General features: G+C 32.8%; 19 protein-coding genes and 1 long non-coding RNA gene across 39 annotated transcripts; 9 read left to right on the top strand and 11 right to left on the bottom strand.

Annotated features, from left to right (window-relative positions):
• Window positions 1–56,043: 56,043 nt before the first annotated feature.
• On the bottom strand, window positions 56,044–69,929 carry LOC123708838. Of its 2 annotated transcripts, none has more exons than XM_045659764.1 (5): window positions 66,402–66,578; window positions 65,485–65,611; window positions 61,216–61,503; window positions 58,296–58,410; window positions 56,044–57,748 (listed from the first exon to the last, which is right to left on the bottom strand). In XM_045659764.1, the coding sequence occupies exons 2-5, from the start codon at window positions 65,556–65,558 to the stop codon at window positions 57,620–57,622; spliced, it is 606 nt and encodes a 201-aa protein (XP_045515720.1). In that variant the 5' UTR covers window positions 65,559–65,611; window positions 66,402–66,578; the 3' UTR covers window positions 56,044–57,619. The 2 variants fall into 2 exon arrangements, with proteins under 2 accessions (XP_045515720.1, XP_045515719.1); XM_045659763.1 differs by lacking the exon at window positions 66,402–66,578 and adding an exon at window positions 69,668–69,929 and having other exon boundaries at window positions 56,045–57,748.
• Window positions 69,930–70,578: 649 nt separating this feature from the next.
• Window positions 70,579–75,076, bottom strand: LOC123707968. Of its 2 annotated transcripts, none has more exons than XM_045658335.1 (2): window positions 74,566–74,755; window positions 70,579–74,254 (listed from the first exon to the last, which is right to left on the bottom strand). In XM_045658335.1, the coding sequence occupies exon 2, from the start codon at window positions 74,249–74,251 to the stop codon at window positions 70,739–70,741; it is 3,513 nt and encodes a 1,170-aa protein (XP_045514291.1). In that variant the 5' UTR covers window positions 74,252–74,254; window positions 74,566–74,755; the 3' UTR covers window positions 70,579–70,738. The 2 variants fall into 2 exon arrangements, with proteins under 2 accessions (XP_045514291.1, XP_045514290.1); XM_045658334.1 differs by lacking the exon at window positions 74,566–74,755 and adding an exon at window positions 74,799–75,076 and having other exon boundaries at window positions 70,580–74,254.
• On the top strand, window positions 74,779–80,173 carry LOC123707969 (evolutionarily conserved signaling intermediate in Toll pathway, mitochondrial). 2 transcript variants are annotated; one of them, XM_045658338.1, is made up of 6 exons: window positions 74,779–74,843; window positions 78,491–78,712; window positions 78,878–79,104; window positions 79,189–79,396; window positions 79,466–79,588; window positions 79,998–80,173. In XM_045658338.1, exons 2-6 carry the CDS (start codon window positions 78,547–78,549, stop codon window positions 80,171–80,173), a joined length of 900 nt encoding a protein of 299 aa, XP_045514294.1. In that variant the 5' UTR covers window positions 74,779–74,843; window positions 78,491–78,546. The 2 variants fall into 2 exon arrangements, with proteins under 2 accessions (XP_045514294.1, XP_045514293.1); XM_045658337.1 differs by lacking the exon at window positions 74,779–74,843 and having other exon boundaries at window positions 78,102–78,712.
• Window positions 80,174–80,273: 100 nt separating this feature from the next.
• LOC123707970 (TM2 domain-containing protein CG10795) lies at window positions 80,274–81,656 on the bottom strand. Its single transcript, XM_045658339.1, has 4 exons — window positions 81,239–81,656; window positions 80,956–81,037; window positions 80,720–80,885; window positions 80,274–80,582 (listed from the first exon to the last, which is right to left on the bottom strand). Exons 1-4 carry the CDS (start codon window positions 81,462–81,464, stop codon window positions 80,460–80,462), a joined length of 597 nt encoding a protein of 198 aa, XP_045514295.1. The 5' UTR covers window positions 81,465–81,656; the 3' UTR covers window positions 80,274–80,459.
• Window positions 81,657–87,582: 5,926 nt separating this feature from the next.
• LOC123708275 (nuclear pore complex protein Nup214) lies at window positions 87,583–111,246 on the bottom strand. 2 transcript variants are annotated; one of them, XM_045658927.1, is made up of 28 exons: window positions 111,058–111,246; window positions 110,830–110,968; window positions 110,593–110,759; window positions 110,258–110,430; window positions 109,715–109,926; window positions 108,861–108,981; window positions 107,408–107,495; window positions 106,813–106,915; window positions 104,883–105,036; window positions 104,416–104,452; window positions 104,066–104,333; window positions 103,077–103,135; window positions 101,873–102,067; window positions 101,384–101,553; window positions 100,791–100,952; window positions 99,607–99,786; window positions 97,149–97,555; window positions 95,649–95,789; window positions 94,737–94,865; window positions 94,040–94,477; window positions 93,862–93,954; window positions 92,833–93,781; window positions 92,369–92,541; window positions 90,994–91,092; window positions 90,144–90,204; window positions 89,321–89,460; window positions 88,549–88,672; window positions 87,583–87,676 (listed from the first exon to the last, which is right to left on the bottom strand). In XM_045658927.1, the coding sequence occupies exons 1-28, from the start codon at window positions 111,094–111,096 to the stop codon at window positions 87,646–87,648; spliced, it is 5,052 nt and encodes a 1,683-aa protein (XP_045514883.1). In that variant the 5' UTR covers window positions 111,097–111,246; the 3' UTR covers window positions 87,583–87,645. The 2 variants fall into 2 exon arrangements, with proteins under 2 accessions (XP_045514883.1, XP_045514882.1); XM_045658926.1 differs by having other exon boundaries at window positions 88,549–88,675; window positions 111,058–111,245.
• Window positions 111,247–111,609: 363 nt separating this feature from the next.
• LOC123708705 (D-beta-hydroxybutyrate dehydrogenase, mitochondrial) lies at window positions 111,610–115,753 on the bottom strand. Its single transcript, XM_045659545.1, has 5 exons — window positions 115,650–115,753; window positions 113,999–114,145; window positions 112,860–113,017; window positions 112,431–112,593; window positions 111,610–112,132 (listed from the first exon to the last, which is right to left on the bottom strand). The coding sequence occupies exons 1-5, from the start codon at window positions 115,747–115,749 to the stop codon at window positions 111,795–111,797; spliced, it is 906 nt and encodes a 301-aa protein (XP_045515501.1). The 5' UTR covers window positions 115,750–115,753; the 3' UTR covers window positions 111,610–111,794.
• A 6,677-nt stretch (window positions 115,754–122,430) lies between these two features.
• On the bottom strand, window positions 122,431–126,071 carry LOC123708254. 2 transcript variants are annotated; one of them, XM_045658872.1, is made up of 7 exons: window positions 126,002–126,071; window positions 125,351–125,508; window positions 123,941–125,084; window positions 123,688–123,858; window positions 123,384–123,552; window positions 123,100–123,296; window positions 122,431–122,947 (listed from the first exon to the last, which is right to left on the bottom strand). In XM_045658872.1, exons 1-7 carry the CDS (start codon window positions 126,060–126,062, stop codon window positions 122,556–122,558), a joined length of 2,292 nt encoding a protein of 763 aa, XP_045514828.1. In that variant the 5' UTR covers window positions 126,063–126,071; the 3' UTR covers window positions 122,431–122,555. The 2 variants fall into 2 exon arrangements, with proteins under 2 accessions (XP_045514828.1, XP_045514829.1); XM_045658873.1 differs by having other exon boundaries at window positions 122,431–122,899.
• Window positions 126,072–150,796: 24,725 nt separating this feature from the next.
• On the top strand, window positions 150,797–154,463 carry LOC123708946. The gene is made up of 3 exons (XR_006753670.1): window positions 150,797–151,049; window positions 151,565–151,644; window positions 154,185–154,463. It is a non-coding gene; the product is annotated as an uncharacterized LOC123708946 (long non-coding RNA).
• A 2,301-nt stretch (window positions 154,464–156,764) lies between these two features.
• On the bottom strand, window positions 156,765–298,500 carry LOC123708259 (brain-specific angiogenesis inhibitor 1-associated protein 2). 4 transcript variants are annotated; one of them, XM_045658886.1, is made up of 16 exons: window positions 298,242–298,500; window positions 238,436–238,487; window positions 199,554–199,754; window positions 171,216–171,291; window positions 167,723–167,815; window positions 167,279–167,340; window positions 166,512–166,583; window positions 165,134–165,271; window positions 163,894–163,959; window positions 163,236–163,427; window positions 161,513–161,726; window positions 161,002–161,257; window positions 160,384–160,537; window positions 159,467–159,679; window positions 159,166–159,332; window positions 156,765–156,957 (listed from the first exon to the last, which is right to left on the bottom strand). In XM_045658886.1, exons 3-16 carry the CDS (start codon window positions 199,596–199,598, stop codon window positions 156,885–156,887), a joined length of 1,821 nt encoding a protein of 606 aa, XP_045514842.1. In that variant the 5' UTR covers window positions 199,599–199,754; window positions 238,436–238,487; window positions 298,242–298,500; the 3' UTR covers window positions 156,765–156,884. The 4 variants fall into 4 exon arrangements, with proteins under 4 accessions (XP_045514842.1, XP_045514839.1, XP_045514841.1 ...); XM_045658883.1 differs by having other exon boundaries at window positions 156,765–159,055; window positions 298,242–298,499; XM_045658885.1 differs by lacking the exon at window positions 159,467–159,679 and having other exon boundaries at window positions 156,765–159,055.
• A 15,702-nt stretch (window positions 298,501–314,202) lies between these two features.
• On the top strand, window positions 314,203–315,413 carry LOC123708335 (cathepsin B). The gene has a single exon (XM_045659012.1). It carries the CDS (start codon window positions 314,350–314,352, stop codon window positions 315,349–315,351), a length of 1,002 nt encoding a protein of 333 aa, XP_045514968.1. The 5' UTR covers window positions 314,203–314,349; the 3' UTR covers window positions 315,352–315,413.
• Window positions 315,414–317,957: 2,544 nt separating this feature from the next.
• LOC123708334 (cell wall integrity and stress response component 3) lies at window positions 317,958–324,402 on the bottom strand. 2 transcript variants are annotated; one of them, XM_045659011.1, is made up of 8 exons: window positions 324,384–324,402; window positions 323,174–323,301; window positions 322,693–322,841; window positions 322,277–322,430; window positions 321,607–322,161; window positions 320,976–321,266; window positions 320,401–320,506; window positions 317,958–319,601 (listed from the first exon to the last, which is right to left on the bottom strand). In XM_045659011.1, exons 2-8 carry the CDS (start codon window positions 323,220–323,222, stop codon window positions 319,445–319,447), a joined length of 1,461 nt encoding a protein of 486 aa, XP_045514967.1. In that variant the 5' UTR covers window positions 323,223–323,301; window positions 324,384–324,402; the 3' UTR covers window positions 317,958–319,444. The 2 variants fall into 2 exon arrangements, with proteins under 2 accessions (XP_045514967.1, XP_045514966.1); XM_045659010.1 differs by lacking the exon at window positions 324,384–324,402 and having other exon boundaries at window positions 323,174–323,410.
• A 374-nt stretch (window positions 324,403–324,776) lies between these two features.
• LOC123708333 lies at window positions 324,777–333,366 on the top strand. 4 transcript variants are annotated; one of them, XM_045659006.1, is made up of 6 exons: window positions 324,777–324,922; window positions 325,630–325,771; window positions 326,270–327,702; window positions 328,752–328,956; window positions 330,723–330,898; window positions 332,410–333,366. In XM_045659006.1, the coding sequence occupies exons 2-6, from the start codon at window positions 325,648–325,650 to the stop codon at window positions 333,271–333,273; spliced, it is 2,802 nt and encodes a 933-aa protein (XP_045514962.1). In that variant the 5' UTR covers window positions 324,777–324,922; window positions 325,630–325,647; the 3' UTR covers window positions 333,274–333,366. The 4 variants fall into 4 exon arrangements, with proteins under 4 accessions (XP_045514962.1, XP_045514965.1, XP_045514964.1 ...); XM_045659009.1 differs by having other exon boundaries at window positions 324,832–324,846; XM_045659008.1 differs by lacking the exon at window positions 324,777–324,922 and adding an exon at window positions 325,038–325,273.
• Window positions 333,367–335,126: 1,760 nt separating this feature from the next.
• On the bottom strand, window positions 335,127–335,966 carry LOC123708443 (39S ribosomal protein L12, mitochondrial). The gene is made up of 3 exons (XM_045659153.1): window positions 335,807–335,966; window positions 335,457–335,727; window positions 335,127–335,383 (listed from the first exon to the last, which is right to left on the bottom strand). The coding sequence occupies exons 1-3, from the start codon at window positions 335,866–335,868 to the stop codon at window positions 335,180–335,182; spliced, it is 537 nt and encodes a 178-aa protein (XP_045515109.1). The 5' UTR covers window positions 335,869–335,966; the 3' UTR covers window positions 335,127–335,179.
• Window positions 335,967–336,644: 678 nt separating this feature from the next.
• Window positions 336,645–356,021, top strand: LOC123708041 (cryptochrome-1). Of its 5 annotated transcripts, XM_045658496.1 has the most exons (15): window positions 336,956–337,084; window positions 337,858–337,951; window positions 339,583–339,713; window positions 341,060–341,194; window positions 341,513–341,659; window positions 344,610–344,797; window positions 346,666–346,782; window positions 347,386–347,519; window positions 348,438–348,533; window positions 350,953–351,023; window positions 351,603–351,729; window positions 352,390–352,572; window positions 352,706–352,873; window positions 354,381–354,504; window positions 355,089–356,021. In XM_045658496.1, exons 2-15 carry the CDS (start codon window positions 337,929–337,931, stop codon window positions 355,200–355,202), a joined length of 1,758 nt encoding a protein of 585 aa, XP_045514452.1. In that variant the 5' UTR covers window positions 336,956–337,084; window positions 337,858–337,928; the 3' UTR covers window positions 355,203–356,021. The 5 variants fall into 5 exon arrangements, with proteins under 5 accessions (XP_045514455.1, XP_045514454.1, XP_045514452.1 ...); XM_045658499.1 differs by lacking the exons at window positions 337,858–337,951; window positions 339,583–339,713 and adding an exon at window positions 336,645–336,666 and having other exon boundaries at window positions 337,032–337,084; window positions 355,089–356,020; XM_045658500.1 differs by lacking the exon at window positions 339,583–339,713 and having other exon boundaries at window positions 336,958–337,084; window positions 355,089–356,020.
• A 776-nt stretch (window positions 356,022–356,797) lies between these two features.
• LOC123708043 (cytosolic Fe-S cluster assembly factor NUBP2 homolog) lies at window positions 356,798–358,541 on the bottom strand. The gene is made up of 4 exons (XM_045658501.1): window positions 358,325–358,541; window positions 357,973–358,243; window positions 357,590–357,761; window positions 356,798–357,264 (listed from the first exon to the last, which is right to left on the bottom strand). Exons 1-4 carry the CDS (start codon window positions 358,433–358,435, stop codon window positions 357,030–357,032), a joined length of 789 nt encoding a protein of 262 aa, XP_045514457.1. The 5' UTR covers window positions 358,436–358,541; the 3' UTR covers window positions 356,798–357,029.
• A 484-nt stretch (window positions 358,542–359,025) lies between these two features.
• Window positions 359,026–421,215, top strand: LOC123708178 (protein tweety). Of its 3 annotated transcripts, none has more exons than XM_045658726.1 (16): window positions 359,026–359,302; window positions 378,523–378,546; window positions 403,448–403,526; window positions 404,056–404,238; window positions 405,940–406,068; window positions 409,328–409,471; window positions 410,020–410,232; window positions 410,882–411,010; window positions 411,767–411,904; window positions 412,399–412,543; window positions 414,405–414,550; window positions 414,726–414,823; window positions 415,464–415,538; window positions 415,613–415,771; window positions 416,219–416,430; window positions 417,789–421,215. In XM_045658726.1, exons 4-15 carry the CDS (start codon window positions 404,104–404,106, stop codon window positions 416,394–416,396), a joined length of 1,689 nt encoding a protein of 562 aa, XP_045514682.1. In that variant the 5' UTR covers window positions 359,026–359,302; window positions 378,523–378,546; window positions 403,448–403,526; window positions 404,056–404,103; the 3' UTR covers window positions 416,397–416,430; window positions 417,789–421,215. The 3 variants fall into 3 exon arrangements, with proteins under 3 accessions (XP_045514682.1, XP_045514681.1, XP_045514683.1); XM_045658725.1 differs by having other exon boundaries at window positions 359,027–359,302; window positions 404,084–404,238; XM_045658727.1 differs by lacking the exon at window positions 415,464–415,538 and having other exon boundaries at window positions 359,027–359,302; window positions 404,084–404,238.
• Window positions 421,216–423,476: 2,261 nt separating this feature from the next.
• LOC123708307 (sulfotransferase 1E1-like) lies at window positions 423,477–433,069 on the bottom strand. 2 transcript variants are annotated; one of them, XM_045658973.1, is made up of 9 exons: window positions 432,985–433,069; window positions 428,941–429,025; window positions 428,452–428,586; window positions 427,812–427,911; window positions 426,147–426,309; window positions 425,621–425,747; window positions 424,703–424,797; window positions 424,214–424,385; window positions 423,477–424,119 (listed from the first exon to the last, which is right to left on the bottom strand). In XM_045658973.1, the coding sequence occupies exons 2-9, from the start codon at window positions 429,020–429,022 to the stop codon at window positions 424,004–424,006; spliced, it is 990 nt and encodes a 329-aa protein (XP_045514929.1). In that variant the 5' UTR covers window positions 429,023–429,025; window positions 432,985–433,069; the 3' UTR covers window positions 423,477–424,003. The 2 variants fall into 2 exon arrangements, with proteins under 2 accessions (XP_045514929.1, XP_045514931.1); XM_045658975.1 differs by lacking the exon at window positions 432,985–433,069 and adding an exon at window positions 432,543–432,604.
• An 8,863-nt stretch (window positions 433,070–441,932) lies between these two features.
• On the top strand, window positions 441,933–457,199 carry LOC123708869 (sulfotransferase 1E1-like). Its single transcript, XM_045659808.1, has 7 exons — window positions 441,933–442,177; window positions 450,415–450,549; window positions 451,785–451,884; window positions 452,537–452,856; window positions 454,774–454,868; window positions 455,201–455,360; window positions 455,745–457,199. Exons 1-7 carry the CDS (start codon window positions 442,096–442,098, stop codon window positions 455,879–455,881), a joined length of 1,029 nt encoding a protein of 342 aa, XP_045515764.1. The 5' UTR covers window positions 441,933–442,095; the 3' UTR covers window positions 455,882–457,199.
• A 6,732-nt stretch (window positions 457,200–463,931) lies between these two features.
• On the top strand, window positions 463,932–471,967 carry LOC123708553 (probable 3-hydroxyisobutyrate dehydrogenase, mitochondrial). The gene is made up of 6 exons (XM_045659323.1): window positions 463,932–464,122; window positions 466,189–466,371; window positions 466,656–466,773; window positions 467,918–468,128; window positions 470,988–471,144; window positions 471,786–471,967. The coding sequence occupies exons 1-6, from the start codon at window positions 463,994–463,996 to the stop codon at window positions 471,945–471,947; spliced, it is 960 nt and encodes a 319-aa protein (XP_045515279.1). The 5' UTR covers window positions 463,932–463,993; the 3' UTR covers window positions 471,948–471,967.
• Window positions 471,968–526,059: 54,092 nt separating this feature from the next.
• On the top strand, window positions 526,060–529,443 carry LOC123708615 (trypsin-4-like). Its single transcript, XM_045659409.1, has 5 exons — window positions 526,060–526,108; window positions 526,494–526,623; window positions 527,319–527,568; window positions 528,654–528,806; window positions 529,239–529,443. The coding sequence occupies exons 1-5, from the start codon at window positions 526,060–526,062 to the stop codon at window positions 529,389–529,391; spliced, it is 735 nt and encodes a 244-aa protein (XP_045515365.1). The 3' UTR covers window positions 529,392–529,443.
• The last annotated feature ends 29,778 nt before the right edge of the window (window positions 529,444–559,221 follow it).

Below are 559,221 nucleotides of genomic sequence, written 5' to 3'. Positions count from 1 at the left end.
GAACATTAAAATCTATAGGTGCATAGCCGAGAATGGAACAGCTCTCGCCACGCCAGTGATGCGCACTGCTTTCGCATTGTTCCGAAAGAGTATTAATGGGCGGCCTTGCTGCTAAATGCAGCCATTTTAATGCGCCCATTAAATTTTTCATTTATTTAATTCAAATTTTGTATTGTTTTATGTTATTGTGATATAAATAATATGCTATTATTATTATTATCTTTATGGTAAGGGATGTCACCGAAGTATTTGTGAGGTAGATTGCGCAGTATGGCCTGGGTAATTAAGCCAGCCTAGCTACTTATAGATGCTCAGAAGTTTTATGGGCACTTCGCAAGCTTCACGGAACGACCTCACTGATCCGAGGATTTCTGTTTGTTGGGAAGCCGCTACTACTCCAAGACTACGTGACTGGCTAAAACAGCCTCTTCACAAGGACAAAGCGATGTATATTCAGGAGACAGTGGCTCGAAATTGTCAGTGTTGATATTCTGCTGAGGCTTTAAAACCGCTTTGTCACTAGCGGGTCGGGCGGCTGGCACTGCCATTTTAGACTGTTTGCAGTCCGCGTTTTTTGACCAACGGTGATTTTAGAGTTTTGTGGATCTTTGGCGTAACATAGGTTCATAGATAATACATATAATATATAGACAACAAATGAGAAGACAAAAAAATGCGGTAATTATAACTACGGAAAAGGCGATACAACCCTGAAGCATAAAAATTGTTTTAATTTATTCTTAAATGAAACAGTAGAGGAGAGTTGGTCTAAATAAAGGGTAGTGTTAGCCACTGGTTTATAAGCGAATTCTCCGCATTTAACTTCCAACTGAAACTTCCATAAAATATTTTGCGGTTAGTACTTATAAAGTAACTAGTCCTGGATTCGTGAAACACACGCTCGCCCAAGCTTCCGAACAGCTAAGCCAAACTCTTTTAATTATTCTCAACTCTCAAAAAATTCAACCTAACTTTTCCGACGCTCTTAATTAATTCTACTTTAGTATCGCGCTCAATTCTCTGTAATATAATCAAAACATAATATCCTGAAAATAGATCCGCTTTTGTTTAATATACCAATTTTCGCTTGTTTAACACTTAATTAAGGTACTTATAGCGATATGGCAATTTTATAATTAACAGGACTCTCAATTAAATATCTATAAAGATAATTAGTTGGAACTAATTATAACATGTAAACAGTCATATATATGTAAATAGGCAACTAGCAGACCCCACAGACGTTGTCCTGTGTTAAGTATGAATATTGGTTTCGAATTGGTATAATTAACTAAAAATGCTTTATGATATACAGCATTCTTTGTTTGTTTTTCTGGCGCGTATATAAATAGTTTTGTTGGTATTCCGACACGGGAACAGGCGACATATAACTGGCCATGTGAAAAACATGGATTTCCGAGATTTATGCCACAAACAATTAGCGACTGTAATTATTTTATATCTATTTTGTTAATATAATAACTCCGATCGAATCATTTGTTTTAAATCATATTCATGTTTTAAAACAAATGCTTTTCTTACATCCTCTTTGACGCCATTTGCACAACGCATTCTGTCAAAGTTTGAATTATAAAATCGCGATGCAATGAAAAAAAAATTTGTCGTCGTAACAATAGTCAGGATTACTTAATATGGTGGTTAATTATTCTTAAGTTTTCTAATTTTGAACCTTCTCCTGATTAACAAACACAACAAAAAAAGAATCTGCGAAATCGGTCCAGCCGTTCACGCGTGACCGATTTCCGTGATAAGGGAAATAGGGATTCATTTATACATATATATATATATAGATGAGAGGAATCGTGGCGGATTTAATCTCAAAAAGAAATCATATTAAACACACCAATTATTTGTATAATACGTACTGTCGTATATGCCTTGTATGTATGTTTGTAATGTAAAATGTAAAATTGTAATGTATACGTTATAGGTCTGTAAGGCTACCATGTATCTTATTATGATTACGATGGCCGATCCCGAAATTCAGTCAACAACGACGTCATAGAGTGCCAAGGTCAGACAATAAGGGAGTTGAAATTGTTTTATTAAATGTTTCATTATATAACGTCTTAAGCCCTATAAAAGTGATCTCATTTAATTACTTGTATGTATATTTATATACACATGGCGACTGAATCCTTAAAAGCATCGTAAGGTGTTTCCAGTCGGAATCAGACCAAGTATAAATCCTCCCTAGTAGTAGTAACGCTTCAAGAAGAATATTTTTTATATATAATTGCAGGTAAACGCCCAGGAGACCTTCCTGATGTTAAGTGATATCGCTGCTCATGGACATTCACATTGCCTCAAGGTTCGTGAGTTGCCATTTTGATTTATGATATTTTAACATTTTTATATTCAAATTACATTAATTATTTACCTATACACGAATAATTAGTCAAAGTGTTAGTGTTTATTAGAACCTACTTTTGAATCTATAATTCAATTCAAAATCAACTTATTAACTTATTCAAAAACATGTTCTGATATAGCCTTGAATGCGAAATTATTAATATAAGGATTTGTAGCGACATCTACAATCAGTTTGCAAATCCTTGCGATGACGACATTCCCTGAAACGCGTTAACGAAGTTATTCCTTCCGACATATAGAACTTCTCGACCTGAGCCACTAGGCCTTCAGGTCGCCTACTCAGTGGTTAGGTTGGTCAAGGTCAAGGTTAGATGGGTTATCCCCCCTTTAGTTTGAAGGAACAGCAAATCCTCACAGACCAAGATGCAAAATGTGACAAAGCTGTAATATGATATCGTAACTGTAATGCATCACTTTGCTTTAACAAAATTAAAAAAGAAATATTGGTACAATATCCAGTTTTACATGAGAAGAAAATATATATTAACTTTCTCTTATGTAATACTACTTTCCATGAAATTTAATTAACCTAATTATTGTATTGTGAAATTGTATGAGGAACAAAGTAATCAGCTTCAAAGTATAAGGAGTGTAAATTAAATTGCCAACACTGAAATTTCAAGTAAAACATAAAGAATTAAGTTTTAATACCTTTGAGGGAAGGTTTGCTAATTCCCATTGAAACGAGCAGTATTACATAATTCGCGAACAAAATCCTGTGTGGATTCTGCCTTTTGAATAAGTTAGTTGCTTGTTACTCTTCACTTGCGAATTAGATAATTTAGCTTCTGAATACCTACGATGTACACAGAATTTTTTACATATGTATTATGGAGCCACAGATAAAATATATAATTAATTAAGAAATATTGATCAATTATGTTGAATACTTAAAAAACTTTTATAAGAACATATAATTAACAACAGACCTATAAATTAACAAAAAAAAAACAACACATAGTTAGTCAGGCCATAAATACTGTTACAATTGAAAATTAACAAAATATTACATTTGAATTTGGAATCTGTCATTTTTATTTGATTGTTCATTGAAAATCTCATTTTGGCGCCTATTGGCATTGTACAATATTTTGCAATATTAAAATGGAGTGTGATGATAGAGAGAACCGAATCGTAGTGATTGTATTAGGTTGGGGTTGTCTTTTCGCATTATAGTATAAACTAGTAACTTGTAATAAAATCTCTTTGGCTTATACTGTTTGTATATAGCTGGTTTTGGTATCATTAAAAGTTAAAATTTTGAAGAAGATAATTCCAAAATCAAATTAGGAAAATGTGTGATTTTTATTTATTTTTCGTACTGTCAAGATCAAGAAGAAGTGAATGTAATTTTGTTACGATGTACGATGTTTAGTTATGATGTAGCTAAAGAACTGGGAATTGCCCATAAAACAGTTTTGGTACATTTTAAAATAATTGGGGACACAAAAAAAAGCTCGATATTTGGGTACCTCACGAGCTCTCTGTAAGAAACCTAATGAACCATGTACTCATTCGTGATTCTTTATTACGACGTAATGAAACCGAACCATTGGAGAAGCTGATAACTGGTGATGAAAAGTGGATCAAGTGCGACAAGAACGCGCGAAAAAGGTCGTGGTCAAAGGCCGGTCAGGCTTCACAGACTGTGGCGAAACCCGGGTTAACTCGCAACAAGGTGATGCTGTGTGTGTGGTGGGATTGGAAGGGCATTATTCATTATGAGCTGTTACCACCAGGAAGGACCATCGATTGTAAACTCTACTGCAAACAACTGTTGAACAGAAGGGGAGTGGTTTTTCATCGTGATAACGCTAGACCTAACACATCTTTAGCCACTTAGCAAAAATTAAGAGAGCTTGGCTGGGAGGTGTTAATGCATCCGCCGTATAGTCATGACTTTGCACCTTCAGATTTCCTCCTGTTCCGGCCTCTTCAGAATTCTTTAGGCAGTATTAGGTTAACATGAGAGGACTGCCAAAACCAATTGTCGCGGTATTTTGATTAGAAGCCCCAAAATTTCTATAATAATGGGATCTTATCCCTACCTACAAGATGGCAAAAAGTTCGAACAAACCACCATGTAAGTACCATCTACATACTTTAGTTAAAAGTAAATAAAATATAATAAAAAATGTTGTGAATTTTCTTAAAAAATGTGAAGAAACTTGTTCCACAACCAACACAAAGCCATGGATGGTATGGAGCCAAATGCAATATTTAAAACTCTCCATACGCTTGGTATTAGTAAAATGTTTATGTACCGGGCTATTAATAGATACAACGAGATCTCCTTTGTGCCAGAAAAAAATCTGGCCGTCCACGGAGTGTTCGTACGAAAAAGGTGATCAAAGCACAAAGGGAAAGAATTCGAAGAAATCCTGTCCAAAAGCAAAATATTTTATCTCGGGAGATGCAGATAAAAGACCACCAACTAGAACCTTGTCGCGTATTTTAAAAGATGACTTAGAACTGGAAACCTATAAGAGACCTAGTCATTTCTTAACTGATAATTTAAAAAAGAATAGAATGAATATAAAAAATTATTACTATTCATTTCTCGCATTTTGTAAAAATATATGGTACACATTGTTTGCAAACTAATATTTTTATTTCATGTAGCTTACTTTCAAATCATTTTAAACACGATGTACATAACTAGCCTACTCAAAATTTTCTCACTAAGTGTATGTTATTCTTTGAGAAATGAATTTTCTTCAAACCGAAGTATGAGGTCGAGTGACATTATCGTATAAGCTGATCAAGAACATATTTAGACTAAAGAATATTAACATTCTAGAATGAAAGCTATAAATATGTTTGTGAATAGAAAAGCTTTCATAGTTAACTTTGATATTTGTTTTCTTTTCTGTAAACGTTAATAAATTTATACAGGTGTATGCTAAGTCAGTTTCGACAGGTGGTAGGAAAAGATTTGTTTGAAAACAATCGCCCAAACCCTGACGTGAGTTGGAACATAAATCATACGAATCCTTTCTAATATTGAAATCTGAATTCCAATATATTGTTTAAAATAAGTTATATTTTTTATATAAATGCATCGCAAGTATGCCATGGAATCGGTATGTATACCTATTATGTTTCACATACTATTTCTTAATAGTATTTTAATTTTCCTTAAGTCTACGCCTCGTAGGTTCAGTGTGCGACTTTCATCACTAAAGTTGACACTTCGCTAGCCCACTAGCCCCAAAAAGTCGACGGTATGTCAGACATAGACGGCTGATCACCAATACTATTTACCAATTATAGAAACAAATCATAACGAAATGGATCGATCTATAGCCAAAACCAAAGGTTGTGGCACCACTGGGTTTTATTATAATAAAATGAAACTATTATTCAATTACCGTTTACGAAATACGCAAAATACTAATTACATATATATATAACATTCCTAAAGAAAAACAACTACAAAAGATAAACTTGTAAAAAATGTATGCGGTTATTAAATTCACTAAAGTCTAATTTGCTAAGATCACGAAATAAAATTATGTAATTCTTCTGAAGATCCTATTATATTATATTTTAAGAAAATTTTAAAGAGCGAGTAAATATTAAAACGAGTCAAATATAATTAATATTTTCGTTCATTTTTCAAAGCCTCAAAGACCCTTCCACAAATATCTGACCGTTGAGTTCGCCCTCATTCATCATCGACATCCGGCTCTGACGCTTTCTCAAGTGATTTTAAATGTTTTCGCTTGGATTTTTTGTTTCCTATAATTATCGTATACCTTGAATAGTTTTAAAAATGTTTTCAAACTTCAAAGATTTACGCTCACTGATAAGTGTTTTACTAAATCTATATAAAAATGTCGTATACTGTTTGTGGCCGTACTCATTCGAAATAACTTTATTTTTATTAATTTACTTATAACCCTTAATCTTCTGGAACTACATTCCATAGGATGCCGAACCACCTGTGAAGCAAAACTGTTTCATTTTTATTATTTATTTGAACTATCCATTCGAAAAGATTCTTCATGTACATTCTGTGTTCGGAATGTGACATTAATTGGGGGATGAACTTGTCAGTCACGTTTCTTTTCTGCTCTAGTTCGTACCTTAATAACTCATACTGGACAGTCCAGCAGCATTTGCAGTAGGTCTCCTAGAGACCTGGACTACGTGAATTTACTTATTTTATCTACTGTATGCCCTCATATTTTAACCTCGCCTGTTTCAGTTTCAGCCATGATATCATCAAAATAGTCAGATGCAATTATGATGACAGGACCTGGAGATTCTTGGAGGAGCCCTTTATTTACCTTATTATATATTAACTTAAGTTACACGGATTTAACTCAATTGATCAAACAGTCGTACAAGATCCTTATAATTAGATTAACATTCATTAAATAATTTAATGCAAAAATAAATATATATAACTTTGTAAATTAAAAATTAAATGTAGTAACAATTCATATCTATGCTAATTAGTTCGCAAGGTAACTGAGATTAATCAATACGTCAGTAACACTCGACGTGATTAGTAATAAATTACTCGAAGTCTTTGATGTTCTTGAACACAAAATTTTGAGTTTACTTGACTAAGCCGTCAAGTCAGGTCATGAAAACGATATGGCTCTATCATAAGTATTGCAAATTATTAAATATAATAAAAAAATGAAAATTCGATTTTCAATCGAACCCCTGCTGAGACTATCGACCAATGGACTATATGATCATTTAAAACTCGCCTTAACGGTGAAGTATCCCAAAAAGTCAATGTCTTGTTTCAGGCACAGAAAGCTGAAGCCTTATAATCGTGAAACAGATACAGAAATTTTATCCCTTGGTGATTATTGTTTGTTGTTACTTTAAACTATGTTAATATAAAAGTACAATTACTGTAATGCACGAATGAAATGCATATTAAGGTCTCTATTAAAACTTTGTTCTTTGCTTTATTTTCAAAAAAGTAGTAAATATATTTTTGATTTTGTCGTATGACTTCCGCCTTGTCGGCCAGAGGTAAGAACATAGACGGAACGGACATCTATTGATGCGGGATGAGTGGCCTTTACAACGTTACAAAACAGATGGAATATCATTTATTCACGAAGGTAACTTAACACTTTCGAACGTCAGAAAAAAAAGCTTCTAAATTTACATTTACTGTGTAGAAGCGAGAAAAATAATATAACGGCAATAAACCGAAGTTTTTTTTGTTATTTTACAAGATGTTTGTTAGCAATACTACTCGAACAACCTGCTCTTGCATATGTTAGCAGTTAATTATTGTGTTTATAAATAAATATACATATTATAAAGAAATCAAAATAAAATATTATAAAAACTTACAAAAACATTTTTACCAAATCGCGTGTTCCAGTTTTAATATATATTTGAGTGTAACTTCAAAATGATGGGGCCTACGATGTTGCGGTTCACCCAAACTAAATTGCGGATTCGAGTGCACAAGATATGTGGTGAACCGCTCATCGCACAACAACATTTAAATCAAAAGCCTTTTAACAAAGAACGATGTGTAGTTTCATTTATATTTAATTAAAGAGTTTATTATTTATAAAAAAAATGTATTCGTGTACAGATTTTTCGAAAAATGATGTCCTATATGCAACTTTACAGAAATTGGTTAAATAGATAAAGTTTAACAATAGGCTTTTATTATCATAGAATACAAACAGACTTTGATTAATTGTAATAGAATTATTACTATCATTGTTATCGTTATTATATATTTTTGTTATTAATGGCTTTTGGTAACTGAAATATGAAATATATTGTTCATATTCCACAAAAATTAGTAACCGAGTAAAACATCAATTGTAGTGCCGGATCTTGTCAAATAAATACTACAATTTTTATAATTTCTTATTACAATCAATAATCAACCATGGACACAATTGTGATTAACCTTACGATTCTGAAAATACTACGATAAAGAATAGTGTTGGCTTCAACGTGCGTCTCTCATCCCTAAGGTTCCAACTTCTAAGCCCAGCTGTACACCAATAGATTTTCAGTCTATATGCGCATTTATTTCTTGCTCGTACTGTGAAGAACTCCGTGAGGAAACTAAGGCTTATAGCTTGCCTTATTATAAAAACGTAATTGCCTATTAAAAAAACAAATGATCACGAAACTACTAAAATGTGGGCGAAGGTTGGCGCCACAGTTTTTTGTTTGTTAGCCGTTGAAAGCCACAATGTTAGTGTATCTACGGCGTGTATAAGACGAAGGTTCCATCCCTGAACAATAATTGCTACGGAAAAGTCGGCGGAGAATACTGACCTGACTTATCACTGGACTTTAAACTCCCTTTAATAAAATCTGAACCGTATTCAAATTTAACTACCGTAATTAATCTACATGTGGCTGTATTGAAAATGTGCTTTAATAACATTAATTAAGTGCCAATCGATTATATTGTACGGCGCCATTCATAAATTAACCAACGGTAATATGTTTAATAAATAATTTGAATAAAATATTACAGACTGGTTTTTCTGAAGCTTTAACGAATATATAAAATTGCGATTAAAATTGATATAAAAACAAATTGCGCTGTACAACTTTAAAATATTATTGTAAGAGGGGGGACGTGCGCCATCATATAAGGAATAATACAATTTTTACAAGAATTCTAAAGAGTTTTATTTACCGGCACAGTCGTTCCCTATAAAATAAACATGTCCCGACGTGGGCCATGTTTAAAATTGCGCCTGGCATAAAACTGCGGAATGACAAACGTAAAATATATTTATTAGGAAGTAGCACCTTATGCTTGCGTGTATTACTGTAATAAAATACAATTAATTACTTGAATTGTCTTTAATATAACGTAAGTGCAAAATTCTACTTCATTATGACTACTGAACTGATTGGGGTTTAACGTCTGTTTTATTGAATAGAAATAAAATGAAAAACTTTTGAAAAACTAACGTGTCCAGGAGTAGCTCAGATTTGTGACATTTAATGTACTTTTTTACTTAATATGACTTTTCTTAGCGCCAGTACTAACATAATTTATCCTTTTTAATACTTTCTGACCAATCCTCTAACATGCTGTAAACACATAATTTCTATATGGTTATGATGGTACAATAGCTGAGCGTACCTCTAAGGGACAGCTAAACTTTAGTGGACATCACTTTTTCATTTCCACAGGGACACTGTGGAATAAGTGTTTTGTATGTAATCATAATTTGGTTTCAGTACAAGCTATTACAAAAACATTTGTAAGTCAGTGAAATAATTTATTTTAATTATCCCTATTAAACAGGCATTGTATGTCCAAATTGCAAGTTTAAAAAGTATTATAAAATTAACTCTAGTTGCCCGTTCCAAAAGGTTTCATATGAATGGGCAACAAAACATCTCTTTTAAAATAGTTTTTACAATATTTTGTATACATTGATTTGATAAATATGAAGACCATGTACGTATAACAAAAAAACTCCTATACTTAAATACAATAGGCGCATGGTATTATAAAATCAATGCAGTAGAGTAGATAACTATATTATTATGTTAACGTTATAAATATGTATATTTGACTTTTAAATAAATTGATTCTGAACCAAAATTGTGCGTTTCAAACAAACCAATTGATGTTTCTATAATAAAAAGACATTACAAAGTAATACTACTTACTTACTTATTCTAATTTTATAATAGTTTTGTTAAGTTTAACCATATCCTTTTAACCTCGCATTATACATTTTCTCTTCCAAGGAGTAGTGCAAAGATGCTCTCAAGCGAATAACAGACTCTAATCTTATACACTTTACAATCTAACTTGTGCTATTCTAAAATTAAAATATCATATAATTTTTTAATTAATGTTGAGACGATTTCATTCTTGTCAAATATTTCAAGTCTACAAAATTGTAATTTTTGACATGTAAATTAAAAATATAAAAATACTTATAAGTAACCTAAAATAATTTAAATTACTAAAGAACTACTTTAAAAACTATACAATATTAGATTACAATATTGAGTTTCGCTGAACAGTAAATAAGCGTGTGAAATTAATACGAATACACATTGGGAGCCCTCAACATGAGAGAATCAACTTTAGTTGTAATTTTAGTAACCACTAATGCGAAATGTAATGACATTATGTAGTCACGAAAGCTACGAATTTAACGCCGTTAATGCTACGCTGTAGGCCTGTAGCGCTACATAGACCGTATCTTACATTCTTGTGTATATAATTAAATAAGATCTGAATGTTCCACCTTTGAATTATACATTAATACGTAATACAAACTCTACATACTAACTATGTATATTACATTGACTGACACCTTTTATGAGTCTTTGCCTAACATTTTGATATCAGATACCGGTACATTTTACAGTAACATTACATAATTAATCTTTATAGGCTAGTAGGTTCTGAGGCTAACTAATTGTGGATTCTGTTGGCTTAAAATGTATTGTTGTATTTGGTTAGTAGTGTATATTATATCCAAAAATACTTTGAATAATCATGTTAGAATATTATAATTAATAAAAAGTGATTGTTTCCGATCGTTAACTGAAAAATCGCAAAACATGCTTATTTTTTTTTGCAATACGTGCCCGTAGTAGTGTTAAGACATAGAAATCTATTGATACATAGGTGGGATTCAAACACACGCTTAATTGTTAGTCTAACATGTTCAAGCATCATGTAATTTAAAATATTAATTATTATTTTCTGTTTCAAATGTTAAATTTCAGTTTTCTTTAGTTTACTTTTATTAAATGTATTTTATCTGTAAATGTACTTACTTGTTTTCTGTTACATATATATTGTTAATCTATGTAATCTGTTTTGGCTTTCTGTATTGACTAAGTGTTTTGTTTTATAATGTGTATAGCTAACATACAATATGTAAGATTACTAGTAATTAAATAAATAAAACATTGCTCGTTCATATCCTGATAATTTGATTAACAAAATATTAAACTCCAGTTACCAGACAGTAATAATAAAATTCAATACATAAATATTTTGAATCTGTATTTTATCAAAACTTTTAAAATGAACGTTGAGGATCAGCTATAAAAGTTTACTGTGCAACTTTAAAATTTCATACTGTTTCAAAGTTTCTCTTTCATTGGTTGTAAAACAATAAGAAGTTTGGCTTTTAACTCTCGTGTCATGTTTTTATTACCATTTACCTAATATCTTCAAAAATCGACAAATATACGAATTTAATCTAAATTTAAATTCCTTTTTGTTTTCTCTACTAGGTATTTAATTTTAAGGAAAGACTACTGAAGCTATTTTCAGTATTATTCAACCTAATTCCTCCGGGTTAAATCAACCGGTATATCCAAGATTATTAAAACCAAACAGCTGTATTGATCTTGTGGTCAAAGTGCTTTCTATTTTTCTTTCTATGTGTGGAATTAACAAATGTTTCCGGTGGTAGGAAAAACATGTGTTAATTCTGAATGGAGGGTAAACATCGTGCGGAAACCGACAAAACAAACGAAGACGTTTCTAAGACACCGTGTTTGATCTCATCCACGCTTATATATAAAAATTATCTTGAAACACATAGAGAAAACTGAGGCTAAGTCCTAAATGAGAAATGAGTCATGATATCTTTAAAAAGAAAAAGTAAGATAAAACATTATCTGTAACAAACATTTAACACTAAAAATATAATAACGTAAAAGTCAACTAAAGAAGTAATCAAAATCATTGTTAAGTAAAATGTTACGTGACGTGCTTTATAAATACTCAATGTTACGAGAAACAGTGTTGATTGCACACATTAAGCATACAAGCTGATTGAGGATCGTTCGTTCGCCTGCTTTTAATTAGCTCTGATGCATTGATTAACTTTTCACTTTATTTTAACTTTAACGTGAATAAAATGAAATGAACAAAGAACAACAAATATTGATAGTACTTTATTTTTCAATTGCAATTGTTTTATTTGATTTCGAATCATATTTGCTATACGATTGTGTACACTAAAATCTGAAAGTGACATTTTATTTCTCACTTGTATAGACAGCGTGTTTGTATATATATACTTCTTAGTTTTGCACTACGGCTTATATTATTGGACGGTTCGCTTCAGGCCCTACCTTTCCTATGGCTTGTTAATTATAGTTTAATATTAAAACTATAACGCACCGATCTCAGAGCTGGTGCTTTCCTTGCTCAACGAATAAGTATCGCAGCGAGGAAATGCTGCCAGCGCTAAAGGTACACTGCCATAGGGACCTTTTTCTTAAATTTGTTACACCATTTGTTTATCAATTTAATAATTATTATTACTATATAGGTCAAGTTTATTCTAAATACTGAATATTTGCCTGTTGGAAATAACTTATATTATACACACATCGAAGACAGCGTGTTGCTTGACGTGATGTTATCATACATATTACACGTAACCATAACATATAATCCAAATTAATATTGGACTTTCCAGACAATTCGTATTTTGGTAAATATTAAACTATTGTTGGTCCTTTACGGTTTTGCTAATTTCTCAAAGTTACTTAAATAGTAAAATTAATAATATGAAAATGAATGTTATTCACAAAGGACGTTCTCAAACGCTCCTAATTATACGAACCAACAACGCATTGAACAAAACAGCCTTTGGCAACAAGTGAGGTTGTTTACTCTAAAAACATTCCAGTTATTTTACCAAACGTATAAATACGTTTAACATTTACAAACACGTAATTAATTTTTACTTCGTAATGTGCGAGTCACGTTTAAGAATTTTTAGTCTGTATTTTTCAATAACTGTATGTAGTCTGTGGCATAGATCAAATATCAAGTTATTTTCCATTTGCTCTGCAACTAAATACCTTTTAATATGATACCAAAATTATAAGTTCAATAGTTTGATCTATTTGTTGACTAAGTTTTTCATCAGCAGAGCTTTTTTTATTGGCTCTTGAGTTTGTACAACAACTTAAAATTTAAATTATTCATTGTTTATATTTACATACACAAGACACATGTGTATTTTATTGATCCGGTCCTATTTGAATATTTTTATCAAATTTAAATGTCTATATTTTTGGAGGGTGTAGTATTCGTTCGAGTTATCACGATTATTCGGAGCTTATGATGTCTTCACTTCCTACATACATTTGTTATGATAAAAACAATTATCAACGGAGATACCTACAATTTTTTGTTGATAAATGCGAATATTTTGCTAATTCAAAAAAAATACATCTACAAATTGTAACTAAGTCGTGAATGTCTTTAATATTCTGAAACAAATTATCCAAATCTTCATTATTGTTTCCAATATGTCAATATCTCTTCATCATAAAGGAACTCCATAACAAGCTTAATGCGAAGTTAGCAACTTCAGTGAATTATGAAATCCAAACTTTGCCAACTTCATTAGGATTTTGCCTCATTCTTCATGTAAAATCTAAAGTAAAATAAGCTACTGCCGTATATTATAGCGAATAAAAATCTTAAACAAAACTTATTGGCAACGCGATTTTAATTTAAATAAGTCGAAAGATATTAATTACACGTTTAAATATCAACATATTAAAACGTGTTATTAATTTTGTTTTTGGAAAAAATTCAAAGAAAAATTATCAGATTGTTTAGATAACTCGAGTGCTTTACAGCACTCATATTCTCATAATCTCTATCGACTTATTTAAATTAAAATCGCGTTGCCAATAAGTTTTGTTTAAGATTTTTATTCGCTATAAAATAATACGGCAGTAGCTTATTTTACTTTTAAATAAATATGTACCAAAACAGACAGATGGGTAGCCTAAGGCACAAAAATATCCCTAGAATTTCTTTTGTAAAAATACTTTACCGCAAAACTCATTAGTGTAGGAACATAATTTTGTTCGACCTTTGAAAAAACTTTACATACATCTTAATTAACGTATGAAAACTTTCTTCGTTGTCTTTATTATGAAAATTTAGGTTATTTTACTTTATTGTTAGGGCTGTTTGTGTGAAATGCGAAATAAATGGCTTAGAAACAGAATTTAGCAAGATATTTTGTCCAATTTTTTTCTTTTTACTTGGTGAGAAGTTTTGGTCAAGAATGGGACGGTAAAGGGTGGAATAGAAAGGTCTGGAGGAGGTCTTAACTCTTTAAAAAAATAATTTTTAATGTGTGACAAAAAAAATGCGTCAAAAATAATAACTTCTTTATATTCTTCAAAATTATAACATAAAAAGCATCAATCCATCGTTATCGAAGTTGTTCTTTATGACTGTAGACGCATCATATGCCAAAGTGGCGAAATGATCTCAACATTAACATCCGACCATACTACTCTCTAAAACCAATCTATTAGATACTTTTTTCTGTCTTACTTTAGTTAATAAACTGCTGGCATTGGCATTTCAAAAAACCCTTTATGATCATGACATCTTAAGACGAAACCTAATGAGATAGGTATTTCAATTCCCTTAGCGATTATGTCGTAAACTTGGAATTACGTGGTACGCAAATTCAATATTGAAATATAAATCAGAATCTCTTTATAAGATATGTTGTATAAATATTCCATAAATATTTGCTACAATATTCACTTTCCAGTTATACATAGATTAACTTAATACTGCTGACTTCGGGAATACGAAACTTGGAAAAGTCAATATTACGAATAATTTGGTTCAACTCGCGTAAACTCGGCTAAATAAACACCTACAGAGGAGAACTCCGTATATTCATGTGTTCAAAACTATGCCATGGCCACCGGACCTAAATAATTCCTCTAACTAATTTCACTAATCGGATCAGAAATATCATAAGCGTCATCCTCTTAAATTGTTTACGTAAATTGTGTTGGTCCAAGTAATATTCCTCTCTTAATTTGTTTCGTAATAAACGATATGATATCTATAAATCAATTTGTTTATAATATATCTCGCTATACTGTCACAGGAGACTTTGGGCAAATGCTAGCGAGTCGTCCGGTGACTTTATAGGTTGTTTATCACCCAAGAGGTTTCTAGCGGATTTTCTCTTTTACCGGGTAAATGTGGATTCCCTTTCGAACAACTGGGTAACTATGTATGGGAACTATTTCGCCTCAGCCTGTAAAATTTATTTTATAATATTAAAAGTTCAACCAAAGATTAGTGGCTGATAATCATCTTGAGGATTTTTGACTGGAATCGTTTTAATATTTTAATGGTTTGATTATTTATTTGAAAAAAATTATATTATATATGTAGTAAGAGCAGTGTTGGTTGTAGTGGATTCAGCGTGCAGATCTCATACCTGAGGTCGTAGGTTCGATCCCCGGCTGTGCACCAATGGAAATTCTTTCTATGTGCGCATTTAACATTCGCTCGAACGGTGAAGGAGAACAACGTGAGGAAACCGGCTTGCCTTAAACCCAAAATTCACCTACTTGTTTATAAGATTAACAAATGATCAAGAAACAGATACAGAAATCTGAGGTCCAGACCTAAAAAGTTTGTATAATATAAATAAGTTGACAATACTAACAAATACAATACAATATTAAGTTATTGTTTACTATAAATATGAAAAAACCTATGTTGATAATAATATAATCACTTTAGCCTTGTGGCTTCAACCTTGAGGTCGTTAGTAATCCCGGCTTTGTACCAATTGACTTTCTGTTTATGTGAACATCAGAAAACCGGTATGCCATAGACTTAAACAGTGGACGACGTGTGGCTAACTCAGAAGGCTGGTCACACTTGCCTATTAGAAAAAAAAATTACATAACAAAAATATCTAAAAGTTAGGGTTGTAGCACCACTGTTGTTTTATTATATTGACCGGTGATAATTGATAATCCCAACCCACTTCTAGATACAAACGTTTTTTACATACGTGAGACTATTTAATGAAGTTTCCTAGCACAACATTTAAAAAGGTTTTTTGCATAAGGCGTCGTCCGTAATATTATTCATGGAAAATGGGTGGATTTGGTCTATTGTCGCGTAGAGAATAGGCGCGGAGGTAGGGTCGCACGTAAGAACTTTTCGTTTGAGCAACACTACCTATTGTGTGAAATAAACTTTTGCACGAAACTAGAGCATTCTCAAATTACTTAGAATATAAAAATAAAGTTTTTAATTTCCTACAAAAATTAACAATGATGTATAGTAAAGTATTGTGATTTACACAACAATACACTTTGAACAGAGACTTTAATAGAGACTGTAAGTGGTGTTATTGGACGCTTTATATATTACATATCCTTTTTAGTAAATAAAGTAAGTTTAAAATAACTAATTAGTCTTAAGTTAATACAAACATTTCGTATTATATATATTATGATATGATATTTAAATTACGTTCGGTTGAGTCGCCATTCGTTAAATTGAGGTTGGCCTTTGCGCCGTTTGCCTTTCGGTACTTTTCATGATGTGACTCGTTTAAATCATAAACCTATATAAAAAAATTAAATTTATAATTTAAAAAATCTAACATAATTTATTTATAAGGATTCTACTGATTCTGGTAACCGTGTCATTAAGTGCTTATCTGGCAAATCGAAACATAATTGATCCGGGTTGAAACGCATAGAAGACTTTTATTTTTATTTTAGATGCTTTCTTGCCTGTAGAAAGCAAGACATTTTACGTAGTCAAATAAATACTAGTCACTAATTACATATCCATAACTGAAGTATGCCGACGTCATAAACATTACTTTAATCCTGATAACACGCTGACCTTAAGCCTGGGAATGCTGCTGAGGAGAAGACAATCCTACCATAGCAATAGTAAACTTGCATTTGTGAATTAAAAGAAAATCTTTCTTCCTAGATAACAAATCTTACTCACTCAATAACAAAACTTATATCTAATGAGAAAGCCCAATCAGGCCTATTTTTTTTCAGACCATAAGATATGTAACCTACTTTAGTTTAGGTACACGTAAATATATTAGTTAATAATTAGAAGCGTAAACAAAATGTAAACAATCATCGCACACTTGAAGCTAATATTGAGCCCTTTAGTTTTTACCACACTCATACGTTGTATTTTAACATTGTCGTTTCCGATAACACCCAATAACATAAATGTCAGATAAGAAAAGTTTGTTTTTGTTAGCGTCGCAATCGTACCCGTAACGTTACCCTTAATTTTATGTTAGTTATAAGCTCATATTTTAAACTATTAAAGTCAGTAAGTCTGGGCAACAACCCAGCTTCATACAAAGTGTTTTATTTGACAATATCCTTACAACAACCGTCACCAAACCAAATTCATGTTAAGAAATTTTAGTTATGAGTAGAAATATAGCTTCCGCTTGTATAATTACACTTGGGTACATATCGAATATCCAACAAAACTTGTTCGTGTAAATAAACATATTAATTAAACGTAGAAACTCCGCAAGAAGGCGAAGAAATTAAGTATGGGAATACTAAGATAGTGGATCATTTCCTTTAAACTTATGAGGAAACTATTTTAGTTTCAAAGTCCTCGCATGCGAGTACAAATAGTGTGCTTGCAGGCTGACTATGAGTGAACACAGACTTTGATTTCATGAGTTAATATTTATGTATAGAGTACTTTTACCGTAGGGAATAATGTACGTAACGGTTTAACATGGTACAAAACACTTGAGTATCGTAATGAAAATTCCATTAGTAATTAATATTTTCATGGAAAGCCAGCATAAAATAATTCTTTGTATTTATTCTGCTTGATCTATTTTTAATTACATTTTGCTAAGTGTAAAACAAAGAAAATATTCCACAGGGAGAGAATAGGATAGTGTAATACCAAGAGGCGATGAAGCGTTGTCATCGACCCTCAGCACGACGTTTTGAATCAGTTACTTGTGTAACTGTAACTGATTAAATTGTTTTAATGCTTAAATTGCGATGGTCGACATAATATGACAAGAGCAATTCGTGAGAAATGGACAAGATTCACTACTGAATGGCAGCCCTGAGATGGGAAAAGACGATGGAGATGCTGCAAACCACAGCGGCGGCTGTGTTGACTATATTTCCCCGAGATGGAAACAAATGGAGCGAGCTAAAAACGGCCACTTAAGGCTAAATATTTTCATATCTGTTATAATAAAATATAAATAATATTTTTAAAATTATTCGCTGGTTCTGGAAATATATGGTTTTAGTTAAAAAAACATTGAGATTAACTTGAAGTTGTTGTTAATTCAAACGTACAGTTTTGTTGCATTTTTAGCATTACTAAACAATTCAATAGTTTTTCTATAGTAGAAAATATTGGATAGTAGAATATAACAAGGGTTTATTTTGAAAGCGATATTTTGTGGGAAAGAGTAAAATTTTCGATGTTTAAGCCTGAGTCCAGACCGATACTTTACACTCGAATAATTCAAGATGTTTGCGGCTTTGTCGCTTCACTCGACTCTATTCGCTTTCCCGGTTTCTTTTCTGCGATTTACTTTTGTTGCTCTATATTCAACACGGTCTTATGGCTCGATTTTAGTCAAGATCTAATCTACTTTTCAAATATAGAATTTCTAAAGGATGATAAGCGACGCTCGGATAGTGTTACGTCGGTACCCATTTAACTGATCTAAAGGTAGAATAAATATCAAACATATACAAACGTTTCAAATAAGCAACGATTTAATAATTAAGGATTGGTTTATGTCTGTGGGTGTAAGACATTGTATAGCATCCAGAAACGGTAAACTTATTTTTGCCTCACTACTACATACACAGCCTCACCATACAACACAGCGGAATTAGGTATTTCCTAGTAAAATGTATTTAATTTTTTTTTTTGATTTTGTAAATGTTTGAACCTTTTTGTACATGGCTATATATATATATATTTATTTATAATTTATGTTTTTCCGTAATCCTTGTAGGATTACGATAAATAAATGAATGCAACCTACACAACTATTAAGGTATCATGACGTTTATTAAAGTAAATGAAATTTATTACATTTGAATTTCAGTACAAAATAACCTATTTAAAAAACACGTAGCTTGGAATATTTTTGCGGCCAATTCATTAATTAGCCCCTTAAACTAAACGTTAATTGGCCATACGTTGTCACGACAAATAATAAATCACTCGTCATTAATACTATTCATTTTACGAGGCATATGTACGAGAATTACGTGATTATTTAATCCTATTATCCTAATCCGTGTTTAGAGACTCTTAACCTATAAAATGTAATGACATAGCGCTCCGTACCCGGGATTAAGAGTATTTATTCTAGCGCTAAAATGGTTGAACTATTTAAGTTGTTGAAATATTTCCTTGCTTCCTACGGAACTAGGAGTGGAAATGAATGAGAGCTTCAGTGATGAATCGCTTTAGACTTTAGATAGGATGAGAGGTATTAAGAAATTCGTTATATCAAGAGAGCTTAATGAATTATGTATTCGTAATATGCATAAATCCTCAGTAGAAGTATTTGTTTTCGTTTTAAAAGTGTTATGTGAAGAGCAATGCTACACTCACATCTGCGTGACATTATATTACTTTTTATTTGAATATTTCATATAATTAACTTATGTGTGTAGGTAAAATGTATGTTTTAAATACATTTGATACCTATAAATATGGCTATAAATAATATTTATATGTTATATATTATTTTATTAAATCAACCTGCACGGCATACAGCTTAAGAAATAAAGTTATCTCCATTGTTAAATAAATTAATAGTGAAAATAACATAGGTAATATGGTATTTCATTAATTCATTTTTTTGTATATTGTAATGCTATTTGTCAATCTCATTTACCTTTAATTTAAAGTTTTCTAAATATATTTCTAATTAATAGCGGTTTCAAATGACTTCAATAAAATTATCATTAAATGAGAACTTTATTCAAACCAGTCTGAACCTAAATCGTTGTGTAGATTTACAATGATTACTTTCTGTTTTCTAAATTTGGTCCGAAAACTTTGGACTAAGTAATTTGTTTGAATCCTGCGTAATTGTGGTCTCCATCACAAGAAACTTAATTAGAAACATATATTGCTCCAGACGTACGGATTTGTACTTGTAGTTTTTTCTCTCAATAAAGCGCAATGCAACCTAATTACAGTTGTATGAAGTTATTGTAATAGTATTTGATTAGACTATAAACTGTTGTGTTCTAGCACCTTTTTTGTTAACGTTTGAGTTCAAACTTTATTTCAATTTCACGAGCAATAGCTACGTATACATTATTTAATTTAAACATTAAGTTAGCAATTAGCTGTAAATAATATTAATGGTAACACAGTGGTATTTAATTTATTTATACACACCTATAAATAAATAAAGATTTTGCTAACGTTACAGCGTATCAAAAATTAAAAAGTAAACAGTTTTTGTTTTAAAAGTTTTGTCTTACGACCGTAACTTAAGTCTTAAACCTTCAACTTGATCCCTTGAATTAATTGGATTCCTCGTCTCAGGGGAGTATCTACCAAGGGTACAATTAGTATCCAATCTACAAAAAATATCCATAAAATATCCAGGTAAAAATAAATTAATCATTTGAGGCTTCAACCCTATATGTTTCTTGGTATCGGAAACTATCTGTTCTTTATTCGTTAATTAAAAGCCCTTTATCGGTTTAAGGGTCAGAAAATGCCAGTTACTGTGTTAATTGCATACAAAGAATATGAAGTTTTGACCTCACAACCACGGGATTGCGAGGCGTTTGTTTTATCATAACATCCTATAGAATATACGTATAGATCAGTCCTATAATCAATGGGAGTTATATACAATGGATATGGATATGAAATTTTACCCTTTGCAGTAAGCTTGAAATGAAAAATCAATACGTACTGTTTTTAGAAGTATTCAGGAATATCAGACATTATCTTTGTAAAAAGAACGAATTGACGGTCGTCGGTATTCTGTTTTATAAATATAGGTGAATCTGATATTTTTTAAAAATCTTCGTGCCCTGAACATTTTATTCACACTAATATAGAATCTAAAGACTGAATTATTAATTTATTGGAAGTAGGAAACCAAGTAATATATAATGGTACCCAATGCGTGGGCAATAGAGGTGAGGTAACCTAACATTTAGAAAAGTTGGACTACACACTACCGCAGAAGACGCTCTTGACGGATTCTCGGATCAAGGGACAACGTTACTTTACCTCCTGTTCATGATGAACAGATGGGGCTGGGGTTTTGTAGGTCCGATCCACATTTCCCGCGTTACATTATCAAGTGACATCGCGTGGGGGTATCTAAATGGATTTCCTAATAAATCAAAAAGGGCAAACTGAAGAAACCCATATAGGATGCAATTACAGAGTACTGTGTATCAACATTGTAATATTTTTCACCTCGCATAATAGATTTACTTTACTGGATTAAAAACGTTGTTAAGTTTAAGTTCACAAGTGTTCACAAGCCAGAATTAAATAATATATCCAGTGAGTAAAATCTATCACTTTCCAGTACCTATCCGGTAAGTATATTTTACATTGACATTTATTTCATTAAAATTATTATTGTAATTATATTATTATATACTCTCAACGTCCGTCGTTCCACAACTAAGCGTTATTTATGGCAGTCTTTTCCCCGCACCACCACTATGTGGAACCAGCTGCCCACTGTAATATTTCCGAACCAACCAAAAAACCCCTAAAAAGCCGGCAACGCACTCGCGACCCCTCCGGCATCGAGATTGTCTGTCCATTGCTCCCTGTTTTATAAAAAAACCGGTTTGATGGAAAACTTTATTATGAACATAAAACCATACCAAAAACTTTCGCACGATTTGTTGGACAAAAGCTGATTTAAAATAGCATTTGAATTGTCGCTCTCTCTTCATTATTCTTTACATAAAAAGCTGTCCACCTGACTACGAGCTAGTTTACATTTATCAATGTAAATACTATTAAAACGACTCGTTTATACGTTCCTATAGTATGGCAGTAAGACAACCAAGATTAGTATTTAGACTTAAAACTTCGACTATAGCTGGTAAAATGACTTTTCATCAAGCGAGTGCGAGCTTCTTATAAGAATAATTATGGAAGGCAATATTTTTAAACACTTAAAGCAAAGTACCTCGCGTGTGAGCCTCACGTCTTAGCAAATGTTATAATTATAATTAGTTATAATTTTATGAGTATCTTTATTCGTAAATCAAAAATTCGAGCAGATATTAAATTTTGTCTATGATTTCTATATAAAGTAGGTAAACCTTTTAAATCAACTATTGTGTGAAGTGCCTATTCGCCATCCTATAAAGCTTGATTAATAATTTACTATCAAATCGTTAAAATTCCTTGATCGTAAGTGATACAAAACAGTTGATGTTTCAAGTATCCCTTAGCAGAAACACCTGAGCGCTGAAATGTGAGGGACGTCGAGAGTTTCGACGGGACCGTTAATTTGTTCTCGATTTATGTGATTCTAACTTTCACAGTATATAACATTTACTTAATACCAAAGTAATTACGTTGTGGATTTATTATTTTACGTAACAAACCTTTAAGCAGTGCTTAAAGAATCTGCCGAAAGTGATAACTCTTGAGAGAGTTGCGAGAGAAGTTAATGATTCACACGTCTCCTATGTAATCCACTATTAGTCAGTCAGTCACTAGAAGTCATATGGCTATGCGCTGAGGTCTCGGCAGGATACAAAAGCGACCCCGAGAACCTCTTTGATCTAGTAATGGGGTATGTAGCTAGAAAGTACGACTTAATACCAAGTTGTTTGCTATTAAGCCACGGAGGCGGACAAGGTTATAAAAAATCTATGCTGCTTTATCTTTTACCTGTGTGAAAATCTTTTGAAAAAAATTAATTAACTTAACAGATATAAATCGTCCTGACATAGCAACACCGGTGATAATACCATCTAAGTTAATTAAGACAAACCGAAGATATTATCTGTAATTCTTTATATACATCTACAATAACAAAATAACGTTTATTTGCATATACAAGAAACATTTACTAAAACGGTTAAGTTACGTTTTTGTGTGGATATTACATCGTTACCATGGTAACAAATATATTAATTTAAACCCTTGTTTTAATAACCTATATAATTTAAGCAGGTCTGTTACATATAAAAATTGCTTATTAGACGTTTTTATTAAGAAATCACACGTAACAATAAAAAAAAACTTAATTGTGCCCAATAAAAAGCATGGGAAATAACCAGCTGAGTTATGTTTATGATTGAAATTCAAAGCTTCGAATATCGGCGAGTCGTTTGTACCTCGTTGTACTGTAATGGATCATTGGAATTGTATATTGAAGAGCCATACGATTTACTTAACATTGACTGGATTGAAATAACATATATATTGAAAAATATTCTGTCTTTAGAAACATTTGAATTTGGAATAATTTTCTGATATGAATTTAATACCTCGCTTAACCGCAATGCTAACACTGATCTTATATAATGTATGGTTAGACGTAGTTGATAATACATATACTGTTAATAAAATAATGTTCATAAAAGAAAAACTTTGTCGATATGAACCTTGTAAACATAAGATCACCTTGGAAATCTTTTTCGCACATATAAAACTAAAGAGATTTATGTCCTCCTGGAAACGAGCCATGGTCTCTAAATTATAACCATTTGTTGTTCGAGATGGTTAGCGCTAATTAAACCACAGCTTGATTAAAAGTATAGGTTATATCATTTCGTCAAGATATAGACAATTAAATGAATGAGTGTAATTTGATTTAGCAAGTCGACGCAAATATACACAAATATACAGCACAAGTAAAAATATTATATCTCGTACAATATATTGTAATACTTGTAAAATGTTACTTCTAATGTGTCTTTTAAATTTAGAACAATTTGCGATTCACGTCTAAGGTAAGATTCAGAGTCGTGAGATAACGTTAATTTTAACTCTCGTAAATCGTCACGTTTTTGACATAGGGTACACATAATAGGTTAGGGAAAAATTCACAACATGTTTTAATATAGTTTATTTACATTTAATTAAAGTATGTAGGTACCATTTTGTTCGATAACTTTCTGCCATATTGTAGGTAGGGACAAGATCCCATTGCTATAGAAATTTTGGGGATTCTGATCAAAATACCGCGACTATTGGTTTTCGCAGTCCTCTCGTGATGGTAACCTGACACTGCCTTCTGAAAGAATTCTGAGGAGATCGAAACAGGTGGAAATCTGAAGGTGCAAGGTCAGGACTATACGGTGGATGAATTACCACCTTCCAGCCAAGCTCTCTTAATTTTTGCTGAGTGGCTAGAGATGCGTGAGGTCTAGCGTTATCATAATGAAAAACCACACCCCTTCTGTTTATTCACTCAACTTCTTGCTTTAATCTCATCAGTTGTTCGCAGTAGAGTTCTGAATCGATGGTCCTGTCTGGTGGTAACAGCTCATAATGAATATTGTCTTTCCAATCCCACCACACACACAGCATCACCTTGTTGCGAGCTAACCCGGGTTGCCCCGCGTTGGTTCGGTTACAATACGTCGTAATAAAGAATTACAAATGAGTACACGGTTTATTAGGTTTCTTACAGTGAGGTACCCAAATATGGAGGTTTTTTTTCACATTTTCCTATTTTGAATTTGAAATTATCTTCTCTAAAATTTAAACTTTTAATGATACCATAACCAGCCAGATACAAATAGTATAGCTAAAGAGATTTTATTACAAGTTCATACATACTAAATGCGAAAAGACTTTTAGCTAGCCTCCAAGCTAATATTTCGGACTTAGTTTAATATAATTGAAATGATTAATAATTAATGTACAATTTTGCATTGATTCCTTAATTTAATAATAACAATTTTAATCAAAAACAAATTGAAGAGTTCAGTTTGTAATTATATTGCAATTCGATCTTGTTTTGGTATAATTTGCTCGTGTTACATCGGAAGCCTTTCTGATTGAAATTAGGTTTTCAGTTTGATTACACTCTAAGGGAAGTAAATTGAACTCAGTTGTTTGTTTACAACAAGTAACCTATGTTCTCCAATATAAATATCTTCATCTAATTTGAATTGTATATTAGAAAATAATCATTTGCTTTAAAAATCATTTTGCTTTGACTAGCATAATGAATATACTTATTTGCTGTTGTAAATGTATGGAATATTTTACCAAATAAACTTCTGTACCTAAATACTATCGACTTTATTTGTAAGACTAAAAGTATAACACATACGTGGACGTTATATTAATTCAATTTTCAAACAATATCTGTAAAAATTCGCAACAAGACAAAAGATTCGATAAAATCGGACATACGCCATACACTTTCAAGCAATTTCATTCAGTACGGGACCATTACGGCTATCCCAATGTTCTTTACAATTGCCGTTCTAGATAATACGTAGCAATCTCGTGCATTCCACACGCGTTTCTTGGAAATGTTGTCACGTCTAACAATATCGTGCTATTAACTACTGGTTATTCCATTTTTAAATTACTGGACGACATGTTTTTAATCGCCTTTAGGAGGTTAGTGATATAAGAATATATATATTAAGGCTCACACGCAAGTGTGCTATCTTGCATGCTAATTTTTCTAGTCAATTATATTATACCCTATAACAGAAGTGGAAATAGGCATTGCAGAAGCGAGAAAGAGAGGATTCGGAAGTTGCACAGATAAAATAAGGACTTTAAAGACAACTATATAGAAAGGGAAGAAGGACAAGAGAAAAAAGTGGATAGAAGATGTTAAAGTGTTAGCAGGAAGCGAATAGAAAAATAATGCTGTGGGTAGGGAAATTTGAAGAAGCTGGAAGAGCCTTTTCTCATGAAGGGGTACTTTACTCGTCAGTGGTGCTGAAGGAACTTAGGACATCGAGTTACAAGAAAAAATTATATACCTAATCTGTATAACATTTGTAAAGATTGGAAAATTACGAATTATTGTTAAATTATTTAGTGCATTTAATTCGTGGCTTATTTTTCATATCTATATACTAATAACTATTAACGTCTAGACATACGAAATAGATACCTGTCATGCAAAGTTTCGTCTATGTAAATACAATTTATTTACGGGAATGGAGAATTGAAATAGCAATACCGTTGCGAATATATGAATAAATAATTGAGGGATCATGAGAAATTCAACTGTAGAATCGCTTAAACTGGGATTTTCAAATGAAAAATATAACAATAATATTAGATTTCGATGCTATAGAGGCCTTACTTTGTAACTTGGCAAGACTTTGAGGACACAGACACAGTACATGATCGTAACAACTCTCAGCTACACTCTCAAATACATGTGCATACACACCCATTTACACACTCACATACTCACTCATACTTAATGTCTTAAAATACATAGTTGTAACACTAAAATTACTTTTTTTAATGGTTTAAATATGTGTGGTACAACGGAATAATTGTTGTCTAGTTATCCAGAACACAGGGACTCCCTAGTGTAGGGATTAGCGACTTATGAATTTTGTCACAACCTATTTGTCATGAATAAAGGTTTTATTATTATTATTATAGACTGCATTTGTCAATAGCCAATCAGGTTGAATTGGTAACTCAAGGTTCATAAGCGATACGATGTCGTATAAATTAATAAAAACGTTGATATTTAACAAACATTTTCATTTTACGTTGAGTGAACTGATAAAAGTTGTATTATTTGTCTATAGTTTATTTTATTTTTGTGAAAAAGTGTATTTTTTATTAGATTCCGATTGATTAAGAGTCTCCTGTAAGAGGAGATTATATTATTCTATAATTATAAGTAAAGATAAATATATGAACCGCTCATACATTTAAATAATATTGTCGGATCGCGGCTGGCATAGCCCGTAGCACTATCAAAGATTACAGGGTACAAAATATCATTTAGCATGTTTATCAATAGACAGCGAACATTAATGAGAAGCTGTCTCACAACACGTCAAACGCTTTAAGTCGTATTTTTAGTGAACATCTTTCGCACACATTTATGTGAAAAACACTGCATTACTTGTATACCCGTTATGTACCCTGATATTTTAATTGTTACCTCTTCCCCCCGCTTTAAAAATGCCTGGAGACATTATTTAATCAAGCAGCGTTTTATTTGCCACCATTTCGGCAGCATCTTTAACACAGAAAATCCAGCAGATAAGATCGCGACGCCATGTCAGCTAACAGAGAGGTTTGCTTTCTGTTCCTAATTGTGATCCTGACTCGAATGTTGTGCTTTTGTACTGCATGGCATCAGTACTACAGGTATTAGATAACTTTAAGTCGTATTTTAGGTGTAAAGATCTTTCCCACAACTGTCAACGAAAAAATATTCTCGCATGTCAGAGTACCCACATCACACGTTATCTTTACCCCAAATATTACGCAAAAGTGAATGAAAATACCTAACAACAGAACTTAGCAGCGTTTATATTTAAACTAGTTTGCGGAGTTATATGAAAGGTCAGTAAGCCGCTAAACTTAAGCTTCGAAACGATGACGAAGTATTGTGTGTCCTATATCTTGATTTTTACCTTTACGTATACCACACGGATACTTAATAATTTAAATCTAATAAATATTGTATACGGCTTGCTAGTCAGTGGATCGTGAAATCTGTAGTTAAAAGTGTATGTATTTAATGTCAGGAGTATCTGCATAGTATATGTAGTGTATTTATGAGCAAGCTGCACTAAATAACTAAATATATAAGAGGGTGAGATGTAAGAACTTAACAGCCCTACAGACGTACCCTAACACATGTATAGTGGATATATAAATAAGTACGGGATGTCTCCACCAAGAGACCTTTGGTAACACGGAATCCTACGGGTAGTATCAAAGGTTTGAGGTGGTGGAATTATCTCAAAGCTATCGAGCAGGCTCACCACGATAATTAAGGGCTTGAGTCTTCGCCACTTTAAGAGGAAACGAGAAATTAATAAGATAGCTGTATTCAAATCTAATTTATTGTTATAAAACAATATCTTAAATACAACTTACACCTATTCACACATACATAATATTATGATTGCGAGCTGTGGGTGTATCGCGCACCTTCAGCTGTTAAAATTTAGAACAAACAAGTCAGCCGTTTCAGCAGTTCAACAACGTTAAAATGAAATCTGAACATATAGTAATAATACTATATTATAGAGCAAATATAATTGAATTTCTTCCACTTTTGAACTCGGATGTGTTCTACAAATAACAAAATTAATTATTTTTAATGTAAAGACTTAAATATGTATTTATTTATTTATTAGTAATCTTACAGTGAACACATATTCAAATTATAAAACAAAACACTTAGACAGTATAAAAAGCCAAAACAGATTACATTGATAAACAAAGTATATGAAACTGATAACATTATAGACATTAACAAAAATCTGAAAATAATTATGTATTACTTAATACTTAAATGAAATTACATTGTATTGTATATAACAAACACATAACCACAAATTTACTATTTATAAGTATTATATAACCTGCACCGTTACAGCACACAGAAGACAACACTATTGGCCACACGCTTAATCTACTTTAGCTAAAGCTCTCTGTCTTCTATTCCTAATAAACTGTGTTTGCTAGAGATTGTTTTTATAAATGGATAATTATCCAAATGGGACTTGGCCTCAGATTGTAAACAATTCTTCGATCATTTTTATGTTATAGACAAGTACGTGATCAGCCTTCTGTGACCGACACGTTTCATGATTTTTTGTGATTGAGACATCCCGTTTTCCTTACAATGTTTGCCTTTCCCGAAGAAAATGGTTATAGTAAGAAAATTTAATTGCCGCCGTTATACGAACGCTAAGCCACTAGTCCAACACTATTTTTTGTATGAATAAGGAAGTTTTTTTTACGTATATCGTTAATATACATATTACGTATACGTATAGAATAAATGCTACGCAGTCACGTACCTCGCAGCTATGAAGGGTGTAATCCAATCAATTATTCCCACCACTCCAGTCAAAACTGCAGTTACGAATATAAAAATGCAAATTGATTTATAGCCGAGCAAAAATTACTATCATCTGTTCCACAAACATTTACGAAACTATTTAAAAATATTTGCAGTAAAAATGTATGAGTTTTATGTCACAGGTGTGAAAATAGATGCTTAATTTAGTTTTTGTTGTCATTTATGTAAAAAAAGCTTAATTTTTTGCCCTAAACTCCTTCTTGACTTAGCGTCTGTAGCCTGTGTGTGTCCTAATTGTGATCGTGAATGTTGTACTTTTGTACTGCATGATATCAGTACTACAGGTATTAGATAACTACGTCGAAACTATAAACAAGGACGTCGCGATGGGTGTGCTACTCATTACCCATTTTAGTATTGGAAGTATCGTTGATCGCGCTTTTGGGGAATATTAAGTCAGTGTGTCTGCGAACTCATGCAGACCTATAATATGAATAAACAGAAATTACCTGGTGCAGCTTAATATGCACTATTATATACAAATTATTGAGTCCCATTCAAAAATCAATAAACAATAAAAAACAGTATTTATATGTTCGTTAGTTATTGATTGAAAGACACTTGTACCTTTTACCGCAGTCTTGCTTATGTTTGCTAACTTATGAATAAGTGTATTACTCAAAATATATATATTCGATAGTGGGGTTAGGGCGTTGTTAATCACCTATCGGGTACCTAAACCGATTAAGGTGGTTTTTTAAACAAAAATTTATTGTTGCATTTTTTATCTTACTTCAACTTAGTTTTTTTTTTATTAGTCATCGTAATTGCCGTCTATTTTAGAATAGAGAAATTGTAACTTATGCGGTAAAAAATGTATTATATATGATGAAGTAATTGAATAACTAAAAATTTTCTTAAAATTACGATTTCAAATGTTTACTTGTGACGTTTAATTGTGACGTTTAGAGGAACAATGTCAGGGCTCATCAGCTCAAATCGCATGTTGATTTATGTACGTACTCCAAACTTGAACAACGGAGAGAATTTATTTCTGTGTAAGCGTGAAATATCTGCATTTGTAATGTTACAAGGCTGTCGGCAGCGACACGGACGAATGGAGGAAACTTCTACGGATTTACTCAACATCTTGTTAGATACAAATGTAAAGGTTAACGGTGTTTGTTGGAGCAAATTACTTCATTCCAAATTTGAATATTATTTTTGTCTTCACGTTTAATTTGGGGTTTGGTAGATGTTATTTAAATAATTTATGTTGGCTTTACGTTACTGTATCTCTTTTCCGAATCATTTTTATAAAATATATATGATATTTCTGTGCCCGACAAACGTCATAAATTTGGGTTTTAAACATACTTTCGTCACGATGATTTTCTTCACAGTAAGATCGAGTATATAGTGCGAATATAGAAAGAAAAATCAATTGTAGAGAAAGAAAGATCAAAGAAAAATCAAAGGCAAGGCCTCAAAATTAAAAGTCGCGCGTTGAAATTATGTAAATGCTTCTAATCTCTAATCCGACAGTTAACCTAAAATCATTTATTTGTTTCATAGGTTCATATTGTTCCTCGGTATAATACGAACCTAAATTGTGTCCTTTCATATATTAAAAAAAAAAGTTTTACTTAAAAAAAACATCTAACATTCACTTAGCTTTATTTAATAACTTTGAATTCAATGAAATAGAGTTTTAAATAAGATTTAGAAGAACTAAATACGTAATTACTCCGAGGAAAATGTAGCTAATACTCCAGTTTCCGAGACGTGCTGCCACATCGTACGCAACAAACAACTTTTTAAGGAAATGAGCTAACTTTATGAAGCTATCGCCATTACGATTGTACTCAGAATTTAATGGATATAACTTGTATATATAATGAGTTATAAATATGAAATATATGTATTAATGTGAAGATTTATGATATTTTTATGGTTAAGTAGTATGTACAATGTAAACTTATATTTTTAAAAGTGACAAGATATATATAATGAACCGAGAGTTGATTGACGTGTATTTTAACACCCATATACACGTTTATGATTTTTGTATTACAAAGTAATTGTTGTAGTTCATAAATTAAGAATTCAAAGTAATAAGAATATATATCAGCTTACAGAACAGCAAATCCTATAGATTTGCATATTTGTTTTTATGTCAACTAAATAATAAATACACTTTGTTGCAGTAATACAAATAATTTAAATAAAGGATGGCAACTTTTTGCTTCGAGCGATGTCTTCAATTAAACCACGGTAAGTTTGTTTTTTAAATTAAGATATGGTGAACAAGAAGTGCAAAACTACATGAGACATAAAATAACTTAGTATTGTCCTTTGTTAACATAGCTTTGACACATTAAGAAAAACACTTTTTGAACGGATTGAAGCTATGTAATATTATTAAAAACTTATAATTATTTACATAATTCTAAATTTTAAATTTTTTCCGACGTTTCGCGTGCTTTTCAGCGTGCGTGGTCACGGTGACTGTCACCGTAAACTGTAAATAATTATGTAAGTTTTTAATAATAATACATAGCTGCAAACCGTTCAAAAAGCGTTTTTCTTAATAAAATTACTTAGTCAAAACTAATATAAAGTAAATTAAATATATGTAAAAAGTTGAAAGTATGCATATGTATAATAAAAGATGTGTCCATGAAAATGAAAAAAGGAAAATTTTAGATTGTAGTAGCAAGAGAACCTATCCGTGATTTTAGGTAATTGCATCATGTTGCGTTAAAACGACGATTTTTGATCTCTGGGAATTCTATGTAGACGATATTTTTTACTTCGGTTCATTTTCACACAGCGCTGATTGTCAATACAAAAAGCAATGCTATGTTACGTTAACCATTCAATTTCAATTTTGCACTTTGATAAATCATTTTTGCGTAACATTTTTCAATATTTTCATTCACTATATATATATCCGTTAAAAATAAAGGGATCAATAAACCTCTAGTTGTTCTTTAATGGAAGTGCATTGTTAAAGACTTTAGTGATCTATTGTGCTACGGTTTCAATATAAATAACAAAAGATGAGGTTTTTTTCCGATACAATAACTTTAATCTATGGGATATGGATTTTATAAGCTATTATAGTCGTGACTTAGTTAACTGGATGTAAATTTAGAAGCATTTAATTTTTTTTATTAATTTCCTTACTGAGTTGTTTTAATTTAGTACACGCAGGCAAACGGGCAGGAGGCTCACCTGATGTTAAGTGATATAGTCGCCCATGGACACTCTCAATGCCAGAGGGTTCACGAGTATGTTGCCGGCCTTTTAAGAATTGGTATGCTCTGTTCTTGAAAGATCCTAAGTCGGAAATACTTAATGGTTCCACATAGTGGTTGCTGACGTTCATAAGGCGAGTATACATAAATAATATATAGATTTTATCTCTCCAAGTTTAACTTGGGGTGTTTAATTTAAATATTCGGCCATCCAATATGCAGACGCTATGAGATCTTGGTGAAACTGATCGTGGTTGGTAACACAGAAGGCAAAAGAACATGTGGCCGTTCAACACCCAGATATACTGATGAAGTGAAAGATGCTGGACATAAACCGGTTGAAATAGTTAGTCCACTCTAGATGCTTCCTTGGTTACCACAACGCTGCCGAGAAAGAGAAAGTTAATTAAAGTCAATTAAAAGGAGTAATGATTTAAGTAAAACATTTAGAAATGTGTTGAAGAATTACGTTACTTTAAATACACACGGAACTTTTGCGTTTCAAGATATAGTTCTTGTTCAAGACTGTCTCTAATAAGCCGTAGTACACTCAAGACTGAAAATAGAAAGAAGATTTCCGTGTGACAGTTGTTGGTCTGATACACAGCCCGAGGCTTCAGTGGCCGACCTTACAAAGCTATCACCGAAATGAGTCGTTTCACAAAAAGACTCGCTACGAATCAATCGGATCAACGATTTTGTACCGACGTCGTGATTGCATTCATGAATTTAAAGTATGTACATTTACATAGAATGCATTTTCAGGAAAATATCATTTATAACGGGTATTATTTCAATGTAGAGAATTATTAGTACTTTAACGTCTATTCGATGGTATTTCTATATTTACTTACACTTCTACGATGAAGGATAACTGCTTAAGAATAGATTTTATCTGGATAGCTCCTATTTTACCATGGCTACTGGTGATAGAGGATCAATCTTAGATTTTATTTTTTATTAATCAACTATGATGTCATGTAGAACATGGTGTAATGGTTGCAGCTCCTTACAAACATGTCGTAAAACAAGAAACTTGGCGATTAAAAATAGAGGCGGAGAGTTTATTGCCAGTCCTACGCGCTTGATTTGAGCTGACAGTAAATGTAAAATTAGAGAAGTATTTAATATGTATTTCTTTATTTACGTTCATAAGTGTACATTGTGTTACCTGAAATGAATAAATGATTTTTGAATCTAAATTCTTGTTACACCACTGATCTATTGCGTACTTTTTTATATGAAATTATGTAAAACTCAACCTTTCTGATTTATTGACGCGAAGTTTTAATTTAGTTTCATTAAAACGAGCAGGACGCCGCCCCCTATGCGTTATTCGCCATACAAGGTTTATACGCATATGTAATGAATAACAAAAAAAATGCATTGTTTATGCCTGCGTTACAAAACAATATTTTTTATCTATAACCAAATTGACATTATGTCGATAACGACTGTTTGTTTGAAACTATAACGGTGTTAACGGGCTAACTGGCATGAACTCACAAAGAGGCCCCGAGGTACTATAAGGCAGGCCAAGTTTTGTGCCCGCTCTATATTTAGCCTATATTGTTGGAAATTCTGCCCATTTACGTATGAATGGAAGATAATTTTAAGTTTTAGGAGCAATTTGTGTTTAAGGGATTCCGATGCCTTACCCTACATCCTTGAGATAGTTGAGCAGTTTATCCTCTAAATTGGCTTTATACTTCAACTATGCATATTAATATCTCTTAAACAGAATTCATATGTTAACCTTTTTGGCTTTGCATTATAAACGAAGACTTTCGCCTGAATGTTTTATGTATTTAAAAATTATTGAAATTCATGTGACGGTGGAACAAAAGAAAATTGGTAGCGAATAACTACTCGATTTTTTTTATTAAAAATAAAATTCAACAAAGCATAAAACATGGTTTGTAATATTAAATGATTAGGTACCAAGTGTGATAGGAAGAAAAATCTGTATTTAAGAAATGAAACGTAGCAATCGACATTTTTTTTCATCATCTTTGATATTTCGTTGATAATAACTTATGTATACTTACGTAATAACTTATACGTTGAAAATATGTTAGCTCATTCTTCTTTAATAATATTAAATGCTTCGATCTATTTAAAACAATTTATCACAGGAGCTTTTCATTTCATTTTCACTTGAATTTCTCTATAGCGCGAAGAGGAATAACACAGAACAGTTGATTGACAAAAAAGGAAATGAAGAAATATCCAATTATTTTTGCAAACGACTAATAAAAAGACACCATAGAAGTAATGATTGTTGATATTGTGGCGTAGATAAATACTTTTCATGAATGAAATATCTTTGGCAACATACGACAGAAAACGAGATACTTTTAAATAAGCGGCTCTATCGATACTTTACACGAACAAAATTAATTAAATTGGGCACTTATAGATACTGATACTTATATGTGATTATCGTAGTATTTACAAATTCAAATATAAACACAAAATTAAGTATTATTATTTTTTATTTTGCAAAAATAATATGCTGGTACAATCGAAAGTTTGCATATTCTGCCACACATAATGGCGTGCAAATTTGTCTTAATAGGAATTTTACATTTTGCATTGCGAGTCATATTAATTAGTCAATTTTTAAATTATTTGTATCATACACATGTTTGATATGACGTCATATACGTTATCAAATTAATATTAATTATAATGTTTTACGCAAATAATCATTTACTGAGTCATACATTTTTTCCAATAGTAGTACCTTACTACTTAACTTTTAACGTAAATGTTAATTTTACATTTGATTTAGAGATTTTATCTTGCTTGTTACGTTATTATAAATATACAAACATAAAAAATGTTTTTCTCAGTACATAATTAAGGCTTCGCTGAGTACATATCCAAGATAATGTTATTGAACATAGACCTTTTATCTCAACGTTTCTTACATTATGTTCTTGTTATATCTAATCATAACATTCGTTCCTTTCACATCGCAGACGCGTGTGAAAATATTTTACTTCTGTTGAAGATATCTTGCATGTTTTCCGAGAAAACTTTAGATAATGTTTTACTTAGATAATGCAACTTCTCTATTATTTAGCTTTATGCTTGCCTGCATAAGGCTTTTAAGAATAAAAAAATCATTACTTACGGTAATATCATTTATACGTCACTTATAATCTTGTTATTTCTTAATGTATTAAAACATTAAATATATATTGTGGACTTCAGCCCATTTATTTATCATACCTAAAATAAATATACGTAACAAGTTCTTAAAGATGTGGTAGATAATATGTTTATGACTAATCGTTTAACAGGCAAATTTAAGAAGACAGAGTAAATAACTTTCGTTTATGATTAAAGCACATCCCATGCCATCTATGAAATGCATTTTGAAGTACTAAGTTCATTAATGTTATTATACATTACAACTGCATGATAGTTAAAGATGTGATTAAATTCACTCTTGGCTGAGATAACTTTGGACTATATATAACTTCTAACTATTCCCGTAGTGTCAAGAAGAATAGGCCTCGACGTGAGATGCGATTAAAATTATTATTTTATACCGATCTAGCCAATAGCAATGTACATTTATAATGAATAAAAACTTGTTTGTATTAGCCATAAAAAATACATTTGCAATATTTACACATGAATGCTTATAATTTACCTTGTTTTAAAGATAATGAATCATTATTTAAATTAGATTTATATTTCCAATTAGCACTGAGGGTCAGTTTAAACATTACGTAAGCACTATAGAGCCGAGGGGGGGTCTTTGATGGTGTCTCTCACACATTGTCTATTCTTGGAAACGAAATGCATTTTCTGGGATTCCTACGTATATACGTTTATGTACTATTATTTTTGAGAGCTTTGCTAACTTTCGCTGACAAGACGTAATAGGAGGATAAATTGCAGTAAATCTGCTTACGTAATATTTGAACGGCCCCTGAGTAGTAATGAGAAATATGTTCTACAAATTGTGTATTTCAGACAGTGAGTACATAATTAGTGTTCCATTCAAGGAAATGGTATAGCAAAGCTCCTAATAACGAACACTCTAGAATATCCTTTCAAATACAAGTGCAGATATCAAAACAATGTATATAATTAAGAAGTTTATTTATTTTATATTATATATATTTTATTTTATGTAACTCTATAGAAAAAATATGTTATAACATGTCTTGGGTTCAATTTGTGGGTGGGGCTAAAATGTAAAAGAACGTTCTTAATATCTTTTTTACAACTAAAAAAAATGGAGTACTATATTAAGAAGCACGTAAAAAAGCTGTCTAATGTCTGATATCGTCAAAATCAGTTTTATCCGACCTCCATCCTATCGGAGAATGAGGGTTGAGTAATAAACACACACATGTCTGTTCTGTTCACACATCATGTGTATGTTTATATTCTATATTTACACTTAAACGCTTGTTTTAAAAGAAATATCGCCGTGCACATTACGTCAGGGAGAACATTATTAAACTTATTTAAAAAACTTTACTATGGCGAATGTACTCACTGTAGTATAATAGAATATCAGTTATAATATTTTTCTATATAATGCGACATCCAAAGCCTCTTAAAACATTTTCCTGTTTTTTTTACGAATGGAGGATGAACGGAGGTAATTTCGGGTTCAGATATAATAAATTGATCAAAAAGGCAACGTACTTTTAAATAACAGTGGCAAAATAAAATAGAGGACTAGAAACGACCAAATTACAACAGCAATAATGCATTCTAGACATAACGCGAATAACGTTCCACAATAGAGCCGCTAACAAAAGTATTCTGTAATTTAATTAAATTAACTGGACAATACAAAGCATATTTTAATAAATAACTACCACACTTTTATCAGTCCTTTATCTCCGTTGGTTCTGGGTTAAAAATTAAGAAAAAAATCATGTGTGTTTGCGTTTAGTAGTAACACGTAAGAAGTGAATCTTCTTTATGACCTTATTTTTCGAAAAATGATCTAAATTGGTTAAAAAAAGTTAAAATGTATAAAGTGTAACAAAAGGCTTTTATTATCATAGACATGAATGGAAATAATACAATTATTTCCTTTTATCTTATTACTACTAAGATTATTACAGAATTTCATTAATTGTAATATAATTATTACTATCATGGTTATCGTTATTATATACTTGTCCCAACCGTGGTAGGGACAAGAAAAAGATGGCGGGTAACGGATAAATGTGACGGTAATTTTTTTTCCAACGCCGATAAAGAAGTTTCACTTCAAAAATATTATGAGGCTTCTTGAATTCTTATCTACTTTGGATTTATAATTGATTTTCTTAGGACATTTAAACATCGTGTACTGCTTCGTTACTATGCAGCCTTTGTTAATTTATAATGCCTTGCGGTAGTGTTAGTCCTTCTTGTTCTTTTAACAGCCATTTTTCATTTTCGGCGGTGTATGACTCACCTCACAAGCACGTGTAACCAAATGTTTAGTTCATGGATTGCTAAGGTGGCACAATCGTAACACCAACGAAGAAAATTCTTATAAATTCAAAATGGAATATGGTGGATACATTTTCTCTAATTTTTGTTAATAGTTCATTACAGTATATATTGCTCTTAAAAGTTATTTTGCAATTAACAGTGTTCAGTGAGCCATTGAAATTAGTATCAGCGTAGCGTAGCAGCGCGTAGCACCACGTAGCACCGCTTTGATAGAGAAGACTTATAACGTTGAAAATCTAAATAATATTTTTTTATTACACACTCAACAATTAACAATTTAATGCGTAATCCATAAGGAAAAAGAACCGATTACAAAGTAAAAAAGATATTGAAACAAACTGTAGAACACAGTGTTCTAAAAAAAACTTATTAATCCGTGATAACGTATTTAAGTCTTTTAAAAATATTAACTGAAGGAATATAACACACTTAACACCCATATTCATTTTTTATTAGCATAAAATTCTACTTCCCTCGTCAGTTCTTTCAAAACAACAAAAAGTAATGAGTTTGTATAGCCCCACTAATTAATGCTAGGAGGATTTTTCATATGTATGAAAAATGAACGTATATGTCAAACAGATTTTAAGGCGGAAAATTTTGATTCTGATTTAAAAGTTCTCGAAAACGAATCTATTTCCGAACCAATTTGATGGCCTTACAAGAAAAGAGCGCACGAATTCTCAAAATGTCGTTTGTCTAGTTATATAAAAAAAATCAAAATTCAAATATTAAAATACAGCGAAAATTATAAGCAGTCCCATTCACCTCAAAAATATCTATCCTGTAATCAATATTGTCAATACTTAAAGTTGTCTACTACAGTAAAATCAATCAATACTACAATGCAATAAGAATTAAGCTTGGATGCCGTAAATACTTGAGTACATCTGAAAGAAATGTAGAACCGCTTCAAAGTTAAGAAGTAACCGGTCCTAATGCTATTACCCAAGATGTAAACATTTTATCTCTTCAGAGGGATCGACCCCGTACGTAACGTACTACGTGCTTCTGGGACGTGACATTACGTTATTTATGATGCCACACAGCTTATAATAAATGAACAAAAAACAAATGACCATCTTTTGGTTGGTGATAAGTAATATTTTCATAACTCATAACACTCATTTTCGTTAAAAAGACTGCTTAGCAATCATATAAGCATATTAAATAATAATGTCTAAACTAAAAACTTTTGTAATAAACTAATTGTTTATTTACGGTTAGAACAGAAAATGTTGAGTGAAACTCAAATAAATATAGGCTTACAAATTACTAAATCTATTTAACAACTAATACAGTATTATCGCTTATCTGTAGCACTTTAGTACGTCATTATGACCGCGGATGCCTCGATACTGAATAGACATTGGATTTTACGACGTCATTAGGATTCGCTGGATATCATTGGACAAATAAAAAGCTCTCTTGTATGAGCTTTGTAATAATACGATTTCATAGTAGGATTTATCCTACCCTATTATTTATAGAAATGCTACAGGCAGTCTATATCAACTCTTTTTCACGGATAGGTGGCCTTCGAAGTTTTTATTGATTTGCATTTGTTTCCCTCGAAATCTAACCAAAACTTTATGTGTATCGTTATACAGACTTGTAAATTATCGTGCACTTTGTTGTCTAGGTATGAAAGTCTATCAATTTTAGCCATACATTTCTGCATATGTCCTAATTATTATAAGTAAGTAAATAACACTTATACGTCTGACATATGCCTTGATTTTTAAGATAGGTTACGAACTTTTCTCTGTACTAGCAAATAATAATACGGAAATTGTTATATGTTTACAACTATTATTAAATACTAGAGTAAAACTGTTACTTATCTGAGTCTTACGTACCAATAAAGCTATTGATATAAGAAGTACTTTATATGTAGCGTATTCCTTGGAGATCATTTTTAACACCTTTTTTTTATATTGTAACGAAGACGGGTCGACTGCAATGTCTCTAGATTTTTCCACTACTTAGAGAACTTTTCAGCGGGCTGTAATATGATTTCTGACCGTTTCAGGAGAGGGTCAATCACATATTAGAAAATTGTAATTTCCATAATGTTACCCTAGTTTTCAGGAAGCTGAAACCTTTTTTCAGTCGGTTTCAGAACATGTGTAGTAGAGTGGTGCAGTTTTCAGGGGACCCGTTTTCAGGCGTTTTCAGGCCTAGGTATACCCCTTTGATGAAGGAATATTCTAGACCAAACATTCTAGGTGTGAGACAAGGACGAAATGATACGAGAGAGAGAAGATCAGAACTTTCTCGAAACTAGACTGAGCACTCTAGAACGCCGTACGACAAGGACGGAGCAACGTGCGAAAGAGACAAAGAGTACGGACGTTCTAGAATTGTGCAATCGCTACTCAGTAGCAAGCCCGCCTAGAAATTTCTCGAATATTGTTTAGAATTATTCCCAGGGATATATAAGCGAGCCGAAACGCGACTAGTCACCTTTAGTTTGGAATGCGATAACAAGAGAGAAACACCGAAGTGATAAAGTACGAATAAAGTGAATACAAGTGATAAAGTACTGTGTGAAGTGTGCATAAGTGAAGTAATTAGTGACTGTTTTTGTGCGTGTTATAAGTGCATTTCTGCGATTAATTTGTGTCCATAAATTCCTCATTGATTTTTCAAGAATAAATTTACGGCATTTTCTATCCGATCCCCTAGCTCGTAACAATATATTAGCAAATATTGCTGTCGGCATCTTTAAATTAGTTATAAAATTAACGCCAAAAAGCTGACGGCAAAAACAGTGTTTAACACAAGGATTCAGGTGGCGTAGTCAACGGATACATCCTCGAGTAACCGAGTTGAGTCAGTTTAAACCGACGCTCGTGTCCAACTAAAGATACATCTAAAATCAATTGTGCTTTGTACAAGACTTAGGAAGCGAATTGTTAAGTTAATACATGCATAATATTTCCTAGGAAAGATTAAATTGTGACCAATATTGTTTATTATAACTTTATTTTTTACAATAGTAGACATGACTGCGCAGACAAAGATTGTCTGTGCACAATTATTGTAAATATATATGTGTGTAATGTAATGTTAAGCCAACATCACACAAATCAAACAAAACTAAAAGGTAATATTATTCGAAAGTCTACTCGATTGCTCACACCATTCATAAGAAAATTCTTTACAGAAGTTATTCGAGTGACTGGCTCACAATGAAGAGTCACGACTTCCAACCCGCTCCTTGTAGCGTACCGGGTGATAATTTAAATATTTCTCTTCAGCTATCGTATTTACGCCTAAGTAAAACGAAAGCATGTCTAACACAATAAGACTGGGTTTGTGGATACATAAATTCATGGCATGAAGAATGGAATGTTTATGCGATCAGCATATCAGAGTAACATAACATGATCAGCCTTCTTGTGCTATATTTCAAATAAAAATATTCCAGTTTAAGAAAAAATATTCTATTTTTAAATTGCGTAACTCGATATATAAGTAAAAATGACGCAATAATAATATAGCTTTTTGTTTCCAAAGTAATTAGTAATTATACGACAACTTTTTAACTACTTTACTTTAATAATTTAAATATGATAGGCCTCTTCCATAAATTCTTAGTAGTCAATTGTAAAGATATTCTTATAAAATATTTCCAATAGTTTCTTCATATTATGGAAATGATATAGAACCATAAGACTTACGGAATGTTATTATTACAAAAGTTTTCTACGCTACGTTTTTGAATAACTAAGTTATAATTTGCAATATGCATGCACTTTGCAACTTTGTTATTTATGTGTATATTTCTCGGAGGTAGTTCAATGTTAATACGACTTGATTTTTTGATTTTATCTATAAATACACTGCAGTGGTTGTCTTTATAAACTTCATTCAATAAAGGACAGTAAATAAATTGTATCAAAGTTTGTCAAGAAGTAACACTTTCGTGTCTCCCTTACTTAGACAATATTTGAAAAATACATACGATAATGTTTTTTTACTTCTTTAATCTTTGGAGATTTAAAGAAGTACCTTTAATCACAGTGACGTTCACGTTTCTTAAGGCAAGCAACCAGCTGCCCACTGAAGTATTTCGGAACTAATTGACTTAGGGTCCTTCAACAAAATAGCGTCAATTTAATTTTCAATTTAAGTACTTTGAACTGAAAAAAGGGAAATATCCTTTTGTTTAACATTAAAACTTTATGAAATCCTACCTCAAACGAATGAAGATAAGGGATGAACAATAATTGTATTGCCGTATACGAGACACTCTCTTTAGCATCGTAGCTTTCATTTAATCTTTTGTTATACCTGAGTCGTATACAGAGTATGAAGAATATCAATTATTAAAAGCCGAACTGTAGACGACATTTGCAAATTCAATAAAAAAATATTTAAAATACCTATTCTATGTTTAGTAAACATTATGTGGTCTGTATGATTAAAGGAAAGATCATTTAAACCAAAAGCGAATATAATACTCATATATGTAAATTGTCCTCTTTAAATTGAGTGAGATTTATGAAGTCCGCTTATATTAACATGTTAATTGAACCTTTTTCACTGTCGCGCTGTGCATTTTTCATAAAACGACTTTATTATTTATTCATTACAATTTCGGATTTTTACTTTAACCTAACGTTAGGAGAATATCAAATGAAAATATACATAACCCTTTAAAAGAACGCAGTTTTAGTCTGGAAGGTCTATTTAAATACTGTCACTTTTTGCCGTGATTCCCTGGCTAAAACATTTAGTATTTTTTTAATTTAATATTCAAGCTCTTAAATAGTAATAAAATCATTTTACCGTCATGCTAATTTGACTTTAATTCAAATCTGAATAAATACATGTGGTGTCAGCAAGGTTATATTTTCGAACCAATAAACAAAAGGGTAGACATTATATTTTGGCACAGTTTGACTTTTTAAATATACGCGTTAAAGGACATTGACGTTAACAGGCACACTGTCTATCTAGCGCCACGATATCAGCTTTATTGGCTGCAATAAACCTGTCAGTGATGATAGACCGATCCCAATAGAGCATGACCATTATTAAACAGGCTAGATCATGAACTATGTATCTCATATTCAACAAGTGTGAAAAAGCTTTTAATTGTCTTTCTTTAGACTAGAATATAAATATGGAGTGTTTTTTTATATAAACTACACCATTGATCGAAGACAATTATTTTAATAAGTTATAAAAGTATGAAAGGGAAAGGTGTTTTCCCTTTAACACTGTTTACTTTGTTCCTTTAGCTTTGTCTAAGTAACTTTATGTCTTGTCTTGCTCTTCTTGCGCCTGACCTAATTTTACTTTTTAATTTGCTCACAGTGTTTGCCTGGAAGAGATCGCTCGAAAGCGATAAGACCGCCAGTTGCTATCCTTTTTATTTAAGTTTTATTATTGTACTTTATTACTGCAACAAAGTGTAAATAAATACAAAAAACCACAGATTATTACGAGTTATTATTTAGGAGTGTTTGCAAAAGCTAAAAAAAATGCGAAAATTACAACACGCAAAGAACTGACTAGGTTAGACACTATTTCTAAATCGAGATTATATATTATTTATTTTAGAAACATATTTAAATTTTCTGTTGCATCACAGCAGCACAGATGGATTAGCATCGTTAAGCATGTATCAGACACAGAAGATGGATCGCCTGGGACCAATTCACCCCTATCGATGTTTGGAGATCTTAGACTCTTCGTTCATGATTGAAGGACTTATCCATGAATGTCTTTTGTTTTATATTTAAGTATTATTGTAAGTTTTATTTAACACATTTTTTAATTTGTTTGATTTTATAGTAAAATCAGTCGTGATATTTCTTATTTAGCGAGTCGTTAAGTAGTCGGCTACGAATTAAAGAAAAGAAAAGAAGAAATAAAAACTTTATTATACACAATATACAGGATATTTAGGTAAAGTAAAGTGCACTGGCCCTCACACTAGGATTCCCTGTGTTGTGGGCAGCCAGTCTCTTCCTTTTAACATATAAACTGTATTTTCCTTTATGATATCTACATAACACAAATTTATATTTAAACTATTTTTGCATTATTATATATGTGAAAATTTCTATTCTAGCTTATGTGGGAATTCTTTAAACCGATAATTCACCCACTTGCCTATAAAAAACTAAAAAAATATGGAAGACACATAAAGGTTTGAAGTGCTACTTAATTATTTTATAGTTTCACATAATATTTTGTAATATAAAACTATTTAACATACTATAATGTATATAACAATACCTAGGTAAGACCGTAATATCAATGTATTTGTCAATGTACCCGGGAAGACAGCAGTTCATGACTCCTCCCTGATTAACGGACAACAATTTAATTGAATTATACCACATGTTCGGTTCAATATTGTGCATTATTCACGGCACTACTGATATACATTACAAATACATTTGTCCTTTAACCTGAGAGCGTGTGTCTCTCAACACTGAGGTTGTGTGTTCTCACCCCAGCTGTCCAATGTATTATTTATATCGCAATTAGCACATATCTTAAAGTGAAGAAAAATACACACATAGACAAATACCCTATTTGTCTATTAAGAAAAATGTATGATCACCATACAGATTAGATTTTTTTAAATTAACACCAGTTCAGTTAAAGTTAACATATTGAGAAGCTTGTCCTTTTTGACAAGTACAATATCGCTCTACTATCGTTATTTTCCTGAATACAAACATTACCAACGAAATGGTGGGATTATTATTATTATTAGCCACTAACCAGAGTTAATTGATATTATGATAGCTCCCTATGAAACTTAAGTATCATGTTACGGACTAAAGCGTCTGTCTTTATTGGCAAACCACTAGAAACTTGGGCAATGAAAGATGTTGGATACACAACTTGCAACGTGCACTTAATAACCAACGAGGTTTCATAACATTGATTTTGAAGTTGAGCAACCACTCCGAAGATTTATTAAAATGAATTCCTAAGATTGACTATAAATACATTGATATGGTTTATAGTTAAATATTTTCTATTGTTGAGTCCTTTACTTAATTTTAAAATCGTACATTATTATAATTTCAACGCAACCCAAAACTAGGGTGATCAATTAAAAGTGATAATGAGCATGTCGCAATTATCTTTTCAAATTGGTCACCTTTTTGGTTTATACATCTTGGATTTTTTTTTCAAAACCTCACGTTTTTACTAATCCCTTAAAAACTTGTGTACATAAAATCTTCTTTTAATCGTGGAAACAGGAAGAAGTAGTTTGAATATGGAGAATGTTCCATCAATTCGTAGTTTCTAGAACTCGAACTCGCGTTGCGTCGCGTCGCGGGGGCGTTATCTTCGAGAAACAAAACAACTTCCGCGAGTAGTCACGCCGTTGCTTGCGTGTTTCCTGACACAACTTTATTATTGGTCCTGTATGCCGTTAATGGGGGGGCTCCATAATTAAGTAATTTGATTATCATCGTCCCTTGGCTGTACCAGAAAAAACAGTCAATGCTCTTACCGGCCTGGAATGGATGGAATCGCCTTCTGACTTCTTCGAACTTGGAGATGACGGTCTCTTCCGCGTCATGGAAATTTTTATAGCTTTGAATCGAGCCAAAAATGGGTCATCATTTTAACAGACCCAAAGAGCTTGTGAAATTCTCAGTCACGCCCTGATTTTTTTAATATTATCGACACTTCCTATGAAAATCTTCATTTCTTTTGCTATAAAACAAACTCTTACACGACGATCCGCTAACGATTTATGGTATCCCTCTTCAAGAAGTTCTTCCTCAGTTAAACTCAGTATATCAACGCGCACGTTGCTCTCAAGTGTTGATTTACCAGCTCCATAGAGAAACAAAAATGCAGGGATATGTTAATATCGCGCGAACTTCGAAACACGTTCCGACACGACGCAAACAACGCAATTCTAGATTTAAAAAAAAACAAAAGGTAATCGATTGTTTCTTTTATTTTTATTATATCCCTGTGGACCCTGTACCACTGTGCCTGTATCCTGTGTAGAAAGTACCTGAGATCGGTCCAGCCGAAGAATTATAAATAAACAAGATAATGTCTGGGCTATGCCTGGCAGTGTTTTTATTTCCAACGAGATTGTATCGAACTATGTCTATTTATTGAACATCCCCCGTATTTATCTATATAAATCTAATGGCGTATAGATGTTATAAGCACAGAACAGCGAGATATTATTCTAAAATATAATGGGATTTGGCCTTAAATTTCTTCCCCTGTTTTAATTATAATAATTTTGTCGGCGATCATTTTGAGATCTTAATTATGTCAGGTTTGCAATGTTTTTGATCGAACGAGCATGATGCAATTTTCGTATCTTACAATTAAAAGTAATTTGTGAAACAATTTGTAATTTAATTTTTAATTATACATTTTTATTATTTTTATACTATGTAGGCAGTAGTACTGTATATTTGTGTGTTGAACATAAATCATCTTCCCAATTATGATGAAAGATTAAACAGATCTTTTAACACCATTTACCAAGGTACCTGTTATCACATGAGTACAAGTCCAGATATACGATTGTGAACAAACTAAGACTCTTGGAATATAACTTAAATGAAAAAGACATTCTGATATAACTTTTAGTTAAGAATTTTGTTTATAAAAGAATGCATTATAACTAAGTAGCTCAACATTTTATATCTTCTCTGTATTTATATTTTAGAAATATCCTTATTCGTGCTCAGAAACATACATATTTTAAGTCGAATGTAGAAGTAGATACACGAGAAATTGGCTATACCAAAAAATCAATCTGGAACTGTTAAGGACAAAACACCTTTTGTATGGCAATTAAGGTTTACAATTATTTACCAAAAGAATTAAAAGATTTTCCGACTAGAGTCTTTAAAAATCAACTTGGTGTATTACTTTTAGAAAATATGTATTATTCAATAAATTATTATTTGCGTGAGACACTGTAGTTTATATAATTTTAATAACGATATGATATGTGCGATACAAATAATATAATAACTGACCAATTCATATGACTAATCATGTAAAATGTAAAACTCCTTTAAAGACAAATTTGCGCGCCATTGTGTGTGGCAGAATATGCGAACTTACGATTGTACCACGTACGTGTACACATTTTGTACCATATTCTTGCAATAAATTATTATTCTTAACAAATTTGAACGATATAACATGCAGATGAAACTGATAACTTCCATGGTAAAACTTCAGTGCTTCGTATATATGACCTTACCAAACCAACACTATTCATATATATAAAACAACAAAAAACACAAAATAATTACGTTTTCGACAAAAACATTGAAGCAAGAACTACGACAGAATTAAATATATGAACGAACATCTAATTAACGTCCGCTGCGTCGGGCGAATGAATAAACTTGTGAACACAATGAATGCGCCGGCTCTACAAATATTTAAGAATTTTATATGTTCCAGACTTAATTAATAATTAGCTTTGTTATAACAGTTTTGTATGTGAAAAAGTTAAGCGAAAATCTCTTTTGAACTACGAAGTTATTTATATGGAATTCGTATACATTAATTGTTTCATTATAAACATGATATCTTACATATTTGCAAAAAACATCGAATTAAACGACATTGTATAAAAACATCGATTACATTATAAGATTAAAACGGTACCAGTTTACAAGAGTTATATATGAGTTTAAATTTATAAACCTTAAAATAAGTTGCTCAAAGAGGTGTCTGTGATTTAAGCCTAAAACCTTTTTTTATTAGCAATATTACCCAATACACAAACAGGTATTAATAAAATATTATGTTCGTTTTTTTTTATAAATCTTTCAAGCAATAACTTAAGTATATTTTAAAGATACGCTACAATTCTGCAACGATATTACGGCTGATAAAGAAATACGTATAAACCGCTATTATTATGACTAGAGTGTTATAAATTATCCTCCCCTCTAGGCCGTACGTGCGATAGTTTAGACACAATTAATGGGACTGTTTATTAACTAAAAGTGGACATCGTGATCCGCTGTAAATGACCAAAACGGCCGTAAAATTAGGCAATGTCGAGGAGGCAAATCTGTAATGCTGAACGGACACCATTAGTCAGCGATGTCGATATTTATGGCTCAGTTGCGAGGCTTAACACGTCCGTATGTTTGCTCTAAGGACGATAAATTTCTAACTAATATACGAACTTTTTCAATTACTTTCGGTTATATTTGGTTACCCGTTATTTTTACTCTGGAGTTTTCTGTAGCGTGTTCTAAGCGTTTGCTTTTTAAACTACAAGCTTTTTAAATGGTCTAAAATTACATTGATCAATAATATCCTTTTACGCATCTATTTCGTATACCGTGTCTAACTTAGTGATATCTGTACATGCCGTTATCCATAATCCACGATTCAATAACCGGCGATATAGCTAATCGTATTGCAAAAACAAGAAGATTGACGCAGAAATATGTGTGCGCTATGGCCTATTTAAATAACAAAACTTCAAACATACCCTAATACAAATATGCGAGGAACGTATATGTTTAACGTATTGTGTTTGTAATAATCCATTGATTTCTGTTCAGTGCCGTTCAGTGATTTAAGAATTAAATTAACTATATACAGTCGTGGTCAACTAATTAGGGACACTCTTTGGTTAAAGCGAATTGTGAATTTATTTTTTATTTTCCAACGAGTCTAAACCATATTCCATATCTCTTACATGTAAGTATAATTAGTCATTTATGTGCCCGATTATACAAACAATAACAACTTCTTAAACATTAAACCTCTTTACAGTATAGCTGATAGATTATCGTAGTGCTATTTGTTCAAATAATGCTGGCTGGCCATTTAATTAGGGACACTGAGATATTGCGTTCTATTTTCAAAATTTGAATCTCAATACTTTTTTACTTCTTCTCTTATTGTTTCGTGGTAGTTTTGGCGGCAATCCCGAAATTTATTTTAAGTTTTGAAAAATATTTTTAAGAAAAATGGGTAAAAATAAAAGTTGCGATCCAACACTACGAAAAATTATCATGAAGTTTGTTGTCGAGCATGGTTGGCCATACCGAAGGATAGCAGAACATTTAAATTGTTCAAAAACTATGGTATACAATGCAGTGCAACATGTCAGACGCAATAACACAGATTTAAATGTGCCCAGAACAAAAAGATCGAGAAAAACAACTCCGCAAGAGGATAGAATAACCAGGTTACCTAAGAAAGATCCGTTTCTAGGCTCTATTTTAAATAAACACGAAGTGTTTGGGACAGACGAAAGAGCTGGTCTGGTCTCAGCAACAACCGTTCGACGACGTCTGGTAGAAACAGGGTTGTTCGGAAGAGTGGCTCGCAAAGTACCGTTGTTGAAGAAAGAACATAGAAATGCTCGTTTGGCGTTTGCACGTAAATATGGACATTGGACCTACGCCCAATGGCAACATGTATTATTCTCTGACGAGACCAAGGTTAATTTGATTTCTTCAGATGGAAGGCAATACGTACGGCGTCCAGTAAAAGCGGAAATGAATCCAAGATTCACAAAAAAGCAAGCAAGAAACATTAAAATGTGGGGTTCATTTTCTGGACGTGGAGTGTAATTTAGACCAACATCAATACAAGGCAATATTGGAGGAGGAAACGATGCTTCCCTATGCTGAGGAGCATCTCCCTATTATATGGACGTTTCAGCATGATAACGACCCGAAACATACCGCCCGTTCAGTCAAGTCGTTTCTTACCAGTCAGTCAGTATCGGAGTTAGATTGGCCAGCAAATAGCCCGGACCTTAACCCAATCGAGCACCTTTGGCACGAAATCAAGAAAAAAGTAGCCACTTATCGTACCACAACTTTAGATGAACTTAATGAAGCTTTTTGTGAGGCATGGGCAAACATTCCTGTCGAAACAAGCCAGAAACTGATAATGTCTATGCCACATCGGTGTCAAGCGGTAATTACTAACAAAGGTTTTGCTACTGGGTACTGATTTTACACGTAATAAAATGGAGCTGTTAAAGATATTATAATACTGCAGATTATTAGTTTTGTTTAACTCTCTTTTTCATTATAGTTTACTGTCCTTAATTAAATGTCCAGCTACAGAATTATACCTTAAAATTGAATACATATTCAACCTTTGATATTAAATACTTTTTTCTATTTATTTATTTATTCTTTTATTTGCAGCCATTTAAAGCATAATAATCGGACCAAATTATGCAAATAATAGTTACTGAGAAATCAATAGGGTTTTATATTTGTATGTACATAACCGGTTATTGTTCTTCACTATCTTTCATGTCCCTAATTAGTTGACCACGACTGTATACCTAATTTAATTCATATTTATCTTCCCGTATTCGTCTTCAATTTAGAATCGGGTTTCAGTTAAGTCAAACGTTTGAACGTTTAAACTAAACGTGAAATTTTTAAATTTGGAAGATGGAATTGTGTACACACATAAATACATTTTTTTTCTCAACTTATTTTAATGATGTATTAGTATTTCGACTTTTTTTTAATATAGAAAATCGAATTATTAAAGTATATGGTTATTATTAGGTTCCGCTTGGATAGACTAACAATTCCCACGAATATGTTTAAGTGTACGTTGAGTGAAATTATTAAAGGTTAGGTTAGGTATAAACCTACATAAGTTAGTGTTAGTCAATACTATATATACTTAGTTCTTTTGTGTGAATATTTTGTATCATTGATAAAGTAGTATTTTTGAGTTTTACACGACGTAGTGTGTGTTTCGGTGATCTATATTAACAAGTTAATGCAAGAGTGTATCAATAACTAAGTTACGTAATTAGTGAAACCAATTATATCTGATCACGACTTATACGACTCATAATTTTCAATATCAGAGAATACAAATGCAAGTGAGGTACCAAAGGACATTACCTGACTTGATTGCGAAATTATATTTTATTCATGACAAAGTTCATCGAATGCAATGAAATCGTATGAGCCATAACATATTTTACTGTCACAGTTACTAAATATATTGTGTCGCATCCAGAAACGTGTACAGAGATCACGTACGGAGCGCCCGATGAAAGGTATAATCCAATCAATTATTACGGCCGTGCTCCAATTCAGCAAATGCAAAGAGAAAAGATTTAATCTCCGATAAAAAATATCACATCATATTTGCGTATTAGCAGTTAATTAATTGTGCAGTTGATCGTAACTCTCAAAATGTTTCATTTATAATCATAGAATTTGAGCATATATTGGTTTATGCCTTAGATAGAAAATGAGTCTCGCAATTATGGATAGTAGATACTCATAGCTCGTCTAAATAAACTAAAAATACCCTTAATATACTTGTGTGTTTAACTTCATATTAACTATATAGGTTTTAATTAATCACGTTAAAAGACAAAGACAAAAGAAAAAAATTCTCTTGTAAAGTCAATTTCCGAAAACACATAACAAGAATATGGGTTCGTATTTCTCCGAAATTTGCAAATCTTCAAATCCATACGAGGACGTGCCTACAAAAAATTATAATTAAAATTAAGCAGATATAAACCAGCTTGAAGCCCCATTGTGTGGCTTACATAACACAGAGTCTACAATATAATACAATCAAGCCAACCGGCTTGATTTATTTAAAAAAAATATTTTTATCGGTCGAATATTGTCAAAAAAGACCTTTTAAGAATATCGAATGTAACTTAATTATTTAATTTGGAACCCAAAACTCCAATATTTTCTTTTAAAAACAACTATAAAATTTAACATCTATCGAATGTGTTTTTTTTAAATACAATCTATCCAGGGACACACTTGAATGATGGTGTCAAAGTGTCGAATAATTTGGCTCACTGCTGCAATAGAGGGGGCCGATGGCTGGCCATGCGTCATACTCGTGAACGGGTGCTACTTGTGGTGACTGGTCGTACTTGAATTCGTGTATGCGGTGATGTTAGTTATTTCGACTACGTATTTGCGTGTTGTTCCCACGAGAATGTAAGTGCATGCTCCTATTTCACCATGCCTCCTGCTGATAATAGGACAAATCTTTCTTTTTAATTTATTTTATTATTATTAATTAATTAAGATGGCATGTTGCAGCTCCTTACAAACGTTGTGTAAAACACAAAAACTTGGCGATTAAAAAGAGTGGCGGAGAGTTTATTGCCAGTTCTTCTCTTCCGTACTACGCCCTTGATTTGAGGAAAGGCAGTAAATGTAAAATTAGAAGCATTTTATGTACATTTCTGTTTTTGACGCTCATAAGTGTACATAGTGTTACCTATATGAATAAATGATTTTGAATCATGTATACCAGCATCCAAAGCTTGGCTTATCATCATCATCCGAAAAAAGGGTCTTGTACTTAGAAGTCGGTTATATCAACGCTTATTCAAAATGTTAGGTAAACAAAATCATTTAATCTAAACGGCATTTACCACAGCCTTCCATTCATTGATTCACAGCGAGCGCAATGAAAAGTCTGCTCATTTAAACTGAATTTACTTCGCCCTTGATCGCTTGTGTTAGTTAAACTGGGTTTAATTGAATAAAGTTTAAAACTTAATCGATTGAAACTCTCATTGCGTGTTTACGTAGTTCCTTAGATATTAATTGCCGTGCCATGAGTGAGAAATGACATTAGATTTTAAAGATTCGCTGGCAATTTAATTTCAAATTTAATGACTACATAATACGAATACAAAATGGAACAGATGATGATTTATATTTTTATATTATATTTGTAGACGAATCGTAGATCGGCAAATAAACAACAATCTTCTTCATGATATTTTTTTTTGGATCGCCGATCTAATTACAGGAAGGACATTCTCTTATCACTTCCTTACTTATTAATTGTAACCATTATTGTATTATAAGCATTATGTTAGTATACGCCACCGGCACCAATTATGGAGGCCACACATTGGTTATAATTTTTTCTTCCCTTTTTCTTTTTTATTATCTGTGGTCCTCTTGTCGTGGCTATTAATAAAAAAATAAGAACTGTAACATTTTTGCTTCATGACTTCTGACATATTATACGAAATTCTTACTTTCACGGTACATGATCGATATTGATTTTTAATAATAATATTTCGATAGTATTGGTTCTTAAATAAATTCTTAAAAACCGAAAAGGAAAATTACAATATAATGAAAGTTGAAAGTCTTCTGCTTTACGCTCCGGACTTAACAATTAGACGATGATTATGAAAAAGATCTTAAACTTTTGTTCGTTTGAATTAATTTCTCTAGAAAAGGTGAATTCTTTTTAGATTGAACCGTTCTTATGCAAGTCTCCAGTCATTTAGCGAGTACTCTGCGATTGAGTACAAAAGTCTTTCATTACTTGATACTGATTTATCTATAGATTTCGAGTAATTGAATCGACTTAAATTACGAGACCTGTATCTTGATAAGAATGAGAATGATTAAGTTTAGAAGATTCTATTTTAAACAGAAGGGTATATATATATGTTATTTAGTATAACTATTGTTTGTATTCCGTAAATAAATAAATTATTTATTTGATATAATTTTTTTTAATGGAAATGATGGGGGCTTCCTTGACAGATTTCTGACAAAGGAACTGTTTTAATACTAGTTAATTAACAACTATTATATTTTTAATTACGCAAAGAATATACAGGCGCAAATCGAATGCGCGAACTCAAGGTTCTTATTACACTATTTGCGGTACAAAACCATGCTATCTACTACCAATCATATTAGGTCCTTACATATGAAATTGGCGTTTTGTATGGGAGGAACAAAAAGTCGAATATTTTTAAATATAATATATTTAATTAATCAAAGTATGAACCATTGTTTTCTATGCACTTTTGCCATCTCATAGGTAGTTCATTGATCCCTTTACAAAAAAAACAGTAGGACGGGAATCAATAAAATCTGTGAAGGCGATTTGGACTGCCCCATCAGAGTTAAATTTTTTCCCTTGCAAGAAGTTGTCTAAATTTCGAGAAAAATGGTAATCTGTTCGAGAAAGGTCCGGGGAGTACGGAGGATGTGTTAGACATTCCAATTGAAACTCTTCTAATTTGGTACCCGTCTGTTGTGCAGTGTGCGGTCTAGCGTTGTCGTGAAGTAGCAGTGGCGTGAAGCGATTGACCAGCCTAGGTTGTTTAGCCGCTAGGTTTTCCATCATGGTTTGCAATTGCTAACAATAGACATCAGCCGTAATAGTCTGGCCAGATTTGAGAAAACTGCAATGAACAATAACGGCAGTAGTCCACCAAACGCTTACGTGTAACTTTTTTGGGGTTCATTTTCGCTTGGGGCAGGATTTGGCTGGCTGGCCAGGATCCAACCATTGCGCTGAGCGCTTCCAATTATCGTAAAGAATCCAATTCTCATCACAGGTAATGATTCGGTTTAAAATACCTTCATTATTGTGCCGGTTCAGTAATGTAACGCAGCAGTCGACGCGCGTTTGCCGGTTTGCTTCAGTCAATTCGTGAGGTACCCGCCTTTCAAGCTTTTTAATCTTCCCAATTTGCTTCAAGTGAATTAAAATAGTTTTATCACTAACACCGCAGCCTGCAGCTAACTCGGACGTGGTTTGCGATGGATCCGCTTTCACAATAGCCTTCAATACTTCATTATCAACTTGGGTCTCAGGCCGTCCACGGGGCTGGTTCTGCAGGTCGAAATTTCCAGAACGAAAACGTTGGAACCAAAAACGAACTGTGTTTTCTTTTGCAACATGACCGCCATACACATCATTCACCCTTCGAGTCGTTTCCGCAGCACTAGTGCCATGGCGGAACTTGTACTCGGAAATAATGCGATACTTTAAGTTTTCCATTTTGTAAAACGCATTTCAGTTTTCAACAAGTTTTCCATTTTTTCTGTTTGAGTGACGCAAACAGAAAAAAACAGAAGAAAAAACAAATGAATGACGGTCATCGAAGCACAAATACATGAGTAAATAGCTGTACAAATTTGAAATTGAAATTCCTAACCAAAGAGGAGGTATTTGAGGTAAAAGTGGCTAGTACGACAAAACGCCAATTTCATATGTAAGGACCTAATATTTATTTGATTAAGACAATTCTTTTAACCACAAAGAACGAGTTACACTAATTTTAAATAAGAAACGATTTGTAAAAAAAAACCATCAACAAGCATACAAGGGTAGAGTAGATAAGGTACTGCGAGCGTACTTTATGACGCGTTCAGCATTATTGAACACTAATGATAATTAATTGACGCGAATTTATATATCCCGACGTTTCCATTATATCTGAGAAGTCATGATCAGCGAGACACTGCCTTAGCATGTTTTTACGAAACGCGAACTCTATAATTTTGTATTACAAACAACACATATAAAAATCAACTGGCTTGAGAAGATTTCTAATAAAGAATTCCGAACCGCTTATCGGCCACCAGATTTAACGTCGCAAATGGAGAAAGATCGGATACCTACACTATTTAAACCAACCAATCTCCAATCTACTAGACACTAGACTAGACGTTCTTAAACCTGGCGACACACAGTCACACAGTCCACAGTCCTCTTACGCGCGCTTGGAACTTGGACAATAAGTCAATATTTTTTGTTTATTCACTTAGAATATACTAATTCTTTACCCGATGTTTTTGCCACAAAGAAAAAGATTTTTGTACATTTCGTAATCATTTGTTTTTCTACCAAGTAGGTTATAGCATTCGCTGAGACACACTATCGACTTTTGGGTCTAAGGCTTCCTCAGGATGTTTTCAGAATTGAAGTGTAGAATATTGATTGGTGCTCAACCTAGATTCGAACCCACGACCTCAGATAAGAGTAGCATGCTGAAGCCACTAGGCCAACACTGCCATAAAGACCATATTTCTTTAATTTTACTTTTCAGTATCGACTTCTTGAAAAGTTTGGTTCATTCTTACATCTCGAAAATTATTTTGGGGTCTTACAAATACAGCAATCAATTTGTACGAAAACTAAACAATACCACCTAGTGTAGGTGACGCTTGGCTAGTCGCACAAAAACTATCGCTATAAAAAAAACATATACAAAAGTTGTTCATATATTTTAATAGGAAATAATATCAACTTAGCATTTAACTATAATTTCATAAAACTATCACAGGAAGTTCTGAGCTGACACATAATATATGCATAATAACAGATATTTAAATAAACCACGATATAACGTTTATTCTAAAAGCTTTTAAAACAAAAAATTACGATTTTAACATGTCGTAATGATGCATGGTCATCGTGAAATGAATTTGAAAATTTAAATAAAGATGTATTTGTTATTAAAATGTTTTAAAAACTAATATGTAATATTATAATTATTACAGTTATAATGATCGTTACATTGACGTTAGAATTAAATGTGCGTAATATATTTTTTTTAAATAAATATAATTATTTAAAGACCTAGAATTTAATGTAAAGACAAATTTTGCAAGATAATGACTTATAACTCTAAGTATATAATATGCTAGATTGCTGAAGTTGTATTAGAATAGATATAGGGAGAACATAAAAAAAGTAAATTTTATTCACAACAAGAAATATATATTTGTAAGTTTCCGATAGATTTGTAAACAATTAGCTGATATAAGAACTCTTCGGGATGATTGAGAACTGTACTAGAAACTTATACCTCAGAGTCTAGTAGAATACGCTTATACACAGATATTAGCTACGTATGTTATAATACTAGGAACAATACTATACATTATTAAACTTAACTAAATGCCTTTTTTAAGTTTTACGAATTCTATTCGCAGTCTTTGGCCTACGATATATTTCTACCAACCTTAAATATTAAAAAATATGATATTTAAAGTGAGTTAAAACTTATTTCTTTAGAAACATTATAAACGGACTAACAAGTGAACTAATTATCTGACATTACTTTTTGTTTTTAACATTATATGCCGCCTGAACATGGTAAGTAAATACAGTGTATACTCCATGTAACGTCCCTCGATTTAACGACGAACTCCCGAAAGCCTCGAAATCAATTGGCTTTGTTTACAAATTGCGATTGCTTGCACGTGTAGACTGTTATGGACCAGGACTAATAAGTAGGAGTCATGGATTACCTATACGTAGGTACATATCTAGATCTTCTCTCCATTTAACGACAACTCTAAAACCCCATACAATGCAGAATCCCTTCAGTGCCGTTATATAGGGTTTACACTGTAGATTCAATTCCCGGCAATAAGGTATATTGAAGGTAAATATCAATGATACAGATATATAAATATGTTTGTCCTGATAGCTGACGAAACAGATTTAAAAATACAAATGAGATTCAAGACTATAATTTTCGAATTGTGAATTATAATGAAGTTGAATTAATTAAAAAATAACAGCACTCAATTAGCGTAATTTGATACAAAACAGACGTACACACATCAATTGAATAGTTTTCATGTCAGACGATTGAGCTGTGCGCAGACCATTATTGTAAGGATTTTGAAAAAGTACCTTGCATAACTATCGAAGTCTCATACGAGTTCTTGAGACTGGAAATACATTTATCTAATAACTTATAATTACCAGGTAACATGAACTACGACGCTTGCATCGCAAAAAGGCGAAGTTTCACCATCCATAAATTGTTCACACTTCAGTGAATGCATCAACTCGAAGTTCTTCACTAATTACTAAGTTAGTAATTAAAAATTCGATTCCGTACGTACGCCGATTGCATTACGCAGGCACAAGGGCCGACACGAATGGAAATATCATTGTTACACTGAGTAGAACTAGGCTGAGCTGGTTTGAAGTTCCGCTGTCCGTTACACCGCACTCTTGTCCGCGATATTCCAGACAGAAGTTCTGCGAAAGAACAAATTTTGAGCCATAAAATAACGTTTCTTCACTGTATTTGTTTCTGGATTTGTGGACGTCATACGGCTAACTATATACACTTATGAACGTCAATATTTAAAAAAGGTAGATCTTAACCAGTTCTCATATAAAGAGCGTAGTACGGGCGAAAACTGGCAACAAACTTTACTTTACTTAAAAATGCATGTCGATTTTGAAGTCACCTAAAAACCAAGACGGACTCTAAACTTTAGTTTAATTTAACTCCCGATGATCACCTGTGAAATCAATTTTATTAAATATATTAATATATATTATACCTTAAAATGTTGTATGGTCACTATGTTATAAACACAAAACTTCAGAAAAAAATATAGTAATAAATTGTAAAAAATACATTTCTGAATTTAATTTAGCTGTATTGATTGACGTCAACTATAATTCCGTCTTACTTTTGGTTGTTATAATTTTATATATTTATAATTATATAAAATTATAATACTAATAAAGTTAGCATAAATTATTTTAGCTGCCGTAATTTTGCTAATCTTAATACCTTTATGATATTAGATGCCATTCTCTTGAGGAATGCGCTGGTGAACAAGGCAGCATCGTCTCCACACGACCTCTGAACCGTCCGCTCGGAACACTGGAGGTATTCTTGGAACGAGCTGGAATGTGCAATTGGTTATGAATACATACACCGCATATAATTTAGCCGTCTTTATGTTTTGTTTTTAACAGGATTTATCGTTGTTTATTTTTAAACCGATGTAGTAATTAAAATAACTCGGATTCTCTATACTTATGTTAGTTAGAAAAAAATCGAAGTAGCTTTTATGAACCACAGACAGTCAGTTTACTCCGAAAAAGAAGCACCGCAACCGTACCGTACGCGATTAAATAATAAGCGATACATTTTGCATATGTTGGAATGAAATAAATTGGCAATTAATGGCACGTATTCTAAAACAAAAGGTCAACCAAATATGGCTAAAAAATAGGCAACAAATCTCTGATTGAAATCCAAGTTTCGAATCTTACCCTTAAAGCTACATAAAAGTGGGGTAGAATCGCCTTTGTAAACTACATTTTGTTCACCGTATTTTGAAAGAAAGATCTAGACCAATCTAGATCAACTATATAATTTGGAAACCGTTCTATTGCTGGGAGATCTTTTCTCGAACAAAGTTTAAAGTTATTACTGATATAATTTTTTTACGACTTAAATAGGCTAAAATGCTAATGCTATGTGATTTTTTTATTGCGTAAAGCGTTTCCTAGACCACATAATGAACTTCTATTTCGAAGCTTTTATTTTGATAGAATGTTCATTCACTTTTCAATTGAAGGGTTTTAAAAGTTCGCAGTTCGTTCACACAATTCGCACTGCAATTTTCAACGGGAATAGTTTTGTTTTTGTTTATCTTTTCATTGTGTCGACGCACGGTCAGCGATGTATAAGTCCGGTGATATTGGCTGAATGACTTTATAGAAGCTAGCTTTTAAATATTCAAACATTTTTTCTCATCGTACGTGACTGATAAATAGCAACGAACCGTTAATCGTTAAGTGGCTCCTAAATCTCGAGCATTCAATTAGAATACTAAATACGTCGTTTAAGATTTTTTTTATTTATGTTTTAGTACCTTTTTTATCACAGGGAAAAAACGGACAGAAGGCTCACTTGATGTAAAGTTTTACCGTTGCCCATGGACAATCACTTTGCCAGAAGACGTCAGCGACGCACATTCGAGTTCGAGTCTTTTAACAATTGGTACGGTCCAGAAGGACCACTTGTCGAATTGGCTCGGAAATATTTCAATGAGCACACTGGTTTCACATAATGGTGGTGCCCGGTAAAAACTGCCTTTAGAAACGACCAGATGTGGAACGACGACGACCTTACTAAGATATTCTTATATAATGATTAAAGTATTGCAGGTCTGGGAAATATACGCAAGCGTGTCGCTAGACGTGAAAAAAATTTTTTATTATGGAATATAAGATACAGGTATCACTTATTCCATGTCATTAAATTTGTATAGACTCATCGGCAAAGAAGACAGTGGGTGTAGGCCGAAAGAAAAAGCCGGCGTAAAAAACTCTCGGTACTCTTTTAAAATAGCAAATCATCATACAAAATGGCATACAACACATATTGTAAAACAAATATCGCAAATTTATTAGAAGTAGCCTGTCTGGCACTAGTCTAACTTTTATCGGCTATATAATCGTTAACTTTAGTAAGCTTTTTACACAGCTTCTTTTTAATACATTTCTTTAATTTATTAAAAGGCAGCGATAAAAGAGCCTCAGAGATTTTATTAAAGAAAATCACTTCTCCCAAAAAATAATTACTAACTTTAGACGCGGAAATTGCAGCCTGCGTTTCGGAGTATTAACATTATGCGTATGTTCTACTCTAGTAAACTTATCACAATTTTTGTATACATACATAATATTTTATAAAGGGAAAGGTAAGTATATTAATTTCCTTGAATTTATCTCTCAGAGATTCCCTACATTTTTAATTATAGATTGCACGAATTTCTTTTGCAGGATGAAAATATTTTCGACATTTTTAAGTCATTAAGCTGAAAGTAACTAAATAAACAAGTCTAGCTGTATCGACATCGGTTAGTGAGCGAATATTTTTCAGTATCGCAGTAGTACTAAGTCTTTTGAAAGTATTAAACAATCATACTTCATAGTCTGAAAAATCGCTCAAAAAGTACCAGGTTCTTTATCTATTCCGTGTTAACTTAGGGTTTATAAATTTACGTATAGCAAAATATTTCATTAAAATAAATATGTGTGAGAGACAACCTTGGCCTATACAAAGTTCTTTATAATTAGAAACTAATAGTTAAAAATACAAATAAATTAATAGATAGAAAGAAATTATAACGTAATATATAACAGAGTAAAATTAGAACTTGTAAAATATAAAGTTTGTGAAATTATTATCAAAATCGTGGCGAGGTAAAGTTTCTAATGTCTAAGTAATTAATTATCTAGGACTCGTTCGAGTAGCGATAAATTCCATTTCTTGACAGCTTTTGAAAACTTAGATTGAGTGAGTAATTAAATGCGAAGAAACCTTAAATTGTTCAAAAGGTCAAATACTTTAGCCACAATCAGACGTGATATGAAATTAACAAATTATTGTAATAATTTTTCACCATTTGTAAAGTATTTAAGGAAACAAAGGAATTTAAGATCAAAGTTAAAATTGTATGAAAATTTTAAATTAGCAAAAATCTAGACCCATTTATTGCAGGCTAATCAATTGACACTGTTCATTGTTAATTTTCCGCACGTTTTAGGCACCAAGGGAATAGCACCTCTTAGTGGTAGTGGTGGTAGGTTTTGGTGTTTTCTGTACCATTAGTTTATATATACTAAGCAAAAAAAAATGCACGCAACTTAACTGCTATTGCTCATAAAAACCAATAATTACAAATATCTCTTACCAGCACATAGTTCGCAGGTCCTCATGGCTTCCACTATCAGTCTCGTACTGGTTGCCGAGTGACGTCAAAGTCACCTCATAATTCTTGCTACAAGTTTCATACTCAGGTCGCACCTTCTTCACGCAATCAGCATGTCTCAGGTACTCATCCTGATATGTGCCGCGTGTACAAAGCTCTTGAACCACATCAGTTATCCCGGCGTACATCCGCCTAAACACGACTTGTTCGCTCTTCTCCATACAAACTTCTGTGTAGTTGTCTATACATTTGATTCCCGCACGAAGTTCTCTATAACAAATCACCTTCGATGTAATACAACCTCATTAATATGAGACCATGGCAAGTATCAGTTCGAGCTTTTATCATAATTTGGTGAATATCGAATTTTTAGAAGGCAAGGCAAATGTGATTATATACTTATTAATGAAAAATAATGATCAAAACGAACCCATTCGTCCAACTACGAGATTTCAGATACGATATAACTCTCCTGTGCCATAAACATCTAACAGTAATTTAACACGTTAAAGTTTATTATCATAAATTAATTCATTAACACAGTTGTAGTCGGTTTATTAATGAACAGATTTAAAATATAACTCCCGCTTATAAACTAAATCTTATACTACTTAAATAATGTAAACTCTTATAATGCAATCATAATCTTCATTATTTCAATTTATATTCAAGCTCATTAATTAAGAGTACGAAAACAAAAAAAAATCAATAAAAACCTTTTATATTTCTGAAAACTATCTCTAGAAAGTTTACACAATGATTCACTCGGCCAGTTAATTTTCACAGTCAAGAAAGGAATAAACTTTGAAACTGCATTAGTTAGTATGCGAAATTTATCTTACTTCAAAGTTTCCTGGTAACATTGAAAGGCTTTTTGTCAATAGTACTGAGCTTGTGGCTGAATAAAAAAGACTAATGAGATAACTTAAGAATAGAACAATTTATAGTTCAGAAATACAGTGTGGGTAACACTATATTAAAATGCTGGCAACGTTCTTAAAGCCCTCTGGTAATGTGAGTGTCTATGGGCGGCGGTATTACTTAACCTCAGACGAGCCCTTTTGCCCCGTTACATAAAAAAAGCATATAGCAATAGTTGCTCAATACGATTTCTCTCATGAGCCTACGGTTTCTGTAGATAAAAAAATAAAATAAAAAGAATTGATTTAGGTCTGGGATTCAGATTTCGATCTGTTTCATAATCATTTTTGGGTCAAAGGCAAGCCGGTTTTCTCCCGAAACACGCGCAAATTATGCTTAGAATGTTTTATGCATTAACAATAAAAACTAATGTATTCGTATGTTTTACTTTTCTGAACGAATAAAGACAAGGGTTTCTAAAAATACTCGGTCCACTTTCAAGACAACATCACAGGACAATGTTCACGGAATTTCACTTGTATTCTTTGATATTAAGTTTTCCGTTTCGAATAACTGCAGTCATAGAGTATAAACTCAAACTCAAAATAACTTTATTCATAATGGTAACCAATTAACCTTTGAACGTCAACAGAAAAGATGTTAAATAGATTCTAAATTTACATTTACTACCAGTTCGCAAGTCAAAACGTAGAGCGGGCAAGAAGCTTTCAAAGCAGCCAATTGGAAAGCAACACCTTCTAACCTGATGTAACCCAAAACATAATTTTACATAAGCCATTGTTAACATGACGCATATACCCTTATTACTGGGGTTGCCTGGAAGAAATCACTTATTGCTGATAAGACCGCCTATTGCGCCTTTGTCTTTTAATTTTATGTTTTGTTAATACACCCAATTACAATTTATACACCATAGAAACTTAAAAATTCTGTATTAAATAAGGTAAACCTAATTAAAGATAGCAGACTTTTATTTGGCTCTTTTATTGATAGCATAGTTCGCTTAAAAAATATTAGGATTAGTCTTAAGGGCGTCGACTAACTTCACTCAAGTCAAAACTAAAACTTACTGTACTCTGCCTATGTTTGATCTTACGGAGAGTATGACTCGCAAGTATGTAACTGCCAATATGCCGTTTATATAGTAATCGTATAGAACTTATACAAAGGAAATTGATCAGACATCTTCAGTATAAAACACCTGCCTACCTGACTTCTTAACACAAGCATTTCCACATTCTTTCACTCTCAGTTAGACGTGAAATAGACTGTCCTTAGTGGCTAAGTAATTTCTTCGTGTATACAATAGGACTATAAAAACATGAACCTATTGTAACTCTATACAACTACAGTTTATATTCTAGATTATGGTTAGGGCAGAGACTAAATTTGACAATTTTACTGTTGATATTGACATGTTCGCCACAAGTATGTCGGTGAAAGCTCTGGCATCTGAATAATTTAGAAACCAATATTCTATCAGAAGTTTACTGTCCTAAGTGTTCATCAACTAAATTAATTTGTTGTAATGATTTGTACATACTTGGTTTTACGTGATAACTTCTTTATTGGTGTACAAGGTTATTTGTATTTAATACGTAATTTAGTTATTGTAAATCTTAATAAATAAAATCAATTTAAAAATAATCGTTTTTGTGTTTAGCAATGAAGTGTGAATAATATGTCATGCCAGTCTGTGTATATCATGCTTATAATATAACAAAAAATAAAATAATAATTAACTTGAAAAATATACAAAATCAAAGAAAGGGGTTACTGATATACACAAACAAACGTGTGTGTACTTATGTACACGCTTAGAAGTTATACTTTTTAGGCGTAACAAATAAAAATCTTATCAAAATTTTTATCTTTCGCTTACTTCTACGTTTGTAGAAAAAAAGTACACTAACAATAAAACGAATGTACTCGCATCATTTTTCCCTAACGCGCCTGAAGAATTATAACTGAAAAAAAACTAAAATGTTGACTATAGCTAACTTCAGGGTGTCGGTTTCTTGGGCCGGTGTGCGCGCATCGTAAAAATTTACTCTCATCATTTTTCCCTAATGCGCTAAAAGAAGTATAACTTCAAAAATATAAAACATTAACTTTACGAACAGAATCCTACTAATCACTATCAAGATTACACTAGATTATCTACTGAAAATATTAAACGCATTTATACAAAAGAAATAAAATCTTTAATATAAATAGACACGATAAAATCAAGCATTTAGTTTAGCGTTAAAATTATTCAAAGCCACTCTCCATACAAATGCTGACCATTGAACCGCCCAATCGAGTGAAAGCTAAAGTTAAAGTACGACTATTCTAAATTGCTGTTTACCGCAAACAAAAACACCAAATTAAGATGAGCTAAATGCGTACCGCGGACCGTTTTGCTGGAAGTTAGCTGGCGCTGACGGGATCTTGCGAAACTTATTCTACACGAACTTCACTTAAATGAGTGAGCCGTAAATTTTCCCTTGGTACCAAAGTGCAAAAGGCCAAATTAAGTTATGAAGTGTAAACTATGAAACGATGGACGCATAACTTTAACAATTACTGAACTTTTTATGATATCATTTTTCATTGTAAGTTTAAACAGTTACACTAAGCAGTGTTGCCTAGTGGCTTCAGCGACCGTCAAGCAAGACATGAACGGAAGAAAAATGTCTTGAAAAAACCGGCAAGTTTTAGATAAAATATCGACGGCGCCTGTAGAAAACTGAAGGCTGACACAGAAACTCAGTCCTAAAACGGTTGTAGCACCATCTTATCTTGTCGTTCTGCTGTCATGTTTGTATTTAATGTAAATTAAAATAATTATTATTTTTGTTTCTGTGAAACTGTATGATACATCCAATTCTAAGTTTATATTTTTCGAAAGAAAGCTTCAAATATAAAAATACGAATTATACGCCTCTAGAATACAGACCATTGCTGTATCTAAATTAAATATCTCAAAATGTGTAGGTTCATAATACAGTTTGAACTTCTCTCACTCGTGTCTCGAATAATATTAATTAAATTAAGTTTCTAAAAGTAATTTAATTTTGTATCATAAGAATTACTTTCTTAGATTAAATATAATTCATTAGATGTAACGTTTCCTTATATTTATATTTTCAATTACATTACTATAACTCACGACTTACATCTAACTCACTCATCACGATATGTAAAATCTATTTAATCTAGTTACTCTAATAGTAACAATACATTTTTATAATGAAATCATGAGCAGGGCTTTCTGAGTGTATTTCGAAATTTCGCAAGCGCGTAAACACCGTACGGACACAATTTATCGATTTTTTTTATAATCTATAAGTTAGTGATATAGAAAATTGGAAGGACTTTACTCACATGCAACTTTTGTCCAGTTCTTCTCTTGTGAGGGCGAAGGATATTTCTGGGGAACTAAGTACCGGCAGCGCCATAGAACACCTCTGAAGTAGATCCTCTTGTTTATTGCAATGTTCTTTCAAAGCCTCTGTAATAACGGAGAAATATGTTATGTAAAATAATATATATATAGCTACTTTAATCATATTTGTGGAGGGATAACCTTCCTCCAACCCAGTGTTTCAAAACGTGGATCCCACGCCCCACCAGGGAGCAATTTAATTGTTAAGGGGGCCAATCAAAAACAGCTGGATATAACACAACGTGAAGACTTGAGACTGAAGCTAACCAAATTGGAACCTAATATAAAATCTCTGTGCAGCAAGCATCAAGCGCCTAGGATCTTACGAAATTAATATAGAAAAATCTTTATTAAAATTATTTGGAATCTGAATGTTTTCATTATGTTTTGAAAATTTGACAGGCCCCAAATAATTAAACTAAGATTGGAAATATAAAATGAGAAATCTTAAATAGTTAGTTTGTAATGAACAATTTCAATATCTATATATAAAAACAATATTATGTGGATCGTTTTTAGATCAGTAGAAAATATACACTAGAGAAGTATTTATTACGTATATAACAGTCTACAAATAACATCTTAATTTGACGCTTAAAGTATTTTTTTCAATCACACAATCGCGGGGTGAAAAATATAATTATAAATATTTATGCTTCAGCATGCGCAGTGCAATATTGTAGATATTTTTTATATGACGTATAAATTTTTTATTTAAGTTTTTTATGCAATCCAATTAATTACGATTATAATATATGCTTAATTTTTAATTTATATATAATATTATGATGCAAATCGTCAGTGTATAAATATCATATATAGATACTAAAACAATCTTTGATATTATTGTATTTACCATGAAAACATGACCAAACATTTGTTTAGAACCTTGAAACGTTTGCCTACAGATCCCACGTGGGTATCACGCAAAGACGCAATGTTTCCCACCATCTTCATTAAACGGAATTCTACCGTAAGCGTAAATAATAATCGTACTTTATTAAATACGCAAAATTCTCAAAATTCGTAAATCATGAGTACTATATGGTTACAAGGCAAGATACCAGCAGTGTCCTTTCACTTATCTAGATAACTGATTCTTGATAATGGCCTCGAAACGTGTGTGGCTCGTTGACTAGTTGAACGAGTTTATTTTTACCGGTGCCATTCCAACCTGATGCATTCCAATGGTGGTGGGGTGGCGAGCCCACCACGTGGCACCATTCCATTGGTTGTTCACATCGTACGATGCTTTGAATGTGTGTATCGGACGTCAACCAATGTAACATGAAGACCAATTTGACGAACATCTTTATACACAATCAATTAAGTCCATCAGATACCATAGGAAATCTATTTCCCTTGGAATTAATGCTGTAGATTGTTGTTTGACCTTTTTTATTACTGGTGCAGTCGTGCCACGCTAATTAAAATTGGGTGTTGTTTATCGAGAAAACAAATGACGCACTATCTATTAATACATCGTTATAATACATCTAAATATAAAGCGACTACTTTAGAATACAGGTGTACAAATGAAAACGTGTATAACACCTTATTTATAATAATACCGCGATTATATCTCGTGATTACGTGGCAAATGGCGTTAATTGCAGTAATTGTTAGCAATATTAACAGTAATTCAGTATTAACATAATATGTACGGATTATCCAGCCACAACAAGCATTAAAAGTCAAATGAGAATAATAAATTGGGGATAAGCCAGCGGCTAGCTACGTGTGGTATCATGTGCGATACATACTAAGTTTAATTACACTCAAAAATTAAGCATTTTGGTGTATGGCTGTTTTAAATGTTTATAATAAGTTTAAAGTCTTCTCTTTTTTTACTTGAAACTGTCATAAAGTTTTTTATATATAAAAACTCTTCTCTTTTGGGTTTAACAAAATATATGAACTATAGTAATTATTTTTTGTAGTTCTAAAAAGTGCTATTAGTAGTTATTTAAAATAAATTAATTTTATTTCCTTCCTCGAGAGATTATACAAGTATACTTTATAGTGCTTCGAATCGTCTCAATAAAATTTTCAAAATTTATATTTGTTCTATAAAAACATTTCCAGTAGTTTATTAACAAACTAAACTGCGTCGTTAGGATAGTTCATGTTCATCGCACCTTGAAAACAAGCCAAAAAATAAATACATAATAACGGAATCTCGGAATCGAGAATCGTGTGTTATCTTTTACTATAGCAAGAACTGCGAATGATAATACATATATCAAATTGTTATCTGAATAGATATTCCCTAGTGAATAGGGGAAACTAGAAAGGATCGCAAAGCAAATCGACCATCACTGATGTTCCCGCGTGCACAGTCATTTGTCATTTCCCTCAAATCAGATTGGGTCACTTTTTTACCTTTTCTCGCTTCGCTTAATCAGGACTTGTAAGGTGTGACATGTCACTTATTTTATCTAATCCATAAGATTTTAGGGAACTCTAGTACTTTAATTTACGTTAGTACATTTAAATACAAATTATAATTATTTACATAACGTGACATATAGGATTCTTTACGGCCTTCTTCTACTATTTTCGTTCAACGACATGTGCTTACCCGAAATCTGTAGCCAACAGTCAAATGATACAGTCAACCAACGATCCGACATCAAAATGGAGATTTTGATAGGCGCTAGCTCAAGGTTGCAATATCAGCGCTACGGATATTGAGATAATCATATCGAAATTTATTTAAAAACCATCAGAACCGTGTGGCTGTTTGAAGTTACAGAGTGCGGGCTTTTATTTTTATCCATTAAAGTTTTATTTAAATTAAAACATCAATACGATTCAAACCTGGTTTAAAAATTTTGTCTATAAAAAGCTAGTTACGGCTTTATAAGAGGTATGGTTAAGTAACGTAAGTAACAAAACACAATTACAAAATCATTGTAATAAATTAGTATTTTGGTGCATATCTGATAAATATCGGAATTGTACACCCGGGTCTCCTGTGGGCTATAAATTATTATCAATGCTACAATTTTACCAAGCTCATACTGACAATTGTGACCATTCGTAGATACGTATGTTCTCAAATTAAAATGTACATTTATTATCTATTTGAATGTATATATGTACCATTCTTATACTAAATTGCTGAACGTTTTACGGGATTGTCCGTTGATAAAACTGAATTTAAAAAATATATATACAATATATATATGTTTCTTTACGCTGATTCATAAACTACTAGTATGTGCGGAAAGAATACTGTCGTGGACAGTTGGACAGTATTCGTCTTCATACAAAGTATTAAAAAATTGAATAACTTTTGTGAATAAATAGAATGACGCGAAACAAATAAAAATTATAGGTATATCTAATAATTCTAAAGCGGAGCAGAATTTAAGTTAAAAACAACATTTATATAAATATTAAATAAAAATAACTTGAATATAACTGCAGTATTTACAAAGTGGCATGGTATGGCAATGGAGCCAAAATTAATAAAATTCTATTTGATTAAAATAGCCGTCAAGGTGTTTGGATGATCGCCTGAAATTTCAACTACACACCAATATACTGGAATATTAGACTAAGATAGCTAATACTCATAATATTATTAAATCACATTCTTTATGGAAATCTTGTGAATAACGAAGTCGATTCAACGTGGTCTGCAATTTTAAAAGTAGGTCTCTACTTTAGCCTTATCACAATATTATAGATTAAACTAAGAAATTAAAGTATACCTTCTGCGGTAAGAATACTCTATAAATAAAAAAATAACCAATTTACTATCTCAAATTTTAAAATATTACCTCGACCTCATTTGATTTTAATGATAACAAGTAAACAACAATAAATGATAAAAAACGCCAATTATTGACCTTCAATGGATGCAATATTTATAATAATGGTTACAAAAGTCGCATTTTACGATAAAAATATGTTTGCTAAAAATACGTAGGATTTTCTGAAATAAAAATATATCATAAAAATTAAAACCCGGTAAACCTTACTAAACAAGATTATATTTAAAGTAAGCAAACAGAAGTAATAAAATTATTACTACATTAAGGATGTACGACAAGCTCGCCTTGCTTTGAAAGGTAAAATTAATTCACAGGTATACCGAAATATTTAGTAACTTACCAATTCTAATAATTAAAACAGCGGCCATCCAAAATAATATAACTTTTTTGTATGTCATTTTTAAACTTTTGTAAGAGAATAACAATTCTTACAAAGTATTTCTGAGTCAATATTTTCTACGGTACGATATTTTATAAAATTATTTCACAAAAATATTCGTAAATTTAAAACTGAAGTTTTGTTTCGTGGTGAAACGTGTGCAATTTAAAACTTTTCATAAAACACGACACCATTCCTCTATACCCAAGGCAAAACTAATTTGTTTCTGCTTTCTCATATTTTCTGTGATTTTGTGTCATTCAACAAGTAATGTGTTCTGTGTTTAACACAGCGCATAGACTAAAATTTCTATGAACCATAACGTACTTAAACTGTATAATCTGTGCTAGTAATTTTGCCGTATGAAAACCATAATAAAAGTGACAGTACTTTTTGTCTCATTCATTCCTCATGGTGATGTCCATGACTACACACGCCAACATTATAGTTTAAACTTTAGCGCCTAGTCAATTTGAATTAACATTCAAGATCGAGATTTCTGATATCGTAATTTATTATGGTTTGAACGAATTAGCGCACTAGTTTAGCAATCTTTTGAAATATAAAATTACTACTAAAATCCTTGTTTAGTTGAACATCAGCAATAAGTAAAACTGCTGTCTATCTTATTTTAAGGGATATTAAAAAAATATTTAATGCCATAATTGTATTTTTAGAAATGTGTCGCATTACACCTTAAAAGTCACATTAATTTTTTATAAGACATGTTAGTTTAATAACATGACTCGAATAAAAGAGTACATAAACAATAATTTACATTTTGATATACTTGTTAAAACCTTAATAAAGAAAAACTAAAAGAATATATGAATTTTATATTTGTACATTGTGATTTTTAAAACAAACACAATATGCCAATTAGCGAATAAAAAGAAAGGTCTAATTCTTGACTATCTAATCAACACAATAAGGCACTTATGTTAATTAATACAAAAATATTAATCTTTTGAAAACACTTACACCTAAAAAAATATATTTTGTAAATAAAAGCTCAAGTAACAGTAATAAACTTTAAGGATTAACAAACTTACAAAAATAGTTACATTGAGTTTCAAAATCATTAACAGCTTTAACTTTTTCTATAAAACATGAAAATATTTTTTTATAAACATTTTTATCTTTTTCATCTATATTATCCAAAAGTGGCATCAGCGACAATGCAATAAGGGCCCTCTCTTTATCACAATTAGTAATTAATTTATTACAAACATATGCCTTAAGTATATTTTCATTAACATTTATAGACAATGCAAAGTAATGAATATTGTCAGTTATTAATGTGGTAAATGTTTCATTTAAACTTGTTATAAAGTGATTTGTGATAACAAGGTCAGATATAAATTTTGATAACATCTTGAAAATCAAATCTGAAGCATGTTCAATGCCCAAAATTTCTTCACAGATAATTTTCCGTATATTTATAAAGAGCTTCAGGTTCAAAACTAATATAAATACTTCTGAATCTGGAGAAAATCCTTCAAGTAATGTCACAATATGTTCTATTAATGGAACAACATAGACATTTTCCTCTTGGTCACTTTCGGAACTAATACTTTTGATTTGATTAATAAACTGATAGCAAAATTTTATGAAAACAAAATTACTCTCCGAAACAAAGTTCCATTGGTTAAAAGTCTCTTTTAAAATTTCTGTTACTAGTTTCTGAGATGTGATAAATTCATTATCACTTTTGCATGTTATTAGGTATTTACATGTTAAATCCCATAAATCTTTATTTAAAGACTCTTCACACCAATCAAAGTTTTGTTGCATCCTCTTTTCAAATAACATTTCTTTAACATGCTTTTCAATTATATTTGAACAAAACTCCCGATTTAATAGCTCAATATGTTTATCAATGTGACTAATTAATTTACTTTTAATTAATATATTTCTTTGTTTTTTATGTGAAAGATTTCTAACAGAAGACCAAGCAACTTCAACCAATTTGCCTACAAATCGTATAGGAATATTTTGTGATACAATAAGATTATAAATATTATCTTGGTCATCAGCATGTAACGTTAAAGTAAATGATTTTAATGTTTCAAATAAATCATCTTGTGTCACATAATTGGTTCCTTCAATTTTATTTACAAGAGCTTGGTAAAGAATAAGTCTAAGTGATACATTTTTTGTTTTGTGCCAAATACTTGTTATTAGAGTTTTTAAGTCTTCAGTGCCATAAGCTTTGAATGCCAATCGTATACCATGTTTTTGTATAGATAGTGGTGCATCTAAAATAGCAGCAATGAACTCAATTGATTGTGGCAATGGTAAATTAGATGAATACACATTAAACATAGGTAAGCAGTAATGGACATAATCTCCTTTAATATATTGCAAAATACAATTTAGAGGGACTGCAGGACGTGAATAACAAGCAAAACGGCATATTGCTTCTTGAATATCCAATACTTTTCTATCAATCTTGCTGTGATCAATTTTAGGCTCTTTAGGAACATATTTAGACAGCAATTGTGTTTTTGCCTTCTCATCACCCAATACAAAAATACCATAAATCGCAACTCTTGTAACCCAATCATGGTATTCTTGTTTGTTTTTTATATGTTCATTAAAGAAGTTCAAGAAATCCCGATCTATATCATCATGAAAGTAAACTTTAATTTTCTTTAGTAAAGAATTTATCTTAATTCTCTGATTTTCTAAATCTTTTTTTATGTGTGGTACTTTTTGCACTAACAAATTTTTATCTTGTTTTAGAATTCGTATAAGCAATGCTTCTGTTATGTTTTCTACCTTTAGTAATGATATAAATTTAAATGATTTTATATTTGAATTTATAAATTCCAAAATTGCTTTTGGTATATCATCTTTAGTCTTTTCAAAACAATCAAGAATATTCAAATATGTGTGGGTTAAACATGTTTTTTTTTCTTTTGTATCTTCAAAATTTTCACCCTGAAGCACTTGAAATTTCTTCAAAAAATAGTCACATAGATAGTTGTAAACAGTATGCCATTGTTCTGATGATAAATTTTTTGAGTGACGCTTTAAAGAATTACAAGCTATATCATTATCTATATAATATTTCAATGCTTCTGGCATATCCTGTTGGTGTAATATATTGTAAATTACACAGAAAACTCTACAGTTGTTTTTTCCGAAAAATCCTGGAGTATAAACTTCCATACTGTACAAAATTTTATTGAATGCTGTCCAACATGGTTCATCAAATTTAAAAATATTATGTGTTTTAACAACTGTTTCAACAAAATATTCTTTGTGATGACCACTTTCATTGACAAATCTTTCATAATAATAGTTGAATAATTTTTCCAAATCTCTTTGAGTTCCACATGAATCTATTAAGGTTACTGCCATTTCATTCCTTGCATCCTCATCAGATGTCACAAGAATATACTTCTTGATGGCGTTAAATGCTTGATCATAATTTACAAACTTATACCAAATAAAATCTCGGTTGGTGCCAAGTATCTCCTTTCCTTCTTCAATGTGTTTTAAAGCCCATTTCTCTCTATCTTCCTCATTAAATAGATCATAGTAATGAAAATCATAAAAGTCAAGAGTCATTTCAAACGGCTTATCACCAAATAAACTGTAAAATGTGTTTTTAAAGAAGGAAAAAACCTCATTTTTTGGAATCAAATCAAAAAGATACTTGTATGTGCCATAAATGTTTTTGAACCAAAATTTTTTTATTTCAGTTGGCATTATAGCAATTAAATACTTTTTAGCATCTTCACTAGTGCTATTACGAGCCAACATATACTTATTAAGTTTATGTATGTACAGACCTGGGAATTGCAGAATTCTATTTTTATGTTTTTTAATAATACTTTTAGACATTCTACCACCAAAGTTTTTACCACAATTTGTTTTCACATTTTTTTCAAGTAGGTCCAAGTACTTCTCTTCATTTATTGAATATAAGTATGAAAGATCCATAATGTGATATTCTTTAACAGAATCAAACTCTATTTTTGCTACAAATGCTTCTGCTAATATAAATGAATTGCCTATAATATTCTTAAAATTGATATCATTCTTGACGAAACTATGACTACTGTTGATAATGTCAAGTTTAAAAGATTCTGATGTAAAATAGAGAAACTTTTGTGCAAGATGATTCATTTTAAGATTATTAAAATATGTATAAAAGTCAGCTGCCCTAGACTCATTTCTTATTTGTGAAGCAATATTGTTAACAAGTTTGGTCTTCATTTTCATTGACATATAAGGGAAGACTTCATGATGTAAATAATCAGGGTTCACCACATGTGAAAACTCATCATTATAAAACCAGTCCGCCCTCATAGCCCTTGAAACATACAAACTGTCTCCACATTTAAGAGTTGTTAAGATATAGTCATTATTTTTATATTGTGAAGCAACATCTATTTTATACAGCCTCTCAATATCAGAATGTTCCTCAATCTCGTTTAAGATGTCAAAATCTACCTGTTTCTTGACAGTTTCATAAACTCTTTTATTAAGGTCTTTTTGACGCTTTCCTAAGTTTTCACCAGTCAACTGAGTCATTTTCTGCAAAAAGTTTAATTTAGTTTTAAATATATTACAAACAATGATTCTATTATATTATCTTAATAATTTTCTAAATTGATCATTAGTTATTAAATTAAATACATTTTAGACTGAATTAATACATGCTAAACAATGTTGCTTATATATCTATATTATCTAGAATACTTCATACTTATTATAAGTACACATAGTAAAAAAGTTATGATTATTAAGCTCAACTTTCAAATCAATTTGCAGTTTAGTGAACCAAATGAAATTATTATAAAATAAGAATATTTAGGAGCAAAATTAACAGAAAAAGTGGCACATACATGGTCTATTGCTATTGTTGTCTATTACATTTACAGGTTGAGATTTCAATTATTAAAACGATTAAGATTTGATTACAGAAACGTAAAAAGATTTTTTATAACTATATAAATTAATATAACAAAGAAATGGATTGATATATTACTCATTAAAAACTTGGCGCGTGACGGTAGTAGAAAGAATAAAAAATCCTTACCAACTTAATCAAATTTTCAATGTAAAATTTTAGTCTTACCAAGAAATGCCGGCCTAAAAGTTTTATCTGGATTCTGGTGCTAAGGTGCGTATAATTTTTAATATACAGACTAATTTCAGTGCCTAGATTAATAATTTTACGTTCTAAATTCTATTAAAATTTGAAATGATTAATGCTGAATGCATATCAGATAGCAATTACAATACGAATTACAAATCCTATTCGTCCGGTTACTCATTAATCAATAATTGATAATTATTAATAGATAGTAACTAGATATAGTGTGATGCCAACTCCTACAAAATGTTCCCCCTAGGACCAACTTCAAATACCCCTTAATATCGATCAAAAACCCCTAAAATTTTTGTTGTACACTTGGTTTGAGAGGTAATTTAAAATATGAATTAAAAATACGTTAGACACATTATTTTTATTACAGATGATTTTTTTCAATTTCGTCATTTTCTTTTCATACATTATTTTTAAAGCTTTTAGTACTTTTCTTTTGTATCAGTTATGTTACAGTTAAACAAGACAGAATTAAAATAAAAAAAACGAATTGCTTCAATGTTTTGCTTTTTACACAATATTATTAAATGTCATTGAAATAAGCTTCTAATACTTCGTCGAAGGCATCTGCCTGGATATCGCGCTGCGTTTTGCTGTTCTGAATTTCTTGAGCCAAGATACATACGAATTTCTTACACCTCTCTTTAACATTGAGTAAATCTAGCTGAAGTATGTATTAAATGATAATCAAGAGATACAATGTCTAATATACAAAAGAAATTTAGCCTGATCGGGAAGCGAACCCCGGTGCTCCTACGTGGTAGACCAGCACGTTGGCTGTTAAGCTATTGATTCGTTCGGATTAAATGATTATTTTTCGATGTTTAAGCTGTAGCTTGGCTTGGAGTTTATATGTGGTTTAGTTTGTTGATTGCGTCCGTTACTTTAGTACCCCTAAAAAATCCCCTGGACATCTTGTTTCCCCCTAAATTTGGGGGGAAACCCCCAAGTTGGCACCACGCGATAATCGGCTACCGTAATTATTAACACAGACTATAGGTAGTAGGTATAGAGCAACACTATGTAACCAGCATATTGCCATTTGCTATTAACTCCTTAGAATACTAGTAGTTAGTACTAAACTACTACTAGACTAATTCACTTTACGGGGGGCGTCACCTACTGCCGCCAAAGGAATTTTCCCATCAAGCCCGTGACGCGTTAAGCCTGGTCTCTTATATCAAGTATCAACAGTGTATTGGATGTTTAGTCTCATTCATTCCTCATGGTTGACGTCCATTGTCTACACCCGCCAACATTATAGTTTGAACTTTAGCGCCTAGTAAATTTGAATTAACATTCAAGATTGGGATTGCGATCGCAATTGCGAATGAACGATGCTGAGAGTGACAATCTTGTCACCCGTGCGCGCTCTGCTATGAAAACCGTACGGCGCGGTGGCAGTTTTGTCATGAGCTTGTTCGCCGGTCGGCGTATATATGTCGCGACCAACTAGCTTAATTAGCCGGTCAATTAACAGCCTAGCCGGCCAAACCTAGAGTTTGAGAGTGGAACAAAGTGAAATTATATTTAAATTTATAGTCAACAGTCAAAGTGCAAGTAACGAAAGGTCATTGATCCAAGTCATTTGGCAAGCTGTTTGATCAACTGGCTGAACATCTTTTAGGCCGTTAGTTACACGGCGCGGTTTAGTTAAAAGGCTAGGTTGTTATTCGAATGGCTAATTATGCTGGTTGTCCGCGACATAAATACGCCAAAAAGCGAACAAGCTCATGACAAAACTGTCAAGATTGTCGCATATGCTAGTTGGCTGCGACAAATACATATCACTTAGTAATCTGTTGTCAGAAAAAAAGAGCGGGAAACATCGTTCATGGTAAACGTATTTTTATGGTGGTGAAATTTTTTAGCTGCTAGCTATAAGCTGGTAGTTTTAATTTTTCTATTTCATGTAATCTTTATATCATATTTGTGTATAGTAGCATTGTGTAGTCGGTAAGTTATTGTAAATTCTGTAAATATTGTATGAACGAGCCATGTCGGGATGGGCAACGGGATGATAGCCATGTCGGCCTGAATCTCCCTGTAGGATCGCATGTCGGTTCACAAGATGAACTGGACAAAATGGAAACGGATTGTTCGTTATCATCTCAGACAGGTGAAGGAAGTCACAAACGAACTCGTTATTTGCGCCTTGTCGGTAGTGTACGAAAATTAAGAAAAATAAAGATAGTGGTTCTAGCGGTCATTATTTGCATTGCGAAAGATTATGCAATATAGAAAATTAGTTAATTTTAATCAAAAAGATTACTTCTAAACTTATATATCTCAATCTACGTCATCTCCACATTCGCAAAATTATAATAATTCTCATAACACATCCCCTCAACCATCAACATCTTACACGGAAAATTCAAATATCACTCGAGACTTTAACGCAGGAAATTCAAATAACACCAAAGCTTCAGTAACTGTTACAGATTCCAGTTCTATTGGCCTTGGATTGGATTGGCGGATATAAGATGAGATATGGGCGTCGATAAGCACGATATTCTGGAGACAAATATTCGTTTCATGCGTTGAGGAACAAAATTGGAATGGTTGGGGTTATATTTTTACAGATGCCTCAAAAATCTCTGTTAATGATTGTGTTGGAGTTAGTCTAGTTCATTGGCAATATAGAATAATACAAAACATTAGTTTTTACTGGAGAGTGTTTTGCTCTTTTCAAACTAGTTATTTATTACAATCTAAAAGAAAAATCATATTTTCATACTCAAAAAGTTCACAAACTATTGAAAAATTTCCTTTCCAAATGAAACTTTGTTATCCTATTATTTGCGAAATACGTGATAAGCTTTTAATATGTTCTCAAAGAAATTACAAAATTATCTTTGCATGGATTCTAAGTCACTGTGGGATTAAAGGAAACGAAAAAGCTGATAAACTTGCCAAAGAAGCTATAAAGGATGGAGACATAGTCCCATACATGAATTATTGTCATGATTTAGCTGTTCTTCGCAAAATACATCTTTGGGACTCATGGAATAATGTTTGGTTTAGAGTATGTAATATTTATGTAAATTTTTTGTTTTTAACTAGTTTATCCCTTGGTTTTCTTTTGATGTCTTTGTTTATTTTTTCTCGCGTGTAGTTTCCCAACCTTTTACTTGAAACTTGCAAGTTAAAACTATTGCCATAATATAAAATAAAAATCTGTTGTCCACTCGCAACATGCGCGTATCTCCATACATATCCACAGACTTGTTATGACTGATGAAATATTCACGGTGACAAAAGTAACCTGTGAACGCTAGTATCTAGCCTTTTATTGGCTTCAAAGGGCTCGATACCGGGCCGGAATCTTTAAAAAAACTTGTATGAAGATTCAAGAACGAGAAATTATACTATTATTTCTCAAAATATTTGACCACTTTTTATCGAAACACATACGTTTAATATTTACGCTATTAAATGAACAATATACATAGGCGTTATAAAATACTGTCCAACTGGTATTTAAAATTTATAACTTAAAATGGCCACCAATATTTTCAGAAGTTTATTAAGGCCTAGAATAAAGACCTCATTTTTCAAAAGATATGAAAGTTCAGAAAAACGAGTGGTTATTCACGACCCGTTTTCTAATAAGCCAGAAAAAAATAAAGAGTCATATTTGCAAGTTATTAAGTTTTTCGAAGGTCGTGATCAAAGAAGACGGGGTCACGTAGAATTTATTTACGCTGCCCTTGGTCGGATGAAAGAGTTTGGTGTTAATAATGATTTGGAAGCGTATAAAGCTTTAGTAGATGTCTTACCTAAAGGAAAATTGGTTCCAACTAATATATTTCAAGCAGAATTCTTGCACTACCCAAAACACCAACAATGTGCAGTTGATCTATTGGAACAGATGGAAAATAATGGTTTGTAGAATAATTTACATATTGAAGCTACTAGTAGTATTTGTAATTAAGGAGTATATAACTCCTTAATTATAAATATTGTTATGGTGAAAATATGTAGGGATTTTTTTTCTTAATTGTTTATTTTATTTAAAAACTTTTAAATAACAACTTGTAACATTTCAGGTGTAATGCCTGATATTGAAATGGAACAAATGTTACTAAATACGTTTGGTAGAAGAGGTATACCTCTTAGAAAATATTGGAGGATGATGTATTGGATGCCAAAATTTAGAAATCTGAGTCCTTGGTACCTCCCTGATAAAATGCCAGATGATACCTTAGAACTAGCCAAACTTGCTATTCAGAGAATCACATCAGTAGATCCTGACAATAATATTAATGTTTGGCAGGTGATTTAATCAATTAAAAATTTCATACTTCTGTTTTGTGTCATAATAATATTTATTTATGTACTTTACCTAAAATTTTATTAGACAGAAGAGATAGAGTTTGCACTAGACAAGACTTGGATAGTAAGTGGCCAGAGTCGAATACAGAAGTTGCTCTTAGCTGAACAACCAATCAAAGAACCACTAGTTATTAAAGGCCCCTATCATGTATACTTGAGAGATCAAAGTGTTACTTATTTTACTCTTCTAGGTAAAATAAGGCCTGAACCAAAAGATGACATTGATTGGGATGGTAAGTGATATTTTTTTTTGTATGTGAAATGTTTTTAAGTAACTTATATTTTTTATTTATTACTTTCAGATGTTTCTAAAATTGAAAAACCCTCTGGAATACCTGGCTTTATTGGAAAGAATACTTTACCTTCCATAAAATGTACTGTACATGAACAAGATGATGGAACAATTTTAGCTATTTGTGCTACAGGTATTTATATAGATCAATTAAGTGTTAATATAATATAAGGATTTATTCTGAGCCTTTGCACCTTTTACAGCTTGCATGTTTTTAAACAGTTTAATTATAATTGAACTTGTAATAGTTTTATTAAATACAAAGTCCTTTATATAAATATATTCATTATCATTATGACTAAAAACAACAGTGTTAACTCATGCAAAATGTATGTGTTTCTGTCAATTATAAAAATTGAATCAATCTAATAAAATTGCTTCAACAAAAGCTCTGGGTATTCATCACAGTGTTAACAATTTGATAATGTTGCAATACATGATAATGTTTAAATAAGTAAAACGGTAATAAGACCTAATTTTAAGAATAAGGTTTGTGTACTAAAATAGTTAAGGGAACTAACTTATTTTTCAATATATTGCAGGTACTTCATCAAGGGATTCATTACTTTCCTGGATAAGGTTACTAGAAAAACATGATAATCCCTTACTAGCTAATATACCTGTTATATTCACTTTACTGGCCCCAACATCAGATATCTCTCTCCAGGAGACCCAACCAGCCTTACAAGAAGAAGACAATATAGAAAGAGCAGGATAATAGTAAATCTTGTAGTGATTAAAAATATAAATTACCTAATATTTATTTACACTTTATGCATTATAAATGATAAATAATGTTAAAACTGCATAGAATTATAGTACAAGTTATAAAGCTTTGAGAGTTTCAATTTATAATTTATGTATTGTCTAGTTTAAGACTAATAGATGAAAGGAAAGGAAGATCCTTTTTTGAGATAGCACAATAACTATATTATGTGAACAATTATTCACTGTTAAGTCCAATCATACTCTTCATCGATCTCAAAAGAGATTGTACCCCACTGTCAAGTAATATTGTGCCAGTCTGTTTGTGGTAGAAGATATGTATCATTATCACTTCTGATTACATTAACACCAGCTCCATAGTAGGGTATTACATAAGCAGAACCATCAGATGGCCCAACTACCTGCAACATGAAGAAAGAAATGAAATAATTATGAAAAACTGCATTATTAGAATTTTAACCAAAATTATATAAGTTTTTAAATTACAATATTGCCACAAATTGTGGCAATCAATATAAGGTAGATAATAAAGATTTACCTGTGCTGCTATAAGTATAATATCTAGTAGTTGACCTAGAAACATGAACCCAAGAGTACACAGTTTTGCCAGTCCTATCCCGGGATATCCTAAATAAAAGCGGTCCAATCCAAACATTCCTAGAAATACAGACAGCAACAAGGCTATTTCTAAAGAGTATCCATTCCTGAAAATATAAAAATCATTTATTTCTATACTCTTTCGTTGACAAATACATATGAAGTTAATCTACCTACGTCCATTTGCATGGCATTTTCCGAGTGAATGTTGAATTATTAGTTTCATTACAAATTATTCCATCAGCAGCGATACATCGAACTGAAACAAAAAATACATATAATGAAACAATTTTCTTTATTAAATGTATTATAAACATACTTATTATTTCTTGTATGTAAGATGGATAACTAATTCTAATGCATTGCTGAACTAAAACTTTTCAAGAATGCTATGACCAAGTTTTAATCATCAGCTATTTACTGGGCTAGGGCTGATAATATATGCTTTTAGTATAAATACCATCTGCTTCTCCTTCAGACGGCACGACAGTTCCTTTGGTACAACCTCGAAGTTGTTGAGTATCAGGGTCAATGTGGTTAAAGTTGGGATCAGGACATATAAATTGCCCTAAACGTAGTGTACTACAGTCAACAACTACATTTTTATCTCCTTTAACTTCATCTGAAGCTGTTACATTAAATGTAAGTCTGAGACACCATAAAATAAACAAAATCGATCGAAGCATATTTTGCTTTATTTCATTCTAATGCACTTCACTTTTCATAAGTGACTTTAAAAAAAATGGTATTTAATTTTTGTATAATTATTAACTGATATTAAACTATTAATACAAAATATATTCCATTGAATTGAATATATTGATTGAATACAAGACTATTTTAAAGTTATTATTCTGAGCTGAAATGAATCATAAAATTAAAACACTTCTATTTATTTTAAAACAATTAATAATAATATCAGAATCAGATAATGTCAGATTAAAAAGTGGTAAAACATATATACCATCTGTCAAGTGTCAACTGTAATGGATGTTATTTCATCAAACCGAAAAGGCTATTGCCATAATATAAAAAAAAACCGTAAAGGCTTTTTAAAGGTACACACGAAATACTCTGTAGCCGCTAAGCGATTACGAATAAAACACAATATGTGTTAATATTGAAAAGAAAAAAAAACGTTAATTTGCGGTACGAGATTGCGTTAAATTTTAAGATCCTTGAAATGGTACGAGATTCTGCACGCCGCCATTAATTGATAACACCGTTAAATAATAATATAGATATTGTAACCATATGAATAACCTTCTGCTTTATGCGAAAAATACGAGATAGAACTAGAACATTTATAAATGATAAGGAATTGAATCAGGATGATACTGTATTTCTTGGAATCACCATGGATTCAAAACATTAATGGTTCCCTCATAATAACGGATTGGCGAAGAGACTTAGTTCTGCAGCTTACGCGGTTAAAAAGATTCATTCAGTTACTGGTGTCCATACTGCTAGACTTATTTATTTTAGTTATTTTTACAGCTTAATGACTTATGGCTTATTATTATTGGATCATGTCGCTGATGTCAAAACTATTTTCATCATGCACAAGAGGGCTATTCGTGCAATCTATAATTTAAAATGTAGGGATCTGTGAGAGATAAATTCAATGAAATTAATATACTTACATTTCTCTCGCAATATATTTAAGAAAATATTATGCCTGTGTACAAATAATGTTTGTGTGTAGTGATAAGTTTACTATAATTTTCAACAAAAATAGTCACAACACTATGACTCTTGTCAGACAATATATAGTTAGTTAGTTCTGACAGGTTAGGTAGTGTTTAATGAGCGAGATTCAAGAACCCTGTGTTCAAATGAGAAAAGGCAACATCAAGAACGATGCTTCCCAAAAATAGCCCTTAAGTATGCCCCATACTTAGTCATTCTACATTTTAAATGTGTTTTTAATTTTTTATATACTGAAATTTTCACAAAGGGAACGTAAATATGACTTTCGAAATATGACTTTTCATAAAAAACGCTAACGGCGATATCCACGGATTCAACACCAAGAGAGGGATGCTTATCTACGTAGTTGGTTCTAAGGTTCTGTCACTGGCACATTATTTTTCAATTTCGAACATGATTTTATAAAAAAAATATTACATTTTATGTTTGACTATTGTTTTAAAACAAAAAACAATCACTTTTCGTAATTTTTCACGATGGAGTGAACATTGTAAGAAAGCCGAATAGCTGTCATTGCGTTGCACCGCTGTGGGCACTCGCCGAGTACCATTTACAAGTTGCTCAAAAATTTGAATATAACGCTAAGGTTAGTGTACCGTACTATTGATAGGTACAATGAATTCTCCAGTGTTGAGCACAAGAAAAGAACTGGCCGGCCACGTTCCGCAAGAACACCAGCTGTAATCAAAACTATCAACGCGCGGATAACGCAAGGATCACGCAAGAAATCCGGTCGGAAAACAGAAGTTGAAGGCTTTGCAGATGGCCGTTAATAGGAAAACAGTAAAAAAGGTTTTAAATGAAGATCTTGGTCTACAAGCATACAAAAAAAGGGTGGACACTTAATGCTCGTCTAAAAGCAAGAAGGCCTAAGAGATCGCGGGTGTTGTTAAAGCGGTACGTGAAAAACCGACACCGAGATATCCTCTTTACGGACGAAAACATTTTCGATATAGATGGTAGACCTGTCCAGCACGCTATTTGCGGGACAATCACTTTGTGTTCCAGCAAGACTGTGCGCCTTCACACAAAGCTAAGAAGACCACTCGGGCCTGGTTGGAGCGGCAAAACATCGACTTAATTAGACATGAGGATTGGCCTTCCTCCAGTCCGTACCGGTCCTTTGGACTATAAAATTTGGCAGGTTTGGAGAGGAAGGTCTGTGATAAACCCCATAAAAAAATTGAAGAATCTGAAGTCATCTTTAAAAAAAGCAGTCACTGAAATCGACATGTATATGGTGCGTGCGATAGACGACTGGCCGCGGCGCTTAAGGGCTTGTATTAAAAATAAGGGAGATCATTTCGAATAATTTAATACTATTTCTATCCCTTAATTTATGTACTATACATTGATAAATCACTCGTAAAAAACTGATCAGTACTTTTATTTTTATCATTATTTCCATTTATAACAGAAATTTAGGTCCGACTACATATATCCCACAGCGTTGAATTAATTTCTGGATAGTCTTCGCTTGGCAAACTCATCAGACGACATTTGTTGAGGAGGATTTTGAAAAGAAACAATCTCATCTTAAATCGAGGACAAAAAAAGCCGGCAACTATTTGTTCAGTTACGCCTCAGAGAGAGCTTGATATATGAGTGCTAAATCTTGCTTTATCATACTTACGAGTCTAGTGCATAATGGAGAGATTGAGTCTACGGATTCCAAGCAAGAATCTTAAGCGGAAGTAAAAGTTTTGGATATACCGCGCGCACCTTTATCTTAGTTAGCGATGCGCCAATCACGCGAGCGATATAATAAATAAGATTTCTAGTTGAGTTCACAAGAGCTGTTTTAACAAAAGATAATCTAGGTATATATTTTTTTGTATGTAGTTGTGGAATTATCATTGAAGAAATTATTGAGTAGTTCTCTCCTACACGTAATAACTGTAAAGATAGAATAATTATGTTGGAAATAAATACAATATGTAATCATTCCAGTTTTCTTATACACCATCTTCAATGAGAAGAAACAATGTTTTGTTATTTGATAACTAGTTTTGGTTTTAAGAATATTTCTGGTAAAATCAACTATACATATATATACATATAATTATACATATCTTTTCTTTAAAACTAACGTATTAACTAACTGTATTACAAGCGCTATTGCCATATTAAAAAAAAATATACGTGATAGATTTGCCAAGTAAGTCGGAGTAAAACGGTTGAAAGAAAACCTTTACTACAAACGCTGTCTTAACAGTGAGAAACATGATTGAGTTTTAGAGAAAAGTTGTAGAGCTTGGTAAGGTAAAATGAAAAAGTAGAATGCGATGCGTGGCTATATCAAAAACTACTAAAACGATTGTAAGAAAACACCTTTTAACCGGATTGAAGCTATGTTATTTAAGCTATTTACTGCGTGCGTCACCGTGACCACGCACACTGTAAAGCACGCGAAACGTCTGAAAAAATTAAAATTATGTAAAATAATTATAAGTTTATAATAATACATAGCTTCAATCCGGTTAAAAAGTGTTTTCTTTCAATGTGTAAAAGCTATGTTAACAAAAGACAATACTATACTAAAACGATTTTGATAAAAAATTTACTGTTCCCTACATTATATGTGTGTGGTTACAATTGTTCAACTGTACTCTAAGCGCCCTGTACCTTTCTATTGGTAAAATAGACCGTATTCAACAAAAAGAGAATCGAATCGTCAACAACACAGTCAATTCCTGTGCGGTTCGATCCCTTGGCGTTGCGTAGGCGATGGGTACTCGCTGCACTTCCCGTATTCAGAGGAGTTGTTCGGACTAATACCTGCAGCTGAGTTTCATCATCGGACGCCAAGGCAGAATACAAAATACCATATATAACCTCGACGTCCTTTGCTCCACAACTGCGCGTTTCTTGAGGCAGTTTTTGCTGCGCACCACCGCTATGTGGAACCAGCTGAAGTATTTCCGAACAAATTCGACTTATGGTCCTTTAAGAAAAGAGCGTACCAATGGCGGCGGGTGGCCATATCACTTAACACCACCTGTTTGCCTCCTTTTACATTATATATTTTTTAATTAGTCAAGTAGATCCAGAGAGTAAATCCCCCCCCCCCCCCCCCCCCCCCTACGACCTCACAAGTTTTACCTACGCCCCGATAGATACCAGAGTTTCCATTCAAAACAATGATTTCAGTATAATCAAGTTCTTTTAATATATCCACTGATTGGTAATTATGAATATGCTTAGTACTATATGTTTATAGTTTTATTATACTTGTTCAATATTATAAATTATTATAATTTTGTATACGCAAATCGGATGACGCGTCTCGCATCAAAACATCTTGTAAGACCTATAAGTACTTACTTGAAATAAACAAATGCGTGACCAACTCTCAAAAACCTTCGCACATAAGTCGATATACTTTATTCATTGTCATATAAAGAAAGTAACAGTAAAACAATTTAATTAAAAAAGATCACTTGAATAGATCGTGAGTTCTCGAATTGATTGAGAGTACTTATAACTCGCACTCAACTCCACAGCTTTATATAATTGCAATTTTCATGAGAGCAGGCGTACAGAGCAGAAATGTTTGAAGTAGTGGCACTTCTATAGTTTATTAACAGACTATTTAAAATTAAACTGCCCGGATTGTGCGCGTTGTTACATCTTGTGCGCAAATGCAGGGCACCTCTTCTTGTTAATAAATTTGCAAAGCAGTGGCGAAGGTTCGATCCCCGGCTGTGCATTATTAGACTCTCTATGTGCGAATTCAATTCCTGCTCGTGCGGTGAAAGAAATTATCGGAGACCTTACGACAAAAAACTTCGATGGCATATGTCAGGCACTAAAGCCTAATCACCTACTTGCCTATTAAGAAAAATAAATGGTCACAAAACAGTTAAGAAACCTCGAATGTGGTAGCATCATTGCTTTTTTATTTCATTAATAATCGACTATTTTGGACAATTTACACTCCGTTGAAATCAGATTTAGTACGACTAACAATCTGTCACCAGATTATGTATTATGCATAATATCTTTGTGATAAGTTAGTCTTGTTAGCGCACTAAAGTTAGTGACGCCTGGCTAGTTGAAAACTCGGTCATACTTTTAGTTAAGTTGATCGTATCTTTTCAATTTTCCAACGAACGAATTATTGATAACAAGAATAACGAATGAGAATAGTCGAAATTACGTAACTGTGTTACTGTTTTCTTTAACAATTTTCTTATTCATGAGATCTGGTTTTTATTTTCTTATTCTTATGTTATGTTGGCTGTTGGTTACAAGATTTAAGCGGTAAAAACATTACTAATGTTAGGAAATTTATAATAATAATTTATTTATATAAGCAGACAATACGTACATATGGTTAATATTTTGTTACAATATTGTCCTAAATACAATATTTTAGTAAAATAATATATGTTCTAGTAGTCTTTCGATTAATTTATTAAGAACTTTTTCAGATCCATCATGAATTGAAATGGCCGAATACCGCGTTTATGAAACATAAAAAATTGTTGAGTTATAGTTGTTATTATCAACATGGTGGGATTTTATTCAGCTTAGGATCTTGAACCAAATTCACTTTTCGACAGGCGTGACACCCTAAGACCAAACGAATCTGTATGAAAATTGTCACGGAAAAATATGTCATTCCTACAACCAACCAACAAGTGAAACTTATAGAAAGGCTACATTTACTTGTCACATAACAAATAATTAAAATGTCAAGGTCAGGTCTGGGTTAAACTTAAACTGAACATAACTTTATTCATGTAGGTAAACAAGTACACTTATGAACGTCAGAAAAGAAGTTAAATTAATTGTAAATTTACATTTACTACCAGACCAGTGTGGTCAGCGAGTACCAAAAACGTATCAGCAAAGCTAAGGGTGATATTTAGGAGACAACGCTAAGCGTGCTCTCATTTGTCAAACACACATTGGATTTTGAAATAGTTCGCGTCGTTCCCCGTTTCAGAATATCACCATAAGATTTCATCATACATGAGACGTATTTTTTTTTTGTTATTATTAAACTTTATCAAATAGATGATCTTAAAATGTGTGAATGAAAATAAAAACAGGTGTGTAAAATAAAATATTATTTTATTAAAAATATTATTAGTGACATATTATTGATTTGCAAACATTTATTAAAAATATTTTATTAATTATTCTAGAGTATCAACCTCGCCAACCAGTAAACGACGGCGATCTGAAACAAAATAGAGAATATTTTTATTTATCTTTTACAATACCTAGAATAAAGATTTACAGTAGAGACATAGCACTAAGTATAACTCGAATGTCATGTTGAATGTTTGAAGTTTGACATATTTGACAACAAACAAGACGAGATTGTGACTTAGAATTTGGACCTTAGTTTGCAAGTCTCGACTCTAATATTAACCATTATGTGGATTTTGAAATATTCAAAATATTCGATTTAAAAAAATATATTTTTTAGATTTATTCCCCCTGATATTTTTGTTATTAGAAAAGACAACGTGTCGTAACTTTATTTTTTATTTTTTACGTGTCTTGGTGATTGAATGATGTCAAGAATACATTTTTATCGAAGTATTTTATGCAACGAAAGATTTAAGGAATAATAAAAAAAAATATTATTATATAATTTAGAATTGATAATCTCTTGTGTTGGCTGGCCAAATATGCGGTTCTACTAAAATTTAAATCGTAAAAATATGAACAAGTTTCATCATAATATTATAATTAAATAAGATAATTTACAAGTTATATTTACTACACATAGTTAAATCAATTAGGCCTATTAAAACGGTCTTCTGAATGTCAAAATAATCAAAATGACTAGTTGCGCCTCCCTAGAGTAATCTTGAGAAGATTGGGCACGAACTCTATACCATATACACCTTATATAATTTTGTATAAACAAAAGGCATGGCATGTAGGCATTTTGTATAAACAAAATGCCTGAAAAAGTAAGGTTATTTCATGATGACAAATAAAAAATTACAATAGTGTGTTGCGCCTAGAAACGTAAAATTTATAATGTATGTGATGCCATTTTAATTTGTCATTTGTTATATTGGAGATACAAATACTAACGCGTTGAAGGCAGGCGCGGCAGCAGGCGCCTGTCCAGAGTTCTGCGCAAGATTTCCAAATGTCAACGTGTTCTGAGTCGCTAAGTTCTCGAACGTCGCGTTCGATTGCGTTGGGGTGCCAAAGCCTGCTGAATTAATTAATTATTTTGAATTAATCACTGGTTGAACACCACATTGGATAATTATCCAACCCATAATATGGAGACCAGATATTTTTTGCGCGATCAAACAAAATCTTCATCTCTAAAAATTGTGGTATTACTCATAACTTTTATATAGAAAAAGAGGCAAACGGGCAGGAGTCTCACCTAAAGTTAAGTTATATCGCCTGATACTGCCGATAATAGACACTCAATAGCAGAGGGTTCGCGAATGCGTTGCCGGCCTTTTAAGAATTGGTACGCTCTTTCCTTGCAGGACCCAAGTCAAATTGGTTCGCAAATATTTCAGTGGACAAGTGGTGAATAAATAGTTATATACCCTCGAAATATATGTGAAATGTTTCTGCGTAAGCGCCGGTACTTCGTAACTTTTAATAAATCCTCTCTGTAAAACTCTCGATGTAAGGAGTTACAGAGTACTAATACATGTACCTAGGTATTATAATTATCTAGGTCATAAATAAATTAAAATAATTGGTAAGAAAAAAACAATTGATAGTTTTTTTAGCTGTTTTAGAGTCCTCTGTCCTGGGTAATCCTGCTTTACTTGACGACCCCTCATTCTTAAACCATCTCTCGGATTATATTCTATTGGTAATAACAAATACTTACTGGGTGAAGCGCCACCAAAAGCCTTTCCGGGCGAAGTGTTCCCGAAGGCAGTCCCGCCGAAAGTCGGGCCGCCACCAAAAGTGGCAGATGACCCGAAACCGGGGCTTTTGTTTACGCCACCAAAAGCTGATCCACCGAAACTAAAAGAAAATAATTATATTAAATGCAATTATCCATAAAAATTACTCAATTTTGATGACACTCCTGCGTTCAAGTTTATTACATAATAGAAACTAATTGGAGGGGGGGTGTGTGTGTGGGGGGGGGTCTCATTCGTAACGTTACGGTGCGGGGCGAGGATTGAATTACGCGTATGTTAATATTATTTTAGACTTTCTACTACTTTCCACCACATAATGGTAACATTTAGGTATAACGATTCACTGGGTGGTCACGAACGTGACTAAATACGTCTTGAACGCTTATTGTAGAAAAATATGTTATAAATATATAATTTATAAATTACTTATACTTAGAGATATTACTTTTAGTTATAAGCCTATCAAGCATACTCAAATCATATCCAAAAATATCACGTACATACGGGTCAAACTGTCCCTTATTGTTTGAGAATTTATATGAAACAAATGAGCAGAACTTGTGGATATAATTAGAATGAAATTTCTGATATGGATAATTAAAAATAAATATATATTTCTCTTTTTTAAATATAAGACAGAATTAAAAATGGGCATCATGTTCCAAGACGAAAAATAGTAATATATACTCCAATGATATTATCTTTATTCTTCTTTGACATTTAAACGACTATTGTAGATATATATTTAATAAATATACAATCCATACGATATACTATATTTACCTTGTAGGGGAACCGAAAGCTGGCTTCCCACCGAACACAGATGAACTTCCGAAACCTGGAGCTGGAGAAAAAACTTTTTTAACATACATAACTTAATAGAAACCCTCATTCATGATTGCAAATTAGAAATATATATATATATATCCATGAATCCCTATTTCCCTTGGTCACGGCATCACGTGTGAACCGGCTGGACCGATTTCGCGTTTTTTTTTGTCGTGTTTGTTGTCAGAAGAAGGTTCTTGAATGAATGAATGAAAAAAAAAGAAAATTGCGCGGAAAATTAGAAAGTTTAAGAATACTTAACCACCATATTAAATAATCCTGACTTTTGTTACGATAGCAAATATTTTTTTGTGCATAGCGCTCTTACAATGGGGTTTGACATAACATTGTCAGAATGCGTGCTGCAAATATCGTCAAAGAGAATGAAAGAAAAATAAATATCGTTTAAAGCAAATGCTTCGATCGGAGTTATTATATTGATAAAATACATATAAAATATTTACAACCACTAATTGTTTGTGGAATTAATCTTGAAAATCCTTGTTTTTCACATGGCCAGTTATATGTCGCCTGTTCCAGTGTCGGAATACCAACAAAACTATTTATATACGCGCCAGAAAAACAAACAAAGAATGTTGTACATCATAAAACATTTTAAGTTAATTATACCAATTCGAAATCAATATTCATAGGTAAGTCCGCTAGTTGTATATAATATCTGAAGAAATATATTTATTTAATATATATATCTATCTAGTTGTGCCGGTACAAAAGAAACATTTGGAAACGTAAATTCAAGAGATGAACGAAATTACTATGCGTTTAAAACATCACAAATAACTACCTGATTGCTGTTGAGGTGATCCAAACGCAGTCTGCTGTGGAGTTCCAAAGGGTTGTCCAGCCGTTGAAGGCTGACTGAAGCTGCCAGATTCTGCTTGACCTAACAAAATCCTTTTAATTATTTAGAGATAAAACCATTGTTCTTATTAAATGGTAAACTGGACATATATATAAAAATAGATATCATAAAATATGTAATTAAAAAAACTGTAAAAATGTGCCTAAACTCATTCTGTTAAACAATATAGGAAAAAACGTGATGCAAGTGTTGCAATTTTTGAGGTAAGAATGTAAATGCGTGTTTCTATTTCACCATGCCTACAGCTGGTATAGAACAAATCATTGTTCTTTTTTCATTTATATATATTATGATACTTAAATAAATCATGTGGAACATGGTGTAATGGTTGGAGCACCTTACAAACATTTCGTAAAACAAAAAACTTGGCGTTTAAAAGAGTTTATTGCCAGTTCTTCTCTTTTGTTCTACGCCCTTGATCAAACCTGGTATTAAATGTAAAATTAGAAGAATTTAGTATTTAATATGTATTTCTTTATTGACGTTCATAAGTGTACATTGTGTACGCTAAATGAATAAATTTAGTGTTTTTCGTAGTGTTTAGAATACGTTTTTATCTTTTATCAGTCATCGAAGTTTGTATACTATATTAACATCGGACTAATGCACATTATGAGGTCAAATTTGATGAACCACTGAAATCTGTCAGTTAAACAAGTGGTTACTAGAGTCTCTATTCTTGTATATCTTTTTTTTAAAGAATAAAATATCATGGAAATTCTAACAAAACTCTGTCTCTAAGGCAAAAAAGTTTCCTATATTACGCTAACGTCAAGTTCAGAATGATCGATATTGATGAAGAAAAAATTTATATTGCATCTTCTACCGAATGCGGTATGGTAAATGTACCATGGGGAGTGTTCAGAAGAGTTGTTCGGTCTAATACCCGCAGCTGAGTTTCATTATCGGACGTCAAGGCACAATACAAAATACCATCCGTACCACCTCGACGTCCATCGTTCCACAACTGGTCGTTTCTAAAGGCAGTTTTTACCGGGCACCACCACTATGTGGAACCAGTGTGCTCATTGAAGCATTACCGAACCAATTCGACAACGTGTCCTTCAAGATAAGAGCGTACCAATTCTTGAAAGGCCGGCAATGCTCGCAGGTGCATTCTGGCAATGTGAGTATCCATGGGCGGCGGTATCGCTTCACATCAGGTGAGCCTCTTGCTCGTTTGCCTGCTATTACATTAAAAAAAAAAGCAATAGACAATTACAAAAACCATAAGATATGTTATCTTGGCCATTTTCATAACCTTCAAGTCAATAACTCAAATTATGCTTCATATTACCAAAGCCAGTTGATCCAAACGGCGTGGTGTTAGTTTCCCCACCCCAGAAATCAGTTGCAGGCTTTTGACTAAAGGATGATCCTCCCCCGAATATGCTCGCAGCCGTCGCATTGGAGCCGCTAAACGTAGATTTTGCCCCAAAGACGTTTGTATTTGCACTTCCGAATCCAGAACTATAATAAAAAAATTATCATATGAAATAAGCACACCACTGGAATTTGGACGTATACCTACTATATAACACATATCTCCCCTAGGTTACATATGTAAGGCCGAAGAGCTACTAAGAAAACGTTATTTATTCAGATTTCGTAAATAGTTAATATGTGTAAAAGTTATCCAAATAATGGAATAAATTGGTATTAATATGTATAGTGCTAGTAAACCAAAGATAAATATACGTTATTATGATAAATATTTTGCTACAATACTATATCAATGTAATCATTGCAAGAACGACGTACCTTCCTCCAAACAAGCTGCCTCCAGATTGTGATGGACTAGTGGTAGAGATATTAGCAGCCGCGAATAAACTAGAACCGCCGTCACCGAATAACGACCCACTGCCTGCATTTGTAGGAGATCCAAAGACTGACGCTTGCGTTGTAGGCGCTGATCCGAATACCGACGCTTGCGTCGTGGGAGTTGCGCCAAATACTGAAGATTGAGTCGTCGGGGAACCGAAAACGGAGGAGGGTGAACTTGCTCCGAACACTGGCTGCCCTGAACCAAACACTGGTTTAGAAGATCCAAATATAGATGGAGTTGTTGTTGTGGCACCAAATACTGACGTAGTCGGAGCTGACCCGAATAAAGACTGCGTAGTGGACACTCCGAAACCGGCTTGTGTTGTTTGACCAAAAGTAGCCTGAGCGGCCGATCCAAAGACCGCGCTAGGTGAACTGGGCGTAGCACCAAAAACTGATGAAGTGCCGTAAGCTGGAGTGGTACCGAATACACTGGACGTGGTCGTTGCAGTGCCAAAAGCAGAATTGGCAGCGCTAAACACACTTTGCGCGGTACCGAATGCTGAAGATGTCGAACTAGTGGTGCTAACAGTGGATTGTGTGGTAGCCGCCTGACCAAAAGAAGTGTCTTGGGGAGTTGATATTGTTGTGACCTGTGTTGTTGGTGAAGTCGTTGCGAATAACGGCTTTGCTTCAGATGTAGGGCTGAATAAGGACTTAGAAGCGCTACTGAACACAGATTTCGCAGTTGGACTTGTGGACTCGCTAGTGACAGGAGATGCCGTGGTTGGTGTACTTGATTCTGTTTTAGACGGCACAGATTGGATTGGTTTTTCAACTTCTTTATCAGATTTAGTTTCATTTGTTGGTGTTGGATCTTTTGGTGAGGTTACAGCCTTTACTGTTACAGTTGCGGACACTTGAGGTGTAGGAGCAACAGGGGAAGCTACAAATAGAAACAAACAAGAGATACATATTAAAATACTAGTTTTAGTTATTCAATAGATAACAAGACGAAAGTCGTACCTGGAGTTTGAGGTAAAGGTAGAGGAGTTGAAGTATAAAACGATGCAGGCAAAGACGATTCAATTTTAACTTCGCTTGGTTTCTTTGGGTCAACTGGAAAAATTTAACTTTCAGTATAAGCAAAGGAGATTATCAGTTACAAGAAAATATAATACTGAGTAAATAAATATATCATTACTTATAAACACAGACTGCGCAGTAGACAAAGAGGGCGGTACAGTTGTGCTCTGGATGGTAAATGGCTTCAATTCTTCCTTTTTAGGTGTTATTTTAATTTCAACTTGTGGCACATTTTCTTTTGGTTTTTGTTCTTCAGCCTTTGGTTTTGATTCCGCTTTCCCAAGCATAGTTTGATTTTTAAGGACATCAGGAACATTTTGGACATTGGTTAGTGGCGCGGTAGGTTTTAGACTGAATATGCTGCCTAAGGGCTTTTCTTTCACTGGCTGGATGGGTGTCTTGACAGGAGTTGAGGTAGATTCTACTTCTCCAGTTTCATCCGATGTAGGGGTGGGTTTGGCTGGTTTACTATCAGGATTCGTCAATTTATTGAACATATTACTCATTTCCGCTATTGGTTTTGATGAAAATACTGAATTTGATGTAGTTTTTGGATCTAAAAAAGACATAAAATTATAACAACGACCATAATAGAGGACGTGAATGTAAAAAAACAAAAATAATTTCGAAAAGGCAATATTTTCAAAATATATATTTATTTAAATATTTAAAAGCTTAGAATTGTTATATGTCAAATATATCTTGTAGCTTTATTACAATTACTTCTTCTACAAATAACAAATATTAAAATATAATTAATAGAATAACATATAACGTATATCGTTTCCCTTTCTCCCTAAATAAGTACAACATACTTGCAAAAGCTGTGGGAGAGCATATTTTGGGCAATTCGCCGTCACTTTGTAAGTAATCCCTCAAGGATCGCTGACTGCTTTCCGTTTTCACGGGCTGAACTTGAGGTAAAGAAACTTCTTGTTTTGGTACTGAAATATTTAAGTACGAAAGTATGTGATATAGGTCCTGTGTAAGACGTTACAAAAACCGAACGAAATAATACTGTTTTTTTTCTCAATTAAATTGTTGTTAAGTAAGTTTAGTTATGGTTTTTAACCGTGCAATTACTGTTTTATGATTATGTGTATGTGTTTATGACACATGAGTTGAACTTGAGTTCTCTTCATATTAAAATAGCACTCTTCTATTAATATGACATTTGCTAGGCATGCACATTTTTTATATACAGTGCTACATATTTTTCTTGGCCCGTCGTACAGCGTCGCTGGATTAGTATTGCTATGAAGAAAAATTAACCATCATAGGGAATAATTTGAAGTCATGCAGGCTTAATAATCTATCGAAATTAATTATTTGTCTTAATAAAGCAATGTATCCTGTATATCAAGGATGGCATATATAGGCCTATCAAATGTGAAAAAAATTATAAGATACCTAGCAATCAGAACCATTTGATAATAATTGCCATTATAATTAATGCAAGGAATAACAATATTTTAGTTGTTGGTAGATAGTAAAATTATTTATAGTACACACCAAGAAATTACAAAAAGACAATGTCAGACTGACATTTCAAAATGGCGACGGCAGTACCAATTTCAGCGCCAAAAAAAGTATGTGGCACCGTAGCTTATTTATTTTATTATATTAATCAATATGAATCTTCATCTTCTTTGCAAATAACTTATTATAGAAAATCTACATATTCGGAGACTGTATAAACTATCGAAACATATTATTGTTATACATACCATCGCTAAAAAGTGTCTTTGAGAAGCTAGCAAAGGTCGGTTTAGCTGGTTTAATAGATGGTGCAAAGGCGACCACAGGTGCTGATGTCTCTTTGGGACTTGGATCACTCTTTTTGAAGGAGTTAATTTGTGGCGCTGGAGCTGGAATTTGCAATAATTGTATTTTTATTATGGACATATAGACATATACATAACATTTATTACTAACAAAACACATAAAATAACAATAATCAAAAAATAAAAAAGAATAATGATAGAGAGATAACATTTTTTTTTAAAGAAAAAGGTTTTAATTGGCCCTGGCTCAGCATTATGCTGAGGAGCAGAGTTGTTCCACAGTGCTGGTCATTCTGCAGATACCACAGCAGCTAGTTTGCGCCTCAGTCGCAAAAAACAAATAAGAATCTAATACTCAGTAGAAACAAATATTTATAATAATAATAATAGTAAAGTTAGCAGTGTAAGCAATGAAGAAAGAAAAAAGTAAATAAAATTAAATAAAAAAAATAAGAATAGTTGTTAGGAAGTAGATAAATAAATATTTTTGGGCGGATTAAAAACTATATTACGTGAGATTTTTCTTGAGTAAGTAGATGTTTTTTTTATAATTGCGACGAAAATTTATTAATTAAATATTATTCTAACATTTTGTCGCTCTATATTTAAAACTCCCACGAAATGAAGCCGTCCGATGTTGGGGAATGGCGAGCTCCTCCTCAATTTATTCTTGTTGTCATTACTACGCCAAAGGAGCTTTTTGTAGATATACCAGAGGCCTTTGCGTTCAAATCACGTCTGACAACCAGATTTATTCCATTCGCGTAGCTATACCATCTGGAGCCCGTGGATTTCTCTTGATGGGGCCCTATCAGTAAAAATCGTCATGTTGTACTCAGTTTAATTTTAATGAACTTCGAGATCTTTAGTGTACTCAATTACACGTTGTATTTGTCCCACTAATGCCACAATAATAACTAATCTCTTAGGCGAGAGGGAGTTGTCTATAGTCCCCACGCTAGTACAATGCGTATTGCATTCATCATCTAATCGCTAGCTTTTCGGTGAAGTAAACGTGAGGAAACCTGCATACATTTTTTTTATTTATTAACACTTCGTTACATTACAATATAAAACAAAATTGAACATAATTAAATCAAAAGGAAAAATGGTGGCCTTATCGCTTTCTAGCGATCTCTTCCAGGCATCCACTGTGAGTAAAGAAAAAATGTATTAAATTACATAAGATAGGCAAGAAGTGCAAAAATAAATAATACATTTACAATGAAATAAAAATAAAAAATTTGAGCTCGCGACCTCTTGAGCAGGGGCCCTCTTGGGCCCGTTGTATTTGCCAGCCCTGCCACCCTATTGTTACGTTACTGTCTGTACGTAATGTAAAACTCGCTAGTACAACGAAGGAAAACATTGCGGAAGCCTTCGGAAACCCGCATGCATTAGACCCATAATGACAACACAAAAATACATAGCACACAGTCTCACCTGCAGCAGGAAGTTCTGTTTTGAATTGCGGCTTAATATCCTTTTGTCGTTCAGCTTCAATTCTTTGTTCCTTCTTAGCTTCCATTAACTGATACTGAATTCTGGCTTTCGCCTGAATTTCCGCCTCGATTTCCTGCTTTTCTAGTTTCATCTGTTCATGCTTTTCAAATTGCTTTTCCATGTCCCTCTTTTCCGCTCTCTCTTTTACTCCTTTTTCGTACCTCTGCCTCAGGTTCTCCATATATTGTCGTACTTCAACGCTAACAGGTTTAATTTTCTTTGGTCTATGATTTGACAGCATGTCGCGAAGTGCGTCTAACTTCTGTGAGGATAGCTCTTTATCTTTGTTGTCCTGTGGTTCCATACTCATATTTAGAATGTTCTTCGTTAATTTTGATAGGGGATCTCTGTAAATTTATTATTAAACAAGTAGTTATTAAAACTTACACAAATCAAGTATAATATTTACAATGGATTTAGTTTATTTGTTTAAAATGGTAACTAAATATATTTCATAAAATGATGCTAGCCAATTTGGATTCTGATTCTACATAGGAGATTCTACATATTTTGCAATGACTTAGGTTTCATAAACACACACACACAGCCGACGCTTATCTCCCAAGTAAAGAGTGTATTATACGCAGCATACTCATGTTTTAAACATGAGTCATGTGTCACGGAATAATTGTAATTGTTCTGTACAACACAGGGGTGTGGAGACTAGCATTAGATCAGTATTGTCACCATCATATTTCTGTCATGTAAAAATTGTATAATCATGATCAAACAGAAGTGTAGATATTTAAAAAAACTGATAGACTGGTAGATACAATGAGCAACTGACGATGAAGGAAGCTAGATATTAGGTCCATACATATGAAATTGGCGTATTTCGTACTGGTCACTTTAATCACGATGTTCTCCTCTTTGGTAAGGAATTCCAAATTCAAATTTGTACAGCTATTTACTCATGTATTTGTGCTTCTATGACCGTCATTCATTTGTTTTTTTCTGTTTGCGTCTCATTTTACAAAATGGAAAACTTAAAGTATCGCATTATTTACGAATACGAGTTCCGCCATGGCACTAGTGCTGCGGAAACGACTCGAAGGGTGAATGATGTGTATGGCGGTCATGTTGCAAAAGAAAACACAGTTCGTTTTTGGTTCCAACGTTTTCGTTCTGGAAATTTCGAACTGCAGAACAAGCCCGTGGACGGCCTGAGACCCAAGTATATAATGAAGTATTGAAGGCTATTGTGGAAGCGGATCCATCGCAAACCACGTCCGTTAGCTGCAGGCTGCGGTGTTAGTGATAAAACTGTTTTAATTCACTTGAAGCAAATTGGGAAGATTAAAAAGCTTGAAAGGTACCCACACCTCACGAATTGACTGAAGCAAACCGGCAAACGCGCGACGACTGCTGCGTTACATTACTGGACCGGCACAATAATGAAGGTATTTTAAACCGAATCATTACCTGTGATGAAAAATGGATTCTTTACGATAATTGGAACCGCTCAGCGCAATGGTTGGATCCTGGCCAGCCAGCCAAATCCTGCTCCAAGCGAAAATTAACCCCAAAAAAGTTACTTGTAAGCGTTTGGTGGACTAGTGCCGGTATTGTTCATTGCAGTTTTCTCAAATCTGGCCAGACTATTACGGCTGATGTCTATTGTCAGCAATTGCAAACCATGATGGAAAAGCTAGCGGCTAAACAACCTAGGCTGGTCAATCGCTCCACGCCACTGCTACTTCACGACAACGCTAGACCACACACTGCACAACAGATGGCTACCAAATTAGAAGAGCTTCAATTGGAAGACATCCTCCGTACTCCCCGGACATTGCTCCAACAGATTACCATTTTTTTCGAAATCTGGACAACTTCTTGCAAGGGAAAAAAATTAACTCTGATGGGGTAGTCCAAATCGCCTTCACAGATTTTATTGATTCCCGTCCGACTGGTTTTTTTAGTAAAGGGATCAATGAACTACCTATGAGATGGCAAAAGTGCATAGAAAACAATGGTTCATACTTTGATTAATTAAATATATTATATTTTAAAATATTCGACTTTTTGTTCCTCCCATACAAAACGCTAATTTCATATGTAAGGACCTAATATTATTTAAAAAAAATCGGTTGTCTGTAAAGTCGGTTTACTGACGATAGTTGAACGTGACGTCATAAGAAAATGCTGATGGAATGGTTGCTTTTTCAAAAGACAATTTTAATTTTATTTGTTTCATAGATATTTTGTATAGATATAGAGACGTAGGTAAATGCCTCTTTGTCGTCCGTTTCGCGTTCTCGCTTGCACTTCAAGCCTTAAATGGAACGCCTCAGAGCGAGGTAACGCCGCATGAGTCATGTTTTTTTCGTGCGGCTCCATCGAATTATAAGATGTTGTCACGTCAAAAAAATACAATCGATAGATCATATTTGGTACTCACTTGTTCTTAAAGGGCGTGCTCCGTAGCAGCGAGTTGGATTTGAAAAGGGGCGTGATGCTGCACTCGTTCATTGCACTTCTTAAGGTTCGAAGTACGGCTTTTTGGCGACAAAGAATTTCTTGCTGCTCCACCAATGGCTGGTATACGTCATCTAGTATAGGACGAATCATACGCTCACCTCTGAAATTTTTTTAATAGTTCATAATATCGCTAAAGATAATCCTTTTCAGTACATAAACACACTTTTATAAATGTCGAACATTTATATATAGATTAATAAATAATAAGTTAATGTCTCTAAGTCATAATACTTTCAAATAACAGAAGAAACATGCTCTAAATCATTGGGTATGTGATGATTTGATTACATTATTAAAAAACAAATATAAAATTAACAGAACCTTAGATCAAAAACATGTTTTACAGACTACTGTATATGCAATAAGCAGTAATTTTCGTTTAACGGAACTTAATTGGGAAAATGCAATATTGCCAAGTTTTACACTAATTGATAACATCCGCCGATATCAGTAAACTTTGCTAAAACATAGATAAATTTTTTTTTGAAATTTTATGTCATAAATCTTTAAACTGTTAGAGATTTGAAAAGGGCAGATATAACAATAGCACCAACAAAGTGTATGTATGTCATCTTTTCAATATGTCATATTATGGAGTATGGCAACACAATTCCTCCAACACCTCCAACAATTTAACCAACCAACGTATAGTAAAAGGTGGTTGGTTTGCGTCTCTACGCCAACAACAAGTGGCAAGAAACTTTTTTCTTGCCACTTCTCCGCTGTACAGCTTGACCTCCTTGATTTACAACCTCCCATAGGTTGAAAACGGCATTTTTGTTTTTTTCTTCAAATATCTTTAGGTCTTTTTATTTCTGTATTGGTTATATGATTATTTATCAATCTTATAGGGTCTTTTGCCTGACACATGCCGTCGACTTTTTGGTTCTAAGGTAAACCGGCTCCTTCACGATGTTTGCCTTCACAGTTCGAGCGAATATTAAATGCGCACATGGAAAGAAACCCATAGGTGCACAGCCAGGGAAGGAACCTACGACCTCAGGAATGAGAGTCGCTCGTTGACTAGGCCAACACTGCTCTAAATATACAGTTACCTATATGAATAAATGAATTTGTGATTTGATATATAGCAACTATACATACTTCCCACGTTGCGTCTTCGAAGCCATATCATTCCACCTGCTCTCCAGCTCCCTTTGGGCCTGATCTAATTGGTTCTGTACGTAGTACGCAAGTTGCTTGATGGACGAGAAACGTTTGGCGGTGAGCGGATCCACTTGGCTCCACTCATAATGCTCCTTCGCTCTGAAAGATTTTCAAAACATGGTTTGTATAATTATTTTCAAACAGAGGCTAGGGGATGAGAATGTAAAACGAAAAAACTAATTTAACTAGAGACATGGTCGATCGGAATACGCCATCTTTTATTTCGTTTTATTCTCTTCATTTCTTTGCTTTTTAAACGACTTTAGGAAATAACCACCACACCATATTGTAAGTTCTATTTTTTTTTATATAGATATTATTTTTTTATTAGTTATTTTATTATAGTTGCCTAATGTACCCATCACATTGTCATTTCTTCCAAGAAACCATGTGTTTTCTCATTAAATATGATCCAGAGGGAAAATAGGTACAAGTCATGGTATGTACGTACTCCCTCTTCTACTAACATAAGTAGTTTTTTGAGGTTTTTTTTTTTAATACCAATAATAGAAAAATTAAATAAAACTTACTCGGCGTTTGTCCTGGCTTCGGCAACTACAGCGCAGGTCCTCACAAGCTCTAATTTGAGGTGTACAATGGAGTCCCTTAATTCTTCAAGACCACATTGTTTTTTTAATTGCTCTCCGTCCAAGTTTTGAAGGTCTAAGTCTGGTTTGACCGCTTCCAGCTGTTGTTGGATCTGGCAATCAGTAAACAGTTTTGTGTCAAAGTTGCCAATTTTCTGGACCCTGAGTGTGCCATTATTTAGCACAAAAAGGTTTTACTTGAAAATTAATTAATTTAAGTAATTTGTGATTAAAAACAGATATATGAGAAACTGTTCTTCTGAAAAAAAAATACATATCGTTTTTCTAAGATAAAATATTATCTCAATTTGAAAGTTGGTTATTGTTCTTATTTTTACGCACACATTCTCGCACTATAATATCGGGTTATAAGGCCAGACTCAAGAGATAACCTGGTCAAGTAAGTACCTATCCCTAAGTAAAAAAACCTACCTTGATCTGACTCTCACAAGTATTAACACGGAACCTATGCAGCTCCGACTGGAAATCGTTGACTTCCTTTATAAGTATATTCTTCAACTCTTGTTCTACTTTGGCTTTATTCACTTTCTCTTGCTCACGTTTGATAGCCGCTGCTTCCGCTTTCGACTTCTCAATTTCGGCGGCAGATGGCGCGTTTGTTTCTACCTATATATATTTTGACAAGGATAAGTTTCTGTTTTTGCGTAGAACCCAAAAATTCGATCCCTTGATAATAAGTTTAGGTTTTCAAGATACATAAGCCTGACTGTAATAATTTAATAAATCAAATGTGTTTTTTTTATGTTCGTGGTAGATATATCGCATAGTCTTTTGTTAAAATAGCTTTTACACATTGAAAGAAAACACTTTTTAACCGGATTGAAGCTATGTATTATTATAAACTTATAATTATTTTATTATTGGTCACGGTGACCACGCACGCTGTAAAGCACGCGAAACGTCGGAAAAATTATATTATGTAAAATAATAGTAGATAGCTTCAATCCGGTTAAAAGTGTTTTCTTTAAAGATATATCGCAGTAAAGTAGTTAAATCAGAGTTAATAGTTAATTAAATGTCGATATTCAATCAAGTCGCTAGCATTTTGATTTAAATAAAGATCGTCGAAAACGTTTAACTATATGTCTGACCGAAAGCCAGCGTGTTGATTAACAATTGTGAAACAGGACTCCGCCATGATTATTTCATTTGTTATTGTTATTTCGGTATCATCGTGAAGAACTGACAGCTTGGATTAACCGTGTTTTGCTTTATTGTAAATGGTTTCGTTCGTACGTGGTACGTTTCGTTCACTCAATTATCTGACGGAATTGTAGCGACTTGATTGAATATCGATTTTTAATTAACTGTCAAGAGATTCAATTAACTCTCTGATTTAAATACTTTATTGCGACAGATATATAGTGGCACAAATATCCAAAATTATATTACAATATTCATAAAAAAAAACTATTAGTTATATATATTACAAGGAAGTATGTATTTTAAGAAAACCCACAGGAGCAGCAATTATAATGAGCTATTACATACACAAAAAAATTACATCAGTTCATTAATATTTTCTAATTTTTACTAGATTTGTATTTCTTGTAATGTTTTCTTTTAGATAAATTTTTTACTTTAAAAAATGTTTTTTTAAATATCAATAACTTACCTTAACAGAGGCCGTCACCGCAGCAGCCGATGGCTTTTGAGCGTTTGAAGATTTAGGAGCTATAGTAAAAAATATTTATTTGACATATTTTACAAAAAAAAATTTTTTTACAACATTGAATGAGAATTACTAAATTGTTCTTCAAAAATTAAAAAGGCGGCTTATCATATAAGCGGCTGTGTCAATAGTAAAAAATCCGAGTTATTTCATAGTTTAAATTAGGGATGCATCGATACGCTTTTTGCCGATTCGATAACGACACTCTTATAGAAATATCGCCGATACCAGTACCGTTAAAGTTTAGTAAAAATAAACAGTCAAATTTTGACTAAGATTAACGGTTTAGTTATTAAAATTAAGATTAATAATTAAATTAAAATAAGTAACTGTGAGTAATAAAAATTAACATCGATAAGATTTTTGTGTTTTATTTAGTATCGAAAAATATACTACGCGTTAAAAGCCAAAGTGTCTAGCAAAATCGTATACGCGGGGACAAAGCAGGCCAGAGGGGCATAGATAGTCCGTGCCTCGTTTGCAACGCGCTAGATTAAATAAGATGCGCGTTTACATTACTTTTTTAAAGCGCGAAATTTGAAAAGTATCGTTGTATCGGCTATTAAAATATTGCCGATACCGATATCGGTATCGGATAAATATCGTAGTTTAAATATTAACTAACCGGTGGCGTTAAAATTTTAGACCTGAGCCCCAGGCTCAGATTTCTGTACCTGTTTCGTGATAATTTCAAATAATCAACCTTATGTGCCTGCTACATACCTTTTTGGGTATCAGGTATGCTGGTTTCCTAACGATGTTTTCCTTGCCAGTACGAGTGTTAAATGGGTACATAGACAACGTCTATTAGAGCACAGCCGGAGTTCGAACCTCCTTCGAGTTATAAAACACTGAATATTATTAGACTTATTCCAGAAATTAAAATTAAAATATTTTAATAGGAAATGTTTTGAAACTCAATAAACAATTACTTTGTGCCAAATATAATCCAGTTGATGGCTCTACTTTTGGTATCACATGGGATTGAGCAAATTGTTGACCAAAATGGCTTATTGCTTGTTGGGTCGGTTGAGCGACTGGTTGAGCGACCGGTTGGGCAACTTGTTGAGCAAACGGTTGGGCAACTTGTTGAGCAAACGGTTGGGCAACTTGTTGAGACTGGTTGACTGCTTGCAGCGGTTTGGCAATTGGTTGTGGTTGTTGAGTGATTGGTTGAAGTTTTGGTGGTTCTTGTGTTAGCTGTGAATTATTTAAAAATAAATTGCATTATTCTAGCTTATTTTTCGAGTATTTTTTTTAAATTTAATTCAAAGCAACTTACTTGTTGCGGTTGAGCGGGTACATCATTTGGTACTTCACTGTAAATTAAAATGTTTTCAGTTAATGATTTAACAAACAAAATCCTTAAATTCCAGACAAGAGTTTTTTCTTAACTTATTTTTTTTAATTTTCATATAATATTTTCAAAATTTAAATGAAAATCAAAATGTAATTACTTAATTAATCAACAATTCGTTGCAGTAATACAGAAATACAGCAAAACAAAATAATTAAATAAGAAAGAGATCTCTTCCAGGCAACCACTTAATTTTTTTTTTATTAATCATGTCTTTATAAAAACTCTTTCTAATATTTTTTTCTAGTGAATTATTCTCCTTTCGAACCCGGTATAATATTTATCTCGACTCGGTACAATTTTTTTTTTCAACAAATTTGGTTGCCTAGTTGACATCGATCTTTAGAAATAAGGCCGTCAATTGTATGTAAGCCTTATAAAAAAATTTGTACCTTGTAAACGCAGCTTCCGGCAATGATAGTGCTTGTATGGGTGTGCATATCTGTGGAGCGGCTTTATCCAAATTGATGATGTTGAATATAGTCAGCATACCAGTGTGGGATAAAGCCAAGAGGAACGGCATGGGAGGTAAGACTTCATTCTCACCTGAAATATCAAATAAATAAATAAACGAGAAAATGTCGATGAAAGGCTGCACGCACACGCACGAAAAAGCAGACTAATTGTCCCGTTACGCTTATCGTCCAGTTACGCTTATTGTCTCGTTATGCTTATTGTACCCTTGCATCTATCTCCCTTCCACTCCAAGCGTTAAGTATGCAATCATTTCATTAATGTTTTGTTACGACTTCGTCACGTTAAACGGACGACAGGTCCGCAAATCGACTTTATTAACATTTTTTTTACTTAACTCAACGTTTCAATTGGCCTTTAAAGTCGCTGAGCGAAAGAATGCCAAATCATGTTGATAGGCTTTTCTTTTTTTTTATTGTCCCATATTAGAGTTGCATGGAACAAACCGCTTGTTAGCGGTAAGGCCGCCTGTTGCCTAATAAATTATGTATCCTTCTTACTTTTTGTTTTTTATTTGTATAATTATGTATATTATGGTAACAAAGTATAAATAAATACATGATTTAAGTCTAATTGAAATGTTGTGGGGAGTTTTGTCCGTACTGTTTGTATGAGCCAAGGCTGTACAGTTTGCTCACTCAGGCTTTCTTAGTTTTATAAGCGTGATGATGTACGTGCCGAAGCTCGCACATTTTGCTCATTTACAAGCATGACGATTTCTTACGTACTCTCTTCAACATTACAGTTATTCATTTCATAGAGATTAACTAAATCATGGGAGTTACGCCCCGAGAGTATAGCCCGACGCAGGCACTCTCTTCTACATTACAGTTATTCGTTTCATAGAGATTAACTAAATCATGGGAGTTAAACCCCGAGAGTATAGCTCGACGCAGGCACTCTCTTCTACATTACAGTTATTCATTTCATAGAGATTAACTAAATCATGGGAGTTACGCCCCGAGAGTATAGCCCGACGCAGGCACTCTCTTCTACATTACAGTTATTCGTTTCATAGAGATTAACTAAATCATGAGAGTTAAACCCCGAGAGTATAGCTCGACGCAGGCACTCTCTTCTACATTACAGTTATTCATTTCATAGAGATTAACTAAATCATGGGAGTTACGCCCCGAGAGTATAGCCCGACGCAGGCACTCTCTTCTACATTACAGTTATTCGTTTCATAGAGATTAACTAAATCATGAGAGTTAAACCCCGAGAGTATAGCTCGACGCAGGCACTCTCTTCTACATTACAGTTATTCATTTCATAGAGATTAACTAAATCATGGGAGTTAAACCCCGAGAGTATAGCCCGACGCAGGCACTCTCTTCTACATTACAGTTATTCGTTTCATAGAGATTAACTAAATCATGAGAGTTAAACCCCGAGAGTATAGCTCGACGCAGGCACTCTCTTCTACATTACAGTTATTCATTTCATAGAGATTAACTAAATCATGGGAGTTAAACCCCGAGAGTATAGCTCGACGCAGGCACTCTCTTCTACATTACAGTTATTCGTTTCATAGAGATTAACTAAATCATGGGAGTTACGCCCCGAGAGTACAGCCCGACGCAGGCACTCTCTTTGACTGTTAAAATTGCATTTATTCGGTACATAGCAATTAGCACGTCATTATTTCGCTCACATTAGAATATATATTAACCCGCGAGTGGTTAATATAGAGTAAACCAATAAACCTCTATTATTTAAAGCACCCCGTTGACCCAGGAACCGTACACTGTTGAAGGAGTTTTTGAATTTCAACAGCCTTGCATACCCATATTATTATTCAAATTTCATTATAAGATTTATAAATTTCTCTTTCTATTTATGACTTACCCCAAGGCAGCTGGTGTGCCGCAGCGGTATCCACACACAGACCAACGGGATAATTTTCCAGTTTTTTATCTGTTAGTGGTAACTCTGGTCGAGCTTCATCGCTCTGAAATCAATTTCACTCAAATTTTATTGAAATAAATTAATAATATACATACATATAAAAAACAGGTTAAATATTATTAGGCAACGAGCCTCGACGCTAACGATTTTTGCTTTCTTCCATAAAAAAAAGAAATAGATGCCATGCCATGCTTCCATATAAAAAAGAAGTGCATAACAAAAATTAAAATTATAAATAGCACTAGAACTAAAATAAAAATAACTTTAAAGTAGCTTAGTTTGAATTTACAGTATATGCAAAATAATTCCTTATAACAGTGTTGCTATCTTGGATATTAATTATGTAAAATCTGAGTTGCTTTTTTTATACAATGAACACCCAAGATCTAAATAAACATATCAAAATTGTTTTTAAGATACTTCATTATAAAAAATATTGTTTATACAAATTTATTCCCAACAATTTTAGTTTTTATAGACCAGAGATAAAAACTAAAATTTTCGATTTCGTATAATTTTTTAAGCTTTAACCTACCTGACACCATTGTATCCAGTTGGCGCTATCTTTGGATCCCATTGTTGCTATCTCCATACTGTTTGATGACGACGCAATGATTAGGTTCCTGTAAATTTATACTCATTGTAATTAAAATTATAATATTTTTGATTTTTTTTGTACAAATAGATAAAACTGTGCTTTATGTTTATGTTTGAATGTGTATTCCGTTTTTGGCTTTTGTGTATATTGTAACTGTTTAATGAGTAGCTGTAGGAATACTTTAATAAAAAAAAAACATGGCTGTCCGTATATTCGCACGATTGACATTATATACTCGTATACAATTAAAACCTGCATATTTATTCTCTCTCGGGTAAATAAGCGCGGCGATTATTTAAATAGAATTATATAGGCGAGAGTATAGATGCAGACACTTTATAATATGTATACACATATAATATTAAAATGGAATATATTTAATGATTTGTTTGTGCACGAGTGCAAGAGTATAATCTGGAAGTAAAGGAAGCATGTCTAATGCCGTGGAGACTAGCACAACGTATACCTGCCCGTCCATACGAGCAACTGACTGCAGAAAATATTCTCAGTGAACAAGACGCAACACTGTGCGAACACAAAAGTTACACACAGCACTGACGGTGGAGACAGAAGCCAAACTCGATACGCGCTTAGTACGTGTACTGTTAGCCGCACGCTATTATGGTAGAACCATAATATTTTATACGAAATTTTATTATAAGGTAACGATATTATTTAAATTATCCCGATCTACACAAATATACCTAAAAAACGACAGATAAAAATTACGAAACTAAACTTTTGGTTAAATTAGATAAAAACTACAGTATTTGCTATTTTACTATCAAAAATTATTGAAGTGAAACTTCTTTATCGGCGTTGGTAAAAAAAATACCGCCACAGTTTTCGGTTACGCGTCACATTTTTCAGTTACGCGCCATCTTTTTTTTTGTCCCTATCACGGTTGATTCGAAGAGATTCAAAGCCATTAATAACAAAAATATATAATGATAGTAATAATTCTATTACAATTCATGAAATTCTGTAATAAGTTAAAATGAAATAATTGTATTATTTGTATTCATGTCTATGATAATAAAAGCCTTATGTTAAACTTTATCTAATTTAACCAATTTCTGTACAGTTGCATAGAGATCATTTTTAGACAAATAAGGTTATAAAGAAGTTTCACTTCTTATGCACACATTTCATTTAATGGATTTTTCACAAAAAAAAAATCATTTAATGGATTATGTATCATATTTTGGTACACCATACATAGTTCAGTAAAATTCTTTGTGACCAACTAAAACGCCGAAGGACACATATATCACAGGTTCATAGTGAATATTATTGTATATATTGATTAAAAAGAAGGAAATGTGTATTTATTAGAGGCAGATATAAATGTTGGCCTTAATTAAAAATGTAAAATAATTTAGAATCATACCATTGGGATAGTCCTTGTAAATAGTAAAACCAGGGTCGGTTAGAGCCCATACTGTAGCATATATCTTCTAAGTTCAGGCATGAAGGTTTTCCACCTTTTGGAGTGTTTACAATTGTGACCACTGAAATTATGCACAAAATATATAAATAAATATCAGTAGAATTGACTCTCATACCACCTTTATTTCTTTAGACTCAATCAAACCAGGCAATAACCTTTTAAGAGTCAGTATTAATTAAGACAGAAATATTGATGAACATTTTAAAAGTAAGATAACTTCCCTCACTAAAATGTTATTAGGATATTGGCAGCTGTAAAAAGCAATCGGAAATGGACACTCATTTTATTAGCGGAATAAAATGAGTGTCAATCTCTGTCTTCTCTCTGTCAATCTACTTCAATAAATTATTAAATTTAAGTTTCCATTTATATTGGGATGTTTTTTAAATACCAGATTATCTAGTAAAGATAGTTGTGAAAATCACTGTCAACGGAAGAGGGAAAGATAAAAAATATAGTTTGTATTCAAACTTGGATGGAACTTCCAACTGTTAAAATTTTTCGTTTTACTTTGATTGAAATAATTTATAAATGTTGGTTTAAAAGCATAGTTGTTGATATACTCATACTGGAAATTTAGAGGAGAGGTCAATGACCAGTGGATGTTGACGAACTCAAATGATAGCTGACTTTTGACATGGTATTTTCAAACCATTATCACATTTAAAAAGTATGAATCATGTGTTTGTTCAAATTAAATTCAAGCGTATCTTTCAGTAGTAAGCCTGCTGTTTTCCAATCTGGACACTATAAAATACCAATTAATTCTCAATCGATGTGATAATATAAACTACCTGGTCGGCTATTGTCAGATGCATTCCTATATACAACTGCAAATTGAAAAGTAGATATCCAGTAAATGGCAAGGACCTCAACCGGTGCTCCTTCAAACAAATTCGGTGCTGGCACAGACTTCATTGGAGACAGATCAGGCTTGTACTGGCAGAGAGTTCCATCAGCATTACCAGTCACAAGTTGCTTACCCTTTGGGCTCCAACACATACACCTGAATTATTAGAATATGAATTTTTACACCTAAAATTCTTTAATACAATATTATAAAATCACAATTTACATATTGTCCTGTCATATTGAGCCGCTCAGTCTATTCTTGATATGTAATATATTCAGTAGGTTATTTAGTTTTATGAAAACAACAAATCAGAATTTTCGATTCATATAGTGCAAGGCAAACGGTGTAAATTCAACATTGTATGTATACTATATGAAAATTACCAGGATTTTTGTATTTTTCCAATATAGAGAAAATCTTTTTTCATGATTTTGATTGATTATAGCACTACAATCCCATTTAATATCTTTAATATTTATTTTACCTGGCATTTGATTGTATTTGTTTTTTCTGCATGGTGTTTACTTGGCTCACTATTAGAGTACCATCAAAATACACTAAGGCAATTGTATCTGGGATGCAAGGATTCCATTGTATGGATGATAGAAAAGTAGATGGATTTACTTCACATTTTATTGATATTGAAGGACCTACAGCCTGAAAATATAGAATATTATTTTAGTACTTCTACACTAATTTCTTAATATTATATTTATGTCTTAATTTTAATATTATCTTCTTATCCAGCTTAAACATACTTATTTATTTCTATTATTAAAGTAAAACTTTTTTAATTGTTAAGAAGTTGTTGTTACTCACAAGATTTTGAAAATCAGTTATTTTATAAATCAAAAGCATTTGGCCTCCAACCACAGCTAGCCATTCTTGGTCACAATTCACGGCTATATGAGTAGGTTGTATTTGAAGATTTGTTGACAAATGTCTTGGCTCAGATACTGGGTCTATTAGTTCTTTGATAGTATAAGCTGCAAAAAAATTGATATGGTAATTAAAAAGTAAGCAAGAGAAAAAGTAATATATAATTAAATGACTTACCAGACAAAACACCCTGAGGAGATGCAACAAAAACAATTCCATACTTGCTTGATGTAGTAATTAAATTATATCCACGATGAGGTAATGAATTAGACGTATTAAACACCTTAACTTTACGTTGTAGTTTGTAAAGCAAATTCTGAAATGCCGATAGGTTATTGCTAGTTGCTATATAAGCTTAATATTTAAATAAGGCGGCTGCCTGAAGGCAATTTTTAAGTTCCTTACCGATTCATCTACAGGATTTGATCCAAACTGAACTTCCATCGTAATAGGATTCGCATACAATTAAACCCCTCGCTAATAAGTTTTAAGCCTATTGAAGGAAAATCAACTAATTTTATTTACTTTCTTATATATTTAAGAATAGAATTTAGCAATACAAAAATAATAGTTTCTTCTTATTTTATAAATTACTAATAGAATAATTTCCAATTTCTTTGATTAATAATAAGTAATGGTAGTAAATAGGGCTTCATAAAATACTTTAAATATTTTAAGTAACAACGTAAATACTGACAGTGACTAATGTCAACATGTAAACTGTCAACAGCCCATCAATGACCACAGAAAAGATTTGTAACATAACCTGAGTAAAAGGGTTTAATAAGTTTTACTTTACGCCTCTGGTGGTTGTTGTAGTATTTATTAAAAACTGTAATATAAGAAGTTCAGTGCTAACTTTATTATTCAAGCGTTAGTATATTTCAAGCGTTAATTTACTAGGAACAGAAGGAGAAACAAAAAAAGGTTCTAGTATTGCCTTATTACATTTGTCAATTACGCAAATAGAATACATATCATACAGTAGACAATTGTAGGTTTAGAATGAAAGTGCTTAATTAACAGAGTTTAACTATGTATATTTTAAAGTGGTTTTTGTTCGTGCGCACGTGGAGACATAAGAATTTACTTTGTACCTCTCATACTTTGAAACATCTCATAATTCCTTAACTCTCTATCCTTTAAACTGGAAATCTCAAAAACTTCTTAATAAGCCAAAGATGTACAATTTCAGGAACAGGAATTTTAAACAAAGTGTAGTAAAATTTGTAACGCCAAGATTCCACTTTGTATTGTAATTTTGGATTTTCTGACAATGCAGCTTTCATGAAAGTTTCGACTAAGTTTTCATCTTTCATAGCATCAAAACTAGGTGACTGTACATTTGGACACAGATAATTATTTAATGTTTTGATTTTAGTTTCGTAAATCAGTTTTTGCTCGTCGTTCAAATGTTTCAAGATTATTTCTTCTTGGCTTTTCTGATTGCCCATGAGGTTGCTGATACTAACGAATCCTCCTGCAAAAAAGCAGCTGATGTTATAGGGTTTATAGAAGACATAATACTTTGTATTACGATAAGAATAGAATGGCAAAGCACATATTATAGTGTGACATCACTTAGATAACTGTTACTGTATCAACGGTTTAATGGTTAAACCATTAAACATTCAGATCATGAGCCCCAAAGTAGGTAGTTAGTTGCCTGATATATTGCATACGCTATTGTAGTTATCCCTAAATAAAGTCACAAATATTTTTTTTTTTAGTAAAACGTCAACGGATTACAAACCATTCAAGTATGTTAATATTTATACCTGGTATAAACGCCGCTACACTCAGCCCGGTACCAAAATGTTCTAGCCGTAGAGCTCGCGTCCACGCAAGCAAGCCTGCCTTACTACAGCTGTACGGGGCAAACCCAGGCAGTGGCTGTAGACCGCAGTGGCTGGCGATGTTAATTATACGAGGTTTTAAACCCTGCAATTACATATAAATTTTATAACCCAAATGTATACATTAATTGCTTTGTATGTGCTAGGACAATTTAGTTGTAGTTGTATTAAAGAGTTTTTGCCTGTGATTTCGTTTGGGTAGATCAATGATAAGTTTTTGAAATTGAAATGATTTGAAAGGCTATATTATATTAACTCAATACGTAAATAAAATTGAATTCAATAGTATGGCAACACATGCTTCTAATTATTATCTTATTTCGAATATGTTATATTAATATATTGTTTTACCTCGGAAGCATTTTTTCTAAGTTCAGGTAGAAATGTTGACACCATCCTCATTGGACCCATTAAATTTACATTTATTGTATTTTCAAATATTTGCGGAGGTTGCACTTCGTAGTCTGCTATGGTCATTATTCCAGCATTGTTGATCAGCGCATATAATTCTATTACAATAAATATCAATGAGCGTATTATGTATTAGGTAAGAAAAATATAGGAGGTGTAAGTTTATTAATTTTTTCTCCCAAAATTGATTTCTTCCTTATCTGTTTCTCACAGATTCGCATAGCTATATAGTATTTCCAATAAAGTCTATAACGAATCATTATATCTCTCGCTTTTAGATCACGTGTGTATAGTTTGAAAGAATTCTGTTAACAATAGTTATTAAGTATGTGTACTGTGTGTGCCTGTCAGCTTTTATTGTTATCTCCGTGATTAAACCTTTTTTTTTAAATACATAAATAAGAAGAACCTTTCAAAGTGAATGAACTATAAATGCTATGTTTAAGTCATTATCTAGAATTTCCTATATTACAGAGATCATAGGTCGGGTTCAGTCCAGAATTAGAGATAAGTATGATTTCCACATATCACTAGAGAGCAAGTTACTTATGTATAGTTACTTGTTCTCGACCCTGAATATCACCATAAGGTATTATACTTCTTTAATCGAGATTAATACAACGAATGATTTGAGTCTACCAAGGGATCCAACACGGCTGTGGGTCCTAGCATATAGCATCGTTCTAAATGAAATAGCTAAGCTAAGGCAATCACACTATTTAAGCAACTTCCCACCTCCGAAAAGTACCGTATAATGCATTTAAGGGAAAAGTGATTCGATTTTTAAAAACACATACACATAGACACACACAGACATAATCAATAATTTTATAGCTATTAATTATAATTTGAACAAATATGTTGCTTGTTTGATATAGTTAAATGTGTGATTTTTTATTTCAACCATCCCAGTTTGAAAAAAAATCCTTAACGCTTTTAAGGCAAATAAAGAATTTTTAATAATTTATATAAATCGAAAAATAAAAATTATCATTAACTTATAATGCAAATACAAGTATTATAAGTTAATGATAATTTTACTAAGACGTAAGTAGCATAATTTAAGGGACGAAACTTACTGTAATCGGGATTTTTCTCCAAAAGACATTTAACATAATCATAAAAATTGGCAATGCTTTCGGGCCTCGTCACATCCAACATGTGAGGATGAGCACACAGGGCTTTCAGGGCTTTGGAAGCATCGGTGTTCGTGCCTTTATACATGCCTGTAACATAAATTTTAAGGGCTATAATGTAAAGTGGGTGATAGACGGACGAACTTAAAGTACGCGGTTTTTAAGATCGTGAACTTACTCGGCTCGACGTCGGTGACACACGTGAAGCTTGCTCATACTATATCGCGATGTCGTCGAGAGAAGCTTTGTGTTATTTGGGAATTATATCATACTACATTTTAAAAACTAATAAAAAAAGACGAAATCGACAAGTGTCGTTATCTATGGTAGCATCTGTTCCCACCTTACGTATAATTTCTAATAAATTATTGTATGTTTGTTCATGTTTTACAACTTCATGTTTTTGTCTCTGTAATCATTGCTTCTAATTTTCCAAAGGCAAGGATTATTTCGAAAACCTTCTATAAATTCTGTTAGCAGTTCATGCGAATAAGTTCGGAAATCACTCATTTTGAGAGTTTTCTAAACTACATGATTAGGCACTTGAAAAAATTACATAAACAAAGTGGCGGCGCCCGGCGAGCTACGAGTAAGATTTCAAACAGATTGGATCGCCGGCGAACTTGCGCGGCAAGTTTAAAGTACGCGTTTTTAAGGTGACACACAGGCGAAAAAGGTCGTCGAGCCACAAGTCCGCGTACTTACTCGCACGTCTATCACCCCCTTTAGAAATGGATGCAGTGACAACTATGGGGTCGTAGCTAAAGGTATGGTGTACCTAAAAACAGCCCTTAATGAAACTTGAGCCATCCAATCAACAACACGTTCTACGACAAAAGTAGCTGCTACCGAGACCAGTAACTATTGTCTTCGCGGAAATTTTGTTTATATTTAATATTATTTTATGGAAACAATTTTGTAAAATAAATGATCATTCTATTAATAACTTCCGAGGGTTTCAGTTTTCTCTCACCGAGCACTCTCTACAGATTAATTAGAATGTAAATAATCCAGCCTATTTTAGTTTATTACTATATGTGTACTAGCGATAGTTAACCTTTTTTATTTATGTACGAACTTGATTGCGGATAAGGAAGCTTTATTATAACTGTAAGTCATTGTGAACTATAGAGGCTATATGGAATGGTGCTACAACAAAAAAATTAAAGTGATATTTATATCTCTGACATCGCAACAAAATATAAATAGTTCATAAGTTTATTTTAAATGCACGCTTATTAATGTATAACTTAATAGTTGTGTTTCTATTCTAAGAAATAGTTCAGTAAAAAAACAATTAAAAAAAAACAATACACGGCCGCCTTTAATTATAAAATGTTGAACATTCTACTAAAACAACTTGCCTATTAGGTTGAGTATATTTTTTATCAAGATTATTTTCCACAATCTATGTATTAATGAATCTCCGTCAAGTTGCTATATAGTTTTAGTTTTCGCGTGACACAAACATCCATCCATCATCGCAAACTTTCGTTTTAGCATTATTGTACAAACTACTGGACTCACCCCCTGTTAATGGCATTATACGATTGTTTATATAAATATACACAAGTATTTGTTTGTGTATACACACCTGCCACTGTAACAAGGCCTTCCCGAGCGAATCGAGCCGCTAGTGCCCAGCCAAGGCCGCTGTCACATCCTGTTATGGCCACAACTCGAATCCACTTCATAATGGACTACGAATCTCACCTTACAAACATATTCATATTACACAGGCAACGTTCATAAATTTAAACAAAGCGGGGCCGTAGAACAGGCAGAAAATAATAAACGGCTCAAATGTAAGAGTTCTTTCTCAAACTTTTGTTCCCTATGGAGACTCTTGGGCCGTAGGCTTCAAGTGCACAGGCGCAAATTAAAGATTGATTAAAGTATTAGTGACCTCAGAGCTGGTGCTCGCTCAACGAATAAGTATCGCAATATAGTGAGTAAATGCAGCCGGCGTTAAAGACACTTCGACAGGGACCAAACTTTTAAATTTTATTTTTATAAATTATTTATATTTTTAAATTAGGTTAAGAAAATTGTAAATACTGTATATTTGTTATTATTTCTAAGAAAATTAAAACGAATGGTAATACTTACTATTCGAACAATGCTTGAGACACAAAAGCTGAAATGATACTGATGATCTTGACCCAGGTATTGAGCGTCAGGTATCGTTGCATATGAATCAGGAATTTGTAGGAATCACATTATGTTGCCGTTAGTATCACATCGTGTTTTTAAAAGTCATATTTAAAGTTTTCTGTTTTTGTTAGTACCATAAAAGAGATACTGCAATCTTCAATAATTAAAATAAATATTACTTGTTTATATGATAATGTACAAAATAGAACACAAGAACAGAGTGTCCTCCCTTGAATAGAGACTGTAAGTAGTGTTATTGGACACTTCCTTATGTAAAAATCCTTTTTAGTAAATTAGGTTAGACCTAAATTACTTTTTAGTCTTAGGTTAGGCTAGATCGTAATGTTCTATGATTTCTTAGTAAACCCACATGTAAAAAATAATATATTTATGATAATGTAGATATTATTTTTAATCTACCTTCAGAAAATAATCTAAAGAGGACATCATTCTCGAAAAGGAACTTGGTTGGATTATTTTTAAATAATACAACAATTTAGTACTTGCATATAATATTTTATATGTTTAACTTCAGCGGATCCCCAACTCGTCCCTGTGATGTGATAAATATTTAAAATTTATTTAAGTTAAGTTTAAAATTTATTTAAAGTTCTCGCTTCAGCTATAGTTTGTTTCATTCAATACTGAAAATTGAGGACTCGATTTCCGATACGAATTATTTGAAATGATTCGTCGTATCACTCAACAAAGGCGTCAATAAAAGACGATTATTTCAGCACGAATACTCAATCGGTATTACTGCTTATTGAACGGAAGCCTTGTATGCCTCACTTCACCTGGGATTGGGCCCAATTTGGGCAGGGTTACAGGAAATACCGCAACTGATACATCACACCCTTATCCAAAAATCAATCAGGCCGAATAATTCAAATAGAAAATTAATCTATTCCATGTGCTCCTCAACACATCTTACAATTATAATAATAACACTGCCATACATGTAGAAATTTATCCTGAAAAAAATTTCTAGTTCCGAAATATACCTCATTTACGATTGCTTTTTTAAATTATTATTTTTATACATTATACAAAGTTTTTGGTCTCCTACGGAAGATCCCCTCGGGCGTCGATTTCACAGTTCGCTAGTAAAAGTAAGTACATTTATCACTTAAATAGTACAAGACGTATAGTTGTATAAAATATATTTTTGGAAATGTTGATTATTTTTAAATTCTCACAATTTATCGTACACAGTTAAAACCGTTTAGGATGATATCGTTTACCATACCGGCTTTATTGACCAAAATCAAAGCACTTATAAACAACGTCATCGGCTGTATCGGTTTTTAGGCCCAAATATGAGTAGTCCCTTCGATGTCGTTATAACAGATTTTGACTGTATATTATATGTACGTCGTCATTAAATCAGCTGTTTTAAATTTTTACCCTAAATGGCTATTCGACTCAGACATGACTTTTATACTCAATTCTTATCAATCCCAAAACTCTCTCTTATCCTAAAAATTAATTCAAATTCTCAGGTCCTTATAGCTATATTTTAGGCTCCTCCAATCGATGCTTATTGGAGATTCCATCGCATAGCTCATCCTTCTTAGGCTATGCGTTTATTTATATATATTTAGCGAATAGGCTGCCCGACTCCTTACGAATGGCTACTTCCGTAATATCTTTTAAAACTCTTCAAAAACACATCTTAACCATATTCCCTTCTCAATCATTACATTAACTTTTGTAATTCTTGTATTTCCGTAAGATTAGCTTTTTAGTGTTTAAAAAAAAGGTTTGTTTCATTAATATTTTTTGGCATTATTTTAGATATATTTTTTAAAATATGATTTGGTTAAGCTCTTCTTGCACTTTACTCCTCATATTTCTTTTTGAGTTTTGCATCCATGTATTATGTTATTTGTTTGTGTATAAATGTAACGAAGCGTGAATAAATAAATAAAATCTTAAATCATCATCATGAACATATTAATATGTTGTATGTATGTATCAATGTCTACTTAATAAAGCTGTTATATAACAAAATAAAATTATTTTCCAGTCAAACTATAAATGTATCCCGTTCTAAATCGCATTTAACCGAGTGCCATTGACATCTGAAAAACTATTCTATTCCAATTTTTTTGCAAACGTTAAAACAGATTTAAAAAGGCTCGTTGCATATTGCGTTCAATGGCTAATAACAAAACGCATCGCTTCTCCCAAATTCCGAACACTTTTATGTGGAGACTGATATTTACTGTGACGCATTTTTATTTATTTCAACTTGTACCATTAAAAACGAGCGAATGGTGTTCATATCGTATCAGGAGATCCGATTGTTATAATATAGATTAACTATTCATTAGCAATATTGTATATTTATTATTTATTTAAAAACACTTCTCACACTTCACTCTATTTAAATTGAACATAATTAAATGAAAAGGAGGGCAAGTGGCGGCCTTATCGCTTTCGAGCGATCTCTTCCAGGCAACAACTGTGAGTAAAGAAAAAAAATGTATTAAATTACATAAGGTAGGCAAGAAGTGCAAAAATACATATTACATATAGTTATAAAAAGAAACTAAACAGAAACAAAAAATAAACTAAACTGATACTGGATGACATGAAAAACAAAAAGTAAAAAGTGCACATCACGATAATTCAAGTTCAGTCTCAGTATAGTAGTTATTTACATATTTATTCGTTACCTTAAACATACACATAAAAATACAGGTTACGTAAGTTAGAAGTCAACGGGCGGCTTATCGCTAACTATAGATTTATTTAGCCACCATATTATGAAAACATTTAGATGGTAAAGTGCAAGTAGCGTATAAAATTAACAAAAAAAGAACATAAAATAAAATGTAGCACTAACTAAAAAGGTCAATGAACTACCTATAAGATGGCAAGAGTGCATAGATAGCAATGGTACGTACTTTTATTTATTAAATATATTTTATAATAAACTTTTTGTTCCTCCCATTCAAAACGCCAATATTAATAAAAATGTAAAAGTTATTCTTTAATCTAGCACTACATATTTCTCCTTATGCTAAATACGTTTTTGGAAACAGAAGTCATGATGATCATAAGCCGGTTTATACATTTATTTCATGAGATTATAGATTAATTTTGGTGTCATAAAATGTAACAAAGCGTGTCTCCCTTCATAAGCGTCCTTCCGCAGTTGTGGCCGGGAGTAATACTTACCTTAGACTCGACTCTCCAACTTACCCTTCGTATTATAAATCCTAATATTGTTAATATTGATGGTCAAAGTATAAGACTTTTGGGTCAAACACATACCGAATTCCTTACGATGTTTTCCTTTATTGAATTGCCTAATGCGGTGCTTAGCCGTGGTTTAAACTGCTGCATAACTTTGCGTGAGCTAATGTTAAAAATATTTTCATTATTTATTAGTAATATGTTAAATATAAAAGCTTTCGATATTGTAAAACTATAGGCGATATTTTAAGTCTAGACAAAATTTTATCGTGGCCATAATTTTACGGCGTATAACTTTTAAGATTTTTGCGCCACGGTCATTCGGCCGACATTTTTAAAGAGAAGTGTTCCCTTGGGAAATCTGTGAGCCCCCGGCAACAATTCTGATAATAGTGTTTGCTCATTTAAGTGTTCTCCGGGCTGGATTGTTTTCCGTAACGCTTAATGGTCTTCGAAAGGAGTACATATTTGCTCATTGTGTATCGGAAATGTGCTGTAATGGGGACTACGTGTTGTTGAAGGGACAATGTTGTTACGTAATTGTTTTTCGACTATATTTAATATAAATATTATTATTTCGTGTTTGTTGAATGAGGATAAAATAGTTTATGTATTATGTTACATTTGAAAAGATTACATTTAAATTTTATTTATTTATTAATGTTTTTTATATAAGGCAAACAGGCTGAAGTCTCAACTGATGTTAAGAGATGGACACTCACGTTGTCAGAAGGCTCGCTAGTACGTTATCGGCCTTTTATGATTGAGTACTCTCATTTCTTGTACTTTCGGAAGAAGAGTAGGGAGCAGTGTTGGCCTAGTGGCATCAGCGTGCGACTCTCATCCCTGAGCTCGTAGGTTCGATCCACGGCTGTGCACCAATGGACATTCTTTCTATGTGCGCATTTAACCGGAAACCGGCTTGACTTAGACCCAAATAGTCGACGGCGTGCATCAGGCACAGAAGGCTGATACACATACTTGCCTATTAGATTAACAAATAATCATGAAACAGATACAGAAATCTGAGGCCCAGACCTGAAAAGGTTGTAGCTCCATTGATTTATTTTTTAAACAGACTGGAAGCTCAACTGATGTTAAGTGATGGACACACACATTTTATGAATTAGTACGCACTTTCCTTGTACGTTCGAAAGTACTTCAGTGAGCATCTGGTTCCACATAGTGGTGTTGCTGATGGAGATAATCTTGGGAGTTCTGTTCAATTCAAAACTAAAATTTTGGAATCACATCACTCAAAAACGTAAGAAGGCATTAAGAAATCTCGAGGCACCTGTAATGTAGAATGTTCGTTTTAACCGCTCTGATATCAAACTTTATTCATAATAATTTTAGTAAGCTACAAAGAGCTTAGAGAGCGCTGAGAATTTGCTTACTATGAATCTGATAAAATTGTTACTTGGAAAGATGGAACGCCTGTGTACGATAGGTTACTATTCCTGCCATTAACGAAAACTAACCTCTCGAAACACTTAACACATGACACAATGTACGTAAATAATTAATGAACTGCATTGATTAACAGACTTTGTAATTGTCCATTAAATGTCCGGTTTGCTTCATGTCAGTTCCTGTACTGTTAGAAATAGTCTTTTCGGAAATTCTTTATTGCTGTTTAATGTTGTGTTGTTTTTTCTATGTGTATGTATCGTTCCGGATTGGAGTAATCTGTAATGGTAGCTTATTTTCTTAGATAACTGATATTTGGTTTAGTGAGCGTAAAAACAAATGAACTCCCTTTCGCATAATATTTCAATATTAATATCTCAGTTAGTATTCCGAAAAGCGGTGTTCACATTTATCATACAAAACTAAATAAGTTGCAAGTTGGAAACTAATTTTGTATTTTCATTCCGCATCCCGAATGTAACGCCAGTCAAACTCCACAGAGACCGAATCGGCAATTTTGAAACACAACCGATATTATTTTCGAGAAGTGTGTTAGTCGTTGTCAAACCTGAAAAAAGTACGAACCCTGGCACCAATAGAATTTTACCAGCGGAGGACAACATAGAGATTGGCATGTGCTATAAAAACATATATCATTAACCCGCTTTGGTGGTGGTGGATTATCTTAGTGTTGCATCCCAACAACAGCTCGACCATTCAGGGCAAATTGGCTGACGTGAGTGACGTGACGTGACGTGCCGAAGCATATCACATCCTTCGTAGCCATTGGGGACGAGGCGGGAGGCGGACTAGGCTTCGCTGTTACCGTGTCCTGTCTAGGGGGATTGCTGGTGGCGTTTTTGTGAGTATGCGCAGTTCCGAGTCCCACGTAACTCGCCACCACGAGTCAGTGGCGTCGCGCTGCATACAAACAAAAAAAAGTTTAATCTTATACCGAACTATGAATCGTATGTCTGAATCCAATACGTACTTGCACTTACCTACGATGTCTCAACTTAGATCCATATCATCATCACCATCATCATCATCTATTCTTACAAAAGAGAAGCAAATAACAGAAAACAATCTTTTTATATAAAATTTAAACAGGTATTCCAATATTCTAAACTAAAACTTTTTCTGCACATGTGACAAGTACTGCCTGCCATTAACATATTAAAACTCTAACAATCATATCAATACGATCTGAAATATTAGAGTCCTAGTAATCACTAAACTCGAATGAAACTCACTCAAACCGATTTAAACCGATTTGTACGATACTCGCATGAACATAAAAAAATGTCATACGAAATCGTGTTTATACTAGTCGAGTTTCTCGTAAGTAAGAATCTTCTTCTGAAATGTCCATGTGTAAACAGACATAGGAAATTATGTTCTCGTATGACATAATCGTAGGCGAGAATTTAGTTCTAGATTATTGCTGGCGATAGTCGCGTACGATTTCTCTAAATGGGACTTAAGATACTAAATGATCTTCCTTTAAAAATCTAAATAGGTTTTTTATAAGATTAAATTTCAGCTGTGTTACTATAAAAAAAAAAACAATTATAAAATTAATTTTATTAGTTGAGGATTATTTTTGTATTTGTATCACTTAAATACTAGTTAAGAATAAAATAAATTATTATTCATGTAACGGATTATTAATACCCATTATGGTAATGTACATTATTAATTCCAGTCTTTAACACGTCAAAAGCACTTTATTTTATTCTCTAATAGTGTTTTGTATCCAACTGGTGTACTGATAGACATTAGTATAGAGAGATGGTACTTTAGATCCGCATGGACTATCAGCTCGCTTGCCACTAACGATCCCGATGATGTAGAAGCTACTTTTATACAGCATCATGAGGGGTCCTCCAGAATCACCCTTGCATGTGTCCTGCCCAGTTCTTCCTGCCGCACAGAGATGTTTCTTGGACAGACTAGGGTAGGACTTCTTGCAATCCTCAGGTGGTACCAATTGGACTACGGTAGACTGTTTAACGTCAGTCAGGTACTGGTGGTCACGACCCCAACCTGAGACAGCGAGAGGCAGGTTGGAAAATTCTGGAATATCAATGTTGATGTTTGGAAGACAGACTGGTCTTATATATCCTGGAACAGAGATATTTATAAGATTTATGTTTCTAATTTCTTATCTAAATTAGAATCTAAACCAATAAATGGTTTACTCTTAGCTAGTTTTGGTCATTATTATAACATCAAAAATTTAAATTAAAAGAATCGCAAGAATTTGTTCGCATTACTTGTATATGGTGCTAATGCATTAAGCCTCACGAGAGCAATGTCATTAAGTAGTCGATCGTCGTCATATTCTGGATGGTGGATCACGTCTTCAGCATGCATGAGGACGTTCTTGACACATTCACGTCCACCACCAAAAACTGTGATGCAATCAATTGGGAATGTTCGTTTGTCATACTCCGCTAACGTTACTTCAACACTGAAATTAGATATTTTTTTCTATACATCCTCAGATTTCTAGATCTTCATAGTTATTAGTATAACTTAAATGACTAAATCTACTTACTCGCTGATCCTAGCTTTGGGCTCAAAAACGCAATGTCCAGCTGTTAATACATATCGCCGACTGATAAGTGATCCTCCACAGCTAAATGCGGAAACTTTTGTCCCGTAGTCGAAAGTAGTCTTCATGAGAACTGTCCAAGGGAATTGATCAAGTTCTGTTTCTCTGCCTCCTGTAAATAAAAATAACTATTAGTATACGAGTACAAAATAAATATACAACTTTTAAATCTCATATTACTAGTTATTGCGGCCAAGAAGTTTAAGCGTTTCTTTAGAATTTACATGCAATGAGTGGATTTCTGTACCTGCTATTCTATTATCGAGTGATAGATCAGTATCATTTTGAGTTGCACGTTTCCTTCTTTGATATGATGGCCATGATGTTGACGGCCGGTTGTGAGGTCTTCGGTTGTATATTGGCTGATTCCAAGAGTTCTGTTTCGGCGGTGCAAACATGTTTAACAAACTCTGCAAATCTATGAAAAAAAATATCAGTAATTAAAAAAATCTAACGTTTCAAGCTAGTAATGTTATGAACATTCACAGCATTGCTCTTACCAGTTACTGTCTCAGCATCTGACATGTCTCTTCCACAACAACCAGTTTCAGGGCTTGGAGGATAACTTGTCTTCATTCTGTTACACTCTTCTTCTAAGTTAGGATTATGATCGTGATCATTGCCGTAGGAGTTTTGATTCTGATTTGGATTGGACTGATATGGTAGGTTTTGGTTAATTGTTGAAGGTAATCCAGTATTTAATCCAGGCGGCAGTTGCTTATTATTGGATTGTGGGTTTTGGGTTCCTGGTACAATATTGTTTTGGATACCTTCCGATGGAAGTCCAGGATTCGTAATACCAGGCTTCCGTATATTTGTTTGTGGGTTCTGATAATCCGGTATGAAATTATTTTCGTTGCCAGGTGTATTCAAACCTGGTATGAAGGTTCCAGGTTGTTCCTGGCCCGGAATATTACTTGGTTGATTATTGTGGTAGCCTGGGTATACATTATTTTGACCTGGGTTTTGCATGCCTGGTTGGACATGACTATGCGGGTATCTTTGGTATCCTGGATTCCGTTGGTTGCCCCAAGGTAATCCATTTATACTGGATCCGGGATATGATGGTCTATTGCCATATTGAGGATTAGTGTAAAGATTTGGGTATGGTCGATTTTGCTGTCCACCATAGGGATACTGGTTTGTAGGTCTATTGAACTGGCCTCCTAAGCCCTGTGAAGGGCGATTTTGTAATCCTCCATATAAATTTTGACTTGGCGTAACGCCACCATTTTGATCGAAGGCACCAGGTTGGCCATAAGTATTTTGGTTGTCAGGGAATTGGTTTCCTAAATACCCAGGAAAGCGCCCCTGATTAGTACCTGGATTACCGTACCCAGGTTGTTGTCCATACCCATTTTGATTGTTTGGCATATTTTGGTTACCGTATATGTTCTGATTAGGATAATTCCGTTGTCCTCCATAGGGGTTGTCCGGATACTGTTGATTTCCATACATTCTTGGGTTGTTTTGATTTCCATATAAGTAAGGATTTCTTCTGTTAGGCTGGTCATACAGGTTTCCGTACTCAGGGCTAATAGCGGGGTCAGAACTATTGCTTGTCGTATCTGTATCAATGACTGGAATAACTTTATTGGAACCTAAGTTGTTAAGACCCCATGCTTGTGAATTTTGACAGCATACCTATGATTTAAAATGGCGATTAATATTAAGGAAACGATTTCAATTGTTTTAAATATAACCGATTTAATATTGTAACAAGTGGTTAAAATTACTTATATAATAAAAAAACTATCGACACGCATTGTATGTCGACTTAACAATCAAGATGGATCCACTATCAGACATGTTACCCTCATCGTACCCTCATTTGGGTGTTTAAAATTTCTCAATGCTAATTTAGCTTAACGAAGGTGTACGTAAGTGATATAATTTTAATAATGAATTACCAAATCTCCTTTCCCAACAGGTGAGAAAAGAAAAACGTTATTCTTTTTACCCTGTTGGTCGTCACAAGGGAACTTCAAGTTCCAGGTGATTTGCTCCTGTGTATTCATACTTGTGAACGACGGACATTGTTCTTTTGCAAGACATTGCTCACATATTTCTGAAAAGAATATCCGTATTAACTTTTAATTGTACATACGGCTATAATCAATTAAGATTATAAATAAATTAGTTTTAAAGTTAAATAATTGAAGGGGATATTGACAGATGTAAATACTTCAGTCAATCAATACTATATTAACCTATTTTATTCATGTACCTACTCATATTTTTATCTTTCAGACAGACCGCCCTATAGTTGAAATAGTTTAACAACATTGTTAAGTTTTTATGAATACCTAAAACGATTAATTCCAGCAATTTCCAGTAGCAAATTTGCACTGAGGTTTAGAATTTCAATCAACTTCGAGCGTAGTATCTGTCAGTGCATTATATTGGCAAGTAATATAATTAGTTGGTGGAAGTTGTATCTTAAATCTTTAGATCGTCTGGAAAGTTATCTATTTGGCTTTGTAAATCGACAATTATAACTTTGCTTCCACAACCACATTGCGGGCATACATATGTAAAAAATATCGTGTAGGTTTACATACCTTTTCTAACGGAGGCACTTAAAATAACTTTTAACAAAATAACGAATACTGTACTCTTCATATTAAAACCATGTGCATGCATGCATGCGTGCATGGGTGTCTTGAGCCCTATTGATTAATAACTGTTATATCATGACAGAAATGCCTACGTAATTGTCATTTGATTGAAGGGTATTAGTTAGTGGGTATTTGCCATTAATTGTGTGACGTAGAAGACTAATAGTTTTGATAAACGCGGCCTGAATTAAACAATTCTAGGAAAGGAAATATTATCATCCGATTTAATAACTTTATAGGAATTTTTTAATGAAATAATTCTTTGTGATCAGGAAACAATGTCATTGTTACGTTTCAGATTGCGTCGTACTTGAGATTCAGCCTTAAAAAATATATTATATCAGTTATTAGTCGATACTATTCTATTTTATTTATTAGATAATTACATAGAGAGTTTTAAGTATTATGTTTATGAGGAAAAATCTTAAGTTTTTCATTTACTAGTCCAAATTTGTTTGTAAATAGTCAAGAGTCTCTTGGATATTGGATAAAGGTACTTCAAATCGTATGCAAAAATTAATCTTAGAAATATCGAGCTTAGGTTTCAACTGTATTGCTAAAAAACGATATAAACAACAATTATATTTCACTAGAAGGATGTGCTAGTTCTTTTTCAATATTTTTTTAATAATGGGTAAAGTGAAGCTATGTAAAAAGAGGAATTAGACATTGAAAAGTACAATCACAACGGTAACCAATTCAATTAGCAGGGAAACAAGCCCTTTCGACACACAGAAGTTCGAATAGATCGATAGCTCTCTAACAAATATTTTTTTTTTAAATATTGAGTAGATGAATTTGAATAAAACCTAGATTTCTAATTTCAGTTATAATGGTTAATATTTGTTTAAGTACGATCACATACATAGTTAGAATCATATGTTGTTAAGCCCTCAGCATGTCTGTTTCGTTATTATTAGGCAATGAAGTAAGACTATTGTTTGTTTTACCAGATATTGAACTCGAGACATATTCATAAGTCCTAAAACAACATGTATGCTTACATGCACGACTATGCACACTTAACATTAACAGCATTATATTAGAACATTAAAATTTGAAACTATTAAAGCAGTTAGCTCTCACCCCAGAGGTCTTAGGTTCATTCCCCGGCTGTGCACCAAAGGACGAGATAACATTAAGGTAGTGGGGTTGGATTAACAATAAACTTACTTGACACATTGAAGAGTTCGTAAATCTAAGTGACAGTTATTGGACATTATCGGAAACGATAATGTTAAATTACAATTTATGAGTGTGGTAAAAACTACATGCTCATTTTGTCTTCAAGTGTGCGATGATTGTTTACATTTTGTTTACGATTTTAATTATTAAATAATATATATATATATATATATATGTAACTTAAATATTGTTAGGTTAGGTTAGGTTAGGTTAGGTTACGTAACTCTGGCAAGGAAAAGATTAAACAAGCAACATCCACAAAGTTAAAAAGAATAAACCTCAAAATAAATAGAAACTTAAACCTCATTAAGAGCGTGATACACAAAGTTACGGTAAGTAACAAGATTGTTGTAAAACATATCAACCTTCATCAATGTTAGTAATTAAGTTGTAGGATCGATATGTTCACTGGACTATTAAAAGTACCCAATTTAGTTAGATATTGTGCCAAGCTAGGTATTCTCTTTGCTTATTTTCTATTTCAAGCTTCCTTTAATGTATAAATAAAATGTAATAATATAAATTTACGCTTTGTACGCATATCCAAACATTATCCAAACTGCCAACAAATTGGCTTATTTCGAATCTTACAAACTGACCCAGATTACTTCCTTAATTCCATAGAAAATTAACAAATTGCCAGTGACTAAGTCTTCTGTTAATTGGGAGATAAATTGTAATTAATTTTATACTTATTACTTCGGTAATGATTATCAAAACCCCAACCTTAATTAGGCTAGTCGTTATGCTATCTGCTTCGTTAAATCCCCATTACATATCTCTAATATTATACTGGGAAAGTTCAGTATATTTCTAGTAGATTTAGGGTATAACTTCTATTCATATCTATACAATAAGCTGAACGGAAGAACGTCAATAGTCCGGTCAATTTAGACATACAAATCGTGGTTCGTATAAGATCTACAATTTTGGCATGAAACTTTTTTTGATAAAACTTACTGATTAAACAAATTCTAAAAGCCTCAAATTTTGACCTTTGACCCCGAATAACTTTTGTAGCACGCATAGGAAAGAAGGGGATTAAAACTTTATTTGTAATGGCAAACCCTACCTCTCCACCAATTTTTGGCTCTCCAGGAAGTTTTGTTATGTATTTGAAATGTCTACATTGACCTAATTATAAAAGGAGTGTCTCGTGGTTTCAGTGTGCTTCTATATGCGCAACATTCGCTCAAACGGTGAAGGACAAAATCGTTGGCTTGCTGATCATCTACTGGCCAATTGGATTGACAAATTATCATGAGCCAGATACATGAGGCCCAGATCTAAAAAGATTGTAGTGCTTCTGATGTTAAAAACATCAATATATACGCCATATATAAATCTAATCATATTTCTATTCTCAAATATATCTGGTCCGTTTAAGTATAGCCATTTTGTCACTACTATCGTTTTATTAGATGTCGTTTTTGCGCTGTATTAGTATCCTTTATGATTATTGTTTATATACAAGAAACGAATAGTATCGCGATACAGCGAGGCAATTCTGCGTTCTGCCAGAGGGACCAAACTTTTTAAATTTGTTTTAATATTATTTTTAATTATTTGTATTACCAGGTTATGAAAATTGTAAAAATAAATTTAATACAAACAATTATATTTCTTGATTATTCACAATTTCTTTTTTAATATTCATTGTGAATTATCAAGAAATTTAGCTTCAAAACATACTTACAGTTAAACACATTCTTTCGATCAACGCTGGGTCGATTTCGCACAGGCTAGTTCTTTTTTTATATTGTCGTAATAAATATAGTCTATATTTCACAGGTACAATGTAGCATTATATTGGTGACGAATTATTTTTTCGGTCATAGTTTTTGATTTTATTTGCTTTGCTTCTTCTCCTTCTATATTATAATATTAGTATGGAAATCAGCAAATTTTCATTAAGCGGCTTCATTGAACGTCATTGATTTAGTTTGACATGTTCGCAGTCAAACACGGAAGTATTTCCGAATCAATTCGACTTAGGGACATTGAAGTAAAGATCGTATGGATTCTTAAAAGGCCGGCAATGCACTCGCGAGCCCTCTGGCATTGAGAGTGTCCATGGCCGACTATATCACTTAACATCAGGTGAGCCTCCTGCTCGTTTGCTCTCTGTACTATGAAAATAGAAGACAATACTGATTTATAGAAAAAAACTGAAAGCGTACTTAGAAGTATGCGCGGGTGTCTGTATGTCATACTCAACTCCTTTTATGTCATCTCGAAAAAAGAAGGGAATTGAAGTTCCCTCGCGTCTCTCTGTATGAACGGATTTATATTTAACAATTTGTTAAAACTGCTAGAACTGTTCATTCTATTAAAGTCTCTTTTCGCAAAGGAAAAGTTTATCAAAACATCTCTCGTTTGCTATCAATTAACCTCAGGTTCGTTGAAGTGGTACTTGTTTCTAATGGGTTATAGACTGCAAGTTCAGAGGGATGTGGGGAGTCGCTGTTCAATTTCTTTTGAAGTATAGGTATCGAAACCACAGAATTTACAACAAGATCTAAGTACTTTCAACGAATATTTAAATAATTTTACTCGTTTTTTATAAACCATAAAGGAAACTTCGGCATATATGTATATATATATATACAACTGGTATATAAATTTATTATTATTATTAATTGTTACTGTAATAAAAATACTAGATGTCACATTAATACAGAATGCATCCGTTTCTTCGATAATTTTTATTTTATAAAGAAGACGGTTATCAGCTTTCTATATCTAACACGTGTCATAAATTTTGGGTTTGAGACGTGTCAGATTCCTCAAGATGTTTTGCCAAAATTCGATTTCGAACACTGAATCAAACGCACAACCTCAGGGATGGCGCTTTTAGTACAGTGTTGACATTGTAACGGCCACATCGTTACAATGTCAACACTTACAATGAATAATTGTGATATTTCTCGAATTCAATACTAGATACAATGGCCGATGCAAGTGTCCGAAAATTGGATAAACCTTAAATTTAATTTAACCTAAATAATATGTTCTTGATTCTTATTTATAATCATAACAGCTGCCTTACAATAATAAGATATGAAACTATTTCTTTTGGTTTATGTACAAGACAAATTACCTAGACAGGTTGATGATTTTCCTCGCCTTTAGCACATCTTTAATATTTTGGATAAATATTGCGTCTATTAAATAAGGTGACTACTGATTGTTTGATTCCTCGCTAAAAAAAAGGTATATTCTGTTAGCCTTCTAACATAGTTGAATAAATACGACATAATATAAAAATAGACACAAACCTTGTATAACTTCACTTGCGTCAATTTCGTTTTATGACGTAAGTATTATGACGATGTTTTATGTAAATTCCTAGTTCAATTAGGGTTATATTCGTTCGGGTTCGTTTCTGACAACGGGGCTTAACGCGAGCTGTGACTCCCGACTGAAAAAATTCAATACATTTAGATACGGGAATCACTCTTAGGACCGTTTAGATATATTTGTTTGCAATGGTAGATATTTGTTATTGGAAGTAGCAAAAACAAGAACTATAGCGATGCCTTGTAAATTAGCATTGCACAGATAGATACAGATAATAAATGTCTCTCTAGTTAGTCCTTGGGCATAGGAACTTTTTACGCGTTTTATTTTATTAATTTCGTAATTATTTTACTTAGTTCGTTAGGGCAGATAAATTTCTATGTCTATATTATAAATTATGTTTTAAAAACATATTATTTATAATGCGTTGAACATTATTAAAAAGTTATGCCATGTGTTACCATGCTCAAAAATTTGTTTTTTCACATGCATTACGTTAAAATATACTTTGTATATAAATCACAAAAGGGACAATATTAGGTTTAGGGATTTATCAAATTAAACCGTACCTTTTATGCGCATATATTGTCATGTGTTTAAAAACAAGTCAATTTGCAATTCGGGACGGGACGTGTCGATTACATTTGTACGTGGATTGTGGTCCATTGAGGATATTAAAATATAAAAATTCAATAATACCTTTCGACGGAAATTCACATATGGTACATTATTTAAACGATTTACGGTTTACAGACGTTAAACACGGTTCTATTGATACCTTTACCGTATGTGGGTAAATGTTCTTCAGCAGTTCACACTGCAGGATGAGGAATATTTAAATATGTTTCATGGATCTGTATAGGCTATCGAATGAAAGATACTTATTTGTTCTAAATCGGAATGCGTTTTTTAACGATTTTAGAGTGTATTATCATTAGTCTCGCAGTGTTTCCAAATCAATACGACTTACGAACTACTATTTGTAGGCCACAAGCTACTCGTGTCGTTTAGCGTCAAAATGTTTAGTTTGTCCTATGTTAAATAACATGCCGTAATTAAAGCATTCATTCCCACACTTCCTTCCGCATTCTTTAATAGAACGCGTCGTTATCATTAAAAAATTAAAACAGGATGTTTTCACACTCCATAAAATCCAGGCCGTAATTTGAAACACTCCGCTATTCAGAGTTTGAAAGGTTTACGGGTATGGCTCATGTTTTCCCTCTTAGAGCTCTTAAGCACAATCGTTAGCACAATGCTCTTTTGACTGGCAGAGTGCAGTACCCTAGTGCACCCAACTCAACTGTCGCTCATTTAAAAATGCACAAAATTAGACGCCTACTCGTTATAACGTAACGAACAGAGCTGGGAGTTTTTTTCTGTGGCTATCCACGAACTTGTAGGTGTTTACAATTTGAAATTCAAATATTGGGCGTGACTGCGTTTCGTATTTGAAATGAGTTTGATAATCATTAAAAGTTAAATTACATAGGCAGATTGTAATCTAATATTTTCCCCAAAAACTGTCATTTTCTACGCAATAAAACAGTATTTGAACCGCAAACACGACATGCTCAGCGTCAGGGCCGCAGCGAGCAATCCTCTTAAAATTCATCTTTTTAGTAAATAATGAAGATTACTTTTTGTAGAATGGGTATAATAAAACAAAACGCGACCCTCCACCGGCGTTATTTAGGTTGCACTCGAGAGGGAGAGGCAAGGACAGACGACCCTAAGTAGCTACTAGTGGGGCATTAAACAAATACTTTACGGTAGCAAACTGACGTTGTTCCTCGCGATCCCTTTGATGCTATACGAAATATTCGGAATAGTAAACACAGCGTCTTATTAATAGGACGACGTTATGTTTGTACAATAATATTGGTAAGACGGTGCTTTTATCAAGGCGGAGCAGACGTACAAAGTAAACAAATATTATTTCATAATTCATAAAATGATTGAACCTTATTTACAGATTTGTTTATTGTCATAACCTTATTTATAAGTTTAGCTAATTTAACAGCTCAATGTAGAAGAAATTTATTGACTAAGTTACGGCGACGAGGCTTTACTTGATATTTAAAATAAGTATAACTATTTATCTAGTTTTTTTTATATTCCTATTCCCAAAGGTGTAGGCAGAGACCACGGATCTCCGCTTGCTATGTTGGAATTTGAATATGTAAATAATGGCCGGCAACACTTGTCACATGTGAAGAAAAAGATTTAGTTTAGAATATTGGAATGCCTATTTAAATTTTATATAAAAAAGATTGTTTTCTCTTATTGAAGGGCAACTTCTTTATCGGCGTTGGAAAAAAAATTACCGTCACATTTTTCAGTTACGCGTCCCATTTTACCGTTACGCGCCATATTTTCTTGTCCCAGCCACGGTTGATTCGAAGCCATTAATAACAAAAATATATAATAACGATTGTTCATATTTCATTTGAACATTGACCAACTGCTGACACGGTTAATAGGTTGACAAATGTGAATAGCTGAAGGGGCGCAATACACCAACAGTTCACTTAAATAATATTATGTATGTGTGAATGGGTGTAAGTAGTTTCTCGCTTCCTCTCAAAGTCGCGAAGACTACTACTACTACTTCAAGCCCTTAATTATCGTGGTGAGCCTGCCCGATAGCTTTGAGATAATCCCACCACCTCGAACCTTTGATTAGGTATTTTGGTGCAGACATCCCATACTTATTTATATATTCACTATTTATGTGTTAGGGTACATCTGTAGGGCTTTAGGATCCTATAGGGTTGTTAGGTTCTTACATCTCACCCTCTCATATATTTAGTTATCTAGTGCAGCTTGTTCATACATACATTACATTTACAATATCTGTATTGTACATACATACTCCTGACATACAATACATATAAAGATTAAACACACATTTCACAGTCCACTAGCTAGCAAGCTGTACAACGATAATAATGATAGTAATAATTCTATTAAAATTAATGAAATTCTGTAATAATATTAGTAGTAATAAGGTAAACTAAAATAATTGTTTTATTTGTATTCATGTTTATGATAATAAAAGCCTTTTGTTAAACTTTATCTAATTTAACTTTATTTAACCAATTTCTGTGAAGGTGCATATAGTAGATCATTTTTCCAAAAATAAGGTCATAAAAAAGATTCACTTCTTACGTGTGTACACTAGTACACGCACATATTTTTTGTTAGTACTTCTTATTTAGTTTTAGCTAGTTTTATTAGATGCGGACAGTGAAACAACTTAGTGATATTTAAACCGAAATTATTGTGAATATGTAAAAGTGTATTGTTGAAGAAAGTGTTTTAAAAAAGCCCCTCGCTTCCAGAGCTCATTCCCCACAAAATTGGAAACGTCCAACATGACATAACACTCTCGCTTCATCCGCTTTCATGATTCTCGTCGGTAATTATAAACGTAAAATTACTTTCATACACTTAACAACTCTATAATATATTGTATAATATTAAACGTAAATGTAATATACCATTTGAATATCATCAAGAGTTGATCAAATACACAAAATTCTATTATCGCAAACGCTTGTGTTATGTTTAAAGATAAGCTTAATGATTATTCTCGGTTTTGTCGTGATTCCATTAAGAAATCTGTATAATTACGTTTCGGATTTGCCGTAAAGTTCGTTGGTTTACGAGCGCGGTTGTTGGTGGGCCGCAATCTAAATGTTCCCAACTTCCTTCGAAGATCTTTGAAGGTTTTACACAGAACATTTGCATATGGATTAATCAATGTTGTCTATAAAATTAAAAGATCGCGGATTTTTGACAACATTTGTAAAGTTTCTTCATAATTAGGAAAAAAGACGTTATGGCTGCATAACGCATTGCTGTATCCGGCAGATTGTTTAGGCCCACAGCCCATTACTATTGTACCAGAGGTCTGTCTTTGTTTTCTTGGGCGTCATTTTCTACACATCTATGAGGAAGCGAAAACAGTCCGCGTTATCGAATACGCGTTTATCCCCGTGTTATATTCCATCCAATTCAGTAAAGCACGTTTGATAAACATCCATCGTTTAATTTTAATATAATAAGGATATAGGTAGAATCTTTGTATGTTAAATTATGAGCTCAGCGGATAATGAACATAGAAACTGTATCATATAAAGATATAAATAGTTATAGTTTCCGTAGATACAAATTAAATAAACAGTTTTCTTTCCGTTGCCTACGTTTTTGCATATGCCACCGAAATATTTCCTATTAAATAAGAAAATATATGGAGGGAAATGGTAATACATACGTTGCCCTAAGTTATCTTCATCGCTGTTTTAGATATAAATAACTTTAAGCGGTACTTCGTCGTCAGGGGTCTCGCAACAATGCCCGCTTTAATTTATGTTGGGCCTCGCTAATAAAACCAAGATACTGAGAACTATATTTTAGTATTCCTACGTACAAGACTAAATGCACCGTAACCTGCAGAAGTCAGTTGATTGAACAAAACAAAAACGGTAGTGGCGGTACAGTATTTAGGTCGAATCATTTCGTGATAATTTGTTACATCTAATAGGCAAATAGGCGATCAGCCTTCTAGGTCTGATACATATCGTCGACTTTTTCCCGATCTTTCCCGATTTTCTTTCACCCTAGTGAGTGTTTAATGCGCAAATAGAAAGTTCATTGGTGTTGGTTTGGAAACAAAGTAACTGGCGAACGTATTAAATGTCAGACGTCGACTGAAAAAGCATACTCAACAGCGCTTTGTAAAAATTCAATCATATCAGAAGCCCGAAACAATAGTTGTCTTCAGAGTTAAAGTAATGCGTTTACAGAAAAAACGAAATTAATACATTATCAACAAACTGATGTTACTGATATTACTTTAAAATGTACAATTAAAATGAAATAAGAGGAAGTTTACAAAAAAGTAATTAAAATCCTCATTAACATAACAGTTCCCGTTGATAGGTCGCGACGGATTTATTTAATGAGATAACGTTTTATGTATTTAATTAATGTAACCTTAATATCATTATATAAATATGTTGTGTGTATTTTAGACACGAACAAATAAATATTACATCGTATGAGAAAGAGTTTATTGCGCACAAATTGAAAAATTTATTGGTGCAAAAGCACTAAGGTTAGAAAATCTCGCCTTAAACCCCTTAACACTGCATATTATTGTTAAAAATTAAGCATTTGGGACACCATCAAACGTTGCTACCTTTAATTCGACGAAGCGTCTTTTTATATGGCAATCAAATTTTGCAAACACAACGTTTCTAATCACAACCCTGACAGGCAACTACTCGTACATTTGTTTTGTATTCCCGTGTGGGTGTCACTGAAATTGTGTTTATTTTTCGCTTTACAATTTAGTCACATAATGCCTCCGGGGAAAACAACTATCTGCTTCAAACCATGTTAACAAGATTTATTTACGATATAACGTACGTGATACAGTTATAAATACTTTTAATAAAAGAAATAGAGATGATCAAGAATAGTCTTTGTTTGTAATATAACTAAAATTATATGTAAATGTGGAGAGGAGGTTTACGTGTTGTTCCCACAGTAATGTAAGTGCGTACTCCTATTTAAAAATTAATAAATATTTAATTATAATTTGGATTCTACTATTATTGCTTATGGATTTGACTTTAACTAATTCAAAACAATGAAGACGAGGCTTCGGCCCTTTAAACTACCAAAATTCTCAAATTTTTCCCAAGAACACAACCAGGCTGTATGAAGTGTGAGACTTAAGTGATTGTTTTACAAATCATTGTTTCATCGTCCTCGTCGCATCTTAGACAAAATTAATTAAAATATTCAATGTATTAATATTTAAATAATTATAATACTTGAGTCCATACAGCCTGGTCGTGTTCTTGGTAAAAATTTGAGAATTTTGGTAGTTTAAAGGGCCGAAGCCTCGTCTTCATTGTTTTGAATTAGTTAAAGTCAAATCCATAAGCAATAATAGTAGAATCCAAATTATAATTAAATATTTATTCATATTTCCAGTTCAAAAAGTGACAATTGACAGAAAACTATAATGGTGGGTTTTATACTGAGAGATAAATTACAAATAAATTTTCCTCTGACATTAAAGTCAAATTATCATTAAGGTTTCACTAGACGAAATTTGCTAAATTATTTGATGAAGTAACGAGCAACTTCACTCCGTAGCGAAATTGGGAAGTTGCCGTCTGTTTCCTTACTTTGATTTTCCAACTATTCAGGATAGCATAGATAGGTTTACTATGACAAGGTTATTATATTCAGGAATACCTCAGGAAGCGAGCATAGTTTATACACTGCGCTATTCTAGTTATATTTTAAAGGTAAATTCTATGTGCGGAATACGTGTGATGTGAGACGTATACGAGGATATGTAAAACGATACATCCTCCATCTAGTCTTTGAAGCTGTAGACAACAAATATTTAGACCAATATTTTAAGTAAACATGCAAAGAAAGAACTGAAATCGAAATTAGAACAAATTTTTTTTAAGGTGCCCATGTTTTTTCAAAAGACTTTATTTAAACATAGTCTATGGCAATAAAAATAAAAAAGTTTATTTAGATATTTTTGAAAGTGTTCTTAATTCAAACAGCAACGTTTCTTAATTTAAAGATATTCTATGGTAATAATAATTAAACAGTTTATTTCGATATTTTTGAAAGTGTTCTTAATTCAAATAGCAAAGTTTCTTAATTTAAAGATAATCTATGGCAATAAAAATAAAACAGTTTATTTAGATGTTTTTGTAAGAGTTCTTAATTGAAACAGCAACGACAAGGCTATAATCGCACTCGATTTTTCTTTGTTATAAAAAACTGTCATAAAATAGATCATCGCAATTACTCACGGAGCATACTTTTGAGAATAAATCAAAGTTCAAAGCTAATTTTCCATTCCTTAGAAGTTCCGGCGGCGAATTAATTGTCTTCCAGGATAATATTTCTAGCGTTCAAAAGTGCATTGCAAAGGATCGTTTACAAGTCGACGCGGAGTGAAGCTGGCATAACGAGCAGATTGACTCAACTCCCGCTTCCTATATTTAATCCTGAGGGAAAGATCCAGCCACTTTTAATGTCGACTCTCGATGGATTAAATTGCGCGAATTTCGGTTTTAAATGCATATTGCAGCTGGGGCATTCAAGCTTTTGGCATTAAACTTTTGTTTAAGTACGAGACTTGGGTCTTAGTTATAAAATGACTACTTCTTTCATTATAAACAGAAAATTTAAACTCTTATACCGACTTTGAAGCTACGATTCAACCAATCATCTAAAATTACCGTAATTATGAATGTTTCCGTAATAACTAACTATCTGGTGCAAATATAATATACATAAGTATTTGATTACGTAAAAATTACAAGAGTGAAGGAATCTGAACATAAATGTTATCCTTCTCTATGTAAAGTTTTACCGACTTTGAAGCTACGATTCAATCAATCATCTAAAATTACGGTCATTATGAATGTTTCCGTAATAACTATCTGGTGCCAAATATAATATACATAAGACGTATTTGACATTAATTACGTCAAAATCACAAGAGTGAACGAATCTGAACATAAATGTTATCCTTCTCTAAGTGAAGTTTTTGTAGATCACGGATTATACTCGTATTATTCTATATTCAAATATTATTTAAAATTTACACTGTTAACCTTTTTACGTAATAACGAATTATATTCTGCGTTCGAACTGTTCATAAAACTTAATAAACAGAAGATTCAATTTACATTGTCGCAGTTCAGCTATTATTAAATAGTACGCTGTTAGAAATTTTGAAATCGCGCCAAGTTTAGTTCATTACCTCTATGGTTATTGGTTACCGTTGTTTGTGGGAAAATTCCTTGTTTTATAAAAGCAGAACCTACTAAATGGTAATAGGTACAAGATATAATTTTTATTGAGTTTTTCCTTCTGTAAATGTTTGAACCATATTTATAATTTTGTTTAACAATTAAAAATAAATCACCAAACCTTTTAAAATTGTTTTAATTTTATTTTGATTATTATTATATTATCTAGGTTAAGAATATTGTAAATACTACACAATAAATTTGTATATTATGTAGTCCATATTAACCTATTTCTTTAGTATAATTGTTTTTTGGTATACGCACGATATATATTACAATGAAAGTTCAATTATGGATTCTTTTGATTGTCATAGGTGTGAAAGCGTGCAATGTCGTCTTATCTATCGAGAAATTTCGATGTCAACTTTAAATAGGTAATATTTTTTAATAAAATTCTGATTTTGAAACTTTAGTATCCTTTACGTAATCTACAAATTATACCTAATTCTTGCATGCATGGCTTTGAGTTTATAATTTCCCATGCGATTCGGACATCGTTAACTTCCATTCATGTAAAGCGATCTCAAAAAATTTCACAAAAATTTAATATAACTCAGCTCAAATCACAAATTGGCTATTCAGTTAAATTTCGTAGTATAAATATTTTATAATAATTTCTTAAAAATTATGTAAGTGGTAGCGAATATAAAAAAAAATCAATGGCGCTACAACCTTTTAGGTCTAGGCCACAGATTTCTGTATCTGTTTCATGATCGTTTGTGAATTGAACAGGCAAGTAGGTGAGCAGCCTTCTGTGCCTGACACACACCGTCGACTTTTTGGATCTAAGGCAAGCCGGTTTCCTCACGATGTTTTCCTTCACCGTTCGAGCTAATGTTAAATGCGCACATAGAAAGAAAATCCAATGGTGCGAAGCTACGACCTCAGGGATGAGAGTCGCACACTGAAGCCACTTGGCCAACACTGCTCTTTAGGTAGCGAATTTATATATTAATATTTGTATATAGGGCAGTAAGGGGAGACCGGAACTAACACCATGCCCGGTCCAGTTGAACCTCAACTGCACGCTCGATACTCCGGCAATACCTCGTATGGTGGTGCTCCCTGGATAACGGACGAGGCTATGGCAACCGACCAGTGTCCGGGGCTGAAGGCAACGGGAAACTACTGCTTCATATTTACCCTAGTAATCCGTTATCAGGATATGCTTCACGAGACTGACGACCAATCTCCAGTAATGAAGAGGCACGAAAAGAAGAAGGAGAGAAGGTAGTGAATTAATTCACTTTTAGGTATAAAAATCGCATTAGCGAGGAAATAGCTAAGGTACGACATATGAAGATACCTTAATAATACCTAGTGATTAGCCTTACGCAGCCCAGAGGTTTTTTTTTATAAAACAGGAGGCAAACGTGCAAGAATCTCACCTGATTTTAAGTGATACACTGTGGACACTCTCAATCCTAGAGGGCTCGCGAGTGCGTTGCCGGCTTTTAAATAATTAATACGCTCTTTTCTTGAAGGCCCGCGAGTGCGTTGCCGGCTTTTAAATAATTAATACGCTCTTTTCTTGAAGGACCCTAAGTCGATGAGTAATGGTTATAAAGGAGTATTTTAAATAACCATACCAACGAATTGAACGTTTTCCTAGACAAATAAACAAGTTGTTATATCATACACCTTTAATCGATAGTTAGACTACATTTTATTTTGAATAAAACAACAATCAAACAAGTATTAAAAATACAAATTCAACACTTTTTTTCTTAGATCTCTATCACACGGTGCGCGGCTAAATCTTTATTTATTCGACTTTTCACATAATGTATTGTTTAACTGATTAAATCAAACAGAACATAATGATTTTGTTTATTTGTGGTAAATAAGAACATCGCTTTTCTACATTTATCACTCTTATTTTCCACCGTCGCATGGGTGATGTTAGTCTGGTGCCTTTATAAACTATATTGTATTAATTATTATAAAATTTAACATCCTACGCACCTGTATATTGTTCGACTTAAAATCATATGAGGAGATATCCAGTACATCTGTGGAGAAAGGATGCTGCACTATTCCAACCTTAAGGGAGGATCAAGCAGTTCTATATATCCTTATCGGCCGGAATATCAGTAAAGCGTTTCAGGGTATGTCGCTTCTAAACAAGTGAACATCTAAATTCATTTTTACTCCTCACAGAATACATATGGGATATAACAAAAAAAATATTACATTTTATTACCTTTCTGTCTCTTGCTGACGACGATTGGTAAAAGATACTCGAAACGAAATTCACCTTTATCCATAAATAAATTTTCTATAAATGTCTTGTACTTGCAAAAAGCCAACGCAAAAGCGCTAATTCATATGAGTACACTGCAACTACAACAATATATTTTTAAAACGAATTTATTCATTTTTACTAGCCGATGATAAAAATAGTTTAATATATAAATTAATAAAACGAAAATTAAAACAAATTATAAAATTGGTTCATCTGGCAGTACATTGCCATCAGCAGCAGTAGTGCATGAGAGAAGCATTTCCTCGCAGTATTTCGATACTTATTCGTTGAGCCAGTAAATCGCCAGCTCTGGGTACTATCTTCCAGTCGCCAACTCAAATTTATTTAGCACCTGTGCACTTGAACCCACGGCGCAAGAGTCTTTACTCCAAAGGGAACAAAATCGAAGTTGGAGGGAAGACTCATTCATATATTTAGACATAGACATAACATTTATTACTAACAAAACACACACACAGGCACACAACATATAAAATAACAATAATAAAAAAGAACAATAATAGAGAGATAACATTTTTTTAAAGAAAAAGGTTTAATTGTGTAATGCGTGTGTGCTGTGGTTGTAATTGGCCCTGGCTCAGCATTATGCTGAGGAGCAGAGTAGTATTTGAGCCGTTTGTTATTTTTCGCCTGCTCTGCGGCTGCACCAGCTTTTTTGCTTCTCCGAGGAAGGTGAGACGGGGCTAACGTGTCCATATAAGTAGCATCCCATACCAAAACCCGTCCTATCTTCCAAGGGATCAACGACATTCCATCTGGCTGCTCGCCATCGTCTCTTGCGAAGCCTGTTGGCTACAACATGGCTGGAACATTGACAAAGGCAAGAGAGTGTCGTTTAATGTCGAAGGTGTCGATGGTTACTTCAAAGCCACGGGACCCCTTATGGGGAAGACAAATTAACATCAAAAAATGTAAATATTGTATATTTTATAGTTATGATTACTAATAAATACATGTTTTTACATTACAGATAATACAAATAGTGGATTGTGAAATATATTAAGCTAGTGGTTTGTACAGGTATTGTCTAATACTAGTTGCTTTCGATTTCCGACAATATTGGTATTTCAGTGCTCTGAAACAGATAGCGCATACTAAATGTTTTGGTATTGTAATTTAAGGAAATATACATATAAAGACAAAGTAGACGTAAAAATATAAATGCATTGGGTTATCGCACATGATGTCTTCAAGATATTAAAATAATTTGTGTAAAAGCTAGTTGATCTAGTTCTAAGGGTAGGAAATTAATCACTACAATAATGACTTGATCCTAAACTGTATAAGTTCAAAATATAACCAAGGAACCCGTGCGCATGTGACACAACTACAACACATTATGACCTTATTTTTCGAAAAATGGTCTACTATATGCAACTTTTATCAAGCAAGTTAAATCAGATAAAGTTTTACAAAATGCTTTTATTATCATAGACATGAATACAAATAATACAATTATTTAATTTCACATTATTAGTACTAAAATTATTACAGAGTTTCATTAATTGTAATAGATTTATTAATATCATTATTATCGTTATTATATATTTTTATTATTACTGGCTTCGAGTCAACCGTGGTAGGGTTTAGAAAAAGATGGCGCGTAATCGAAAAAGAACTTTAGAAAGAGTTTCACTTCAATAACAATAACATAAACTTAATTTAAGTTAAAGTAATCGAATTATTTTTTTATTTTGTACCGTCTTCTAACTAAAAACAATTATTGTTTTCAAAGCTCCCAATTTCTAAGAAAAAAAAAACCAATAATAGTGTTTTTATATTGAGATATTCATCAAAAATCTATATCATTTAATCTTAAAGTTATATAATTATTCTGATGTCTAGCGTGCATTATTACGCCTAAGGTATTTCCTTTAATAGCCGTATAGGCTATTAAGGTAGATGACCACACTAACTAACACACGTTGAGTTTTGGTCTCAGTCATCAGATTCAGCAAGGATGTTTCACGATGTTTTCCTTGCACATAGAGAAAAACCTATACGTAAACCCACGACCTCAAATTAACCACTACGCTATCACTGTTCTATATAAAACAGAGTTAGAAAAAGGCTCAAGTAAGCTTTAAAATAATTTTTAATTAAAATTAAGGAACACAGCTTGAAACAATATTTTTGCACTAGGCGAGGTTTATTTCGTTTATTGGGAAGCTGAGCGGAAATAACGCGTGTTTGTGGGAAATTAACTAGGTAATCTGCTCAGAATATCATTTCCTTTCAATCCTCTTGGAGCTATTTTCCTTAATAGACTTCGTTTTTTCCAATTTCTGCATGAAACTGGATAAAATAGTCTCGCTACGTTTATTTATGCAACTGTCAGGAATAGTTTTTCTGATACATGAAGTTTTTGGTATTGTATTTATATGTCTACGTATTTCAATCCTTAACCGCATATAAACGCGAGTTTATTACATAATATACATAACTTGATTGTGGCCAGCCAAATACAGCATTTTTTGTATATATCAATATATAATTAATGTTGTAGAAAATATTGAACATGAAGTTTTTTAATGTTTTTTACATAGGACCCCTACCAGGCAGATTTGTGGTTGAGAAGCTAGGCAGCAGGAGAGTGTCAAACCAACCTATTTCTAAAAATGGAACTATATTTGCTTAAACTAGTTCTAGCTTATATCCTATAAAAACAATATTTATTAATAAGGAAAATAGTCTGAACTTATTATTGCTAATAGACACTTACACTGACAAAAGGCTAAGTGCGTTGCCGGTCTTTTAAGGACCTTTGCACTGTGTTATTAAAGGATCTTAAGTCAATAAACCTTAACCGAAAGCCCAGTGAGGCAACATTTTCCAGTCACTTTACTGTTCATATAAAAATGAAGCAAGACGGCGTGATAGTATTGCAAAACATATAGAAGTTACACGATTAGATTAGAAAATTACTTGATTTTAAGTGGTATACTTAAAATCAAGTAATTTTCTAACGTATTCAATACCGTGTCTATCGATTATAGTTTAAACACTAAATACGCCTTTTTAGTAAATAATCGCATACGAGCTTGCAAGTTTAATACGGCAGAGGAGTCAACTATGGGCCACAAAACCGGCTTAAAATTAAATCGTCAAGGATTTAATTCATCATTATTATTATTATTACTTTACAGATTAAGAAAATTGAAAATACAAATTATACTCTAATCATTATATGATAAATAAATTTACAAATGTGTTTCAGTTCGCAATGTATCAGGTTTTATTCACATAGCGTAATTATAAATAGTGTACAAACAATAATTAAAATTTTTGTATATCGTCCTATTAGCTGTTGAAAATGCATGAATACGTAAACCACAAAATATTACTTAACTGAATTTTTGTCTTTTTAGTGAATTTAGACTACTTCATTATTTAATTACTAACTAACATTTACTCGAAAGACTAAAGGCAACGTCACAATCCAAATCACCATCTGAAAATAAATAGCAACACATAACGGTTCCCAAGAAAATAAACAAAACCTATAATATATTTCAATGTGAAGACCCAAAGAATCTAGCAACTAAAAAAGAAAACAAAACACAACATACCAGAAAACAAAGAAAATACAACAATAACCATTACCACGTTAACAAAATGCTCCCCAATCCAGCTAGTTATCGTGGAGAAAGCGATCACCACCCTCCTCTACATATGGAGAACAGGACAATAATAAAAAAAGGAGCTCCACGTCACAACAATTACAATATACTTTCAAATTAAGATCCTTATCAACCAAAACAAGACAATTAGATCTGAACAATGCTTTGAAGTAAATCTTAAAAAAATAATATTGGAAAAATATAGAGGAGACTTACTCTAAAAGTCTCCATATAATACTAGACCACTAACACAAAAACTTTTTACAAATTATGCTTACACATCTAATACTCATATTAAGATATATTAACTAACCAATTATTGTATGGATTCATTAATAAAGCTCTAATAATACTCACGTTACTGCGTCTTTCTTTCTGCGACACTTGGATCTTGCCCTCAGAATGTATTTGCAAACAATCCAGTCCATTTATTGATAGTCGTATTTTACTATTAATCTAAAACCTATATTTTTGTAAAACAGTAAACTTTATAAAAACGACTAATATAATTCATTACTGTGTCTTTCTTTCTGCGACATTTGGGTCTAACATCTTGCTCTCACAATGATTTTGCATATATTTTAGTTCATTCATTGATTGTTGGACAGAATATACAGTTGGTATATTTTTGTAAAACAGTAAACTTTTTAAAACATGAATTATTATTATCATAGACTCGAGAGTAATCTCGCTCGTTTGATAGGCTGCACGTTGCAACTGAGTGTTACAAATTAAACTAGATGCCGCTACATCAGCGCAGGCAATCCATCTAATTAGATAACGAATTAACGTCTTTTCACAAGCTGAAACTCTGTTTATTTTCCTCATCAGAGATTCCTTTGCAGGCTGTAATTGGAAAACATTTACACTCTTATCCGACACGCGATCCTTGTTGCAATTTAATTATTATCTAGTTAAATGACGCTTGCTGTAGTTGTTATTTTTATTGTTAACATTATACTGTCATCGTATCAAAGACTAATGAAACAATTTACAGTTACATAGTAATTTCTATTAAATTATTATTATTTTAAATGTATAACATTTTAATTTTAAATTTACACTATTAATTTCATTAAACAAATTACCCTATTAAGTAATTCTTACTTAGTCTACTGTTTAGTGAACCTATTTTCAGTATAATGAATTATCATGAAAAAAATATTTAACCACCTTAGTTATTAAAAAAATTGTATCCAACTAAACATAACGATATTATAGTATACTGTTTTGCCTAGCAACAGAAACATAACACAGTATACTTTAGTAAATCATGAGTCTACACTTAAATTTCATTTAGGTACATAAACGTTGTGTACTTGTACACAGTCACGTCCTTTTTATTTCATTATTTCTGGTTTTGATCAGAAAATTGATTGGGTTTATAAAAATAAACACAAATTAATGCTACTAGTTAGCCGAGTAACTCGGAAACCTCGTTTTTAATTAAGAAGCGGCGCAGTCTCATTATAAATATTTTCTCTATGACACTTGAAAACGAGAGGAATCGTTATCAGGAAGTAATGAAAAATATTTCTGATGATATTGGATATAAGATAAATTACAAAATATTTTTGGATGAACTCCTACATTTATGTCATTCATAACTTTTTCACTCAATATTGAAGTTTTTCGCACTCCCCTAGTATTTGTGTTGCCTATCTTGTGTTGTCTAAAGTTACTTAGATGCATTTGATATCTTAAAATTAATTCTGAAATCTAATTTTTAATATTCAAAGCTGTTATATAATAATATAAAAACAATTGTTCGATGAAATACGTACTTTTCTACATCCTAGAACTATGGATGTAGAAAAGTACGCTTCAATTTATCAATTTTCACAGATATATAAACATTACAATTGTACTGTTTTAACTGTATATAGTCTGTGCACCGTAAAAAATTATGAAGGTTAAATTCAATAAGCACCTGATCATGTAAGACTAGAGATCTGTGCTTTAAAGATTTCCCAAAATACAGATTACATTGCCCATAGCAGCAATATAAATAAATATAATGAAGAATTTCTTAATTACGACATTTATTTAGCAATATTTTACGTACGTGCTAGCAAGAACGTGAATGAGGATCAGAAAATGCGATGAGCATCTTAAGCTTGTGGCTTTATTACAATGTGTCTAGACACCGGATATCGTCATTTTACAGGTTGCAGCACGCCACACAGTTCCGGGAAATAGCACGTAGATGGTTTAACTTTCCAACAGATTTTGCAGAATACACATATGGAGAACATATGTGTATTGCAGAAAACTTAGTGATAAGTGTAACAAGAAATGAAAATAATTAAATTAAAATTTGACTTATAAATTACGCACAAAAAAGAAAAAAAAACATTCACCTCAAGGGTTAAAAGTCGAGGACGTAACTACTAAAATAATTATTCAATTCTTCGCATAAGTACGCGAAAAGTGACTTTAATGTAAAGTCAAAAGAAAAAATAACTTTGATGTATTGCAAAGGGAAAGTCGTGAAACTTGTTGATAGGAAGCTTTCTGTTATTTTTCAGCACGACTCCGTCAGGTGTGGCTGACGGTGATTTATGACGTCTCAAATGAAAGAATGGATTTTTCGGCATTCGTAGAATTCGTCATTTAATTTCCTTAGCATTTTCTGTCGCAACTGATTAAGTGTGGTTGTCACACCTTATTCTTAAAACGTAAAAAAATAATCTATCTAGTGTCAAGATTTACTTAGAAATATGAATCGAGGAAGATAAAAAGTTTCGAGAGCCTTTACATATTAAAATTATAATTTTTAACATCACTGAAAGGCTTTTTTTAGAAAGGTTTGCTTATGCTTATTAATAATGAGTCAGAGATGATCAATCTAATAAGTAAAATCCCACAATCCCGCATGATTATATGATTTATTTGAAAAAAATTAAGACAAGAACATTAAGTCCGAAATTATTTTTGGTCCAAAGTCAAGAAAGCAGTTTTTATGTAAAACAAGCATATTTTAAAGGTATAACTGTCGTTTGGAAATTCAATGATATTCACTGCTAATGGGCGGTAAAGGTACTCAAAGCCTCGAGGTATTGAATGGCAAAAGTTTATGTTCAATATTCAGTTCGGCCGTCTGTTTCACTATATCAAACTCACTATAACCTAACTTTATTTTTTCCCTGACATTTCATTCGCATCCAAACAATACGCATATTTGATTTTAAATCAGTTTTACCAGTACAAAATATTTAAACAAATAAAAAGTTATTATATCTATTTATATAATTTATAATGGTAAGAGTGCTTTTCAGTTCAAAAGTCTCAGTCCGTGTTCGCGAATGTTGTCAGTCTTAGTCTCTCTCTCACAGTATACCACATCGATAAGAATCCACGAAACCTCTTTTGTAAGTAATGAATACGTGTTTAAGAAATTTTGTTTGAATGTTTAAACATATGAACCAAATATAATATTATTATCTGTAATAATTTAAAGATACGGTAACATCAATCTATTATTTTGATATAACCAGTTTTAGGCTTTCAAGAAGAATTTTCTTCCCTCGGAAGTTGATTAAAAATGACACAAATATATGTGGGAGCAATGCCGTTACTGTCAGCTCCAATTGTCATGTGTCACAGAGCTAAATTAACAACGTCAAAGTCAAATTAGTTCAAAACAGTACCTGTGGCAGTACAGTACAATTTGCCAACATTATTAGATCTACAGATTTACAGCTATTTGATAGTCCATTGTTATAGCAATTCCATAGCTATTATTATTATAGTAATTTATTGTGTCGAAGCAATGGCGTTAGTGTCAAGTGCCATTATAATTTGATAACGTGAAAGTCAAATTAGTTCAAAACCGTTAATATTTTTGATTCATTTGATTGCTAATGTTGTTAGGTCTATAAATGAACTACCATGTCAATAATAAACCATATTCATTATTATTATTATGTAATGTATGAAATGCCATTGCTCCGACAATTCTGATGCGGGCGGTGAGCACTCGACACAAACCTGAAATGAAACAAAAAATGTGTTTTTTTGCCTTGTAACTTGCATCTACAGAAAGAACACTATTGCCCCAATATTGTAATACTACATTAAAATAGAATCATATTATATTATATCGTTTGCAATTGGGTTTATTCAATATTAAAAGGTGAGATATGATCTTGGTGGCTGCGTGTTAAATTACTTGATTAATTATTAATAGGGAGCAAGTGTTATGATTGCGTGTTATAAGAATACCTTCCTAAGGCTTCAAAGTAACTGGAGTAGAGGTTCAACATGGCTTATAATAATTTGTTAAGTTTTATACCTAATTGGAAAATCTGAAAATGACTTATTGATTAAACTTATAGATAATTAAAGTTTTGGAATAGGGACTTAACTGAGAATGAAACAATGTCTGCTTACGTGTTTTTGAACTATCATATCTCCTGCATGGATGGCGAGTCTCAATATATATTAAAGAATTTCATAATTCATATTTACTACGAATATATATTTTCCATTACAGTATAAAAATCACAACTGTATACAGCAGGAAGTATGTCACGATCTATTGTCTACGGAAAACCTTTCCTAAGATTTCCTAAATGTATTCAGAAAACTTGGTTAATACTCGGCAAACAGCACGAGTGGCCACTCAAAATACAAAACTTAAAGCCTTCGAAGTGAAAGCCACTAGAATATGCTAAAACGTATCGGATAGACGTGAAATCTGAGTTATACAAGAGTATATAAAGAATAAATCATTCTTTATCGATCACAAAAAACAAATATGGGCCGTGTGATATGTTTAGAAAGATTAGATTGTATACTTTAGACACGCTTTGACATAATCAGTTATAAAAGCATGTGTTTTGGCCTTTTTAATTGTGTTCATAAAACGCGTTTTAATTCACAAAAGCGTATGCTTTTTAATGTGCCATATCCAATGGAAATATATCAAATTGAAACGATATATGCCGTAATAAAACCTTTTTCGAACATAGTACTTTTGAAAAATAATTAACGTTCGCAGTCGTGCATCGACCCCGAGTTCGTTGACATTAAACAACTTCGCATCTTTTAGATTCTATTTCACTGTAATATATAATTCTAAAGACTGACATAGTCGGGATTTAAACTGGTTGAAAAGGCTGTGCTAGTAATTAACTAAATAGTACTTAGGCCCAATTACTCGGACCGTGTCAACGGCCTCACTGAAAAATAAGGTTAAAGTTCATAATGTTTCGAACTGAAGTCGAACCGTTAGGGTTGAAATATAGGCATACATACATTCTGCATTATTCTTTACATTTCTTGGACGTTCTCACCCCAGCTCTTGTGGTTTATTGACATTTACTTTCCGAGGGTAAACTCGCCTTGAATAACGTCTACGCGTCTTGAATGGTAACATCAAACAATTTTTTTTATACTAAATAAACTGTAGCTAATATCATTTATACGTCATATTAGTTCCGATTAGATACAGATTAGGCAGGTTATTTACATTTATCTGTGTATGTTTTAGAGATAATTGGTTTGATTGATTTCATTTCAAATTTCAATGTTCTTAAGGAATTTTTTACGAGTATAGATTTCATATCAGGAAAAAAGAACATTAATTCGATAAACACATAGATAAAATCTCTAACCAAAAAGGATATACAACTCAGCTATACGCTGGTATCACTAACCATACTGTTTTCAGTTTCTATAATTGATAGCTAATCACGTTTGCATTAACTTTCACTTTTATCTCGTTTAACGCGTTAACTATGACAATTTAAGAAAACTTTTTATATACTTTCAGGCTGTGAAGAAAGCGATACATACAATGTACATAGTTATAATTAAGTACATAATAAATCCAAAGCAAAGTAAACAGCTAGCACGGTTTTGAAATAATATTGCTTCGTGGATTACGTACGTAGACCAACTAATGCAATATTTATTAGCTTTTAACGTTCCCTCGTAACCTGAAGAAAACTTCATACATGTTGAAATAAACTCAAATGTGTGGTTTAGTTATTACTTATTATTGAAGTGAAACTTCTTTAACGGCGTTGGAAATAGATTTACCGTTACATTTTTCGGTTACGCGTCTCTTGCGTGTCATCTTTTTCTTGCCACTACCACGGTTAGTTCGAAGAAATTCTAAGCCTAATATAACAAAAATATATAATAACGGTAACAATGATAGTAATAATTCTATTACAATTAATTAAATTCTGTTATAATCTTAGTAGTAATAAGGTAAAATGAAATAATTGTATTATTTGTATTCATGTCTATGATAATAAAAGCCTTTTGTTAAACTTTATCTAATTTAACTTTATTTAACCAATTTCTGTAAAGTTGCATATAGTAGATTATTATTTAAAAAATAAGGTCATAAAGAAGTTTCACTTCTTACGTGTGTACACTAGTACATGCACACATTTTTTTAATCAGCGTAAATGCTTTTCATATGCACTTAAAAACGAGTATCAGTACAACAAAACATAAAAATTAATTGCATGAAATATATCATGCATACGGCAGTATCAATTAGTAATATAAGATTCGCTAGAACTTTTCTTGTTATTTAAAATAAATGTAGGATTGAAAAAGTCAATACAATAGCGGCGTATTCTAGTGTATATTCAACGCCAATCTTAAATTTAGCTTGAAAGTTGGGTTTTTGGCTCAAGTTCAAGTGGGGCAGTAACAAACGATCCCGCCATGCCTCGTCAATGAGACAGCTTAATGCCGTCCTGAAGCCTGAAGGCAGGACAAATGCTCTGTCGTTGGTACTGTACATTGCTAAATTAGTATACACTGCTAGTTAAACCTTGGAAAGGATATTGTATTTCGTATTTAATATATTTTAACAAAAGTGTTGGTAATTTTTTTTATGATATCGTATGAGTAGAAGACATGAAAATATGTCTTAAATATACGGATAGATACGGATCTAGGTTTTTGACTGCATTTGTTTCTATGATTTTTTTTATACACAACCTGTTGTCGGTTTTTGGGTTTAAGAAAAATCCGTAGTACAGTGATTACACCGGACTACGTATTAACGTAGTCCGGTGTACAGCCGTGCTTCGAACCTCGACCTCTGCGTTGCGAGTTGTGCTCTTTGAACCTACTGAAGCCACTAATCCAATGCTTTTCTATACTTGTACTTAAATTTTAAGAGTGATAAAGCGTGGGGGTCGTTTCTTCCGTCGGTCGTTTTTTTTGTTGTAAATAGAGTGATGATTTCATGTCAAATTTGCCACATATTTTATGCAATTTAACTAGCCTTTTTGTATTATAGAGCATGCCAACTCTCTCTCAACTCAACTTAAGTAACGTGTGTATTGTCCTCGGTACGGCGTTTTCCCATTTTAATTAATGGTAAGTAGTAGTTCATAACAATGCCAAAGTAGTCTTAAGTATATATAAGAAGATCGTAAATAATAATAATAATATAGCCTTTATATTCCGAAACTCTGTTATCTGTGATCTTTAATATAGTTTCTCGGAGTTCGGTGTGCCTCTTGGCAAAGGCCTCCTTTAACCCTTTCCACTGTTCTCTATCCTTTGCGACTCTTCTCCAGTTGTAGCCAATTCCAGCCAATTCCAGAGTTCGTTGAGGTCATCGAGGTACCATTCCGCCAATATATTGCTCCAAAAATGAATCAGGGCTCCGTAGTATATAACCCGTCCATGTCATTTGGTCTATCTTAGTGACAATGTCTGTCACACCTGTTCTAGATCTTATGTCTGTGTTTCTTTGTTTGTCTAATTATCTTATTCTCAGCATGCTTCTTTTCCATCTATTTGCTATTCCTCTTTTTATGTCTTTGGTGGCTTTATCAGTTGTAGAGATAAATTGCCCCAGATAATGCGTGTAATACGATCGTCTTACACAGTTTTTACCGTGAATAAAATAAAAGTATATTGGAGTATACAATAAAATTTTCTATTGTTTTTATAACCTTACAATTTTCCTTATTCAAAGATACTTATCTAACGCTATGAGAATTTCCGTGTAGAAGTTACTTATTTTTACTTTCTAACATTCATTTATTACGCTTATCTTACCTTTGTAGAGTTTGGGATATTGTACAAGTTTTACCGTGTAATAACAGTTACGAGAATAAACTGTACCAGTGTCCTAGTTTTATTATGGGTTCAATATTACGTAACATTTTCATTTCGCAGTTCATTCTATGCTATCAACAATCTTGTAAAGTGTCTATGGAATTTGTGTCAAGTAACAATGATGGTTTAGTTTATACTCATTGTATTTGAAAAATTCACTTACCTTCAATATACTAAAATTTACATAGATTGTTATTTATCTAATTTTATCCATATTCAATAGGATAATTGTGGGCTTAATACATTTGATGTAATTTTAATAAGATGCGATATTGCGTGCTGACTACCTCAGTTGCTTTATTTTCGATTCGGATACTTCGAGGCGATGGACGTATTATAGGTCATCTTCGATTAATAAATTAAATACTCATCTCATTCATAAAAATATATTAATAACCTATAATCTAACCATTCTCAGACACCTAGTTCATGACATAAGACACTGCTATGAGCTGATTGTTGACAGTCTTTTTCAAATTAATTCTACACTTGTCAAACATTGATAAATTGTCAGTGCATGTTTCTGTAAACATTTGAAATAACGTTTCATTTAACACCATTTTGTATAAGATGGAATTTATATGAAGGCAAACTGAAATATTTTCAAACTGCGTTTGAATAAAGTTGTCTGGACAATTGACAGTCAAAGTGAGAAATGTGACAATTGCGAGTTCACCCTTTTATCATTCCCTCTGAAATATAGTGTACAAAATTCAAATCGTTCGAAACACTTTGGCGTTGCATTTTCGTCTTCAACGCTAGCCTAATATTAGCGACATTACCGTGTTTATAATAGTGTTTAACATAAATTAGGCGCCAAAGTGAACATTGTTGCATGTAGAGGTTTGTGCGGGCTGGCATCGCCTATATAGAGAGGTCGCTGCTGCCAAATTGCCCGTTCGCTTATCATTTGGATTACGTCTAGCGCGGCCACAATATACCACGTCACGGGTATATCCCACATTTTAAATTTATGCATGCCAGAGATTTCGATGAATAATCGAAGCGTTTCCGATGAAATGCTTGCAATATACCGCGGATTATGTGGAAATGGTGTGCATAATGGTGGGCTTTATCAATTATTACATTGCGGCTGAACTGTGGTTAGGTAGTATTCAACTAATCTCCGAAATTCAATATGAAATGTCTTTATTGTACGTAATTGATTCTGTTACTATTATGTACATTAATTGTAGACTGCTAGAGATAACTTGTAAGGGATTTGTCTATTCGCATAGATTTGTCCTCGTTTTTTTTTATTTTCAAATCTAATAACATATTACTTGTTAATACTTGCTAAAGCAAGCAACGGTATCATTCTAAAGCCAAATCAGACACCTAATTCAAATCATAAGTAAAATCTCTATTGCCTTATTAATAAGACTTATTTGCAACCTCATTTATCACCCAAACCACAGTTAATAGGTATTACACAAATACTTAGCTTTATGAGAGGCGGAGAGCGCAGAATCCCCTAATTTAAGGCAAAGCACGCCACCACTTGTCTCAATGACTTTTATTTAGATTCAGAGTTTTGGAGCACACATTACAGTCTACGGACTTTTGTTTCCCCGCCGTTAAAAGCGTCCAGTTGCAACCGCAGACCAACAGAGTTTTGTTCGTGTGTATAAGAGTTGCAATTTTTGCACTAATACCCTGAAACACGTCGTTCCAGGCTTTTATTTAAGCTCCTCTGGAACCCTGAGGCAAATTCTTTCATTAAAATACGCGTATAAATTTTTTCGAATAATTTTTGCATCTCATGTGATGTTTAATTGTGGTCTTTCCAGGTCGACGGGTTTAAGAAATGCGATGACTCGGAAAATATTGGCTCCCGCATGATTTCCAGTGAAGTTGATTTTTATGTCGATCCCAGCAATTCTTTAACTCCCCGTTAGTTTCGTCCCATTGGCTTATCGAATAATAAAACATTCACGTTTCCAAATAAAAAAAACTTGTATAAGCTTTTACGATTTCAGTTATGAATTGGATGGATGTATTGACTTCAATATATAAAAAATAACTTTATGTACGCTCGTACAAACAAACAAATTGTACATGTATAATATTAAAATATAATTATAGATAAAATAAACAATATAGATTTTCAAGTGCCCATCTAAAATTAAATTACATTACCCAATCAGACACACAGTTTCTAAAATTAAGTAACCTCATCTAAGAAGAGGCAACCGTAAGGTAGATATTTATAGGTATATTCAATGTGTAGCTCTAACGACGCGTGCATTTCTTTGACGAGTGAAAAACGTAGTCGACTTCCTGTGCTTCGGTCCTTGCTTTGCCCGGCGCGATGAGTGGAGTGTTATAGAGACGGTTTACACGCTATACTAATATAGAACCTTATTTCTCAAATCGTTGCTTTGAGGCACGTGTGTTTATCGACCCATATATAAAATTGCATTTTAGTATTGTCTTTTGTTAACATACTTTTTACACATTGAAAGAAAACCCCCTTTTCACCGGATTGAAGTAAAGTATTATTATGGTTGTGTTATATTAATTTTAAATTCACCGTGATTACGCACGCTGTAAATCACGCGAAACTTCGGATTTTTTTTAATTATGTAAAATAATTATAAGTTTATAATAATACATAGCTTCAATCTGGTAAAAAGGGTTTTCTTTCAAATAGAATTTTTTATGTATACAGTTCTTTATAATGCCAAGAGAGTTTGGGAAAATATTATAAAGAAAACAAACGAAACTTTAAAAAAATTATAGGCGTAAATTAAAGCGATTTGGTTATATTTGTGTGGTAATCCGAGTTTTGAATAGCCCAAGCAGAAGTTCAACTTGTTATGAAGACTTTAGATGGCCTACATAGTTTTAATACGTCCATGTCAGCCATTTTGAAGGCGGTTATAGGTAGGATATAACGCCTACCATGTTAGTTTGCGTATTATAAAATATAAGGCGTCGACTTCTCTATAGTTCTTAACAATTTCAAGGAACGGTGGTATCGTCAGGATTTATTTAGTTCAAGACTCTCGTACTTATTACATATAAGGGTTCATTTGCGATGGCTTAAATTAAAAAAAAAGTTATAAGTGGTAGACCAAAGAGAATTGTTTAAAAATAAACGTTGAGATTTTTAAAAAGTAATTTTGTTTGACTATAATGACGTGGTTGTAAAATATTTATTGATATTTGTACATCTACGACAGCTTTGTTGGCTTAGCCTAGAATGCAAAGGTTTAGCATTACGCTGACAAAATCTTCCTAAGTATAGTGTTGGTTTCGTTTTGTTCCAAATTCGATGTGTTCTGTTTGCTTTGTGGAACTTTTACATAAATGCATGAATGTAGATTTACATGAACGAATTGCATGAGCTAGATTTTTGTTTTGTTACTGCTGAGATTGATAAATCTTCTACCTACCCTGGTTTTGTCCATGTAGAGGAACAATTAGCTTCCGGTTTAATATTTTCGATATTTCTATTTCAATATAGAAATATTTAGGTTTTATAAGAAAGTTCAGTCATAACTTATATTTACTTAACTTTATTGCTTTAAGATATTTGTGTTTAAAAACTCTTGAATGGTATGTTTTAGGAAATACATACAAAACCTATATATACAATATTGTTTCAGTCTTATTCCATTGCTTTTGGTTTAACTGAATTATTATTAACTATTTTACATTATTAATTGTAAAATATTTTGCGTATAATGCGCGATACATTGTATTTTATTACTTTAGATGAGTGTAATATCCACAAGAAAATATAGAGTAATGCTATATAACTCTTGTTTTGTGGTAATTGTAGCTTTCCCAAGACTGGCCGTGTTAATTAAGTCTGATTATAATCATCAGGTGCGTAAATTGGACATTGGTTATGTTAGTCGAAAGTGTATCTCATTTATCTTTCATAGTATTACTTCCAAAAGATTTATGTTAAAAGAAAAACTTTTGTGTAATTTTTAGATATCTTTGGCAAAATAAATGTTTACTTGAAACATCTTGGCGTGAGAGCCATAAGGAAACCCCATAAGCCCGGAAAATGTGATAAATCATCAGCCATTGTCCCGCGGGACCAATTTGACATTGATTTTTCTTTCATTCTTAAGTCAGTTTTCGTGAACTATTTTATCTAAGTTACTATTTTAAGTAAGTTTTCGCTTTTTGATATCATAAGAATTAGTTTTTTTAAATTTTAGTAATAATTGAAATCATTTTCCCTACATTTGTTTCTGCTTGCCTAATAAAGGTAACGCTCATATCATTAATAAAAAAAATCTTGTCGATTTCCGACGAAACAGTAGTTGGAAAGGTTAATATTTAAAAAGTATAACTGATGCATTAACGGGAATTCAAACTACTAAAGAATATACTTAAAATAAAACTCAATATTATTGTAAAAAAATGTGATATATTCTTTCCTTAAACTATGAATAACTGTACAAAATACGTGTGATTCTAATTTACATATAGAATATTTATAACAAAATAATAATAAAATATATAAAACATTAATCAATGGCAGGCGACGATCTGTCGTTTGTTAATGTTTTTCTTAGTTTTACTGTTGCAAATTGTTGCGGCCTGTGTAAAAATAAATCAAATTTTATTGATATAATTAAAATTCGGAATGACTATACTCACTGTAACATGTAAAAATATACTATAAATATATCAATTCGTATTCACTAATATCATAATTGTTAATCTTATAAGTATTTGTAAAACTAATTTCAATTAACAATAACAACAAAAATATACAAACTGGTAAGAGAATTACAATGATTAAAAAAAAAGTAGCCAGTGCAAAACTATATGAGTTAACTACTCGTGCAAGGGGAAATGTTTGACAATGGTGAAAGGGTATCCTTAGATTAAATAGGCCTATAATTACTTGTACATGGCAGTTTCCCGACCCCATAAATCGTACCACGGTCCAAAGGTGTGACCTTCTTCAGGTAATTCAGGTCCTTCAGTTGAGCGTTTAAGTAACTTTGTTCTGGGTAATAACTGCGGTCTTTGTTGTTTTAAAGCTTCGTTAAATTTTTGATCATCTGACTCGCTGTATTGACTCTCGTTTCTTTGTTCGACGAATCTTCTGCCCTCCAGTCTCGCTTCCTCTTGGCGTATTTTAGATTTTTCTGCTTTTTTGGAATCCGTCTCGTAATCATATCTCGAACCACGACGTTCTTGATCGCTGAAGTACGATATGTTCGTATCATAATATCGCTCCTCCTTTCTTCCGTTGTATTGCAATGAGCTGTCATCGTAACTTCGGATTATTCTGCTTCGTGATCTAACCTCGCGGTTTTTGTCAGGAATTTCTTTTTTACTTTGACGTCTGTCTAAGGAATAGTCAATTCTTGGCTCTCGGGTTTCAAACTGTTTCGATTCTTTCTTTTGATTTCTTGCTTCTGCTTTCGGATAATCCTTTTTGTTCTTCATGTTATCGAAATTATTTGGTTGACGACTTTTTTCTTCATTTGAATGCTTTTTGTATTTGAGAGTTCCATCATCGTGTCCATTATAAGATTCGTCTTGTCGAATGTCATTGTTATTTCTTTCTATAGGTATACCGTATCGGTCAGCTAGATGGTCATTGTCCTTATACTTTAGCGTTTCAGATGAAGCTGAAAATGTTTTAATTTCTTTTGAATTATCTTTAAAGGTTTTGAATTCCATAGTTTTTGGTGACGATCTGTCATGAGATGGTTTTTTATTTTTCTCTGACGTCAAATTTGCTCTCATGTGGGGTTTTACAGGAGTAATTTCAATTTCATCAAACTCAGACATATACGCGTTCTCTTTATTGGCTTTAATTTCCTTTTCCATAAGTTGAGTTTGTCTGCGGCGATCTAATTCTTGCTGCTTCTTTGATGTCATATGGTCATCTACAATGATGCAATCATATGGATCAGTACTAGAAGCAACAGAATTAACCTCAGAGCTGCTATCATTATCATACTTCTGTAGTATTTCACGTCGCTTAACAGTTTTCATAACGTAACCATCACCGTTTTCATCGTTATAGAAGCTGTTTTCAAAATTTGTTTTTATAGTACTTGTATTAGTGAAATCTGAATGTCTAGATTCATTTCTTTGTAAAAATTCCTCAGGTTTCTCCTCCACAATGGATTTTTCTGACATGCTCTTTTTATTCATTTGAGGTTGTTGATAGTTGTCATTGTTTCGTTTATGTTTTTCAGCTCGTTCTTCTTGTGCTTGGATAGATCCCAAGCTTTTTGCCTGCCTCATACCATTAATTTTTACGTCTTTTCTGTCGATTGTTTCCTGGGATCTTTGTACGTTTTCTGTAGGGACAGGTTTCTCTGGACTTGTTTGTTTTCGTACTTCTGGTATACTTGGAGCTGGCCGAAGTTCTTTCTTCAACTTAACAAACAGCTTCTTTTTGTACTCTGGTACTGTATCAACGATATCTCGATGCTGCCACAACGACATCCCTTCCATTATTTCTTCAGCGGTGGTACGGCCAAACTTCCAAAACGACTTCGTTCTCTTAATTTTCTGAGAATTATTGTCCATGTCTAACATGTTGCGGAGAAGCAGTTGCTGATCATCTGTTAAGTAGCCGTTGTTTGTGTTGTTTAGTTTAGGTCCGCGCTTCAAGCTTTGTGTTTTTAACAAATAGGCTCTATTATCGTTGTTTAGATGAGCAGACTTACTACAAAATAAAAAAAACCAAGGTAAAAAACTAGCAAAAAATAAATAACATCCAAATAGCGAGTGTGTGGGTAAAAGCATCTACTATATTTAAAGGGAAATCATAAATACCTTATTGGAACCCGAAGTCGCTGAGCTTCTTCATCACTGTAGTCGATATCAGGTTGCGGTGGAGGTTCATTTGAGAAACCAGAGTCGTTAGAGCTATGCAACGACACATTACCGACAGCCCCAACTGCTGACACCACAGTTTTTGCCGGTGCCTTATTTTGTGTCATCTAAACATTAAAAAAAATTGAGAAATTTACCAAATTAGCTCTTAAATAGAAAAGTTTACTCACATAATGTTAAATATGTTTCTAAATCATTTCCTTTTATGTTTTTCTTCAAAAATTAAGTTTATTAAGTTTACCTGCGATCGCAATGGTAGAGTCTGTGGTCCAAAACTTCTCGTTTCTATGACAGCATGTGTAGTGAAATTAGCGGCGGATGTGGAATTCTTTATTGCACTGCTAGCTCCAGATGGTGTGGAATGAAAAGTGGCACTAGCAGATGTAGTGAGAGCATTCGGAGACGGTGCGGGCAATGTAGGGGGCAAGCCTGGTGATGTTGGAGCAAGGCGACCCTGGTAAAGGAAAGGGATTTGTTATATTAGAGGAATAATTATGATTTTGAACTGATGATATTGATTCTAATTCTGACTAGGATAAAAGAGTAATATTGGTTCCAGAAAATATTGGTTGTTTTATCTAACAAGATTAGTATATATTTCATGCTCCGGTAACATGGTTGTTTTAGAACAGTGTACAGCTAGATACAATACAAGAAATTTTTTGAAAATAAATACTACAACTGTTCCCACGAGAATGTAAGAGCATGCTCCTATTTCACTATGCTTACTGCTGATAGAGGACAAAGTTATAATATATATAAGTTAACTATATAATTATAGTTTTGTATTATTATAATTAATTATTTAAAGATGTCATGTGGAACATGGTCTAATGGTTCCTTACAAACTTTTTGTAAAACAAAAACTTGGCGATTAAAAAGAGTGGCGAAGAGTTTATTGGCAGTACTTCTTGTCCGTTCTACGCCCTTGAGTAGAACTGGCAGTAAATTTAAAAATTAGAAGCATTTAATATGTATTTCTTTATTGACGTGCATAAGTGTACATTGTGTTACCTAAATGAATAAATAATTTTGAATTGAATCGAATTGAATGGAATATGTAATAAAAACTAATGTTTTATAACAGATAATGATGTTCTGAAATATCTTATTTTGCTTTAGACTAGTTTAAAGAACACGTATTTGAACGAGGGATACCTTAGCGACATGATGCGCAGTGACAGTATCACCAAACATGCGAGTGGGTGGATGCGAATGTCCAGAAGGCGTGGTCATCTGGGTGTGAGTGAGAGGCGCGGGCGGCGGAGTCTCACTCGGCGTCTGCGCACAGCTCCATCGGGCTGGAGAGTTACTGGAATCATTGTGAATATATGAGATTTGATAGCTGGTAAATAATTTAAACATAAAATATGAATTTTGACAAACATGAAGATGAAAAAATATTCCGAATATTTTATCTACTGTGTATAATTATGGTAAATGATTTCTATCAAAGTATGTACAGAGTCCATTTAGTTTTTGCATTGCGTATTTTTATTTATACGAAAGTAGGTGACTAGTCTTCTGTACTTGATATGTACTAGCAGACCTTTTGATACTGATAATATGCTGAATCTTTTTCTTTATCGCAAATTAGTTGAGTTTTTAGAAAGAAAATTCGGCTAGGTTCGAGTACACCATCGAAAAATCGCGAAACATATGTCCACATAAAATAGTTATTGGATGCTTCATCTCCCTTATCTCATACGGTTAAATTTCAATATAAATATTCGATAAATTTTCCGTGATGAAATAGTTTTAATATCCTATACTCACATAATTTCTTCACTTATGATCGGTTCGGTGTAAGCCAGCGGGAACCAGCCGGCGCTGTGTGTTCTCAAATTTTCTCCATACTGCCAGCCCTTAGTGCGATCTCCTAGCAGGGCTAATATGTCTCCCTGCTGGAAACTAAGCTGGTTGTCCCCTGCAGCTGCGTAGGCGTACAAGGCCCTTGCCAGTGGTGGGTCTCGAGATGTGCAAGTCGGTGGAGCGAGTGACGTCGGCCGAGTGCTCGTACGCATATCGGAATCTAAATTATGTATATAAAGTTGTATTGTAAAAATATGAGAACATGAACAATTGGAGGGAATCAAACATATTTACAAGAAAGGTTATTTTTGTTTTAATAACGATGCGTCGTTATGTTTATTATTTTCAATTTGTTAAATGTATTTCTAACAAATTATAAGACCTATAGATAGAGATAAATATAATTAAAATAGCAGGATCTGGGAAATTCGTACTCCTAACTAATTTGAACTAAAACAAAAGAAAATCAATTTACCGTGCTCATGTAAGCTGGCTTGCAAATTTAAATCCGACTTTGCCCTGGAGATGCCCTGACTGGGTGATCCAAGATCGGCGATAGAGCGTACATCGAGACATGAAGCGTCCACAGATCGCGTCTTGCGCAAAGCAGAACCAACTGATACGCGATCGTCATCATCTCCGTTACGAGGACTTGCGTATATGTCTTCGTCAGCCCAGAATGATACTTGCTACAAGGATATTATGTTAATTAGAATATGTTTAAAAACGTCTAGTATTGCATAGATGAGATAGTAATAAGGAAATTACGTAATTCCTTAAATTTCATTATGTTTTATTGGCAATGAAGAGTGAAATAAAAGAAAAATTAGGAGATATTCCAAAATTTTATTTATTCTTATTTCTCAAGTTTTAAGTTATGGATTTTTTTAAAGAAAATAGCTTAAAATCATCATTATATCGTTAAAAAATTACTGCTGCTTGGGACAATACGTAGTAATATTTTGATAGCGGATGTCCTGAGCAATACTATTACAAAAGTATAGTTTTTAGTTTGTCTGAAATGTTTTTTAAGATTTAATAAAAGAAGTGGTGACATTTAAAAAAAATCAATGGCGCTACAACATTTTAAGTCTTGGCCTCAGATTTCTGTATCTGTTTCATGATCATTTTTTAATCGAATAGGCAAGTAGGGGATCAGCCTTTTGTGCCTGACGCACGCCGTCGACTTTTTGGGTCTAAGGCAAGCCGGTTTCCTCACGATGTTTTCCTTCACCGTTCGAGCTAATGTTAAATGCGCACATGGAAAGAAAATCCATTGGTGCAAAGCCGGGGATCGAACCTGTGACCTCAGGGATGAGAGTTGCACGCTGAAGCCACTGGGCCAACACTGCTCTTAGTGGTGACATTTATTGATATTAAAAGTTTATTCTGAAGCCCGCGATCAACTTACTTGTTGCGAAATATAAAGCTCAAACGCCCATACAATAACCAATAAAGTAATTTTATACTCGTATCCGAAAACTTTTACAACGAACACGAAAATATAAGGTCAATATTTTGTAAATATTTCTTCAATAAACTTGATTTATATTCGTATAAGATAGTTCGATGAATCCTATATTTGATAGATAATATTAGTTTATATAACATTTATATAGATATAGACATAACATTTATTACTAAAAAAACACACAAAATAACAATAATCAAAAAATAAATATAAAAAAGAATAATAATATAGAGATAAAAAATTTTTTCAAGAAAAAGGTTTAATTGTGTAATGCGTGTGTGCTGTGGTTGTAATTGGCCCTGGCTCAGCATTATGCTGAGGAGCAGAGTTGTTCCACAGCGCTGGTCATTCTGCCAGAGACTACAGCAGCTAGTAAATATTGTTTCATTGTATTATATATTTAATTTGAGTAATACAATTTTTTTTTTCTTTCGTGAACCGTCATATACACAGGATGGACATATAATTACGAGTTATATCCTTCCAAGGCTTCCGTAAAAAACACCGAAAAAATATTATTTCGTCGGGATTCAAACACTAAGCAGAAGAATTTTGAAAACAAAACATAATTCAAAGTTGAGGTAATTCGTTATAATATTGATGTGACAGTTCATTTTAAATTCGAAGTATACACTACACAACATCATAAATATTACTTTGAATTACATAATTATGTTATAAACGCTGCCGTGCATGTTTCATAATTCATGTTTTTTATGTTACTTACTCGCATTCTGCTGACAAACATGGCTTCAACGTTCGGGGGCAAGTACTCCCTCGTCCTCGACACTTCGAGCCATTCCTCGAGGCCTGTGTTGTACGCATTAGCGCCAGCTGAGTGGTACGCAAGCCAATGCTTCGCTAGCGAACATTGGCGTTCCAGTACGAAACCGTAACGACGTCGCTCTTGAGTCATGGCCTAAAACAAAGCTTATATGGATTACGACAAGACTCTATTAGAGGCCTACATATATAATATATAAATATGTGTAGAGCAAAAAAAGCAAACAAAGTTGCTTGAGATTCAATTGTAAATGAAGATTTTTGAATTTATAATAGATTTTTGCCTTTTCTTGTTTTGTGAAATGAACCGTTCCCGAAAAGGTCAACGATGTTACTATTTTACTATCTAGTAGAAAAAAACATCGTAAGTAACCATAGTATAGTTTAGTGGTCTCCTTTTTAGATTTTATTGGGCTATTCAATGGGCATAAATATCGATTTGACAATTTTATCATTAAGTATCATTATTATGTTCTTATGTATAAAAGGCAAGCTCTACTATACTTTACGTTAAATAGTAAAAATATACTGAGAAGCAGATTTTTCGTTTTTAAAGGTGGAACTTTTTAAATTCGCGTGGGTACTGGGTGAAAAGTACTTACGTTCTTCAAACTTTGTTCACAAAAGGCGTCTAATTTAGTTTTTTCTTCCTCTAGTATTTGCATGCTCTGTAACATAATAAAGAATATTATTATTCGCCCACACATCAAAGAGAGTAAAAAAACAATTATAAACTAAAACAGTCTTACTTAACATTACAATTAAATCAAACAATTATTAAGCGCCAACGCCACGCCACAGATAATGTCATTGTATGGATGTTCACAGATTATAAAAAACATAGAAAATTTGCCGTCTATTTTTTCTCTCAGATTTTTTCGCTTATTATCTATATTTTTACTGTAATATATTACAGGTAATGGGATATTTTATACAGAAAGTTATACCAAGGTACGTTGTAATTAAGTATTGTGCTACGCTATATAAACATACCAAATGTATATAGCATTTTCAAACATCTGGAATTCCGATAACCGAGTCGTGATTTTGCCGCTTTTTAATTGAACCCACCGTAGGAATTTTACAATCTGATATGTAATTTTTAATGCATTTTGGAGTCGATTATATAAAAAATTATATATATTATTGCTAACTTGTAAAAAAATCAAAGTAGTATAAATACTTCTATAAACAGTATTTATTATTTTATGTTTATGGTATAATAACCTATATCATTTACTGAATTATTTCAAAATATGACAACGTAATTTACATGGTCATGATTTCATGTGGATGTGTCCATACTAATAAAAGTTTACGTTAAATATGCAAATTGTCTATGGTGTGACGTCTGCGATAAAAGCCCTTAATTACAATCTTACGCCTTCCTTTAAGGTAAATCGTTTAATAAACTTTCTTTATTAGGTACTATTTAATGTTTAAGAAAGCTTTTTGATTTACCGCTCATTTAAATTTTAATCTATTTCTAAATGAGTAACTTTCTACGCCGGACGCCGTTCAAATAAACTTTAAGATGAGTTTCAGTTACATAAATAATAATTATTAAATTTCAATATTTCCCTTATAAATGTAATTTGTAACAGACATTTTGAATGATAGAATATTGATAGGTATTTCTGTTTCATTAAAATAGTTCTGTTCCAAAATTTTATGACTAAAATAGATCTGACTGTTTTAATATTAAAATGAATCAAGAACTTGCGGATACAGACAAGTAAACTCCTCGAGTATGTGATGCATACAGAGCTTTAAAAATGTCTATCTATATATTTATCTGCAATAAAGATTAATTAAATCTGAAAAACAACTTGTTTAATTTACCTTCATTTCCTTGTCCATAGCGGAGCCAACTTTAGTAGCGTTCGTCTTCTTTTTTCGTTGCTTTTTAATTGTTGCTGCTGCTTTGCTGTAACTCTCGGATCGCAGTTTGTGTTGTTGTAGAAATCTTTTTTGCTCCGACTGTGATAAAAAATGTTAGATAAAATTGATTCATAAGATCAGTCTCAGTCATATGAATTAATCAGTATTATGAATTTTAAAGAAATATTGTATAACGCTTTAGAACCCCGAGAGATTATATTTCTGTGTTATATTATATTTTAGGAGTCAGATTTATTAAAAACATCCAATTATGATTAATTTAGCAGTTTAGGCTTCTTAGTTGAAATTTCTCGTCAAAAAAACTAAAACGTATTAGGAGTATACATTATAATTTTGTTTATAGATTGATCTGATATATTCTAGGCGGAAGATTTTTGTTGCATCAAAAGCACTAAGAACCAAAGGTTGTTAAAAAAACGTTGCGGTATTTAGTTAAAGATATAATATGTTACGTTAACATATGACTGATAAATTTTCACATAATTTTTTTATGCATTCTAAAATACATCTTTTCTATTACCGAGATTTAAGTAATAATGAAACAATATTAGCAAGATTCAAAGGTTTCTGTATATGAAGTTTCTTTAAAAAAACTATTGCATTCAGTTTCTTGTATGTTGACATAAGTATAAAATCTTGTTTATGACATACAAATAACTAATAGACAATTATGACTAAATAAATTCTAAGCTCTCGTTAAACGTAAATTAATCAATAAAGGTTTTTTATAAATTTGACGAATATTTAAATGATCCTAATCCTTGGATTAATTTGCTCCAGTTCAAACAATTTGTATGACTCAAAACTTAGTAATTAAAAAGAGAGGCGGAGAGTTTTTTGCCAGTTCTTCTTGCCCGCTCCTTGAGTTGCGAACTGGCAGTAAATGTAAACTTAGAATTAATTTAACTTCTTTCCTGATAATTGTACTTGTGTACCTATATCAATGCAGTTATTTTGTGTCTGAGTGTTGGTATTGTGGCACGAGCAAGCGCCTCACCAGCATGAGGTCGTCTGTGCACCTATGGACTATTATTTCTACAAGTATGTGCGAATTTAAGGCTGACTCCTGAGGAGTCCATCCAAAGAGTCCACAAGAGGAAACAATTGACTAGCCAAAATCAACGGCGTGTGTTGGGCAATAAGACTCATCCCTTAGTTGCCTATTAAGAATAAAAAATATCACGAAATAGATACAGACATCTGAGGCCATATACCTTAGTAGAGTTTGTAGTGCCACTGTCTTTATAGCCTTTACGATGTTAGCGATACGTATGTAAAGTTAAGTTAATTTCTAATAATATTCTAAACAAAATTGTACCTGCACTACTTTTGTGTCCTTCTCCAAATTAGTTTCTAAGGGCACTAGTAAGTCGACATAGAATGCTTTCAACTGTAACAAACAAATAAATTAAGATTATAGCTTTCGCAGAAATAAAAAATGAGAAAGTTTTTACGACAGATGTTTTACGAGGTATTTGTAAAGAAAAATGTCGATCTTATTTTTCTCCTAAATTTGGTTAATTGGTATGTATTGTAGCTCGTTGGTTTAGAGGTTTAACTATTTATCATGACACGAATTTGAATCTCAAATCGAGCTATAATGATAGAAGCTGTGTTAAAATCATCATGTATCGTATATACAGGGTGGCCAAGAAGTCGTGGATCTAACGCAATCAGGGTTATATAGGATCATCACCTGCAAAAAATTGTTCTACAGGAGTACCTTAACCTCAACCCCTGCAGAGTTATCATTTATTTTGCGTTTTTATAAGAAAATTTTCATTTTTCACTAATTCATGTTAAAATTCGAAAAAGTCTACATTATTTATCTTTTTCATATTATCCACTAGATTGGTACTCATGAGTCCTTGCGTATGACCCTGTATTACATACCCATTTTGGTGCATTTAATAGAGATTCAGAAAAGGTATTACACATGGCCATGAGTGGCACTAATATCTTTCTAGGACGAAAATTCAAAAAACTGAGATACATATATAGTGTTACTAAACATTTAGATCTATTTGATCATCAATGTCACGAGCCTATTATAAATAAATGGAATGGAAAACTTTGTATACTTACAATGTTCATTTGTTGATCTTGTATTTCCCGGTACACTTCAACGACCTTCATTAGAGCGGTTCCTGCAAGTTTTTTTATCGATTATAATATCTTTTATATTCAGTAGGAATGTTTGTGTTTTTACAAGTCCTTAACGAGATAACTAACACTTCAAATACAATATTTTTTTAAAACTTAATTCCATCTGCGTAAAATTCTTTGTATGGAAAAGTAATAAAGTAACATGAATAAACAATAATTCACAGGTTCACATCGATAAATTGTTTTGTTAGATGGGTTTTTTAGAGAAAATCTATAGTATTTTGAATACAGTGACAAGGTTCGGGACAACTTGGTTACGTAAATAGCGAATAGTCGGAGACCAGAAACGATTTCAAACGAAACATTTATTTTTAGGTTTTAAAAAGCTGATTTGTATAGTTTGCTTAAGTATGTCTCACTCACCAATATCGGCACATCCACCCCACGTTCCCTGCTGAGCCTGACGCCCCAACTTGCCGACAGCATCCACATACATACGCGACGCCGCTGCTGCGCCTGTTACATACATTTTCATCATCTTCTGTAAATGCTCTAATAACTCTACAGAGATGTAATACGAGGATACGATGTCATTTGTTTTAATAGCTTGGTAACACCACGCAATGTCATAGACATCTTACACGTTGTAAATTGTCATTGTGTCAAAGTCAATTTATCTGATTAGAAGCACTACTGGGGGCTTAGTCAAGATGCCTTAACTGTTAGTGTATGAAGAAAGTCAAAAACTAAATTTGTATGAAAATGACAGTTCGTGTTGACAAATTTTCATACATTCATGACGAACGTGCATACTAAGTTATTAAAAAATAAAGTCATCGGATGTGATAATATTTCTCTGACTAATATAAATCTCTTTAAGAGTTTTATATTAGTCAGTTATTAGTGAGTTCAGTTATTACTCTCTTTATATATAATTACTTTTTTTCTTAAAGGGTAGGTTTAAACATAAGCCGTTAAAAGGATTAATAGCTCGTTTATCAACTCTTAAACCCTAAGGATTTAATTTTCCTAAAGTTCTCCAATCTTACAAATGCTATAAAACATTTAATATTATACTTTTTACAAGTCTCTAAAATTTAGGCCTTTCAAGCGACTAGGCGTGCAGTAGCAGAATAGTTACGTAATTGTAAACACACTTACAAACACCCGAAACGCCCAGACTGATAATCCTATCATTTTTCACAAGTAGATGATCATAAAACAACCGCTAATTCAACTCCGTGGCTAAAGTAATTTACACAGTTACGACTCAGTATAAATTATGTAAGTGTTTAAAATTGGAACGAAAAAGCTTTGTCTCATAAAAATTCGGCTCGACACAATTAAATGGTAATATATCTCTTAAAAGTGAGTAAACAAGACATTCAGAGTATTACACAATGGGTGACTTTATTGCGCCCGGCATAATACTTCAGATAAGCCATGGAGACAATTTGGCACAACCTATGCTCCAGTTTCACAGCCAAACAAGCACACTACGCTCTGGTTTTGCATGTATATTGGGAATGAACCCATTTGGCTATGTACATTATTTTTGTCGTTGTTACTAAACAATTAAGGTTAACTTGGATTAATAAAGCTTATTATAAAATACTCGTTTGTTTCAGTCCGATACATTCGGCTTAAATAAACACTGGGATTTTCGAATACGTAGCCAGCCATGTATTTGTTTTGTATGGAACATTTTAACGCGTAAAAAGTAGCTATGAAAAACTTATCTATGATAAAAATGTCATCTCAGTTATTAAAAGGTCATAGCCAATCTGGGATATGATTGCTTGTGTTCATAAATTTAAGATAGATGTAAAATGTATAAGGCATATAAATATTTTTAACTCTTTAATTTATAAGGAATTAAAAGAGATGCGTATCGTCGTGTAAACCTTCAGGCACCAAGTTTGTTGTTTTTAGATGTTTTCTGTACTTTATTTTTTTATTGTTACTATTGCCTATTGGCCTAGTGGCTTCAGCGTGCGACTCACGACCCCTGAGGTCGTAGGTTCGAGCCCCGGCTGTGCACCAATGGACTTTCTTTCTCGGCTCTTTCTTTATTGGCTCGAACGGTGAAGGAAGACATCGTGAGGAAACCGGTTTGCCTTAGTCCCAAAAAATCGACGGCGTGTGTCAGGCACAGAAAGCTGACCACCTACATACCTAATAGATTATCAAACGATCATGAAACAGACACAGAAATCTGAGGCCCAGAACTAAAAAGGGTTGTAGCGCCCTTGTTTGTTTATTATTGCCTTTCCTCATTTTATAAATCTGAGGCCCAGAACTAAAAAGGGTTGTAGCGCCCTTGTTTGTTTATTATTGCCTTTCCTCATTTTATAAATAACAATTTTTATCGTTTGACCATTCTGTTAATATTTGCAGAGCTCATCTCAATTAACGAAAATATGTCGGTAGTTCTAGTTTCGTCCTATTAAAACTCTGCAGTATATTTTAATTGAACCATTAATTCAAATTCTATATATGCATTTAACGGTCATTATTTTTTGTGCAATCTTTACATAAAGAGAAAACGTTTTTATTATATATTCCTTGTAGCGACGCCATTAAAGTCACGAGTTAGAATATTTTAAGCTTAAGTACAATATAAAAGACAGCACTTAAAGAGGAAATTTTCATACTACGCAACATTTTAAGAGGATTTTTTCTATGAATGTATAAAATACGATCACTTTGTCAAATCCTTAAAATACTTCCAGACCAATAATCACTTTATTTGGATTTTGATTGGCGTCCGTGGAGGACGGTTCGAATCACATTGAAACAAGCTCGGGTTGGGAATTAAATTAATCCAGCGTTAGGCTAATGAAAGAGCAATGAGGCGCTCCTCTCAACCCTGAGATTGTGCGTTCGAATCATGACCGTGCCAATTGACTTTTAGTTTTAATTTAACACCACTCGTACGATGAAGGTAAACATTGCGAGGAGGCCGACATGCCTTCGACCGCCTAATCAAGATATAACGAAATTTTAGGTCCAGACCTTAAAGGTCAGGTCTTCATAACAATTTTAACACGGTATTTTGTGTAATGTTATATGGATCAAGTTTCATCACTTATACGCCAATATGAACCGTTGTGCGGAAGTTGTGGCCATTTGACTAGATACGAAAGAATCCATGTTTATGTTATACAACGTAAACTTTTCGTATTACAAGCCTTTGACAATCTTGTTCACATTTTCGTTTACAATGTTGACAGTGTGTTACTATGACAATAATTTATTCCTTAATAGACTTGCCCTTCTTTACACTTCTCTGGCAAATATCTCCTAAAATATCTTAATAACAATTAGTATTGGAATTAAATATTTATTATCTTTAATGGAAATAAGTTAGTCGCAAATTATAACAGTCGGGTTCGAAGTGGATTTTCCTTAAATTACTCTGTAATGTCTTAATTATTCTATAATCAAGGTAAGTACTTTATTAATTATTTATATAATCAATAGATACGGTAAAAAGTTTTTTGGTAGCTTTTCCTTATATCTAATATTAAAAAAAATGATTTTTTAAAAATATTTTGTTATCTTAAGAAGATTTATCATTGAGTCAATATACAAATGTGTTCGCCCATAAATGGGGGTTCAAACCCTCAATCTATTATTATTTGTATTAAAGTGCTCTCGACATCAAAACAGAACTTGTTTATTGATAATTTTATGATAAGGTAAATACATATATTTTTGCTTGCGCATTTAACATTCGCTTGAACGGTGAATGAAAACATCGTGAGGGAACCGGCCCAAAATGTCAACGCCGTGTGTCATGCACATGAGGCTGATCACCTACTTGCCTATTAGACAAATGATCATGAAATAGATACAGAAATCTGAGGCCTGTACCTAAATAGTATTTTTTAATAAAATATCTAATACTACATACCATGTAAAGCTTTTAAATACGCCTTTCCAGCTGTTATCATCTGACGAGCACCTGGATTGAATTTGTCCAGGATATTCTGAAACAAAGAAACGCAATTAATATTAATTATCTACTGTCAAAGTCTTTGTAATCTAGTTATACAAAAGGTTTCTTCAAGAAGTGTCACTCAAATATGGGCATTATGAGCGTATACTTAAGATTTAATATCAGGTATCTTTGTACTTTTTCTAATGAAGGAGATTCCGTTACCATTGCGGCATCTATAAATCTCAATAGACCATAGACAAATACATTTCTAAGTCTGTTTTACGCTTTTTACGGTCACCGTTTGTGTCTTCGTAATTAAATATTCATTCCGCGGAGTTTAACTCAGAACCTCCTCCACCATAATTCACCATCTAGATGATGTTTTGATAAGACTAATGTGTTTTTAATTTTAAATGCATTCTAAATTAAATATACATAAAATAAAATTATAAGAATATTTACTTAATTTTTATTTCATTTGTACAAAAAAGCATCTTAAAACATTGCTAAGTAGTGCATCTCACTAAGTGATGATTATTTCTGTTTCCAGTGCCTAGTGTGTTTAATCGGTACTCGGAGGCTCAACCTCTCTAACACAGCATTACCTACTCGTAAGGAAATAGGTATCGAGTAATAGTCAATGACAATGATAATATTAAAATGAAATATCAATATTGTAAGTAATTATTAGGTGGGCTAAAAAGTTTCGCTAACTTAAAAAAGTATTTTTTATAGAATTTGATTATTCAACATAGCCTACGGGGACGATACAATGATTATAGGGGTTATAAAATTTTCGATCCCATTTTAGTACGATTTGTCTTTAGCCTCGAAATATATATCGAATAGCCAGTGCAATATTTTTGTCCAGCGAGCATGCTCTTGAGGTCTGAAATGTTGTTACGTGTATGTTTATATGACTACGTCTCACACATCGACTTAATTAGTAAAAAAGCTAATGACAATTCCATAGAGAAATATACCAATCATAGTTTTACAGTAGTGTGTTATTAGATATAGAATTTCAAAGCAAACAATCCTTGTTTATCATAGAAAAAAATATGTTGTTAGAAAAACCATTGGTAACTTAATGAAATAGAAAATAATATCTCCAATATTTATGCGGCAGTATTTCATAAGATGATGTCTGAACAAAAACAAATAAATTGCGGTCAGTGCGTAAGCGACACGTCATTTTAGATGTAATGTAGATAGTCGGACGTTTAATATGAATCACGATTAGAATCAGCGGGTATGGTATTAAATTTTCTAAAATACAATTCTAGTCCTATAAATGGTTTTGGAGTTTTGAAATGTGATTATTTTACTCTTATATAGCCTTATTAGGAGCATAGGGGTCGAAAGCACATGGACCCAGCAAGTGAAACCTTGGAAAGGGCTGAAGGAGGCCTATGCTATTATGGGCCAATCAAACCAAACCAAACCAACCAACAAATTTAAACCAAACTAAAAAACTAAAGTAAGAATTTGTATTTTATTTATTTAATTGTTATAAGGAATAAAATGTTTTATTATAATTATAAGCCAGAGGAGTACAGGACAAATAGATTACCTTTTGGTTTATTGATTCATAATTACTCATTCTCCATAATATTTGGTCTAAGATTTTAGAGACAAGCGCTAATTCTTCTGAAACTTCTAAAAAAATCTATTTTGTTTAATATACGAGAGTCATAGTCTCTGCTCTGAATCTTATGGTTAAATAAGTATGGAGCCACAGCTGTTAAGTAATAATAATAATGATTAATTGTCAGGTATAGCCCATAATAGCATGAATTATATAGTGGCAACACATAGCACATAAATAAGTTATGTTTTTGTGTTATAAATTTAATAATACCTGTCAAAGTCAAGGTCAAAATTATTTAACTATGATGAGAGAGACTAGGCAAAATATGCATAAACTATTCGACTTATTTAATAGACAAGACATTCTAAGAATCCATTTTGTAGAATGTTGTTTGTCGAAAGTTACGTATTTAACAACATATGTGTTTTGTGAATTCATAGAAAAGTCTGACATAAAAGGATGTAAAAAAAGCGCGTTAAACAAAACTAAATTAATTCCAATGTTTTCATGGTATAATCTAGAAATACATAAAGCCTAGTACGTGGCCAGAGTTGGTAGAGAAAACGAGGGCTTAGACCGTAAATAGACGTCAGTGTTGGAATGTAGCCTTTCAAGGATGCTGCTAACCTCGCCGAGGTGTGGCAAAGTGCCGCGACATTCCGTTGTAAATACTACTTTGAGCTACTTCTTCCAACCTAAATGCGTAATCACCTTACACGTCTTACGCTACATTAACATCTAAATCCTTCTAAATTTAAATCTAGACCTCGATTTACATAACATAAAATTACGTTACCAGTTATTCGACATCAATATTAATGCAAGTGCCAAGGAATAAAACCAGAATCGGGTGTAAGCCGTTAACGTACCGAAAGGCATAAATACGACAGGAACAGGACCGAAAGTGAGATTTCCTCGTCCTAATCCGTAGGTTATTGCCGCATTACAAAAAGCCAATGCATTCTCCCTTTTAACCCAATATCGCTGGCTCGTATCGAGCCGAATACGTGCTAATGTTTTTTACGACCTCGTGATCTTAAAACTGCCTCTGTAGGTGTACGCACGACTTTGCAGGCTTTGTCATATCATGCTTCGTATTCGTTCTTTCGTCATACCATGCTTTTGTTCAGTTCTTTACAAAATCTGGGTCTTTCAAATCGACAACTTTAATGGTACCGATAGCATTTCAGTTGTTCACGTTCAGAAATGTTCGTTGTCATATTTATCTTAAGATTCTGAGTCGAGACTTGGCGTTAAGTCAAAATAGTTTTGTTTAAAATACAATAAAAGATTATAATTTTATGAAGACCAGAAAACTAAGGAATGTAATTCAGACAGTAGGGAAAATAGATGCAATGGAAAGTTAAAAATATACTAATTGCTTTAATATAACCTGTTTATGTATTCACAATACTTGGCTGTTAGTACCAAGCTACTATAATATTGATTGGATGTTAAAATATTTAAGTCTAAGATATTTGGGGATATCTGTCTCAATCTTCACATTTGGCTCGTTCAATTCTAGACGATGACTGAAATATATGGCCGCTCCATCGGGGCGGACAAAAAAGTAATATTTCACAGGAAACAGACCGTATTCTTTAAACCACCGATACCGTCGGTTATGCCACGAAGCATAAGCTTTAGGGAGAATTGCCATTCAACAAGGTTGCACACCTTGTTGAATGATGGAATGATGAGCACTTATAATAATTGGCTGACGTAAAAATCATGCTTTGGAATAGTCTAGAACAAAGTATCTCGATTGTGGTAAAAACCTATTTGGATTTTTACTTGATATAATATTTTAGAATTATAAGAGATGAATGGACCCTGGTAGTGTGGGTGCGGACTTTTTGTTTTCTTACAATAAAATTCACAAAAGAGAGTACGACTTTATATGAATTAGAATCTAGCCTACAAAATAATTATGGCTAATAAGTAATATAATGTTGTCTCAATTTTCTACAATATTAATGAATACCTTAAAGTTTAAACTAAGGTTCATTATCAGTATTTGTGTTCTATGTCTTGCACTTAAATTAACTTCACTAGTTCTAGTAACTCAAAAGGTTTAGTTCTATTTAAGCGTATTATTCCTGTTGTATCAAGAAGTTGCGTCAGCGGCTAATTAGCATAATTTTAACTTTATATAGATACACATAATTGTGAAGTAAAATGTTTGCATAAATTTTTTATTACACTAAATTACAGTACACAGCTTTTAATGTTATATTTAATGGACTATAATTACATCAGACCATAAACGTATAAAATCTAGGCAATGTTGCTCTCGACCCAAAGTGTATCTTCGGTTCGATTCTATGCGAATTAATTTACCTTTACCTTTGAATAATGAGACTCCAAACAAGTTCTTTTATTACTGTACAATTTCGTAAATAAATAAACGAGATTAAATATTTGTCATATTGTAATGGCGTAATATAGTAAGGGACAATTTCGTCCATCCTTACAAAGCTCTTATTGCAAACTAACAGATCCTAAAGTTATCCGGGCAGTTACCATCCTCTTTATTTGTAGGGCACGTAGGGAACGACATTTGGTGCGGAATTGCCTCCGGCAGACTTCGTGACGCTCGCCACCCTTCCCTTGTCTTCCTAATGTCTTACGCACGCGGTCAATATTTTTTGCGACAACAAAGTAAATTATAAAGATTACTCGTTTCGCTTAGTTATCTTTAAATGTAGTAATGTTATAATTTAAAAAAAACGTTTTTAGTTTGAATTAGGCTGAATTATGTCATTATATAATTCCATTTTTATGAGTATGAGTACAATTTTAACTTGTCTTATATTGCGCAACGTTTGTAAGGAGCTGCAAACATTACACCATGTTCCATATGACATCTTAAGTAATTAATTATAATAAAAAAAATTACAAGCAAAGATTTCTCATCTATCAGCAGATCTATCAAGAAATTATTAAAAAAAAAAACAAAAAAATTGTCCTAGTCAGGCGGTAAAATTATTTCCATCAATAACTTAAATTTTCTATAAATAATTCTCATAGGCTGCATAGGACCTAAAAAGAAATATTTTGCCAAACTAAAGCATCTGCTTAAGGCATCTAAGCTATCAAATTTCAGCATAATCTTTGCTTAAGATAAAGTATAAATACATCAACGAAAAGAAGGATTAAGCTAAACAGGCTTATACGACCCACTTTGAATGTTAAATTACTTTCATAAAGGCACACATTTGACCTTGTTTCGCTGAAAGTAACGTATGAAATATAAACACAGTGAGACGGTGCAACCTGCATGATATGTTTGGTGAACACTTGTTGCCACTCGACAATGCTTCGCAACTTTGTTTTCAAAAATTCATAAATAGAATATTATAATTTAATTTACAATTCCACATTAAGTGTTCTTTTTACTCAATTACACAAATTTTAATTGAGTTAAAAATGAAACGTCATATGATTATAAAATACAAGTTGTTTTAATTAAAAGCCCAATTTGAAATTCTATTCTCAAATATATTTAATTAACATAAATGGTTAACATTTCATTTAACTCTTGTTTCGTACGTTTGGCGTACATCTGGTCTGAAAATGAGTACTGTGGTCACTTCCAGGGTTGGTTTTGAGCACATAAAGTAAGGCCTATTTACATGGTGTTCTTCTAATAATTGTGTCTACAAATTTATAAATTTTTCTTTTCCAACAATCACAAGTTTATACTAGTAAAATTAATAAACGATGCAGTAAAATAGTCGTTTATGAAAGAATAGGGAATCTAAGTAAGGCGTGGAAGCAGATTTCAAATACCTCTTCGAGAGAAAATGCCATCTGTTATGCAGCTCCTACAGTCTCGGTAAAATCCCATTTATATTCATTGTTACGCTTTGCTGTACTGTACATTTTATTTGACAAAGATAAACTATCAAATATACAAAGTAAGCGATACTAATAGAAAATATTTAGTTAGCTTCGTGCCATCATTCATGCCAAGTTGAAGCTGTAATTATTTTTTAACAATTTTGAAAAGTTGGAGGTCGCATGTCTCAGGGAAAACCCCCACCGGGAGTCGATTCCACAGTTCACTAGTTCGCAAAAGAAAATACCTTGTGAAACGGACCGTAGAAGACATCCAGCCATGAAGGTTATGTTGATGAACTTTTTAATTCATACGTACGATATTGAAACGAGGCAGGAGGCATCATCCCAAACATTAAACAATTCTGCAAAACACTCACCGTAGTACACTTTATAGAAAACTCAAAGAGACGCACGCAATTCAACACGATTTGAAGTTAAAAAAATGTTCTATAAAGTAAAATTTTTTATTGTTAACCTGTTGCTATTTTTAAAAAAGTTTAAAAGAACTAAAATTTTAAAATAAATTTGAGACAAAATATAGAATCCTCGAACCCGTCGTCTGTCGTTCAAAACTGAGCGTAAAGCACTTTTTGCCGCATCACCCCTATATGGAACCAGCTGCGAAGTGAAGTATTTCCGAACCAATTCGACTCATGGTCCTTTAAGAAAAGATGGTACCAATTTTTAAAAGGCAACCCGCTTTCGACATCCCTTAAAACCAGATGAGCCTCCGGCCCCCTTTTGCTATATAAAAAATATCATATCTCTTTCAGGTTTGTAAAGTAGTAATTCTTTACCTCGAATCAAGTATTAAGTAATTACGACGTGCAATTTGTTACCGATTCAACAATGCATCTTAACTTTGGAGGAAAATAAAAGCGTCCCTCTTAAGTTCGCTAAATGAAGTTGACTACAAAAGGCTGTGCTGGCATAATTCAAATGAACGGAGACCGCCTGCTCGCCGCTTCGATTGCGTACTTTGAAAAGTTTAATTTTTACACAACTTTGAGCAGACTGAAGTAGCCAAGTTTCGATTCTTTAATTATTTAATAATGTCCTTTGGTTTGAGTTTTTAAGCATTAAATGTAGGATTGTATAATTAATACGTATTGCGTTGAGATTATTTCGATTTGACTATTACGTTGGCTGAAAAATAGAGATAACTAAAACAGAAACACTTGAATTCAAAAAAAAAACAGTGGTGCTAAAAAAAATAGTCTCAGATTTTTCATTCATTCTTGATAGGCTAATAGGTGTTCAGTCTTTTGTGTCGGATGACAAGTGCCGTCGATTTTTGGGTCTAAGGCTTTTTCACGATGTTTTTATTTGCCGTACGAGCGTTTAATGCGCATTTAGAAACATCACACAAGTCACAAGACTGACTCGAACGACGAGGTCAGTGTTAAGTATATTACATTATAAAAGATTATATCTGCGGTCGGTACTCAGAGTTGCTCATTAAAAGCTAACAATGACTCAATCAATGGGTGTAATGTTTATCTATATACCATAGATTTAACAGACTAAAGTAAGTGTCTGCGCTTTAATCATTGTATTTCATAGTTCCGTTCTATAAATTTATATTACCCTAGCGTTGGAGTTAGAGTAGTGTTGGCTCAGTGGCTTCAGCGTACGACTCTCATCCCTGAGGTCGTAGGTTCCCCTGGGTGTGCACCAATGGACTTTCTTACTTTGTGCGCATTTAACATTCGCTCGAACGGTGAAGGAAAACATCGTGAGGAAACCGGCTTGCCTTAGACCCAAAAAGACGACGGCGTGCGTCGTACTTGCCTATTGGATTAACAAATAATCATGAAACAGATACAGAAATCTGAGACCCAGTCCTAAATACCGTTGGAGTTAATATTATTAAGAAACATGAATAAGTAGGTACATCAAATAGGAAATCCTTGAAGCCAGACATGCATAAACTTCCATGTATTGTAATAGTACCAAGGTTAACAACTTATTTCACGAGTAAATAAATATAATGTTCGAATAATAATAACACTTCTCTAACAATATGTTTTCGTTGTCTTACAAATTGGACACGAAAATATTGTTTTTGAAATAGATGTATGGTTATTCTTATGGAAAATATGTTTTCTATATTTTAAGCGTTTAGTGGCAAATGAAATAATAACTCATTAGCGCTATAACATACACAAGTACCTTACACGCTAAGCGCGAAGCAAGTATATGAAAAGTCCTGTATTATTATCAAATCTAGTTATTAATATAAGGTTAATCCTAAAAGAAATGTCTCCCACGTAAAGCTTACAATTTTTTACAGCAACTAAATTGTCAAAACAGCAAGCAATCCTTAATAGTATTATTAATAATTAGTTAATAATTTTGTAATATTCTAGCTTCAACCAATTGAGGATCATTACAAAAAAATTATTAAAAACAACTAATGACCGCTGACTCGCGCCACGGACACATTCCGTCAACAAATGAATAACGTCGTTATTTGTGTGCTTTTTATTTAACAGAAATCACAATGTTAATGAACACATAAGAAACCTGACGTATCTGTTAAGAGGTACGTCACAGTATGGTACAAAGTATGAATGTTTAATTTAAATTAAATTTTTAAAGCGTTAACATAATTTCAAAAATTAAAAAATCTAATTTTTCTCTCGTCATAAATAAATAATCTTAATTGGTTTTTAAAGTCTTGTCAAATAGCCTATGACGGCACATGTTCGGACGTTTGTAATATTGAAACTAAATACAACTGCTTCAAACAAAATCACTATCATTCCAGTCCTACAAAATCGCTGATATTATGTTCTTTTTTTTCCACAAAGTAAACACAATTTTCGTAGAAAGAGACTATTTAATACATACATAAGTTACCGTATAATACATTTTAATGAATAAAGTAGTAAGTTGTGAATATTTTGTCCATATCGTGCTCGTGTCACCTAGATGTAACCACATATATTTCATCTGAATAAATAAGTAACCGCCAGATTTTGTTAATTTTCTTTTAAAACAACGACAAGATTTAAGTCTCTGTTGTTACTATACATGTAAACAAAATATTCAAAGTCAAAGTAGTTTTTAAATTGTAATAAAATTTGTTAGTAGTTTAACGTAGTATGAAAAAATGTAGTGGGAATTTCAATTTGTAACGTAGGCTAAATTATCCTGTTTTTATGCAATCTACATATCAGGTTGTACTAGTTTACATATGGCAGGTAATTTTAGAAGTTATTTGGGTTTTCCTAGAAAAGGCAGTTGTTTTCATAAATATAACCTTGCCGTCTAAACAGCTATGTTTTTTTGTAGTCATACATAACAGGAATTGTTATGTTTACAAGTATTAGGGTTATGTACAATACGGTTGTACTATAATATATATGTTTACCACCAGAATAATAATAAAAACGAATAATAATAATAATAACATAAATATCTAAGAAAAACGTAGACGAACACATTTTTTGATATTTATGTTACCGAATTGACAAAGCCAATATGACCAACAAACTATATTTTCATGTTCACTTATAACTCCAATATTATTAATAGGTATTTTAAATAAATCATTGGAGCAACATCCTTTTTAGGTCTTGGTCTCAGATTTCTGTAAGTATCTGCTTCATGATCATTTGTGAATCTAATAGGCAAGTGATCAGCCTATTGTTGCTGACGCACGCACGTGGTCGAACCTACGAACTAGGGATGAGATTCGGACGCTGGAGCCACTAGGTCAATCATATTAGTTTTCTTATCGACTTCAGAAAAATAACAAGATTTCGGAATAAGAAGAACTAGCGCACGACGGTGTTCTGTCTTAACTATGAATATTGATTTTGAATTGGTATAATTAACTCAAAATGCTTTATGATATACAACATTCTTTGTTTGTTTTTCTGGCGTATATAAATGGTTTTGTTGGTATTCCGACATGGGAACAGGCGTCATAAAACGCCGGCAGCCATGTGAACAATATGGATTTTCAAGATTAATGCCACAAACAATTAGCGACTGTAATTATTTTATATGTATTTTATCAATATAATCACTCCAAACAAAACATAATGTGTTAAACAGTATTGATTTTTCTAACATCCTCTTTGACGACATTTTCATTGAGATATCAGAATAAAAATCAGTCGCCGTCAGAGGAACATACACAACAATTCAATAAATATTCATACAGTATATTTTTCATTTTCAGTGAAAAGCCTCTAAGCACAGTTCCGTAACTTGCACTTTTCAACAGAAATGCGTACAAATCTCGTTGAACGACTTTGCAAGTGGGTGCACATATCCACTCCGTCTACCGCTTATTATAACAAAAGTTATAGTTACATATTGTTCATATGATTTTAATAAATATAACTATGTCTATAGAGGATGGCCCAAACCCAAACCGGGCATAGGACAGGATACAGAAACATGTCTCTGAAATATAACTAGTAAATGTTTGTCGTTGTTTCAATGTGCCGTAATTTTCCAACTAGCTTCTTGGTGGTTTTCATTGGTTTTAAGGCAATATGACTTCAATAGTTTCACAACAATAGAACCTTAAAGCTACTCTGTGTTTTTCACTAAGGGAGATAGTATATTGTCTATCGAGATATTTCTTATTTATTTATTCGTTGAAGCACGGCATAGTACATTCAAAAAGTGCGTGCGTACAAAGCACACATGTCAGAAGTGAAACTTCTTTGTAAATCAATTATAACTAAGGTAAAAGCCCCAATAGATGATCATATACCAGTATATGATATACTCCATGTATTTGTGTATGTTATTTCACACTGTTTATACACTGTCTACGTGCTAATGATAATATAAATAAATAAAAATCTGCGTTTACTGCACAGGACGTTATGCGACCGAATTGCCATGTAATATTCTAAAAAGTTCTAATACGAATACATCAACTCTCAATCGGTCTCAATGGCTCTCTCCCTTTTCTTCGACGAAAACAGTGCACATCTTCGTGACGTTTTCGTCAAAATTTTACCCTCATGCGCCTAAAGAAGTTTCACTTCAAACATACAGTTTATACATTGTGAGAAGCTGGTACCTATAATATTAAGGTACTGTTTAAACAGGTCACCAGGGCGGTTACAACAGCATTATTTAGTCTAGTGGTCATAAGTACCATGTTTAATTTAAAACTATATGACAATAAAGTATTATACACATAAAAAGTATGTCATTAAATTATTTAGAAGACAATAAGCTTCTAAGAACAATGTCGGCCACAAATATTCTGTCCATTTAGCGATGGTAAAGTTATCTATCTATATACATACTAATTTTTATTGAGAGATATTTGAAACATTTTATCCATTTGGTCCATTGCTATAATTGTGACTAACAAAAAATATTATCATAAATACTTGAACATGATATCATCGGTTGAACGCAGTCTAACCACAACACAAACCAAGTCACGAATTCAGACAGCCGCATTCCGCACATTCATTACAATAAAAAGATACTATTTCATTTGTTACAAGATCCTTTTGATCCTTAACATGCCATGTACGCCTAAAATCATTAAGAATTTAAACATAGATGGGTCAAAAACGTTGAAAAGTAATACATTTAATACGAACAACAATCCTCGACAAAAGATAGCTCCTACTTCGAATACTAATATTATCTTATACAGGCAGTGTGTTATTTTCCTCTCAATAATAAACTTATGGAATACGCTTCCCGATTTCATATCGTTAGCTAACGTCTTGTAAAGGTCTTGTACATAAACATCTTTTAAACTAGCCTTTTCATCTGGTCAATCGTGACTTTTGTCATTGTAATATATTAAGATAGGCTTTTACTTTTTTTGGGTTAAAGCAGTGTTAGCCTAGTTGCTTCAGCGATCGACTATCATCCCTGAGGTCGTATTTTCGATTCCCGGCTGTGCACCAATGGGCTGTCTTTCTATGTGCGCATTTAACATTCGCTCGAACGGTGAAGGAAACGTCGCGAGGAAACCGGCTTGCCTTAGACTCAAAAAAGTCGGAGACGGCGTGCGTCAGGCACAGAATGCTGATCACCTACTTGCCTATTAGATTATTAAACTATCACGAAACGCAACAATGTAAGTGTATAAGCGATCTGTAATTTAATTTTTATCAATTTAGTTATGAACTTTTTGCACTTTACCCTTAGTATTTATGTTTCCTTCTCCTTACTGGAAAAGATCGCTTGTTAGCGACAAGGCCTCCATTATTTCTGATATCTAAAATTTATTGTTTATGTACACGTACCTCAAAAGCAAGTGACTTTATAGTACATAAATTCTATTTTTAAATTTAGACTCTTCAATTAACTTCAATCAAGGAAATCTACTACTTATCTAATTGATAACTTTTCACGACATCCCATACACAATCAGTTCCATTTTATTTTTATAGCATCTGCCTAAATTCAAGTGAGCTTCGTAAAGCCGTGTTCAAGCGAAACTCTATTTCGTGTAGAATTTCATTTACATTCAAATGTCTGATAAAACGTACAGCCTTCCGTAATTGTTTTGCTTGTACGATTAAGTCGCTGAGATAAACTCTAGTTAAAGGATAAGAATATCCTTCATATAAATAAACATTTGTATGAAGGACATTTGGCACAGATGTTATCGGAATTTGTCTCTGAATATACATTTTGTAGTGTTGTCCTTGTGTATAGAGCAGTGTTGGTATAAGCGTGCGCCTCTCAACCCTGAGGTCATGCCTTCGAATCACGCATTAAACACCCGTTCATACGGTGAAGAAAAACATAGTAACCTACTTGCTTGTTACAAAATCCGCAGATCCAGATCTAAAACATTGTAGCGCTGTTTTTTTATACATCATGTGTAAACTTAAGGGCTTTTGTTTAGTATATATAGTAATTCTGCAATTTACCAAATGAATCTTTGACAGACAGAAGATTATATCAATGAGAAACATGTGTCTGTTAAGATTCTTTATGAGTGTATTTTAATCGCTCTCCATATTTTAAATTTCATAAAGCGTCTGGGAAAATTTTAGCTCTTCAATGCGAAAAAGTAATAAGACTAGAAGAAAGTTTAATATAATCTATTGTATTTGTACGAAGTTCGTACATTTCAAACGAAATTAATTCCGACGCTACCAGTACACAAGTTTTACCATAATGAAATTCTTTAAATATCTCTTTTGTAATAATTTTACCCACGTTTAATACTGTGCATCATTTGCAAACCGTTTATTTCTATTCCACGCCTTATGAGAAAATGAAATTGTTAGACTTAGAATAATGGAATTTATTATGATATGAATTTAGTACGTTTACAAGCTTTTCTAATCAATTGTAAATGTTTCTATACTTATAAATTGACTACATAATTAATTAAATAACGTTTTGTCGTATCATTATTGTGAGCTATATTACGAATATAAATATAAATATTTACATAGATATAAATAATTCAATAAAATTGGCGTTGTTATTTAAAAAAAAGTTTTCGGATTTTAAGAGAATTTTATTAATCCACATTCTCTTACTCAATTATTTTTAGGGTACGTAAACTTTAATTCTCTACTTTAACTAAATAAATAAATTTAAAGGTTATTTCATTAAAATCGATTCAGTGCTCAAGCGTGGAAGCGTAACAGTCAGACCCACATGCTAGGATTATAGTACAGAGGCTGCTTAAAAACAATGACGTGCGTAACTAACTGGTCGAGGAATATTTTTATTGGTCAATTAGTGTAACCAATAGCATGATTTAATTACAGATTTAGTTACGATGAGTATTGATATGTTAAGCGGACACAGGAGCGGTCAAGTAACAGTACCCGGACATCAATCGTCCGGGCACGTACGTACCTTAACAAATATTTACATCGGATTACGTGCAATACCTATTGTCACCTTTGATTGGAATACTACTATTGCTTATATAGGAATTTAGCTGTATATGTGTGTTTGAATTGTGGTTATTATGATATCAGAATGGTGTTAAAATGTATTGTTTAATTAGCTGGCCCCGCGAACTTCATTTCGCCTTAATGTGACTTTTTACTTAGCCTAAGAAAATAATTATAGTTTTTTGGAATTTCATCAGAGTTCAAGAATATATATGAAAACATACTCGTATTAGTCCAGCCGTCTTCGAGTTTTGCTCTTAGTAATATATTTTGTGAATCATTTTTTAATTATATAGAATTGAATTTGATATTGTCTTGTGTGTATAAATTATGAAAATTTTCAGTTACTCTTTTTATAATTACTAGTAGGAGACAAATGAGCAGTGTTGGTCTAGTGGCTTCAGCGTGCGACTCTCATCCCTGAGGTTCTAGGTTCGATCCCCGGCTGAGCACCAATGGATTTTCATTCTATTTGCGCATTTAACATTAGCTCGAACGGTGAAGGAAAACATCGTGAGGAAACCTTGCTTGGAAGGAGGAGGCTTGCCTTAGACCCAAAAAGTTGGCGGCGTTCGTCAGGCACATAAGGCTGATCACCTATTTGCCTATTCGATCAAAAAAATTATCATGAAACAGATACAGAAATCTGAGGCCCAGACCTAAAAAAGGTTGTAGCACCATTGATTTATTTTATAGTAAAAGATAAATAGTACAAATATTTACGACAGCTAAAATAATTAAAACCACAGAACAATAATTATTTTTTTATTCTGTGGTGCACTGTATGTGATCTAAGTAATAATTGGTTAAAGAAAGTGTATTAAAATTTTTAAAAGTCGCAAAAATTCTACCAACCCGCATTACGAAATAATAAAATCAATGTTTAATGATCCTGTATTGATAATAAAAATGTTTTGATAATGGGTATTTAAACTTGTATCTTATCTCACGATTCGTGCTCTCAAATGTGAATGTATTAAAATTATATTTGAGTACTTCTCGGCACAAATTAAAGCGTAAAACACGAGATTTCGCGATTAGGTTAATCAGAATCAGAACTTGATTACTGACAATTATAAAGCTTTAGCTGCGATATTTTTAGTTAAATCTGGTTGTTTTTTTTGTCTTAGTACCTCATTATGTTCGTTATTTACTGAATGTTGTGTCCCCGTATGAAAAACGTGTTTAACGTTAACAAAAATCCGTTGTTTTCAAAGAATTTGTATCTTAAGTATAGTATTTTAAAACTGTGTTATAAGGCATTTAGCCTGATGTTACGTCCGGAATACACGGAGTAAACAAATAAAGGCCTTTTTACTAGTACATTGTCTCCCAAGGTATACATAATATAACCAAAGCCTATACGGATTTATAGTTTAATTAAGCGGGTGACATGCGGTATACTTGCAGCACGCTTGCGGTCCCTACATCACCCTTCTAACATTATATTGTCTTTATATTCACGTTGTCCTTAGAATTTCGAAAAAAATAGCAATAAAAACAGTAAAAATTACCAAGCAACAAGTTATCGGTAATAAGCGATAATTCAAAAATCGAACAATCCAAATCAAGAAAAATTGTAGTAATGTTTTTTTCAAAGTTACTCAAATGACATAGATGTAGGCTTTTACTATCGTTGCGTATACACGCATTTAAATATACTTACCGTGGACACATACAGATCGCCTCATTTACAGAGTATTTCACTTAGAAAGTATTCAAGACAATAGGCCTCGTTTGAACAAAGCATCAATAATTGTCGCTTACGGAATATAAGTGTTACATTTCTGGACAAAGAATTTCGCTTATATGGCTTTGCTAAGGTATTGACAATTATTAACAGCAGTGGAAATATTTGTATATGTTATTATAATTTACTTGATTCTGCAATTGGAAGTGGCAAGTTATGTTATGTAATGTTACATCGTAGAATGCTTACATAATCATACAAAATATTATTATAACTTTTTTATTACTACGCAGAGTAGTGTTCTCTCATAAGGCCGTTGGTTAGAAGCCACCAATGCACCAATAGATTTTCTGTCTATGAATGCATTAAACAGTTAATTAGACGTTGAAAAAAAAAAACATCGTGAGGAAACCAGTTTTTGACACAAAAAGGCAACGACACAGATACATTTTTGTGTACACATTCATATTTTTTCTAAAAACAACGTCTTCTTGGTTCCTGGTCTATTTGAATCTAGATATGCCAGTTTCCTTACGATGTTGTTTCCGTACATGTTATTTACGTACTTGGAGAAGCTTATAGCCAGGAATCACTTTCGATGTTGACACGCTGTTCCTCAAGCTAATCAAAATATTTTGTGTTTTTCTTCTTAATAATATTAAGAATACAAAGAAAACAAAATTTTAACTTATACATCTGGTTACGTAAAGGAATATTTATTTTTATTTATCGAAATTGTGGACACCAAAAGATATCACCGAGTGTTCAAAGTCGCTTGATTTTGTTTGCGTAAACTCGATTCGGGAGTTGTCTTTTGTCGCGTAATTAAGAAAATATTTCGTATGGAGTAATTTCCGTTGAAGACGCAAACTGGCACGGAGTGTAGGCAATTACATAAATGACAGCGGGACAAAGACGTCAGGGAAAGTCGGGAAAAGCAATTAGATTTGCCACGTTAGCGCCCTACCCCACTTTGTTGTAACATAACGATTTATTAATAATCAAATTACTCATACAAAATAGGATTTGGAGGTATTGGGATGAATGTATGAATTTTAGTTTCTGTGTGACAGAATTAAGTGAGTCATCCACGGAATTAATATGCTATGAGGTCAATTTATTTGTTAAAAATATCATTATTAGAATTTTGAATGTAATTTAAAAATTGATATATTTTTAGATATTATAGTATTTATAGAATTGTTTCAATACGTAATTAAAAAGCTTTAATAGGAACGCAAAGTGCAACAGTGTTGACCTTGGGTATGTAAGACTCCACCCAGAATCTCTGCTATTCAGAGACTGGGTGAGCAATGCCCATTACCACTTTGGGTCCCTCTTGCATTCGCGAGGCCTCAGCGTCATAAGGAAAACACCCGTGGCCTGTGAAATAAGCCAAGTCCTATTAACACCATTGGATACTTTTGAATTACAATACATTTCATGTATTAAAATGCAAATATAAGTTTATATAATAAAAACGTTTTCCGTTTTGCATATAACTACGAATTTCATCAGCGATCACGATTACAAAATGATGAAATCTAGCACAATGTAGCTCTAGTTCTTAACCGCGTCTAATGACTTCCGCTAAAACAGTAACGACTATATTAAAAATAATTTTACGTTACACTTTCAGTGTATGATGCAATATGTGTATATGATAAATGCATGAGGAGGCAGCCGTCCATTACCGAAGCCATTAAGGGGACTCGCGGAGAAAGTGACAACATGCGCAAAACTGAAAGTACTATATAATAACGTTAGGAATTGAATACGAGTTTACGCACGTTCATATAATACATAGGTTTTCTTCATAAAGAGAAGAAAAACTTTTAATACAGTACTTTAATTAACACTTATAAAATATTTATTTTCATTGTCCGTAGTACCGCAGAAGTCGGGATAATTTTCAGCCTTTCTTAACGTTTTTCACGAAGATCGGATAAATAATATTTTACTCGGAGAAAACCATAGAGAAAAGAGAGAGGGATTCCACACAAATATGGGATTTTAATAACTGTTTCGCATAATTTAAATGTCTGATTTATGGATATTGGAAAAGTGATTAATGTCTCATTCAAAATGTCATGACGTGACAATAATATTAATCATAGCTGGATAGACCGCGACTGTACAACTTTACATAGAAGTAATTATTTCTATGGTTGAATAGTATTACACATAAATAATCATTTTGAATTCTAATATAACATTTATTTATCTTAATTAATGTTTAATGTGTGGCGAAAAAAACCAATTAACTAGCTGCCCGTGAACTTAATGTAATGTTGAATTATTGTTCACTTATAGCGTACACTTTCAGTAATTCGTGTGTATGTGCCCATAAGTGAGCTTATAACACAAATTGCAGAATTCACCCTCAACAACGGATAAATACATTTTCCGATTATGTTCCTATATTAGAAAGCATTTTCATTACAAAGCTATAGTGAAATAATTGTGTGTATATTAGTTTCCCGTTCCGAAATTGTGGACAAGCACTTATAAATACGACATAGCTTACACGTAATTAAAAATAATTGTTGATCCTCCTTTATTTATTAACGTCCTATCTCCATTCTTATTATGAGGAAAATTATAATAAGAAAGCTTTATGAGAAAATATATTTTTTTCATTTCATTTCAATTGTTCTGTTAGGGGAATCACCACGCGTCACTAGCCTTCTTTTAATTAACGGAAGCATTTAATAAAAGACCGTCACCTGTATCCAAAGCGCACAAAACTTATAAAAAATAAATGACTAATTTACTGAGCCATCTTTAGCACTTCAGAACTTCTTTTAGTATGTAAGAAGGATGTTAGGTTAGATAATGATCTAATAATATGACAACCTTAAGTCGCGGATCACAAATAACTTTGCATTAATTATGTTATATATTATCACTCTTAAAAATACTGTAAACGCAGTGTTTACTGTGTTTGCAGTGTTATTGGAGCATTGTCGACCCAGTGGCTTCTGCGTGGGACTATCACCCGTAGATCGTAGGTTCGATTCCCGGTTGTGGAGCAATAGACTTTCGATCTATGTGCGCAATATGTGTAATAAAACGTCGTAAAAAACCGGCTTGCTGTAGAACCAAGAAGTCGACGGCGTGTGTCTGGAGCAGGAGGCTGATCACCTACTTGCCTATTAGATTGGCAAACAATCATGAAACAGATTGTACAGCGTAGACAGAAAAGGTTGTAGCGCCAATGATTTTTTGATACTACGACCGTCATCCCCAATATTTTTATACAACTTACTTAAGAAGCAAAAATAATTCACTTTAATCTTCATATAACATGTTACATTTTTTAAAACAACAGATTTACTCGGCTTCATATAATTAAATAATAAGTTTACAGCGAAGTACTAAGTTTATTCAAGTAACTAAAATCCATTATAAAAGGCTGTCTGAGGTTGCTACATTTCAGTTAACATGTGAAAAAAGCTAAAAAACACGGTTTATTGTTAGATTACAAAAGCATGAGTTGAGTTGGCGTAAACATTTTATTTTTAAACGTACAAATCTTGTTCGCTGTAAAGTTAAAATTATTTTATAGACTGTAATCGGTTTAATATTAATGTCTTACAAGTAATTAACAACAAGCAAAAAAAATTACTACATATAAAACCGGAAGTGTGATTTTTTTAATATATTTTTGTTTCCAATAATTGTCTTATATTTTAAGAAAGATTGCTTGTAACATATACTGTAGATATAGCATTATATGCTGAAACAAAAACTAGAGCCGTACCAAGAATGAAAAAGATCTGTATATTTCATTAGAATTGCTTTGTTACATAATTAACTCGTTTATAATGAACCTCTTAAATACCTACTTTACGAGTAATGATTTTTTTTAAATTATCTATCTTTTTTCATAATAACTGTTAAGTATGTATGCATTTGTGTATTCCTTTTTGGCTGTTATGTATTGAGTAATTGTACGTATATAATTTATTTCGTCTACAAATCAACAATAAAACTAACTGTACACCGTTTATACAGTATGGTTTATACTTAATAAAATAAATATAAAATGTGATTAAAAAGAAAAATATGAATGTAATGCTTGGAGTAAAAGACTAAATACAAATAGCCTTTTAATATTAGATTAATAACAAAAGACATTCGTGGTCGCTTACTGTTAGTACTACCGTGTGTATAGTTATAGTTAAATAACAAAGTTTTGAATTTAGATAGCTCTTCAACACTTTAAGTAAGAGAGCTGGAAAATATCAATTACATATTATTATTATTAACTAGCTGTACGAATAACAGAAATTAGAAGTTTAATAGTTCATTATAAATTATCAAAACGCAATTTTATTAACAGCTATAATATTTACCGTGAAACTTTATCATATTACGTTAATCAAACTCCAGCTTAACAAGTAAAAACCCTAATCATAACGTCCAAAACTACAACAACCTAGAAAATATTGAGTACTAAATAAAAATCCTATTTATTCCGTCTCCCGCTCGAAATTTTCTAGTTGGTAGATTGTAGTTGCCACTTTTGTTGGTTGTGTGCCAATCACGTCCGACTCTGGCCGGTAATTTCCCCAATCGCATCGGCTTGCCGCTTCAGAGCATGTATTTTATTTGGCAAACTTACGGGACCATTCTTCAAAACTGTACAAACTAAGCTAGGTATCGCAAGTTTTCTTTTATCTACTTTTCACAACAGACAGATTAAAGTATTTCGATAAATTTAATAGAAACGAACGCATGCGTACTTCGTGACCATTTCTTTTACTTATCGATAATTCTTCTCAGTTTGCTCTTTCTAATTATAGCGTGTGTTTCGCTCCCAAAAAGGAAACAAGGGTGGGCAAACGTCCCTTAACATTGAATACGTTCGTTTCATATTATTTTATTGTAATCCTGAGCCTTCAACGAACACCGCTCAATTAGTATGTTCCTGTCAGGCCATAATTTCTTTTATTTTTATTACCTTAATAATGGGGTCATGAAGTCTTATTTTACATACAGATGAACCATTGTGATGTATATTTAAGAGCGACTATATTACTTTATTAACAAGGTAAGGCAATAAAGCAGAATACGGCAAGTACTTTGTATGAAGTTGCAGTCCCGTGTCCATAGGTTGTTAAAACTCGTTCTAATAAAGCCTTGTAACACCTAAGATCCAATACCATCTCTGTTATACGACTGAATCTTAATTCACCGAAGCGAATACTCGTTTCTACATTCTTGAGATATTGCGTCAAAATCCCTTCAATTAAAGCAAAGTCTTTCGTGTAAAAATGTAACAGTATAATGGGATGTGATTACCTGAATTCTTTTCACAACCACTCCGCTTCACTCGGGTGTCCTAATAACTGTCATACAGATTTAATATGACATCTCGCGTTTGTACGGTTTCCACCGCGAGGCAATTTCCTTCCTAAAATTGTATTTTGTCGTATCCACGTCAACTAAGTACATATGTGACCCGAACGACAAATTTTATTTATATTTTTCCATTTACAAATAATGTCTGTTCTACGATATATCTGACGTTGTTTACCGTCTTGATGTATACTTCTTTTGTATTCATATACTATTATTTATTTTAATGAAATTGTAGGAAGAAAATGAAGTTTGTGTTTGTATTTCTATTGTGTGTGGACTAGAAGATAGAACTGAAACTTTTCCAAAGACTTTTGTACGTACTTTGAAAACTACACCGTAATAATAGGCAAACAGCCTTTCTCGTCTTAAGATTTTTCAGTCATTATTTTGCTAGAATCAAATCAGACGTGTTACTAGATATTTTAAATATTAATAATCTGGTTTTAAATAAAACTCACTATCTACTTCGCATGCGTAAATTTAAATGCTAAAAGCCTAATAAATACAAAGTGAAAATTTACGTCCTTTCTCTTTACGGTAGAGATAAGTCGAAAACGAAAATTAAGGAAACCACATAAAATTTAACCTTATCTTGAAAATATCGTAATATCACCACCGTAAATTCGATATATCTTAACTTACTATAATATATATTGCGCAAGAGGCCTTCGAAATTATAGAACGTTACTCGTTCAACTTGGGTTGTTTCAACGTTGTTGATCCAATATTCTTTAAGTACAAGCATAGCATAATTTATGACATATGTTTGTGCGTGAGTCAAATGAGTCATAAACCTAGATTGTATTGTATGTTATAGATTCGTTTTCAATTATATAATTAAAACAAAAAATCATCTTGAATTGCCTGATTAGTTAAGTCGAGTTTAAGTCGTGGGTCTATAGTTTATTAATGCAGCAAAAAGAGTAAGAAATAAATACTCAATCAGTGCATGTATTTTGTTATTTATAAATATTTTAGGAAAAAGTACTAATAAATCTGTTCGATTCATTGTAAAATAATATTGCTTCGTTAGAATAATATATATATATCCTGAAATCCAAGAACCTCTTAAATTTCTCACTTAGCTTCTGTAATCTATATAAATCCAAGGAACATAATTTCATTTTACCATTTTACACATCAAAGTATCGCATGACTTGAATCTTGCGAAAATATCTTTGAATATACGGCTTACATTTACTAAGGTAATTTATGAACGGAAGTTAAGACAAAAGTAAATGATATGTAAAGAGATTTACCTTTGATTTAATTAATTTATCAAGATACGATATCAAGGACCTAAAAATGTTTATAATAATAACATAGTATTTTAATCATGAATAAAAATGTATATTTGTTGATATTTAAGTTAAGTTTTGAAGTTAAGGTTCGTAAATTTCTGAATCTTTTTGTATATATTATGATTTCCTCTTTGGCTGTATGGTAGGTATATTTCAAATTAGTTATAGAAGAACGAAATTTTAACACTTAAAGGTTTAGTACTTTTTGATATTGCTTATAATTTAAATAAAAATATTTAAAAGCAAAATTGTTGATGCTTCACTAATCTACAAAAAACCAGTGTCGGCTTGCTTGCAATGGCTTTAGCAAATCTCATCCCTGAAGACAAGCATTCGAATCACGACCACCACGAAAGGAATTTTCTTTTTCTATGTCCGCATAGGACTTCTACGGTGAAGGCAAACATCGTGAGGAAACCGGCTCAAACCCAAATATCGACGATATGTGTCAAACCCAGAAAAATGATAGAAAACAGATGGAATCTGAGGCTAAGACCTATAAGTTGTAGCCACTGGATTATTTTGAATCAATTACGAAAAAACAAAAGACGTAACCCTTTCTCATTGGTTCAACATTTGAACCATATGATATTGCAGCGCCTGTCATAAATATAATTTAGTGTAAATATGATAGATGACGTGGAAACAACGTGGAACTGATCTGACTGGTATTTATGTCCTTATTATGTACATATACACAGAGTCAGGATTGGAATTTAGGTCGATTTGCGTACTACACATAAGTTTTAGATGACTGGGTTTTCACTAACCAACTATAAATTATAGTTGGCAGTTTGTAGGATATGTCGTAATTTTAAGGGATGTTACTAGCCGTTCATTTGTTTTTTCATACTAAAAATGTCTAACATAACAAAATTATAACACAAGAATACAGTGTCTTTCTCTTAATACAGACTGTAAGTAGTGTTATTAGACACTTTCTTATATTAAATATCCTTATTAGTAAATTAGTTTAGGCCTAAATTACTTATTAGTCTTAAGTAAGTCTAGATCGTTCAATGATGTATCAACAGACATTGTATAAAAAAAACATTACTACTTGACCAATTTGACCCAACCAGATAAAACTCGTTTTCATTACTATGTGGAATCGCTATAATGGCTGGCGGAACTTAACTTAAAAACAAATAATACAGAATATATTGCTTATTTTTAAGCTGTGTAATGCCTCTCCCCGGGGATCTCAGGCCATTCTTATTTAAATAAGTGCAGATTCACCACGGAGTCATGACGGCTCGTCGTCTAGCGGTTGCAAGCCTTTTGCGACATTTATTTAACCTAATTCTTTATTGCATTTTACATTAACTGACTGGCATTATATTTTAATACTTCGTAAAGTTCTTCTAATATTTATATAGCATTAAATAAACCTATATACATTTTTGAACCTCTTTGTATATATTATGTTTTACGTTTTTACTCTATATATACGGTATTTATATTTTAATTAGTTATAGAAGTACGAAATTAAATCTTAAAGGTTTCATATTTTTTACACGTGTTTATAACATAAATAACAATATTTCTTCTCGAATCTACAATAAAGGAGCAGTGTTGGCCTAGTGGCTTCAGCGTGTGACTCTCATACCTGAGGTCGTACGTTCGATCCCCGGCAGTGCACCAATGGACTTCTTTCTATGTGCGCATTTAACATTCGCTCGAACGGTTAAGGAAAACATCGCGAGGGAACCGGCTTGCCTTGGACCCAAATAGTCGATGGCGTGCGTCAGGCACAGAAGGCTGATCACCTACTTGCCTATTAGATATACAAATGATAGCGAAACAGATACAGAAATCTGAGGCCCAGACCTAAAAAGCTTGTAGCGACATTGATTTTTTTATTTTTTATAAAATAAACATATATAGATTTATATGAAAACTTTAAGCGAATGTAGTAGTTGCTTATAAAATAGAACTATTATAAACAGTATTGTTACTATGGCCCACTGGGAGGACTCCAAGCAATTACCGCCCTTCACAGACTATCACAAGATCTATGCAATCAGGTTTTGCAGGTGCGTTTGAGTTGAATACCATTATTTATGTATAATATGCCTTTATTATGTGTATTACATAGGTTTTAATTTTGATGAAAATGGCGTAACGTGATTGTCGTAGTCATCTTCCTCTTCGGCATTAAAAAGAAAGTCATTTTGCTACTACAGATGTATTTAAAAAGTGAGTTTTATACTGTTTGTATTTAAAGTAAAAAATCGCGCGCCGCTACATGGCCGCCTTTTATGGTTTGGGCCTGATCTGATACGAGATCATTTGGTTTTTCTAATAGGCATAAGTGATCAGCTTTCCTTACCTGACACGCCATCGATATTTTGTGCTAAATGTGCACATAGAAAGGCCAATTGTGTGTGGGGTTCGAACCTACGAACTTAGGGATAAAAATTGCTAGCTGAAACCACTAGGGTTGGCCAGCGACAACTACTACTTTAAAGTAAGTTTACTTGGCCATAAGAAAATGTAATATACAATTTTTAAATAGTACTTTTTACTAGCTATGTATGTATGGCCTCGACTTACAAAAACAAATTTTCATAAACACTTATTGCTTTTACAAATATCATCTGGCGACATTTATTTAGCTTTGCATTCATCGCTTTAGTGAATTTCATCACAGTACCGTGTCAATAGCTTGACGCCTTTCTCTTTTTTATACCTATGCTATTGAGACGCGAATTTCACTCGTTTCATTTCGTAAAACAAAAGGAACAATACTCTATCTACTAGTTGCCTTATTCGAATTGTGACACTTCAAGACGATGTTAATTAGGGTTTTAAGATTTCGCCACAGCCTTGAGTATTGTTAATTCTAATGAAGTAAGTGACCTTGATGAATTCATTTGACTAGTATTTTAAACAATAGGAATTATCAAATAGTTATGTTGAGTATCTGTATGTATATGAGTGTTTAAGTGTCAAATATGTTTAAAGGCTTTTTCTATGGTAAAAATAATAACAAAAAAAACTTTGAAAGTCTTTATTGTTCTGGCGTATCTGAATATAACGAAATACTTTAAGAATTACCTTTACACTATATAAAAATTTTATGAAAAATCGTTGTGATTATCGTGGAGACGTACGAATAATGAAGAGTTCTTGCTAAGTTCCTTATTATTTATTCAAAGCTTTTTCTATAATATTGTTTATACAATAAAGACAGACAAAATCCACAAACAGACGGAGAGGAAAATTTACATTAGGCTGGTTTAATGTCGTAGAGCAATCTCATTCTTAGCGTGAAGCCGGTTAAAGTCGGCCAGAGAACAACGACCTGCCGAATAAGACCCTTTCTCTAATTGGCTTGAAGTGAGAGGGGTCTCATGAAAATGGCCATACGTGGTATCACAATGATAAATTTGCCGCATATCTCGAATGTTGAACAACCTTGACATTTGCAATTTCATAAGAGAAAATACGTACTGTGGCAATTAACATCGTGGCATGTCTTAATTATTTAGGTATTTAGAACAACGCGAGAACTATTTCATTATAGGTGAATTTAATATTGCCTCAGATAATAATATTACAAATTGAGTTTTTGTAAACTTTATTTTATTATTACTTACTTTATATTATTTATAAACTTTAATTTAAATTTATATTAATATAAATTAAAAGCTTTGAAAAACAGATTCTGAGTATTGCGTATCTTTTTGTATCGTTATTAATTTTTATTAAAAGGGACGAAGTATTTGTACGTGGATATAGCTTTGAAAATTGTTTAGTGCCTTCATTATTTACGTTGCATCATAATAGAATCATAATTGACACTCACGCAAATGCGTTGTCCGCCTTTTAGGAAGGACCTTAAGTGGAATTACTTGCAAAATCTGTTTAAAAAACTTCTCAGTTGTAGAACGACGCAAGTCGAGGTGATAAAATTGTTTAATTTATTAATTTGTTACTTTCAACTATAACAATAACAATCAGAATCGCGACGTTCGTTTTTCAATGAACTTTATCTAAAGCACTTTATGAACTTATATCGTCACAATAAAAATAAAGTGAACAATATAACCCAAATAAAACAGAAACGGCCCAAGAGGAAATTTGGACATGTAGCCATGTTGTTTCCAAAGATATTAAAATCGAGCAGAATTTTTTTCATCACAAAGGTTTTGTTCTCGTCGTACTAAAAGCTTTTATCAGTTTAATTGTTATAACACCTATTAACTGTATTATTGTAAAATGGGTACACATTGGAGTTATTAATCAGAAATGCAATAAATATAACCTATTAAAAAAAGGAAGGCTTCGCACTCGCGAGGCCCTGTTCTACATAAAGATATTACCGAAGTTTTCTTTTTGCTCTCGTGTCACACTAAAATAAATTAAGACAACACAAGATAACAAAGGCGTCTACATTTACGTACTTTATCAACGATTTAGTTAATAATATATTATTGTTCAGTCCAGTTTATAATTTAAAATTCCAATATTTTAACTATATAAAAATGTAAATATCTTCGAGAAAGAAAAAAGTAAATTGTGTCGTAAATTGTGTCGTAAATTAGATAACGCCGCCCTATCGAAGCGAGTAATCAAATTATTTTTACTGTTTTATCGAAGAATCGAATTCTGTTATACCTTTATTTTATTATTCAAGGACAATTTTTCTAAAATCTTATTGATTTAAAATTAACACCATTTAAATTAAAACAGCGAGCTGTCTCTTTTCATCACAGTGAAAACAGAAAGAGTCAAATAATTTAGTTAATGCGTAGATGATAGAATTGAGATAAAATAAAAAGGCTTCAAATCCGTTCAACTCAACTCAAGGCTAGGTCAATGATTTTGTCCACAAAAATATAGGCGGTGATAAAGAAACAAGTTTGACCTGAAAACTTAGGTAAATCTGCATTAATGGGCCTTTTTTCTTATATATTCCTTATAAAGCTGCCCACTAAAACCTGATACTTAAAAAACATTCCAAGTTAAATGATAAATAACAACAATATTTTACGAGTAATAAAACGAAATAAGATTTCTTCGGAATGTGATGGGACGATAAAACGAATTAGAGAAATCGTATGGAGCTGAGTATAATCGCTGACCTTGACATTTCGAACAGGTTATAAACGTGTTTAATTGATTGGCCTTTTCACTTTAAATGCTTCCAAGGAACATAAAGGTTAAAGCTATACCGTTATGATGGATTCGAGACATTAATTAATACGCAAATAACATATTTCAAAGTTAAGACAGTATGCCATACTCTTGTATGCAATAGTAATTACGTCATACACTTTAACGCTTATCTAAAGAATTGAAACGCTTTAAAAATAATTATGTTAATTAGTAAGTATTTATGAATAATGTTTTTTAAACATTCTTGCAGATCTTTCGTCAATTTTCCTTCACAGCACGAGCGTGTTTTTAAAGTCTAATAAGCAAAGTTTTATCGTGTTAAGTACATTTATAGTAAAATTTTAAAGGAATTACTTTTTATACGATTTACGCATGTATATTTTCATAATCGAGATATATACATAATATAAAGTTTGTTTTTATCTGCATGGTCATGCATCATCGGACGATATATCGATTACAGCTTGTAAATCACATTTGCTACTAGTCAATACGTTGATTCGTTATTAATCATTGATTAGCTTAACAAACTAAAAGCTAAACTAGTTTAACTTATTGTTAAAGAACACTTTATCGGATTTAAGTCATACCGTGTTTACACACTGTAAAAAGATAGTTCTATTTTTAAATTCAAAATGTTAGAAACATTACGTTTAAAGAGTTACTTTGACTTTAAAAATAGTTCTATTTTTAAATTCAAAATATTCGAAACAAACGTAAATAATACTTTTTATTGGTATTTCTTGTTAATTAGAAATTGACGGATTAACATAGCAGGTGTTAGGCAGGTTTGTAAGGTCTTTTAAGGAATGTTTCCGGTAAATAAGGCCATGTTGCCGCAGCAAGCTACTGGCCACCCTTTCACTTCTCATAGAGATCGCAAATATTAGAAATCAGGAACTTGAAATCCTACATTATAAACTGGAAAGTTCCATGTACGCCAAAACTGTTTTTAATATGTAGATTTTTATATACATTTTTCAATATTTGTTAATAATGGATGTTTGTGTAATAAAAGGCCATATACGTATGATTAATTGTTTACGATAATTACCATAGGTATAATAGAGTGTTATTGATTACAACATTTCAAAATATGTATTTACATTTAATTATTATAGTTGATGACAAAAGATAGTTTTACTTACAAAGTCTAGATTTTTATTTTACAAGGGGGGCAAAAGGGCAAGACTTATATAGATCATATAGACACCACACCCACACTACCAGAAGACTCGCAATTGCGTAGCCGGCCTTTTATTTAATATATTATTAATTAAGTTTTAAAAATTGATTGAAAAGTGAATTTGGGTAATTTTGTTATTAATAATAAAGTTTATATATATTTATATATCTTAGTTAAGGATATTAATGTCTGTAAAACACAAAAGTTCGCGATCCTTGCATGAGAAAAAAATATATTATATGATTATTGATAAATTATTTTTTACATTAAGTAAACTTAAATTACTTTGCTCATGAACCGCGAACGCAAACATTTCATGTTAAAAAGTTAGCAGCCAAACCTACCTTATAGATCCCATCCACGAGCTTCGTTAGTTCCTCGGTCTCCATTTTTATAGTTTATTGAACTTCAGCAAAATTACAGTCACACTCGATACTTCATTTGTTTATCGCGCACAAACAATTTTAGCACCATTTACACAAACACTTTCACTTAGAAGCAACTTTTCGGCACGGTCAATTTCCTAGCACCTTCGCTTTTGACATCTGAAACAAAGAGAAAATTATAAACAATAAATTATTCCATTTTTAAAAAACCGTGCAAACAGTCTATTTTTAAAAGTTCGCATCGAAGTGAGCGGCAACTTTATTGTACCTTCTAAGTGTCGTGTGCTGCGCTCAGGTCGAGGTGACCGAATGAAGTCCGATCACTTTGCTCGATCTCGCGAAGCAAGTGTTTTGTAATACGCAGCAGTTAACCACTAACCTTGCTTGTACTGTTATCTGATACCTGCTTGTTTTGTGGATGGCCTATGTCTTGAGGTCAACGACACACATACCAAACTTTTGTCATTTACAATCAATTAACATTCTATTGAGGATTACTAGAGAAATCGTTTTCGCAAAATCTTTGTTGGTTTTGTTAGCGAACGATTATTTAGTGAATATTTTATGACATTTTAACGCAAATTTTTCTATAAATAATATCCGAAAGAACCATAACCGTTATTTATGAATTAAATATTTTTTTGTAGTCGCGTTAATATTTTAAAAATTTAATCACATTAAAACATTACGTATTGAGATTCGTGAGTCGAAAGTTCGTGACATAAAGTATTATGGTTACATTACGAAATTCATCAATGCCACTAAAGTAATTGGCAGTTAGCAACATTACTGAGTTTTGTGACTAGCGCTTTTGCAAGATAATCGAATACAATAGATACAATTTCATTTTTAACGCCCACTTGTGCACCTACCGCTATCCGTATTAGATAAAATAAGATAATTTATTCCTTTTTTATACTGTGGGACTAAATGTTAATGCAACCCTTTATGGATTTTGACTTCAGACTGCATCAGTTTTTTTTTAAATTTAATAGGAGGCTCATCTGATATTAAGTGATAGTGATATAAACACTTATATTGTCAGAAAGGTCGTAAATGCTTTGTCAGCCTTTCAAGAATTGGTACGCTCTTCTTAAAGGACCCTAAGTCGTAATGGATCGGATATACTTCAGTGGGCAGCAATCAGTTCGTTCAATGATTTTATAAGCAAGTAGGTAGTGATTAGTATGTACCTAACAAATCGTCGATTTTTGGATCGAAGACAAGCCGGTTCGCATCGGCATGTATTAATAGACTATATAGTATGTAAAATCCATTAGTGCAATGGTTTAAAGGCATAACTTCGTGTTGAGAGTCACATGGTTTAACACCTAGCACTAGTCTTGTGCTATGAGCCGTAATAAATGCTTTTAATAGTTATACAGTAAATACAGAATTTTATTTAATGCAAAATCTTAATCAATTAGGATAAAAATTACGTCATATAACAAAAGTCTTTCTCAATTACCTTCGTCACCTTGTGTGTTACAATTATGCTTAGTCATAATAAATAGAATAATTTGAATTTATTACAATTATAAATGGCTGTCTAGGTGTATATTTAAAAGCTAATGCATTCATACATTGCTCGTAATTATTCAGGTCACGGTAGAATATCAAGGATCATCTAGCAAAGGCATATTATTTACCAATAAGCTTAAACTTATGAAAAAAAATGTATTCGTCTAACATACATTAATATGATTTCTTATTATTGGGTGTTACTAGACCAATAAGATATTTATGTGTACAACTAACTCTATGTAAAAAAGTTTAAAAAAATAAATCAAAGAACGAAGAAGTGGTTTTTAGATACCTTCTTCGTTCCTTACATCTTTGTAGCTTGTTTAATTCGTGTATGATAAGCGGTTTCCCGTTTAATCCTTTATATACTTAGGGAATGAATATACCTCATAAATTCAAAGCTTTAACTAATACATTATGAACGCCCAAATAATCTTAATAACCCCACCATTATTTATTTCTATATTCCATGACTTTGGTGCCGTTTTGGTTACTGAGAAAGAAAAGCGAGGGTTGGTCGGCAAGGCCCTAGTTATCACACTATATCCGAGCTTGGGATTCATTAAATTACAGTTTCGATGTCGCTTTATGCGATGAAATCAACGCTATATAAGGGATATTTACGTGTGAGCCATTTTCTTTTAAAAGCACAATCATAATACTAAAATAGGTATATTTCTAAAAGGTCTTTAAATTGTTGTTCGATGATAAATCTGTCATCTTATACCATAGAACTTTTATTGATCAATAAGGAATAACCGAAATCGTATGAAATGGCAAGTGACTTTTCAGTGGTGTCAATGACGTAATTTTTAGTAGACTAGCAAATTAGCAAATTGCCCGTTAAGGTATCATTTAACACAACTCCCATAGCAGTCGCAGGCCCCTAAGCTACATGATATCCACGGCAAGCTTTCTACGACTGATGTAATTTACATCGATAAATTACATTCGATGTCAAAACGCCTAAGTGGATGAATGTTGGTGTAAAATTTGCATAATTACACAAGAGATGCACTCGCTTGATAATCATATGCATAGCTCGTCGCGACGCCAGACTTAGTTAAATACGAATAATAATTCTAACTTGATGGTTAAGTTCTAATAAGTTCTAAACTTAAAACAAACTTTATCCAAAATTATTATTTCTACATACTTAGATTTAGTTAGCGATCAGAGCTATCTGTGTTAAATATGAATTCAGAGAGGGCCGTAGAGCAGGCGGAGAATCAACGGCTCAAATATAAGAAGTCTTCCAACTTCCATTTTGTTCCCTTTGGAGTAGAGAATCTTGGGCCGTGCTGTTCAAGTTGTGCACTTGAACAGCACTAGATAAAGAGTTAAATTGGCGCCTGGTTCCACAGAGCTGGTGCCGTCTTCGCTCAACGAATAAGTATCGCAATACAGCAAGAAAACGCTGCCAGTGTTAAACGATCACTGCCACAGGGACCAAACTAAAAATTGGTTTTAATATTCTTTTTATTAAGTTTTAATTATTTTAATTATTACTATGTAGATTAAGAGCTATATCGTGAACATCGCTTAGGTGGTTTTATTGGACTGTGTATATTTACATCTTATTATTATTCCCGTAATTCTAGAGTAGTCATAATAAATTTATAAATTTATCAATATAATAGCAACTATTTAGACTTTTTATTGAGAAAAACTGCGAGTTCATTGCAAGATGGTTTAATAATAGCAACATTTATCTCACAGCCTTCATTTAAGGTTATATTTCTTTTTGCCAACTGTAACTGACACAAAAGAAGGATGATTCAAAGAAAAGTTGGGAACAGATGTCTCTAAAACAAAATTAAAAACAGTTGCAAAAATTTCACGCCAAGAAACTGCATAAAACACGTTGTGAAAGTAGATATATGAATTCTTTGGTAGCGTGCATCTGAGGTTTCGCCTGAAGGCATGCACAGTGCACACCCATAGGCGTATTTTCTTTAGTTTATGCAGATTTCCAACTTATGTGAGGGAAGTTATGGTGCATCGAACAGGTTTTGTTGCCAGGAATAATTTTATGGAAAGTTTCCACGATAAAGATAAAGACATTTTAAAAAGTATTGTTGCGATGTTATGTGCATTTTTTAATACGTTGCACTTGCGAATTGCAGTCTTTTTAAAAAAAATATTTAAAGGAATTATAAATAAATATTGTCTTTCATCTATGATATTTCCTCTTCCGTTTACGTTGCTAGTAAAACTACGTTTCATACATCATTAGGTATTTTATAGCTATTACTTTTTTTAATTAAAATATAGCTTAAGATAATTCTAATTGTAGTATATTTATGAGAGTAACGTTACGAACGTACAAGTATAAATGCTACACCTTACAAATAGATTATGCATTTATATATTAAAGTTTACCACATTATACATAGGGGCCGTTCGAGTATGACGTAAGAACTATAGGGGGTTCTTTGATTTTCTTATTTGGTGATTACGTCAACAGTAATTATTTACTTTTTTACCACATATTACATTATTACACATATTAGCCACACGTTGTCTATGCTTGAAAACGAAATGCATTTTCGTGGATTCCTACAAAAAATTAATACGTTTATGTACTATTATTTTTGAGAGTTTTGCTTACTTTTGCTGACAAGATAAGAGGGGGGATAAATTGCAGTAAATCTGTTTACGTAATACTTGAAAGGCCCCATAGTACTAAATCTACGGTTTATATTACAAACTCTTTTATCTAAAATGTATGACAAAAAAACAATACAATAATAATATATATGAGGTAAAATAAAACTTAATGTAACGTAAAATAAACAATGATAATACCAGAAATTGTTCTTAAGCAGAAGAAAAAGTCACGAGCAACACAGCGAATTGGTTCGAGATAGGCACTCAACAATGCTTTCTTTCAAATATTAATACACATATAAAATAGAAATAAACAAGATACGTCTTGGAAGTAAATAAAAGTGCTCTTGGGTCGTTTATCTAAACTTCTTTAGCCGGGAGTAAACTTATTGTAAGATAAGAGGTGCAGTCTTTAGTACAGAACAATTGGGATTCCAGATAGTTTCCGATTCCTTTACAAAGCGGAAATCACAGGCTCCTGAGCTCCGATACACGCCATATTAAATTTTCCATATTAAAGCCGTTCACTACGGACTTGCAAAGTTTCTTATGTAACTCCAAACTCTCAATTGTCTTTTGAATCGTCAATATTTGATTTTCATATATAGTGTAGTAGCGTGCCAAGACGGGAATGGTATTACACTGAGAGTTAGCACATATCGTTGGGGCTTGGGGCCAACGGCAGCGTGTTCTGCTGACGAACCGTGTTATCGCGAGTACGATATATTATGCATTGCAAGTGAATTTCAGAACTGCACTTCAGACAAAACGAATTTGCTCTGTCGATTCAGGTGTTTCGTGATCTTCGTATGTTCCTTTATTTATTTAAGTAGTACAATTTAATGTTATATGAATGAAGTATATGATACTAATCCATAACTCTAAAACAACAGAACTCCGTCTCAAGAATTTACAATTTGTTTAACTAATATTGCCGTTTCATTCAGGGCCAACAATTCAATTTGAAAGGCAAATAGTTTCATAGACAAGCCATTTGCAAACACAAAGTAAACTGCATACATGAATGAAGATCGTTAGATGGTGGGTTCAGTCCGTCAGACACAGATGTGGACCTACCGCTAATGAGATTCCGAAAAGCTCCTGGGAAATAACTCGCAGTGCCGTCACTCGCGTACGATCCGTCAATGGCATACGGTAAACGTACAACAGTTTATGTTATGGGAAAGGAGGACAAGGCATTCGATTTAAATAATTAAAACCCGGCGATTGTTAGTTAATAGTGGTCTCTTGAGATCAGCTATGTACGTGCAAGTGTGAGTTTAGTGCTTAATGGTATCAAACCCTGAGGTCTTTATGTATAAGAATGCAATTAACATTTACTGGTACGATGAAGGAAACATCGTTATGTTCATCTAGAACAAAACTTTTATTTGCCTTAACGTATTATCAATAAAATATGTCTGGTTCATGCACTGTTGAAACATACATCATTACTAGTATTGAGAAAACACCTTTTGTATGGCAGGTTTACAATAATTTACCACAAACATTAAAAGATATTCCGACTAGAGATTTTAAAAATCGACCTAAGACACTACTTTTGGAAATAATGTATTAGTCAAAAATTATTTTTTGCGTGAAACAATATAATTAATATTCATTTGATAACGTATATTATGATATGTGACTCGTAATGTAAAATTCCTATTAAGGCAATGCAAACCTTCGATTGTACCTATAGTAGATAGTTCCCATTACCATTCATATTATTATTGTACCATATTCTTGCAATAAATAAATAATTATTATTATAACTATTGCGATAAGTTTTAAGAACAAAGTTCATTTGCAACAGTAACTTGTGTCTATCAACGGATGCAAATAAATACATTGTTTCTGTTCGATTTTTTTAATAAAGGTATTCATATAATGTAAGAAATATATTGGAGGAAATAAAATAAAAGTTTAGTCTTTCAAATGTGTAAACAGTAAAAAATATATTTTAATTTATTTAAAATAATTGATAATAATCCATTGTACCGTTCATTCCTTTACTATGTTGGATGACGAGTTATTTCAATTATTAATGGTCCTTGATGGATATTCAGGAGGTAATTCCAATGGATTTCAATGAGATGACTTCATTTTTCCCCTTATCCAAAAGAAATTTATTACATTCATTTAAAAACACAAATTATAAAGGTGACTTAATCCGATGAAAAGATTGTGGATTTTATATCGGAATCGAATCTTTACAATTTGTATTTATTTTTAAAAGTTAATGCAAACATTTTGTATGAAGAAATACAGTGTATTGTCTGTTTTATTGGCAAGTAGATCACAGTACTTTCTAGGTTCACGGTAGTACTACAAACTTATTAAAACATCCTTGAAACACGACTTTAAAACATTATTTACTTGCTATACAGCAGTAACCACCACTTCGTTTAGTATTATTTTTTAAAACTTTTCAAAAATAATCTTTCGTTAATCGATTCGATATAACCAAGTAAAGTAGAATAATTTTGCAGACGGTACAGGAATCAAGAATCATTATTGTACTGTGATTGGTGCAGTTTGGTTGAATTACAACCTGTCTGCTCACACCCAGGCTGCTCTTGACAACCTGCAAAATTGGATACCTCGCGCTAGCCAAGTGCTCACTTCATGTGTGAAAATGTTTTCCAAACGATTTCATTTTGCATGCATTTTCTTTTATGTAATGTAAAAATTGTTTCTGAATTTTAACGTTGCGATATCGGCATAGTTTTTAATGTGTAACAAATATAGCCGCGATTTGTCCTTGATCTTCCATTTTCTGGCAAATTAATTTTTGCATGACTTTGAAAGTTACTTGCGTATAAATGTTCATAATCTTAAGAAAACACTTTTTAAACGTGTCACGCGTGGTCACGGTGACTGTGTGAATGCTGTAAAGCACGCGAAACGTCGGAAATTTTTAAATTCAAAGCTAATGCTATGTTAACAAAAGACAATGCTATGTTCATAATCTTCCAGGGTTCCAAATTCTGGATTAAGAGGCATTTCACGAATACGAACGTGAATTTATGTAGGTTATTTTTAATATTAACGTAACAAAGCGTCTCGTACCCTTAGGTAAGCAACAAACAATAAAGTGACGGACATATTTTCCTTTCACACGAGTAGGTATTGAGGCATTTTATTTTCCATAAGACATTTTTCTCAGTTCCTACATGAATAGCTCCGCCCGCTCTCCGCCCCCGCCTCGCCCGTGGAACTCCTATTGTGACATTTGCTTCAGCGACGGTAATCTACGCGGGATCCACGGAGCTATTACAGCTATGACAACAAAGCTCTGCATTGTTCGGAAACCCCAACCCCCGTATATACTTCAATACAAATCCATTCCTAAAAGACGGGAATAAAGCTGTCTTATCCTTGTACTCTCTGATGTAGAGCCGAATAAAGTACGGTAATTGCCTTTGATACTAGTTTGAACCGGTCTATAAAATGTTTTATTGTGTGAAATAAATCGTTGATTAGATCGGAAGGCTTTCGTCATTTAATTTTGCTGTAAGAAAAAATTACCAGATTTTCGTTTATAGGACACAAAGCAAATGGGAAGTAGGCTCCACAGACGTTAAGAGTTTCCGAGAGACACATTGCAAGGAACTCCTAAGCGCCGACCATTAAAATCATTGAATCTCTTTTCTGGAAGTATTAAGTCGAATTGGTTTGACTATAAAAGACATCTGGTGGTGGTGATGTGAATTTCATAAACCAATAATAGAAAAGCAGATATCAAAATATTTTCCTTTTATAGTTAATTTATAATGACTTATTATATATACATAACTGACCTGCTTTTAAAAATGTCCGCAATTCCGTTGATAACATATAAGAAACGTGTGAAACAGGTAAGTTTTTGCGAGACACACCCTTGATTCAAGTTTGAGCTTTCAAATTAGTGTCGCTTGAATAATGCAAGGACAAGTTGCAGACTGCGCTTGCAACATAATGCATGACCTAGGCGCACTAAGATAATGAATATGTCTACTAAGGGCTCCCATTTTATAGCCTGTTATTATATCACTAAAGTAGGTTTTGGTATTACAATATGTAGACAATTCCTGATTCGTTTCAATAAAAATTGGTAAAAGCAAACTTGAAACAATTTATATTAAAAAAAAAAATTGTTCATTTACTTTCATCTCTTTTGCGTTTTTGAACACATTCTGAGTGCAACCCGGCAAGTATAAAATGCATATAGCCTTAAATTTTTTAACCAGACACCCCTCAGTGTGATACGATTGCTCAATTGGCGAGAAATTGCGACGGGAGTAAGCTGGCGGAAAATTGGCGATATCGTTAATATTCACCCGAAACCGGTGGTTCACGTGGCGACTACAAATAACGAGAAGACAGCTCCATAGATTTATGTTCTGTCGCTTTAAGTGATATATAGGCCTCAGGCGCCCTGGGCTATCGACGAATCTAATATCGTCGAGTGATGAGTCAGCGCTCGATTCATCTATGAAATCCTTACGTTACTTTAATATCATAACAATGCAATGAGATAGTTTGGTTATTTTATACAGATACTAACTGCTCCGGCGAACTTCGTACCGCCTAACATGATAGTTACGAAACCCATTAACATATTGTATTGAAGTTTTTAATAATTTTTCGTCAATTTTCTAATGCTGTTCCGCTATTCGGGACGGAGACAAAAACAACAAATAACACAAACTTTTTACAAAAGTGTCTAGGTTTCTAACGATAGCGTCTAGAAAATTGAAAAGTAATTGAAGGTAAAAAACCATCAAAGTTTAAATAAGTATCGAAACTTTGAAGTCACCGATAACCAACTAAGCGACACTTAGCTCCAAGTTTCTCTTCGTGAGTTAAAAATTGCTTGAAGTTGGATGGTGAAGTCTGAAACGTTCTATTTATCACTATTGACACACTGATGTACGTCTCCAGTGCAATTAGAATAAAAGTAATACTTCTAGGTATATTGACAAAATTCAAAACGATATTTGCTTAATATTGTACACGTGCATGGCAGAGTAGACGCAGTCATAAATGGCGGGTTTTAGGGGAGGCATTTGCAAAAATGGGGCACACAGATATCTATAAATTAATGAGATTTTTGATGACGCTTTTACGATGATGAAGTTGTTCAAAAGGATTTTCTTTATTTTTTTGTTTTTAAAGTATCTAAAATAAAAAAAAAAACTTTTATTATTATTACTGTACATAAGTGCACTTTATATTTCATAACTGTCATACTAGGATAAATGTCGACTTACAAGATAAGGCTTTCCTACCCCCTTAGCATTTATACCTGGTACCTTATGATCTGCAATCGATCGTGCTGATTACTTATTGAGCTGCAGGAAACGTCTGCGGGTCATCGTCAGTCATTTTATTTCATCTTAACACTTCTGAATCATATTTTATTGATTCCTTACATGACGTTGTTTTTTTGGATCTATGAAAGTCTATTGGTGTACCGGAATTGTATGCATGTCATCAATATAGAACTTAATTGCCTTTAGTTTACGTGAGTATTTGAATAAATTTTTTTACGACATAAACGGAACTTACGTCAAACAACAACAATTCTTTGAACGCATTATTTTGATACGAGTTCTGATACATTAATGTTGGATATTGGATACTACAATATTATATTAGAAGTTTTCCGGAGTGTTAAGCTGGTGGTGTTGAAATGTGACTAAATATTCTGATCATGTATGGGCCTCGTTAAAAGGCGCAGTGTGTTCCTGACGGGGAGGAGGGCTTACAGTTTTCCGTATTTAAAGGGCGGGAATAAAGACATTTGATACAAGCGGTTGCCTGTTACTTCGTCTACGTAAGTAGACTTTTTACATAATTTGTATTAAATATTGATCAGTTTCAAAGATTTCTATTGCAAAAAATGGTTTTGAACCGGAACAGTTAATGTAAGTTTTCCATAATAATTTCGTTACCTAATGTAGTCGTATCCTGTAACGAGTCTAAAGTAATAATATTATATTTTTTTATTTACAAAACAGATGAAGGGGCAGGTTTAAATGATAAAATTGTATCAATCACTCATACTTTAATTATTTTATTAATAAACCCGTAAAATTATAGATTTTGTGAAGTACTAGTTGTTGAAGTTGAAGTACTTCTTTTGGCACATTAGGGAAAAAACGATGAGAGTAAATTTTTACACATCCTGAAGTTAGCATAGTCAACGTTTTCAAATAAAAAATGTCCATTTCTTTAATTATGTAGAAATATTTTTTTGTGATATTTAACTTTATCGAACTAGATAATGCGTTATAATAAAACCTTCATTGTATTAAATACCTTTTTTCTATTGTTAGTGTCGTATTAATAACGTAGATAAGGCAAAAGATACAATTTTGATAAGAGATTCTTCTACAACCGAGTGTACATAAGTGCAAACACATGTTTTTTTTATTAAATTTCCTTTAAAAGCTGAATTTCCTTCACGGGTTGTTTGACGGGTGCGTTTATTCTTGTACCCAAAGTGCTGATAACCCTACAATTTTATGTAATAGCACACTGTTTGCGACCTTAACGACCTGAATGTGATGTTTCTATTATGATTATAGCAGCTATTACAAGGTCGAAGTGCTTATTCTAGAGGCAAGTGACCTATTAAGTTGCATGTACTTATACCATTTATATAACTATTTACTAAATGACAAGTTAATTATATGCATTTAATTTTGAGACTGTAGCTAACAGCCAATCAGCACAGTTATCACTGAAAGTTTCTCGTTACGGAGGCAAAGACACATTTTGTGTGGCAGAGCCAGCGATGTGTGGTTTAGTTAACACACAACTCGTGCATTCCGAATTCGATTAGCGATGTTTTCCTTCACCGTTTGAAGTGTTAAGTGTATAGGAGGTAAATTCATTAGTGCATAGGGGTTCAGAACGTCACGACTAAGATTCGCACCACTACCCGCTGAGCTGTAACGCTATAATAATAATCCAGTGGCGCTGCAACCCTAAGTGGGTCTTGGTGAGATTGTATCCGTTTCTTCGATAATTTTTATTTTATGCAAGTCTGTCTATATGTATATCTTCTGTGTCACCGTAGTAGCAAGTGATAATTGCATACGTCTCATATTTAGCCTTCGGAAATATGACCATGTGTCTAATACAATACTCAATTCTTTTAAATCCCAAAACCCCTTCTCATCTCATAAATCACTCCAAATTCTTAGGTCCTTCTTCTGTAGATATGTATTCTATAATATTCTTCCCTTTAGTACCAAAACCTCACTGGCGCAATCTCTCCTTCTGCCTTTACTGGACTACGCCGATTCTTGCTCCTCCGATCTTGACGAGGAATTGCTAAATAGACTGGATCGTCTCCAAAATTCCTGTATCAGATTTATATTCGGTCTAAGAAAGTACGATCATATCTCTGCGTTCCGTAAGCGGCTAGGCTGGTTGCCAATTCGTCAGCGACGTGATGCTCATGTTCTTCATCTCCTATATTCCATCCTGTTCAACCCTAAAACTCCTTCCTATCTCAAAAATGATTTCAATTTTTTGGGAGCCCATAACTATAGCTTACGCTCTTCCGAAAACTATACCCTTGAAATCCCATCTCATAACTCCTCCTTTCTTGGCGATTCCTTTAAGGTCTCCGCAGTTAGGCTATGGAATTGACTTCCCGTCCCTATTCGCTTAGCTCCTTCTTTATCTTCCTTTAAATTTCTTCTGTACAAACATTACCTATCCACATCGTATCCCTAACTTTCTTACTAACTACTAACTGACGTGAGACTTATCTTAAATTATCGTGATTTATGTGTCTTTTTACTCTTTAATGTATCTTTAATATTTTATTCCTGTTTAGTTTTTGTCTTAATAACTGTGTATTACATGTATTTTGCACTACTTGCCTATCTTATTTAATACATTTCTTTTTTCTTTACTCACAGTGGTTGCCTGGAAGAGATCGCTCGTAAGCGATAAGGCCGCCAGTTGCCCTCCTTTTGAATTAATTATGTTAATTTTTATTTTTATTTTGTAGTGTAATAAAATATATTTTACGCTATTCCAATAGATGTTTATTGGAAATTACATCTCACAGCTCATCCTTCATAGGCAATCAGGATCTCCGCCATTAAGTTGTGGAATAGGCTGCCCGACTCCATACAATTGGCTACCTCTCTATCATCTTTTAAAACTCTTCTTAACCTTATCCTATCCTGATCAATCATGACTTGTGTAATTCTTGTGTTTCCTTTTCTTTTCTATTATTCTATTCACTATTGAATCTGTTAGATTAGCTTTTTACTTTTTAGTTTGTTATTAATATTTTTTTGTATTACTTTAGATTAAGGATTTAGGAAGATTTAATTTAACATTTGGTTCTGCACTCCTTGCACTCATCATTTGTCTTTTTTAGTTCTTCTCTTACTAGGGTTGCCTGGAAGAGATAGCTTATTAGCGATAAGATCGCTCGTTGCATCTCTTGTAATTTTTATGTATTGTGTTATTTGTGTTTATTTTTATTTGTATATACGAGCAAGATACACGTCCCAATTTCCGTCTTACTAGTAATCACTCTGACATGCATCTTTAATGCCATTTTGAATTGGCTAAACGCGCTAATATTGCGAATTTTATATTGTAATTGATGAATTAGTTGCACACCCTCATACCTAATTGACCTATTCAAATAATTTGTTAAAATCGTATAAATAAGTTAAACAAAAAACAACGTCAGCTATTAACGCATTGGTGAATGATGTAACCATTATCATTAATTCCGCAACTTATGCTGGAATACATTAAATGTGGTGCAAATCATCGGAAGCCATAAATCCACTTTGGTTTCGGTGGACACTTTAATTCGTATGAATTTTACGTTACCGCACATCAAACCTTATACTGGTTATTTTTTTTTACAATATAAACATTTATATCTGTTTTTACGATTGAAAGTCACAAAATCTATTACGAAATCAACATTCATAACTTATGTATTGTTGTAACGTACTTGTTATAACGAGAGCTTTTAGGTACTAAATGAAAGTTTTATAAATGTATCTTTTACAATGAAAACTTTCAACTGGTTTGACAATTATACTCAATAGCAATATACAGACTATTTGAACAAAACCTTCCGAGGCACTGTCATCTTTAACCACTTTCTTAAAAATAAAATTTTCACTAATATTACAAAAACAACATCTTGCCAAACTGTCCTATGCTGATACAGAAAATAGTCTTATTGTGAAAAAATAGTTTAAATATAACTGTGTTATGTAGAAATTATTGTCAAGTACAGTTATAATGTCAAATGGAAGAGAATAGCTGACCTGGACACAGAGAGTCCTAGTGTAGGTCCTAAATTAATGTAGTATTGACTTTTATTAAAATTACTTTTAGACATTTAAAGGAAACACTTTTTCAACAGATTGAAGTTATATATTATTATAAACTTATATTATACGACACGTGACCACGCAAACGTCGGGATAAAAAAATAAAATTATGTAAATTAATTATAAGTTTATAATAATACATAACTTAAATCCGTTGAAAAAGTGTTTTCTTCAAATCCTGTTAATGTGTATAATAACTAAAATATATTTTTTAATAAAAAACAAATGTTCCTCTCTTTAACTCGAAAAATATCTAATCCTCCATTGGAAGACAATTATTGCTTTTGGACTTTTGGATCCTTCGGGTTAAACGCGACAAAAATATGAAGATAGCTGCAAAAATAATAATATAGAATTATATAATTATTTACGTCATCGAAGACATTTATTACATAACATTTTTAAGACATTTTTACTGTAATATATTGCCCAAGTTAACCAAACTAGGAATTAATTTTACTTTTGTTAGCTAACTCTATTTTCGTTGAATTCGTTCGTACGCTCTGATTACTTTGTTTTTGTAATTTCACTTTTAACTTATACAAAATAGAAATCGTATAACACCGTTTAAGAAATAATCTAAGAAATTTAATTGAGGCATTGTTGGTACATTTTATTTTGTATGTTATACAATATGGCATTAATATAATATCGCTTAGATGTAGAATTAAACAGCGAATATGCACCAAGTCGCATATATATATTTAAGTTAATAATAAGAAGCTTAAACAATTATAGACCAGTTGATAAATGTCCTTTAGTTTTTCTACACTCATAAATTGTAATTTAAAGTAATCGTTTCCGATAACGTTCAAAAGGGTCGACTACACTTTTGTTGAAGTATATTAGTTTCGCAACCCAAACCCTAATTTTATTTTAGTTATTAGGTCATATTTTAAACGATTGAAGTCAGTTGTTACATAGCTTCAACCAAACTGTTTTAATATATCTGCACATATCCATACAACAACCGCCACCGAAATTAACACACGGCTCTTCCTTAAAACAGCTACAATTTTTGAAGTGAAACTTCTTTATCGGCGTTGGAAAAGAAATTATCGTCACATATTTCGGTTACGCGTCACATTTTTTTGTCCCTACCATGGTTGATTCCATTAATAACAAAAATATATAATGACGATAACAATGATAGTAATAATTCTATTACAATTAATGAAATTCTGTAATATTTTTTGTAGTAATAAGGTAAAATGAAATAATTGTATTGTTACGAGCTAGGGGATCGGATAGAAAATGCCGTAGATTTCTTCAAAGGTTTATTTCTTGATAAATCAATGAGGTATTTATGGGCACAAATTAATTGCAGAGATGCACTAATAACACACAAAAACACAGTCACTAATTACTTCACTTATGCACACTTCACACAGTACTTTATCACTTGTATTCACTTTATCGCTTCGGTGTTTCTCTCCTGTTATCGCATTCCAAACTAAAGGCGACTAGTCGCGTTTCGGCTCGCTTATATATCCCTGGGAATAATTCTAAACAATATTCGAGAACTTTCTAGGCGGGCTTGCTACTGAGTAGCGATTGCACAATTCTAGAACGTCCGCACTCTTTGTCTCTTTCGCACGTTGCTCCGTCCTTGTCGTACGGCGTTCTATAATGCTCGTCTAGTTTCGAGAAAGTTCTGATCTTCTCTCTCTCTCTCTCTCTCGTATCATTTCGTCCTTGTCTCACACCTACAAAGTTCGGTCTAGAATATTCCTTCATCAAAGGGTTATACCTAGGCCTGAAAACGCCGGAAAACGGGTCCCCTGAAAACTGCACCACTCTACTACACATGTTCTGAAACCGACTGAAAAAAGGTTTCAGCTTCCTTAAAACTAGGGTAACATTATGGAAATTACAATTTTCTAATATGTGATTGACCCTCTCCTGAAACGGTCAGAAATCATATTACAGCCTGCTGAAAAGTTCTCTAAGTAGTGGAAAAACCACATTATAGAAACATTGTAGTCGACCCGTCTTCGTAACACTACCCCCTCTTTAGACATGCTCGTCCCGAGCATCATTACTTCCTTTATAGGTGGCCATTATCTTTTCCCATCGAGTCTGCGGATCCTTAACAGCTGCACAAGCTCTACATTTATTGATCCAGTCTTCTACATCTTCACGATAATGTATCCAATAAAACATTTCCTTTATCTTCATAAGAGTCCGTTTTAGTCCTAAATGTCCACTAGACCAGTCAGTATGACACATTTCTAATATGTCGCGAACCTTCAATCTTGGTACAACTAACTGCAAATGATCGCCTTGAGCATTTTTCAATTTACGACATAACACCCTATTATGGAGAACTAAACTATCCCATTCAGCCCAGTAACTCTTAGTAGTGGTACTTGTTGATGCAACTTTACTCCATTGTGGCTTGACAGCTGAAGATTTCATCCAGTCCAGAATTGGTTTAATGTCAGAATCTTGATGTTGCTCTTCCTGAATTAATTTACCACACCAATCTGGACTAATCGTATCCGTTCTTAGTATCCTCACTGGTTCATTATCCCTTCCATCCTCTTCGTTAACTTTATCGCACGGTCCTTGAGACACATTATCTGAACTCCTTAGCTCTCTTTCATGAGTAGATAACATGTCAGAAAATTTCTTTAATTGTCCCTCTGCGTTTGATAGAAGTATTGACAGGGCTTCCTTATAGCTATCCAGAACTGTTCGAACTGCGTTCCACTCTTGTTAATTACTAGCCTGTCCGTCCACATTGATTACTCTACAGGCGTCATAACCACTTTTTGAAGAGTTGCCTTTAAAACAAACTTCCTGCTCTCCACACTTGAACATTCCTTTTTCCAGATCTATCTTACACTTATAATACTTCATGAAGTCTAATCCGATTATGTAGTCATCTACTATGTCGGCAAGAACAACCTTGTGTCTGAATAAACTTCCACCAATCTTGAAGGTTGCGATACCTTCTCCCCGATCGGTTATGCGCTGACCTGTTGCCGTAACAAGCTGTACAATTACTCTAGAAGGGCTTTTATAAAATGTCTTCAAAAGTTGGTATCTGATCACTGTTCGTGAAGCTCCAGTATCAAGTGTCAGATCACACTTAGTGCCATTGACTTCTCCTTCGATAACTAAGGTATTCCCACGTCTAACCTTCACATCACCTCGGAAGTCTTTCTTAGGGCATGAAAACCTCATGTGCCCTACTTCCCCACAGGTGTAACAGGTTGGCCCTCGTTGACCCTTAGGTTTTCCGTAATAGCCCTAATGCGGTAAGGTTGAGGATCTTTCCGAATCGCCTCCACCTCCAACGCATGGGCTAGAGCATCCTTCAGGTTCTTGGGGTGACCAAGATTTACACTTATCCTGACTTCACGATCTCTTATTCCATCAATGAAGGTTTGTACTAATATCTTGTCTGCTACATATGGTAAGGATGCGAAGGCTTTCCTTACCAGCTTCTCTATTTCCAGGCCCCATTCTTGTAAGCTCTCATTTGGTTGCTGCACTCTCTCCCGTAATTGAGCCCTATAGACTGGCTCCAAATGTGAGTCCCCATAACGTGACTCAAGGGCATCCAGCAGTCGCGTTAGTGTCACATCACCTTTCATGGCTTCTAAAACGGTCAAGGCTTCGCCTCGCAGTCCCAACATAAGAGCAGCTACAGCCTGATCATTTTTCCAACCGTTCATCTTGCACAGAGCATCAAACTGTATCTTATAGGCCCCCCAAGAAGAAGAACCATTAAAGGTAGGTGTTTCCAGCGTTCCAGATGATTGAACAAAACCTGACATCTTAAGGCACTGAACCTCCTTTTCCAACTCAAGCAAGCGTTTCTCCTGTTTAGATAATATACTGTCCAGGTTTTTAAACTTATCTTTCAATGCCTCAGTTTTCATAGTCTGCATCTCCACATCTGCTGCAGACCCTGCCACAAACTCCTCACGATACTCCCTTGGAGTAATTGACATGTTTCTATCCCACTTCTGACACCAAAATGTTACGAGCTAGGGGATCGGATAGAAAATGCCGTAGATTTCTTCAAAGGTTTATTTCTTGATAAATCAATGAGGTATTTATGGGCACAAATTAATTGCAGAGATGCACTAATAACACACAAAAACACAGTCACTAATTACTTCACTTATGCACACTTCACACAGTACTTTATCACTTGTATTCACTTTATCGCTTCGGTGTTTCTCTCCTGTTATCGCATTCCAAACTAAAGGCGACTAGTCGCGTTTCGGCTCGCTTATATATCCCTGGGAATAATTCTAAACAATATTCGAGAACTTTCTAGGCGGGCTTGCTACTGAGTAGCGATTGCACAATTCTAGAACGTCCGCACTCTTTGTCTCTTTCGCACGTTGCTCCGTCCTTGTCGTACGGCGTTCTATAATGCTCGTCTAGTTTCGAGAAAGTTCTGATCTTCTCTCTCTCTCTCTCTCTCGTATCATTTCGTCCTTGTCTCACACCTACAAAGTTCGGTCTAGAATATTCCTTCATCAAAGGGTTATACCTAGGCCTGAAAACGCCGGAAAACGGGTCCCCTGAAAACTGCACCACTCTACTACACATGTTCTGAAACCGACTGAAAAAAGGTTTCAGCTTCCTGAAAAAAGGTTTCAGCTTCCTGAAAAAAGGTTTCAGCTTCCTGAAAAAAGGTTTCAGCTTCCTGAAAAAAGGTTTCAGCTTCCTGAAAACTAGGGTAACATTATGGAAATTACAATTTTCTAATATGTGATTGACCCTCTCCTGAAACGGTCAGAAATCATATTACAGCCTGCTGAAAAGTTCTCTAAGTAGTGGAAAAACCTAGAAACATTGTAGTCGACCAGTCTTCGTAACAGTATTATTTGTATTCCTATCTATGATAATAATAGACTTTTGTTAAACTTTATCTTATTTTACATTATTTAACCAATTTCTGTAAAGTTGCATATAATGGATAATTTTTCGAAAAATAAGGTCATAAATAAGTTTCACATCTTACGTGTGTACACTAGTACACGCACACAAATGTTTCTACCGTTCTTCACGACTTGTATGTTGCATTAAGGAGGCGCATGGCTGTGAACCTCTTAAATTTAATCAACTGAGAATATTACATTGTTTCAGTTCCCATTACATTAGGTTAGCTTAGGCTAGCCTAATTTGTACCTTCTTTCATTTATTTTAGAAATCATATTTTAATTACTTTCTATGAGGTTAACGAGCATACATCATTGCATTATTGCATGGTACACCATTGCCGAGTGATGAAAATATGCAGAAAAAAAGGAGCCGTGATTCGACAAATTTACCAACTTCTCTTTCTATGTGCGCATTCAACAGTTCTCTAAAATGCGATGTAATCTGAATTTGTAATATTACACGTTTTTTGTTTCTACATAAGTGAGCCATTTGATCGAAACCTCTTTGATAAAATTGTATAAATCGCAAAATAGGGCTCCAAATTCTAACACCTTTGATGTAATTTTTCGCAAATACAGTGTTTATAAGAGGCTTCGGAATGTTGCTGGCAAATAAGTTAGTTTGTTTTTTAATGGAATTCTAAAAAACCCAGGGAACGTTATGTGAGGTTTACGTAACTAATAAAATTTCTACTTTATGATTTTGAAGTTTACTAATTATTCTATTCTATTCATTTATTTTTTATTCATTATTAAAATAATGATTTACACATTCCACTTAGCAATTGAATACATTCTCGCAAATCTTTACTAATAATATATTTTATATTTTCACAAAGCTTTTAAGACTTCTTCACTTACACTGTTTTTTTTCTATTATTATTATTACATTATTTTATTTCGCGTCTGATGCGTAAACTAACTGTTGTGGTCTTTGGCAGAATGACGAGCGTCACACATGTGTGACGCTGGCTAAGCATTGTGCTGTCGACAGCACAGGGCCAGTTCTAACCATAACACACACACACATTACACACATAAAATGTGTGTGTAACATTTTTCGATCATTTTTGGTTATTTTTCTTTTTTGATTATTATTATTATTATTTGGTGTGTTTCTGTGTGTGTATCTCGTCAGTAACAGACGTCTCTCTGTCTGTCTTATATGTTTTATTAAGTGTATTTCAAACACTAACTATAACTTAGAATCATATTCTAATTCGCATAATACGATTTTATTCATACAGAAAACATGATTAGATTTTTTTCTTGATTTGTTGTAAACGAAAGTTCGCGATAAGGCACTCACAATTCCCATAATGTTCACTTAAAAAGGGCAATTCAATAAAAGCAGAAAAATCGGAAACGCTAATACGAACGTATTAAAGCTACAATAAACAGCGGTTAGGGCGGTCAGTTAAGTCCATGTTGTTTTTGCCCCCCAGCTCCTCTTGATTTATGCCGCGCCTGCCCGGAATATGATTACCCAGTAGGTGTCGGAAGTACCCCTAATGGATATAAACGTATTTAAGTAACGGCTCGTTTTTTTATGTGCCATTGGTAGTTTTATAGGCATTACTTTTTGTTCAGTCTATATCAAATTTGTAGTTTTAAAAACGTAGATAGTATATAGCAACCGCAACGCACCGCATTTCGGAGACACTTTTTGGGTCGCAGAACCAGCGGAGTTAGGGCGTTATAAAAATAACTGCAAAAACTGATGTCATTAGCCGTACTTAAATGTACGCCACAAAGTTCCAAATCCAAAATTTTCAAGGTTCTCTAAATTTTACAAATTAAGGGCAAGTTCTCATCTCATCTTCAATATCTCATGCGTATGTCTTAGGTTAGCAAAAATTCGTTGGGACTCTAAATAGTTTGACCAAAGGGACACATATGTAAAGTTGTTTGACATAATAAAGGCGTATTACAGTTCCTTTACAAAATACAAATCATAAAAATGTTGCGCTAGGTATGAATTAGTTCAGTGCTATTCCTAAAAAAATCGTAAAATTTGTATTTTCATTTACTCATTTTTAGCATTTTGTTGGGTCGTTAACAAACGTTGTTTGTTTTATTCAGTGTGTTCTCGTTTGACCTCTCCTAGAGATTGGATTTTTTGTTAAAATTGCAATATGTCACTGGACTGATTTTATACAGTTTCATATTTTGTGCGTAAGGTAGAAAAAACCTATTTTTATTATACTTTAAATGTATTACTGGAAACTCATTTGAAACAAGAATTAATGCATCTTTATTGAGGGTATTTAATAAATTGATTTTTGTTTAAGCTACTACACGAGCCAGTAGTTTTCGATATATAAAAAAAAAACATTAGTGTGATTATATTTGACACTCAGGCTTGAGATTCAGCTAGGCTAAAATTGCTCTGAAAAATAAAGAAAATCAATTTCTTTGAAGAAAGGCAAGCTTCCGGTTTCCTCACGATGTTTTCCTTCACCGTTCGGGCGAGTATTCAATGCGCACATAGAAAGAAAGACCATTGGTGCACAGCCGGGGATCGAACCTATGACATCAGTGATGAGAGTCGCACGCTGAAGCCACTAGGCCAACACTGCTAAAAAAAAACAATAACTTTAATCAATTGAGCCGAACCAGGACCAGCAACACGAATTTTCAGTGGGCTGCAAGAACAATCAGTAAAATTAATTAAATCTACAAAATATATATTTGTTCATATTCATCTTTCTGGTATTCTACCTCGCCCACCTATTTGTGGAACCAGCAGTGGAGGTATTTCCAAACCGATACGACTTAGGTGCCTTCAAGAAGTAAGCGTACCAACCGTTCCCTGAAAGGTCAGCAACACACTCGCTTGCACAAATGGGAGACATAAAAGACTATCAAACTTCCCTAAAGATCCTATTCACACCTACTCAGTGATCCGACGAATCGATAAACGTCGCTCCATAAAGTGATGGAGTTGAAAGCACATACTAATTTTCTTCGAGTTTTCTCCCAGTAAAAGTGCACACGTGTTCTTAACTAAAAACTAAGTAATGAGAAACAGAGAAGTGCTTTCTAACGCCAATAACATATTGCGTTTTCTTTTTCGTCATGTTCCTAAGTATTAATAAGCAGTAATATGGATACATATCTGTTAAAGTAATTTTAGCGGGCAGAGGGTAAATACAATTTTGTGAAGTGTTGGTGTCTTTGATCGCAGGGAATCAAACTTAGAGTTAACCTTCAAGCCACGAAGGAGGTTTTACATCACAATCTAATTTAAAAACGTCAATAACGAAGGAATTCATTATAGGATGAGATATAATTTACAGAAAGACGAAAAAACAATAATATTGTGTATAATGTATTCATAGTAGTGTTGGCCAAGTGGCTTGAGTCACTCTCAACTCTAAGGTCACGGGTTCCTCATCATCCATCAAGGCTATGTCTTTTTCATGTGTGCATTTTATATTCGCTTGTACGGTGAAGAAAAATATTGTTAGGCGTGTCTTAGACCTTCAAATCAAGAAACAGATACGGAATTATCAGGTCAAGCTGTGGACTCGTAGCGCCACTGTTTTTATTATTCTTACGTACACTTGCAAACCAGTAACATTATAAAATACTAAACAACATCAACTTATCTCGAAAAGGTCTGTCAACTTAACATCTCGCCTTTAAACCGCTTACAAAAATAGGTAATGTTTTCTTAAAGAAATATGAAAATTCACTTTACCGTCCAGCGAACTTTAGCTGTCTTGTCGTTTAGAGGTGCTAATGGAAACTAGCGTGTACGTGTAAAAGGATTTTAATGCCATCACAACACTAACTTTAACGTAAAGTTTTAATATTAAAAATATAAATTTAACTGGAAACGAACATCGATTAACCACAGTTGCAGTTTCGATGATTTCGATTATATTATCGCCAGTAATCCGATAGCCAATTAAAATTGAGGCTGATCTCTTAATAAAATATCAATGTATTTACTTGATCGATGTACGAATTAACGCTATATATAGAATAATAATGTATGCGATCAGTCTTTGCTCTTATTAATGTGTATATTCTAGTTTAAATGCAGTGAAATTCCTATAGCCCTTAAGCCGAGTTAAGCCGTGAAAAGACGTTGATGCGCAGATTAATAGCCCACTTACTGGAAATTTTATTTTTTACAAATAATACATGATACTTTCAAAGGATTAGATCCAAACTTTATTTATTATTAACGACACAGGGATATCAAAAAACACATGAATAAATATGAGTTGTAAAAGTATTTAAAAGCAGTGTTGGGTTAGTGGCTTCAGCGCGGGACTCTCATCCCTGAGGTCGTAGGCTCGACCCCGGCTGTGCACCAATAGAGTTTCTTTCTATGTGCGCATCTAACATTTGCTCGTGCATGCAACGTCGTGGGAAAACCGGGTTGCTTTAGACTCAAAAAGTTCCATACAAACATTGCAGGTTAGCAGACCTTGAATCATTCGTAAGTCCTATTCATTCATTAAGCTCTTTATCGACGCATCGGTATCGAGCATTGTTAAACGGTGGTTGCTAATCGGATCGGACGCGGGAGACACGCACGCTCTGCGCAAACGTTAATACCATTAAATTCAATGCAATTATACATAATACAGTTGATGTTGGCACTGTTGTAATGATAATTAATATTATGTCCGATTGACGTTAATTTAATTGTTCGATTACGAATCGATCTTCGAATGCTGATCTGTGATTAGATAATTAGATTAATGTGGTTGCCTATGATATTAACAGGCGAGATTTAAAACCATATAGAAATTATACTTGAACTGGTTCAATGGAGTCTTTACTACGCCAAATATGTATTTGCTAAGAGTTCTGGTATGACACTAACAAATATAAAACGTTTTTAATTTCCATGAAGAATATTCGATGAAACTTCATCTACTCAACTAGTATCATCATCATCATTCTTCATCTTTATACTGTAAAGAATAAAGGTATGCTGTCACCTGACTGCGTAACCGTCTTATCATGGCTACGAACCAGTTTGCCTCATAAAGAAGGACAGACCTTTGTGTCGAATCGATCTTTCAGGAGTTGATTTTTTATAAAACAGGGGGCTTGGCCTTATAAGAACTTGTACGCTATTTTCTGGAAGGACCATTATTAAATTATTATTATATCATATTCACTATGTTGAGGTGTTCGTGAAAACTTTCTACATAAGAAAAATAATTTCGCAGGCGCGCTAAATAGGTGCAGACGTTTTTCATCTCAGAAACATGCTTTCATTTATTTTGCCCTTTATTCAAAACGAAAAACGTAGAGAAGAATAATGCGTAGTACGTGTTAAGCACAGGTTACATTAGAGTACACAATCTGTGGCAGTAATTCGTGTTTGAAACTGTATTTTCGTTGCGGACGGCTTTAATCCGTTTAGGACTGCGGCGTTATACGTGCCCTGCCTAATATGGACTAGACTGTATGACACAGCACCAGTGGTCGTCGTCATTTGTTTCTCACAGCTAGGGAATAAATTCAGTAAAGATCAATTCGATATAACATATAAGTAAAGTGTCGGCGTTCGATTTTTAAATACGTGATTTAAGGAAGTTATATTGAGATTAATTAAACCTCTGTTAAGAGTTAATAGCTTTCTTTATTTTCAAGTATAAAAGGTAAGGCTGTAATAGTACTAAGTAATGAGATTATATTTATAGTAATAGAGAAACATTGAGTTCAGTAGTTCGTGTTAGGTTACAACATCCGAATTCCAATGTTAGTAGATTGACACGTGCTGCATTGTAATACCGTCCCGGCTACAGAGAATTTGTCCCATTACACCGTTTATTCCACTAACGTAGACACAACCTCGTTCTACAAATCTATATTCCATGTTATATGTAAGTAATTATTCGAATTTAGTTTAGATATTTTAGATGTCTGTTTTATAAATAGTAATGGAATAAATATTTTACATGTAACGTAATTTTATTGACATGAGATTCGCTGTACCATTCGTATGTTGAAAGCGTTTTTGAATCCAGTTTAATAGTTTTATGTTTGTTAGTCTCGGTAATATAATAAAACGGTGCTTGAGTGTTTTATACACGGTTAGTGAGTGGCATATCCCTCTATTTTTAAATATCTATGCCCTTAAATGTGTAGATATAAATAACTCCTTGCTTATTTATACAATAACGTTTCGATAGTATTGTTTAACAAGTAGTTCTTAAAAATCAACGTCCAATACTATAAGAGTGCATCATCAAGGAAACTTATAAAACCTCAAAGGTCGGACTTATTCTGAATAAAATTTTCTGTGGACAAAGGCGGAACAGAAAAGCGATGAAAGGAAAGAGCTTCACAGGCCAATCATAGTATCAAAGACTTGCATTCGTCTGTCTGCTTTAGCTATCCATTGTTGTGACAAAAGTCGTGTTGCACTATTAATTTTTCATGACGTTACGAGCTACGCAGACCAGATGTCGACTGAGGTCAACATTATGCATCAACAACGGATATAAAAATATATCGTTCGGTTGAAAGATACATCATTTCTCAAAGAATTACATTTACTTAGCAAGAAAATTTAGAGTAGGTTGGTTATGTACATCGTAAAATTATTTGAAAATAAGCTATATAAAATAAAAATATTAATTTCTAACAATGTGTACAATATTTTTACAAAAGTGCAGGTAGGTCGCAAAAATGTTACAACAGGCTTTGTTGGACTAATGAATTGTAATAATTTCTTAGACGAACGTTCACAGATATAAATAAATGATAGAATGGCCTTTTTGATGTTTTGTAAATATATTTTTACTCCGAATTGTTTGCTATATATTGCAAAAATTCACATTACAATTTTAGATTAATTGGTAGATAAAATCAGCCGAATGCATACAGATTACTATTTATTTAAGCTGTCCATTGTTGAATCTTGAAAGAGAGACAAACTTAGATGGCCATAGTTGGTATTTATTTAAAGTATTTTTTTTAATTTAAACTAGCTGACCAGGCAAACGTCGTTTTGCCATGTTACATATTATTCATAGGAATCAAAACAAACAAAAAATTTACTAAAAAATAAACTTTGGGGTGGAAATCCCTTATTACTTAGGAATTTGAAAAATAAATCGTAGCCGATTATCAGACTTACTAAATATGCATAAAAAATTCATAAGAATCGGTCTAGCCGCTTCGGAGGAGTATGGGAACGAACATTGCGACTAGAGACTTTTATATAATATTTTTTATAAAATATTTCTGCTCTGGACACTACCAACAAAAACATTGCATACATTCAATTTAAATTGAATGACAGGATGTAATAAGAATTACACAATTTAATTACATTGATTCGGCATTCATAGATTCAATTATTTGATTAATAAAATATAGTATTCATAAATCTATTTATATACAGTTATCGTATCATCGGCAATTAATTTATATTTGACATTAATTAATTAATTTTGAAATCATAAACGAAACATATTTAAATAATAAATAACATACTTTTAATTATTTTATGAAATATTTTGACGTAAAATTGTTTGGTCCTTGCAGGCTTTCTCTTGTCTGAATTATTACAAGGTTTGTTTACACAAGGTATATTTACACACTCTCCAAGGATGACAATTAGAGAAATAGGCACGAATCCTAATGGTCATAAAATGTTGGGTTACCACAGCTTATCACGATATTAACACATACTACGAACTAGCATTTTGAAATACGCGTAAATTGTGTAATAAAGAATTCAGTCTCGCCACATATATTATTATGTATCCCTCGTAAATATCGCAATATCCGTTCAGAAAATCCATAAAATTAAGCTGCTGAAAATGACATGTCAAAGGCAGAGGGTGTTAGCGGTTAAGTTCACACTGAGATCAATTTAATCGTAATAAAAAAGATATAAATATCACTAAATTGTAACGGCAGAAAAATTGTTGTTATAAAAGAATTAGTAAGACAATTTTATCTACTTTAATCAATTTTTAATCTTTATTAACAGTTGATTAAAGTACATGACTTTTCATGTCCTATTGCAATTTATTACCGTGTTTTATATTATTCAGTATTCTATAGTATAGTATATAAACTTAAATAATATAATATATATTCTATTATTTTGTGAGCAATGTTGGCCTAGTGGCTTCAGCGTGCGGCTCACATCCCTAAGATCTTGGGTTCGATCCCCGGCCGTGCACCAATGGACTATCTATGTGTATTTAACATTTGCTCGAACGGTGAAGGAAAACATCGTGAGGTATCCGGCTTGCCTTTGGCCAAAATGTCGACGGCGAGTGTCAGGCACAGGAGGCTGATCACCTACTTGCCTATTAATTGCAAAGAAGTGTTAACAAATAAATGAATAAAAAACACTACAAGTGCACTAAACGGTCGTCGTTAAAAAGGTGAAAGAATGCCACTTCATGTCTCCTTCAATCTTCATCACACATGGTCTTTTTCAAACGGCTAAATAGCCGTATAAATAATAAATAATTTATTTTAGCCTGCCCAGTGTATTCATAACTTTACAGTCGGCTGCGTCAGCGTGACGCCGGCCGGTCATTGTCGTACCATATAACGTCAAAATTGCATCCGAGCGAGTAGCGACCTCAACGTCCCCTAATCTTTTCAAAGATAAAGATTTCGGTCTGAAATCTTGTTACTAAAATCCAGATTACAGGATAAGGGAACGGATATTATAGATTGCCGGTTATAATATAGTAATTTTTTCCTAGAAGTGTATTCAATTTGCGATTCCTAAAACGATTTTAAACGGATCGGATTCCAAGATCTATTAAAAACAATTAATAGCTATTGGAATATAATATCTTGAAGAAAATTGTCGTAGAGTATGACTTCCGTATGTTAAAATATTTGAAACCATTGAAAGCGTCTTAGAAAGTTTGTTATTGAGATCATTGGTATGTTTTCCGCGACTGTCTACGAAGACTAATGATTTAAACCATATTGTTCCCATGTACTAAGAAATTCTTCATTATACCGACCTACTTTCTTTAGAAAATATGCCGTCGTCATTACGTGTCTTGTTAAGTAAATAAGGGCCTACGAATTCGCATTTAAGTGTTTTTAGTAACAGAAATTGTTTGACCAATATGGAGTTTTCAACTAGAATAAAAAGTTGTTTGAATAAAATCCAGCTAAGATCTGGAATATAAATTGATGACTTGCCTTACAAGCTTCAAAAAAATTGCATTTACGGTTGGAATAGTAATAATAAGTATTATAAAAGTAGTAACATAGTTACTGCCATCATTTTTAACTGAGTTTAAAAAATTAAAGAGCTTATCAATTTCTTTTGTTCATGTTTCATCATTTTTTTATATTTATTAAAACCTGCACAGCAAACCTGCTTAGCTGTGAGTATCCTGAGTACATTCAGAACTTCAGGACCATCTATATATGTGTGTCATTTTCTTGTATACTATCAGCCGTTTGCGTCTTTTACATGTCATCAACGCTTGTTTCTAAAACTTGTATTCAATGTTTTTTATCAAGGAACACGTGTTAAATGCACTCAAAGAAATCCATTCGTATACAACCGCTATTCGAATCAACGAAATCAAAGTCGAGACGCACACTTTAACCACTAGACCAACATCTCTAAATCACAAATCACAATTCGTTCCCATACCCGAAACGGCTCTACCGATGTTTATGAATTTTTTAAAGCATAGTCTGAGAATCGGCTACTATCTCTCTTTCAAACCCCTAAGTGATAAGGGGGTGCCCACCCCAAAAAATTTTTTTTAATTTCTTTAGACATTTTTTTTTGGTTTTATTTTTTTTATGATACAGCATACAAAAATAGATACGACGCTTAATTGTCACCCCTCTACGATTAACGTCTATTTTTTACTATATTATATAGGTTATTTTTATTGAACTTAAAAAAATGTTTCCTGGAAATAATATACATGGCAAAACGACGTTGGCCGGGTCAGCTAGTACTATATAGTACTGTGTAAAATATATTAGAGATGAATGAATAGCTAGAAACTGATCATTTGTATATTAAGTATATTTGGACGTATTTTATTTAGTCATAAAAATACATACACTATCCTTACAGAACTAGGCCAATACGATTCACAATATCGCTACTGTGACCTCACTGTGTGAACATATAAAGATGTCGATAGTGTCGGAGGCAGCTTTCAGTAAGCGCAACGCTTATCGTTGTTTAGCTTGATTACAATATGCTGACACGATGTCATTTAGTTTATAGATGTACAATAATCACACGTTATGTGCGGCATTAATATGTAGCAAGGTAACATAAGCTAGCGCAGTGAGCAAGACTGTCAATAATTTTGATCTTAGATAGCTAACTAATTAAGCACACGCTATATATAAACGCAAACGTTCCAGCTTCATTATGAGAATCGATCCTAAGCCAATTATCCAACTTGACATAGTACAAGGTAGCGACAGTGCATCGAGATGGGAGCCCGTCCTGATTAGAGCATGTTCTTGAATCAATTAAACGCCGTGTTTACCAAATAATTAATTAGCCTTGGTTAAAACACATCAGAACTTTTGGATGGTGCACTATGGGAGCTTGTGTATAATACTGTAAGTAATTTTGTAGACTTAGGGTAAAGCAAGTCGGGTAGAAAGTACACTAAGTCATGTATTTCATACTATATTTATACTTTGGTGTTTATTAATTCGAGCAATAGTACACCCTAATTGTTTTGGTCGACATAAAAATATAATTGAATCTACAGTGACAAATTTCCATTTGAAATCATTTTAATTTTTATTGTCAGTAAACATAGTTACTGCCACATTCATAAAAAAGACTGCTGGAGCACACTAACATAGGCTCCACCATCACGTGAATGTCGAGGCTATTCAACTCCTTGACACCACAGGCCTAGTGAGAAGATTGAAAAGGACAAAACCATTTGAACTAGTAAATTAGTGTACTTTACTATTAAGCGCTAAACAGTGAATGAAAAAAAATTGAACATAAGAACAGAGTGTCTTTCCTTAAATAGAGAATATAAGAAGCGTTATTGGACACTTACTTATGATAACAAACCGTTTTGGTAAATTAGGTTAGACTTAAATTACTTATTAGTCATAAGTTAGGCTAGATCGTAATGTTCCTTGATATTGTAGTAAAGACACATGTATATAAAAAAAGTAAACATAGTTGTCATACATTTCGTAGGGATCATATAATCATCAATCATCCACAAATTAAATACGGAACAGAAACAGTGACCCTAAAATAGTGCATGTATTTGTTAACGTAAGCACACGGAGTGATGCCTCAAAGCACAGCTAGACATCCTGAACAAAAGCACCTTAATGAGGAAATCGTGTACAAGCAACTGTTCCGGTGGGAATTGAATTTACTGATAGGGTGAAAGTAACTGCCGATTGACAAAGCCATCGTCCACAATGACACTCTGAGAATCAAAAGTTATTACACTTTTCGCATCATTACTTTCGAGAAATTCACCAAGAAATTTCATTGTTTAGACTTTATGGAAAAGTCATTATGAATCGATAGGCTCTTAGAAAGTTTCGGGGAGATTCCCGCTCTTTGTAATCATATCTGTTGGGTAATATTGTTACTTTGTTCATATACATAAGATCGGATATTGTTTTGGGATTAAGTTTCATAAGCAAAGTCTAGGTATTGTTATAGAATTTATTGTTTAATTACTTGTTATATAAGTTGAAACAATTTTATAAATGTGTTTAAGTGTAAAACTATCTCAAAAAAGGCTATTATTGACACATGTCGAAATTTGCGTTTGATACTTGCCGATTTCCTCAAGATGCCTTCACCGTAAGTACGTGTTAATTACACACGTAGAAAGAGAATTCCATCGGTGCATCGCTGGTTCAAATCTCGGAGTTAAGAGTCAGACGCTTAAGCCGGTAGGAGAACATAGCTCACTCACATTGAAAACCTTGATCACATTTAGTCTAAGTAGGTCTAAGCCCTACCAGTAGGATTAACTTTTGGTTTCAGACGTGATAACATTACCAATTCATATACAATAAATGAGCAAGAATTGCGCATAAAGACAAAACCCATTAGTGCACATTAAGGGTTCAAACGCACGACCATAGGTTTAAGAATGTCCTAGTTTCATAGCATAAAATCTAAAACCAACACGTTTCGTACGTTCAATAACAACTGGTGACTTACGAGTTCACTATCCTTATGAAGTACGTATCCATATCTCGCATACTAATGGTATATTAAAATTGGCAGAGATTCTATTTCACGACCCCATCGTAATGGTTCAATAAAATAGATAAGGAATAAAAATGGAAGCTGGAATCCCCAAGTAAGAAGTTAAATTGGAAAGTCTTGAACATGTTACGCCGCTTGGGAATCATTCTAATTGTTTCCACATTCGTGACACGCACAATTCACACGACTTTGGTATTACTTTAACCTATCTTGCGTTTGAGTTATGTAACAATGAATTACCGGCTAACCTCGATCCAGTATTTACTTGACAGACTTACTAATTACTTAAAATGTTCGTATGTAATGTTTGTGTTTCACAGATCTGTGGTTATTTCTGAATCGATATATAAATTTTGTGGGTTTAAACTTGACCAACCGTTTGTCCTATACATTTGCAGCGTAACGAAAGCGTAGTTCTTATCGTAATAAGTTGAACTAATATCTAGAGTAAGAAAAACTCCTCTGATAAACAGTTAATGCGTTAGAAACTGCAGAGAGACTACATCTGTACAAAAAGTGAGAATGTAAACTTAAAGTCCTGTATTATTTATTGGAAACAGTTGTTAGTCGATTATTACTAAACGCCGAATTGCGTGAAACCTCGATATTCCGTTCTCAATTCACAGCGTGCATTCTAAATTATAAGTATGTGTTAAACGCGATAATCGATTTCTCGCCTGATAACGATAATGTATCGAGTGAGGCGGTTAGTAGCAAACAGACAACGGACAAGTTGCCTACGTGAGCCGAATGTTGCTGAGTCGATCCATTTCAATTACGTATACGATCAATAGCCAAATTCTAAGATGCTGAAGGTAACGAACTTTGACGTATGTGATGTGAATTCTTCGATCTATCGACTCGCATTTGTGAGCCGTTATTCTGGTGTTTGTATTCTATTCATTTGAGTTTAAGCTATACAATGAAGCGTCAATCTAACTTGTGTTCGAACTGAAACAATTGTCGTTAAAATGGGAAACGCTAATGGTAATACACTTTTTGGGATCGCGCAAAGCGACAGTCATTTGTTTTGTGTTTCATGTGAATTAATTACTTGAAAGAAAAATTCCAATTAGGCCAAATGGTCCCAAAATAATTGCAATCTTTTGCTATGTCGTATAATACAATGCGTATACGTACGTCTCCATCAGCAACTAATTAATATTCTGATAATAATAACCGCAAACATATTTGACCCCTATCAACTAAAGTCAATGTAAACATCACCAAAGTTAATTTTCATTCGAAGATAACACTAAAACAATTTGCCTATTTAAATAAAGCTCTCGATTCGATGTCAAACAAAGCCCGTTCATAATTAATCGAGATCGATTCACATTCAGTTGCGTTGCATTAAATTTCTCATCAATTCGGGTGCATAGAACCTCGGCGTAATTGCAAAGAGCTGTGTCAGCTAAGATTTACCAATTAAGAGAATCGGCAGCGGAACGTTCGCCCGCCCGACGCGCACTCAGCTCGGTGCAACCGACCTCAACGGAGGCACACACTGCAATTTCTTTTTAACACAATTCCTTATATCGGTAGAAGAGGGTTGCATTTCAAGGCCTTTTGAAACCTGTATTGCAAATCAAGAAGGACTTTATTAAATCAATTAATAATATTAAAATAAAAAAATATACGTGTGTAGTGTGTTTAGTCATTAAGCTTCCTTAAATACTGCGTTACTTTATATATACGCATAAAGAAAACATTGTAAGGAAACCCGTATGCTTTATACCCTTGGGCGTGTATCAGAGGGCTGATTATGTACATCATGATAACGGATACAGAAATCTGAGGCCCAGAAATAAATGGTTAACACCACTAGTATTTTAGGTGGGCATTTATTTATTACGTCGATTGAAAAAATGTATTCATTTTAATATGGATAAAGGAGCGGGTGAAATTTGAAAGTGAACGATATGAAGAAGAAAAGCTTTAACAGAACGAGTTGGAGCCAGATTCAGCTAATACAAACATTATTTAGATACAACAGGGATCCGGGAACGTTTGCATAACAATGAGAAAGGGAAACGTTTCTTTTTAAAACTCATCATTGTTACAGTTTTGCAATAGAGAACAAAGAAATGTTTCAAAGCTAGTGAAATTAAATGGAACAAATGACTTGACAGTGCTATTAACTCTATCGTTCAATATTCAAGTTTATAGTATATAACTTATATAAAGAAGCCTTTTTATTAAAATTTACGCAATATGTATATTTATTTTTAAATAAAAGCCCCGATGTTTATGATGTGTTAAACGCGGACAGACCATAAATCCATCATAGATCCATAAATTTCTTTCACCCATCACTACTTACTTAACTCAAATCAAAGATATATAGATAAATTGAAAAGAAAACTAAAGAATAAAATTTGTGCTTTCCTGACCTATCGCAATACAGCGATGAAATGCTGCCAGCATTGAAAAAATACTGCCAGTGTTGTTTTTTAAATGTATTTTAGTGGTTTATTTATATTTTTTATATTTCTGTAAAATTAGAGACACGTTAGCTGTGGTCTGTAGTTCTACTTACAGTTCAGTATTAGCATGGTGTTCTATGACCTAAAGCCTATCTCGGATTTTTCAAATTTAATTATATAAATTAATTTAAAAAAATGAAAAGTACTAACTGGCAATAGTCGTAAAAAGTATTTAGTCTTATTAAGCAAAGATACCAAATTTTAAGATTTAACTTTTTTGTAGATATTAGAGTCTTCTTAATAATAATAGAATTGTTGTAGGTTTTTATTCGTACTTTCATCTTTATAATATTATACGGATATAATTTTGGTTGATCCAAATTAAATCAAACTTTTCGCTATTAATTACCCAGAACCAATAGTTGCTATTTAGGATTCAGTGTGTCCAAAACCAATAAACTGTCCGGACTTAATAACGGACAATAATACCTAGTGAACACAGCTTGCCCTACAATATCGCCTTAATTGAATGTCCATTGTTTTCTTTATGCTGTAAACGACCCGTTATTATGAAATTTTAGGACGAAACCTTATTGAAGCGTAATTCTGTGTAAGTATGTTTAAGCTGGGTTCAATGAAATAGGTTAATATTACACTGCGTGTTTACCGTTAGCTTAGGTATGATTGACACTATTTTTGTTTTTAAATAAAAAACCAACTAAAAACCATACAATTGTTATTTAACTTTTTTGTTATGTGATGTGCCAGATTTAGATAGTACAATAATAATTAAAAATTGATATATAGAAAATTGAAACAAATTTAAAAAGTTTAGTCCTTGTGGCAGTATGCCTTTAAAGCTGGCAGCATTTCCTCACAGTATTGTGATACTTATATTTTATTGAACGTTAAACATAGACATATAAAAATTAATAATATAAGACAAAAAGTTACATGTGGCCGCTGCCGGGCCTGGAATCGAAGTCAAAAAACTCTCAAAAAATCGATCACATTTTTAAGATTTATATTTTTTTAAATATAAGTCAAGTGAGTAGGTTCAAAGTGAATAAAATAAACTATTGTGTACATACGCCTAAGTAAGCAGGAAGCCAATTCAAAGTTTATTAATAGTTACTATGCCTTGTGGTTTTCTCGAGTTATATAGCTGTTGATCAGTTCTTGGTATAGTCCAAGAGCAAACTTTATGGAATAGTTTCAACCAAGCTCGAAAGCCATTTAATACGTTATTGCGATTTCTGCTTATGTGTAGGAATTGAAAGTTATCTTAGATATTTAACGTAGTATTTATTTTATAAAACGAAGATATGCGTAGGAGAGGACGTGCTGAACAATTTACTGTTTATACGATACATTATTCAACGATTCGATTTGATTGAACCGAATGTACTTTTCGTATCGCTGGATAGCGAAAAGGACAAATTTGTCAATTCTATACATACAAGTAGCGACACGTCTTTCTTCAGTATGTTACAAAAAATCATGAGCTTTTAGCACGCAGAGGTAACTTGGAAAAGCTTGTGGTGACCGGTAGAGTGAAAGGCACGACGCCGATCTTTTAATCGCTGAACCGACCAAGTTAAGGTCCTAACAGACCTTAGTATTGCACAGGCGTTGCTTGCTGAAGACGGGGGAATGGACAAAGATATGCAACACCAATAATGACGAAAGTAAAAAAGAGATTTCTTACTCGCAGAAGTGTTGAGCATTTTTTGTAGAACCAGACAAGCCATGGTTACTAACACCGTCAAAAGACCAGCTTTAAAAAGTATCAAATAATAGTAATAATCCGTTCTACGCCCTTGATTTGAGAAACGGTAGTAAATGTAAAATTAGAATCGTTTTATGTACATTTCTGTTTTTGACATTCATAAGTCATTATGTTACCTATATGAATAAATGATTTGAATTTTTATCTGTTAAATTCAAATTATTGTTGGCATTCTAGCGAATAAAGAAAAAAATAACTTAAAAAGTGGATTAGTTCCAAAGCAACCGTGGTTCTTTAGCAAAGTGATTTTATTTACCGTATAAAGTGACCGCACAAATCCTACTTTTTATTAAGCCTGAATTCTCGTTTGCAAATACATTTCCGAGAATCTAATTTCTTTCAAGGGTAAAATGCACAAGGGTTGAATAGACCAAACATTCAGAGTCGTTTTATTAAACGACTGCCCGTACTATGGACTACATTGTTTGAAGGCTGGAATTAAATTCTTTATAAATTTGAATAAAACATTTTGTTGGACAATTCTTTGTTTATATATGTTTCTAATACTGTACGGTAATGGACGTTTACGTTTGTCTTATCATTTAAACCCATAAGTCTTTTCATTACAGCGTAAATACAGTTTATAGGAGACGAATGATAACTTAGGAGAAAATGCTTATTGCTACTCGACAGTTATTATTTCACTCATCGTCATGGTGATCGAGTTACGTCAAGTCCCATTCAAACAATTATTGTTAAAGAAACTTCCCAGCTCTGTGCGGGAGTTATGAACATACAAAAAGACACGCATTTAAACCGTCTCCAGAGTTTTCAGCATAATCAAAAGAATTTTCGCTGTATAGTCGTAATATGGATTTGTCTTTTTTGTTTATAATTAAAAAGGGTACGGCCCCTAAAATATATATGTGTAGTCATAGCCAGCGAGTGATGCGTTACATTGCTGGTGCATTGCTAAATTGAATTTTTGCCAACGTTAAATGGTCTATATAACACTATGACGTAACGGCAGAATAGTAAAGAGGCATGGCGTGGTAATTAGGCGAGCTAATGGATTTGATTCCCGACAAAATAATAATTGTCTCTGATTGATTGGTTACAGATTAGCTATAAATTTGAGACATACTTTTCCAAAACGCGAATCAATCTTAGAAAATGGGTTTAATAAATAATTAATTACTGCTTAAATCACGAAAACAATTTTTTTAAATTTGTTTTCGAAGTTTTACTTCTTTTGGCAGGTTAGGGAAAAATGATGATAAAAATCTCACGCCTAGTATTGAACGCCAAGTAACCACCATTCTAGACATATGAAAACGCTCACCAAGTTCAATAAAACAGTGGCACCCTATCCACTAGTGGCTGGTACATTTGATTTGTTTTATTCGCATCGTATTTCCTGCTCCCCATTGGCATGAATCAAACCGAACGGACTCATTTATTTCATTGGAACTAGAAAGACCACTCGATACACTACGTTCAGTACGAACGGCAAATGATAATAGGGCGGGCGGATATTCAATTAATGATTAGATGTTTATTTATCGGTTGTGTGCATATTTTCGAGCAGTGTTGGCCTTGTGGGTTCAGCGTGTGATCATCACAGATCGTAGGTTTGATTGGCAGTACACCAATGGACTTTCTATGAGCGATTCGTTAGGACGGTGAATGAAAACATCGTAAGGAAACCAGCTTGCCTTAGACCCAAAAAGGTTGTAGTTCCACTGGTTTTTGGGTATACTTTAAATGTACGTCAAAAATGTATTGGAACTTGACATTTAGGAATAACAATCAAGTCTCGTCAATCTTATAATTCATGAATCTCACTGAAGTCTATCTCAAGCGAGACTTAGTTAAAAGTATCTAAAGCTATTAAAACTAAAGATATAAATTTAGTTTAACGGATCAAATATTCCAAGGCTGGTTGATTTTTAAGAATATGGGGGATATACTAAACCCGGATATAGTTAAAGATTGAGGATGAATGGAGTAGTATAGGCACCGCATGCCGCAAATTCAGTCTTCTACAATTTATTTAACAAACATTCCACTCTTCGGGTGCTGAATAACAACGCACTTAGCCCATTGTTGGTGTTATCTCGCTTCTGCAGCGCATCAGATGTCTGCGTGTGGATTACTTTTTCCTAACAATGCGAAAGCGGTGCGAGTCCCTGGTGCGTCGGCTTCGACCAGCTCCAACAAGATTTTGGAAATAACAGCCAATGGGTTGGATTAACTCTATGCAATACTGTGAGATCTCTGAATGTTGCTGAAGAAAGTAGTTTTCTTTACTTATTCTAGTAACGTAAGCTACGTTATTGTTACGAACACCTTAATTAAGCTTAGATTAAAAGGACTGTATCGTCTGACAATAATATTATTACTAAACAATCATATTTAATCTGCTGGAGCCCACGAACATAGGCGCCACCATTACGTGAATGTCGAGGCTATTCAACTCCTTGACACCAAGGGCCTAGTGAGAAGACTGAAAAGAACAAAACCATTAGAACTAATGAATTAGTGATAGTGCACGTTAGTATTAAGTGCTAAACAGTGACAAAATAGATCACAAGAACAGAGTGAGTTCGTGGGGATCGTCGACTTCTAAATAATTCCGATATAAATACTAAATTCAAATTACCAATTGTTTATTTCTACATAAATTTCCATTTAAATTAGTATAATTATCGAAATCTACCCCAAGCAGAAGAGACCGCGATCATCTTCATTTTCACATTTAATAACCCTCCCGGTACTATCTTACTTAATTAATTTAATTAACGGCTTTCAAGCAATCCAATATACTAATTAGCTTGAAGATACTATCTCTATCAAGGAGGAAACTTAATGAAAACGCAAATAAAATGTGCCTGTATTAAGTGGAGCAACTCGCGAAGGCTTTGCTTGAAATTATGTTATACGGAAAAATCTCAATAATAAGCTCAGTTTGATTTCAGGCAGGTAACAATATTTATACAATAAAACAAATGAATAAAAACAGATGAAAAGTTTATTTTGTGTAATGTACGCGTAAAATGCCAGAACAGCTTTATTTCAAATTTTCCATAAATGTTGTATACTTTACATCCTTTATAGTATCATTATAATGTAATAATATCAAAGTCTAATTAGTTCAAAACCGTTACGATGTTTATTTGGTTTACTTGTAGACTCCTCTCTACTTGATATTACTTAAATAATATATTTATTAAATTATGTTATTTCGTATAATTGATGTGTCAATATTTATAATATCATATTTTCTTGAATTTTTAAGTTATATATGAATATAAATTGTTATACAATGTTTGTACTCAGATGCATGAAAAAAAGCTTTTTGTTTTTGTAACTGTAAACTAACAAAATTTAGGTGAAAGAAACAATTAACATTTCAAAATTGAATTGTAATCCTTCACTGGGTGGCAATTACGAATCCTCGAAAAGCAATGTTCTCCGTCCATGTTATTCGCAACATTTTCGTCGAATATCAATTTTTTTCAACACCACAACTCGAATCTCATTTTTTTCGGTTCACTGCACTAATTGATCCGAACAAAAATATACTATTAAAGTTCTAGTCAAAAGTAGCGATCTTAAAGCAGTTTTATTGTAATTACTCTAACATTTGCAATGCAAACAGCATTTGAACGTTTAGTTTCATTGGCTGTCCGTCTAAATATTGTACCAAACTCTCCCGTTTGCTAAAAACCAACCGAGCGGAATAGTTTCGGAGTGCGAAATAACAGGAAATGAATTTGGGTCCTGTTTTCAAATCCGTAGTTTTGGACCTCTATAACGACTGATTTTTTCCCAAATTAATTAAAAGCTCCGATGCTTGTGCGAACGTGCTTAAAATACTTCCTAACTGTAGATTTTAACTTTTATTTTCGGTCTTAAATTAAAAACTAAACTTTCGGTCTGACTGAAGTTTTACAGTTAACTTATTCATTAATTACACAGACCCTACAGACCGTATTTGAATCATGCTAAATTAAGGTTTGGGCTTTTGATTTCATTTTAGATATTTAAAATACTTACTTATATTTCCTTAGCAATTTCACTTCTTGACATAATCAAGATTGAGAATTACCTGTAACAAATAATATTGTTTTTAGTTTTGTTAATAGGTTACATTACATAGGGTAAAGAGCAAATAGATTCTTACATTTGTATCATTGATGTTTTAGGCAAATAAGCCTTTCATATAATCCTCACGTGCCATCCGAATTGATTACTGCGCCGGGAATAGAACACTCCACCATCTACACGCCATACTCGTATGTTTAAAACGAAGGCGATACATACATTTTTTTATCTCTCTTTACTGTATGTAAATTTCTTTATATATGATTGGTAAGAGAGTAAGAGAACAATAAACCTTATCTTATCTTACTTTAAATAGTGAATAGTATTTTTTTAAATATCGTCTTGATATCTAAATAGATTCTTTAATTCAAATATAAAGATATTTGAATTAAAGAAATGTTAGTGAAGTAAAAGTATGAATAAAATATTTGACAAGCTATGACAAAAGTTTAGAGCAGTGTTGGCTCAGTGGCTTCAGCATATGACTGAGGTCGTAGGTTCGATCCCCGGCTGTGCACCAAAGGATATTTGCTCGAACGGTGAAGGAAAACATCGTGAGGAAACTGACTTGCTTTAGACCCAAAAAGTCGACGACGTGCGTCAAGCACAGAAGGCTGATCACCTACCTGCCTATTCGATTAACAAATGATCATGAAACAGATACAGAAATCTGAGGCCCAGACCTGAAAAGGTTGTAGCGCCATTGATTTTTTTATGACAAGAGTGCGGGTTTGGTTAAATAATTTCAAGTTGAAATTTTTTATAAAGATATACTTCAAAAAAATGTAAAAGTGAGATTATATATACATTTTTGTTACATACCTATAACATTAAAGATTCTCAATAGAGCGATAAAGAGGTCTTAAAAGGATGTACATTTTACTATATAATGTTACAAAATATATAATTAAATCAAATAGTCTTAAACAAGTTGTTAAACTAGACTTGTTAATTTCATTAAAGATTCGTTCCGATAAATTTTAACAAAAACCTTCTTACTCATAAAACATATTTTCAATCAAAAGAGTACCAAAAAAGAACACAAATAGGCCGCTTTATTTAATATAAATATAGGTATAGTAGTAACAGATCACCACAACGAACATAACATAGTGTTGTTGTTCAAAGGATAATAATGCTTGTCTGCAAAATGGTAAAAGCGATTATCCGAAATCGTATTTGCACAATAATAGGATAAAATTTTAAACATCTCATTGGCGTTGCTTTTATCGCACGCTCGAATAATTCTCCAATCGTTTGTGGAGATAAATTCTTTAATAAAACTGTAGGTATGTACATGAAAAATGTGTTTATAGTTTTTTAAAAGTTGTATTATACCCCAAATATGGGAAATAATATTAAGTATTTTTCAGAGTCCTACATATTTTAAGGACTACATATAGTCGGTGCAGAAAAAAATTAAGGTCCAACATAAAAAAAATTTTTTTGTCTAAAATTTTTATTGATTACTCAATATAGTTACGATACAACGATTATTTATAGCTGTCAGAATTTTGCGATATAATTTTTATAATACTTTTTGTCCCAAGAGGCTTCAGTTTCGGCAATTACATCTCCATCAGCAAGCTTTCTGTCCAGCGAGCATTCGCTTGAGGTCTGAGAAAGGAGATACATATCCACGATTTTTAATTCCACTAAAAGCGTCCATCTCATTGTGATGGTAGTGCGTATTTATTCTGGTAAGTGGTATTTGACTAGCGCTATTCTTGCCGACCATACGTTATCATATCACACAATGTGACTGATAACTATTTTAATCAACGTCAAAAAACCCAACAGGTGGATTCCAACTCGACGCTTTCACAGAACGTAGTGGTACTCTTCATCGGTACACCTTCAATTGTCGACGTTGACACCGTCAGACGTCTTGAGAGACGCTCAGGTTTGAATCACATCACTATTAAACGAAATCTGTGTATTTTGTTTATCACAATGCGTTTTATTTAGGCTGACATTCCTTTTATACTAACTTTTCTTATACAACTGGAGCAAATGGTAACTGTAGTTAAGTAGTAGCCCATGGACTGCCTAAAAGGGTTCGCAGATGCATTGATAGCTTTTTATGAATTGTTACACTCTTTTCTTGAAAGACCGTAAGTCGAAGTCATTTATAGATAGTTACATGGGCGACTGCTTCTCAAAAAGTACGTACGTAAGTTACTATGTACTGCAGTCTTAGTCGATTCCAACTCCGGGGAAATAAATACTGATAACACAACTATCTCTACAGCTGTGATACTTTTGACATTCAACACCTTTTGTCTTCAGTCACCGTGACCACGCACACTGTAAAGCACGTGAAACGTCGGGAAAAAAATTAAATTTAAAAATATGTAAATAATTATGTTTATAATAATACTACAGATAGCTTTAATCCGGTTAAAAAATAGTTTTCTTACTATGTACTACTACAAAAAGATATAATTGTTTACAACTACGCAAGTGTAGTAGTAGAGCTTTACCAGAATATACCCTCAATATTTCCCGCTGCAGTTTGCGGAAATGCGTACATATCGCAGGTAGTCCCAGGTGGACCTTAACGAGCCGTTTCGTGTTGAGCGAGACTTTCCGATCATCGAGCCTTTCGTTACAAAATAGCAACGATTGACTATAGAATATATAGTTTTACTAATAACTAGTAAAAACAATGCTTGAGTCCAAGTATGATACGGCTGTTCCGGTGATATTAACTATATTTATATACTTTTTTGATAGCTAAGGATTTGCATCTAGCCATAAAAGGCAGTCACTGCATGGACACTTATTTAAGTAATTGCTGGTCGAATTAAGCAAGAAGGCGGATTCGTTTTCATCAACGCGCATAAAGTTATTACAACTGCTAAGCATGTATACAACTTCTCAACCTTGCCACAGGGCCTTCCGGGCAGTCGTTAGACCGGCAAAAGATAATCTTATGCCGGCCCTTTAAGCCGAAGGAAACATGTTCTTCCACGATGTTTTATCAACGCCGACACTATAGTTTCTACTAACTAAAGTTGCGGTGTCATTTTAGTCCTATATAAATATATAAATGAATTGAGTTTTTGTTGCTCTCGCTAAAACTGGATGGCAAGACCGATTTGGCCAATTTAGATCTTGAATTATTTGTGAAAGTTCAGGAAATAGTATCACGTGGATTTGAGAATCTTTTAGATGTAATATGTTTTTTTTTATTAAAGACCCTTATACAGGACAACGTCTGTCGAGTCCGCTAGAAAATTCAAACAAATTAGCCGAAATGCACAACTATATCATACAAAAATCTGCAAATTAATAAAATCTAACAGAAAATCATTTAATTCGTTTAAAATGTCTGTAAGCAAATTGAAATTGAAAACTAATTAATTGCGGTTTCAGTGTTTGAAGTACGGTTTCAAACAATTAGCTCAAAGCGACAGTTTACAGAAAGTTTCCAGTCTTTAATCAATCGAATCGAAAACAAACAGAATTACAATATTTATTCGTATGTATTTATTATGAAAAAGCCCTAAGACGTGTTTTGCAATTAGATTTGATTTGATAACAAACACAAGACAGAAAAATACAACGAATCATAAATAATAAAATGAATGAAAATTTATTTCAAAGTGTGAGTGTGATACGTTCCAGAACATGGGGCAAGTGTTGAAGTCGAGGAGGAAGTTCAGCATCAGGAGAAGCTGTTATGCTTCATCGTGGTAGTAATTAGATGACATGAGAGAGTTCGACGAATATCTAAAAGAACGTTTTCTTCAGTCACTGCAATCAGTAGATACAATAATCTATAAAAAGTTCAAATAAAAACAGTATTTTTGGTGATTAATTTATTACAATTATATTTTAATAATTTATGAATAATTGTCTAAAATTAAGACCATCTTCATTAAATTACACATCTCGACCTTTGTGTAGTCGAACAGAAAATTTAATCAAATTGTCTAAATTGGCTTAATTTAATTATCAACGTGCTCCGAAGAGACAGAACGGTACGAAATGCGAATAGGAAAACAATTAAACGAGCTGAATTACGGTAGAATGACCACACTTGCGCACTCAGCTACTTATTTCGTATGCACGGTGAATTTAAAATATGCCTCCTTTGTTCACACGTCGCATGGGACTGGCTGAATAGGAAAAACTCGCACTAGACACTTTTGTCTACGGAACATATCTCTACTTAATGATTTTTGTTTTAGTCTGCGATTTGGCGAAAAAAATTAAAATGGTTTTGGAATGCCATGTTCGATTTTCAAAAAATACGAGCCTTCGACTAACAGTAAAAACAAAGGAGAACAGCGTACTGATAGCGTCCCACGAATTCTTTGATTTCATTTTAAACTCTGCGCGCTTGAAGTTTGTATTGGATTTGACATTGACATTAGTAGGAAGAAAGTCACGCATCTCCTACTATAATAGCTAAAGGTAAACAAACATGATATTTTTACGTTTCAAAGCTGTTAACCTAAATATATTAAAAGTATTTCGATATAAATGAAAAATAAATGACGTACGTTATGTTATCACATTTTCCGGCTTTTTACCTAATTAGAAGCTAAACATGAAAAACTTACAGCAAAATAAAAAACGAGTTCACCGCAAAATTATGAAAAATACGCTAGATTTTACAGGAAATTTCCATCGAAACTGGTGTTCCACATTCGGTGCTTATGTCAACTTTAATATTATTATCAAGCCCGACTCGGCGACTCTCATATCGCCCAAGTTTATACGAATGCTCTGCACTCATAAAATGGAGATTTTATTTCAGCTTACCGAGCAGAGCATTTACTTTTGAAATTTTCATTAAAAGCCTATGAGATTATTAGACAATCATATCAACACTTATATGCTAAGTTGTTAATAGAAATCTGATTATGTTTTTCAGCATCCTAGCTAGCAGGATAATTTGAATTCATATTTTTTTAAGTCGATTAAAAAGATCACGTACTTGCCCGAATTAACATAAAACAATGGTCACCTTGATTGTTCTACCTTAAAAACCTTGGACGTTCCATTAAAAAAAAACTTAAAATATTTGTATGAAAAATCTCAAAAACGTTATAAGAGTGATAGCTAAGACATAATAAAAAAAAACAATGGCGCTACAACTTTTCTAGGTCTGGGCCACTGATTTCTGTATCTGTTTCATGATCATTTTTTTAATCGAATAGGCAAGCAGGTGATCAACCTTCTGTGCCTGACACACGCCGTCGACTTTTTGGGTCTAAGGCAAGCCGGTTTCCTCACGATGTTTTCCTTCACCGTTGGAGACAATGTTAAATGCGCACATAGAAAGAAAATCCATTGGTGCACAGCCAGGATTCGAACTTATGACCTCAGGGATGAGAGTCGCCGGCTGAATCCACTAGGCCAACACTGCTTCTGCAGCTAAGAGATAATACCTATTTAAATATACAAAATGTGTCTGTTAGGCGTTTTGGACGTATGTATTTGAGTATGGCTTAGCTCGTCGATGTTTGGTACGATTGTTGTTTATAAAATAACGCAAATTACCTATTGACTTAATTCCAAACAATAATTGTTACACAACAGAATAAATACCAGTGTCACTTTGATGATGGCGATAAAGGTCTGTCAGGGGTTACTCGAATTCAAAAACCGATTAATTTTAAAATTATTTAAAAAGATTTATTTAAAATTGTATTTTGGTCAAACGACTTAAACTATGATTGGAATATAGTGTATTTATGCAGGCGAGGGAAGCTCCAATATTGCGTTAGGTCAGACAAATTGGGATCAGCCAGTGAATATATTACGGTCACCCCATCAGCTAGGTTTGTTAATCGTTTACTGTTATTTATTGCTAACTGTTTATCTTAGGGTCACTAACACAGATTGCACATTAAAATTCAGGAACAGCTTTATGGTGATTTGATGATTGTACAACATAATTCATGTGTTTGAATCGTGATATTAGCTTTTGTATGCCGCGGCATACTATATCCTACTTACTCACGATATGTTTGATTACTTTTCATTTGAAAACTTTGTTTAATTTTGAGTATTCAACAAAAACACTTATATTTATTTATGTAATAGGAGTCAAACGGGCATAAGGCTCATCTAATACAGTGATAACGGCCGCCTATGGACAGTTACATGGCTAACAAGGCTCGCAAGAGCGTTGCCGGCCTTTAAAGACTTAGCACACTTTATTCTTGAAGGACCCTAAGTCGAATTGGCAGCTGGTTCCACATAGTGGTGGTGCGCGGTAGAAACTGCCTTAAGAATATGTTATGATAAGTTTATAATAATCAATAATAATATATGCACTTTTGTATTAAAGAAATATATTTTTCAATGAATAATTGGTCAATAATTAATTAATAATCCAGTGGCAATCCAAGCCTTTTTTTATTTTATAGAACAGGGGGCAAACGGTCAGGAGGCTCACCTGATGTTAAGTGATACCGCCCATGAACCGCCCATGAACACTCTCAATGCCAGAGGGCTCGCGAATGCGTTGCCAGCCTTTTAAGAATTGGTACGATCTTTTCTTGAAGGACCCTAAGTCGAATTGGTTCGGAAATACTTCAGTGGGAAGCTGGATCCACATAGCAGTGGTGCGCGGCAAAAATTGCCTTGAAAAACGCTCAGTCGTGGAACGGCGTACGCCGCGGAGATACGGGTGGAATTTTGTATTCTGCCTCGACGTCCGATGAACCCTATATGAGCCTTACATTACATCCAGTTCAGTTGGCATTTTTACTAGTACTATTAGTAACAATAGTTTTGGTTGGTCTCATATTTTTTCCAACAAATATTATTATGATTATTTAACACCGACTTCACTGATTGTCCCGACTCAATAACAAATCTGTTGTCCAATAAAAAGAAATGAATTAATGAGATATTTTGCTTCAAATATTTTCGGTGCAATTTTCTTTCTTTAATTACGGTAATGTACCTAACATTTAAGGAGTTTAGTGTAAAGGAACGACGCAGACGCTGAATTTCAATAATAAAGAAGGCTTTGACGAGAATATTAAGCTCTGAACATTTTTTTCCTAACAAGCTGCATTTCTCATTTAGTCAATTAGTTAGTACTTAAGATTTATTCACCAGTATCTTGGTTAGGCATTCAATATGATTCACGATTTTAGCTTTGGATATTAAGTAAACTAAAACGTTATGATGATTCTAGAAGTCTCTGTAATGACTTAGTAGTTAGATACGTGTTTAAGTTATTGTAAACTCCATCGTAGTCTTCAAGTTCTTCTTGTTTATTTGTTGGAAAATTAAAAAAGTTATTCAAATCTTTAATATATATCTGAATGTTACAGCTACTTTTGAAGCTTTTATTGTACATGATATTAGAAATGTGTTTCATAAATATTTCAAATATCATTTTGAAATATTTATTATTAAGAAAAACACTTTTTGAACGGATTAAAGCTAAATTTAGAATTATGTAAATAACTATAAGTTTTAATAATAAAACATAGCTTTAATCCGTTCAAAAAGTGTTTTTCTTAATGTGTAAAAGCTATTTTAACAAAAGATAATACTATATTTATTATTATACATTAATCGGGTTTTTATCGGCTTTTACAAAAATCCAATTTGTCGTAAATCAATAAAACATCAATGTATAGGAACCTTTTATTAATATTGTTTAGGATTCCAAATGAAACATTACCACTGATTTCAAACAACAAGAACCAGTAGAATTAACTTTAACTGAAGCGTATAACGTGTCAATGATAGAAGCTTTAATTCAACAAATTGGCACTCAAAATAAATCAGAGGTCTATAAATATTCATTATGTGACAGTCAACTTTTGTTCCTTTTTTCGTCACTCCTTTGCATGATAGACATAAATTGTAGGGTTGGAGCGAATTTTCACGCTAGTAACGTATTCAGTATTACTCGCATGTGTCAGCTGGGCTTGGCTTAATGAAACTTTTTAAGGAACACTCATTTTTAATCATTGATGCGAAATTAATTGCTTTTTTAATTAATAAATTATGGCATAAAATTATATGACCCAAAGACGCTTGTTCGGCACAGACTAATAAAATTATCAATGTAATAGATGCATAAATTTTGACCAGAAAACTCCACTTCGACTTTATCAGCAGATTGAAAACAAGTTGTCTTGACATCAGTTAAGAAGCGTTTATTTATTTTGATGGGTTACAGATTCTAATTGAATCCATTTCGCGAATATATTATTGTATATAATAAAACTTGGTTATGATATGATTATATTAGTAAACAAACAAACATCACTTAAATAGAGACAGAAAGAAGATAAATAAATAACGATTTGGGTGTACAACAGTTCTACTGAAAAATAATAACTTTATGCAAACATGACAACAAATATACATGTAGACAATACAAGACGTCAGAATTATAAACAATCATAACAATAAAATAAAAACCAAGCCACAAGATACAGGAAGGTAAATCGCTTAAAATATTGGATATTGGAATTCTTATTCCAGATATAAAGGGTACTTAAACAGTTCATAAATCAAAGAGATATGTCCAAGAAGTGCCCTGTTTCATCGAAGTTTAAATCGCCGTGAAATATGAACTTATGTGAGACAATATTTTCGAAAGCGGATAGGCGATACATGGATCGGAAATTACGTGGAAATATTTTGAAGATTCAGCAGACAAACAACAATGACAAACGTAAAAAAAACATCACTTCAAAGATTATAAAAACTAATGAAATAATGATAGGTTATTGTAGTTAAAAAAACGTAAATTTCATTAACTACAATGACGAGTAAATTAATAATATTTTAAATTTACAAGTTAATATTTATTATACAAAGTGTTATACAGCTGTTACTTGTTTCATGTTACTGTTTGTTGTACAGAAGGTTTCATGGTGTATTAAATTATGGTTATATATATATATAATTTACTTTATTTAGCAAGGTCTAGATATTTATATTGGTCTCCTCATTTTCACACACTTATTCAACACACATCTAACTAGCAAGCAGCGTACTAGTTAGATATATAAGTGCTTGTATCAATGTATCAGTGTGCCGAGCGTTGGAAAGCTTTTGTAAATAAAATAAAATTTAGTTACTATCTAAGGAAAAGTCTAAGCTCTTTTTATTTTATTTTGAAAGTACTTCTACACACATCTAATTACTACCTTGTAACTAAATGATATAAGTTGTCATTAACTTATGACTCTATTTATATACATTTGTTTTGATTTACGCATAAGCGGTTTAATGTGACAAATTGCTACCTTTGGACGCTCGATAGTCGTAGTGCTGCAGCTTTTTAGTTCCCGCATAAACAAATTCCTATTATGTAGAAATTCAAAGTGAATTGGTTTTATTGTCCGACAGGACTCAACGTTGACTTTTAATTAAAGCCCCTTCCGAATTCTCCATTATGCACGAGTTTTAAACAAGCCCTTCGACATACTTAGTTTGGCTTCAATAGTCACAATGACAAAAGAAACATCAAATAAAAGCAATGTTAATTGTCAAGAAACAAGGGAATTAGTCAAATCTTAATTGTACAAATACAATTACGTTTGGGGTTCATTTTAGAATTAAACATAATTAGGAGGAATAAACGTTATGGCAATTATAAAAAACATTTGTCCTTGCTTAAAATGAAGGGGGCACAGACAATTCTGTCTAGTTTAATAACAATCGCTCTGTAGGAATATGAATGATTCTCAAACTGTCAATGAATTAGAAACCACGGTCGTCAGATTTTCCTCAGTGTGCTTATTTTTCGCTATGTTCTGCGGTATTTTTTACTGTTTTTCGATTCGTTCCCGACCCCCACAAGAAAATAAAAACCACCATATTATACCTAAGGTGTCGAAACGTCTTCCTTAAGGAATGTCAGTTAATTTACTTTCACACGATAACTCTTTTAAAATCTGTTATTGACATCTGTCAAGTCCCGTCTAAGTGAATTTGAGCGTTTGAATGAATGTTGATTGGGCTAAGCTCAGTCAATCGAACGTTAATGAACTACGATATAATCTTAGTTCATCAAGTTTTTTAATTAAAATACAATCAATTTTATAAAAGTATAAATACAACATTAATATTAATATGAAGTTACTGGGTGAGATTCAGAAACAAGACGTACGAACTATACAATATAATACATTTCTATGTGTGTTTTTAGTTAAGTTTCTGAACGCGATAAACTACACAACAACATTGTCCAATACATTGTCTGGTTCCTTATGAAGGTTTAAGTATATAATATATTTTGATTATATATGAATTGACTAAAATATAACGATTCTTGTTTGTTCTCTTGGTCGCACAATGCTTGACAAATTACACGAAATTGACGCCAAAAATGCAACGGGCACCTATATACATCTAAAACACAGCGACTGATCGTCTTTTATCAGTATTGTTTACATTCTCATAAATATTGTTGCTTGATTACTTGCTAAATGCTTTAACAACTTTTTTCCGTATTAGTTCAATACTTAAACCCTACAATATGTATACGAGAATGTAAATCAGTGGCCTAAAATTAATTAATTAATAAATAGCTTTACGCATTTGAATTATATTAAAACATTTGAGGTGAACAAAATCTAATTTATGTATCATATTGCTAATTCCATAATAAAATTAGCGATTTCATTATTCTAATGCAACAGAGCAATTCTGTATTGCCAACATCGCATTTGCGAAAATTTTAACGCAATACTATTCCAAATTTCAATTAACTTAGAAATTTCGATATTGTTATCTCTCCGAGGATAACACTCAGTCCTCACAAGGAAATTGAGCATTTCGCTGAACGCTCTGGTGATTTTAGGCTTACTTCAAATTTAGTACGAAAGCCGGTAAGAAATTTAATCTTGAAATTATTTTTCCGTTCTAAGAACCGAATAAATCACCGACAAAGCTGCCGTTGAATTCTGTTTTACTTTTAAAAGTTGACAAAATGTAATTACTTGATAATTTGTTTTATATTCTATTATATCTTTACCAAGTACCATTGTATCTACTTTAGTGGTTGTGTTACGGCCCGTGAAAGTCTTATTACAAAATAGGGCTTTAAGATCGTTTACAAATTTTTATCGTCGAAAACACAATTAACCACACAAGCAAACACTATCCACTATTTCATCAGGCTGCTCATTCCTAGCAAAAACTTTGTATTAGGAGAATTAATGTCCAAATACCCTACAATGTGTACATTATAGATACCTATATTGTATGAAGATACACACTTCCACAGTCGATATAGAATTATTAATGTATCACGCATATAAAGTACACATTCATTAAACCGGTTCGATATTATCAACAAAAACTTTAATATGTAATTCGATTGTGCGTAATGATGAATGCTATCAACAATCGAATATTTAATTTACGGGAATCATTCAGTTGCGAAATCACATGAACAAATATTATTGTTCACATTTAATAATGCGGTAGCCGAGCTCATCTCGACCTAGGCAATTAGGTATTTGTTCCGAAATTTCCAGTCTAAACTCCGAACCTATTAATTGTTGGTTAAAATGCCGTGGGAATTAACTCGATAAATAACATTGTTTTATAATGAGCCAGTTACGCTTGTGATTTCGATCTCAATATACTAAAACTAATCGTTTCAATCACTTCTAAAATATATGATTAAATTATCGTACTAATGTTATGATAAAAATACCTTTAATTAACATAGGGAAGACTCGGAGTGGAGACTTACTGCTACGTAAACGTATTGTATTTTAATATACGTCGACTTACACAGCTTACTTTTAGCATCCCATACAAATTTTTACGAAATAAATTTAATACCTATGAGCGATTTTTTTAAGTAGTACTTGCGTAAACTAAGACAATTTATCAAACAGATGAATACCTCATGTGCCTTCTCAGCAAATTATTGTTTCGCCGAGATTCAAACCAACCTCAGTAATTAGACGCTATTACTGATAAAAAAGAATATTGGCAAAAAATTTAAAGACTTCGAACGGAACACGCTGAAATAGTAAGTACTTCCGCTATACTTGGTTCGTTTAACTTGGTTCCAACTTACGCTACAGGCGAAAGCTTAAGAACCTTTTAAAATTCCTTAAATGGTTAAGTTTTAAGAAGCAATTATATTTTTAAAAAGGAATTTCGCAATGCTCAACTGTTTCACAGCTATGCCTAGTAACGTGAACACAAAGTAGCACGAATGTTTCGTAATTATAATTACTGTTATTAAACCTAATTTAATAACTTCAGTATAATTTCATGTAGCTACAAAATAATCCCCGAAACTCAAAATTCATAATTCAAAACCATTTATTAACTAAAAATATTTAATAGAAATATCTATATTAATAAAAATTATACCTAATTATTTTTCCTACTTAATAAGTGTTTCGAAAATTCGTATATAATAACTTTAATTTAATTTATAAATGAATGCTACTTTATATCTATTAAAATAAAAATATAGTTTGATATCCCGTGATAAACACATTGTAATCCGACTCCAAATTACATCTGTTTGGGTACAGAAAGGAATTACCTCACATTACATTACGTCACATTATTTAAGTCACACGGCTCGTTGAGGCTAAGTAAACTCTTGCTCTCATAAACAAATTACCACTGTGAGTACAAAAATTACTTAACAGCTTTCTAAGCTGTCTCAGTAGCTCGGCATGACTCAACGGTTGGTTCGAATTCTGGATGGCCCAATGTGTTTCATATGTACGCACATAATACATCATACGGTAAAGGAAATCTTCGAGAAAGAACGTCTAAGACTTGTCAGGGGCAGAAGGCTGATCTACTTAGCTATAAGAAAAATATATCAAAACTCCAAAACAAAAGGAAGTGTAGCATTCGAGTCGAAGCTTAACGCTAATGAAACTGCACTGATTTACAGATGCAAGTCATAACCTGCGCTGTCTCAAATCCGACTGAATCAATTCATTGTATTATTATATACATAGTTTATAAAAAAGGAGTTTATTGTGGCATGGTGGATATACCATCTGTCCAGCAGTACGTCGAACAAATTTACAACAATAACATTGTACACGTAACAAAAGACAATTAAAATTGTGGACCTACAAAGGTACATTATTATTATACAGAATAAGTATCCGATGCTAAACCTATTAACGACGGTTCCACTATTAAAAACAGCGGATATAAATACCATTAATCTCATTATAGAATTTTCAGCATCGTTTTACGTTTGGAGAAAAGTTTCCGACGTAAGTCCAACATACTTCACATATAATATTGTGGGACCGGAACTAACTCAAATCTCATTAACCCAATCAGATGGAGAATTCGGATCGTATGTTATTACCGATCCATCGTTTATAGTTTTCAATTAAACTTTGTACTTCAAACGATCAACTTTACACTTGTTGCGCTCAAGCTGGGGATGATTTATTTTGCGGTAAGTTGTTCGAGTTTCGTCGACTAAGATTTACTTTATTGGTTGTACTAGATAGAATTGAATTCTAGAAATTGAGTTTAGTGAAATCGAATTTTATTGAAACAACTTCAATGTTATAGATGTCACTTTTATCAGCTATGGTCGTCTTATATATTTGACCTTATCACACAAGACTATATTTGAAGTAAATAAACGAGATACATACCATTATTTTATATCTTGTTTTGTGTTTATTTTAAAGTACCTTTATAAAAAAGAAGATTTTAGATAGTAATTAGCCATAGAAAGGGTAAAAGAACCATCACAGTAACGAGTAACGTCTACAATGATAGTATATGTATATATATATATATATATATATATATATATATATATATATATATACATATACTATTATATATATATATATATATATATATATATATATATATACATATATGTATGATCAATGTAGACGGGGTTCGAGGTTTTGGTTGTTTCTCCAAGGGAGTCGGTACAGAATAAGTTTAAGTAATTAAATTTTATGACACTATCTGGTCAATATATTCTTGAAGCCTTGTTGTATATACAAAAAATATAAACGACATTAAAACAAATGGTGACTTTCACCAACATAATACTTGAAACAACAGAACAAATGTGAGCGTACAACCAACCATGCTCCAGAAGATAAACCACCTTGTATTCGTTTTTACAACAACTACCCAAGCGAAATTAGAGAATTATTACTAAATAAATTCAAAGTTCTCGTTAAACGTAAATTAATGAATAAAGCGTTTAATAAATTTGGCGAATATCTAAATGATCCTAATCCTTGGGATTGATTTGCTCCAGTTCAAACAATTTGTATGACTCAAAACCTAGCGATTAAAAATAGTGTCGGAGAGTTTCTTGCCAGGTCTTTTCGCCCGCGCTACGCCCTTGTCTTGCGAAGTGATAGTAAATATAAAGTTATAATTAATTTAACTTATTTTCTGACCTTTATAAGTGTACTTGTTTACCTATAGGAATAAAGTTAGTTTGAGTTATATAACTATTATAAGATTATATATAAAATGGCGTTTATAAACGTTTAAGAACTAATAATATAATTTCGATTATAAATTTATGTACGAGATTTTATTTAATTAAAGTGCTCTGCTCAAACATCAAAGATCGGATTTAACTTTCCCATTCTATATGTGCAATGACTTATTCATCTAACGCAAGTGATGTTTACTAGGCTCCAAGTAAGCGGTCAGCGGTCAACAGTAAAGGCGTCAGCCAGTTGCAATCTCTTTGATAAACTTCCAGTACAAACAAGGTACAAAGTTGCCTGACGCGTTCTTTGCCAACTTGTACTTAACATCCTTAATTGAATAGTCCAGAAGTCAATTTCTTCGGTGCCCAACTAAGTTTATCGTTGCTTTCCGCATTCCGCTATTAATAATTATATACTTCCTGCGTCAATTTTGTGCTGTGTTGGAAAATTATATATCATATAATCGGTCTATTTTCTATTGTGTGTACAAATAGGATAATAAAAATATTTATCTGAATACCCCATATATGTATTAAGACAACTAACGCTTCAACTTTTCTTATCTTTTATAAAAATCTTATCAATCAATTTTGTTTACGTACTTTGAAATTCAATAACATTCTTATTTTGAAATTCACACATGTAAATCAGATCTCTACCAGATATTTTAATTATTTGCGACTTCTATGCAAATGATGTAAAAATCATTTACATAACAAGTACCAAAGAAAACACTTAGAAAATGTGCTTTTTAAAAGCATCGTTGTGTTTCTTAGTGTTGTACAACGTAAACTATCTTAAGCCTCCGGCAGATGAGGTAACTGAGACGCGAGTAAACAAGGCATCCTTTTGTTACTTAATCATAATATACTATTCTAGAGAAAGTAATTATCGTGCCGTTGCCGTGAAACATTTGTTTATGTAGATAAACTTCTCTTCTTGTCATAAATCTTACAGTAAAAACCATTAAAACTACACGGATCTAGTACTTAACCCTGCCAACAACTTTTAAAACAGCAACTATTTTATTTATGGTTTCAAACATTACAGATGTCAAAACGAGGACAATCAAACCCTATCTATGAAATATGTAAGCAATAAGATAAAAGTGCAAAAAAACAAATGAAAGTGACAAAATCACATGAGAAGTCTATGCAACTTCCTAGCGATTGAGTCCGCAAAATCGCAGTACACAAATCCCGGGGGTACTTTTTGTATCGAAGAAGACACAACTGAGCTTGAAGAGAAGTATTAAACCTGCTTTCCAACCTCTACGTAGTTTTACTTATAAAAGCCCAGTGAATTTATAAAGCAATTTCTCCGTCTAATGTATTAGACCCGGACTCCATTACATTTGTATGATAGTATCGGCCCTAACGAGCGAGCCTGCGAATAACTGTAATACACGATAAAAGTAATAGTCATAGACACGCAACGTTTTTATTTGAACATGATTATGACAGGTGTATGGTTTTAAAGATTAATAGACCTGTGTTCTTGAGTTTCATAGTTATGGCCTTAGTGTTGGAATTTCAACAAAATTCAATGTCGTATACATTGCGCGATACGTTAACGTAGCGTTGAAAATTTAAAAGTGTACAGGTAAATCTAAAAAGGCCTTTTAATTTTCACAGTTAATGAGTACAGCAAAATACGGTATTAGGTTATCGCCTATAAACTATGTTTCACATAACAAGAAAATATGTATAAAAGAGAAAGTGCAATAGCACATTAAGATTCCCTGTAAAGAAAATTCGTGTGTGAGCAGAATCTGTATTTATAGCCTCGTAACACCATTATTACACTAAGTATTGGCAGCTTTATCACAGCAGTTATTAAAAACGCTTCTCAACATCTCCATTTTAGAATATCACACCGTGAAAATCCAGCCCTCCAGATCACCTCCGGTACCCGCGTTAGCTATTCTCCGCAGGTACAAACAACAACGGACCAGACACCAGAGAGGAAACCGCGGCTTCGACCGCTGGTCACCTCCCCCTGGGCAAGCCGGGCTTTCACCTCGACCGCGAGCCGCGGTTGCCCGAGCACAACACCAGGACTAAGTTGACATTACTCCATACCACCCGATGAGGGCATATGCGGCGAACCTTAACACCCTCGTGAAGGCGGGGCAACATGTACATGATTGAAAATAAATTAAAAAGATTTTCTTCAAAACAGACCCCAGATAATTAAGCAGCGGCACTTAAACATTTCAAAGTCATATAAAATCGATGAAAAGTACAATTTAAAGTACAGCTTGAAAAATCACCGATTGTCATTCATTTATGAGCTGCCTCGAATCATATTTGGCAAAGTTTCAAATACAACGCAAACCGAAGCATATTTATTGTCATACCATTAATATCAGTGGATTATGTGAATAAATCGTCCTACATTTATATCATCTCTAACATTAAATTTTATAGAATCAATTATAACAAGTGGTATATACAGTTGAATTAGAATCAATCTAAAAACAACAATGACAATTATGGGTCATTTTGTCCTAGGCGCGACGGACAACCCCCTGTGCAGAGGCTGTTTCAGCGCAGCGGAGTCAGTCACCCACGTAGTCCTGGAACGCGAGGCTGTGACTAAACGTGCAGAAATCCTCGGAACAGTGAGGTCACTCCGTGAAGTCTGCGAATTACCCAGGAGGCTTCTGTGCTTTTGGAAGGAGTTAGGCTGGCTTAGTTAGCCAGGACTTTACGCACAATGGACCTATTGAGAGTCTAAGTGCGGAAACTGAGTCCACATACATACATATAGTTGCATTAGTGTTTTAACAAAGAGATAATAAAAGTATTTAAAAACAACTGTGGCGCTTAAAACTGTGGCTTTTAGGTTTGGGTCTTAGATTTAAATAAAGAATGCCGGCTCATAATCTTTTCTTTCACCGTAAGATCGAGTGCACATATAGACAGTAAGTCCATTAGAGCACAGCCGGGGTTAAACCTATGACTGAAGAATGAGATTCGCACACTAAAACCAATAGCCCAACACTGCTCTTACTCGCGTATATTATGATTTTTTTACAATCCTATTATTGTTTACATATTATCAATGTTAAAAAATCTGTAAATTGCGGTAAAACATAGAAAATATTTTGCGAAAAAAAATCACGTTTCCCGTCGATACAGGACGTCCTCGAATTCTGTCGTTCCACAACTGAGCGTTTTTAAGCCAACTAAAGTATTTCCGAACCAATTCGACTTAGGGCCTTTTAGAAATAAATCTTAAAACAAAGGCCGGCAATACACTTGCGAGCTTATTGTTATATAAATAAAAAATGTTTTGATCACGTATTCGTAATAACGATAGATATTTTAGTATCGAATTGTTGTCAGACATACAATTTCGAGTACATCAGCGCTAACCAGGTTAATCTTACCTTTCTAAGCCTTCTAAGGCTTTCGTTCCGAGATGTCGTAATAAACTTTTTTTAGGAATCCAAAACCAGCTGATCACTATTACTTATTATTCAATTGAAGTCGTAATAGATGTGTTGATGAAGTGTGGTTATTAAAAAAAATCAATTTTTAACATATCCAAAGATCGGAAATGATAATATTTATGAAATTTAAATTTATTAAGTAAAAGTTATTCAACTTTTTTTTTTACTTTTGACACGACTCATAATTCCAATTTTATAATTATCTTTATAGAATGATAGATTCCATTAAATATCAAACTAGTGGATTTAACGAAATCTCGCTTTGAATGTTCACCTCAAAGAGGAAATCTCTTGTGTATATTTTACGGTTTGCTTATGGGAAAATATAGGTTCCTTAAAAATCTACCTTTGTATACCCTCGGGGATAAGAAACCTTTTAGATTTTCGGTCTATATATATTCAGGCATGTATTATGTTTGTGTATATATTTGCCTAATTACAAGTTATGTTTATTGCGAATATAACTCGTCATGTTCGATGCAAAACAGTTTTGAAATTTGCAATTATTTTCTGTTATAAGGTACTTTTCGTTAATAAAATCGTAACCATTTATCAAATGAAACAAAGATAAGTTATCATAAGACACTTAGTATATTTAAAAAAGATTTACCACAGTACATAGCACATCGAATAAGTTGTTATAGTTAATAGTAATTTAGTACAGAGGGATAATCTTCAAGCAAATTTTAAGAAAAAAGCTTTAAGTCTAATAAAATCCTGTATTACGAATATAAAATTCCATACACAACGCTAAACACTGACTATAGCGTACCAGGGAATAATAAATCTTGCGAGACTAATCTAAGTAGAGTCCTCCAAAGAAATAGGGATCTGCGTAAGTATCACGTGAGGCGGTATTTTTATAAACTGCGAACGTTTGCGTTTAATGGCCGGGCTTACTGCGATACGATTGGGAATTCGCGATACAAAGAAATATTGGACTAACAGCTAATGTTTTGGTTTCAACGATTATTCTTCGCTGCTGGGACTAGTTAGGGTAAATAATGTATGCTAATGAAACTGTCTGAATTTAAATCTTGGTTTTCAAATTCCTTCGACTCTTGCATGCTAGTTCATAAATATAGAATTTTTCGTGTTAATTTTAAAGTTTCATTAACGAAATTTGAACATTATCTGATCGCTGCATACAATAGTAGATTGTTGTAAAGTTATCCAATTTCATAAGTCAATATAAAAGTTCTCAAAGTGCTCGTGTGTTTGTATCATAGAGTGCCCATGGATAAGGATGAGCCACTAAAACGCGGAGACTTTCAAGGGATTTCGTACTAGGATTGTTTTCGTAGGGTCGTTTGCTACAATACTGTTTTTATCAAAACATAATCCAAAAATATTTTTTATAAAAAGATATAAAGGTTTTTTAAATCGTCAAAATTTTTAACCATTAACTAAGCGATCATTATGCCTTTTAATTATGCCTGTAAAGTAGGCTTATAGTGAAGTCCTTCTAAAATCTAAACTAGGCAATTAAGTATTTTTCAAAATAAAGTGACGGTAATTCGACTTAGTTTATTTATTAGCGTCAGCTTGATAGTATACCTTAAAAATATCAATAAAAATTGTAAAAACATGTCCCATTCATCGCGTAAACCAAACTAACTGACCTCAAACAAAGCTTAAAGCTATCAAAAAATGTTTGCTTTAGGTTAGACAATATTAAAACTTTACCTTATATTAAATCAGACCGAATACTTCAACTTTGAAGTACGAAAACTGACGGATCAAGCGGTTGAATTGATTGTGCGTAAATAAATGCTGATTGCAGTTGGCTTGCCCTTGACATATGCTTTAGCGAGCCCAGCTTTGTTACGAGTACATTTTAAAATTAAGGAACAGTTTAAATTCAATTACCAGAACAAAAACGAAGACGATTTAGCTCTTACAAAGACCGGACGCCGAGAGCTTTGATTGTTTTCTTTCTGATTGCTTGATTGAGTTTAAGCGAATAGAAATTATCTATTAACACCGGTAACTTTTTAACCTAGAATGATGATCTTAATGGTATAAGTGTAAATTGCTTGAACAAACATACATAGATTAGTGTATACGATATGAAACACAGATAATATTGTTTGCCCTCTGTTATTATTGATTATTTAAAAACAAATGGGAAATAAAAATTTACAATATAGTATAATTGTATTTGAAATCACGTAATCAAAGACTTATGTGGTGTGTCAGTGAGCGTATGATCTCTCCACTTAGAAACGTCTAGAATTCACGATCTCGAGACTCGTTAATGATGCAACTCGAATAATAATACTGTGCATGCAGTTAATGCAGATATAGTGCCAAAATCGTGCTCAAAATAAAATTTTAGATAGGGCAAGATTGTGGTTTAATCTTGAGTTTACGTTCATATTATTCAATAATAATTTACCTTGACAGTTCAAGTATATTGTAAAATAAATCTTTTAAGATTAAATTCAATAGTGAATATTATTTCAAGTTCTTTTAGCGTGAATCCAAACTCTCAAACCAGAACTGGCATTTAAATTAAGACGGCGTTTTATAAATCTGTTTGACGTTCATAAAGTCAACGAATATTTTGACTTCCGACAAATTGGTCAAAAAACATCTTAATTTAAATCCGTTATCTGAATGTTTTAATCACAACAATATTGTTGTATATACACTACTATATGAAACACTCGCAACCATAAACAAAAGTTACGTCTTTATGAGCTTTACAAAAAAGTCTCCTTTAATTAAAGCTCACATTCGCATGTAAATCCCACGCACACGCAAGTAATAAGTATTCAGTATTCACGTAATTTCGCTTTCATGATTCACGTCAAAAGAAGTCATCGTGGTAAGACGACTCTTTAATGCATATAACGACTTGCAATTTTAAAGTTCTTGCCATCGCAAGTAAAATCTGCAATTTGTAAAATTGCAGTAGGAGGGTCGGCGGTAATTGCTATCTCTTGCCAGTATCGGCGAAAGTGATAAATAAATATGAATTTCTCCTATTGGTATAACTACTTTGATGCAGAATACGCAGCCAACCGCACAGTTTAGCGAGCAAATATTTGAAATCATGTTAAATTGAATTACGGCCATATTTACTAAACGATACAATGAACTCGATGTTAAATGTTGACTTTGTTTATTTCTAATTAATTTTAAACTATTAGAACCATACATCTAGTTAGTAACAGTTCAATTATATTTTTTCTGTTAAACATTAACAGTACAGTTCATAGCGGTATGACGATAATATCATTAAAATTTACAACAAATGACATACTGCAGATATTTAACCTAACAAATGGGGAACCTAAAGAAATAAAAAATTTACAATCAAAATTGAATTTTCATAAGTAAATTATGTTCTATTCATTTTAATACATACTTTATTATAGAATTGTATGAATATAAACTTTATCAAAGCTTCGATATATCTATATATATAAAATTCTCGTGTCACAATGTTCGTTCCCATACTCGGGAATGGCTCGACCGATTCTTATTATTTTTTTATGCATATTCAGTAAGTCTGTGAATCGACTACTATCTATATTTCAAACCCAAAAGTAATAAGGGGTGTCCACCACAAAATTTAAAAAAAATAAATATTTTTTTATGATACAGCATACAACCTTTAATTTTCACAATTCTTATGTCAACCGCTATATTTTATTTGTTAATTAGAAAATTATGACTTGAACTCTGAGGTTTATCTAGAAAACCGAACAGTCTCGGGGGTAGCATAGCAAAATGTTCCATGTTGGTATATACTAACAAGGTAGGCTAAGTAAAATTACATTAAGGAGAAACGAAGTTCGCGGGGGCAGCTAGTAATAATATATAAATAAGTTTCTACTAACCTCAGCTTAGCATACCAAAGCGTCTCGGCGCTCTAACATTCCGTATAAATTGTTCATGCTTCATTCGATTGTATTGTAATTGTAATACTAGGTAGGTCTGTTTATATTATTTTAATCAAGCAGCATGAACCAAAAGCATTAGGAGTATATTTATTTATTTCATATCTTAAATTATATAGAACAAAAACAATTATACTTAAGATATAGCCAAAGATGGAAAACATAATATACACCAAAAAGTTTACGAAACTTTGAAAGGAAAACAAAAATTATTCGGTTGTGTTGTACGATGAAAATAAGAGTATGTACGTAAGGGTGTGTATTGTGTTTGTAGGGTGTTTGCTCATGATGGAGTCTCTTAGCGCTATGGATATTCTTAATACTTAAGCATATTCCGTGGTAGTTTAAACAAATCGAGGCCTTATAGTGGTCGTGGTATGTCCGGCCTATGCGATATAAAATAAAAACTATAAAAAATCTACGATTTTACGCGTGACAACAAGTATCAATGTTAAAATATCAATTCTGTTTTTCGGTAGGAACATAAAATTAATAGAAAATGAATAGTGGAATTGCCTATAAATTAAACGAATATAGAAAACAAAGGGAGAAACCAATACACAATTCACGCCATTTCTCTATAGCAATACCATAACTTAAAGTTAAATAGCGTTTGACCACACCTGCGTGTGACGTCTCGACTATGGCTATTAAAATTCTCTCAGGTCAAGTAAAGGGTCACACTAAATTGAGTTCCATATTTTGGGAATGGTCCAATCTACGACACTAGCCTTTTGTCCCCAATTGATTGGATGCGGTTAACGTTTCCTGCCATAATAGAAAGGTATGCGTAGATAATTGAAGATTTCCACTACATTTCAGTGAAGTATTAGTCGGCAATTTCTAATTGCTGTTTCAGGTAGCTAGTAAGAAATTAGATGTAAACAAATAATTGTTTAGTATGCTTTGATAATCGGCGATAAACAAAGTCTGTTTTCATTTCTAAAATAATTAGAGATCCGAATATATAACCCCAACGAATATTCACGTAACCCTTAATATTAAAATGTATGCATATTTTGTTACGTTTCTGTGTTTTTAGGATAGACTTCTGGACTGAAAATACGCTATTAATGTTGTGATTGTGTAGAAAGGTTCAACGGGCCATCAAAAAAGTTCCGTTCATTGCGTATCATTCTTTTGACGTTTGATGATGAAGATAAAAGAACTGCAGGCGACATCGACAAATTTACACGTTCCCTTTCAAACAGAAGTGATTAATAATGAAAAACAAAGGACGGTACGAAAAATATTCTGACAGTTTCTAGTATTATTTTTGTTTGACAGAGGTCGTAGCATCGGAGAATTTTATCGCGGGACTTTTCAAGGCTCTAATACTCTCCAAAATAGTTTTAATTAGTAATTCTGCCAGCCAATCACATCAATCAGATTTTGTAACTTTAAAGTATAATAGTAACAATTTGTCTGCTTCTCAGTTACATTAAAAGTAACAGATTTAAACGTGTTAGGACGGTTTGCCCCGGTAACTTTTCTCGTTAGCGACAACTTGTCACTCGCCAATTTGTTGACGTCCAACTTTGTTGAGTCTGAATGTCAAAATATATCATCTAAGTTCATTCTGTTTAACATCTGTTTGAATAACAAAGCAGGAAAACATTATCATATGTTGCGCTTATTAATACCGACGTAAGCATGACCAAACATAATTATGTAAATTAAAAATTAATTTATGTTATTATAATCATTTAAAAAACTTTAATTGTTTTCATAACTAATTTCACAGAGTTACTTGTTTTTATTAAAATGCCAAGTATCAGTTTGTGTATGTAGATAATACAATTCTCAACATGTCGATATTTCAGAACGATTTGATTAAAATCTTCATAGTAATGAAAACTTTTCAAACGTAATAAAATAAAAACAGTAATGATACAGTAAATGCTTGAATGTTTAATTTAACTAAAAGATTTTAACGGAGTTCGTATACCCGTAGTACCTCTGTTAACAGCCGGCTCGAAGGATATGATATGCCATAATATGATATGGCAATGAACAGAAAGCGTATGGAAAAGGTGTAAAGAACTTTAAAAACAATTGCTACAGGTCTATAAATACTATTGGTCACTCATCAGATGTCCAATAACCAGCAGTTAAGTTAAATTCCATCGTAACGAACATTCGTGCACCAGATACACCTACTTACTTTAAAGGCTGTTGATTAATGCCCCATAAATGCTCACGTTTAACCGGGAAATTTGCATTTTCGGAAATGTACGCAACGTTTAATGTAAAGCGAATTTTTAATTCTCTTCACAGGAAGTCTCGGAATGCTTGCGTACTTAGAATTTTGTACGTATTTAGATTTAATGACTAATTTGAATGCTTAATTGAGGCTAATTTACTGTGTCTATAGTTCGGTATACTGGGTTCACTCATGCAAACAATTTGTAAAATCTATTCATTTATATGAATGAGACTTAATTCGCTTTACTTTGTTGTTATTTAAAAAAGTTTTTTAAAATCATCTATTAATTCACTAGTGTAGACCATAGTTTCTCAAGTGAGGTCCATATATATCTATATTATGTAGTTCGTTTAAAATACGCGCTAAGTACATATTATTGTAATTATACAGTGACGGGGTCGCAAGACTGTTTTACTTAACTTTTTGGCTTTGTCGTGGGTTGCGATATAAATATGATTGAGTTACGATGATGCAGACCATAAATAAAATATAACTTATATTCCTTAAGTACAATTTAATTGTTTCCATGCCTCCTTTGCCATAAAGTAATGTGTGTTAATGTGTGTAATGTGAAATTCCAAATATTAAAATGGAGATATTAATTGCGTATAAACGAAACGCATGCAAAAATTGCACCATCATTTTAATTCAATTCGCTAAGACTAATAGCCTAGCTAGGATACGCATATCTCAAAGCATTGTTTTACAAATCCCTCCTCCACCCTCAATTGGTACATGAGTGAGACGTTATTCTTCGAGCATTCCCTATACGAGAAAAGGGAATAAAGAGGAGCGCAAAATATATTAAACAAATTATTGCCAGTACAGTAACTTAATCATGAAATATTCCACATAAAAATTTACATACTCATTGGAGCGCAAGCTCGTCGTTTGTGATCCGAACGAGTTTTTGCTTAAATTTCAACAAACCATTTACATTTGGTTTTAGAAATATTATCTTTAAAACTTTCCTTGCCGTGTTTACTCAGCTCGCTTACCTGAAAGTGAAATTAAATTATTAATTTAAAATATTGTTTGGGTTAATAGCTTAATTTAATACAAGACGACTTACGTCTAATTAAAAATATAAATGATTTGTTACGTTTTCTATAAAAATAACTGCTTTTCCAAATGTGATTCATATTCTGTGCATGTAGCGAATGGTATTAGTGTATAGGAACGCTTAGAACCAACAAAATTAAACAGAATAGTGTAATGTAGAATTGTAGTCACAACTTTTGAACTTCATACGATTTTCCTGCGTTCTATATACTTAGTCCTTTTCCATGCTTAACATTACATAAAAAATTGGGATTATTTATTGATTTGTTCACCCTTCGTTAGCTTTTACAAAAAAATACATAAGTAATTAAACTACGCCTTATCGCAACTAGCGATTTCTTCCAGGCTTAATGAAGCAATTGAACTCTTAGTCACGGTAGGATGAGATGACATAATTACCCACCACTGTGCTACTTAAATCGAAAATATATTTCTATGTGCTACGAAGTGTAAATAATTATGTAGGTAAATATTATAAAAGCGTACATTTTGTAACAAAAATTTCGATATCTGTAGAAAGTATTCGTGGAATAATGAAACCACAATCATACAAAAACTAGTTCCAGTACGTTAAACAAAACACTCCAGCTTTGAAACAATTGTTTTTAGCACGTTTTCACCGACCGTTGGCCAATGTTTGGTTTGACTTGCCCTGCGTCAATTGGATCACAAGTTTTACAGTTACATATAGTTACTATAGAAAGCAAAGGCGCTTTAAACTGATCATGTACTATCATATTCTCTTTATTGAATTCGTGGTCAGCCTTCTCAAGTCCGTGAATTTGAGTCTTGTACGATTTCATACAAGTAAGTAAATGATTGCACACATACAGATTTAAGAAAATGCATAGCTGAGATTTGAACACATGACCTCCAGGATGAGAGTCGCACGCTAAAGCCACTAGGCCAACACTCCTTGAATGAATGAATTTTAACCGCCACAAAACTTATTACAAATTAAGATGCAATTTAAGATTTTCCTAACTGTAGGTATTGTCTTCATACACTTAGTTGTTTAATCAAAATTCAGTGACTAACTTTGAGTATCTAATCCATCATCAGACGTTGATGCAGAATGCAAAATTCTATACGTTTCACCCCGACGTCGCCATGCGTCGATTTCCTCATCGTTTCCCTTTTTAAGGCACTTTCTGACGCCCATCTGCTTTTTGTGGAACCAGCTAGAAGTGGTAACTCTAAACCGATATGACTTAAGAAAAGAGCTTACCACTCCGTCAAAGGACGGCCTTTTCCTAATAAATTCTAACCTAATAAAAACAAACTTTAACAACTATTGCATCTTTGTTGCTACACTGACAATCCTTTAGAGAAAAGTTTAATAGTTTTCAAAACATCCTCTCTTGTTCACAATATTGACATAACTCTAGAACACTATGGGTAATAACAGCTAATTTAGCAGACTAGACAAACATTCAAAACAAATTGTTTGCATTGTAACTGGGTACTGTGGCATCTGTAGTGAAATCAATCGGATTTGGACTCTGAACAACATATGTGCTGTGAGAGGCATTGATTTGTTTCATGGCTGATATTGGCATGTAACTAGTATAGGTTATGTATAGCTTTCTAACTAAAATCACGTAAAACGTGTCAATGTGGCAGATTTCTGTCTTTTTTTAAGTTTATTTGTAATTTTGGGGTACCCGAGACAATTGTGTCATCTAGATTCAAACCCGATTCGATTTCGAACCTGCAATTTGTGTACTAGGTTAATTCTAGTCTTAAAATAATTAAAATGTATTTTAAATTTTTAATACAAACAGTTTAGCACTTACAAACAATAGTGAGTATCAATATCACTTAGACACTTGCCGTGTAAAATGTTCCTTCTCTTACCTATGATTTATAAAATAATTCATGCCGTTAAACAAAGTACACAAGCTATTGAAGAAAGCTTACATGATGCGACGCAGAATATCAAAAATATACCACAATGAAATTTCTTCGGAGAACAGATTAAAATTTGCTTTTAGGAAAAAAAAGATAAAAACTTGGACAAAACTGGTGCTTTCTCTATGCAAACGACGCCTTTTGGCCGCGAGAACTTTCTACCAGTTTACATAAACACTTGGGCTCTTCGAGAAAAATTCTTCACAAGTTACAAATAGTAACTTCCGAAATTTCAAGAAAAAGTAAAAATTGAGGAAGGAATTATCGTAGTCAAATAGAATCTATTCATAAGTGGATATGAAAATCTCTGTCACCAGCATTATATTATTTATAAACACTTTGTTGCAACTTTACAGCAAATCATCTGGCAGCCTTATTAAACCGATATAGTTATTTTAAAACCACTGTATGTAACCTAAAAATCATATTTGTTTTATAAAAAAATGTTATCAGTCAATGAAGATACATTGCACTTGGTCATTCTTAATGGCAGATACAGTTGCAATAACATGGAATGCTAAATATAATTTATTTATTTATTTAATTTCTGCAAGTGTTCTTGCTAAGTAATATATTTTAAAATAATTGTAGTTTCCTATAGTGTTTTTTGTATTGTACGCATAGAAAGTTTAGTGTGTGGGCCTGGGTATCCGGAAGCTATATCCAGGATGCTCCCTTCCCTCGGTGGTGGCGTATCTCACTAAAATGCTGGATCCTTCAATGATGAATCAAAAAAAAGTAAATGCTATACGGTATGCGGTATATATTTAGTGCGCACGCGACAGCAGTTAAAATTTAACTCACTTGCGCCAATACACCGGGACACCAACTACCATCTCCGGTTCGTGTGTCAAAGTCAAATTGACAATTGTCATTCTTCTTTGGTTGACACCGATTTAGCGCGAACAAATAGTAAACACGACATTGCTATATATAATCATAGTAAGTACATTTCATAGTACACTGCAGAATATAGCCAATATAATTAACTAAGCCAATACGTGCATAATGTACGGGCAACTTTGGGCTATTAGGTTTAGCAGAACTACTTAGAAGCTTCACCGTGGCTCAGCGGACAAACGCTCCGATCAAATAATCCTTGATTTTATTTCCGGTTTATTCCTAATTATTTCCGGAAACACATTTAAGTATAATAATGTAATGTAAAAATTCTCTTTTTAAATTGTAAACGACCTTTACCCTTATTAGATTCACCTACCCGTTGTTTTCAGTAAATAATTAATTTAATATTGAAATTATTTTCAGATTTTTCGTGTCCGAAAAGAAGTATTGTGTATTTATTCCATAAACAACATTTCTTTACAGTATTCACACACTGAGAACGTATGTTCTCACTATAACGTAGTACAAAAAGATGGTACAGTTTTAATATAAGATTTCCATATCTCCGATATAGAAAATGCATCAAGCCGAGCACAGATTTCCGCCTCCAAGTGAAAACGATTTAATAAAGCCATGTACCCTCGCTACATAGTTATTACATGATTTATAACACGAAACGAAATGGCCCACATGTGCTTTCGAGTTTAATAAACGAGCCTTGAATAAGTAATTGAATTTTACAACTGAAATGTAGAACACTTCAAATCAAGTGATTTTATGCCTTTCATATGAAAAGTATAAAAGGTCTAATGAACTATTCAATAAATCTCTTTTTCAGTTTCCATTCGATATTTGACTTGTATTGCCAACTGAGGAGTATAGAAGAATATATTTCTATGGAGGGTAACAAATATCTAAGGGATATTGGTATTGTTTGGTAAGAATACTTACTTGAGAAAAAAAATAATAAAGGAATTTGTATTTATTAAGAATAGTGACAATTTGTAATGACCATATTTTATTCACTGGCTGTCGTTTGGAAAACAAAAGAACGATAGAAAAATAATTTTACTTAATCAGTTTTAGACTCAGGTTTTTATGATAAAAAGGACTAATTTAAATAGAATCAAAAATATGCTTCTCAAATAGTGGGTGCGCCGCGCCATCTATTACTTTTTTTGAAGTGAAACTTCTTTATCGGCATTGGAATAATTTTATATAATAATAAATGGGTTACGCGTCACATTTTCCGTTACATGCCATCCTTTTCTAGCTCCTACCTCGGTTGATTCGAAGCCACTAATAACAAAAATATAGAAAAACGATAACAATTCTGTAATAATCTTAGTAGTAATAAGGTAAAATGAAATAATTGTATTATTTGTTTTCATGTCTATGATAATGAAAGTCTTTTGTTAAACTTTATCTAATTTTACTTTATTTAACCAATTTCTGTAAAGTTCCATATAGTAGATCATTTTTCGAAAAATAAGGTCATAAAGAAGTTTCACTTCTTGCGCGTGTACACTAGTACACGCACACATGTTTTATTACCTATGTATATGCGAATGCTCCCGGACAATTCAAGACCGTAACCGAAAAATATGACGGTACATTTTTTACCAACGCCGATAAAGAAGATTCACTTCAAAAACTATTTCGGTTACATTCAAGTTTTCTCAAATAAATATTATATACAGAGGTAAGCTATTCGTATGTTCCCATAGGAATAATTATAATACCCGATAGTAAAGTCACATAGATTATGCACATACAATCTATGCTAATTTCATCTCCACGCAGAATTGTAATCTCTTGTTATCCGGCACTTTAGAGCTGCGTTACCGCACCTATACTGTAAAGATCAGCAGTGTTGCCCTTTATCTGTGTTATCACTACTACTCCTGGGAGCTGTATTTAGCTTTGAATTCATTAGCGCGGTTTGCATAAAGATGAGAATTTCCATTTGAAATTCGAATCGTTTCTAAACTCTTAAAGTATTGGCTCCGATATTATTTTTAATACCTTAAAAATGAGGTCATGCGTTTGAATGTAGTTTCTATGTGTGCAAATAACGTTTAATAGTTTCCTGAATATTTACAACTAACACGGTTCAAAAAACAGGTTTAAATAAAATTATTACTAAAACATATACACAATTCTGCATATTAGTTTAATTTCGTACTGCTTATGTAAATAAAAAAAGGTAGGTATACACGTGGAGAGAATTAGTCTTTAGAGGGCAATAAGCGAGAAATTATTGCCGAGAATTTTACGGAAGTAAACCCTTCTGGAGTTACGTAGAAGGAGGAAAGTTTTTAACGGGATTTCCTTCAAGTTTTTTTAGAAATTTCCTTGAAACGGAGAAACTTAGTTGAAAGATTTAATATCGTGACAGGTCTTCATGACTATTAATCCCCTGCCAGTTGACCTCGAGTGAAGATGAAGTCATACAATTGAGTGACTTGAGTGCCAGCCTTCTTTCGTTAAAATAAAGAAAATAACATTCAAGAACAATATATTCATATTAATGGGAGAATTTCTAGGCACAATAATAACGGCCAGGGCTGCTAGAACCTTAAATTTATGTTTTAAAATTATTTACAACCTCTTTATCCTTAATTTTTCTTCGTCGTATGAGCAAATATAGATTGCGATAGAAAATTCAAACGTACAATGGAGGTTCGAACTTTCCACCTCAGAGTTAAGAATCCCGCGACCATTAACTAGAACTAAATAAATAAGCAATTCAGTAATAAGTTATTCAGTTGAATTTAATAAATCGCAGTGAATGTTCTGTTTCTGACATACGCTTGGATCCAATTACTAAATTTCCACTTTACCAGTTCAAAATTTACAAGAAGAATTAATTTTCCAATATTATTAGTTACTATAGTTCTATTTAAACGACATCCACATGATAATTTGAACTACAAATGAAACATTTTTATACACATATCGTAAAGATAAAAAAACAAAAGAGACACGACTGAAAGAAAAAAAAAATTTAAACTTTAATACGCATATTAAAAAAGGATGTAGCTAGTCTGTTCTAATATATAATAGTGAACAAACTGTAGAACATGTGATTATACATTGCCCCATATTGGCACCGTCCAGGCACTACCTGGAAACAATAAATACAGATGATTGTAGACCGTAACGGCCTTCAGGACATGTTAATGAAGCACAGAAAGTGCCTGAAACGAAAAAATATTAAATATACAAACGCGGCAAACAAAACTGAAAGAGCGAGTCTCACGAGGAACTACACACCATTCGTCAACTAGTTTATCGTAATTAATATATTGTATTGTATCTTTTTATTAAAAAATTGAGAGATAGAAAACGTCCACGGAGACAATAGCAGGAGCAATGGAGTTATTAAAAAAAATATATAAGTATAATAATTTTTTCCTAACACCTGCTGACAGTATCAGACATTACAGAGAATGTAGGCCTAGCATGCGACACAACCCTGCGAATCACCAATAGATTTCAAACTATGTACACTTGCAACTACGTAACACTTGCCTAAATAAACCCGAAAAACGTGTCAAACACAGAAAGCTGAGAACTTCTTGTCTTTCAAATGATAAAGCGATGCAATCTGCGGCCAAGAATCAAGTTGTAGCGCCACGATTATTATTTATCGGACATGTCACAATTTACATAAGTAAATAAAATTTTGTTTGACTATTATATTATAATACGAAATGATTCTAAATCACATTAACCAAATAATCGATTGCGGCTGTTGATTGACATATTGTCATTGCGCTGGACATAATTTTATTACCCACATCAGCTGTTCAACATTCGGAACACTATTTCGTAATAAATGAAATTAGACTGGTTCACAACTTAATGTAGCGATAATTGATCGTGGTTTTATTGATTATATTATACATCGTGCATGTGCGTTGTGAGTGAAGAAAGATGAGATCGATATTGATTTAATTTTTTTTAGTTAACACAGAATTGGTTGTATTTTACTTAAATGGTAATATTTTTAATTCTTTTTAAATACATATAATTTACACTCGTTTGACATTCCTGAAGCCGGGCAAATTTTCCTAAAAGGGCGAATTTTATAATTACTGATTATTGGGGATTCAATAAAAGTTATATATCGTGTAATTCAGAATTATTACATTAGTTTTGTTCAAATGTAACAAAGTTTGAATAGATAAATAATCAAAAATCATTTTACAAATAATGTTAATTACGAATAAATTATTTCTAAATGATTTTATTCACTTCTAAGATGCCGAGGCAATCAAACATATTGACAACAGGGAAATGACATCTAAAAAGAACTAAACCTTTTGAGTTACTATAACTAGTGTAACGAAAATAAGTGCGGTATCCCATACATAGTGTCAAAACATTATAGACCTAATTAATATTAATGAACATTACCTTAGTTTAAGCTATTCACTAGTATTGTATAAAATGAAATTAACATAATATTACTTATAAGCCATAATTATATATAGGCTAGATTGCAATTCTCTATTGTAAGAAAAAAAAGTGACTTCTATTTTTATAAATCACTTATTCAGACGCACAGGTCACGATTAACTTTCCCTTAAAATGGACGTTAAATTGATTTTCTAAAAATGAATTAGAAAAGTTCCCAAATAAAAATTTTGTTATGGCTATATAGAAATTCATAAAACAGTTACATATCAACCTGTAACAATAATTTTATTATAAACTATACTAATATAAAAAGGAAACATGTATATTTGTAACGAATAAACGTAAAACTACATGACAGACTATCCATGATTGTGGCTATATTAATTATATATCTCTATGTCCAGCCGTAAGAAGACAGGACCAGCCGCTAAACAAAATCATAAAAATATAAATTAAAACCATTGTTTATAAGTAATCTGAATCACGAAAAGCGTTAATTATATTTTTTATATCAATAAATGTTGACCTATATAAAATATCTAAATAATTGCCAGGTGTTAATTTATTAAAAGTGACTGAGACACTCCTATTATTAAACTTATTTGGGTCACGTTTCGAATGATTTCTTGAGGGGTTTCATGTTATTAAAAGCAATCAAAATAAAACGAGATTACGGTATAAAAATACTTGAGCTTTCGTATTATATTACCGTTTGTTTTGACATTCGCAACAACATTAATAAAACCTTATTGTTTTATGATTCGTATGTATATACGAATCGTAATTATTTTAAAGGCTGCTTTATATACAAATTACTAAAGCTATTGAACGCTACAGACTCTGTAACATTCAATAGCTGTCTCAGCGCCGATTATTAAACTATAAATATAACAATTATAACAGTAAACTATAATGTATTTTACGGATTTTATGTATGGAATATTACACCGTCAAGATGTCTTCCATCGTGCTGAATGCGCTCTTCAAAGAGGACTAGCGAATATGCAGACTTGCTGTAGGACGTCAACTGATATGGTTCTCGCTTCTGTCGTTATTTTCATCTAATCAATTTTTCCATGTATTTGTACGTCTAGCAAATGTATTACAGCCTTATAAATGCTTGATACTGAACAATGGAAATATCTACCCAAATAATTATCTGCATCTTCATGGCATTTAGCTCCGAGGGTATTCATCGGAGTGGAGTCATCATCGGACGTCGAGGCAGAATACGAAATTCCACCCGTATCACCTCGACGTCCGCCGCTCCACAACTGAGCGTGTTTTTAAGGCAGTTGCCATTGCCGCCATGCACTACCACTACTTCAAGATAAGAGCGTATCAAAGTCCTCAAAATTCCGGCAATGCACTGCGAGCCCTCTGGTATTGAGAGTGTTCATGGGATTCACTTTACATAGAGTGAGCCTAATGCCTGTACTATAAAAAAGTTAAGTGTATGAATAGTTAAATAATATAATTCTTGAGAATTCCATTTTGATTATATAAGATAACTCAAGTATTTTCCTGAAGTTGATCGAAGCAAAAATATCCTATAAATATGTATGACTATTAACCCTGGAACTTATTATTAGCCGCGGGCATATTTTCACTAACCCGATTTAATGTTTTCATCTTTATTCAAACAGTCCATGAATAAAACAAAGATTTTTGTATAAAACAGTATTCATTAACATAAGTATTACAAAATATAAATTTTTCGGCAAAAACACTTTTATTGGGGTTAAAAACTACGTCTAGCATCTTAAATTTAACTTTTAATACCTCCGACAAAATGTCTTCGATTAATGTCCAAAAAACACTTACGTCAATCTACGGAAGCTGTGTTTTGGAAATCATCTCAGTATTCCTTACAAAATAAATACTCTTGGCGTGACATCAGATACTGATAGCCCTATCAGAAACAAGTGAGGGTTCCCACACTCCACATCAAGGATATAATTGATTGGCATACAACATGTTTGCATTTGGATATTTCAATGTTTACGTCCGTTATCTGTGGTAATAACAGAGTGAGCACGTTGAGAATAATAGTGGGTTTTACACCTGTTATAAGAGCGGAAAAATTAAATTATGACATAGTATATAGTCGATATCAACTCCGGAGAAATAAACTTTCTCTATAGCTGTGATACTTTTTGACATTCAACACCTTTTGTCTTCAGTCACCGTGACCACGCACGCTGTAAAGCACGCGAAACGTCGGAAAAAATATAAATTATGTAATATAATTATAAGTTTATAATAATACATAGCTTCAATCCGGTAAAAAAAGTGTTTTCTTTCAATGTGTAAAAGCTATGTTAACAAAAGACAATACTATAGAATAGTTTACTTAAAACTAAAGTGGCTCTGACGCGGAGCATTTGCGTCTTGGGATCAATTTATTTTAATCATTTATTATACATTTATTTATTTAATAATTGTATTTTATCTTCTAGCATATTTTATTAAAGTAAATTGTTCAATAGTATTTATACCATTAAACAAGTGAAACAGAAAAGGCAGCGAGTCGGCAAGTTACGAGGCAGCGATGTAATGCTTGATAGAAGCCCTTCCGAACCATATACGACCCCTGCCTAAGCAAATTTTATTCCGACTTTAATGTACTTGGGAACACGATACCGTAATATATGGGAGTGACAAATGCTATTGAAAACCTAATGACTTGTGGAAGTGAGTGCCTATGAAGAAATCCGAATAAATACACCTTTTGAATATTCAAATAATATTATATAATACGTTTCGTATTCTCTATGTAAATTCAGTATGTCAAAAAACTATTGTCTTGTAAGCATTATTTAATTCAATTGCAGCATTTTAACTGAAAAAATGGTATGTAAATACATTACAAGCACGTAAAATAAGACGTAACCATAATTGATATCTTCTTCAAAAGAACATACAATTTTACAGATTAAAAACGTGTTCGGGTACTCAATATCAAATTTCAAAATACAGTTGGCTTAGTCGAAAGCTGAACGTCTCCTACGTGTGATTGTAACAAATACTTTGTATCGCATTAAATGTTTGATTTTTCAAATTTAAATTTCGTTGAAATCCACCAATTTAATCATTCGGAATTTGATGGAGTAGTTTTTCAAACAAAAAGTTCGTATGCAAAGCCAACTGGCCGGAAATATTTGTGATACGTCGCAAATAAAAAAAGTTTGTAGAGACGCAGCTGTTGGTCAGGCATTTTGTATGGCAACCCATTGAAGTGAAAGAAATGATGGATGAGACCAGTATTACCTTCCGTACACACCATACAGTACATTTCGGAATAAATATAAATATTATCAACAAAAAATATCTGTATAATACAGACAATAACGAATAAATCTAAATTATTACTACGTTTAAGAAGATTCACGTATTCGTATTTATGTTTATCTACAGTTGAAAGTTTTAATCCATGGTCGCTCGGACTGTCAACGTTTAGGACTTTGACAAACAAATAAACAATTTAATGTCACTTTTTACATGGATCTTCTAAGATTCTCTTAAGTAAAACAATTTACCTATCTACCGGCCATGTAGCAACACTGCGCCTATAATAAAAATAAATAAAAATATTAAAAGCAAATATTTTAACAATGACGATATAATTCGCAAACCAATCGTACTAACGAAAATAATATGCAACTAGGGCGCAATTTGATTGATATCTGCTTATATTTGTGTTGAATAAATGAATATTGGATATTGGGAACTTGTGCCAAATTGTATTCATTTGCTGATATTTTTAAAGTGGACTGTTTCATTGTAATCTAGTATATCTGAAGTAGCTTCGATGCAGTTGAATTATAACGACTAATTAGGCAAAGGGTTCTATGAAACAATTGAAAAGGATTTCTGAATCAACGAATGAGATATCGAATACTAAGCTTAAGGATGAAGTAAATTCAGTAAATGTCATAGCTTTTCTTATATTTTCTCCCATATAACATTTACAATAACATGCTATACGGAATTGCCATTGACTACAACACATAACAATTAATCATAACACAATCAACACAACAACACACACAACACAGAACGTGTTGTCGTTCTTTGTTTTATTATTCTAGCCTTTAGTTATAAGAAGTTTAAAAGTTTATATTTCTGTTTTAACAGAAAAAAAAACTGCACTGATGGCCTAGTGGTTTCAGCGTGCGACATTCCTGAGCTCGTAGGTTCGATTCTAGGCTGTGAGGACTTCTAAACTTCATGGTGCGCATTTAACATGCGCTCGAACGGTGAAGGAAAACATCGTGAGGAAACCATAAACCCAAAAAGTCAACGGCGTGCGCCAGGCATAGAAATCTGATCACCTACACAACTGAACAAATGATTATGAAGCAGATACAGAAGTCTGAGGCCCTGACCTAAAAAGGTTGGCACTCCAACGTTTAACTGATTTTTTTAAAAGTAATACTTTAAACTTTAATCACTATTAATTAATTAATGTTTTCAAACTGTATTAACTAAATCTAGAAGCTAGATCGTAAAGTATCTGTTTAAGATAACGTTTTCATATTTTAATTTGTTACAATTATTGTATGGCATTGTAGTTTGAATATGTAAGCCTATTCATAGCTTATTGTTACAATTTGAACACGTGACCTTCACATATTTAGATACAACGTATCTAAGGAAAAAAGACGTAAAAAACACAGATTACAGAAGAAAATTCCGCAGCACACAACAGTCGTTTTACAGAATTTCAGAAATTTCTTCAAGGACACTTAATATTTGTTATTAATGTTGTGTTTCCACTTTGGTAATTCAACCCCGAATTTGCATTTTCTATAGTTGTCTCTTTTCTTCTTACATAAAAATACAATTTTAGTTTCGCACGTTAGAATTAACTCTACACGAACACACGCACAAGCTACACGAACGCACGAACACGAATAAGACTTAGAGTAAACCTTTTCCACAGATGATCAAACAATCATTTTTACCAACTCGTAACAAACTTCGCAATCCTTAAACAAAGTTACACATTACATGTATATGAGAGTTTACGATATCTTACACGGGCAATCCTTGTTGGTTTAATTAACGTTTCCTCGGGTGTCACCATTAAGTCGGCGCAAGCGAAACAATGGAGCAATGAAGCTTTGTTAAAACAAGTCAGTTGTTTTGCTGCGGGGTATCACCTAGTCATGCCTCAATTTCGCGATGTTAATTAGAATCACTCCGATACGGTGCCTAGTATTGCCTTTTGTTATTCTGTGTAATTCCATTGGCAATTATTAGCTGCGCAACGAGTTCCATTGACGCATCTGTAGAAGGATGACAGCGGTTTTGTATCAGCGCAAAATTTGTCAATCCCGAAAGCCCTTGATTGATGCATCCGCAGGATTTGTATTTTTTTAAAATAATTGAACCGAGAGACAATGTCATCGCTGACTCGTGAATTTTATAGAAAAGTGTTGTTATTGTTATATTTTGTGAGGCATTTTATAAGGATTTTTAGCATCTTTCTATCTAACATTTGTGAGCAAATGGTGCGGAGCAGACGGAGCTTCTTATAAATGTAGTTTATAAATCTTTTAATATCACTTTTTACATTTGTTTTCTAAATCCTAATACCTGACATTCTTTGACTTTTACGTTAAGCTCAAGAACGATGGGAGCAACCGAACGGAATTTATTTCCCACTGATAACAGTTTCCGAATTATTTTCTAACTAAATTCGTGGAAGCGAAAAGATAGCAAAGGGTACGAAAATATATCTTTATTGACCAAATTTTTAATACTTGCCTAATGATAACAAAATCAAAAATAACATATCTATACATATAAAAAGACACAGGTTATGTCTTATGAATGTGTAATAAAGATTAGGTTCTTTCTTTAATACGTAACGTACGTACATGATAACAAAATCAACAGAGCTTTTTGCAAACTATAAATATTTGCATATACCATAATTAGTATTCATATAAATAAATATAAGGATCCCATAATAATGCCTTATAGAGAACGGAACAATATCAAAACGATATTTTGCAGAAAGCCCTGTCAATATCTAAGAGCAACGCCTCTCCATGTATCACGAAAGCTTATCTCGTAAGCCCCGGGTGAATAGACGGATATTAAATAAAAGTAACCAGACAGAGCTTAACTGTTTGATTACGGCGTGGGGTGCTCTAAACATTATATGCGACTTTTTAGACGCATCCATCTTAGAGGGAGAACGCACTTATTTAAAAGAAAAAATGTAAATACCTATTCATATTGGGGCTACTGACGGCGTCGGACGACGAATACGAAATCCCTTCTGTATCACCTCGACGTCCGACGTTCCACAACTGAGAGTTGTTTAAGGCAGTTTTTGCCGCACACACCACCATGTGGAACCAGCTGCCAATTCTTAAAATTTGAGCAAGCGAGCCTCCTGCCCTACTGCCTGTATGTTCTATAAAAAACATCAAATGAACCGTATGCCGAGCATAATGTTAGCTTTGTGTGTGACTCGGAAATGTCCGAATATCCCATTGATGAATAGGATAGCCTGCTTCCTTCACAGTGCTGGAAACTAGAGTAATGTTAACTGTTTTCCAATGATTGATTACTTTGATCAACGACACCTATTAATAATTCTGATGCCTCATTGTAATGATGACAGTTCAGTTTTTTAGATATTCGTAAACTTGATATTATGCGATACGAAAACTGAATAAATAAATCTCGAAATCATTATTGAAGTTCCATCAGACTATAAAGAAGTGTAAATTGGGTAAATTTGTAGATTGGATTAGATGGATTGTAAGTTTAGTGATTAAAATTAAACCAGTTTTTTATATAAACAAATTATAGGATTGCGTGGAAGTAGAGCCGTTTAAACAATTGGTGGTCATATCTCCCAGGGAAGACCTCCATCAAGAGTCGAATCCACAGTTCGCTAATACGATATTTAAAAAAAGGTTTGCCAACGGGCATTCAAATAAAATCTTACTTCTAGAAAAATAACAATAAAACTATTTGAATTAACTTTAACAAGCAAAAACTGTTTTTTTTTTCAGGAGGCTCACCTGATGTTAAGTGATACCGCCCGCCGCCCATGGACACTCACATTGCCAGAAGGCTCGCAAGTGCGTTGCCGGCCTTTCAAGAATTGGTACGCTCTTTTCTTGAAGGACCCTAAGTCGAATTCGTTCGGAAATACTTCAGTGGGCAGCTGGTTCCACATAGTGGTGGCGCTTGGCGTGCTTTACTTTAAATACTTTACTAGCAGGATTCAAAGAAACTACACATATGTAATTTAAAAAAGCGAAATATATAAGTGATAAATTACTTAACATTTTGGTAAAGATGGCTCTGCGAAACTATGAGTAAAATGGGTGGAAGGGGTCGGCTTCAGAGGAAAATTTATAGCTAAGAGTACCCGAGTCAGAACCTAGGACGGTTCTACGATAGGGAACAAAAGGTTTGAAAGGAAAACGAGGATTTTATACAAACCCCGAATTATAAAGTATAGTTAAAGTATAATTGTGATAAAGCTTTTTACAATTAAAGCTTAATTTGACCAATATTTAAATGAACCTAAACCTTGGGATTGATTAACTCCAGTTCAAACAATTTGTATGATTCAAAACTTGGCGATAAAAGTGTGGTTGAAAGTTTCGTGCCCGCTCTAAGCGACTTGCGAACTGGTAGTAAATGTAAATTACAATTCATTTAAGTTCTTTTCTGACGTAAGTGTACTTGTTTACCTATATGAATAAAGTTATTTTGACTTTGAGTATGATAGTTCAACGAGTTTATATCTAGTCAAAAGATAAAATAAAATTCTAAGTTTAACTAAAGAGCAATATCGCAACAAATATTTCATTTTGAACTACGTATACGCCCTTGCATCGAATTCGGCTAGTTGCACATCAAATAAATTCACGTCGCCATGAACATGAAATGCATAGAAGCTGCATACAAGTTATTTAACGTCAAAAACATGCGTGTCAATGAGGTTGCTTGCCATTCAAACTGTTTCAATACTAACTTAAGGCTTTGCCTGTTCCTGAACAACCTTATAACTTTGCTATTCGACGTCCTATTCACTGGCGTTGCATTTTAATTAAAAATCTTGTAGAGAGTATAAAAATCGACTGAAATAAAACTTCAAGGCTTAATTAAAACTATTCTCATGACACGGGGTGTTTACTGTTTAGAAACATAATATAACCACGTTTAAACCAATATATCTCTTCTAGCATAGCGTTGAAGGTTCAATATGGAACTTTCATACGAAAATTATACCTCGTCTATGAGATTTTCGTAGATAATTTTGTCTTATACTTATATCAATACTTCATTATAATCACGTTAGGTATAATCGTAACCTGTTTTACTTACAAATTATACTATTAATACATATTAATTGCAGATATAACGCGCGCTAGATTTCTGATTGTGTCGGCAAAACTCGTCCAATTTCCAGAAAGTTCGACGCTTGGCCTTGACTAAGCAACCCTCATCGGTGAGAGGATTATCCAAACTGTGAGGATTCTACCACATTCCCTAATACACTCGGTGATCACTCAACTAAAACTCATATGGGGATTACAACGGTAAGCTTAAGGCCTACTGATAGATTTTGAGGAGTTGTAATACAGTAAATGAATTCCAATCATTATTTATTAAAGCCATCGCCAATATTAAGCTAAGACATAATTTCTCATTTTTATGTCGCCTACATAAAAGCCAAAAAGTTAAGTAAAACAAAAAATTATAATAATATGTACTTAGCGCGCTATTTTTAACGAATCTTTTGTACCTATATGTAGTTTGTATTTTTTATTTTTCAACAGACTACAACTTCCTTTTAAAACTCTCATAAGGGTCTGAAACTAAATCTAAACACTAAGTTTATAATAAGGATTATGTGAAAGATCCTAGTGCGTGTCTACTAAAAAGGTAAAAAATCCTGAGTTTTTCGGACATGTAACATGCAGAGACCCAGAAAGTTTAGAAACACTCATCGTAACTGACAGAATGGAGGACACCAGACCAGATACTTGCTGGATTGACCAAGTAAGGAACTTACAGACCTTACCACCCAGGCACAGTGGCTTACCGAAGACAGGGTAGAGTGGAGGAAGTTGTATGGCGCCACGACCTTCAAACCAAATTTATGTTTTGATAGCATAGACGGAAAATTACAAGGCTAAGCCAGAATTTTGGCTTCTTACCATCTAGTAAGAAGACCCTTATCTGGGTGCGTTCATGAGCAACCACACGAGCAATTATATTAATAAAAAAATTGGTTTATAGGTCAGAGATCCTACCTCCAATTTCCAGTGAATGAGTACGAGATAACCTCTCGCCTCACACTCTTAAAATCTATCAATAACCCTGAAAAGTATTTGCTGTATTAAACCGTCAAGTTTAGACTTAAACGTTATTACAGTTTTCTATAACGCAATTGGTATTGCGGTTTTAAGGATTAAAAAAAATACATAATGCCCGAAGGAAACCTTTTTTTCTTGAGGTTTATCTTCTAACTTATATTAAAGGTATAATTTAACGACCCCGGCTGTAAAGTGACAGTGTCACTTTTACTGTGACGAAATATTCGAGGGAATAAAATGGAGAACAGAGGCTGACAGACGCTTTTAGCATCCTCACTCCGCGTTTAATACTTGTTTTATTATCGCTGTGTGAATTTTTTTGAATATTTAGGCTGAGTGGCGCCATACGCTGGAATATTTTGAGAATATTGTATTAAGGAAATTAAGTATTGTTATATAACATTTTACTATCTCTAAGATGTCAATTAATGTTCCAGAGAAGGGGAGAAAGTGAAACAAATGACAAACACGGTTTATTTTATTTTGATTGCGTACAGCATCGCTAGTCCAATGGCAGGCCGGCAACACGACACGGCTTTGACCACTCAAAGAAAATACAACAAATCCATAGAAGTAAGTAATCGAGGCTTTGCAAAAAGTAATCTATTTTTTTAACTAAATAAGTTATAAGTCATACGGTAACTACTTACATAAAATCAATGGATACTTGTGTCAAGAATCCGAAGAAAGAAATTTTTACCTCTTAAATAATTTCTTTCACATTGTTTAATTACTTTCAATCTATGAGTTGGTTAAAATTTATCCTACTCCGGTGTTATAACGAGAACGTCCAAGAATAAATTATTTCCGCATTTTCCATTCCTAAAACGCAGTAATGTCCTTAAGTCTGCGGACACACAGATAACAAATAAGTGATAACAAATTGCGTCTTGCCACCTTCATCGCACTTACGAAGTAGGTCGGTTTATTTATTAAGGCATGGTATAGCTACACACACACACCACATTTCACATTTTTTTACCTTAACCCCCGGTGAGCACTGTTATATATGAATGTTTGATGTTCCCTTATAGCTGAATTGTCCCCTCGTAGGATTTGAATTTAATTTTTAACGATAAACATTATTTTCCAAATAAATTATTTGAGATAAGGGCACGACACACTATCGCTGTTTTAATATCTACAACACCGGTAGTAATTAATACGAGTCGTCGATTTTTCACTAACTACAACTCGTAAGGTAAGATGAAAACAAATTCCGCAATTCTAACCCAGAATATTAATATCAAATGCATGACCAACTTAACCATTGGTGGTTCTACCCTTACAACGTAATTGTTCGCAACCCTTCTATGAAGTGAAAGATAGATTTATAGTAAAAGTTTAGACTACTTGTTTAAACAGTCATTAAGTCATGCTAATTAATTTAAGTTTACCTTCTCTTTTTGAAACAGCGACTTACCTGTAATGAAAAATTATGTAATTAATTTACTTCGCAACTTACTTATATATACTGACTTTGCTTATTAATCTGAGTATCTATTACTTAGATTGCAAACATAGTTCCATTCCATGTGCAAAATGGAAAAGATATCCTGATAGCTATTTGTTTACTTGCTTATTTTCTTTATTCTGATTGACATACGGACTTACTATAAATCTCAACAAGTTAAATATCTTTACGCTAATACTAATTATGTTACTTTAACGTGCCCTCAACAATTCATCGTAATAAAGATAAAAAACCTAAGGTATTAAAAACCCGAGAACTGTTGTTATTAAAAACCCGAGTTTAAACAAATGTATAGAGAGATAAAAGTCTTGTCGTATATTAATCCCGGATGACCCGAAGCTCATTCGACAACTTTGGCCCATAAAAGTAGAAGGACATTACGAAAGGTATTAGCCGACCATTTGACCTTTGAAGAGATTCTATTCTAATCAGTTCCCTTGTAATTTATAATATATGGTTATTATAATTACAAGAACTTTCCTAATAACAACGCATATTTATAAATTTCGAAGTTAACCGCATTTATCGAATCGATTACAATTTTGTTAATGATGGCCCAGTTACATCATCGTCGTACTTAATCTGATTGACAAAAAACCCATAAATACACCCTTTTTTTATCCTACCACCGTATAAATATTTAGCTACTATAACTATGATTTACCTGAAATTCACACTTATTATTCATTAGCGCTTACGTCCATATGATATATGGTTTTGATTATTTATGCAATTTTTTTATTAATAAATTGTCTCTTCACTGAGACATAAGAGAAAATTACTATCTAGCTTATACCTAATAAGTAATTTAATTCTAACCTAGATTAATTACAAAGATATTGAACATAAGAAAGTATCCAATAACACTACTTACACAGTCTATTAAGGGAAATACCGTCTATCTCCGTTTCGTTCTATCCGTTCCATTTTTTCACTAACCACTGTTTAGCTCTTAAGAGATTACTTAATAATAGCTTAAATAAGACTCGTAATAGTATAAGCAAAAGTTAGAATGCGAAAAATAAGGAGACATTTTTTAAAAAGTAAATGCAGGTAATTCCGGATTCATACATACTATTATAAAACTTATACATCATTAATGCTAATTAATCTTCTAATTGAATAAGTCAATATAAATCGCCACAAGCACATAACTTCCGTAACCGAATTGGATATATGTGTTCGTTATTATCAACGTAATAAAAACGAACACATTTTTTTGTGTTCTAGGCGAGACAAAATAGTGGACTTGATGAAGGCTATAACCAAATTGACGCTGTTGAAACCGTTGGACACAGTAAGTAATAAGTAATCATTGTTGATCCATCCAGTCGTGTATTTACTTCATTCTCCCAAGAACAATACCATTCCAAATCGTATTGTAAAGTGTTGAAACCAATTGAGGTTTGCGTCGAGTTTGCCGCAACTTATTATTATCTAATTTTATTGCACCTTACAGGGCAATAACCTCGTAAATATTTGTTAAATATGCGTACAAATTCCGAAGGCTATTGCAACAGTCAGACAGTAAGAGCATTATTTTTATTTATGAAGAGAATTATTACGTGGGGAGCGTTTTACTGGTGTAAGCATAGCAATGGCTGTCTCTTATTTACAAATGTACTAAGCCTTTTTGTCCCTATCACACTCGAGTCACCTCGCATATAAACAGAAGTGAAAAAACATTATTTAACGTTAACGAATCTAACGCATATAACCAGAATAACAAGACATTGTAATAAACTGTCTTGTGCATACAAAGAATTAGAAAGCATTATGTAACATTAGTTTACGTAAACTAGAATTTAAATGACAGTGAAATTGGATTTATACACGAAAGAAATTTAAACGAGACACGTAATTTACATAAACTAGAAATAAACAACCGACTAGGAACTAAACAGGTCCCTTGAAGGGAAAGTGGTCGAGAGTGAAAGACAAAAATGCGGCCCTACAAGTGACATACAAGTTAGACGACAAACACTGGCATATCCAATTTATTAGGCCCATATGAAACATGTATATGAACTTTCTTTATGAAAATATACTGATCAAGAGATATTCAAGTTAGTATGTATTTTCTGTCTAATTTCGCTAGAAATAAGGCAATGTGTGTTGATAATTCTCTAAGTTCGCTTGGGAGTTTGTTGTAAAAACGAATACAATTTCCATATAAGGAGTGGTTTATCTTCTGGCGCCTGGTTGATCGTACGCTTATAATTGTTCTGTTTCGAGTATTTTGCTGGTGAAAGTCACGTATTATACTGGTTAAGTTGGCATTCATAGAAATAGTGAAGGAGTATGAAACTCGCCAGTAATCTTTTAGTGACGCATGAGATAGATACATAGTATCATTTACTACTTACTAATGTCAAACCTTGTCTCGGATTTTAAATATTAGTTGATACTAAAATAGTTTGTATGGCCCTTAAAGTATACTGTACTTTAAGGGCCATACAAACTAAGCTCAAGAAAAACTGCATTAACCTTAGCCCTGAACACGTATGAAAACGGCAAAAGTTAATGAAAGGGAAACAAACGGATATTATGCAGTAAAGAGCACTTGACTAACAGGAATATTAACACAAGATGAGTCGAAAAGCCCTGAAAGCTTTCACCCAAAGTAGGCCGAGCTAATGTTATGTCCATTATGAACTCACCGTACGAAGAGGGCAAAAATATAAATTAAAACCAATGCGCGATTCTACCATTTTTTTCTGAAAAAATCCGGTAAAGATTCCGCCGCTTTTCAGCAATTTTTCGTCCATGAATGAGTGCCCGTGGATATTTCATTTGCATCCTATTTAGAGGTAAAGTTGGTTGTTTAACTCTTTGAACAAAATCCAAGTGGACCGCCGTTTGTACAGAGTTCGATGCGAATAAAATATAGACGAATGAATTGGAAATGGTTCACATTGTATATTTATTAATTTACTTATGTTTTTCTTGCGCCGCATAATATTTGCATAAAGAGTATTTCAAGTAACGATAGAATTCCAAATTGAATGGATAACCAAATCTTCCAATTTGGCACCTTTCTATTGGCCTACATTTTCTACACTCCAGCACAATTTTCTTCATTACAGGGATCAAGGAGAGTAAATGAAATGAGAGTAATCATTTTATCCGTTTATTCTTCTCGGCCGACGCTCCCTAAAATAAAGCATTAAAAGACTGCTACGGATTATCACACAATTTATTCAGGTGCTTAATTTGAGCGGCTATCCCACTTTGAGACCAATTTATATTTTTATTTCACTCAAGTAAAGATCCCCGAAGATTTAGCTAAATTTTTCATCAGTGAAATCTTTCTTAACAAAGGGTATCTAAATACCCCATTAACAGCTACATTATCTTTAAGTAGAGGTTCTGTATCACCTCAATTTCAATTCAATGATTGTCTAGTTTGGGCTTACAGTTGTAACTTAGTTGTCGAAGCAGATGGATTGGGTAGAACTATCATTGGCAAACTTTGAACAATTATATTATGGAGCAAATGGATATTAGATTGAAGGCACACATTTCGTTGCAGCCATTAAAACTAGTCTGTGTGGTGGTGTATGGCAGGCTCGTAAGCCGAAAGTACTTCTCGATTGCACTCAACCGAATAGCAGGCAGTCCAATCGAAACTTTTGATTAAAATCAAGCAAACCAAGAGCTGTGTGATTTCGACTGGATGTAGTAGATATCTTTATTTGAGCAGTGTGTGTTATTCTCATATCGGGTTATTCGATTGAATTTCAATATTTGCCCAATCGATTACATCTCACGTGCCCTAACAGAAATATTAACCAATTTATCATCGTCAAATGAATGCCGTAAAATAACACATATTTTTATTTGTTAACACTTCGTTGGGAGGATACAGAAATACAACATAATTAAATAAAAAGGAGGGTAACTGGCGGCCTTATTGCTTTCGAGTGATCTCTTCCAGCAACCACTGCGAAATTGAAGACGTATACGTAGACGACAAAACTAATTTAACAACGCAAAGCAATTGAAATATATGTAAACAGTGAAATAAAAGAAAAAGCTACAAGAAAAATACAAAACATTTATGGTATGGTACAAATAATTTTAACTTTAATGTCATCACGCCCCAAAGTTAAATGTTTTATTAATATTCATTGCTAATCGAGAAAAGCGTAGAGCTCTAATTACAATCCTACAAGGTGTTAGGGGTCGGACGTCAAAACGGGTACAAAAATCATTTAAATAAACAGCGGAAACCTTTGAAGCGTGAGGTGCCTTTAGGAATTAATCCGATTAAAACGAGGGTTAGGATAGGGCGCCCAACGAGTGCCGGAATAGATTGAATAGGTATTTACTATTTACTAAAACATACTATGAACGCAATCTATACGCGATACGTATTGTACCGCAAACAACGGTTCGGTGGGAGTCGATACACAATATTATACTAGAATAATAAGTCCTGAATACATACCTCGTTACAATATCTTCAAACCAGGAAGAAAGGCACACAATATTATCAGCCGTAAGGATTTGGAGAAATTTTATTAGTTTGGGAACTAAGAGAGGTTACATTGATGCTAATACCTTGCCTCACGATAGTTCTAAAAAACGCACCAAACACTCACTATAAAATTCTAAGTAGTGGACGTAACTATTATCAATTATAATAAACAAAAAGTATTTATCAAAATAAAATATTTGTAATCAACCCTGATAAAAATTATTAAATTGAAATGATGTATTTCGAACACCCGTGTAATTTGTACTTTTACGATTCATACTAAATTTCAAAGTATTATTTATACATCTGTACATACATTATACATCTGGCTGTGATATATGAATCATTACCAAAGAAGAAAATATTGGAATTGATTTAATTTCTTATTCATATTTATTTCCTGCATACTCCACCACCATGTATTCTAAAAATTGTTACGCCATGGTTATAGAACTATTTATTGACCTTCCTAGAAGTTATAGATCACTGTCGTGTAGTTCTTTCAAGGGGAATGTGATTAAATTTTTAAAGGCAAAGTGCCTCTATAGCGTAGGTGAGTAATTGGACCTTAGATTTAACTTTGACATTATTTTATGTTCTTAATAACACATAAAAATTGATATGACATTTGCATGCCTATTTATATATGGCCGATTGTACGGATATTTGTAGTTGATCGATCTAATTGTACCACTATTTTGGCATATTTTTCATTATAACGTAGCTAAACAAAGGGCCAGGACATCAGGACGCTCCTAAGTTCCTAAAAGGGGTTGGGCTGGCTTATTTAAATAGATATGTCGTATTATATTGTAGTTAAGGGACAAGATCAATCAGACCTTATTTCTCTATGACTTTTACCGAACGTTCGGAAAATATTCTCCGAATCTATATAAATGTGTTCTTGGAGCATCAATGGGGACATGCTATTGTGTTCGTCTAAATATCAGTCAGGATAAATAGCTGTATAATCCCGTGTTAGTGCTATGATCCCGATGGACTGCGATGCCTGTGACGCGGAAATTCCATTAACCGCCGCGATTTACTGCTATCAGACAATTTTAGAGTAGAATTTACCCACTAATTAGCTGATTTACCTCACGTAATTGGAATTTCTGTCAGTTTGTACAACGGTGATTTCAAATGGTTTCTAAACGGAATATGTTATCGAACAAGCGTAGACTTGCTTTGACATTTAGGATATTACGAAACGCTGAGGTTATTGTAATTGAATCGATGTTCAATTCATTATTTGTTTTACTACATTCAAAAGACCGTACCAATACTTCAAAGGCCGGCAACGCACTTCTGACTGCCCGTTTGCCCCATGTTGCATTAATAAAAATTCTAGATTCAATAAGTTGACTTTTATCAAATACTTTTTTTAGTTTTTTGTAGAACACGGGGCAAATGGAGGCTCACCTGATGTTAAGTGATACCGCCGCCCTTGGACACTCCCAATGCCAGAGGAACGGAAGAGAAGAACTGGCAATGAACTCTCCGCCACTCTTTATCCCCCAAGTTTTTGTTTTACACAACGTTTGTAAGGAGCTGCAACCATTACAACAGGTTCCATATGAAATCTTAAGTAATTAATAATAATAAAATAAATTAAAATATGTCTGCTGTTGTACTTTTTTATGATTGTAATATACAGTTAATTAACAAGCGTATTGTATTAGTATATTTTCTCATATAAGTGAAAGTAGTAATTTTATTGATGAGAAATAAACTCAAACCGTAAAAGCTATAGAAATACTTACATACGCATAAACATAGTTGATATAAGCAATTTTGTTATGATTCAAATCTGAAGACGCATTTCAAGATGACATAAACTGTGTAAAAAGTTGTTGTGTCTTAAACTATAATTGTTTAACTGAAGTAAATACCTATATTTATGAAATATTTTATTTCTCGCCGCAATTAGAAATCAATTATCTAAAAGTCATATCGTCTGTGTCCCAGAATCGAAGTCGTTTAATTTGACAGTAACCGTTATCGTTCATAGATTGCAATCGTCCACATACAAAAACAAGCGGACCGATTAACAATAAAATGAAGTTTATACTTTCACAATATCTTTCTATATATATATAAAGTAAATCAGTGACGCTACAACCTTTTTAGGTTAACAACAATTAGTCTGGGCCTCAGATTTCTGTATGTATTTCATGATCTTTTGTCAAAAAGTAGGTGATCAGCCTGTGACTTGAGACACGTTACATAAAAACTTTTCTTATTTCAACTTTTTAATTATTTTGAATTTGGAACATGTATGTATATTATTTTAAAAACTTCTTTCCATTTTGCACCATTTCACATATTTTTCCGTGTTAATTATCAAATTACAATATGAAATGGGGTGTTACAGAAAATAGGATTGCAGTGATCGTAGTACCCACAAAGTGCGTATGGAGCCGTCCGCGTCGGTCATATTCCAGATACTTCAAGAGCTTGGTATCAGCCTTATGTTCGTATATGGTACTATCAACAGATACTTCATCTACACTTCGTCTGTCGAAGACCAGAAAAGATCAAGATATACTGGTGCTACAACCTTTTAGGTATCAGATTTCTGTATCTGTTCCGTGGCAATAATAGGCAAGTAGGTAATCAATGTGCCTGCTTAGCTAATATATCAAGGGTTTATTATTTTACCTTAAATTATGCTGGAGATTACGGTATCAAATTTTCACATTGAATGAAAGTTCGTATCGAATAATCTCTGGATCTATGCCGATAAAAAGTTCAATATAAATCTACATGCTTACCTAACATTCCTAATATGAGAAATATTTGTTTCTGTTTTCACAAGGCAGTAGAAATATATCACAGCCATTCTTTGGATATTTTAGGCATAATTAACCAATTTATAATCTCACCTTACATGAGTAGCAATTTCACGTCATGATTAAGGTTATTCAGTCGTGATTGTGAGCATAAAGCATGCACAAGACTATGGCCGTGAACCAATCACGACAAGAACGTGATTCTAAAATAAATGTTTGCGTTACAAAATATTTTTTATTCTGTAGGTAGCTTTATAATATGAATGAAAAGAACATTTAAAGTTTGGGATTTCATGTAAAACTTAGATAATAAATGAATGATGCACTGTTCAAACTGAAAAGTTTATGGTTTACATCATTCATGGATGAACATAGTTTTTTTTCTATAAAATAGAATCCCAATTTTTGCGAACCGTGCCTGACAAACACCGTCAACTTTTTATTTCTAAGTAATGCCGGTTTCCTTAAAATGTTTTCAAAGCCATTGCGGGACTCAAAAATCAAGCCGGTTCTAAGCAACAGCCTCAGGGATAAGGGCAGCACATTTAAGCCACGAGCCACATTTTTATTTTCTTATATGTTCGTTAAAAAACCGTCACTTACTAAGCATGTCCAAATAGATCCTACAGGCACTGACCTCGCAAACTTACAACTCAATATATAATATACCCTACTCGGTACTGGTCCCAGAAAAGCCAAGCAGTTAGTCTGGTTCGACTTTTCCCGATTTTATTTCGATCAATTTAATGTTATTTATCTATTTCATATATTCGCATGCGCATAAGACACGTTCTAACGTGCTTTAAACCAGCATATAAATTTTATGTACTTAGGTATGTAAGTTTATGTACGGGGGGGGGGGCTACAGATGAAACTGCGATGTATAAACGAGAAACAACCATAAACGCATGATGTTACTGGATCGTATTTACCAATGACAGATTAAATGCACCCGACTACACGTATGAAATTTTAGTACAATATAAACAATATTTTACTGTATACAACACTATAGACTTATTGTAAGCGCAGTGTTGGCCTAATGGCTGCAGCGGCACTCATCCCTGAGGTCGTAAGCTCTATCCTCCGCTGTGTATCAATGAACTTTTGTTATATGTATGTATCACACTCGCTCGAACGCTGAAGGAAAACATCGCTAAGAAACCGGCTTGCCTTAGATCTAGAAGGTCGGTGTGTGTGTCACAAGAGGCTCACAACTCACTATTAGATTGACTAATAATCATTAAACAGATACTGGTTTTTTTTTGTAAACAGACTTATTGTGACTTCCTAAAATGATGCTCAAATACACAACACATAAGTATAATTTAGTTACAATACTAGCGTAGATGATATCGTATGAAAACAAATTAGCAATTAAAAATTGCGTACAAAGGCCACGAGTTTTGCCATTACCTCTACCACTTCTTTCAGTTAATTATAATGGGTAAGATACATTTTAGGATTTATAGTTAGGTATTGCGACTGCGTAAGATTTTCTATATCTGGCAATATCTTAGATAACAAGCAAGACTTACAAAGCTACGTATTAAGTATCAAATTCTGTAACTAATTCCAAATTAACTTGAACAGTCCTTTGTTATCGAGAACACACAATAGTATTTGACTATATGGAATAGAAATTGGAATATTTCCTTTCCATTAACAACATGAAAGCAACACATTCCCAAAATTAATTAGCCAAAATATGGGCAATAACAGAACATATGAAGCGTTTTATAGAATAACCGAATAGATATATTTACTCAATGTATAATCAAAATCACCGTCTAACCAAATGGAAATAAGCAGTCAGTCACAAAGGGTTCCCTATTAGTATACGTAATCAAGCAAATATATTTTAATACTAGTAGCCACGGAAACACGGACTTAGGATGCTGGGAAGTATTCGGTTTATAAGCAACAGATATACATGTGTAAAAAGAACTTATCCTTCATAAGTTCTTTTTACACATGTATATCTTTTCTATAACATATTTTAATAAATATCTTGCTTTGTAAAACATGTGTAAAAAGAACTTATGAAGGCGCAGCGCGAACCATATCTATGTAACTTCCTCACAAACGAGTAGCCCGCAATATCACAGCACACAACTCACGAGGGCACTCTTTGTATTGAAGATGTCGCATAGGTCATTATCTGCTGTGATAATTATTTGCTATTATTATTATTTTCTTTATTACTACGTAATTATGTAGTTTCTAAGTAGTAGTTACTAAGTTAATATACACTATATTCGCGGATGCTTAGCGGACCTATGCGACATGTTCAATACAAAGAGTGCCCTCGTGAATTGTGCTGCGATATTGCGGGATACTCGTTTTCTAAAATTATTTGGCTTAAAGACTCCATGAAGACTCTGAAAAATTATTGAACCTACTCATATCCTTTAAAAAATCAATCGTAATGTCAAAATGGGCGATTATTAGAAACACGTTAAAGAACATAAGAAAAACGGTCTTAAAAAAGATCTTATGTAGCATAATCTATATTCCAGATATAAATATCATGATGACACTAGAATCATCGAATTATCTATTATTAATGCAATTATAAAAATCTATATAGGTTTAGGAAAGCAATGAGCAATAAGCCGCAAAATCTAATTAAAGTTAAAATTGTCTCCATCAAAATGCTTAGATTATTATAATTCTAGGTTGAGGCTAAAAAATATTAAATAACCTACATTTACTTTTATATCCCTTCTTCATTATTACATTTTGTATCATAACAAAACTCTATTGAATATTCAACATCCCTTTCATCAACCCACTTTACGATACTCAGTTTTACAAAATGTATTCACATTGTAGCAAAGTATACTTAAAATTAGTAAAACATTTTTCAAACTTGAAATCTTAATTAAAACCTTGATTTTAATTTAATTATAATTGGATCCGAATATCATCGATTCTTTATTCGATTCTACGTGTGTCTGGCTAACTGTATTTGGACAAATTCCATCACGTAGTATAACGGTCCCATGCTGTCTCTGCAGAATACCTCTTATTACAGCTCTGAATACAGTCATCTAGATTCGTACTATAATTACTTGTCAAAAGTGACAATCACAATCCGAAGGCGAGACACAGATAAAAATTTAATAACATGTATATTCGAATTCAAAGTATAGTTAATCTGTGGATTGTAATAACTTAAATTAAAATTAAATTTTACATTGAAAATAAGAAAAAAAACAGATCACTATTATTTGTGTATGTTAGTCTGTGGACTATTTCATTAATATCTGTGGGTAATGGTAACATAAAAGCCGCAAATTGTTCTTAAAAAAATCAATATACCACATTAAAATACAAGAAATACGAGTTACCGTTTTACTTGGAATAATAAATATATTTTATTTGAAGAGGTCAGTACTATTTCAATTGAAGTCGTCATGTTCCATCAGATGAAGATATACAGATATCTTTGACAAGATATGTATACCGTTATATGACTAGAGGCACAATGCAGTTAATCTGTGATTGTAGATTATGATCTTACCATGAGTTGAAGTATAAAATACCTAAAGTCATACTCATAGACATAGTACACTAGAACACAGAAGCTCTGTAGTTTTAGATGTTAATTTTTGTTTGTATGTATGTAAGTTGTACATATACAGGTAACAGAAAACAAATCTTTATAGATTAAAATTAAAACGATAATTAATTATTGAAAACACACTTTCGTCTCTGTCAAATTCTGTTTACGCTGTAATGAAGAGGACGAATACTTTCGTTTAACAGGTGATTTATGATTTGTTTTACTAAAAGCAGCCTTGTCATTAAACAATTACTACATCGCTGGAACAATAAGAGTAAACTTAGTAAAACAACTATTTAATTAGAGTTTATGTAGAATACTTTTAAAGCTATATCAAGTAATGTATTTTCGTCTGCCAAAGACAAAGAGCAATTTCTTTGATCTATCTAAACTTTTAGCAATAAAACTATTGTTACATTCCGATAAGATCTATTATTTTATGCTAAGTTTGAATATTCTTGTCAAAAAACGCGATAAGAATTCTTGCGAATCCTATGCTTTGTAGTTTATGGCATTTTATATATAATGAATATTTGTATATACGTAAAATAGCTGTGGTACCTTTTCTTTTGCCACAAGTGGTTCTAAATTCAAAACACGCCAACAAGTTTCGCTAACATAGAATAAAGAATCATTCCGGTGTGACCCCACATCAGGAAGTTCGAACCCGACCCCCGTCATTAATCTCATCTCATCCTTGGTCATCGCGATCCAGGATATTGAGGTATTATCAGAACACTTAGGTTGAAAGCCTTTCAACTATAACTACTATACGTTTACTGAAAGACGTGACGTTTTGTAAGTTACAAATCTTATTACATTTATGTACTATACCAGATTGAATACTACGTAAACTACTAGCTGAATATTAGTAAATCTATGTACAAAGTATTGGAATGAATATCAGTTTCTGCTTCATCATATTTTTATCGCGTTGTTGAGTTAACTAGGGTTTCACAGACCAGGACCAGCACCCAACTATGGTAAGGTGTAACGTACGTGTACATGTTAAAATTTTACGCCACGTACATTTACAAACATTAGTTAAAAGGACGTTGTCATCACTTACAATTTTGATCAACGTTTAAAAATCATAAGAATTGTATAAGCGTATTAAATTTGTTAATTTTGTGACGACTCATTTCTAGGCATTAAGCCTACCAAGAAGGTATCTTATGTCAACTAAGACGTCAGATTTGTCTCTATTCGATATCATTACGCCACAGAGGCTAAATAATTTTATATAACGTAAACATAAACCCAAAAAAAGTTATCACCTTACTTTTAACAAGGGTATAATGGAAGTAACTTTTAAGATATTTTTTCGATATTGCACAATACACTTCCATACAACCTTTTTTATCTTAGTCTACTTCCCGTAAAATATACTCATTGAACTTTCGAATAGCGGGAAGCTGGGAGTTTGCGATAACTCTCTCGAATACAATTTTTTTTATCATTCAGTTGCCATGGCTACCTCGTTATAAACTTACTGAAATCGTTTCTTTGTTTTTGTGCCTTTATTTAATTGGAGTTGTTTATCGTAAATGTCTTTTTCAAATTAATGTTGAGTAAAATTTATATTGAGTTAATGAGGTTATTTAAGGTCGCTTTTGATGATTATGAATATTTAGACAATTTTCATAGTCATGATAATATCATTTTAACCATTCCTTATAAGCCAACTCTGAGGATATATTTCTTTAAATTACTTTAACAAAATTCCTTTTTGAAGTGAGACTTCTTTATCGGCCATGGAAAAAAATGTACTGTTACATTTTTTTGGTTACGCGTCACATTTTTCCGTTACGTGCCATTTTTATCTTGTCCCTACTACTATTGATTCAAAAAGATTCAAAAATATATAATAACGATAACAATGATAGTAATAAATCTATTACAATTAATAAAATTCTGTAACAATCTTAGTAGTAATAAAGTAAAACGAAATAATTTTATTATTTGTATTCATATCAATGTTAATAAAAGTCTTTTGTTAAATTTTATTTTATTTAACCAATTTCTGTAAAGTTGCATACAGTAGATCATTTTTCGAAAAATAAGTTCATATAGAAGTTTCACTTCTTACGTGTGTACACTAACTAGTACACGCACACGTTTAGTTTTTTAATTTCACATTGTAATAATCGTTGAATTCAAACTCGACAAATATAAAAAGCAACCGTCATTTGTTTGACAAAAAAAATATGTGGTTCAACACCTCGTGTTAATAAAACGATATAACAATGTATGCGAATGAATTATTCTCAGTGTCAACAATGATACCTTTTAATTTTCTCATTACGTTACACCTGATTTATTTAACTTAATTGACTGTCAATAAAAATAATATTCTAATCATTGAGGACATTATTTTAATACGCATCGAGTATGTTTTACTTATAAGATTTAATCGGAATGAATACAGATAAAAAGTAATACGGTTAAAGTAACTATAATTTAAGATGTATCAATAAATAATAGTAATAAGAGAGCTGTATTTTAAATGGATTGGCTAAAACCGGCTATGGAACAATCCTTTGGAAGTCCTTCTTGACTCAAAATAAATAACGCGTTACGAAACTTCATAAAAACAATATTTACTTCCTCGAAACTCAACTACATAGCTTTTGATTGTCCTGTGACTGTCAAACTGTCAAAAGGTACGCATTATCGGCACCATATTGTGCTTTAAATTGTTAAGTATTCATTAATTCATTGATTGTTCTAATTAAAAGTTGTCTTTTTTGGGTTATCTCGTGTCTGGCATTGTTTCTATATACTGTAGAGATAATATTAAATGTCTCATGTCTGAGCGTTGTGGTCAGCAACGAAGCATCTAGAGTGGACTATCTGTTTCCACCGGTTCTGTCTTCTGGCTATGAGTCACTTGATCGGTCCATCTGGTTGGTGAACGGCCACGATTAACAATTAACAAGTTACTTGTTTAATACAATAAATTAAATACACGTTAAAACAAAAATGATTATTACGACAATTATTGATGGACGTATAAGACAATACCTACCAACCCATGTTTCTTCTAAGTTTTCTTTTTTATTTAACTTTCGAATGTTGCAGTATCTCCGTTACTTAGCATTTTTAGTTTTTACAATTATATGTATTCATTTGTACAATTAATATATGGGACTGTATGGATTTCGAGTATGACTTTGCGACCCCATTTTTCAACAATAATCGTTATATATCAGTTGATGTACATAAAACCATAATGTACACACTTTAGGTGTCTAACTATGCTCCTTCCTCAGAAACCCCACACATTTTGATGACCGTACAAAAATAGCTTTTCATTTGATCGCGTTTATACAGATAGACGCAAACGTCGTTTTGCCATGACATTATTTTAGTTAAAAATGTCTAAAATATAAAATAAAAATTTGGGATGGATACCCCATTTACTTAGGGGTTTGAAATATAGCCGATTCTCAGACTGACTGAATATGCATAAAAAAATTCAAAAGCATCAGTCGAGCCGTTTCGGAGGAGTATGGGAAACATTGTGACACGAGAATTTTATATATAGAGATAAGTGGATTTTAGTTATTTATTCGCCATATAAAGGAATATGTCTATATTAGGCGTATTGTAAAATAACTTGTTCAAAAATAACTTAAGCCAAAAATTACGTTAAATCTTATTTCTATGGGTACGAGTTCAATTTACATAACTTAACTAGGCACCCTTTATTATGGTAAGTAAAAGTTAAAAGTAATGAAGATCGTTGAAAATTAGCAATGAGTGGGTTCCATTTGCGAAACTAATTACTAATGTAAATTGCACAATAATCTTAAATTTACATTTATATCATAGGTTTTACCAGTCGTAATTACTACGAGACGTAGATTTTAATGTAGCGTATTGAACAGCTTTTGTGTACAATACTGTTTCAATAAAGCATACAAAATATAGAAATTGAGGCAAACTAAAATATATTTGTACGAAGGTTGCGTTAATCCGTGAATTTACAGTTTCACACCTCGCGAAATAGAAAATATTTATTTGCTACAATATAACTAACTCCATTGCTGTTATTTTATTACGAATCAATGATATCTGTTGCATGACGAATAGTGCTGGACTTGTGGTATGCAACCCAGATTTGGAAATCGCGCATTAAGATTATAGCTATAAGTAGGTGGAGGTAAACATAATGAGGGATCCGGCATGTCTTAAATGAAAAAAAATACATCCAGCACAGATTCGATGCCAAACCCAGAAAGTGTTTCAACGCCACTAGATTTGCATTATTAAAATAAATATATATACACTATTAATTCGTATTATTCCTGTCCAGAATTCCTTGTTTCGAAATGAAAATTGACCTCAGAATCAAACCTCAGAGTGGATCTCAGAAAGCTGGTTTTTGTCTGTCAATGAAATACTTTTCAATAAAACAGATGAAGTAATGTATCTGTCTCCTTTAAGGGAGATGATAGGCAATTTATGGCGTAGTTGAGACTTACGTACGCAAAAACAATTATTAACCCAAATTTTAACTTCTATTCGTATAAAAAATCGGTAACAACGGCGTGTACAATTTAACTGATGAGAAAATAATAATAGGACGCATTAATATTTTTTGTCTAACCGTATGTACTCGGAAATATCCAAAACATCTTGCGATCTTAAAAAGGCATTTAAAGAACATTTATTGCCTTATAAAAATTGCATAGCAAAATGTCTTCACTGTACAAATATTAAAAATAGTATTGTATCAATTGTAATAAAATATAGTAATACTATATATTGTACATATCTTTCCTGTCATATATTTCCTGTCAATTAAATAGTAGCGTGATAAAGCCTATAACGTTGAATCTAACAACCAAAAAAGTTTATTTTTACCCAAAAGTTCGACATTAACTCATCCAAGTGTATATTTTCCTCAAATGAGGGGAGTAAAATCATATTTCAACTGGCATTTGACTATATACATATATTATATAACAAATTTTAAAAATTTGTTTACCATTTGAATGAATCTTTTATCTGAATAATACTTGTTTTATTTCAAAGATAGTAAGACCGTAGAGGATTTGTTTTCGAGCGACTTTAAAATCAAATCAATTTAACGTGTATTTTTTATGCATAGTTCGTAGATTGATCAAATTATTCGAATTATTTCCGAATAATAAAAGCCTATGAGGCCGTTGGAATCCAGAACGGACCGATAATCTTTATGTTAATTTTTTTACACTTTGACTTTGTGATTTCAAACAAAATCCTAAATAGAACTTTGGTAAGGGCAGTTTAGCCCCGGCTCAAGTTTCTGGTGAACTTCCCTTCAATTGAATGCTCCGTCGCTTCGATTAAAGAAAACTTTTATAAAATGTTTCCACGTTTCATTTAATCTTTTCGTCTATTTTAAAAGGTTTTTTGATACGCTTACTCAAAGCCTACAAAAGATTTTCATGTCTATGTCTCTTTTAATTTTAAGTGTAATTTTAGTTATAAATTATTCAAAATCACAAAACTTATAGTAACTATTATTTTGACGTTCACTTTAATTACAGCTTAAAATTTCCTCGAAACTTTTTTCATGCCTTTATAAAAGCTTACAAAACAAGCTTCGAAATAATTACATTTATAGCCGAAAATACTGACCTAATGATATTTCTCTTTTTTCCTCATGAATACTTCACCCGACCCGGCTTCTTAGGAAAAAATATAGCTTGCTAAAACGCCATTTGAATTCATCACAGAACACGCCGCAATCTTTTTTTATTGGTCCTTAGCTTAGCTCGGCAAATTACCATAACGTTAAACTGGATATATAAAATATTAGCTATATATATATATATATTAAAATAAAATAAATCTTCTTACCATTAACGGATATTATGACACTGCTTCAATAGTCACGACACAGTTTCAAATTCAAAACCGTGCTGATATCGAAACGAGTCCAAAGTTTATTTTCACTTTCAAATGAACCTGTCCAATTCAGTTTCTCGATTTATCACCTAATAAAATCCTTACACAATCTGATATCACGATTCAATTGTTCAGTTTCACTTTTTACAAAGAATCCGTAATAAGTCACGAGATTCGAAACTCCAAAGAGGAGCGTCCTAATAAGTCAACGAAGTACGGAAAACTTCAGTCGAAGTCGTTCTGAGCAGTGAAAACGGACATCCCTAAGCAGCAAGCACGCCGCCCGAACGCCGAACAGCGACTATGATAACACTTCTTTCGAATGAACCTCCGAACCCTCTCTATAGTCTGCGTATAAGCTCTCTCGTTGCGATTCTACGCAACTAACGTGCCTGCACGGAGTCTGCATTAAACTAAAACCGACCCTTTGGTCATACAAACAGGAGACAAACTCATTCATATGAAATTCCCAAACTCGCCTCGTTCATATCGCGTAACGAGTTTACGGTACGTAAATCGTAGTAGATTTGTTTTTCAGTCTAGCCAGAGAAATCCGGTTCTTGATGCTGCGGCTCAAAGCACTTTTTTCCAAACCGTTTCCCGTTAAATAGAGCCTTTTTTGTGCAACTAGCAGTCAGTGGAGAACTCGAAATAACCGCTATGGACAATATGCCAACTTTCTAAACTAAACCTATAAGATGATTCCATCGGACCGGTGAATTACGTTAGTTTTATTGGAGGCCACTGTAGTCGGGACAATAAAACATTCAGTAGATTGGATATTGCCGGGCGACGTGTCGTAATTTCGAGTGGCGTTTTTGCTTGGAGCGTTATCGTTAATGTTTATTAAAACCGCGAGTGGACATTGCGGCGGTGTCAATTACTAGGGTTGGAAGCCCCACAACGTGCACAAATTGGATACGAGTCACTCAAAATGGATTAGGTTACGTTCTAGAAGTGGTATTATGTAACATCGATGAATTCTTCAAAAGTAGGTCATGAGTTGTCTACTTTAAAAGTCAAGACAAATAAGGAACAACTTGATACTATGCGCTGACATATAGGTTTGGGAATTACCAATATTGAAACCGTAACCCTTCGCATTCCCATGTCGATCTGGATACGGGTCGGCTGTATGTTTAGAAGTTAAGGGATATTACACACATTGGGATAAGGTACTCCAACAAATTACTAAGTAGCCTTTTTATATTAAAAGACGTTTTATAAAGTTATTGATTGTTTTAATATTCTTCCTTTATATAAAATATTTATTATAATGATCAATGAATCTTAGAACTTGTAATCTAGAATTTAGTATGAATTTGTACTTTGTTATATTTTTTGTATAAATAGGTAAAACTGTGCTTTATGTTTATGTTTGAATGTATATTCCGTTTATGGTTTTTGTGTTTAATGTAATTGTTTGAATATTGTTTAATGAGTTGCTGTAGGAATACTTTAATAAAATAAAATACAAAATAAAATAAATATTTTTATGCTTTTTTTAGAAATGTGTTTGCAAATAAGTAATATTAATTAAGGAACCAGTAAACCCGGGCCACACTCAACTTTTTAACACTGAATAAATGCCAGAATTGGCTCCAATACAAAATATGTACTGTGTTTTTATACACGCTAAAACATCAGTTTTACTTATAATCACAGAAAAAGCAGTGTAATGAGACACATTATATGATCATAAAATCTAGAAATGTGAACTTGCTGTCAATGCTATATAATCCGATAAGTTCTAAAAAATAAAAAGAATATGATTGTAAGAATAGTTATTTTTAGAGAAGACTTTCAGTGGCGCGTACCACGGAATAATACTTCGTATTACAATGCCGGGAAGCCAGCAAACAGTATAGCATCGCTTTGTCTCGTGACCCAATAAGGGTGTTACAAAGAAATTGAATAGGGCCTCTTTATTTATTATTTTTGTTATAATTACCTACGCTCCTCTCTTCTGCTCTATAAAGTTGTTTTGTATAACACGAAGCTTTTACATTGTCTGCTCTAAAAATAAAACTGGCTTAACAAGTAATTATTTATTATTCAACATACGCGTAGTATATATGTAAAGAAATAATTATGTTTATCCATTATGTATAAATATTAATTATCTATTATGTGTATCCATTCGTTTGTTTTGTTTGTCTGTGGAAAAGTCCCTAGTTTTGTCTTGTCATTTAAATTTTGTTTTTAAAAAACATAAGCAACAAATGGGGTTTCATTCGTCATATATCTATATAATATTAGATACGATACGACAACCTTTTTTTATTACTATTTGTTAAAAAGTGACATAGATATTTGTTGTTTTCTTTTTATATATAACATTTTACGGATAATAAGTAAAGAGACAACATCCCTAATGCTCTGAGACTAGCTGAGGATATAGTGGTATGGAGGCAGCAAGTCAACGTATCGGAGCTTTTCAAGACAGGCACGACCTTCAGTAATAAGCATGGTAAGCGGTCGCAATTGCTGGCAGTGCCTCGGGCGCGTACGAATTTACTTAGAGAAACACCATTTACGCGTGTCTTGCGCACCCTAAATATTATTTCTAGACGGATATATTTAGATACACACTGGCTGTATTCACAAGGATTGCGTTATTTATAATTAGTTATAAAAAGGTTTAGATTTAAACTTTTTACTTATTATGTTTGTAGTTTTAGTAGTTTCTATTGTATTAGTATTAAGTTACGGTAAAAACAGGAAAGAAATAAACAAATAAATTGAAAGAAAACAATTTTTTAACCGGATTAAAGCTTAAGTATTATTATTAACTTATTATTATAAAGCTGTAAAGCAGGCGAAACCTGGAAAAAATTAAATTTAAAATTATGTAAGTAATTATAAGTTTATAATATAATACTAATAGCTTTAATCCGGTTAAAAAATTGTTTTCTTTCAATGTGTAAAAGCTATGTTAACCAAAGACATACTATAAACAAATAAATGTTTTCAAATTCGTATTAGTTTTGCATTTGGTTCTCACTATAATGCTATGCCTATTACTCATATCTATACGTACTGAGTTTTTTTAAATAGGAAAGAAATTGAACTTTTAAGATATATTTTATAAATATATCTTAAAAGTGTCTTAAAAATAATACAATCGTAGCAAAGAGTTTCCTGCCTTCTCTTTTTATAAATTCTTCTTACTTACAACTGGTCAAATAATCGTTTCGACGTTCATAAGTGTTAATTTATTATCTATTAGATATTCATTTAAAAAACGGGCACCTAAGTAAATTAGCGTACTAATGTCGCCTTTAGGTCATTAAAAAAATTTTATTGTCTGTCGTCTATATTATAATCGTGTAAATAAATACGCGTTAAGTGAATTCTAGCAATTTTGTTATTATTTTTTGATGAAACCAACACGGCTTAACAATAATAATTGGTCGGCAATAAAGACATGAAGGTGTTTAAACTTTTTATAATGAAATAAAGTTAAAAATATAAAATCCTTATAGCGAGTGTGAGACTCCTCTTACAAAAGAGTTTATTCTTTGGTCTTTGACATCTCCAAACACGCTACAATTCTAACGCTCGTATCGAAGTGGGTAAAGTATCCAATGTCCTCCAGAGACGATTCAAGCCGCGACGCGACGCTCGCCTACTTTTGGAGAATAATAATGTCTATGAACACTTTGATCCCGGTAAAAATTCTCAACGATAATTTAACTTGCGATGTATTGAAAACAAATAGCGTCATATAGTCTACGTCATATTATTATGGGAGGAGGTCAAGCACCAATGAATTTCATTACACTATCAAACGGTAAAGGAAAACATCGTGAGGAAATCGGCATCTCTTTGGTCTAAAAATCGACAAATGTTTATGTTAAATATGAGACTGAATCATATAAATTACCACGACTGGTATTTATTATCATTATTTTTGACGATTTTTGCTATTAATTTATTTTATAACTTAATTATAATAATACCAACAAAACTATTTAATTCGTCATATTTAATTAATTAAACCTATAGCATGCCTCTCACAATGCTACCATTTCTAAGGTATCTATTAAATATGATGTTACAAACGAGATTAAAGACGTAGCCCTTATCCAGATCGCGAAAAATATAACAACTTGACAAACACAATTTTTGCCACTTATATTGTGTCGTGTCATGAAGTGTGAATATCAGCACAAATAAAGCGTCTTGTTTTTATGATCCTGTTATTTTTTATGACTTCACTTACAACGTCAAAGAAAAACTTACATAAGCAAATAGTATATGTTTTAAATAAAATTACCTTTCTATTACCAAGAAATATCGACGTAGTTGGTAGAATCATCTTTACGCATAATACACTTCATTGCTATCTTTGCTAACGAACCAGTATATTACGTAAAGCATTAATTTGTCTCTTTCTGTTAGATTTTTAATTTTCTATGATGAAAATAAACAGATTAATTCTGTGGCGTCGACACAGATACTGATGTAATCTATTACGAGACATACACGCAGTAGTTATAGTACAAAAATATTTGCAAATAAATATAATTGTACTCTCTCCACAACTTCATACGTCCATGACACAGACTGAGCTTGTAATTCGGAAAAGAGAAGTCACACATAGCGCTTAGTTTCGTTCCTGATCACTCCGTCACGAAGATGATCAACCATCGCGAAAATCGTAACTTCAGGCTGTTATGAAAAATTTTAACGCGTATTTTATGTGTGACTTCCCTTTTAAAACATGAGTCATTGTGTTTTTATTACTGTCTTAATTTTATATCTGACAGTTATTTCATCAATCGACAATAAAAACTATAACTATTTAAGAACTTGTTACAATTGGGTAATAATTGTTTTACCGTCTTGAATACTATATATATTATATATGTATTTTACTTTAAAGATATGTTAGATTTATACAAAAGGTCGATGTATGAAATATGAAATATAAACATTAAGAAGATTCCCCAATTCAGCGTTGGGCTGATCAATCATGATCAATCATCATGATCAGATTCTGCCATGAATGGAAAACCGGAAATGACGTCCAAGGTAAACTACGGGTTACGGAAACGTATTCCATAACTTTATACAAAAATATATTCAAAAACCTCGAATTTACTGTTACGTAGACAAAAGATTGTTTGAGATAGGTTTGGAAGTGCAAACTATTGCTCGTGTAAAATGATTAAACGTTTCAAATGTATATGTATATTGTAAAATAACTTAATTTCCCTGTGAATGCGTAAACAATGAACACTTTAATTACTTGTTGTGTAATTATTAACTTTATAAGTAATTAAACGCAACAAATTAAACGATGTTCATATAAACAAGTTCGCTCAATTTAACTTTGTAATAAAATAATCTTTTTTGTCGTTATTAAGTTTTTTATTTATAGAAAAAAAATGTATTTTGAATTTTCTATATCTACATTTTTAATATGTAATATATTAAAAAAGTAACATAAATCAAACAATTATAAATTATGCTAATCATTATCTTAATTCTTATTCGTTTGTGTTTCCACCACACCAACTTATTTTAAATTTGAGATTTTGTATACAATAAATAAATAAACAAATATTTAAGAAAGAATAATGTTATTTCTTGCTGAGAACAGTGTTAGCCTAGTAGTTGAGGCTCTTAATGTGCGTTCGAATCTGGGATTGAGTATCAGACAGGAAGAAAGTGGATTCCACTGTTTTTTTATTCCTTTTTTTATTTGAGAAAATGGTACAAACATTTAGCAAAGTTATTCGTTTATGTTTAGCGACGTCAGGTAAACAAACGCCTTATATATCTACCAATATGCCTACATGTATGTTTAATAATATCCACGAATATAGAGTAGTAGTAAGTTGTAAGTTACTGGTGTTACTGTGTATATCTTGACTCAATTCTATTTTATTTTATAAACATGTAGAAATAAGCATGGGTAAGCTTTATATGGTTGACACGAACAAAGAAATTAGACCAACAATCGAAAATTTTTGGCAAATTTCCTTGTGCTGTAGAAGCTATATTTTGTTGCTTTATGTATTATTGGGCCCGTCAAAGTTGCATTTTGGCCATATATATATTCATCTAGTCAATTTTTAAATATATGAATTTCATCGATATCCTATTTAAATAAAGAAGTTTTATAATAATATTGCATATTTAATGACTACGCTATATTATATATGAATGAACATTTAATGAATATCTATGTACGGCTTATACATAAATATTTTAAAGAGAAAATTAACTTTTGGAAAACAATTTCAGTTGTATGGTTGTAATCGACGCTTGATACTCGTTAGTGAACGGAAGAAAAATTTCCTGTTTTGGAGGAAATCGAGACCGCACTCCATAAAACCTTGTTAGCACAAACGAATCAATCTAGCTACAGTTTATAGTAAAACAACATACATTTCCCTTGACAGATTTTATAATAAAACGGCCACCGAAATATGACTTTATACGTATTTGTAACTGTTTATTTTTCAAAGTTAAATTAATTTCATTCATACACATCAATCGCGTAGTTTAGACTTGACTATATGAAATATAGATTTTCTATTTATCTGTGGTCCCTCTAACCAAAGAAAATTTCTAATTTAATTGTCTTTGTCTTAAATTAGTATAAAAGGAAGCAGAAACGATGATAGCCAATATCATATATTAAACATACCTTAATACACTACAATTAATATATAGAAGTTATTATTTATAAGAATGTGTTAATAGACAAACGAAGTGCAAATACATCAGTGTGTTAATCAAATTCTTACTTCCAAGCCAACACAAATTAACAATAATATTACTTATGTTAAGAGACTTCAAAATATCTTTACGACAACAACTCGGCTGCAGCGGGAAAATTTCCCGGAAGATACCAATTTAGGGGAACTCCCCTTCTTTTATGCAATTGTTATTTTTCACGACTGGGCTTTTTCATGAATTTCCGATCAAAAATAATTCGGAAGCATCATTTGTAAGGAAAACGAGGGAGGGCAATAACCTTCCAAGCTGGCTGACGCTCGTGACTTTGTTTATACGGTAGAATTATCAAATTATAAAACTCTCACTATTCAAAAATCATATTTAATATCATAATATAGTATGTATGAATATATTCCTATGTAAAGGTTTTTTTAATAGAAAAGAGACTTACAAGGTTACATATCAGAAATGTTATGGCGAGTCTTAGATATATGAGTTATAGAAAAGACCACTATTTAAATTAATGGCACTAAATCCTTTTTACGTCCAGCCCTCAGGTTTCTGTATCTGTTTCATGATAATTTGTCAATCTAATAGGCAAATTTTGACCAGCCTTCTGTTCCTGAAACACGCCGTAAAAATTTTCGTGGGTCTAAATCAAGCCGATTCACGATGTTCTCCTTCACCGTGCGATCGAATGTTCAATATACTCATAGATAGAAAGTGTATGGCTACTTTACGAACCAATTTACACATTTACGCCATTATCGTTTATTTATACGTCATTGTCCTTTGCACACTCTTGACTTCCTTCGTTTCATAGCTTCATTATAAAAATCAACAGGGTTTAGAGATAGAAAAAAGCTAATAATTCCATATAGAACTTTTGTTTCGAAAAGTTAATTAAGAGGACTTGACCTTTGAGACTTCACTGACTGAAATTGCCGACGCTACATTTACAAGAACATTTAATGCATATATATTTTCTCTGCTGTTTCACGGTGCTACTCAATATAACAAATATCTATAATATAACAATATAAACTACCGCCGTATAACGTATTAATTAGGTCTTAGCGTCCGGTCCTGGCTTTGATTCTTGGCGATAAACCTCAAAAAGTCTGCCTGAAATGTTATTTAAAAGTGTTTTAAATACAAATGACCTTTGTTAGTTCCAAAAGTAAATTCACAACGCCTTTTAAAATAATAATAGCAAATTTTATCTTCAAGTCAGGCCATAAATTCTGTTATTAATGAAAATGATTTTTTGCTTTTTAATTATTTTTAGTTTAGTAGATAGATAAGCTAGTAGTAGAACACGTATATTATTTTTTCATGTCAAATATTTTTCGTGTTCAATATCAAATTACAATATGTTCGTGTATCGTACTATCCATAGATACACCAACACTTCGTATGTCGAAGACCAGAAAATCGGCGCCGCCGTGTGCTGTTAGAACTACAAAGGCTGTTGTTGCTGTTAAAGCCAAATTTCATCGAAACCACATTAGAAAGCAAAAAATCTTACCCGCTTGGACTCTGTCGGGTATTGTAAAACAAGACCTGATGCTCGATGATTATCGTCGATATACAGGAGATGCCCTAAATCAATCTCAACAATTAAAGAGAGTGGATCGATAAAAAACCTTCTGTTACGATACGCAGAAAAAGCACAAAAATGTGCACGATTAAAGAACACTACGATAGGCAAAATAATAAAGCGTACACTCACAGTTCTAAAGAAGCTGCTCAAGTGGTCGGAAAGGTACAACGTGGTCATCATCCTGCGTCAGTGATGGTTTGGTGGAGCGTGTCTTATCTAGGAGTCACAAAAATGTAGTTTTGTGAGTGTAAAAAAAGGAGTGAAAGCTTCAGCCAAAGTGTATCAATATACAGTCTTGGATCATGTTGTGAAACCTCTCAGCAATACAGTTTATACTTTGGACTTTCCAGCAGGATTCTTCACCTGGTCACAATGCACGAACTACCAAAGCCTAGCTTATAAACCAACATTCTGGACTTTATAAAAGCTGACTGGCTCTCATCTAGCCGAGACTTCAAATTATGCACAGTTTTAGAGGACATGGCCTGCTCTAAACGAATCTTGAGAGCAAGCAGTGGCGAAATTTACCTTGGAAACAGTGTGTAAATCCATAGATTCGTGGCCAAACAGATTAAAGGCCTGTATAAAAGCCAAAAGTGGCCATTCAGAATAGAACACTGTTTTTATTGTTTGCTTAAGCGTTAATAAATATGTAGTATTAAAAAAAAATCATTCGTTACAGCTTATGGCTGGACTAGGTATATAATTATCAATCCATCAAAAGATAAATCTATTAACGTTTTTTACATTCTAAAGCCTTTACAATCACAGTACGGTATAACTACTAACTTCTATGTATTTGTTAATGAATAACTTAAATAACGTCACGGTGTGATACCTGAGACAATCTTATCTAACTACTACTACGTAAAGTACTATTCCCGTCTTTAACTGACTACTCTCTCAACTCTACTGCGATGAGGAGAATGATAGAATGGTTTTTACAAAATGTTTCTTCTGTTCTACGCTTTTGATTTTAAAACTGGCAGTAAATACAAAAATGATTCTAATTATTCATTTCTGACATTAATCAATTAATTTGATTTTTTATTACATATAAAAAACACAGATCATCAAATGGAAAACCATTACTCTTTGGGAAGACGTGTTATGCCCAGACATCTCACCCCGATGTAGATATTCTGTTTTGTCCACATAGCCCACGAGGTTAGAGTTCATAAGATAATTTATCTCAAGCGAACCCAAACAAGACACTAACAACAAGAGATTATTTTGTCCTGGTTTAAATTAAAAATAGCACCAATAAATTGCGATTAAAATGTAAATGCTTATTAGAATCGAAATCCTGATTTTTCCGTCCCAATAATTCGAGACTAAGAGATACGACTCATAAATCGGTTTACTAGAACGGAATTTTATTCAAATTCATGGCTAAAACTCTGAAATAAATAATCGTTTTTAATCTTTCACAACAATTTAGTTCTTCGTTACATTATTTCGTTCTTTATAGACTGCCAGTTTTTTGTAGATTTAAATTAAAATCTTGTATTTATTGTTAGACATTATATTATTTATACATATATTAAGTTGCTGACGTCTTTCAATAATGTCTTAAAGTTTATTTTGCAGGTTTAAATACTGGTTCCAGGCGTCTAAACTATTTTTTTTTAGTTACACAGATATACTATTATTTCTATATATAGGTAACATAATACAAAATATATTCGTTTTATGCATAAAAAAGGATTTAATAATTACTAAATAAGCACAAAATTAACTTTGGAAATACGATAATATATCTATAACATTTAATTCAGTCAGTTTTATAATATTATGTATGTCATTTATTTATGTATGAACATAGCTTCCGTAGAGGTCGGTATGGTACGGTATGTATATAAACAATAACGTATTAAAGTTTATTAGATTTTCAGTAAATTAAATAGAAAAAAATAAAATGTCTACATTTTAAAATACAATGGGATTGTCGTTGTTTAACTTTAAGTTTCATCTTCACATATAAATTTCAGGACAGGTACAAAGACAGTAAAATAAGTGAATGTACTGTATAGAAAAGAATTTTATTATGCGCCAGACAAAATGATGTATCGTGCTGAAAACTTTCAATTTTCTTATGTAAATGTTGGCGTCTGCTGGGACTTGGGGTTTGCTTTAGATAGAACAATTTACTATGGGCTATATACAAATACTAATAAAGGTAAAGAAATTTTTAATATATTTTTTTGTGAAATAAACTAATATACAAGAACAACAGATAGGTTCTAAATGTAAGTAATATATCGCCATAGTTGTTAGGGTAAAAATAAGACTATTATTTGCAGTTCTACTAAGGTGAACAATTGCCAAGAACTTAAATATGCTGTGCAAGCATTTCGAGAGGTTATGAGAATTGCGATTTTCATTATCCCAACCAAAACGATGCAGGCCTCGATGCACCGGTTTTAATATAGTCGACCGTTTCATCAATTTTTGAAAGAAGGATAGCATGGATCCAATCTAAATTTTTCACAATCGCTATTTCTATGAAAATGGAGGTTCATTACGATACAATAAAGATATATTTACTACCTCCTAAAACGGGACTCTAAATCCAAGATATGATTATTAGGTACATGAAATTATTCTAATGGCAATACAGCGAAGAAATGCTGCCAGCATTAAAGGTACACTGCCAAAGGGATCAAACTTTTTAGACATAGATATAACATTTATTACTAACATAACACACAGACAGAAACACATAGAATAACAATAATAATTGTGTAATGCGGGAGTGCTGTGGTTGTAATTGGCTCTGGCTCAGCATTATGCTGAGGTTCAGCGTTGTTCCACAGCGCTGGTCATTCTGCAGATACCACAGCAGCTAGTTTGCGCTACAGTCGCGAAAAACAAATAAGAATCTAATAGTCAGTAGAAGCAAATAATAATAATAGTAAAAGTTAGCAGTGTAAGCAATAAAGAAATTTTTTTTTTAAAATTTCGAAAATTTCTTTTCATTATCTATTTATCATTTTTTATTATTATGACTTAATATATATGTTATGAATATTTTAAATACTATATATTTGTGTGTTGCCAACACATAAATATAAATTATAATGGAATGTTTAAAATTCCTGCTATGAACAGTTAAATGGACACTTAAAAATTAGGATAGTTTTTAAAAGTGATTCCAAATAACATTTAGAATAAGGTTAAAGTCTTGTGCCAAAATTTTTAACTAGAAATATTTTGGCACAAGTACGTGTTAATTACTGTTGCAAGATATTACTATTCGACACAGTTATAAATTAATAAAAACACTTTTTGAACGGATTGAAGCTATGTATTATTATTAAAAACATATAATTATTTACATAATTTTAACGTTTCGCGTGCTTTTCAGCGTGCGTGGTCACGGTGACACAATAAGTATAAGTTTAATAAAAATAAAATAATTATAAGTTTTTAATAATAATACATAGCTTCAATCCGTTCAAAAATTGTTTTTATTAATGTGTAAAAGCTATGTTAACAAAAGACAATACAGTTATAAATTTCAAGTATATTGGTGTCTACTGGGATTTATGTATAAAGTATTTGATATATATTTGCTTGTCCCGAACCCGCACAAGGAGCAGACAACTGGACTCGATCTACTCCAGGTTACTAATACCCACTATTACTACAATTATACATTGCGTGGAAACCAACCTAGTATCAACAGTTTTTACGCTATGTACACTAAACCATTAAGGGACGTATTTATTTTTTCTCGTAGTTATTTGTATACCTTTACAATGAAACCGTTTACTTTCAAGTTTATCACCCTTTTATCACATGATGAAATTTAATATCTTTAGTAGTTTCTTGTACGTGTGCTAAATGTATAAATGTATGTAGTCTACATCTCTTTTCGTCGAACTTTTGTAAAAGCAGGTGTTTTTATATTTATTACGCAATCAAGCTAAATTGACCGACACAATCTGCTCTGATATTTTATTTATACTGGAAAAAATTACGTCATAAATAAACGGAAAAAGAATCTGTGACAGTTTGTCAGACGTCATGTAGTATATTTTATAGATATACAAAAAACAAATGTTTTATAGTAAAGCGATAACTCATCTACTAACGCGCAAACACTGTAAAATAATTACTTAATAATTACTTTTTCGTATAATAATCTGAAATAAATTTAAAGAATTAAAAATATAGTTAATTTTAATCGTAAATAAGGAAGGAAATATAAAAATTACAACGCCGGTACCATTTCAGTTAATTGGATATAGATAATATTATCGACATTATATGACGAATAAAACATTTAATTTAATGTACCACAAATAATAAGAATATTAATCCTGTGGTGCGACAACCCAGCATTCGTTTCTTTGATCATTTTTATTTCATAGCAAATAGTAGATCAGCCTGAAACATTTCGTCGATTTTTGGATTTGAGACATGCAATTCCTTACGATGCCTTCCTTCACCGTACTTCCGTCCTGTTGCACAGCACAGAGGATTAAACCTACGACCTCGAACCTCGACCTCGTACGCTAAAGCCAGTAGGCCAACACTGCTTTTTACTCTAAACGTAAAATAATTTAATCCAGGATGAAAATACAACTTTAAAAAAATATTTAAACAAATACTCTTTTACAGTATGAAAATATTAAAAATTAAATTAGTTCGACTTTACAGTTGATTAATTTTAAAAGATGTGGTTCACTAAATAATCTAAAACGTGAGAATTATCAAAACACATTCATAAACTGACTTTTAAATTATCAAACATCTTACACACTTAATTTAAATAAACGACACTATAACAATAGTTAATTAAAACACTGTTTAATCGAATTCAATAAAAGCTAAGTGCGGGACCACAAACACAAAATTGGACTTTAATCCCAAAGGGCAAATGCACTACAACAATCTAGTTCCTTCCCGTGTGAGTGAGTTCAAAAAGTTTGAAATTCGAAAAGCAAGTATCAATTGTAACTATGTACGAACTAACATATGTATTATCTATCTTTTAATTACTTTAATTGACATTTGTATTATCTATTTCTATGTTTCTTATATTGGTCTTCGTCTAATAACTCTTGGATAATTTAGCGCAGGGGGTTACAGGTCGTTACAAAGCCAAGGCCAAAACGAAAAAAACGTGGCAAAGAGTTTCCCTACGGTACACCCTTAATTTGAGAACTGGTACTAAATTTTAAGAATTGTTGGACATCCTTAACGTTACCAATATGTAATTTATAAATCTCGGGGATATCTCAATCTCACTTGTATCAATTTGCTAATAAAAAGATGACAAAATATTATTAACTGTAGACCTCTAATTAGTTTATCTCTACAAACGTTGTGTAATACAAAAAAACTTGACGATTAAAGAGAGTCTATTGCCAGTTCTTCTCTTCCGTTCTACGCCCTTGAGAACTGGCAGTAAATGTAAAATTAGAAGCATTAAATGTATATTTCTTTTTTTTGACGTTCATAAGTGGACCTATATGAATAAATGAGTTTTAACTTTCACTTTTACTTTAATGCTAATCGATGTTGTTTTCTAATTTTATCAATACATTTTAATCGAAATCATGACATTCGATACTATATCAAAGTCCATAATTATGAAGCATTATGGTCGGGTACAGCTGTTGTTAGTGACGTGTAATCGTTTTCGGATATATTCAGTTGCTAATTCCATCTGGTCATAAACCCGTAGTACCTAATAAGCTGCCTTCATTAAGAGCCCAAGCGAGTTAACTTAACCGCGATAAAATATACCATAAGCTATTTGAACAAAACTTTAACATTTCAGAAACTTCAATTAAGTTTCGAAGTTTAAAATATGGCTTCTTTTTCAAAGTCGTGCCTATGAATTTGATTGTCTCAAAAGTTTTTAAAGTTTGAAATCTGATATGAGGGAGAAATTAGATTATGAATATTTTTATGGTCAAGTCTAGAACTCAGTGTGGAAAATTTAACACTGTTAGAACTTGTTGTGAAAGTATGAAGATTAATGTAAGTCCTTGCGTGATCGCCCCTTATAGGGCTAAATAAAATAGTTCGTTCAAGCAATAAAAATGGCTTTAAGGTAAATTGGTTCGAAACAATTCTAATCACGTATATTAAATCATTCGTATTATAGTAATTAAAAAAGGAATCTCAATTTTACTACAGCGTAGTTAGAAATTTAATACTAGCAGACAGTCGTTGTCTTGTACACACGTCTTGAATACAAACTAAAAATATTATCTTATTGTAAATCTTAACCAATTTGAGATCTTAAAAATCACATAAAATATTCCAAATCGGTCCAGCTGTTTAAGAGGATATATAGAATGATAATTGGTATAACTGTTAACAGAACGACGCTTGGAAAAATATTATGTCTTAAGATGTTAAAATTGTTCTCTTCGTTAGATAGAACAGAACAGCTTATTATATTATAGTTTAGCGATTTTCCCCGTTATATCAAGTTTGTATGAACATGAGGATCATTCAAGAGATGTACCCTAATGAGGGTCTTCCTGTTGTATTAATTCGATACCGGGCAAACGAGCTAGTTAAGATAACTAATCATCAACAAACGATGTTTACGTACGTGATAATAGAGGCGTAAAAAATAAAGGTTGTTTACAAGCCACATGAAACGGAAACAAGTAATAAAATTAATTTGTTAGTTTGACACCCGGTGAGGATCTTCACTCCTCCCCACAGAGTGTACTCCTCCCTCAAAGGCCGGCAACGCACCCGCTAAAAATGGGTGTCCATGGGCTGCGATGCTTACCCTTTTAGGAAGTCCCTCAGGTTCGTTTGCCCCTATTCTATAAAAAATATTCTTTATTCAATACTTAATAACAACACCACATATTTAAATTGTGACATATATTTTGCGTAAGCATACTTCAGGTTAGTAAAATAATTAAATTTTCAATTCAAATATAAGCTTCGTCCTGAATATTGAAAAGCAAATAGGTACACAATGTCTAGGATTTTAACGACTTTTCAAGTTTATATTAAAACCCACTTCAATATGTTCACGGTCACTATTATTTAACAGATGCAAAATCTATGAAGTACACAATCACAAATTTAGATTCTAGGATTCGAATTAAGCGTGAATGATTTTTGTTCCATATATAGGTAATTACGTTTATTATATCCTTATTGCTATTCCTTAGTTCACTCTAATTAGAAATTAGATTCGTGTCAATAATTTTAAGGAAAATCGTAATATCAACATGAAAAGCCAAAATATTATTTCCTATACCTACTGAATCAATTGTAGTAGATCGTTTATATAATACATTATGATTACCTTTTCATTTTTACGTAACTTATAAACAAGCGTTTCGTATTTCGCACCTACAGAATATACAAGAAATTATATAGAAAATGTATAATAACAATAAATTAACATTTTCTGAGATTGGAATTTTAATTTTTATATTAGATAATTTTTGTTAAGTCGTACACCATTACCTTTGTTGTAGTTAGGCCATTGACCCTCGTGAACATTAGTAATAACTAGAAATGGGAACAGAGTGCTACTTGTTTATTTAATCATTATCGAGTTCTTGCTAAAGATATGAATGCCCTTCGACATGAACATTGTTCGTACATCGCGCCGGACGATACGCTTCGACGCAATTACATTCCTGATTCCAAAGACTTGTGACCGCCACTTAGTAGTTAGTAGTTAGTAAGCAGCAGACCTCAGTGCGCAACAACCGAGTGTTGCGCGTCTTGAATTAATCCGTCATTATTTAACGGGACAAAGAAGTGAAAATGGCTCATATGACTCTTCTTTTCGCGTTGCTTTGTGTTTTCGCCTTTTCATTCGCGGCGCTACCGGATCCACTTTCCGACGAATTCATTAATATCATCAACACACGGCAAAAATCATGGACCGCTGGCCGCAACTTTCCGTCACAAACGACGTTGCAAACAATGAAGAAGCTAATGGGAGCCATGCAAGATAAGTTTATATCGAGATTAACGACTGTCGAACACAGTGAAGAGGACATTAAAGATTTACCAGAAAATTTCGATCCCAGGGACAAATGGCCCAACTGTCCCACGTTAAACGAAGTACGAGACCAAGGATCGTGCGGGAGCTGCTGGGCTTTTGGCGCTGTGGAAGCAATGACGGATCGTTATTGCACCTATTCGAATGGGACAAAGCATTTCCACTTTTCTGCTGAAGATCTATTGAGCTGCTGCCCAGTTTGTGGTCTTGGCTGTAACGGAGGAATGCCAACACTTGCTTGGGAGTACTGGAAGCACTTTGGTATCGTTTCAGGAGGTAACTACAACTCAAGTCAAGGCTGCTTGCCATACCAAATACCACCCTGTGAACATCACGTACCCGGAGACAGATTGCCATGCAACGGTGACACGAGCACTCCTAAGTGTGTGCGTAAATGTCAAGACTCATCATCCTACAAAGAGGATAAACGGTACGGAAAGCATGTTTACTCAGTTCGAGGCGGTGAAGAGCACATCAGAGCAGAATTATATAAGAATGGCCCAGTGGAGGCTGCATTCACAGTTTATTCAGACTTGCTAACTTACAAAAGCGGTGTGTATAAACATACGGTTGGAGATGCGTTGGGCGGACACGCTATCAAAATTATGGGCTGGGGAGTTGAAAACGGAAACAAATATTGGCTCATTGCGAACTCGTGGAACTCCGACTGGGGAGATAATGGTTTCTTCAAAATCCTACGTGGGGAGGACCATTGCGGTATCGAAAGTTCTATTGTCGCTGGAGAACCACTGTATGCATAATTTTGAGAAATTTTAGGGATTACAAATACTATAAAAGAGAAATAAAATACGTTTCTTATGTATTTGTATTTATTTATGTACCTTTACTTTTTAATTAGCTACAGCTCCAATAAATTATATATAGATCTATGTAAATATTAATAGGGAAAACATGTTTTGTGACGCAATTTGTTTTCTTTAGGTATTAGTTTACTTAGACATGGAAAATAATTATAAAAAGAAAAAGTAGGTATGATAAACCAACAATCCGCGACCATTGAACCTATTATAACTATTGTTATATAAATCTTGACTAAAACTATTTGAAATTTATGTAAATAATGGAACGGTATTTTATCGTTTATTGGCATACATCACATAGCTTATGTAAATACATATATACAATAAATAAATACTTTATCTATCACCTCGCATTAAAATAACAAATATATATATTGGAATAAATTCAGCCACACGTAAATACACCAATTCTTAAATTAAGTAAATGGACAATTGTGGTATTCTTTGAATTTATCAAACCCGTAAAAATCACTATTTGATAAAAATAAACTAAAAGTCTTATTTACAATATCCAGACAGAAACAATAACCAGAGTACAGAAGGTACCTACAGATAATATCAATGACAAAGGTGACAATAACATATAACTTAACATAGTTCAACAACTAAGAATGTATTTAATAAAATCTGCGTTAAAGTAATATAAATATTCGTACGTTTTATATAATAAATTCCCTAATAATAATTGATGCGAACCTACTCACAAATTCGGAAAACTTGCGAGTTCGTCGCCGGTTTCTAAGAATTGATAAATTATTTAATTCAACGGGTGTATTAACAGGTTTTTCGAGGCAAGTTTTGTGTTGGTAAAATGATACATTTATATTAGACTGGTATTTGGTAGATGTGAGCTTTTAAAACAGTGCTATGTTATGCGATTAAAGATTTAACTCGACGCTTCCCAAACCGCAATGCGTTAAAATTTTTATTTCAATGAGGAAAACAGATACTTTAACGTTCGGCTTAAGGCTTATGGTTTTATTAGGGGCCCAAATAATGGGTACTAACTGTCACAAACACCTGGTATTAAAACCAACAACACATTTGTATGATTTGACCAATTATGTATTGAACCTATCAGGAATCTTCCAAAATTAAAGAAACAGATTTTACACACTATTTTGTCGTTATGAAACGAGTAGGTGAGTATGGTACTTGTTACTGGGGTTGCTATTCTTGTAATACAGAAATATCATCGTAACCACACACAATCCAAATTTATCAAAGAGAATCCTTCTAAGGTTTTAATCCTTATAAGGACCCAATATAATCGCTTTTATACAAATAACATTTATGACAGTTTTCACAAAACGAGAGCAACAAATGATATAATTATGAACATTTGCAATAAAGGTAAACGAGTATTATTAGAATACGAATTTTCGTAGTCTAGACACGTAATTTTCAACGTGTATGCTTTAATTTGGCTAGACTCTGAGTACGGAAGTAAGACTGTCAATTAAATGGCTTCGTAAGCTTTATAACGTATGATTATAATGTACTTTATAAGTATAATGTTTAAATAACGTAAAAAGATGAATCATGTGTTCACAAATAAAACAATTTTTAATAACATGTCTTTATTTCACTACAATTGCTTTTCTTGTTTTAAAAAATACAGTGTATTTACTGGACTGACTGATTTTAATATGATCAAATAGACTTATGATAAAAAACCTTTGTAAACCATAAGGTCAAATGTCTACATTCTGTACTTTTAAAAACAGGAAATTTTCAACTCTTATTATTAAAATATAACTAACCTACAATATCACAAAACTGACTGACGTACACCAACAAATAATAACACATTCAACGAAATTAACAGAAATTTTGTAAAGTAAATAATGATTAACAACATTTGATTCAAAATAAATACAATGGCCATGCATGCGAAAAACTAAGCGCGGGAAAATAAGGCGTAATTTTTGTTTTTTATCAACTGACATTTGACAGTACAACCCTTTTCCCGCCTTTTCCATTAAAATATCGCTAAATCATTAAAATATCAACTAATATATCTGCACTTTTATGTTAAAAATACCTTCTTTAAGACAGTATATATTGTTGGCACTGCTTTTATCCACATTTGAAAAATCAATGTTAATAAATGGTTTCCTGGTTGGTATCTTGTTTCCATATACATTTACTTTAGACTTTATTAATTACTTCTGAATATCGAACCGAACTTACAGAAATATAGGTTTCATTATTAATACGCAATTATGAGATCAAACAGCCCAGGGTTATAAGACATTAATTTACATACAAAAAAACTTCGATATCGTTAAGTGTTGCCATATTTGCCAATTTATTTTATATCGAAAATTTTAAGGCCATGTACGTGCCTGTTTATATACATCTAATTTAATATAATCTATCCTAGCTATTTAAGATTTTCATAAGTCATGAAAAGGTTCAATTAGTTTTTGTTATCAATAACTTTAGTCTTTATTAAATAACACGGATAATTTAAAAATTGTGAAATTTTGCCGTCTCAAACAATAGAAAATAAATACACATACACATAAAAAATATGTCAAAAACATAGTGAATACCAGTATTGGAAACAATAATTAAATATCAGAGCTTCTTTATATAAAATTATAATTATTACAAGAAATTTCTCCATTTGAATTGATGTTCGGATAGTTTGTTGCGTTATGTCACCTCACCATACTCTTTCAGTGACAATAAATTTGTATTTATTTTACCTTTCTTTAAAGAACCACACATATAACATGAATCAGTCTGTCAACTTAATCAAGCCACACTGTAATTAGATATTTTTATTTATTGAAAGCTGAAATTATTACGAAAGGAATGGTCGAGTCGCTTCATTTTAATTGGTCGCTACTGTTGGCCAATCACAATCGCGATTTGTCATTCGTTGTCGCGATTGTTTTTTGTAACCTGCAATAATGCTAATACCATAGTAACTTATATTAGAGCGTTGAATGTCCGCAAGTCTGTATGGAGCTTGTTTCATTAAATTAGATATTATATATGAATTTAATTAATACATAGTTTAAATTTGAAAAAATACAGCATATATTATTAATTTCATAAAAATTTCGTTATACATATTAGCTTATATTACAAATAAATTAGCGTTCTATATGCCATTAAGAAAGTATGTTCAAAAGCAGCGAAATTAAAAAATAAATATAATATTCGTTTAAACGCAGTATCCGGTTATAACATTTCAACGCAATAACAATTGCATATAAAAATATATTTTCTTATATGATACAATACCATGAGAGCACTACAATATAAGTTTACATAACTTTCTTTGATACTTACTACCAACAAAGACGAATGAATGAATAATACGAAATGACTAAACCCTCAAAGGGAAATAAAAATATGAGAAACTGATCAAAACATCAAAAACGTCTAAGTTACGCCTAAACAATTCATGAAAACTAAGTCTAATTGCACAGTTGTAACTAAAGTTGTCTTTTGTCTCTTTCTGTCTTATAGTGTTTTCGCTGTGATGGATGTGCTAATAGTGAAAACTGTGGAATAAGAATTATTTTTCTTCCAGAAATTATAGAGCGGAAAGAGTAACTAACATAATTTTTATTTAATTTGTTCATATTAAGTATCAAGATTAACCAACCCACTATAATGACGTAACGGCTCTGTCTTTATACACTCTAAGAGGGGCTTGTTTATAATATATGTTATGAATACTAATCATTAAATTGGTAATTAGGCCTCAACATCATCCATCCTCGACAGCCATCATCCAGCAGCAACAAACACGCGGTACCGGTTTTGTAGTACATGACAAATTATGTTATTAAAAAAAAATAGACACGTAGACCTTTTTGATGTATGTAGGTGACAAAAAGTCTTTGATTCTATGAAATACTAATTTAAGTATGTGGAAGTTTTGATTATATATTCTAAATTCAATTTAAGCTTCTTTTATTTCTTAGGAATTTATATACGAGTAGTACTCATATTCATTCATTCGTCTACATTACCCATAGACAAAGCTAACTTTAAACCACAGATAAATAATTCACATAGAGTGGTACATCGTATCCGTTAATGGATCTGTGTCGTCTCTATGGAAATTAAAAGCGCTCCGAAAGCTGTCCCGAAGCCTTTCAGCGAATGTTTTGTAATCAAAGTTCACTTGCTGACCGAAATCGAAGTCTGCAACTTCTATTGTGTGCCTAGAATTTATAAAATATTTAAATCAATATTATTAATTATATTTATAATATAATTAATTTGCTAACTTCATAGACAAGAATTACTTGTCTTGTCTTTTATATTTTAGACATATGCTTCATAGACAAGTTATGATATTTGCGTTTAATTTATGTAAATAAAAAATTACCGCCGAAATATATACAACTCCCAAACGATTACAACAAATCATACGAGAAAAAAATAATAAGGTCGTCAGATATATAATAGATTCTTTTTAAAAACGAACAGATTTTTGTTTCTAATAATTGACAAAATAGTGGATAATCTTTTTATTGAGGTAGGCCATAAAGGATCACGCTACGATCAAAATACTGAATCCGCAGGGCATAGATATATATAATAATATGACAGATAACTTGTCTGTATATTTAAAAAAAAGTGCGTGCGTATAAAGTTTAAATGTCAGAAGTGAAACTTCCTTGTAAAATAATTATCAGATAAGGTAAGAGCCCCAATAGATGATCATATATAAAAAATCTGCGTCTACTGCACAAGACGTTATGCGACAGATCTCCCTTTATCAATCTCTCTCAATCGCTCTCTCCCTTTTCTTCGACAAAAACGCTAAAATATCAAAAATCTTCATGACGTTTCATCCGTAAAAAAATACCCACATGCGCCTAAAGAAGTTTCATTTTAAAAAATATTGTTATGTGCCAGTATCACACTTAGTAACAACTTTACTAATATTTTAAATCTCTTACCTCAAAGTATATATTAAGTATTCTTATGCAACGAAAAAAGTAAGAAAATATTTACCTAGATCTATGCTGATAGTAGGCAACACCAAACACGACAAGGATAACAGCGACAAAGGAAAATGCCACCGGTACCACTATTACAGACAACTGCGCGTGGACTGACGCTGGAATAAACATTTAATTTTAGTTATCTTATCGCATAATTAACTATCTTATAGCTATGGATCCATGATCTTTAAAACCTCTAGTTCCATGCCAAATCACGTTACGTTAATTATTGAGACAGTAAGTACAAGTCAGTCTTCTGATCATCTTGCTTGTACATTTAGATGGTTTTTTATTTTTTTCTTAATTGTGATTGTCAATAACAGTATACGTCTTACTTTACAAATAACTAAATCTGATAATAATTCTTAAAGCAAGATACTGTATGTTTATAAATAAGGTCAAAAGATAAACAACAAAAAACATTTTTTTTTTAATTGAACAACCTGGTTTAGAAAAAAGTATAATTAAAACTGACATACAACTGCTATCAAGGTAATACAAAGATATATGTATACATATAACATAAAAAAAACTTTTTTTTTTTGTAAAACGTAAGGAACAAATATTAAATTAATTATATATTACCTTTATAAATATTAATTGTTGCCCTCGACACACTTTTTCCAAGTACATTCTCAACAACAACTACAACAGTGTGTTGATCGCTGTCCGAGAAATAATGCACTAGTGGGAAGACATTTGATTCTGTCCTTGATTTGACTTTGCATGTCTCATTCCCTGTCACATTGTACTGGCCAAATTTGTATACAGCACAGAAGTCAAATGGCGGTGACCCAGAGTACTTCACTCGTAGGTTCAGTAAATCACCATGTTGTAACCAATTTAATCCAGTTATATTCATTGTACTAATTGGTTCTGAAAAAAATAATATAAGATGAGAATTAAAACAAACATTATAAATTACTGTATACATCTTATAATGCAGAAATAGCGCCAATATAAAGTTAACATTCATACTTTATTTCAACCAAGAATTCACCAGTCACCAGATGAAATTGCATATTAGCGATAAGCCTGCCTGCAGTATGTAACTTTAACTTTTTGAATGGTAGTTATTTTTTATCATACTATGTTGGAAATTGTAACATTTAATGGACCCAGTTTTAATTTAAAAGTCCAAAAGCATCAGTATAGCCATAGGATAATATGAACATATACATACCATAATAAATAAATGATTAATATAGAAACTTACCTCTAATACTAATAGTTTCTTGATAATGGCCATATGTGTATGTCTCCCCAATGGGCACAATACTGGAATTGTTACAAATGAAATCCTTGATTGCATGTTTTCTTTTTGTTACCTCCCTTTTCACTACCTTATGTGTTGTAGGTACTGAGGGATTAATATTGGTAGGTGGTTTAGGAGTTGTTGTTGTTGATGTTGTAGTAGTTGTAGAAGTTGTAGAAGTAGTAGTTGTTGTTGTGGTTGTAGTAGAAGTAGTAGTAGTAGTTGTTGTTGTTGTAATTGGTGGCAATGGTTCATTGTTAGCAACAACCAAAGCATCTATATAATGGTCTGTCATAAGATCTGTATATGTATAGTTAAAAGCAAAGTCAGTAGTTTGGTCTATAAACATACAATCAATAAACCAGTATGTTACAATTGATGATGCATTTTGTTTCAGAAACTGCATCTCATTGTCGGGAAGCTGAACTTTGTGTTCGACGGTGTTGTTTACAGCTACATATCTATTTGATCTCACTGTATTGTTCTGTGTAAGTATCAGATTCCCATGCAGTGAGTCTGAAAATTAAAAATGCACCTTGTGATAAAGACAATAACAAGATCCAACAAAGACCAAACTTAGCATATATTTTTAAGTATCTAACAATTTAAATGTTAACTTTTACCAAATTACCTGTCAGTTGAAATGTAGTGCTTCCTGATGTTTGCTTTATCCAGAGACCAAAAAAGTTTTTCAAAAGCTCCACAGTCACTGTGTATTCTCCTGCTTCATACAAATTACGCGAGTATTCTACTGTCCATGTTGATACATTAGTGTTTTTTGTAATCTGAATGAAAATTTAAAGGGTAGTGTACCTAATATTTTTACAAAATAGCTTCTGATACAAATTGTGTAAAATCAATGTACTAATAATGTGATCAAAATAAACTAATAATACACTATAAACACACAAAGTTGTGTCGAACACAAATTTTAGATCTGACCATGACATATCTATTCTTACAGAAACACAATTTACAATTTAGGCTTTTCAAAATGTGTCACGACATAGTATTGAAGTACTTCATTAATTTAAAATAAGACCTTACATCTTCACGGTGTTGTGGTTGAACATCATCCCAATAAGAAAACTTGAGTTCCTCATCCTCATAACCAAGCACTGTTGCAGTAAATGTAATGTTGGATCCACGAACAACTGGACCATTATTACTGACTAAGAGTTTTAAAGAATTGACAACTGAAAAATAGATAAAAAACTTACAATACCGTAAAATATTTACTCTATACATTAATACAGATGGAAATTCTTGGAATCCTTTGTAGAAAACAAAAAAGCATAAGATTCATGATCTTTGATCAACATATTGATGCAGCTGCAAAATACATGTTTTCACAGCTGAATTTTTTTACATACTCAAGCTAATCAAAGAATATATGATGACTGTTGTACTTTTTCACCAAATATAACTAATGTAACAAAGGAAATTGTAATTTTAATCATATTGAATTTCTTGTTAATGTGAATATTGAAAAGCAAATAATGGTAAAAGTAGTAACTTGAATACTTACCATTTTGAATGAGCAGTAGAATAAAGAATGTATACAAACTCCGAGACATGTTTGTCTCCGATAAGTTTCGAAGAGTCCCACAAAACTAGATATATGTAACGATATTGTATTTGCTTCAACGGTTTAAGCTTGGTATTTCAATAAAACAATACGCCATCGGCCACCAGCAGCAGATCCGAAACATTTAAACAACAATAAAAATTGATAACGTAAAACGTCAAGCTCAAACATCGTAGTCAGAATATTGTAAAACGTCAAATTGACAACAGATGTGGGCACAGGGCCCTGGGGCCATAGCTAGCCATATTACTACCGATTTTTTTTATATATACAGTATCGCTTTCGCCTAATAATTGCATTGTCAAAAATGGTTGGTTCGCAGCCAAGAGAGATGAGACATGTATTCCTAATGTCGTATAAAATTGTTTATTATTTTAAAGCTGAAAAATGGACATAATAATGCGAGCAAAGTTGGAATAATTATCGTGGAATTTACGGAGTAGTTACAATTAGCTACTCCGTAAATTCCGCTAATTGTATGTGAAAATTAACTATAGTTTGTTACAGGTTTCTCAGGTAAGGTTATACTACTCGACATACTCATATTTTTATATTCTTAGGATTTCATATTACTAATCTGCAAAATGAAGTTGCATCACATTAAGTCGCTTTGAATTGATAAATAAAGAAGATTGCATTTGATAAAGTACAAGGAATTAAAATACAATGTAAAAAAACAGATGAGTGTGAAAACAGAAATAAGTGTTTAATTAAAGCTTTGGTTTGTGAGGTATAATTATAATATCATCAAATAAGTCTAGTTTTTATAAGTGATTTGATACTAGTAGTATTTATAAAAGTTGTTGATTGTGTAAAATCTATTTCTATCTTTAAATGTGAGAAATGTAAATAGCAAGTACATAATGAAATTACAAAAGTGATTAATAAAGATTATAAAATAAAAACGTAGACTACGTATAAAATTATGACTCTTAATTAACTTTTCATTTGTTATTGGTGCTCCAACATTCTAGATATATAGTTTAATTTCTCCAGAGACAACTTCCTCTATCATTACTTGCAATTCGGAACCCGAAAGAGTTGGCAATGTTAGTAGTTCTCGATGACGTCGCTGGTTAAAAACTAAGTTATACTAAAGCTTTACTTGGGTAGGACATATTTAAATTGTCTACGTTATCATTGTTCTTACATATTGCTCATGTCCACGAATTCTTCACTCCGGGCTGGTCAGTGTTTAGGGAGTTTTACTTTAGGTTGTTTGGTCCTTATTTGGTTAAAATAAAACTTCCTAATAATTCGTTGAGAAGAGGTGAAGATGGAATGTGGAATGTGTTTAATTTTAAAAACTGTAGATTTATATACAAAAATTATCCTACCTGGCCACTAGTGGTAACATGTGGTACCAAGATGCGAAGGGTGCGTAGACAATAAAATCGAGGCGCGGCAAAAAGTTGTACTAACGGTAACGCAATTAACTGTTCTTTTCAGAACAAATTATTGTTTCATGACGACACGTACTAATCACCTACAAGTGCATTGTTAACACATCTAATGTGATACTGTCGTTGGCAAATATTACACTTTAATGATTAGTTTAGACCAACTATTATATCGTTACACTCATAAAAATTCATATTTCTATACCCTTTTAAGTAAATATCACAAATTATGTAGGTAGATAATATCAACAATAGATATATATCCAAAAGTGGGTAGACTCGGGTACAAGTATGTTATTATTTATTCGTTACTTGAGAGCTTCTCTAATTCAGATTTAATAACATTCAATTGTGCAATTTTACAATACATTAATATGCAGTATAACTTTAATATTAATTGTACCTATATACGTGTACCAGGCAATACAAAATTGTCAAATAGTTGTCACCACTAAATCCTTAATTGATTTTCAATAACACTTAGAACATAGTTTTTGAGTATATCACTAGATGAAACGTTCAAGGCTGGCTGGCTGGCTGGCTGGTTACGAAACTGGCATAAAGTCAAAACTATTGCCATAATAAAAATAAAAAATTAAATGACGAAATTTAGTGAAGTGAAGTGTAGTATGACTCCAAAGTAATGAACTTTATCTCTAATGGGAAAGGCGAAGTTTTTCCTAATAAGTTAAAGGTCTATGTTACCAGGTCATAAAATTAAAAAAAAACTTTAATTAATTATCTATCATATTAATTTATTTCTATTGTAAACTTGTAAAGAGATTAAGAGGGATCTTGCGATAAAGACGTTTAATAATGATTTTACTTAACTTTTAGACAAAAATCTCGTTTTTAATACATCTACTTATGATAAAAGCATATATATATGTGGTTAAAATAATCCATAAAAGTTGTTTTAGTAAATTTACGAAATACTTTTATTTACATTTCCTACGTTGTTTAACCGGTTTTGAAAGTTATTGTTGTATTTATTAGTGTAGATATTAAATAACCATGGAGAATGCACAAATAGTAACCAAATTGAAACTTTTATTTGAAAGAATTGCTCAACCCGGTTATATCTTGGACCACCACTATGCCGATAATTTTTTTATTAAATTGAGCTCCAATGACCCAGGTAAGAAGAAAGCTAAATTTTGGTACACATTGAAAATGTTTGTATAAATATTTATAAGGTTTCCTGTACCAACAATTATATTTCAATAAAGTCCTAGGTACATCTTTCATTACTACAATTCATTGCTACAATATTGGAGCTATTCTAGGGACCTTTTCCACCAATTGCTTTTCTATATATACATGATCTACAAATAGATCTGGAATGTAACCAGTATTGGAAGCAAGCTGTGAAGCCTGCAAGGTTAATGTTAATAGATTAAAATACTAGACAAGGAGAATTTACTTGACTTAAGTTTAGCTTAATTGCTGTATTATTTAAGGAAATTTGTTGTGCTACTTACATTAATACCTAATAAGAGTAAAACATTATTATAGACAAAATTATTGTGGCTTAATGTATGTAACTATGTAGTTATTCATTTTCAGAAATACATAAAATATTTACTAATTTAATTCTTTAACTTACCATAATATTAATGCAGATTTTTTGTTTCAGATGTACAATATTTAAAATCACTGCCTATTTTGTTAGATATGTCAATAGAAACCTTTTACCGCACGGACAATTACCATGTCACAGTAAAAGTTTTTCTTGTAAGATTGTTGGCTTTCATTACAAATAACGAAGTTAACTTTGCAAAATTTAGTGCTAAAAAAGGAGATGATTTGGCTAAGGCTTTTGATCAGATTAATTCTCCTGACATGCATACAAGTTTAAGAGTAGCAAATATGGAAGTAGCCTTATCACTTTTAAATCACAATTCTGGAGTTCACTGGTTACTTGAAACTAATTCATGGCAAAAAATCTTAACACTCTGTAATGAAAAAAGAACTGTTTTTATAGTCAGACAGACTTATAAGTTTGTTTCAACTTTTATATGGAAACTGAAGAATTTTGGTGATGATGCTAATGTGAGACATGTTCTAGCTTTCATATTGAAACCTGCAATTGAAGCAGATTTAGTTCAAAAACAATCAATAACAAGCGAAGAAGAGGATGAACTGTGTAAAATCTATGAACCAATGATGCAAATGTTGCTCACCATTGTGAGCAATGAAAAAGAAATCAAATCTCAAAACTGTGTAATACATTTCCTACTGCAAGAGTTTCAAATAGAGACATATTGTTATATCATGCTTGATAGATTAAGGAGAGAAGATATTTGTTTGCTTACAACAAAATTTCTATTTTGGTCAGCCATTGGTAAATTATTCCTTGGAAAAATATGTCAGCCTGGTGTTAAATTTGAGAAGGAAGATTTTATGGAAATAGCTGTCACTTACTTTAATACAATACACAGATTAATACAGAGGCGTTCCCCTAAGTTACTATTTGATTATTGCAATACATGTAATTTGATTTGGGGAAGGGTGTGGAATCATGAAGAACCAATAAGATGGGACATAAATGAGAAACATATGGAAATGCAAAAACAGTTGCTTATAGTAAGTCTTGTGCCACCATTGGTGTATGTTACACTAGGTAAAAATCAATCCGTAGATGAGAGTGAGGGTGAAGTTGAAGTGTATATCAACACAATAATGCAATCTACATGTGAACATGCAGCCCGAGCTGCCTATGCAGTTCGCAACATGATGTTACAACTAGATGTTTTGCAAGTAACATTACTCAGTGTAAAAAGACTAACATTTCTTGAAAATAATTTAAACAATGAACAAGCAAATATAGTGTTTCAAGCAATGTTCTACGTAATAAAAGAGTTTGAACCATTCGATGACGAAGGTTTATTAAGGACAGATTATTGTTACGGAGATGAAATAGACAAGATATCAATAATGGCATATGTTCTTGATACATTATTGTTTCTGATTAAGAACTACAATATAAATTGGAAACAGAGCTTAGAAGTGATATGTTTGAATGCGGTTGTTTATAATGTGTTGAAGAGGCCTAACTTAAGTTGTAAAGTAAGTAATCTGACATTACATACATTTTGAGTTATTAAGAAACAATATTAAATTAAATTAATATGCTAATCAGACATCATCGTCATTTAATTCATATTAGAATATAGGAATACATCCTGTATTTGAATTTGAACAGGTTTCTTGCAACGGCATCAATTGGTTTGAGACATTTTATGTGGCTTTGAATATAATTTTATTATTTAAATATTTTCGACGTCTAGGCGAGACGGTACTTATAATACTGTTCTCTCTTCTGGGCGGGAGCTCCCCAGTACCAGCTCCTTCCACTTGAGCGTATTCAACGAAGAGCGATTCGAATCGTCGATGACTAATCACCTTCCGTGCGGCTTGATCCCTTGGCGTTTCGTAGAGATGTTGAGTCTCTCTGCATCTTCTACCGCATTTACCATGGGGACACTCCTCAGAAGAGTTGTCCGGTCTAATACCCGCAGCTGAGTTTCTTTATCGGACGTCAAGCCAAAATACAAAATACCATCCGTATCACCTCGACGTCCATCGTTCCACAACTGGTCGTTTCTAAAGGCAGTTTTTACCGCGCACCACCACTATGTGGAACCAGCTGCCCACATTAAAGTATTTCCGAACCAATTCGACAACGGGTCCTTCAAGAAAAGAGCGTACCAATTCTTGAAAGGCCGGCAACGCACTTGCGAGCCTTCTGGCAATGTGAGTGTCCATGAGCGGCGGTATCGCTTCACATCAGGTGAGCCTCTTGCCCGTTTGCCTGCTATTACATAAAAATGTCCTGGTGGTCAGAAAAACTGTGTCCAGTTTGTGTTTCCACCACACAAACTTCTTTTCTATTTAAGATTATTTATACAATACATAAATAAATATTAGACACAAAACATTAAAACTAACTTAACTAGTAAGGCTCATATATTATCTATTCTAATATTACTTTTGTTGTACTGATTAATATTAGGATTGTACTATATGTACCTATCAATGCTCTAATAATATAAATAAACTAGCGACCCTTCTAATATTGGTATTAAAAACCTTACTTATTATTCATTTTGTTTCAGTTTGTAGTAACAGCTCTGAATGTGATCTCAACCACAATTAAGAAGTCGCTGACTCCAAATCTGTCTCTCTTACTCGACACAAAGCCAGGGTCTGGAATGCATGAGATTGGAATGCTTATATACAAAAAGATGCATGACTTCAATTGGGAAATAAGAGATACAGCTCTGGAGCTTCTTCTTGTCTGCACTGAACTCTCACTTATCAGTAAGTGGATTATATCTATCTCTTTAAGGCTAATCTAGATTTGGATCTGCATTTATTATGAAAAAAAGAATAATAAATGAGCAGAAGTTGCTTATTCACGGGCGTACTCTCCTATAGGCAGTGATGTCAACTTGGGGGTTTTCCCCTAAAGTTAGGGGAAACAAGATGTCCAAGGGATTTTAGGGGGTACTTCATTCAAGAATTATTTCTTATTTCAACGCAATAACTTCACAACGGCCCATTGGGAAGAGGAGCCATAAGAAATGTTGAAGTATTTTCGATTGTAAATAGATGGTTTCGGCCATACGGCTGGGACACCAAACATTCATTGGACTTAAAAATATGGCACTATATCTATCGGCCATACTAAAGATATTGCCGAGTATTGCATAGTCTAACCTTAAATGCTGACTAATGCTACGGTGATGCTGCAAAGGTGGCAACACCTTACACCAGCTATACATTTTCGTGAAAAAATGGCCCGTCTAGAAGCCCTTTTAGAGTTGATATAACTGCATATAGCCACTCGTTTAAGGCAGGATTAAGGCCAAAACCGTCCAGTTTAACGAAAGTAATAAATACTAAATTACAGAGGCCTGGTTTGTCTTCTACTCACAAGTATATATAGTGTATATTTTTATTCGTTACTCAACTCTCAAGTCATAATATCATAATAATTGAGTGCTGTCAAATGTCAAATTTCATACAGAAACAATGGTTTGTCAGTTCTTTAAACTAGATTTTCATCAGAGTTGAGACTTGTAGTATTCTGAATGAGGCGATTAATGGCAGTCCAAAGTAATAGTAGATTCACAAAGCAACTCATCAAAAAATTTTAAAACACTTCATCCCTAATGAATCTATAAAGTTTTCTTTTTCTGATTACTGCATTAGGTTATATATGTAGAGTGTATATGATGATAATAAACCTGTAAAAGGCATTCCAAACTCAATTTGTATGTGATTTTATGGAAATTATAAAATATTTGAGCTAAACTATTAAGGCTTCCAAGCAAAATTTCCTAAGCGTTTGTTGAACCACAGAGTTCTCCTAAACTAAAAGTCATCTGAATTCTCTATATCAGATATATCTTAGAGACATTTCAAGTTAATGAATTCCATAATTTTTATATAATGACAGACGTGTATAATATTTTTTTTACTATTGTCCCTTTCACTGTTTACATATGTATTGATTGCTTTGCCTTCATTTGATTTGTCTAAATAACTTATCTAGTTTTGCCCTTATTACGGTCACTTTATCAATTCTTTTCTTACAGTGGTTGCCTGGTAGAGATCGCTCGAAAGCGATAAGGCCGCCAGTTGCTCTCCTTATTATTTAATTAAACAATATTTCTGTATACTTGCAACTAAATGTTAATAAATAAATATAACTTCTTTCGCTCGTATCTAATTTAATTTTTTCTCTCAAAGAGGTTGTGTAAGAGATTGCTCGAAAGCGACAAGGCCGCCAGTTGCTCTCCTTATTATTTAATTATTTTAATTATACAATATTTCTGTATACTTGCAACTAAATGTTAATAAATAAATAAATATAACTTCTTTCGCTCCTATCTAATTTATTTTCTTCTCTCAAAGAGGTTGTGTAAGAGATTGCTCGAAAGCGACAAGGCCGCCAGTTGCTCTCCTTATTATTTAATTATTTTTATTTGTAGTCTATTTATATATTAATGGAACGAGGTGTAAATAAAATAAAATAAAATAAAAATTTCCCTTTACAAGAACAAATTGTTTATCGTTTTCAGAATTCCCACCATTCCAAAAACAGATTCTGTCTCACAAGCTGATAAATGTTGCTATGACGATGGCACTTAATGATCATGAGTTTTATGTGAGAGTCTCGGCGCTTAAATGCTTGACTGCCGCAACAAAAGTCAAGGTGTTATGGGAACAAGTCACCTCTGAATTCCCTAATGTTCAGGTCAGTACCATAAAAGTGTGGTCGCCAATATTTTGTGCTGTATTTTCAATTATTATTATGTGTCAAATAAAATGAGTAAAGTTTAAAAAAACCAACAAATTATCTACAATTATATGTATAATTTCTGATAAAACTAAACTGAATTTTAACATCAACTTCTTTTACTGATTATTTGCGGGCGTTTCCAAAGCTAAAAAAAAACATTAAAAATGACTAAGAATTCAAGACTAACCCCTGAATCTTAATATACAAAAAAGTCGGGTTCGAACACATAACTTTTAGTTTTTGATTTCTTGTATTTGTCTCCGTCATTAAAAACAAGTGGAAACGAAAAACATCAAAACAAAATATTCATTGGTTTTGTATTTGTCTAACATTTGATATTCATCCCGTCGATACAGGCAACTCTTCCTGAAGAATGGATTAAAGTAAAGGTTTCGTATCGACAAGATATATACACAAAATTCGGATAATTGCCTGTTTTAGATTTAAAATTGTAAAATAATATCAGTAATGAAAAAGGCGTTGACATATATTTTGTCAATAATTAATGCGTGCGTTCAGACGCTTATTTCTTTTTGTGTGTGTATATTAATAAAGTGATGAACTTAATATTTGTTTTGGGTTCGCCGGGTCGGTCAGAACGGGGCAGCCGTACAAAGTCACAATTTTTTTATAATAAAGTATGATTTCACAAGAAAACAATTAACCCAGAATGTAAAGTCAATAAAAGAGCGTACATTGAAAGGTCGGCAACACACCCGCTGGCCCCCGGCGTTGCTGGTGACCATGAGCGGCGGTTATCACTTAGGTGCCGTTTTTTACATGTCCTCTAAACATAAAAGTAAAACACACGGCAATCACCGTTTGCCCCTTTCATTGAAATCAAATGACTAATTTTATACAAAAATTTAATCATATATATTTATTTTTAATCAATAATTTATGACATAGATTGATTGATTGCTCTTATATAGATTTAATTTAGTAGTCGCTATATAGATATAACTTTGATAACATTTAAGTGTGTCGATAGGATTTTTTTGGCTATACGTACGAGTCATATAAACGTATTTATGTGGAGTTAAAGTATTTTTAAATAATATACGAAAAACTAGGCTGTGATTTCAAGAATACTATCCAATTGCCATTAAATTTTGATAGGAATTGTTTAAAAACGTTTTATAAAAAATTTTTAAAGCTTAGCTAATTTATGACAGATATCCGATCTTTTTCAGCTGTCAAAAATTCTTTAAGATTAACTAGTTGGAAGAAAAGAGCTACTTTTACTATTGTTCATTATTTATTAGTATTATATCAATACATGTCTATGGATTTTGGACAAAAACTATTACGAATAATAATACTAGAAAAAAATCTATATCTATATTATCGGTTGTAATGCAATAAATATTTTATACAAAAAAACTTTTGTTATCGCTATGGTTACATAATGTTTTGCAATGCACGTAGAATATGTATTGTAAACTGTATTTCATCCAATGTTTCAGGAGGTTATACTGGCCGACCTCTGCACAAATCCTGAAGGCATAGTTCGAAAAGAAACGTTCAACCTGCTCTGTGAAATATACCAGAATATAAAACTGGACTATACCATGAAAACAGCACTGTATGAGCAATTTCTTAATGTCTCTCTCAGCGACTTTCATTGGGAAGTCCAAATTAGTGCCTTGAAATTTTGGCGAGTTGTCATCCACTCGTTGCTTGGAGATCAAGGAATGTTGGACGGTACTTTTCCTCCGGTCACCTTCTCTATAGAATCCAGAAAGATTGTCACATTAACAGACAAAGAAATACAGAAGAGATTACACAAAATACTAGACGAGCTTGCATCTATTGGCTGCCTATCAATTCTAATAAAACTGTTGCACGAAGAAACCGAAGTTGAAGTGATGGAATTAGCATTATCTATTGCTAACGAATTATTGGAAACTCTTGATAGGTACAGAGTGCCTGGATTTCTACGGCCTAGTGAAAACGATCCAAATATTGATGAAATTTTAACAGCCGAAGATAACGTCTTGGAGGAAGAAGAAATTGACACTAAGAATCCTATTAAATCTGAAGATGTTATCGAAGGCATAGTAAAGTCGGATGATATGAATTTGCTTACGAATATCTATGAACGTCACATGAATTTAAATAATGAACCTACAAAAGTAAAGAAAAAGAAGTTAACCAAATTTGCGACTCCATATATTTTTGTAGTCTTTATGAAGAGTTATAATTTTAAGGAAACCATAGAGCGTAAGAAAAATTGGAAAGATGGAATTCGGAGTTTGTCCTCTTTAATGGACGATGTGTTAGGAATTTACGAAATTAATAGTGAAGTTAATACTTTAGATTGTTATTGAGTAGTTCTCAGTGAGAATTTGACACATGTAAAAATCTAATTCCGTCTTCCTACGAGGTTGTTATGTATTTTAAATACAGAATTTCAGTAGTTATTTGTTTTAGTCTTGGTCTTTTCCCTAATAAAATGAAATATTAAATTATCGACAAACTTTGCAATTATCTCGCACCTTACAATAATTGTTTAGGTTTTAAAGGCCGGCAACGCAGTTTCGAGCCTTTTGGTAATGTGAGTCTCCATGGGCGGCGGTTTTATTTAACATCAGGTGAGCCTTTATTCAATATTTGAAGGATAGATAGTGTAGTGTACGTCCAACCTTACGAGAGAATGTTCGACCAGTCTAAAAACTGACTGGCCGGCCCTCAGGCCACAGTGGATGAGGTTGAGAAGTTCTATAAATCTATACTAGTGACTACAAATATGATTAAAAACAGTATTTGAATTGATTACATGTTTTTGCTATACACTTAAGTACTTCCAGATTAAATTAATGATGATACAAATATTGTTGTGGGTTCAAATTAAAGAGCAGATAAAAAATGAGCGAATATACTTTTATGATCATAGTCTACGTCAATTTATATGCACCAGACACGAGTACACAGTATGACGGAGTACGAAGATATTGTGTCAAAGTAAAAACAGTACACTTGTCTGTTTACTTGTTTATCAGCATGATATGGCCTAAGTGCTGATAATAATTTATGGGGTTATGAAGGAATTTACACATATAAAGGAATAGAAATCGTGTAGAAACTACTAGCGTTTTTCACCCTTAGATTTAAACATATATATATATATACATATACTTTGCACGGCACTAGCAACTCCTATACACTGTTTATGCATTGACCAGGAATATTCAGAAATGTTAGTCTAAATCTATTGGTATCTATATATATATATATATATATATATATATATACATACATATTACTCTTGGTTTAAGTACTTAAAAAAAATTAAACCTAACGAATTCACTGTTATTTTCAAAAGTAGCTATGCGTCGCCTGCGGGGACAACCAGAGCTAATCATGTATTTACCCTAATAAGAAAGGCTATTAATTTCATGTTCAAATTTATTTTATAATAAATGTGTCGCATCATATATTTTACTGGTTAAGGTTGTGAATTCCACTAAGACCAGAACCAGTAACTATAAGTAGCAGTGCATAAAATACGTCGGATTTTATATCTAATCTAAGATATGCCTCATAATATAATATGTAAACATTACTTCTTCTATATTAACAAGCGTTTGCTGCTACAGCGACATCTACAATCTGTGACAAAAATCAAAACGATGACGTCTCAAACTTGGGCATTGAAGATCTTCCCTTTCACTGGTTCACTTCCTCTAACCTAAATCTACGCGGTACTCCATTGATTCCGGCGCGCAAATGCTCATAATTATCACTTAATAACTAGGATAACACTGATTAAATATACTTTTTAATTCATTGCTTTAACATTTTCTAAAATAACTCTCATTACTGAAATAAGTATAATAAATCATTTACTTTATTGATTTGAAAAGACATAAAGAAAAATAGCCAAAAGGTTAATTTGGACTAGCTACTAGTCAGTACATCAACAAAAGTTTTGAAGGTCTTTTCTTTCTAAAAGTAGGTAAGAGAACCATGTAACATCTGATCATATACGAAGACTAATTCCCAAAAAATTCCTGCATGCATTTTAAGTGAACAGAAATTGATATGTTTCAATAGTAAATTACTTTAATACAGTAAATTTTAAAATCAAATATAGGCCAGCATTTATTTGGAGATTCTACTTAATATTTTGAAAACATTTCGCATGCACCTAAGGCTATTCTGGAATGAAATAAAAAAACTATATAATTCTATATTTTATTAACTAACTCCTAAAATAATATATAATACAGTATTCTAATCTATCTCTATTTCTGCACCAACTTTGGTTAATGCCTCTTTAAGTTTTTCAGCTTCATCTTTAGAAATATCAGCCTTTACTATTGTTGGGGCACTTTCAACAAACTTTTTAGCCTGTACCAAGTTAAAACCTTCAAGAAGACTTTTGACTTCCTTAATAAGAGCAACCTTCTGCTTGTCATCAAATTTAGTCAATTTTACCTAGAATTAAATAGATGGATTAATATTAATGAAAAGAAGTTCTAGAATAACTATTAACAATTATTAAACTTACGGTGAAATTAGTTTTTACAGCTTTGGGTGCAGCCTCTTCTTCTTCTGCTGGTGGAGCCATGGCAAAGCCACCCATTGGCATTACTGGAGCATCTGGTAGATTTAACCGTCTTTTCAATACCTGACTGAGTTCAGACACTTCAAGCAAGCTAAGGTTTGTGATGTCTGATACAATTTTCTCAAGTTTTGCTGATACTGGTTTGTCAACTCCTTCTGGAGGTGGAATTGTTAGGGGTGTGACCGCTTCTGTGACCCCTTGTTGTAAAGTTGCACTGTGAATAAACATTCTCATAAATATAACATTTATCGGAGATTAGGTATCCTTATAACCTATACGATTATTAATATTACCATTGTGAGATTGATCGCCACTGTCGAAGTGGAATTTTTCGCAGATTCCGAATGCTATTCATTTTGTTATAATAAATGTATTTAAAAATATGTTTAATGAATTAAATTTATATATCTGGTGAACACAGATCAGTATGCCTAATGCCTATTATTAAAAATCTAAAAGAAGTAGTAGGGATAAGAAAAAAATATCGATACATTTGAGTTACCGATACTTTCATAAAGGAATGAGACTTTCCTATTTATAAGAAAATTAATAATTTGTAATCGATATTTAAAACAAAATATTTTATAAACCAAATTTGCGTTTGGGTTTATGGTTTAGGATTAGTAGTCAATTGTAATATGTGTGAGGTATACAGGGATATTGGTAATTTACTGACCTGAGTTTACCTGTAGTAGTAGCATTTTAATGGAAAAAATATTGAAGTAATATCGTTATTTGACTCGTATTTTAAAAGTTGCACTGATAGTTCAAAATTAAATGAAATGATGATGATTGGATTGTTTTGCCTTAATTTGAAAGAAAGCTAAAACATGTTTTATATTACTTTGTTTAATACATATGGCTTAGAACTATTACTAATAGTCATCCCAATCATCCCCTAATTGGAATACGTCGACTTACTAAAAACCTTGTATAATTATTTTTATTATTATTAACACTACATTCAGGTTTTTTACTCGATACCCTTAGGTTCGATACTCGTATCGAGTAAAGTTTTGATATTTTCATACATTTATCGCATCCCTAATAGTAAGGTACGAAAATGTCAAATAATGTCAGCAGTAGGCACTATCTGACTTCTGTCAAATTTCAGAGATCAATCATATTGCAGTTTTTCGCCAATAGCTATATGGTCTGTGCTTTGTAAATCTTTTATTATTGTTTTCCAATACTAGTTGTAGTTGATGCTTTAATTTTATAATTATTTCTAGGAACTAGGAAATAGTTATATGTAGTAGTAGTAGTTAGTGGTACTACTAGGGAATTAATAATAAGATATCTGTGATAGTGATTATAATTATATATATCATTTGTTAAAAATTTAAAACACAATTGATTTGAAAACAAAAAATAATATTGCATAAAACTATTTTATATTACCATTTATTGTATATGTATGTCTCATGTCTGAGTCTTATATTTCTTTTTCATTTAGAAATTTGATTTGATTTTTTATCTGGTTGTTAATAGAAATATTTAATGCATGTTATCTTCTAGGTAGGCAAGGCATCTGAGACTTTCAAGAGTTTTACATGGCCTATTGAACATCGGTGAGCTGAATTATAATGATTTATTTTACTTATAAATATATATAATAATAATTATAATTTATACAAAGTATGTTAGGTGTCTTTTATATGATAAAAAAAACATAAATTTAAATATATTTCAAATGCTTCAGTAGTGTAGTTTGTTAGTAAAAATTCATTAAAATTCAGTTAGGGATTTAGTGGGGAAAAACTTATGTGTTAGTAGCTATTTCATTATGTGAAAATATTGATAATAAATTATAATATTATGACACAAAACACTTTACATACCCACAAACAACTTTTACATTCATATTTTTATTTATTATAATGATCATCCTTCTGTCATATTTAACATTAGGTAAAAATAAATTAAATAATAATTAAAACCAAGAATATTATTTACAATAAGCTTTGTCTTTGGTTAACATAGCTATTACACATTGAAAGAAAACAATTTTTTAATTTAATTAATGTAAAATAATTATAAGTTTATAATAATACAAATAGCTTTAATCTGGTTAAAAATTGTTTTGTTACAATAAGCTGTTGGTTATTATTCACAAAGAAAACATATAAGCATTGATTTATAAAAGTATTTGTATCTATAGTCACCATTATCAAGTATTTAGTTAACCTTTAATTAGTAAATTTTTCATTTATGGTACTGAAGAACTTTGAATATTACTGCCATTCCTTTGTGATTACTGCATACAAGTTCATATATATATTTGTATAGTATACATAAAAGTATTGGGTTTAAGTACTATATGCCTTATTTACTTGATTGGCAGGGAAGGCTGATCGCAGTTTAAAAACATATGGAAAATGCCCCTGGGTGGCTTAACTGACCTAGTCTATTGTTATGAATATAACTGTGAAAGTAAGGTAATATTATGCACATACATCATTCACAATACATTAATGTATAGTCCTTTGAATATCCCGTAATAGGCTCACTTCTGGTATGTTTTATGAAACAATCGCGTATTGTAAACCTAACTATGATAAACCTTCCGCTTTAAACATTACAATTTCACTTGCATCAATTGACACTGGCATTTCAAATAGGACCTTCAGTCAATGAAGCAAAGTTGAATTTTCTATACAACCCAGCCAAAACACGTGAATTATAGTCACGTGCTAGCTGCTACCCGTGTCATGACGCCAATCTTCTCGTTGCACACGATAGTATAATGGGAAATAATTTAGCTTTACTACCTATGGTCAGCGATTTTGCGTGTGTTGTGGAAACAAGATTTTTGTAGTAAAAATATCTAAGCGATGACCTAGCTGTATGAAATGTATATATACTATTCCCGAAACCTTAAAATTAACAAAAATGGGTAAGCCGAGTTATGTATTGATTATCATTTCGTATCAGTTATCTAATATATAAAACATTTGCAATTTTATAATAATTAAAATCAAAGATTTTTTCAATCTTTATCTTAATGAAAATAAAAATAAAAAATACATTATTTATATTTTATGTAAATATTTTTTGTCATCCGTGCAGTCATAGAAACCCCAAAACAGTAGAAACAAAGTATTTATTAATAACGCTCGTTCTTGAACTAAGAAACCGTAGCACAAACATTTACTCAAACAAAGGTCGCAACTTGCTGTAATTAACAATGTTTGATAGGTTTCAGCTCCGTATATAGTCTACTTTTTATGTTCCAAAACATTGCATAACCAATTATTTCTGTATATTTTAACATGAATGAATTTCGAATGTATAAAAAATATATTTAGGTCGTATTGATTTGCGCATCTAACACTCGCTCGTAGGTTGGAGGAAAAGATCGTGAGGGAACCGGCATGTGTCAAAAAGTAGGTTGATCACCTTTTTATTTTATAGAAAATATTAAATCAAATTTATCCATATACAGGGTTGTAACGATACATTGATTCTTGTTAGAAAAAAGCTGGTACATCTTAATCAAAATATATAATTATGTTTGATAACAAATTTCTGTTAGTCTAACAGATTTCTACGTGTCATTGGTAATTTATTAAACCTGCTTAGCTAAACGCTTGACCTATAGAGTAAGCATTTAATATTGTTTACAGTATTATAAGCGGTTTCAAATAAAATTTCCTTGAAATTTAATATAGAAATATATTTAACTGTTTGTATAAAAAATCATATGCATACTATGAAGGCATTTAATTGAAAATTTAAATTAAAAAAAAAGACTATTCCACTTAAAGAGATATTATTCGACTTATTTCCACTTCATCTTGGTCACATAGTAAAACACTTTACACGATATGATTCTTAAATTACACAGATAATCTACATACATATTTTCATCATAAACGGTCTCCGAAGAAATTAAAATCTCAAATGGTTCATAAGCATGCATCGATTAGACTAATCTGTGATCAAAACGGTCACGAGGCTCTCGTATAAAATTGAATATTTTAACTAAGGCATTTTTTGATTTACACTTTGAGCCATATTTTGTACAGATTACTCTCGATAAAACTTTATTTTTCATGCTCTCGAAAAGTCTATACATATACTATATATTATTATATATAAATCCTCCTAAATTAACACAATCCCGACATCCCTATGAATATCTCGCTTGGGAACGATTCAGTTGCTTTTCACCTGTTGAGCTGTGCAGACCCTTCTCTTGTAAGTGAAATTTACATTTCTTTTTTTAAATAAAAATATTATAAATTTAGCTTGCTGTATCTGGTTTTTATAGCAGTTAGGTTTTGGTTTGGCATCGACTAACAATATAATTCGTAATCTACAAGTATAACGCCTACTGTTGAATTGTTTCTCGATAAAATAATTTCAACTAAAATTGCTTTAGAATTCCGTTTGTTATATTTTATATAATATTTCTTTAAACTGGTATTATTACAATTGATAAGGATAACATCTTAAGTAATGATGTACTAGGTAAATTGTAATATATAGTAGAATTGCTCGTAATATTACGAGAACAGCTAGAGTTTTATCAAAGTATTTAATTTATGACCTCCAGGTTGATTAGAATAAAAGTTTTGGTAGTTGCATTACATTGTTCGAGATTCAGAAATAAATAGTGTCAAAAACGGTACGCGAGATTAAAGTGAAAGTGAGAAAATCTTTAGAAAAAGTATTCATTTACAGCGTACATATACCATCATTTGTACCTACAATAAAAATTTTCCTCGTCGTTATTCTAATAATCATGTTCTTAAAGGGTTCTCCGGTATTGAATTTACTGGGCTTCTCTTTTAACTATATATAAAGGAAAACTCAAAACATTAGTTCGTATTCATAAGTTGGGAAATATAATAAAAATACATTTTTACAAGTCCTTATAACGTTCTCAGATTTGTAATTTGATTTAAACAGTCTTAAAAAGTTTCAATCTCACAGATTTATAAGTATCTATTTTTCAAAAAGTTGTATCACTATGATTAATTAACGAATCTTAAAATTCCTATTTCTACTCTGGTTTAGGCTTAATCTAACTTATATAAAAACTTGAATCAGTATAAGAACATGTCCAGGGAGGAATGGAAAACAAAAGACGAAATCGTTTGATTGTGATTGGACTTATTCCTCTGGCGCATTTATACAAAGTGTGCCTTGGTATCCGAAACTAGACAGCTCCACCTTTGCCGAACGCTACCGCTTGTTAATCGGATACTTGAAGCTCGGTCTCCATCACGGCATTTCTAGCGTTTAGGCAAGGGGACGTATCATGACGTACTTCGTCGCGTGTCTATTGTACTAGACATACTGTTGACCAATCAAAATAAATGCTTCATTTTTTCGTCTTTAGTGTAACTTCTTAACTGTATTTTTATCATAGAAAGAATTTATCTGATAGAGGATAAATGTATGTATTACTTAGATCTTTAGTCTTACTTTTGTGAAACGTAATCTTGTATGGGTTTTCAAAGCATTTACAGTTTTCTCTCTTCAGAAAAATATAACTTACTATAAGAATTCTCTTAGGTACAAATAAGTTTTTGTTGCAGTGAAAATGCTGGGTGGCAATGTAATGTGGTTTCGTCATGGGCTACGGCTTCACGACAACCCGGCTCTGCGTCATGCCTTGCAAGACCGAAGAACGCCATTTTTTCCTGTCTTTGTGTTTGATGGAGAAACTGCTGGTTAGTATAAAATAATAGACCAAATTTATTACACTAGAAAGGTTTGGTAATATTTTAAATATTATGTCCAATTTTAAGAATCCGTTCGTGTTGCCTCATGGACATTTTGGACGGCACCAAAATTTGGTAGATTTAAAAATAGATTTTTATAGCAGAGCTGCCTACTAGATTCAAAAGTTTATTAGGACTTAAATGGAAGGAAATCGTTTCTGAAGCTGAATAAATCATAATAAATAATTTTGCCTAGTTGCAAAGATGTATTTTCTTAAAAGGTCTCACAAACATCTTAAAATAAAAACAACCAAAATAATGGTACAGGTACGAAAGTAGTGGGTTACAACCGCATGCGGTACTTGCTGGAGGCTTTAGAGGATTTAGACACCCAGTTCCGTCAGTATGGCGGGCGACTGCACATGATCAAGGGAAAACCAGATGATGTGTTTAGACGTCTTTGGGAGGAGTTTGGTGAGTGCTGGTTGATTTTATATAATTTGACAATTAATGCAAAGGTTTGCCTAGATCTAAAGTAGTAATAAAAACTTGTATGATTACAATAATATGTACATATCACATAAAGTAAGAGTCCAACAATAAAAAAGACAAGGGATTTTAATATGTAATAAATACGCAATTCTAATTGGTACGATTAAATTCATAATTATTCATAAGAAGCCCTAGTTTTAACCCTCTTTATAAATTTCAGGCTCTTAATAAATTTAAAATGGTAGTGAAATTTTGTTCTTTTGAAGAACCAGTTCTTTCATTACCGCCATTTTTTAAAGTCATCTAAAATCTATAAAGTAATGCATTCATGTATTTCGTAATCATAATTTCGTAAAAACCATCTACTAATACTAATAAAAATCTAACGAAATATAGTTTTTATTCCGCCTAAAAATATATCTACTTAATTTTATTTAATTTACCCAAGACTTCCTTACTTACAATGCTAACTTTTACTACGACTATTATTATTATATGTTTCTACTAAGTATTAGTATTATTAGATTCATATTCTTTTTTGCGACTGAGGCGCAAACTAGCTGCTGTGGTCCTGAAATTACACAATGAATGTCAATGAATGAATGAAATTGAATGAAAACGTAGCTTTTTCTTTAAAAAAAATTATTATCTCTCATCCTTTTTTATTTATTTTTATATCTTTGATTATTGTTATTTTATGTGTTTCTGTGTGTGTGTTTTGTTAGTAATTAATGTTATCTATGTCTAATCCAAGGTATATAATCCGTATACACATTGGTCTTTGGTACTGGAGGTGCGTATCTGCTTGGATCTTTATATTAGGTCCTTACATATGAAATTGGCGTTTTGTATGGGAGGAACAAAAAGTCGAACATTTTTAAATATAATATATTTAATTGATCAAAGTATGAACCATTGTTTTCTATGCACTTTTGCCATCTCATAGGTAGTTCATTGATCCCTTTACTAAAAAAACCAGTCGGACGGGAATCAATAAAATCTCTGAAGGCGATTTGGACTACCCCATCAGAGTTAAATTTTTTCCCTTGCAAGAAGTTGTCCAGATTTCGAAAAAAATGGTAATCTGTTGGAGCAAGGTCCGGGGAGTACGGAGGATGTCTTAGACATTCCAATTGAAGCTCTTCTAATTTGGTAGCCGTCTGTTGTGCATTGTGTGGTCTAGCGTTGTCGTGAAGTAGCAGTGGCGTGGAGCGATTGACCAGCCTAGGTTGTTTAGCCGCTAACTTTTCCATCATGGTTTGCAATTGCTGACAATAGACATCAGCCGTAATAGTCTGGCCAGATTTGAGAAAACTGCAATGAACAATACCGGCACTAGTCCACCAAACGCTTACAAGTAACTTTTTTGGGGTTAATTTTCGCTTGGAGTAGGATTTGGCTGGCCGGTCAGGATCCAACCATTGCGCTGAGCGCTTCCGATTATCGTAAAGAATCCATTTTTCATCACAGGTTTAAAATACCTTCATTACTGTGCCGGTTCAGTAATGTAACGCAGCAGTCGGCGCGCGTTTGCTGGTTTGCTTCAGTCAATTCGTGAGGTACCTTTCAAGCTTTTGAATCTTCCCAATTTGCTTCAAGTGAATTAAAATAGTTTTATCACTAACACCGCAGCCTGCAGCTAACTCGGACGTGCTTTGCGATAGATCCGCTTCCACAATAGCCTTCAATACTTCATTATCAACTTGGGTCTCAGGCCGTCCACGGGACTTCTGCAGGTCGAAATTTCCAGAACGAAAAGGTTGTAACCAAATACGAACTGTGTTTTCTTTTGCAACATGACCGCCATATACATCATTCACTCTTCGAGTCGTTTCCGCAGCACTAGTGCCACGGCGGAACTCGTACTCGTAAATAATGCGATACTTTAAGTTTTCCACTTGGTAAAATGAGTGACGCAAACAGAAAAAAAACAAATGAATGACGGTCATCGAAACACAAATACATGAGTAAAAGCTGTACAAATTTTAATTTGGAATTCCTTACCAAACAGGAGAACATCGTGATTAAAGTGGCCAGTACGAAATACGCCAATTTCATATGTAAGGACCTAATATAATGTGGAAGTATGAGTGAAGTTAATAATATTATTGCACGATAAGCGTACGTACAACAAAACCCGGTCGATAATAATGACGTTTCATAAAACGTGAATATCAATAATGGTCCATATCGGTCACGTTTAAGCCGTCATTAACAGCTAATGAATAGCTCTGTTGTGGTACGATTATGTGATTTCATAGCCATACGAGTATTGTGCTGACATTTCGGTTAATGTGAGAGCTACTTTGACCTGGAAATGTAATTTCAGTCGCTATGTTTAATGCATGGGAAATGTGTATCTTTACTAACATTTTTGAAACAGTCAATGATAGATAATTCAAATGTAGATGTACTAGAGATATATATTGGAAAAGTCTCAATTACTTTTCCGACTTTTGAAAACCGTATATCAAGAGTATCCTATTCAAATAAGTAAAAGTCGTTAAACTATATTATGGCAGCATGAATTGTAACCGCCAATTAGGATTTTTTAAATATATGTAATAAGAAAACCCGTTTATTAACAATCGATACAATTGCTTTTTTTCTTATGGTTCGTCATCGTAACTTCGCTCAGTACCGGACCGGAACCCCTCTTCCACTTTTTCAAAACTCTCTTTCCGTGGTGTCCTTTCTCCCTTCGCTTCTATACATCCACCTTTGTCTTGGGCACCCTCTTCTCGTTCTTCCCCTTGTTCTTTTCCATAGGTCTTTGATGTCCATATTTTATCTGTGGATTTTGCTGTCTCTATATTTTTTATATATAAATTGGCTTAAATGTATGCCTCCTATGAGGAGGCTTTTACAACTAAAACAAGCCTTCCTGGATATGTGCTAGGTAACTTATTGTTTTTAAATTTTTTTCGAACAGGAATAACTAAGCTATGTTACGAGCAAGATTGCGAGCCGATATGGCGTGAGAGAGATGAAAGTGTACGAGCTACTTGCAGGCAGATTGGTGTTGAGTGCCACCAATTCGTGTCGCACACTCTATGGGACCCTGATACTGTGATACGAGTCAATGGAGGAATCCCACCGCTGACATATCAGATGTTTTTGGTATGTTTTTAAATTATTACAGAGTATTAATAAAAAAATACTAGTAGTGCTGCAACCTTGAGTCTAGGCCTCAGATTTCTTTATCTGTTTCGTAATTTGCTTTTCTTATAGGCGAGTAGGTCTTCTGTGCCTAACGTGCCGGTTTTGGTTCTTTGACGTACAGGTTTCCTCACGATATTTTCCTTTACCTTTCGAGAGAGTGTCAAATGCGGCATAGACACCACAGCTGGGGTTCAAACTTATGACTTTAAGGATGACAGTCGCAAGCCTATAAAAAGCTATGTAAAAATCATTAATTGTTTTATACATTACTATTATATGTATTTAGTTTTGTATTATTTCACGTGTATATGAACCACGGAAGTATTTGGTCACCCACAACACAGGGATGTCCCTAGTGTGGGGACGGGGACCAGCGTCTGTATGATTCAATGTGGCATTTTTAAATAAAATAAAATATGCAACTTTACTTGAGTTAAGCAAAGACGCCATATTCCTACTTAATTTCAAATACGAAATTTACATAGGCTAAGTCTTAATTGGCAAAAAAATATAGTTGCACAATAGTCTCGTAACAACTGTGCTTAGTTATGTTTTGATTGATTCCAGTAAACGGCCTTTAAAAAAAGAACTTTCAAAAGTCAAAATTACAAGTTAAAAATATTAATAAAACTTGACTAGCCTAGTTACTTTCATATGGGAAATAATGGGTAAGATTAGTTACGATATTTTGTATACATTGAATTGATAAGTATTATATGTACCTGGAACAAAAACAAACTACTATATTCTGACATATTCACAAATACTGCAACTATAGATATAGATTTATTTAGACTTTGTAACTCGAACAAAATGTTATTTCCATACGAAGTATAGTAATAATACGTATTTAAACGCTATAACTCGAATTTAAAACAGGAGGCTCTGTAAGTCGTAGTAAAATATTATGACGTCTTACTTGGAATTCCCCGAAATAATAACAATAAAATCCAAAATCTATATTCGGGTTCGGGGCTTCTAATATATTGTTTTTGTCTTGTACATCTGCAATGAATATAATACATTCATAAAAAAATATATACTACAAATCGAAAAATACACTTAGAAATCGCGCCTCTGCTAGTCAAAATTTTAGCAGTTAAATCATCATCTCGAAGTTCTTGTTAAGTCGAAAACGAGTTATCAAGAGATCCACTGTACAACTAGATTAGCAGTTGATTTAGTCTCCTTTTACTGTCCTATGGAGCAGGATCAGCATGTTTCCAAGCATTTTTATCTTTAGTATAATCCTCTAATTTGTAATATGCTTGTATACAAAAGTGTGTTTTTAATAAAAGTTACATACATTTTCTTTCATTTCGTTTTAATATGTCATAAGTATTTTGTTGTAACATTTAACACAGCGTATACTGACCGGTTTACTCGGGTCGTAAGCTAGAAATTTATAAAAGTTTTATCAATAAGAACATTGTTTTGTTCTCTTCTGCACTTGTCTTGGATTTTCAGATGGCCAAACCCGACAAATTTACGTGTCTTAAATCTCAAAATTCGTGATTCATGAAGACACCATTTTCTCAAATGGTAATTAAAAAGTTTGACTAAATATTTCGTTATTTGTATCCGTGTTTTATAATTTAATAAACATTTTGTAAAACAAAAAACTTAGCCATTAAAGAGTTGCGGAGAGTTTATTGGCAGTTCTTCTCGTCCATTCTACGCCCTTGATTAGAACTGGTAGTAAATGTAAAATTAGAAGCATTTCTTTATTGACGTTCATAAGTGTAATTGTGTTACCTAAATGAATAAATTTTGAATTGCATTGAGTTTTGTAAACATAAAGATAGATTTTTTGAATGGCTTTCCAGCACACGGTAGCAATAATTGGCGACCCACCACGGCCGGTGGATGACGTGGATCTCAAGGTGACGAACTTTGGTGTGTTGCCTGACTGCTTCTATAAGGAATTTGTTGTTTTTGAGAAGGTAGGTTTACTACAAGCTTTTAAAGCGGTTTATACATACCTTAAGCCTTGGTGTTGGCAAAGCTATTTGACGTTTGAAAATGGTGCTCACAATGAGTTTATATCGTTGGTAATAATTAAGATAAATCATTATTAAATTTATCATTTACTAAATTTAAAATTTTCTACTGTGCATTTACTTCTAGGTATTATAACTCGAAATATTGTTTTTGAATAATGAATGGCTTCGGTACTGAGTGATTCTGTATAAATAATTGTAAGAAACTCTTCCACTTGTCTCATCCTTGCTACTCTTTTCTACCTTTATTTCATCGTCGCAGGTTTCTGGCGTCAACTGTCAATAATATTAATAATCCTCGATCATCTTTACAAAAGAGTCCGTTGTCAATGAACCTCTTATAGATTATATGCCTCCTCCAACTGCCTCTATCGCTTTCTCGAGTATTTTTCTCCCAATCTTCTCCGCCAACTTCTTTAAGCTTGTCAATTCCTTCCTTCCGTGGCCCTTTCCATCCTATCACCCTGTTTGTCCATCTGCCATTGTTCATGCGAGCGGTGTGGCCCGCTCCATAATAAATAGAAATACGCTATTAAAATATTCCAGACGCCAAAACCCGAAGATTTAGGTGTGTATCTAGAGAATGAGGACATAAGAATGATTCGATGGGTTGGCGGTGAGCGAGCTGCCTTAGCACAGATGCAACAAAGATTAGCTGTGGAACATGAAACATTCCGCAAGTGAGTGAACATATTCTAAATTCGCTGTAACAGATCCAATAATGATTTATCCTAACATATTTACAATATTCTTAACCTACATAGTAATAAAAAAGTGTGCGTGTACTACTGTACACACGTAAGTAGTGAAACTTCTTTGACCTTATTTTCTACTATATATAAAAATGATCTACTATATGCAAATTTGACAAAAGGCTTTTATTATCATAGACGTGTATACAAATAATACAATTATTTCATTTTACCTTATTACTACTAAGATCGTTATTATATATTATTGTTATTAATTGCTTCGAATCTCTTCGAATCAACCGTAGTAGGGACAAAAAATTTTTTCCAACGCCGATAAAGAAGTTTCACTACAATAATAAAACATCATAACATAATTGTAATATAATTTACTTAGACTCTAGGTAAGAAGGTCGAGGCTTCTAAAACCGTACCATTTTCGACGTAGTCTTATTCGAATCCGCGACAGTCACATTCCTCGCGGCTTAACCCCTTATCGATGGTAGAGACGTAAACAACTCTAAAAACTGTCATACAGTCATGACAGTTTTCAGAGTTGTTCGGATTAATACCAGCACTTGAGTTTCATCGTCGTACGTACGGACCACGGACTGTATTACGACGTCCGGCGTTCTACAACAGAGCGTTTTTTTATAGCAGTTTTTGCCCATTACCATTATATAGAACAAACTGTAGTATGCTGGAGCCGATTCGACTTAGGGTCCTTCAAAAGAGCGTACCCATTATTAATAGGCCAGCAACGAGCTTGCGAGCCTCCTGGCAATGTGTAGGTATATGGGAGACGCTATCACTTAACATCAGATGAACCTCCTGCCCCATGTTATATGAAAACAACGAATGCTTTTTATCAACATTCAACGATCTTTATTTAACCGTCAATCATTTCAGGGGTTCCTATCTTCCAACTCACGGCAATCCTGACTTGCTGGGTCCACCGATATCACTAAGCCCTGCGCTTCGGTTCGGATGTCTGTCCGTCAGGAAGTACGTAAAATGAATTAACTAAATATCTATATTATTAATTATTAATTGTATAATTAAATTTATAATATTAATTAAACAAAAAATACAAGGCTATATATACATATAGCCTTGTATTTTTTGTCCTCCTGTATGGAGCAGGAACGTGTACAAACTTATGCCTTAAGTCAATTTAGGATTTAATTGACGCTGTCGAAATTTAGTGTTGGATGTTACGAATACCGTGGTAAAATTAAACCCTAACTTTATGCCGACAACGCATCATGACAACAACGGTAATATTTGCAAAAGATCTCGTGGACGTTCTCCAACGAGGTGGACTGATCTATCAAGAGACTTGTCCACAACATTATACCCGGTTAAAGAAGACCAATATTGATGCAGGTCTTTCGCGCCGGATCTTACTATACAGACCATGAAACTCAGATATGACTCCCCAACTCGAGAAAGAAATCCGTCATAAGTACAGTTTTCTATACAAAAATATTTTTACTTTTCTAGAACTGCCTTCGTCAATAAATAGTAAACTGACCTGACATTATTGTGATACATACTTTTTCATGTCCTTTTTGAAATTATTTTTTCCGCGTTAGGGAAAAATGATGAGAGTAAATTTTTACGATGCGCGCGCTCACCGTCACAAAAAACTGACACCCTGAAGTTAGCATAGTCAACAATGTAAAATAAAAAAAAATTCCATTCCTTTAATTATATAGAAGTATTTTTTGTGACATTTAAATAAACTTTATTTAAGTGGATAATGCTTTTTTCTATTGTTAGTGTCGTTTTTCAAAGATTTTTATCTTGTTACACCAAAGAACATCTAACGCGTGTATATAAGTATATAAATACACACTAGTTTTTTTTTATTATTGTCTTTTCACTATTTATTCATTTAGTTGTTACGTTCAACATCTAACTTATTAAGTATATAGAACAATCATTAATACTAAATATAGCCAAAGATGGAATACATATTATATACAAAAGCGTTCAAATATTTACGAAAGGAAAAAATCAATAAAAAATATTAAAACGTAATATTTTAGGCTGTTCATATTCCGTGATAGCTTTAACGAGTCGAGGTTTAAATAAGGGTCGTTGTATGTCCGGGCTGCGATACAAAACTGAGTCAGTTCTTGGTGTTGATGAGAGGTACGTAAACCAAATGGTCCAGTCATATTAGGGCTTTTACCTCGGAATGCAAGATAATAAGCCGTAAATTGGTATACACCTTTGTTATGTCGTTCTAAATGCTGTTCCAAAAGTCACAAGTCCTATCCGCGTGTGGAACCAGCTGCCCACTGAAGTATTTCCGAACCAATTCGAGTTAAGGTCCTTCAAGAAAAGAGCGTACCAATTCTTGAATGGCCGGCAACGCACTTGCGAGCCTTCTGGCAATGTGAGTGTCCATGGGCGGCGGAATCACTTAACATCGGGTGAGCCTCCTGCCCGTTTGCCTCCTATTACATGAAAAAAAAAGATATTGACGGTCAAAGGTCATAAATTTCGTTTTTTTGTGAATATCTCGCTTTCTATTGCTTTCAATTGGGATTTGTACCTAGTATAAAAGTTATAGTGTATAAAATTCTCTACGACTTTTGTTAATACTTTTTTTCATACGATCAACAGTTTTTGCGGTAGACCGCGAATATAAAAAATCTAAAAAATCATAATTTTGTTATGAGTGCAAATTTCTAGGAGTGAACTGCAATTGATTTTTTTTTACATATATTGCTTTGTTCCTTTAGTTACAGTAGTTTCATCTTAGGGAGCGTTCAAGTATTACGTCACACAATTTTTGGAGATTCTTGAACCCCCCTCCCGCATGAACGTTTTCTGTACCCAATAGTAAACGTTTCGTGACTACCCCCACTGACTCTTTATACCTAAAACTTACCATTATGTGGTGTAAAGTACTGGAAAGTCGTAAAAAATATTACGAACGAGTAATTCAATCCCCGCCCCGCGTCGTAACGTTTTACAAGAGGAGCCCCCCCCCAAATTCGTTACGCTCCCTTATGTAGTTTTGCACTTCTTGCACACCTTATCTAATTCAATTGTTTTTTTCTTCTCACAGTGATTGGCTGGAAGATATCGCTCGAAAGCGATAAGGCCACCCCTTGATGAGGGTTGAAGTGACCCTTTTTTTAATTATTTTAATTTTGTTGTATTTCTTTGTTACTGTAAGGAAATCTTAATTAATTAGATACAATTTTTTAGGTCTGGGCTTCGGATTTCTGTTAATTCGAGTTCATTTGTTTTTTCCTAATAGGCAAGGAGGTGATCAGACTTCTGTGCTTGACACACGCCGTCGACTTTTGGGTCTATGTCAGGTCCGCGATGTTTTCCTTCATCGTGCAAGCTAGTGTTTAATGCGCATATAGAAAGTCCCGTCAGTAATACAAAAATGTGTTCGTAGGTTTTATTGGTCGCTTCAGGATTTGTTTCAAAGCGTGCATCAGGGAGAGATGTCAAGCCAGTTTATCTCAGGTAATAAAAAAACCTTATTTAACATTATTTAACCTTAGTTAACATTAACGTATGTGATTTTAGATATGTCTAAAAATTGGATACCTCAAAAACTACTAAACCGATTTTGATATGTATGTGGTAAGGCTTTAGTCGTATCCAGATGCTCTGGATAGCTATCCCGTCTTCTTACGTCACTTAAATATACTTTCACGAGTTGTCAAAAAAAAATTATTTGAACTTTGACATATTTGACAGTGCTCAAGTGGAAATTGTGACCTTTTAGAAAGTAACGATGTATATGTATGTCCATATACAAAAAAAGAGTACAGAACAGTAATAAACAAAATAAAAATAAAACATATTTTCTTAACTATAGTCAATATCGAAAAATCTTAAATCCATTCTAAATAGTTTTTTTAATAATATTGAGTGTTTTTAGAGAAATGTTTAGATTTTGCGTTAAGTACGGTTCCCGCATGTCAAACTCCATACGTTTTTGACATACGCAAGTCATACTATACAAGTCCCGTCTGTTTCCTTAGTGTCTATTGATCGCGTTTAAAGGAAAATGTAAAACGAAATATTGCATATTAATAGGTCAGCTGATTTGGCGTGAGTACTTTTACACAATGAGTGTAAATAATCCGAGATACGCGCAAATGGAAGGAAATCCCATCTGCCTTGATATTCCTTGGAGAGAACCTCATGGAGATGAGCTGCAAAGGTAAGTTACTAAGACTATTGCATGCAATTACGCAATATAATAATAATAAGCTACATTCATCCACACTATGAAAAAATAATCCAATGGCGCTACAACCTTTTTAGGTCCGGGTCTCAGATTTCTGTATCTGTTTCATGATCGTTTGTGAATTGAATAGGCAAGTAGATGATCAGCCTTCTGTGACACACGCCGTCGAGTTTTTGGGTCTAAGGCAAGTGGGTTTCCTCACTATGTTTTCCTTCACCGTTCGAGCTAATGTTAAATGCGCACATAGATAGAAAATCCATTGGTGCACAGCCGGGGATCGAACCTACGACCTCAGGGATGAGAGTCGCACGCTGAAGCCACTAGGCCAACACGGCTTCATATATATTTCAAAAATCCATTTGTTATTATAACAAACATTGTCTTTAACTAAATAAAAATCAGCATGTCTTAGCCTCAAAGGCTTGTTGTCTACTTGCCTATTAGATAAAAACAAATGATTACGAAACATATACAGAAATCTGAGGCATCATGGCCTAAGAGATTATTGCGCCATTTAATTGTTTAATACATTTAGAATTTGATTTCTGGGCCTTACGGGCCTGAAGATACCTTTTAGTATGATTAGCTGTTTACCAAAATGAATAAATAATATTTAGAATATTACGCTTCCAGGTGGGAGGAAGGTCGTACAGGTTTTCCATTCGTGGACGCAGCAATGCGTCAGCTCCGTACAGAGGGCTGGCTGCATCACGCACTGCGTAATACGGTGGCCTCATTCCTCACACGTGGTACTCTTTGGTTGTCTTGGGAACATGGCTTGAGACATTTCCTCAAATATCTGCTGGATGCGGACTGGTAAGACAGATACATCATTAATTTACGATACATTGTTATATGTAAAACAACAGTCTATCAAATAAAATCTTAAAAACTACACATTGAACTAATGACGTTTTTTAAGTTGGTTAAACATATATTTTTATTCCAGGTCAGTGTGCGCTGGTAACTGGATGTGGGTGTCATCGAGCGCCTTCGAAGCCTTATTGGATTCGAGCGAGTGCGCGTGCCCTGTGAGGCTTGGCCAACGGCTGGAACCGAGCGGACAGTACGTGAGACGATACGTACCGGAACTGACAAATATTCCGGATAAATATATGTGAGTACGCTCTATGGCTTATACGAACGTACTAGTTTCGTACAAAATTGTTTGATTTTAATCCTTTCAACAGCAATAATAATTGTACCCCAAATAGAAATATAAGTTACTTACTAGCTGTGCTCTGCGGTTCCTCTTGCATGAATTCGGTCGTAGCATTGACCATATGTCTAACAAAAAAAAAAAAATATAAACCTATATATCACGTATAGAGCAGTGTTGGCCTAGTGGCCTCGCATCCCTGAGGTCGTAGGTTCGAACCCCGGCTGTGCACCAATGGAATTTTATTTCTATGTGCGCATTTAACATTAGTTCAAACGGTTAAGGAAAACATCGTGGAGAAACCGGCTTGCCTTAGACCCAAAAAGTCGACGGCGTGCGTCAGGCACAGAAGGCTGATCACCTACTTGCCTATTCAATTCACAAACGATCATGAAACAGATACAGAAATCTGAGGCCCAGACCTAAAAAAGGTTGTAGCGCCATTATTATTATTATTATATATCACGTATACATCACTTTGCTCTGTTCTCAATAGTTTTCGCTGCGTACGCGATTTGGAAATTTTTATTAATTAAGTCTTTTTTACACCTTCGTAAACTATCGTAATTTATGTTCATAAAAGATACTGTAGAGTCTTATGGTCTAACTAAAATATCGAATGGTGAAAGAATCATTTTTAAATCGGCCAATTTCAATGAGATCAAATACATAAACAATAAAATATTTTATTTTATAATATTTGTATACATAAATGAAAATTATTAAAAACAAAAGCAATTTTTGCGTAAACATTTAAAAAAAAAATGAGTGTAGTAATTATCTGTGAACAGAAAATTTTCTTATCATGTTTATGGCAAAATATTTTTTTGCAAGTATTACACTTGAATCAAAATTAACGGATACAAACACCAACGTGTCGCTTGTTTTAACAATTGTGTTCAGAGACTTGACAAAAATAAACTATCCGTTAAAGACAATTTAAATTATCGTGTTTAATGGTTTAGATTAAAATCAGTCATAATCCTATAAATAGTCAACTCAGTATTGTCTTTGGTTAACATAGCTTTTACACATTGAAAGAAAACAATTTTTTAACCAGATTAAAGCTATTTTTATTATTATAAACTTATAATTATTTTACATAATTTTAAATTTAAATTTTTCCAACGTTTCGCGTGCTTTACAGCGTGCGTGATCACGGTGACCGTTTTGAAAAATTGTTTTCTTTCAATGGTCAACTCTTTTGGCTTCTTAACCCTGATGCCTCACTGTATCATATTTTTTATCTAAATTTACATTTACTACTGTAACTCCATCTCTTTATTCGTCAAGTTTTCTTCAAATTAAATGTAATAAATCATAAAGTATTATCCACTTGATATATTTTATAAACATTTCATAATAAAGTAATAAACACTAATTTTATATTGTTACAAAATATCTCTTCTGATTCTGTATGAATCATGAAATGAAAAAATAATATTTTACGATTTTATTATTTCAGTTATGAACCATGGAAAGCCCCAATAGAAGTACAGCAGCGTGCGGGATGTATAATAGGTAGGGACTACCCTCCTCCTATGCTAGATCATCTTGAAGCTGCTGGAAGAAACCAAAGTGCTATGCAGGTATGACAAAAATAATATTTGATATTAAAAAATCCTAAATTGGCTAAAATGTATAATATGTTAAACAAAGCGCCATCTAGTATGTAGTAGTTTCGATGAGTTAACATTTTTTTCAATATTCTCTTAAGGGAGCGGTCAAGTATTACGTCACGCAATTTTTTGAGATTCTTGACCCCCCCCCCCATGTGATGCACCGTAACGTTTTCTGTATCCAATAGTGAAACGTTTCGTGACCACCCCCAGTGATTCTTTATACCTAAAACTTTCCATTATGTAGCGTAAAGTACTGGAAAGTGGAAAATAATATTAACAATAACGCGTAATTCAATCCCCGCCCCGCATCGTAACGTTTTACAAAAGTTACCCAAAAATCCATTACGTTACTTGTACGCTCCCAATGACAAAAATAATATAAATTTGATATAAAAAAAATCCTTAATTGGCTTAAATGAAATGTTAAAGCGCCATCTAGTAGCTTCGATGAGTTAACCATTTTCGTAATATTCTCTTAAATGTTTTGATTTAAATTTAAGAATAATGGTACTATAACCGAATTATTTATTAATTATCGAATTTAATTTTAGGAATTGCGTCGTATTCTTGACAAAGCTCAGCCTCACTGCTGCCCATCATCGGAGGAAGAAATCAGACAATTTATGTGGCTCCAAGATGTACCGCAATTCGATGTCTCCGCATAATAAATATGACCAAAGATCTTTAACTGTATTACGATAAATAATGCTTTTTAAATTTCTAGTACTCTTGAATGTCTGATATTGTTTTATCAATATTTAATTTAGTAGCTAATTAAAATTGATACTATTTGTACTAGAAATAATGTGTAAATGGTATTTCGGTCATCATAAGCATTCATATATGTATTTTCATAACTTGATATTATCCAGGTTTATTTAAAAAATATTTTAGACTAGCTTATTTTACTTAAGTTATAACCATATTTCTTATTGGGTAGATCAGTAGTTTAATATACCGATACTAATATATCGGCGATACTTTGGGTTTGGCGATACATCGGCATCGGCTATAATTTAATCGTAAATATCGGCTTTAATTGCCGATACAAAGGTACTTGTAGATGTTCGCGCTTTTAAAAAGTAATGTAAACGCGCATCTTGTCTGATCTAGTTCGTTGCTAATGTCGCACGGACTCAAACTCACAATATCTTTATTCATATAGGTAAACAAATAATTTGACGTTCATAAGTGTTTATGAACGTCAAATAGAAGTTAAAGTCAAGTCAAGGGCGTAGAGCGGGTAAGAACTAGCAAGAAACTACTATCTATGCCTGGGGATTCCTCGCGTTTTATTCAGTTTGTTGTCTTTTCTAAACTGCTTTGTCCCCGCGAATGCCATTTTGCTCGTAGTATGCGTAATTGAAATACAGTTATTTTAATTTTATTAATAGTGTTACGAGCTAGGGGATCGGATAGAAAATGCCGTAGATTTCTTCAAGGGTTTATTTCTTGTCTAAAAAGTAAAGTTTGGTCTAGAATATTCCTTCATCAAAGGGGTATACCTAGGCCTGAAAACGCCTGAAAACGGGTCTCCTGAAAACTGCACCACTCGACTACACATGTTCTGAAACCGACTGAAAAAAAGGTTTCAGCTTCCTGAAAACTAGGGTAACATTATGAAAATTACAATTTTCTAATATGTGATTGACCCTCTCCTGAAACGGTCAGAAATCATATTACAGCCTGCTGAAAAGTCCTCTAAGTAGTGGAAAAATCTAGAAACATTGCAGTCGACCCGTCTTCGTAACAATAGGTACTCTTAATTATTACTTTTAATAACTAAAACTTTAATGTAATTCAGAGTTTCTGACTGTTTTTATTTTTTAATAAAAATTAAAAACTTTAACTAAATTTGATATATTTTACGTTCATTTAATTTTAATTCAATAAGCGTTGGTATCGGTATCTTATCGGCAAAAAGGTGTATCTATGCATCCCTAGTTTAAATGCTAAAATAGTTTTATAATTGTATTGTTAGTATTATATCAAATTATAATTAGATTAATGTATGGAAATTTATATCATAATTCCACTACTAAAACATATATTTTATATATTAAAGCATACAGGATTTATGAGACTATGCTCTATATTTGGAAATTGTATTGTAAAATTTAAAGCCAAAAGCATATAAAATGTGATTTTATGAACTATATACCTGATATTAAAACAGAGAAATGTTCAAAAATTCGTATAATATATTTTATCAGCTATTTATATTTTGGTGTTTGTATGGTAAAATAAAAATATATTGCTGTAACAGTGTTTATTTTTAACAATTTTGGAATGATAATATACATTATATGGTCTAGTTAATAGTTTTTGGTTTGCCTAAATATTTTGATATTTCCTCACATTCATACAAAATGTATTTTAGAAAATAAAAAGTTTAAGATACATATATATTTTACTCTTCTTATATTATTAACACACAATATATACAATTTCTAGTATGCAATATTGGCAAACAAAACTTAGCTTCAAACATTTTATAAGCCATTACTAAGCAATCCCCCTAAACTATCAACTATGTTTCCAAAAACTTTACTAGTAGATGAATCTGGTATTTCTTTGACTGCTGGCAGTCCCCGGCCAGCTAATTGCCCTACTCTGGGGTCAATGGGCAATGTACCCAAGAATGGAAGTTTAGCTAGTTCAGCTAAGGAGTGACCCCCACCACTTGAAAATATATTTGTGCAATGACTGCATGATGGGCATTCATAACTGAAATAATAAAGCAAGTTATTTAAAATGCTTTTCATCTATATGGGTTGTCTCTGCTTATTATGTTGTTGTATGTGTACTCTATAGTCTGGTGGAGTCTTGGTTCCTGGCAACACTAGGCAATATGTATAATGTTTTAGGTTCATAGGCACACATGGCTAATTAAAGTATGCTCTGGCTCCATTAGGGCTGTAAGGAACTTAAGACAAAAATTCAGTCAATTAAGTTAATTCCTATTGAAACATGTTTGTTTTTGTGGTTTATCTATAATAAAACTTATAGATATTGTTTTGTGATCTCAACAGAGCAATAAGAGTAAACTTACCCACTCATATTCTCAATTATACCCATAATAGGTATCCCAGTTTTTCTGCAAAATGTAATCTCTTTTCTAACATCTTCAATAGCCACCTCCTGCGGAGTGGTTACAAGAATTGCTGCGCAATTCTTCACTGGACGGAGATTTTCCATCACTGTAATATGTTCATCAGATGTTCCTGAAATTAGTCAATAAATAATATATATACTTTTTTTTCTGACTTAAGCTTTAAATTATAATTATCTTAGTTTTGTGATAATAGGAAAGAATCTATGTTTTATTTTTTATTATTGATAACATATATCATGAATTGCCAAAATTGGTAAGATTGTATCAGGTTATAGAATAATAAAAGGTTGATAGTGATAAAATTTAATAAAGAAGTTTACCTGGAGGTGTATCAATAACTAAAAAGTCCAAATCCTGCCAACATACATCTTCCAAAAATTGCTTGATCATAGAGGACTTTTTAGGTCCTCTCCAGACCACAGCATCATTTCTGGAGTTCAACAGAAACCCAATAGACATAACTCCTAGCCTTTGTTCAGGATCTAAGTAGACGGGGATCCATCCTTCCGGCCCTTGATGAATACTTTTACCTTCTAAGTTTAGAATGTAAGGTACACTCGGCCCACACAGATCTATATCTAATAAACCCACCTGGAATATTTAAAAGTTTCTTTGAGAATTATAAAAACAAATGGCAATTGAATTACATTTTATAAAATAAACTTTTTTAACCTTAAATCCTTTTTCTTTCAGTGTTAGTGCCAATTGTGTGCTTACTGTAGATTTGCCAACACCTCCCTTACCAGACAATACTAAAATTACTTGTTTAACTTGTTCTAACATATTTACTTAGTCAATTAATTAATCAAAATAAACAAAATGTAAAGTTTCCAATTTCTATTATAAAGTTTATTTTCATCTTTTAAATCACTTATTATATGATTTAATGGGGTAGCCACATCAAGTTTACGAAATTGTACATGTATTTTGATTTTTAAACCAATATTTGACGTTTGAATCCTCATAGTGTACATTATTTGTGACAATTTAACTGAAATTTTATCATAATGAATATTTTATGGATAATGAAAGTTGTATTCATTATTAGTTATCATAAAATCTTATAAATTAGCCCTTACGATTTGAGTCTGGAATTTTTAAGGTTTCCTCAATAACTAGCAAGTTATGCGATATGACAATACTCAATAATAAGATGATGTTGCCACAATATTTTAGTTGCTCATTAGTTTTTGGGTAATAAATATGCGTAAAATATTTCAATATATAAAGGGTTAAAAAGTATATCCTATGTATAGATAGAAAAGTATACTGAATACAGAATTGGATATTATATTAAGATAAAACATTTAAAGCGGCAACACTGAGTGTTGATAAAAGACAGATGTCAGTGGCGCCGCCTCACGTCTTGTTTTATTTTTCAGTTTTCTAAAGATTCTTTGAGTTGTGGATGTTCGAATTGTGTGCGGATTATTTGTATTTGAGATGCTAATTTTCTCCTATTTTATTACTGATTATTGGACGTTTTGTGACACAAATAGTTTTTGATATATATTACACAGTTTTTTTTTCTTATTGAAAGTAGTGTTTTGCGTATATCAGTGCTTTTATTTGCGTAGAATCTTGAGTGGTTGTGTATGGTGGTCGGCTCTTCAAGATTTTGTGCTTCAGTCGGCTTCATATAAATTCAAGGTAAGCGTTATATTCTATTTCAAAATCTATGTATTAATTTTGAAGTCCGGTTTTAATTGCATTCTTTGTTAAACATGCGGGTGCTTTAACCATTCTTTATAGTTAAGAGACCAATGACGGCCCACCCCTACGGGAATTCGACAAATGTAACTTTGAATTTATAAGACTACGAAATCAATATTTTAGTAACTATTGCTGTGGCATATTTGTCAAAAACAACTTCAGCTTTTAATTTGACCAAATTTTAATTACTAAAGTGTTTATTCTTCTAATAAAACCAACATATGAGAATTTCAGCTTGCTTACTTATTTTATTATTTTAAGTTTTAATAATTATAACGATTTAAGAAAAATCACTAAATTTACTAAACACTCACATTGATATCACTAAGGCTAATTAATTTTAAAGTGTAAATAATAAAAATAATTTTCATAACAGCTTAAAATTACTTAAATGTTTTAAAAAATATCTCTTGTAATTGTTGTACAATATATAGTCTTTTAAAATAGGTTTCTATAAAATAGTATTATTTGTGAGGGAATATTACATATTTCTAAATGTAAGGGGAGCGTCAGAGTCTAAAAAAGCAGTTATGGTTGGGTAGAAAACCTCTGATAAGATAAATGACCTGCATATTTTACTTTTCTTATTAGGTTTTTCATAGTCCGGTGATAATCCTGACACATCCATCTGTATGTAAACACTTCCAGATGGAGGCCTGGTTCTACCATGTTTGTTATGACATAAGAAAATTGGTTAAATGATTGTAGCATGAAAAAAATATTTGATTAGATTTTTCATTAATCTTAACTGTTAACCGAAGCCTTTAATAGAGAGAAAATACATGCTTTTCAAGCAACAATGTTATAACTTGGAAACCCCTATGTCCTTGTTTGGAAACATTATTGGTAACGAGTCAGAACAGATCACCAATTAAAAAAAAGCAATTAATTGATGCAGAAATTTGTCTTGAATCCTGTAAACAGGGTACAGGTAAGTTATAACAAATTTTTAAACAATGAAAAAATTGTTTTATTTCATTACAACAGTTGATCTCAAATTCTTCGTTTTCGACCAATACACGAGAATTCATTTATTTCCCCTAAGACAAGTGAAATAGTTCGAAACCGAATCCCCTTCGTGGCTACATCCTTATAACTTGGCTATAAATCAGGGCGGCGCACGTAGCTATCAGCTATTATTGGTACATCCAGTTGAGATCAGTCGCACCACGCAAGCAAGGAAACAAGCTTAATTCAATTGAATAGTGTCATTAAAGACTTTAATTCACTGGTATTAAATTCGATTAGAATTTTCGTAAAATAGTATGTGAGTTATTGTAAAAAATCAAATATGTTCCCACAATAAATACGCGTACATCGTTAATAAAAGTTAAATCTCAAAGTAAGTAATTATTTAATTGAGTCGGAGGCTAGTCCCTAAAATAACACCATAGTGATATGAGGTCGCTCTATTTTACGACGTTCTAGAAAACCTACCTGTCATAGTATCAATTTCTCATATATCGAAGATACAGTAAACAGTCTAAATTTAACGCATGTTCCAGGTGTTTGAAAGCTTGCAAATGGTTTCCACCCCTCAATGCAGTTATATCTCCCCCGCTCTAATGGTTCTAGCAATTTTAACCGCGGGTTAACGTCAGCCACTTGACCCCTTACACAATATATAATTCCAGAAAAGTTTTGGCAGCCAAATGGAATTAATTTTTTGAACATTATTAGTTACAGTCAAAACCGTTTGTAACCGGTATGTTGTTGTAAACGACATCGTTTAGAACAACATACCGGTTATATTGACCAAAATCAAAGGTCCCGGCTGAATTCTATGTATTAGGTACTTAATAATAACGTCACCGGCTGTTACGACTATCGGTTTTTACGAATATGAGTAATCCATTCGATGTCGTTATAATATATTTTAACATATAAAAATAGATGAACCCAATTATTATTTCTTTTGCATTTTAATTAAATGGGAATCCCCTTGTGATATCTATGATATTAGTCACATGGTGTATGAACAGAAATGTGTTAAACTTTTAACACAAATATAAGTTGAAACGAGTGGATATATTAAAGTGTATAGCTGATTTTTATTTCGTAAAGCGATAGCTATGAGAAAATTATGAAACCTAGCCGATACGCATCTAGGTGCGCCGATTTGTATCAAAAATGTTTTTAAAGCTCTAAAAATAATTTAAAAAATCACAATAGCCTATCCAATGAATTTTTAAAATCTAATATACAAAATATAATTAGGCTATTGATTAGAAACGTAAGATACCCCTATTTCTCCTAATGAGTTCCTCGTTTATATTCTCGGGGGTCCCAAAGAAATTACTTTCCGACTCAATTTAGCTGTTTATTTGATGTTTCTATCAGAGCGAACAATTTTGTTATGCTCAATAAAATGAATTGTATTAAATTGTATTTCTGGAAATGCGCTGTTTCAAAACAGATAATTTTATGCGCAAAATTACTTAGACGTAAAACAAAAACCGATCAAAGTATGACAGCTAAGTGACTATTACACAGATAATATATTTTACGGTAGAACTCCTATATATATTTGATTCTAGAATGCTTGCTGGCTTCGACTCTGTTTTTTAACAGCTGGTAAGATTACGGCTTATTCCACCTTAGAAGACGGAGTGTGGAATTCAATTAACCCCCTCGATGAATGTTCCCGATTTGTCGTGATAATGTTTGAAGATTGAAGTTGTAATGTCTGCATGAGTGACCGCGGAAATTGGAAATGTTAAAATCTTTTCTGCTTTGAAATAAATTACATACATATGATAGGATAATGTGTATATACATTGCATGTATTAGATATATATTATATAAAATGAGTCCTAGACTATTTGTAATATGTATTAAAACATATTACAAATAGTCTAGCAACTAATAACAAATAGTATGACTGAACACTTGTTCAAGAGATTTTTTTCGTACAATTAAGTTAAACCTTAACACGAGCTAAGTAATAGACAAGGACATATGTATTTTCAAAATGTGAAATATAATTTTAACTAATTACAAATTAACTTAAATGATTACATATAAGGCTTTACAGTTTATTATTTTAAGACTTATTATGTGTAATTCATATAAAAATAACGAAGTCTTGCACCTTGACACAAAATGTCAATGCTATTTTGACCTCTAAGCTAGAATGTATCGTTTTGTCTATGTTTTTAAGTCTAGTAACTTCATATGCACATAATTATATTACATTTGCCATCTAATTCATTAATTAAAAATTAAATATGGCTTCCCTGTTTATATGAAACAAGAAAATGTATGTGTACAATACATTCGTAGAATTAGAGTAAGCTTCGATACTCGGATTTCTTAAAAATCATTGGACATTAATTTTTCCAAGTATTGAAAATTTAACATACGCAGATAAAATACATTTAATTACATGTTTTTAAATCAATATCTCTCAATTATTCTTCAATAATTAAAAAAAATATGTTATAGTGTGGAAAATATATGTATGAGATGAACCAGACGTTATACTGAATGTAAAATCCACGTTTCATGTAAATAATCTTAGTTCTTCAACTCTGTCTCGTATAATTCATAGTATCCATTTGGATAGCTCAAACAACCGCTTATTGTTTAAATGATACAATAGTTGTGTAATAATCATTACCCGTTAGTCATTCAAAGTTCAACAGTACATATTATCAGAAACCGTGGGTGTAGTCCAGTCCGTTTGATAATGATTACTTTGTTAGATAATTTTGTTTACAAAGTTGTTTTTTACAATCCTTTAAAAAAATCGTAATAAAATTATTTATATACATAGAATTTACAAGATATTCTTTGAAGAATTTCCTATCCTATTATAAATCCTTTTCAAAGAGCAAAGATGGAGAACGTGGAGTTGACATGTCAAATATTTTTATGTTTTTTTTAATCAATGAGGCCTTACACTGTCGTAAATCAATGGCGCTACAACCTTTTTGGGTTTCGGCCTCAGATTTCTGTATCTGTTACATAATCTGTGTTAATCTAAAAGGCAAGCAGTTCGACTTTTTGGGTCTAAGGTAAGGCGGTATCCTCACGATGTTTCCTTCACCGTTCAAGTGAATGTTAAATGCGCACATAGGAAGAAAGTCCACTGTTTAGAGCCGGGGATCGAACATACGACTTCAGGGATGAGAGTCCCTGAAGTCGTAGGTTGACGCTGAAGCCACTAGGACAACACTGTTCTTATTTTTTTAATTGTCGTAGCTTTATTATGACTAACTAAATTATGAACAAAACACGATCATATAAATAACATAAGAAAGTGTCCGATAGAACTACTTACAATCTCTATTAATTAAGTAACCCTCTGTCCTTGTGTACTATTTTTTTCCACTTACGACTGTTTTAGCCCTTAAGACTAATCGTCTCACTAGTACCTTGCTGTCAAGTATCTACTTGAATATAGTCGATAATTTTTTTGACAGCACTCTTCCAAGTTGTGTTGTGTATATGAAAATTTTGTGTTGTGTATATGAAAATTTTGTGTTGAATGAAATATGTCGTCATTAAATGACATCGCACTATACATCTTCATTCGCGGACGAAGTCGCACGTAACACTTGGTACCTACTAGTATACCGTCTTTGAAAGAAAACACTTTTTTACCGTATTGAAGCTAAGTTTTATTATAAACTTATAATAATTTTACATAATTTTAATTTTTTTCTGAGGTTTCGCGTGCTTTACAGCGTGCGTGGTCACGGTGACGTAATACATTAACAAAAGACAATACTAAGACAGTCTTTATAACGGAAGCCAGTGCGGTAGCCGTGTCGGTCTAAGACTGCGTAAAGTTATTCTTTACAGATGATAAACATGTCCAACGAAATAACGTTCGTTCTAGGAATGGTGAAATAACAACGAGTATTTATTACTACTCAAGTAAGTTATTCCAGTCACCATAAAATCTGTCAGTTTACGCGCCATAACCACACGGAAGCAAAGACAACCAAATCATAGACAATAATCCTACCGGACGCTGGGTGCATTGAATTGGTGTTTCCGTATATGATGAGCAATTGAACACCAAATATGTCAACACGTGTTTAGTCAAGGAAGTTTTCGTCGCTATATGGAATGAAAATTGTTTGATTAGGATCTACGAATGGATTATCCATACAATTTTAATCAAATAAAGAATACAGAAGTGTTTCAGTGTACTTTGATGTCACCCATGTAATAAATATTACCTTGTTTAATTAAAGATTCAAAGTATTGAGTCGGAAAGCTAGTATATACGTTAATAACTAAGAATTGTGGTTCGTTTAATCAATATACAGTATAACTCTGCGTGATACCAAGCATGTATCGTTTGATTCATAATTTGTCGTAAATAAGCTTGAATTAATGATAATTAAAAGTTGCTCATCGCTACGTCAAGAAACCGCGGGATATTATTATTATAGAATGTAAAGGATAATTAATCGTTTTGTGGCCAGTCAAGTGTTTTATTAACTACAAATATGTGATAATTTATGTTAATAGTAAATATATTATTTACATAAATGTCGTTTTATTAAAAAGGTGAACTTTTGGACATATTTAAACTCAATTGAGGTGTCTAACGGTAAGATTCAGAAACCATACTTAGTTCGCTTATGACTTACGGGATTAGCACTTAGTTCTAAGTCTCGTTTTTGAATCTCAGTAAGGTCTCTCACTCACTAACTCTTCATTTATTTATAAGTAATCTAGCTACACATATTTATATTATAAAATAAAACACTGAGACTGTATACAAAGCCAAAACAGATTACATTGATATAAGAAATATATGTATGGAAACACAGTTTTACAAACAATTTTTTTACTATAATCGAATTCAATATCTTCTACGAACTACAAAGTAAAGTATGTAATGGATGTAATATTATTAAAAAATACATTAAGGCCGAGGTTTGAACGTTGCTCCCGTGTGTCAAGTCATGTGGCACTCATTTAGATCGGTCCGTAGAGGCTCATCCGTGAACGTACACAAAAAAATTACATAATAAATGTAAAAGCTTTCTTCAGGTTAAATGATTTTAAAAATCGTTGCAATCTAGAAAAATATAGGCAATGAAAGGACGAGATATAGGGATATCTAGGGGCTGTTACCCTAGATGGCACAGCGCCAAGTGTATAGTACTTTCATATTGCAAGAATTGGGTTAAAGGGTTTTGGGGAAAAGAGGTGTTATAGTCATGGATTTTGTCGCATTACAACAATCTACTTAGAAAAGTTGTTGAATATTACGCCTTTCATTACAAGAGATTAACTTGTAATAATAATAATCACCACAAGACTGTTGACTATCATTTACAAATGTGTAAGCTACTTTAGCCATTGGAAGGAGAGAACCAAATAGTCTCAACAAGTTGGTAATGGTAGGGAGGAGTGATGGCAGGAGAAGTCGATCTACCATTGGTCTGACCAGGTAAAGACAGAGTATTGTCTTTTGTTAACATAGCTTTTACACATTAAGAAAACACTTTTTAAACGGATTAAATCTATGTATTATTATTTAAAAAAACTTATAATTATTTACATAATTTAAAATTTTAATTTTTTCCGACCTTTCGCGTGCTTTTCAGCGTGAATCACCGTGAAAATTATGTAAATAATTATAAGTTTTTTTTTGATAATAATACATAGCTTCAATCCGTTTAAAAAGTGTTTTCTTAATGAAATAAATTTATTTAGGATCGCGAAAATTAATTAACACTAACATAGCAAACATTCAAAATATAGGGCTACGAGCGTTCTCTCTTGATAAACTTATAGAAGTGAACGTCTCAAACGAATACAGGCATTTTTATATCTTAGAACAAAGATCTAGTAAATTAAAACAGATAATCACAGAAGGGATTAATTCGAGACGATTTCGTCGCAACTCATGACTCAGCTTTGAGCAATTGATTAACTAAACCTCTTTGGTTGTTTTGTGGTTGTATTGAACTGCGTCCAACAATGCTGAGAGCGGATTTGCTTCATTGAATGAATTGAATTATTCACTCTTTTCATCCCATTCATCGTTCACTACAGATTTGTATTAATACTTCAATATGGAGTTTTTAAGCCCTTCACTATTGTATGCGTTTACTATACGGGAGGGATTCAAAAACGAGAATCAGCACTATTACTCCTGTAAGTATCCAATACGCTTTTGACACCTAAGAACCAGTAATTAATAAGACATAATACCCTCAAAGATTTACCAAAAATAAAATTACGTTTATAAGTCAGAAAAATATTTTTGTGTTGAGTACAATAAATTAAATCCAATTGTTTCCAATCATTTGAATAACTCCGTATGAAGGTCACATTCATTACCATTATTTACTGACCTCTTATCGACATTTGTAAACTTGGACCTTCAGATATTGTGATGGAATATTTTAAAAACAGAAAAAAAAACACTTGTGATAATTAAATTTAGAACGCTAACAATTTATTCCTATATTATACTGTCCACTAAAATACGATAAACACGATAATCCTCTCCAGTGGTTAGTTCTAGTTTTTATATAAAAGATCGTACAAATAAAATAATTTATCTTAGTCGTAGGATATACAGTTATGAATTAGATATAGAATAAGTTGTTTTATGTTGCTTATAAAAGTGTAATATGTTATAAATGTTTCATAAGGTACTTTCAAATGCATTGGCTGGTTTCAATGTGGAACCACATGCATGTTACCTTGATAAATTTATTCAGTAACTTTTTATATGATTTTATAATATATTTATATCCTGTCTAAAATCGTATTTTTCACTGTACTTTTGCTTATCGTGATATTTTGGTCTATAATCTTTGAAAAGCTTTTACCACTGAATGATTTTTATACTTTTCAAAGCGTTCATTTGTTTGTTTTATTGAGTGGAGATTCTCAGTCCCAGTTCAAGTTTTGTATGAAATATGCAGCGAATCGGGATTGTTACTTGTAGATTGATTACAATAAGTTCTTAGCCGTTCTTGTTCATAGACTGGATACATACATTTGTTGTTTGAATTAACGGCTTTGGTGTAAAAATATAATTAGAGCGCTTCATGTTTAAAAAGTTAAATTCATGTACATATATATAGTAGTTGTGTTGGCCTAGTGGCTTCAGCGTGCACCAATTGACTCTCTGTCTAAGTGTGCATTTAACATTCGCTCGAACGGTGAAGGAAAACATCGTGAGGAAACCGGCTTGCCGTAAAACTAAAATAGTCGACGGCGTGTGTCAGGCCAAAAAGGCTGATCACCTACCTGCTTATTAGATTAACAAATGATCATGAAACAGATACAGTAATCTGAGGCCAAGACACAAAAGCTTGTAGCGCCATTGGTTTATTTATTTTTATAGATAATAGTAACAACTATGTAGATATATAGTACTCATTAAAACCCAGTAATTAATGTAGGAAATTAATCGTAAGAATGCACATCGTGTAAAATAATTATCAGTGTTTCTTGGGACGTGCGGTGTACTGCTTGCAAATAAGTGTTTGATAAGAACCATTAGAAGATGTCCCCTTAACCTAATTCTCCGTTACGCAAGTGGAACTAGATATTGCTTTAATTACACATCGAGATATCTTGACAGAAGCTCGTGTGTCACAAGTACGCCCTTTTATGTAATAAGCATGTTTTTTGTTTATTTTATAATTATTTTAATATAAAAATAAATCAAAGGTGCTACAACCTGTTTAGGTCTGGGCCTCAGATTTCTGTATCTGTTTCACGATTATTTGTTAATCTAATAGGCAAGTAGGTGATCAGTCTTCTGTGCCTGCACGCCGTCGTTTTTTGGGTCAAAGGCAAGCCGGTTTCCTCACGATGTTTTCCTTCACAGTTTGAACGAATGTTAAATGCGCACATAGAAAGAAAGTGCACAGCCGGGGATAGAACCTATGACTTCAGGAATGAGAGTCACACGCTGAAGCTTCGTTAGGTCTTCGGACTGATTCCTATGACAAGTTTCCCCCTAGCGTTTCTCACCTCTGCTGATAGAAAGAATATTACTTTTCATTTGTAAAGTCCGAACCTTTTTTGACGAAAACTTTTTTTTTCTTCTAAAACCAATGATAGATGACCTTATTATATATATATCCTATAGATAAAGATTTAGGATGTGTGTAAGGTCAAATCTTCAGTACGACTATTTTTTTAAAGGTTCATTTTCATGTGTAAATGTCAACGTCTTCTTTCTGTTCGCATTTTATAATTTGTCATGAAAAAATTATATCATTTTGATTAATAATTTACGATTTTTAATGAAATGAATACGCAATTTGATATAAATGTGGTGGACGTACTGAGTTAAACAGTAGTTCACAGAACGCTTCTGAAACGTCAAAAATTAAGCATGAATATCTCTGTATGAAGTTTCATACATGTACTTTTATCATTAATTTATTTCGATTTCGTCAACTTACTGAACTAATAACACGGAGTTAAATGAGGCTTTTATTTTTAAATATTTCTTTCAAATCATCGGCTAACTCCGATCTTCCAATCCTTCCAATACAATCGATTCAGCGTATTCAACTCTATTATAAATTCTAAATTTATCAAAAGTTAGACGAAGATATATTTTTATAAACACACATCCTTAAGGTTTGTGTATGTTGTTTTATGACGCAATCTTCCAAAGTCGACATTTCATCACTTTTATTTTATTTCACAGTCATATTCACTAGCGGAAGATTTGTAAGTTTTACATATTCGATGTGTATATTTATGCCCTACAATAAATATAATATAAAATTGTATTGCATATATAACTAGTCGGTTTGTTTGACAATGTAAATGGTGCGGTATTACGTGACTAATATTGATATTCAGCTAACGCGTTTGATAGGTTAAACTCACGCACAATATGCGCCTGAGCCTTTGGAATGCGTTGCAAGTTATACTAACTAAAGTAATTAATAATAATAATAAATCAATGGCGCTACAACCTTTTTAGTTTTTGGCCTCAGATTTATGTATCTGTTTCATGATCATTTGTTAAACTAATGGGCAAGTAGGTGGTCAGCCTACTGTGCCTGACGCACGCCGTCGACTTTTTGGGTCTAAGGCAAGCCGGTTTCCTCACGATGTTTTCCTTCACCGTTCGAGCTAATGTTAAATGCGCACATAGAAAGAAAATCCATTGGTGCACAGTCACATGAGAGGATGAGAGTCACACGCTGAAGCCACTAGGCCAACACTGCTCTGTAAAGTAATAAATAACCTTTTCAATTCTTCTGGTCTTGGGTCGATTTCGTCGATTGGAGAACGGACTGTAAATGTAAATTTAGAGTTTTTTTTAGTTACGTATGTAAATAAATCTATTTTGTCGTTGACTTTTTTTATCAAAATTATATCCTGTCGAACTGGCTATTAATGTATAAATATATTACTGTTTTTCATAGCTTTGTAATACTTATTAATAATGCCTATTCGTTTATCATTACTATGTCCCTAATGTATGGCGCTTATCTTTAAAAATACTAGAAATATCCAATCGCAGTGTTCAGAGCTATCAATAGATAAATTTTATCGATAATTGTAATAGCATTTAGGTATTGAAAAACGTAATTTCATATCCATCAGTATCACCTCGGCTTTTTACGCCATTATGTGGATTCAGCGGCCCACTAATATTAAGGAAAGAGCGTACCAATTCTTTAAAGTTCGGCAACGCATTCGCGACCCCTCTGGCATTGAGAGTGTCCATGGGTATCACTTAGTACTGTCCGTTTGCTCCCTGTTCTAAAAAAAACTATTATAAGTTTTGTTATGTTGGCAAATTATCAAATAAATAAAAGAAATTTTGAATAAGGAACGTATATTTGATGTATGATGTACAAACTATTCACAAAGTAACATCAGAGTGACTCGATATTTTATTGCGAATCTCATGGGAACTCGAGTGCATGATCGAAAGGGAAGCAATTTGTTTTAAATTACATTTATTACAAATTTATTGTTATCGTACAAAGGATATGCTTTATAGAGGTTGTGTATTGTGGAAAAAATTTTTATAGTATATTGTATTGTGTCATTTGCACTTCTTATATTTTAGTTACAATATTTGCTTTACCAAGTAATAAACAAACTGATATAAAAGTTACCCTGTTTGTTTACTCTATTTTATAGTGGCTTAGTAGTCGTATTTTTTTTTCGTTTTACATTAACATACTTTATTGGAAAGGATGTCCAACTGTCACAATGCTTATGTAATTCAATTACAAACTGCGAAGCCAAAGGATTTCCTCTAAAACAATTGGTTTCTACAAAAACACGGTCTTATATGAAGTTTATAAAATAAAATCCCTAAACGACAGCTAATACAATGTAAGAATGTCCAATAATATGATATTTCACAATCTATTGTATTTCCTATGCCATAATTGGTTTCTACAAAGACGCGGTCTGAGATGAATCTTGTATGTACAAGTGGTGGAGCGTGCCGGGAGGTGATCACCGCGCAGCCTCCGTACTATCGAACGGCCGCGCCCACGTGGCTCTCACGTGAAGCCGGCTGTCGGCGTACCGTTACCCCATGTAACATTGCATTATATGTATTTACTTTTATATTAACATGGAACGTGTTATTGTAATTATGACATCGCTATGTCCCTAATAGCGAGCGTCGGGGTTTAAAATCGTTTTGAATTAAATAATTGTTATTTTTATGTTATTGTTATGTTATTTTTTCGATATTATTTAGATTTTCTTGAGCATGAGCTTACATTACGCCCAAAGAGGGCAGTCTTCGTAGGCCATGGACGACCATTTTTGTGGGCCATTCTTTGAGGGAGTGAGGCCTTTTACCTAATGCCTTGTATTTAATTATTGTGCATGTGATGTTATTAATTTATCTGGTTGTACAATTTTCCGTTTAATAATTATAAGACTGAAAATATAATAAATGCTTTAATTTGTTTGTATATAGAATTGCAAGTTATAATATTTCAGTAACAAATTTATACACTTTTAAAGATGTTTAACGTTGAGCAACATAAATAATATGTTGAAAAACTACTTTTATTTGCCGCGTTCCTAAACATGACTGCTATGGTTACATTTATACAAGCCACATCAGTTTTCTAATGTAATATATTACTCTGAATTATAAATTAATAAAAAAACATTCTGAATATCGGCTTTTGTTTAAAACTTTGTGATTAAATGTAATAACTTAGTAAGTTACACGTTATACTAAATTATTTATATTTTTTAAATGAAATGCTACCAATTTCATAACCGATTCCCTTGACTTGTTTAAATGCCACACTCATCAGCTGATGTCGTTTCGAATGATCCGATTGCAAGTCAATAAATCACCGAGTATCGCAATTTGTGACCTAGAAATGAACTGCGCCAGGCGGAGCGTATGAACTATCTGATAATAACTATTACTGATATTTTGTATGATTTTGAATAATTTTTGTTTCACAAAAGCTTCGTTCTACTTCAAATTAACTTTAAATTGTTGACATCAATGACGTGAAGAAATTAGTTTTTTTTGCTATGGTGGCCAAGTGTTTTAATCAGCGTGTGTATTGTGAGGTCAGGTACAGGCTACTCACCTACTTGTCTATATAAGAGAAGTTATTAATAGATGCTGATGTCAGTACCCATATGCCTAAGCAGCGCCACTGGATTATTATTATAATTCGTGTAAAAAGTATTTAAAGATTTTAAATATTCCATTTAATTTAATGTATAAAGTATGTTTCATAGGTAAAACAATTTCCAGTTTTTTTTATTGTTATGAGGTGTTTCGGTCTTATTATCGCTACATATGAAACCTTGTCAAATACGAAACTAACATTTATTAACATTATTTGTTCTGAATTCAAATATTATTTTGCCAATAAATATGTATTAAAGTTTATAATTTTTTTAAATAAAATTATTTTATACCTTGTAATTCAAATAAAATCAAAATTCGAAACAGCATAATAAATTGTAACTGGATCTTTTAAAGATTTTACAAGTTCAACGACATGTTATCTCCCTGTTTGTTATTACAGTAAGGGAAAATCGCCTTTAGAATATATGTAAATAGAGCTATTTTTATTTGAAGCTAAATATACGTATGAGCAAAAAGTTAAAGGCGTTGAAAGATATGAGTTTTGCAACGTGTCGATTAATAGCTGTAATTTGTTTTGATAAGATAAAATCGCGTTGATGCACTTTAGTTATAAATATGATATACGTATTTTGGAGTTGCAAAGAAGTTTATTTGAAGGTTTTCAATTGATAGGACGGCAAAGGATTCATTGCAGCCCATGGACACCCATTTTAGTGGAGGCCTTTGAGATTGCTGTTAAACAATTAAAGGTTGTACTTTTTATGTAGTCAAACAGGTAGGAGGTTCATCTGATGTTAAGTCATACCGCGGCCGATTGACACTCAAATCAAGAGAGGGCTCGCAAGTGCGTTGCCGGCCTTGACCCTAAGTCGAATTGGTTCGGAAATACATTAGTGGGCAGCTGGTTCTACTTAGAGAAGTACCTTCCGATCCCCTAACGGGAGTCGTTCCCCCTCAGCTTGCAAATCTATTTATTTGAGAAGTTCAGGGCGGTTTCCGTGTTTTTGTTGCTTATGCATAGTATGTTATCTGTTTTATATTATGGCAGTTAACATGTAGAATAATCTATAGTTTTGGTCAATTATTTTCTAGTTATATAAATATTTATAATATACAACTAGATGTAATTAGTTAAGCATTAGATGTTTTACAAGTAAATAAAACTACTAAGTACTTTAAAAACTACCTGAATTTGATATTTATATGAAACTCATATGAAACGGAGACAAGAGACACAACATTCAAGAATAACTTATAAACTGTAACTAGAACAAAGGCATTTCATTTTATTTTCAAACGATGTGACTCCAGTACATATGTGACGTTTCACAAGTACTATATAACAATTTTATTATTTAGCATAGACATTATATATATATATCTATCTATTTTAGTGTTATCTTTATTATTATGAAGATTAAATATTCTTTAAATATTCGTCTCAAGAATTTACAGGCCCATCTATAAGTGCGATAAATGCCATCAGATAAGACTGAGGTTTTACTGCGGCTATCAGATGTAATGTTTGCGAGCTTTATCTACCACTATTAAATCATAACCGGACAGATTTAGGGACTCGCCGACTTAACTGCGACGAAGCTTGTTATTTTTTGTACAGATTATATTGAATGTATAATTCTCAGGTGGACTTTATGTTATTTCGAGCGCTTACTGACTTACGAGCAGGTACTGACGTAATATTGCACGAGGGAAGTCGTATTGAATGAGTTTTATATAAGGTTTAAATTTACATCAGAATTCTCTGTGGGTTCCAATAGTGTTACCGATTTCAATAATGGGTTTTCGTTCCACGCGATCATAAGTATGATCAGATTAGAACTATATCGAAGTCGCATACATATGTAGGCATCGGTAGAGTTATTGGAAGTTACATAGTGACGGCGCAGTTGTCAGGTGTATATAGACATTTTTTATAATAATTGTTTATATATAAATATTATATCAGATTTCAGCATCTGTTTCATGGTCATTTGCCAATCTAAGAGGCAATTTCCTGTGCCGACACGCCCTCGACTTTTTGGGAAGGCAAGACCTCCTCACGTTGTTTTCCTTCACCGAACGAGTTAGTGTTAAATGCTGGTTAAACCCGTTTAAGACGATCTCGCTTAATACGATAACTCGCATAATACGCCACTTTACGCCAGTCTCTGCAACTTGAGACATATTTTCATACATTTCTTAACGCTTAATACGATTCGTCATCCAGTTTAATACGCTCGAGCCCGAACAGAGAGGTCTAACAGAGCGCTCTAACGCGAGCCCCCAGAAAGGGGTACTTTTCCACCACCTACCAAGCGACAAATTACAAAGAGCAAATTACAACCGATGGATTAGGGAATTATAAAGGTTCTAAAGCAAGGTGACAGTACAAGACTGATACATTTCTATCTTCAAGAAATGGAAATGCTGACAGCAAACGACCCTTGACTGTGCATGACGCGATTCAAAACATTGGAGCGGCATGGGAACCAATTAAACCTGAATCCATTCAAAATCGTTTCAAAAAATCAGGTTTCAGAAATAACGTGGTTGACGTCGTGTTGGAAGAAGAAGAACCCGAGATACTGCCGGGTTTTCCTGGATATTCTTCCATTGTCATCAATGGAAGAATATCCACCGTACCAAAATTAATCAATGTTTACTTTAAATTAACTTTGTTTCTTTACACGCCTTTGGATCAAAGCGAAGGCACACTACAAATGTTAAGTTTTGTTGAAAATCTTTTAGCAATGCATCAAAATCTTTCTGTCAAACCAAAATAAATGATTATTTTAAATAATGTAATTATAATTAAACTACGTATTTATTGATAAATGTATAATTTAATACCTATATATACCAAAATTAGAACATTATACATGATAACATGTAGTTCGTATTATTTTCCTTATTCCGGATAATACGCTTTCTCGTTTAAGACGCGTTTTTGGTAGGGTAATCGACCCTGAGAAATCGTCTTAAGCGGGTTTTACTATACTTAGTTTTCTGCATTTTTTATTATTGGTGACACTACAGATCCCCGCGCTGGGGCAACTTTTAAAAGTGACGCGGGAAGTGTGGGGCTCGGTCCATGAGGTGCAATGCAATAGTTTAGAAATGTAAATTTCATAGTAAAAATATTTTAACGCATAATGTCGCTCAATATTGACCCGCTCTGACCTGATTAACGATTCTTGGTAAATGAAAAATGTTGTGGGAAATGTGTTGTGCATGCACGCGACCGGCGGCTGTCCTAATTAATTAAATTAACTATTTTGGAATGGATGAATTAGGTTCTTCAAAACGCGAATACTTACGAATACTACTGCTGAAACTATCACTATTACAGTGGAAGTAAAAAATAAAAATTATCTGCCTTAACAAGTAAGACCCAAGAAAAAGTATTGTAAAGTAAATAACATGCATACAGCATTGTGTAAATCTATACAAATGGAATGTGTTCTCGATTCTTATTGTCTGATAAAATCCATAAAAAGCAAGGTTCATTGACCTGTGAGCTGGTTGCGCGATTGAAAGATTTCACAGATACCCCTAACAATGGTTCGACGGACAGCTGAAGGTTTTTGCTGTTCGTAATATTACGATTTCTAAACGTTTTCCTAAAGAAACTGCACTTGGTTTAATTGATTGTAACCAGTTCTGCTGATTCGTGACTGAAATGTTCGCGCTTAGAACTTAACAATAACTTTAGCGCTTTGGTACTATTTTGCTGAATTCATCAATAAATTATTATGAACTACAGTACACATTGCCTTAGTTAATATTTTTTGTGTAATATAACTGATTTTTATATTAACGTTTACTAATAAGGTTTATATAGGACCGACCGGATAGGTCCTTAAACGTAAACCAAATAAGGTTTACTTTTAAGGACCTATCCGGTCGCCAAACTACAAAAAAGTACTTTATTTCTTTCCATTTTTTGTCATCGTTTCTTGAAGTAGGGCGAATAAAAAAAAATATGGTGATATAAGATAAGATCGTTACACAATTTAAATAACTTCGTTCGATACATAAAAAATCCAAACATAGCCAATTTTTGTCACTTTGAATTCATTTTATGAGGAAAATTTATATAGAACAAGGTCTTGAAATTTATATATAATTACGATATAATTTATCGCATGCCAAGGAATTCATCTCAGAAGAATAAAATGTTAAAATTACATTAATTTAATCTTTTACCGCAGTCCACCCCGAGACACTGACACGGCGATTCGTGTTGGGATAGGGCTTTAATGAAGACTATTTAGTTAAGCATAACTTGAGTAAAGGCCCTTAACCACCATCCCTCAGGCGCCTTACGGAAGGGAAGTGGAGGAAGTTGAGCGGCGCCACTAACACGAACTTCTGAAATGAGTTCGACTGAAGAAAAGTAATGTGGCATTGTATTGTCTATGGTTAACATAGCTGTTACACATTGAAAGAAAAAAATTGTTTTCTTTTAATATGGCATTATTAAGATATAAGTTCTGTTATGAAAGGTATTGTCTATGTATCTAAAAAATAAGGTTTTCTTCCTTCCTATGTTGGTTCAGTAACTTTAGAAACCTAAAAACGTTTCAAATTACTCACTCACACCCATTTCGCTGGCTTTGCGACCCAAAAAGTGTTTTGGCCCCCGAAACGAGAACCTTCCAGCGCTTTTCTGTGCCGACTCCCGTTAAATGCATATATTTTAAATTCGTATTAAAATTGGTTTACTAACTTACCTGATGCTTGGTCAGCATTATGCAATAAGTACCGACTGTCAGTTGTTTTTTTATAAGCTAGTTTATGTTTGTTTATATTCTTTATGTACAGTAAATAATTTGTCTCTTAAATTAAATTTATTATTGGATAAAGATAGTATTCCGTTGCTAAATGTGTTGCATGGGTGTAATTAATACCTATCGACTCGATTACGTCCTTGACGGGAAGTAACCGCGCTGTAATCGATCCATAATCGTACTCAGACATTTGATCGGCGTATACGAAGGGCTCAAATCTTGTATAAGTCACTAGAGACGTGGAGTTGTACATGCAAGAAGTTGGGATCCGTCGTTTAAATTGGTCAGCTCAAAGTCCTGACCTCAATCCAATTGAGTATGTCGGGGATGTTCTAAATATAAAAGTAAGAGCTCCACAACACCAGGGAGCTAAAAAGAGTCATTCTAGAAGAGTGGGAACTTATTCCTCAAAACATTATTACATGTCATGCTTGTCAGGCATGTCACACTGATTTCAGCTCTGTAACTTGATCAATTAAAAAAAGTAAATATTTTTTCTTGTCTTTATTGCCATCTTATTTCCCACAACACAGGCAATCCTAGTGTTGGGGTCAGTGCACTATACTTTACCTAAATATCCTGTTTATTGTGTATAATAAAGTGTTTCTTTCTTTCTGTTTGGTACACATCGGTTTTAAATTATGAAAAAAAAATCGGAGAGTTTAGTCAAATTTAGACTTCGTCCAAAATTAAATATCATATTAACTTATATAATTTCATAAAATTTACATCAGAATTTAAAACGTAAATTTCTGTAGGAGCCCGTTTTTTTGCAAAAGGGTTTATTAAATACCGAAAATAAACCGCTCTCAACATCTAAACTATGCTTTTAGTAAATTTCGCTGGAGTTGAAATAACTATATATTTATCAGGACCAGCAAATCCAACTTATTTTTAAGTATGAGTATTAAGAATGTCCAAAGCGCTAAACCCCTCGGTCATAATCACACCCCATATACACACCCTCACACCTCCGAATTAGGTATTACTTAGTTAAATGTATTTAAAAAAAAATATTGTTTTTTTTCCTTTCGTAAATATCCTACATCCTACATCTTTAGTATAATTGTTTTTGTTATATAAATTTGTATCAAATAAATAAATTGTATAATAACAAATATGCCGTTTCTTATAGGAGGTCAAAGTAGTAATGAAAACATCTGGTCTGGTCATGTCATATATCTTTAGAAAATAAATATTTAAAGGATGGTTACACCAGTCAATCCATAATAATGAAGAGTAGAACAACGAAACGTAATGAGAATAACTAATATGCTTTCATCTTACACAGTGTAACCGTTATTTTCATACTCATAAGCATTAATTTACATTATTTTCTACCTGATATTGAAGCTTAATAAGCTTCATACGCACGAGTATATGTAGAGCAAGTACCTTCTGGCATTGATTGAAAACTGACACAGCCTGAATTTAACTTCCTACATGGTTAATCCATACTTATTTATTTTTAGTTGAAAAAATAATCGCTCCGAAAATCAACAAGTCACTGTAAATGTTTTAATTTTGGTAACTTTCGTACACTTTTATAACGTTTAACGTGTAGAACGGAGAACTGGCATGAGCCTCCGCTACTCTTTTGAATCTCCAAATATAAAATAGTACTAATAAAAATGATGTTTGGATTTGAGAATTGGCCGTAAATGTAAAATTAGAAGCATTTATTAATGTATATTTCTTTTTTTGACGATAAGTGTAGGTACATTGTGTTACCTATGTGAATAAATTATTTTTGACTTTGATTTTTGACGTTGACTTTGACTTTATAATACTAATTTGGATTTTTACTGTTGCAGGAACTTGTTATGAGCCTCGATGTGGTAAGTTATTGTTGAATACTTTTATTGCCCACAATTTGTTTTAAAATATTCCCTTTGCTAAAGGGAAAGTAAGTGCCAGTTATAATAAACCCAGACCCTAGGCTCCTAGTGTCTTTGAGTAATTGGGAAAAACATTTAAATAGCATTTTCGAGGAATTGAGAACCTCCTTTTTTGAAAATCAAACTCGTAGTTTTACAGTAAGAATAGTCATTATCACAAAACTTCCACATATGAGTTTATAATTTCATTATCACAAGACGAAATTCGGCCACAGAAATATCAAAAGCTAATACCGTTGCCAAGTCTATTTTGAGGTAACAGCAAAAATCAGTCAATAACGTTATAAGGGATGCAACAGTACGACGCAACAAACTGAATAAAACGCGGGGATTCCCTGGGCATAGATAGTCCTTGGCTCGTTTGAAATGAACTAGATCAAACAAGATGCGCGTTTACAATACTTTTTTAAAGCGCGAAATTTGAAAAGTATCTTTGTATCGGAAATTAAAATTTTGTCGATGCCGATATATCGGTATCGGATGCATCCCTAATTATTATCTATAATATAGTTTTTGTACAAAAGCTGGAGCTGTTTATAGTTGTTGAACATCGCCTTCGATTGTAATATAATCCCTTATTCAGGACGCCACTTCTTACACGATTGCGGTCATACACACGACAACATTATGTCATCACGATACGTCATATTACGTCTTTTGCCCAACCACCACAATCAAACTCACACACATCCTACATTAACACCTCCCCGTAGTTTCAATTGTAATATTTCTGTAATGACGTAGACGTGTAGGTTGGGCGTTAAATTACTGTATCTGTGCGTCTCCGTGGTGTAACTAATGAAACTGATTATGTAGATATAAACTTTTTTCCAAAAGGCAGTAATTAAGTATGACCTCATTACTCGCGAGTTTACAAAGCAAGATTGACCTGAAGTTGACACGTGTGGTGCGACATTGATCCGCTGTCAGCCTACTAATGTATGTTGATTACTGATGGACTGGCGAGCCAGGAAATGCGCGGTTGGATTATTGGATATTTTTGCATTGCATTTTATCTCTGTTTAGCACATAATGAACAATAATACAAGACTTTATGTGACAAGAACTTACTCGTATAAGCAAACAACTAACACGAAAAACAATCGATTCTTAAATTACATAAAATAACATTTGAGGGGATGAATCACACTGCTCAATCTGAATATTGGCCAAAACGCATTCTTCTGAACCAATGGGATGATGGGGTGCCTAGAGTATCTACGAAATTTAAAATTAGGTAAAGGGTTGGAGCAATCAAAATGATTCATAAATATCTTATACGCAAACGATATATCAATTAAATTTCTACGTTTCTCCAATGACATCTTGCTCTACCCTCATTTCGTAGCAAGTAGTGGCAAGAGCTGAAAAGGGGAAATGCCACACAATCAGTTAATGTTACTAAATAAATAATAATTATTTTAAATAAGTAGGTAGGTATTGAAAGTCAAGTGGCTGATTGCCGAATTGAATAATATAAATTGAAAGACTGTATACGTAAATGTTTTATTAACAAGTCAATTAATAATTTAGAAATTTCAAGTATATTTTTTATTATCTATCGTGTCTTTAAATTACTTTAATTATTACTACCTCCATAAAATCTGTTTTATACTGAGAAAAAAAATGTTTTTAATTAAACAATTATACGCATCGCTAATCTAATAGCCACACAAGGAATTGACACCTCAAATTACCGCAACACTTTCTGAAAGGTGCTGATAGCTTAATTTATGTTTCGATGTAATGTGTATGCACATGTAAGGTTCATAACTCTATTAAGCAAACAGCTACTTTTGAAATAATGTTTACTGATCGACTTGTTTCTCTTTCTAAGCAGAGACATTGCGTCTCTTTGCGTTTTTTATAAAGTGTACTAAGGTGTTCTGAAGAATTGTTTGTGTTCATGTTTACTGCCTCGTTTCAACACCGTACGAGCCGTATGAATTCAAGTTCAACATCAACTTGATGGCTGGAAGTCTTCCACGCTCCGTTTCACAAGGCATCTTTTGCTAACTAGCGAACTGTGGAATTTGACCTCTAACTCTTCAAAATTCGAGTGTACTCCTCCCTCAAAAATTGGGGATCTTTCTCTCATTATATAAAAAAAGCCATCTTATTTTGAACTTTAAAAGTTTTCCAGTCTTTTCTACCTACAGTTATACATAGAACCTAATTAATTTTTTAACGAATTTTGATGAATATGTATAAGAATATTGCCTAAGGAAGCAGAGGGCAGTAATAACTAATCGACTAACTAACTAATTAATCGTTATCTCTGAATATATGACTCTGAGTACAGTACAGTACCTAAAGCATAAGCTGTATCTTAAAATAAGTAATAATTGTTTTTAATAACTCAATGTTCCGCGGTAGAATGCCCGAGGTGGTCTTATAGGGTTTTCCTCATCCAGAATAGCAGAAATTCTGAATAGAAAAAAAGTAATCCAATGTTATTAAGAAAAAAAAATGTACGCGTGTACTAGTGTACATACTTAAGTGAAAGTCTAATTTTTCGAAAAATGATCTACTATATGCAACTTTACAGAAATCGGTTAAATGTAGTTAAATTAGATAAAGTTCAACAAAAGGATTTTATTATCATAGATTTTTTTCCAACGCCGATAAAGAAGTTTCACTTCTACAATTTATATGTTTGAAACAACAATTGTGTATTAAAATTTTCGTAAACACAGTTTTGGATTATCGCCGTTATACCCAGCCTCCCCAACGACTTACGAGGGAAAGGTTAATATTTTGCAATTAACGCCGAATTGCGTTGATAGCCTTAATTGATATTTTGATGTTTTACGAAAGGGCATTAAAGCGATAAAGGAATTGGAGAAAGTTTAAATTTGCGAGAACGCGAAATTTCACGAGATTTTATGTCAATGATTTTAGATTGTTTAGTATTTATTGTTATTTATTAAGACACCATATGTTATACGAATTTCTAGTTTAACTTATTATATTTTTTAAAATATTTTATTATCTATATTACAGTAACAATTTGTTAATTAGCCTAGTGGCTTCAGCGCGGAACTCTCATCCCTGAGTTCGGACGTTGGATCCCTGGCTTGCATCTATGGGCTTTCTATGTGCGCATTTAACACGCGCAAATGCGGTGAAGGAAAATCGTGAGGAAACCGGTATTTTAGACTCAAAAACTGATGGCACACACGGGCTGATCACCTTGTTTATTAAGAAAAAAAAATATCACAAAACAGATACATAAATTTGAGCACTAGACCAAGCGTTGTAGCCACACTGGTTTTTTTGTTCAATAAAAAGGTATTACATGTATAAAGAAATAATTATATTTCTTAGATTAGATTCTTTAGATTATAAATTATATGTTAACTGTGTTCCATTTAATTATTTGTTAGTCTGTGGAAAAGAGTTTTGGCCTAGCTTTTACTTTTCATAAAAAAATTATGTCTGTAAATTTTTAATTCGAAGATTTTGGATTATTAAAGAAATAGGATAAACGTGATTGATTTCAAGTAAAATAACAATCTCTAAATTTTGCTTTTAAAAATACACATTTCAACGAGTTTTTCAATGAGTTTCATTCATCATACATGTATAGATTTGTCTGTCAAAGTACCTTTAATGTTAGATTAATTATAATTACAAGTGTAACATAACTCAACTGCCAAATCTATAAGTAATCTTACATTATTATAAAAAAGAAATCATTTCGATAATATACAAAGCCAAAACACACAAAGCAAGATCACTTTGTTAAACAAAACATACGTAACAGAAAACATCAGGCGATTGTAGTCAAGAGAAAAAAAGATATTTAAACATAGATTTAAAAAATATTACTACCGATTTTAGGGGAAATTAAATGTACAAAATTGGAATAACTCTAAGTACGTATTGTTCATTGGCATAAAAAGGTAAGTTTCCTCTCCTGCAAATTTTTTAATATTAAAATGATGTGATATTTTCATGAAAGCAAATATCTACCCACTCGGCTTGAACGATCTAAATTGACGTCCTAGTTCTAAAACAAACGGTTAATTTATGTTTTATATTGTGTGGAGGTCAATGGTCAGAGTCCAGTCGGCCATGAGTATTATTTTACAAGCTTTGTACCATTTGCAAATAGGTATACAATTGGCCGATTTTGTGGGTTAGTTGATACGTATAACGTTTTGGGTTATCTATAATTGAAGGACTGCAAAAAGAACCGATCCATTCGCAACCAACCTAAAAACACTACAAGACAGTTCACTATCATTTACAAAAGCTACTTTGGCCATATTGCCAAGACAGAACCAAATAGTCTCGACAAGATGGTAATGGTAGGGAGGAGTGATGGCAGGAGAAGTCGATCTACCATTGGTCTGACCAAGTAAAGACAATTATGGGTCTCAACATCCCTACAAGCTGAGGAGTGGTATGGAGACAGTATGTCGATGTATCGCTTAGGGCTTTTCAAGACAAGCACGACCTGCAGTAATGAAATTTGCAAAGAAGAAGAGATAAAATAAAATATGTTTGTTATGAAATATAAGATACAGGTATAACTATTACACGTCATTAAATTTGTATCACAGACATCGGTACTCATCGGCAAAGAAGACAGAGGGTGTAAGAAAAAGCCGGAAAAAAAACTCGGTACACTTTTAAAATAGCAAATCGTCATACAAAATGGCAAACAACACATATTGTAAAACAAATATCGCAAATTTATTAGAAGTAGCCTGTCTAGCACGTGTATCAGGCCTTTTTATTATCTAGATAATCGTTAACTTTATAGTAAGCATTTTTACACAGCTTTTCTTTAATAAATTTTTTTAATTAAAAGTCAGAGGTAAAAAGCCTCTAGGATTTTATTAAAGAAAAGTATATTTTATAATATTCAGTATTATTAATATTATTTAGATAATTGAAGGCGACAAAAATAATTTAACAAAGAAGAACGATAAATGGAACACAGCAATTACATCAAATAATATATATGGTCATTAAATAATGTAAAGATCTTATCGTAAGAAATTCGTTAAGTTTCACTAGTTCCTCCTATTTATTTAAATACATTAAGTAAGAATAATTACTTTGCGATTATGTTAATGAAGTGCCCAAATGAAAGGAGGTTATCGTTTTTACTAAATTTTGCTTAGTTTAAACACAGTTTAATGAAAAATAATCACTAAATAAAAACTTACAAAAATAATACCTGTGTATAAATAATTAAAAAGTGAATTCGCAAAAACTCTTTAATTATTTAGAAAGTAATTAAAAGCAGTTACGTTGAAAATGTTAGCTTGGAAGTGGGTCGAGGAGGTTTCATTATCTCTAGTGGTTCGTTAAATGTCTCGGGAGATCAGGATATTTGCTTATAGGGGGATAACATATGCGAAACGACGGATCAGATTGGTTGATTGGTCACCAATCGCAGTAACGCTTTTGGTTTCGTGTTTCGAAATTATATATATATATATATATATATATATATAATATTATGAGTTCCGTTTAGCCGACCTAGATTTTGAGAGCGTTTATGAGCGCTATATTCTTCTTAAGTGAGTGTAGTAGTTGTTCTTACTGCGACTAATTAAATGAAATGTTTTCAAATACAAGTAATATTTGCCAGGTAAACTTTACTATGATTTTAAAGCTTGGAGACTCTTTGCTGAATACAATCTGTGCAGACCTATAAAGCAATTAGAAAATATCGGTAATGACGGGGAATAAAGATGAAAAAAGGTTCGCTCAACAATTTTACGATTCACAAAAACTAGATCAATTGCGCTTTACAGAAATAAAAGCCGAATGCTAACAATAAAAACTGAAAACAAAAAATGCGGTCACGGAAAAAACACAATCGCAAACTTAGTTCACTTTCTCCTTTTTGTATACCGAGAATAATTATGTTTTGAATTAAATGCGGATTTGACCCGGATTCTAGGACAAAGGATGCACAATGCAAACGAGTGCAAATACTGGCCCCTCACTGACATTTCATGTGTCAATGAATATAGTCCATCTCAATGGTAAAAATTAAAGTTTGCGAAATTTATCAGACTTCCAAACAGGAGGAAGACGCAAGGACTCATACAAATAAACGTAAGTCCGCTTAATCAGCCTTCGAGTAAGATTTCGGTGAGAATTAGTGCAAACTGTGAGTCCCTTATATCAAAATGCTCTTGTATTAGTTATAGTTTACTTAACTGTTAAAATAAATATAAGGAATAGGTATCGCAATACAGCGAAGATATACTGCCAGCGTCGAAGGTACACTACCACAGGGACCAAACTTTTTAAATTTGTTTGAATTTTTATTATTATTATTGCATGTAGGTTAATTACGCACAATGGCCCTATTGAGAGTCTAAGTGCGGAAACTGAGTCCACATACATACGTATGTAGGTTAAGAAAATTGTAAATATTGTATGTATTGTTATGATTACCAATATAGTAATATTCAGTAAAACTTCATATTTGTGGTAAACACTTAGTATTTATAAAAACGTACTCTTTATCCTTTAGGAGATTTTGGGTCCAATAGGTGTCTGTGGTTGAATGAACAATCAATAATATATATTTTCCTGTATATTTACGTTCGACTCTAGTGATAGTTTAATTCAGACATAAAACATTTAGAGATCTGTATGCCATGGTAAGTACTTATCATATACATTTTATTTTTTAAATATGTTTTTACGAACGTATTTGATTTAGTTATTATTGGGTCTTGGTTATGTATAAAATGGTTATTACATACTTAGCCCAGGTTAGTTATCATTTTGTGTCATTGATTATGGCTGAAGGCCATTTGAGTAGAGGCTTCCTCCGGATATTTCAAGTTCTACTTAAATCCATTTTACTAAACTTGCGCAATATTAAAGGTAGAATATGATTGCCTAAATATGAACTTTTGTTGGAATTATTGTTTTTAAAATTCTATTATTTCTATTGTCCGTTTTACCACAAATTGCTTGGTTTCGACGTAATGCACTCGGAAAACAAACTGCTTTTGCGACGGTTAAAAAAAGTTGTAAAAGGTCAGGTTTCCGTGACTCATAAAGTGACTCAGACCCAGCATTGAGAAGTCGAATTTATTGCTTGTTTTGCGGGTCGAGGTATTGCAATTTTTGTTTATCGACTTATTGGTTATTGTTTCAACATTTTATCACGTTTTTATATGAAATTGGATAGCCGAAGTAATCTTCGTTTTTGCTTTATAATTTTATACATATGCGTTTGAAAAGTCTGTTCTTCAACACGTGATAATTATATAAACTCACAAAACGTATAAAAATTGTGCTAGTCGAATTAGATTTCGATTCTGCAGAGGCTTTACTAAATATTTTGCCATGACTATGAGGTTACAAACACTAACAGCGCACTCTTGACAATTCAGCACACTCTCAAATACAGACTGTGTTAGGCTCACACACATATTCACCTAAACATTCACGCATACTTAAGGTCTTATAAGATTTGTGTTTGATTAGATGTAACAATAAGCGTCACATCAATTTTGACACAACCATATTTCTGTCATTAATAAAGTATATTTAATTATGATACAAAACCCTATATGCCTTAGATTATGTCCCTGTCTTTGATCAGCCTTCTGATAAGTTAACTGCGCAAATAGAACGAAAATCCGTTGGTGATTCGAATGCACGGCTTTGTGGGTCCCACGTGCTGGCTCATTCGATACGATACATATAATAAATGCAGTATATTATTCCTTAGTTTCTCAATCCACATCGAAGATCACCTAATTTAATTTTGAAATTATATTTCAAATACTACAACGTATATTTTGTAATGCATAATTTGATATCGGGACGTGGTTTTCATATCTCGTCCCAGTCACGTTTCATCACGGCCTACTCGATCGATTGTGAACTCTTGACATTCACTTGATTTAGATGGGGGAAAATATTGAAATTCTATTACAAATTGCTTTGTACTTGGCCGGGATGTTTAAATTGTTTCGATATATATAAATGTCTTATGTATAATGTACTTCGCTTTACATAGTCTTATTTTGAACATGCTTGGGAGAAGCGACGCGAAGAGAATCCCGAAAGCAACACTGATGCGGACAATTATTGTCAATCTAATAGGCGATCAGACTCCTTAAACACGCCTTCGACGTTTTGGGTCTTAGTCAAGCCGGTTTCTTTTTTTTTCACCGTTCGAGCGAATCTTAAATGCGCACATAGACAGAAAATCAATTGGTGCACAACTGGGGATCGAATCTACCACCTCAGGGGTGAGAGTGGCACGCCGAAGCCACTAGGCCAACACTGCTCAGCATTATTAACATAAAGCCTAGATGATTTTATTCCGCGCAAAAGTTTAATACAAATTCTTGTTCAGTATTGCACGAGCGACCGTCGCGTTGATAGTGGTTGACAGCTTGCACTAGCGAGTTTGCAATTTCCCAAAAGTAATAGAGAACAAGAGAAATGTAAATAGCTTGAATCTGTGTCACCTGAATACCGGCAGTAATCACAATGGCTCGGGGATAATGCCTTTATTACACGTGGAGTCTTTTGAATTCAGCTGAAATATTCACATTTTAGTGAGCACGTAATTTAAATGTATGGGATGTTTGTAACACTCTGTTGCCCGCAACTTTACATAGTATGTCTTAGTATGTTTCTAAATACGCTGGAAACCTACTATTCAGTTGTATCGGTACGCAAGAGCTCTCACTATTGGACGTCCTATTAAAGTTATGGACTCACCTTGCGTTCTGCTACGCCTCTATTGCAATCACATCGGCCGCAGTAACCGCAAAACTGGTTGAATGCTCTTGCGCCCTCTCGTGGATGAACGGTGAAATAATAATCTATGGTTTCAATATTTTTGAAGAGTGTGTTTTCTAAGGCGGTTCAAACCCTTTAACCCGTTCAAACAATTAACAATTGCTCGTATGCTGAAGAAAAGTTCGTTCCTGGCATGTTTTAGAATGAAACCTCTTAATTCAACAACATATCCTTTATTAAGCGTAAATTATTGTGAAAGTTTAATACAAAAGGCACACAGGCTGCAAAATAGGATTACATGATGATATCAACGATAGAATATCGTTTTAAAATTGTATAGAATCCGTCTAGCTACTAAAATATTTCCGACGCGATTCGATCCATCAAGGAAAAGAGCGTACCAGTTCCTAAAAGGCCGGCAAGGCATTCGCGAGCCCTCTGGCATTGGAAGGAACACTCATCCATTTCATATTAATAAAATTTAAAAAACTGATACATATATGTAAAGAAATAATGATTAAATTAGATTATCAATTATCTATTCTGTTTTTACAGATGTTTTTTTTAGTTTTGTTTGTTAGTCTATGGAAAAGTCACTAGTTTTGTTTGTCTATTATGTATGTGTTATTTTTAATTGCAATACGAAGTGTTTGTTGTGAGTACATTTTAAATTGATTATAAAAGAAATAGGCTAAAAGTGATTTTCAACTGAAATAGCAAACTCTAAATGTTCTTCCTTAAAATAAATATTTTTGCAACACAATTGCGTTTAACTCCATTATATATACTAATGTTTTATTAAAATACAAATGTTTTATTAAAATACAAATGTGTTTTGAATTACAGCATCAGATGGTTGATCCTCTTTGATATGTGAAGATTAAAGGCGAGAACTGTAAATATTTATGATGGTCATAAAATTCACGATTACTTGGTTCTTGATTAACAACTATTTCTACCTTACCTACCTTACGTACCTTCGTATTTATAATATACAGTGTTATAACACATTTGTTCTTCATTTATAATGTTTCACCTGTTTATAAAACAGGGGACAATCGGACAGGAGGCTGACCTGATGTTAATTGATATACCATGGACGGTCTCGATGCCAGAGGGATCGCGAGTGCGTTACCGGCCTTTTAACCTTTTTTGAAAACTCCGTCCGACTAATTGAACAATAAAAACAAATGTGATTTTTGGCATTATTATGCTTATTGCTCTTCGTAAACGTTATCGCAAAGCGTAATAAACATATACTACCGTAACATTTAAAAGCTTTTTTACTCAATTTGAGTTTTTTCTAAAACTTTCCTCATAAAATAACTCGTAAACTAAGTAATCTAGACTCCTAGATATGACCTATTTCGTGGTAGTAAACATTTTTACTGCCTAGTACGTGTCGTCCCTGTTTCTGATGTAACAACAGTGAAATAGTAATGCTGATGCATAATAGTTTGTTGTCGATGGAATAACCTACTTTTGGGTAAGTTACAAATTTACGTCATACCATATAAGGCTTCAAATATCTATGGAATCTTTTTTCGTTTTTTTAACTCTTTAAGGTAGTTTGTGATTGGGATCAACAGAAATCATATAATTAACCAAATACTCGATGTTAATTAATTAATTTTAGTTAATTTCTAAAACAACGTGTAGGATAAAATTATACAAGAAAATATGACAATACTAATTTTACACACAATAATATGAGAAGCGAGCTAGCAAGGGAAAAAATTATACTAGCAACCACAACCAATTACAAAGAAACAAAAAAATAACAATAACTTATACTAAATAGTAACTTGAACCTCATCAAACCCATGTATCTATGGATTTAATAAAACTATAAATATTGATCTATTAATAACGCTTCGTAAGACCGGCAACGCAGCCTGGCAGTGTAAGGGTCTCTATGGTATCACTTAATATCAGGTGATCCTCTTGCAGGTTTGCCCACTGTTCTATAAAAAAGAGAAATTCGCAACACAAAATTAAATATATTGTATTTTGTAGGTGTGTAATGTTTGGGTAACATTTTAACTATTACTGTAATCTATTGATTCTCTTCTCTCTCATCAGGAGAATATAATAGAATCAAACCTTTATTGGTAATTCAATAACACATACGTTTTAAAAAGGCTTAAGGCAAACACTTTTAAGCAATGAAACAAATTTTCAGTTTGCTAAGCTATTAGTTCAAGATCTTGAACAATACATGCTTTTTAGCTGACCCTAATACGTTAAGCTCTCGCGAAATAGGTCGAGATCCTTCAGTGGTCTGAAACTTTCCCATTTATGAGGTGTATCCAGTAATACGAAAGACGTAATACATTCTTATTTATGACGGGTATTGGTCGAGGAAAAGAATGAGCAATGACTTGGGATTGCTGAGCAGTTACAGGAACTGAGATACTGTATCTCTTTTTTTCTGATTAAAGAGTTTGAGTGACCAGCTGCAAGCGTTTACAGAATGCAGAAAAAGTACTAAACCTGTACTAGTGTTATAAAGATGAAAGATTTTGTATTTTTGTAACGAATAATCTCAAAAACCGATCCATGATAACTTGTCCAGCCGTGCAATGCAGATAGCATGCGATTCGCGTCGCTAACAGAAGATAATAAGACTATGTATCTGTATATAATACTAAATATTAGACGTACAGTAAAGAATTTGGGAGTAATCATCAAAATTTACCCTGGGAGCAGCATGTTAAAGAAGTTGGCCGCAAATTGTAGGGCGCCTTCAGTATCCTTCGACGTCTTAGTAATTTTCTTCCCTTTAGCACTAAAACCTGCAATCTGCAATTACAAGACTACGCCAATTCTTGCTCTTCCGATCTTAACGAGGAATTGCTTAATAAACTGAATCACTGATGACACTTTGGCTGAAGATTTGACTCCTTATACAAAAAATTAGTTTTGTGACTCCTTTATAAGACGCGTCCTACGAAACCATTACTGACGATGACCACGTTGTACTTTTCCGAATACTTGTGCTTTTGAAGTGTGGAATTTGACATACACACGTGCAAGGTGATTCCATATTGTAATTTGATAATGAACACGAAAAAATGTGAAATGGCGCAAAATCGAAAGAAGTTTTAAAAATAATTTACGTGTTCCAATTTCAAAATAATTAAAAAGTGGAAAAAAGAAGAGGTTTTATGTAACAGTATTTATGGCCAGACTAGATATGTATAACTTTTTTAATATTAATAATATGTTGTACAAGAGATTTTTATACTTTTTATTTTTATACATCGAAGCGTAATGCTCACAATAATCAATGACTTGCAGTCGACCTATTTTCTTTTTAATTAATTAATCCTATAAAACATGCAGCTGTATCTCATATTGCAAATAAAATGTGCAATATTTTATAGCAATTTTTAAAATCAATTTGTGAAAGTTTTATTTAAAGAACCTAATAGATTTTTGTTACTGGTGACTAACTTTTTTATTGAAAAAATGAATCAAACAACACAAATATAAAGTTTTGTCACGTTTATTTATATTAATTGAGACACGAGAGCGATAGGGACAAAATATATAAATAAACACCTTATTAAAAAAAATATTTTCCTTGATTATTAGTTACCTCCTAACTGGATAAGTCAGTAATAATAGGGTCGATATTATTAAGTCCAGACTTCAATAATCCGGGAAAATAGGATTGGTCCTTTTTTCTCGCAACTATATCCACAGCCATCATTATTTTGGCTTTAAGGCTTTATTTTCTCTCGAAGCATGTCAGTAAAATCATAATAAGAGTATTAAAAGAGAGTGTTTTTGCCGGTTCCTTGCATTACCAAATTTTTGAAGCCACAGATTAGGTACTATATTATATTTATTCGCTAATAAACGAGTTTTATTACGTTTCTGTATACTGTTAATATGATAGTATTTAATGCCGATAACTTTTGCCCTGACATAGTGATCTGATTTTCAAAGGTATTCGTTAAAAATGAGTTGAGAAATTTACCAGATTACATTTATAGTCATTTATTGTACACTTTTTCATATTGGGAGAGACAGTAACAAATATTTAAGCGTCTATTTGCAAAGAAATAATTGTTTATGCATTAAAAAAAATACTAACGTATGCCATAGACATTGATTTGTTGTTTCTAAGATATATATGCAACTGTAGTTTGTCGGCCCTAAGTGAAATATTAATTACGTCGCAAAGAAAGATGGTATTAACCAGAGAATTCCACCGTGTATAGGTTAGGTAGGTTTGCGTTCCACGTTGACGTCTGGCGTTCTACGACAGAGCGATTTTTATGACACTTTTTTTGAACCAGCCGCACTAAATACAGTAAACCCTTTTATAACACGGTATTCTTTTACGCGATTTTAGTCCATTGTATAACACGAGTATTCCCCCATGTAACGCGGGGATTTCGCACGTTATATACCTGTACTGCAACATTTATAATGATTTGTTTACACATATTTCGTTCATAACTTCTTAGTAATCAATTTAAATTCTCTTTAACAAGAAATATTAAACGCGAATCATTTGTAGGCGCGACGCGATATTGGGTCATAAAAGCGCGTTATGCGTGAATACTCCAACAACGCTTCCTATAACCCAGGTACTGTGTTATAGAAGGTATTACTGTAATTCCGAACCGTTACGAGGGGCCTTCGCTAGGAGATAGTACTACCACCTTAAAAGCCGGTAACGCACTTGGAAACATCATGGTGTTGCGGGTGTCTATAGGCGTCGGTAAACATTAAATTTTAAGTGCCTGCTCGGTTGCCTCCTGTTCGATTAAAAAAGATTCCAACGCTCGACTTCAGTTCATCGTACACGTGTGATGGTAATTGATTTTACAAATACATTTTTGTATAAGATTATCAGTGCGAAGTCAGAGGGTTATGATAATACAAGTATATTATTATCGTGTTTTTTTTCCGCTTAAACGATGTGTTTACTATTTATAAGATGCATCGGTTGTTTTGTGGCCTTGACATACATGTACAGTTATGAAGTGCTGACCTTCATCAAGTTTAAGGTCAAGATATTTTCACCAGTTAAGCACATACTTCCTGACAATTATGAGTTTTTGTTTAATGTTTTAAATACAAAAAATGCCTTTTTATAAATATGTTGTCAAATTTAAACACTTGGTATTAATGTCTTTGTTGTTGTAGATAAATGTTTATTTATTTATTATTTTAACAAGCTGCCAATATGATTTTTAAAATCGATATACACTAAATAAAACAATATTTTTAATATTTTATATTTTTCAATTTTATCTCTATATCTATATCTAAAAAACGTAATAATTATAAAAGTAATAGGCGCCCTTATTGTTAAGAAGCGGTTTCTATCAAACTACCCACCCAAAAGATCCTACAGACATGTTTAATATACATAAGAGAAATGCAATAAAGTATAAAAATAATAAAAATCACTGTCTTTTGTTTTTTGATAGTTTAAAAGTTATGTCAGTTGTCATACAGGCTTTATCAGAATACTCACTTTCACGTATTTGTAAAAATTACAAGTGACCATATCATTACTATTGTTTTAAGTATTTATATAAATATTATTTCGATATAAACTCGAATACTGCGAAGGTTAAAATTAAAGTTAACTCTCCTCTGAGAATGTGCAAATGTGTCCCCATATGTTAGTTAACAACAGATGTTAGCAACACAATTGTTAGTTTGGCTTCGAGTCCATTGAGTTGAAGGTCATAGATATTTTGAATTAGCTCGGTTGTTTGTTAATTTGTCTAGTATAGAAAGCGAGTGTGATCGTAGTACTTGGAATTATAGAAGCATTCACTTGTTCTGATTTATTAGGTCTATGCTTTATAAGCTTTTCTAAGAGACTCGATCGATATGCAATGATTACATGAACTTTTTTATGATCTGTGTCAAAGTAGGTGCTTCATTATAACATCAATCGTTCGTACTTCAAATATTAGAGTCAAAGACTAGATAAAAGCGTTTTGTTTTTTGTTTGACATATGCAGGTCAAAGCAAGGAGGCCAAATAGTTTCTTGCTCGACCAAGCCAACTTCATTATAAATCACTTTAATATTCGTAATTTAAATATTACAGTCAAAGATTAGTAAAAATGTGTTTTTGTTTGTTTGACATATGCAGGTCGAAGCAAGGAGGCCACATAGGTTCTTGCCCGACCTTAATTTTATTGACGAATATTTATATTCTATATACAGAGACTTCATTGTAAATATCAGACTATTCGCGTAAGTCGTAAAGTGTCGTGAAGTTGTGGAACATGCTTCAGTGTATCGACTAAGTAATAAACAACGAGCTTTATTCGTCTCGAGTTTTGCGCTTTTTGGCATCGCCTCTGATTACACTAAAATTGTAATATTTATGTTATTACAACTGTATAAAATTTATTCTTAAACTCAGTATTTAAGATGACTTCCCCTCTGTAAGTATTGCACACCATAATTGTATTTGTCTGATAACGGCCGGCTTGCTACTCAATGCGAACCGTATATTATAAGATTCGAACTGTCCTTCAGTTTTTGTCAAAATTGTATACGTCTTAGTTTTCCGCGTAGGCACAAGAGGCGATGTAAATTTTATCAAAAAATTAGCGAGCCTGACCGACGTCCTGTACACGGATCTTAAATTAAAAAAAAAAAAAACATAAATTGTTAATCGAAATTAACTTAAACACTTTAAATCGATTTTAATGAATTTAAATTCGATTTTAGGCTTTAAAATTTAAAGGTATCACACACATACAGTTGTTACTGTATGTTGTCAATAAAAACATCACATTTACAAATTAATATATACAATTGACAACATAACATATCAATATGGTTAATTTTTTATAATATATTTAACCTCTTTTTATATATATCTAAACCTTCCCTGAACTTTCACAAATATTTCAAGATAAATTAGCTAAATCGCTGTAGCCATTATCGAGTTTTAAATGTATAAACGACAGCAATTTGTGCTTTGTCTAACGTGGTATACAGAAATACTTTGTATGTAAGATATTTCATACAATTTTTTTACACTAATGCGATTCAAACTCACCTAGAAGAATTATTATTTAGACTTATTAAGAAATTTTCGTCTTATCTTTCAGTTTAAGCATGTTATTTAAAATAGTATAACGTATTTTTAACGTAACGAACGTTTTTACATTTTTGTTAAATCCAATAAGGTTGGTATGTCGCTTGCTCAATGCATTTATTAATTTTTATACGCTTGTACGAGAACTGTAGTATCGTAATTTGTATCTGCGCTTATCCACTTAACTTGAGCTCTGGCATTTAAGTAGCACTCAAACGTTTCATTAGATATGAGAGCGCTGAGAGGTCAAATGTCATTGGTCGTTTGTAGGGATGTTACTCATGGGATTCTGCATAATTAAGGCATGATGTCAACGAATACTGCTATTGAGTTTGTAACAATAGCGAATAATAGTACCGTATATATCTAAAGTAATATTTTTATTCAGAATCTTGTTTAGAAAAATATATGCATTTATTTGTGTATCGATATAATAGAAAAGATAATTTTATTAAGTAGAAATTATGGTCTTTATATATAATAAGAAGCCGGAACTGTTTCAATAATGCAAAATGTGGGAGCCCTAATCCAGGGTCGGTTCTGGGCTCGAGCTTAACGCGCAGCCTCCGTACTATCGAACGACCGCGCCCCACGTGGTCCATTCACTGGTACTACACTTTACAGTAGATAATGGATGTAGTACGATGCAGTATCGATTCGATTACTTCAGCTGGACAGCTTCATTATTTCTGTTGCGTTTAATTTTTATACTCTTCTAACAAGCGACGTTATGAGATTGAAGCGATGATTTTATCTACTATTTTAGGTTTTGATATATAAATTTAGTATTTGGATCTAATATCTTATACCTTACGTTTTTAATTTACTGCCATAAGAATATACAAACATAGTGAAATCGATTAAATTGTGCTCATATAAAACTCAAATGTCGTTTTGTTAGATAAATATTCACGATTGTAAAAATCCGTGATTTCGCAGCGTGGCGGACCTTATCTGATAACTTGGATGGCGATGTGCCAAGTAGCAACGTGAAGCTCATCTCTCTTTTGTAAGAATCATTGCATCAATAAAATATTAGTATATCACAGACATATATACAAGTGACACAATATCATATTAAAAAGTTTCTTTGCGACTTTAATTACTTTCTAGTCAGACTAATTATTTTCGCGCTCATTGCATTTCTTAGTATTCAACTGGGAATGAGAGCTGTATCGCAGACTGAACGTCGCCAATAAGAACGAGCCATCGCTGGCTGCTGAATTATTTATACAGCTTTTAACTGAATAAATATTGGGATAAGAGGTTACAAATATTCAACGGAAAGAGAATTAGTGGATGTACTCAATACCAAATATTCTTACAAATTATTAATTGTCGTAGATGGCCCCTTTCAAATTGTTTTCAATTGTATTTTTGTTAATCGCATTGAATGTGCAGAGCACTGTTGCCTTCGCTTCAGCGATCAAATCAAATTCATTTATTCATATAAATAACACATCGTAAACTTATAAACGTCAAAAAATAAATAGATATTAAATGATTCTAATTTTACATTTACTACCAGTTTTCAAATCAAGGGCGTAGAACGGAAGAGAACATCTGGCAATAAACTCTCCACCACTCTTCTCATCCCTGAAGTCGCAGGTTCAATCCATGACTGTGCACCAGAATAGTATAATTTCTGTCTATGCACATTTAACATTCGCTCGAACGGCAAAGGAAAACATCGTGAGGAAACTGGCTTACCTTATAAGCACAGGAAGCTGTGCACCTATTTGCCTATTAGATTGACAATTAATTATGAAACAGATACATAAATCCGAAGCCCAGACCTTAAAAGGTTGTATTATATTGAATGTAAGGTAGGCAATATGAAGAAAAAAGTCCTTTCGTACACGTTTACGTAAAAGCCGCAATAATTGTCACGCATTCTCATTACACATTAAAGTGACCAGTATAAAAACAAGTAGGTTCATAATTAGTTAGCCAGTGTTTTAATCTGTAATCTCCACATGTTAAAGAGCTTAACGCCGCCGAAGGGTGCTTGTTTAACAAAAATGAACGCTGGGTATGTTCTCATAAATTCCGCTGTTTGACACAATTTTACAATACGCTCTACGCATGCGTCATCTCGGGGAAAACCGAGTGGAGGGTCTCGTGAAATATAGCCCTGTTTTAATTATACAGACTTTCCTTTGGCCATTTGTAAATGTACGTGTGGTCAGATCTTTAAAATGATATTGATTCGGAGTATTTATTGTTATGTATTTACCTATTGATGTACAACACGTCATATATAATGCTTTTTCTACAGTATATTTTACATTACGATTATGGTGAACATTAGTATTACACTTCCAATATTAGTTTTTACTTGTAATTTTTTGCTTAACAATGCGGATTATATACCACAGATACTACAGATATTAAAATTGATCAGTAATGAATATAGAGCATAAATACGGCTCCTATTTATGTTGTAATTCTGAATAGTTCTGTAAATATCTCTCTAGATCTCGTACACCTAAATTGCTAAGACTAATCTCTGAATGTGTTCAAATCACGGCTGTGTACCAATTGATTTTTCTTTCTACATCATCACATCATCATAGGCACTGGCTCGTTCCCAATGTCGTAAGGAAACTATCTTAGATCTAAAATTTGTTATGTAAAAGAAGGTTGATCAACTACTTGTCTAAAAAAATGATCAGGAACAGAACAGAAGCTCATGCAATCTGAGCCCAAAAAAAATTGTAGCATTACTAGATTGTCATGATTGAAGATCATGTATCCCCAAATATTTATGACATGTGCAGTGTTGCTTAGTGGCTTCAGCGATTCTTATCCCTGAGAACGTAGGTTCGATCTCCGGCTATGCTACAATAGACTCCGGCTTTCCTTCGACCCAAAAAGTTGACGTAGTCTGGCACAGGATCACCTATTAAGGATACTTGCCTAGTATATTGACAAATGATCATGAAACAGATCCAGAAATCTGAGACCCAGACCTAAAAATTATACGTAGAAACAAAATATAGAAAATATTGCTATTATCTTTCTACCATCTTTCCTTGAAAGCAATAACTCTAGGCGGCTAATTTATTTCTAGACATTTGGGCAATTCACATTCCTTCGAATAGTTCAGGCTTGTAGTGCAATAACCGGTTCAAGGCTGAGTCACAGATAGGGGGAGGATATTCGTGTGTAATGGGGCGTCTAGTATGTAGATTATTCTATTAGCCAAGTGTGCCAACCCATTTGATTGGCCGCATCCTCCCAAGGCATAGGTTTGTCTTGCAATTGTTCGTGGGAACCTGAAACTTCTGTTAATGGTATATAATATTTTTAACTCTTTGAAGCATCGGGAAAAATAATGTAACCGGATTGTTATTAAACATTTATTATTGCAATGCCTGTTTTACAAACTAAAAGGTCGTATAATATGTTAAAGCCATGCACAGAGGGCACACCTGTGCTAGGATATGCCGGCTGAGCCGCCCTATATAATAAGTTTCTCAATTTGAATAGCCATCAATCAGGTCAAGCGACGCAAGTGGAAGTGGCCATACACTCCGAAGGGATTCCAATTATATCCCCAAGCAGGCGTTTGATTGGAACCCGCAATCAAAGCCGAAGCGTGGCCGTCCCAGGCAAACCTGGCATTGTATGGCGCCAGAAAGACTTGGATCGAGATGAAATATGAGTACTCAATACCCAACGCGATGAAGACTCATTGTGGACGCCCTCCATCTAGGAGTTAAAGGACATTAAATCAAGTCAATAATTTTAATGTCAAATCCGTCAACATTACAGTCTTATCAAATATTTTCTATTATTTGAGATTGATACAAATACTTATATATTTCCCTGTTTACATCGACGATAAACCGACAATGATTTTCCGTTATGTTTATTTCGTATAGATTCAAATGAATAGTGTTTATCTTGAAGCACAAACGAATTGTGTCAGTCACAACACCAAATAGGTAACAATAGGCGATCCTTACAAAACTGTTACGGGATACAATCTAAACAATCTATACTGAGCTGCTTTAGTATTATGTTATAATACTATGTCGTTGATGTCTCGTACTTTCAATGAGCGTAGACTTTGACTTACTTTGACTTGAATACCACAGTTAGATTTACATTCGATCATTCCAATACATCGACAGTTATCTAATATTGCATTTAAAGGGTAACCCTGAAAAGTCGGCAACACACCCGCTAGCCGACGTTGCAGGTGTTCGCGTGCGGCGGTTATTGGTACCATACAAAAAACGTTTCAAATCGTAAACGTTTTTAGTAATAAAGGAATAATAGATTTTTATACTGAAAACAAGAGATGCTTATTTAGAACTAAATATAAGCCCGAATATTTTTGAATACAATATATTTTTTTATCGAACAACTGAAGTTAAGTGATACCGCCGCCCATGGACATTTAATGCCAGAGGGCTCGTTGCCGGCCTTTTAAGAATTGGTACGCTCTTTTATTGAAGGACCATAAGTCGAATTGGTTCAGAAATACTTCAGTTGGCAGCTGGTTCTAGTGGTGGTGCGCGGCAAAAACTGACTTAAACAACTCTTCGTTATGGAACGTATGTATGTAGTAAATTATATAAATTGTTTAGATACTTTCGAGCTGTCAAAACAAATTTCGCATTGAATACGACATACTATTTTAACAATGTATTTTTGTACTCTGACATACCTTTTCTAGTGTCCTCGAGGATGACATATAAAATTTTTATTTTTATTTTAGAGAAATTGAGGGTACTCTTAAAATTTCATAGCCATAATGCGAGGTGGGTATTTTTCATTTTTCTAGACAAAAGTTAATTAAGGTGAAATTTTCTTCAGGGTTTTGTATAATTTACAGTTGAATGTCTCCTAAATTTCCTTTGTATTTTCACAGTTCAAGGCCTTTCTCACAAACAGCTTTTATCTTGCCTTAATAACAAGTTACTAAAGCAGGTGCAATCCGAAAAGCATTTCATTTGGAGAATCAACAGGAAATTGAGTTCAACTGTGCTGTTTGAACTGCTTATAGCGGAAATTTTATTATAGCTTCAGGGTTTTAAATGCCTAATATTGATCGAAAAAATTCAGTCGAATAATACAAATTGTAATTATAAACCGAAAACGTTGTGGCTGTACACTAAAGACATCTAGTTTGGCTACTGGATTCTCTTCTGATGCATAAATAAAATAAAAAATTTAAAGCCTTTAACGCTGTTTTAATTACATGATATTTATAAGGTAAACAAATGGTCTTAAAGTCCAATATTCATTCGGCAAACGGTTATTTATTTATTTACAGTTAGTCCTTCGACAAGGCCTCCTCTAAATTTTAGTTAGTTTCTATGTTTCGAGCTGATATATGATATGAACTAGCGTTCTCTAGTGGTTCGAGTTCACATTGGACCCGGTTCCTTTTTTATATCATCCTCAGATCTCCTTCGTCTGCTACTTTCGTTTCCCACTGTTCCATATTTGCTTCTTTTCTTTTTATCATAACACGTTTATCTCCACTCGTCTGTCAATACAACAAACGTGTAACAAGTGTATAATAGTTTTATAACAATTATAAAAGTATTATGAAAGTAATGTATAAGCTTTTTATCTTGTCATTGTTGTTAATATATTCTATTTTGTAACAAGTATACCTGAACCATCAATTATGTATCAAAAGAATCAGGTCGACCCATAACATTTTAATACCCATTTGATTCGATAATCGATCAAGCGACTTATAGATCGGATATAAAATTGAGAGGTTATTTAAACAGACGGGTTTTGTTTGGCGAGCTTTGATCTAGATAATGGTTGATTATGATTCATCATGAACGGTCGTTCCGGGAAATACGATTAAAGTTATGGATTACATGAGCAAAGCTTTTAAAACAAATTATTATTCATAACTTACTACAATTTAAAAATATAAAACCTATTTAAACTAATGTTATTCAGATGATTTTTCACTTCGGCTTGCTTTTTATGTGCAATTATTTGCTGACTGTCGTATGTCAAAAACACATTGGATTTGACACACGTGACACCACGCTTACCGCTGTCTTGTTTTTATTTATTAACAAGAATTTGCCAACGTCGGCACACGGACACATTGGTAGTAGAGAAATATAATATACAAGATTTAATGTGACAAGCACTTATATATCTCGATCGATTCATAAATTATAAAAACTAAAGGAAAATTTATTTCTAAATCTGAGGGGAATGCAGCCGCCTTACAAATATTCCAAATGATCTCTCAGTCCGCAAGTTCAAATAGAAAACTTTATTTGATAGCTCTTGAAGGCAAATTTATGTTTTAGTGATTAAAAACACGTAGGTACGAAAGGTCGATAAATTGGCAGTAACTGTGTATGGAAAAATAAGCCTTTCGTGAATCACCAGTGCTTTTAATTGTAATTAAATACATTACAGTGTTGGCCTACCCTAATCGAGGCAAAAGCTACTTTTACATGTCTTTGAATAGGTAACAGGTTCTACCGGTCCGTGGTAGATCTTCCGATGGTCTAGTTTCTGTGTTAGATTAGTGTGGTGCTCATGAATGTATGCATGACTTGATTTAGTATGTGTGAAACATTTTAAAAGCTTTTTAGTATTGGAAGTGTGAACTCGCTTTTTAATTATTTTAACAGGTTGAAATTGATAAAAGGATATTTAGGTTAGTCGACAGAGATATTTTATAATTACGGAAAAATGAGTTGAGGCTGAAAATAGAAACGGAAACGATACAGTGTTCCGTTTGACTGTGATTGGTCAACAGTCGAGTACAACATTCGTTGCCATGGTTACGGGTACAAATTAAATAAAAAACCTTTATTTAATTTTTACCCAGGAGTCATGGGATACGCAGAGGTTGTTTTTATATTTACGATTTCCTTAAACTTTTATATTTGAATTTCGTAAGGGAACTGAAAGTGATATATTAACAAGTATCGCTTTAATTTAACTTAACTATTTTTTTAAGAAAAACACTTTTTGAACGGATTAAAGCTTTGTATTATTATTAAAACTTATAGTTATAATATAGTTAACTATTTTTTTTTAAGTATTTTCACCTTAATACCAACCATAGACACGTAATATCTATTAACCTACTTTAGCAAAATAAAGTAATTAAATCTAAAGCAAATAATTCAAGACACGCGCAGAGCTGCGTGCTGTGTGATCAGATTACTAAGTACAGCAGGTGCTGTAAGTACCTCATGATTAATTTGAATACACATATGGATTGTCAATTGGGTTGTTTATGAAACACAAGATGAAGATATCTCTAATAGTTATATATGTATTTGTTACTTTAAATTTGCTTACATCATCCTCTTTTTTAAAGGCGAGTATCTCAGCCTTCTGCCATCTCCTTTCAAACAACGCTCATCTAGAAGCATGCTCGAGTTTCGTCCCTTCGTTGTTGACATCCTCAGGTGCCGCACTGCAAGGCTTGGCAGATCGTCGTTTCATGGAAAAACGTTTCAAATCGTAAACGTTTTTAGTAATAAAGGAATAATAGATTTTTGTTCTGAAAACAAGAGATGCTTATTTAGAACTAAATATAAGCCCGAATATTTTTGAATACAATATATTTTTTTATCGAACAACTGAAGTTAAGTGATACCGCCGCCCATGGACATTTAATGCCAGAGGGCTCGTTGCCTGTTTAATTCTTAAAAGGCCGGCAACGTTATATATATATAATAGTTTAACATAGCATGACTATTAGAGATGTAAAGCTTATCCTGTTATTACAAAAATTGGTAAAACCAATTAATTAAATTAATTAAATTTTGATAATTAAACGCAACTATATCCCGTTAACATTGTTTTTATTTAAATGTTAATAAGATAAAGCTAAGTGTTGGCACAGCTCCGCTATTCTGTAATACAAACACTCACAGAAGGTTGACTGAATAATAAGTGAGTGTTATCGGCACTTAAGAATCCCTATAGCGTCATGTAATAGAAATTCTCATGAGGATTTTTCCAGAGTAGTTGTCACTCCGCCCCGGTGGGAAACCTCAACCTCACCATACGTAGTTAAAGGAAATAAAGTCATTTTTAATACAACGGGAGATGGGACACTCTCCTGCTGTCTAGCTTCTCGGCCACAGTTCTGCCTAATCGCGTAGGTACGCGTATCAGGTGATAAAGCCTAAAATCCTATATAGAAAAAAAACATTGTACGGTGTTATCTTTCAATACATGTACGTGGGGTGGGTAACACTGAAAATGTTTAGAACGGGCCAGTTGGAAACATTGCCAATGAAAACTTTTTTCGAATTTCAATTTTAGAACTAGTAACTTGGTAACCTAATGTAGTATATTGCATTCATTTGTCATTTGCTTTTTTGTGAATATTGGCGGTAAATCTAAAACTCTTAAAACACGTGAAAATGAACCTAACGCGAGAAAATTTTCGGTCAATAATTTATTATGAGCTTACTCGACAATAAAGCTATGGTAGGCTGCGATTAGCATTTCTTAATGAAGCCCCATCTCGAGCCACTATTTACAATTGGTTTAACGAATTTAAGCGTGGACGTAGCAATCTCAATAATGATGATTCGGGTGAAGGACGTTCCTGAACGGGCAAGCCTAGGTATGAGTCAAGTTCAGAAAATATTAGACGAACATTCAGGCGTAAGGAAGCCAGATTAATTCCCCATACTTTAACCGACGACCAGAAACACCTTCGCATAGACTGGTGAATATTTGACTATAGCAGCTGTCGATATGAGTCATCCGCCATACAGTCCTGACCTGACGCCCTGTGACTGTCCTTTATACCCAAAAACTAAAAGTTTGGTAAGTTTTTCATTTACTAAACATTTTCAGTGTTACCTAGGTATTATTCATTACAAGGCCCGAAAGCTCCACAGTAAAGTAAAAATGGGGATCGTTATTATAGCTGTGTAGGTTTGTAGAAATAAATACGCTATATCCAGACTATAAAACTGGAGAGTTTCATTTAATTTGGTTTTAATGAGCTATTAATAATGCTGTATTGTTGCAGATGTGCTCCCGATAGGGTTATGGTGCCAGCTGTTGCGGCGAATATGGCTTCATAAGTCAAAGAAGGATTTATCTTTGTGGTAAGTATGACAAGCGCGAAAAATATTATTTTAATTGACGTTTTGTATGGCAAGAACAAAAAGTCGATTTTTTTAAATAGAATATATTTAATTAATCAAAGTTATACCATTGCCATCTATGCACTTTTGCCATCTTATTGGTAGTTCAATTAATATATATAGCAAATGTTTGTAAACTGAATTAGCTGTATTGTATATGTGTTATTGAATATGTGTATTTCTAGTCTAAAGATATTACGGTATTTTTTTAATAGGGAACGTATATATATATATATATACGGCGCAGATGAACGCCGTTCAAAATAATATAAAGATTCTTTCGTAATTTTACTAACGTTGTAATTTGTATTCTGAACTCCACATTAACTACATCATCGCAGTTTCCTGATGAATTGTAAGCAACTTCTTGTAATTTCCGCACTTAGATGCCCATTTGGTTTGTTGTTAAAGTAATCTCTTTTAACGTGCTCTGTTTATATTTAGAACATATTTTTCTTCCCTAAGGGAAGTTCTAGTCTTTCTTTTACAGCTCATGTATTAATAATGCAATGTCATAGTGGTTCAGAGATAAACCGCGATGGGTGGCGTGGGCGTATCCGAGGAGTACGTCCCGCCGCGGCTTTCGCGGCTGCTGCACGCGCTGCCTCACATCAACGTCACGTTGCATCGAGTCAACGACACCTTTGCGCCAAACTCCCCTATCTACCTAGAGGTAATTGTTTTTACTCTATTAACACTGATTTATAAATGTGACCTTAAGTCAATGAGACAAGGTTTAATTTTCCATGAATGATAAAATAAATTAATTAAAAATAAAAACGTGCGTGCGTACAAAGTTCACATGTCTATTATAAGCCCCAATAGATGATCATGTATGGGTATATGATCACTCCATGTATTTGTATATCTATATTCACATTGTTTACACACTACGTGCTTATGATAATATAAATAAATAAAAAAATCTGCGTTGACTGCACAAGACGTTATGCGACAGAATTGCCATCTAAAGTTCTAATATGTAGCTACTAAACGAATACATCAACCAATAGCGTGTATTTTTTCTCGATCTCCCTTTCTCACTCTCCCTTTCTCACTCTCTCTCTCAATCGGTCTCAATCGCTCTCTCTCTTTTCTTTGCATTATTATTATTGCGTTTCATCCGTAAAAATTTTAACTTCATGCTCCTAAAGAAATTTCTCTTCAAAAAGCCTCTTAATTCCTTAGTAGCTATTACAAATGTATACAATTTAAAGAGGTCAACGATATCTTTGTCTCCCCTCCCCTATTTACCTAGAGGTAATTGTTTCTACTCTTACGGTGGCCTACCTCTATTTGTTTTTGGGATCGACGTATATAATATAGATTTTTATTTCCACAATTTAACGTTATACTAGCTTTTGGACGTCACATACTCTGATGATCTTCCCTTTATTCAACTCGATACGGCTTGATTATCCATGAATAACTATAATAACATTGACGACTGAAGTCGTTTACCAAATAAAATCAATATTTATTTAATTATATCGGTATGAGTCATTCAATAAAGGAAGATCTAAATTTGGATTTATACCAGTTACCGAATCTAGGGCGTGCAAAAAGAGATTCTCATTCCGCCACTCTTTTGAATCGCCAAGTATGCTTCTTGCTCCATGCTTCTCTTGACGTATTGAAACAAAATGCAAAAGTTATAATGTGAACAAAACAAAACACGTTCGCAGTCGTACCTTATAATACCGTCAAATACTAAAAATCATTGAAATTGTTTACTTATTGGCCTATTAATGTAATGAATTGCATATTAAAAACACACAGAGCGCTACCATTTGATAGTAGACTGTTCTTAAAAAGATATAGCGATATTGTCCTCAGTCAGACCGTAAGGACTGACTTCGCCAGACGCAACATGCAAGCAGACTATATCTATATTAAATTAAATAGGCTGCTTAACATCTACCCGTCCACCGTCTACAATCTAAAAACACGACTAAAGGCCTGGCTAATGAACACACCCTACGCAGTGTTAGAGCTCCTTCTGAGACCTAGTATGTAGTTACACACTATTCATTCACTCACTGACTCACTCAGTCACTCACTCACTCACACATTTGCATTCCACACTCTCGCTCATGCACTCAAGAGTATTGATAACAGTTGAAAAATCAATAACAAAAATAAATAAAATAAAAGATGTAACTAAATTATATATAAAATAAATATTTTAAGGAATGTATAATTATCTTTGTTATGAAAGAGCTGGGAATACCTGTGTCAGGGCATAGGTATTTTTTACTTAAAAGGGTTCCCAAATCTTACACATTGTAGTGCATATGTGCTGGATAAACACATTTTTATTTTATATATAAATTTGTATTTCGTAAATATAAAACATTTGATTGTTACATTTCAGAGCCTCGGAATCTTGGGTTCGATTCCCGGCGCATGGCTGATCCTCACACTTACAGTGCTGCTCATTTACTTGCTCACGAGATGCTGCGATCGGAAGCAACGACCGCCCAAGAGCATCACTGCGCTCAAGGTACGATAACGATTTATTACTTATTTCTTTTGTCTATACTCCTATAGTTTTGAAGAACGGTTGATGAAAACGTTAGAAATTCTACACAATATAGATAAAAAAATATTTAAATCATACTTCTTAGCTAAGCTACGGAGGGAATTCAAAATAATATCTAAAAATTAGCCAATATTTTTACGTTTTTTGTTCCGGAAGTGTGTTCGTGTCACCTAGAAGGCTAGTTATCTTAATCTTTTTTCGAAATATAGAAGCAACAATACTAACATAAATACATAAATTTGAAAACAAGAAAAAGTCCCTGGACACAATGGCAGTTATATTAAAAGAAACATAAATTATTTGGTAAGTGCTTCTTCTTCTACTATGTGCCTTTAAAATAATTAAGATGTTAGGAATGTTCTGGTGTGAAGTATTTTAAAAGCACTATGTCTCAACCAAGTTTTAAGCGCCCATTAAACGTATCATATATTGTTATCCGCTCAGTGATTTTCACATAATGAAATAAAGTGTAAACTATATATAACGACACTGGAGGGACTGTGGAGTTAATAAACTTGTCGTTAAATGGAGAGAAGAAAAACGTATAGATAATCCATGACTCCTGCTTATTAGTCAAGGTCAACAACAGTCTACACGTGCAAGCAATCCCAATTCGTAAACAAAAGATCTCAGAAAGTTCGTATGTATGATGCCGACAGTCTAGTTTATTGCGGGCTAGGATAATAAAGCGACAAAAGAAGGTTGCTAAATTTAGCAACTTCAAAACTACTTTATTACTCTTTATTGAGAGTGGGTATAATGCTACGTAGAGTGTATCATTGTATGGAAGACAAGCAAAACCAACCGCCGTTAAATTACACAGTCTACACTTTATATATAAAGCTTAGGGTGAGATTTGGAAAGGAGATTTGGCGGTGACTTCTGTATATCAAATACGTATGTATTTTTTGTCAGTCGTGCGATGTTTCCATTCTGAATCAGCCTTAGTCTCCTGAATGAATCCTTTGCATTTATATAAGCGTTAAGCAACAACGGAATCTAAGTTCTAGGTCTATCTAATAGTTGTTTTTTATAAGTATTTTTTTAAGTAAAAATCAACGCGTGCTTAGTTGAAATTTTGTATACAATGTACATGTATAGCAATAGGTACAGTTAACACGTTTTGAATAATTAGAACTCAATCTAGAATTTTTATATTATGTAAAATGTTTATCATATAAATTGAAGCGACGGAAGTGTTTTACACACTTCTGTTTAATATAGAGTGATAAATATATATTAATAATTATAAAATATACGTTCAAGTCTTTCCCTGTTGATCTGTTTTAATAATCAAGTGATTCCCACAGCGGCGTAATTAAGTTTACACATGTGTTAACGAAATGAAATGCGTCGTAATATCAAAATGATTTATAAGAGTGAATTTTTCGCCTTAATTCTGGTCTTAAAATGTACGTGATCTGTGATGTGATGTCTTCCATCACTTTGCTAACGTTTTGTTAAAAATGTTTTAGGTTTTCAAAAATACATTTTTTAATATTAATTATTATGTATAATATTATGTAATGTTTTTAATCCGACAAATTTTCTGAAATTTGAAAATACATTTAATCAGTACGACCTAAGATACAACACATATTTTTATATTTTCGATATAAATTAACGCCATCTGTTAGACAAGCCTCAAGACTTAACGTATACCGTATTGTTATTTGTTAATATAAACATATTACCAGGACAATTATTTATCCAATACACGCCACATCCTTGTGATTAAAGTATTATGAAAAATGTATTAAGTCAAATAACTTTGTTCATACAGGGTAAACAAGTACACTTATGAACGTTAAAAAAAAGTTACATTAATTCTAAATTAACATTTAATACCAGTTCGCAAGTCCAGGGGCGTAGAGCGGGCAATAATTACTTTACCTTTCACTGAATGGGTGTTTGTCAGATGTCTTATTACGAATTACCTTTGAAAGGTATAGTTTCAGATATAACGCTGCATTAATAAAGTTTGGTCTCTTTCTGTCAAATGGTAATTACACTGCACTGATGAAAAGAGTCATATGTGATATAGTTAAAATTATCAAAAGTCTATTTTTTATAAAGAAGGGATTAATCTACTAAGAATAAAATACCTGTCAATTAATTAATTATCTGCCTCATAGGTCCTTATTATTTATGGTCCATAAACCGGACATAAAGATCTACATAATTTTTCAGAACGAAGAGAAAACGTTTATTCACTTATTCTTGGTTAATTAACTTGACTAACGTTCTTTCAGATGTTATACGAAAAGTTTTACTATTAATAACTTTTAAAACGGACATCAGCAGAATCTTTGAAGTCAGATGAAAAATTTAAATCATAACGATACCAATTATTTTTAAATACTTCTTTGATCTCGATTATACGTTTCATTTATTAATGCAGTTAATCTGTTACGATATTATAGTTTCAGTATTGGCCTGTGTCATGCGTTTGAATGACACTCGTAGAAGACATCGTGAAGACGGTGTGTCTTATACTGAGTCTAATTTTAAAAACACACAGAGCTCTACCATTTGATAGTAGGCTGTCCTTAAAAAGAAATAGGGATGTTGTCGTCGGTCACACCGTAAGGACTGACTTCGCCAGACGCAATGCAAGCAGACTATATCTTTAATAGATCAAACAGGCTGCTTAACATCTACCCCTCCACTGTCTACAATCTAAAAATACGACTAAAGGACTGGCTCATGAACATACCCTACGCAGAGTTAGAGCTTCTTCTGAGGCCTAGTCTGTAGTTACAGGCTTTATTCATTCTCTCACTGACTCACTCACACACTCACTTATGCACTCAAACGTGTTGATAACAGGTAAAAATCAATAACAAAAAAAAATGTAACTAAATTATATATAAATTAAATATTTTAAGGAATGTATAATTAAGTTTGTTATGAAAGAGCTGGAAACCCTTACACAGGTATTTTTTACTTTACTTTATTTTTTACTACTAAATGGGTTTCCAAATCTTACACATTGTAATGCAATTGTACTTAAAATGAATAAACACAAATTTTATTTATTATTTATTATATACCCAAAAGTCGACGACATGTATCACCTACAAAAATTAAACAGACAGAAGTCTGTGCCCCAGATGTAAAAGTTTGTAGCGCCACTGGTATTAATCAGTAATATAACTGATGGTGATTATAAGCGTAATAGTCTTTTTACTCGGAGTCAATATATTATTTAATATTTCAGATAACACTGATGATACTGTCAGTTCTGTGCTGCGGCGCAATCGGCATGGGCCTCTTCGGCAACGACGACCTTCACAACGCCATGCTTCAGAGTATCCAGGCGGGAAACCAGCTCGCCGCTCTTGTCAACAATGTTAAGAATCAGGTATTGTTTATGTCCTTTATTCATTCGCAGTCATAAGGAAAAATTATAGATTAGGTTTGTTCCTATATATTGTCTTTTTCACTTGCTATAGGAATGCCACCATTTTAATATTGTTATACGTAAGTATTTTTGTTATGAAGTCTGTCCTAGTTTTGTGGACGGAAAAATTTATATTCTTCCATAATTGGTCACGGCATGTATGTAATGATTAATACGAAAACCAAATATACGAATAGAAAACAGGTATTACTTTATGTAAATAATGTTTTGGATTTGGTGGCCATATCTTGATATATATCATATGTATATCAGTGTTTCATCAGTTAAAAGTTGTTTTAAAAGTCAAAAGGTGTTTACGCTATTATATCGAACTAATTATATTCAGTCATTAAGAGATGTTCATTACATTAGAATAGGCAATTGGTTTTTGAGTCGTGCACATTATGAGCGTTGTCAGTGCTTGTTGATGTAATTAATTATTTTTTTGTATGCTCGGATAAAGCAATAAATTCAGTATTGGATAATTGATACGTTTTATCCAATTCCAGTCAAGTATATTAGAAGAAGCGATGGGATCACGAGCGCGTGCGCCATTGGCCCGTCTCGCGGACGCATTAGACGCACCCGTTGCAAACCAAACAGCGCTTGGTACGCTGTTACGAGCACTTTCAGCGCTGAGAAATAACGCTAGCGCTGCTGCCTCCGCCGCTGATAACTTGCGACGCCCGCTGGCTGCGCTGAACCTTGATTCTTTTATGAAGGTATCTATTATATTTTAATTCCACCAACTATTTTTTTTATAAACCTAATAAAAACGTTTCTTAGGGCATACTTATCGTAATACGCTATTATTCTCCTTTGCCTTAATCATCAACAATTATAGCAGTTCTAAAATTGTCATAATAGAATTGGTCTATACTTGGTTTATTCCACGTCCCTTACACCATCTCTGAGGTACAACCTCATTCATTTATCAAAAATAATGAATCATTTATTTATTTAAAGATAATAATTAAAGATAGCTTGTTACATATACTGTCAATATGACATTATATTTATTTTAAAATGCACAAACACAGAAAACACACGACATATGACAACACGATACATGCATGTGCATCAATAACAAGTATGAGAGAAAATACTGTCTGTCATTAAATGGATCGCATCGCATGTAGTCTGAGCGTCGTTCAATGTAGATAGTATATATATATGTATAATGTGGCAAATTCGATAAATAAATTAACAATAGTTTAAAACTACCGGCGCGTGCGCAGTTTTTAGCCTTTGAATATTTTTTGTACGTCAGTGAATGTAAACATTTGTTAAAAAAATGTTACACCTAGTATTCCTCTGAACTGCAGATTTTATTAGGATATTGTCTGATATCCAGTAAATTAATAATTTCAGCGTGTATGGGTGTGGGAGGCAGCTCGTTGGGCGGGTGGAATGGCGGGATGGTGCTGCGGTGGTGCCGTTTGCGTCGCACTTCTTGCGGCTGCCGCTCGACGGTCGCGACCTGCTCTGCTTTCGCTTTGTGTAAGTAATATGTATAATATAATAATAATTATGTGATATTATCATTTTTGTTATATGAATTCTTTTAATTATTCTAAAAATTGTCTTATTAATGGGTGGTCTATATCTATTCTGGTCTTATATGACTTGCCGGTTTTTCGTCACTTTACAAATAAGTGTTAGATCAACATATAAAAAAAAATTGTGTGCACTCGTAAGAAGCGAAACTTCTTTATGAACTTATTTTTCGGAAAATGATCTACTTTATGCAACTTTACAGAAATTGGTTAAATAAAGTTAAATTAGATAAAGTGTAACAAAAGGCTTTTATTATCATAGAATACAAATAATACAATTATTTCCTTTTCTCTATTACTACTAAGATTATTAAAGAATTTCATTAATTTTAATAGAAATATTACTATAATTTTTATCGTTATTATATATTTTTTGTTATAAATGGCTTTGAATCTCTTCGAATCAACCGTGTTAGGGACAAGAAAAGATGGCACGTAACGGAAAAATGTGATGCGTAACCAAAAAATGTGACGCGTAACCAAAAAATGTGACGGTCAAGTTTTTTCCAACGCCGACAAAGATCACTTCAATAATTGATGCATCCGGAACCGAATTTACATCCTTAAAACTTAGATACAATTCTAATGAAGAGGTGATGAAATATGTAAAGTCTGATTTCAGTACTTCTCTTGGCGTTATCACTTTTGCATCACTTAGTTAACATTAAATGACTTATAACAAAACGTTGAATTTAACTAGGTATGTGCGCTGGGTGCACTAGTAGCGTGCTGGGCAGCGGGTGCGGCGTTGGTAGCGGGATCTGTAGCGGCGGCTGACGCCTGCCAAGAACCCGCTCGCGCTGTTGCATTGTACGCACCGCATCGTCTACCACTTGACGTATGTATAACGTATACGCACTTTTGTGTACATAAATATGAGAATATGTGTCTATTGCTCTTGCTATTCTGTAAACTCAATACCAACTTCAAAGATTGACTTCAGAAGTTGCCAATTATTCTTTGTAAATCAAAAACTTGACGAATTAAACTATTGGAAGAGACTAACTTGCCAGCTCTTCTCTATCTCCCTTGATTTGGGAACTGGTAGTTAATGTTAATTTAGATTTTAAAATATTGACGTTAATAAGCGTACACAGTTACTGATAAATACATTTTGATGTGATCTCTAATATTATCAATTAACCACGAAGCCCAATTTCGAATGTTTTAATATCCATCATGGTAATGCAACCCTGGTACTTATGGAACGCAATATTCCATAGCAATTAATGGTTTAATAATACATACTGTGATTAAGATGAATCTGTACAGATATAGGGATGCCTTCTAGTGTGTGAAAATGTCCTGATAGAATATGAAAAACCTTTTCAGATGGTCCATTACTACCTTTCGTGCAAGGTGTCTCGCGAGAACGTGCTGACAGCGGAGCTGAGGAACGCACAACGCGCGGTCGTCGCCGTAAGGCAGGCCCTCGCCATCCTCTCTAGAGGCGCTCCGGAACTGTTCAATGACCCTGGTTAGTTGATCATAGGATACAGATTGCGAAATTCGAAATTCACACGTGGCGTATACCATTTTCAATACATTATTAATATTTGAGCAGGAGCCAGTAGAGGAGTGTTGGCCTAGTGGCTTCAGCGTGCGGCTCTCATTCCTGAGGTCGTAGGTTCGATCCCGGCTGTGCACCAATGGATTATCTTTCAAAATATATTCGAACAAGCTTGCAGCTTGCAGTAGCAAAATACTGTGAAATATGTGGTTAAATTTATATGTATTAAATGTCATCAGTATCTGTATAGTATATGTTGCCCCCACCAAGGCCCCCGTTCCGCCTTAAATCAGCAGGGTGCGTTAAACACCACCCGAAGAGAGCACACTCTTTTTTTATAGTATATAAAGTGTACGTACGAGCAAGCTGCACTATATAAGTAAATATTCATATATTTACTAGGGTAGGGAGGGTAGGATTTATTTATTTAATCTATTTTTACAGTAGCTTAATACTAATGCAATAGAAAACTAAACTAAAAACATAATATAAACATAACAAGGAAAAACTTACAATCTAAACTATTTTATAACTAATTATAAATAATGCAATTCTTGTGTATTCAGCCAGTGTGCAAATAAAAATATCTGTCTCACAAACAATAACATTTAGGGTGCGCAAGACACGCGTAAATGGTGTTTCTCTAAGTAAGTCCGTACGCGCCCGAGGCACTGCCAGCAATTGCGATCGCTTACCACGCTGAGAGTGGTTATTTGGCACACGCAGCCCAAGTATCTCCAACATTTCCGCATTATATATTTTGCCTCTACCTAACAGCCCTACGGATCCCTAAGCCCTACAGACGTACCCTAACACATGTATAGTCAATAAATAAATAAGTTCGGGATGTCTCCACCAAGAGACCTAAGGTAACAGGTATGTGCGCCTGTAACCTAAATCGAGCAGGCTCACCACGATAATTAAGGGCTTGAAGGAGTCTTCGCCACTTTGAGAGGAAACGAGAAATTAATAAGACCGTATTCAAATCTGTTTTAAATCAATATCTTAAATAATACTTACACCTATAAATATGCATAATATTCTTGTGAGCCGAGATTAAATAAGTTAGTCAATGTTCAAATTAAATCTGAACAAGTTTCATCTGATTCATTGTTTGTAAGTAGGAAGATATTTTTTATATTTATATTCGGAAAAAAACTTAAGACCAATAATAATAACATCGGGAAAAAGTAAGCTATATTCGTCTTCAGAGTATAATATATAAGCGGTTATCAGCGGTTTCATATTAAAAGTTATTAAAGCTGTTTTTTAATCTTTTTTTAATTGTAGAGTTATCAGTGTAGATACTATTGAGTAGTATTAGTAATAGCTGTAATAATAGAATAAAAAAAATCAAACGCGCTACAACCTTTTTAGGTCTTGACCTCAGATTTCTGTATCTGTTTCATGATCATTTGTTAATGGAATAGACAAGTAGGGGATCAGGGACAGGAAGGATTCTGTGCCTTACGCACGCTGTCGACTTTTTGGGTCTAAGGCAAGCCGTTTTCCTTAACATCTTTTCCTTCACCGTTCGAGCCAATGCTATGCGCACATAGAAATAAAATCCATTGATGCATAGCCGGGGATCGAACCTACGACCTCAGGGATGAGAGTCGCATACTGAAGCCACAAGACCAATTCTGTGGAAATTAAAAACTAAATGGAGAACTTCGATCTACATAGGAGATAAATTTTTGTTTTTTTTTTCTAAACCCTGAACCAACTTTTTTTTAATGTTACGTTTGAATATTCTTTAGACGCTATGCTATCGTGACAGCTTAGAGTATTTAAGAGAAAAATTTGATGATAAATATCGTGTTTGTAGGTCTGCAACCAGCCTTGGGTGCGCTCGGAGCTGGTACAGGCGAAGCAGAGCGTGCTCTTGTGTCTTTGAGCTCGGCCCTCGAATGTCGCACGGCTCGTACCTACTTCGTCACCGCCGCACGCGCAGCTTGCGATGCTGGTCTTCAGGTATTTCGTGAAAGAATGTCTATTATGAGAATGTCTATTATAAATGAAACGTCAATCAAATATATTTTAGACAAAGCGTGAAAAAGTAGGTGTAGGTGAGGTTGCGTTTGTTCCAGGTCTGTTTTTAAATTCCAAATATTTTTATTAAATTGTTTATTTAAAAATTCCTTTACAGGCACTGACCCTTCAGCTGTTAGCTGCGATAGTGGCCGGAATCTTATTCACCGCTATTGTTCTAGTCGACTCCCACGCTTGGATATATATTAACACAAAGTGAGTATAATGTAATAAGTAAAGAATGCAGATGTCCAGGATGTACTAGAAAAAGCACAAGATCAAAATTACCAATAACCAATTAAGTGGATGAAGCGAGAGAGGTATGTCAGGACCTTAGTTCGTAGAGATTCATTGTCTCTGTCTACCCCTTCAAGAAAATTTGATGTGATATATATATTTAGAGAACACTTTTTAAACGGATTGAAGCTATGTATTATTATTAAAAACATATAATTATTAACATAATTTTAAATTTTTTACGTCCCGCACGCTGAAAAGCACGTAATTATTTAAAATTATGTAAATAATTATAAGTTTTTAATAATAATACATAGCTTCAATCCGTTTAAAAAGTGTTTTCTTAATGTGTAAAAGCTATGTTAACAAAAGACAATATAATGTGATATAAATAAATAAAAATATAAATCAAAAGTTTAATAGGATTTTATCTTACATTATAAAGATATGAAATTTGTTTGTCTATTTGCATTGTAATACAAATATATTAAAAACTAATTGTAACGAAATCAATTTAATATATACTAAATAAAAAAACATAGAATGGAAATTGATTTTAAGTAAACCGCAAAACAAAGTTGGTTTGCGTATTATTCTATTTTTTTGTATTTTTTTATAGGATAGGGAGGCAATCGAGCCTACGGGACGCCCAAAAAGGGCAGTCATCGCAGCCCATGGACACCCATTATAGTGGGTGCGTTGCCGGTCTTATTATGAATTAATTGTTATATATTATAAACAATTTTAATAAAATACTCAAATCCACAGACGAGCCCCTAGCGGTGAGGAGCAGGCCCCGTTCTTAGGCGGGGCTGGATCTCGGACTCTGCCCCGCCCGGCACCATTTCCTAATGGAAAGCCGCCTTCGTACAGCGCTGCCGTGCAACTCATGGACCTCAACGACAGACCTGATCGAGAACGACCCAGGTGACGTTCACTTTCATGTATTAAATATACTACTGTATTATAATAGTTGCACGAGCTAAGACTGTTTATACAAGATATATTTAGAAACGAGACCTAATGCTAAGTGTGCCTCCCGTATGTCAAAGAGTACCGTAACAGTTATATTATTTGTTAAGAAAATTATGTAATAAACTTACTGTATGTGAAGGGAATAACATAGTAAAAATCATATAAGGGTGCGAGGTCTATATATTTACACTTCACTATTTTACATTTGGTCCTTCGTGCCGGATTCGACCCATTGCGATTGATGTCTGTTTTGAAAGGTACGAAGAAACAAATACAAATTCTATTCACATTTTTTAGTTGCGCTGACAGCAGACGAGACTCGTTTGTCGTTTATCTAAACCAACCCAATTTTATCGACACAAACAGATGTAATTTATAAAGTTCTATGCAATTGTGCAGGTCGCGTATATCAGGCAGTGCAACGCTAGGCCGTAACAGCGGCGGTGTGGGCGGGGTGGAAAGGGCGGGCGGCTTGGGTTTGGGCGGTGCCCATACTCTAGGTCGAGCCCCTCACAACGGCAAGTATGCCACCCTCAGCAAGCAGTGCAAGACGCTTGAGAGTAATGACTTCTACTGAGAACGGCCCGGCGGCGCGCCCGAACACAATGCTGGTGAGAATATATTTAAAAAAATATATATACAATAATATGGTAGCTAATCATATCGACGCTGGTCCCCAAATTAGGGACAGTTGTATGTGACGAGATATGGATTGATTATGTATACCTGAAACAACCCAAAACATTTAATAACACAAAGTGAAATTTGACAATTCATAGTTAAATATAAACAAAATATTACCGATTTGATTTTATATAAGGTAAATTTTGAAATGTAGCGTCTTAACATGTGTACAGCTTGCTAGGTGGACTAAGAAAAACACTTTTTGAACGGATTAAAGCTATGTATTATTTTTAAAACGCGCGAAACGTTGGAAAACAAATTAAAATTTAGAATTATGTAAATAACTATAAATTTAAAAATAATACATAGCTTTAATCCGTTCAAAAAGTGTTTTTCTTAATGTGTAAAAGCTATTATAACAAAAGACGGTAGTGGACTGTTAAATGTGTGTTTAATCTTCATATGTATTGTATGTCAGGAGTATCTGTATTGTATATGTAATGTATGTGTGAGCAAGCTGCACCAGATAACTAAATATATGAGAGGGTGAGATGTAAGAAACTAACAACCCTATAGGATCCCTAAGCCCTACAGATGTACCCTAACACATAAATACGGAGCCCTACGGGTAGGATCAAAGGTTCGAGGTGGTGGGATTATCTCAAAGCTATCGGGCAGGCTCACCACGATAATTAAGGGCTAGAAGGAGTCTTCGCCACTTTGAGAGGAAGCGAGAAATAAATACGACGGAGCAATGTTCAAATCTGATTTATTGTTCAAAGACAATATCTTAAATACTACTTACACCTATTCACACATACATAATATTACTTAAGTGAGCTGTTGGTGTCTTGCACACCTTCAGCTATTAACATTTTGGAATACACGATCAATATTAGAATAAAATATTATTCAAAATTACTCTTCAGCTAGTAATATTTGGAACACACGTCAGTTGGTCAATGTTCAAATGAACAACATGTGTTTGGCGTGTTTATATATACTGTTTCTTTTTCTTATATGTGACCTTCGGGATAGTTGTTAAGAACAAGGATCGCAATCAAGTTTATTCGAAAGAATAGTGAAAGTTTATATCCAGTCAGTTTCTTACGAATCAGACAAGATTGTTTTGAATCTATTTTTTATTAATATTTTTAATAATGGGAGTAAATATGTATTCTATAATTTGAATAAAATCAATCAAATTGATCTTAAGAATGTGGACTGGTTAGGATGATTCTTGTGTAGTTGATTGTCTGTTAAATTAGGTTAATGTTAATTTTTTTCTAGTACATATTACGTTACGGTTTCCTTTTAAAATAAATTTACTTAAAATGTATTGCAGGTCAGGCGAGCCGCACGGGCAGCCTGAACCGCTTCGACCCTAAGTACGCGTCGTTCGGACCGCGAGCGCCGCGTCCTCGCCCCCCTGCGCCGCCGCCCGCCCTCCACACCTTCTCGCCGGAACCGCCCGCTCACGCGCCGCCCGCCCACGACAAATACGCTACGGTGCGGCCCCAACGCCGCACGGATCCGCAACCGCTCTCCGCCGCGGCGTTAGAGTACCGCAGCCTCCAACGCCCGAGAAGACAACCCCACAACAACACCCACAGACGACGCCCGGAACGACACGACCAGAGAGATCTCTACGCGGTCACCGAGTTGTAGGACCAGCGAGGTACGAAGGTACGGACTTGCGTGCACGGCTGCACGTATGGCGATGAGGTTTGACGGATCCAGTGTAGTAAATACAAAACTTTGGTTAGTTTAACTGCGATCCGTTGTGGGATGTTTCAGTTCGTTACTTGGTACCTTAATCGATAAAGTGGTTTCGTTTATGACTTACGAAGTAATCCGTACTCGAACGTACATACGTACGAGAGTACGCACCTAACGTACAAATTGATTACCGATTCTCAATATGAACCTTTGTGAAAGCGTCTTTACGAATAGCTTTTTCTCTATGCTGGACATAGATGTAAGAGCGTATTAGTAAAAGTATTGCTTCCGAGTGATTTTACTTTTGTCTCGATCAAGAAAGTCTGAAGGAACAGACTATGGCTGTGTACTCTTAACGACTGATTTAAGGCGTTAATTAATTTCCCATTAACGATAATGTTACTCAAATTATTTCGATTTCTCTTGAGTAATTAGCTCAATATAAATTTAGTATAATCGATTTAGCTAAATTTACAACATTCTGCTAAAAGTAACGTTGTAACACGTTTGACAAAGTTTAGTGCAAATAAAAATATTGGCATTTAAACGTAATATGTAATTTATGTAAAGTAGTCTGGCGAGTAGAGGCTCGGAGCCTAAAGTAGTCATTGTATATAACTAGGAATTATCTCGTAATGAACAGGCTTTGTGTGACTTTTAATCTTTTGAATATTTATTGATGAATGATAATGCACTTTTTTACAAATTACTCGGTTCTAGCCGATTTTTAATTAGGTATAGCGTGGACCTAATTGTATATAACGTTTCTTAACTATTCTAAGGGCATTCCACCGTAATTGTAGAATGTGAATTGGACTTAGCGGTGTTGAGGTGCAAAACTACTGCCAATCGAAAGCTAGGTTAGGTTCTCACAAATCTAACACCATTTAGGTTTAAGCGGATAAGATTGCGAAAATCAAAACCACGTTTTGGCATTTTTTCTATTTTCATTGGCCTATTGAATATTTGGACAATATTTTCTGTAATTTTCGCGATCTTTACTCCAGTGTTTGTTCTTCCAATGCTTAATATGCTCAGTGGAGTGGAATACTAGCACAAAACAACAATTTCACGAATTTTATGACAATCTATTAGAGCTTCCTTTAAAGTGAAGCCCGTTTCTAATTCATATAAAACTTGTCTTTTAAAGCTAAATCCTTCTATCGAATTGTATTTTCAAACTGATGAAAAGAGACAGATCATTGTTAAATTTTAGTTTTGGAGATGGGAAATTTTTGCATAGTTGTGTGTGTATGGCATTGGCATGTATTCTACTCGTGCAGATTTCGAGGTATTGCATTGGTCGAACAGCGCTTAGTTAGGCTAGATGTAAAGCGAATGGTACCAGTTTTTATTCAGTATTAAAAATAGTGAATTTTGTGAGAATTTACAACGACGTTTCATACGTTTTTAATGGTAATCATTTTAATAAAGGTACCGTAAGCAGTGTATTCGCCAAAGATATGCATAATATAAGTAGATAAAGTAAGGTAACGGCTACTAAGGTTAGTTTGTACAAATATTATTTCTCTTTATGAGTATATTGCCTATTTTGTATCTATTAACTTTAAAGTGTTGCTCAATTTTATAACTTATCGTAACATACTTTTTTGAGCAAATTCTTTTGTCTGTGGTTTTGATAACTAGCGGTGTATACTAAAAGCAAATTATAAATTGTCTAAAGAAAAAGTTACAAACCATTCTTATTTATGCTACTTCGGGTGACGCTAATGGAAGAATTCGCTATCCGAAGGGTGTAAGATATTTATTGCGTTTTTATATAATTATTTATCTGTTGTAAAATAGTGTACAATTTTCTATTTAACATTAAGAATGAGGGATGTGTGACGGGTGGATTTTATGGACAAACCTATGCAATAAATCAGTGCTGTAGCTTTGCCATTTAAGACAATTGTCTATTGTAATATCCAGAGACAAAGGTACAGCATTTATAATCTATACACGGTTTTCAATGTAAGTAATGCACACTATTTATTATCTTCATTAAATAATTAGACAGTTATCATGTTTTAGAAATATACCAATATACGTTGCTAGTCGCAATGTTGCTTTCAGTTAAATTTTTCATATACAATATCGTTGGTTAAGTCTGCTAAGCGTGATGGTATTAAGATATTTTTTCATTTAACATTTATATATGTAAATCTTTCATTTTCACAATTCTTCTTAAACTGAAACAAGAAAATTTGTGATACTTATCCAGTTGTCAATATACAAACCGAGTGATTCTTATCTGTCAAATGTAAATTTCAAAGCGTGTTGACACATTCGCATTTGAAATTGATAGATTTTAGAACGAGTTTTTTTATCAATTACGGAAATAAGACGTAACTCAATGTCTCTATGCGTCTAATCTGTTTTATTTCAATAAAAACATAAATTTGGCCTAAAGGTACCAGGCCAGGTAGGTAGATACCAGGTCATAAACTCCAAAACAAAAAAAATACAGAAAACTGAAACTGTTTTTAAGAAAAAGCAAAGTATGACAAGTCCACTTTATGTAATAAGTTCTTTTAAGACAGCCCATCAAAAGCTTAGCATACTAAATCTGGGATATCTGTATTCTAGTATAATCTGCACAATTATAAAGGTTACCAAGACGAGAAATTGTTTGATGAAGCATTTAGTGTTGCCATTTAAAATTTTATTTATTTAGGGGAAATATTTTCAAAATATGGCAGTTTTATTAAGGTGCCATATATTATATGAACGTTTATACATTTTTATGTTGTATGCAATACTTTATGCTTTTTCGAGTCAATTATGGTGCGTATGTTACAATTTGTATTTAGTCTTATTGCGTTGTAATAATTACTTAGTCATTAGAGGGTTTAATTTACCGCCTACACAGCTAATTGTTATTAGCAGAACAATACCTTGTGATTCCTGCGTGATTGTTTTAAATTATTTAAATTATGGAAATTATCACAACGCAATACGACAATTTTTCAGGCACTAATGTGCGAGTGTAAACGGTTGATGATTAGATCAAGTGTACGAGTTTACAAAAATAAATAAATGGATAATAATAATGATAGTTTTATTTTACCTTTAAGCAAATAAATTACCTTAAAGCGCAAGTTCAGCCCCACATCGAGTACTGTTCTCACCTCTGGGCGGGAGCTCCTTCCACTTGACTCGTCGTCGACTAATCCCTTTCCGATCCTAATCTCTTGGCCTTGGATAAAGTCACGTCACGCATAAAGACGTCAAGGCGGAATACGTAATTCCACCCGTATCACCTCGACGTCCGTCGTTACACAAACGTTTTTTAAGGCAGTTTTCGCATTGCTATATGAAACCAGCTGCACACTGAAGTACATATTTTCGAACCTATTAGATTTAGTTCGGAATAGTTTTGTAGTTAAACGCATTTTGGCTTTATTTAGAAAAGGACACATTTGACGTACGATATATAAACAAATTCATTACAACTTGTATCTATACTAATATTATAAAGACAATTGTGTGGTTCTAGTAGGTAATCTTTCGATCTACCAAACCGATTTTGAAAATGTTTAATTAGAGAAGTTAGTTTACTAATAATAATCCACTTTATTTGTGATTTTAATAGTCTATAGAGTACCAATTTACCGTGCTAGTCAGGTATTACGGCTATCACCATTATCTAGAATAATTCATGAAACTTATTGAGACTACATAGATAGCGTGTGTTTAATAGGACGCAAAAAATATGCACATATTGTATACACCTAAAGTTAACACCGATTACAGAGGGAACAATGATATGCTCCTCATATAGGCACTACCTACTAGAAGCAGAAATAAATAAAGCCACAGAAGAAGGATAAAGCTTCCGGCTCTGACTGGATCAATAATGATATGCTTCAAGTCTACGAAAAAGAGATATCACCACTACTAAACTACATCTGGACCACATCAACGATCATCCTCCTTCACAAAAAAGGTGACAGGAGTGACATGAACAATTATAGGCCGATAAGCTTAATGTCCAACATCTATAGAGTTTATGCGAAAGTTGCGGCGAAAAACTAGAAATCTGGACGAACATCAACCTATAGAGCACGCTGGTTTCAGGGGGGGATACTCAACATTAGACCATATACTAACGGTATATAAGATAGAAATGGAGGTGGCCTTCGTTAAAGTTGGGCAAACAGATGGGTTGTCAGTGCCGGGTCAACTCACTAGAGACACTAGTTTAAGATTTAAATTATGTAAAATTATATCTGAATAAAGGCTTATATTATTATTATTACAGGGGGAACAGACGTTTAACAATTTAACTATTCCTCAACCTGTTCGCCTCAAGAGTAGTGTCGGTAAGGAGAGCTCTGATATCTGAGATCCTCAGTGGAATAAATAGTGTATCATAAGTTTTTATATGTGTAAAAGTTCCTAACTAGTTTTTAGTTATTGCTTTCTTTGATACATATAGTTGGATTAAAACGATTTTATTGGCGTTAAAAGAACTTTATATGTAGTAAGTTATGTTTTCAAATTGGGATTGCTTGCACACTGTTCTTGACCATGACTAATAAGTAGGAGTCATGGACTATCTACATACGTTTGTCTTCACGCCATTTAACGACAACATTCTATAACGCCATAAAATGGACAGTTCCTTCACTGTTGTTACATTAGTTTACACTGTATATACTTTACTTTTGTAATTACTTTACTTTCATAATTTTTCATTAAAGGCAAGTATTTGATCAGCCTTACCTAAAGCATTAAATCACCATTTTGACCGAGTACGATTTGGTAAAAGTATAGATCTCAAATATGCCTGTTTCCTCTGCATAACCTTCACCTATGCGCCTCAGAAAGTAAAAATATATTGAGAGTTGGAGTTCGACCACAAGCACTAACACAGGATTGAAACTCGTTGTTTCTTTAGCCAACACTATGTGTATAGTATAGTATATATTTCGATAAACTAGAAGTGGATTTAACTACTCACAAAGTCCGAGTTAATCGGGTCGCTTAAAAATTCATGAAGTTGTCGTTGACCTTACATTGTTCGCGAGATTGCGTTATTCCAGTCGTTGCAAGCTTTATGAGTTCACAACTGTTCGCTATATTGACAAACTTTAAATATGCCGTTTTAAAGTTTCGGATAATTGAAGGCCTATTTGCAGTTTACAAGTGGTTTTAAAACATTCAGTTTTGTTATATCGAAAATAAATGATTATAAACGTAGCAAGATTGAGAGCTGAGAGCAGTTTCATCGAGCCTACAAGCAAACTAAATAGAAAATAGAACACAGTGATTGGTTGGCGTAGTATAATATTTAATCATCGAATAACATCTTTCTATATAACATCGTTCTATATTAACCCACAACCCACGTATTTTGAGGTATTAATAAAGTATAATCTAGCTAATTTAATTGGCATCCGCCATAATATGGCCTATGATTTAAACGGAATTCGTAAACACACTAGAATTTGTTATAATTTAATGTCAATCTATTTAATTTTATATATACACTTAAACTGTATATATATTTTGATGCAAGTAAGTTAATTTCATATTTCATGTAAACATTTTAAGGACGCTATGCCGCGCATCGCCCCAATGTTTTACTTTATCTACGCCTCTAAAAAATCAGTGTCCGTGTAGTGTATAACTCTTAAAAGCTTGGCAACATATTCACGAGACTTCTGGGAATGTGAGAGTGCATGGGTGGTGAGTACCACTAAACTCCAGCCTTTTAAAGAATTATGAAAGAAAATAATTGACGATTACTTGTGTGTGACATCAGCATGATAGGTTCTCAAATTAAAAACGTTCTTTTTTCAGTTTAGTATACTATCGAGTATGAAGAAAGTCTATTTAATCAACTTTTGGAAAACGAAGATCTGTGTTCTTGAGATGTTCTTCCATGTATACCTCAACTTCTCTTCGCAACTCATCCGTATCAAAATAGTTCATCCAGTTACCGGATTTACCTAAAAGATGAAATATAAAACAAATGAAAAAATCATGACGATTTGAGTGTAATTGAACAATTGAATTTTAATTTTTTTAAAGAATTATAATGACCTTTTCTCATAAACTTCATTTCTGAATCCTTGTTGTCATTTGCAGTCTTAAATACGGGGGTGTGTTTCTTCATATTATCAAAGGTCAAATGGTCAGCTAATTTATTCTTTTCCTCATCTGAGTACGATTTTCCAAGAAAGTCTGCAACTCTGTCGATGACTTTACGCAAATCCTGAAATATAAAGAACCTAATGCAAATACTTGACTGGTTAAGAATGTTGAATAATTTATTGGATGACACTAAGTATGCCTGTTTGATATCTGTTTAATAAGACGTTATATTATTATTTAATTTATTTGATGACATAAAAGTTTAGTGTACATTTAGCTAAAACAAGAGCGTAAAAATCCTAAAAAGACCGGCACAGACGGATCATACATCAAGTGATCCTCCGCTTGCCTTCTTCTTGTCTTTGAAAGGAGTTTATATTAAAATAATAATTAAATTACGTTCAAAACTATGTCCAAAGTAAGCCCCTTATAACACACCTTCTGCATTTCTTCGTAAAACAAAAACATCATGTTGGGATGGCCTCGATGTTTCCACGCTTCTTCTATATGCGGGAATATTGGCATATGCATTACTGAAACATAAATGTAAATGATTCATGCATTTAATCAATTAATATTAATTCACTATAATAAACATGAATAACATATCAATATCATAGTGATATCAATCACTTTTGTGACAATATTTTACTGATTAATCATCTTTCGAAGTGGTGTTTGATTAATTGTGGAAACTATAATGAGTATATGAGGCAACAAGCAAATCTTAAAACTTCAATTACTTTCTTTTATTATAGAAATGTCTAAATCTGAAGTCAATAACTTATATAAATAATAACTAACGAATCTTAGTCTTGTTTATAAATATAGAGGACTCAAAACAATGCAGTACGCATTGTTTGGAGTAAAATACTCTTTGTCTCTTTCCATCAAATTGTATTTACGCAACGAATAAAAGAAATGGATTCTTTTGTTAAAACAGTGTGATTAGTATGGAGTTTTTAGTAATAATGGGGCAACTTTTATTACTCTATGTTTCGAAGGCAATCATGGTCCGTGAGATATTTGACGACGTAAGGTATTTAATTTACGAAACAATTTAATCGAAGATGACATATCACACGTTCGTCGCATTTAAGCATTCGAGTGCAAAGGAAGGAGCTGAGGTCAGCACGCAAGGTCGCGCCCCTTCAATCGTCAGTCTCTAAGTAACATAAGATGAAATACTAAACACATTTTTTTTCCTCTATATAAAACATTTTATACTATTATTTATTACATAAATCGGCTTTTCTCTCGTTAAATGAAACCTTAAATGTTGGTAAGCGTAAAGTAAAACTTTTTAAAATATACGATTTGCTATAGCAAACTTCTTAACGCTTAGTATTGACTTACACAAGTCCCTTTTGAAGAGATCCCAAAACTCGTTGAACTGAACACCCTCGTCGAAGTATCTAAACAGTTTGTGCATGAAGTGGAAGGAGACGGCCACGTCACGAGGGTCCCGAGCGATGTAGAACACCTAATAAAACTATTATGTATAGATAAATAAATCAGAGACAAATTAATTTTTGAATTTCGAAGTTTAAAACTATATGAACCACTGCGGTCATGATTTAGTTTTAATATATTGGAAGGTTTTGAAATAATTATTTAACATATTTTTAATTATTCAAAAAAAGAACACGTCTTTAACCCTGTAACTCTATACTATACTATGAAAATTATCGTATGACAGAACGCGATTAAACTCACGTTTTGACATGTATGTCATGTTTAATGCTAAATTTTGACTTTTCAATCTTACCCCTAAACTTACTGTACCACTAGTCTAAGCTCGCAATTGATCTCTTCGAGTTGGGCGTGCCTCTTAATTTACTATTGTAAGTATAATTTGGTAATCTCTAAAACACTGTCTTACTTTAGCAGTATCAAGCAATTTCGGTGGTAGAAAGTCGAGGTTAAGGTGTGTCTTCACATATCTTGGAGACGGTAGAGTATGCAGGTCTTGGTAATCGTGAACCGTAGCGCCGTGGCCGCTCGGAGGTGGACTTTTCTTAATTTCAGATGCTTGAGTTGGATATCTATAAAAAAAATTGTTTTCCAAATAAGTAGTTTTAGTTTATATACCACTAGCGAACCCAACAGACGTCCTGCAATGCAAACGAAAAATAATTCGGATGGCTCAGACTGGGAATCGCACCCAAGTGCCAAGAGTCTACCAGTAAAGCTATCGGAAACCTTAAAAACCAGCTGATTAGTTGCAGTATAGATAAATAACCTAGATACCTACTGCAGCGCTATCTTCCATCTTCCTTCCATCACAAATTCATTCAAATCGTTCCAGCTACTTAAGAGGAGTTCAGTTACATACACACGTACAGTAGAATTATATATAGAAAGATAATACACGTATCTATGGCTACAATCTCTGCGAAGACTTCATAACAGCGAACGAAGTTATTCTGACCGATGTATACAACATCTCGCCCTCAGTCAATTGGGGCCAGTCAGTGGTTAGGTTCCCAAAGGTTTGAGGAAATGCCCTACATTCTTCCTTGTGTATCAAGTCTAACTCAAAAATATACGAAAGTTGTTTATCTAGATCGCTTATATCATAAGTGATCTATTGATTAGTTTAAGAAATCTTTAAACATAATATAATTTAAAAAAATAAACGCCTTTTAAGAGGTTTACAGACTAAACAATAATATTATAACTAGTCTGGCCATAAATACTTTTACATAAAACTTATCTTTTTTTCAACTTTTTCATTATATTCGAATTTGGAACACGTATTTTATTTTAAAAACTTCTTTGTACACACATTTTTTGTATAAAAACTGCGTTTGCTGAGACTATTAAATATGTTCGTGTAAATTTTAATAACATTACATTACAAAACTTTACTTTACAAATTACAAAAAAATGCATTTTCATTTGTAACAGAGCTTATGGCGGACCTAGGTAGAGAGAATGTCTATAGAGTGTGTGTAACTGAAGCGTATATGTTTAAATCGGCTTGATTTTCCATCATTAAATGTCTGATAGTGTTCTAAGAGTATCTTTTTAAAGGGTTTTGATAATTTAGGAATTTAATTAAGGAATTAATTAAATTATTATTTTTATTTTGTGGTTGCTTAATTTATTTTTTTCCCTTACTAGCTTGCTTATGTTCTAGTATAATTGATGTGTATGTTTGTAAAAGTAGAACATGAAGTAGGTATTTTTTATTGTGATGGTAAAACTAAATTATAATTTGGACGCAAAAAAATAATAATTTACCAGTTAAAGACTATAAGACTTGATTACTTACAATATTTAAGCGGTTAACAAGTGGGATATACAAAACAACCGTGGTTGGTGAAATCGCGTTGGGTGAGCCTTATCGATGGTCCATTTCTGGACCATCTAGGAGTCTACTAATATAGGAGTTACTGGATAAGAGATGTGAATTTTATGAAAGTGGATGAAGCGAGACAAGTAAGTCAGGATCGTAGCATGTGGAGACACGTGGTCTGTGTCTATTCTACGGAAAAACTGGCATGATGTAAACGTAAAAAATATTTATTAAATTTCTACTCACTCAATAAAAGCATATCGTTTAGTCAGTGGTGTAGCGGCTGCGCCGTCATAATCTAAGTTGTTATTTAACAACCAAACCAGCTCTTGTAACCATGTTGTACCTGTAAAAATAGACCTTGGCTACAGATTCGTACACACAGGTTGAAAGCCCGGTTACAAAGCAATGGACTTTCAGCCTGTGTTAACAGTTAACACTCACTCGTACGGTAGAAACATGGTGAGAAAATACATATCCTAATAGATGGCGTGTGTCACCTATCTCAAAATATACAGAAATTTAAGATAAGACCAAAGAAAGAGTTTTGGGGCCACTGATTTTTTAAGCATTGTAGGAGAATATTGATTAGATATTGCACGTACAAAAATACCATTTACAATAAATTTAGGTCGTTATTAAAAGAACGAAGTTCCTTGAGGATTTCCCGAAATAATTGTAGGTTTTATACGTACAAATAAATAACAGTTATAATTGTATAAGTATTTCATTATTATAATTTTTAGCCTTTATATTCCGAGATTCTGTGGTTTTTAATATATTTTCACTACAGTATATCTTTGAGTTGTTTCATTAATATGATGTGTTGACTAATCATTGTTTTAACTGCTAAAATGTATAATATTAAAAGCGTTTCCTCTCTTACCAGAGCGAGGGAATGACACAACCCAAATGTCATCAGTTCGCACCCTAAGGTTAAAGATGTCTTCAGCCTTGTCTCCATAGCCTGCCATCCAACAATACCCCTGAGGTCCCACTCTCACGAATGGTCGAGTGTAATCTGTTTATTAAAATCTATTTAATAACTAATGATCGTTGTAATTGTAGTAGTTTTATTGGCATATTTGGAGATGATGAATAATTATAAAAATGTATAATCAAATTTTAATCGATCATTAAAAAGACATAATTTAACAAACTAAAGAAATAAGTGTCATAACGCAGGGACTGAAAAAACTGCTTTTTCAAATATATTATTTCAAAAATCCAGCTTCAAGTCTTTTCAAATATAATATTGTAAAAATCCAGCTTCAAAGCGGGTCACATCAAATAAATAGTAATAAGTTACGTTACTTTCGATCTAATTTATTATGCTTATTCGTACTTCAATATTTTTAAAGGTTTTTAGACTTACCTTTGTAATACTTTTTCACAATTTTGTCCTCCTCCTCAGTGACATTCTTGATTTCAAATGGGAACTTTATTCTCTCCGCCATTTTCTATAAAAATATTGTATATAATTATTATTTAAATATTATATATATAATTTTGTTGACATAGAATAGGTTATAATGAGCTTCGTTAATCCTACATCCGTAGGTAGTTCAGCTTTCTGTTACCAACAACACCCGGGATTATTGCGACGAGCAACAATCTTTCCTTTGTCAAGAGCTTTTTGCTGAGGTCGCGAGCGCCGCTAAAAATTCATAACAACAGCCTTGTCTAATAATATAAACCGCTTTTAATAAGCTTTTGCGGTGTCTATATATTCAGTGGTTACGCACTAAAGAATAAGTGTAAGATTTCAGAAGTGTATCAGGGCGAGTTTTCTGGGTTAACCTCATTTATTTGTTATTTAATAACGAAAGCCTTCAGGTATCTACAAATATAAGGGAGTGATTACTTAATACATGATTCCAGTATACAAAATGTTGATACATTTTATGTAATCAAAAACTAAACATAGCATCGCAAGCCGATCGAAAAACAATATGCCAAAACTATTTATCAACGCAAATGCATACACCGCGTCATTGTAGAGCACAAGTATCGCCCACATCTAAATAAAAATACGATAAAATAAAACTAAAGCCAGCTAAAAGTTCGGCCATTCCTTAAAAACCGGCATCGGCAATGATCTTCAAACATTTTTTTTCTTAAGGTCACTCGCGCTTCTACCAAGCACTTCTCTGCATATAGAGGGCGTAACAAGCGCAGTAAAATGGCTAAATTTGATTGCTTAACTTAATAATATTTAAAACGAATATAAAAGGTAAGTTTTATTTAAAATAATCTTATTTTTACTTCTTGTTACCTAAAAAACTGGTTCGAAATTGTGTATCGTCTTTTTTGTCACAGGAAGCCAACTAGTTTGGCAGAATTATTTATGACATGGCAAGTTCAGTGTTCAAACAAATACAATATTTTCATCACGTCCAAACATCAAGTCAGTCAATCAGATATTTTAAAAAAGATTTACTTCGTAGTGCCTAGAATCAACGCAAGAAGAAGACAGACTGATACTTTTGTCGTTCCACAGTCCTTAACCAATCTAGGTAAACATGCGCCCCTCAGTAGAATACTTAGGAATTTTAACCTAATTTTATGTAATTGTAGATATGGTCTTGACGTGTATTATGACTCACTTCCTAGTTTTAAGAAAAAAATTCAGTCATCTCAGCCATAAGTCATGTAATATTTTCCACGTTTCAATTTATTTATGTTTAAAGATACAAATACTTAAGTAACTCTGTCCGCTATCATTTATTAGAGTCAATGTTGTGTACACCTATTATTAGATTGCATGCTAGAATAAAACCCAATATTGTTAATTAGAAAATGTATACATGTAATCTGTTGGTGTTCCTTAAAAAATAAATCAAGTCTAAAAAAATCAAGTTATAGAGTTTTCGACTTATTATTAGGCTAGTTATTTAGGATGATTAGCATTTTGTTAAGATTTCTCCTTACTAATTTTAGTTAGAGGTGAAATAAATAAATAAAACATAATATTCGGAACATATTCGTCGATCAATAGACGTAATAAATTTTAAAGTATCCAGTTGTATAGTAAAAAATTGCTATGTTCGATATACATAGGTCCAGATTAGAGAGGGAAAATATGTATCAAATGGCTTGCTTGACTGAGTATTTCGGATAATTGAGGCGTCAAATGGAAGGGAACAAAACAGTTCTCGACTTATCAATTCCTACCGTACAAGCCTTCGAGTTAAATTACAATGAATATTATGTGTCCACTTAGCTGATACTTTACTATAAATAAAGTATTTTAAAATGAAAAAACACTTTACATTATAAAAATGAGTAAATAAAAAGCATACAGAAAATTAAGTATTGCCAACTATTGTGTAGTAATCTATCGTACAGTAAATAATCCTGTCATGAGACTATTTTTTGGACGTGACTACAATATTTTGTCCGAACTGGAGTATTGCCAAACGTTTAGGCTAGACCAGCTATCATATTACATCAGCATCTGTTGTTGAATTGCATTTATGTAAACATTTTCAGATGAAATGAATGCGCTCAAAGCAATATAATTTTTCATAAAACTTTTCATAGGTGGTTAATTTTTCTGGGTGTTGGTCCTAATTCTTTACTCATTTGACACCGACATCGCTATATCTATGACCCGTAATTGCATAACTTGCTCACTTTGTACGCATTTGTTAGGTGCATTTGCTTTATGCATTAATACGTCTCAATCAAGGAATTTATTTATACTGAAAGTTATTGTGAAATAATTGATGGAGTTGGTTTTTCCTGGCTTTTAAGTGCATTTATATTACGTAATCTTATCCGATTGACAATTTTCGTGTATTATTATTGTGATATAAGAACACATATTAATATCACAGCCATCGTTTACTAAGAAATGTCTTCGATATAATAAGATACATGGGACCTTAATATACTTATATTTACTTAAATAAATAAAAATATTCCCTTTTATCAATACACTATAACGAGCCTCGGCTTACAGATACACCACTATAACAAGGTGCCACGTAACCAAGGATTGTTAGACTTTAATTAGAATCAAGGTAAAATTCCGTCGATAAATGCTTGAGTGATCAAACAGGAACAAGAGAGGGGAATTCCTTTGAAATTGTCTTCTTAATAAACTAAACGTCACGGCGTCGACTCGAGACGCGTGCAACTCACAATTAATTGTCTTTTGATAATTGTGTCTCAAATTTGAATTAGACGCTTGATAATACTAGTATAGGAATCGAGAGATATTTTAGGTTATTAAATCTAAAGCGTCCAATTAATTTATTCATTGGCAGAGCAACTAGTGTTTATAGATATTGAAATATTATATACATACTTAGGATAACAGGCATAAAGATGGTCATTGATTTGCTTAGAGAAGAAAAATGATCAGGGACATTAAGACAATGGTTGGAGTGCTTTTCTTACATTAATTGTGTAATGAATGATATGTTTACTGCTTAGGACACTTTTAGACATGTATCTTATATAACATTAAACTTAAGAAGCTAGTTCAAAAATATATTTCCAGGAATTTAAAGAAATTTCATAAGAAAATATACACAGCGAAATTATCTTCACCACAGAGATAAATACATTATTGCATACTTTATGAAGATAAGATAAAATATCTTTATACGATTGTCGTAAAAAATTTGATGATATGGCGGCTTTGTAACAAATAAATTAATCATTTTTATAATTTAATTTTAAGAATAAATCAATATGTTTGTTAAGGTAATAAATGAACTAGTATTGCAGCTTTATTGTTTTATTTTAAATATAAACAAAATTTAATACGTTGATTAATTTATGAGACTGCGTGATTTCCAATGAGGCACATTTCCATTATTATCTAATTCTGTTATTAATAAATGTATTAAAGAAGACATTGAATTTAAAACAAGTATGGTAAAATTACTTGACTCCAAATTAAATCGTTGAAGAATTGAAAAACTTGTTATTAAATTGAAATGATTAAGTTAAAATATATGCACTGACCTGTACGACTTCTCTTGAGCGGATATCTATGTCGACTGTTTGTAAATACAGGTTTTAGATGGGTACATTGACTTGACAAACTATTTAAGGAGTATTTTTATTATACTTTACAATATTGTATAATATGTTTATTATATATCATAATTATAAATTATATAACATGGATAAATATTTATCTGGTTTTAGTTTAGATATAATAAATAAATATGTATTAAAATTAAGCGTCAAAGAAAAAATAATGAAATAATTACAGAATCGTAATTTACGTTTTAAAAAATACCGGATATTATTGAGTAGGTAATTCTAGAAAAAATCTATTAACGAAAAAGGTAAGTTCTAGTTTTGCAAGTCTGTATAATTGTTAGGTATAATGAAAATAATTTGTGATATATTTGATGTCACTTTTATAAGAAAGAAGAAAAAGTATGATTCTGAACCTTACCAAATTAATAAAAAAATCCAAGTTTCACTTCGATTGATACCTAGATACTAAAGCCGTATTGCAGTGCACAGGTTATGTTTATTCAATTAGGTACGATCATAGTAAAAGAAAAATGACGAAGCACCTACAAATTACCAATTTAAACATTAAAAAAAAGTTTTTCCTTAAATGATTCAATTGAATCAAGACTTTATTTATAGTTTTCTATACGAAATATGATTTAGGAACGTTACGTACTAAAGATATAAGTTGGCGCCTGGTTGATAGAACCGGTGATCTCACAGTAGATGCTGTTCTCGCTCAAGCTCGTTCCTTCAAGCGTACAAATTCTTACAAGGCCAACGCACTCGCGAGCCATTGAGAGAGTCCATAGGCAGTGGGGCGGTATCCCGTGCCCGTTTGGCCCCTTTTCGTAAAAAAAAGTATCGCAATACAGAGAGGAAATGCTGCCAGCAGCTACACTGCCACAGGTACCAAATTTTTATAATTTGTTTTAATTTTCTTTTCATTAAATTTTAATTATTTTTGTAATTACTATGTACGTTAATAAAATTGTAAATAATGTATATTTGATTGTTATGATTACTAATACACGTTATATATTTCGGTTTTATTCAAAATAACATAACTTTTATGTTTTTTAATTAAAACATTCAATCTTCATTTACCAAAGTGTTCAGAGGAGTAGTTCGGATTAATACGTGTAGCTGAGTTTCATCATTGGACATCGAGGCGGAATCGAAAAATCCCAACACTCATTTTATAATAAGCTCGACGACCATCCTTCTACAACTGACTGTTTTTAAACGCACTTTTTGCCGAACACCACCACAATGTGACCACCTACCGAAGTATTTCGATCAATTCAACGTAATTCTATGTACCTATACTCTTGCAACGATTTTGGCAGAATGAGTGTCCATGGGCAGAGGTATCCTTTAACATCAGGCATTAGAAACTACTTTAGTTAAATTAGTGCAATAATTATTGAGTACATAAATTCATTTCGAGCATTTACTAAATACTGAAAAACTAACACAATATTAGAAATATATTTATATGGCGTCCTTTACTCTGCTAAAATTTTTGCAACCGTGTGTGAGACAAATATAGCTTTCAATAGTGTAGTCCCTTTCTTTCCAACCGGACATTTATAATGTGTGAATGAGATTCTAGACATAAATTAAATCTCGGTTATCTAAGGAATTGGCATTGTGCATTTCCCAGTGGATGTTTGACACAATTGTATTTAAAGTTTTTAAGAAATTCTAAGCAGAATAACTGATACAAAGACAAAATTTGAAATGTTTCTGGTTTGATAAAAATAAATTGCAGTTTGTATATAATATGTATAGTAGTAAAAGTTAGATGTACACTGAGTTTTGTAGGCATTATCAAACTATACTCTCTTTTCTCTAGAACTCAACAACTCTAGAATCATACATCAGTAAGGCATGGTTCGTAAGAAAAACTGTTTAACAACAGTCTACCAACTTACCGTAACTTTGGTTTTACAGGCTTTTAATGTGGTTACAGTTTTCACCTTGTTTGTTTATTACTGTTATTGTTATTTTTTATCTTTTAGTTCTTTTTCCTATGATATATTGATTTTGTTCTAGCGTTATTGATGTGTTTGTGTATGTGTGTTAAATTTGAGATGTCATATTTTCTTGTATTTTTTTGGCATACACATTGTTTTTGAATGTATATGTAAATTTTTTCCGACTTACTTTGCAAATCCGACTTTATAATGTTAAAACTATCTAATACGATGTCGCCAATAAATCTGTTCCAACCCCAAAAATACTCTAGAATCGAGGCTGCATATTTTTTACAACAGATTCCTGAGTTAGGAGTAATCAAATATTTGATGCTCCAGTGCCACAGGTAATGAAAGTATAACAAGTGCTGAAATAACGAGCATTTGGCAAACATTTAATAGTCTAGAGTCCTCTACACATGAATTATTTCTCTTATCTAACGAGGTAGGAAAGAGGTTTTTGCGGTCATTGTCTGCGTTTTGCACGAACAAATGCACTATGCATTTAACGTAATTATTGCAGTCTTTTAACGCTCATTTTATAGCTTTGAAGAGTAAAGTGTCGTCAAATCATTTGAAATAAATTAATAATAATACATGAGGCGACATCTACAACCTACGGCTATAATCACTGTAAAGAGGGCATATACTGTTTTGCAGTCAATTCCCAGTTCTTCAGCTACGTCGTAACTACTGATATGCCGATCTTGCTCCACTTTTTAAAAAATGGCATCCATTTTGCCTGTAATAGGGCGACCAGAGCGACGTGTTATTTTGACGTCAAAATTTCCGGATTGAAAAAGCTTAAACCAAATTTCTGCTACTTTCCCAGACACTTCACTAGGTCTAAAAACATCGCAAAATTTTTTCGCGACTTGCGTGGCATTTTTACCTATTTGTAGAATTTTTTTAAAATGTATCGAATTCCCTCATTAGATTCACTCATCTTGACAGTACGAATAATAAATAAAATTCACACATTTTCCTACTTGACACTGAATTTGGAATTATTTTCTTTAAAATTTAAACTTCGAATGATACCAAAACCAGCCACATACAAATAGTACAGCCAAAGAGATTTTATTACATGTTCATACATACTATAATGCGAAAAGACTTTTCCCCATCCTAATATTCTGATCCAAGGGATAGACTGACGCCCGCATAAGTTTCATAAGTAAGTTAAATCCGTTATTAAAATATATTTAATTGAATTGGTATTTATTGCTAATATAATATGACTTCGATATTTGTATCAAAAGATATTTAGATCCTCCTTATCTGCTGATAAAATTTGGAAAACCACACTGACTGTTCAAAATTGAGTCATGTTTCTGTCTGAATAATTGTAGCGTTAGCTAGACAATGTTTTTATGAAAATTCTGTCACTGAAAATAATAATTACTCAATAATTTGTTACTGAATCTCAAAATATATTATTATTAAGAACTAAACTTTATTGTGTCAGTAAATATATATAATATGTACTGTACTATTTATATGAGTAGTACAGTAGACCAAACGGTAAGTATTTGTAGTAGAAGTATATAAAAAAGTTTAAATGTAACTCATATTGTGAATGACATATTATGTATTGTATTAAAATATTTAACATTTCACATCGTTATTTCCATAACTGCGCTTATCTTATCAAGTAGTATATTTCTAATCTTTGTATCCTACGTGATCTTAGGCTAGGCCAATAAAGCTATAATTTTTGATGATTTTATCAAAAATTAGGAATCAATACTTTTACGCATTTGATGATTAATTGTTGAGTTATTAACCAATAATATTGAGTCATCGTTTTGCGCGCATTGTGTTGAATGTTATTGCAGTGACAGCTGAAGTATGTTCTGTGGTGAGTTAGTAAAATTCATTACAACTCTTTTTACAATGAAGATAAAAGTTTACTACGAATCGTGTTTAAGTAATAACTTTACTTTGTACCAAACGGAAAGGCGATGCTAAAATGCTTCCTTAGCAGCATTCCATTTCGAGTTTAATATTAGTAATATTGTTATAAAATACTTAATAAATGAAATTCCTTCGCAAGACGTACAAAGAATTTTAATTAAATGCTAACTTTTAGCGGAACAGTAGAAGGAGTCTTCGCCAGCGAACTATTTGCTTGGAATTCCACGTTCGTGCTTACCCTCAGCCCAAGTTGAATATTTTTAAAAGTCCTAAAATCTGGCAACATATGAATAGCTTAAAATATGGCGCGTTATTAAAATGGTCTCTAAGATTAGTAAGTAGTAAGTCTCTAAGTTAGGTAAACTTTTATAATATTTATTTACATTTTATTGGAGACAAAACAATTTAATATTAAATTAAAAATAAATTTTAAATAAGGCTTATCGTTTTTAATTGAATTGTATAATTTCGCGGATTTCTCTTAAAGTTTTTTTACTTTCATTAATATTTTTAAAGTCGAACCAAAGACATCTTTATCTAAGTTATAATGAAACTCGAAATATATTTAAATTATGATATTTTAATATTAACAAGACACTAGAAGAAAAATATAGTTTTTTTCTTTTTGTTAATTGTCATCCACGGTGCGTGTTATTTAGTCTGTGCTCATATAATTTTTTAATTTATGCAAAAATTATGTTTTTCCCTTTAAATTAAAACTCGTTTTGTAACTATTCACACCTGTAATTATAATTATTTACTAAGTAAATGAAAAACATTTATTAATGGCCTTTAATAAAATGACTTGTTTATTTAATTATGTATGACTGAACTGAAGTGAAAGCAGTGATTTAAGCAGAGCTCGCAGAATACTGGGACAATATCAAATTAATTACTTACGAGTAATCAGCGCCCATTGTGGTGCGATTTGTCGCGTACGCCTCCTTGTTAATTGCATTACTATTATGCTCATGCTTATACATAATTATCGGTATAATAAGACAGTTGTATATTATACAATTCGTCGCAGCCCTCATACAGGGTTATTGATTAGGGGTGATAGGGGTGTCAACTTATTATTTATTTATTAACAAATGCTTGCCTACGCTTGGCACACACAAATAAGAAAAATTAAAATGCAAGATTTAATGTAGGAAGTATATTTATTTATAATAGGGAAATATAATAAAGACGAAGAAAAATAAAGGAAACCAGAACTTATACAAACTAAAGGAATATAATTTCAAAGACTGGTCAGCAACTGGGAATACCATGGCACTCTCACTAGGAAGGGAGTTGAGTGATTGCGCTGGTGAAATAACCTTTATCACAGATTATTTTACCAATGGGCTATGGGGTCGTCACGTTTTGGTCATTTAGAAAAAACTAAAAACATGATTCTAATTCATAAAACTCCTATTCATAAAACTGATTTCTATCACTCCTCCTTCACTGTGCAAAGTATCCTACTTTGGAATTCCTTACCAATTGATATCAGACGAGCTCAGTCTCTAAATTTATTTAAAAAACTTCTTTTTTAACAATTTTTTTCTGCCTCGCCTCGTAATTAGCTACTACTTATATGTATTAATTGTGAGTCAATTAACCTATGGCAGAGCTTTTACACGTCTGTTTATACATATTATTATTTAAACTTTTTCTTTGGATTTAATTTTAGTTATATGCACTTTTGTACTTTACCCTCTGTAGGTGTTTCTTTATTTATTCTCCCATATGAGAGTTGCCTGGAAATCGCTTGTTAGCGATAAGGCCGCCTGTTGCCTAATAACTTATGTAACGTACATACTTTTTGTTTGCATGGTAACAAAGTATAAATAAATAAACATGACAACTAAAACATGGTAATGATAATGAATAGTCACGTCCCGTCATCTCCTAATGGGAATACGTCGATGCGAATACGAATTACCAACAAACAACAGACAGGACCTTACTCGTAACTCTTGTTATGATATTTGAGCCAAAATCCTTCAAGAAGCCCAATCTGTTTTATATATTTTAATTTCTCTCCAGTTGGCCATGCTTTCTTATGAGTACGCTTATTCACACTCAAAAACGTAGCCGTTAAAACAGAAACGGCCAGCGTTAATACTATATTATCATTTAAATAACGTAAGTAAATTACTCCAGATGATATCATTGAATGTACTTTATTATTATGAACTAATTCGGTAAGTACGAAAAATGCACTGAGTGAACTGATAATATGATGTTACTGGCTGATAGGTTCGATAATTTAATAAGTGAAAAACTAATTATACAAATTCAGCAAAATAACCCTAATGTTGTTTTTGAATTTCTATCGACTACAGACACATAAGTCTAAGTTCATGCCACTTCTCTCAAGCAACTTAAAGTAACTCAGGTTCTAATATTTTTTTTTCAATATTTTTAATATTCAATTTCACAAACTAATTTACAGTAGTTTCCACTCATCCGATTTCCTAACAGAAACCACTTGAAACTTGAAATATTCTTCGACTATTTTGCGTGAAAACTAATAAAGGATTTAGAAGCTAAAGATTTGCACTAAAAAATTTAATTGATTTTAATTATAGGATCTCAGACAACGTTAAACTATGTTATGATAGGTTAGAATTTTCACGAGAATCGCTGAAACGTTGATTTTGATTGTAAATATTAGAGCGCGCGTCTCTGAACCCTGAAGCTATGCTTTTAATTCACGTGCACCAATAGACTTCTCTTCATAAGAGCGACATGTGAAATATACAGAAGGGTACCTAAACATAAATGTCCAAGAAATAGATACGGAAATCTCAGGACGAGACTTAAGGCGCCACCGTTATTATTGAAATACCTTACGATGTTTTTAATGTTTTACCGCGAAATAACGTGTTGATGGCGACTTTTATTTGTATAAACCGATAACCGATAGTAGTGTTGGCCTAGTGGCTTCAGCTTGCGACTCTCATCCCTAAGGTCAATACCTGGCTGTGCACCAATGGACTTTCTTTCTATGTGCGCATTTAAAATTAGCTCGAACAGTGTAGAAAAACATTGTGAGAAAATCGGCTTGCCTTAACCCAAAAAGTCGACGTGCGTCAGGCACAGTAGGCTGATCACCTACTTGCCTATTCGATTAACAAATGATCATGATACAGATACAGAAATCTGAGTACTAGACCTAAAAGATTGATATGTTTTATTTATCAAACCGATAACCTAGGTGACTATTACAGGCTACTTCTTTGTGTTAGTGTTATGTGTGGTGATTTTACGTGTTTTTGGTGCCCTACGGATTGAACTACGGATGGAGTGAACTTAGGAATATTTGTCAAGATAAGATATGATTACGATTTTTGTGTGTACTTAAAGTGTTAACAAAAAGTATAATTTCCAAAAAAAAAAACGGTTCTAAAGTGACGATTAGTCGTGGGTAAAAAATTATGTGGCGTTGACCGTGTATGACAAATGGTGTACAACATATTTGTTGGGACTTCACAAGAGCAGTGGCAGTTGGCTAGCCGCCACGTCTTGGGGTCATGCTTCGTTATAAATTATGACCTAGTCTAACCACTAAAGGATAGTTTATATACTTCAATCAATAATTTAAAATTCCACGGCCATTTCTTTATTCTATATGGGGGTAATCAGGCTCAGCCATGAACCGATCTATAATATTTGTTATTGTAAATCAGTCATTGTTCGTGTCGCGCGAATATTGGCAAAGTACTAAGCATTATACTGTTACTTTATGAGGTTTCGGAACAATGGGAAAATATATTTGAAACAGATTCAGAAAGTAATTATTGATAAAATATTTTTATATGACCCGGTGAATTTCATAGCAACTATATAATATGCCAAAACTTAATACAATTTTATTAAAACAAACCAATAACAGCATATCAATTGAATTGTTAATTCAAAATGTAGAGCAAAGATAAAAACGAGTTTAATTTCAAGAATAATAATTGGATCGATCTTTTAATTATGTATCGTGAGTGTTTTACTAAAGACACTTATTATTTTAATTAATGTTTAGCAGCGTAAACCAAATGTTAGCAATCATGGCACACTTGAAGCCAAAATGAACCCTTTAGTTTTATCCATGCTCATAAATTGTAATTTAACATTCTCGTTTACGCCAATGTCCAAAAAGGTCGACTACACTTGTTTTGTATTGAAGTGTCACTTAGATTTATGAACCCTCAGATAAGCCGAGTTAGTTTTTGTTACCGTACCCACTACCCCTAATTTCATGTTATATTAATAAGTTCATATTTTAGCAATTAAAGTCAGTTGCTACCCAGCTTCAAACAAAGTGTTTCATTTAACATATCCACAACAACCGTCACCAAATTTAACTTGTGTTAATTTTTTTCAACAATTCAGTGTTACTATAGAAAATGACTAAAATAAATGTGTTTGGATATCCTACGTCCATGCGTCTTTTCATTTACTATTTTTACTACGATTTTTTGGTTCCAAATCCTGTAGTCATGGATCCGTTGTCTTTTTGTTTCTGAATAAAATCGCTGGAAGTTACTCGTCGCGTGTGCATTATACGCCATGTTCGTGACTAGAAGGGCGATTTCATTATATAAAATTCTAATTGACGTCCGAACCGCAAGTATGTTCATTACGACTAATACGCAAACCAATTATAAGTTGACTATTGACTTTTGTGAGCTATCAAAATATCTAATGTATTTATAAGATATTTTGTATTCGAGCTAAGCACTGTTTAATCTTAATTTATTTTAATATAAATTTTTTTGGCCGACTATGGTGTTGTCCTGTAGTTAACATGTATTAATAAATATTGAATATTTAGTAATAGTAAGTTAAAAACTTTTTATATAAGTATACTAGCGAACCCGACAGAGCGAATTTCTTCTATAACTTAAATGATATTTATTTTAAACATAATTTAACTAAGAAAGTAGATCGATACAATAATTTTAAATATTTCAAAAGAAAACTTCATACAATAATTAAATTGTAATTAGTAAAACTTTATCGTTTAGTTAATTGATACAAACGACAAATGTAATTTATGAGAAGTATGTTTTCGTGTAATTAATGATATTTTTATGAACTAACTTGATTATTTATTATTATTGTATTAGTAAATAAAATAAATTATTTTAATTATCTATTATTTATTCTAAGAATATTAAAAATAGCATCGAGCGTATACGACTTAGATCGTCAATTCTTAAAACGCCGGCAATGCGCGCGCGAGTAAGGCACGGACACTAGGGCGACAAACATCAATAGATCCTCTTGCCCATCATAAAAATTTTACCCACCCTACAAAACAACTATCTTAGCTGCTACAGGAAATAGTAGGGAACGTTTTAGTCATTCCTACTAATAGGGTTTTCTTAATTCGATGGATAATGACGAGGCAAATCAAACCACAACTTTTCCTTCCTTCACGTATAACCATTTTGACGTCACCGCGTCTTACTTATTCAGAACAAATTTATAACTCACCTACACAAGTCGTGTAAAAAATTGTATTATTCATAGACAAAACTAAATAATTGCTTGTATGAAAATTGGTGCTATCGGTACAATCGATGGTAGATTAGATATTGATTATTAAAGTGCAGGTAGTCAGGTTGTGTTCGACAGTGACATATACGACAGTGGTGGACAGAGCTATGGCGCCATGGCGTGAGTTACCTTATGAAATCCGCGATGTGTCGCCGGAAGAGGATAAAATTATCAAGAAGTGTTTGATTGGTATGTTTGGTGTATAATTTGGATGTTGTTTTTCAGCTGAGGAGAGATATTTAAATGATTTTGTTAAGTTATATATAATTTGAATTTGCGAAATTGTCCAGACATATTTTTAAGTGTAAAACGATCTGTGTTAATGTTGTCGGTAACCCGCAATTATTATATGAAATTAGCTACGTTTTTAACATTAAAGTGCCCTTAATATTCATTTTTCTAAATGATTACGCCAATTCCCGAGTTTATAATGAAATTTAAGTTAAATAATATAGGATTAGTTTAATGACATAATTATTTGCTTGCTCCTAGTTGTGTGTTGTTGTCCATTCTCAACTTATTATGTGAAAGTTAAGCAGTTTTTACAATCAAAAGTAGTCGCACAAACAGCTTCTCTAGTTAAATTTACAAAGCGATTTTAAGTAAATTGAGCTTCTATTACGTATTATATAAGATAATTTTTAAAAACATTTATAAAATAAAATAAAACACATGCAAATATCGATATCGACTTGAAAATGTAAATCATTTCAAAGGCATTTCAGAATTTCTTACCTCCTATGTTTTTTACATTACCATTTAACGATTAATTACCGTGTATAACATATTGGCGATATCATATAGTAAATAACTAAGTAATGAAAAATCTAAAATGTGACATACATTCATAAGATGTACTCTGGCATACCTTTAATCTGAGATTAGATAATAGTCTTACATTACATAAAGCTAATAATCTGTTTATTGCATAAGTATATCACATTTATCAATATATTCACTTAAATATAAGGTTCTGTGAGTCAAATTCTACGAAATTTAAAAATATTTGTTTCGCCTTATGGAAAAATGGCAGCTTCAAACGGCTGTGTCGTTATTTGTCTCAACAATAACATTTAACTAATATTAGTGAGTATTTAAATACCATTGTACGTAACATATAACATGTAACATATAACGTTATATAACATATAACGTACATATTTGTATACAAAATTTGTACTATTGAACGGCTAGTAATACCCATTTAACATTTTAGAATAGGTAAAAGCGACATTGTATGTAGGTACGTAGTAATTCTTATCACGTTTTATTCTTATATGACAGTAGATAAGAAAACTGTAAGAATTAGTTAAAATAACCATTAAATCCAGAAAGATTAAATTGTTCATCTATAAATTAAGTTTGGCGGTAATTTTTAAAGGTTTCATATAAATTACTTTGAAGAAAAATGTCTGTCTTTAATGTTTAATAAAAGCTTATAAGTAATAAATAATAAGTGTGTGTAATAATAGGTCATGTCACTCTAATATAATTATACCGTTGAAGAAATTAACAAGAAATTGAGTCTTTTGTTTATGTGATCGTGTTTTTGTTGTTTTGTTGCATTTTTTTTAATATTCCTCAAAACAATATGACGATTTTTAGCATAAGACAGTTCTTACTGTTAGTTTATTTGATTTGCCAATATTGCTAGATCTATAAAATAAAAACTGTTCAATATTTGAAACTAATAGTGATTCCTTCGTCATTATTATTAAAGAAAATTATTAGTATGCAGCCGACCGATAAAAAATATTGTTGATATATAATTCTGGAGAATTTTATAATTTAATTGACTGAATTTATTTATCTTATCGTTGATTTTTGGACTGGGTAGCTCTATGTTCTGAAAGCCAGTAGATAGTTAACGCAGCGGTTAAAAATATGTAGATTAAATTAATGGTGTCTATGGTTTTCGCGAGTAACACATAAAACTCCTTAACGCATACTCTTCTGCTGCTTTCATAAAATCTAAGTCGCTCTATTTGCACTCTTTTAACTATAATTTAGTTAGTGTCTACTCGTTCTCTTAGTTTGAATCGAATCGTGTTAACGCTGAAATCGAGTTCTGTAAGCAATGTAATAAATTTGCATTAGGAAATTTTATTTACGTCAAATTATAATGGTCGTCTTTATAATACTTAATTTCTACAAAAGAATCCTCTAACATTTTAGTTATTATATATGATCTCCAACAAATCATTTGAAAGGTACAAACGTTTTTTTTTTGTAACAGGCGGCAACCAGGCAGGAGGCTCACCTGACGTTAAGTGATACGGCCGCCCATGGACACTCACATTGCCAGGAGGCTCGCAAGTGCATTGCCGGCCTTTTAAGAAATTGTACGCTCTTGTCTTGAGTGATCCTTATTCGGATTGGTTCGGAAATACTTCAGTGGGCAGCTGGTTCCACATAGTGGTAGTGCGCGGCAAAAAATTGCCTTAAGAAACGTTCAGTTGTGTAACGATCGAAGTTGAGGTGATACGGATGGTATTTTGTATTTTGCCTTGACGTCCGATCATGAAACTTAGCTGCAGGTATTAGTCCGAACAACTCCTCTGAACACTCTCCGTGTTAAATGCGGTAGAAGATGCAAAATATTTTTTTTTGGTACACTGCTATATCGATGTTTAACAAAGAGGTGTTATATTAGAATAGTCGAATTTGTTGAATGTATCCTTGAAACATATTGCCAAAATTCGGTATCGCATTATCAGTAATTTATAGATAACGTGACTAACGGTGATATTGAATAAATAGTGCTTGGTTATCACTGTGAAATATAACAATACTTTACACATTTAACTGAATAAAAATATTTGAAGTCATTTCAAACCAAATGTCGTATCGATGATTTACCGAATCTTTTAAAACATTCCGGGAGTGTATGACGTATCCATTTAGACCGTTCATTAATGATGTTGAATGATAACAATAACCTTCTGTGTGCCGTTAATAAATATCGCTAATTTGATTAAATTATGACCTCGTACAATGTTATTAATTCGTTTTTCTATAAAGTAATACAAAAATATTCGAAATATTCGGATTGATATTGTTTGACGCGCATACTGCTTATTTTTTAAAACTAAGGGTTATGTCAAAAACCTATTACATTTTGGCCTAGATCTCGTAGCGCCGCTTATATGGTTTTTTCCTGTCTAATTATCTGTGGTTTTACCACAGTGCACGAATATATTTATCTTATATATTTTGATAAGATTAATGTTATTTATATGATGTTCGCGTGTTTTGTAATTCTTTACAAAGGATCGCCTAATATTGCATCAATGCGTTATTGCTTTAGTGACGTAAAACCTCATTTATTCAATTCTAAAAAATTACTTGAAAAGAGGTTTTATATCGAAAAAAAAATATTTAGAAATCCCAATGACATAACCGTGACGTAGACATATATGTATGAATCACTAGGCCGATAGGGTATCGTGTAGATAAGAATCGGAATACCTATATAGTATTATGAAAATATATTTAGATACAGAAAAACATACATAACGGCTGTTTTTATATTACTTAAATAACTTACTTAAATAGAAAATTATCGTAATCTTCTTATATTAATTATAATCGGAGAATAATTTGACATTCCTATTGTTCCCTTTGGAGGTATTACAGGTACACTACCACAGGGACCAAAATGTTTAATTTGTTTTAGTTTTCTAATAATCTATTTTTTATAATTATTATTATTGTGTAGGTTAAGAATATTTGGAATACTCTATATCTGTGTATTATTAAACATATTTCCTATTTGACTGTATTTGGGTAAATAGATATCACAGCTATTGTGTATTAACTCCTTTAGTATTATTTTATTCATAACTTATGAGATTGTCTAAGCATACCTGAGCATCGCTTAGTTCTTTACAAAATTTAGTAGATATGCGTTTTGAAAGTTCTAGCCACTCTTCTCCCCAGAAAACCGGATGAGCTTTAACCTCTAAAACCACCTCGTACCAGCACAATATCAAAGAAACCCTCGGGATCGCATTTGCATTCTACCCGGACATTTCTAGGTGTCTGTATTTGTACATAACATAAAGAATACACTATAAAATTGGGCTTAATTAAAGTAATTGTATCAATTTCAATACTCAATACTCAAGATTAAATATTAGATAACAAAGTGTGAATTGAATTAAAATTAGTACTGATGTACTGAAATTATTTGAAATGCGTACTACTTATATGAACAGTTATAATATTAGGTCCTTACATATGAAATTGGCGTTTTGTCGTACTGGCCACTTTGACCTCAAATACCTCTTCTTTGATTTGGAATTTCAAATTCAAATTTGTACAGCTATTTATTTACTCATGTATTTGTGCTTCGATGACCGTCATTCATTTGTTTTTTTCTGTTTGCGTCACTCATTTTACAAAATGGAAAACTTAAAGTATCGCATTATTTACGAGTACGAGTTCAGCCGTGGCATTAGTGCTGCGGAAACGACTCGAAGGGTGAATGATGTGTATGGCGGTCATGTTGCAAAGAAAACACAGTTCGTTTTTGGTTCCAACGTTTTCGTTTTGGAAATTTCGACCTGCAGAACAAGCCCCGTGGACGGCCTGAGACCCAAGTTGATAATTAAGTATCGAAGGATATTGTGCAAGCGGATCCATCGCAAACCACGTCCGAGTTAGCTGCAGGCTGCGGTGTTAGTGATAAAACTGTTTTAATTCACTTGAAACAAATTGGGAAGATTAAAAAGCTTGAAAGGTGGGTACCTCACAAATTGACTGAAGCAAACCGGTAAACGCGCGTCGACTGCTGCGTTACATTACTGAACCGGCGCAATAATTAAGGTATTTTAAACCGAATCATTACCTGTGATGAAAAATGGATTCTTTACGATAATCGGAAGCGCTCAGCGCAATGGTTGGATCCTGGCCAGCCAGCCAAATCCTGCCCCAAGCGAAAATTAACCCCAAAAAAGTTACTAGTAAGCGTTTGGTGGACTAGTGCCGGTATTGTTCATTGCAGTTTTCTCAAATCTGGCCAGACTATTACGGCTGATGTCTATTGTCAGCAATTGCAAACCATGATGGAAAAGCTAGCGGCTAAACAACCTAGGCTGGTCAATCGCTCCACGCCACTGCTACTTCACGACAACGCTAGACCACACACTGCACAACAGCTACCAAATTAGAAGAGCTTCAATTGGAATGTCTAAGACATCCTCCGTACTCCCCGGACCTTGCTCCAATAGATTACCATTTTTTTCGAAATTTGGACAACTTCTTGCAAGGGAAAAAATTTAACTCTGATGGGGCAGTCCAAATCACCTTCACAGATTTTATTGATTCCCGTCCGACTAGTTTTTTCAGTAAAGGGATCAATGAACTACCTATGAGATGGCAAAAGTGCATAGAAAACAATGGTTCATACTTTGATTAATTAAATATATTATATTTAAAAATATTCGACTTTTTGTTCCTCCCATACAAAACGCCAATTTCATATGTAATGACCTAATAAGCTGTATATATGCTCCTAAGTGTTACAAAGATCAAATTAGACTTTCTCAAGCATACACATCGGTCATTATGTGTCTCCTTACAGATTATATTGAATAAGTGTATGTCCAGTGGCACTTTTCCTGACTGCTGAAAATTATCTTATATATAACGCCTATCTTTAAGGGTGGTGAAAGGGGTGATGTCGAAAATTACCGACCGATTTCAATACTTTCTTCAATCCCTAAGGTCCTGGAAAGATTAGTTCACCGACACATTTATTCCAGCCTAAGGCATGTTATTATAGATCAACAGCGTGGATTCACAGCTGGTAAATCTACTTTCTTTAACCTCCTTGTTTTTACTACATTACCAAAACAATGACTTGGTCGCTGAAACGAGAAACTTCCATAGCTTCTTGTTCCGTGCCACTTGCCCCCATTCTCTAGCTTACAGCTGCCGCAGGTCCCCCTCCACCTTATTCATCTATCGATATCAGTTCTCACCAATTTGCCTTCAGGGATTTGGCCGCCTAGGGCATGCCAACGTAGCCACTAGTCTACCCTTGTATTACTTAAAATAAGTAGGCTGGGCTACTAATTCTTTTACAAAGACGAGGCTGAAATTGGCATTCAGGCATTGGTCTTCTCTACTTGATTTGATGGTGCTCTATTGTTAATTTAATTAAGTTCTTTTAAGGCACATGAGAGTACTATAAGTGAATGCCGTAGAAGAACTAAACTCCCAGACCGCCCGCTTATATGCCACACATTTGAGTTTGGCAATTTGGGAAATCGCATCTATTTTTTTGGGCGACTTCAAGCTCATTAGTTACGACTAGAATTTTATGCGCAATTAGGACTTACGATAATTTATAATTCATTCTTATCAGCTAAGATATTTTCTGCCTTAAAAGTGAATCGAAAATTAGGTCTGTATTACGACTTCCTTATTAATTGAACGTCGTAACTGAACCACTAGGAGTTTTATTTTAAGGGTGTCCTTTTTGCTTTATATATTTTCAAGAAAATTATCAATATAAACAACATTTTCCATAACAAAATATCAGATATCAGAAAACAATTTAAAAGATATGTCAACATTATATCATTCAAGACAAATATTTTTGTTTTGATAAACGTACTTAATTTAGATTTAAGGATCATTAGCACTTAATGTACTGCCTTATCTTCTTGTTGCGAAAATGAATAATTATAGATAATTATTTTATGTACTTGCTTATGTTATTAAGATAATATAATTGTTAACAACATAACGTCATCAAGGGTCTTTATAATGCTGAAACTGAATTCAGGATTATAGGTTATATAACTGTAAACTGTCGTAAGAAAAGTGCTTCTTTTTTGTTTTTATTTAATATTCGAGGGGTAACGCATTTCCAAGAGTGGCGCTGGTCAGAAAACGGTGGCAACAGATAGTCCACTACAGGTGCTTACCGACGAATTCAGCCATAGGATAGAAGCACAGTTCTTATTGGCACTCTGAAGACAAACTTTCTACGACCTAAATTGACGCTTGCTGGCTTGGATTTAAAAACCGTAGCCTAACTGAAAAATAAGCTATACGAAGAAGAAAGAGAGACTGACGTTCCCCCAGTGTATCATAACTATGAGAGCAAGAGAGACGGACGTTCCTCCCGTGTATCATAACTACGGGAGCAAAAGAGATGGAGAACGACGCCAGAGCCGCCAACTACGAACTAAACTGGGGGTACACGAAACTCTTGTAGACTGCGCTTCTATATCTCCTACGTCACAATTCGTTGCCCCGACGCTCAGACGTGAGCTGCCGATTGAAGAGAGATGTTATATAATATCGCGGTTCTATTACCATGAATGAAAATTTGTACATAAACCAATCATTCTAGTTATTCGTGAAAACCGAAATAATTTCCATGCAGTAATTTTTGTATTTATCGCGAATCACATCAGTCTGTCACGAAGTTAGAAATACTACTGTTTGGGACTTTTTTGCACTGTCAAGCTCTACAAGTTCAAAGACCCCTACAACCACACAAATTTCAGCTTTTTATAATATTTATATAGATAAATATAAATATTACATGTAAATAATATAAAAAAAACTTTAAAGAGCTGGGAATCCTGACATAGGTATATTTTTACTTAGATGGGTTCCCAAACCTTACACATAGTAATGCATATGTACTTATAATGAATAAAAATAATTTTATTTTTAATTTTTAAAACACATTGAGCACAAAGTTATACTATTTGGGGACTAGCCCCCACTCTAGGGACATACTTAGTGCCTAGATATGTGGTAAATATTAAGCGATACTTAACGATAAATGGTTTTACTAGACAAAATCAACTGATAATCTACTCATATAGATTATACTTGCTTTTATTTTAAAAAAATAATTGACGTTTGCACGCACACTATTTGACTTTCATTGATCATTTCTATTTTATAAATCAGAATGTAAAATCTACAGTTGGAATATATGTGAATATGTAAGCACTATGTATGTCCATAACGTTTAAAGAACTTTTTTTTCTTCTTTATACTCATTATAATCCACGACGCTATCAGCCGTCCTAATTTTAGTCTTCTAGGCTCATTCTGATATGTATCTTTAATGATAAATAATTTACCTGTTGCATTGTTTTTTATAACATCATTTTATATTTTTGAATTGTGCTTTACAGCGTGCGTGGGCACGGCGATACAAATAGCTTTTATCCGGTAAAAAAATTGTTTTCTTTCAATGTCAACCAGAGACAATACAATTTGTTTAAGTGGTAATAAAATAAGTTCTAAAATGACTCATTATTGTGGAGTTGTTTTTATACATTTTACACACTTTAATTAATTTTCAACAATCAAAATCTTAGACGACAATTAATTGCTCAAACTAAATTATATATTATATCAGACGCAAAAATAGAACTGTATATTTTTTTCAGGTTACACAAAAAAATTTATCAAATGTGGCAAGACTGGGTATGTGATGCCCGCTGCATTTAAAAAGCACGCTGAATACATCTACAACTTTAAGGTCCGGCCAGATGATATTTGGGTCGTCACTTATCCTAGATCAGGTCAGTCTTCTCTTCAATATAAGTTATCTCCTTGGAATAAAGGTTAAAAAAAAAACTCTATACATCGAAGATTATTCCCGTAAGTACGAGCTCTTCTCAGTAGATCCCATTGATTTTGTTAACTTGTTTTTAGCCATATTGTGATCTTATATAAACAAACATGTACCTTTCGTTCATTTATTTTAAAAATTATATAACGAAAAATCCAGATCTTCAGTAAGATTGATACCGAATATTATAACTTTAAATTTGAAGATTTAAAAGCGCTCTTCAACAATAATAATGCATCTAAAACTTCAACATACTGAAGACTGACGTATTCAATTATACGGCTGATGAAAATATAATAACAATTTTTTTTGTACTTTTTCGTTTTCACTTTAACTATGAAAATTATCTTTTGCGGTAGTCAAAACCAGTTTTCTGTAACAACCGGTAATGATTCTTATCCCAATCTTAATGTAAGAGCTGTTACAGCGATCTCAAGATTGCGACATCAGAGCATGTAGTTCTCATGTATGTTTTTGTTAATGAAAAGAAATATGTAGAACCAAATGCAAACAAAAATTACGGTTTGGATATTTTCGCTATGGGAAATAATAAAGTACCAGTGCATGAAAGTTCAACAATAATAGAAGCATTCAAAATATCTCCAGTGAGACATATTAATAAAATTAAAATCAATTTATATAAGTAATAACACATGACTTTACTATTAGATATAGTATTAAAACTTAATTAATATATTGGACGTGAATGTGTAGACAACATGATATACGTGTTGTCGTTGCGCCAATCAGGCACTTAATAACACTTCAGTTATATTGCTTTATCGAAGTGACTTGGTAAAATCCGTTGATTTAGATAAAGTTGATAGCGAGAGCTGAAACCAATGAATTCCGTGGTGACGATATCAACGTTATTAACAGTTATCAGTATGGTTTTGTGCAAATTTATTAGTTTACTCATCCCAAAGTAAACGCTATAGGAATTTTATTAAATATATGAAGAAACACATGATTGTGTGTGATGGCATAGAAGGCTGAAGAAAAAGTTTCAACCCCATTAGTGGACGGTACAAGGGCTTGTTTGATATTACAAACCGTAATATCAAACAAGCCCTTGTACCGTAAATATTTATATTTAAACACATGAATGTAATTCCAACTAAAGACCTTTGTTGAGATGAACTTCAATTTACGTTTAAAATATCTTAAGGAGTTTTATAATTTCAGGAACAACATGGACTCAAGAAATGGTGTGGTTATTGGAAAATGGATTGGACTTTGAAGCATCGCAAAAATCTCCTCTATATGAACGGTTTCCTATGTTAGAGTAGGTATTATTTCATATGTATGCATAATTTTTATTTGTAGTAATAAAGTTTTATGTTGGTTAGATAATATTACTTAACGCTCTTATTATGTGTATAATTTCTCAGGTGCCTTACAAAATACTTAGGCATTGTTTTTGATAACTAATTATAATTTGACATTTTATACATTGTTTTTTGTAACTAATTAAATACGCTTCAATACAATTAGATTATAATTAAAAATTACGAATGTAATATAATAAGATGGATTAAGATTTTTACATATAAAATATTAGGCAGATACAAATTCAGTCTGAAATTAGGACACTGCGAAAAACGCTTTAAAATGAGTATAAATGCGGTGTTGAATGACGACTGATATAACGGTTACTACATTATATTACTGTACCAGTATTTGACCTTATGTAAGTTAAGAAAACCTAATAATAATAACTGAAAATTTAAAAAAAAGTTTAGTCCCAATATGTCCCAAGGTGGCAATGTACCTGTAACGCTGGCAGCATTACCTCGCTGTATTGTGATACTTATTTGTTGAGCGAGGAAAGCACCAGCTCTGGGGTCAATGGTACTTCAAGAGCACGTCCCACGTTCCGAGAGTCTACTCCAAAGGGAGCGAAATCTAAAAGAACACTTATATTTATTTCTCTACAGATTAACATCACAAATACCGGAGGTGGCGTTCGAGCTGATTAAGATAAACTTCATGAATCTAGCAAATTTTCAAGGGTTGAACAAGGCGGTAAAGCGGCCGAGTTGGAAGGATATAGATGAGGCACCATCACCTAGATTAATCAAGACCCATCTCCCATTATCGTTACTCCCACCAGATCTATTAAAGGCAAGAGTCATCTATGTAGGTAGAGATCCAAGGGATGTTGTGGTATCGAATTATTACCTTCATAAAATGATTATGAAGAGTTTTATGAGAGGATCGTTTCTACACTTTTGGGAGGCGTTCCGGCGGGATTTACGTAAGTTTCTTAAAATGTATTTATTTTGTTTATATTTACAAAACCATTTTAATTTCATAAAAGAAAAAATAAATCAATGGCGCTACAACCTTTATAGGTCTGGGCCTCAGATTTCTGTATCTGTTTCATGATCATTTCTTATTCTAATCGGCAAGTAGGTGATCAGCCTTCTGTGCCTGACGCACGCCGTCGACTTTTTAGCTCTAAGACAAGCCGGTTTCCTCACGATGTTTTCCTTCACCGTTCGAGCGAGTGTTAAATGCGTACATAGAAAGAAAGTCCATAGGTACACAGCCGGGAATCGAACCTACGACCTCAGGGGTGAGAGTCGCACGCTCAAGCCACTAGGCCAACACTGCATATTAGTTCCATACTGTTAAAAATTGTATATCAAATAAAAACAAAACTAACACCAGATTCGGTTATTATACTCTTGGCCTACGTTAGTTATTGTTATGTCCGTTTCTTTGTGTTCTGCAGTTTGGATCCCCTTTTTGGTAAAGGCTCCTCCTCAAGTTTCCATCTGTTGTTAGCTTCCTCCCCAGAAAGTTATGTCGTCTTAAAATATATGTCGGAGAAACACCTTCCCCAGTGACGTCATCAACAGTGGTTGCAGATTTGGTGGGCGTCATGAGGGTAAAGCGCGAGCACAAAACACGACGATTGTAGTTTTCACAATATTTTATTTACACTGATATTTTATGGTAGTTATTTAATAATAAATTATAAGTTTTAAGACCGAGCAGTGAGTTCAATGCACCAATCTAGCGACAAAAACTCAGGGATCCAACTCGATCCGTCTCCACCTCAAAAAGGCCCCGTAACAACCAACGGACTGGCCTATATATAGATGGCGCTTCGACCCCACTCGAGTGCTCTGCTCTCATTGGTCGTTTGTTTAATAACGATTACAATCTTATTAATTAGAAAAACGTAACTAATTTTAACTAAAATCACCAATTTGTTACCAGAAATATGTTTTAGGTTTTATAATATCGTAAAATCGCGTATTAAGTTAAATTAAGATTAATGCAATCTGTTTAAATGATAAAGAGAATTTAATGTGTTATTGTACAATCAAGAAGCAACTCGTTGAATGGCTTCCTCCGACATATATATATCCTTAATATTGTAGACTAGCTGTCTTCGTGAATTTCGTTTCATACCAACACATAGAAAGTTTTGCTACGCGTTTGGTTTTAAGGTTTTTCCATTTTATCTTAATTCGCTTCCTTCCTCAGAGTGATTATGCTCTTTTTACGATTAATTTTTATTTGTTCAGGTGGTCATATATAATGGTAATATATCTGTAATAGAATAGTAAAAATTTACTAGTACTGAAATGGTTTACTGGTAACGGGATTTCCAGTGAAAATTATTTTGGTTTAGTATAGATGGAGGTTGGGTTAGGTTAGATTGCCTTAAACATTAATTGCAACCGCAGGCCCGGTGCCACCTAAAAAGTGCCCAAGTGGGGAAGCAGGGGTTCATGCGTTCAGAAAAAATAGTGGTGATCAATCCCTAAAAGTACTGGACCCGATCTCCCTTAGCTATTTGTAAAAGCGTAGGGGCCGGTCTCTGAAGGATACTTGCTGTGTCAAGTATCTTCACAAACCAACAATGGGATTGAAGAAGTGGATCGCATGTCGGGAAGCGGATAAGCTTCTGCTTTTACTTTTACTCTGCGTTACCGCATCCCGAATAAGGCGATTGTTGGTGGCGCCATAGGGTTTTAGTGGGTACGCACAATCACAAGTCCCACATAGTCCTCCCACAATAAGCAATGCATTTCCCCAAATAACAAAAAAATATTCATTGCCTTGTGCAAAAGTTTTGACCTAATGTAATAAATTATAATATTTTAATTATAAGTATTATTGTGTAAGAGTTTTTCTATAAATTAGCGTTCATTTTCAGTACCTGGAATGCCAGTTATATCTCACACAAACGAAGCCTGGAAACAGAGACATCATCCGAATCTCCATTTTTTGTTTTATGAAGACATGCTTCAGGTAATATTTTGTCACTATAGGATCTTCTTCGACGTACTTCAAGAAAAAAGCTTACTGGTTCTTATAAAGCACGCCTTTTCTATAATAATAAACAAGCGGCCTTATGACTTGACATTAGATGAAGCTAAATTACCCACTACTCTAATAAAAAGACAAACTATAAATGTACCAACATATTTTAATCTGAGATATTTGAACTACTGATATTGTCAATGCAAAATGTCGTACAGGTGAATGAAAGTCTTATAAGAAAAACTGTTTGACGTTTAGAGATGAACGAACCCAGTAAATCAGACATCATTTATACAACAGTCTATATATTTTTCTTTTAGGATCTACCAAAAAGCATACGCGGCGTCAGTGAATTTCTACCAAGGAATGTAACCGAAGAACAAGTGAAGAAGCTTGCAGAACATTTAACGTTTAAAAATCTTAAGAAGAACAAGAATGTTAACAATTCAACTGACAGTGATATACAATTTATTAGAAAAGGTAGCAAATTATATTGATTTTCAACGATCTAAGGCAATTGCTAAAACTCAGAACATTTAGGCTTCGTTTAATTAAAAGTTATTGGGGTCCGAAAACAATGTTATTCACCTTTTGAATTTTGCACAGCAAAATATATAGAATTGTCTTTTGTTAACATGGCTTTTACACATTAAGAAAACACTTTTTAAACGGATTGAAGCTATATATTATTATTATAAACTTATAATTAGCAGAATATAATTGGGAGAAGATAAAGGCAGAAAAATATACTATATATTATGCAATAATTATTTAAATTTGAATTATGCATACTGAATGAATCTATGTGAAAAAACTTCGGGCTGCGGTACTAGAAGTAAAATGTCATAATTGGAATTATTTCAGGTGAATCCGGCGGGTGGAAAACACATTTCGATGCGAAAATGGAACTACAGGCTGAAGAATTTATGAATGAAAGGCTAAAAGGTCTAACTTTGAAATACCCAACATATGTTCTAGACGATGAATGTTCAAGATTGTAAATAAGAAATGAATTATCTAAAACACATGTCTGATACAAACGTAACTTCAGAGTTACGTTACGTATGGAGTCCAGACTCCATATATCTTTACGGGTCTTTTCAATAGAGACGTTGTGTTGTGCGAGTTGTCGTCATCTATATTAGTCTATATTTTAGTTAAGTTTGCACAAAAAGATGACAACAAACAATGGTATTGTGGTGACACTGCAATATACGCTACAAATCACTGTGATGATGTCATACCCTGAAACGCACCAACGAAATTATCCCGACTGTACACGACAACTTAGCCATTGAGGCTTTCTAGCAGCCGAGTCGGTGGTTAGACTGGTCGAGAATCCTTCCTGTAGATTAGAGTAACTCAACTTCAACATCCTTCCGTGTCGTATAGCTAAACGAACTCTTCCGTGTCAATACGGAACACATGGATAAAAACGTAATGAACGTTATCGTTATAAATAAATATATAAAGTTGAATGGGACCATTTCTGAACATGACAAAATTTGAGGGTAGTTTCAAGGAATAACGCATGGACAAAGATTACTTTTCGTTAATGTGCTAAGAACTGATTGGTGATAGATTTTGTCTTTTTTTTCATATGAAATTATTTTGCGTACTTATAGGGGTATCTATCCCTATCCCTATCGTAGTATAAAATTGTAACATGCGCTCGCGCTTCGTCATGTAATTATTCTCATTCAAATACAATAACTGCTAATTGTCTGTCTCAAAGCATCTGTCTTACCCGTTTAAAGCAATAGGAGACAGGTTTTGTAAACTCGATACAAGAAAAGAAAAAAAAATTGCACGAATAATTGTCTAATTATTCACGAATAAAATAAATATTATTTAATTAAACAGTTGTTTTGTGTCAATATTAATTTTATAAATGTTGTATATTTTACAGAGTTCAGAAATAACTATTTAGTATGGCATTCAAACGCATTTATTTAAATATTTGTACAGGCCTTTTATTTGTTTGGCCACGAATCTGTGGATTTACGCACTGTTTCCAAGGGAAATTTCGCCTCTGCTCCCTCTAAAGATTTTTAAGAGACTAAACGTCACTGTGTCGTTTTGAGAAGGCCATGTCTAAATGGTTGAGCTCTGGGCTAGATGATGGCGAGTATTCAGCTCTTATAAAGTCCGGAATGTTGGTTTCATGCCAGACTTGGGTAGTCCTGCCTGCTGGAATGTCCACGGTATATTTTAAAAAAGTGTATTGCTGAGAGGTTTCACAACATGACCTAAGACTGTATCTTAATACACTTTGGCTAATGTTTTCACTAGTTTTTTTTACAAAAATGTAGTTTCGTGACCCTTTGATATGGCACTCCAGACCATAACGGACGCAGGATTATGACCACGTTGTAACTTTCAAATCACTTGAGCAGCTTCTTTAAAACTGTGAGCGTACACTTTCTCATTTTGCACGATCTCTGCAATCCTTTTTTCTTTAGCACCCCATTCCATATTGTAATTGATAATGAACTCGAAAAAATATGTGAAATGGCGCAAAATCAAAAGAAATTTTTAAAATAATATAATATAAAAGTTTTTATGTTTCAGTATTTATGGCCAGACTAGTTATAAACTCGTATGTCGGAGTAATATCGACACTCCATCTATATGGCCCATCTATCTAGCCGGATAGGGAGCATAAAGTAGGTAAAGTGCGAACCTAAAAGACACGAAACACATCGAATCAAAATAAGTCTAGTCTTTAAGATAATAGAGCGAATTACAATGATTCACCAAAGTAACAATAAAAATCAAATTACTATTAGAACATTTCCAGTTAATCCCCAATTCCCAGCATTGCCTGATATATATATATATATATATATATATATATCTGTATATACCCCCTTATCCGGGCATTAACCACATTTATACGTCTGTATTATATTTTTCTTAAACGAGAATCACGTTTAGGATCTCCTGGTACTATGCAGATTTTTACTAGTAAGTATTCAAAACCATCAACTTTAATTAGCTGTTATTGTCTTATTATCAATTCATATGGAAGACACAGCAAGAGTATGTGTTATGTTAAGTTTCCGCAAATCCTTGATTAGTTTTTCATTTACATTCATCTTCAAAAGACTGAATGTAATTAGTTTTTGAATAAATGAATATTAGTTAATATTGTTTCAATCATATTTACTACATTCTCACTGAATAACTTGTTATGAAAGTAAAAAGTTGGGTTGCATTTTTGGTATGGTAATGTTTTGTTTTTAACGTTTTTTTTATTCAACTAACGGGCCCGATGTCTTGTACACACGTCTATAATTGAAAAATAAATTAAACATCGATTTTCGAATCTACACACATACAAAAAAAATATCAAAATTTATCCACCAATATACACCAAAAACTTTCAGAACTTTAAAAGTTTACGTACCAGATTATTATTTCATAGTCTACAAATACTTTAGTTGAAAGAATACGCTTGTGCGTAGTAATAATATTCAGAGTTTAACTTTCCTATATAGTATCTGTAAAATATCTGTATTTTCTCTATGACTTCATTGTAACGAACCTCCGTGTTGTCTAAATTTTTTGGGTTTTGGGTTTGTTTTAGGGTGCTTGTATTAAATAAAAAAATTGTAAATATGGTAAGAATGATGTTTCTACTCCTTTATATAAACTATGTATAGAATAATAATCAATATAACATGTAATAATAAATGCAAATATTTAAAGAATATTGTCGAATAAGTGGCGCGGCCGGCTTCCCGTGTATCTCGCAGCACCATCAAATATTGTAGGCTTAAAATATCTCAACTTAGACCAGAGGATATCTTTTGTAAACATAAAAAATAATAATTTATAAATGTACTGTTTTGACATGAGGGGAGGAGTCGATCGAAAACTTTTCTTTGAATTTCATATTTAGTTTTGTTATCTTTGTTTACTAAATTAAATGTAAAAATAATACGCTTCGATGATAAAGTGTCCATAATTTTCAACAAACAATGTAGTAATCATTATCAAGTGGCTCTCAAGCATTTTCGACGTAAATCTCAAGTAATAAATGGATATTTATCATCCAAAATCTTCAGGGAAACGCTTTATTAATACCACTACACGTCAGTCCCCGGTGTTGGGTGAAAACTTTGTTCCAGATTCACGTACTCAAACGTGGGGGCCCAGCGACTTGGGATTTACTTCTAACTCTTTAACTCGTATATCCAGAGGCGCTGCAATTCCGATTTATGACGTTATTATTTCTGCATCTATTACTTGATATTTGATATACGAGCTGGTTTCCTCACGATCTTAATGAATAATATCACACGAGTAAAAGAAAGGAAGCAGCTAAAATATAATGGGATTTTATACCCGTACATACCGACACTATCACACACGTTTGGCGACGGCGGACCACCGGTAATGGAAAGGCAACAAGAGATGAAGAATCTTATATTATTGACATACATTACTGAATCTAAAAACTAGCTAGCGCAGAAAAATATACGTATTAAAAATTTAAATCCACTAGGACTGGATTAAATTCTAGGGCTCCAAGATTCAGGGCTACCAACATCTTAAAATAACTTAGTCCGTCCTTTAACACGGATGCTATAAATCAAAACTTGTAATAATCTTGACTATAAATCTTCTATGTAGGGATGGGTACATCTCAGTAATGTTTTAGTCAACGTATTGCTAAAATTTAGCTTATCTTGCAGAATACTTGTTAAGCTAAATAAGTTAGATATATAGGAACATATAAATTTAATAAAGATTTTTGTAGATATTTATATTAAATTCAAATTTTAGCTATTCTAAATTATCTTCTATTTCAAAAGCATATATGTAATTCTTTCTGAAAGAATAATCACGCGGATTGAAACACAGTTTTTCAATTCAATTGGTTATATTGTCTGTATGAGGCAAATACTTACTTCGGTGAATGTTCAAACTAACAAATAATTTCCTCTAGGCGCAATACAAAGTTGTCCCTTGAATTTGAAAAATTACGAGATACTCCTATGCGTGCCATTCTTGTTATTATCGTGTTTTATTTTATTATTATACCGATTTTTAAGTCTAAGACTGGCCGGTTTTCACTAAATCCTCCACCGTATGTAAGGTTTTAGCATGCACACAGAAAGAACGCACATCTAAAAAGCGAAGATGCGGTATTAATTAGAAACAATCAATAATATTTATTAATAATTAATCTATGAAATTTTGTTCGCCTACGTTAAATTAAACGGAGTACGAACATAGTATTTGCTCACCTTTCAAATTAGAAAGACAAAGGCCTAACCTCTCCATTGAACCAAGTAGATTGTAACAATGGTTACTTTTGTTTCGTATGAATAAATCCATCGGCTCGTTAATTATATACATTAATCAAGCGGTTCGTTGGGTATTCTCTTTTGGACTGTAAAAGATGCAAGTTGCTTAAAGGTTGGCTGACTGTAGTCTATAATATTTGTCTATATTAATCTATAAAAATAAGTCTGCTGTCCCATTGTTGTACGTAAAGGCAAATCTTGGCTTTTGAATCGATATCGAAAAATGTTAATGTATAGTCTGTAGAACAAATTCTATAAAAATGTGTGCGTGTACTAGTGTACACAAGTAGGAACTGAAACTTCTTTATGTCCTTATTTTTCAAAAATGATCTGCTATATACAACTTTACAGAAATTGGCTGAATAAAATAAAATTAGATAAAGTTTAACAAAAGGCTTTTATTATGATAGAAATGAATACAAATAATACAATTATTTTATTTTACCTTATTACTACTAAGATTATTACAGAATCTAATTAATTGTAATAGATTTATTACTATCACTGTTATCGCTATTATATTTTTTGTTATAAATGGCTTCGAATCTCTTTGAATCAATTGTGGTAGGGACAAGGAAAAAGTTGTCACGTAACTGAAAAATGTGACGCGTAACCATAAAATGTGACGGTAATTTTCCAACGCCGATAAAGAAGTTTCACTTTCATTTTAGTGAAGTACAGTTTGTTTGTAGGTTGGTTGCTGTAACCGAAGCCAGTTTTAAATTATTTTATTAAAAGAAACTTACACTATTCCGTACTCACAAACAACACTATACGCTTCGATTCTAGTTAACCTGAGTTCGTAAGTAAAACTCCAACGTAAAATGTATTTTAAAACATGAAAAGGTACCATCAAATATTATAAATTAAAAATGTATATAATTTAAAATGATGCATTGAAACAAGTGGCACAAACCTCGCTATCCATAATGGCTGGTGGCAACGGTTCATTGTTCAAATACAAAGAAGGCATAATTAAGATAAAACCAACACAATCGCACCGACAGCTAGATCGTTTTGTGCCTATTATTGTGGTTACGCTTAATGAGATTAACACACATTAATTTTAATAAACTTTTATACGCATTTACGTAGCTTGAGCATATTTCGTATTCAAAGTAATTCTAATAAAGTACATTCATCTCTCAGTCTTCCCAGATCTTCAAGTTTGATAAAAGTGGTTTGAATTGAATTCATAAACGTCTAATGTGTTAGTTATTCCTTGACCTATTTGTATATGAATACAAAGTTTGATAAATTTTAACGCTAAACATCTCATCGTATTTTTTTAAATTCTTTAACATAATCAATATTATACTACATAATATATATATTTTTCGTAAATAGTCTAAATGATGTAAGAGAAAATTTAGTTATGTTACATACATACATATTAGAAAAAAATGAAAAGCGCAAACGAAATTTTAACAATCATCTAACACTTCTAGCCAATTGTAAAACCTTAGTTTCGGTAGTAATAAATAGTTAGTCTTTCATAGATTTATAAATTGTTATAAAATTCAATTTTTCAAATGATAATGAAACAGATACAGAAATCTGAGGCGCAGACCTAAAAAGATTGCAACGCCATTGTTTTTTTTTTTATAAATTGTAATACTCGTTTCCGGGTATAACAATAGATCGACATCACTTATTTATAGTTAACCGATGTGTCTCTTAGTTGTAAGAACGTCAAGTTAGAGTATTTTGTTACTCCATTATTGTATTATTGTAACCCCTAATTCCTTGTTTTAAACGATTAAAGTCAGTTTTCATCTAGCTTTAACCAAGAGTTTCATGTGTTTGAATATCCCTCCAAAACTCGCCACCGAACGTAAAACAACGCAACAAACATGGGGAACTTCATAGCTTAGTATAAGTTACATAATATACGAATATGATAAAGCCGTGATGGCCGGTTATCTCAAAGTTCAAATTATTGTCTGCAACCTCATGTTAAAAAATAAAAAAAATAATAATGCTACATCCATAGTTAAATTACCTGTCACCATGAATATTTTTTATTTTATAAAGATCAACTCAGGAGGTCAAAGTCAAAGATAGACGTAGGATTTTTATAAATTTTTGTTTATATTTTATTGGGTAGCAACGTATAAGTTCTGTTACAAATAAAAATGTTTTTTTTTAATGCAGTAATGTAATAATATTAAAATGTATACCTACATATTTATTTAAGTCTAAGGAAACAAAAATATTCTATTCGAATTGGCCTTTAATCTTTTTGGACACGTATTTATTTATTTATACGTTCTAAAACAATATATATGCCAAAAAAAATACAAGAAAATATGGCATAAATTTAACACACAAACACATACTTCAATTATATTAGAACATAAGTAATCTATAAAGGAAAAAATTAAAGCAAACAAACACAAAATAAAAACTAAAAATAACAATAATGACCTAAACTAAATGAAAACATAGACCTCATTAAGAGCATTATAAACAAGCTTATGGGAACATGGCCGACTTGTAAAACACATCAATATTTTCATCGATATTAGTAATCAAATTGTAAGAGCGAGATAGCCTATTCACTGAACCATTAATAGTCGCAGATAGGCGAGCCGTAGGTATGTATAGAAGACTTTTAGTTCGAGTAACTCTAGGATAACAAAGAAAGGAAAATTTTGTGGGAATGTTAAAGTTAATTATTTTTTAGAAATAAACTGACGTGACAATGAAGTCACGTCGGAGTTTTAGAGAATGTTGAAAATAACTTGAAACAAACGAGCCTCGTACATTATAAGACTTCTGCTAAGCTTTCTAAGGAATCAATTTTAAACGATTTCAATAGTATTTACGTGAATTTTATAATGTGGTGACCAGATTATAGTAGCATATTCCAAAATACTACGGACAAGTGATTTGTAAAAAAATATTCTATTCGAATTCACCTTTACTCTTTTTGTTTTTTTTACAAAATCATGTTCGAAATTTAAAAATAATGTTCCAGTGAGAGAACTTTGGGACCAACTACGTATATGGTACTATCAACAGATACAACAACATGTCGTCTGTCGAAGACCCGAAAAGATTGGGGCAGCCTCGTGCTGGTAGAACAACAAAGGCTGTTGTTAATGGTGTTAAAGCCAGAATTCATCAACAAAAAAAAAAACACACAAAATGTAGATGTCAGAGTTGTCGGCTCCATGCCCACTTTGATAATGAACACGAAAAGAAATGTGAAGTTTTTAAAATAATTTTCGTGTTCCAAGTTAAAAATAATAAAAAAAGAAAATAATGCATTTTCATTTGTAACAGAATTTATGGCCAGAATAGTTATAGTGTAAATTTAGGATACATTGTGTAGGCGAGTTAGAAAAAAAATTGTGAGATGGAGAACCATATATCGGTCGTCATGATAAGTCGTAGCTAAGTAGTAAAAAATCATGGATGGAGTGGATGAGTATTGCGACTGCGGAACAAAACACGCGTCACGAGACTGACGGACCACCTTCAGTATAATACAGACTACAGAGGCACCATAAGGCATAAGAAGAATAATATCAATACATTGTAAAAAAATGTGTTGCTATAGTAAACACTCTGAAATTCACAGAATTGTCGAATTACTATTACTAAGTTAATTTCCATTATATAATGCATGTAATAATTTCTAGGCCTTTAAAATCTGAAGCAATTAAAATAATCTTCGTGTTTATTCTATTAAAGCAAATAATATTTAAAATACGTCAGAATCTACAGTTCAAAACAAGAACCAGTTGTACTGCGCACGCGCAATCAAGCAGTCGTGTTATTAATACATTCGAAATGGCGGCGCGTGTCTCTCGGCATTTTTTGATAACTAGCCGGTCTTACAGCTCCGGTAATGACAAGAATGTGGCCTTTCTGGGACTTGGGAATATGGGGGGATTTATGGCTGCTAACTTAGTCAAAAAGGTGAGGATTTTCCCGAATGTAAACACATTCAGTGAAAGTGTTTTCTTAAGTAGATAACGTTGATATTGATCTAAATTGTACATAATATTGTATTCGTAAAACTAAACAGTTAATAGCTAGTCTTGTTACCATATGAATTATTATATAAAATTAATAAAAAACAATTGAATAAGGATTACGATAAATTAATATTATGTTACAATATAAAATCTAACATGGAATGTACGTAGGGATAGTATTGATGCATATAATTAAAGGAATTAATACATTTAAATTACGAGTTTGAATGTCAATTCGGTCTGGCATGAGGCACAATTGGGGTTTGATAACGTTAAAAGGCGTAGCTTTATACAATTTGAATGTGTTATTTTGGTTATGAAATTGAATTATTCTGTGAGTTTCGTTTGCTGAGTTTGAACATTTTAATATAACTCCGTAAATCTTTAGCATGTGTAACGTGACAGAGATTCTTGTTTGAGGTACCTTAGGCATTTACAACCGTGAATAAACACTTACCGATAAAAGTGAAATGATTGTTGCCAAGTTGGAATAATGACAATTATAAAATAAAATAAACATTATTATCTCAGTTCAGTGATAATGTTACGTATATTTGTATAATGATGTAATTACATCATAATAATATAATATGACAGAATAAAATCATCACACGAAAAGTACTTATAAGTATGACATCTCTTAGTTTAGAAAGTTATTAATGAATATATACGAAGATATGTTAAACTTCAAGGATTAATCTAGTATGAATCAAGTATTTTATTAAAAAACACGCAGAAAGGAAAGTTTAAGTTAACCTATCGTTACACCGAGTACAACTGAGCGACCACAATGTGCCAGCTATCAATAGTACGAGAGTCATACTACAACCGGTCTTGTCTACGCGTTTGCCTCAATATTTCATTTATTTGCCAAGATAGTGGAAGACTTCGTTAAGGCTATTTTATGAACCTTTAAATAGTATGTGCCGTATTACGGAAGGTCGGACGGTACAATTCAAAGCTACTCTATATAACACCATGTTCCTACAACGGCAATATTGGAATAGAATTAAATGTTTTTTTAAGACGGATAAGTATGGTATGAATATTAAGTGTACAGACTGAAGAAAAATGAAGCAAAAAATACCTTTGTTAATTGCACGTTCTACGCTGACCAAGACTGCTATTGAGTTTGTTAAGAAGTGTGCTCGTGTAACTAGGGACAATGTTGTCACCAAAAATATATTTGTAGCTCCTTAATTTAAAAAATAGTATTTATTTGATAATATTTGTAAAACATACATAATACATTTTTTCAATTTGTCTCTATATATATTTTTATATAAGTTGCACAGAATTATATTCCACCTCCATTAAAAGCTTTAAATAGAACAAAACCATAACCAATTTAACGTTCCTTTTAAGGTAATTTACAATTAAAATCTTTTTAAATTTATGCAAAGATTATGTTAAACAATGCAGATAGTGCTTTTGCGTTATATTAAGGTCGAGGTATTAGCAAAATTGGATATAAAAACCGTTTTATGAAACAGTGAATGATGAAAACATAAAGGCGATGAAAATTAAAAGATATATGGAAAAAATATGTTTGTGGTAATTGTAAAACACTAGATTTCGATGTATGGTCGATGTTGTTACGTGGGAGATTAATTATAATTTAGAACCACATGGAAATCTTATATCACTTATATTGTAGGCCAGTGTTCCGCAAACTTTTTTCGTTCAAGGTACATATAGGAAAACTAAAATGTTTGGTGGTACCACCACCACAAACGAAAAGGTAAGTAGTACGAAAGATGATCCCGTTTAATTGTACATAGACAAAATGTTATCAGGGCCGCTCTCGTCTCTTTGTCAAATGTCCTGAGGCGGTCCCTTAAGCTTAAGTGAGCAAATATATCCTCCAGATATGCAAGTGGATACACAGTTTATAAAATAACTTTATTTTTCCGTGGCACACCAACTAATGTCCACAGTACACCAGTACACACTGCGGAATACTGTTGTAGACGACTTCTATCATAAAACCCTTACTAATGTTTTCAGGGCTTCAACGTCCGTGGTTACGATCCATCGAAGGAAACGTTGACCGCTGCCGCTAAAAATGGCGTAACCAGCGCTAATTCTATCGCTGCAGCCGTCGACGGAGTTGATGTAGTTGTATCAATTTTACCCAGCAACAAAGTTGTTCTGGAAGCATACCTAGGGAAGGACGGTGTAATTGATCACGTAAGTAAATGTTTAAGCCTGAAACACAAATTTACCTGCTAGTCTGCTAAAAACATTCGAACGGTATTTGTGTGACGGTCATATTGGTTATAGTAGAATAAATATAATAAAAGATTCTTCCACAATTAACGTTTCATAAGAATTTTGATAAAGTTAGAACCTAGAATTTACTACTTTCACGACGGATAAGAGAAGATAACTGTTTAATAACAACTCTTTATTTGCATCAATATTTAGGTATGTTTAGAGTGAAGAGAAGAAGAAAATGTTATGTACTGTTTCAGGCACCCAAAGGTTCTCTTTTAATAGACTCCAGCACAGTAGATCCCAATGTACCGAAGCAGATTCATCCCGTTTCTTTAGAAAAAGGGAAGGGATTTATCGATGCCCCTGTCTCTGGAGGTATGGAAATCTTAGACGCATTATATTTTAGGTTAGGGCAACTTGCGGTAGCGTGGTCCAATCTTACTCAACGTTCAAAGGACAGTTATTGCAAGTGATCATGAAATCTAAAACGTTTTACATAATACAGGTGATCGTCAAAAATCTTTTTTGTTACGTAAAAGTCAACAACATTTCGAAACTGTTATTTAGTGAGATAATGTTTACTCTATTTTAATGATAATTTCAATGTCTTGATAATTCTGTTATCGTCGTCGCTTTGGTCTCATTTAATAAAATGAATATATTATGTTAAAATGAACTTCATAACTTCACCCGGTATTTTCGGTTTAGTTAAGAATAAATACACGTTTTATATTAGGTATATCGTGGATGAAATTAACTTATCACTACTTTAACCTACTTCATTTATACAATTTTTTCCTTGTATTTATATTTTTGACTAAGAAAATCCGATAGAGTCTCTATCGATTCTATAATAGAGAATTTTTACAAATGGGCATTAATTTTTACCTATTGACTGCGCCGTGCCTATGTCTCTGCAGTTTTATAAGATGCTGAATAAGCTTTAAAATAGCTTTCCTCACCATACTGATCTAATTAGATACATCGATTTGCTTTAAAAATAATAGTTAAATTGTGTGTATCGCGTAGGATATTATGTATCACACACGTTACATTATGTTTTTGTAAATACAGAAACCCTAATAGCACATTTATCAATTGTGATATACTGTGGCTTATATGGTCTGTAGACCAAAAAAAACTTAATTGTTCCGTCCAAGGTCAAAGTCAAAAATATTTTTTATTTATTTATATAGGTAACACAATGTACACTTATGAAAGTAAAAAAAAGAAACATACATTAAATTCATTTAATTTTACATTTACTGCCAGTTCTCAAATCAAGGGCATAGAACGAACGAGAAGAACTGGCAAAAAGTACAAATGAATTAAATTAGCCGCACACAGTTGTGTGTATATACTCTTACACACAGTTGTGTGTATATACTCTTACATACAACTGCCTGTAATCCAGAACAGTTTTTGAAATATAATGAAATAGCCTAGAATTATTCCCTTCAAAATCTTTATTATCGGATTAGACCTACGTTAGGTGTAAGTACGTGAATCTTTGTTTCAGGCGTTATGGGCGCTCAAAACGCAACACTGGCGTTTATGGCTGGTGGCAGGAAGCAGGACTTTGATAGATCTCTACCTCTTTTGGAGGCTATGGGAGCCAAGCAGTTTCACTGCGGTGAAATTGGGTCGGGACAGGTGGCCAAATTAGCGAATAACATGCTCATGGGTATTACTGGAATGGCCACAGCGGAGTGTATGAATATGGGTATTAAGTAAGTATTATTATAAATTGCTCGTGAGCGTTTTTAGGAGCTAAATCCGAAAGTACACGATAGGTACGGACCACACATAGTATTAAATTGGATTTGACTCATTATACGCCTCGAATATGCTGCATAAAAAATATATATGTCAAGAAGTACACATAATTTTGCATATATGATATGTATATCTTACGTAATTTATGTATCGTACCTACACACCATACCAATATAAAAACCGTTAGGCGATGTGACATCAAATAATTTTGTGTAAATTATTGCTCAGATCATTTTACAAGGCGCGTGATATTAGGTTGATTGTTGTGATTTTCAGTCGTACAAAATTAAGTTTATGAAAGGATTATTTTCTATTAATACTTACATTAGTTATTTAGGGGTATCATCTGATATAACGAGGATTTATTATACTTGAATATTATTGTTATAGAGATATATAGATAGCGCGGATTATAGTCGTCTTAAGTAATATAACGGAATCCCCTATTACCAAATTTATTAATTATACCATACGGTTAGAGTTTCAAATAAAAAAAATATTTAGATAACGTAATGAATTGTTTATCATCACATTCACAGTTCATTTAAAAGTGCTTCTTTATCCTTGTCCACTGCATTAACTAATAAAATAATGCGTTAAGCAAAATGTTTTGGGATTTAACTAAATTAAGTCGACGAAACAAATTCGTTACATTCGTCACGTCAAAACAAATGATGGTTGGGGAAGTTGGTAATTTGCAAGTGTCCAAGTGACTGCCTCATTATTGTTAATTTGCTCAGCTTTACAGCAAAATGTAGGATTGTCACGTACTGGGGTTAGGTGTTTGTATCGTTGCGTGCAAAATGCCGCGACTTTTAAGCGCGTCTATAGTTTTTAAAGTGTGCCCTATCGTGCATTATATTTATACTGTTTTATAGCGATGTATGTATATAGGGATTAAAAAAATGAAAAACAAATGACGAACCGATGGCGCATTTCGCTTGATTGTCATTTGTGTTGCGTGTCGTGATTGACCAGAAAAGCGATTGACCAATCAAGCTGCTTCATGTTACTAGCCATCTTTTTTTTCATGTAATACTATACACAATTTGAACTAGTAAATTAGTGATAGTATTAAGTGCTAAACAGTGAATGAAAAAATAGAACACAAGAACAGAGTGTCTTCCCTTTAATAGAGACTGAAAGTAGTGTGATTGGACACTTCCTTATGTTACAAATCCTTTTTAGCAAATTAGGTTAGACTTAAATTACTTATTAGTCTTAAGTTAAGCTAAATCGTAATGTTCCATGATGTTGTAAAGATACATTTAAAAAAATGTAATACATAATACTAAAACGATATAATATCGTATTTCTTATTTAATTGTTTAATTTATGATCGTCATACTTCAGGAAATATAACTTGTTCCAGTAGTTACAAACAATATTTGTATAAGTGAAACAGTGATACCAGGAGTCTAGCTAGTAAAAAGTAGGTTCCTTTAAACGTTAAGTTTGTATAGGACCTAACAAATGTTTTGTATAGAAGCTATTATCTGAATCTAAATTTGACAAAATTTTGAAACAAATACAATTTCCTCTGAGATTGAAGTAATTTAGAGTTTGACATTTTATATATCAAAATAATAAATGATTATATCTTAATATATATAAATGACATGGTGATGGATTGCTAGCTTATATAAATATATGTAGCCTATCTATTATGTTATATCAAACTGCACACGGTGTGCAAATTTGATTGAAATCGGTTAAGTAGTTCAGTAGTCCATGGCAGACAAACAGCGGGACTATAGATATATATATATATATATATATATTTCTACTGTACGTGTGTAATTCACTGAACTCCTTTTAAACGGCTGGACTGATTTGTATGTCTTTGGGTGAAGCTCTGGATGGTTTAGATTCACAAATCAGCCCGTCAAATGACGCTGCAGTCGGGATTTTGGCTATTTTTAATATTATTATTCTGCGCGGGCGGATTGGATCATCCGCATCCGTTAATTTGTGTCGGGTCTTCCTACGAGCCTTTTTCGTCGGTCCTCTAGTTTCAATATTAGCAGTAGTAAGACGTAACCCCCAGAATGGGTCTATGCTATTAGCGTGACTCAATTTGCCAATTAGTACAATCCAATTTGTAAAGAAATGGTCACATCACGAAGCGTCAATTTTATATTACTAAAAAGTATTTTTATTAATACTTTGAAGTATTTTTGTTAAGGTTTTACTCCAACGGCTCCTTACAAAATCAGCTATGAAGAGTTCATACAGTATATACAGTTTTGATCAACTTAACGAATTTATAAAATAAGTATTTCTTTTAACTTTATTTTTAAATAAAATTAATCCATCTAACATGAACACTCTTGAGTATATTCAAATAATTTCATCAGATCATGTGTTCAAATTTGTTCTCTATGTTCATGTAGCGAAGAAATACTTTTGAGCGATGAAATATTTTATATCAAGTTCACTGAGTAGGCTTAAGTGGTATCTTCGAATGGCCAATCATATTTGTATGTAAATCAAAGGGTTGAGGGTTTTTATTAAAGGCGTCAAAGTCGTCATTTTACTAGAGATTTGGGTTATTCTGAGATTTAAGATGGATTTTTTGCTTTCCTATGAAAAGGATTGCATATTGATTGATATACTTTTATTTTGTAAGGCTTCACCCAATAGGTGAGAAGTCTTTGTTTTTCACGATGTTTGCTTTCACCGTACGAGCAAGTAGATAAATCAAGACACGTATAAATATCTTTTCATACACTTTACATTACATAAACATATATTAAGCAGTCAATGTATAAGTACATCGGCCATAACATAGTTCCATCGTTTTTGTTTTATAGAATGGGTTTAGATCCCCAAGTACTGTTGGACGTACTAAACAATTCATCAGCTCGGTCCTGGTCTACTGAAGTCTACTGCCCGGTACCCGGTTTGGTGCCAACTGCGCCATCAAGTAGAAATTATGATAATGGCTTCAAGAATGAGCTGATGGTCAAGGTATGTGTTAGAATTATTGCTAAAAAGGTGCAAAATTAACGTTATCTTTTTATTTATTTTTTCCACATCACTATTATATCTTAACAGTTACTACTAATTCGATAAATCGACAAAATATAGCCACACCGATTATCCTACATAAAAAAAAAACATTATATATATATATTTATATATATATAATCTTATAACTAACAATATAGCAAGCAACCTTTGAGAACTCAGCCAGTGTACAAACAAATAGGTCTACCTCAATAGAAATTTTGTTTATTATTTGTATTTCTCGCGTGAGTTGCGCTTCGCTAACCAAGTTGGAATGTGTCTTAAATATAAATCACCTTAAATAAAGTTAAAAAAATTAAAATAAGTAAAGTATGTTTATTTGTGCATTTGCTTTAACGGCGAGCTTTTTTTTATAAATGTTTATGGTATGAATGCTGTATGCTGACAAAAATAAAAAAATATAATTTTAAACATTTTCAATGTCTATTGCATTTCCAAACTCTCTGATAATACAAAAATAAAATATTTCAAACATTACGCTAGAAGAATTATCAATAGTTAATAATTTAATAGACATCAGAGTAAACTTAAAAATGTTTTTATCGCAGCTTAATACTTTTAATAAATAAATATTTTTTCAGGACTTGGAATTGGCCAGTCAGATGGCGTTGGGCATTCGTTCACCCATTCCACTTGGAGCTGTTGCGACGCAGCTTTACCGAGTGGTACAGAGTCGTGGTTATGGCGAAAAAGACTTTTCCTTCATATACCAGTTATTAAAAAACGAGGTTGCTAAAAAGTAGATTAAATTATGTATATTTTTTGTATCGTATACCTTTCTTTCCCTAGCCTTTTTTTATCCTTTCTTAATTTAATTCTAGCTATTAACTGTTAGTAATTTTGCTATAGTATACAAAGAAAAATGTGTATTTTTTTATTTTACGTAAAGAAAAAATCAAAAAGAAAATATAATAGCGCTTAAACAGTTTAATACTTATTTTACCGTTAATTTTTTAAATGAAAATCTGTAACTACGAGAACATTGAAAATGCCAAGACATAAAAAAATAAAAGAAACCTCTTACAAACGTCAACATTATTTCAAATAAAAAGGCAGCGTCCACGGGATTGCGACATTTTTAATTTCCCGCGAAGGCTTAGAATGCGAATGCCCGCCATATTTGATTTTTTGTGTAAAAAATCGAAAGGACAATGGAGCGCCCTCCGTCGTAATCATATTTTTCTCACACAAAAGATTCTTATAATGTGGCCGAGTAATAAATGAGAGTCAAATGGTTGGTCATTCGGACCCTTTGCTGAGTTGCCCAAAACTGTAATGTGGGGATTTTCTTTCACTCGCTAGTTAACGTTGATTGATTGCTTTGGTTTTTCTGCTACCGATATTTAATTGCCTTTATAAATAAAAGAGTTCTTATTTGAATTAATGTATGAACAACAAATTATTATGTTTGGAAGTAATTAACAAAAACTCAATCTATATAAGAAATATAATTTTTAGAAAAGTATTTTCGAAACTTTCGTAGGTACTTTGTAGGAAGACAATTTTTTTTCTTTGCGTTTTACGCGCGTTAGCGTTTGTTAGCGGTGAAGGAATCGTAATACCACTGACCTTTTGTTAAAACCAAATTGACAACGGTCATACAATGAGTTCAGAATCTACTTTCTTGTTAATAGTAATAGTGGTAACTCTGTGTCGTTACCTTCATTAATTATGGTTATGAATCAGCTATTAATATTAATTCCTGTAACACAATGCCACCCACTTGGCCCTGAGGCATTACACCATACATATGATATACATTTACCTATCAATTCAAACATTTAAGTAGCCTGTGCTTTTAATACTGATATAATATATGATAATTTTACTTCATAAAAAAGAAGGCCCTGTATGTTAGAGATATAATACAAATAAGATTGAGTAATGAATAGAATACTTTTTTATTTCCATGGATTAGAACTAGGACTTTCGAGATTCACATCAACGCAGTAATGTTAGTTTTAAAATGTTAAAGCTAGTTCGTTATCACGGTTGTATAATTATTTTACTATTTGACGATTTCTTTAATTATGGTGGGTATGTGCTATGTGTATTAAGAAGGCAGTTAGCCATTTACATAACATTTTTTTTGTAACTATATTGTTGTAAACAAAAATAACATTTAAAAGAGAATTAAATCTTTAAAATAAAAAATACAATAAGATTTCAATAAGAAAAAGATTTTTACGTGCTGGTGATTCCAATACTTGGGCAATTACTGTAGAATCTAATCTGTAGCTAATATTCAAGTCACGTAAGCTATCTCACAAAGGAAAATTAAGGGAGTTTGTGCAAAAATGTTCAACCTTTAAACAGGGTCTTTCATATTGAGGGGGAGAAAGCTTTTAAGCTCATGCATTATTTAAATTATAGACAATCTTATTTCACATTGTTTCATCATCTTTTAAAAGATCGTTAATTTATGATTAATTTCCAAAATTGTTTGTTTGATAATTTATATAAATTTAAACGCCGTTGTAAACGAAACGTTTAATGAGATTTAAGGTCACAGTTAAATTTAGGTCTATATGTGATACACAATTATTTAAACATATCACTCTTGTCTTAAATAATTTAACTTTTAAATAAATAATAAATGGCGACAGCAAAATCAGCATTTGCTTTCCGCTTGATAGTTAATAAACAGCTTCTCGTCAATAGATAACGTTAACAATAATTCTAATATAGATTCTGTCTACTGTATGATGTGGTAGTTTCTCGCTATAGCTGAAAAGCACTCAAAACGTCGACTTATGTAGTTAGTTACCATTTTAATGTGGAATAAAAATAAGTAAAGCCTTTATTTTCAGAGCATTTTTTACAAATAAAATAATTGCTAATATATTAAAAAATGTTCATCACCCAGTTTTATTGTCAGGTGTTAGAACATAGGTATCATCTACGTCATTCTATTCTGGCCTGGTCTGCTAGCCTGAAATGTTGTACAACACATGTTTTAATATGCGTAATCCAAAATATTAAAATTGCATTTGTGAAAATATTCTACAAATATACGTTTAAGAATCCCTGGAATTTGTATGTATGGGTAGTATGGTAAGTAGACAAGGATTTCAAATACTTTTGCTCAAATTAAGACTAACATTTTTTTGTGTAATTTCAGTAATCTATTGTGATGCATTGCGAAATGTCCCTAAATGTACTAAGTGTATTGGAAAAATTTAAATGGCATTCCGCTCACGATCAGCCATTACTCGTTGACACTGACTTCCAATTCTCTAAATTCTACTAAAATAATTTACAAGTAAAAACAACCCTCAAGCTCTTATGAAAAACTCTAATTTTGTTTTTTCGTGTTTAAGTGATTTTTTGTAGCATTTCTATTGGATCATAGCCAATTCACTGAGTGAAGTATAAGTATTATTAGTACCCAGATTTATAAGTTTACGTTAGTTTTAAAATGTCTATGTGTTATCACTGAAGATTAAGTTTATATTTAATTTTAATTTGCGTTTAAACTTTTGCTGTTTTGCCTATATTTTAGTTTCAAGCGTGTTCGTAATTTATTTATTTATTTAAAGCCATATTTTCTCACGTTTTTGAGCATGCTTATTGTTTTAAAGTTATAAATATATAAAAACAGACTAATATCTTTTATCTTATTGACGTTTGTAATACGCACATATAATAAGACAGTGTAATAACTTGTGTTTAGTTATTATTTCGTACTATAAAATAGTTGTATTTGTAAAACATTTTTTATTTCATGTTTTGTCGCTTGGTAAGTTCCTGTTTTTTTTATGTAACGGGGGCAAATAGACAGGGGTCTCACCTGATGTGAAGCCTCACATTGCCGGAAGGCATGGAAGCATATGAGCGCTCTTTTAAGAATTGGTACACTCTTTTCTTGGTGAAGGAAGGTTCGGAAATACTTCAGTGGGCAGTTGGTTCCACATCAAGGTGATATGGATGGCATTCTTTCTGCCTTGACGGCCGATGTTGAAACGTAGCATAGGCTAATTAAATGCTTGCATACAGAAAATAACGAAGAAATGATGTCTCGGTGTGAAGTGGATTACGCACTGATGTGTTTTCCTTTGACTCACAATATTATCAGCCTTATGAAACGTGCCTAGGTAATTTTGTATCGAAATAAGATAGTAACCATGGAAACACCCAAGTTACTTAGAAAATGTCATAAGAGAAAGTAAAAACACTCTATTAATGTATAATATATTGGAAAATGATAAAGGCTTCCGGTTATTTCTAATTAATTAAATTAAGTCTTAATAATCATATCAAAATTCTGTGTTGTGCTTACGTCATAAGGGTGAGTAATCGGAATTGCCTTTACAAAATTACGAGGCTGCATTGTTCCTGGGTCTGGCATGCTTTAGGTATATAACTGTTGAACAGTATTTCATGATCTTTTAGTATCATTAACTGTAATCCAATTTGATAAAATTAAATAATATCTACAGTGCTATTACTCATATAAATATTGTCAAAATAAAGCCACACAAAGGCTACTTAAGAAATAAAAAGGCTTGATTTTTACACACTTCAGGATTCCAAAAAATCACAAAAACTCCAAACGTGAAAGAAAGTTCTTTAAGCAAACGGTCTAAGCAGTAAAATCCCTTGTAAAAGCACAAAATTGTTCACTATAAATGAAAAATCACCGAAACACGTTTTGCGGCGCGCGACAAAAGAACGCACGTGACCTGACTACTTGCTGAGATTTCAGTTGCGTGCCGATGCAGAACTTTCTTTGTCTCATCAACGGTTTTCTTTTAAAAATATACTTTCATTTTGTTGAAGAGTACAAGCCTTAACAAATGTATAAATAGATATTTATAAAAATACAACAATAACACTTTAAAACTTGTGAAAAAATACAATTTGATAATATATTAAAATACGACTTTGGCTAATAAATCTGTTACCTGCCTGCGTTGCACGTAATAAAAGTATTTTTATGCATACTTACTAAAACTTCACCAACTATGTATATATAATTCTCAATTATTTCGTATTCAAATGTACGCTTAATCGCGAGCATTCCAATTACTGGGAAGTCGTAAGATTTTTAAAGTACACAAGGTCCCTCTAATTACAACATACTTTCAACGAATATTGTTAACTTAATTAATAAATACATTTATTTAGTTTTTATGGGTGGGAATATATAGGTCAACAGCCTAAAAATCCAGAGCTATAGTGTTACGTTACGTAAGTCTGGTTTAATTATGTGTTTGGCGATTTTTCTACAAGTTAGATACGTTTTCAGCAAGTTGAAATATGATTTATGACCATTTGTAGAGCTACCAAAAATTGATATTACAGAACCTTCGTTTATGCTGCTGGCTGAATGGCTATATTTTATCACCATGCTATACAGCAAGTGTAATCACATGGTACAGTTTTCAGGCGTTTTCAGGACTTGTGATGTAGAAACATTATATAGTAAATTGTCTAAGTGTGAGACAGGGAAGGAATGATATGCTAAAGTGAAAGAATATGGGAACCTTAGCGAAGCCAGGCTGAACATTCTAGAACACCGTTTTTCGTTGAAATTGCTAATTAAGAGATTTGTTAATTGTCATAATGGAATTCAAAATTTACAATCTAGCCGTTGTCATAGGAATATTTAAGGTCCACATCAGGTTTTAATAAAAAGCTCATAAGCCAACAAATAGCGGCCATATCTATTTCATCAGACAGCTCTCGGATTTGGCTCGCAGCCACAAAGTTAGCCTCCCAATGGAAATATCAGAAATGATCAAAATTTCAGTGTATTGGCGCTAGATATGAATAAACTATGCTATTATGTACTGTAAATATGTGGACCGAATTATATTTTATTTGTGTTTTTATATTACACTAAACATTAGGCGTCTCAAAACTTCTGTTCGCATAGTTGTTCGTGTGCCCCTAAGGTCATAGAAGAACAATGTCAGTTACTAACCCGGAGGTTTGACTTTCTTGATTTGGCTGCGTAGGAGTACTAAAAACTTTGCCTATATTACCTTCAGAATTATATTCAGTTTACAAGCTTATAAGCTTGTTAGTCTAAACTTAGCGCTCTTTCCCATACAAATTTTAACTTAATTTAAAGACAGAAAGATTCGGCTATGGTGGCTTACATCTCTCTTGTCCTAAGCTTGTAACTTTTAAAACGCTATGATGTATTAAGCAAGGCCAGAGTAGAGGAAAATCAGACAAGACACAGGGCCACCATAAACTGAATATATTATTAAATTAATCTACATTTATAAGCAGATCTACAGTCGAAGCTCTAATCCAATAGACCTGTTTAAAACGTAAACGCTAAAAATTGCAAAAATAACTTAACATACATTCATATAATTTATTTGAAACATTCCCAAACGCCCATAATTCTGTTACAAGAAACATTTGATTAGTCAAAGAAAATTCAAAGAAAATTTTCAATGTTATAAAACTCATAAATTGATGTATTTAAAAAGTTCCGTCGAGATTACTTTAAGCGATTTCATATTCCATGTAGCTTTGGCTACTTATAATATTTTGTAGGTGCTACTAATGCATCTCGATTCACTGTATTACTTTAAAACGTGACGAGTAAGAACATGCTATTCTTACCTCCCTGTTATGTTGTACTCTTGTTGGTTTTGCATTGCACAAGTATTTTAAAACCGTCTTTTGTAATTCCGGAAGCCGCAATCTATGAAGTAACCCGAATTCAACGTATTGGCACACTGCGTCCTGCGCACTTTAAGCACAAGCCAGCGCAAGCAATCTAGCGCAAGCCGCACGCACTCCCGCAACCCTCTCTCTAGTCCTGAATTCAGAAAGTTTAATTTGTCACGCAAATGAGTTGTTGATTTTCTCCAAAAACGCGTAGTGCGTAGCAACGATACAGCTATGTTCTTCTCAGAACAAGGCCTCCTGGTAGTTTTGCGAACGGATGGCGTAGTCTTGCTCTTTCACGAATTTTGTAAACGTTTTTGACATTCATAAGCATGCGTTAAGACGTATCTAAACTGAATAAAAGTGTTTTGATTTTATGTAATGTAGTAAGAAAAAGTACAAAAAAAAAAGAAATTAAATTCGCCCGATTAACATTTATTGATATTAATGTTTATTACATTATTTTGTTACACAAACAAACGGCTTAAGTCAGATCAAAGAATAAAACAATTATAAATATATGTCAGAGAGTTCTAGGAAATTTTAAATGAATAAAATTATATTTATTGTAAAGAAAGTGAATCTCGTAGTAGGGACAATGATTCGTGTTATTTCAGTCACGGATTTACAGCTCCTTTGGAATAAGACAAACGATGGTACGGGAACAGGCAAATTGTTGCTAACAAAAATTTATTAGTACCAACGTTGCATTGTTTACTATTTCTAGAGAACGTAGTAATCATGATTTGTTAAATTTTTTGTGTGATTTATAACAAAATTCTAGTATTTAAATTAATTTAAAAAATAGTAACAAAGTCATGGTAGATGTGTGTAAAAAAACAGGCAACGATCTGGAGGTCAGATTTCTGTATCTGTTTCGTGATAATTTGTTTTTTTTCTGTCGTCCTGTCCTGACATGTCGTCTTTTTGGGTAAGGCATGCCCGTGTCCTCCCGATGATTTCCTTCACCGTACGGACGACCGGTTAACGCGAATAATATTGGTGCTCTTGCCTTTCGTAGGACAAGATAAAAAGTGTTAAATAATATTATTTCTTATTTGAATAAGCCTTTTGTAATTCTCTCTTCAATTAGCAGCTCAATCTGAGCTTAGTGGTCAGCAGAAGAAGGTTCTTCTTATCAATTATTAATGTACTATTTTGTTTGGAAATTGTCGCGAGGAGTAGAGACAAGAAGTATTTAGAGGAGGGCTTCACTACGACGGAGGTCGAGAACTAGTGTAAAATATTATGACATGTACATAGTGTAGTTAGTAGTGTTTTTATTTATTTTAATTATTTTCTTTTAATTCAGGGGCGTAAATATCCTACTTATTACTTATTGAGCTCATTGTAATAATACATGTTGAAGAGGTAAAATGTACGCAACTGAAACAAATATTGTTACACACATTACAATCGTTAATGTTCAATATCAATTCTATCAAAGACCCGTTCGGATTTCGACAAGGATATTTTTGGTTTCATCTTTCAAAACATTAATACAAATGTTCGAATCTGTACGCCACAAACATTCTCGTTTCTCGGCAAAATATCATATGTGAAAGACATATTCAATTTTCTTTTATCATTATACTCCCTGACAGGGCTCTTTCCGTTATAGGTAGTCAAATGAATTTCAAGTGACGCAGATAAATAATACTTAACACGATTAAATATAAAAAAAAATTCTATGTAATTCAGTGAACATTCGTGACCCGATATGGATTGGATAGTTCGTTATGCTGGGGATCACATCCCGCAACTACGTAACTCCGCAACAAATTTGATACAATATGGACTATGTTAAAGTCAACTCAACAACCTCACAACAACATTGTGCTTATTATCCACAATCTTTTTCGTACGTAACGTAAAATTGTACAAAGTTCAGTTACAAATGGTATTTTATCAGGGCCCTTCAGTGTAAAACCAGCAATCCCGACTCCGTGTCATAGGGCAGACATTCAATTTGTTCACATGGGGTACGGAAAAATTGAAAATAGATTGATCCTGTAACTCAAGCGTGCGGGCCCAATGGCTCGGATGAGGCGGGATTAGGAGATTTCGTGCGGTTTGAGGGTACAACTCGTTTTTGATGTAAAATTAAACTTCTTGTGGCAATAAGATGTCGTTTGTGAAAATCCTAATGTACGGTTTATTCGTACATACGTTACCGGTGTCTTATGATCTTAATGATCTACTGGTTGTAACGATAAGTTATTTTTAGAAGGGTCAAAGACAGTAATTAAACAATTATGTTAGTAGCGATAGCGATAGTTGTATGGAAGTAGTTATATAATTACCGTGACCTAAGGTTATTTCCATCGCCGGACATGAAGTCACTCATCGAGTCACCATAGGACATAGGACAACCATAGGTTCGCTCCAAGTCTTTACAGATCTCTTTGCCACAACTGTCGCGAGGTTTGATCTGCTGGCCAATCGGAGTTCATCGGGGTTCCCAAAATTGCCCGCTTAAGACGTTTTTATGACAGCGGTTGACTAACACTTGGACCCGGTGCGAGATGTCGCTAGTTCCACGTTTCACACCCATATTTCCAGCAGAGATCGTTTTTATTTAGAGATCCTGCACTCTTTTTTCCCTTCGTTATGTTACGTTACGTGCGACTTTCATCTCTGAGGTCGTAAGTTCGATCCCCGGCTGTGCACCAATGGATTTTATTTCTATGTGCTCATATAATACTCGCTCGAACGGTGAAGGAAAACATCATGAGGAAACCGGCTTGCCGTAGACCCAAAAAGTCAACGGCGTGCGTCAGGCACAGAAGGCCGATCACCTACTTGCCTATTATATTAACAAATGATCATGAAACAGATACAGAAATCTGAGGCCCAGACCTAAAAAGGTTGTAGCGCCATTGATTTTGATTTGCACTCTTTTTTATCAATAATATTTGTAAGAATAGAGGTAAATGGGCTTCAATTGTGTTGATCACAAAGAACACGAAATATTTGATGGCGTTGGCATTGTCTTTCACCTATGACTTGTAAATAATAACTTGGCTAATAATCTGAAATAAAATATTATTATTATTTTTCAATCATCATACAAACACAATCACAGAAATACGACCCGACCAATCACAATCAAACATGCTATTCGTCCGATCGTGATGACATCAGTTTAATTTCGATTTATAAAATGACTTACGTATAGGCAAAGCCTATTTCATAATTATCTTAAACAACACTATAACATAGAATATGCAGAGCGCGTACAAATATTGATTTTGAATCAGTCATTATAAATGAAAAAGCGAGGACACGTTCGCTCCATAATGATCAATTAGACCGTGTGTGCGCCGACTTGCATCGTCAATGTTTGGCTTATAAATACTTGAATAAATTTTAGGAGATTTATATAGACAAATTAATTTACAGAATATATTTGTATCTATTCTGTTATTACGTGTTTAATTTATCTATAATAATATGACGTGTCCCGAGGTAGATTTATTACATCACCCACTTCTACCCAATCGGTGGCTGGATTTTCTAGCTTGGAATATTATTAGATGATAAGATAACAGGCAAAGTATATAAGCAACTAGGATTTGTCAAGCGGTCATGCCAGTCATTCAAAAACATTAATTGCATAAAAAGTCTTTATTTTGCAAATGTCAGAATCTTGCTGGAGTATGCGAGTTTTATCTGGTCTCCATATTGTAGAAAATATACAAAAAAGTTTTTGAAATTCCTTAGTTTTTAAAAATATCAATGTTTCGATAGTTATGCAGCTTCTTGCATTATTTTTATTTAGACTTATTAGAATGTTCCCGGAGTCAGCAAGACTTGCTATTTTTACACGGTTTTTTCTTAATGGGCGGATAGATAGCCCCTATTTTCAGTCGTTAATTTCTCTTTAATCCCAGTTCCTTATGCGACAAGATACACAAAATTGTTTCATGTGCCTCGTACTAAATTGAATTACTTGCATAAGGATATTGATATTTTCCACCTCACCAAAGAAGATGTGAGGAAGTATTTGAACAGGCGCGAAGACTGATTTTATTTAAACAGAAATTTGAAAGATTTAGTATTATTTGTTGTTTCAATAGTTAATTTTCAGTTTTCTTTAGTTTAAAAAAAATTAAATATATTTTACTTACTTGTTTTCTGTTACATATATATTGTTTATCTATGTAATCTATTTTGCCTTTCTGTATTGTCTAAGTGTTTTGTTTTATGATATGTATATTAGCTATAAGATTACTAATAATTAAATAAATAATAAGGTTTATAAGCGGCGAACTCTTGAGAAATAAATTCATTTTTAATCTGTAATGTTATTTTAATGGAAAAACGATTTGTTTTATCTTATATTCCGTGCGAGTGTTTGTTATTAATTCCTACTAAATGGCTTTTGATGACTTTTCTTACGCACACTGTTCGAGTCTTCATTTCCATACCATCACCATCCCAACACCATCACATTCTTAAATCAACTGTATAATATAGTTATCTCCTGAATTTAATAACATATGTTTCTTTAAAAAAAAACAAAAGAAGGACGTTGTTTCGATTTGTTACATTTAAGTAAATTTCGATTCCAGCCGCGGGCTAAACCCTAATCGTGATTTCAGGCTTATGATAATATTATACATGACGCTTTTATTAAAAAAATGAAGTAATTTTTTTATTAAAAAGTGATAAGTTGCGTGAAATTTTGACCTTAATAAAAATACTATATGACGGTGCTGTCAATATGAAACATTCCTAATTGTCACATTACACAAACATTCCTTTAAAAATCTGATGCGTTGCGTTGTAATGCTAATCACCTTCAAAAAAATATACTCAACAAACATGCCTTATTATAAAACCTGAATTAGGAAATTTTTCCAAGCATGCAGATTATTGTATCTAGAAATAAAAAGTGTGCACACATTTGACTAATATGCCGCTATGTTAAAAAGTTGTGACGCTGATTGGCCAATTTAAATTGCGTTCGAGAACGTGAAACGAAAAGGCAATTATTTTTTTATCTGCCAGCATTCGTATTGAATTTTTAAAGTTCCAACAATTCGCTACCTATTGTCAATCTTATGTAAATAAATTTGGTTTTCAATTTTTATAAAACTCAAAATAACTTTATTCATATATAATTCATCATTAGTCATAGGTAAACAAGTACACTTATAAACGTCCGAAAAGAAGTTAAATTAATTGTAAATTTACATTTTCTACCAGTTCGCAAGTCAAGGGCGTAGAGCGGGCAAGAGGAACTGGCAAGAAACTTTCCGCCACTCTTTTTAATCGCTAAGTTTTAAGTCAATCAAATTGTTTGAACTCGTACAAATCAATCCAATTCAAATTAATAAAACGAGGGCTTTGAATTTATTTCGGAGTTTGTTGTTAAGGAGTGGTTTATCTTCTGGAGCCTGGTTGGTCGTACACTCAAATTGGTTTTGTTTCAAGTATTATACTGGTGAAAGTCACCATTTGTTTCATAACACTTTATATTTTTTTGTACATTTAAACAAGTAAAAACTAGTGCGTTTATGAGTGTCATGTATGTAGGAAGGAAAGATGGATAATTCAAATATTTAATACGAAATAATTTACGTAACAAATTATTTTTAGGATATAAATTACGAGACCAATTTTAATTTTCAATTGGTTGATTATAATTCAAGATTTATTCGTTTCTAAAGTGTACTAAATAATCGTAACAGATAAAAATATAAAAAGGTACGTTCATTGTGTATGTTTAAATAAATATTGAATTGTGTGACTACATGTATAGATGACAACTCTATTGGAAAGTCGGATAACTGAAAAAGATCGCTTTATATAACAGGGCAGAGGGTGAATGGAGTGGAAAATTAGAAAATCCCAAAAGGCACTTTGAACATAAATTATTTATATACCTAAGTAAAATAAGTAAGTGAATACGTAATTCTAGCCATAAATAAATTCATGTCTTTAACATGAATACAAATAATACAATTATTTCATTTTACCTTATTACTATTTATTTATTTATTTATACTTTGTTACCATAATATACATAATTATACAAACATAAAGTAAGTAGGTTACATAAGTTACTAGGCAACAGGCGGCTTTATCACTAACAAGTGATTTCTTCAAGGCAACCCTAATATGGGAGAATAAAAAAATAAACACCTATTTCATAAACATATTAATAGTTGGAAGCACGGCAAAAAGAACATCAATGTCTACCGAATTAAAGGCATTACTAAAATTAAGCAAAGTAAGAATTGTGAGTCTTTTATTATCCATGCCACCCCTAATTTCATCTGTAATCTTAGAGTGCAGTAGCTGTGCCCAGGACGAAACCCGGATTGAACTGAATTAAGAAGGGAGTGTTCGTTGAGAAAGATAGCTAATTGCTGGTGAACGTACGTACGTTTCGAGTTAGTGGAAGGCTGACAGTTGACATACAGGATTATTTACTGACATTAACGTTTTATGAACAAATCCCAGGGTGACAGTGTCATGCTGCGCATTTCCTGCTCCTCTTGCACCTTAAAAAGAATTTCCATTTGGGCCTTCTGGAACTCATCCATTTTGGAGGACACCATTACTGACATCCATCAATGATTTTATTAGTTCTTTCGTAATAGTTAAATATGTTGTTTAAGAAATAAAAGATGAAGGTAATTTTCAACAAGAAAATTCAACTTTGGGATAATTATTGTTATCTGAAGGATATAATTTAGGAAAAATTTGCAATTCATATGCAATACAACACTAGTGCATCACTAACAGTGTAAGTAATATCAATACTACTAAGATTATTACAGAATTTCATTAATTGTAATAGAATTATTACTATCATTGTTATCGTTATTATATATTTTTGTTATTAATGGCTTATGGTATTTGAAACATGAAATATATTGTTTCCATTCTACAAAATTTAGTAACCAACTAAAAGCTCCATCAATTGAAGTTTCGGGTCTTGTCAAATAAATACCACAATCACACCCAAGTATTAGAAAAATAGATATTACATACTTTTTTTAGAAATTCACTGGAATTACGATTATTTTAATAAGTACAATTATATTCATATCACTACAATTATATTCATATCACTACAATTATTAACAACTAAACCAGTGTAATTTAACAGTTTTAACTAAAGTGCTAATTTGTCTCTTAATATCACAACATTAACATAATGCGAACAAAAAGAGAGAAAATAATAGTTTTGTTAAAATAGTGCAATTACACTGATTTTTATAAATATGGGTGTAAGTTTATAATACCTGTCACTATAATACTGGATCTTATATACCAATATCTTTTTGCATTTAGAATTAATTTACACAATTTATGAAGTAATGAATTACATTTTTATTCTTAATAAATACAAGTTATTTGTATACCTTAGAAATTTTGGACAAGTTCACAATTCACTTCAGATTATATCTCCATAAGAAGACAATAACTCAATGTCTTATATCATATTCTTCAGGTTTATACACTTCCACATTGAGAAGTGGCTGGCATTGCTATTGTTCATAAACTTTGAATGTTGAATAGTGGCAGGTCCCATTAATAATAATGTTATTAATTGCTAATGTTTGAGGTGCTTGAGATGTTGGTAATGCTTCATTAATGTTCATAACAGACTCTGAAAGAAGAGAAATGGCTGTTGTGAAGACATTGGTAGGTTTCCAAGGTTGTGACGGCGTCCATGCGTCGATTTGTCTCTCTCCCTAAAATATGGCGAGTGGTCCGATGGCTGGCCATGCGTGATACTCGTGAACGGGTGCTACTTGTGGTGGTGTTAGTTATTTCGACTATGTATTTTCCTGTTGTTCCCACGAGAATGTAAGCGCGTGCTCCTTTTTCACCATGCCTCCTGCTGATAGAGGATCTTTGGCAATTTGAGACAAATCTTTGTTTCTAATTTTTTTTTTTATTACTTAAGATGTCATGTGGAACATGGTGTAATGGTTGCAGTTCCCTATTTATTGATTAGTTGCAAGATTTGTTGTTTGTGATGTTTGCTAACCTCTGATTGTCATTGCACTGTGTATACGATTCATTAAATAAATAATGTGTAATCCATTAGTTTGAGTTTTTACAGAATTTCATTAAATGTAATAGAATTATTACTATAATTGTTATCGTTATTATATATTTTTGTTATTAATGGCTTCGAAACTCTTCGAATCAACCATGGTAGGGACAAGCTAAAGCTGGGTGAAGGCAGGTCGCTAGTAACCTTGATTATTGGCAGACACAATAACGCTATCAACAAATAAGATTTTTTGCATGACGGCAAAATTAAAGTATTATTTTACTGGAAACTAGAGATCAATAGAAAATATACATATTTCATACATAGCATCGATCAGAAAGGGTACACATCTCGAGTGGCACTATCGTATGCGAATCGGATTTGAAAATGACTACGAATGTTTTATAAGCAGCTTAATTAAGAACCATATATGAAAAAGCTTTACGTATTTTAGTGTGGGGTGACTAAAATTCTGGGGTCTCTTCGCTGTAAAGAATTACCGACAAATGAAACAATTTTTTTTTGAGAATAGGCAATAATACGGATACAGCGCCTTTCATGTCAATCGTGGAAACAATTAAATTTAACCCGAAGTACATATAGGATTTTGCAGTATACCCTACCGCTATTGAAAACTGCATATCTCTATATAATCAATTTATTTTACCCTTACAAATTTGTGGTCTCAATACGAAATATGAAAATACAAAACTGAACTGAAACTGAATCTGAATCTGAATCTGAACAGAAGTGCTGTGCTGTGCACTTGGATAGAACAAGAAAGAATTGTAAACTTACTAATAGTCTAAGACCAACACGATACTGGAGTATTATTATTAATTGAATAAAAATAAAAGGTGTGAAAAATGATCAATAATATGCAACTTTACATTTAACCAAAAGGCTTTTATTTTAAAATTATGTTATTTTACCTTATTACTACTAAAATTATTAAATTCTTTAATTGTAATATAATTATTACTATCATTGTTATCGTTATTATATATTTTTGTTAATTATGGCTTCGAATCTCTTCGAATCAACCGTGGTAGGGGCAAGTAAAAGATGGCGCGTAACCGAAATATGTGACGTTAATTTTTTCCAACTTTAATTAAGAAGTTTCACTTCAATAAATAGTTTAAAAACATCAAAGCTTTGGAAACTAGAACGAAAGTAAGCTCTTAATATTATAATTCTAGAATTAATCTGAAATTTATCTTAAGTTTTTTTAAGGCTTAACTAGTATTTAAAGTTCTGAACTGATTTGAGTTTGACGTTAGGTTACGCTCTGTTACATTTATATATTATCATTATTGACATTGGCAGCTATATATAATATCTATTTTTTAATAGGCTGAATTTGTCTACAGCACCGGACACTTCAGGTTGCCCGTGGAACCGTGCCCGTGCCCGTGCCGTGACGAGCAAATTAAAATAATAATAAGACATGTAATCAAATCTACATAAATTCCTTTAAAAACAAAAAGAACCGACTCCAAAATGCACCAAACAGTTTTAAATGAATGAATTTTTTACGCCATTCGAAGTCCGATCTACATCATCAAGATATCATATAATTTTCAGGGAATATATTTGAACATTCAAGAAATAAATAAATATGCAAACGTAAATTATGTGAAGCCGGTTAAAAATGGAGCCAATTTTCAGGATACAAATCCGACGGATATTTCGCAAGGGAAACAAATATCTTACGTATTTGAAGCTGAATATATAAATTATTTTCATCCCTTCTTTCTTATTAGAACAAATGTTTTATCGTTACAGTTTTTATTAATTATTATAAATATTTGTTGTTGAGGAATTAAGCTATTTCAATATAATTGACTATATTACTTACAGTCCCACCACAGCCATCATACGTCTTAATTAATAAGGTACTAATTGGAACAATAAATTTAATGATTTATTAATATTTACATTATAAAAAATATATATTTTTTAAGTAACATTATGATATAAAAAAACAATCCATGTGCGTACGACCATACTTCTATGCTGGTGATCGGTCTATTCTTTTCTTTTAGATGATAAAAGCATCCTCTTTTTGAAAATGTCTTTGAGAGGATAACAAATGTAGGACTTTTTAAACTCTTTCCTGTTGCGTAATAAAGTTTAATAGTGTGAATAATCTCAAGAAGATACAAAACTATTATTATAATTTATTTAACAGTGACGTCGGTGGACCAGTTGTTATGGATAGCAAAATTGTTGGACTAATTCGATACATGTTCATGTCTCTTGCGGCTAATATTTCGTAAGTCAGCGCAAGAGCCGGTAACGGTAAGGAATGGAAAATAACAGATATTTAAATAATGCTGTCCTTTGTTTATACTACACTTATGTCTAGTCACCAATCTTTATAGAAACTAGGACATTATATTAATTATTTAATAATATTTCAGTGACATTACACCAAACGCGGTTTATGGCCACAGACTACATTTGATTCGGTGTTATATAGATTGCTGAGAGCCTAAGCGTGATCCTGAGATATAGCACTTACTATGATGTAATGTAGTTTTATATTTAATCGGATTTGATCCTCACCGTAATAAAATTTGTGATAATTACGCAAACAATCCTCATTCACCTTATCTTTAGTTCGAACCGGCAACAGCGTAGAGTTACACACCTTACCGCAGTGGTAAAACTGCAGTAATATAATTAATCATTACATCTATCTATATTAAAAGACAAATTGCACTTGTGAAATAAGGAGACAGTTTTTGAAGAAAATGACAAAAGCTGGAATTGAATTGGTAACAGCTAGACTGCTATTTCCCTATCTCCATTTACAAGGGCAGCCTGCAGGTACAAAAGCATTTTTCATTTGAATACTCAAAAGGCGCGAACACATTACGCACGATCGTTTAGCGTGTACCTTGGCCTTTTCAGAAAGTATTAAAATTTTTACTTCAATAGGAGGAATACTAAATAATAATGTGAAAACATCTCAAATCACTAATAATAATAAAAGTTTTACTGCGTTCTATTAAATGTGTATAGGTGAGTTATGTATCAAAACACAGTACATGTAAACAAGTGAAAAAGAAAGCATATTGCTGCTCTATCTCGTGTATCTTTAGTCCTACGTCGTACACCTGTTGTTTCAAGGTCCTTGACAACTCCATCCCACCGACGTAGTCTCGGTTTACCGGGATTTCATTTGATTTATTTAATATTGAATATTAAACAAACACAAACACATAGGTTTCTCTATGATAAGACCATACAAGCAATGAAATAGTACAACGACGAGCAGGAAATTAGTCGTTATATCTCCCATGTCAATGCGTGTTGGTCTAGAGTTTCCGTTCAGAAATGAAACCGAATCTGTCGTAGTCTTTCGTTACAGCGTAATGTGCAGACGCCATCGGTATAACATGTAATGAAACAATTCCCAGGGGCAGTGACGAAAATATGAAATGCCACGTCAGCGTGTTGATTGAATTTGTCAGAGCTGGACCTATCGGTGGAACAAATTGTTTGATTCTGTTTTTTACGCTCAAATGGAGATTGTACTACTCGAATTTGGTATCAAATATCTGACACTTCGTTTTAGGCCGTTGTGCGAAAATCTTATACAAATCCATTTCGTAGGACGTAATTGTAAAAGAAATGTAACTGAGAAAACCTTTTGTCGAAATTTCCTTTATAGTAGGTATGTTTTTGGTATAAGATGTACTTGTACACTTATACCAAAGTAACTTTGTCGTTATATGTAAATGGTTGTGACTTTCCATGTCTATGTTAATGTAATATTTTAAGATGTATCGTAAGTAATTTTAGGAGATTGTTTGGTTTGGTAAACCACCAATTTTAGGTTTAATATGGTGGTCTAGCCCAAAATGATGCCAGAAGTCAAAATCCAGAATAACTCCTAAAATCCTCTTCCAGAAGAGACAACATAGAGACATTTACTCAACATCAAAAGACCTTTCGAATGAGATGGCTCGTCGCTATTGGCGGTAGATTGTACCAAATTGTCAGGAAAAAACCTTGTGCGTCATTGAATAAATTAATTTATTATTATTTAAATTATTTATAAAGTTAAACGGTTTTATTGAAGAAAAAAGCTCTAAAATGATGAAGACTGAAGAAATGGGCTTTACAATTATACGGTACGTCCTATGTGCCAGTCATGACACCACTCATCAATTTACGGCATTGATCAGAAAAACATGTCGCTCGGCGCGCGTAACCGAAATTGGAGGCTAAAATGGCCGGTTTCAGTGTATCTTCGTTTTAATAAGCCTTGCTTTACCATTCCCATTGTGCATTGTTTCAGCTATCGTTTTCTAAAATTAAAAATATATTGTTCTCACGGTTCTATATTGTATAGTATAATCTATACAATAATAAAGATGTAAAGTTTGTGAGGTTGTAGGAGATCGATAATTTTTGGATCAAAATCGATTTTGAAAAATTCTTTAACCAACAGAAAATTACGTTGTTGAATAAAGACTTTATTTTTAATTTTTTGACGTTTCGTATTTATAAGATTGATAGTAATTACTTATTTTCGCCAAATTATTCACTTCTAGTATTTCTATATATTATAATATAGATACAGCCATAGCCAATACATTTTCTAAAATAGCAAGCTGGTAATATTGTTCCTAACAACCCGCTATGAATGTCATACAACTTTGTATCGAGTTTAAATTAGTTCGGCTCAGATGCACTACACTCTAAAGTAAATTAATAACTAACTTATAAGGAGCAATATAATATTATCAAGTTTAAAAAAAAAACAGTGGTACTACAAGCATATAGGCCTGGGTCTTACATTTTTGTATACGAGTTTCGTAATCATTTATAATGATCTGCCTTCTGTGCCTGACACTCACAGTTTTCTCAGGATGTTTTCAGGAGTACTACATTCTTATATAGAAAGTCCATTGGTGCACAGGCGAGGATCTAATCAACAAAGAACCTTAGGGATGAAAGGCGTTTACTCTAGTTACTAAGCCAACACTGTTTTGCATATAGTTGGCGGGGGCAATAATGAATATATCTGAAAATAAACACTTCCTTATTAGGTTTAAATTTCTCTTTAACATAGCGTCATCAATTTAATTATTATATTTTACATTATTAGTTTAATTACTTAAAAAAAATTGCATATCACACATAAAGAAATATAAAATATTTCTGTTTTTAAAATATAAAAAAGAAAATTAATTCGTATATACTAACAACTTTGAACATTATTAATTTCGATGCCCTCTATGCTGTGCTCTCAACGTGACAGCTAAAAATGAAGGTGCATTGCATTTCGGTACAAGGAACGTTTAGAAACACTGGAAAAGTTTGTGAGAACTAGCTATACCCATCTATCAATTGACTAAGCGCATTGTTGCTTAACCTTCATAAAATAAACAAAGAAAGGTTAACTCCGCAAGTTGGAATACGAGCAAAGTTACGAAGCGCTAACGACAGAAGTTGCTCTCTAGATTATTTCTTTCCAATACATCCCTTTGTTTGAGCTTTTTGTTTGTAAAGTTTTCACATCGATCACAGCCTCTATTATCGACTGAAACCAACTGTATAGAGCTGTCGTAGTATTTTAAATTGCCGTTTTCTTTTGTTTCTCGTGTCTTAATTATCCAGTGGCGCCAACTAATTATGAGTTTCTACCTCACGGTTTAGACCTTCTTTAACTTTTTTTTAATAAGCCATAATTTTTTACAAGTGCAAGTCACATAGCGAAGCCTGCTCGCTCGGTGTCTTTCATTAAAATTATCCATACATGGGTTTTTTATTAAGAGAAAAACCAATTAAAAAATTAGCAATTTAAAACTATATGTTATATAAAATAAATTACACAAAGCAAACGAGCAATTTTGAGAATTTAAATGACTTATCAGTAATAAATTTCCTGACAAAAGCGAACTTCTAAAGCGTGTATTTAATGTTTCTAATAAATACCAGTGAATATACAGGCTAAATCCATGTCGTAATTTACGAAAATATTAAATGATAGTTCATAGAAACTGCAATAACTCACGGGTGTACAAAACCGCAAACTAAACTCATTAATTTCTCGTCTAAATTAGAAGCGCATCCGGGGATAGAGCGACGACAAAATTACACGGACAAAACTATATGCGTAAATTCATTTAAAACTTTCAGAAGGGATTTGTGTGGAGCATACAATAGATTTTGTACGATATATTGAGCTATAGATGTATTTTGTGCGTTAAAATTATTTGGTATGCAAGTTAAAAGTAATGTTTTTCCTCTTGTATTGTCTGACTCATGTAATTAAGCAATCAAGTTACAGGAACGCGGGGAGCACCTAGAAAATTACTTTTTTTTTACATAAGCAGGTACGCTGGTAGCGTATAATTTATTAAGATTGACGTCAGTAATATTAGTTTGTTATCGTCAGCCGCTTCCAACCACAGGTCTGTAGCCTCATTGTTTGTATTGTGTTTTCACCTTGATACTACTAGTTTGCGTGTAGTTCCCACACTAATATCAGTGGACGCATTATTTCGCAGTGGCTTGCTGAAATAGGTGAAACGTTTGTTTTTTTATTAATTTATTGTTTGCATATTATATTTACAAGCCTTAATTTTGTTATATTTGATTTGTTATTACAAATAATCTTTAGTTGTAATAACGTTTAGTTAGTCTCAAAAGTTCTATAAAATTACATTTATTAATAATAATTGCTATGAAATCACTATTATTATAAACCATTTTATATATTAAACCTAATATATCGATCTTGCAATATTAATAATACCACGGCTCTGACACCTACGTCAACTGTACTTTTCTTGACAATTTAAATTTACGTTACATTTACAGTGTATATTTAGGTTATAGGTAAAAAATATTTACGTTGATAATAATCATAGTATGTAGTACCTATATAGTTAATCTATCGATCTTGCAATATTGGTAAATAGAAACAACTAGTATCAACGATTTTAAACACTTTTTTTTACTTTGACGTATGTTAAATCAGAAGATTGTGACACTAAATGACAATGACAGCAAACCGTTATGCAATGTCTCTGACACTTACGTCAATTTTTACCAAACTGAAATTTTCAAATTACGTTACAGTTACAGTATATATTTAGGTTTTAGTTAAACAATATTTACGTTGATAATCATTACATATAATAATTATATATCGATATGGAATAAAACAAACATTGAAAAATTATTATCTATGTTTTATAACAGAAGAGAAGTTTGATACTTAAACATTTTTAACCTTGGTGGCAAACACTGTGGTAACTTTTGTCTACGTTTTTTTTATACACAATCTCGAACCAAATAACTGTAACTATTTGCGAAAAGTTTTAATAGAACCAAACTTAACTGCATTAGTAAGATTAACTTTAAAATAAACAGTTGGAAAGTTTTGGAATCCTAAATGAATTTCACATTAAATTATAGCACTGTTCCTAACTTTGCTGGTTTCTTGTTTCGGATTTAACTGGACTAGTTAATTTTCTATACATAAATTGTAACTGTGGTAAAAGTCCACTTTTCTGCAATTTTACTAGTATTTAAGGAAAGCGCTGATATCGGGCATTACGGGTTCTAATTAAAAATACTTTTGGCTTGCCATATCCATTTATTGAGTAAAGGATATATATACTACTGAACGATATTATAATTTAAAAAATCATAACATATATACAAAAATATACCTTATGATACCTAAGTTAATTGGTTGCCGCCAGGGGGGACCCCTGGGACTTTAAGTTGGGACTTTAACACTATGGACCTACTTGCTGTGTAGTGCAAGAAGGTCCATAGTGTTAAAGTCCTACCTAAACACTTGAATGACTTTGAATTTACCTAGTCTAACCATAAATACTGAAATAAAGTAAAAAAAAAATCTATTTCAAATAACATTTATTACTTTTACAGCGTATTAGTTTAATACATAAATATTAAACAATTTAACATATAAAAAGCTTCTTCGAAGTGGTCTCTATTGGCTGCAAAACAGTTCTTTGAGCGTTGAGGCCCGATATCAATAAAAGCACGCACTCTTTCCATGGGAAAATTCTTCACTGCCAATCGTAGGGACTGTGTTATCATGGCGTTAAGAGCATGCCATACTTTCTAAAACTGACCATAAATCATAATCCAGCGGATTAAGATTGGGACTGCCCGTCGTCAGCTCTGATGAAGTCCGAGATCCCAAGATTGCGTAGACCGAGCTTTACCCGGCGCCGAGATTTGCTGTAAGGGCCATTCTTGGTTATTGAACATGGTATCTTGATACTCTTGTGCCGATGTTTTGATACCTTTTTCATAAATGTATGGCTCAGTCCGTCTTTCATAGTTAACCAAACCATCACTGAAATCGGACAGCACGTTGTACTCTATCGACTAATTGGAAAGCTTTCTTAGAGATTTGAGCAGAAATACGGTCATATTGTTTGTTAAAATGTTGCTCAATTGGAAAAAAATTTCTGTAGTTATTACTGTTTTACCACCCTGTTATTTTTTAAAATATCAGTTAAGAAATGACTAGTACAGCACTTATACTCTACAAGTCCTGAGTAATCTTTTAAAATACACGACATGGTTCTAGGTGTTATCTTCATCTCAAGAGATGGAATCATTTGCTTACGGACAGAATTTCTTTGAATTCTTGCCCTCACAGCTTTGACCACCTATTTCGTACGAACGCTACGTGGATGGACAGATATTTTTGTGTCTCAAATAGAGGCAGTCTCGTTGTACCTATTAATAGCCCGGTACACAAACATTTTACTAATATCAAGCGTATGGAGAGTTTTGAAAATTTGGCTCCATACCTACTTTGTGTAATGCAATCACAGCGATTCGGTTCTCTTTATCACCACACTCAATTTTAATATAGCAAAATACGTGTACAATGTATTAGTGCCAAAATAAGAAAACCCCATTTGGGTTTGGGTTAGTAAAGTTTCTTCGCATTTACATTTAACTTAAGTATGTAGGTACCATTTTCTTCGATAACTTTTGGCCATCTTGTAGGTAAGGACATTATCCCATTGCTTTAGAAACTTTGGGGCTTCAGATCAAAATACCGCGACAATTGGTTTTGGCAGTCCTCTCGTGGAATAATAAAATTGTATCGAATTTCTTCATTAGATTTATAGATTCACTCGTCTTGACAGAACGAAAAATAATTAAAAGGCACAACTTTTTCCTAAATTGAATATGGATTTTTTCTTTAACATTTAATTTTTAATAATACCAAAACCAGCCAGATACAAATAATGTAGTCAACATTATTGATGGCTAGACTAAGTATATTTATACACCCAACCCGAACGGTCTATACTACCCAAAGGAGGCATACGTCCCGAACGGGCCAAAGCTCCCCCCTCTTGAGGGAGTGTGCAGCAAGAACCACGATTTCAGACAGCATTCAGTAGGCGCAGCGTCTTTGATACCGGGGATCTGTGCAACCGATGGGTTCTGGCCGTTCTGCCATACCTACCTAGGCCTTCGCCGTCTCACATATCGAACGTATCACGTATAAAGAAACCCAGTTCTTGGAGTAAACTTGGTTGCACACGAGGGGTGACTTGTTATGGCAACTTGTTTGGTCAAGTATTTAAATATATAACTTTCCTTATAATTGTCATTCTCGGAGATATAACTACTCTGGCTATAAGTCATTTTATATAACATATAATGTTCTAGCATGAAATAGGCAGCTAGTATGAAATAAAATAATAGTCGTCTGCCTTAAGTTGCAGTAACAGAAGCTCTGTTACCAAGCATTTCTATTTCATAGCCTTCCACCTTCTCGCTTGTTTGCACTGGGAATATTTAAATTATTATATAATCGAAGATGTCAATAATGTGATAAATTGTTCCCTTCTTTCCTTTCAAAAGAATATTTTTGTAAAGTGTTTTTTTTACACATGTTTACTAAACATACAAAGTAATTTGTAGAAAAATATCTTCATTAACTTTTACTCATAAAGATGTAATTTATTTTACAGTAATACACAAGTCCATTCTATCCATATATTTAAAACGACGAGAAGAGACATGTAGAAGATAGTAAATGAAAATAGATACTTGCTGGGTTTCTATAAAAATTAAACTTTACAAACATTTTAAATGGGATAATTTTATCAGTCTTAGAATGCTATTGAATTTGTATAAATAACTAAGGGTCATAGGAATTATTCTTGTATCCATATGGGATAATTAATGAAACCAAAGACAATCAATTCTATTCTGAAATTTTTTCATTTGGGTAGTTTTACGAGTCAGATAATAGAATTATCAGGTCATATGTAAAATGTAAAGATAAAAATGTATGTATATTATTAAATTTAAATGAAGATTTTTTGGTATTTCTAAAATAATAATACCTTTTTTTAATTGACAAAAGCTACGTACAATAGTTGATGGTGCAGCAGGCTACACCGAGAGCCGACCGGGCTACTTATCCAAAAATATTGCTTAAATATTTACAGGCAAGAGGTAGGCCATTCACTTGCGGCTCTCGCGGCACTTGCCTTCCTAATAATTATTTATATACACTTCGTTACCCTGAACACCTTTCATCACTGGTTAATCCTGCAAATTAGTGTCTCAAATTCGTTATGCGTAATTTTATGCTGCACTAGTTAGGAGCGTACTCGAGTAAAATTCAGTAGAACTTATGCCTTGCTAGAAAAATTATATAAACGGTTTCTTATCGGCGTAAATATTACTATTAGCTTCTTGTACCCATATCCATTTTTGCTCTCTAGTCTAAGCAATAGTCAATCTAGTATTGTCTTTTGTTAAAATAGCTTTAACAAATTGAAAGAAAACACTTTTCTACCGGATTGAAGATATGTATTATTATAAACTTATAATTATTTTACATAATTTTAAATTAAACAATTTCCGACGTTTTGCGTGCGTTTCAATCTTCAATCTACCCAATCTACTCTGATGGACCCTCTTCAGACCGGATTAAATAATTTCACTGCCTTAGACTATATAGTAGTACGTGCCTGAAAAGTATTTCAGATACCGGAAGCATACCCTGTTGTCTGAGTGGAACTCACGAACTGTCCTCCGCCAGCAGGCACCAATTCCGTCTATGATTTCGGTGCATAACTCTTTCCTCAGTTCTGATTAACGTTTTTATTTTTTAAGCAGATTAATTTTTTTTTGGTTCAATAAATGAATGAAACAAACAATATTACATATCTAGGAATAGGTGTGGTTTATGCGTCTGACGGTGTTGTCCTGTGAAAGATATTGAAAATACAAAAGTGATCGATTGTGATCGATCGCAGGTGCATAGCGTTGCAACTAAAAATAATAATGTACATACCAAAGTCGTAATTGAAAATCAAGTACGCCTACGTCAAATATGTATGGTTAGCGAAATCCTAGCTTAAACACAGTTTTAACTATAAAAAGCAGATATTTTAAGATTTTTTATTAACATTAAGTTTCAACATGAAAGATAAGTCTCACATTTCACATTTTCCATTTCAAGGATCGTCATGCTCGCATAAATGTCATTGCTTGCAATGGCATCTTTGCGTCGGGTTGTCTCACTCCCTAAAATATGACAAGGGGGCCCATGGCTGGAAATGCGTCATAATCGTGAACGGGTGCTACTTGTGGTGACTGGTCGGACTTGAATTCGTGTCTGCGGTGATGTTAGTTATATTGACTATGTTTTATAGTTCCCACGAGAATGTAAGTGAGTGCTTCTATTTTACCATGCCTCCTGCTGATAGAGGGCAAATCTTTGTTTTTAATTTTTATTATTATATAATCGAAGATGTCAATAATGTGATAAATTGTTCCCTTCTTTCCTTTCAAAAGAATATTTTTGTAAAGTGTTTTTTTTACACATGTTTACTAAACATACAAAGTAATTTGTAGAAAAATATCTTCATTAACTTTTACTCATAAAGATGTAATTTATTTTACAGTAATACACAAGTCCATTCTATCCATATATTTAAAACGACGAGAAGAGACATGTAGAAGATAGTAAATGAAAATAGATACTTGCTGGGTTTCTATAAAAATTAAACTTTACAAACATTTTAAATGGGATAATTTTATCAGTCTTAGAATGCTATTGAATTTGTATAAATAACTAAGGGTCATAGGAATTATTCTTGTATCCATATGGGATAATTAATGAAACCAAAGACAATCAATTCTATTCTGAAATTTTTTCATTTGGGTAGTTTTACGAGTCAGATAATAGAATTATCAGGTCATATGTAAAATGTAAAGATAAAAATGTATGTATATTATTAAATTTAAATGAAGATTTTTTGGTATTTCTAAAATAATAATACCTTTTTTTAATTGACAAAAGCTACGTACAATAGTTGATGGTGCAGCAGGCTACACCGAGAGCCGACCGGGCTACTTATCCAAAAATATTGCTTAAATATTTACAGGCAAGAGGTAGGCCATTCACTTGCGGCTCTCGCGGCACTTGCCTTCCTAATAATTATTTATATACACTTCGTTACCCTGAACACCTTTCATCACTGGTTAATCCTGCAAATTAGTGTCTCAAATTCGTTATGCGTAATTTTATGCTGCACTAGTTAGGAGCGTACTCGAGTAAAATTCAGTAGAACTTATGCCTTGCTAGAAAAATTATATAAACGGTTTCTTATCGGCGTAAATATTACTATTAGCTTCTTGTACCCATATCCATTTTTGCTCTCTAGTCTAAGCAATAGTCAATCTAGTATTGTCTTTTGTTAAAATAGCTTTAACAAATTGAAAGAAAACACTTTTCTACCGGATTGAAGATATGTATTATTATAAACTTATAATTATTTTACATAATTTTAAATTAAACAATTTCCGACGTTTTGCGTGCGTTTCAATCTTCAATCTACCCAATCTACTCTGATGGACCCTCTTCAGACCGGATTAAATAATTTCACTGCCTTAGACTATATAGTAGTACGTGCCTGAAAAGTATTTCAGATACCGGAAGCATACCCTGTTGTCTGAGTGGAACTCACGAACTGTCCTCCGCCAGCAGGCACCAATTCCGTCTATGATTTCGGTGCATAACTCTTTCCTCAGTTCTGATTAACGTTTTTATTTTTTAAGCAGATTAATTTTTTTTTGGTTCAATAAATGAATGAAACAAACAATATTACATATCTAGGAATAGGTGTGGTTTATGCGTCTGACGGTGTTGTCCTGTGAAAGATATTGAAAATACAAAAGTGATCGATTGTGATCGATCGCAGGTGCATAGCGTTGCAACTAAAAATAATAATGTACATACCAAAGTCGTAATTGAAAATCAAGTACGCCTACGTCAAATATGTATGGTTAGCGAAATCCTAGCTTAAACACAGTTTTAACTATAAAAAGCAGATATTTTAAGATTTTTTATTAACATTAAGTTTCAACATGAAAGATAAGTCTCACATTTCACATTTTCCATTTCAAGGATCGTCATGCTCGCATAAATGTCATTGCTTGCAATGGCATCTTTGCGTCGGGTTGTCTCACTCCCTAAAATATGACAAGGGGGCCCATGGCTGGAAATGCGTCATAATCGTGAACGGGTGCTACTTGTGGTGACTGGTCGGACTTGAATTCGTGTCTGCGGTGATGTTAGTTATATTGACTATGTTTTATAGTTCCCACGAGAATGTAAGTGAGTGCTTCTATTTTACCATGCCTCCTGCTGATAGAGGGCAAATCTTTGTTTTTAATTTTTATTATTATATAATCGAAGATGTCAATAATGTGATAAATTGTTCCCTTCTTTCCTTTCAAAAGAATATTTTTGTAAAGTGTTTTTTTTACACATGTTTACTAAACATACAAAGTAATTTGTAGAAAAATATCTTCATTAACTTTTACTCATAAAGATGTAATTTATTTTACAGTAATACACAAGTCCATTCTATCCATATATTTAAAACGACGAGAAGAGACATGTAGAAGATAGTAAATGAAAATAGATACTTGCTGGGTTTCTATAAAAATTAAACTTTACAAACATTTTAAATGGGATAATTTTATCAGTCTTAGAATGCTATTGAATTTGTATAAATAACTAAGGGTCATAGGAATTATTCTTGTATCCATATGGGATAATTAATGAAACCAAAGACAATCAATTCTATTCTGAAATTTTTTCATTTGGGTAGTTTTACGAGTCAGATAATAGAATTATCAGGTCATATGTAAAATGTAAAGATAAAAATGTATGTATATTATTAAATTTAAATGAAGATTTTTTGGTATTTCTAAAATAATAATACCTTTTTTTAATTGACAAAAGCTACGTACAATAGTTGATGGTGCAGCAGGCTACACCGAGAGCCGACCGGGCTACTTATCCAAAAATATTGCTTAAATATTTACAGGCAAGAGGTAGGCCATTCACTTGCGGCTCTCGCGGCACTTGCCTTCCTAATAATTATTTATATACACTTCGTTACCCTGAACACCTTTCATCACTGGTTAATCCTGCAAATTAGTGTCTCAAATTCGTTATGCGTAATTTTATGCTGCACTAGTTAGGAGCGTACTCGAGTAAAATTCAGTAGAACTTATGCCTTGCTAGAAAAATTATATAAACGGTTTCTTATCGGCGTAAATATTACTATTAGCTTCTTGTACCCATATCCATTTTTGCTCTCTAGTCTAAGCAATAGTCAATCTAGTATTGTCTTTTGTTAAAATAGCTTTAACAAATTGAAAGAAAACACTTTTCTACCGGATTGAAGATATGTATTATTATAAACTTATAATTATTTTACATAATTTTAAATTAAACAATTTCCGACGTTTTGCGTGCGTTTCAATCTTCAATCTACCCAATCTACTCTGATGGACCCTCTTCAGACCGGATTAAATAATTTCACTGCCTTAGACTATATAGTAGTACGTGCCTGAAAAGTATTTCAGATACCGGAAGCATACCCTGTTGTCTGAGTGGAACTCACGAACTGTCCTCCGCCAGCAGGCACCAATTCCGTCTATGATTTCGGTGCATAACTCTTTCCTCAGTTCTGATTAACGTTTTTATTTTTTAAGCAGATTAATTTTTTTTTGGTTCAATAAATGAATGAAACAAACAATATTACATATCTAGGAATAGGTGTGGTTTATGCGTCTGACGGTGTTGTCCTGTGAAAGATATTGAAAATACAAAAGTGATCGATTGTGATCGATCGCAGGTGCATAGCGTTGCAACTAAAAATAATAATGTACATACCAAAGTCGTAATTGAAAATCAAGTACGCCTACGTCAAATATGTATGGTTAGCGAAATCCTAGCTTAAACACAGTTTTAACTATAAAAAGCAGATATTTTAAGATTTTTTATTAACATTAAGTTTCAACATGAAAGATAAGTCTCACATTTCACATTTTCCATTTCAAGGATCGTCATGCTCGCATAAATGTCATTGCTTGCAATGGCATCTTTGCGTCGGGTTGTCTCACTCCCTAAAATATGACAAGGGGGCCCATGGCTGGAAATGCGTCATAATCGTGAACGGGTGCTACTTGTGGTGACTGGTCGGACTTGAATTCGTGTCTGCGGTGATGTTAGTTATATTGACTATGTTTTATAGTTCCCACGAGAATGTAAGTGAGTGCTTCTATTTTACCATGCCTCCTGCTGATAGAGGGCAAATCTTTGTTTTTAATTTTTATTATTATATAATCGAAGATGTCAATAATGTGATAAATTGTTCCCTTCTTTCCTTTCAAAAGAATATTTTTGTAAAGTGTTTTTTTTACACATGTTTACTAAACATACAAAGTAATTTGTAGAAAAATATCTTCATTAACTTTTACTCATAAAGATGTAATTTATTTTACAGTAATACACAAGTCCATTCTATCCATATATTTAAAACGACGAGAAGAGACATGTAGAAGATAGTAAATGAAAATAGATACTTGCTGGGTTTCTATAAAAATTAAACTTTACAAACATTTTAAATGGGATAATTTTATCAGTCTTAGAATGCTATTGAATTTGTATAAATAACTAAGGGTCATAGGAATTATTCTTGTATCCATATGGGATAATTAATGAAACCAAAGACAATCAATTCTATTCTGAAATTTTTTCATTTGGGTAGTTTTACGAGTCAGATAATAGAATTATCAGGTCATATGTAAAATGTAAAGATAAAAATGTATGTATATTATTAAATTTAAATGAAGATTTTTTGGTATTTCTAAAATAATAATACCTTTTTTTAATTGACAAAAGCTACGTACAATAGTTGATGGTGCAGCAGGCTACACCGAGAGCCGACCGGGCTACTTATCCAAAAATATTGCTTAAATATTTACAGGCAAGAGGTAGGCCATTCACTTGCGGCTCTCGCGGCACTTGCCTTCCTAATAATTATTTATATACACTTCGTTACCCTGAACACCTTTCATCACTGGTTAATCCTGCAAATTAGTGTCTCAAATTCGTTATGCGTAATTTTATGCTGCACTAGTTAGGAGCGTACTCGAGTAAAATTCAGTAGAACTTATGCCTTGCTAGAAAAATTATATAAACGGTTTCTTATCGGCGTAAATATTACTATTAGCTTCTTGTACCCATATCCATTTTTGCTCTCTAGTCTAAGCAATAGTCAATCTAGTATTGTCTTTTGTTAAAATAGCTTTAACAAATTGAAAGAAAACACTTTTCTACCGGATTGAAGATATGTATTATTATAAACTTATAATTATTTTACATAATTTTAAATTAAACAATTTCCGACGTTTTGCGTGCGTTTCAATCTTCAATCTACCCAATCTACTCTGATGGACCCTCTTCAGACCGGATTAAATAATTTCACTGCCTTAGACTATATAGTAGTACGTGCCTGAAAAGTATTTCAGATACCGGAAGCATACCCTGTTGTCTGAGTGGAACTCACGAACTGTCCTCCGCCAGCAGGCACCAATTCCGTCTATGATTTCGGTGCATAACTCTTTCCTCAGTTCTGATTAACGTTTTTATTTTTTAAGCAGATTAATTTTTTTTTGGTTCAATAAATGAATGAAACAAACAATATTACATATCTAGGAATAGGTGTGGTTTATGCGTCTGACGGTGTTGTCCTGTGAAAGATATTGAAAATACAAAAGTGATCGATTGTGATCGATCGCAGGTGCATAGCGTTGCAACTAAAAATAATAATGTACATACCAAAGTCGTAATTGAAAATCAAGTACGCCTACGTCAAATATGTATGGTTAGCGAAATCCTAGCTTAAACACAGTTTTAACTATAAAAAGCAGATATTTTAAGATTTTTTATTAACATTAAGTTTCAACATGAAAGATAAGTCTCACATTTCACATTTTCCATTTCAAGGATCGTCATGCTCGCATAAATGTCATTGCTTGCAATGGCATCTTTGCGTCGGGTTGTCTCACTCCCTAAAATATGACAAGGGGGCCCATGGCTGGAAATGCGTCATAATCGTGAACGGGTGCTACTTGTGGTGACTGGTCGGACTTGAATTCGTGTCTGCGGTGATGTTAGTTATATTGACTATGTTTTATAGTTCCCACGAGAATGTAAGTGAGTGCTTCTATTTTACCATGCCTCCTGCTGATAGAGGGCAAATCTTTGTTTTTAATTTTTATTATTACTAATTACTTAAGATGGCATGTGGAACATGGTGTAATAGTTGCAGCTCCTTACAATCATTTTGTAAAACAAAAACTTGGCGATTAAACAGAGTGGCGGAGAGTTTATTGCCAGTTCTTCTCTTCTGTTCTACGCCCCTGATTTGGGAACTGGCAGTAAATATAAAATTAGAACCATTTCACTCTTCCAATATCAAAGCTCTATTTTGTGCACTGCTATGAAGCAGCTGGGCCCAGGCTAGCGTGTTTGCAGTGTTGGCCTAGAAGGTTTAGCGAGCGACTGACATAGCTAATATTGTTGTCTTGAAACAACGTTTGGGTTTCAATAATAGCAATTTTCTAAGTACGTATTTAACACGGGTCGTTCGTGGAAGTTAAACGTCGTGATGAAACTCGAAACAAACCTAGAACTCTGAGGGCAGAAGAATGGGGTTAATTTTTTTTCAGTCAGCTGTTGACTCTAGAAATCAAACACCGTAGGCATTGATGTAGCATTAGACTATGAGCATTATCTTCTCGAAGAAATATATGAGTTTAAAAAAACCTCGTGAATAAGATAAATTCATGAATTTAAATAGCAAATAATTAATACATTCTGAAATTACTTTTTACATTTAAATAGAGCAAATAATGAACTACAAAACACCAATATTAGCATATTATTTAAGGCTGTTAAATGAAAATGTGCAAATTATTTTTTGCTATGTTCCTACTGGATGTTTTGGGTAAGTGATATTTTTGCCTGCTTGTATGTATGTACTAATTTCCAAAAGAAATTATACGTTCTATTGTTTTAGAAATAGATTTAACTTGATGAGTCTATTATGTAAATATTTTAAATTATACATTATTACATTATTTACATTATAATGTAAAAATAGTCATTTTTTAAAGAACTGGGAGCAAACGGGCAGATGAGCATGATGAGTTAAGTAATACCGCCCAAGACACTCACAATGCCGGACCGCTCGCGAGTGTGATATCGACCTTTAAGTCTATGTGTCTAACTTTTACTATTTAAGTGTTCAATAGTTTAAATTTTCTTAGTTCGGATGTTATGAAGATGAAAACTATCGCAATATAAGTAACTTCAGTTCAACTTTACGGCCGGGTTCTTGCTTTTAAAATATTAAATAAATATTTTAAAGCCAGTGGAGTTTTGTATTGTATACCAACAACTGAATGCACAGACTAAATTACTCAATTAAATTTTCATTTCTATAGTCTTCTTAGCAATATTTTGTTTTAGTGGACGCTGAGAAAGCCAACTCCAAAAAATCGCATTTATAGTTTCTATTAGGAAAGATAATAAACATATATGCGCTGGAAACATCTCGTTGAGTTGTACATCGTGACGTCGGCTCCTTGTGTCCAAGGGTAAATTCACATACCATAAAAATTATATTTAGTAGAAGAATCCCAGTTCTTTAAGCATGATTGATATTATTTTCATTCTTTTAATTATATTTGTTATTATAATCTGCCATTTTAACATTTTCTGGTAAAATAGTTAAGTGCTCACTAATAAACTACCAACGAAAGTTCTTATATGATCATTTTGTTATAGCTTAAAAACTAAATCGCTCATTCATATAGGCACAGTTAACGTAAAAGAAAAAGGGGATGCCTATAAGGTACTGGAAATAAAAATGTATCCAAATTATAATAGTAAAAAGTATAAAAGTAGGTCAACAGTGGAACCAGTTGGTATATCAGTAAGTGTAACTGGGGAGGGAGTAGAATTGACGACCGCTGGACGGAAGCTGAAAGGTGTAAGTTCGTTGTTCGAGAATCGAAATAACGAAGTTATATATAACAAAAGACTTTTGATGCATTTTGAACTACATCAAAATTGGTTTTCGTTATTGGATGATGTTCTATTATAGGATAATATATTCCTAATTATAAGAACCCTCTAGTCGCTACTTTCTAGCTGTGTGATAATTCTAGCCAATTTTTAAGTAAATTGTTTACCAGTTTTGCTTTCTGTCTCTTATCTACTTTTTCTCGTAAGATATTATTTTATTATGAATGCTACTCGTTAGTGAAGCTTAACATGTAAGTAAAAAATAATTGAATTTGCAGGACAGAAGTCCAAATGGTTTATTGCAATCTAAAATAGACACTTTTCTCTCAAATAATGCTTGTGGCAAGAAACTGAAGGTACCCCACTCCGTAATCTGTACCGAAAATGATTCTGATTGTAATAAAGACCGGGAGTATTTTGTAAGAAGTTTTAAACCGTTTTAGGTTTAAATTCGAATCAATTGTTTCAACGAGAACTCGAGGTTTTAACTTACAGACTACGAGTAAAAGAAAAATTTACCTCCGACTACAGTTTAATATCAAAATCTCATTTGATGGAACTATTGGAGTGATAGGTTTCTATAGATCATAGTAAAACCTGTTCATGACTGATATGCCACAGGTTTTGTTCCAAGAAATAGGCATGTATGTTTCTTATATGTAGTAAATTTCTAGAGAATTTCAAGTTTGTTATATTTTGTAATACATATTTAATATTAATTATACAACCTGTACTCACAAGTCACACACTTCAAATTATTACGCTTGAACATTGATTGATATAAATAATATAAGTAATAATATATATATTAGGTCCTTACATATGAAATTGGCGTTTTGTCGTACTGGTCACTTTGACCTCAAATACCTCCTCTTTAGTTAGGAATTTCAAATTCAAATTTGTACAGCTATTTACTCATGTATTTGAGCTTCGATGACCGTCATTCATTTGTTTTTGTTTGCGTCAGTCATTTTACAAAATGGAAAACTTAAAGTATCGCATTATTTACGAGTACGAGTTGCGCCGTGGCGCTAGTGCTGCGGAAACGACTCGAAGGGTGAATGTGTATGGCGGTCATGTTGCAAAAAAAAACACAGTTCGTTTTTGGTTCCAACGTTTTCGTTCTGGAAATTTCGACCTGCAGAACAAGCCCCGTGGACGGCCTGAGACCCAAGTTGATAATTAAGCATTGAAGGATATTGTGGAAGCGGATCCATCGCAAACCACGTCCGAGTTAGCTGCAGGCTGCGGTGTTAGTGATAAAACTGTTTTAATTCACTTGAAACAAATTGGGAAGATTAAAAAGCTTGAAAGGTGGGTACCTCACAAATTGACTGAAGCAAACCGGTAAACGCGCGTCGACTGCTGCGTTACATTACTGAACCGGCGCAATAATTAAGGTATTTTAAACCGAATCATTACCTGTGATGAAAAATGGATTCTTTACGATAATCGGAAGCGCTCAGCGCAATGGTTGGATCCTGGCCAGCCAGCCAAATCCTGCCCCAAGCGAAAATTAACCCCAAAAAAGTTACTAGTAAGCGTTTGGTGGACTAGTGCCGGTATTGTTCATTGCAGTTTTCTCAAATCTGGCCAGACTATTACGGCTGATGTCTATTGTCAGCAATGATGATGGAAAGCGACCATGATGGAAAAGCTAGCGGCTAAACAACCTAGGCTGGTCAATCGCTCCACGCCACTGCTACTTCACGACAACGCTAGACCACACACTGCACAACAGACGGCTACCAAATTAGAAGAGCTTCAATTGGAATGTCTAAGACATCCTCCGTACTCCCCGGACCTTGCTCCAATAGATTACCATTTTTTTCGAAATTTGGACAGCTTCTTGCAAGGGAAAAAATTTAACTCTGATGGGGCAGTCCAAATCGCCTTCACAGATTTTATTGATTCCCGTCCGACTGTTTTTTTTAGTAAAGGGGTCAATGAACTACCTATGAGATGGCAAAAGTGCATAGAAAACAATGGTTCATACTTTGATTAATTAAATATATTATATTTAAAAATATTCGACTTTTTGTACCTCCCATACAAAACGCCAATTTCATATGTAAGGACCTAATATATTTGTCTAGGATTTAACAAAATAAACAAGTGCTTAGTATAAAAAAATGAGTCCATAGATTATTGCTTCAGTAACTAAGTTAAATGAACAAACTTTTAAAGCGTTTGATGCGAGCATCCCGGAAGCAACATTAAAATTATTTAAGTTATGTTCATAAACAGAACTTTTTATGCTAATACTCCCGCTTTTCCTAGATTCCCTGTGTTTATCGAATTAGTGAATAGTGAAAATATATATATATTTTATTATAACTTTCAGAGGGATGTTGGCGGCCGAGTGCTAGAAAAGGAGGCGTTGGTTGGAGTCATGTCCAGTCACCGTGAAAAATTCCTAAATATTACTGAAATTGAACTTTAACATCAATTTTTGATTCTTAAATAATTGAAATAAAAAACCGCAAGGATAAAGTATATTTATTATTTTTATTTACCATAAATAAATGTACGTATATGTATTAACAAATAACTACCATGAACGGCCTGTCCTGCCCTATATTGGTGTGTCTCTTCTTAAGTATATGTTTAAATATGTGTGTGCGTGTCTGTGAGAGGGTTTGTGGAACTATTAACTTTATAATTTATTTTGTATATCAATTGAGCAGTATTGGCCTAGTGGCTTCAGCGTGCGACTCTCATCCCTGAGGTCGTAGGTTCGATCCACGGCTGTGCACCAATAGATTTTCCTTCTATGTGCGCATTTAACATTACGAACTCGAACGGTGAAAGAAAACATCGTGAGCAAATCGGCTTGCCTTAGACCCAAAAAGTCGACGGGGTGTGTCAGGCACAGAAGGCTGATAAAAAAATGATCATGTTGATCGGCATTGACTTTTTTACTAGGTTGTTTTATTTAAAATGTCAAATTGAGAAAATTAAAATTAATAAAAAACGTAAAAGTATTACAGAATGTTATATTACAAGTTAATGAACGTCACCCATATTTAAATATCTATATATCTACTGAGTCGTAGTTGTTAATACCTGCAGCTGAGTTTCTTCATCTGATGTCAAGGCAGAATACAAAATACCATCTGTAACACCTCGAGTTCCGTCCATCCACAACTGAGCGTTTATTAAGGATGTTTTGGCCGCACACCACCACTATATAGAACCAGCTGCCCATTAATTCAGAGTGTCCATGGGAGGCATGATCACTTAACATCACATGAGCCACCAGCCCGTTTGCTCCCTTTTTTATTTTATTTATTTATTTGTTATTTACTAGTAATCTTACAGCTAACATACACATTATAAAACAAAATACTTAGTCAATACAGAAAGCCAAAACAGATTACATAGATTAACAATATATATGTAACAGAAAACAAGTAAATTTACAGAAAAAATATATTTAAAAAAATTTAAACTAAGGAAAACTGAAATTTAACATTTGAAACAGCAAATAATAATTAATATTTTAAGTTACTGTTTACACAAGATCAGAGTCTTCCCGCCTCTTTAAAAACTTCCTCACATCTTCTATGGTGAGGTGGAAAATATCAATATTCTCATAGTTATCATAGTTAGATAAAACCCGAAACATTGGCGAATTATGTAGGTAATTCGATTTCGTACAAGGCACATGGAACAATTTTATGTATAAAAACATTAAATAAATAATCATTACCATATTATTGAAGAGGTATAAAATCTCTTAAACAATATAGCTATAGCAGATGAAGTATAGTGCACATATATATATCTTTTTTGACGTTCATAAGTGTACATTGTCTTACTTATACAAATAAATTTTAGATTTTGAATTTTAAATGTTTTTGAAAGTGCCGGCGGTGTATTGTGTCGACTTGGTTAATAATTGCAATTGCAAAGATTGACGATGAATTCGTCGATATATTGTTAACTTATCAAAATAAAAATATTTCTTATTAAAGGTTTAATATAAATAATTAATATAATAAATTTTGAACTTTCTGAAGAAAAAGAAACACACGTTATAAAGAACAACGAGTACACGTTCAGTGATGTCGATAGAGGGTAATCAGGTGGAGTGTTTTTGCGTCTAAATAAAATGTCAACGAGATTTGCGATATCGGCCTATCTCAATTAGCCGCTATGTAAAATAGTCCTTAAAAACATGAGAAGAATATAAAAAAATACTAATCGTAAAAGTGTACTGCTAAATTGCTGTAATCTGTTTAATAGATAATAGATACACGTTCTTACTTGCCCCACTGACCAAACATTGCCTGCCATCAGTTTTATTTGAGCTTGTCATCTCTAGTACGGTACGCTTTTTACCTTTTTGGTCCAGAATGGTACCAATAAGGACATGATGGAAATGTCTGGTTTAAGCCTTTGTCGGGATCGGCAAACGGACTCAAGTTTGTTTTTAATTAATTTTGTCTTTTATTAAAAGGGATCTGAAATGCAAATCCCTTCCATACTCCCTAAAGCATCATTAAAGTATAAACAGAAAGTAGTCATAAAAGCTGATAAATCGTACCGATAACTTTGTTGAAGCGGAAAAACTGAAAATTTCACAAACAAAAAATTATACGTAGTTTTTAAACTTTCCGAAATTAAAAATTCAAAAATATGGACGCGGTTTTTATTAATTTACTTTTAACGGAAAGTTGGGCGAACAGATAAAACTGGAATTCCTTTTTTAAAGCGATTCGAATAAACCCCTTTAATGAATATTAATTTATTTACGTAACAAAGATGTATTTGAGCAAGTTTTTGTATATTCCTGTACTTCGACTAATAAACGTATACTTTTACAATAAAGGATTTGAAGAAAAACACTTTTTGAACGGATTAAAGCTATGTATTATTTTTAAAACTTATAGTTATATTCATAATTCTAAATTTTATTCTAATTTTATTTTTTCCAACGTTTCGCGTACTTTTCAGTGTGCGTAGTCACGGTGACTGAAGACGAAAGGTGTTAAATGTGAAAAGTCTTTTAGTCGCTACTTATGACCAGGTGAATGTCACCCGTAGCTTCCTTAACGGGGCAGCAGGGCTTTGGGGGCGTGCGTATTTCAATAACATGTTTAAAATACAGACCCTACCTACAGAATTTAGCGCGTTACGTTTCAGCTTACTTTACATTGGGGGGACGAGAGTGGGCTCGCCAAGTCGAGCAAAAAAGGATCCATCCTTTTATCGAAGCATTTTCGATCTATAACTTCGTTGCAGATAACATAAGCAGGCTTAATTTTACCAACCCAAGCCAAAAGTTACCAAGCAGGCTTTGTTTAAACACGCTATATTTCATTCGATTTGAATTAGTACTGGTCGAAGTTTTTATAACTTTGCAATTCCCTGGCTGACCCATCAATAAAACTTAAGGCACTAGCAGACAAAAACGCTATTTAATACATTTGTGTTTAGTGTATAAGGAAAACCTATTTTATAAATTATTAACATATAATTTTATACAAAAGTTCCCGTACGTGGGGCCTGAAGAAATTAACCGACTTGGCATTGTTAAGAGATCCACTGTGTGCCTTAATCCACTGGAGGGTAACTCTGTTTTTCAGGGTTATTGCCTTCAGTGCATTGTGACACTCCAGTACCAGTTAACTATTTGTCGTTTTGCTTACTAACGTTATCAGCACAGACGCACTATTGGATACGAACTTAATATAAAAGTTATTATGTCCCAACCGCTGCACGGCTCTGGCTACTTCTATAAGAGCGATACACTCACATTGAAAGATCGCGCTATGTGTGCCTAGAGCTATGTTGAGATCAAGAAAGAATATGCCAGCGACTAAGCGACGCCCTGATTTGAGCCATCGGTACATTCCTTTTCTCTCATTTGCACATGGTATCTCCTATTTAGCATATGCTAATTAACAATCCTATCACATGGCGCGGCTATTAGAGATTTGTACTCCATCGCCATGTTGAGAATGGCTGTGTGTGTGCCGTTTTGATTTATTCCCCATAGATCCAATACCATTAGCCTAATTGCCGCTAATGCTGCCTCCTGCTGTATGTGTAGGTCTAGGGGTACAACTTGCAGGGCTAACTCTATTACTGCAGTTGGCGTTGCTTTCACCTAAGCGCTAAATAACATACTAATATACTTGCAAATCATAAACAACTTATTTAGGCCCATTGAAAGACCAGTTTAATCTTTTTTCCATAATACAATCCTATATAGGCTTTACTAACTTATTTATCTGCATACCATTACATAAAAACAGCCTTTTAAAATCCAAATACACATTTTCAAGTAACCTTTAGCATCTCCACAGAATGTATGACTAACAGTGCAGCCATTAAAAGGCTCAATAATTAAGAGAGGAATGAAGCGCATGACTTCCATGGTGTTATTAGTGATGTCAGATTTTTGTTGTTGGTTTAGATGGAGTTGTTTAGAGAGGAGAGTTTAGAAGAGGTTGGAACCCTTTTATTGGTGATAAATGGTATTCTCATGTATCGTCTGTTAACTATAACATAATATAAAGTTTACGTATGTATTACTTTACCAGTAGCTTATGTGTTACACAGACTTGTTGTAAAAAGCTAGACGGACCAAGAATGACACGACCCTATCAAAATAGCGCCATCTACCGCCATACAATAATTTTAGTATTTCAGGTAAATAATTTATTTATTTATTAACAAAAAAATACATACACTTTCCTTACAGTACTAAATCAATACTATAATAACGAAACGAACACATAAAGATGTTGATAGTGTCGGAGACAGCATTCAGTAAGCGCAACGTCTCTGTTAACGGAGATCTGTGCAACAGACTGGATCTGACAACTTTGGCTATTGGTGTCGTACATATACCCCTAGGTTGAAAGAACCTGGGTTCTCGGAGGCTTTAAGTAGTCCTGTCTTGTTTCTAAATGAACATATATACATATGCTTATCTAATCACGGTACCACTGTGTGATAAGTTAACTGTGGCATAATGTTAAGATAATCTAATCTCTGGAGATCCACGCCTCGCTCCCTGAAATCATTTCAGGGAATGTGTTTTCTCCTTATTTTGTGTAAAAACGTCTCGTACGATTTGTGTTTATACCTCACCGATTCCGTATTTTAACTTTGCGATTTCCGAGCATTTTTCTCATCTGTTGTATCTAAACATAATACTCAAAATATTGAGTGTAAATAGTTTAATAAATAATTTGATTTGAATTATTTCAAACCAATACTATGGTGGAGGATGGTGAACTCTTCCTCCAATCCTCCTGGGACTGGAATCCTCCACCAGTCTAACCTCTGACTGGCCCCTTGACTAAAGTTGAGCGGTCGTTGTTGTTACGAGCGAAGTTGGTTAGCGCGTTACATCGATTCGCATCCTCGTTAGTTAGTGAGTTAGCTAATATGTTATGTGTTTATTGATTTGATAACTTCAAAAACGAGACCGAAGACTAAGGTCTTAAGGGACCCTAAACGACGTTGTTACCATTATAACGCTTCGATGATATGGAAAACTACTTTTTGCTTAAATTATTTTGGAATTTGTAGAGATTGCGCTATTGTTATTATTATGTAGATTTTGTTTGTATTGTATACTGATTTGTGTTTTTTGAACAAAAAGGTGGATCAAGGAGGAAGGAGGTGGTCAAAGATCCTTTAAAATCAAAATTCAATTCAAAATCAGAATTATTATAACAGTACAGTTATTGATCATTAGCAGGTTATCATTAGAGGTTTGCATCAGAGATTATTTTCTATATAGAGTTATGTAACCTAACATTAGTTTAATTACATATATATGACAGAGATTACGTAATAAAAGAACACGATGCCATTCGTTTTATTAGAATGGTTACACCACGCAATCTTACAGGTTGTAAGTTATCAATGCGTTAAAGTCTATTTGTCAGTAGTGCGTAGAATCGATCGTTGAGTTCAGACTGTAGTAGATCTCTGATCGGCGCCTGCGCCGGACATGCGCACTGACTGTTTTTAACTATAAAGTTATAATGTCGGACGACGGTAGTAACACCAATTTTGCAATTATTAATCGCGTTTAATCTGCGACATCAGAAGTGGGATCGATACAACAATCATCCTGCGTGACTACCGCAATGCCTGCTACTGGAAATAGTGAATATTTCACACCTGGTTATGAAAGAAATGGAATACGTTTACGCCTGAATTATAGGCAAAAATATGTATAATAATAAATTTCTTCAAAATATGATGGAGGGCTTCCAAAATACCAAAGAGAAGCCTTCGAGTGTGAGTTATAAAAGATCGCTAAAATCAAGTAATATTTATCTATCCTCGTTTGATCCAGACGATTGTCAATTTACCGCAACTCAGTGATGTGAAGAGATTGAATACAACATGAAGAATAATTCGTGGTCGGATTACGAAGCTAGGAATGCTGCCTTGACTCACTTGCAGGGACGCGCCAAGAAGTGGGCAGCACGTTCGTACCCGTTGTGTAAAACCTGGAAAAAGTTTAAGGAGCGACTTACTGATTGACCGGCTGGAGACGGGTTGGGGCGAGTCCAATAAAATTGAGGTCGTGATCCCTGTCATCACGGATGTTCAGGTACGCACAGATTTACTTAAAAATACTCCGACAAGTTTTGTGTCACTTGATAGGCATTAAAATACGTACCCTAACATTAAAAACCTTAAGTGATATTCAGACAACACTCGTGGTGAATATGAAACTACTAAGCACGCCGTTGCTATTTTTGTAATAAGGTAGGACATTTAAAATGACACTGTTTATGGTTACGTAATAAAAATAAAATGAGGGTACCCACCCTCGCATATCTTGATAAATCTAGTGAACAGCCAATCGTTGCGCGATGTTCTTATGGCCACAAACTTCGACATTCTGAATCTACTTGTTTTACAAAGCACCGAGTCGAGCAAAAATCTTGCCGACAAGGAAAAACTAATGATCAGTTAACAGATACAGAAATCTAAGGCCCAACCCTCATAACTTGTAGCGTCAGTAATGTAACCTTACATTAATTAAGTCACATATATATATTTTAGTAAATAATTAGAAGTGTAAAACAAATGTTAGCAATAGCACACTTGCAGCCAAATTGAGCCCTTTAGTTTTTTCCACACTCGTAAATTGTAATACAACATTCTTTTTTCCGATAATGTCCAAAAAGGTCCACTGTACTTGTATTGGAGTGTCACTTAAATTTATGAATCCTTAGATAGGCCATATTAGTTTTTGTTAGCGACGCTACACCATTATCCCTATATTTCAAATTGGTTGTTACCCAGCTTCAAACAAAGTGTTTCATTTAACATATATCTGAACAAATCTTCAAAACCACCACCTAACTTAAGTCGCCACTGGTTTTTTTTAAAAGGAAAACACCGTGAGTAAACCGGCCTTTGATTTGAAAATCAGACACAAACTCGGACTCAATTCATTAAGAAATTAATACAGAAATCGAAATGAGGCCGAGGTTTTAAGCGCTGCCCAAAAACTATCTGGCTTTTCAGTATATACCATATATAAAATATGTTTTCTATTAGTAAACCTTTATAGAACTATATAAGTCGCATTCGATGCTGATTTGCAAGTAATTTTTCAACGTCCGCGCTAATGTTCCCGAGGGATTGAGACGAGTACTTTTTTCTCTTAGTACCTCGGTCTACGTTTGATAATTTGTAGCTCTTGGGATACAACTTAAGATTGGATTCGGATTATTTAATAAAACTTAGCTTTCGCCTTCAGTAATCAAACTAAACAATTAAGAACAGCAATAAGATTTTTAAATGCTCTTCTAAAGATTGTTCAATTCAGATTAATATTAGTGATCGGTACTATCTGTTATAATTTTTACCTATCTATACTATATACTATAGTCCAACGGGATAGTTTGCGATCACAGAGAAGTGCTGCCCTATTCATGTCTAAGTTCGAACGACAAGTACAAAATACAAATACATACAAAAATTTATTTTTATTCATATACACTTCGTTACAACAACACTACAATATAAAAAAAATGAAAATAATTAATTCAAAAGGAGGGCAACTGGTGGGGCCTTATCGCTTACGAGCGATCTCTTCCAGGCAACCATTGTGACTAAAGAAAAAATAAAAATGTATTAAATTACATAAGATAGGCAAGTACTGCAAAAATACATGTTATATACATTTATTAAGACAAAACTAAATAGGAACAAAAAAGCCCTTGATTTGGCCCTATTTTGTAATATCATATCTTTAATCGTAATTCATATCTTATATTTTGTAATATAAGTGGTACATAATATTAAATGGGTTTTTTTTCTGTTCCATCCTACAATCGAACCCATGATCATGATCTATAGTCGAGCATGTTAGTTAAAAAACCAATGATATAGAATCTATTTAAATAAAAATAGCTCTGCTCTTAGTTAGTTGCAATGATATAAATCCGATTTTTACCTAATACGTATCAGTATCAAAAAAGTTACCTATTATTATTTACGAATTTTGTTCTACATGGTCAAATCATCTAAGCACTGCCTTACATATCTTCGTCACTATACCATACGGCTCACGTGTGTGAGATATTTTTATATAATTATTTTACAGTTATAAAGCTCTTTCATGTAATAATATCGTTGTGCTAGATAACGGTCAATAGGTCTTAGCCAAAGTAATTACCAAATGTACGCCTACGCACTTGTTTGAAAAAGTTCTTTTATATTTTTACGAAAGCCGCTCTGAGCCTTGAAACAATCAATTAGAGAAGTTTCAGCCTTTCTGAATTGTAAATGTGAAATACGGACTTAGGGGCTTTACACATTTATCCACCACATCGGATTACAGTTTTTGATATGAGTTACCAATAACAACGTTATTCAATTATTCAATGAGAATTTAAAATTTCAGACATATGCAATAACTCATTATTCTGCTAAGAAACGTAAAAACAATGATACTTTAATGTATTGTAAATCCTTTTGTAAATATTAAACAATCCTAAACCATATTATCATATTACGAAGTCCTGTGGAACAGTGTAATTAAACTATATAAATAAACCAATAATTTTCGTCGTTCATCACGTATTGCAATTATTAAGTTACGTTATTTCTAATACGTTAATTCCAACCATAGAATTCCTAATTTAAAAGTCATCATAAAATAATTGGACACAGTGTAATCATTAAGGTCTTTGAAATAAATCGTGAAAAATAAAATCGCAATTAAGAATAAGCCAAGAAACTTTGTAATTAATCTTACAAGTAATGAGAGCGAGCCTAATTGATCTAGTTCCGAGACAACACTGGGTTTATTTGTTGTTTATTCGTATTATATATTTTATAAATGCTCCGCTAGTATGAATTTGAAGCTCATGTGGTCGGTATTTTAGTAATAATAAGTAAAAGGTATTCGAAGGAATTTCCTACAGCCCAATGGAAAAAGTTGAAGAATACTTACGGCATCGGGTTGGGAACCCGTTGGTGCACAACTAATACCCCGAAAAATAAGACCCGAACATATTCTAACGGATCCGGATGATCCAATCACTATGGTAAATAACAAATTAAAAGCTGCAATGGCAAAACAATGTAAGAAGAGGCGAGGTCCGTTACTACGTATTTCGCACTAGTGAGCTTTCGACCTGCCCTTGAGGCAATTGCCACCCAGCGGCTGCCAAGCATGAGTTTCGCAGGAGGCGCCCTGTAAATGTATATTAAAAAATGTATATTAAAATTACAGAAGTTCTCTTTTTGTATTTTGATTATATCGCGTCAATTCGAGTATAATGAAATTCAGCCAATTGCAACGTGTTAAAAACTACAATTACTATATAAATAAAACCTATTTCCTCGACTAAACATTTTGAAATGTTAACCTGTTACACAAAAAAAACTTATTTACACTTCGGGGCAAGAAATATAATACATAGTATTGTCTTTTGTTAACATAGCTATTACACATTAAGAAAAACACTTTTTGAACGGATTGAAGCTATGTATAATACTATATAATATAATACAATTAAAATAATTAAATAAAAAGGAGGACAACTGGCGGCTTTATCGCTTTCGAGCCATTGTGAGGAAATATAAATTTAATTAAATAAGACGAGCGCAAGAATTGCAAAACCATAAAATATATACAATTACTTAGGTATAAATAATAGAATACAACAAAGTAATTACAATATGTAAATAAAATAAAAAGAACATATGAAAAAGAATACACTTTGTACTCCTTATACAATGTTTAAGTAAAAACAAAGCAAAAAATGGACAATATCGTATTGTTATATGTACTTGAAACTATAGAAAACTAAAGTCTAGTATGGTCATAAGTCTCTAACAATAAGATAGAAATTGAATCAGTTACAAAAGCGGGTAATTGTATCTAGTCCCACATTGTCAGTACTTCCTTTTCTGTTTCCATTCGTTTCAAACTGGCTCAACGGAAGAAGTGCGGAATGTAATTTTCTTATAGCACTATCAACGTATCAGTCTTTTTCGTATAAATGAGAAAATGTTCGTATCAAAAATGTTTGAATGCTCAGTGAGTTACGACACTCATTAACAAAGAATAGCACGGCGACATGGTTTTCGATCACTGTAAACTACAATTTCAACTGATAAGATTTCAATGAATGATGTTTAGATATCCGTCTAAGTTAATCGGATATATCTTTATTAACTTAATATTTATGTCCACTAATGATTAAACCATTCGCATCAAAACTGAAAATTTCATTCATAATAATTTTAATTTCATAATGACATAATTAGCAAAAGAAGGAAATGTTTACGAATCTACCTACGTAGAATGACACGTATTAATCACTCAAAAGCTTCAAATAAATCCCTTTTTAACGATTTCAATATTTCGTACTGATTTTTCTGAATATACCAATTGTTAGACTTATCCTTAAAATATTAATTTACTAAAAACAACTTCGTATATTATTGTCTTTTATTAAAATAGCTTTTACACGTTAAGTAAACCACTTTTTGAACGGATTAAAGCTATGTATTATTATTAAAACTTATAGTTATTTACATAACTCTAAATTTTAAATTTTTTCCGACTTTACGCGTACGATCACGGTGACTACGCACGCTGAAAAATTACTATAAGTTTTATTAATAATACATAGCTTTTTTTCGTTACGTTTCGTTTCGTTTTGTCTCGTTAATTGTATAAACCCGTATAACACTAACAGATCAGTATTTATTCAAAAATACGTATATTATATAGATGCTCTTGGATGTACTTTATATATTTATTTTTGCTTCATCAGTCTATCGACGAGTTTTCTATCCTGCGGCAGCGTGTTAAATTCAATGTATGGAGTATAAAAATGTTAAACAAAAGCACGCTATCGTGTTTGATTTAATTGTATTTGGTAACAAGCATTCCAAGTTAGAATAAATATTTTTAATGAATTTTCAGCGATTAAGGTTCATATAGGGTATAGCTGCTAATACACGGTGTCGAGCGCGTCGCCTATTCCTTGAAGTAGTTGCAACGACATGTCTAGATTACTTATAATATAAAATACAATGCAAAGTTATCCACGCCAGTAGCGTTTGATATTATGCTGATTAATAACATAACCCCCCTATTCACGTTAATTGCCCGATTTATCTAAAGTATTCATCTCAGATGGAAAGAGACGTGGACACAATTTGACAGGAAAAGTCCAAAACATGTGGAATTAAGTATTTAAAATAAAATAAGTTTATTATTATTTGAACATTATCTAGATGCATCTTTATCTGCTTTTGTTTCATTAAACAAGAATAATTATTTTGCGCTCTTTTTTATATTTCTAGTTGTTATAAAAACTGAAAACATTGTCATTGTCATTGTGTGAAAACAATGGTTTTTGATTGAGAATGTCGAAGTCGTCGGTGTAATTTAACTTGTCATTTAATAGATAATTAAAAACTGGAATTAAATACACTTTTTTGAATATTTCATTCCTTGGACCACGTGAAAACGAGTTTTCTATCTTTCTAAGAACTGGCATTACAAACAGAATATTTTTACAGACTTTTAAAAAAGGAATTCGTCAAAATGTTTTAAAGGCTAAAAGTCATATAGAGATGCTTCTTGTTAAATCTAATTTGGGGAACAGTTCGACTTTTAATACTTGTTTAGTATCAAAAATATCAAAAAGATATTAAATTGTCAAAAACCATGTCCAACACATCCCTGCTATATGAAAAACAATCATGATTTTTTTTAATTCCTTGTTAATTTTTTTAGTGGAGGCGAAAGATATTTCAAGGGAAAGGGTTCCATATGTAGTGTCTATCAAACAGATAGACAATCCCCTTTCTAGTGGTACAATATTACGTGGCAATTGGGTTTTGACATCTTCGCAATTTATTTATGAGTACGTATTTTTAACATAATTAAATAAGCTCACCTAAGTAATAGTTATATTTCCACTGTATTTATTTTAATCACTACCAGGCAAGCTTTAAAATTATTTTCTATTTGCTTTATTTGAGGGACATTTAGTATTTTTACTGCAAGAACAAAACAACAAAAAAACACCTATTTTTGCACTCTATTGAAGCATCTGATAAGAAATTATTAGTATAGAAGAAAAGTGAAGTCCATCTTTATTATCAACTAGTGGCCGGCTTCGAGCGGCTTAGGCATGATTGGAAATATGACTAAATCGGGGATAATGTAGCATTCTAATGGTTTAAGAATTTGTATTGATTTCTAATATTAATGAATATTTATAATATTATAAAATAGCAGACCTGACAGACGATGTCCTGTACACACAGTTTAGATACAAAATTTCAAACTTAAAAACTAATTGTAATCTTTCAAATTTCAAATTCTTATAATCTGAACTATTCTGTTATCAACTGAGACACTCATCAAAATCGGTTCGTCCATTGTATTACGGCTTTGTCGGAAAAGATTCGATTGTCTTTGTCGTGGCATTATTAATGATAATATCGGCATAATGATAAGAGAGTAATAGAAACTCGAAATAAACACATTAACAAATGAACATCTAATTGTGAAATTTTTAATTATATTTAACCATAGATAACATTACGAATGAACGGCTACGCTGATGTTTTGACAAATTTTTTTTTTGGATTTCTGTTTGTTGCGTTATTTTATTCCGCTATAAATGTCGTGTCCCACGGTAACAACCGTTTGGTTGAGCCGTTTTCGAGTTATAAATAGTGTAACTAAAACGACTTTCTGTAAAAATTTAAGTCTAGATGATATGAATTAAAGGTAATAAATATAACTGTTTCCAGTAAACAACCGGAAAGCCTATTTACTGTCATGGGAACTGTTGACAAAACAGATTTAAATGCTTTAAGTGTTCGTGTAAATGAAATAGAAATACACCCGAAATACGATTATATGACTTTCTCGTATGCCTTAGCGCTTTTGAAGACTAAAGAGGATATAGCGTACAGCAAACTCGTGTTGCCTATTGAACTGCCTACAGCTCCACTAAAAGTTGTGAACATTTATTCGCCCTGGGATGGAAATTTGAAGGGGTTAGTGCAACATACCAAATGAATGTTCGATTAGTGAAGTAAATCACTACGTTTGCAGTCAATCCTAAGGTTCTGAATTCAAATATCGGTGTTTTCTTTCTATGTACGCAAACTATACTTGTACATTCGTGATTTGTATGTAATTCAAACGTTTTACTACGGTGAAGGGAAACATCGAGAGGCAACCGTTACGTCTTAGACCCAAACATTTGAATATTATTGTATTAGTGACTGACTAGTCAGTCAGCTTTTCGATGCTTATATCCTAAGTCAAATTGTTCAGCGGTGTGGAACAACTCTGCTCCTCAGCATAATGCTGAGCCAGGCATAATGCATTGCACAATTAAACCTTTTTGTTTAAAAAAATTGTTATCTCCCCATTATTATTATTTTTTAAATTGTTATTATTATTTTTTATTATTGTTATTTTATGTGTTTCTGTGTGTGAGTCTTGTTAGTTATAAATGTTATGTCTATATCTAAATTAGTTCAGAAATATCCTTTTACCAATCCTAGAGTAATGCGAGGCAAAAATTCTAAAAAAAATAGACTGAACTAAACCATATAAACCTAATAAGGTACTACTTGCTGTTATAAAGACACCGCCATTCCTTCTTTATTATATTTATATTAGAATTAAATAGTAAAAATTACCTAATATTACATATGAAAATAATTATCGCAATAAAGCCGCCTTAAAACATTTGGTTTCAGATGAAAAAAACGTGTGTTCTGACTACAAGTTAGACACGAGTCGCTGTTAAATTATTCGCTACAACGGCTGCATTGTGAAAGCTTTAAACGTAAATACCTATACCATTTGTTACTTACGCAAATTATTCGTTAGTGATTGTTGTCGTAGATTGTAAGCGTCGCTTTACTCTTTCTCTTTAATTATATTACATACAAAAGACTATTAAACTTTTCTAGTTTCTAGCACATGCAAATATATTATGTGTTTATTGATTCGAGGACTTAAAACGAGAGGTCGAACACCTTAAAAGTCTTAAAAGGGGACATTATAACGCTTCGATCGATTCGAAAGTAGTTTTCCATACCAGCTTTTGCTTAAATTATTTTGAGGCTTGTAGAGATTGCTCAATTGTTATTATTGTAGATTAGATTAGATAGATTTTGTTTGTTATGTGTGTATTTTGAAAAAAAGGTGGTTCAAAGAAGTAGAGGTCGAAGATCCTGCAAAATCAAAAGCTCAGAATTATTATAAAAGTACAGTTATTCAATTTAGTAGGATATATTATTATATTTGCATCAGAGATTTTTTTTCTTTATAGCGTTACCTATCTTAACATTAGTTAAATTATACAAAGTATTATACTACTACTAATTATACTACTTATTTACTAAAATATATATTTATATATTAGTGTAAACAGAATGTAAGCAATCATCGCAAACTTAAAGCCAAATGAGCATTTAGTTGTTACCACACTCATAAATTGTAATTTAACATTCTCGTTTACGCTAATGTCCAATAACATAAGTGTCATTTAGAGTTACGATTTCTTCAATAAGTCACGTTAGATTTTTTTTAATCCAGCATCGCAACGCCACTACCCCTAATGTTATCTTTAAGCTCACTTTTTAAACAATTAAAGCCAGTAGTTACCCAACTTAAAACAAAGTGTTTTATTTGATAACTCTACTCAGTCTTTATGATTCGTCACCAGAAATAACAATACGGTGATAGCAAATTTGGGATTTATTTTTAATTACAATGGGTTATTGGTAAATCGACGTATTCCCGTTAGGAGGTGGTAGGCGTCTCCCTATTACAAATAGTATTATTTGTGATAATTTTTCCCAGGGAAATTTATACAATGGCTGGCTAACATCATTATTCAATATACAGGTAATAATTAAGTGTTTTTTGTAAAAATATGTGTTTTTTAGTAAAAGCCTGAAATTGTAGCTCCTCAAACATGAATACGTATTCAGCCAAGGTTAGCTCGTAACTAGGTATTCATGTCAATATGTAGAATGAGGTATTTGTATACGTTTTAAGAGAGATTTTGTATTTAACCTAGTTTTGAGATTTTTCCCTGTTATATTTATTAGTATTCAACACTTCTTAATATATATGTAGCCATATAAAGTGTTAATAATACTAGTAAACACAATAAGGGCTTGGAAATAGCATTAACTTTTAAAGGCCACGTAGGATGGGGCTTACAGCTGCACGTCACTGCGGTCCTATACACTGCAGTGATTGAGCCTTATAGTGGGACACCGAGGCTGTGTGGGCGCTAGCAGTAGAAAATTTTTATACAAGACGGCAGCACTGAAATCAGCAGCCTTGATTGCGGGATACTTCCCCTGGACCTTTGAGTAAAGCAGGCCGCGGCCGCATACCTGGCGAGGAAGGGGGTGTCACCTCATGTAAGATATGACAATACTTTAGAGACGCCACCAGCACACACTGAGCTACCACGCCCCACCAAGAGACTTAAAATAACTTACAAAAATCTGGGCGAACCGTCAGATTTCGACAACTTTGCTATGACAAAGATTTTACAAATTTTAAATAAATTAATTTCCTTTTTAGGAAAGGGAAAATTTCTCCTGCTGCCTTGCTTCTCAGCCATAGACTGATCGCGTGCCTGATGGTCTGTAGAGATGGCTGAGATTTAAATGTGGCTGAGACCCTTATTTTAACCAAGTTTAAAAAGATGTATAAGGAGGACATTTCAAAGTAGGTATTCTAAGATTTTTAATCATTCTCGTAAATGTATATATGTGTCCTTTTTTTTGCTTATACAAATGTAGGAGAAATTTTGTCGCTATTTGAAAACATTAACTAATTCCACTAGAATTATCATTTTGTCCTTTTTACGCGACAGTCTTGCGTAGGTACCCTTCGACGCGACGCGGGGTTGAGAGCCTCGTTTGTCGTTATAGATACCGGCAAACATCATGAACAAAAGTCCTTGCGCGGCGGCGGGAGAGTGACGTGTATGATGCGCAAACTTTCCCCCACTCCCTTGTTTAATGCTCAAGAAGTTTGCCGGTATCTGTACCTGCTATTCCATCCCAGCCGTGCGCTCATTCGGCGACGGTCTTTGCAGAGTCAACACGCGTTTATATATTTCTCTTTCATTAATTCCTTTTTATTTTCTTTTCATTGAGGAGTCAGTACAAGCTGGTGCATAATTATTACCAACATTAATTAAAATTAACACTATTTTAATGTATAACTAACGTATGTACAACTGCATGCTGTATATGCAGTTACTAATAATTCTGCTAAGAAATTAAGAAACAATGATGCTTAAATGTATTGTAAATCCTTTTGTAAATATTAAACAATCCTAACCCATATTGTCATATTATGAAGTCCTATAGAACAGTGTAATTAACAGACATATTTCTGCGTATTTGACATTGGCATTAATTATGTTTAGTTCTTAACTTCCAATTTAAACATTTAAAGAAAAACTGTATAAATAAACCAATAATTTTCGTCGCTCATCACGTATTGTAATTATTAAGCAACGTAAGTTCTTAAACGCTAATTGCAACAATTGCAAAACAAAAAATATTCATTTACTTATTTACACTTCGGTGCAAGAAATATAATACAATAAAATAATTAAACAAAAAAGGAGGACAATTGGCGGCTTTATCGCTTTCGAGCGATCTCTTACATGCAGCCATTTTGAGGAAATATAAATTTAATTAAATAAGACGAGCGCAAGAATTGCAAAATCATAAAATATATGCAATTACTTAGATATAAACAATGGAATACAATATGTACAAAGTAATTACGATATGTAAATAAAATAAAAAGAACACATGAAAAAGAATAAACTTTGTACTCCTTATACAATGTTTAAGTAAAAACAAAGCAAAAAATGGACATTATCATATTGTTATATGTACTTGAAACTATATAAAACTAAAGTCTAGTGTGGTCATAAGTCTCTAACAATAAGATAGAAATTGAATCAGTTACAAAAGCGGGTAATTGTATCTAGTCCCACATTGTCAGTACTTCCTTTTCTGTTTCCATTCGTTTCAAACTGGCGCAACGGAAGAAGTGCGGAATGTAATTTTCTTATAGCACTATCAACGTATCAGTCTTTTTGGTATAAATGAGAAAATGTTCGTATCAAAAATGTTTGAATGCTCAGTGAGTTACGACACTCGTTAACAAAGAATAGCACGGCGACATGGTTTTCGATCACTGTAAACTACAATTTCAACTGATAAGATTTCAATGAATGATGTTTAGATATCCGTCTGAGTTAATCGGATATATCTTTATTAACTTAATATTTATGTCCACTCATGATAAACCATTGCCATCAAAACTGAAAATTTCATTCATAATAATTTTAATTTCAAAATGACATAATTAGCAAAAGAAGGAAATGTTTACGAATCTACCTACGTAGAATGACACGTATTAATCACTCAAAAGCGTCAAATAAATTCCTTTTTAACGACTTCAATATTTCATACTAAATTTTTCCGAATATACCAATTGTTAGACTTATCATTAAAATATTGTATACATATATAATTGTATAAACCCGTATAACACTAACAGATCGGTTATTATACAAAAATACGTATATTTTATAGATGCTCTCGATGATTATATATTTAATTTAATTCATCAATCTATCGACGAGTTTTCTATCCTGCGGCAGCGTGTTAAATTCAATGTACGGAGAATAAAAATGTTAAACAAAAGAACGCTATCGTGTTCGATTTAATTGTATTTGGTAACAAGCATTCCAAGTTCGAATAAATATTTTTAATGAATTTTCAGCGATTAAGGTTCATATAGGGTATAGCTGCTAAAACACGGCGTCGAGCGCGTCGCCTATTCCTTGAAGTAGTTGTAACGACATGTCTAGATTACTAATAATATAAAATACAATGCAAAGTTATCCACGCCAGTAGCGTTTGATATTATGATGATCAATAACATAACCCCGTTAATTGCCCCGTTTTAACTAAAGTATTCATCTGTCTTTTTCCACCTCAGCGTACACACAATTTGACAGGAAGAGTCAAAACATGTGGATGAAAAATTAATTAACTATTAAAAATTAAATAAGTTTATTATTATTTGAACATTATCTAGATGCACCTTTATCTACTTTTGTTTAATTAAAAGAGAGTAATTATTTGAAGCTCTTTTTTATATTTCTAGTTGTTATAAAAACTGAAAACATTGTCACTATACAATGGTTTTTGATTTAGAATGTCGAAATCGTCGGTGGTATTTATTGCATTGTTGGCAGCCAAATTGGGTAAGATAATTTTAATTTAACTTGTCATTTAATAGATAATTAAAAACTAGAATTAAATAAACTTTTTTGAATATTTCATTCCTTGGACCACGTGAAAACGAGTTTTCTATCTTTCTAAGAACTGGCATTACAAACAGAATACTTTTACACACTTTTAAAAAAGGAATTCGTCAAAATGTTTTAAGGCTAAAAGTCATATAGAGATGATTCTTGTTAAATCTTATTTGGGGAACAGTTCGACTTTTGATATTTGTTTAGTACTTTTTGATATTAAATTTTAAAAAACCATGTCCAACACATCCCTGGATATGATTTAAATAAATGATTTCACTATCGCTATTTGAAAACAATCATGTTTTTTTTAAATCCTTGTTAATTTTTTTAGTGGCAGCGAAAGATATTTCAAGGGAAAGGGTTCCATATGTAGTGTCTATCAAAGAGGTAGACAATCACCTTTGTAGTGGTACAATATTACGTGGCAATTGGGTTTTGACATCTCCGCAATTTGTTTATGAGTACGTATCTTAACATAATTAAATAAGCTAAGCATAATAAATCAAAAAATCAAAGCAATATTACTATATATTAGTATGTATATTTTCACTTTAAACCTTTTTAAACACAAATTTCTCGGTAACCCGCGGGGCTAGTGAGAGTGGAGTGATAGCGTTCGGTAGGTGACGAGTGCGGACTTAATCGCTATGTCACTGTGGACTAGCGTGCACCGCGCGTAAGCAGAAATTTTGCAATCTGTTTTCGTTGAGTGAAGCACAACGCAAGTTATGTAATTGCTTTGAAATCCGCCGTTTAAGTGACGCCCCTAATTCAGTTAATTAAGTCGTGGGTAGAAAACTTCAGAGCGACACATACAATTTGCCCTCGAAATAGACTTGTAAGATCGATTGAAACCATCAACCGCATTGCCTCTGCGGTGGCGGAGTATCCACGACAATCTGTTAAAAAATATGCCGCCTCTTTGAGCCTACTTCCAGTTTTTTTCAGTTTTCTGTTTGTTGCGTTTTGTTATAGCACGTTTTATGTCGCGTCCTAGGATAAAAAGTCCGTCTCTTGGTTGTAAGCTACCTCCCACCAATTTTCAGCCAAATTGGTTCAGCAGTTCTCAAGTTATAAATAGTGTAACTAACTCGACTTTCTTTTATATATATAAATTCATGCTAATTGTAAAAGTAATAAATATAGCTGTTTCCAGTAAACAACCGAAGGACCTGCTTGTTGTGATAGGAACAGTTGACAAAACAGATTCAAACGCTTTAAGTGTTCATGTAAAGAAAATAGAAGTTCACCCGAACTATAATTATGAGAATTTCGCATATTCCTTAGCGCTTTTGAAGACTAAAGAAGATATATCGTACAGCAAACTCGTGTTGCCAATTGAACTTCCCACAGCTCCAACTAAAATTGCTGAATATTTATTCGCACTGGGATGGAAGCTTAAAGGGGTTAGTGCTTCATATCAAATGGATGTTAGATAAGTGACTTACGCGTTTTTCACTCAAGATTAAGGTTCTGCCTTCAAATATCGGCAACTATGGTGTTTTCTTTCTTGAAAGGCCGGCAATGCACTTGCGGGCCTGGGTGGTATCGCCTAACATCAGGTGAGCCTCCTGCCCGTTTGCCTCCTATAACATAAATAAAAAATACTCACTTGAGACAGCTAATAAAAAAAGTAATAGATGTGATTCAAGGCCCATATGGTCGTGGCAGCACTGAAAATTATATAAATATTGGAAGATACTAACTGTATCAACAAATACCCTACTAACTGTAATCCATGTTTTATGCCAGTTCGTGTGTAAATTTGAGCTAGGAACCACGCTAACGCCGCGATAAATATTAATTACATGTAGATTAGGATAGTCTATTAATAACTTGTATGTCGCGTGGTTTTTAGTTGATTGGCAACATAAGGTTGTTTGAAATAATAATTTTAAACATTTGAAGGACTTAAGGAAGGAAAGGAGTATTTTATACATAATAAATATGTACCCAAGATACGCTATATACGATAAGTCGCTAGTTGTAAACCATAGTAAAAATATTTCAAATTAAATTTACTATGCGACAATGTAAAATCTGATACAATATGATACCAAGAATTGGCCTAAGCTATCAAAAATATCTAATAGGATACAATCGATTTCTCAACATTTCGAAGAACAGGTTGCCACATTAATGATAACCGTGATCATATTGTTTGTTACATGGCACAAATTATAGGTCAACATAGAGTTGTTTTTTTTTGGTAAATTAAGCACTTAAACTAACTGAAGATTCAAGACGAAAATTCTGCGCCCAAACATTTCTTTCCAACTCTTGATTATATATTCAAAAAACTTTACTGAAAGAAGAAGGGAAAACAAACTATTGATATGAGTCATTTGACTATCTAGTTTTAATAATCGAAGAAAGAACATACGTCTGTTAATTACTTTTTGTTTGTATAATTATGTATAATAAGGTTACAAAGTATAAACAAATAAATAATAAATATAGTAAAATAAATATAAACATTTTAATTTTTCAGGATAAAAAACCATCAAATAATTTACAAGTGAAAAATGTAACATCTCTAAGTAATCACGTATGTGTTAAAGGGATATGTAGACAATTTTCGCCTGATAAGTCAGTTTTAGCCATTAAGAATAACAAAGGATTTGACACCGAAGAAGAATATTTCGTGAGTAGCCCTTTGAGTATACTCAACATTTATACGAATGGGACGGGACATTGAATTCAAGTCCCATCGTCGTTTGATTTGCCGTAAAAATATTGAATCAAACAAAATATTTACAGGACTTAAAAATAAATATACGCTATGGCCTCAGACCGACTATAAGCATTACGTATGATTCCCGTCTATAGCAAATATATTGACATTGACGAAGGCACACAGCAATTAGTCTTGGCTTTGAATTTTCTCTACATGATGACTAATAGTTTATTAGAGTTATCTTCCTAGATGATAGATAGATTTTCAAATATGACAAAGTTGTTAAAACTGTTGCCTTAACAGCGTTCTTAGAATTATTGGGTTCATATAAAATAGTCGATCTTATCCGTTTTTGCGTCCCTGTATTTAGTGCGCTTCGAACATAATATTTTATTATAGAGTGACATCGGAGGACCACTAGTTAACGAGGACAAAATTGTGGGAGTCATCCTAATAATGTTCGAGCTATCGGAACGAAAACGTTCGGGATTATGTGCAAGAGTTTACGATGGATTACAATGGATTAATAAGATAATAAAGGACAATTATTAAAATATACAAAATTATGTATAATTTTTATACATCAAGACAATTAAACTTACAAAAAGCATCTTTATTTTTTCGTTATTTGACGACGAAACAAAACACATTTCTGAGAATTGTGACTTTTACCCTACGGTCGTACAAATCACGTCTGTGCTAATGAATAGCCGTCATTTGTATGTAATTCAAACGTTTTACTACAGTGAAGGGAAACATTGCTAGGAAACCGGTACGTCTTACGCTGGCCATAGACGGACCGCATGTTGCAGCCGAGACCGACTGCTGTATAGCGATCGCCGCACGGCGATATGCAGTTTCCATGCTAAATTCTTATGCGCAATACACGGACTGCTCGAGCAGTTCCTAAACGGTCGGAGCAGCCACTCTGCGGTCGAGTTTCGCCGTGCGGTCGACTGCTTAGAGCTGCCGAACCCACCATACACGGACGCAACAAGTGGTTCCTCAGCTGGGGATACAAAGTATGAATTGCATATTGCATGCTGTTCTCTTGATTGCAGTATTGAACGCACCCACATACTACGGTGTCTTCTACGATTACGTAATACTACTGTACTACTCAAGAAGCACTATTTCTTCATTGAAATCCATCTTGTAAATGAACTCACATCAGTATTATTTTGCGGACGAACGCAACTGCTGTCTGCTGCTACAACGGTAGTCATGGAATCGTGTACGACTTCAACGCCACTGCTCTACAGCAGTCGGTCTCGACTGCAACATGCGGTCCCTGTATGTCCAGCGTTAGACCCAAACATTTGAATATTATTAGTCTATATCCTAAGTCAAATTTAAGTTAAATGGACTGAACTAAACCATGTTAATCTAATAAGTAACTACTTATTGTCTACATAAACACAACACCCTTTCTTCTTTACTATATTTACCTGTATTAAACAATAACAATTAAAAAATACCTGGGTTTACAAATATTTCATATAAAAATAATTATCGCAATAAAGCCGTTTTTAAAACATTTCTATCGAGATGAAAAAAACGTGCGTTCCGACAACAAGTTAAGAATACGAGTCGGTGTTAAATTATTTGCTACAACGGCTGCATTGTTGAAAGCTTGAAACGTAAATACCTCTACCATTTGTTATATACGCAAATTATTTTTTCGAAATGAGATGTATTTTTTTTATCAGCGAAGAGCAAGCAGAAGAGAAAATTCTTAATGATTTCCGGTACGTTATTCAGCATAATCAGAAATTTCAACGGTGCAACATTACTACCTAATCCTCTGACCTGACTTTTTCACCTATAAAGTTCAATATTCCATACATTTTGCCGTATTTATACTTGCAAATTTCTGCAATGGCCCGTCATTGTCAACCAAATATTTTTTTTAAAGAAACTTCTTTAGAATCGTTGTGATTTCAAACCGAATGCAACGGCATAAGCGACATTAACAAGAGACAGACGCATAAATCCGTAGGATTTGTCTGGGGAGAGAATGAGATGGGAAGCATTGTGCAGTGTATAAACTTTAAATTAAGTCAAGTAAGTAGTTAATTATAAAAATCGATGAAATTTATAAATTTTATTTACATATAATTAATGAAAGAAACTTTTTGAAGTGAAAACTTCTTACTACACTTAATTGAAAGTTTACTTAATTTAAGGTTTATACACTATCATGCTTCCTACCTAAATTTCTCCCACGTTAAATGTTGTGAATTTATGTGTCTGTCTCATTTTACTGTCGCTTTTTCATTTCATCGAATTTCAAATTTTCATTATTTTAGTTCTTACCAAATTAAAGATTGATTGAATTGAAGATATTAAACTTATAAATTAAAATTTTTGATTAGCATATAATTTTGTTTTAAAGAGAAGTTTAATCCTACCTTTAGATAGTGAAAGAAGTCTAATTTACATATTATTAATTATAAAAACTTTGTTTTTGAAGGTTTCAATTCTAACACGTGTGAATTGCGCACATGAGTTTTTTTAATATCGAAATCGACGGCAAAATTGTATATAATTGTAATCGTAACCGCTAGTGCTTTTGCGAGAACTAATAGTAAGTGCACGTTTCTTTACAGTGTATCGAAAATAAAAATAAAAAGCTCTAGAGTCGGTACATTTTTACTTTGTCAGTCTCAGAGTTCGTCTTTGTCCAATAAGAAATAGTTTGTCGCCTCCTTTACAACCTCCCTAGTACTACTACAATTTTAAATATTATATATGTCTAGTCTTGGATCGATAGTATCTTTTCATGTCTTCTATATTATGCTTCTATTAAGTAAACAGCTTGAGTCTGTCAGTATTACAGCTTACGTCATTGTCTTAAGTGCATATTGCCAATATGTATACTCTTTTAAATAATTAGTTTCTCTTATCGTTAAAATTAATATTAGTCTTACGGTTAATTGATGAATGTAATATTAATTTATGTATATAAAATTATATATAAAAAATTAATCTATATAATTGATAAAACACTAAAAGCCATATCGGTAGATACGTTGTCAGTATTATATTTTCATTTTTGCTAATGATTTTATAAATTTTATTCAAATTCTAAAATGACGTAAATTACCTGAGACATTTTCCATGTTCATTGTATAATTACAGTAAATCGTTAGATAGAAAAATCTTTAAATTAAATAAAACAATGTTGATAGAAGTAACAGTGCACAATTAGTAAGTAATTAATGCGGAAAAGTTCAGCGAAGAAAGGAAGACAAATAACTGAAGTCGACCAAACTTGATAATTTGCCGAGTGCCCAAGTTTGCGATTTATTTCAACTGTGATTTATTAGAACTCAGACTATAAAGGAGTCAGAAATGCAAACATCGTAAATTCATGACAAGTGTGTCATACATGAGAAGCGTGGGGCTGAGCGTGAAACTGTTTTGCAACCCTATGGTCGTAACTTCGAACCACGGGTGAGCAATTCGTTCATTCGGTGAAGGAAAGCATCATATGGAAATAGTGCCAATTTGCTCAGGATTATTGTGTTAACCGAATAAACAAAACACGGCGACAGCTTTTGTTTGTGCTTGTATTAAAACCTTTTAAAAAGAAACCCTTATCAGATTTGACACATTGAAGTTGACCCTAAGTGATTGTATTAAATTCCCGTGATATGCTGTTTCATGGTATTCATGACAAATTTGGGCATAGTCACTGTCATAATTTAATAAGATTAAAAGCCATTTTTTGATATGAGATATAAGCCTAGCGCTTACCAATATAAACAGTAAATTAAAAACTACTTTTATATGCAATTGTCGCGCTCCTAAAGAAGACTGCTATGGTTACATTAATACAAATCACAGCGGTTTTCTAATGCAACATATTCTGATTTTATTATATTATTTTGTATAATAAAGAGAAAAAAATATATAAGATAAAATATTATATACTAAAATTGTAAAACATAAAGTTTTAAAATAATAGTCATAGAATTTGTACAGTACGTACGAATACTAGAATATATGACAAATAGTACAATACGGTTGTTATGTTAGTTACCTTACTAAATCCATTCCAATATTGCCCTTCTAAATCCAATTGCTGTTTTCCGCGAAAACGCGTCTCAATACGCGTCCCGCTACCGCAACCGCAGAGTTGACATAGACCAACGCAGCATTTAAATAGCTCTCGGTAGTCCTGAATTAATGGTTAGAACTGCTTCAGAACTGTTTAAAGGTTCTATTCGACATCATTAACCAGCTTCAAGGGAAGTGCTTATGAAACGACGCTGACTGATATTTGCCGCATACCCACGAGGATATCCTATTCCTTGTTGACGTGATCATAATATATAATTTTTAAAATATAGGTTCGTTTAAGTGAAAATTTCTATCTACAGTGCAAATTTTTCTATTACTAGATGATTAGGTTTCCTGACATACATTTTATTAGTTGTGCTTTTTGGGTCCAAGAGCAGTATAAGGCTAGGTAGTCTCTCTGGATCTTTCACACCAAGAGCATTTACTATGTGCAAGTGAAAACACTCATTCATATGTTACACACGACCTCTCTAGTTTAGAATCTTAAGTCGCTTTATGAGAGTTTCTTCCGATGCCATTTTCTGTAGCTTAGTGAGGTAGAAGCCTCTACAAGATATCTAATCAATATTGCATATACATAGCCTATATACTATATACTGCATAATAATTTTGTATATAACAATCTCCTGTCTCCTGTAGTCCTCCGATGTTTTATGATTTTTGATATATTTAGCTTGTTTAGGTCTTTTTATATAGGTAGGAAAAGCCAACAGCGAAACCATGTATGTACTCTATATACTAAACGATGAAATTAATTTTATTCAACTGTAGATATAGGATAATTAGTTATTACCGTACCGTTGCGTACATTAAATAATATCCATTAGCAAATACAATGTTTATGAGGGCGGTTAATGGTTATATTGGCTTTGATATTAATTAAACTGTTATAATAGGATTGAATTCATTAGTCATAATATTTATTATTAAATATCAGTGATTACAAGGGAATTATGGGTTATTTAATACGCTATATAAACACTACTATGTTAATGTGAATCTTTATCAACTTGATTAACAAAATAAACGTGTCATTTATTTTAACGCAAGGTTCAAGAATAATAAGTTCCTGAATATATATGATATTTGTTTAAAAACAGAGCACGTTAAATTGTGGTTTGAGCATACAACTCTTATTAAGGTCCTGCACTTAACATCCCGACTTTGCATCCATATTCTTTTTTTATGTGCGTATTATATTGTTGCTTGATTATAAACTTATATACTTCAGCAAGTTTATAAACATTATAAACTTGTTGAACGGTGAAGGTAAACATCGTGAGTAAATCCAAAAAAACACGAAACCTTTATCGTAAACTAGACACCCGACAGACGTTGTCCTGTCTTAACTATCAATATTAATTTCAAATTGGTATAATAACTAAAAAATATTTCAGAAACATAGTGTGTGTTATTCTAATGCTTTATGATAAACAACATTTTGTTTGTTTTTCTGGCGCGTATATAAATAGTTTTGGTGGTATACCGACACGGGAACAGGCGACATATAACTGGGCATGTGAAAATATGTAATTTCAATATTAAAGCCACAAGCAATTAGCGACTGTAATTATTTTATATGTCTTTTATAATATTACATTTATAAAATAAATATAAAATAATTACATTCGCTAATTGCTTGTACGATCCAAGCATTATTTTAAACGATATAAAGTTTTCTTACATCCTCTTTGACGATTTTTGCATCACGCATTCTGTCAATGTAATGTCTAACGCCCTAAGGTTACATGAAAAAAAAATGGAATTGTAACTATGCACTAAAAAAAAATTGCGACCGTAACACAAGTATTCTTAAATTTTCTAATTTTCTGCGCAATTTTCTTACTAAGAAACTTCTCCTGACAATAACAAACACAAGAAAAAAGAATTAGCGAAATCGGTCCAGTCGTTCACGCGTGATGCCGTGACCAAGGGAAAAAGGGATTCATTTTTATACATATAGATAGTATATGGCATCTGCAATCAGGTGCCCAGACCCATATAGGGGAGGTACTAAATCATTATAACTAAAGTGTTTTAAGATTTAGTGTTATTTTAACAAATGAGGAATCAAAAAGTTGATGCTATAAATTTTAATGATTCGTAAAAATTTCATAACATATCATTATTGCATCAACAAGAAATATGTGAAAAATATTTTCCGGGAATCATCTCAATTAAAATTGGTGCGTTATAACATAAAACATACTTCCGTTATGATAAAATATATACAGCGCAGTTCCACGAAATATATGTAAAAAATTGAGATTTTAAAACATTCGTAGGGTTGCAAGTTTTAACGGAAGTATTATATCTGTCTCTTCATTACAAAATAAACACAGTTTTACAGGAAAAAGTCAAAGCGTAATTTAGTTATTTAAAAGAGATGAATTCAACAGATTTATGAATAATAAAGGGGATCGTAACTTGTTTAGTTAACCTGCGGTCAATCTAAAACGTAGTGCGATTCCAATAAGCTCATACATTTAAGTATAATCGTAGCCCCTATGAAACATGATAAGTGCGTTATTAAACTTCGACGTGCCAATTTCATAAACATCAAAACGTTGCAATGTTCTTGAGACATTTAGAGTGTACTCAAGAAAATCTTTGAATTATTATTGTTACATTTCATTACAATATAACATAAAAGGTTTTACGTCGGATTTAAATTGTTTGACAACTGTTTATTCATAATCGTTGTCACGAAGTGATTCCTGATTATGGTGAAGTTATCCTGTGTCTATTTTTGAACAAATATAATATATATTTCATTAAATACATGTTTTTAAGAATTAACCATTAGTTCCATACAATAAAAAAAATCAGTGGAGTTAGAATCCTTTTTTTGGTTTTCGGTATCTGTTTCATGATCATTTGTCAATATAAAAGGTAAGTAGGTGATAGCCTCCTATGCCTGAAACACGCTGTCGACTGTTTGGGTCTAAGGCGAGCCGGTTTCCTCACAATATTTTACATCTCCGTTCGAGCTTCTGATAAATGCCCACATAGACAAAAAAGTCAATTGGTGTACAGCCGAGAATTGAACCTACGACCATTGAACAGGCATGACAGTCGGACGCTAAAGCCACTAGGCTAACACTGCTCAGTAAACAATAGATTTCCCTATAATTATTACCGGAAAAATCAAATTAATAGAATAGTCAAAGAGCTTGTAATCTGCAATCTGTATGCCTACCATGAGAAGTGACTACTAATAACTGGCTTTTGAATCGATTTAAACGATAATTCATCTGGATTTCTAATTTAAGTGGTCGCTCATGCGGCAGTAATACGATTGATAGGCGTTTGTGGTTTGGATTTGCACATTTCGAATAGTAATCTTGAGCCGACTATGAATTAAAACACTGGGGTTGAATATATCACTTTCAAATTAACAGTTGATATTAGTTCTTATAAAATATTCCATTGTAGCTTGAGTATGCGATACTTAAGCCTGAGGTTGAACCTTCACCATAGCTGTAGGGCGGATTTCTTTTTATCTGCGCATTTAACGTTCGATCTCACTATAAAGAAAAGCCTCGTGAGGATGCCGCGTATATTAATCCAAAAACTCTACTATATGTGTCAGTCACAGAAAGGAAAATTTGATAAAAGAACAAATGCAGTCTGAGGCCACCACGCCACTGAATTGTTTAATATTTAGGAAAGACTAGCAACAAGGGCGGAAGCTGACAAAATATCGTTACAAGAATCGACACAATAGACAACGTCAAGGAATGTTCCCGAAGTCGACAAGATTCAATTAATCCTTACTAATTAACTCGCTGGAACTAAGCCAGCCCAATAGCAGAATATAGTACAGTTGTAGTAATACAAGGTATAACAGTGATATGAATGAAGTTTATAAAAAAATTAACAAATTTCTTTGAAGTAAAAGTAAAATTGTAGTAAAACAAGATTTAACACTTATACACTTGTCATCATACAAAAATCACTGTAGTATCGAAACATGTGGTATCAAGTCTTGTATGTTTTTAAAATATTATATATTTAAAATGTATTTCAATGATAAACTGTAATTGCCTGGCAATTTATCAATTAAATTGAATTGATTTATGGTAATTTTGATATATTTTATAAATAATAACTATTGAATAAATTGTATCAATGGTCTATAAATCTATTGTATTTGTGCGAGTCATTTCCTAGCGGAATAAAATACATTGTGATATTAAGTTAGTAAAAAAATATATTGATAAAAATCATTATAAATCATATCATAGTAACATTAGAACATATTTGAATTACTGGAAGTAGTAAAACTGTGGTCAAGTCCTGGATACTTTGGGATTTTTTTACGTAGCCATTAACATAATTGTTAAGTTTTTTACAGCTTTTGGCTCGCTGGTTTTTGGTTCGAGCTTAAAGCTCCTAGCATTTTTGAGTAAATTATTTGTGGTTATTAAAAGGATGTCTTGAAAGCTTCGTCGTTTTAAATATAAATTACTTTTGTTTATTTAAAATTAAGCAATGTTAGTCTAGTGGCTAAGTGCGACTTTCTATGGTGAGGTCTTACAATTAAAGCTTGGCTACGATGGGTTCATAATACTGAGAAAATCATCATAAGAAAACCGACATGTTTTGGTAAGAAATAACAAAAAATAGCAAATGACGTAAGTAGATACAATAGAAATATGTTTGTCCCTTTACAATGGGACAAAAACTAAAACTTTATAAATGTTATCGATAAAAACTACGATACCATACTGATAACACACTTATCTATTACGAAACACGACCAATGGAACAAGACAAAATATCTCTGTCCCAATAAGATTACAAAAATTTATATACTTAAAAAAATATGTACTATAAATAATATTATGAGCAATAGAATTTCAAACATAAAAATGGTTTTATTGCAAATAATGACCATACTATTTCAAACATAAAAATGGTTTTATTGCAAATAATGACCATACTATTTACATAGAATGTTATTATTATTAATAATGAGTAATTATTAAATCTATTATAAAAGTGAAAATAACTTTATTCATATTGGTTACTAATTTCACTTATGAACGTCAACAGAAAAGATGATAAACTAATTCTAAATTTACATTTACTACCAGTTCGCAAGTCAAGGTCGTACAGGCAATGCAGGGCAAGAACTGGCAAAGAACTCTCCGCCTGTCTTTTTAATCGCCAAGTTTTAAGCCATCTGTCTTACAAACAATTTTGTAAGGCAGAGCAGCCACACATATTTATACTTGAACAAATCCATTCCAACCATTAGAATAATTAAAATAATCATCAAATTTATAAAAAGATTTGTTGATTAATTAACGTTTAGTGAGAGTTTTGAATTTATTCAGTGATATACATAAGTATTATCGAATATATTGAATTAAAAACTGCCTTCAATTTAATTATTGGTAAGAACAGGTTCTAGTATAACTAAAATAAATCAATAATTCAATAACCATTATAATATCACAAACTAAATCATATCTCTCGCGTAGATTTATCATCGCTATAACATAATTATGATCTATAGATCATAGAACTGAGTACAAAGCAATTTGCATCTTAATCATGCTGCAACAATACGTGTTATTAGAAGATGGTTAATTAATACTATAAACTGGTTAGTGCTTAAAATATATTTTCGCTAAGGTAACTGTAATTTCTATAATATTTTGTTTGATTAGATTTCTAAAGGCTCAGTGTCATAGGGCGAGGGTGTTCGTACGTATACATTATTTTTTATATACGTTATATATATAAAAAAGTGCAATGATAAAGTCCTGTCTTAGGGCATGCACCAACTATTTTATATAAATAAAACAAATTAAAACTTTTGTTTAAGAAAATAATATTCTAATAACAATGGTTTACAGATTTTAAACATCTCTTATATATCACATCTACCTAAGCCTGCAATTGAACAGAAGTCCTGAAAGAGGTAAGCTTATAAACCATAAGGCAGTCTGTCGTACTCCACCTTAAGATATAATACTGTATTTTGTTATTGTATACGGTACATCTATTTTTTTATAGAATATGAGCAAATAGGCAGGAGGCTCACCTGATCTTAAGTGATGTCGGGGCTCGTCGACAGTTTCAATGTTAGAGAGCACGCGAGTGCGTCCTTAAAGGACTCTAAATCATATTGGTTCGAAAATACTTCATTGGGTAGCTGGTTAAAACGCAGAGTTGGAATGACAGACGTGAAGGTGACATGGGTGAAAATTTGTATTGTGCCTCGATGACGGACGATGAAACTCATCAGTATTAACCCAAACCACTCCACTGACCATTCTCCGTGGTAAATGCGGATGCAGAGAGGCCCCAAAACTCTACGGTATGAAGACGGTTCGAAAAGGCCTGGTCATCAACGATTCAAAACGCTCTTCGTTGGATACGGTAAGTGAAAGGAGCTGATACTGGCTCCCACTCATAGGTAAAAAAATACTCCATTGGGGCCGAATTGAGTGGCGGAAAGTTTCTTGCCAGTTCTTTATACCCGCTCTACGCCCGTGACTTGCGAACTGGTAGTAAATGTAAATTTACAATAAATTTAACTTATTTTCTGACGTTTATAAGTGTACTTACTAAAGTTATTTTGATTTTGAAAAATCTTTTTAATTTTTTTGTCTTTCGCCTTATTCTACGTTTGTACAAAAACGCTACTAACAATAAAAAAAATGGTATTGAATACATTGAAAGTTTTATTATAGCGCATTATCTAGTTAAATAAAGTTTATTTAAATACCACAAAAAAAGATTTCTACGTAATAAAAGAAATGGACATTTTTTAACTTAACTTCAGGGATTTTTGTCATGGTGTGCGCGCATCGTAAAAACTTGCTCATTCATCATTTTTCCCTAACGCACCAAAAGAAGTATAGGTTTAAATAAAAATTATCTAAATCGTAATCAAACCAATAATCATAGTAACAAACAAGCTTACACGATTTATTCATCAACTCCAATAAACCTAAATGATTTTGAAGTACCTACCAGTGACCTCTTTGTAAAACTATGTGGGCTACGTAGCAAGAAACTCCAAACTAATCTTAGACTAGGTTTAATAAAAATCAAGTTTTCCTCCAAAACATAACCAAAAAGGTTTACAAGCAGTTGATTGTCTGAAATGTCGATCGAGTCAAAAACATTCATAACTTAAAACAAATTATTCATCTAAATTATATACTGCTTTGTCTGTTAAAGCTCAAACGAGTAACATTTATTCAAATTCATCTAAGATGAGGAATTAAAGAAATGAAATAGCAGTGTAGGGTGAAATAATAGAAATAATCAGTATTTCAGGGTCTACCCACTCTCTATGTAAATAAGGTTTCCGCCGCGAGCACTGAAGCTCTGTCTAATTTCCAGAAAACAACGCTTCTTCTCATAGATGAAACCTTTGCAGATAATCCACAAAAGAGAATTATATAGTCAGGATTTATGCTTTAATATATGTTTTCGTTTAATGGTACTATCATTATATTACGTTTGATATGACAGCTGGCAAATGTAGTTCAATATGTCATCCTGTGTCATATAATAAATATGTTTTTTAAGACAACTAAAATTAACATTTCTGCAACAGTAGCGCTACCGATCTTGGTATTGGTCTCAGATCTCTGTATCTACTTTCTTGATAGATTTTAGTTTTACTAGTTATCCCATAGTGTTAACGTTGATATTTCATTATGGAAATTCTGGATATTTTACATAATTGTAGGATTCTATAGTAAGCGCATGGTTTGTGTTTGAAATAATAATATAGTGCTTCATATTAGAAAAGAATATGACGAAAATCAAAAATATTTCCACGATTCTAAGGCATTAGGGAAGAAAACTGATTGTTGTCGACTTCAAAGCAATAACGATAAAAAAATTTCTTTAGAAAATTACCGAATTATCTGGAATAATCTTTGCCGCCTTAACGGGGTAGCCGCGAAACTCCAACGACTTCCAATCTCGAGGTGAGCATCGCAATGTGATTATTTTCGTTGTTATAAAACATTATTGTTAGTGCACCCGGGCTCCGGGGCATACAGATATCATTAAGTTTTATTTCTCAAAAGCACTTTTGTTTTACAGATGCGACTAGTAACGAAGTAGTTGATATTGGAGCTGATAACATGAACTCGAAAGTGTCCTTAAATTAACAGCTTTAGTTACATTCTTGCTTATACTATATTGTCTTTTGTTACATAAAAAAGTATTTGTTTTTATAGAAGAGGGGGCAAACGGGCAGAAGGTTCACCTGATGTTAAGTGATACCTCCGCCCATGCACACTGTAAACGCTAGTGGCCTCGCGAATGCGTTGCCAGCATTTTAAGAATTGGTACGCTCTTTTCTTGACCCTAAGTCGGAAATACTTCAGTGGTATACTTCACTCCGTTATGGAACGACGGATGTCCAGGTTATACGGGTGGATGAAACTCTGCTGCAGGTCTACAACTCTGAACACTCTCGATGGTAAAGCCCCTCGAAGAGGGATTGGTCGTCGTTAAATTTTTGTTTGCTAACAGAACAATTTTTTCACAACAGTTTCTGCAATAGAGCAAATATTAATGGTTTAAATAATATCATATTAATTATTTATTAGAAAACGGTCAATAACGAATGTAACCTACGCGCAAAACGGGTGCGTATATAGATAAGTGAAACAGATTTTGCCAGAGACAATTGCGCGCCTTCTAGAATAATAACGAGAACTCCTTGGTGTTACAAAACTTTTTTGAATAAGCTATATTTTATTTGAAAAACTGAGCAGTTCTATATTCAAAATAATAAAGGTAAACAATCTTTTTTTAAAGAGCAATAGTAGGAAAGCTGTTTTTTCTCCAAAAATTAGTCTAATAGCCTTTGTGCTTAAATAAACTAAATAAAACTTAATTATCTTAACCATACAGGGCCAATCAATAAAAAAATAAATATCATTTAATATTTTTTAAGATTATATTTTTATTATAGAAAATCAAGAACTAAGACATTTGGTTGTGGACTTGATATTCTATCAACCTATTACTATAGATCTCATGCTGAATGCAAGTCTTTTATGACACTATTTAGGTCCACATCGATGGTATCAGCTTAACAAGCTTATCTGGTACACCTCGTGTTTAGCTCGGCTTATCGCCTCACAAGCTGTTACTCGGCTTAGCGTAAGTTATCCACAAAGTTTTACTGGTTTCTAGTTGTATAGTTGTTATTGTTGTTGTGTTAAGTTGTTACCATACTTTATTAATACAATTGAACAACGCCAAAATAAATTCATTTTTACGTTCCAAAGAACGTCCATCACGAGCGTTTACATTTGCTTTCTCAAATCAAGGACGTAGAGATCAGAACTTTTATTATATATTATTAATTTACAATATTCAATTTCTCTTATAACTATACTACAAATTTAAGTACTTAAGTCCATTGTGGTATGTGTTGTACTGTAACTGATCATCACTGGACTACGGCGTAATCTACTGGGTAATCTGTAAATGAGCTTTATAATGTCAATAAATTCCCATTGCAACCCGAGTGTTTGCAATCGGGAACAATAAAATAGCGAAGTGAACACGAGAAAGCTTTCATCAATGCGAGCTATTGTTTTTATTCCGATGCGAAGAATTGTGTGTTGCAATAACTAAGATTATGAAGTCTTGACTTTTTAGTTCAACGTTACTGACATGTGTTACGACTATGAACTATAATGATAATAGAACATTAAATCTTATGACAGTATTTTTTGTAATAGTAATTATTGCGATTTGTACGATTTTGAAATGTTTAACAGTGCTTGCATACGAGTTAGTTTTCTTCATGTCGTGTAAAACTTTTGAATATAATTATGACTATATGACATATTTTAAATCAAAACTAAGATTTGCTGAAATTAGTGAACAGTTTTGTAAATATTAGTATCACTCTCACGTAACATTATGAATGTTTCAGATAATAAAAAATCTATAGTCAGCAAAATCACAATAAAATCAAACACTATATGTAACACACTATAACTATAATTATATACCCCATTCGCCGCAATTCATAATCTCAGAATATCAATGGATGGAAGATCAACTAAATAAATATTTAATAATATCAAGTACATAGTAAATAGACAATCGTTTTTAAGCGATTTTTACTATTTTTATTAACTACTTGTTTTTTAAATTCCAAACCACAATAAGCGTTAGTAGTCCTGAAAGTCCATTAGAATTTGAGTGTACTTTAAATGTACTCTAAAATGGTCCTAAAATCACAACCATTTAAGACCAGCTTGGGACATATACAAATCCTGAAATGGCAGGGTTTTCGGACTGTCCATTTAATTAAGCCTCCTATCCGTTTAAATAAAACCTTTACTTAGTATGATAATGTCACTATTAAAAGTATGAAGAATATTCGAATAGAAGCGATTAATAATAACCAACCGTTGTCCTTTTTTATTTAAGTTTAAAACATACAGGTGCCGATCAATGAGCAACTGCATTCACGACGATTAAACGCACTACTGACACATTGACAATTTACAACCTGAAAGATGTCTATGATATTACGTGGTGTTGCCATTCTAATAAAACAAATGACATCGTGTTCTCTTATTACATTATCTCTGAAACATATATATATATATATATATAGTGCGCTGAGTTCCTGAATCTGTTTATATTGTGTAAATTGCTAAAATTACATAGCTAGAACAAAAGAGCAAACTCATTACAGAGTGATTAAATTTTTTTGCCAATAATTAGTATGTCCTTCGTGATTAGATAACTGCCAGTAACTGTGGTATTTATTGAAGTTTCTATATGAATAAATTATGTTTCGATTTTGTTATTTATTATGTAGTACATATCTTCATACTAAAAAAGAAACTTCATAAGCTTCGCTACTGACATGTAATTGATTAAACTATATGGTGCATATAGTTTAAACAATTATACAGTAGAGTATTTTCTGTTCTAAGTTCTTATTAAATGATATTACTCATAAAACAATTTGATCTTTTGTTGGTGCTTGTTTCGTATAATACAATATTTTGTTAATCAGTAAAATTTATATATATAAACTTAACTTACGCCGTACTACTTCCCGGCAGTAAACAAAAATAATTCTATATCCGCTAAGAACTGTAAATGAAGCCAATTACTCAGAGGCTTAACGTGACGTCACGATGTGTTAAGGTTGCGCACATACGCATGACAAATCCTCCATCAGTCTTGTACGAAGCCTGAAAAATTACTGTGTGAGGATTATCTTTACTATCTTATGCTTTCTTAAGTAAGATACGTTTGGCTGTTGTTTTGTTAATGGAATAGATTAGTATAAATAAAGAAAAATCGCAGATATTTTAGTATATTTTTATTCTGTGGAATTACCATAAAAAGTTTATTTATATCATAACCAATTAATGTTAGAATCAGATATTGTTAATTTGAATTTAACATAGTCTGTCAATACTGTGATCAGATAATTAATTTTAGATTCAATCTTTGCAAAGACAACTGTCATATTTATTCAGTTGTCAAGTTTAATCGATTGTCATAGATCAAGTAGGATCATTAATATTCTTTATTTGATTGTTCAATTTCTTTATACTGAAGGGATCATATTCTTGTCATTATTAAAAGGTATCAAATTTAAATTGTGATGGAAATACAATAATAATAATTCCAAATATATTATTGCTGAGATTTATTTGAAGGAAGCTCTAAATATTGTGCATAAACAAATCGTCACGGTAGAATGATTACCTCGTATTAAAAATCTTTATTTTGTATTCTTAGACTCTTATATCATTTAACTGGTATAATGAACTAAGGACTTATTTATGTTATTTATAATAATATCCGTTTTACCATCCAAAACTATGAACGAAAACACAATAATATTTTAACGAACATTGACGAAATTAAACATTTTTTCGTTTCCTGTAATGTTTGGTTCTCTGGACATACGAGGTTACCATTCTACAGCGACGAAATGGTAATATAAAATATATACTAAGTTAAGGTTCACACAGACACCGATTTCCGATATATATTTTACAACTTGGCACCATCCTACTTATGGGATCTTCATGCACCTGGCACATAAATAAAATTAAAGTATTGTACAGCTAATTTTCTGAGTATTTTTTGTACAAAGAGAACAAAAGGACCAGCCTTGTCGCTTTCAAACGATTTCTTTCACCTGGATCTCATGCACTGTAAAAATAAAATATATAAGTGAATTTGCACACTTTTAGTGCAATTTAGAGCTGTTTGACTTAAAAAGAAGCATTTAATAAATATGCGCTTCCTACAAAACTTCTTTTGAATACGAATGAATAAAGTACCAGTAACAAAACGTCAGCAACATAAAAATATCACACATACCCGCATTGAGCGAAATTTTAAGTAAACAAAAAAGAAGAAACTACATTTTAACAGTGAAATAATCCTAACCGTTTTGCTTGTTTCAACAAACGTAACATCAACATGGAGCGCTCGCAAAAACTGGAACAGCTTTCGTCCGGCGGGAGCCGGTTTTTACCGGATTATACCGGAGCGAGGCGGATATGCAAATGTATGAATGTACGTTATTTAGTGGAGTTTTAAAGGTTTTGTTTGTCTTCATAATACTAAAAGGCTACGCTGTAGGAAAATGTTTGTTTTAGTGTGCTTAATGAGATAATGGACGCTTTATTTGATTTTGAAAAGGTATTTTAAATAATAACTTCGTTTTTTACCGTTTAAATTTTAATTTTACAAGTGCTTACATGTATATCTATATAAGTATTGTTATTGTAGTATTAATATGTGTGTACGAATATTAGAAACAAATTGCTAAGTCACACAAAGTACTAGAATGCGTATTGGACTTTCAATTGTTTTAGCGCACGAATACAAAATCCCCCTATAGAAATAATTAATGGACTAGATTTTGCTGTATTAACCTTAGAAGGCACAACGTCTATCCAGCTAAGCTCGATCACTAATGTTCCATTGGAGTTTCCTATGTACGCAACGAAAACTCTGTCGCATCCAAACAGCATTAGGAAACAGGCATATCGCAGGCGTGCAAGAAACCAGGCGTTTTAGAAAAGATCATATAAGTACGTTAACAATAATCATGTAGTATTGATGAGAGATATAGAACTAAAAACAGACACAGAATATGTATTTGTACTTTTATTAGGATTTCCCCAGCATTTGTATGTTGTATGGCAACATTATAAGCCGCATAATACATTCACATAACATACGTTTTAAAATGGAATTAAATATTGTACAGTAACGGTATTAATATAGTACTATTTACATTCTGCGAACCATTAAAATTTTCGTTTGCAATACGATTTCGTGAAAACATTTTAAATGTAAAACTTATGCATGAATTTATGGTATTCAAAAAATAGTATCGCTGTATTTACATTATATACTAATTGACTAAAGACTTCAATATTCGATAAAGTAAGTGTGTAAATATAGAACGTAAGTGATGAAGTCGTGTATTCGAACCCCGCGCACGTTTTTTTTATCTTGCAAATTTTTTTTCGGGCTAAACAATGGTCCAGCATAGAAGGCTGGTTTTTCTATTACCTACCTACCTACTTTCCATAAAGGAAATTTCGTTAAGTAAATTGTGTTAATTTTACTAACTGCTTCCGTTATACACCAACCACCAATCAAAGCGACGCATAGGTCGCGTGGCACGTTGGCCTAGTGGCTTAAGCAAGCTAGACTTAATTGCATGCATTAAAATCCCGACTTGCTATTGAGTTTTGATCCCTAAGGATCGATCCCAGCTCTGCACCAATCCACTTTCTATCTCGATGCATGTCGGCGATACGCAAGAATTATCGTGTCCAAACTTCATTATAATACGAACACACGCAATATCGCTTGGTTTATTAATCACACAATTTCTAGCACAGAACTGAACTAAATGTGAGTTGCAAACCATTTCATATAAACCAACTATCATTAAACTTAACGTTTAACAAGTGCAACTTCATGTAATCGAAATTACTTTACAATTATGAAAAAAATAAAATATTATTTACGTTAAAAAATCAACGTTAATATTATAATGAATTTTATATAACTCCAAAGGATTTATTTTACACAAATTATAAATTGATTCTAATTCTGTGTTAACACTCGCTTGTATTATGACAAATATCAAATCAAAAAGTGCACCAGACATACCATACATAGAGTTAATAATATATCATTTAAGTTAAATATGTAAAATGTATACAATAACCAATCTATTATGATTATTTCGTTGTAATGTACAGGACATTATATTACCCAAAACCTGGAACTTCTTTCAAGAATTTTGACATTTTAATTTTGTCGTTTTATTGATCTATCTCGTTTCTATCGAATTTACAAATTGCATGGACATATTTATCTTTTAGAGAGCAAAAGTAGGTCTATCACTTTCATTTATTGGAATCAGCACATGGCACATAAATGCCGAATAATATTTTAATGGAAACATATTCCGGAATTATTAATTTAATAAAGTCATTTCGGGCGAGACTTTTAGTAATTACATTACCTGTCAGGTGTAATTTGTTTGACAGTTTTGAAAAGGACTTAAAGTTGCGACCCTACATTAATTATTTAAGAAATAGATCTAATTCTGTAGATTGATGATAAAAGCGTATCCTTTATATATTATGTATTCATTGAAGAACAATGTTTGCACCTGTTACATAATTTTAAGATTGATTTATTTATTAAATATAGACATCTCATATCTATGTTCAATCATTGTTGCATTTTTGTGTTTTAGAAAAAATACTTTTATATAGACCGATATTAATACTATGCTAATAATTCCAAGAAATAATTTAGTCTTAGCCTATAATAACCGAACAAAAAAATAGATAATTTTGATAATAATTATACTATATATAGAAAAGACTTTTTCCCTACGAGTGGTCTTAAAATATTATACACATATAGATATTGAGCGTGCGAGTCTCTTCCCTGAGGTTCGATCCCAGCTTTGCACCAATACACTTTCTATTTAGACGCATGTCGGCAGAACTATTGTGTTCAGACTACATTATAATACAAACACACACGTTATATCGCGTAGTTTATTTATCACACGATTTCTAGCACATAACTGAACTAAAAGTGAGCTGCAATCAATTTTATATAAGTCATTAAACTTAACGTTTAAGAAGTGCAACTTCATGTAATAATACTTTACAATTAATTATGAAATATAGTTTAAAAATCTAAACATGATTATGAATTTTACATAACTCCAAATGATTTATTTTACACAAATTGTAAATTTATTTTAATAACGAATTGCCATTTTTCAAAACTCTTCAACAGATGGCGCTACTAACAAGATGTAAATATAATCACATGCTATTTTTACTTGAAACATAAATAATGTTACATGAATAATGTTATTAAATGCTTGTTTTTGAAAGCTTCTGAAGTTATATGAATAATCAAGCAATAAATTAAATACCTATTGTTTTTAAAACATTTAAGTTCTCAGTTTTTAGATCAGAAATAGTTATATCAATATCTATATAACTATTTCTGATATATGTATATAATCATTCTATATTAATTGCGCCCATATGTACATTTTATAATCGCTCGTATGGCGAAGGAAAATATCGCGATAGCATGTCTCAAATAAAAAAAAAATAGTTAAAATAATCAAATAAACGTATGTAATCCAAAACTCATATAGGGTTGAAGCACTACTAAATTATTTATTATTAGAATATTTTACCGGTGCTAGTACGAAATTATGTTCATAATAAATACTTTAGATATGTTCATTATTTCTATTGATTTACAAGCAACTACATTAAAATAAAACAAGTTCAATTACTTATAAAATGGAACAAAATAAATAGCATAATTTTTAAGCACTAATAACGCCCTATAAATTATTAAAATCAATATCAATTTCCACCAAAAGAACTGTTGTTGAATGTTGACTGTATCAGTTACGAGTGCTTGCCGATCAATTCACTTTGTGAGCTTTGTTTTGTTTAACCAATGAAGTATATTTATAACTAAAATTGACAAATTTTATTTTAGTTCTTAAATTTATATAGTATATGTCGTAATGGGCTCAAACATCGGAAGTGTAACACGAGACACAGTAATCAATTTTAATGATAATTAATAATCAATTAAAGTGGGTAGATTATATTATAGCTTATGTAAGAAATATCTTCTAAACCCTTAAATCATTATACTATATTAACCTATTCATATAGTGCACACTAACTAGCATTGAGGGAGAGAGGTAAATGCGTACCAATACTTTTTTTAATGGAATCTCGCTGTTGGCTTTAAGGGCCTTTACGGAGGAAATGGAGGCGAGAGAGGACAAAACAGGCCTTCTTTCGAACGACGGCTATATGCTTATGGAAAGCAACCGCTATCGAGCATGACTCCTAGATATTTGACGGACTTTTGCCAAGGGATGGCTTGGTATAAAGGATACCTCTTTTTTGAGGTGACATTATTCCCGAGAATTAGAGAGAGCACCGAGGTTGCCCCTGGTAAAGAGAACTGCGACGCTTTTCTCGCGATTTATTTGGAAGTCCCATTTCCGAAACCATTCGCCTAGCGAGGTGGTTGCGGTCTCGAGTCTGTCCATGATGACACCTCTGTCTTTGTGAGTGGTATAGAGAGCGGTGTAATCGGCATAGAGGGCTAGCTCCACATTGGGAGTCCTAGGGATATCGCCGGTAAACAGCGTGAAAAGAAGGGGCGAGAGGGCTGAGCCTTGAGGGACGAAATAAATGAAATTCGCAGAGTCAAAGTCGCCTGGTCAGGATGGTGGATGACTTATTATCTCGACACCTGCCATAGTCAAATATTCAACAGTCCGTTTTTCCAAGTGCGCTGAAGCATTGACGTAATGATGGAGGATCCTGCTTCGAGGGCGCTGCTGTCGAATTTTTTCCAAGACAACAGGCAAACAGCGATTGACATACCAGTCTGCAGTAACTGTAATTCTATCTTCGAGCACAACTATCGCGAAATGACCTTTCCGACCAAAGAATGAGGCATCCATCTTTTGAGCTGATTATCTTTCGGTTTCAGATTCGTAGCAATATATCCTGCTTTCAACATTTGGTGACACCAGTCTATGCGAAGGTGTTTCTGGTCGTCGGTGAAAGTATGGGGAATCCATCTGGTTCAAAGCTTCCCGATACCTAAATGTTCGTGTAATATTTTTTGAACTTGTCACTTGACCAATATCTAGGCTTGCCCGTATCTGCTGATAGGTCACTCTCTTCTCTTCCTCTATCATGCTGTCGTAGTAGTCGCTGTTAAAGGACGTCCCGCGATCCGCGATCATCATTTAGATTGCTACGTCCACGCTTGAACTCGTTAAACCATTTATTGTAAATAGTGGTAAGAGACGGGGCATTAAGAAATGGTAATCACAGACTATCATAGCTTTGTTGTTGAATAAGCCCACGACGAAAGTCATAAAAAATCATTGGCCGAAAATTTTCTCTCTCGTCTTAGGTTCATTTTCACGACACGTAACATGAGTTTTAGATTGCTGCCAAAGCACAAAAACAAATGACAAATTAATGCAATATACTACATTAGGTTACTAAAAAGTTCTAAAATTGAAATTCAAAAAAGTTTTCTTTAGCAATGTTTCTTACTGGCCAGTTCTAAACATTTTCAGTGTTACCCACGTATATGTCGGAAAAAAATCATCAATACATCGATATTGACATCATCATTAGCGGGTTTAGTGGGAGTTTTGTGGGTTATTTATATTTATTCCTTTTAACACTGCAAACATCAATTTAGCTTAAATTATATCAGATCAGCGGGTTCAAGGTACCGATCTCACTTTTTATTACAACGTCTCATCGACACAATCACAACTGTCTGGGGTTCCCTGTATGCACTAACAGAAGCAAGCATTTGTTGCCCTAGTCGTTGGATATATATTCGTTGTAAAGTAGAATCTGTATATTGATTAGCTTATGAATGTAAGTGTGTAGCAAATAATCTGAACGAAAGTAATTAAAAACTAAGAAAACTACGTCAAATTAGACTTTTACCTAAACAAAAATATTTCTAGAGTCCAACTTAGTAGACATTTCACTACAACAATGTCGGTATCTACATGGCATTGCGAGTATGTAAATATTTTGCTGATAATTTTCCTCACGAAACTTTTCCAGATAATTCATATACCCGGAACCGGATAGTTATGCTCATTCTACATGGAACTCATACTGATTCTGAGTTTCAGTATCGTGTTCACTGACGCTGAATTAATTACAGCCAAGTGCGAACTGAATTAACGGAGAACACTATACTCTACTACTGTAGGCTTACATGCCTTATTATCTGTAACTAAGGCTAATAATTATGTAACGTTAATCCTTACTACTAGGCAGTAATCTTAACTTAAAATTATCTAAGTTTAAAGATACAATCTAAGGCATCAAATAGTTAAAGCTATTGTAGAATCTAAAATCCATTTATCCATGTACATGAAACCTAATTCTCTCTTGAAAATTGTCAGCTCGGCCATACGTCATTCTTTGTCCGTTATAACACCTGAGGCTGTCATTCATATTCAGCAATAAATCAGCGTTATTGTGTAACGAAATTTCTTAAATTGTAAAACAATGTTGGGTCAACTGTAAATTATGCCCATAAAGAATTTCGTGTTGGCCTTGTTCAAAATGAGACTTTATAATCCCTGAGGTCATAGGTTCAAACCCCGGCTCAGCACAAATGGAGTTTCTGTCTATGTGCTAAGGTCTCACTTATAAAGAAAATATTGATGCACGTATTTAATTTGATCATCTAAACTAAATACATAGAAATATCATTATATTAAAATTGAGAAAAAAGAAATTTTGTGAGTTTTGTAACCTAACATACGTTTAGTTGTATATGTATATATATATTAGTTAATAATTAGATTTTAAAACCAAATGTTAACATCTTACACTTTTAGACAATAAATTATAAAACGTCAGTTATAATAGTAATAAATTAACATTTTAGTTTTTCATTGATTCAAAAATTATAATATAACATTCTCATTACCGAGAATCAACAATAGGTCACTTAGTTTTAAGAAACTATAAGTCAAGTTACAGTTTTCTGCTAGTCCAGCCTCGCAACCCCATTACCCCAAATTTTTAAAACGATTAAAAACAATTGACTAGCTTCATACAAAGAGTTTCACTTTGAACATACTTTCAATAACCGCCACCAAACTTAACTTGTGTTAAAGAAAAAAAAATATTTTATAGAATTCTAGGAGTAAGTATACAGGAATCATTACCGCGTTAAACCAAGAATATCGGTCGCCTTTAAAATTATGTCTAAGTACTAGCAAGTTAAACTCGGCAGCGGAACACGAAAGCACCAATCCATATTATTTTCATCCATTACTGGCATGCCAAACCCTCGTCAGAAAGTCATCATACCTCCGTTTAGCCAGAAAATGTTGCCAGTTTTTGCGCCATTTTAAATGTATTTGGATGGAATAACATCTGTACAAAATAATTCATTTTATCTTAATAATTATGTTATAGAAATGGTGAAGGATTCGCTGTTATCTAATCGGTAGTTTTGTTCTTTTTTACCGAGCCTTTGCTACTCGTGCTGTCATAGAGAAAAAATTAAAATAAACTTCTAAATTTATATTCATAAATCTTATTTCATGATGCCTTATTTTTATTTATTTTTTATGTATATTTAATAGATATAAGAATAGGAGCTTCACTTTTACCGCTACGTGATTAAGGTGCGCGATGCAGGATGGATTTTACATTAACTGAGTGACAGAGGCATACGGCTATTTAAATAGTAAAATTCGGACACAAAAAAATCCATAGAACTGGATATTATTATTTCGTTAGTAATTTAGCCATCTAATTATTTCAGACTAAAGCAAGTCTCATTCAGTGCTGTCAAAGGTAAGACATTTGGCCTATCAAAAATGCCCTTTAGAATGTCTTATCCACACTTCGCCTGACCGTGTAAATATTATCGGTTAGGTTCGGTTCGGTTCGGTTCGGCTTCGGCAAGCTTCTTCGGTGTAAGACAGTCCCAGCAGCATTCTAAAACTATTGTTGTTTATATTTTTGACCATGCAAAAGGTTTAACAAATTAATGCTTTAATAAGTAATTTTGTCAAGTTGGTAATGTAATACAGTGACGATACGACAAACATTATCTCAATAGTAATCTGCCAGCTATTGTAATTTGATAAATTACTCCGCTAATTAATATTTCAATTAAATGCTGGTATTGTGTAGAGGGCTTGCAACTCCAAGAATAATGCGCAATTCACATATGTAAAGTATAAGTTACCGCAGCGAGAATTTTGATGGGTGTCAGATGAATCAGAGGTTCGGATTGTATTACTATACATTCTGAAACACAAAGTTTTTATTACATTATTTTGTTCCTTTGATTGATTATAGTATAAACTTAAACATATAATTGAGAGTAAAGGACCACAGATCTTTGGACTATGATATCTTGTACCGTGTTACTTTTGAGATTAGAGTGTGAAATTGTTACGAGGCATGTAGGTACAATTACCTAACATAGCACAAGACAACAACAACTATATATTGTTACTTCTATTTTTTTCGATTGTTTGTTCTAAAACCATAATAAATAAAATTACTTTTACATAAACTGTACACGAACTATAAAAATATTTTAATAATCTTTTTATAGTTACAATACACAAGGCTAACATTATCATTAGGTGTGGCTTTATTTGAAGCGATTTATCTCCATAGAGACGAAGATGTTTTAAGTGTGTGTATTAAAATATTTAAAGTACTTTACCGTTATGATACGAGATAATACAGAATAAAAATAAACTTAATAATGTAATATCAAATTTCAAGTTTCTTTAATTACTTTAAGGTGAGTATTAAATGTTTTCCTAATCGTATCGTTAACACCCGTTAAAATTTATTAGAATTATTTTCCAACCATAAAATTTAATTGAGCATGTGGTTTATTTCTTAAGAAGCAGCGTTCCTTTTACCTAAATTTAAATTATGTTGTAATACCCGACTTCTAAGCTATTATTATTGTATGCTGAAAATAAAAATTAACAAAATATTTTAAACTTTTTGATGACAAAAACGTTATATTGTCTATATATCAATATTAAAATATTCCTTTTATTAAGTTATCTATGATGTATTTATAGATATTCTCAAGATATTATATAATATAATGTATAAATATACAAGTCGTATATTAATAGGAACACCGTAGGACTTGAAGTAATTACGTAGCAACACAAGTAGCAACACGCGTAGCGTACAATATGATAGCAACAAATAATATCTTACTATCTCATCTGAAAGGATCATTATTTATTATATATTAACTATGTTATGTGCTCATATATGCATAGTTTACGATCAACACTCAATATTTATAGACGTCCAATTAAAAAACAAACACAATAACCAGTATTAATGTTAAACGTGCATTTTGAACTTTGAGGTTGAGGTTTTTCGGAAAAAGAAAAACGTAGTGAGTAATCTAATATAATTAAGATACCAGGTATGTTAAACTGATCATCTACTTGCTTAAAGAAAAATAACTATAGAAACAGACGCAGCAATAGAAAGCTCCATTAGAAATCTGAGGGACATACAAATTCAATATTTTTTTACGCTTATACCAAACACCTAAAAGTGCTTATGAACATATGCATCCATACTTATACTCTCGTTAGAAGTAATGATGTTTAGTAAAATAATTTAAATTTCTTTTATTTCATACAATTTTGAAATAAATAAATTGTAGCGGCTTACGTGACGCATAACCCAGACTTTCTAGAGAGATTCCAGAGATTCTTAACGTGAATATAATTATTTCATATCGGGATTTCAAACAATTCTTAACAGCGTCTAATAATTAATCCAATTAATCTCTATATTTACTATAATCAATTACTTTTCAGTGTTATTGTTTTACTCACTAGAGCAATTAATACACTCGTATAAATCATTACGTTCATTGCTTACATTACAGTGGTCTTAGGTTGTGGTTTTATTGGAAGCGATTTATCTCCATAGAGACGAAGATGTTTTAAATATGTGTATTAAAATATTTTAAGTACTGTACCGTATACGAAATAATACAGAATACTTATTTTGTAACAGATAATGTATCATTTTTGTGGTTAAATACTTTTAAGCGTAGGAGTTTTCGTTTGCGTTTTCCTCTTTTCCACTATGTGGAACCAGCTACTCACCGAAGTATTTCCGAACCAATTTGACTTAGGGTCCTTCAAGAAAAGAGCGTACAAATTCTAAATTCTGAGGCCGGCAGTGTGCTTGTGCGCCTTATGGCAATGTGAGTGTCCATGGGCGGCGGTATCACTTAACATCAGATGAGCCACCTGCCCACATACCTCGTATAACATAAAAAAATGTTTTAAAGTGGTTATGGCCATGGTGGTCTTAATGCTAAGCTAATTAAATAATTAAGAATTCCTCTCGCTCTAGCGCCGCAGCAAATTTCGTTCCAAATCTGTACTGCTCCAATTAGCAAAGCTTAACACTAAGCCGAGTGGAACAAGCTGAAAATAACAAGAGTGCCACGTGAACAAGCACAGATTTGTTCCCGATTTTGTTTTAATTCCTGTCAAAATAACACATTTGTTCGCTTTAAACGGATAGCCTGACAGTTTTATTGTTATGTATGGCTAGTTATTTGAGGTATTTAGTGTATTTTGCAATTGTAAAATTTTAGAATTATATGTATTGGCGTTATGTATGGTTGAACTAATGTTTACAACCAAGTTATCCGATAAACACAATACAGTGTAAACTCCATGTAATGCCCCTCGATTTCTCAACGAACTCCCTTAAGCGTCAAAATCAATTGGCTTTGGTTGGACTAGCTTGTCTTTCATTCAATGATACAAAGCATTACACCCACCCTTAATAACGAAAACAATTGAGTAATAAAGTAAGTGAGTTAAGTTGCTGAAATTAGTAATAACTGCGCAGCTGTGTACGTTCTTTAGTCGCTTTATTATTCTAGCCCGCAAAAACTCGACTGTCGGCATCATGCATTCGAACTTTCTAAGGAATTCGTTCTTTTGTTTACAAATTGCGATTGCTTGCACGTGTAGAGTGTTGTTGACCATGACTAATAAATAGGAGTCATGGATTATCTATACGTTTTTCTTGTCTCCATTTAAAAAAAACTCTCTACAACGCCATAAAATATTCCTTCAGTGCCGTTATTATTGAGTGTACACTGTATTATAATTACTATGATATAGCTAAGTAGTAATTAATGTATAATAAAACATATGCGATGAATTGTAAAACTCAAAGGCTTCATATTTATATTTTCTTTGTAATCACAGAGAATTAAACTTATTTATTTAATAAGGAAATATAACACATATATAAAAAAAAACAAAATATAAATTTAGTGTCCATGAACAGTGTTATAGGTAAGATAAAAATGTTCAACAACTAAAATATGCAGGAATAATAGTCAAGAAAATATAAACCAGCAATTTGGAGTACATAGATAAAAGACAAAACAAATTAGACAATGTTTTTGAAAGGCGCTTGAAAGCAGTAGAGAAGCGCGAAAATAACAACATTAAAAAAGTGAGTGTTATATTAATTACATAATATTCAATGTATGGGGACACAAAACCCGATGTTATTACGCGTAATAGATAAAGGTAGGGGCTATATATCTCATTTATCATTAGCACGTTAAAGGTGAGAGAATTTTCGCAATCGATCACTTTTCGAGTTTACAAAACAGAAATACAAATGATTCCTTTTTATAGAAGTATAGATTACAGTACTAAAATTTTACAATATTATTTTTATTAATTCACTTCTTTTACTAACGAATCTTTAGATTTTGTATAACATAAACATTAAACACGATATTTCACACGTAACACTAAAATATAATTCATATCAGTAACGTATAGTTTGATTTATACAGCTGCAAATTGGGATCACGTGTTCAAATTTATTGTGATCTCACATCGCGTATATGCATCGGCTGTACAGGGATCTTCTTATATTAGTTACCTTTTTGTTGGGATATTGTCCTTTCATTAGGTAATGGAGATCTTTGATAAAACACCTGCTGCCTGAACCCATAATATTATTTATTCAGCGTAGAGGTAATGCTATATAAGTGCTGAATATCGATTTTGGAGTTACTTTGTAGCTTATAAATAGAGCTCACTTGATATTATGATTGTAAGATACGTAATCAAAATAATTATATTTAAACTTCTTGCATACACCTGACCATATTAGTATTAACATGAAGTCGATGACGCAAATATGTATTTTTAAAAACAACTTTAAGCCTAAAAAGCCTTGCTTACGCTTGATCACCAATGGATTTTTTCTTTCTTTGAACGCTTTCCTACTTGACTCAATACAAGACCCAAGACAAGAAGGTTGAAGCGCTGCAAGGAATCAAGATATCTGTAGTATATATAAAGAAATAAATATATTTTTTAAATAAGATTTTTTGCTTGCCTATGTATGTCTTAGTCATTAAAAGTGTAATACGAAGATTTTTGTGTTAGTACATTTGGATTTTGATATTATAAAAGAAATAGTGTAAAAATAATTTTCAAGTCTAAGTTCAAGTGATTTCAATTAAAAAATCTTAATCTTGTCTAAACACTCAGAGTTTCATTCGTCACATGTATTTTATGAATGACCTAGCGAACCCGACAGACCTTGTCTTGTCTTAAGTATGATGCGCGTATATAAATAGTTTTGTTGGTATTCTGACACGGGAAAACGCGGCACACAAGGGCCATATGAAAAACATGGATTTTCAAAATCAATTCCACAAACAATTAGCAACTGTAATCATTTTATATATATTTTATCAAAATAATAACTCCGATCGAAGCATTTTTTTAAACGATATTCATTTTTCTTACATCCTATTCAAAGCGCTATGCACTGAAAATGTTTTTTTCTATCGTAACAAAAGTCATGATTACTTAATATGGTAGTAAAGTATGCTTAAAATTTCTAATTTTTTGCGAAATTTTCTTTTATATGAACATTCTTCTGCCAGGAACAAACACAACAAAAAAGAATTAGCAAAATCGGTCCAGCCGTTCGTGATGCCGTGACCAAGGGAAATAGGGATTTATTTATATATATATATATATATATAGATAAATCTATTATTTATTTGATAATCCAAATTTTCACTTTAATTGTTTTTAAGTACACAATAAAAAATAAATTTACAAATGTAGTAAATAGCAGTAAAATAAATTGCTAGCACAGGTAATTCCTGAGTTCGCAATAAAACCTATGAATATTTAGAAACACCTGAAGGAGCATTTACAGTCGTTCGTTTACGAGCCGACACGGATCTTTAGAGGATTTTTTACGAGCGAGCGAATTACTTTTGCAATAAGACATAAGATGAAGCGATTTATTTAACACTGAATTACATAAGCCTTGTAGCTTACCGGATGTTATATCTGCTATACTGAAAATTTTGAAAATTTAAACATTCTATTCTGTGAAAAATATCGCGTAGTGGATATTGTCAGGTTTTGCTTACTCAAACACACTTATATTCGATTATATGTGAGCTAAAATTATTTTAAATAGCATGTTGTTGTCGTAAAGTAACTTAAAAATGTCTATGCTGTGTTTTCAAATTATTAAGTTAGTTATATCAACTGATGCCTTTGAATTATTTATCAGTGTTTTATTTATTATAAGAGAAGAAATTAGTAGAGTTTCCTTACCAAACTAAGAACAAAATAGGCATTTTAAAATGAAATAGGTGTGATACTAGTATAGGAATTTGAGTAATTCAGTTCATTAGCGTCATAAAAAGGACTGAATGAAAATTGCACTTATCAAATTAAATTTGCTGTTGCAGGATTTTAACAATGCATTAGAAGTGTTCAAATCCTATATAAATATACATTATATATCTCCTTGAACCACACAAAACAGTCATTATAATGGTCGGAATCGGCAATATTAATTTTTATGGCCATCATAAATTCCTGCTGATTCCCTATCACCTTAGCCGAAGTAAGAGAGGGCAATAAGATTTAATTTATTACCGATGTTTACAGTAAATAGATTTAAATTCGGGAAGGGTATTATTTGTATACGTTATATATTTTATAGGAATATAATGTTTTATTTTATCCGATTTGATTTAGTCACTTTAAAAAAACCTACAATACAGATTGTCACCTTAATGAAACGGCAATTGACACCGAAGGTGTATAAAGCAAGGA

This window comes from Pieris brassicae, chromosome 4 (genome assembly GCF_905147105.1).
Source record: "Pieris brassicae chromosome 4, ilPieBrab1.1, whole genome shotgun sequence".
Lineage (NCBI taxonomy): Eukaryota > Metazoa > Arthropoda > Insecta > Lepidoptera > Pieridae > Pieris > Pieris brassicae.
This window is presented reverse-complemented; position numbering and strand designations above follow the sequence as displayed.

Excerpts from the sequence above, each read along its gene's own strand:
- LOC123708275 (XM_045658926.1), bottom strand. The coding sequence starts at position 111,096 with ATGGAAGTTCAGTTTGGATCAAATCCTGTAGATGAATCG. Across the intron at positions 109,927-110,257 it reads CAAATACAATCAAATGCCAG|GTGTATGTGTTGGAGCCCAA; the intron begins GTAAAATAAATA and ends CTAATAATTCAG. Across the intron at positions 94,478-94,736 it reads CTCTCCCACAGCTTTTGCAA|ATCCAAAAACTACATCAAAT; the intron begins GTATGTTGTACT and ends TGTCTTTTTTAG.
- LOC123708259 (XM_045658883.1), bottom strand. The coding sequence starts at position 199,598 with ATGGAGACCGAGGAACTAACGAAGCTCGTGGATGGGATCTATAAG. Across the intron at positions 161,258-161,512 it reads AGCCAGCTTACATGAGCACG|ATTCCGATATGCGTACGAGC; the intron begins GTAAATTGATTT and ends TACATAATTTAG. Across the intron at positions 159,680-160,383 it reads CTGCGCATCATGTCGCTAAG|GGTCGCCTTGCTCCAACATC; the intron begins GTATCCCTCGTT and ends TTCCTTTACCAG.
- LOC123707970 (XM_045658339.1), bottom strand. The coding sequence starts at position 81,464 with ATGCTTCGATCGATTTTGTTTATTTTATGGTGTCTCAGACTTACATTT. Across the intron at positions 81,038-81,238 it reads GTCTGAAGGAGAAGCAGATG|TTCGATGTATCGCTGCTGAT; the intron begins GTATTTATACTA and ends TTTTTGTTTCAG. Across the intron at positions 80,583-80,719 it reads TTATACTTATAGCAGCACAG|GTAGTTGGGCCATCTGATGG; the intron begins GTAAATCTTTAT and ends TTCATGTTGCAG.
- LOC123708041 (XM_045658496.1), top strand. The coding sequence starts at position 337,929 with ATGAATATAACTGTGAAAGTAAG. Across the intron at positions 348,534-350,952 it reads GGATGTCTGTCCGTCAGGAA|GTTTTATTGGTCGCTTCAGG; the intron begins GTACGTAAAATG and ends ATGTGTTCGTAG. Across the intron at positions 352,874-354,380 it reads AATATTCCGGATAAATATAT|TTATGAACCATGGAAAGCCC; the intron begins GTGAGTACGCTC and ends TTATTATTTCAG.
- LOC123708043 (XM_045658501.1), bottom strand. The coding sequence starts at position 358,435 with ATGTTAGAACAAGTTAAACAAGTAATTTTAGTATTGTCTGGTAAGGGA. Across the intron at positions 358,244-358,324 it reads TGAAAGAAAAAGGATTTAAG|GTGGGTTTATTAGATATAGA; the intron begins GTTAAAAAAGTT and ends TAAATATTCCAG. Across the intron at positions 357,762-357,972 it reads AGTTATTGATACACCTCCAG|GAACATCTGATGAACATATT; the intron begins GTAAACTTCTTT and ends GACTAATTTCAG.
- LOC123708869 (XM_045659808.1), top strand. The coding sequence starts at position 442,096 with ATGGCGCCATGGCGTGAGTTACCTTATGAAATCCGCGATGTGTCGCCG. Across the intron at positions 452,857-454,773 it reads GGCGTTCCGGCGGGATTTAC|TACCTGGAATGCCAGTTATA; the intron begins GTAAGTTTCTTA and ends GTTCATTTTCAG. Across the intron at positions 455,361-455,744 it reads TATACAATTTATTAGAAAAG|GTGAATCCGGCGGGTGGAAA; the intron begins GTAGCAAATTAT and ends GAATTATTTCAG.
- LOC123708838 (XM_045659763.1), bottom strand. The coding sequence starts at position 69,725 with ATGACATACAAAAAAGTTATATTATTTTGGATGGCCGCTGTTTTAATT. Across the intron at positions 61,504-65,484 it reads GAACTGGACAAAAGTTGCAT|AGAACTTCGTGCGGGAATCA; the intron begins GTGAGTAAAGTC and ends GATTTGTTATAG. Across the intron at positions 58,411-61,215 it reads GACCTGCGAACTATGTGCTG|CTCGTTCCAAGAATACCTCC; the intron begins GTAAGAGATATT and ends TGCACATTCCAG.
- LOC123708553 (XM_045659323.1), top strand. The coding sequence starts at position 463,994 with ATGGCGGCGCGTGTCTCTCGGCATTTTTTGATAACTAGCCGGTCTTAC. Across the intron at positions 466,774-467,917 it reads CGATGCCCCTGTCTCTGGAG|GCGTTATGGGCGCTCAAAAC; the intron begins GTATGGAAATCT and ends TCTTTGTTTCAG. Across the intron at positions 468,129-470,987 it reads TGTATGAATATGGGTATTAA|AATGGGTTTAGATCCCCAAG; the intron begins GTAAGTATTATT and ends TTTGTTTTATAG.
- LOC123708254 (XM_045658872.1), bottom strand. The coding sequence starts at position 126,062 with ATGAAGAGTACAGTATTCGTTATTTTGTTAAAAGTTATTTTAAGTGCC. Across the intron at positions 123,859-123,940 it reads AGATGCTGAGACAGTAACTG|ATTTGCAGAGTTTGTTAAAC; the intron begins GTAAGAGCAATG and ends TTTTTTTCATAG. Across the intron at positions 122,948-123,099 it reads TGCATTAGCACCATATACAA|GATATATAAGACCAGTCTGT; the intron begins GTAATGCGAACA and ends TCTCTGTTCCAG.
- LOC123708178 (XM_045658726.1), top strand. The coding sequence starts at position 404,104 with ATGGGTGGCGTGGGCGTATCCGAGGAGTACGTCCCGCCGCGGCTTTCG. Across the intron at positions 412,544-414,404 it reads GGAACTGTTCAATGACCCTG|GTCTGCAACCAGCCTTGGGT; the intron begins GTTAGTTGATCA and ends TCGTGTTTGTAG. Across the intron at positions 414,824-415,463 it reads TGGATATATATTAACACAAA|GATAGGGAGGCAATCGAGCC; the intron begins GTGAGTATAATG and ends ATTTTTTTATAG.
- LOC123708333 (XM_045659006.1), top strand. The coding sequence starts at position 325,648 with ATGGAGAATGCACAAATAGTAACCAAATTGAAACTTTTATTTGAAAGA. Across the intron at positions 327,703-328,751 it reads GGCCTAACTTAAGTTGTAAA|TTTGTAGTAACAGCTCTGAA; the intron begins GTAAGTAATCTG and ends ATTTTGTTTCAG. Across the intron at positions 328,957-330,722 it reads CACTGAACTCTCACTTATCA|AATTCCCACCATTCCAAAAA; the intron begins GTAAGTGGATTA and ends TATCGTTTTCAG.
- LOC123708705 (XM_045659545.1), bottom strand. The coding sequence starts at position 115,749 with ATGAAGTGGATTCGAGTTGTGGCCATAACAGGATGTGACAGCGGCCTT. Across the intron at positions 113,018-113,998 it reads GGAGAAAAATCCCGATTACA|AATTATATGCGCTGATCAAC; the intron begins GTAAGTTTCGTC and ends TTATTGTAATAG. Across the intron at positions 112,594-112,859 it reads TTAGAAAAAATGCTTCCGAG|GGTTTAAAACCTCGTATAAT; the intron begins GTAAAACAATAT and ends ATGTAATTGCAG.
- LOC123708335 (XM_045659012.1), top strand. The coding sequence starts at position 314,350 with ATGGCTCATATGACTCTTCTTTTCGCGTTGCTTTGTGTTTTCGCCTTT.
- LOC123708443 (XM_045659153.1), bottom strand. The coding sequence starts at position 335,868 with ATGAATAGCATTCGGAATCTGCGAAAAATTCCACTTCGACAGTGGCGA. Across the intron at positions 335,728-335,806 it reads TGGCGATCAATCTCACAATG|TGCAACTTTACAACAAGGGG; the intron begins GTAATATTAATA and ends GTTTATTCACAG. Across the intron at positions 335,384-335,456 it reads CTGTAAAAACTAATTTCACC|GTAAAATTGACTAAATTTGA; the intron begins GTAAGTTTAATA and ends ATTTAATTCTAG.
- LOC123708307 (XM_045658973.1), bottom strand. The coding sequence starts at position 429,022 with ATGGCGGAGAGAATAAAGTTCCCATTTGAAATCAAGAATGTCACTGAG. Across the intron at positions 424,386-424,702 it reads TTTACGAAGAAATGCAGAAG|GATTTGCGTAAAGTCATCGA; the intron begins GTGTGTTATAAG and ends TTTATATTTCAG. Across the intron at positions 424,120-424,213 it reads AATGAAGTTTATGAGAAAAG|GTAAATCCGGTAACTGGATG; the intron begins GTCATTATAATT and ends TTCATCTTTTAG.
- LOC123707968 (XM_045658334.1), bottom strand. The coding sequence starts at position 74,251 with ATGACTCAGTTGACTGGTGAAAACTTAGGAAAGCGTCAAAAAGACCTT.
- LOC123708615 (XM_045659409.1), top strand. The coding sequence starts at position 526,060 with ATGTCGAAATCGTCGGTGGTATTTATTGCATTGTTGGCAGCCAAATTG. Across the intron at positions 526,109-526,493 it reads ATTGTTGGCAGCCAAATTGG|TGGCAGCGAAAGATATTTCA; the intron begins GTAAGATAATTT and ends TAATTTTTTTAG. Across the intron at positions 527,569-528,653 it reads TGGGATGGAAGCTTAAAGGG|GATAAAAAACCATCAAATAA; the intron begins GTTAGTGCTTCA and ends TTAATTTTTCAG.
- LOC123708334 (XM_045659011.1), bottom strand. The coding sequence starts at position 323,222 with ATGTCTCGGAGTTTGTATACATTCTTTATTCTACTGCTCATTCAAAAT. Across the intron at positions 322,431-322,692 it reads AACCACAACACCGTGAAGAT|ATTACAAAAAACACTAATGT; the intron begins GTAAGGTCTTAT and ends ATTTTCATTCAG. Across the intron at positions 319,602-320,400 it reads TACTATCAGCATAGATCTAG|GCACACAATAGAAGTTGCAG; the intron begins GTAAATATTTTC and ends TATAAATTCTAG.
- LOC123707969 (XM_045658337.1), top strand. The coding sequence starts at position 78,328 with ATGGCCACCAATATTTTCAGAAGTTTATTAAGGCCTAGAATAAAGACC. Across the intron at positions 79,105-79,188 it reads ATAATATTAATGTTTGGCAG|ACAGAAGAGATAGAGTTTGC; the intron begins GTGATTTAATCA and ends AAATTTTATTAG. Across the intron at positions 79,589-79,997 it reads TTTAGCTATTTGTGCTACAG|GTACTTCATCAAGGGATTCA; the intron begins GTATTTATATAG and ends AATATATTGCAG.